The sequence below is a fragment of the Arvicola amphibius genome, chromosome 5, assembly GCF_903992535.2.
Source record: "Arvicola amphibius chromosome 5, mArvAmp1.2, whole genome shotgun sequence".
NCBI lineage: Eukaryota > Metazoa > Chordata > Mammalia > Rodentia > Cricetidae > Arvicola > Arvicola amphibius.
In genome coordinates this window covers 57,763,124-58,339,839 of record NC_052051.1, presented here as the reverse complement: position 1 = coordinate 58,339,839, position 576,716 = coordinate 57,763,124, and positions in this window count along the sequence as shown.

Sequence of the window (576,716 nt, the reverse complement as noted above, 5' to 3'; positions counted from 1 at the left end):
TGGCTGTTCCCAGAATGAACATCTTACCTTTTGGGTGAGTTTCCTAAGTATGATAACACAGTATCCCTCACTGCACAACTTAAAGCAACACAAATATGTTGCTTTGTTGGTTCAGAGTTTGGTGGCTGATAAGTGCACCGTGGAGCAGGGATCAAGACATTTAACAATGATCCTCACCAGTGACTGCAGAGACAATTGGTGCTCCCCACCAGTGACTGCAGTAGAGAATCCATGCTCCCCACCAGTGACTACAGGAGAGAATCCATGCTCCCCACCAGTGACTACAGGAGAGAATCCATGCTCCCCACCAGTGACTGCAGGAGAGAATCCATGCTCCCCACCAGTGACTACAGGAGAGAATCCATGCTCCCCACCAGTGACTACAGGAGAGAATCCATGCTCCCCACCAGTGACTACAGGAGAGAATCCATGCTCCCCACCAGTGACTACAGGAGAGAATCCATGCTCCCCACCAGTGACTACAGGAGAGAATCCATGCTCCCCACCAGTGACTACAGGAGAGAATCCATGCTCCCCACCAGTGACTGCAGGAGAGAATCCATGCTCCCCACCAGTGACTGCAGGAGAGAATCCATGCTCCCCACCAGTGACTGCCGGAGAGAATCCATGCTCCCCACCAGTGACTACAGGAGAGAATCAGTGCTCCCCACCAGTGACTGCAGGAGAGAACAGATTGTTTGACCGTTTTAGCCACTGGCATTCCTTGGAGTGAAGGAGGGAAGCTTCTGGTGCCTTGTGGCTGTCATTCCTTCTTCCAGCTCTATGAGCAGAATCCAGCGTCTATCTCCACGGTCACAATCCTATCATATACCACTTTTAGAGGTCTGTTGTCTGTCTATCATATCTTTCCAATCCCAAGACACATTCCCTTATTGGCTATCCAATACCATTTAAAGAAGAAAATAAGATTCTGGGTACATTCACGAACTGTTCAGGATTAGGAAAAAATAATGTGGCTCTAAGTCACCAGTCAAGAATCCCGAAGTTCTGGTGCAGCAGAAACAGAGGCAGGGAGGTGGCACTATAGCACGAGACATTTATTTGTGCAGCAGCGGCAGCAGCAGGAGAAGACATCATGCAGAGAGATGTGGCAGATGAGAAAAGGGCCAGGCCAACACCACGGGCCAACTGCTGAGCATTGTGGACATAATGGGGCCCCAGTTAGACATTGCAAGAATGCCCTTCAGTGACATAGATGGAGACAATTAGCTGTAGAACGTGTGTGTGTGTGTGTGTGTGTGTGTGTGTGTGTGTGTTCCACTTAGCAATCTATTGTGAACATTTTCCCGAGTGAGTGCCTTTCTTCCATGCTATCTGGGACTTCCCAGTGTTCCACGTCTGGGGACATGATACATACTCAGCCACTTCTCTTTCTTGTCCCTGATTCCTGTTCCCTTCTCTAGTGTAAAGTGCAGCGGCAGAGTGCTTTTGAAGTTTTCATAGATCTAGAATGATATATTAGGAGAACTTACTGGAGCTGGGCAGGATCCAGTCTGAGGAAGGGAAGATATCACTGGTGACATTAGGACATGTCTTTCTAGGCAGGAGACACTTCCTGCAGAAACCTGGGAATGCATGAGTAAGAGGCGGACCCTTTCTGGTAGAGTGGAGCTGGCTCGTTTATTTCTGTCTCCCCACCCTCTCTGCATCAGAGCCTCCGAGGAGCCTGCCCAACTCACAGGGCCACACTTCACAAACCGCAGGACCAGGTGACCTTACAGTCTATGCCGTTGGCTTGTTTGCTCTTAGCTGCTCTGATTGAACCTTAGACTGTCTGGCCGAGGACTGCTGGCTCGTTTGTAGATGGTAATCTCTGGACTTGACGGCACCTCCTTGCTGAGTGGTCAGTAGGTCCTTGTTGTTTTCAGAGAGCAGCCATTGCACAACACCCCAGAAGCTGGCAGGATCCTGCAGATGAAGTTGACAGGGAAGAACGGACCACACCTTGCTGAGGGAGATGGCCCTGAGCCTGCATGAAGTTGAGGATTTGGGGAATTCCCATGACTCAGGGCTTGGGAAATATAAGCAGCAAATTGTGTTTAAAATATATATATATATATATATATGTATGTATATATATATATCATTTAATATATATATGATCCTGAAAATAAAATTAGTTCCTCACTACAGTAACAAAACACCTTGCAAAAGTAACTTAAGGGAGTTTTATTTTGGTTTCCGTCTGCCATGGCAGGACTGTCAACGCAGCAGGAGCCTCAGGCCGGCGATCACTTCGCATTCCCAGCCAGGAGGCAGAGAGAAAGATCAGTGCTGCTCCTCAGCGCATTTCCTCAGTGTAAGATCTCAGCCCAGGCAATGGCGCTGCCCACAGTTAGGCTGGGCCTTCTCCTATCGGTTAACCCAATTTACAGACTCGCTCCCAGATATGACCAGATATTGGTCTCCTAGATGATTCTAGACCCATGGTTCTCAACCTTTCTCAAGCTGTGACCCCAACCATGAAATTGTTTTGTTGCCACTTCATAGTGTAATTTTTCTATTGTTAAGAATTGTAATGTAAATATCTGATACGCAGACCTGAAAGGGGTTGAGACCCACAGGTTGAGAACCACTAGTGGGTCTAGACCTTTTCATGAGGGTCAATATCAGGTGTCACAAACACCCAAGCTCTGTGAGTGCACATGAGGAATAGGACCCAGAGACGGCAAAACACTTGCTATTGGTCACACAGCAACTAGAGGCATAATCACATACCATGACAACCACAGACAGATAGATATTCTGCATTTTGACTTTTTTTTTTACTCCTTTGCATTTTCTATAGTGGAGAAAGGGAAAAGAAGAAGTAACAAACATTCAAAACAGTAGCTTGTGCAGACAACGAGCAAGATGTCTTTCTCATTCTTTTCTGTTTTGTACTGACAGCTTGAGCACTCTTCCATGGGGACTTTTCTGCAGAGGTTCAGTCCTGGGTCCAGGGGAGTGTGTAGCGATCACAGAGATGATTTTATGTCATCATTTCCCAGCCTGGCTGTTCCATGACACTCTCTTATGTCAGACTGCAGAGAAATTGAGGGCGAAATTTCCAGACTAGGTAATAGAGAGAAGAGGGAGGGTAGATGGATGGGGACCAGAGTAGAGGACACTTTCTTCTTGGACCAAAGGGAGTTGCATAGAACCCTCCCTCTTGGGTTCCTCCTTCCAGTCTGCCACCAAAGCCATCACCAGCGGTTCCCCCACGCTATTCTTTTGCTTATGTCTGGGTTAATTCCCTGAAGTCTCAAATACATAGTTTCTTGATATTAGTGAAGGAATAAGACATCCAATTTGTATTTTGGCACAGAAAATCCGAGAGAGCGAATGAATGAGAGTCAGGCTTTGAAGGAAGTTAGACTGAGTTTGAATGTGTATTCTGCCTGGATTAAGTTACTTATCAGACTCATGGCTCATGGCTCTTAACTATGAAATTGGTGTAACAATGGTATCTGCCATACCGACACTGATTGTTTGTATAAAGTAACTAATAGTATGACTCCTCAAGATACTAGCTGCTGTTATTCTCAGGTGCCAGGTCATGTTATAGGCCATTTTTACCCATTCATGCATTTGTCACATGAATCTTATGTGGTGATATAGACGTGTTCGACCACGTGCCCCACCTGCCAGCACAGCTTCTTCCTTATTAAGAGAGTCTTGTGTTTTTAGTAAGCTGTTGCTCTCCCTTGTCATCACCCTGTTCTCAGGGAAGGTGGCCCTGTTCTTAGTGCAAGGATAAGGGCAGAAAGGTCTTTCACATCCCTCACGTCACCTGTGACGTGGTTAGTTGAGAAGCGGCCAAGGGCTGTAGGTAGTTCTAGTCAGAGAGGTAAGAGGAGGAACGACGGGAAGAAGAAGAAGAAAATGAAGGTTTTCCCATGGACGAAGAGAGACGTCCTTCTCTCTACCATTCGGCGACCTGACATTTACCTGACATTGCAGCAGTTATGAAAGGAGCAAACACAGAGGGGGGACGCTAGAGCCTCATGAAGCAGAGGTAGGATGGCTGCTTGGCACGCCCGTGACCATGACCGGGCATTTCCTGCTATGTGAGATGGAAGTTCCCACGATAGAGCTCTTGAGTCATGACTTTTCTGGGACCTAACAGTCGAGGAAAGTTATAACCTAGATAGTTTAGTTCTGTATCTTGCTCCCCATGCCCCAGCCGAGCAACTCAACCTCAGAGGGATTTGCATTATTTATTCCATCTCAGGCAGGTAGCAAGTGGCCAGGAGGTCAGTCTTAGGGACCCCCTGTGGACTCCAGTACCCAGGGGGCATCATAACTTGAATGCTTGTCCTTTAATGAGTAGACAGCTTCTTGGAGACCCGTGATGAGAACTGAGCTGTATTGCCTCCAGGCAGTCTCACGGCCCATACTCAAGGTGTACTGCAAGGTGACATGCTTCAGCAGTTTTAATGGTGTTCCCACCTGGGGCTCACGGTAAATCTCATGGGCTTCTCGACAGCAAGAAGGTAATTATCTAAAGTGAATCTCATTTCTAGGGCACACTTTACCACACTCAGTTCTGCGGTGAGTGCTGCTTGCATTTTATTGAGATAACAGGTTTGTGCTGGGTGGATAGCATTTCTTTAAAAGACATTTTTATTAATTCTTTGCAAACTTCATACACTGTAGTTTGACCGTATTCATCCCCTCCCCCAACTCTTCCCATTCCACATCCACCCAACTTTGTAGCCCCTACAACAACAAAACACTTTACCTGGGGGAGCTGGAAGGGAAGGTAGGGGGTGGAGTGTGTAAGATTAAATCAGTCTGGGGACGATGTCTCGACCGTTTTTCCTGGAGAGGCCTGTGCCCTGGTTTCGTAGCTTGAGTTTTTAATCTAGGAAAACTATTAAAACATGCCTTTGATTCTGCTGGAAGAGAAAGTTAGGAGTCAGAAGTCTTCGCCCCGAGACTGGTGTGTTGCCACACTGACAGACCTCAGCTCCAGCCTCATAGTGGATCTCTCTTGCCTTTCCTGACTTTTCTCAGGTCAGGCAGAGACTTTCTACAACTCTTTACCTGCTCAAATCTGGACACCCACAGAAGAAACCACTGGGCCTCTTGGGAAAACTTTCACGTTCAAGCTTAGGAGTAAAGATTGCTGCTTTGGGTTGACTCCTGAGCAGACTTTTGTTACCGTTCATTGCCCTGAATTTCAATCCCTTAGATAATTCCTTGCAAACTGTTGTATGTTCTGCTGACGGAACAGACAGCTTCTGGCTCTTGTGTGGTCAGAACCCAAGGCGAGCTGGAATTGTGTGTAGCTCAGTGGTAGAGTGTGTGCTTAGCATGCACAAACCAAACCCTGAAACAAGTCTCCAAAGCCACCTACGTTTCCTGAAAATCACCCACATTCCCTAAAATTGTCCACATTCTCTTCCCTTCCTGCTCTTTGTGGAAAGAGAAGCACAAAGCTTCTGAACGGCGGCGCTACCTACTGCATTGCTGGAATTTCCCGATGTTGTTCTCCTGCTTGCCTGCTAATAGATTCGCATGCCTTTCCTCTTGTTTCATCTTGACCCCTCTGTCCCAGCCAACCTTCAGAGGTCGACCCCTTTAGTCCCTATACCAATGTGAGTAAATTCCCTAGGATGGCGTATTTCATAGTCACAGAGACGTGGCTGGCCCCGTGCACATCCGCACTCCACGCAGTTCTGCACCAGTCAACCCTAGGCCTCCATGACCTTCACGTGGGCAGAACTTCAAGGTGAGAGACCTTGCGTGATGCAGTCAGATAATAGAATATTAGGCCCAGAACAGTGCAGTTACCCCTGGCATTGTACCCTTGACAATCCAAGGAATAGTTCACAATTAAGAAGTAATCATAGGAGGGGAAACAAAAATAAAAGGAAGATAATTAACACTCACCAATAACATGCCAGCCTCCACTTCAAATTCTGAACATACCATTACTGTTCGAATTCTTAATCTTTGCTGGTCAAAATGTCGTAACATATTAACTAGTGTAATCCTCAAGGCAATAATTGTAAGTATATAGGAAAGGAAATATAATTTCTTTCTGTTCTTCTTAATGGGGTTCTCTGTGAGAAAAGATGGATTCACATGAGAAACACAGAAGTTTTCTAGTATACATGACTAGATTTGGGAGAAAAATTCAGAGAAATTAGACGGTCTCCAGAGGACACACCAAGGAAACGTCAGCCTTGAACACTATTAACAGGTGGGACAGAGAGAGGCAAATGGCTGGGTTCAAAAGAGCTGGCCAGGAAGGCAGGGGTGACTTGTGCAGGTCGGACCAGGCCCAGCGCCTTCTCCACAGATCTCATCTCTAGGGATGCGGCCATGCTTCTTTTCTTGGTGCAGGGAGGAAAATCCTTTCAAAGGTCTCACTCAACTTCTCTGCTCCTACTGTGTCTGCAGTTTCTCAAAAACGACCGGCTGCAAGTCACCAAGTAACCAAAACAAACAAACGAACAAACACAAACATGTTTAGGGGTGCTATGTTCCTAGTATCCTTTAGCCCTAGGGGGAGTGCTATGTCCTGTGTCTCATCAGATATCAATATTACATAAAACCGGGGTCCAGAAAGAGTTAAGCCTTTTAATCAGGTTATAAGTTAGAAAAATCAGAATTTAATTCCTGGTGTTCTGGGTCTAGAACACAAGTTTAATTACCACCCTATGGGGCCTTAATAGGCAAAATATTTCATGAGGAGAAACAGATGGTTTGAAAATGGTAAGCAGATGGTAGAAAGCAGAACATTTCCCCTAAGCTGGTTTCATCTCTCTACCTTATCTGTGCCTCAAAGGCGGTGGGGCAGGTAGGGCAAAGCCCACCCTCTAGGCAGGGCTCCTGGAGGCCAGTCTGACCATGTCCTGACCAGTGTTTGAGGTCTCTGGGAGATAACGTGCACTCTCCGCTTTGATGTTTGGTCTGAACTGTAATGACTGTGGAATACAGACACGTCATGAGCTGACTTAAGTCTTTAGGAATGGGAGTCGGATGTTCTCCTTCATCCCTTCCCATGCTAGGAATTGAACTCAGGACCTCACACGTGTTGGGCCAGTGCTGTACCCCTGAGCTATATCCCAGTCTGGTGATAGGCATTTTCAGTAACTCCCCAGGAGATTCTGCTGCAGCGTGGTCTTTGAACCACATTTGGAAACCAGGTGACCTTTGTGTCTCCTTTCTTCTCTGTGCATAATGACAACGGCAGATTTGCCACTGAGGGGTGTCCTTGTCTGCTCTGTCTGTAGGGAGGCTGCAGGGACAGGACTGTGGAGGCAGGTGTGGGAAGGTAGGGGCCACTCTCCATTCCTTGCTTCCCACCCTGATTTTTCTTGTAAAGTCGTATAAGAAGGGACCAAACACAAAGGACTGGGATGAAATAGCTCTAAGAGACACTGGCGTCCATCTGTGCATCATGAAAGCCTGCTCTGGTCTGTGTTGTACATTTGTTAGGCCTGATAACATCGCAGAGAACAGTGGAGATCAAAAGAGTAAAAAATATTAAATAATTTAAGTCATCATAATTAGAACTTCCTTGCTCTCTTCTTTGGAGCTTCACCCAGGTCTGTTTACGACTTTGCTCTAGCACACAGCCATGCAGTCATGGCCCTCACAGGGCTTTCTGAGCCCAGATGGCTCGGCTGATTATTGAGCATCCATCTAGTGTAGCCCAGTTCTTCAGGCAACCTGTGCAGATTGCCGAAAGATGGTACATCTGATCTTAGTGCCCTGGCAAGGAACACTTAAAAAAATTTTATTTTTAAACTGACCTCCTTGTGATAGTCAGCATCGATTAGGATTTGGTTTAAATTTAGGCTCACAGCCAGGAACAGAGGAGCAAGAGGAGATTTTACTATTAGCTATTACATTGTGCAATTGCTACAGTTTGAGATTAATTTCCCAAATAATAAAAAAATGTACAAATCTTCTGATTTTCCAAGAAAGTTATCCCAAAACATTGCACCTAGACATTTTGAAAAACTGCAGAAGCAAGAAAGACAATCTTGTCCTCTCTTTGTCTTCCCCCTCAAAGCAGGCCAAAAGCACACTCCCAGTACAGGGGAGCCTCCTCTCCTCTCAATCCTGGAATCTAGAGGAGAGAGCCATCTTTATCTCTGAAGACACAGGATCACGGAAGAACGTGAGCCAACAGGTCGTACTGCATTGGGTCCCACTTTGGCAATCTATCCTTTCTCCTTCACCCAAGAACACAAGTCATCCTTGCAGGCTCTTTTTCCTTCATCCTGGCAGTCAAGCTCCTTAAGAAGGAGTCCCTCAGTCTGAAATGTGTAGAAAGTCAGCTTGCTCTTTCTCTGGGCAATACAGGAGATGTCAGTGACATCCTAGAGGAATGCTCAAAGGTCCCCAGTACTGACGTGCCATTCTCGCTGACCAAGGCAGTAAAGTGGGTGCTCTCTGCTCCATTCCTCAGCCACAGCCAGTGGTTTTCCCTCAGAGGAACTACGAAGGAGACCGTCTCTTTGGGAACATGGGTCAGAGACAGTGGGGGCAGGAGGGTCCTTTCTTGTCCCTGGGAGAGCACTACTCTGCTTCTACTCATTGCGAGACTCTCTGTAGTGCAAGATGGTCCCTGTGATGAAGAGACACCTACTCAAGAAGGTGGACCTTTCCTACTTCTGGATCAGAGGAGAGGTTGGCCTATGCCCTGGGGAACAAGAAGACTGTGAGCTTCGGGACTGGTTCCTGGGAGAACAGTTCTGCCATTGATAATCTCAAAGATGCGAGGAAAAAGATCATTGACCCAAATCATCATGGCCAGATTAATTAAAGCAAACAATTAATTAAAGCAAGTTGTTTTTATTTATGTACATGGGCTGCCTCCTCCTAAAGGCGGGGTTTAAGAGGTTAGCATTGGATGTGAGGAAGATAAGGGACTTATAGCTCTGGGGTAGGGGGTTACCAAATTGGGGACTTGGCAGGCAGGTTATAGAAGCATATCATAACAAGGTAGTCATAGCGAGGTAGCCTTAGCAAGTTATAATAACCTTTTGAAACAAAGGTAGGGTTGCAAAATGGTCATAACTACTTTTTAAAACAAAGACAAGGCTGCTGTTTCCTGGAAGAGGCAATACGAGCCATTTGTAGCTGAGGTTGCAGGTGGGGCATAACCCAATCCTGGAGAAACAGATTTCATGATAAACAGAAGTGAACCTAGTCTGTCTTTATTATAAGAAGGCTTTCAAGCCTAAGATGGAGGCAGGATGGTTCTTTGTCGTAACCGACAGACCTGGGTAGGAGAGATTTTTATGGGGCCGCCACCATCTTGGATCATTTGAGAAGGGAAACACTAATTTGTTAAAGGGTCCCCAATGTGCTAAGTCCTGTCTCTTCCTTAGCTCAGGATGAGATGAATGACTAGAAGAAACTTCTAGCAATGACTGTTTTAGGAAGGGCATAGGCAGAGAGGCTCATGTGTTTCTCTCAGTGGGTGTCAGGGAAGAAAAGCAGTATACCTCACTCAAAGTTGAGGTCATGGTTGAGACCCCTGTAGCCGAAGATAGATAGACAAGAGGCAGTGTGCGGGCTTACTTAAGCTATGTTCGTTTATTTGTTTGTTTACTATTTTCCCCCAAAGCCTTTAAAATGGAAGTCTCAAAGAGGTAGGGGGAAACAGTCTTATGTTTAGGTTGGATGAAGAGCAGACAGCCCTGCAGTGGAACAGCTGGACAACAGCGAGCACGAGCCAGTGCCATTGAGTAAGGATGGTCAGCAGGGCCTGTCTGATCGGATTTCTCTTGGGGCTTCTGGGGCTTTGACTCGATTTCTCCAGGTGTGAGAAGGACCTTTCTGGATTGAGAATCTATGAAGTCTACCGGGAGCAGGTCAGTTGTCGTCTTTCGGGGGGACGGGGCAGTAGAAAGTGAGAGTAGCGAATGACAAGATTCTGTGTGCGGGGATAGTGTGTCCTCAACCCACCAGGGGACTTACGTGCAGCAACTGGGCTCCGCTCAGTGACTTTAATAGAGATATGATTGGTGTGGATGAAGAGGACTCACACTGAAGAACTCTCTTAGGGAGGAGGCTTTGTTAGTCAGCTGGGAAGTGGCAGCCACTGGCAAGAGGCAAGGAACTTGGGCGGTGCCTTAAAGGCACGCCCTGTTGGCATGGTGGATTTCAACTGCTTCTTTGGTTCATGCTGGGCAAAGGTTTCTGGGAAAGCACACTAGCTCCTTCCCCTTTGCCTCCATGCCTGGAATCCTTTTTCTTGCACAGGTGACCTTTCCACCTTCCACCTGAAACTCTGAGCTCCAGAAACAGCAAGAATTTCTCCCTGAAGATTAAGGAGAGTTTCCTTTCTGGGGAAGGTCACAGGAGGGATATATTCCTCCTTAAATCAGGACAGAACTCTGGACAAAGGATAAGTCATGTAGGTTGAAAGGAAAGCCATGAAGGCAAGTGGGCAGCGGGAGACAGAAGTTTTGCTCTGTTTCTCTGCCTTCCCCAGCCCTGCTTCAACCCTCTTCCTACATGCTGCCCTTGTAGCTCCAGGAATCATATTTAGAATTAGCATGTCTAGAAATCAGTTTGGGTCTAAAAAACAGGATTAGGTGTGGAAAGATGAAATGTAATTTTATTCATGTGGCTGTATAAACATTTGTAACACAGTCAAAAATATCTTCCTGATAATTGTCCTATAAAATATTAACAAATAATACAACCCCCAAACTATGACTAAGTATGTTTGGGGGAATACATGCACAGGTTTCTTTGTGGTACGGCTGCTTAAAGCCTCTAATAAGCTAATGCGCCTCATATTTCAAGACGGGAAACATGGTGAGGCCTGGCTCCCAAGCTTACTCAGGAGTACCCTTGGAAAGAATCCATTATTTCTCAGCTTCTTTTGCAATTTGGGGGCTCCTTCCACAGTTTGCATAACACACCATGGAGAGACACCATGGGACAGCCAAAGAGCCCAAGAGTCAAAAGACCTGGGTCCTAATATGACATCCTTGCTGTCTGTAGTGAGTAATAGCAACTTGGTAAGTGTTTACTTAGTCGTTTGTAAAACCGGATAATACTGGTTCACCATTGCTGGCAAGATAATAGTTAAAAATATCTAATGAGAAATTTAATCAACACCTAGACACTGTAACTCTTTTTAATTAAAAAAATTGGGAAGCAGTATAGTGTGTGGGTACGTATGTGTAAGATGATTGTGTGTACGTGGTGTGTGTATGTGTGTGTACGTGTGTGTGTGAATGAGCGTAGGCATGTGCATGCCATACCATGCAGGTCTAAGGATGACTTTTGGGAGTTGGATCTCACATCCACCTTATCTGAGGCAAGGTCTCATTGTTTCTTCCAGTTTGCTGTGTGCTCTAGGCTAGCTGCCCCATGATTTTCTGAGCCATTTCTGGTCTCTGACTCCTAGGGAAATTCTCCTAATTCTATAGGACTTAGTTTTAATGATTAATTTCCTAAAGGCAAAAGTTAGTCTTGCTTTGGGCCACTTTGGAAGAACTTGGGACATTTCAGAGCAGAGTCATGCATGCCTAGTGGAGGCAGCACGCTGTGCTGTCCAGGGATGCAGTTCCAGAAGGGTTTCGGTTTGAAGGCTCCTGAGGCACACTTTCTGTAAAGGATGGGTCAGTGCCACCAAGCCAAATGGGAGCCAAGGGCCTGGCAGACTGGTAAAGCAGAGGAACGGGATCTATAGTACAACTTGCACAATGATCATAATACCATCCATGGAAGTTCTTGTGTCAGACGCTGTTCTATGCATTTGACATAAATTATCTCCTTTAAGACTCAAAATAGCAATGTGGGGGAGTACCATTATTAGCCTGGAACTACATGTGAGAAAAGCAGCAGGCTGGCATTGTCTGCTGCAGAGTTTGGCTTCAGGGATCGCAAGTAATGTACTGGCATAATGGACATGCTGCCAGCTTGCGTCTACCAACCCGTGTTCTGGGAGACCCCCGCCCATAGGTATGGTTGATCGGATCCTGGATGAACATCTGACCCAAAGTATCAATTCATTTGCTAATCTGATTCTGTCAAATTTTAATTAAATGTCATAAAGATGAAGGTCTCTTGAAGAGCTGCAGGGGTAGGGTAGCTAGTCTGGATGAGGGGTAGGTGCAGGAGGAAGGAAGAGTAGGAACTGGTTTCTTGAGAAGGGCAAAGAAAAGGAAGAGACATGACCCCAAGAAATGGAGAGGTTAAACACTTCGGCTATGGACCCTGTCATTTGTGAATTTGGATAAAGAATCCAGCATCGCTGGGACTCACTCTTCTTGTCTTTGGAGCGAGATTGGTGCCGTCCCTGTCAGGTGAGCAGCAGTGAAGACACACAATACAGTAGCTATTAGCATCCTTAGCAAGATTTCTGATGGTTTTTCAATTATCCTACAGATTGGGTTTATCCATTATCTTTTTCTAAGATACTCATGTCTTCAACACTCCACCCCCCCTCCCCCCAATGGTTCTTCTTTCACTTGAGAGTTTCCATAGAATGCAAGGCTTCACGCATCCTAGCAATGTTGTACCATTGAATTTACTTCCTCCCTAATCATCCCCCTTTCAAACTAGATCTTTATAGTCACATGGAGGGTTTGCTATTCATAGACTCAAAACAAAAGAAAGAAAAATATCAGTAGTGTATGTTCCCGCCACTCATTCGCTTCCTTTTAGTGTTACATAGCATCAGTGACTTATTGTGTGTTCACTGCGTCTTTGATACTATACAGGACTTTGTATGGAAGCATGTAAGCTTTGTCCCTGGGGAGAGATGTGAGGAGGGATCAGTGGGAAAAAAATACATGTAGCAAACTAATAATAACTGATAAACAATACGACAATATGCATTATGTATGGAGTACTTTTTATATATCAGTGGTTCCTAAATGAAGGTGCATTGGAATGCCATAAAACAGCAGCAACAGAAGATAACTGTTGCCTTACTCCCCAAATTTCAAACTTAGCAGTCTTCAGAAAGTGTTCGTAGACACTGACACAGTTCCCCCAGGGGAGCTGGAGGGCAAGAGAGGGTAATAAGGGGATGCATATGACCAAAGCATGTTATATAAATGCATGATAACATCATAGTAAAAGTATTGCGTTGTAAAATTAACATACATGGAGGAAAAAAGTTTAAAATGTTCTCAGAGAGTTTTGTTTTGTAGTCAAATTTCATAACTGCCACTGTAGATGACGCATTATAGTTAATACTTCTGGAATTAAGTTGAAAATCAACCTTAGATTTTAGAAGATGCAAGACAGAGAGGACAAAGTGTGGGGGGAATTCCAGCTGGGGACTAGAGACTCTCCATGGCATGTGTTGGGGTGGGTGTGAAGTGATGGGGACTAAGAAACAGGAACAGTGGGTCCAAAAGGGAGGACCTGGAGGGCAGAGCCATGCTGAAGTCATGCATTTGCATTTAATGTGGGACCAGCTCAACGTGGCCTGGCTGTGTTAATAGACATTAAGTGTGCAGGTTACTGGCCCTCATGATATTTTCATGTGTGCTCTGCATTAGTTACTTTTCTTGTCAGTGTGACAAAATCCCAGTGAAGGGAGGAAAGATTTATTTTGTCTCACAGTTTGAGAGGGTCACAGTCCCTTATGGCTGGGAAGGCAAAGTGGGAGGCTTGGTCTGTGGCAGGAGGAAGAGGAGGCACAGATCATCACGTAGTGTGGACCAGGAAGCCAGGAATACAGGCTACAACTAGGGATGAACACAGCCTTCAAAGATGTTCTCAGCCACCCCTAGAGAACAACTTCTTCAAACAAGTTGTTTACTTACAAGTTGAAATACTGTGCTTTCAGAACACCAGCCTAGGGTAGGGGACATTTTAGACTCAGCTATAACATGCATATAATCTCCTTCTGTCATATTCTCCCCACCCACTGCCTTCTCTTATCCCGAGCCCCCCTCCTTTTCCCACAACAGCCTCGCTTTTACTTCTAGGTCCCCCTTTCCTTTCTGAATTCCACAATTGAGAGAAACACTTGACATTTGTTTGTCAGCATAGCTTGTTTTTGCTTTACAGGGTGATCTCTGGTTCCATCCGTTTGGGCCGATGCTTTGCAATTCTCTCCTTTCCTGCAACCTCTGGTGATAAAGCCAGACAACCTCTCCTTAGCCCTGGATATCTCATTTCTAATTCTACACTCCACTATCGGTGCCATAAAACAAAGAACGACAGCTATAGAGAAATTTAAAAAAATAAAATAAAAAGAAGGGAGAAGCGAGATGAGGAAGACCTGATGCCTCTGCCTTTCAGGGAGGTTTTGGAGCGCTGATTACGTCCAGCCTCCGGAAAAGCCAGTTCAGTGAGACCTAAGCCCAGCTTGGGTTGAGTGGCAGCCTCCAGGAAGTTGGTAGCTCAGCTGATTCACAGCTCAGCTTTGTGGTACTGACACCCTCTTTACCAGAAAGGGTTGCTGGGCACAGCTGAAGCTGAGCCTTAGGAAGACTTCCAGGAAACTAAAGACTTGAACAGAAAGGCTTGTTCTGTGACTTCGTTCTACAGGCTCCATGCCGAGCCTAAGATGGCTGCTTCTTTCTTCCCAGCAGTCCTCAGCCTCTGTATGGATCCTGATACAGGCCCCAGACACACCTGCACTTTTTGGTTTTTATTTTCAGTTTGTTTATATGGTGGATTACATTGACAATTTTTTGTATGCTGAACCACCCTGCCTTTCCTGGATGAAGCAGATTTGATCATGGTGGATGATTTTTCTTTGTTATTGGATTCCATTTGCCAGTATTTTATTGAGTACTTTTGCATCAATGTTCACGAGCAAGACTGGTCTGTAATTCTCTTTCTTAGTAATGTCTCTCTGTGGTTTGGGTATCAGGGTAATTGTAGCCTCATAAAAAGAGTTTGGCAGTGCTCCTTCTGCTTCTATTGTGTGGAACAATTTGAGGAGAATTGGTATTAGTTCTTCTTTGAAAATCTTTTGGAATTCTGAGCTGAAGCATCTGATCCTGGGCTTTTTTTGGTTGGGAGACTTTTGATGACTGTTTCTATTTTTTTTTTTTTTTTTTTTAGCAGTTATAGGTCCTTTTAGTTTGCTTATCTGGTCTTGATTTAATTTTGGTAAGTGATATTTATCCAGAAAATTATCCATTTCCTTTAAGTTTTCCAATATTGTGGAATACAGGTTTTCAAAATATGACCTGATGATCCTCTGTATTTCCTCCGTGTCTGTTGTTATGTCCCCCTTTTCATTTCTGACTTTGTTATCAAATTGGATTTTTTTAGGACTTCCATGAGGTCTCCTTTTAAGAACATACTGTATCTGAGTAAGAGTTCACTGGAATGGAACAAGTCACTATTCTCCAGAAGCATCCACAGCAACTATTTGGAAACATGACGGAGACTATGTAAAGGAAAGATGATGTCTCAGTTAAGCAGCTGAGAGTGTCACTGTGTGGTGAGGGGACTGTACCCATGTAGGGCACAACACACATAAGGATCTCAGTGAATACGCTGATGAGGTACTCCAAGTGTGTGTTTCCCACCTGTGCCATGAAGCTAAAAGCCTTGACTATCCAGATACTGTATCCTCAGTGTTGTCCTATAGCACATGGCAAGTGAACTGATGTCATCCTATGAACTGAGATGGAGCTTAGACCAGGTGACTTGAGCAAGACTTGGTATCCTTGAAGAATTCAAACTAGTTGGTAGGGCAAATAGGTGTGTGTTGGCGGGGGAGGGGAGCCACCATAAAACACAGTAAGAAATGTATGGAAGTGTCCCAGGGGATTGTCTAGGAAAGAATTGATTGTGACGAACGTTATTGGGGGAGGGCACAGCTTTATAGAGGAAACAGTCTTAAAAGAGGCGTGTGAAAGATTAGGAAACATTTACCAATCAGAAAGATTTAGAGAGTTGTAAGCTCTTCAAGAGTGTGGGAGATGAGCGTAGATCCTGAAGGATGCCAAGGAGAGATCTAAAGACAAGCGAGGATGGTAGAAACTATAGGACTTACTGTACATAAAGGTTCAGTGAAGCTTCTTGGGACAGGGCAGATCCTGTAGTAGGAGAGAAGAAACTCCATTGAAAATGTTCAGAAATGTATTACCCAATACCCAGGGATGAAGCCGAGAATATCACTGTATTTTCCAGGTCAATAGGGAAAGATGAGTCTACCATCGCAGGAGAGATGGGTCTACCAGATGACCCATATGGAGACATAACATTCTACATGGGAAGAGTTAAATCATGGAGACAGACAGAGGAATGGTGGCCGCTAGTAGCTAGGGTGAAGAAAAGCGGGAAGATACTGTTGATGGCTATAGAGTTTCTGTTTTACAAGGTGAAAACAATTCTGGCATTGGGTCTTGGCCAAATTTATCCACTGCGAGTAGAATTAAAATCACTAAACTTTATATTTGAAATTATTAAAATAGCAAATCTTATTTTATATGCATTTCATGCAATAGAAACACTGGATAAATACACTTTATGAAAGAAGGCGTTCTACTTGGAGACAGCAGCATCATTCGTGTGCTAAGGCTCAGAGAGCTGTCTTCTGTTAGGCACTGTCATCCCCCATCTCCATCCCCCACCTCCGAGCCTTTAGACCTGACCCTGAAAGACAAATGCTTAGAAACCAAACCACAGCTTTCAGACAGGAGTCTGAGAGCAAAGATGGGAGAGTATCTAAGACCAACACTGCTTCTACCAGGGCTCAGTCTAAAGGCAGACTTGCTGGGCCCAGTTCTGCCGTCTCTTGATTTCCACCCTTGGCTACCTGTCACTGTGACTGAGTGAGAACATGCCTCATCATCAAATAACTTCAACCCTCTCCTGCCTCTCAAAAGTGAGTACAAAAGCCACAACACCTACCAGGGCTTATACATAGGGGCAGGGAAGGGTGTCAACTGAAAAAAGATAATCAAGGGACATGGAAGACAGACACAGCTCTGTGTACATGAGATTGTTTGCTTATCACACATGTCAACAGGGCTTGGCACGAAGTTGGTACTCAGCAACCTCTTCAGTGATTAACGTCAACAAGGCTGTAAGGGCTGTCCCAAAGCTCCCCTACAAAGATACAGAGATTCAGAAGTCACAGGAACACCCACAGTCAGACATGGAAGTCGTGATTTTAGTGGCTCTGAACTGTGTATGTGCTGCTAAGCTTCTAATCCCATGAAAGGCCACATCATAACCTCATTGCATTTGGAATGGTGTATGATTATAATACTCAGGGAGCCAAGGCCCTGGTGGAAGATAACCGACATCCAATATCTCTTGTTTTATTAACTCCAAAGAAAACTCACAAAAGAGGCTTGAAATCTCTTCACAACTAAGGTTAGACCGCTAATACGCAGTTTGCACTTGGTAGAAGATAAGTGGACAGGGACTTCTGTGAGGTCCCCTCACTTGGGATGTGGTGGAAGGCTCATTTTATTTTCTGGGCTTCCTAGAGTGAATGTGCCCTGTCTTTCAGAAGCTAGAAGTTCATACTAACTACATTGTTCTCAACTTTATGGTAGCTTCCCTTCATGGACTTATTCAACTTTAACCATTCTGGGCAATTTAGAAAAGAGCAATGGACCACACTATCTGGTTAGCCTGTGGAGCATTTAGCTTTTCCAAGGCAGCCCTTCTGAAGGGGTCTGTTTATTTGCAGTAGGTAACGGAGGAAGAGTGTGGGACACTTGTTCATGTCATCACGTATCACCAGGCAGGGGTCACACGGGGGCTGGCAGCGCTACAAGGTTTAAGCTCTGTTTTCAGCCTCTTCAACACTGAAAGCATCTGGTGATTTTCCAGGGGAAAGGACCACTGGGATCCTGTGCTCACAAAATCAGGGCCTCAAGGACTAGCTGGTCCATCTCCTCTCCCCCATTTTTTTCCTCTCTCTCTTTCCCTTTCAGCTCCTCCCCAACTCCCTGTAGAAGTTTGGGCTTCTACTACCTTTCATTTGCTGCAACAGTGAAATGCTTTAGTTCATAGAGATTTCAGATCTCAAAACTCACAGATTCACCCTCAACCCAGTCCAGCCATAAACATCAAAAACTAAGATTTTTCTTAGCAGTGATTAATTAAACATGGAACCTACAATTAATCTGCTGTCTTAGGATCTGTGTTGGCTCCACACACACCTATAAACATTCTACTGTCTGTCGTCATGGTAAACGTTCCTCTCTGACTTCTTCTCTAGGATGATGATGTTCAGATCTCCCTTGAAGACAGAACTTTCCATCAGTTTGCTGCGCTCTCTCTCTCTCTCTCTCTCTCTCTCTCTCTCTCTCTCTCTCTCTCTCTGTGTGTGTGTGTGTGTGTGTGTGCATGTTTTTGTATGACAGCACACATGTGCAGGAGTTTGATTGCCTCATGCACTGTGTAGGTTTTGGGGTTCGAGCTCAGGTTATCAGGCTTGGTAGCAATCATTTTACCCTCCTGGTCATCTTGCCGACCTGTCTTTCTCGTCTTTGTGCAGGAACCAGCCCTTGGCCAGGATCTGGAGGATGTCTTTACCCACTCCTCCTTTCTCTTCTGTTTATATTTAACAGTGAGGCTCTTGTTTCCCAAACTCCATCCCACAGCCCATTTTTCAAGAGACTCTAGTGACCTGACATATAAAAAGTACTCTTGCTTTGGGGAAGTTACTCATTTCTCATTTAAGACCTTTCCTACTTCCTTGCAACTTGTGTTTTCTGGCTCAAAGTGCCCGTGTGTTTGACTTTTGTTCTGTTGTCTAGCCCCACCACAATCCCAGCAATAAAGGAGGTGATGAGGGAGCCATGGAAACTATTGATGTAAATTAAGGAAGATAGAGAGTAACTGGTATTTGTTCAAAAAATACATTCCTAACCCTGTCATTTCTTGGGACAGTCCTTGTCAGCCTTTCATGGAAATGGATTATCCATTGGCTACAAAGACACAAAGGCAGTCTCCAGTGGTCACAGTTGTGTGACCTAGCTTTTAAAGGAAAGAATTTGTTAGACATTTAAATAATTTTTTGTAGGTAGAAACCCAACACCTAGTAGGAGCCCAGTATGCCTTGCATGAGGAAAATACTTGCCTCTGTCTGGAAGCAAAGGAAAGGACCAGATACTTTGAAAAAGTTCTTTAGCCTAGAAGTCTCAACACGGAGCAGTCCTAGGCCTCTGGTTGGTGAAGTGGGCCATCAGCTTGTGTTCATGTCACGGGAAAGAGTGAAAAGCAGAAGAGAGGAGTGCAGACCAAGCTTCTCACTGGTCTAGCATCCTTATCTAGGGAATAGAAGACATAGTTATGAAGTTGACAGACGCCTTTTGCTCTACGACTCCAGGTTTCTGTGTGTAGGACATGCGGTCTCCTTTTCCATCTGCTTCTGTGGTAGACATAACTGACCCAGAGAGTGTCGCTCTCTCACCGTTGCACAGATGTTCCCCAACATCTTCTCTCAACTTAGGGGACAGGAGCCATTTCTATTTACTGGGCACAAATCTGAAGGGTATTGAAGAGGAATGACTAACACTTACTGGGTACCTCCCATGATTTCTGTGTTTGTAAGACTCAAATTTGTTCTGTTATGATGTGATGTGGATATCATCATCTTAGGATTTAAAGATTAGGAGATAATACTCAGTGGTTCAAAACGTTACCTCCATAGGGCACACAGCTTATGAGCTATGGGGGGAGTGGTTTCAAAGTCAAGTCTTACTTGGAGAAGCAGGGAGAAGATATGCAGAGTTGAAGGGACATGGGGAGTGTGGGAATTTAAAGACTGGGCAGAGGCTAAGAAGTGGAGCGTGACAATGGGAAAAGGACTAAGACAGGGCTGCTATGCAGGTGGCCTGAGCATCAGCCCACGCTACCAGACTTGTAGAAACTGTATCCCCTGGGGGAGCCTTGGGCAGTTTTGAGAACAGGTAGGGTTCTTAACTACATTGTGAAGGCCAACCTGGCTTTGGAGCAATGGATACCTTGAGCGAGGTCACTGGCTGGCTTCCTGGAAAGCTGATGGAAATAGCCTTCCTTTTCAGTGAGTCCTCAGAGGGTGTCTCTGTGTGTGAATCGCCTGGACCACAGTGGGAAGGATACATGAGAGAACAGGCCTGGGTCCTCAAGGTAGTTATGACAATGGGGAGAAGCTCCTGCAAAGAATAGCCTGGCATGTAGTCTTGGGGAGGTAATGAAAACAGCTAAATGCATGTTCTCTTTTGGATAAAAATCCATTTATTTAAGTCAGAAGTGAGGCTTGGGGGGGGGGGGGCGTCTCATGTAGCCCAGGCTGGCCTTAAACTCAATATACAGCTCTCATCCTTCTCTTTGTCACTGAGGCCAGCACTTCCTATGTCCCCAAGTATAGTCAGCTGACCTGTAGATCTCACCTCTCTTTATCCTGGGAGGTGTAGAGGCCTTGAGTGTCTAACTTATCTTTGGCTTACCCTGCTTTTTGCTTTCCATACTAATTGATGCTTCATAGGTGTGATGAATATTGCAGATTAAACCCACCTCAGTAAGCCGCTGCTCAAGTACCAGCTCTCCAATGTTGAAATAGCAGTTTCCAAAAAAGGTATGCCCATAGTGTTTAAATAGGGTTCCTTTAATTGGGCATATGGGCAATAGAGTAATTGACACATTCTCTTTCCTGTATTTTCCCCTTTTGCTCCATCTCCTTTCGCATGTTTAAACCTCTCCTCTGTGACGGGAAATAGACAGGGCTAGAGAGATGATGCTGATGATAAAGGTGATGGATGGGGGTATTCACCAACGTTTAAAAAACTCCTATGACAGACGTTTTGCTGACTTTCCCTTTTTGGATTCTTCCAGGAAGTCCTATAAAGGCTCTTTTTACTTCATCACCCCTTCCTGTTCTGTCTCCTTCCCCCAGCTCCTCAGCTAGCTGCCACTAGTTAGATTAGTACCCATGCCATTAGCACCGAGTGCCTGTAAACCATTCTTCTGTTTGTTTTTAGAAGTCTCCCTCTCCTCCCACAGCCACCTGCATCCCACACAGCAGCTGCTAGGGAGAAAATCCCACAGAGAAAGAACTCTGGAGCCAAGAGGAGTTCCACACTGAAAATAAATAAGAACTGATCTTGGCCAGGCTCCAGGCCAAGGCTGCTGCCCTTGTCCTTGACTTTGGCTGCTCGAGATCTACGCAGGAACCTGAAAGAACCTTTGTGCTAACTCTGTGCCCAGTGCTCTGGTCCCCACGGCCAGGGTGAATGCCGGGGAGCATACACAGTCCACACTGTGTGGGTGTGAAGTGCTGCAGTGTGAGACTTGGGCACACGTGGAGTCAGGGCTGCCCGGGTGAGTACCAGGGAGCAGACACAGCCCACACGGTGTGAAGTGCTGCAGTGTGAGACTTGGTTATACGTGGAGTCAGGATTCTCCGACCAGAATCGTCATGTTACAAGGCAAGGGTGGAGAAAGATCCTGGGAACCAGAAAAGGCAGCTTCAGGTCCCGCCTCTTCCACTTCGCCCAAGGTCTCTTAATGTTTTTAAGGGGAACACTGAGTTCATACTTCCAGTTTGGGACTCTGAGCACGACAGCATCTCATTTTTAACATCGCTGACGACTGCTGTTTTTTCCCCCTTTCCTCTCTCTTCCTTCTTTCTTTCATCTTCCTCATTCTTTTCCAGTTTTCTCTTCTCCCTCCCTGTCCTGTCTATCAGCCCAGGAGCCACCAACCTGATTTCCTTTGTGCACAAGTAACAGCTTCCTCAGTGTGCAGTGTGAAAGTGAGTCTGCTACTCTAAGCGCCTTGGAGCCAGAGGAAGGGAAGCCGTTCCCTTCGGTCATGGATGAGACCCGCAAAGATTGAGCGCCTTTTCTCGCACATGAAGGGTGGGGCTTGGGGCTGAGGCTCCAAGCTCTTCTCTTAGCTGCAGCCTCTCTGCAGAACTTCTGCAAAATGGAGACAGAAACAAGCTATGTTTCCTGGCCCTTCTGTTCTCCTGGCCTCTTTCTTTGTCATACAGTTTACCCAAGCTGTTTGCACTTAATGAGAAAAATGCCATTTATTATTTTCTTAATCATTAGGGCAAATTGTGTTTGATTATGATTTAAATTATTATTATTATTGTCATTATTATTTTATGAGCAGGGTCATACTACATAGCCTTGGCTAGCCTGGAGCTTACTTTATAGACCAGGTTGGCCTTGAACTCACAGAAATTCATCAGCCCTGCCTCCCCAGCATTGATATTAAAGGCATGCATCACCAAATTAAAAACTTTTGAAAGTACCTGGGATCAGTGTAGCCCGTAGTGGCTACTAGGTCCGTGTTCTATTTTGAAAACATTAGGACCATGGAAAGTTACTCTTATTGGACCCAGGGACAGAGATCTCAACTGCATTTTGGGTAAAAATGTTGGGGATAGGTTTGGCAAGTAGCTTTTTGCCTCCTGCTTTTGAAATTTACCTAAAACTAGAAAGGCATGGAAACAAATCTGTTACATGCCCATTGTGGATAAAGAAATGTAAATCAGAAACTTGCACGTGTTTGTGGTTTGCTGAGCCAGAGGCCAAACTCACAAGAGGTTTCCCAGAGTCATGTCAGGAGGACAAAATCAGTCCCAGCTCCCAAGTACCTCTGAGATTGGGTGGTTACAGCTAAAGTGTCATGGAGTTATGGAGTTCCAGAGAAGGGAAGGAGTCATATAGTGGTCCCTCCCTGTTTCATTTCAGAAGGCTGGCAGGTGGCCTTGCTGCAATGCTTGAAGAATCGACAATGATGCTGCTCTCTCCCTCTCTCTCTCTCTCTCTCTCTCTCTCTCTCTCTCTCTCTCTCTCTCTCTCTCTCTCTCTCTCTGTGTGTGTGTGTGTGTGTGTGTGTGTGTGTCTGTGTGTGTGTGTTGCTGGGGATCAAACTCAGAGTCTTGTGTATATTAGGCGAGTGGCTCTATCACTTGCTATTAATCAGCTGATGCCACAGAGCGTCTCCTTGGGACAGGCTGTCATTTTCCTCTACCTAGAGGAGGGTTCATGTTTGTTAAGTGGCTGCCCTGCTCTTCCTCTCCTCTCCCTGGGGTCTGCCTTTCACACAGGTAGCCATCTTGCATAAATGAAAATGAAGTCATGTCTTAAGCTGTCTGGTGCTTTCTCACCAGTTAGGACGTAATGCCATCTTCTTACTATGGCCCCAAGAATCCCCTGAAAACCCCTAGCCAACTCTCTGGCTTCACTCTGCTATCTTCTTGCGGAAGAAGTGCCAAGCACAGTGGCTTTCCTTCTGTCCCCTGAGTAGACAGAGCATTTGTCTGTCTCAGTGACTTTGTACTATCATCCTCTTAGGGACTCTGACCTCAGTTTTTGAACAACTGCCTCCTTTTTTCTACTATTCTAGCTCAATCACACTTCCTCCACGAGGCCATCTAGTTGAAAAGAGAAAGCCACTCACAATCACATTACCCTATTTTCCTTTCTTAAGAGCCTTTGTCACTTTAACAAAGTATTGTATCCTTTTCCCAGTGTTTACTAATTGAGCGTCTATAATATAGAAGCTGTCAAGAGGCCTTCTCTTGTGACTATATGATACATTGTTATCAACACAGTGTGAAATAGTTCCAAGCAGGGTTAGGTATAAATAGCTTTGACTGGCACTGATGAAGGATGGGGCCTAGCCCACCTTGCTAGACCCTGAACTGACATTCTTCATGGATAGGAGTGGATTGGAGAGTGTGTTGGAATACCCTTGCCCATTGCAGAAAAGAGACAGCCCAGTATATACGAGAGTAGCCTTCAAATTGTCAGAGTTTAGGGAACTCATGTGTTTTACCTACTATCCCCAGAGAAAAATGTGCTAGACAGCGTCCAGAGATGTCTGTCACCAGCTCCACTCACGCTCAACCACATTTCTTTATTCATCAAGAGGCAAACCAACACCATCCTTGAATATAGTTGGCTTTATGGACCGTTTTGAGTGATACATAGAACAAACCAAAAGAGATATTTGGGTCTTCCAAGGCCAGGCACTAACAGAACAGGCAGCCATTGTTTCTGCCATGTAAGAGTCGAATCCTCTGAGAATGCTGTGTAGAGAAACCCAAGCTATCTATAGAGAGAAGTCACGCGGAGCTCCAAGGCCCCAGACAGATGACTGAAATATTACCAGTCTGTCTCCTGAATGCATCCTAGTGACTGTTTCCAGCCTCTCTTACTTGAAGCAGAAGACTTTCCCAGCCAAGCAAACGAAACCAGCAAACTCCGTGAGCAGCAAAACATCCATGTTTCAAGATACAGCAAGCTCGAGTTCGTCTGTTGGACAGCACATAGCCAATGTCAGGCCTGTGGCTGTTCTGCTGAAATCTTGGTCATTGAATCCTAACGTTTGAAGGACAACCGAGTTCCCGAAGATTTGATCTGCACAGAAATTCCCAGGATCTGCTGAGTGGAAGTGGGTTCTTAACTTAAAGGTGGGGCTGAGTTGTGATTCTGCACTTTCTACTGCTCGTGAGTGGCAGGCATGCCACTGACAAGGGCTTGGTTTGAGTTTTGAGTAAGAAGACCAACCTCGGACCCCTTCAGTCATCTCCGGAAAACACCAGTTTCCCCTCAGATTTTAGTTGAGGAAATAGGGTCTGGTCAAATACATTTGGGAAATACCACCTACTGCGGCCGGAGAATCATGGTGCATGCGTGTTGGTTATATAACAGCTCTTTAAGGGTCTATAAATACAGCCGTCGGGTGGGCTCCTTGCTTAGAAAGAATAATGGCCCCAGGTTTGAGCTTCAGTCCTGAAAATAATAAGTGTTCTTAGAGCCTGTCAAGCCAAGACATCTAACTCTATTAAGCACACAACTTTCTCCCCCCCCAACCCCAGTCATGTTCAATTACTTCTATTAATACCTTTAAGAACGGGTGTTCTGAACACAGCCCCCACCTCCGCTTGGAGCTAACAGGTTCTCATTGTCTCTTAATAATGAGAACTCACGTTACCCCCTTTTTGTTTTTGTTTTCAACCCAGATGTTTTTCCTCTTTGTTGATGTCTCCTTTATTCCTTCCTCCTCACTGCAAGACAAGAATTCCCTATCCGTTTGTATCAGAGATGGCTAGCAGCCCTATGCCACCTGATTCTCAGCTCTTGTGTTTGAAGGTCCTCTCTGTACTAAAGCCTTTGACCCAGCCGGTTAGCTTTTGTTTCTGTTTTTTGGCATACGGTTTCTCTTTTCCAAGATCTAGTGTGTGATCGGTGGGTGGACCTTGAATTGGTTTCTTGCTATTTCAAAGTTATGCATCCCTGTTTGTAATGTGGAGGTATTCCAAACACAGGTAAGCATTGAGTCAGGTGAAGTGGTTAGCGTCAGGCCTGGGAGTCTCAACAGCTCTCCTCCTCCTTGCTCTTGAGGCGAACCCCAAGTCTTTCAGCCTTGAATTTCTTGCTCCACAGTTGCTTGCGACCCCACGAGGCCAGGGTGGGCGGGAACGCACGGCTGACTGAAACTCCTCTGACTCCACATTCTCATTCCACCTGCTATTTTTAGCCTCCTTCACACCAAATGTTTTTCCTGGTACCGCTGAGAGGCACCAGAAAGTTCAGGCTAAAGTTAGAAAGCCGAATCTGTGCCTCTGGAAGGCCACCCACTCGCCATCTCTGGAAGCCGTTCTTCGGGGCTGACACTGGAATTTCAAGGGTTATTGGCGCTGTAACGTTTTTATCAGCTTTTGTCAGAGATGCTGTCCCAGCAGCCCGACTCTTCAGGGGCATGTTCTACACTGAAGCACGGTTCAGAGCTAGCTCACCTCCCCCGCTGTCCCTCTTAGCTCAGGGACTACCTGCACATTAGGCTTGAATGCCTTGCTTTTCACACTCTGGAGGAAGCAAGCAGCTTGTCATCCATATTAAAACCTGTGGAACACTTCCCTTCCCTGGCTTTTGTTGCCTGCCAACTGTAGATTCCCTCTGGGTTCCTCCAGAGGCTTTACAGGGAACTCTACTTGTCCTTAGTTCTTACTTCCTGGACCTTAAAAGGAAGTAATTCTGGGTACAGGGTGGGGGAGAACCTGCTGTGGTTCGACTTCAGGAGTCATCTCTTTCTTTCTCATGTACACCATGAGGGGTCATTATTGCATCCCTCAGTGAGCCCAATGGCTATTCTTCTCATAGACTAGAGTCCAAAGGCAGCCGGAGAAAGTGAGGATTTTGATCCCCTTGCTATAATTCAGGTTCTTTTGGTAAGTGACAAGGCCAGTATTGTCATTTCCCTCAGGGATGTAGGAGGAGCAATAAAATACCACTGCCAAGACTCAGTGTTCCGAAGGTACCAGGCACTGTGTTAAAGCCCTTTCTGGGCTTCTGTTCTCATAACTTGCAGAAGATATCTCAGGGGTGGAAATGGGTAAGGAAAGCAAAATATCATTCCATAGGTCCCAAAGCTGCTGTCCCGGGGGAGAAGAGAGATTCAAACCAGCACTGGGGAGCTCCCGCCCATGGCATATGGAAGTGTTGCTTGGAAAGTCAGCCCACGCTGTTCTGGGGATCAGATCTGAGTCACACGGATACACAGTCCTGCTAGGCTCCCCCGGCAGCCCTTTCTGCAGCCCCTCAGTGAAACGCCTTGGTTGTCATAAGTAAATAATTGTAAGTTACTCCACAGCCAACCCTGGCTAACCTGAAGGGTTCTGTGAACTTTAGGCAGGGAACATCAGCCTGGAGGACCTTTTCTTTTTTTCTTTCTTTCTTTTATATGGCTATTCCCACTGGAAAAAGTCTGTCTACTGAAATGCAAACCGATGTTATTTTCTGTTTTTCTTCCCACGGGTAGGAAATGAGTCCAGAGAAGCTGCCGCTCGCAAAGAGAGTGTGCATATGGTACTCGTCCTGGGAGTACTGTGGATCCAAAGAAAGCTTGGATTCCTGTTCCTGTTCAGACACTTAGTTTTCCCATTGCATGAATTAGAACATTGGAGAAGTGGCAATGATTTTGGTTTCCAACGGTGCAGTACCTGCCACTCATGTGTTCAAATATGATTTTTCATGTGTACCGATAGCTGATTCAGCCAGAGATTTTTCTTTTCTTTCCTTTTTCCCTTTTCCTTCTTTTCCTGTCCAATTCTTCCACCCTCCTTCCTCCCCTCCCTCCATTTCTTCCTCCCTTTCTCCCTCCATCTCCCCACCTCTCTTTCTCTCTCTCTTTTGAGATAGGGTATCCCTATGCATTCCTAACTGGCCTAGAAATTCTGGGTAAAGCAGCCTAGCTTGAACACAGGGATATCTCCCTGTGTGCCTTCTTTGAGCTGGAGTGAAAGGTACACACCACCACGCCCAACCCTAGAGCTTGTTTTAATGCAGAACCCAAGGCCCAGTCACCTACAGAAGCCAAGTCACCAGCTCCCCGTGGGTGTGCAAAGGATGGGAAGCACCGTTTTGCAGGACGTGAATCCCGAGGGTGGCATGCAGATCGTGTGGGTGTCAGAGTGGTTGTGTAATGCTAGCTACGTGGCAGGATCACCTGGGGACATTAGAACACAGAGAAGCATGGGGCCCACGGCTGCAGGCCCTGCATTTTTGTTCGGGGTGGGCGTATCCGTGGTGTGGGATGGATCTTGGTGGTTCTATTGATTCTGTTGAGTGTTAACGATCAGCACTGCTGCCCAAGGAATAAGCCAGGGGTGGGAGAGGATGGCTCAGCAGTTAAGAGCACTGGCTGTTCTTCCGGAGGATCTAGGTTTGATTCCCAGGACCCACAGAGTATCTCACTGGAACTACAGTTCTAGGGCTTTCTTCTGAGTTGCTCAGACACTGCACACATGTGATACACAGTCATAAATGCAGACCAAACATGTACATATATTAAAATAGTAAATAAGTAAATAAAACGACCAGAATCCAATGTACTCTAGGCCTTGAGCTACACGTGGTTCATTGCCTATTTTGTATTCCAGGTAATATTTTATTTGGAAATGTCCACACCTATTTATTTTTTGTTGTTGTCAAGCAAGGAACATACCCTAATGTTTTAATAAACATTCTATCCTAAGGAGTCTAAATCTTGTATTGGATTTTGTTCATTTGGATATTCTTTCTCAGCCTTTTGGTTGGTTCAGATAAAGGTTTGTCACATCTGTTCTTTTACATATTGTCTACCGTGGTTGTAGGGACATACCAGCAGCAGAGTTCAATAATTCTAGCAGAGATCATTTGGCCCTCAAAGTCTGAAATATTTACTTCCTGGATCTTAAAAAGGAAAAGGTCTGCTGCTCCCTGACTAAGATGAGCATGTTTCTTATACATGAAACTTTTTTTTTTTTTTTTTTTTTTTTTTTTTTTTTTTTTTGGTTTTTTCAAGACAGGGTTTCTCTGTGGCTTTGGAGCCTGTCCTGGAACTAGCTCTTGTAGACCAGGCTGGTCTCGAACTCACAGAGATCCGCCTGCCTCTGCCTCCCGAGTGCTGGGATTAAAGGCGTGCGCCACCACCGCCCAGCTTACATGAAACTTTTCTGCTCAGGCCATTGGCGTCTTCGAAGAGAGCAAGGCTTAACCATGAAGGCAGAGTGTTCTTTTCCTTAAGCCTTGTTACCAATACCAAGGGAATCAGGACAACATGATGCTGGCTCTCAGAAGCAATCGGAGGTGCTGACCAGAGAAAGATGTCTGTCCACGGCCAAGGCCTACACAGCTCAGCTTCTTCAAGAGCGTGCTGGGGCATGGCATTTTTGCCATCACAACTGCTTACAGCCGAGTCATCAGTCCTGGTGAGACCCTCCTCTAAGGACAGTTTAAGCCCTTCTGATTTACTTAGCAAAAATTTAACAGTTGTGATATTATGACCCCTTTTAGCACACCAAGAAGGCTTCACCACACACACACACACACACACACACACACACACACACACACAGAGAGAGAGAGAGAGAGAGAGAGAGAGAGAGAGAGCTGTTTCAGTCTCCAGAGGCAAACTTCACATTCTCCGTACGTGGCCTTTACCAGCATCTCTGTTGCTAGGTTACTTGTCATCTGACTGGAATTTTAAAGATCCTGGTTGAAATCTCTGCTTCTCTAGTCTTAAGGCTGTTTCTTCAGGTTTTATGTTTTAAATTGAGCCCATGTTTGCGTCATATAAAGACGGGTTGGCATTTTCAACGGGCTAAAAATTCATCAAAACCCCATCCCTCAGTTACTAACAGTGACACAGACTTTCCATTTTGGCAAGCAGCCCATCTTCGAGGTACCGGGTCAAATGGGAGTTTCCCTTGCTGACGTTTAAAAGCAGAATGTTTTCCCCTTGACCAACCTACTTGAAAATCCTTGCTTACCTATAGATAGCTCCTGTTAGCTTCTAAAAGGAGGTGCTTCTTTGTCGGTTGCTTGATGTGATGTCATCAGGCAAACTACAGTGTTCGGCTGCCCAGGGGAAAACTAATTTCCTCTTGAAGACTGAAGTTCTGAGAGCTGCACACATTTTGTCCTCGCCATCAGTAGGAACCAGAGTGCTTGTCACTCTGTGATAAGCTAAATAAAAACGATCCCGCTCTTAGCAGTTAAAAATAGGTAACATTGGTGTAGAAGGTTAGTGTGAACTGGCCATGGGCTGTCACACACAAAATTAACTTTCAGAATCTCTGAGCCATCATCCTTCAGCAGAAGACATGGGATGACCTTCGATAAGAAAGAGCAAGCCACATGTGTCAAGGTATCTGAACACAGGAAAGAAACAGTAACTTTCAAGAAGCTTCCAAACTGAAAGCGACAGGGCAGGCACTATGGCACGAGGTAGTGATTTTCAAATGTATTGTTTGACACATAGACAATTCTAGATGCTGTGCTTCAGGGAAAGTTCCAAGGCAGTGGTCTTCTGTGGTGACCATTCTGTCCTTCTATTCTCCTGCAAAACTGGGGGAGTACTTAGCAAGTTTGTAGGCATGCTTGATTGTTACAAGTAGAAAGGAAGACGTTGCTGACATCCAGAGGGTAGAAACCAAGGATGCTCCTGGATATCTGACAATGAACAGGATACCTTTCTACAGTGTAGTGATGGGAGCTGTGGGCCTGCTTTCCTGCCCGGCTCCCGGCTGCCTGGCTAGCTTACGCCCTGAAATAACAACACACAAATTGTATTCATTTAAATATTGCCTGGCCCATTAGTTCCAGCCTCTTATTGTCTAATTCTCACATTTTGATTAACCCATATTTAGTAATGTGTATAGCACCATGAGGGGAGGCTTACTGGGAAGATTCTAGCCTATGTCCATATTGGGTCGGAGCTTCATTGCATCTGACTGGGAGAGGAGACGCATGACAATTGCCTGAAGCATCTGCTTCACTTCCCTTCTTCCCAGCATTCTGTTCTGTCTACTCCACCTATCTAAATCCTGCCCTATCAAAAAGCCAAGGCAGTTTCTTTATTAACCAATGAGAGCCCTCCATCACTACAGTGAAGAATGACCCAGCCCCAAGTCACAGCAATGCCGAAGTTGAATGTTGTATCTATACAATGCAATTCTGTAATGAAGGAGAGAATGGTTAGTGTTAATTTTTAACTTGACAAGATCCAAAATTACCTAGGAGACCAATTTCTGGGCCTATCTTTAAAAGAACATCTAGATTTGGTTGGCCTCTGAGGGTGCCTGTATTGGATAATGTAGAGTAGATTCACTAGTGTGGAAAGACCTGCCCACTGTGGGTGGTACCGTTTCCTGTGCTGGGATCCTGGACTGCACAAAAAGGAGAAGGTGAGAAGGGCACTAGCATCCATCGATCCCCTCTTTCTGGTTGGGGACACAGTGTGACTAGATTCTTCCATTTCCTGCTGCCTTCACTTCCTTGTCATGACTGGACCCGGACCCCTGAGCCGAAACAAACCTGTCCTTCCTCAAGCTGCGTGTGTCAGCCTATGTGATCTCAGCAACAGGCAAAGAATCTAAGGCTCATGATCTCATGGGGCTGCGTCTAAGTGGCAAGATATTATTGTACAAGCATTAGTAGCAACATGTCCGTGCTGTAGGAACTTGCCAACACACGCGGGGGTGGTTTTCATTAGGGAGAGAGGTGGGACTTCAGGATCCCTCAGGGTGATAGAAAAGGAAAGTATTTTGTGTTCAGTATCGAGGGCTGAGAAGTTGAGTTCGTGATGAAGAGAAGAGGACAATAAGAGATAAAGAGTCCTGAGGACTCTGCTATGGCCAGGTCCAGGTGCCTCCAGGTGCCTTCCTACACCCTTGCCCGGCTCTGACTATTGCTCACAGCCAGGTCCAGCTGGAACCACTCACCTGACTCTGGGCAAGAAGCATTCCCATCACTTCTGCCGCTGCCTCTCATCTGCCTCCTCACCCTCCCTTGAGACCTATAGGAAAGTGAGAAATTACCAGGGAAGCTCTTCGCATGTGAAGAATGTATGGGAATGAGATGCTAGACAGAGGCAGAATCTTTTCCCAAATGATGCAATCTGGCTGAAGCCACGCCCGCTGAAATCTCCTTAGGATTGCCTGTCATCACTATGCCCACATAATATTTGCTTTGAGATTCCAGTGAGTGTTAATGACACCTTAAAAGCAAGACAAAAGCTAATGGTATGAATTTGAGAAAAATAATTTCTTATTCTGAATCTGCAGCCATGTGTGGAGCAAAGCAATGTGTCGTCTGAATGGCTGTGCACGCATGCTATTTCAGCACTTGGGAGGTAGAGGATGATAACCAAGAGTTCAAAACCAGTGAGGCTACATAGTGAGTTCAAGATCAACCTGGATGGCATAGCAAGGCCCTCTCTAAAAACCAAAGGCTGTGAACGTAACTCAGTAGAAGAGTGCAGGGCCCACAATTCAATCCCCAGCAATGAAAAAGAAGCAATGTCTAAATAAAAGTACTAGCACTGATAAAATGTTATATGCATCTAAAGATAAATATATAGCTGGGTGGTGGTGGTGGTACATGCCTTTAATCCCAGCAATCAGGAGACAGAGGCAGGTGGATATTTTTGAGTCTGAAGCTAGCCTGGTCTACAGAGCGAGTTCCAGGACAGGCGCCAAAGCTACACAGAGAAACCCTGTATCGAAAACAACAACGATAACAACAACACACCCCAAAACAAAAAATAAAGATAAATATATGCTAATTTTTTTATTGTTACCAAAACACCTAAAATGAGCATAGAGAAAGCATTATATTCTTAATAGGAACAGCAATTATAAAATATTTATAAAGGTACACTTTATTCTTGTACATAAAGGCTTAAAATTCTAAGTGAAACTTTCTAAAACGTAATGTTAAAAACTTAAACTTCAAAGAGACTATCAGAAGCTTTATTTTTCATCCTTGAGAATTGAATAAAAATAATCTTCAGTCATATAGAATGAAAGATGTCCAAAAACAGCTAAAAATCATATTTAAGAATGAAAGGAATGTCTGGGTGTGATGGTGCACACGTGTGTCCCCAGCACCAGGGAAGTGAGACGAGGACAGGCAGTGGACAGTCATCCTCAGCTGCCTAGTCGTCTGAGGCCAGCTTGGGCTACCGGAGAGAAGCCTTATCTCAAGAATAAGAAGGAGGAAAAGGGGGAGGAGGAGGAGGAGGAGACAATCCAAAAGGATAAGTTATCTTTTATTATAACCATACTGCATATTAATTACGTAAGGTAACAAGCTTCACTGTTTTGTTTCATAATGCATATACCACGCTTTGATCAGCTCTGTCTTCCTTACCATGGAAAGGTTTGTTTTGAATTGGATTTGTTTACCGGATATAAAAAAAAATCGTCTTTACTCATGTACTTATAACACTTCCCAAAGAATAGAGACAGGGCAGAACAATGTGATAGAAGAAACCTCAGCAAGTATGTGGATTTTACACCCATAAGGGTGATTCAAGGGGAAAATGAGGGACTTTCAAACAAATGTTGTTAGCACAACTGTCTCCGTCTGGATAAAGATAAAATTAGACTATATCTACAACATATTAAAAATAAATTTCAGATGCATTAAAGATGTGTTAAGCACTAGAAACAATACAACAGAATACAACAAAAACCCAAGAATAATTCAGGAGTAGAGGACACTTTCTAGCCGAGACAGGAAAAGCCGAGGTTAGAAATAAACGTATAAACGCATGCAAAAATAGCATTAGAATAAAGGAGGCTATAAATAACACAAAGAAGCAAGCAATAAATATGGAAACACCCTTTCAGTGTAGAAGGCAGACTAGGATCATTTATTTGTAACATTTGAAGTACATCTATAAACAAGTGGACATATTAACGATCCAACCAAAATAAGGGCAAGGGATATGGATAAATTTCACTAGGGAAAAAGTAAAAATGGCTAACTGATGCTTGAGTTCTCATTGATAGTCAGAGAAATACGAGAAATACACATTTTAAAAAGTCCAGTGACTTCATTTGTGTTGTTGTAGCCAAGCAATAATAGCTCGGGATTATTCTCTTTGACTTGTGGGATTCCTTTGAGAATGAAGACCACATAGTAATGAAAGATTCTGGAGACTTTTTATTATTGTTAAGTTTGGGATGATCCATCTGTAAGGTATGCGTCCGTGACATGGTGCTAGGGAGTAAGCAGTGCCAAAGGCTGCCCGCTGTGCCTAGCACTTTAGGAAGAGGAGATGGGGAGGCCACCTGGAAATATAACAGAAGGAGAAGACAGTGGTGTCCACCTCCTGAGTCTGCAACTTGACTCAACGTTAATTTAAAATTAATTATTGCAGTTTTAATGTTTTAAATATGTATATACACAGATTAGTTATTTGAAAAAAATCAGCATACAAAACAGCTTTCAAAAATATGCTAATGCGGTCTTGAATTTGTAGGGCACTTTTCTTTCAAAGAAGCCCTAACACTTTGATGTATCCTACTCATTTTATCCTCTTGACTTTCCTGGGACTTGTGACCTTTAAATGTCAAGCCCTGTAGGGCTTTCTGCCTGGCCCCAGGGTTGGACATCTGGAGAGGGAGCTGGACAGTCCTTGCTTCTTTTCTGTGTGTGATCTCTTGTGAGGCAGCTTTGTTGCTGGGCTCTGTGTGCCTGCAAGGCTACCGGTTTCTCCACGTTTGTGAGTTGCTCATTCCTTCAGACACGATGTCCTGTCTTGAGTGAAAGGAAGTCTTCAAGTGTTCCTTTAGATACTGGCTGCAGGACCCTGAAACAGCACAAGGGAAAAGAAAAAAGTTGAGGAATACCTGAGGGGCAGCATTCATGACTGACAGCAAGATCCTCTGTGCAAGAACAAGTTCTAATGGATAGTGTGTAACATGTGGGACTGCTTTTTGGAGTTTCTGTCCTGCCCAGTTCCCACTGCTGGCAAGTCCCAAAGAAAATCACACGGAGGTCTACATAAGTTATAAACTGATTGGCCCATTAGCTTAGGCTTCTTATTAGCTCTTGTAGCTTATATTAACCCATTATCCTTATCTATGTTAGCCACATGGCTCAGTACCATTTTCAGCAGGGCAGGTCACATCCTGCTTCTTCTTCGGTGGTCTGGGCAGGACTAGGGAGTGAGCTTCCTTCTTCCCAGAATTCTCCTGTTCTCATTGCCACACCTCTACTTCCTGTAGGGTTGTCCCACCTATACTTCCTGCCTGGCTACGGCTAATCAGCATTTATTTAAAACATAATTGACAGAACATAGAATTGTCCTACACCAGACAGTGGACCCCTCAGTTCAGTAACAATGGGGGCTGGTGAGGCAATGTAAAAATTCACAGCTTTGGGGGCCTGAGAGATGTCCCAGAGGACCTGAACTCAGACCCCAGAAACAATGCCGGGCAGCACACAACCACCTGTAACTCCAGCTCTCGGTGGTCCAACACCCTCTCCTGACCTCCTCAGGCATCACCCCCACACACTCCACCCACCCACCCACCCACCCACTTACTCCTCCATGCATGCATGCACACACTGAAAAAAATATGGAGTTGTCACATAAGAGTAAGGGTGAAATTCTGGCTTCACTATGTGGAAGAAAAATTATTTAATGTATCTGAGCTCGAAAATCAAATCCTCTCCAAATAATGCTCATGTATTAGATTGTCATGAGAATTGACATCCCGCCTGGAACACAAGAGGACCTTAGTCGGCAGCTGGGAAGGAAGCAACACACTGAAATCCTGTTCATACCTGTCCTGTGGGCTCTCCACTTCTGTGCACTCTCTCACCCTTCCTGCTAATGGTTTTTGAGTCACTATTGTGTCGAAACTTGGGTCCTGGAGACCTCGGGGTCCAGTGAAAGAGATGGAGACTAAGTAATGCTTGGCTCGGGGGAGGCTTTTTAACTGAGAAGTGTATAGTGTATGAAGTTCTCTGGGGATGAGTGGGAGACCATCGTGCGGGTCCTAGATAGGAAGGTCCTAACAGAAAGCCTAGTATTTGAGAACTCACCTGGCTGGCCAGGAATCAGAGAATAAACAGCAAGGGAATTTGCTACCATGAAGAAGAATTATGCACAGAAAGGTAGATAGGTAAAATGTCCACAGATGAAAAAAAAAATCTTCTTTTATGGCTACTGTCTTAGTTATAAAAATTAACCTTATTTGACAGATGATTATTCAACTGCTGTTGCACTGTTAGTTAGAAAGGTGTAGGCCTAGGTGTATTGAAGGCGGTGGGGTTAATCTGTCGACTGATCTGGATCTAGAATCACCTAGTAGATACACTGCTAGCCACACATATGAAGGCGTTTGTTTCCAGGGAGGCTGGGCTGAGGAGAGAAGAACTACCCTAAATGTGGGCTATAATATTGCGGGAGCTGAATGAGGTCTTGAACTGAATAACAAAAGGAAAAGGAGAAAATGAACTGAGCGGCAGCCTTCCCCCCTTTATTTGTCTGTCTGTCTCTCACGCCCCTGGTAAGGATACAATGTAACAATTCGCCTCAGACTCCTGCCTTTCTCACCAGGATGGAGAACGTTCAGAATGTGAGCCCAGTTAGACCCTCTTCCCTTAAGTTGTGCTTGTCAATGAAAGGCAAAAAGTACCCAGTACAGAAGAATAAATGGATAAGCTGTTTCCTAATCAAAGCTGTGATAGTTATCCTTCAAAATAGCTCTCAGGGATCTCTGCCTCCTGGGTTTTGAGACTGGCCTTGTGCAGTCCTCTTCTACAGTGGACCAGGGTTGATCTGCATGATTGTCGGAATGGCGATGATTCAATAGCTTGTCTCACTTGAGATCATGTCTAAGGCTCTGTGGCTTCTCTCTTGACCTCTCTCTCTCTGTCTCTGATCACTCGCCCTGGGGGAAGCCGGTAACAGAGTTGTAAGGGCAATCAGGAAGGCTTTGGAGAAGCTCAGGTGGAGAAGGTAAGAGTCTGCCAATAACTGTGTGAGTGTGCTCGAAACACACCCTCTGGCCATGGAATCTCAGATGGTTGCCGCTCTGACTGACAGGCAGACTGGACACTCAAAAGAAATCCTAAGCCAGAATAACAGCACAGAATAACAGCTGGGGTGCCAGTGGATCCCAGACCTGAAAAGATGTTCCGTAATCAATGATCGGTGCTTCAACACTCACTTAAAATTCATGAACAGATCACTGTTTCCAATTCTTCATCCTTCTCTGCACCAGTGTTCCTCATGGGTTTCTCTGGGAGGTGGTGTCTCCAGAGAAGTCAGTTCATTATCGGATATCCGAGTTTCTAATGGAAAAAGCATGGAGTATTGATGTGTGCCAAGATGATAGCATGTCTTTTTTACTAGCAACCTAGACTTCAAGGTGCACAAAACACTTCTACTGATTCAGGAAGTTTCCATCCTCCATGATGAAGAACTTGTAGTTACTGTCCTGGCAGCGGGTGCTTCTGCAGGTGGCTTCCTGAGAAGGATCTATTAGCAGAGTTGTCCTATTCTCCTGACAGACAGAGAGCCTGAGAATGAATTGCTAAGCTCACGACACTGGTAGTGAGGGGGAGAGGGGAAGGTTTAACTTTGAGATTATATTCTGAAAGGACTTGTTCTGGGTGAGAAGAGGAAGTCGCTCCTTATAGATTCAGGAACAGAAGCTGGCAGAGCTGGAGCAACTTGATTGCACTCCCAGGCCTATCCCATCATTCATTTTTCCTAGATTCATGGAAGAAGTGTAAGATACTCCACAGGACGTTGGATGACTCCAATGCCCACACACCTGACAGGGGACACGCATGTTTAAAATGGATGTCCACAATCCATCCTGCTTCCCCCTTCATCACAGAGCCCTTCTTGTCTTCTGACAAACTCTGATCCAGACATCTCTTCCAAAGGTGGGAGACTCGGGCTTAGCGGTGGGTTTCTGTGCAGGGGAAGGTCACTGGTTACTATTGGAAATGTGATCAGAGCAGGTCCAGAGCATCCTGAGACACCCTCGTGTTCTTACCGCTGTACTGGATTTAAGATGTACAGTCCCAGAAGGATGGGCTTGGGAGATGCTCATTTCCATTCCGAAGTCACAAGTTTCGCTAGTACAGTTTAGATCCATCTGGCCTCTTCTACACATTAGCATATTAGCTAGGAGTCTTCTTGTGTCTTGGCATAGGAGTGACGGTGCCATCGGCTAGTGTGATTCATATTGCTGCATGTTGGTCAAAGATGCCTGCGGTTTCTGGTAAGTGGTGGATGCTAATTAAAGCTTAGTGAACACTTTTGATATGTGATACTCTCAGAATGACATTGGCTGGTCCATGTTTGTCAGCTGAGGCCTAGTAAGTGCCTTTTGATCTGTGATGCTCTCAGGATGACGCCTCTCTCTGCAAGTCCATGTTTGTCTGACAGAATTACAGGGACATATTTTTGGCTAGGATAATGGGGTCATTAGGAACAATAGGTTTGGAATTTGTAAGTAGACCAAGGACTTCCAAATGTGAGGGACTTCTAGATGTCTACCATGTCTACTACCATGTCCACCTTGGGTTCTTGTGGTCTAGGCTCAGGACAACCTGTGATACACTAAAAACCAATTCATGGGCTTGGTATCTTAGGATCGCCATACGGAAAAAGCAGTTTCCTGTAGAAATTTCCCTGCTGGTTGCCTGAAAAAAAATTAATCAGCATTTGGAAGAAATTTATAGAAACCTTTGACTATACATCAGAGAGTAGAAAAAAAGGGGATATTTTCTAACAGGCGTTTCTTCCACTTTGGGGGGTACAGTTGCACCTCTTTGCTGTGTAGACTTTGAAGCCTGAGACCAGAAAGATTAGAGATGAAAGTTTTGGTATGGTATCGGGGCAGAGCTTCACACTAGTGCTAAGATTCAGGATTTTTATCATCCGAGAGACTGATATGACTTCAGCAGAAGCTCATGCAAGGAAGAGGCTGAAGATGAAGGTCTTTTCTGAAACCACAGCCACCTGCTACCCTGAGCCCCACAGCGAAGATGGCTTTTCCGTCATATTCTTTGGAAACAGGACCGTTAAGTCAACAAGAGCTGTCGGGCCTGTGGTGGCTGAGACCACAGTAACCCTAGCGATAAGGATTCAGGGTTGGTTAGCACTGGATGTGGCGACTCCAAGAACTAACCCAGCATCTCCCATAAAACTTAGGCAAACATTGCGATTTAGATTTTTTTTCCTGTTGCATGTCTTGTCTAGATCTGGTGATACTGCCAGGGACATGTCACATGTGAAAGCAGAGACGGTCTTCTGGAAGCTTCTTATGGGAAGAGGTGGGAAGTAAAGCCGGGAAGGCAGAGTGGCTGCCCAAAGCAGTAGGCAGCTTGTAATCAACCTGGAGCCTAGCACCCGGCTCTGTAGCTGCCACAATGTGCATTTTTTCACTGGCTCACCCTTTTCATCTTTGCTGGCAAGCATCTTCTACTCTGACTCTCAAGGCGGCCATTTGCCTATTTCTGTGAAGAGACAGGAAAAGCTAGTCCCCACTTCCTTTCTTGCGCTCTAACTCTCGGATAAGGGTTGCCCATGGGCTTAGGCGTCTCCTGCTTTGGCTCAGCTGGGTCTGATCTTTCTCCCCAATACTCCTTTCTTGTCCCCCCATCCCCAGCCTTCTGCTGCTAGCAGAAAATCTCTCCCACCTGTATTTTCTGCCACTCTTATGGAGGAGCATTTGGATTTTCTCATCTCTTGAGTATAAATGCCCAAGGGATGATAATGGTAGAAACTGGAGCTAAAAGGCAAGACGTGCTGGCACAGGATGGTAATCCCAAGCATTTGGGTAGCTGAGGGAGGAGACCAAGTGTTAGACATCAGTCTGGGTGCTGTAGTGAGATCCTGTCTCAAAAAACCAAAGACTGGCAGGTAGCTCATTGCTGAAGCATTTTCATAGGTCCATTTTTAGCATGATAATAAGAATCAAAATGAAGCAGATACATGGGTTGTTCAGTTGGAACAAGCTGGTTTTTGTGTGCTCCTTAAAAATCACACCTTGCAATGTACTGTCTTGTTATGCTGTGATATAGAATCAATTAATATTTCTAACTGTGCAAGGCACTAGACAGAGAATTATGGATAGTAGAAGTAGCCAGCCATGGACATTATGGCTCAAGGAGTGTTGAGTCTACAACAAAATGCTGAGAAAGTTAGGCTATCATGTTACTATCCGATCACCTACTTTGCAACCACCCACTAAAGGGGCATGACAGCCTTTGCACAGTGCAATTAAACTTTACTTCATAGATAATCAAAATAGAAAATAACTGGATATTTTCTACTATCTACTTTTGTGACCTTAGACAATTCAATCGTTTTCCCTTTTAGCCTCATTATCTCATTGTTTAAATGGTGCAAAACCCACAGAAGACTACACTTCAAAATCAGACCCTGCACTTTAATCTCTACTAAATATTCTTTAAAATATTTTTTTAAAGATTTATTTATTATTATGAATACAATACTCTGCCTGCATGTGTACCTGAACCCCTGAAGAGGGCACCAGATCTCATTACAGATGGTTGTGAGCCACCATGTGGTTGCTGGGAATTGAACTCAGGACCTCTGGAAGAAGAGTCAGTCCTCTTAACCGCTGAGCCATCTCTCCAGCCCTAAAATATATTTTTTTTTATTAAAGATTTCCATCTCCTTTCCTCCTCCTCCCCCTTCCCTCCCCTCCCTTCCACCCATACCCCCACTCCACCCCTCTCCAAAGACAAAGAGCCATCAGGGTTCCCTTCACTATGTTAAGTCCAAGGTCCTCCCAGCTCCCCCTAAGTCCAGGAAGGTGAGCAACCAACTGACAAGGCTCACAGTGAGCCTGTCCATGCTGTAGAGTTCACGTTCATTGCCGTTGTCCTTGGTTTCTCAGTCCTCCTCCACTGTCAGCCACATTCAGAGAGTCCGGTTTGGTCCCCTGTTCCATCAGTCCCATTCCAACTGGACTTGGTGGATCTGTCCCACCGTCTCAATGGGTAAACGCACTCCTTACGGTCCTGACTTCCTTGCTCATGATCTCCCTCCTTTTGCTCCTCATCGGGACCTTGGGAGCTCAGTCCGGTGCTCCTATGTGGGGCTCTGTCATTTTCTCCATCCAATGCCAGGTGAAGGTTCTATGGTGATATGCAAGATATTCATGAGTATGGCAATAGGATCTGTACATTTCTGGCACCCTCTCCTCAGCTGCCCAAGGACCTAGCTGGGGGCGTCTTCCTGGACACCTGGGAATCTTTAAAATATTTTAAAAGTGACAAAATTGTATGCATTTACCATGTTCAAATTGTTTTTGAAATATATATATATATATATATATCCTCATATTTTCTAGAACAGATTTAAGTATTCCCTGAGCATTTTTAAGTCTATAATACAAAGTTAATTATTGTCACTGTATTGCACAATAGATTTCTTACACTCCAGGGAGCTCCTTAGAAGAGCTAGCTTGCTCTTGACTGGTGTGAGATAATCTTTTCAGCATTTATATCTGAATGAGCTCTCGTGAGTCATTGTGTGCCTAGATCACTGCACTTTACCTTAACTCCAGGCTCATCCATACTGCAAAAGGTAAGATTTCATTCTTTTGTGTCCAGAACCGCCCACTGTGTAAACATGCTGCGTTTTCTTTATCCATCCATCATGGATGGTGTCTTAGTTACTTTTTAATTTTTTGTAATAAAACACCATTGCCAAGGCAGCTTATAGGAAAAAGAAGTTGCTGAGTGCTTACAGTTTCAGAGGGTGGGTCCATAACCATTATGGCAGGGAGCATGACGGCAGGCAGGCAGGCAGGCAGGCAGGCAGGGCATTGGAGCAGTAGCTAAGCACTTTGATCCTTATCCACATGTAGGAGGCCGAGAAAACTAACTGGGAATGGCATGGACTTTTGGAACCTCAAATTGCACACCCAGTGATACACCTTCTCCTACAAGGCCACACCTCCTAATCCTTCCTGAACAGTTCCACTGACCAAAGGTCCACATGTATGAGTCTGTGGGGACCATTCTCATTCAGACCACCACAAGCTGGGACTTAGTTTAACTCAGCATCTTGATTCTTGTGACCAGTGTTACAGTAAATAGGGACGTTCATGGCTATCTTTGTAAACTGCTTTCATTTCCTTTAGTACTGTTGCAGTACTCCTGGGTCTTAGGGGGTCAATTTTATTCTTAATCTTTTAGAGAACCTCCCTACCTTTTTCTTAATGGCTGGAGTAATTTGCATTTCTACCGACAGGGTGGTGAAGGTTCTCTTTTCTCCTCACTTGTCTTTTAATATTTTCTGTAACAGCCTTTATGAGAAGAGCTAACCCCATAAACGATTTTAAAACAATTATCAGTTTCCATAACAATCAACCACAAAACCTCAGAGGCATATGGTTATGATTCTTTTGGGGTTACTCGGTTCCATGCAATCACTGTGAGATTCACTAGAGCCCAAGGTCCCTTCATTCTTGACCTTTATAAAAATTCTTTTAGCTGGTGGATTATAATGCCAGTTTGACTCCCCAGAAACTGGCAAATGTTAAGAAGCTTTGAAGGTCTGAATTTAGTTTTCCCCCAGTGTATCACCGATCCCTAAGGCATAGGTGACTTAAGGGAAGGCTAACAGAGAAATCTACAGTGTAATTTTCAAAATCTCCTTTTTTAGAAGAATTTCATATGTTCATTTCTACCTGACTTTTCTTTCTTCCAACTTTTCCCATGCCCCACTCCTTTTAAAATTTGTGACTTCTTCTTTAGTTACTGCTACACACACACACACACACACACATACACACACATACACACAGAGAGAGAGGGGGGGAGAGAGGAGAGAAAGAATGAGAAATGTATAAATACTACCTGTTGAGTCCATTTAGTGTTGCTTCTATGAACATGTGTTTAGGGCCAACCACTTTGGATTAGATAACTATCAGAGGAATCATCCCTGGCCTTCTCCCTTTTAGCAGCCATTAGCTGCCTGAAGCTCTTCACCTAGGGGTGATCTTGTGAGATTTCTCCCATCCACGTGACCATGCCAATTTGTGCTGTCATTGGGCAGGTCTTGTTTTAGGTGACCATATTGTTAAGATTTCATGGGTGCAGGTCATATATGGAAGATGACTCTATCTCATAGTAGACATCCTGGCCCCCCAATTTACAATCTTCCCACACGCTCTTCCACAATGTATTGTAAGGACTGTACTGTAAATGTTAGTTATGCTCTACATTTTTGCCAACTGTGTCTTTCTGTGATGGTCTCCATTTGCTACAAAAGATGCTTCTTTGATGGGGGATGGGAGCTACTCTTCCCCTGGGTTTAAAAGTAGGTATTTGTCTTTGTTTGTGGAGTGGGATTCTTTTTTAAGGAGACCCAGTCACTTCTTCATTTCAGGGATTCTGAGTTTATGAACTGGCCTAAATTGGAAAACACTGTTACTTAGAATTAGTCTGATGTAAACTGGTGACATCACTCACTGGCTGCTTAGTGTACTTCCTCTTGAGCTGTGCTTTGTGTTTTGATCTCTTTAAGAGTCCTGGGACTTTAATCTAGAGGAAGTTCAGATTTCTGGTAAGGCAAAATCCCTCAGAGGAGATGATCATGGTTCTTCAGACAAGAAATTACCTTCCTAGACAGAAAAGATCTGGTCCTCTTGACAGGGGAGGCTTATATGGCCTAAGGACTTCAGTTGCCCACTTCCATGGGGTGTGTCTCCACCTGAGTGCTCAGAGTTCCAATTCCTTGCCAATTAACATCCCAGCTTCAACATGGGAAACCTAATGAGTCCTATCTCATTGAGAGGACATTGACTTGTATTGCACTTTGGCCAATTGTGGAACAGATTTTAGATGTGACCTTTGAAAGCAACCTTCTGGTTACAGGAGATTGTTCTGTGATGGCCACTATGCATTTTAAGTCCATAATGAAGATCTGGAACTAGAAAGTTTTGTGCTCACCATTTTCATTTTATAACTCCCCAAGAATACATGGAGCCAAGAAAACAAAACAAATACTGACTTTGTATTGGTCAGAATTGAATAAGAGATGCAAACCCCTCTGAGTGATACTGAATCATTGAACCATCAGTGACACATTTTAGGGATTTGGTCTTATACAGTTGTGGGAACTCTTGAATAGTTTATGTGCAGTTGTTGCATTCATGTACCTATGTATCTGAACACACAGATGCATGTATGCAAATATGTTGTACATGTACATTTGGCATGTATGTATGGTATGCTGTTGTGAGCACACACACAGTTTAGATGTGTGGAAAATCCATAGTTCCTGGCAAAAGAGGGGCCTAGGATACCTTGCAACTCTCTGAGTACAAGTTCTGAGAAACGCCAAACAAAATACTCAAACTTCTTTGAACTAGAGAGCTGAGCTTGCAAGAAAAAAAAGGGAAATACTTCAATCCCAGAAATGAGAAGGGAAGTGAAAGGCAGCTGGGCAGGCCTCCGGAGCAGCAGGGGCCTCACAGGGATTATCTGTAGCAGTTGCGAGGGTGTGGGCTCTGAGGACCACAGGGTATGAAATAAGGATATAAAGCTTTCGTGGTGTGAGGAGCGAATCCAAGGTGTATGAAGAAGCCAAATCATTATGAGGCTGGGGCTCGACTACCAGTCAAGGGCTAAAGAAAGTAGAAAGAAAGGGGGTGTGGTGGACAGAAAGGAGTTGGGGTGACTAAGCACTGGCAAGAGCTACGAGGACATTTCTTTCTTCTTTGTGAATTAAAGAAAAAAAGGAAGAAAAAGAAGCCTAACAGGAGAAGATGGCAGCCCAGTCTTAGAACTTGTATAGTCATGATATCCAAATCTCACTGTCCATAAGGACAGAATGATAAGGAAGCAAGAAAGGCTACTTGAATAAGTTTTTGTTGATTAATTATATATGTAGAATTGAAGGGGTTACTTCAATGTAAACATAGAAACAACTGTGAAACCAGAAGAAGGCAGAGTAGGAAGTAGAGTATGGGATAAATACAATATATATTATGCAGAAAAGAAAATGGGAATAAAAATTAGGGCAGGACTGGTGAGAAGCTTCAGTTGATAGATGCTTGCAATCAAGGCAACCAGAGTTCAGTCCCTTGAACCCACATGGTAGAAAAAAAATTCTTGGAGGTGACCTCCAAGGTCCACATGCATGCTTGCCTTCTTACTCTAAAGAACAGAAAATTCAATTTAAAAATTAGGGAAAACAGGAAACACAAGAATGAAGTTAATAGAAACAGACCCAAACAAACAACAATCATGATCAATATAAACTGTGTAAATCCAGCAATCCACATACAGAGACTGGAATTTCATGAAGAAAAACCAGCTTCATAGTATAATTAATGTGATGATTTCAAGATAGAAATAATAATATCATATCAGCCACACTCCAGGACAGGCCCCTCACCAAGGAGTAGTTAGCCAACACAAACTGAATTAGATGTTCTGAAGAAAGAGAGAAAGAGGTAACACGAAGTTGGGTCAGTAGCAAGGCCAGGAGGATACTCTGGGAGGAGATGGGAGAGGGGATAAATATGATCAAAACTCATTGTATGAGATTTTCAAAGAATTAATTAAAAACTTATATAAACAAACCAACAGCATCACAAATTTGAAAATAAAATGATGGTAAAAGAAGCATCATTAGCACAAAAAAAGGTTGGGCATCTGCAAATGTATAGAATAAAAACAGATTTTAACTGAAAAACCATTGCTGTGGGTGAAGATGATTATTACATAAACATGTGAAGAACAAATTATAATCCCGAGCCAGTAAATTCTTAGAGCATAACCTCACATGGCAGAACTCCAAGGGAAACAAACCATCAGCAATGGTGGAAATTATATCACATCCACTGCTCAAGGGCTGGGAGGTAAAGAGCCCAGAAGTCAACAATAGCTTGGACATTTTGACTGATACAGGCAGTAGTGGATACAAAAGATAGTTGTAAAAAAACACACTCTGCAAATCAAGGAATATAAAGTTGTCCCACAGGGAACAATTTAAACATAGAGTCCATCTATATTAGTGAGATGCCCCACAGATTCCCACGGAGCTAGACTGAATTGCAACCCATCAGCAGTATGTTATACCCCCTTCTCCCTGCATCATCAGCAGGGTTTGCTGTTGTCCTTTTCTCTGCCGGCCATCCACTAGAGATGAGATGTGGGATGTCCTTCTGTTTGTGTGTTGCTTTTATTAGCTGATGAATAAAGCTGCTTCGGCCAATGGCTTAGCAGAGTAAAGCTGGGTGGAAAATATCCAACCAAACTATACACAGAGAGCGTAGGCAGAGTTGGGGAGATGCCATGAAGCCGCCCAAGAAACAAGATGTGAGGTAACAAGCCATGAGCCTCACGGTAAATTATAAGATGATAGGAATGGGTTAATTAAAAGAAAGAGCTAGCTAGTAACAGCCCTAGCCACTGGCCGGACAATTGTAACTGCTATTAAGCCTCTGAGTGGTTATTCGGGAACAGGCAGCAGAGAAAAACCAGTCTAGGGGACAAGCAGGACAGAAAATACTTCTAGCTACAGAGACGCCATTATGCCTGGGTGTCTGTGGTGCTGTTCATCATTGCCATATTTGGAATCAGCTCAGTTGTTCATCGGGAAATGACTGGCTAAGGACAGCATGATTGTGGCACATGTGTGCACGGAATATTACTCTCTTTAGGAAAATGAGTGGAACCAGAGGTGATCACACTGAGTGGAATAAACCAGACTTGGGAAAGCAGAAGAAGAATTACCTGGGAGTAGGAAAGGGACTAGGGAGAGTGGGGGAGGCTGACAGGAGACCAGAAGGAGGGGTGAATATAACCACACTACCTCACACATATCTGAAAATGTCACCATGAAACCCATTGTTGATTCCAATTAATATATGCCAATAAAACTTACAAAATTAAAAAATAATAACTGCATTCATTGCCTTTTCCAGTGGTGGATCTTAAAAGGTCAACATTCTGAAAGCTCCCCCGGCCTATCTCATGTGCAGCCAGGATTGAGAGCCGGTAATAGAGCAAGTAAAATGGATGGGTACATGTGTAGAAGATGGAAACTAGACCCGTCTCTAATCCTATGTAAAACATCAACTCAAAAGGGACTATAGAAATAAACTTAAGACCTAACCTCATGAGATCCCTGGAGGAATAGAGAGGGGAAGACATTAGGATAGTGATATACACCATGATGTTTTAGATAAGATCCCTCCTCCTCACCAAAAAACCAGGCTGCAAATATGAGATTATATTAAATAAGAAACTTCTATTCCACAAAAGGAACTATGAAGAGTCAGAAGAGGCAACATCCAGGATAGGAGAGAGCATTGCCAGCATTTATCTGGCAAATGATTAATATTTGGAACATATGAAGAACTTAGATAGTTCAACAACAAACAAACAAATCAAAAGCGAGCCAGGTAGACATTCATAAGATGAAAATATAGAGAAAGCTCACAGACAGGAAGCCTGAGCACTAGCATTCTAAGCCACAGCGGATAACTACATCTCACAACTGACCAACACACAGGAGTGGTGATACGGAGAGACATACTACCTGCCCTGACTTGATCATTATACGTTCTACGCACGTATCAAGTCATGACGCTCTAGCTCACGAGTATGAGATTCCTATGTGTCAACCAATAAATGAAAAAGAATAGAAGGGAGTTTATGTTTCATGTGGCAATGTGGATATGTCTCACCCAGAGACACAAAAGCCAGTTACAGAAAGAACACAGCCTGTACGCCAAACTGGAAAACATAGGCCAAGGTATAAGCTGCGTGTGTCAGAAGACCACAAACATAAGCAAGACATGATAGAGGCCTCTGAAGAAGAAGGGGAGGGGACAAGTCAGCGGAAGACACTACATCGTAATTGAATTACCGGATTTCTAAAACAGCAATCACACAGCATGGCGTTTTGGTAACATCTACCATAGCTTCACAGACAGGTATCTGAGACCTTGGAACTTTTGCATATCTGCCATATTTCCCACATTATAAAGGAGTAAAATGATTGCTGCGTAGATCGGGCCTTGTGTCTCATGGATAACTAAAGAATCTATCTACCGGCCAGAGAAGGCGACCCTAACCAGTATTTTCTTTCTTGGTTTCACAGGATGACTTGATTTTGGCAATTCTACTGTGCATCGGGATCTATCGGGTGTCCGCATCTCTGTGTCTGTGGTCACGTGTATGGCATAGTGCGTGAGAAAATGAGAGAAAACTTGTAGGAGTTGCTTTTCCCCTTTGCCATTGTGTGTCCTGGGAATTGAACTAATGTCAGGCTTGCCAGCAAGTTCCTTTGCCTGCTGAATCACCTTTTAGGCCCACAAAACAGGTTTCAAACAAGTACTTCAACTGCGTGTGCGTGCATGCGTGCGTGTGTGCGTGTGCGTGTGCGTGTGCGTGTGTGTGTGTGTGTGTGTGTGTCAATGTCTGTGGTAATAAAAATTACATTGCTAAGTTGGAAATAATCACCAATAAAAAGAAACACCTTTTAAAGCCAAAGTAAAAATTGATCAGGAAACATACATCTCAAAGGGAATATTTAGCATCTTAACTAAAATCTCCACATCCTATTAAAAAGGAGGCAGCTTGTGAAATCCTGTCTGGGATTCCTGTCCTGGCAGAAGACTTCAGTCCCTCTTTTAGCTCTTCACTGCCCTCTCCAGGTCCCGTGATTTTTCCTGAGGTTGAGAAGTTTCCACCACTGTCAACAGAGGGATGGGGAGGGAGGTGCTGGGTGCAGAAGCCCAGGAAACAATGACTTGTGATGGTTTTTCTAATTGTTGCTACCTCCTGCAATAGCATGGGGGTTGAAGTGGGACTTCACAGGATCTGATCTCCAAGCAAAGCTAGTGAGTAAGTTAGCAGCCACTAAGTCATATTGGGCATATGACAGTAGCAAGCTTTCCATGAGAGGCAGCATTCAGGGGGGCATGGTGACACAAATCTGTGATCCCAGCTAAGTCAGAAGCTGAGACAGGAAGGTGGCTTGACTCCAGTAGTTCGAAACAAGCTGGGACAACATAATGAGGCCCTGTCGGAAACAAAAGAAGCAAAACAAAGCACCAATAAAGACACACCTGGTAGTCACAAGCTGGTCCATGTGGGCAGCGTGTCTGGATAGAAATGAGTTGCATGTTGCACAGATCTGAATGAAGTCCTTGTGTTTGTCAACAGTGCAAACAACCACATTGTTTTTCTCTGACGGATAGAAGAGCTGCCAGGTCTCAGGAGAACAAGAGCAGCGCCTGAGACTCAGGGGGAGAGAGAACCATTTATAGGGGAACCCTGGGTCACATTGTCGAAGTTCCAAAGTGCAGAAGAAACAAGTGAGCAAAAACAGATTTAACTCAGACAGAGGCGAGAGCAGAACTAATTAACCTTAACCTCCTGGGAGAGCCTTTTCCTGCCTGTCCGCTACCTGGCCGGCTACCATCCGGCCTCTGGATTCACAGTGCTGACCTGGGTGCATGCGACTGCAGTCTCAGGACATTCTTGGCATTTGGTTCATAAAGCAGTGGTTCTCAACCTTCCTAACCCTGCGACTCTTTAATACAGTTCCTCATGCTGCGGTAGCTCCCAACCATAAACTTATTTTCTCCACTACTTCGTAGCTGTAATTTTGCTATGGTTATGAATCATAATGTAAATATTTTTGGAGACAGAGGTTTACCAAAGGGGTTGCGAGAACCACTACTCTAGAGGGTTAGCACTCGGGGCTACCTTTGTCCAGAAATCCCCTCCTTCAGTCTTTACACTAGCGGTTTACTCCTTTCCCGGGGTCTCAGTCCTACTGTCGCCTCCTGGGGGAACTTCTAGATGGAAAACAACAGGAGCTATTTGCAGAACAAATGACCTTGTCAGAAATGGAAGCAAGGTGTCCTGCTAGGGACTTTACAGACCTGGAAACTGAAGACATTAGACCCTGTTTGAGGTGATATCTCTGAGACGCCCTGCTCTTCAATGTGTGGCACAGAGAAGGAGGTTCTGGGGGTACACTTGTGATAAGGGGCCACACTGGGCTCTGCTGATGGGCCTTCCCCGACAGCTGGTCACAGCCTGTCTCTGGATTCTGCCCCTGATGAAGAGCTATGGCTGGGTTTTGGAGGCCCAGCTCTGCTGATGGGCCTTCCCTGACAGCGGGCCACAGCCCGTCACTGGATGTCCACCCTTGGTGAAGAGCCATGGCTGGGTTCTGGGAGCACACAGGTGCCGAAGGACCTCATCACATCTGTACTTTGGTGATCTATGAAATGTGTGCAGCCTTTTCCCCAGCTCTGGGGAGCGTTCTTAAACCTGGTGGGTGTTAATACCTTTTTCTTGTGAGGATATAAAAATATCCTGGAAAGGCTTAAGGATATTTATAACTTATATCCCAGGGTTAATTACAATAATATATAAAGAGCCTCTAGAACATGGGGGAAATGCCTGCAGCGGACTGGAAATGGGATCTAGGCACAGTGCAGAAAATAAACAAAAGTATCTCGTGAATAGATGAGATGTTTAGCTTGGTTTACAATATCAACATTTTGTGCTAAAAGTTCACTGAGATATATAACTTCCTCAGCTATGAGACTGAGGGCATGTTTTGTTGAATAGACTATGGAGAAACAGCTGCTCTACTCTACGTTTGTAGCGGGGATGAGAAATGTACATACTTCATGGGTGGGGATTTGACGTCATTAATAAAATTAAATATGCACGTTGCTTTCAACTGAGCATTTCAAATTTTAGGACTATTTCCTAGAATATGTAGGAATAGCACAAAAAAACTGTCATGCATAGCTACATTGCAACGATGTTCATAATAGCAAAGGATTAGAGCCATGCTCAATAGGCTATGGAAGAGCCACTTAGTAGAATATCATGTAGCTTTAGATAAAATGGACATCACTATATGCTACCATCACAAGAAGTTATGTGTAAAAAGGAGTAAGATGAGAAAGTATAGTGTGTTAACATTTACCCAAGTAGGAGTATCAAACACATATTTGTGAACACTCAAGTAAATAAAAGAATCACCTGAAGTAGTAAGAGGGAGGAGGTGTGAAGAAGATAGACATACAACAGAATTTTTTAAAAGTTTAACTTTGTAGATTTAACATTGGTACAATATAAACATCCTTATAATTACAAAAGTTAAAAACCAAAGAAGCAATTCTAAACATTTTTAAAGTGATTTGAAAAGGATCACGGGTACACATCCCTAGTGCGGTAAACCACTTGCAGTAATCCAGCGGGGACAGCAGCAAAAACAAATAAACAATCGGTAGCTCACACCTAGTCTTGCCCTTCGAACTGGCTCCAGATATCTCTGTGTGAATCAAAGAAAAGGATCGTGTCAGTACATGAGGAACCGAGGTTTTCCACAGTGAGTGTAAAGCGCACATGCTACCAGAGGTAAATCCCCGCTCTGCTGAAGTTGGACTAAAAGCGTTAGTGAGAACCTGGGTTTTGTACATTTCACTATCTTGCAAATGTGTTAAGAGAAGAGAGACAAGAGTACACCAGGAGCCTCCTGATGGACAATGCCACCTATGGGATATCCGTGTAAAGAAACAGCAAGGCTGAATTAAACCCAGCTCCCAGGTCTACCGCTGACAGTGGAAATCGAGCGGATAGAAACGTCCTAGGCAAAGTGGTAGGGATGTAGTCAGTCGAATCCAGAAGATGAGAAACTGTACTACTGTGCACGACAAACCGCTCAATTTATTCATCACAAATTCAGAGGAAAAAAATGGAGATGAAAAGGAGACTCAAGATACCACCCCAGTGAAATGCTCCAGTCCTGATTTGAATAGATCAAGTCTATAAGAATTATGTGCGCACCCAGCTGGTATGCAAACCCCTGGTTATCTTGTATGCGTGAACATGGTCTGATGATCTTAAAGCATGACTGTGGATTCTTTGAGATGTAAAACTGATATTGTGGTTAGGCTTGAAGGGGGCTCATCTCCTCGTCTTAATGATGAGCCTCTGGGCTTTTGGTTGGTTTTCCTTCCACGGGAGTCTTGCTTGCCATGTGCTGGCCGTAGACCAAATCATCCTTCAACATCTCACATGGAACGATGGGCACACCTTTGCACAGTGAATGAAAACACCAAAATAAAGCTCTGGCCTCTTTGGGCAATGCGACTCTTGCTCTTTGTATGCATTTTTCTCATTAAAGAGCTATGAAGTTTAACTCGTTTCTACGTAAGAGCTGTGCTATGGAATGCTGGCCACAGAGTGGGAATCCCCTAGCCTGATCTGTGCTTGCCTGCGTAGGGAAGGCATAGGTGTGGAGGGGAGAACCCTCCAGGGCCACTACAGCCCTTGAAGATGCCTTTGGCTTGGACTCACTGTGTCAGGTTATTGGGCTGTCTGTGGATGGCTTCTAATGGATTAGAATGCCAATAGATTTGGGCTTGCTACTTCCATTAAGGTGTTGGTCTTCGTTGCTTTAAAATTTAAAACTCCGTTACTGTTAGCTTCCCAATAGATATTTCAAAAATGCAAAGAGCACAAAGGAGAGACAGTGAAACTCTTCTTTCCCACCTCTGCTTCCTAGCTATCCAATGTTTCTTCCTAGGTAACTAATCTGATAGGAGAACAAGGAGACACAGAGGGAAGGGAAGGAAAGGAAAGGGCCGCGGTTAGCAAAGCTACCAGGGATGATGCACAGGGAAACCTGGCAATGGTCTAGAATACTTGTCCTGGAGAGCTTGGATGTCTATGTGTATGGGTGCGTGTAAACCAGGGGAGACAATTTAATTAAGAGATGCATCCTTTCTCCATTGTTCTACGGTCTGCTTCTTGTTACTTTGTGTCTCTTGATAATTCTCTGGGGAGGTGGTTCAGTTGGTAGAGTGCCTGCCAGTATTTCTTGGTAATGGTTCCATACCAATGCCCAGAATACTTCCTCCTTCTTGTAACCGCTCAGTTTTCATGTACAGCTTTACTGTGTTGTGTTTAGCTCTTTACCAATGTGCATCCATCCAGCGGTTTGTAACTGGATTTTGAACACAGCATTTAATAACTTCTTCATACAGGGCACGGAAGGGATTTTGTTTACTACAGAAAGCTCCGTGTTTCCATGGCTCACTCAACTGTTTAAACCCCTGCTCCCCCCCCCCCCCCACATTCCACATCAGACAGACACATCCCACAGCCTTCACACAATAACAACTAAGTCAACTTATCTTTGAATAGACAGCTCAGGCCAGACACACCTGTGGGGTGCGGGTTCAGGTTGGTTTGACTGGGGTGTGTGTGTCGGTGGGTGGGGTAGGATTGGGGCAGCCTTGTTTGTCATGCTTGAGGTCTTTAGCTGGGGCCAGCGTCTTTGAGCTTCTCTCATGGGACTCTAAAGCCTCCGAATTGCCCAAAAGTTGGTTTAAAAGCTCTCAGCATTGGGTGAGAGCAGCCCAGAGCATTGCCTTCACCAGGAACTGCTGGAAACGGGGGGGGGGGGGGGGGGGGCAAAGCTGCTCAACACAAGAAGTGCAGAAGCAGAAACGGGCCCAGGGTATTTTTAAATCTCTTACAGATAGGAGCAAGCCCAAATTTATCACCAGCAGTCTTTTTAATGTGGTTTTCTTTTTCACCCACCTCTCTCTCAAAGAGACGCTTTTATTTTTTTTCTCTCTGTCTCTCTGGTGTGTTCAGATAGCGACAGCTCAGCTCTGACAAACAGGACAAGTTAACACTTGCCAGAGCTACAGGCTGTGAGCAGTGAAGGAAGCAGTTCACATAAACCACACCTCTCTCCCCTCCAGGCGACAAAGGCGACCATATCTATGTGCCATCTTTGCTCCAGCAACAGGCAGACTGAAGTGAAGGGCAGCTGGGTAGGAAAGAGAAGAATGAACTTGGACATGCTCACTTCTGTCCAATCCCCTTCTGCTCCACTCCCAGCACCCCCCTCCGCCCCCCGAGCTGGGTACACAAAGTGTTAATTCCCAAATTTGAGGGGTGTCTTTTTCTTTATTCTCACAAAAATAGCTATCAGAAATGTCCTGAAGAAATGCATTCATGCAAGGTGCAGAAGACACGCTAGAGTTATAATACTATACAGAACGAATGGGCTTTAGCTTAATTTCTCTTGTAGGGACATTCTTATTACCCAGCCAGTAAATGTGAGGGCAAGGGCCACTTCAGGCTTTAGTAAGGCAGGGAAACCTATGAGTAGCTACCTTGCATACACTCCACAATTTAACATTCCACACCCCAGCACACACTGAAAATACAAATGAAATGCTCTCACTGGTAAACAAGATGCACTACACCACCATATGCAGAAAGGCAAGGGAATTTGACCCGACTGACACTTGCAGCTATATGCCACGATGAACGCTCAGGACAGTTAGCCATCATCCTAGTGGGCTTCAGAAGCCCACCAGGCTAGCTCTAGCCTGCAAGTCCACAGGTCTCAGGAAGTATGAGGTTACATCACTGAGCTGAGGTTTGGAGTCCAGTGCCGTCCACTTGGATCTGATGCTGCATCAAGTCCTAGTCTGGACCTCCCCGGTTTGGGTCAGAGACCATGCAAGCTCTTTTCCTGCTGATCCACCTACGAAACACACCACTGCCTGCCTGTAATTCCCAGGACACACAGACTTCAGTACTTTGTCTGAAAAGGTACAGAAACGATAGATGGGTGCAAAGAAGCATTGAGCGGATTGGAACCCAGCAAGCAAACCCGTTCAGCCTCTTGTACATTCTCTCACTCTTGTATGGAGCAACCTTTTTGTGTGCCTGCGTTTCTGCAGCTGTCAAAACCCCAAGCTTCGCATGGCTGTCTCAGTGATTAGACTCTGGGTTTTGGGGTCAGGAAGTTAGCTTGGGGGGGGGGGGGATGGGGCTTTCTGTGGCTGTCTGAGCAACTGTAGAATTGTTTGATCTTTTCAGGCTTTAGAAATGATATCTTGCTACACTGTCGGTGGCTTTTGGTAGGCTACAGGCCACAGGTGGGGAGGGTATTTTATTTGTCTTCTGCGGATATGAGACTGGGTCAGCTATTTGACATTCAAGGGGACAGCACCGAAGGGCAGACTCATCCGTGATGGGACGAAGTATGATCAAAAGTCTCGGCCTTCCTCATGCCAGGTCCTTCCCTGGCCTTGGAAAACTGTACATGCCTTTTCTGGTAGCTAGGCTTTCAACCACCCGAGACTCTCTAAACCTCATGGCAAAAAGCAGGATAGTGCAAAAGCTTCAGGGGAAAAAATGCAGGCAAACCTCAATGGATCGCACACTGTTTAACTAAAGTTTTATTCTCTAGATAGAAGCTTTAACAGGAAGCCATGTTAGGAGTTACCATGCATTCTTAGTCTCCTCCCAAGAACTGTGAGCTCTTGAGTAGTTTTTAATTTAAGGAGAAGATAATACTCCAGGGAAGGAGAGCTGGAGAGGGCCTGTCGGCAGGACTGAGCAAACTGGCTGCGGAGATGGGCATAGCAGGCTGCCCAGGGGAGACGCCTCAGCACTCAGTGAAGAAAACCCCTTTCAACCCTGAGCTAATTAGGGACTTCTGGGTCTAGCCAGGGCCACTTAATCCTCTAGTTGCTAAAGAGAGTTGGCAGCTTGGGTCCATGTGACAATGGAAGATGGGAGCAGGTGTCTAGTGAAGAATTGCAGCTTGGAGGGTTAAGGACGGAACCAGCACCGTTAAAGTAGAAACGGAATGGGCACCACCCATAGCCACACATTTAAATGAGTTCCTAGTAGCCACATGGAGAAATGAATGCAATGGCCTTTAAAGTATTCTATTTCACCCAATGTATCAAAAACATTACTGTTTAAGCTGTACAATCAGTATTGTTAATGAAACCTATAACATTAATTGCAAATCTGAATTAGTCAAAAGTAGATAAAATTCGGGACTGGAGAGACGGCTCAGAGGTTAAGAGCACTTGCTGTCCTTGCAAAGGTGCTGGACTCAGTTCCCAGTACACACAGAGGCTTATAATTCCAATTCCAGGGACCTGATGCTGTCTCCTGACCTCCACTGGCACCAGAAAATCATGTGGTGCATGTGCGTACACATACATGCCGGCAAAACCCTTGTACACATCAAACAAAACAAGTAAATCTTAAAAAAAAAAATAATAAAATTCGACAAAAGTTAAACAACGACAACAGCAACAAGTCTCTCGCTGCTCCAGCTGCTCTCTCGGGTGCTCACCCGTGCATATGGTTAGTGGCAGCCATGATGAAGGGGAGAGTTGGGGTCCAGAATAAGGAATATATAGTGAGATATTCATCCCCACCCCTCTCCTCTCTCTCGGCAGAAAATCTTACCTAATTTTAGAGAGCAGAAGATGAAGATAAGTCAGACACATTGTTGATGATGAGTACGTTGCAAGTCAGTGGTCTGCTTGGCACCGAGCTCTGGAATCCAAACTCTAGTTAGGGTTTGTCCAACGCTAGCGAACATTTTCCCTATCCGTTGAGGCAGAGGGTTTCTCATTATCTCCCATCTTGAACTCCATTTTGAGTTCACGTAATAGCAGATGCAGAGAGATGTGGTCTGGTGTCTGTCTCCTGTCTCTCAAGTTAGTGACTGTCTCTTTCAAGTTGCAGCTCTCTTTGGAGGTGAAAGCACAGCTAGGGCCTGATCAGGACAGAATTACGTTCCTTCTGCATCCTCATGGCAAACCTCAGCGTAGACATATTTGACAACAGGGTCTTTGGGGAGGTAACTGAAGTACAATGAAGTCTCTGGTGGAAATGGTGTTCTCATAAGAAGAGAAAAAGATGCCTGTGAACCTTTCTGGACTCTGTATACATACAGGAAAGGCTTCCATGAGAATCCAGACTTGCAGGGTCTGTTTCTGCCACCAATGAGAATAGTACTTTGATCTTGGATTTCCAGCCTCCAAAATGGAGAATTTTTTTTTGTGTGTGTGGCTTAAACCACCCAATCTGTGGCATTTTATTATAGCAGTCCAGAGGGATGCACCAAGGACCTGCACCAGTCTATCCTCTAGCCACACAAAATGTCGTCCTATGACTTGGTGAGACTGCTGAGCTGTTTTGAGGTGGAATCGAAAAGAAATAAGATTTCCAGCAGGTACCTAGAAAACTCAGCCAGCCTGCTTCTAAAGGCATGTCTGCGTGATTCAACTCAGAGGAGATAGCTGAGGTGATCAACAGAACAGAGGGTGATCTCAGAGGAGACAAAAGCCTTCCTATTTTCAGGAGGCACATATGTCCCCAACTGAGCTGCCTTGCCTTGGTTTCTGACCAGTCCCAGCCCAGCTAGTCAGTTCTGCCATGGTTTGTTTTTGTTTTTGTTTTTGTTTTTGTTTTGTGTGTGTGTGTGTGTGTGTGTGTGTGTGTGTGAGAGAGAGAGAGAGAGAGAGAGAGAGAGAGAGGGAGAGGGAGGGAGAGAGGGGGAGAGAGAGAGAGAGAGGGAGAGAGAGGGAGAGAGAGAAGGAGAGAGAAGGAGAGAGAGAGAGAAAGAGACAGACTGCTGTGGGACAATGGTCTTGTACCCTGTAAAGGTTTGTCAGTTGTATTGATTTAATAAAATGCTGATTGACCAATAGCCAGGCAGGAAGTATAGGTGGGGTGACCAAGCAGGAAGTATAGGTGGGGCGACCAGAACAGGAGAATTCTGGGAAGAAGAAAAAATCAGTCTGCAGTTGTCACCCAGACACAGAGGAAGCAAGATGTGACTGCCTCACTGATAAAAGATACCAAGCCACATGGCTAACACAGACAAGAATTATGGGCTAATTTAAGATGTAAGAATTAGTTAATAAGAAAGCCTGAGATATTGGGCCAACCAGTTTACAATTAATGTAGACCTCTGTGTGTTTCTTTGGAACTAAACAGCTGTGGGACCAGCAGAGCAGAAACCTCTGTCAACAAATGGTGCCAATGTGGACAGCTAAATCCACTTAAAACTTGAGAATGTTTGGGAAGTAATTCTAGCCACAAAAGAACAGAGTTAAGCATGGCTTCTTGGTAGCAGCATTTTCTCAGGTGGGCTCTGTTTGCTAGAGGCAAGTGTGTCTCATTTAAAAGAGATTTTCTGACTCAGCTTTAGCTGAAAAACCCTGTAGCTCTTTTAAGAGAACCCACCAAGAAACACTTAAATGGTGTTGATGAATAGCCGACAGTGTGCTTTTTGGTGGTGGCAGGGACCTTGAAACTCTATAGAGTTGTGGCAATAAACATGGCTCCCACCAGTACCTCCACCATGAGGCTAGACTTTCAGAAAGCTAAGAAATGAGGTGGATCCAGTCCTCAAAGACACGGCTTTAATCCTAACCTTATCACTTAGCAAATTAAAGACTCATGTGGTCAGAAAAAGAGAGATATATGGTAAAGATAGATTCAGATGAAAAAAAAAAACTCTAAATGGTTTAGAGTGTGTTTAAAAATATATATATAAAAGAGAAAAGAAAAAGGATAAAGTCAGAGAGAGAGAAGGGGGGCTTAGGTGTTGTGGCTCACACCTTTAATCCCAGCACTTTGGAGGAAGAGGCAGGCAGATCTCTGTGAGTTCAAGGACAACCTAGTCTACAGAGTGAGTTCCAGGGCAGCCAAAGATACACAGAGAAACCAAAAATTAAAAAGAAAAAATGAATTTAAAATAAAGCCATGTAATGATGGAAAATACACAGAGAATCTGAATCCTGTATGTTATTGTGTTGTCTTTAAATTGTTTGAAGGCTAAGGAAGGAGCAACAGCTGCTAAAAGACATTTGATTATGAGTGTTGCTTAATTAATTCAACATATATATTTTGAAAATGTCTTGATTTTAAAATATAAGTCAAAAATATGTTACTTTGAAGAAGAGGTTTTGCTTTTGTTTCCACAGGAGATGAGAAGTTGTGGCTTCATTACGGGTTAAGAAAAATCAGCTTTGATCAAGGAAGACCCCCTGAAAAATCTCCAATAGCAGCATATGGCCCAGATGATCCAACATTTCAGAGCAACTCTGTTGGAGTTTCCTCTGAGTTCTACATCCAGAGCAGCCTCAAGACTGCTGGCTGAGATGATCAAACCTCACAGAATACTCCAGTTAGGACTTGGCCATAATCCTGAATTTTCTTTAGGTCCTTATAAGATTTTCAGTACCTTTTAATCAGCAGGAAGTAACCTAGAAAACTATGTCCACATTCCCAAAAAATGGATTATGGATATTTGTGTTTGTTTAGAGTGGTGGTTACAAGTTGTTATGGATAATGGTCAGGAAAAAGCTAAACAAAGGAGATTCGATTGAGAATTTGTGTTTTGAAAAAAAAGGGTAGAGGAGTGTTGTGGGACAATGGTCTTGTACCCTGTAAAGATTTGTCAGTTGTACTGGTTTAATAAAATGCTGATTGGCCAGTAGACATGCAGGAAGGATGGGGCGACCAGAACAGAATTTTGGGAAGAAGAAAAACTCAGTCTGCAGTTGTCACCCAGACACAGAGGAAGCAAGATGAGAATGTCTCACTGATAAAAGGTACCAAGTCACTTGGCTAACACAGACAAGAATTATGGGCAAATATAAGTTATAAGAGTTAATAAGAAGCCTGAACTAATAGGTCAACTAGTTTATAATTAATGTAGATATCTGTGTGTTTCCTTGGACTGAAAGACTGTGGGACTGGGTGGGACAGAAACCTTTGTCAACCACAGACAGACACATAGACACACAGAGGAGAGTAGTGTGTGTGTGTGTGTGTGTGTGTGTGTGTGTGTGTGTGTGTGTGTACTGGAGTCCTTCCACATGGGTAAGGAAGCCAGAGGTCGACATTGGGCATTTTCCTCAGTAATTCTATATATTGCTTTTTTGTCAGGATCTAAAAAACCTGAAATTGAATGATTTGGCTGGACTGGATGGCTGGAAGCCCTGCAGATCCTTCTGTCTCCATCCTCCTGGTGTTCCAGTGTTGAGATAACAGATATGCACCCTGACACCTTGCTTTTAATGTCAGTTCTGGCAAGACAACTCTAGTGTTTGTCTCTGTGGGCAATTGGTAACACACATTAGCACTTTTTTCCTTGATTCCTTTTCCCTGTGAAATCTGAATCCAGGGGAAGCCAGGCTCATCTCTAGTATGGTCAGGTGAATGAACCACATACCAATATGCATTTCCTTACACTGGGCACAGTGGTCCCACTTAGAATCCCAGCACTCAGGAAGTAGAGGCTAAAGAAACAGTGGTTCAAGGTCAGCCTCATTCCCCATTACATAATGAGTTCAAGGCCAGCCTGGGCTACATTTCCATTTATATACTAGCATTTACAATTCTTAATAAGCAAGGCTAGTCTTTCCTAAAAATCATTGAAAAGTTGCAGAGTTCTCCAGAATGTCCTGTTCTCATACCATCAGATTCCCTCTTCCTCTCTTCTCTACCTGCCCCCAAACTCCTTCTGAATATCTCATCAATGAAGCTGACCAAAAAAAAAAAATCCACTCAAATGAGAAATTATATTTGGTTTAATCAACCTTCCCTAATAGCCATGTAGAAGCCTCACTCTCTGCAATGTCTATTTGTAAGCAATATTTCTGGGCTTGAATCTGAGCATCAGCTCCAGCTAAGAGTTTTAAGATGTGTATTTTAATGTAGATAAAGTCCTTAGTCACTCTCCACAATTATTTAAAATTAACTTTCTCTCTTTCTACCTCCCATGTGTGTATACATTCACATATGTGTGCATGCATGTTTCTGTGTGTGTGTGTGCATTTGCATATGTATGATCAACAAGGCTAGAACTACCATCTGTGGTTCTCTCTCTCTCTCTCTCTCTCTCTCTCTCTCTCTATCTGTGTGTGTGTGTGTGTGTGTGTGTGTGTGTGTGTGTGCACGCATACACCTGTACATCGATGGCTATGTATAGAGGTCAGAGAATCACTTTCTGGAGTCAGTTCTCTCCTATCATAAGATTTTGGGAATCACACATGAGTCACTATGTCTGTAATGCAAGCGCTTTCATAGGCTGGAGCTGTCATTCAGTCATGACCCTGTTATTTCAGACAGGGACTTCCATCAAGCTTTCCAATTTGGCTAGGTTCGCAGGCCAGCAGACCCAGGGATTTCCCTGTCTCTGCTGCCCAGTGTGGGCATTGCAGATGCTCTCTGCACATCCCACTTTGGGTACTGTGGATCTAGCTCAGGTTCTCACAGTTACAGATCAAGTACCTACCAACTGAGCCATCTCCTTGTCTGAGAGTGTTTGTTTCTTTCTTTGTTTTATTTTTAATTTATTTTTATTTTTTTTTTATTTTCAGTTGTAAAGAAAGGGCCATAAACTCTGGATGCTTGGATGAACACTTGTAGCTCCCATGGTTTGCTTAAATATATATGCACACACACGCTGTCTGAACTATTCCTATCGAGAACAGCACTATTTTAAAATGCTCTCTCCATTGACACTTGAGCTGAAGAGCAATTTTATGGCATAATTATAACACATCACATAAATTGGCTAAGCCTTTGTTCTCGCTGTGATTGTGCTGGAGAGAGTTCCTCTTCACCTCCCCTTCCCACAACGACTGAATTAAGAATATCCCAACTTTAAGGCTGATCTTCCTCCAGGGAATAAAAATGATGATCCAAGATGAGGTGCTTAAGAAGTGATGGGTGGGAGAGAAGCTGTGGTCCATGACTCACTCCTTTCTTATGGGAGAAGAGAATTTTTTTAACTGTTCTTAAGAACCCTGCAACAGGGATAACACAGGGTTCAGGGGAGCCAGGAAGAGAGAACTGTGGGTACCAGAGGCCCTGGACAGAGTTCATGCCCTTGGACACCTCCTAGAGACCTAAGCCCCAGTTTGCTCATCATTACAAGGGAGTAGGTAGACAAGATGAATTTTAAACTAAATTCTACCATCCAAGACTAGAATACTAGTGGGGGTTGGAAAGATGGCTTGAAACCAAATATCAGGCATTTCATGGCACTTTAGAAAATGAAAAAAAAAATTGATTCCCTTTGGACTTAGTGTCTTAGTCAATTAGGATAAAGGGTTTTAGAATATTAAGATCTCAGAGGCACAGTCTTGTTATTTCTATAAATAAAAGTGCAGTTCTACAATCTGGTTATAAAAATGGCATAAAAATTGGACATGGTGACACATGTCTTTCATCACAGCCTTTGGTGGACAGAGGCAAGGGTAACCCTGTGAGTTGCAGGCCAACCATGGTGACATTATGAGTCTCTGACCTAATCAATCAATCAAACAATTGCAGTATAAGGTGAGTGATCATGGACATCAAAATTATCTCCATGGAAATTTCTTTATCAAGATTAATGTTAAGTGCTGTGTTTGAAGAAGTGATTATATTTTTTCTGTCCACTTGTAGTATACATATAAAAATAACATAACTTATTATTCCTTGTATATTTCATATTTTGATTTTGTTTGTTTTGCTGTATTTCGTGCTGGGGTTGAACACCCCCATTTGCTAAGCAAGCACTTTGTCTATAAGCCACATCCAATCTCAATTTTATTTTATTATTTTATTTTATTTATTTTGACACAGGAATCATTATGTGGTCCAGGCTGGCCTTGAACTTGTGTTCCTTGTGTCTGAGCACCACCCCCCATTTGTTGTGAGTATGTGTGTGCATCATCATGCCTGAGATGTTTGAAAGGTACATAGAATAGCAGAACAGCCAACCCTGGTGTTCAGGAAAGTGTGGTATGTATTCCCAGTGCGATTTCACCCAGCTCCCCAAAGGAACCAACACATGTTGCTTACAGGAAAATTAATTATATTCAGTGAATTAAACCAGTCTCAGAAGGACACATAGTATGTGTCGATCTCTTATTTGTACTTCCTTGATTTTAACGGTTTGAATGAGAATGGCCCCCATAGGCTCATGTATTTAAATTCTTGGATCTTAGTTGGTGGAACTGTTTGGGAAGGATTATGAGATGGGGCCTTGCTGGAGGAGGTGTATCACTGAGCTTTGAGATTGTAAAAGCCCATCCATTCTCAACTAGCTCTCCTTGCCTTGTACCTGTGGATCAGAATATAAGCTCTCAACTACTACCCTTGTGCCATGCCTGCCTGCCTGCTGCCTTTCTTCTCTCCATGATGGGCATGGACTCTAACCCTCTGGAACTATAGGTCCCCAGTAAGCTCTCTCTCCTGGAGGTTGTCTTGGTCATGGTGACTCATCACAGCAATAGAAAGTAGCTAAGGCAGACATGAAAGTCAAAGTAAATCTGCTTAGGAGCAAAGACAATTAGCATAAAGGAAAGGAATGAAGAAAAGGAGAACAGACAGAGTGAGATTTTTCTAAGTTTTGATTATGCTATTGATTTTCCCCTCATTTTATAACTTCAAAAACTATGTATCCATTTTCTGGTCTATGAAACCATGGATGTCTTAAATGGAAGGAAGGAGTCACGTTTTATGGCTACTTTTTACAGAATGTGTAGTTTTTCTTCTTTCTGCTGTTAACCTGTGTCTGCCACTTTCTCTGACCCAGAATCACTTGCTTATTTATGTTTGTTGCAGTGCCAGTCATAACAGTCATGTTCTGGAATCTGTCTAGGTGTCTGTCCAGAAATGAATGGACAGAGAAAATGTGGTGTGTATAAACATCAGCATTTTATTCAGCTGTAAAGGATGAGATCATGTTGTGTTAAGGAAAAGATACACAGCTGAAGATCATACAATAAAGTGAAACTAGTTAGACTCAAGAAAGACAACTATTGCATGTTTTATTTCATTAGTGGATCCAGATTTTAATCTAGATACATAAAATCATTTCTATTAAAAATCATATTATGTATATGTGGATTTGTGTCAATATGTAGGTATATGCAAGTGAGTCCAGGTACCTACAGAATCCAGAAGAGGGTATCTGATATGAGCAACCTGGTGTGGACACTAGGAACTGAGCTCAGGTCTTCGGCAAGGGCAGTATGTACTTTTATTTATGCATTTATTTGTTTTACAACCCAGTCCCAGTTACTCCTCCCTCCTCTCCTCCTGGCCCCTTCCCCTCACCCACTTCTGTTCTCACCCTCCAATCCAGTTCTCCGTTTCTGTCCAGGAAAGGGCAGGTTCCCCACGAGTATCAGCAAAACATGGTATATCAAATTGCAGTGTTATACCCAAAGCCCAGAACCCTGAAATACCACCATGAGACCAAATCTGATGCAAGAGCAAATAATCTTTTTAAATTTCCTCTTTAAATTGATTTTATTGAGCTATTCATTTTTCTCTGCTCCCCTTCCTTACTTTCCCCCACTTCAACCCTCTCCCATGGTCACCATGCTGCCAATTTACTCAGGAGAGCTTACCTTTTTCTTCTTTCCATGTAGATTAGATCCATGTATGTCTTTCATAGGGTCTTCATTGTTGTCTAGGTTCTCTGGGATTGTGGTTTGTAGGTTTTCTTTCCTTTTATTTAAAAACCATTTATGAGTAAGTACATAAGATAATTATCTTTCTGGGTCTGGGTTATCTCACTCAATATGATGTTTTCTAGATCCATCCATTTGCTTACAAATTTCAAGATGTCATTATTTTTTTCTGCTGTGTAGTACTCCATTGTGTAAATATACCACATTTTCTTTATCCATTCTTCGGTCAAGGGGCATTTAGATTGTTTCTGGGTTCTGGCTATGACAAACAAAGCTGCTATGAACATAGTTGAGCACATGTCCTTGTGGCACAATTGAGCATCCTTTGGATATATACCCAAAAGTGGTATTGCTGGGTCTTGAGGAAGGTTGTTTCCTAATTTTCTGAGAAATCACTATGCTGATATCCAAAGGGGGTATACAAGCTTGCAGTCCCACCAGCAATGTAGGGGTGTTCTCTTTACCCCACATCTTCTCCAACATAAGTTGTCATCAGTGTTTTTGATCTTGGCCATTCCTACAGATGGAATCTCAGAGTTGTTTTGATTTGCATTTCTCTGATGACTAAGGATGCTGAACATTTCCTTAAGTGTCTTTCAGCCATTTTATATTCCTCTGCTGAGAGTTCTCTGTTTAGGTCTGTACTCTATTTTTTATTGGATTATTTATTCTTTTGATACCAATTTCTTGAGTTCTTTGTATATTTTGGAGATCAGACCTCTGTCTGGTATGGGGTTAGTGAAGATCTTTCCCATTCTGTGAGCTGTTGTTTTGCCTTGTTGATTGTGTCCTTTGCTTTACAAAAGCTTTTTAGTTTCAGGAGGTTCCATTTATTTATTGTTCCTCTCAGTGTCTGTGCTGCTGGGGTTATGTTTAGAAAGTGGTTCACTGTGCCAATGTGTTCAAGTGTATTTCCCACTTTCTCTTCTATGAGGTTCAGGGTGGCAGGCTTTATTTTGAGGTCTTTGATCCATTTGGACTTGAGTTTTGTGCATGGTGATAGATATGGGTCTATTTTCATTCTTCTACATATTGATATCCTGTTATGCCAGTATCATTTGTTAAATATGCTTTCTTTTTGCCATCTGATATTTTTTGCTTCGTTGTCAAAAATCAGGTGTTTGAAGATGGGTGGATGAATATCTGGGACTTTGATTCAGGTCCACTGGTCCTCCTGTTTGTTTTTATGCCACTACCAGGTTGTTTTCAGTACTGTAGCTCTGTAGTGGAATTTGAAGTCAGGGATTGTGATGCCTCCAGAATTTTTTATGGGATTGTTTTGGCTATCTTGGGTTTTTTGCTTTTCCATATGAAGTTGAGTATTGTTCTTTCTAGGTCTGTGAAGAATTTTTTCTGGGATTTTGATGGGCATTGCATTGAATCTGTAGATTGCTTTTGGTAAGATTGCCATTTTTAGTAATTCTACCTACTCAAGACACCACTTTCTGGTGTCTTCTTCAATTTATTTTTTCAAAGATTTAAAGTTCTTGTTATACACGTTTTCCACTTGTTTGGTTAGAGTTACTCTGAGATATTTTGTTATTTGTGGTTATTGTGAAGGGTGTTGATTCTCTGATTTCTTTCTCAGCCTATTTATCATCTGTGTACAGGAGGGATACTAATTTTTTGAGTTAATCTTGTATTCTGCTACATTTCTGAAAGTGTTTATGAGTTGTAGAAGTTCCTTGGTAAGATTTTTGGGGTTGCTTATGTAAACTATCTTATCATCAGCAAATAGTGAATGTTTGACTTCTTTTCCGATTTGTATCCCCTTCATCTCCTTTTGTTGTCTTATTGCTCTAGCTAGGACCTCAAGAACTATATTGAATAGATATGGAGAGAGTAGACAACCTTGTCTTGTTCCTGATTTCAGTGGAATTGCTGTGAGTTTCTCTCCATTTAGTTTGATGTTGGCTGTTGGCTTGCTGTATATTGCCTTTATTATGTTTAGGTATGTTCCTTGTATCCCTGCTTTCTCCAAGACTTTTATCATAAAGGGATTTTGTCAAAATCTTTTTCATCATCTAATGAGATGATCATGTGCTTTTTATTTTCCAGTTTGTTTATATGGTGGATTATGTTGACAGATTTTTGTATGTTGAACCATCCCTGCCTCTCTGGGACGAAGTCAACTTGATCATGGTAGGTGATGGTTTGATGGAGGAGGGTCATTTGTCTATGTGTTACTTTCATTGGTTAATAAAGAAACTGCCTTGGCCCTTTAATAGGACAGAAAATTAGGTAGGCAGAGTAGACAAAACAGAATTGTGGGAGAAAGAAAGCTGAGTCAGGCAGACGCCTCAGGCAAAATAGTCTTTATTGCAAGTTAACTTATGTCCCTCTGTCTACCTGGAGAGGCAGCCGCAGCAATGACAACAACAATAGCAGCAACAGGAGCAGAGCAGGAGAGATCCAGAGCAGTGTGGGAGGGGTTTTGTAGAGGGGAAGGCTTGGATTTGGTTGTTCCCCCATGGGGTGATAGGGATTCCAAGTCTATAGGGTTGTTATTGGCTGCCCCCAAACCTGATTGGTGATGTTCCCATCCCACCCCTTTTCAGTCTACTTATAAAAATCTCATCTATATTCCCTTTTCAGGAAGATCAGGGTATCCTTCCACCAACCCTCCTCATTACCTAGTCTCTCTGGGTCTGTGTACTATAGCGTTATTAGCCTTTATTTTACAGCTAATATTCACTTTTGGGTGATTACATACCATGATTGTCTTTTTTTGGTCTGGGTTACCTCACTCAGAATGTTTTTTTTCTAGTTCCATTCATTTGTTTTCAAATTTCATGATATTATTGCTTTTAACAGCTGAGTAATACTCCATTGTATAAATGTACCACATTTTCTTTATCCATTCCTTGGTTGAGGGACATCTAAGTTCTTTCCAGGTTCTGACTTTTATAATAATGCTGTTATGAGCATAGGTTAGCAAGTGCCCTTCTGGAATGATTGAGCATCCTTTGGTGGTATAGCTGGGTCTTGAGGTAGGTCAATTCCTAGTTTTCTGAGAAACTGTCACACTGACTTCCAAAGTAGTTTTACAAGTTTGCACTCCTACCAGTAATGGAGGAGTGTTCCCCTTGATCCACATCCTCTCTAGCATGAGCTGTCACTTATGTTTTTTATCTTAGCCATTCTGGGAAAATACTCTCAAACACATTGTCACAGGAGACAACTTCCTGAACAGAATACCAATAACACAGGCTTTAAATTCAACAACTGATCAATGGGACCTCCTGAAATTGAAAAGTTTCTGTAAGGCAAAGGACACCATCAATAGGACAGAATGGGAAAAGATCTTTACCAACTCCACATCTGATAGAGGGCTGATCTCCAAAGTACATAAAGAACTCAAGAAACTATATATCAACAAACCAAATAATCCAATTAAAAATGGAGTACAGATCTAAACAGAATTCTCAATAGAAGAATCCCAAATGGCTGAGAAACGAGGAGATGTTCAACATCCTTAGCCCTCAGGGAAATGCAAATCACAATGATTCTGAGATTTCATCTTACACCTGTTGGTATGTACTTTTAACAACTTAGCCATCTCTCTATCCACCAAAGTGCGCACACGCGCGTGTGCACACACACACGTATATATGTATATACACTTATAAATGTATATACAGTGTATGTGTGTACATACAAGGAAGTAGTATGTACTTTCTGGGGTATCAGAAAGGAAGACTGGAGAGAGGGAAGAGAAAGGGGATGGGGGAACTGACCTAACCGAAGTCTAGGATATACCTTTATGATATATCTTTATAAAACCCATCACTGTGTATAATGACTGTGCCAAAAACTTTGAAAAGACTGTGTTCTTACTCTTAAAGTTTTAAGTCAATATGTCAAAAGCAGTCATCTTTATATCATATATGACATATAAACATATATGATATATATGAACATATATGGTTCATATACAGACATACATAAGTTATGCATAGCTCTGGTTTACATGGCCCTATGTGTTTATCTGTATCCTTTCAGCATAATCTATATTGTCTGACCTTCTCTCTAGACTGCTGTCTTGAAGGCAGACACAATTACCAGTTATCTTCCTGAAAAAGCTTTTGCAGGCAGAGTTCTGTACCCGAGTGTGTTCGGTACACCCCACTGATTAAAATAACTAAAGAGTCACATTCTCATCCCCCAAATTACTGTTGATAATTTGAAGCGTCACCTCCAAGTCACAGTTTTGGAAGAAAATGGGCTTTTTCTCCCCCAGCCCAGGAGAGCAGTTCTGTCCACCTCCAGGGAAGTGTTAATTACCTGCTGCCTCGCCTGTCTCCTTCACCCCTTGAGAGATAACACCTCTCCTGGCAGGAAACCAAATGGGCTGGCATGAAGCCTTGTTTAATTCTGTAAAATTCAGTAAAGAATAAGTGTTTTATATACTTTTGGATATGGGTTTTGTTTTTGCATTGTGTGGTACCAAGTTCTAGTTTTGTGATCCGTCTTTCAACCCTTGGGAGTAAGTAGGGAGCACAGATGGGGCTGGGGGTGTGTGCTTGGGGGATGCCGGAGCACTTGGTTGTGCAGTCTGGCTGTGTTTTTACGTGGTACATTATCATTTCTTTGGGGTGGTGGGATAAAAGCGAGGTCCCACCCAGGACTTAAGAGATGAGATCACAGCGATGAATCATGGAGAAGCAAAGCAGAGTGAGGAATCCATTACCGTTGCATTCACCCCAGAAGCACATCTGCCTGTCCGAGAGCTTCTTGTGGTAAATGCAAGGATAGTGTACATGGGAGGTGGCAGGGCATAAGCCCACAGTGGCCTCTGGAAAGCCACCCGGGCCCCCGACTAAGGGAGGGGAAAAGGTCTTCCAGCGCGAATCTCAGGTGGAGTCGCAGAACTTAAGATGCGAATGGGTGTTGATTGGGTTCTAATGCTCTGTCAGTGTGCTTTAATGCTTGTTAGGAACATGAACACAACAAAGGAAGAATCATAGTTGTAGAGGTTATGTGGCTTTCCGTCTTGAATTTTCCGGACCTCATGACAGCGGGAGGCCATTTCCCTCCCGCTGGGCAGTCTTGTCCTCTGTCGGTGTGACACTGGAAGGGCCCACCGAGGGCTTGGGCAATCGATGCCTTCGGCTGTGCACCCGCTGTTCCCACAGTGGAGGCTCAGGATGCTGCATAATCTTCTTTCTCACATCGTGTGGATTCGCAGGTTCCGAGTCTGAAAAGCCAATTTTCATTTTTAATCCCGTTTGAGCCCATCTCGTTAATCAGCCTGGCCTTCTTTTCACACTTGCCTTGGGACACCAAGAGAGATGGGTTATGAGATGTTAATTAGCTATTAGGGACTGGGACACTTCCAAAAGGCCATTATTCACACTGTTTGAGGTTAATACTTACTTAATTAGAACTTTTCCCTTCCTTTCATAAATCCCTAGTTAAAACAAATTTAGCTCAAAGTGTCTGCTTAGCTTAAAAGAGATAAGTGGTTAATTCAAATTCTGCTGATTATTTTTATGCGACAAATGTTTGAACAAATGCCACAGTCACACCAAGCCAAGCAGAGTGGGATGAGGGATGTGTGGGAGTGGGCTGTGACCAGAGCGTTATGTTGCACACTCACACCTGGAGACCAAAAATGCACCCCCCTTGGTCACCGCTCCCTCTTTCAGACACTGCAGTTTTCAGGAAAGATTTAATAAGAATCCCTCTATGTAACTGAGGAAGGGCAGCTTCTTTTTTATACATACTTAGATGCTGTCCATGTTAGAATAAGCTTATTTAAGCTCAAATTAGGATCATATGCCTGGTCTCTATACTGCTCCTCTCTCTCTCTCTCTCTGTCTCTCTTTCTCTCTCTGTCTCTCTCTTTCTCTCTGTCTCTGTCTCTCTATCTCTCTCTTGCTCGCTCTCTCATACACACACACACAATGTGATGATACTCTTGGACTTAACACAGCACAGGGATCACACAGTGGGCAGACTTCTCACACAACAGCTGGATCCCAAGAGGGAACACGCCAGGCTCCATATGGAACTTAAAAATCCGCAAAGGTCCTTCCTCAAAACTGGTCACTGTCACTGCATTTGTTATCCGAAGTAGACCCTAAAATCAACAGGGACTCAAGAGAAAAGGAACTTGACATCTGCTCTAAGTGGTTTCCCAATGACCAAAGAGTATGCGCATCTTAAATATACCACAAAGAACCTACTATATGCAGGACCTGCATTTTATTTGCTGACTCTGTGATGCCTCTAACTCATCATCATTCAAGATATGAAAGATGATTGCATAGTTCTGTGGACACAGAAAACATGATCGATCCCAGCATCAGTTAAACACCAAAACATATCTGCTCACACCATCTGAAATTTATTTGCTTATGAGGCAGACTCTCCAGAGAAGTCCCTGCCTCGGGGCAAGTGCACCCCGTGCCTTGCTGACGTCATTAGATGTCTCATTCTTCTCGTCTTTCTTCTGTGGCTTTTCCAGTATTGGCTTCAATTTTTTAAAAAACTTACTTCTTTTACATCTTGACCACAGTTTCCCTCCCTCCTCTCCTTGTCCGTCCTGTCTGCCTCTGCTCTGCACCCCTCCTCCATCCCTTCCTCTTCTGTTTCTGTTCAGAAAAGGGCAGGTCTCCCATGGATATCAACAAAACACGTCAGACCAAGTTGCAGTAAAACTAAGTACCTCCCCTTGTCTCTAGGCTGGGCAAGGCAACTCAGTATGAGGAATAGGGTCCCAAAAGCCAGCAAAAGGGTTAGAGAAAGCTCCGGCTTACATTGTTAGGAGTCCCACAAGAAGACCAAGCTGCACAACTGTCACATATATGCAGAGGGCTTAGATAATTCTTATGCAGGCTCCCTGATTGTCAGTTCAGACTCTGTGAGCTGCTATGAGTACAGGTTGGTAGATTCTGTGGGTTTTCTTATGATGTTCTTGACCCTTCTGGCTCCTACAATCCTTCTTCCCTGTCTTCAGCAGAACTCCCCAAACTCTGCCTAATGGTTGTCTGTGAGTCTCTGCATGTCTCTCTATCAGTTGCTGGGTGGGGTGTTAATCTTAAGCACGGCTCCTCTTCTCAGGCTGGAGGACTGACTGTCAGGATCATTGGGATTACTTTTTCTTCATGTATGATCAACAAGCCTAGAACTATCATCTGTGGCTCTCTCTGTCTCTCTCTCTCTCTCTCTCTCTCTCTCTCTCTCTCTCTCTCTCTCTCTCTCTCTCTCTCTCTCTCTCTCTCTCTCTCTCTCTCTCTCTCTCCCCTTAGTATTTTGAGACAGACTCTTCCCAGGCTGCTTCAGCCTTCTAAGTGCTGAGATTACAGCCATGTATCACTCTACCCATCTGCCCAGCTTATGACTCTTTCTTTAAAAAAAGGCATTTTTAGAAGATTCCATGACATCTCTCCTTTAGTCCTATTGGCTAGAATTGGCTCAAATATTTATTTGAGTTATTGAATCAATAACTTTCATGAATTCTCTGAGAGATATGGCAATACAGAACACACACACACACACACGAGTTTTGTGAGTAGGAACATGGCAATACTTTAATACAAGCAATCAAGGTTTTCATTGTAATGCCTTAAAAACAAACCCACAGCATCAATTTATTTTTCTCAAAGAGAAAATAAAAATGTTTCCGAATGAGGCCTCAGTGAAGGGAGAGCTTAATACAGAATGGAGCCACACCTGTAAGAGCGTGCTTCTGCAGTGAGAACAGAGTCTCCCAGGAGGCTCATCTGGCAACACGAAGTCAGGATGGCAGCATGTGCGGCTGCTAATCTGGATGGGGTACCAGGCTCTATTCAATACCAACAGCAAAGGCCTGAAAACACTCCTGTGGGTGCTATCCTACAGTCTGATCAGGTTATATTTAGGAATATATATGCACATGCATATATGCATGTAACAACAATTAATGCAACAAAAGAGGCCATGAATTTGAAAGAGAACAAGGAAGGGTATATGGGCGGGTTTGAAGTGAGAAACGGGAAGGGGAAAATTATATATATATATATATATATATATATATATATATCACAGAATAAAAGAAATAGTAAAAAGGTAATTAGCAAAATGCTCATAGAAATAAGACCTTGTCTCACTGATTAAGAGCGTATGGATGCAGGAGTTTCCCCAACAAAGGTGGGTGTTTCTAGGGCAGAGGGGTCATGGAATATAGAAGCCTTCCCAGGCAGAACATGAGCAAGGCTGACAGCTTAGAATGTCAGTTTTCATGACTAGAGCCTTCAAGGAGGCGGGGTGGTGACACAGCCTCTGTGTGTGTGTGTGTGTGTGTGTGTGTGTGGTGCGGGGAGGTTGGGGGGAGCAGATACCTGTGTGTGTTTCCTTTCTCATACCATGTTTTCAGGAGGTGACACATGGCTGTGGAGAGCACCAGGCAGGTCTGCAGGGAAGAGCTGAGATGTTGAGGTGTTATGCCGCTGCCTAGTAAGTGTGATCACTGCGGGGGCAGGTTTGGGAACAGCAGGCCCACCTACGTGCCCTTGCCCCATGGCACACTGGGCCATGAGCTGATGGCCTCAACCCCTCTACATGACCCACTTCTGAGTCACCGCTAGGCAGCTTCTGAGCGCAGCCACCCAACCAGCGGGGCAACAACTCAAGTTCCCTTTGACTCTTGCTGTTTCTACCCCCTACAACCAAAGCACTCTCCTCTTACCTACCCCCCAAAACAAAACAAAACAAAATCAAATCAAAACTGGCATGTTCTTTATATTAGATAAGTCTGTGTAACAACCAAAGTGAAAAATTCTCCAGGCATCTTTGGATCTAGATTTTTCTCATGTTTGTACCCTTAGCATTGTACCAGTGTACCTGACAGCCTACAAGAGGAAAATTTACTGGGCAATGTCTTCTTCAAAGGTGGAAAAACAACGGTCAGATGTTTCAACCAACTCTTAAGAACTAAAAAATCACTGGGCGGTGGTGGCGCATGCCTTTAATCCCATCTCAGCACTTGGGAGGCAGAGACAGGTGGAACTCTGTGAGTTCGAGACCAGCCTGGTCTACAGAGCTAGTTCCAGGACAGGCTCCAAAGCCACAGAGAAACCCTGTCTCGAAAAACCAACCCCCCCAAAAAAAGAACTACAAAACCCTGAAAGAAATTTCCTCTAACTTTGACTGTAGCCTGCACAATCTAGACAAAGAATTTAAGAATTAGTTCTCCTAATTTCCAATGGTTGGGACCACTTGAGCTGGATTCTGGGGACACTGACGCTGAAGTGGCTGCTATATTCTGACTGAATTGCGGCACGATAGAAAGGAATCTTGGTTACTAAGTGTGGGTACCACCGGCCATACACTCAGTGTCCCTTCCACACATCATAGAAGGTAGGGATCTCAATTAATAGATGGAAACAACTGAGTTTATATCAGGCAGGAACTGACCAAGTCAGTTCCAGAGTGTGCCCTCACCATGTGTGTGCATGTGTGCGTGTGTGCTTGTGTGTGTGCGCATGTATGTATTATACAACATAGTACCTTCCTTTATTCACACTTACCACTTTTAGTAAATTAAATCAACAATAAACTAAAAACTGCAGGATCTTGCCCTGACTCTGTCCCTCATAAATAGCAAGAACCTGGATGAAGGCTACTTCCTGCGTCTGGATGACCAGTGACGGGCAGGCTAAAGGGTATCCTAAAGCGTCAAGGAACTTCAGCTATTCTGCATATCCTACCTGATGATCCCTTCGCTTTCTCCTGATCTTTAGTTCTGCCCAAGGGATGCAGCTTAGGCAGAATCTCATGTAAACATCACGAGTGGAGGGAGAGCCTCCTCAGACTTTCTTTAGCTGGGCGGGTCCCCTTCTACCTGCTCAGCATCCTTGGAAAATGTTGGAGGTGCACTTCCTCATCAAACAATCTGCAACAAGTGGTCCTTGTTGTGTCTGCCCTAAAGATCATGAGGGAAATAGCCATAGGTTTAAAACAAGTGAGTGTGGTTTCTTTGGAATTGAGGTACTATGGATACCACGGACAAATTTGTCTTTTGCAATAGGCAATCTATAGATGAAGTCACACTGCTGTAGTCTGCCTGTTTACTGTGGGCAAAGGGTGGAGTCCCAGAGAGGCAAGTGGCAGACTCACTGGCGGGCCTCTCAGATGATGGGTCTTGATTTTTTTTTTTTTGAAAGGAAGGGAGTTTGTAGGCATGGCATAGATGTTTGAGACTCTTTTGTTTTGGTTTTTGGTGGGTTGAAGTTCAAAGGTAGTCGGAGGTGAGGGAATGTGAAGGCTAAGCTACACAGGAGAGACTGGGGAGACACTTGCTACATTGGGGTTTATGATGCCGGTAAGAGGCCAACTTGAGGTCTGGTTTATGGTCAACTTATTTCTTGTGCTTTTGGTTTTCTTCTGAAGTCAGGTGCTTTGGGTGGAGCCTGAATTGAGGCGTCTAAGTTCAAATGGCATTTTCTTTCTTTCTTTTTACGGTTTAAACTATCTTTTTAAAAAAATTTTATATACCAACTCCAATTTCCCCTCTCTTCCCTTCTCCTGCTCCCCCCACCTTCCCCTGACTCCACCACCATCCACTCCTCAGAGTCTCCCATGGGGAGTAAATGAAGTCTGTCCTATCACATTGGGGCAGGACCAAGGCCCTCCCCACTGCATCTAGGCTGAGCAATGTATCCCTCCATCTTAATAACTGATAAAGAAGGACTCAACTCAGTGTGGGCTGTGCCACCCCTGGGCAGATGCTTCTAGATGGCATAAGAAAGCAAACTGAGCAAACCATGGGGTGCAAGCCAGTAAGCAGCGCTCCTCCACCGTTCAGCTTCAGTTATTGCCTTCAGGTTCCTGCCATGGCTTCCCTGGATGGTGGACTGCAAGCTATAAGATGAAATGAACCCCTTCCTCCCTCAGTTGCTTCTGATCATGGTGTTTTATCTCAGCAATGGAAAACTCTAACTAAGGCACGAGCCATAGGATTCCACCTATGTCAATTAAAAACCGAGCAAAGCAAGGCTTTGGAAATGGAAGGCAGAAAGTGGGCTCTCTGGGGAGGACGAGGAAGAAATGGCTAGAAAAGTTCTGGGGGAGTTCTGGGATGATGGGGACATTTGTTCTGGGTTCGTGATTACGTAGATGGGTGTGTACGTCTCAAAGCGTTCCAAGTTCCTCACTAATTTGTGTATTTTACTGGCTACGAGTTATACATTAGCATACAGAAAAATCAGATGTTTTCCATTTAGTAAATCACCTTTGTTCTTTCAAAATGTCACCCGTTCATTCAGCTTGAAGTATTTATTAAAAGGAAAGAAAAGTGTCCCGTGTCTGTTAAGAACACAAGTTCGTTTTCCGTTATTAGTTAACCAAATGTGCATTAGTTTGGTTGGTTCCGCCATCATTTACCTCCACTTTTGCATTGAGAGAGAAAACCAGACTCAAAATCTGAATCACAAGTCGATGTTTCAATGTCATTTTTCCATAAAATGAATCTCTCTCTAATATTTCATTGAAGATTGTCAATTAAAGTCATCAGCAGAATGTCTTCTCTAGGATGAACTGTGACCACATGCCCCCAGAACTGGAGGGAACAGCACCTCTCCAGGGGATACTAAATAAACAACAAGAAAGGACATAAAGTCTCTCCAGAGATTTTACTATAAATAACACATCTTTATTGAGAACAAACATCCCAAGATTTTCTTTTAATACATTTGGCTCAGAATGTGAACGCTGATTTTACCACTAAAGCTTCAAGGGACTAATATATTTGAAAAGATCAGAAAGAATTCTTTATAGTCAGTAATTGAAACTATTTTCAATGTTTAGCCTCTAAGTGACCCAGAAAAGTGGTTTTTTTTTTTTTTTTTTTTTTTTTTTTTTTTGTGCTTGATAGGAACCTACACAGGCCAATTAGATCTGATATAGACCCTGGAACACGGAAAGGACACTCAAGGACATTTAGGGATATTGTATTAAACTGTGGACATTAGACAATCATAATAATGCATTGGTATCAATATTGCTTCCTTAATTATATCAAATGCATCATGCTGATGTTATGTGTTCTGAATAAAGAAACTGGGTGAGAGATGTATGGGAGCCTTCCATGCTAGTTTCTCAATCTTTTGAAAATTAAGCCTAAAAGAAAAAGAGGTCACTAAAAACAATTACACAGCACGAGGGAAATAGACTATGCCTCTTTAGACTTTGATGAAAGGGCCTAAAGATATGTCAATAAAAGATAGAACTACCACATGACCCAGCTATGCCACTTCCAGGTATGTATCCAAAGTTCTCCAAAGGAATCCTGGAGCATCTGTGTCTATTGCTATACTTTTTGTAATAAGCAGAAAATAGGGAGAACCAGGCTATATGTCCATTAACAAATGAATGATAAACATATGGTATGTATGTACAATGACATTTTACTCAGTCATAAAGAAAAATGGAATAAAGATATTTTCAAGAAAATGGTTGGAATGGGGAAACTATAATTTTAAGCAATGTATTCTAACTTTAGAAAATACTACATTTTCTCTTATATGTAGGTCTTAGATATTAATGTGTGTGTTTGTGCCTAGCAAGCACAAACTCCTGAGTTCAATATCCAGTATCATATACCGTACACACACACACACACACACACACACACACACACACACACACACACACACACACAGAGTGTGTGTGCCAAGTATTTCAGACTACAAACACAGAACTTGGCGTATGGGATTTTCATTTAATTATCACAGAGACTGAATTTTTATCTTCTTGTCAACTGTGCTTCCATTTTCAGCTGACAATTTATAAGCTTTGCTCTCGTTCTAAAGAGCGTTACTATTTGGTTAAGAATACCTGTTATATTTTGCAAATCTCAACTGTAAATCTGCTCCTTTGCTGAGGATTGAAGTAGACCTTGAAGCTGTCATAGAGGGGAGAGAACTCAGCTGGTTTGGTAGAATGCCTTTGAAGTAGACTAGAAAACCAGGAAAATCTTCCAGATTCCCGCCTTTTCCTGGCCAGAACCTGTGTCTGCTGGAACAAGCAGAGACTTTGGTCTTCTCTTGTGTGCTTGCTATCCTGGACATGATCGGGGTGGGCTAGCCTCACCAGCCTTGATGCTCAGAGGGACTTCCTTTAAACCAGTCTCCCAGGAGCGGACCTGGCAGGCTCTCACACAAGTCTCCAATCTCTAGATTGTGTCCTGGGAGATGAAATGATTGGACAGCTGCCTGCAGTTGTGTCTTTAAAATCTATCTAGTCATTTTATGTTTGAACTGGAAAATATAAAACTACTCTTAATGTAAAAGATTTTTCAATTAATTTATTTACTGTGTATATACATTCTCTCTGTGTGTGTGTGTGTGTTTGTGTGAGTGTGTGTGTGTGTGTGTGGTGTGGGTCAGAGGACAACTTGCAGGAGTTGATAGTCTCCTGCTATTTGGCTTCTGGGGATCAAGACCAGATTATCATGTTTGGTGGCAAAGATCTTTACACACTGAACTATCCCATGGGTTCTTTGTCATTAATTTTTAAGGTCATTATTAATAGGCCATGTCTTGCTATTGCCATTTTGATACTAATCAATCTTCTACCTTCATTGTGAATCCTTTCTCTCCCCAATTCTTGCATTCTTCATTTGTGAATAAGTAACCCCACATATATAGAGTCTTTGATTCTTCATTATTTTGGTCTATTATAGAGTTGCTTTATGATTACCATGAAACTTACACAAATCAAGATTTGATTATAATCAAATCTATAATGAGCTAGTGATCATAAAGATTAGATAAAAACAAAAAGAAAGGTCAAAGCTTTCATCCTTTTGCTCTCCACATTTTGAATTTGAATTATTTTTCTTGAGATAAGATCTCACCAAGTTGCCTAAGCTTGCCAAGAACTTACAGTTCTTCCTCCTTAGCCTTGCTAGGGACTGGGAGCACAGGCTTGCACTACCACACACAGGCTTGCACTACCACACACAGGCATGCAGTACTACACACAAGCATGCTCTACCACACCTCACTCACATTTGTGTCTTGAAAACTGTCCCCATACTTCCCTTCCACACACTCCCCTTTGCTCCTGCTCACCTTTCCGTGCTGACTGTGTGTTTCCTAATCACCCATCCTCAAGCTTCTTTTTCCTGTTTGATTTCCTAATTTTCCTCCCCGCTTGATTTATTATGCATTTGATGCTATGATGCTATTTTGGTTTCATTTCTTAGTATTCTTTTTAACTTTTTTTTTTTTGCATAAGGATTTCTGCTTTGATTTTCAAAAAAAAATTTAATCTCTTCTCTGTTAAACTTTTGCAGAATTAGATTGTTTCTCTGGGCTTTTCTTTTTCTTTTTTAAAAGACAGTATTTCATAGCTCTAGCTGGCTTGGACTCGCTCTGTAGATCAGGCTGGCCTTGACCTCCCAGAGATCAGTGCATTTCTGCCTCCCCAGTGCTGAGACTAGAGGCGTGGTACCCCCTCCTCCACTTCCCATGCACCCAGTTTTGGTTTCATCAAGCACCTGAAGTAATTGTCCACTCGAGAGTTTACTATCTATAAGTTCCCTTACTATCCCGTCAGTTTCTGGGGCCTTTCTTTTGCTATGGCAAGGTAGGTCATACTTCCTAAATGCTCTTGGTGTTTGTTGATATGCGATGTCATCTCAAAATCGATGGATTTAGCTTTTCACTAGTCTTCATAATCTGGCCTTTCTTGCTCCCATCTATCCAAAAATTCTAAGCAAGATGCCTTTTGTCCCCGAATACTGGTCTGTTACAGTACTAGGTACCGTAGGTTTGCCACCAGCTCACTGTTAGTGTGTTGTTGTTATTTCAGCACTAGAGGGCGCCATAGTCCGAGTCGGGGGGGCGGGGAGGGATTCTGGAGGCGTCATCTGCGTACGCTGGTCCAGGTAGGCCCAGTGTTAAGGTTTACCGGCCCAGCAGGGTTCTAGACATAGACTTGAGTTCTTTGTGTCTTTCATCTCGTTGGCTGGACTCTTACTCCTCACCGTGTGCGTGTGCCCAGGCTTGGGGCGGGCGGCTGTAGAGGCTGCCCAGGTGATGCGAATCTTGAGTATAAACAAGCTTGCTGTAGATCAGCTGCGGAGAGCTAGACTCGGTGCAGAGGCCTTTAACTTCCTAATTGGTACTGTCTGTTCAAACTTGGAGGAGGAAGGGAAAGGGGGTCCCTTGACCACGTGGAAAAGGAGACCAGAGACCCAGTCTGCATGTTCTGCCTAGAAACAGAGCTCTGGTGTCCCGTCTGGCACTTGGTTGTAATGTGGCAAGCCTGGTGGAAGGTTTAGTGTAAAGGCTGGGCTCCGTTCTCTTTCAGTTTAACAGGCAGGCAGGCAGGCAGCATCTCTTTCCCCTGCTGCACTGCTAGCTGTTGGGGGTGGGTGAGGTTTCCTTCCTGCCCTCTTCAAGATGTCTTTTCTGATTTTCATACTGAAACCGGGTGCTGCAGATGCTTGCGTGGCTTCCTTAGTTACTGTGAAAATGGCGCGAGGTGTGGATGGCTGTTTGAACTGGTGTGGGTGTGGGGAGGAGATCCCTTAAGCAAATACGCAGCTGGCTGCCATCTTGCCCTATCCTCCATTTCAGGATTCTTTTTCTTTTATTAATGTTTCCCTTGAGAATTTCAAACACACACACACACACACACACACACACACACACACACACACACACACTTCCCATTACTGTCACCCTCCTCCTCTCATCTCCTAGCAAGGTGTCTGATGCATGGTGACTCTCGATGCCATCTGTTGGCAGTACACGCATATTACAGGAACTCTTATTTTTTTTTTTTTTTTTTTTTTTTTTTTTTTTTTTGGTTTTTCGAGACAGGGTTTCTCTGTGGCTTTGGAGCCTGTCCTGGAACTAGCTCTTGTAGACCAGGCTGGTCTCGAACTCACAGAGATCCGCCTGCCTCTGCCTCCCGAGTGCTGGGATTAAAGGCGTGCGCCACCACCGCCCGGCAGGAACTCTTATTTCTAAACTGTATGGTGACAAGGGCCAAGAGGATTTTTAATACACCTTGGGGAGTGGGAATGAGTGTATGGAGAAGTGGGACACAATATTAAAAATGGGAAATGTGTTTTAAAGTCTCAGCAGACAAGCCCTCCGGAGTGAGATACATAGCAGCTGCCCGACTGGCTATGGCCTTACAGGTCCAGGGGACTCTGGTAGCTGCCCTACGGGTTCGGAGTCCGTCCCGGTTAACTCCCTCTCCAGTTTGGCTAATGAAAGAGCCGTTGAAGTGGCTTGGAGCCTCAGAGTTGCTAGGACAAAAGTGAATTAAAATGACATACCCAGAGATTCTAAACCATTTGCAAAATAAACCGGTCCTACTTCGGGTGAGCCTGAGTTCTGGCCTGCTCACCCTCTCTGCCGGGAAACAGGAAGCAGATGTGGCTAGTGGCCATTTTCTTCTAACACGGCATTTCTTTAAGATCTGGGTTCAAGTGGCTTCTGTCAAAGCTGAACACATTCAAGACAGAGAACCATGTTGGCTAACACACTATCTGAGGTTTCTGAGGAGTGCCAGGCCTGGCTCTAAAGCTGACTGTGTCAGATGGAAGCTAATGACCCTTGGGGCAGATGAGAGACTGGAAAGAGCACTGCTTAATGGAAGGTAGTAGGGGGGATGGGGAAAATTGGAGAAGGGTAATAGAGAGAGTGCATTAGCGAGCTTCTGCACAGCACCCTTTATCCGCAGATTCCCGTAAGTGGGCCCTTGCTGGGCAGAATCCATTATCTCCCTGGGATACCCTATTATGGCTTAGTGGGGTAGAAACCATGGTGCTGTGTTCTTGGCACTGGGGAGCAGCAACCTAAGGGAAGCATTTCCCAGAAAACCAGGGGGGAAATAGAACTTAGTTACGCAGTAGAAGTGAGCTCTGATACACAGACGTCTGTCTGCGGAACTGGCTTTGTTGATGAGGAATGGGGACGGAATGGCGTGGCCTTGCTTGGTGGCAGAAAAATATATGCAAATATGTGTACATTGGAAACAGCATTACTGAAAATAATAGAAAACGGTGAGATGAGAGGCTTTTGGGAATTGGGAAGGACAATCTTTCCTTATTTGCTTGTTAGTTTATGAGACAAGGTCTCATGGAAACTAGGCTGATCTTGTAGAATCTACCTCACTGGGTAGAGAAGGATGAACTTGAATTCTGGATCCTTCTGTCTTTACTTCCTGAGAACTGAGATCACAAGCATGCACTATTGGGCCTGGCTTTAATCTTTAATTATTTATAATTTTGATTTGTCACCTGTTACAATGGCATCAGAAACTGGCTAAGTACTTCTACACAACCTAACCTTCGGTTTTTCTGGGTACCACATAAATGAAGTATTGCCATCCTCCCCATTGACAGGAGAAATGGGCCCAGGAATGTTCTAGATTGTACTCGAGTTCACAAGATTAGGAAGGCTAGGAACAGGCCTCCTCTGCGGAGTTCTGGCTGTCACCGCCCGTTTGCACGAACCTTACATTACTCTGGCTTGCAGTGATCTGTGTTGCTGCCCCACCCGCCTTGGCTGTAAGTCTCCACTGCCCCACTTCTTTCTTACCTCCCTAGTCATCTGTTTGAGCTGCAGCGGCCATCATCAGAATGCTTTCATTGTACTGCACTGGAGGAAGAACTCCCCCTCCTCAGGAGGGCTGTATTAAATGACCAGCTTTTATACAGTGTGACCTCTTCCCTTGATGCTCACTCCTCCCACCAGCCTTCCTCTCTCCACCTTCCTTTTTTGGGCCCCATCCTACACACATCAAAACCCTGAGCTCAGAGGAGCCCAGAGAGGATGCTAAGGGGCCTCGAGCCTCTCTTTCCTGTGAGAAAGTTCTTAGAATTCTTCAAAGGGTTTCCCCACTGTCACAAGCACCATCGAGGTGCGCAAGCACGGAACTGGAGTGTGCCTCCTTCAGTGGAGGGCTTTAGATGTATTTAAACTGCTGTTCTGTTGCCCGGGAGAACTATTTTTACTCTAACACTGACAAGGAGAGCACAATGGGCAAGTCAGAGGACCACAGTGGGGAAAGCCCGCTGCATTCTCTAAGGCTTTTTAAAAAACCTCTTGCCGTATAAATAAATATTTGAACCCAGAATTATGGAAGAGGGCAGGAACGTACTCTGCCCAGGCAGCTCAGGAGGCCCCTAAGTGTGGCGAGGTGGGAGAAAGTGAGGCTCAGAAGTCCTCCTGGACTTTAGCAGAGGGGAGAAATGCCCTCACTGGAGGCCAATACCAGGTGAGAGTTCAGGGCCAGAACTTGGAAAACTAGGGTACACGAAATTGATCACATGTAGAAATTAGAAATATTGTGGCCAAAGACCTAAATAAGAATTGTAGCAAAGGCCCCGTTCCTCCCCTTTCTCTCTTCTTAGCTTCACACCCGTCCCTCTCCCCTTCTTCCTCCCTCTCTCTTCCTGGCTGCCATGGAGCAAGTGGCTCTGCCCTCTGGCACCCCTCTGCCAGGGTGTACCTTACTGCAGGTGCACAGCAGTGGAGCAAACAACCCACGGACCAAACCTCTAAACCATGAGCTCACACCAATCTTGCCTTCTGTGTAGCACAAAAAAACTCGTACCAGAAGTGTGGAATCATTACTGTGACAATTGACAATGTGGTCCAGAGGCTTTTGGGATGTTCATGGGAAGAATCTCAGCGGGATTGGGTCAGCAGGCAAGAGCAAGCACAAGGAGGCAGTAAGAAGTTCCTATTGCGGGCCCTGGTGGGAGTGCAGAAGGCCAGAACGCCAACCGAATGAAGACAGTCAGGTGTGCCGATGAGATTTCAGACAGGAATTGAACTCGGATCCTCTCCAAGTGCTCTTGACCACTAAGCTATCTCTCTAGCCCTGTAGCTAGAGTTCTCATTGAAGCACACCCTGCTCTGGTCTGTCCAGGCTCCTTTACTTGGAAGGCTTTAGCTCTCTTGGTTTGTTCTGAGCTGGGCAGTTTATTTCCTCCTCATCTCCATGACGACACTTCCCTTTGTTATTACAAACCATCCAATCCTTAGTTTCTTCGTCGCTCAGATGGAATAATTTAGAGATGTCATGGCTGGAGGTTTTGAGAAGGAGATGGGAACAATTGTCACCTGGACATGACAGCTGTCAGGGCTTAGATGGGAGTCACTGGATGTGGGTGTGTCTGCGCATGCGTGTGAGTGTGTGTGTGTGTGCATGTTACTGTAGAGAAGTCAGGATAAGGCTCTTTAAATGGGCTCATCCTCCTGGTGATAGTGCCTGTGCATGTTTCTCACGTGATTTCCACATTAACTGACAGAGAAGGAGAGAAACCAGAGCTGACAGACTGTTTGGCACAGGGCTCCTCCACACAGAGACCATAAACAGTGGCGGAAAGCCATTTCAATTGAGTTACTCTCTCACCAGGGTTGCTATGATGCATAATTTCTTGTGACTGACTTGGGACTTTACACCTCAGTGACGTCATCCTCACGCCCCTCTGCCCAGAGCTAACAGGGAAAGTTTTGAGGAAAGCCACACCGAGGAAGAACCAGTTGTTCTAGTCAGATCTTGTGTGAGCCCAACAAAGTCACCAAAGGGCTGGGCCTAGTAATACTAGGCAAATGTCTGAGCATTTGCAAAACAAGTATGTTGAGTATCGCTCCATGGCAGATCGGGAAAACCATAGTGAGCAATACCAGCTGAAGGTTGGGCATCCACCTAGGTGCCATGAGCTTCCAGACTTTTTCCACTCACGATCCATTTTGCTAGAGATAGTTTTTACATGACCCTGAGTATATAGATATATAAAAGGGTTGTGCAAATCAAACTTTTACTGGTGACACACAGCATAAAGAAAAGTCATTTTAAAATGACTCTTTTGTAAATGTATAATGTGTATTTATTGAGGATGCAAGCATATTTGCATAGCAATGAGGCATGCTTGCTTGTTTTGCATAAGTAATTAAATATTGGCTGACTAATACTGCAGGACATGAAATCTTCAACTTTTTTCAGAATTCACTGACAATTTGATTTTTAACTGTTAATGCTGAGAATATCACCTTATATAAATACATGGCACTAAAGGGCAGAAGTATGTTTAGGGACAATTCATAAAGTTCTGAACAGACTATCCCAATGCCAAGACAAACTTCGTTGCAGGAAGGCCACTAGTTAGTTCTTGACTGCTCAGCCCTGAAATAATCACACAGAAATTGTATTAATAAATCACTGCTTGGCCCATTAGCTCTAGCTTCTTATTGGCTAACTCTTACATACTGATTTAACCCATTTTTATTAATCCGTGTATAGCATGTGGCTGTGGCTTACCAGCTAAAGTTCCGTCTGGCTCCGGTGAGGCTACATGGCTTCTCCTTGACTCCGCCCTTCTTTCTCCCAGCATTCACTTTAGTTTCCCCACCTAGTTTTTTCTGCCCTGTTCTGCTATAGGCTCAAAGCAGTCCTAAATTAACCAATGATATTCACAGCATACAGAGGGGAATCCCACATCAAAACTCCATTTAACAATGTTCTATGAAATCCAGATCAACCATTCAAGTAGTAATTTTAAAAATCAAAGATTTGAACATGGTACAGTCCAAAGATGCACTAACTCAATAGAGACAACCCGAGGAATGATAGCAGGGAAATACTGAGTCTTTGCTTTCTGTCATCAAAACATCATGTTTCTACAAGAGCAGAGATCTTAGTATGAACAGTAAAAGCAGGGAAGGTAGAAATAGAGACTAGTGTGGAATCTGAGCTAAGGTGTTTCAGCGACATTGGTGTTGCTTGCTGTGACGGCATGCACAGAGCAAAGCCTGCTTGCTGTGTGTTCAGAATGAAGCCTGTAGCAAAACCACACAGTGTAACGCGTCAAACCCATCACATGCCTGATACTGAGTTATTTTGCATTTGTTGCACATTCTGAAGCCTTCCACTGTTGTCAAATGTTTTCTAAGCCATCTATGGTCACCCAGCTTCATATGGGGTCACAGCCCACACTTTAAGATGCTGGGGCCTGGACCCAGGAGCAGGAGGGATCCTCGAGTTTTGATTCCTTTGTGGCTTCCTGACCTTAGGGGAGGGATTTGAAGAAGAAATGGGAGTTTGAATGGCAGTGAAACGGAACCCTTTCCACATCCCATTCCCATTTTCTGCCTCAGCCGTGGTGTTCCTGCCAGCCTTCCAGATACGGGAAACCACTTATGAAGAGGAGCCCTGCGTCGTGGCTGTTCTCAACAGATCCACCAAGTAAGAATGAAGATGCAGCCCCTCGTATTAATGCAAGCCTTCCAGGGACCTGTAGAGAGTCTGGATCATGTGTACCAGCAAAAAAGTACAGAGATCTATAGCTTAAAACATGCACATGTGTGCATTTAGGGAATGAATGTGGCTTCCGTCGGAAAGCGTGTTCCTCAAACAAAGCCGTGTTGGTTCCTCAGTCTCTTTTGAGACTCATTTCCTTTCCAGAAGTCCCCACAGTTCTTACAGCACTGGGGTTGAGCCTGGGGCTTGGTCATCCTTAGCAAGTGCACTACCCCTGAGTACACATCCAGCTCAAGCCTACTTTTAAATTTCTCTCCTCCGGAGCTGTTAGTACTTCTTCTAGGGCAGTGGTTCTCAACTTTCCTAACACTGCCGTCCTTTCATACAGTTCCTCACACGACAGGGACCCCCAACCATAAAATTATTTTTGCTGCTTGCTACTTTGTAATTATAATTTTGCTATCATTATGAATCACAATGTAAATATCTGTGTTTTCCAGTAGTCTTAGGCAACCCCTGTGAAAGGTTTGTTTGACCCCAAAGGGATCCTAGTCCACAGGTTGAGAACCATTGTTTTAGGGGCACCCATGTGAAGGCAAACCTTAAAAGAAAGAAAATTAAAAGGGCAGGTGGTAGAAGTCAGGGCCAGGGCATTAGGCTGCGAGAGAGAAAGGGAGATAAACAAAGACGGTCTTCCTTCTGGCAGGAGCTACGATTGGAGAAGCTATGGAAAGCATGAGGCAGCAGCTGTTGACGGCAAGAACATTCTCATCTGCACATTTCCTGCATTCACAGCCAGGACCAGTTGGAGGACCTTGAAGGGAGAAAGTCTGGGGCTTTCTTCAAAATCTGGGCGGTGTGTGTTGTAAATGATAACTGTCCTTGATAGAAATGGCTCAGCATGACCTAGCATGTTCTTCAAGGCCGCAAGTCAAACATCAGAACAACCCTGCTATGGTCTAGGGCCTTCTAAAAATGAAGGTTGGGTGCTGGGGAACCCTACTCCTGACTTGACTTAGCCTAGGGCGTGGTGGGGAGTTGGGGGTGTAATCAGGCTTGGGGAACGATGGCGTGGACCTGGAGGGAAGGACCGTTGTCACCAGAGGAAAAGAAGGTTAAGTTTATTCTCCAGGAAGTAAAGGGCTTCAGAAGGGCACCACCAGGGTGTATATGACCAGTTGAAGGAATAGGGCAGAAAATCCAAATTTGGCAGCAGTGCAGAGTGGTCTCCGTAGATAAGTTTTGCACTTCGGCGCTTCGAAGACCCAGTACTGGGAAGGCTGCTACCGTAGCTTTCCACCACGCAGTGACTTTTGTAGTCAGCAATGTGTAAAGTGCATTTTACTTACGTGAAACAGGAATAGGAAAAAGTGCCCTTGAAGAAAAGTACTGAGTGTCAGCTAGATGTATTCTTATGTAAGGACTAGCAGACAGCCATTGCGGACCTTACCGCACTCGCCTCCCGCTGTCGCCCCCAAGCAGGATAACGATCATTCTCAGCGTTGGCCTTTATATTATCTTATCTTGTGTTTGTTGCTATTCTTTTCGCGTGACGAAGCTTTGCATGGTACATTAACGTAAAGCAGCTGTTTTATCAGAAAGTAGACTCCACTTTTCTCTTTGCAGAGGCCTTAACTCCTGCTCAGATGTTGTGAGCAGCACCCTTGAGCGCCACCTTCAGGTAGATACTGGATACTGCCCTAGTGTCTAAGGACCTCAGGATTGGATGCAAGCTAAAACCCTGCAGCCAACTTCCTGAAACAATCCACTGTGAACTTAGCGCACAAGGGCAGGAAAACAGAAGTATTTCTGGAGGCTTATTTTCACGGGAGATTTTATTATTCTGTGATGAGCAAATAATAATTACTTTCCTCGTGTTTAATTTGAAGACCTCAAGTGGAAAATTACTGGCCAGAAGACTAAATTCAGTTGAAATAGTGGTTTGAGTCATTAGTCACTGAGGTTACTGCAAAGATAAGCAAAATTACTACGTGACTTTTTATCTAAATCTAAGACAATACAGAATTTGGATTTAAGCTATTGTTTTGAATATCACCCCAGTTTTTTTCTTTCTTTTTAAACTTGGCACTTCCCTATTTAGAGGATGAACTGCATTTTCAGGAAAGGATTTTGAGAACATGAAAAAAACCAACCCAATCTATTACAGGCTTAACAAACTTCTCTCCTTGCCTATGGGACGCTCAAGGGCTGCACACATGCTGGCAAGCACGCAGCATTGGGTTATGTAAAGTGCTTGGCTCCATTTAATATTGAAAATGGGGCTGGATTCTTGATGACAGGATCCAGCCGCCTTCCCGTGTGTCGTGTGTGACCTCCTCACTCCCAGCTCCTGTCCGCCCTCCAGATTTGTCTTGGCTGGACTTCTAGCTTCACCAATGCTTATGGCCAGATTACTGTGGATGCTTCCAGGTGCTAATGAAAGCCCATGTGAAGCTGGTCACAGCTGTCTTCTGTCACTCTTGTTCCCGAAGAGGGTAGGGCCAGGATTGGGGACAGCAGTTGCACAATAACATTGTAAGTACCAAGGTCCTCTTTGTGTGTGTGTGTGTGTGTGTGTGTGTGTGTGTGTCTATGTCTAGTCCAGAGGATAAAGTGGAGCATCTTCCATGGGTACTATTTTGTTTCTTTGAGATATGGTCTGTCGATGACCCACAGTTTCCCAATTAAGTCAGGCTGACTGGCCAGTGAGCCCTAGGGATCCACGTGCTACCAGGACAAGCTTTTTAAAGCTCAGTTTCAGGGACTGAACTAGGGTTCTCACACTCACAAGACAAGCACTTTACCAACTGAGCCATCTCTCCAACTGCCTATGGTTTTTGCTCTCTGCCCACCTTATTGTCTTGGATTTTGCTCCCAAGATGAGGGTCCAAGTTTCTGGGCATCCCATCAGGACAAAGCACAGCCGGATGCATCAACACCATTTGTCCACTTTTGAAAGAAACGTGCTCTCCCTTCCCAGATGCTCCAGAATGCTTCCCCTCCAGGTTGATGAGTTCATATTATTGTGTGTAGTGGAGACTGGCAAGTCCCAGTGCCAGTCACGCAATTAGACTCTCCACATAACTTTGTAAAGCCACAGAGACCTGTAACGACCCAACGAGGTAGATGTAACTGAACTGGGATGGTTGGATGGGAGCCAGCATCAAGGGACCCACTGGCTTAGTGTCGCTGAGGTTCCACTACGTGAGCCGGAGGAAGGGTTGTCTTGCCTCTCCTGGATATGACACCCTTTTATACCTTTAAACTCAGGCCCTTAAGAAGAAGCCTGAATGGAGATGGGGATGTGACAGTCAGACAAGCATATTATATATTACTGATAAAATACACTTTCAAAATTTATTATAGGGGCTGGAGAGATGGCTCAGTTATTGAGAGTGCTTCTTGGTTTTACAGAGAATGTGAGTTCAGTTTAAAGCACCCACTTTGGGTGATTCACTGTCCCCTATGCCTCTAGCTCTAAGGGATCTGAATGTCCTCTTCTAGCCTTGGCAGATCCATCCCTCCCTCCCTCCCTCCCTCCCTCCCTCCCTCCCTCCCTCCCTCCCTCCCTCCCCCTCCCTCCTTCCCTCCCTCCTTCCCTCCCTCCCTCCCTCCCTCCACCTCCCCTCCCTCCCTCCCTCCCTCCCTCCCTTCCTCCACCTCCCCTCCGTCCCTCCCTCCCTCCCTCCCTCCCTCCCTCCCTCCCTCCACCTCCCCTCCCTCCCTCCCTCCCTCCCTCCCTCTCTTTCTCCCTTTGCCTCTCCACTTTCCACACACACACACACACATCTTGTTTCCTCCTAGCTGCAAACTGTTAGTGACTTATCTCTGAAGACGAGCGTACAGAAAGATTTAAACGTCACTCCTTAAACGCCACCCTTCCCAATGAGTTTTAAATCGATGGTGCGGAAGTGACAGCATAGCATTGGGGTTTTTGTGGTATAAATAGCAAGAACCCTTTAATGTCAGGGGTATCGGTCAGCCTTTCTGGTAGCTACACCAGCTTCTGGAATCTGGCTGTTCAGCCTGTGGTTTTGTGATGTGAGCTGCGTCTGGTCCCCAGCAGTCCATGCCTGGCTCCTTGATATGTGTTCTAGCCCAGAGGAAGGCCTGTGCCCTTCCATCTCCCTCACACTTATATTCGGTCTCGAGCAAGGGGTCTGGGCTTCTTTCCTTCCTGTGGACCATGTGTTAGCTGGCTCATGTCAGACCAGACTGATGACTTCTTCTCTAGCTTACCCTTCCCCCTCTCATGCCATGATCTTGAGGAGCAGGGAACTTAGCAGGATGCATTGCTCTTGGGTGTGTGGCCAGGATGCTAGCCAATCTGGGAAGCTGTGACCTGCAATGACCAGCAGGGCAGCAGCGAAGGCTGACTGTCAGGCAACTGCCCCCCCCCCCAAACTCTGCTGAGGGCTGCAGACTGCCATCTAAGAGCTAACCATCATGCTGACTCACCATTCTTGTGGCTGAGAGATCACCAGCGAGCAAGAGGCTCCCATGAGCCCTTGAGCTTCAAAATATAGGCCAGAGAGCCTCCACCGGAAGGGGCTTCAGTTAGCAAGAAACTAACCCTTTTCTATCCTCTTTCTCTTTTATGCTATATGGTTATAAGTATAGCAAAAATGTATAACCAAAAAGACCTGGGCATTCTGCTTACAAATCCCCAGGGTGGGCAGTGAAATTGAGTCAGGTATCAGGGCAAGTGGCAGCTGTGACATCTGCCTCTCAGGGACCCTCTGGGATGCAGGGATACTACCTGTTGCTGCCAGACTTCCTGTCATGGCTAACCCTGGACCTAGCGCAGCCTATGCTGGTGTCCCATAAAGTCCATGCATGCTTCCTAGAGAGATGATGTCACCAAAGCCAGAGGCCTCCAGAAATTTCAGACCAGGGCTGCCACATGCATCAGTCAAGGAGGAAGGTAGGGAAGGTTGGGAGAGGTCCTGCCTCACCTTATATTTTATGTTACGTCACCTCTCGCAGTAACCAGAAGCTACAGTGCATGGAGCCTTGACCCATCCCATACTTCCTCCTGACCCAGTCGCACTGATAATGACATCTTACACCAACACCCAGCATTTCACCTGTCAAATTAAGGCAAAAATAAAAAATAAAAACTTGACTACATAGTGAGGTGGCAGAGAGAATAATATATTTATATCCTAATACTCAGAAGCTGAGCTTGTTGCTTTACAAGGCAAAGGGACTTTCTAAGTATGGTTGGCATTATGGACCTGGAGCTGGGGAAGTTACTCTAACTTATTTGGGTGAGCTCGGTCCACTGCTTAGAAGCAGACGACCTTTGCTAGGTGGAATCAGAGAAACGTGATCATGAAAAATGCTGAAAGAAGAAACGAGAAGAGGTTTAGATGCTCCAATTCTGTTTCTCCGATGTTGGGACCTACGTGTAAAGATCAGAGAGACTTCTAGGAGTTAAGGCTGACTTCATCTGGCCATCGGCAAAGGAACAGGAGCCTCCGCTTCTTAACTCCACGCGACTACCAACAGCCCAAAAAGCGGAGGCCTGGGTTCTCTGCAGGGGCATTCAAGAGGGGGCACATCCCCGCAGATACCTTTATTTTAGTCCTGTGGGACCACAGAACTAAACGATGTGGTAAAGCTGGCTTTGCAGATGCTGAGGCTGGTCAATCTGCCACACCGCCCTTTACGTATGCACACAGCAACAGGAAGAATTGCACTTTATACCTGAACACGTCCTCCCTCCCGTGCCCTAGTGTCCTTGGTGGCTGCTTTCAGCACAGGCGCCACGTGACTGACCGGAGCGCTGCCACAGGAGAGCTTCTCTCTTTCCGGCGTCAAATGCTTATTGGAAACGTGGTTTCGCTTCTTCCCCGGTATTTGCTTCTGGCATCCTCGCTTGGACAGACTCCTTCTTAGGAAGCAGACGGGTACCTCAGTATTTCCCCCGCTGTGTGGTCCACACCTCTCACCACTTGCCAATCACATTCTCTGTGCCAGGATCGTGATGGAGCTTGCTTTATTTTCTTCTCAAAGTGGCTTTACGAATTAGCAATATCCTCAGTGTGTAATCAAGAAACCTGAGGCTCAAAGGCAGCATGTGTTTCATTCGAAGGACACAAGGCAAAGAATTAGGGCGAATCCAAGAGAAAACACCCTTCTCTCATGTGTCTTTCTGAAGTGAGCATGTTGTCCAAAGGTCCAGTGAATGTGTCTGTGACATTAGATCCATAGACCCAATGGATTTGCAGGACACTGGCCCCTCCCACCCTACTGTGCCCTGCCTTGTGAATGCTTTGTTTTCCTGTGGGCAGTCAAGGGCACCGTCACTTGGACGCTTAGCAAACTGCAGTATCAGGAGAGCATGCTACGTTCTTCTCTTCTCCAATACGATTTACTCTTTCTACCTTACAGACCCACAGAGGATGGAGCCTGAGGCTTGGCAGGGGTGAGTAGTGAGGGCACCCTGGGAGATTCTGTGTAGTCTGCACCATCCTTTACAGCTTGCTTCTCGCTCCCCCTTTTCTAACCCAGGCTCTGGTAGTGTGTAGTGGGGAAGGGAGCCACTCCATTCACTGGTTGTCATCTCTGTTGATTAGGAATTCCAAACCCTTGATGTCATCTCTGTCTAGGGGCGTGGTCTAGGCTCTGGGGTCTTTATAATTTTCGTGGGGTTGGCAGTAGAAAAAGAGGGCAAGTAGTATAAATATCCAGGTTCTTTGTATGTAAAAATCTAAACACTTCAAGAAGGTGCTGTGTTGTCAGAATGTGGAACAGGATAGTGTTTCCGGGATTCTGGTCCCCTCAGGCCTGTCTGAGACTCAGGTCGTAAGTGTTGATAAGAGCACTGGGTGATAATCCTCCATCTCTTGCTCTGCACCGTAGGAGACACATTAGTTAAGGGCTTCAAGCTTTTTAAGTGTAAAAGGCACGCAAGTTGCTTAAAGCACCTGGGTCGTGGCCTGCAATCGTTTTGGAGAGGGAGACCATTTCAACTGAGATGGAAGGGGAGGAACTGCATGCAATGCTGTGGAAAGCCTTTACGCTTTTCTCCTCACACGGGACCCCAACCTGAAAGTTTCTAGGGGTTCAGCTTTCCTACCCTGCGAACCCTACCTCCTGCCTTCATCCAGAGAGGCGGGGCTCCACTGTGGAGGGCGGAGAGACGCTCCTCTGCCACTCAACACCCTCTGGCCTGTTTCTGCCTCTCACATCTCCTCTTAGCCATAAGGCTGCGGTTAGCTTTTCTCTAATTCTTCACCATTTTCCAAAGGATGCTTTCCCCATGCCTCCGATTTCTTTAATGCTGACATTTAGTTCTCATTTTTCCAACCTAAGCTGTGCAGCCTGATCTAGCGCGCCTGATGAGAGCCTGTCTTCATCACAGGGATCATACTGAGAGGAAAACTGCCACCTAGTGGGCATGGAGAGGCATAGGCTTCCCCACGAGCTCCAGTTAGTAGGAAAAAACCAATCAGTGATAGTTTGTTTCTAAAACTGACAAACTATGCTGTAAGCCACCCCAGACAGTGCACAAGCTCTAAGTCCCTGTTGTAGAGAGTGTAGGAGTAAGTGGGGCGTTTTCAAGTCAAACGAATAAGGAGACAAAAGTCAGATGGACAAGCACCACTTTGACACCAAATATCTTCGAATAAACTTAAATTCAAATGACACCCTATAAGCAGAAACGAACCAATAAACAAACCTAAACCAAACAGCCCAGTTAAAAGCGGAGCCTCCATGCTCCTTCATGCAGCACGAATCTACCTGTAGCCAGGGCTGCCCTAGTTGTTGTCTTACAGGGTGTGGCATCTGAGCAGCTCACCATAATACAATGTAGGGGGGCTGGACAGCAAGCAACACTGGGTGGGGGCATAGACAGGACTTGATAACCCTCCAGAGCAGTGGTATTTGAAGTAAGTTCTTCAGGAAGATGAGCAATCACCAGGCAGGAGGGCTGGATGCCAGGAAGGAATTCTGCCTACCTGAAGTGTGCAAACAAAGACCCCAGGAATGGAAAAGGGAATGAGTTTGGGTGCCTGTAAGAGGCAGGCTGTGGCTGGAAAGACTCATTCATGCTGAAGCCTGTGCTAAGACATTGACTTACAAGGATCATCTATCTGATATAAGCATGCCTGCCTGTCTTTCCCAAGTGTATGCCACATATTCCTTTATCTTCCATATAGTCGCAGATATCAGAGGTAGGGACACCAGTTTAGAACTTACGGAGACACTGAGGCATGCCGCGCAGCCGTCAGTCAGTTCTTCTCCAGAGTGGATTCAGAGCAAGTGCGGTAAATATTTCCCGGAGATGTTTTCTCTCCTGGCAACCGACAAGGCGCTTTTGAAATTAAGTTAGAAATATGAAGAACCAGCGACTGTCAAGACAATCTTGAGAAAGAGCACCACCGCCAACACACCCCAAGAGATGCACACACGAGATAGGCAACCCTTCAATAAGGTGACGGGAATCTCTGGGAATCTGCCAGCGTCTACTGACCCTCCGACCCAACAATCCCACTCCTAGGCACAGGTTCCAAGGAAACATACATAGCAACAGAGACTCCAGCTAGACTGTTCTTATCAGCACTGTCTGGACTATACATGCCTGTCGGTTTTGTGACATCTTCCGACATGGGATTCTACACGGCACTGAGGTTCATCATGCAGAATGACAAACAGCACGGTGGGTGTGTTCCCCAGTGCCACGCCAAGAGTCCCATCTCAAAGGAATATATGCCACATATTTCCATGCACACAACTGTAAGAGGAGCTAAAAATAATTGTGAGCTCAAAGCTTAAATAGCTCTGATTCGGTCTCTTCTAAAACCCACCCTCTTCGCCAAGTGACCACAACGATTTTGAATGAAGACGCACAGTCCATTCTCCAGAGGGACCAACCCACAATTACAAGGAGGCAGACACATAACATTTATGGGGTTCCAAAAAACATAAGGAAGCAATAAAAATGATAATGTAATAGTTATTAAAATCAATTAGTGCAATACATAAAACATTTTTTTATAAAGATAGAGGCCAAGTCTAGCACAAATCTCTTGCTACCTCATTTTTAACTTTCACCCTGTTGATGTGTTGAGTAAACAAGAGGTTCAGGTATTTGTTTGTTCTCTTATGCTCTGCCATCACCATTCCTATGTCCTGGCCAACCTCCTAGAGCACAAACGTGCCCCACCTCTAGCCATAGGCAGGGCCCCAGCCAGGATATGCAGCGCTGACTTCATAGCCACCTGTAAAACACTGAAGTTTTGTGTTTGTTTGTTACGCAGCAATAGCCAGCTGATACACTGATCTGTGCAGCAGGAAGTCAGCACAGAGGAAATTCTCGGAGGATGGTGGTTGAAAAGAGAGATTCGTGTCCTTCCGAGGTGCTGGGGAGATTTTATTTTTAAATCTCAGTGCTAATTACAAAGTAGTGTTGACATTGTGAAAATTCATCGCCTCTGGAAAACTTTGCAGATTTGACACATACATTATGTTTAAATTAACAATTAGAAGAATTGGGAAATGTCCCCTACCAACTCTTTAAGGACAACTGAGCTAGGATATAATCCAAAAGTTCTCAAGTTTATAACATGGAAGCCACAAATGCCAGGAACTGAAATGAAAGCCTAAGCTAAATGGTGTTTGAATAAAGTCAGACAGCTGTGAAAAATTTTATTTTCAGTTCTTCAGTTATCTGTGAGACAATGGAGGATTTTTCAGGGGGGGGGCATCGCTGCTTTCAAGCTGTGTTAGGAGATATGGTCACAACAGAACTCTATCTGCTAGTCAGACACATGGCACAAGTCAGTGATCCCAGCTACGTCACAACAGAACTCTATCTGCTAGTCAGACACAGTGGCACAAGTTAGTGATCCCAGCTACGTCACAACAGAACTCTATCTGCTAGTCAGACACAGTGGCACAAGTCAGTGATCCCAGCTACGTCACAACAGAACTCTATCTGCTAGTCAGACACAGTGGCACAAGTCAGTGATCCCAGCTACGTCACAACAGAACTCTATCTGCTAGTCAGACACAGTGGCACAAGTCAGTGATCCCAGCTACGTCACAACAGAACTCTATCTGCTAGTCAGACACAGTGGCACAAGTCAGTGATCCCAGCTACGTCACAACAGAACTCTATCTGCTAGTCAGACACAGTGGCACAAGTTAGTGATCCCAGCTACTTGGGAGGTTGAGGCTATAGGGTCTCAACTTCAAGGCCTGGCTAGGCTAGAAAATAAATCCAGTGTCAGCCTAGGCCATGAGTGAGTTCAAAGCCAAATGAGCAAGTCAGAGATTCTGAAGATAAAAAGTAGAGAGGCTGAGATGCGGTTTTGTGCTAGACTACTTAAATATAGTATTCATGAAACCCTGGACTCAAGCCTAAGTATTAAAATAAAGACAGCAAAATAAAATCAAATTTGAAGTATTTCACTTAGGTTGTTATTTTGATAAATTCACTCTGTTACCTGGCTTTACATTGGTGCCACTTCAATGGAAAGACTATTGTAACCAGTTTCAACAGCATGGAGATCAGATACGGGTCCTGTTCAGCACAAGGAGATGAACAATAGGCAATCTAACTATCCATCTTCATTCCCAAGGCCAGGAAGCTCTGTGTCTAGTCAGCAGTGGGATGTGCTCTTTTTAGAAACACCCCCCCCCCCTTTTCTAGCTGGTTGGCTTTGCCTCTGAAGTGGGCAGAAAAATCTTGCTGCTAATTGATGCCAAACCGGAAAGACCTGTGAGTTCAGAGTGATGGGAGAGAAAGAATGTCCCTAAACAGCAACGCTCATGGCGTCTCCCTCTGTTTCCCAAAGGGGAACTTCTACTTGTTTCTCAAGAAGTCATCCAGTGTTAGCACTGCCATCTCTCTACCTAGAGTAGATGTTCTGCCAGGTCCAGGAGCTTCCTTCTCTCTCACCTGGCCTTACAGAATCATCCTCTTTCCACAATGGATGAAGGCCAGCCATTGTGCTACATGAGCACCAATCACAGTTCCTTGTAATGTTTGCAACCCACGAGCACATGCGAGGTGTTATGTGTGTGTGTGTGTGTGTGTGTGTGTGTGCTTGCGCGCGCATGCACACATGTGTGCTTAAATGTAATTATATCCTTCTCACAGATAAAGACATGGAAGCACAGAGATGCTCAATCACTTTTCTGAGGTCACACAGCTAGAAACCAGTGAAGCTAATGTAGAACCCAGACATGAAGCTGTGGAACCTTTAGTCTTGATCGCCAGAACTTGTTTTCAATTCATCCACAAGTTCACAGTTTCAAAGGCACTCAAAAGAATCCTCTTTACAGTGAAGATTCACATGTCAAAGGAGCTGTTTCCCCACAGTGGAGAACTGGCATACATTCAGATTTTTATATATTACCCATTGCTGTACCCGAATTTAAAATAAGCGAACTCATTTCTAAACAGATGACTTAACATTGTCTTTTAAGGTAACTTCCCTGACTGTACAAAACTTGTTTCATGTGCCCGTGTTTCACAGCAAACTGGTGGTGATGTAGTGGGAATTCTCATTGTTCTTCATAATGAAAACCCAGTGTCAGATATCAGGGGGTGAAAGCTAAAAGATCAGAAAAGCAGAGCGGCCAGCCACCAGAGCTCCTACCTCTCTGAATGCTCAGACTGAATAGGCAAGATCCTGTCTCTCCGAATCCTCAGAATGAATGCCTGGAGCTCCTGTCTCCTCCTGTGTTATCTTCCTCTCTCCTCCCGGCCATAGCACTCCTGCCTCCACCTCCCTAGTGCTGGGATTGAAGGCCTGGGATCGCAAGGGCTGAGATCACCTTTGTGTGAGCTCTGTTGTTCTTTTAGACTGATTCTATCTTGTGTAGACTCTGATCTTCAGGCAAGCTTTATTTGTTACAGCACAAACAAAATATCATCGCAGTCTTTCTTAGGCAGAACCAGAACCAGGCCAGTTGCCTGCTCACAGTTTATTTCGAGTGTGTGTGTGTGTGTGTGTGTGTGTGTGTGCTGCAAATTGTGAAGTGGGATTTGGGATGGCTGGAATCAATCCATTTAGAATATCTAAAGTGATTGCATGAAGGCATCAGTTTAGGAACCGTTTGTCTTTCCTCATGAATCAGATGACAGCCGTGCTGCTACAAGGAGAGATCAGCCATCTTGGCTGACATCTTAATTCAACTCTGTTCACTTTCCCACATCCCATTATTTTCTCATTTTAAAAAAAACACACTCCACTTTCTTCTCTTAGTACTATTTTAGTGGAAGTGTCCTCATATTTTTATAGAGCTTTTTGTTCTTTCTTCCCATTCTAAGCCCTACAGGTTCTTGCTGGTGCTTGGGTTTTATCAGGCAGTGAGTTTCAATATAAAGCACCAATTACGTCTTTAGAGTTTCTCAAAGGACACACTGGGCTTTCATACATTAGGTATAGTTTCTGGAACTCACTTGATGGTTCTTTAAAAGATTGAAAGCATCTCTCCGCAGAGGCTCAGTTTCTCCCTGCAGTGCTGAGAACCCTCTTTTAATACATGGATCTGACCAGAAGATGGCAGCATACGCCAACTTTTCTCTCAACACAGCAAGACAGGCCCTCTTCAGAGAACTGAGAACTTGGGTTCTCCTGAGATTTACCAGGCTGTTGAAAACATCTGTTTGTTTTACAAATCAAATTTGGTTTCTCTGAATAGTACACATTGTTAAGAATGTATCCATTATTAACAAACTGTTATTTTTTTAAAATTGCATTTTAAAGTTTAATTTAAGCAACTGCTTAAAACATGCCGTTTTTCAACATTTGAATTATTTCGTGATCACATCTTTTTTCACATGGAAGATCCTAAAATAAAAATTAACTTCTAACTGATGAGAGATGGTGAATGGACTGACTTCAAATGGTACTCCGAAGCCATCAGGTCTGAATGTCACAGCAAGCCTGAGCCTTGAGGAAGCAGTGGGCTGAGTGTGTGCTAGCCCCTTCCTGTTCTGGGGATGCCTGGAGAAAGCCTACCCCTTCTTCCTGCCCTCGGACCAAGACACAGTGATTATAATACAAATGGGATTTTAAAATGCATATATCTTACATCAGATTTATATTCAATAATTTAAATGTCAGGCAAAAATTTCTCTCTACAAAATGAACATAAATAAAACATTTGGTGCTAAGGATCATGGGATTTTCCCCCCACACCCTTTGTAATCACTCACTCAGTTGGCTCCCTTTCTGGGAAACTCTGAGATGATGCTACCAGGCCCTCTGTCTCAAATGTATTTGTAAGCTCTTCTTGTGTTTCTGCTTAGAATGTGGCCTTCTGGAATATATTTTCTTTTCCCATTTGCATGTAAAGAATGTGAGCATGACCCTGTAAATGTCCCACAGGCTGTTTTTAGAACTAGGGTGTGAGGGCCTTTGCACCATGCCTAAAAGCACCAAAGGCAATTAAGTCAGTTGGGTTGAGTGCAGTTGTAAGACATCCAAGGTCAATGTGACAGAACTTTTCAAGTTTGAAAAGAGAAAGACCTTGTGTGCTCCACCAGAAGGAATGTGTTCCAAGACAGACACATGCTTGTACCAACATGAATAGTCATGGTAACATGGGAAATATGAGGTAAGGCTTAGTGTCCTTCAGATTGACAGAGAAGCATGCCGGGGGGAGGGGTCACTATCAACAGCGTGGCCGTCTGTGTCCACAGCGGTAGCCATCTTCCTAAGAACCAGTGTTCTGCGCAGCTCTTGACATGGCTTATCTACCTACATGCCTCTTCACATCCCTGGGCTTTGTATTTTTTTCTTTCTCACTTTCCCCCATCACTATAGACAATATTCAGAGTGACGAGGAGATGCCAGGACCCTTGCTCACTGGTGGTGTCAGGGAGAGCCTCGGCACTGTGTGCGCAATTCTCACGGGAGGTGCCACCGCGGGCTGCGGCTGCGCTGCTGTCGGGGAGACTGGCACACCTCTCATCAACTCTGTCTGATTTCTGCTCGGCTTCCCTAAGACCCAGATGTGCTCTTGAGATTTATAGTTGTTTACCGGGGAAAGAAAGTTTCATATAAAACAGGAAAAATTTTTTTCATATAAAGAATAAATATTTGTGCTGGCGATGGAGAGGCAAAGGCCTTGGCCAGACCCAGTTTCTGCGGCTGGCTGGGTGTCTGGTCCATAATAATGGCTCCTATTCATGACCTAACGGACAAGACCGGCTCTCCACGGAGTGCTGAAAGGCATCATTTCAATTCTCACAAAACCTCGCAAAAAATGGAGACACTGTTATTATCTGTGTCAGCGAGGGCGAGGAAACAGTCTCACTTCAATCTACTTTCTTCTCAAACTGGATGACACATTTCTTTTTTGTAAATGGGTGCGGGGCCTCAGTTTTGGCGTTAAGATACTGCTCTGAGCTTCTCTCCGAAGGCTGCAGGTACACTATGGTTAGGACTTCCATGGCAGCGCTGTTCTGCCCATGTGTGGGAACAGTTTTTCTTGGAAGGTGAGGCTGCTTTCCTCGGTTGTCACTGGTCAGGACTATGTCAGGAACTCCAGACAATGGGAAAACTCTCATGAAAAATCTTGTGACTTTAGCCTATGCCGCTGGTGTGTGCTGGGAAGGAGTCCTGCAGTCAGTGGGAAAAGCCTTCTTACCGGGCGTTTGGGGACACATCTTTCTTATTTGAACATAGTCTTTGCAGTTTTATTCATTCAAAGTATTCCCTTTGTATTTTATTGTATTGTAATGGGGGCTATCAAGTTCAGGATTTGGTGCATGAACCTTAATCACTCTCCAGTTGAGCTGCATTCCTTGCTGTTGAGGTATCCTCTTCATTTCTTGTAACATGTATATTCTCTTTCCAAATGAAAATTCTTGTAGATCAATTACTAAATAAATACATTTTTGTCCCTATAATTTATGCATGTAAGATAAGAACATAGCTAAGAAAAAAATGGTTGGAAAAATTTGGTTTGGGAATATCATTTTATTTATTTATATTTGTGTGTATTTGTCTATATTTATTAATAAGTCTGTCTCTTGACAATTTTATCCATGTATATAATACATATTGGCTAGTCTCCCTGTGCCCTCTCTTATCTCCCATCCACACTTGCCAGGCTCTCTTGTTCCCCCAAAGTCTTTTTCCAATATTCACAACTTTGGATTTTGTTCCGTGCCCCACAGTTTGTGTGTGGGTGTGTGTTTGATATTTATGTATGTATGTGTGCAAATGTGTGAGTGTATATTCACATATGTGCATGTGGAGGATGGTGTATATTTGTGCATCTATGTATACATGTAAGTGCACATGTATGTGTGTGCATGTGGAGGCCAGAGATCAACGTCAGGTGTTTCCCATCTGACTGGAATGGCTAGCCAGCAAGCTCCAGATCCCTGTTTCCTTCCCCTCAGGGGCTGTGTGTTCCGTTCTTGGCTCTTTACATGGGTGCTACAGATCTGGACTCAGGTGCTCACGCTCACTCAGCAGCATGTTAGCAACTGAACTATTTTCCATCTCCCATTTATTTATGCTTTAGACAGGACCACACGCTATAACCCAGGCAGGCTTTGAATTTGCATTCCTCCTGCCTGTGCCTCCAGAGGAGTGCCTGGATTACGGTATCATAGCACCATACACACAACACATGACTTGGAAGGTTGGGAACCTATACTGTTTCCTTCTTTTCAAGGTTCATCCTTCCTTTCCTGCACAGCCTCTCACTTCGAGCGTGTCTGTCTTCAGGGTACCATGAGGCGCTTTCCAATGGGGACCTGGACAATAGGGTATCCAGCCAGACAGCTGACTTTGGGAAGTTCATGAGAGCTGGCCTTGAGTCAGACCTTGAAGGAAGAAATTGGGCTGTTGAAGAGGCAGGGAAGGCTGGACTAATGGAGGAAAAGGGAACATGAGGCACAGTTAGCTTCAGCTGATGCCTTTGAGCCTGTGGAGGGGGGAGGAGAAGGCGGAGTTGGAAGGGAATGTAAGTCACCTGACTTAGGTGAATCAGCTGCATGGTTTCAATGCCAGAGAAATATGAAATGATCACGGAAGTTTGTGGAGTTGGCAGGGTACCAATAGCAATGTTTTAATTTGTGTATGTCCTTGAAAAATATCCGTTCAAAGCATCAAATTTTCTCACTAAAGCGAGGAAGCAGAGCGGCAAGGTGACAGTCCCAGGATCTCTCAGGCATCAGCAGTAAATGGATCACTCACTGTGTGTTCTTCAGTCATCCTGTCTCTCTGGCATAAGCACACACAAGGCCAAACACAATGCCACTGCATTTCAGGATGTAGAGCTCGATGTTAGATGGCCACCGGTGTTCTGAGTATCTACAGGGAGAAAATGGAAAGTCACAAGGAGAAATGTATCATAGGTATGATATGTGGTGGCTCTGGGACAAACAGACATTCAAGGGGAAGCTGTTAGGAATGAGTGCAGGGCTCAGAGGAGAGCACAGGCAACGTGGAGGCTCCAGACTCTGGATCCACCCCACACATTCTTTGAGTTGTTTACCTTTTCTTGGGTGTAGGTTGTCCAAAGTGATGGCTTTCCTGATGACATTTTCACTCCAGCCCATCACCTGCCATCCATACTCAGATCATTATCTTTTCACACTTCTTCATCCCCCTCCCTTTGTCCTTCCTCCCATCAGGTCACCCCTTCATGTTTTATGTAAGTAAACAATCTAAGTTCCTTCCTTCCTTCCTTCCTTTCTTCCTTTCTTCTTTCCTTCCATCTGTATGTCTATGAGAAGTGCGTTATGTGCTGGGGGCTCACTGGTGATCACGTCAGATGCACTTGGAAGGGGACGTCCTTCCATTCTGATGTTTTCCTTCCATGAGAGATATACTTGAAACCATAATGTTTGGGGAGGGAGTAGGAAGGTGAACTCGCAATAAAAAAAAAAATAGAGTGCCCAGCAGAGGACTGAGTCTACAAATACAAATTATTTCAGGAAGCTGCATAATCACGTATTAATAGCTTGTGAGTTTTAAATAAAACTTCCTGAGGTTTCTAAACCATTTTCTATCAATTTAAAATTTTGAATCAGTTCTGTGAGCTACCCTCCACCAGAGAACTCTCTGACATCCAACTGAATAGAATAAATGATTAAACAGACTGTCAATGAGGCGAATATGTCTACTGACCCAAGTTAAAAGGTGGCAGTTATGTTTAAAACATTCCCCTGGTGTGCTGAGCCAACTGGTGCCTTTTGTTGGTATAAATTATCAGACTTCTTCAAGCTTTGTCCTAGCTCCACCAGGTGAAATTAAATGTTAACCTTTTGTTTCTCTCTCATTAAAAAAGTATTTATTTGTGTGTGTGTGTGTGTGTGTGTGTGTGTGCATGCATGCGTGTCCCGGTGCCCATGAAGACCAGAATCAGATCCCCCAAAGCTGGAGTGAGAAGATTGTGAGCCCACCCACATGGATGCTAAGAACCAAACTCCTGCCCCAGAGCCAAGCAACCGTTGACTCAGAATTGCAAAATCCATCAAGGGCAGACAGGAAGGATTCCTCCACCTTCATCCCCTCTGCCTACTTTCTGTCCTTGTTCCCCTGGGATTGGCTGTGTACACAGCCTTCTCATCTTCCTCATGGAGGTGCTTGCTGTACTGACCCCGACTCCCCTGTTTACCTCTATGGCTCTCTGTCTTTGCTCTCCATTTCCTTTGCTGGGACACAGAGGGTCTCAGAAGGTAGCTTACATTTGCTCCGAGCCAGATTGCTTGTACTCTTTGGATGGCATTACTTCCTGTGGGCCTGTGTCCGTGGTGGGTTGGAGGAAAGTATCCCACTACGTCTTCCATGTCTAGCCAACAGCAACATTTGTGCTGGGAACACCTGGGAAGGTAAGCGCTGGATGCTATAGGTCTCAAGTCACAACAGCAGGCCTTGGTCTCTCCAAAAGCATTCATGAATTGTGTCCAACGTTGAACCCTCTCAGTGCCAAGTGACGGCAACTCTTGAGGAGTAAAGCCTGACGGAATCCAAAGTTACCTCTCTAACCAGTAATCTGTACTCTGCTTTCTGGAATGGAAGGGAAAGCTGAACACTTACATCATCTAACGAGACATGAGTATAGTCCACATTTGGTCTGAGGGCCTTTTAAGCCAATATATTTCTGAATGCATGTTATTTGATGTTTTTTTTTCCCCCCTCGGGAAGAGAGATGAGAATTACATCATGGACTTACTTGGAAAAAGCGTTCACATTTTATTTAATAATGAGCCAGACTGTGAGGATCAAGGCTATGCTGCCTCGTGAATATTAGAGCTATGTTGACTGACATAGAGCTAGGCACAGAACTGACACACAACTGTCATGGTGTAGGTAAGTGAGTATGTACTGACCGAACCTGATTTATTAATTAAATCAGCAAACTTAACTCCATCGCATAACCTTGCTATTCAGACACCTATGCAGTTACTCCACCTCCTCAAGATCACTCACCGCTTCCCTCTGCCTGTTTTGTTTCTCTCTTCTTGGTGTTTGGCTTACTCCTTCCTTCCCTCTCTGTCTCCCTTGCTCCTTCACCAGAATCCATATCTCTTTTCTCAACAAAAATTCTGCCTTCCTATGGTATGGCTTCATGCCAGAAACAGTGGAAACGGTGGAAAATTTCCCGTGGTCGGCGAAACCAACAGCAAAGGAAGCCTGTGCCCCACTCCCCTCCCTGCCCATACCTCTGCCCCAGCTGTGCACTTTGGCTCAGAGTGGGTAGTTCACAACTTGTGGTTAGAAGATCATAGCGATTCTTGTTGGCTTTGCTGCCTAATGTGTGCTTGGATACAGCTAACAAATTTCTGGGGGTCTAGCGGATGGCGGAGGAACTGGGCAAGCATAGTTCTCCCTTGGAGACAGCGGCTGAATGCCAAGGAAGTGTTCCCAGAGGGTCCACAAACTTTGTGAGTTCCCCCTCACTGGCTCTCCAGCAAGCTTGAGGACCCAAATGGAACAAAGGCTCACACAGCTTACGGTCCAGTGTGGCCCTATTAAAGTATTGCTCTGTGGGTTTGGGCTTGTCCATTAGAGAATTTCCAGGACTCCTGAAATGCTTGTGGGTAACCTGGCATTTCCTTAGTGACCTGGCTGCGGGGAATCCCTAACTAGCTTCAGGGATCTGTGCCTCTGCAAGTGACAAAGACGTCTGTGTCGAAGCCTGTCACAGAAAACACATGGACATTCCTGAGCCTTGACTTTTCTATTATGTACAAAAACACCAACGATCAAATCTAGGGTATAGCCTAGAGCGCAAATGTCAATCAAACTAGGGATGAGTTTGTAACTCTTATTGTCTCTGGCTCATTCTCAAAACCAACTTTTAGTTCTTTGTCTAAGAGTGGGACTCCATGTCATCATGCCTATTGATATTGTTATTTTTCTGGTCTTGTTTAGGCAGCTGCTTCTAGTAGACACAGTCTCTATCCCCTGGCTCTTACAGTGTTTCTGCCCTACTCTTCTCCTGATGTTCCCTGAGCCTTTAGTGCAGGAGAAGTCTTGAAGATGTATCTTTTGGGGCTGGGCTCCACATGAACCATTGATCCCTGCAGTGTGTCCAGCTGTGATTTTCCATAATAATCTCTATTTTCTGTAAAGATGAAAATGAAGGTAAGAGAGTTGAACTTACCTGTGGGAATAAGGATAAGATTTAAGAAGTTGTTAGGAGTTGGTGTGGCTAATAAATGGCAATAGTAGATTCTCTTCTAAGATGCATGGCTTCAATCCCCAGGTAGCTGCCTGGGTTTCAAGTCCCAAGCATGTTTTCTTCCTGTTGAGTGGGCTTTAAGTTCCCTTAGGCAGTTAGTTGTTGGTTACCAACAACATCGAGCACTATTAGTGCTCCTTTTACCAACATCTTGCCATGGTGGTCATTATTGCTATTCAGATGTGCCACAGCTGGATAGGATTTTTCATTACTTCACTCCCTTAGCAATTGGCGCAATGCTTTCTGGTGTTGTGGAAGCTAGACAGCAGGAAGAAGGGTTTCAGGTTAGATCAAGCACAGATAATCAATGTCCTAAGTGTGCAGTGTCTTTGGCAATAAGGACTTATCTTCAGTCCCAGAGAGACAACCAAGGGCAGCAACAATAGTGGATACTGTAGAGGGTTAGGTAGAGTCTGTGAAGGTGGAGCAAAGGCATGATGGCAGGAACAGCTGAGAGCTCACACGTCAAACCTATAAGCCAGAAGTTCAGGAAGCACATGGGGATGCTGGGATGCTTTTGAAACTTCATGACCATCCCTAGTGACATATCTCCTCCAACAAGTCCACACTTGCCTTCCAAAGCAGTCACCATCTGGGGACAAGTGTTCAAATGCCCAATACTCATGAGGGACATCCCATTCAAAAAAGAGGGCAAATGATATAATTATATTTTAATTAAAGTGGATTAAATAAAAACACAACTTTTTGTTATTTGTTGGTGTAGGCCCATGACTGATGAGATAAACTACCAGCTTCTTTATTCTCTTTGGAATGTAAACGGTGTGGGATGTCCTGCATGTGTGCTGTTTTTATTGGTTGATGAATAAATCTGTTTTGGCCAATGGCTTATCAGAGTAAAGCCAGGTGGAAAATCTGAACAGAGATATAGAGAAAGAGTAGGCAGAGTCAGGGAGATGTCATGTAGCTGCCGAAAGAGAAAGATGTCAGAACATTACCAGTAAGCCACAGTCTCGTGGCAATATGTGGATTAATAGAAATGGGTTAATTTAAGATATAAGAGCTATCTAGGAATATGTCTGAGCCATAGGTCAAACAGTGTTGTAATTAATAAAGTTTCTGTATGATTATTCAGGTCTGGGCAGCCAGGAAGCAAAAGTACAGTCTCCATTTACAGGTAAAGGCCTTTTGGGGTTCACCAGAATTCTCAATGTCTCTAGAGCCTGGACAGTATTGACATTATTGCCTGGTAGGGGTTGTGCCAGCCCCATCCCCCCAGGACACTGTGCAGTGACAAATCCTCCTGCAGCAAGTTGATCTGCTCAATGTCCTTTAATTATAAATTTTTCTGGGACTCTCTAGCCTCAAGTACCTAGGATAGAACAGGCTTTCCCAAAGTTGAACAGAATGTCCAGCATCTTATCTGAGGGCTCCATCTATGGGCAGATCAGCTCCAATGTGACCAACTCATTTTCTTGGCTTTCTATGACTCAGCAGAAATAGGGACTGGTCTATTATTCATAGACAATGTGGATGTCCTTCCACCCTAGGAATCTACACATATTGAGCTTGCAAACCTAAATGGCCTACATAAGTTCTGAAACCATCTCCCTTCTCCTCTTTCTCTTTGTCCCTCTAGGTTCAGAGGGAATCTGGAACTAGAGTTTCTGGCAGTTGTGAGTCACTATGAGGTTGTTAGAAACAAACTCAGATCTTCTGCAACACAAATAATATATCTCCCCTTTATTTACTTCCCAGCCATGGTAGCTAAACTCAAAGTAGTATTTATTCCTTCTAGATTTTCTTACCTTTAGATACTCATATTCTCAACATGTGGTGTTTTTTATTGTTTTGAAAATGCACATAAATAGTATACTGTGAGTTTTTTTACTCTTGCTACATTTCCTATTTTTCAGGGTGTTCTCCTTTAAGTACCAATGTAGTGAGTAATTTGTGTTAGCAATGACTTCTGCCACCACTGGAGCAGATTTATCTGTTGTCACCAAGGGTACTGAGGCGATGTCTCCCAGCTTGATGTAGTAACTAACCACAGCCAGCAGGGTGGAAGCTTTCTCTTAAGCATGTGTGAACGTTCCTAGAGGAACTGCCAGAAGCAGAAGGATTTGGTGGCCATGTATGCTCATTTTCAACTACTCCAGAGCATGTGACATTGCTCCCCAGCGACACCAGAGATTTGTGCTGTCCACAGCACCAAATGGCATCTTCCTTTCCCACGTCCTTACCAGCTTGTGTGTTGTAACACTAAAGCTTCCTCAATCTCATTGTAATTATATTTTCTTGATGGTCTTGATGTCCTTGTTGGCTTTTTACATTCCTTTGTAAATTTCCTCTTTATATCTTTTGCCCGCTTTTAATGTGGTTTATTTTTTTTAACTTCTTTCTTACCAATTACGACAAAGGATGGGACATATCAAATGACTCTGGAAGCTGTGGGGTGTTTTACCAGCCAAGAAACGTCTTCAGTTTGGTTCTCGAATTTGTGTCTCAGACTAGTAGTAGTGAGGTGGAGGAGACCCATGCTGTGAATACTCTCTTCCCAAGAGTATTTTTTTGTTTCCCTTCCTTCCCTCTTTCCTTTCTCCTTCCTTCTTTCCTTCCTTCCTTCCTTCCTTCCTTCCTTCCTTCCTTCCTTCTTTCTTATGCTCCTTCCTTTCCTCCTTTCTTCCTTCCTTTCTTTCTTTTTCTCCCCCAGGTGATAGAAACTGTGGAAGAACGCAGCACGGGGAACAGAGCTCTGCTATGTTTTGTGGGCCTGGCTGAACCACTGGATGGAAGTCGTCAGTGATTCTCGCGTGGAGAGCATAGCCAGGTAGACGGCTGTCATCTTTCAGGCCTGCTAGGCTTCCAGGCCTTGGTTACTCTGGAGGAAAATTAGAATGAGTTCCGCAGCAAGATGTCTTCTTAGGATGCATCTTGAGTGACAGTTCTAAGAAATAGAATCTTATGAAAGGCCTAGCAACTTAGCAATAGAGTGTGGGAAAGGAAGTTTCTTATTAAACATATAGTTAATAGTTTTTTAAATTACCAATTATTTATTAACTCCTTAATCTAACTTCCTGGCAGGAAAACCTCAGACTGGGGTTAGTGGGATGGAAAAATCATATTTCACATTTATAAAAGCCATGAAGAGGCAATCCATTTCTGTAAGATGTGGAACCACAGAGAACAAATGAGGTCACCTGGACCCCACTCCTCGGTGTTGACTCTGTGGACAGCTTATCAAGGACCTCTTAGCTGCCAGCATGGAAGAAAGCAGAAGAAACTCAGATGGAGCAGCAGAAGCCTCTTGAGGGAATGAACGAGTTATTGTCTCATGTTGCTGCCTGGAGCGCATGTGCTTTTATTGTGGCAAGATTAGGCTGATAAATGTGTCTACTGGGAAGGCTTCTGAAAGAAAAAAAAAACAAGAGAACCAGGGATGAATGGCACTTTGAATATCAGGGCTTATGGAAGAGTCACTACCAGTTATCAGAAACAGAATGCACGCTGCTGCCTAATTTTCTGTCAGACACAACTCGATTCTCTGGGTCAAGAATGCATCATAAGGCATTTCAGTGACTACATAAGGACACTGTACTAAGTGCAGCTGCTGCGGGCCCTCCCTGTAGCTAGGGTTACCATAGATGCTGGCTTGTGTGGGATAGATCTGGTTTATGCATGTGCTATTAGTTAATAATGCACCTCTTATTCTTTAAAAAAAATGCCCTAGTTTGTCCTATAAATTAGGTGGTCATTCCACCTTGAACTCTCCCTAGCTGCTCCTGGATGTTCACACAGTTGACTACCCTGGGAACTACAGACTCCTTGAGTGTGGAAAATAGCCTTGTTTTGGTCTTTGTGTACCCAACTTTTATTACTCTTCATTCAGCAAGTACTCAAAACTTCAAAAACCAGAAGAATAAAATTCCACCTTCAGGGATTTCCCGTCTTGAATCTTCATTTCCCTGCAGGTCCTTTGAGGAGCGGCATTCGGAATGAGGTGCTTAGGGATGGATGGGATGGGCCCAAAGAAGAGCTAATTGCACATGAGAAGTGTTTTCTGGGAGCAGTTGTATGAACACAGAGACAAATGCTGCACTCTTTCCTTTTAGCAAAGGGTTGACTTTGAGTCAGTCTTTATAATTCACGAAAGGAACGAAGCAAACGGCAGCCCTGGAGATATTAAAAGGCTCTGTAGTTCTCATGAACCTTTCTTCCCCTCCGCAGTGAGAACATTCTGTTCCTATGCTCTGTTCAATCCTTCCAATAGACTTTATACATTTATACTTGTTTAGAAAATGTAGTTCAGATATCTCATTGTAAGCCTTGAGAAAATTAGCTCAGGTAAGCCGAGCAATTGTTCAAACCCCCTCTCTTTAGCACCAGAAGCTAGATCAGGCAGGGTAGCTCTCCATCCGTTCTTCATCCTCCAATGTCATTTAAATGTCTAATTTCTATCTCTCTTGTGCAGACTCCCCCTGATTTCAGCTCCCCCCTTCTTTTTAAGGTCTTCTTACTTTGGCATTGGCACTTAGCAAAGCCATGCCTTGATCAGCAGAGCCCAGTCTGCAGCAGGCGAATGCTTAGGAACTCCACGGCAATGACTAACATTGCATACCGGTTCCCTAGTAAGTTTGAAAAGACATAATTTTGAAAGGGCCGGTTCACTGAGGACTACCTTGGAGGGAAGACTGCTTGTCTGTACTGCGCAGAAAGAATATGAAGAGGTGAACTGGGGTCGTGCGGCGAAGTGTAATCACCTTCAGGGCAGGGGACTGAAGAATCCCATCAATGTTGTGCACGCTAAATTGACAATGCCACACTGGGCTCTTAAGATGGAGACAAACTCTTCCTTTTGCCTATCACCCAAGCCCAAAGGCTGACAGAATGTTTCTCATACGTGGCACAGAGGAATGCAGCTTTATTTTTTTTTTTGTTACCCATCTTCTCATGTGACTGGAAAATATTCTGGATGGAAGCAAGCACGCTTCAGGACTGGGGGATGGCTACCGAGGGGAGGAGATGGTCTCTGGAGCGGGTTGGGAAGCTGGCCTTGCCTCCCATTTGCCTCAGCCATGTTTTCGTGAGGGACCATGGGGAGGGCAAAGGGGCTTGAAAATGAAATTCACAGAGAGCTCTGCATGGAGAAATGTGACAAACACCAGCAGAAGGAACGAAGCCACCTAAGGAATTAGGGAAACGAGAAAGGCAGGGACAAGATGTGAACCGTCATGGAAAAAGTGATTGGATACGCCTGGGCCAGAGTAATCCACAAACCAGATAGTCACCAGGCACCAACAGTTTGAAATGCATCCACTTTTCAACAGTTTCCTATAAAATGGATACATTCAGACCGCTAGGGGACCAAGGTGGGTGGGCAAGGAAGAGGTGGGTGTATGAGACTTCTCGTGTGAGTCTTGCTCATATGTGTGAAGTGACCTCATTGTGGGGCTTGCTCCGTCCTCCCCACCTCCTGCTGCCTGATCCGTGGGGTTGGCTAGGGTGCGGTGGAACACTTGCTGGCACTGTGAGACGCCTATGTGGGAGAACAGGTAGCGCCCCAACCACAGAGAGCCTGCTTTAGAAAGAGTGCTCCAGACTGCTCTACTGTTATTATTCTAATGTTTCTTCCATGTGTGTGCATGTGCATATATTTATGCATGTGTATGGAAACCAGAGACGAACACAGGCTCTCTTCCTCAAATTGTTCTCCACATTATTTTTCAAGGAGGCAGGGTCTCTTGTTGAACCCAGAAGTCATGGATTTTAGCTAATCTGGCTACTCAGCTTGCCCCAGGACCTCTGTCTCCTCCTGACAGGCACTGGGATTACAGGTGGGCTGCCAATCATCACGACTTTACTGTGTGCTGGGGACCCAAACTCTGCTCCTCATGGTTGGGAGGCAAGCACTTCTTCCACCGAGACATCTCTCCGGCCTCTATTTTCTTATTACTTCAAAATGAATCTGAGCTCTGAATGAACAGTCAGTCCCTTCGTTGAGAAGGAAAAGAATGTGGAAATTTCCAGCGGAAAGCGGCTCTTTTACATAAAGTGACACACGTCAAGTCATTCTGTCCTTGTTGGCTTGATTGGAAAAACCTGTAAGACTTGGACAATTATAGACCGATGACGACCAGGGAACGCCTCCATGTTTGTAAGGTAGAACAGGACTGTTTGGAAAGTCTTGCTGGAGACTCCACTGAGGAGCTCTGTTCAGATGAGACCTTGAGACTGAAGGATTCGGAGGAGAGCCAGAACCTTCCACCACTTCCCATTAGAGTCAGAGGCTCCTGCCTTGGGCTGTACTTTCCGGAAGGATCCTGTCTTGCCTTGAGCAACTCTTGAGTCTGAACAGCTGCAAGTTGAGAAACCAGGCTAGAAATCGAGGTCTTAAAACTCCTGACCAAGGTCCACCTAGGAAGCGTGGAAGTGGTGTTACGGACTCCTGGCAACTTCTCTTATCCCACAAGCTGGTGATTGCAGTGAAATTAAGCCCCTAATATTAGGTGAAACAGCAAAGTTAAGGCAACATAATTGACTGGCAGCTAGCTAAGGACAACAGGAGACTAAGGTCTTTCCGCTTTCAGTCTCAGGAATTCCCAACAGGGCAGCGGATCAGAGTCGCAGAGAGAAGTTTGTCCAGTGCTTCAGGCTTTACCTTGTCCAGGATGGGGCTGAGGTGCACTGGGGCTGGATGATCCGGGACGTGACTGATAAAGAGACAAGAGGGAGGCAGGGCTACCATGTGCAGTCAATAGGGACGTCATGGGCTGCTAGGTGCAATTACCTACTGACCAACCTCAAGGGTGCAGCTGGAGACAGTTAGCTTCCCGGTAAGAGGAGCGATCCATTTAAGTCATCCTAGGTAGGCCTGTGCTCCGGCTCCGGCATCGGAGGAAGAGACCAAGAGTTATCCCCTAGGCTTGCTGTCTCCTTTGGTCAGAAGGACTCTTCATAATCTCTGGTAAGGACCCCGCAGAGCCCTAGTCTGTCCTGTCCCAGGATGGGGCTCGAACAACTGCAGGTGGGTTGGACTGTTTGAAGGGGAAAGTGGTCTTGGGAATGCAAAACCCTGTTGTTAATTTCAAGGCCCCCAAAGGAGAAGGAAGACAGGTGGCATCTGGATTAAGGTAGACCTGGGGTTACACATGCTAATGAAGCAAGAGAAAAGGAGCCTAGCACTCAGTTTGGGAGCTTTGCAAGCATGTGTGTGGTAGCCAACTTCTGGTTCTGGGATGCCTGCATGTGCTTGTCTGATTTGCAAGTCCAGGGTGAAGGGGAGCCCAGGTGGCGACATCTCTTCACTGAAAGCCCAGTTCCATTCCCATGGGTCCCAAGTATGGTCTGCCTGATGGAGTCCTTTCTGTCTCTTGGGGAAAGATGTGAGATGTCCGGTAGGGTCAGTCCCAGGAGATGTAGTATCTGTGAAATGACCCTTGGGCTCAGGCTCAGGTCAAGGTGTGTGTGTGTGTGTGTGTGTGTGTGTGTGTGTGTGTGTGTGTGTATGGTGTGTGTGTGTATGTGTATGTGTATATGTGGTGTGTGTGTGTGGTGTGTGTATGTGTGTGATGTGTATATGTTTTGTGTGTGGTGCCTGTGGTATATGTAGATGTGTGTGTACGTGTGTGGTGTGCGCGCGCGCGTGCGTGTGTGTGTGTGTGTGTGTGTGTGTGTGTGTGTGGTGTGGTGCCTGCAATATGTGTGTGTGGGGGCGTGTGGTGCCTGCAGTATATGTGTGTGTGTGTGGTGCCTGTGGTGTGTATGTGTGTGATGTGGTGTGTGTGTGTGTATGTGTGTGTGCATGTGTGATGTGTGTGTGTGGTGTGGTGTGATATGTGTGTTTTGTGTGGGAGGGGATTAGTAGAACAAGCTACCTGGTCTTGGTTGAATGACTGGCTGAGTGGAATATGGGACCCAGGAAAGTTCAGGAAATCTCCCCTGAAGACTGGTGGCCTCTTGGACTGAGGTGTGGGCAGAAACAAGTTGATGGCAAGTGGGAACAGCCAGAAGGAGATGGAGGCTGGAACTGGGCGGCTTCTGTTGCATGGACACCTGCTTGGAATCAGCCATCCAGCTGCTCTTCTCCCTGCAAACAGTTACTTGTGGACATTGTAGCTCACAAAATTTAAAGCTTACGTGGGCTCTTAACAGATTTACCCCTTATTATTTTACTTCTTTATTAACCAATGAAATCAACTCAAACAGAAGACCCTCCTACATCATTTCCCCTTTTTCTGTTTAAACAAAAAAGGCTTTCACTTTAACATGGTAAAATTACATATAACAAAACAGTTATCAAGTAAGAATTATAGTTACAATATTTAGATCTATTTTATCTTTTACCATAACGAAGGAAAACTATAAATATAACTAACCATTCTTCAACTCCATCAAAGACTCCAGAAGGATATAATATTACCTAATTATACAAGAAGTAAGCAACTTCTAAAACTCTTGACTTTAACTGTGTGAGAAGTATCTCTCTTACCAATCTCAGCTATCATCTTCTCTATTATGCACATAGCATCTGCAACTACCCTGCTATCTTACCCGCATTTCTTTCTATTTTATACTCAAATTTTATCATAATTTTTATTTTTGAGAATGTCATACATGTTTATAAGGAAATATGACAATCCACCCCACTCATTTCCCTCTTCACCTCTTCCCTGTGTGTTCTCAACATGTCTTATTCTACAGGAGAGGCAAGCATCAGCAACACTGCCTGCTGCTGGGCTAACTGTGAGAATTGAGTTCTTGTATATAAAGCATCAAGTCTTAGAATGCATTGCACACACATCGGATCTCATTATTATTGCCATCACTTAGGGAAACCGTTGCTGTCTTTATGAAAGTCGCCAGTACTTACAATAGCTGTGCACTGAAAAGATTTTTTTGGGGGGTATCAGTTGTTGGGACAAAACCTGAAAAAAAGCATTATAAGGAAGGACAGATTTATTTTGACTCATGATTTGAGGATAGAAGAAGTCAGTCAGGGAAAGAAAGCATGGTGCCAGGAGCTTGAGGCAGCTCATAAATTGTGTCTCCAATCAGGAAGATAGATAGATAGATAGACAGACAGACGGATAGATAGATAGATAGATAGATAGATAGATAGATAGATAGATCACACAGAGAGAGAGAGAGAGACAGAGAGAGAGACAGAGAGAGACGCACCCAGAGAGAGACAGAGAGAGATGAATGATCCTGCCAAGTGAGTGTTTTTCATTTTATGCAGTCAGTAGCCTAGCCCATGGAACTGTACCACCTACGGTTGTGGTGGGTCTTTGCACACAGTTAACCGAGCTTACAAACCACCACATAGGTGTGCATAGAGGACACAGGTGAACCCAGATCCCACAGAGTTGATACTCAATGTTCACCAGCACAATTCTAATAATTTTTTGTAGTAGTTTTGTTACTCGGGAACTGCTACTAATTTAATGACATTGCCTAAAATGACAGCTCATAGTGTTTATTTTTGCATGCTAGGTGAAAGTTCCTTGAGCTAGCGTCCTGTAACAGATGCTCATTAAGGATGCACATGGTGGCTCATACCCTTAGACAATTCTGTCATGCTTTTTAAAAGATGGGGCTTGTGATTTGCTTGTAGCCAATAGACTTTGGGAAAGGGAAAGCTGAGGGAATTTTGTGATTATAACTAAGGTCCCCACATAATTAACTGTCAGTTAATTTGAAGTGAGATTATCCTGAGTGGGCCTGACTTAATCAGTTGAGATCCATTTGAAAACCACAAAGGATGGAGGTGAGCACTCTCCTGTGATGAAAGACTTCTCTTACTAGTCTTGAAACAGCAAACATCTGAGAATTCTACAGCTGTTTGGAAACAAATTCTAATATTCCCACTTCTAAGCTGAGGCGGTTTACCTGGGACTGTCCTCTAGAGGGCGCGCTGCTGAGAATGGGACTCAGCTGCTTGACTTTGGAGGCCTGAAGACCTGCCTTCTCAGCCATGCTGAAATCTGCCATCCCTGGAACTGGTGAGATAGATATCAAATGGCTGTGACGTGTTGTAGTAATTTGTTACACACCAGAAAAATATGTATCATATTAGAGAGTGACCTTCTCACCGGCGATGGCAGCTTGAAATCATTGCTACCACACACATGCAGAGAGCACATCAAGGGGAACACAGAGATAGGAGAAAATACTAAGAACAAAAATAATTGAATTCAAGCAAGACAAAAATCTGTGTTTTACTATAATATTTTAAATTAATTAGGGAATTTCCTACATATGTACAATGTATTTTGATCCCATTCACCCACCACTCCTCTCTAATCCAAGGCAGATCTACCCTCCACTCTCCAGTGCCCCTTTCTACTCCTTTTTCTCTTTTATTTAATAACCCACGGAGTCCAATTTGTGTTGCTCATATACATACGGGGATCAGGCCATTGAATGGAGCATGGATGGCTTACAGTGACATATACTTAAAGAGAACTGATGTCCACACCCCTGCCAGCAGCCATCAACTGTCGGACGCTCCTCAGTTATTGATGAGGGCTGGATGGCCCCTTCCCCGTTTACGTTGGGATCTTTCCTGGCTTGGTCTTGTTCAGGTCGTGTGCAAGCAAGCACAGGTGCTGTGGATTCATGAGGACAGTGGCCCTGTCTTTTCCAGAAGAGACTCCCCCCCTGGACCCTCCCTCTGGAGCATCCCCTGAAGAGACATCACCCTGAACCCTCCCCAGAAGAGACTCCTCCCTCGATCCTCCGCAGAAGAGACTTCCCCTTGGACCCTGCCCAGAAGAGACTTCCCCTTGGACCCTGCCCAGAAGAGACTTCCCCTTGGACCCTCCCCAGAAGAGACTCCTCCCTCGATCCTCCGCAGAAGAGACTCCTCCCTCGATCCTCCGCAGAAGAGACTTCCCCTGGGATCCTCCGCAGAAGAGACTTCCCCTGGGACCCTCCCCAGAAGAGACTTGCCCCTGGATCCTCCCCACCTCTGATTCCTACCATCTTTTCACCCCCTCTTCTGCAATGCTATAAAAGCTGTTCTTAAGCGAAAAGTCAGGCAGAAAGTGAGCCTGCAGCAGAAGGGATGGCTGTTGTCATTAGCTGATAAACATGCAATGAAAAGATAAGTTTGAGAATTTGTATAGAACTCTGCCAACTCAATAATGCAAGAGAAAAGATCTCAAAAAACACAGGGATATATATATATCTCTTAAAAGAAGATATACAAATGATCAATAAACACGTAGGAAACGTCTCCACATCATTAAGAAAACAAGGTCAAGAATTGCCAGGTGATAATTCCCCAACCTTGAGGATGTTTACAGTGTGGAAGACAATGAAAATGGTAACCATGTGGTCAAACAGCAACCCCTGATGATTTGTGAAGCTTTTTGTGCAAAGTTAGATTGTGAATTTGACTGGCGGCCAGTAGTACAGCCCCAGCGTTGAAAACCCACTCTATAGATCCATGACAGCATGTATGCCTGGCATCACCGTAGACAAAGGCAGTGATGAAGAGCATCCCGTGTAAGCACAATTGCATCATAGAAGAAACACTGCTCTCAAACACCACCACAGCCCAGGGCTTCTCCAAAGAAAGCTTCTGACGTCTGTCATCATCAGCTTAGACAGTGCTGGGTTTGTGCTGCCTAGGGTTTGCTCTTCTCCACAGATGCAGGGAGTCTTCTGGCCAAGCACAGTCAATTCCAAGGTCTGGAAGTCTTGGGCTCATTTTTCCTCCATGTGGAGAGAAAACCAAAGAAACCGAAGAGACGAATCTCTTACAGCTCTTCAAATCTAGTTTCTGGCCTCTGTCTTTTCCCTCCCTCCTTCCTTTCTCCCTTCTCTGTCTGTCTGTCTCTCTCTCTCTAAAAGTTTTGTACTAGTGAGATGCTCTGCAGGTAAAGCAATTATTGTATCAACCTGACAATCCAAGTTTGATCCCTAGAACCCATGGTGGAAGGAGAGAACCAACTTCTTCAAGCTTCCCCTTGACATCAAATGCACAGGGGCACACACACACACGCAATGGTATTAAGAGTTCACTTTAATTTTACTCCCTTTTAGATCTCCATTGCACTCTTTCCAAGAAAAACATTCATTGGCAAGCTGCTCTAACCATACCCTCGTTCCTCAGGACCACTGGAGCATCCAACCCCCTGCACCTCTGTGCCCGTCAGTCTTTCTACCCTGACCTTCTGTTCCCTAATTTATCATAGTTACCTAAATCAAATCCACTTTGGTAGCTTCAGTTACTTACCCCTTACAGCCCCCACCCCTGCCATAGCTTCCAATAAGAAGTCACATGAAGTAGGACAGGATGGCGCATGTCTGTGATCTAAGCAGTTAGCGGGCAGAAGCAGAAGAATTGACACACAAATTTGAGGCCAACTTGATGAACGCAGAGAGTTCTAGGCCATCCAGGTCAATGTAATAAGACCCCATATCAAAGCAGAAGGGGTGTGATTAAGTGAAATATAATGAAAGTAAGACTTCCTAGACAGCAAGGCCACACAGCAGGCAGCAGTCTCTCCATGTCTTATTGAAACGCAGACGTACCTAGTCAGCGCAGTTAGAGCACTGATTATCTGGAGCCCAGACGGATCCGTCGTTGGCTGAGGTGGTGGAGGCTGGCTGCTGAGAACAAGAAACCTTTCCCTAGGGTGAGGAGGGGCAGGAATCATCACAGGCTGTAATGGAAGTCACCGGTCACGACACGGACCTGGAACCTGCCCAGCTGAAGCCTCTTCTCACTAAGGCGTGGGGAGAAGCCCTGGTTTAGGAAAGAGAGAAGCTGCCAGACACCTGCATCTATTGTCCTCTCCATGACTTCTGTGCTTCTGCTCCTCCAGACGGAGGACTCTGGCTGGTCCATATCACCCGGGCTGCACCTGACTCCCCCAGGCTTGGAAGTCATGAACAGAAGTTCAAAATCCACTGTTACATTGAGAAATAATTTATACATCACAAATCTATTATTCTCAAGTGTATGTATCAAGATGTTTTTAGTACTTTTCCAAAGTTGCAAACATATTAATTTAAAAAACCATATCACCGTACCCCCTCAGGAAAATGTTCTCTATCTGTTAGCAACCATGCTTTGTCCCTCCCCAATTTCTGTACAAAATCCTCTTAGTCTGTCTTTGTGGACTTGCCTATTTTATTTAGGTAGACTTACACAACATATAGTTTTGTTGTTGTTGTTTGTATTTTGTTTTTTTGAGACAGGGTTTCTCTGTAGCTTTGGAGTCTGTCCTGGAATTAGCTCTTGTAGACCAGGCTGGCCTCAAACTTCCGCCTCCCTCTGTCTTCTGATTGCTAGGATTAAAGGTGTGCATTACCACCACCTGGCTAACTATTGTATCTGGTTCTTTTGCTTACCATCCCCTCTCTCTCTCTCTCTCTCTCTCTCTCTCTCTCTCTCTCCCTCTCCCTCTCTCTCTCTCTCTCTGTCTCTCTCTCTCTCAATTTATTTACTTATTATGTATACAATATTCTGCCTACATATATCCCTATAGGCTAGTAGAGGGCACCAGATCTCATTACAGATGGTTGTGAGCCACCATGTGGTTGCTGGGAATTGAACTCAGGATCTCTGAAAGAGCAGCCAGTGCTCTTAACCTCTGAGCCACCTCTCCAGCCCCTACCATCACCTCTTTATGTTATTTGTTTTTGCAGATAAATATTATTGCATTGTATGGATACAACCACAGTTTGTTAACTCGCTCACCAGTTGAGGGGCATTCGAGACTGTCACTTTTTGGCTGTCACAGTCCTAGTGCTGTGAGCATTCATGTACAAGTGTTTGAAGGGACGCTCAGTTTAAATTCCCTTACATATGTATCTAGGAGGAAATGGCTGTCTCCGGCAGTAGCTCTAACCCTGAGGAACGGCCGGACAGTCTCTTAAAGCAGCGGTCCCATTTTAAATTCCCCTCCTCATCAGTGCTGCCGATGATGGAGGAGCCCTTAGAGATTCATTTCTTCAGTTTGTTTGGTTTTCTCTCCACATGGAGGAAAAATGAGCCCAAGACTTCCAGACCTTGGAATTGACTGTGTTTGGCCAGAAGACTCCCTGCATCTGTGGAGAAGAGCAGACCCTAGGCAGCACAAACCCAGCGCTGTCTAAGCTGATGATGACAGACGTCAGAAGCTTTCTTTGGAGAAGCCCTGGGCTGTGGTGGTGTTTGAGAGCAGTGTTTATTCTATGATGCAATTGTGCTTACACGGGATGCTCTTCATCACTGCCTTTGTCTACAATGATGCCAGGCATACATGCTGTCATGGATCTATAGAGTGGGTTTTCAACGCTGCTGCTATACTACTGGCTGCCAGTCAAATTCACAATCCAACTCATGCACAACTAGCTTCACAAATCTCAGACAGAACAGCTTTGTGCTGGCTGCTTCAGCTTTAAAGAGAAACATGCCCTTCATGGTCTTTCTTGGCTTTGGTCCTTGGCAGTTTGGGATCTTTTTCACTGGAGACAGGCAGGTAGCATGTGGCTGAAACCATTAAAACTCTGCTTTTCCATCTTGAGCCGTGAAGGGTGCCAGGAATCACTGGGGAATTGGGTTTGACCTCTCGAAGTTCATGTGAACGTGAATGTGGCCTTCAGGTTAGAGATCTGATGTTTATTGAAAACACTCGTTGATCTCTGAAGACAGGAAAAAATGTAATTAATGAAATTGCTCCTGGAAAATCAGTGTTTGATGGGAAGGATGAGGAAATGAGCTGTTTTCTCCTAATTTCTGCCCTTGATTGCTTTACGGTGGTGCCAGTCATGGGCAGAGGGCCATGTGAGTTATTTTCTCCACAAGGAAAGTTCTCTGTGAGCCATGGGGACTCTTGGGTGGGGTCTCTAGACAGAGTATCTGGGTTTCCACCAAAGCGAAAACTCGGGACTCCAGGTGGGCCGGTCTCCTTCTTCAACATGCCATAGATGCCTCACACCTGTGGGTGATTTCTCTCTCCCGAACACCCGCTCTCAGCTTCGTTTTCCTGTCATGCTCCAAATCCTGTGCCACCAACTTCAAGAAGCAATTAATAAGCCATGTGGTGGTGGTGCACGCCTTTATTCCCAGCACTTGGGAGGCAGAGGCAGGTGGATCTTTGTGAGTTCGAGGCTAGCCTGGTCTACAGAGCTAGACAGCCAGGGCTACACATACAAACCCTGTCTTGAAAAAAAATAAACCAACCAAACAAAAAACCCCAAAACACAAAAAGAAGCATTTATGAATAATTATATTCTTACTATATGAATAACTATATGAATAATTCTCTTGCCTCCCATCATCCCCCACCATTCCTACTTCAAAATGCTGTTGTTTGTATGTGTTGTCTCCTTGATCAGATAACAAATAGCCTGGGCATAGGATATATTAACTCTGCAAGACTGAATAAAAATGAAAAGTTACGGCTTCCTCCTTCCTTAAAAGTGTAGGCTGACTTGATTTCCTATTCTTTTTTTTTAAATGTAAGTCTAAAATCCAGGCTTATGGGGACATTCAAGGCCATTTTCTCCAGTGACTTAATTATCATCATATTGCAGGGTATTTAGCTTGCCATCCCGTGCAAGAGAGTTCTTTCTACCTACTCCATGGACATTTCTTTTCTCACTGAAATTACTTTAATCACCTCTCTGGCTGTAGGGTGTTCTGTGTCTTCTGCTTGCCTTTAGAATACAGACAGTGTAAAGATGGAAGATGGCCTTTCACCTTCTTTGCTGATGTCTTTCCCCATCTTTTACTGAGCAGAACCTCCCACATCCCAGACTTGCCTCAAATTCATTCTGTAGGTGTGGACAACTCTCAATTCCTTATCTTCTTGCCTCCACCTCCCAAGGGCTGGGATTATAGGGAGATGCCACCATGTTTGACATCTATAATACAAATGTTGTAGTTCAGAAAACACATGCAATTTCTACTTTCTTTTTTTTTTTCTTTTTGTTCTCGGTGGCCTTCACGGCTCTGCATGGCTCTGTTGTTGTCTTAGAGTTCTTCAGATAAACATAACCAATAAGATACATTTAGACATGTAAGAGGAGGTTACGTATTTGTCTTACCTGTGTATGAAATCCAAGAGGTCCACTAGTCTGCCATCTATGAACTGGACAGCGGAGGAGCTCATGGTATGACTTAGTTCAAGTTTGTAGGCTTGAGAGCTGGGTGGACATGGTATGTGGATGCTGGATGCTGTCGAAAGTACTGGAGTAGTTCTGAAGCCCTGAGAAGTAAATGTTCAAAGTTCTTGTGTGTGTGTGTGTGTGTGTGTGTGTATGTGTGTGTTTGGGGGTTGCTATTAGAAGACACTGGGTGTCTTCTTCAATTGCTCTTCACCTTGTGTTTTGAGACAGAGTCTCTTCCCAAGTCTGAGCTCAGCTATTCTGCTAGACTGCTTGACCATCAGGCTCCAGGTGTCTTCCCGCCTCTGCTTTCCCAGCGCTGGATTACAGGGGTGTGGATGCTATGTATGGACCTAGTTCTTTACATAGATTCTGGGGTCTTCATGTTTGTGCAGAAAGCACTTATTTAGCTGAGTTGTGTCCCAGCCTGAACCTCTGAATGCTGAAGACAATTGATAGATGTCCCAGCTCAAGGAACAGAGAGAGAGAGAGAGGGAGGGAGGGAAGGAGAGAGAGAGAGAGAGAGAGAGAGAGAGAGAGAGAGAGAGAGAGAGAGAGAGTTTACTGCCTTTTCTGTTCTATCCAGGCCCTTAGTTGGTTTGGTGGAACCCATTCACACCAGCGAAAGTAGTTCCTTACTCAGTCAACCCACTGATTCGGATGCTAGCCTGCCCCGCCCCCCCACTACCTGAACACCCTCATGCTCACACCCAGCCATGCTATTTCATAGCAGTCCAGACCTCCTTTAATCCAAGCCATCTGACACGTAGAATGGGTCTTCGCAGATGTTTTATACTACTTGACTTTTTATTTTAGCTAATCAAAATTTTCTCAATGCTAACGATAGGAATTCTGGCCTGATAGAAACATTCTTTTCTATCTGGAGGCAAAAGACCCTCCGCCTCCCTTGTCCCCACTAAAGACTGGTTCCATCAGTCGATAGTCCTCCTGTTCTTTCCAGTCTCTGTGGATCAGAAAGGGTAAAAGCAGCATTTTGTGCTGTTTGTCCTGCTGCTGTCCTGCCCAGCGCCTAGGAACAACATATTTCCCTTCATGCTTGTGGATTCCCCGGCACTGGCTCAGCAGACTTTGGTGTTTGTATGCTGCAGCCGTAAATGTGCTCTCTATTCAATGGGCTGCTAAAAATAACGTGATGATCATTTCGGCTCCTCTAATATTGCTGTGGAGTCTGGGTTAATCCTACTTTTCTTGGTCATACTGCATCCTAGATTCCTCCAGTTTTAGCTTTACCCTTTAAAAGGAATATAAACAAGAGCTGGCGGAGACACATACAAGAGATTAAATGGAAATTTTAGGTTGGTGATGAGATTTGTTTCTTAACATCTGATTTTCAATATTTGATTCATGACCACAGATTTACTCTGTGCTTGTCTGGAAAAGACGACTTACATCTTACAGAGGTGAAAGTTCCAGTCATCTAACTGCAGGCACTTTAGCTGATTAGAGCCCTTGGCTACTCTCTTAAGATACAGTCCCCTGACCCTGAGGTGTTCCCCCAGAAGACAACTGTCCTGGGACAGGTATCACAGAAACACTGTGACAAGTGTAGAAAGCTCCAATAGATGGCTGCTAGAGAGGCCTCATCTTTGTGATGAGCAATACTGCAGCTATACCTCAGTGCTGAGAGAGATTCTCACACTGGCTTGGGGATCTGGACATTACTCCTTATTCAAAGGAATCCTCCATCTCTCAGTAGACTAAGTGGGTCACAGGGAAGGAAGAAGAACAGTGGTTCTCACCTTCTTTTTAAAGTAACACACTCTTCCCTTTTGCCTTTTAAGAATGCTATGTAGAACCCAACTTGGAAAGTAAATAAGAGATAATTTGAATGTCCAGAACCAGAGGAAGTCACCACCTACAAAACCTTAGCCTTGTCCTCTTCATGGAACCCACTGTAGCAGGGAGGGGAAGACAGCGGCTGAGAGACATGCTTTCAATTTATAGAAAGAAATGGGAACATTCTGGAAACATATTATCTAGCCTCTCTAGTGACATTAAATGTAGTATGTCAACCACGTGAATCCAGGAACAAACTAAAAAAGGCATGGTTAGGTATTGAGGTTTTCTGTCCCCGCCTGGTCCTTCAGTCATCTAGTCCCAAACAAACACTTACATTAATTATAAACTGGTTGGTCTATTAGCTCAGGCTTCTTATTAACTAATTCTTATAACTTATAACCCATAATTCTTACCTGTGTTAGCCACGTGGCTTGGTACCTTTTATTATTGAAGCAGTTTCATCTTGCGTCCTCTGCATCTGGGTGATGACTGCAGACTAAGCCTTTCCTCTTCCCAGAATTCTCCTGTTCTTGTCATCCCACCTCTACTTCCTGCCTAGTTGCCCCGCCTATATTTCCTGCCTAGCCACTGGCCAATCAACATTTTATTAAAAATAATACAAGTGACAGGATAAAAGATCATTGTCCCACAGGAGTTAGGAGCTCTCCTGGCTCAGTCCCTTTACCTATTTTGAGCTTGCGCTAGTGAATCACTTCATCCTTGGGTTTTGGCTCAACAGTTCAGATCCTACTTTTTCCTTTTTTCTTCAGGTTTAAGGATCTAGCTTTCAACTTACTTGCTCACCTTTGCTGGGCATTTGTCTACTCCCCACTCACCAAGAAAGTGAAAGACTATCTGCCTGTAATGTAGATGTGAGTAGCAGGCCTGAATGTTGGGGTCTGTTGTAAAAATAGGGGTCTGAGGGCTAGAGATTTGTAATAGAGGTTGAGTACATGTATATAATATATGTATACATACATACTTTTTGTACTGATTTCATTTCATAGAAGCATATTTACCTGCGTCATTATCAACTCTTGGAAAACATCATTGTATAGATTTCCCATCATTTACCTAACTTTCCTTCGTTAGATTTAGGTAAGAATCAACCATGCAATCGTTTTTCTGAATTACGACTCTCAAAGCACAATTGAGGAGCTAAGACTCTCTGGTAAAAGGGAAAGGAATACTTCTAAGATGTCAAACACACTTGTGTGAACCCAGAAGGTGTTGGAAAGCAAAGACCAGGAGCACAGCCTGGCTACTTCCTCTCTCCTTAGTTACAGTGTCAGCAGCAGTTACTTAGAATTGACATTCACTAAGCCTACTTTGGAAGAGATGTATTTGTCTACAGACTGACAAGTAATGGTCAGGTTGATGATACTACAGATTGGTAAATAATGACATTGGAAGACAGGGGTTGTCCTTCACCTTATTTTTGAGACAGAGTCTCTCCCTGAGTCTGAGCTCAATTATTCTGCTAGACTGGTTGACCAACAAGCTCCAGATATCTTCCTGTGTTTGTTTCCCCAGCATGGGATTACAGGTGTATCACTTCTGTACCTAGATCTTTACATCTCTACATAGATTTGGGGGCTTCACATTTGTGTAGAAAGCACTTATTTGACTGAGTCCAAAGCTCTGAATGCTGAAGACAAAGATAGATGTTCTAGCTCAAGGGAGAGAGGGAGGGAGAGAAGTAGGAAGGGAGGGAGGAAGAGAGAGAGAGAAAGAGAGAGAGGACACATAGATAAAGACAGAGAGAGAGTTTTTTTTACAGCAAAGTAGCCTCTCTGTCAAAGAAATAAACTACTGAACCAGAATAGGAATTGATTTTCTCATGGGGAAGACACCTGTCGCTCAGAAGCATGGTTTTGGTGGAAGGTGTTAATCTTTTTTTTTCCCCATTAGAAGAAATATAGAGAATCCCAAGGCCGCAGAAAAAAAGGCCACAGGACCACTTGCCGGTGTGAAAAGTGAGTGATTTTTCAAAGGTTCATGGGCATGCACTGCTTCTGTTGGAGAGCATGCATGTTGAACCTCACCTCCCTTTCCCAGGCCAATAAGAAGGAGGGGAAGAGCCCTGGTCTGGGCCACCCAGGCTGCACTAAGAGGCCCTATCTCTCCTTCCACAGGCCCAGGCTCAGGTAGGCCTTCCCCAGCTCCTGCTGGCTGGATTTCCAAGTTTCTCTTGCTGGATTTACCACAGATTGAAACAATAAAGGGCAACGGAGGCGCGCGGCCTTTTGTGAAGAAACAGAATAGAAACCACAAGGCCTGGAAATCCAAAGGCTTTGGCAAAATGTTGTTTTGCTTTTCTGTCCTTAAATGGATTTGGGCATTGCCTCAAGCAACTGTGAGCTGTGATGGGTATGGGGTGTGCTGTCCAGAGGCAGGAGGACTGCGCTGGGGCTTTGTGGGACCAGAACTAACTATCCCATCTGCTATAATGTTGCTATTTTGTGGCATCATTGTATGAGCTGGACGCTCCCTAGACTCCTCAGCATGGTTCATTTAATTGTTTTTTTTAAACTCATCTCTACTTCTTAGCAGGATGTGATTGTGGTTGCCTTCTTTTATGATCAGCTACACTCAGTAAGCACACGTCCTGCGGTAGACCAAGCCTGCCCACTCTTTGCTTGACTGTGTTTTTCCTGAATATGTTCTTATGCCTCTCATGCTGAGATAATACAGCAGAAACTCATTCATCTAATCATCAACTCTCACTCCCAGTTTATACATTCATTCAAAACATAGTATTAATCTGGGTTTGTGTGGCCTTGGCTTCTGCCTGTGAAACTCAAGTTACTTTGTCACATGCCTGTTTCTGGCTGCCTCCTTCCCTTCAGCCTAAGGACGAGCGTAAATGAGAGAGAGCATCTAACAGTCACCCGCAGCCCTGGCAAAAGGCTATCTTCTTGTCTTCCTCCTGCCTGCCCAGAGGCCAGTGTTCATTGCCGTTGGGGCCTCCTGGATGGGATGAAATGGAATTAATCAGGTGTATGAGGGTGTGATGAACCCAACAGCAAAGCTCCTGTGTTTCCTTGCTGGTGAGGACACATTGCACAAAGTTATAACTTCCTTTTGACCAACCTTCTTGGTTTGCACAGGATGAAGCTGTCTTGGGGAAGCAGAACCTTTAGAATTACCATCAGGATAGATAGTTGCAAACTGGAAGATTGCTCACCCTACATAAAAGCCAAGAGAAATCAGTCAGGGAGAAGCATGATCAACTCATTGCAAGGACTGTTTTTGGATATAAAAAAGGAACACCGGAGACGCAAACTAATACTTGGACTGTTCATTCCCCAAGCTCCAATTTGGGTGGAAATCTTCCTGCTCAGTCCAGGCCCTTGTAAACGAATGTCTTCGTTGGAGAGTGGTAGGGATCGTTGAACCTGAGGGCTTGGAGGTTTGAGCAGAATGAAGCATCCTTTCTTTCCATTATTGCTGTAAGTCAGTTTGTTCTGTCTTCCAGTGAGAAGAATCCTCTCTGGCACTCCGGACTCAGCGGCCCTGAAAGGTCCACTCAGCTCTCAGTCCATTTGACGTTTCTAAGATTTTCTACCCAGCAAAGAGAAAGGAGGAAAAGAAACAAGAGTGACAAGGGGCAACAAAAACCAAATTTGCCAAAATATACAATTTCAAACAGTTGTTGACCAAAGACATGGATAAGTAGATGCTTCCGAAGCTAAGACTTGATGAAAATGGGTACCCATAGCCCGTGGGAACTGATAAACAATCAGAAAAGTCGTTAAGATGTACGGTTCCAGGGAGAGGCAGAGGCGAACAGATGAGTTTGGAAGAGTTGTACTTTGCCGTGTGGCAAATTTTCTGGAATCATTTCATCATCCCCTTTATTGACACATCTCTTCGGTGGGGAGCTTGACAAGACACTAGAATGGTGTGGTGAACACAATTTTATCTTTATTGCAATGGTTTATCAATTTCAAGCTGATAATCTGTAAATGTGAACTTACAACTTTAGTAGTAGGCAAAATAGATTGAGATTTAGAAGTCACTGGAAACCCTGCCTAGATAGTCATGGCCAGTCTTTTGAGGCTGTGTGGGCTGCAGTAGAAGGCTGTGATAGTAATGTTTCCAGTGGAGGAACAGAGAGCTTCCCATTGCTACAGTTTTTCTTTCCTTCTCTTTCTTTTTCCCTTTCACCTTCTCCTCCTCCTCCCTCCTCCTCCTCCTCCTTCTTTCTCCTCCTTTTTCATTTTTTTAAATGTGTATGACATTATGTCTCACTATGTCACCCTGGCTGGCCTGTAGACCAGACTGGCCTCCAGTTCACCGAGATTTGCCTGCCTCTGCCTCTGGAGTACTGGGATTAAAGTCTTGGGCAGCCGCTCCCAGCTGTAATTGTTTCTGTAGTGTCTAGATGTTTTTTTTTTTTTTTTTTGAGCTGGACACTCAACCTTTCTTCCTCAGTCAAGGGAAACATTAGCAACAGCCACTGGCAACAAAGCAAGTTTCCTGAACACGGGAATACAACACACAGGGAGGATAACTTGGGAAAGTATTTCCTGAAATGAAAGGACAAAACCAGAGAACTTTAGAAGCCTCCAAACCCGACAGACTTAACACATCCACACCAGAACTTAATTAGGGGACATTCTTGTGCTTGTGTATTTATAGAAACAGAAATTATGCCAGAAAAACAAAGTTGGTCATTTATGAATGTATTTAGAACCACTTCATAAAAAAGCATGCTTTCTGCCTTAAGATTTCAGTATTGGACTTCTTGATATTTTTTCCTTGTTTTGTGTTTTTGAGACGTGGTGCCACTATGTAGTCTCCTTTGGGCTTGAATTTAAGATCCTCCTACCTTAGCCTCATGAGTGCTGGGATTATAAACATTCACCACAATGTCAGTTTTAATGTGTATGATATTTTTAAATGTATTTAATTTTTTTAATGTCTTGGGTAAACTTACTTGTCTTGACTTTCAGTGTTGATAATGACTGATAGATTGATCAGAGTTAAGTGGGGCTGGACAAGGGTTTTAGTCCCTTAAGAAAATGGGAGACTAGTTCATGTCAATGCCACCTGTAACTTCTGAAGTGGGTTGGTGGTTGATGGCAAGACTGAGACTATGGCTTTGAATCAAGCCAATCGCCCACCTTCTTCTCTCTGTTCCCTTCCTTTTTCATAGTCTAGGAAGATTTAATGGTAAATGTTTCTATTCTGTACTTGGAATCCATAGGAAGATAGCCAGGCTAGCATGCCATTTGGATAGAGATCAGGACCTCTCCTGGGTATGTGTCTCCTGTGCTATACTAAGCACCATAGGTGATGGATAGACATGTCTGCAGTAGCTGCTCATCAGAAACCCTCTGCAGCATGCTTTTCACGGTGAAGTATGTCCTTGGTGGTTAGACCAACGGCTCAGGAAAGCAAAGCTGTCCTTTCTTCCTCAGCTTCTTTGCTCTCTGGAATCCGTCAGATTCTGTCTACTTGTGGCATTCTAAATCTCTGTTTCCTTCTGTAGGAAGTGGCATTGAATAGGATTGAGAATCTATAAGATTCTTTTAGATTTAACAGTCTGTGAACATTAAAAGGATTTGTAATGCTATCTGGAAATTATATTAACTATATGAATCTGTTATTTGACCATGGCATAGTAAAATCTAGAGCTAAATGTGATTGGGACTGTTCAGCATCTCTAAGCATAATCATTCCTGAGGACATTTCTCAAGTGTCCCATTGCCCTTCCCAAAGACACCAAGATAGAGGAGATTGAAGAAGAAATGATTCTTAGGTTAACAATGCAGATAAATTCATGTTTTCCCAGGAGGAATGGGGGCTGAGTGGTTGGATAGCTTTTGAGCCTCCGGAAAGAGTGGTCTCACTGGCATCTGAATACAACCCGAAGGGCGCATTCAGGCTTTGCCTTCCCCTTAGCTGCTAGCAGCCTTTGCTGATGACTTTTAGATGGCGTGTTGCTCACATGTCAGAGGCTACCTTATCAGCCGCTCTCTGCGTCACTGCCCTTTCTGTGCTGGTAACACATTCTTAATATAATACTAGACTTGACCTTGGCTACCTATCAGATTGTAGAATATGGCTTTTAGTTTTCCAGAACAGAGGTAAAAAGTGGCCATCTAATTTTGTCTTTTTCCCCCATTGTGAAAAATTTCCTGGCAATGTTGCCTCATTGAAGAAAAAAAAAACAACCAGACGTGGACAAAGGTGAACTTGACTGACTTCCCTGCGGCTCCTTGGTAATCCTGATATGAACACACACCTGTGAGATTGAAAGAACTTTTATATTTCAAAACAATTTTAGATATGTGAAAATGTGGGGCAGATCATTCAGAGAGGTTTCCTGTATTGCGGATCCAATCTCCTCCGTAGTTAAAACCTCAACATCAGGATGAGATATTTGTCAAAATTCTGATGAGCCCGTGTTGATGGAGGTCCGTACTATTGAGGCGCCCTCAGTTTCTACCAAATGACTCTTTCTTGTTCTTGGGAATGTAGCCAGGATGCCATGCTATACTTCAATGTCTCTTGGGCATAATAGTTTCTCAGTTTTTTGTTTGTGTGTGTGTGTGTGCTTGTTGAACTCTCGGTCTTGAGACATACTGATCAGGTTTACTGACAAAGGTGCCTTGAAGTTAGATTTGTCTGATGTTTTCGTTGAAATTAGGCTATAAGGCTGGAACTATGGTTTTTTTTTTTTTTTTGAGAGGGAGAGACCATGGAGGGTCAAGAGACTAGTACTCACCACAAGACACCCCAAGACCAAGTTCTCACCTCAAAAGAGATTTATTTGCCCCAGAGGGACAAAGAGCAGGAAATTAGTGACACACAGGAAAGAGAGGCCAAGAGAGAAGGAAAAGGAACAAGGAAGAGGGGAAAGGGGTGTTTATTCTGAAAGGTAAAGAGTACTGTTTCTGGAAAACGAGGAGACAGACGTGGTCCATAGACAAATGGCAATTTATAAAGGTAAAAGAGGAAACCCCATGTTAGAACATGGTGTCAAATTTTGATTGGGCATGTTAATTAGGTCAGCAAAAAGGGGTCTATTGATTGCTGGACTTCTTTTATAGTTGGACCTTGGTAGTCAGCCTCAGGAGGTTGAAGTTGACAAATAAGAGAATAGAACTTGGTAGATAGCTTTGGGAATGTAATTTAATGTTTTTGTTTTTGGTTTTTTTTTTTTTTTGAAAGGCAGAGGGAATAGGGAAAGGGCAAGGCATGCCAGAGCCATGTTTGCCATGCCCTGGCTGGCTAGAGTCCCTTCAGAGATGAGGTGGATTGAAATAAACTGACCCCAAAAGGGAGTAACACTTTTAGGAGGTATGACTTTGTTGGAGTAGGTATGGTTTTGTTGGAGGAAGCATGTCACTGGAAGCGTGCTTTGAGATCTCATATATGCTCAAGTCATGATCGATATCTCAGACCACTTCCTGTTGCCTGTGCAAGATGTAGAGCTCTCAGCTACCTCTCCAATACCATGTCTGCCTGCATGCCATGTTGGCCTGTATGCTGCCATGTCCAACCATTGTAGTGTGAAGCGGCGGGGCTGCGTCCCGCCACCCGCTGCTGGCTAGCTTTACACCCGAAATAATTACACGGAAACTGTATTCTTTTAAAACACTGCCTGGCCCATAGTTTCAGCCTCTTATTGGCTAATTCTTACATCTTCCTTTAACCCATATTTATTAATCTGGGTAGCACCACGAGGTGTGGCTTACCAGGAGAGATCTTAACCTGAGTCCATCTCGGAGAGGAGCAGCATGGAGACTCACTATGGCGAATGCCTGAAGCGTCTCTCCAACTCTACTTCCTTGTTCCCACAATTCTGTTCTGTCTACTCCACCTACCTAATTTTCTGTTCTTAAAGGGCCAAGGCAGTTTTCTTTATTAATTAACCAATGAAAGAAACATAGACAGATAACTCTCCTCCATCATTTCCCCTTTTTCTGTTTAAACAAAAAAGAAAGGCTTCAACTTTAACATAGCAAAATTACATATAACAAAAGTTATCAAGCAAGTATTACAGTTACAATATTTAAATCTATTTTATCTTTTATCATAACTAAGGAAATCTATAACTATCTATTTATTCTTCAACTCCATCAAAGACTCCAGAAGGATACAATGCTACCTAAGTAAACAAGAAATAAGTAACTTATAAAACTCTAGAAATGACAGAGACAACTCGCTGCCTGGACAGTCACCCAAAGTTCCTCTGTACCGTTGGGGCATCCATCTTCGGGCTTCAGGCCCACAGTATCCAGCAGACATTTCCATGAAGCAGAAAAATTCCAAAGACAGTTCAGTCACTTTCTGCTGTGTCCTGCAGAACGTCTCGCAGACTCTTTCATGAATCAGGAACCCCGAAAGACCATCTCACCTTTAGGCAAGTTCAGCAGTCCTCTTTCTGTGGGTTCCTTGTGTCCAGTTTATGCAACAGTCCAGGCAAGAGCATTTTCTTGCCCAAATGGCTAACAAACTCCATAAGTAGCCTCTTCGATGCCCATCTTCCTCTCGAAGTAGATTGGTGCTGCCAGGAGCAGACGTGTCTCATTGTCATGAAAAACCCTAAGTTATTAAAACATTAAATGCCATATTCTGCAGTCTTTGAAAGATATGAAGAATGCCTAACTGAAATATATCTATGCACATCTAGAAAATCTAACTAACATGACTACAAGCTTGACTATTATTGATGATTATCCATTAACAACCTATATTTCCTAATTATACATTACATTCTTAAATGAACAACACAATCACAATACCTTAATCAGTATCAGAAATACAGATACATATAACAAAATTGACCTTAAAAATCTATACCAATGCAAATTATTCATATCTATATCATATCCCCCTTTAAATGTAAAAGAACATTTATAAACAATATTTGGGAATGTGGGCGCAGTTATTTCTCTCCAAACTGCTTCCTGCTGAGTGGGGGCGTTGTTATTTAGGTCTTTCATGGTATAACCTGTGTGCTAGGTTCCTCTCAGTTGGCAGTTGAGTGAAGTAATTTTTTGAAGATGTTCACAGCAACCTTTCAGGAGGGCGTGGTCTATCATACCATATTGGGATAGAAGCAATCCACAGAGTCTCGTCCTCTGTGAAAACAAAAGAAGAAACTCTTTTCCAAAGCATCATGTTCTTAGATCCAAATCCTGAAGTCATACCGTTAAGATGTCCATTCTGGTCTAGCCTGGCAGCCCATATAATGAAATGTCTCTCTGTACTTAGCTCCTTTACAGTCAAAAAAATCAAAGAAAACACAACAAAATACATAATCCAGACTCTCTGTGAATTTTCCATTTTTACGTGGCTTATTTTCACTCTATCACTTTACTTTATTCTGTCTCTTTAAAGACTTTACCCCTTTTTTTTTTTTTTTTTCTCATGGTTTATTTTTTTTTATATTTAAAAATTTCCATCTCCTTCCCTCCTCCTCCCCCCTCCCTCCCCTCCTTCTCCCCTTTCTCTCCCCTCCTTCTCCCCCTTCCCTCCCCTCCCCTCCACCCATACCTCCCCTCCCTCCCTCTCAAGGCCAAGGAGCCATCAGGGTTCCCCACTCTATGCTAAGACCAAGGTCCTCCCAACTCCCCCCAGGTCCAGGAAGGTGATCGACCAAGCTGAGAAGGCTCCCACAATTCGGGATCAACCTACCCCAGGACCCAGCAATTCCACTATTGGGAATCTACCCAAGAGATGCCCAATCATACAACAAAAGCATATGCTCATCTATGTTCATAGCAGCATTATTTGTAATAGCCAGATCCTGGAGACAGCCTAGATGCCCTTCAGTGGAAGAATGGATGAAGAAACTGTGGAATATATACATGCTAGAATACTACTCAGCGGTAAAAAACAATGACATCTTGAATTTTGCAGGCAAATGGATGGAAATAGAAAACACTATTCTGAGTGAGGTAACCCAGACCCATAAAGATGAACATGGGATGTACTCACTCATATTCGGTTTCTAGCCATGATTAAAGGACATCGAGCCTATAAGTTTGGGATCCTTGAGAAGATAATAAGAAGAACCTCCACCTGACTTTACCCCTTTTTTAAGGCATTAACTTTATTCTCTATATATTTATTTTTTTCTCTCTCTCAAGCCTACGTACAGTCATCCAACATTGTGACCCATATGGGGGTCTTATATGTCTGAATCTGTCCTATTGTGAATCTGTAATTTTTTACTATCCAGGAGCATTTCTTAAAATGTTAAGCACTTCTTAAAAACTTAAGTTGCGCCACTTATAGGTAATACGGTACTGCCTGTTTCCAGCCAAGTCTAAACCTTAACTGCGCTGTTATCATGGTAATTACGATAGATCCTGCCTGAGCTCAGTACAGTTCAGCATGGCGGAGCAGAGCCAAAGCTGCTACTGCCTCAGTCATTTGGTGCCCCTGAGCTGCACAAAGTTCCAGGTGCACAGCAGTCCACATTGGAGCTGCACTCAGCAGTTTAATTTTGATACTTAGCGTGCAGCACAGAAACTCTCTTAATCCAAGTCACAGCCGAATCTGAAGCGCAGAGCACCGTGCAGTCTGAAAACATCTCTCTCTCTATGGCGGCAGGAATCCGCAAATGCTGTCCCGCTCGCCTAAGCCTGATTCCGCCATCTGCCCAGGTGCAGGCAGGGAGCAGTGAGCCATTGGCATGGTCTCAGAGTACTTTCTTTCCGATCCCAAGCGGGCAAGGTTTTTAAGTGGATTTAGTCACCACGTTGGAGCGCCAATCTGTAGTGTGAAGCGGCAGGCTGCGTTCCCGCCGCCCAGTTCCCAGCAACCGGCTAGCTTTATCCGAAATAATTACACGGAAACTGTATTCTTTTAAAACACTGCCTGGCCCATAGTTTCAGCCTCTTATTGGCTAATTCTTACATCTTCCTTTAACCCATATTTATTAATCTGGGTAGCACCACGAGGTGTGGCTTACCAGGAGAGATCTTAACCTGAGTCCATCTCGGAGAGGAGCAGCATGGAGACTCACTATGGCGAATGCCTGAAGCGTCTCTCCAACTCTACTTCCTTGTTCCCACAATTCTGTTCTGTCTACTCCACCTACCTAATTTTCTGTTCTTAAAGGGCCAAGGCAGTTTTCTTTATTAATTAACCAATGAAAGAAACATAGACAGATAACTCTCCTCCATCAAACCATGATGATAAAGGACTGAACCTCTGAACTATAAGCCACCCAATTACATGTTTTCCTTTGTAATAGTTGCTGTGGTCATGGTGTCTCTTCACAGAAACAGGATCCCTAATACTAGAAGTGGGGTATTTTTTGTGAAAGGCCTGGTTATGCTTTTGCTTGAAGGAATATGGACTTTGGAACTGTAGATTAGAAAAGCAGTTGATTGCTTTTAATGCAGCTTAATGGGCCATCCTAGTAGGAGCATAGAAGACAGTGGTGCTGAGTGGGATTTGAGCTGTGAATGCCTGGATGAAGAGGTTCCAGAGGTGAAGAATATAAATATGTGACCTAGAGATAGTTCTTGTCATATTTTGGTGAGGAACATGGTTGCTTTCTATCCTTGTACAAAGAGTCTGCCTGAGGCTAAAGTGAAGAGATTTGTAATAATTACATTGGCAGAGGAAATCTCAAAACAGCCTAGTATAGACTCTGTCATGTGGTTCTTAGTGGTAACTCAAACAAAGATTTATAATAAAAAGGAGCAAATTGAGCAAGATAAATTACAAAATATAAAATTTGAGGAAAATAGGAGCAGCAGGAAGTAGAATGGAGCTAAGTCCTGTGTCCAAGGAGATAAACAGATTAAGAAATGGAATAAAGGGAGTGGTGACCTTAGGGCAAGATACTACTCAGCCTAGTTTCCAACTTGTGAAATGGAGTTAAAGCAAAACTTAGATCCTGGTGTGGTGGTGCACGCCTTTAATCACAGCACTTCAGAGGCGAATCTGGCAGATCTCTGAGTTTGAGGCCAGCTTGGTCTACAGAGAAAGTTCCAGAGCATCCAAGCTTATTCAGTGTAGGTAACCATCAAAAGAGAAAGCTAGTGAATATGTAATTGAATGAGGGGGACCTGTTCCAGCCCTAGTAAGCAGCTGAACTTGGAAGTTTCAGGTATGTGGTTGTTGGGGTTAAGGATAGAAAAAAGGGGCTATAGAATTTGCCATTGCAACTAAGAAAAGCCACTGAGGCCAGGTATGTGTCAGGGGTGTGCCTGAATGGAGGTCTAGAGAGGCTGCTGTGTTAAGCTGTGAAGCTGAAGCTTGCATTGCCTTGGAGACTCCAAGATGTTGGAGATACCAGAGCCATGGGATACCTCCCAAGAAATCTGCTAACAGGGAGTAGAACCAGCTCAAGAGAGAGAAGTGTGTTGCAGTCAACAAAGCTGAAAAGAGTTGGATATTCAAAGAGTGTTTTGACATCAGACACAGAGATGGAGAGTTTGGAATTTGCCCAGCTGGATTTTGGTCTTGTTTTGGTCCAGTATTTCCTCACTGTGCTCCTTTCCCTATGTTTTGGAGCAGTAATATAAATCCTGTGCTGTAATATGTTGGAAGAATGTGATCTATTTTTTGATTTTGATTTTGTAGATGATTGCAGTTAAAAGATTATATGAATCTCAGAAGAGACTTTGAATTCTGGACTTTAAAACATTACTGAGACTGTGATAGACTATGGGGATTTTTGAAGTTGGACTAAATGCATTTTGTATTATGATATTGTAACAAGCTTATGACTGCTAGGGAGTGGAGTATGGTAGTTTGAATATAATTGGTCCCCATAAATTCATAGGGAGTGGTACTGTTAGGAGGTGTGGCTTTGTTAGAGTAGGTGTGGCTCTGTTGGAGGAAGTATATCACTGGAGGTGAGTTTTGAGTTCTCAAGCCATGTCTATTGGTTCAGTTTCCTTTCTATTGTCCACAGATCACAATGTAGGACTCTCAGCTCCATCACCATGTCTGCCTGCACACCACTGTATCCTACCATGAAGATAATGTGCTGAACAGCTGAACTCTAAGTCACCAATTAAATGTTTCTCTTTATAAGATTCTTCATGGTCATGGTGTTTCTTCATAGCAATAGAAATTCCAACTAAGACAAGAGGGTAACTGCCATTACTGTCATATCCTATGAAGGGTATCTATCATCATCAGGACTTCTTTCCATCCTTGCTGATGCTTGTCACTTGACTCAGGTAGTGGCTTGTCAGTTTTTTCACTCCAAAGCCACTCTTCCCAACTTCTTTTCATACTGGACTTTTGGCAGGAAATCTCCAAGCACAGGCTATAGTTAACTATGGGAGGCAATGCAAAGTATTGACATAAATCATTAGGAGTCATTTGCATTGCCTATTTGTCTGCTGCCATTTGACAGCTAGAATTAGCTCTTTACAAACTTGCCCCCCACTTGCCTGTTTGCAAGATTGTATACAGGTTTATGTCCTCTCTTTGCTGTTCTCCTCAAATGGAATGTGTTGAATTGTATTTTATGCTATTGTTGATTCAATACCACACCTTTGCCTTGATGAATATACCAAAGACCACACGAGGGCAGGGCTAGTGTGTCGTCCTTTCCAGACTGCAGAGTGACATTGAACCAGAAGTTCCATGGAGAAGGCCTAGAAGAAAATTAGTCATATCTAGAAAGAACCTAGCTAAGGACTCCTCTGTTTAACCCAATCTCACCTGTGGCTTCTGTGTTGTTGTATTTCCCCTTCTCTACTCCCAGAATGTTTTCTTTATTGTTTTTAATGGTATTTGAGATTAAACCCATTCTGGGTAAGTTCTCTACCCAATGATCTACGTCCCCAGCTCTTCTCGGGTTTCCTTTTCATGCATCTTTCTTGTTCTTCCTCATAGGAATGTCTGGCAGGGCCCTGGTCTTGACCAGGGCAATATCTGTTTCAAACATGCTATATAATGGTATCAGGCAAATCCTGCCATTAGGAGATTATGTAGTTTCTTTGTGCATCTGGAAAAGTATTTGCTTTGCTTGACCTTTTAACATGCAGCTTACAAGGACATTTCAAATCTAAGAAAATAATTTTGTGATTTTTCTTCTGTTTCTTTTTCACTTATATTTCTGGTTCTCCCTGTAGCATCTGAGCCCTCCAGCCTGAGTCATCTCTGAAAGCCATAGATTACCGGTGTGTGTCCATCCAGAAGTGTCAGCTATGCCTCCCATCAACTTTCTGACCTTAAGTCCTTGTCATATCTCACCCAGATGCCTTCTAAGTAACCTTTCCTAAAACTAAGCTTTCTTCCCCTTAATCTTTTCTCTATGCTACAGAGAATAGTCGTGAGACGTGAAATGTGTGCTCCCCATCAGTGAGAGATTCCGTTAAGGTCAGATCTGGTGCTGTGACCGCTGTTCACGCCAGCCTAACAATTTGGTAAGCCTGTCTGTGGACAGGTGCTAACTGTGAGGCTGGGAGCTGTGGGAGAAAGGGACGTTTTGGAAGAGTAGAAGGTCTGCTGATTTGAGAGGGGACTTGAACAATGAACGACCATAGGCAAATGGTTCAAATACTGAGTGACCCACAGCATTTAGAAGATTCTGAAAACTGTAGAACAAGTTGCTAATTTATTCAAATAATTTATTTGGTTCCCAAATTGTCCATTTTTCTCTATTTGCTGGACTGGCTCCAGAATTATACAATCTCAATTCATGTTCTCCAGAGCGTTTTTATCATCTTATTTTTAAAGAACTAGTATATGTGTATTTTAGGCTGTGTGTACCAATCAAAGAGACATAGCCAGACTGGTCCAAAGTTCATCATTCCACCGCAAATTTAGTAGTGACCCTTAAATGGAATAGCTGCCATTTTTTTTCAGAGCTTTGCAAAAACCTACATAGTAACATACTTTAATCTTTGAGATTCTCTGAACTGGTGAGACTGGTCAACATCGGGTAACAACAGCAGCAAGACTAACAACATTTTGAGCGCATACTCAGAGCCTCTTGTGCAGATTGACTCATTTGATTCTCATGACGCCCAAATGAAACAAACAGATATTGATCCTGTTATTATTTTCTATCAATAGGGAAGGAAGCTGGTTCATAGTGAGTTTAGGCATCTTCCTGGAGGTTATATAAGTGCCAGAGGGAGGAGGCAATGGGCGGCACAGGTCACTTGTGTAACAATGACCTTGTACTTGGTAACAATTGTAGTTGGTAACAATGATGTAAAAGTCCCTTAGTTCTCTAGCTCTCCAGGAAGTACTTTTACATGGATTGAAGACCCATCCCATGACGCTATGACGCTGGAGATCAGAACATATGCTATCATTCCTGGATGCTCCTCAGCATGGTGTGGTTTCCACCACCTAGTTACCACCAACACCATGCAGCGATGTATGTGGGTAGTGTGTGTGTGTATGTGTGTGTGTGTGTGTGTGTGTATGTGTGTGTGATGTTGGCTGTCTCCTGCCATATGTGAAGCACTGGAATTAAACTCAGATTCTCTGCAAGAGCAGCAGGACATAACCTCAACCTCTGAGCCACTCTCCAGCCTCACTTAGTGTTTGTCTATCAATGGAAGAAATGCTAACACAAGCAAAGAACCTGGCTAGAAGTGACGAGAAGGAGAAATAAAAGACAACAAGTTAGCTAAACAGAAAACTGGCAACATCCACCTTGGCCCTCCCACAGCAACGGAAAGCCTGATTCTGCAATGGGCTCATTCACAGAGAGACATCTCTGGGACTCCGGATGGCAGTGTCTAGAGCCACTAGGTAATGAAGAGGGTTGATATCAGTCTACAGAGCAAGCTGAGTGGATATTTATGACCCCAGGAGTGACAGATGCTGTTGTCCTTTGCTGTGATCTGAAACAGTGAGAGGCTGAGTGGACAGAGAACCAGTTGGACTTGCTTAGCGGAGATATAGTGCCCCTGATTTCCAGTTACTGGCAGTGAAATTCATGGTGTGGATTTTGTCATGTTACTGCCCCAACCTTAATTTCTTCACCTTTAAAATGGGTGTAATAACAAGTGTGATTCAGAGCTGCCTTAGAAGTAATATAGCAGAGTCTGGGAGATGGCTCAGTGGGCAGATTGCCTGCCATGATAGCAAAGGCCCTGAGAGTTTGGACACCCAGCACCTGGGTTCATGCTTACAATTCTAGTGCCAGCGGGGCAAGGATACAAGGGTCCCAAGGCCTGTGGCTCTGGGCCAGGTGTCATCACTAAATCAGTGGGCTCCAGATTTATTGACAGACCCTGTTACACACACAGGAGGGGGCAGAAAGGGGAGGGAAGAGAATATTTATACAATAATGTAAGGAAGCTTCATTTAGTGACAAATGATTTCCATTTAGCATATGGAGCAGTTTATCTGTATGCTTTCCAATTTAGGAACCGATGCCAATGACTTCTCAGGTGATGTCCTAGCCACTGACTCTAATCATCTTTAATAATAAACACACAAATGAAGGGAAAGTCACAAGGAAAACAATTTTGGGGGCTACTTAAGACCTCCAGCTTCTGAGAATAGCTCAGCTTCAAGAACACCCCTGTTTTACTGCTTCGCTTGCGTGGAGGGTGATCTCCATTAACTGTGTTCAAGGGCCGGGGTTCAGCAGGGAAAGTTCAAGCCTGTAGCCTGCCAGCATGCCCTGACCCCTCATCTCCGGCTGCAGTTCCTGCTCCACCCTTCCGGACTAGTTGGACCTCTGTTTTTCACTCCACGTTATACTTGGCATTTTTACCCTCAGGGCTTGGGCAACTGGGCAAAATCCTTTTGGGCAAAACCTGGTGATATTTCCAAGGAGTTTCCTTCCCTCAGTGAATGGCTCAGTGCTCGGTGGGGATGAGTGGGTGGTTTGGACAGCTGCAGAAGAGGTGTCCTGCCTGGAGGTGGGATGGGCCAGTGCTCTGTAAATCCACAGCCCACTGAGAGCACAAATCTGGCGGCTGCTCAAGCTGCCCCACAAGGAAGTTGGAAATAAGGATGGGGCTAACAGATCTGAATCAACCCTTGCAAAGACACATCTCTTGTGCTCCTGTGGTCCACACCTCAGGCTGGGTTTTCAGAACTGGATGACTTCTTCTTAGGAGTCATCAGCTTTGGTTCTGTGGTTCTGTAAGGTTTGGAAAATAATACAAACACAGGGTAAGGGTGGGACTTCTCCACGTAGCGGCAACACCAATGCACACAGGACCTGGCACCTGGTAGTTTTGACAATTCCGTGCTGATGGTGACTTTGCTCTCCAGAAAAGTGGGAAAGGGCCACCCAACTGCTCCATAGGTCACTCACGAGCAGACACACAGACAAAAGCAGGCTGAGGTTCAGAAAGCCACATTTTACCATGACAGGGTTGGAGGCCACCAGACTTCTCAAGACCACAGGGTCCTCATCTTTGAGATGGCAATAACACTGATACTCTGTCTACCGCAGAGACTCAGATGACATTAGAGACAGGTAGAGATTTTAGGAATTCTTTATTGGGTGTGAACATTTGTTAGCAATGGTTTCCTAAAACTCCTATTAACAAGCACTTTATATATGCTTGGCACAGTGCTACATGCCTTCCAAGATTTACGACGCGATTTATAACTCTCAGGACACAGCAAAAATACCATGCTCTTCGTTCAAAGAAGGAGCGATGCAGGTAAAGGTACAACCTAGAAAGCTCGCCGTTCTCCCCCTCCCTCTGTGTATGTGTGTCTGGACTGATGTGTTTTATCCCTGTTGGAGAGTTCATTGAACTAGGCATCTCTCATTCCCCATTGTGGGGGTGGTCATGTGACTCCACGCTAGTACCCACTAACACAGGTGCTGGTGAGGCTCACTCTCCCTTGTATTATTTGACAAACACAAGTTAGACCTGCTAGCTCCAGGCAAGAATGGAGTCACCGCCCCTCATTCTGACACCCGTGTGATCTGACCCTGGTCCTCTCTGTATTAGCATATAGGATCTCATTGGTTCTCTATGACACCAATGCAGTCACTAAGAGAGGACCCGGGACAGCAGGTGGTGGGAGGCTGGGAAACTAAGAACCTGCTCTTGGGAGGCCACGGGAAGCAGGGCAAGTGTGCTACTCCTGACTTCTCAAGAGGAAAGGCAGGTGGCATCATCTTCCACTCAAGGGCATTATTCCAGCACTCAAGTGAACACTGTAGATTCTGGTGAGGAAGTGACCATGCAACATGGTAGCCAACACTTTCTTCTCTCAATTAAATTCTGAACTCAACCATTGCAGAAAGCAGTTATTGGAACCTGTTGTGGGCAAGAATTCTGCTTGATCTTTGGAGGGAATATTCACAAGATTCATATCAGAGCTCTCTTTCCAGGGCATTTTGTTGTAAACACTGTCCTTAGCAGAAAGTCAATAATGAAAAACGCTCCAAGAGGGCCAACGTCTTCTGTGGTCTGGGGATCCTAAGACGAGAAGCCTCCTTGATGGTGATGGGACGCAGTTTCCTAGCCGAGTCCGTTCTGAGATAGCTTAGCATGAGGTTGTTAGGAGAGCTCACAGCAGGTATATAAAGGGAAAGAACATGAAGGGAAAATCCAGTGCTTGGAAAGACATGCCGCCTATTCTGGGAATGTGCTTCAGTGTCCTGACCTGACCCTGCTACTTAGTTACATTGGGTTGATCTAGAGGTATGCATGTGTGGGATGCTGCCCGTCCTCAGCACACCCCAAAATGATGATGTGGTGTGTCTTTCCAGGGCAGAAGTCATAGGCTGACACCCCTGAAATACCATGCCTCCTGACGCGAGTCATGTCAAATGCACAGAGGGAACGGAAATGAAGAAGCAGAAGCAAGAGGCAGGGATGCAGTGCGGGCATTCGCTCTCTCATTCCACTTCTTCCCAAGGCCCAAAGCTTGTGGCAACTTTCTGCTCTGAAGCCCTCCTATCCTGCACCCACCCAACTGCAGTGGTCTATGTGAGATGTAGGAAAGCCAGCAGCAGGGCTGGAGAAGATGGAGGAATCTCTCTGGAGGTGTACACGATATGACAGAGCTATTGGGATGTGATGGTGTGGATGTGCAGTGGTGGGCGTGAATGGACGGCACTAGATTCCGAGGTGCTATTGACACAGGAAGGGAGGAACTAGCTAAGTACGACAGCACTGTGACCAGGAAGCTCCAGGGAACAGGAAGGAATTAGTTCTGCAGTCCCAGAAATTAAGAGCTATCTAGGTATCTACAATGATGACCTTGAAACAGTGCCCAATGTGAATGTTCTGCACAGGCATGCGCACATGTGAAGGGTTATATACTTAGACTGTGGAGAGAGACTCGCCTGAACATGGCTCCTGTCTGCTGTTGGTGTGACCCTGGCTAAGGTACCCACCTTCCCTAAAGCCACATCTTATTGCTTATAAAATGGGACATTATTTAACTCAGGATCACAATATGGACCAAATGAAAAAGGCACTAGTGTCTAGGACTTAGTAAATTCTTATTTTACATAAACAAAACCTTTTATCTAAGTCTCTCTCTTCTGGAAAAACCTGATTCTTAAGATCCTGCTAACACAAATAAATAGAGGAGGAACCTATTATATACTTTAAAATTTTGCATTTGAGGCAGTGGTGATGTTTGCTTTTAATCCCAGCACTCAGGAGGCAGAGGCAGGTGGATCTCTGTGAGTTTGAGGCCAGACTGATCTACAGAGTGAGTTCCAGGAAAGCCAGGCTTGCTACACCAAGAAACACTGTTCTTTTTTTTTTAAGTTGCATTTGACTTTGTTTGAAAAGGAGCATACAGATGAGAACTGCTTGCTGTTTCGTGTAGACTGTGTTCCACTGTTTCACAGTTCAAAATACACACCCCATGCTGTGCTGGCTCAAAAGTTTAGCTTTTGATAGCATATTAACAGGTCCATAGGAAACGTAAATGGTCGGGGCCAAAGTTGTCCAGACAGCACTTCTACCAAAACCAGGGAGCAGCTTTGCTCTGGAAACAACTCCTCTCAGAACCAAATTAAAAGAGAAGTAACTTGACCAGACACTGGTGCAGCCATGATATCATGAAGTTGGGGAGGCTAAGGCAGAAGCGTTGTCTGGGCTCCCTAGAGAGTTTTGTGCTAGCCTGTGTTACACAGTGAGATTCTGCTTCATAAAGAAACAATGGAAACATGAAAAAGCAATTTAACATGATTATGGCATAAAACATCCAGCTGTTACATGAGGTTGCCACTTAGTAGGCTTTTTTTCTATGATATAAAAGTCACCCTCCCCAACTTACTCACAGATAGGACTGAAAACAGCCAGTCCAAGGGTCCTACAGTCTGATGTCCCACTGCTTTCTGGTTTCACACAGGTAGAAATTGACAACCCCAAATCTCGCATCTTTATTCTACCTTTTAAATTTATAATCTGAAAATTTCCCACATCAGTGTGTTTGATCCATTTCTCCCTGCTTCCCGCACCTGTCAAAGGCCCCGACCACGTTTTTAAGAGAACCCCATGTTCTCTCTTCTAAACCCACTGAGTTCACTGAGTGCTGGGTACATGTGCAGGAGTAAAGGGCCATCCCCAGCGACCACGGCAATCTACTAGGGGCTGAAGAAAACTGACCTTTGCTCCCCCAAAAGCCATTCATTGCCAATAGAGTCTCAGCTGGGATGGGACTTCAGGGTTTCACAGTTAGGGAGATTTTATATTTTTCCCCAAAATTATTTATTTTTGCTTATCTAAGCATATACATCTTTTTAAAATGTAGTTTTGCTGAGGTAAACATAATCATAAGCTGTCAGAAAACATTATTCTCCTTTTGTTTTCCAAGAACTATTAGCAGTATTTGCAAGGCTGTTAATAAAAGCAGCCCACCTCTGAGGTTTGGCAGTGAGCAGGAGCGCTTCTGTGTTAGCATGAAGACATCGCTGGGATTCCTAACACCTGTGTACAAAGCTGGACACAGCTCTGTGTGCATATAACCCCCACCCTGGAGGGTGGAGACAAGCTGACCCTAGAAGCCCTCCAGCCAGCCAGCCTCTCTGGAAAGGTGAATTTCCAGTTCAATGGGAGACCCCGTGTCAAGGGAATAAGGTGGAGGGCGAGCGACAGGACAGGGAAGATATGGATGCAACCTTCTGGGTTCTGCACGTGTGAGTGTGTCTGTGTGTGTGTGTGCTCGCGCGCGTGCGTGCACAAGTCTGTACACCTGGAAGCTCATGTGCAATACCCGCCAAATACACACACACACACACACACACACACACAGAGAGAGAGAGAGAGAGAGAGAGAGAGAGAGAGAGAGAGAGAGAGAAGAGAGAGAGAGAGAGAGAGTCACAGAGAGACAGAGAACAAACACCAGCGCTATCCGTCTGGAAGTGTGAGCAGGAAGACAGACTGCCATGTTACATGATACATGATGCTGCTCACACCTGGCTACCTCTGCTTCATCACCGACAGAGCCCTGTTTTTAGAGTGGCTTTTAGCATCAGTGTTTTCTGCGGGTAAATGTGTGTCTAATTAGTCACTTCACCTTCTCTGGCCTTTCTGCCTCTTTCTCCTTGCATTTTCACTTTGTCTGGAGCCCGTCTTGCTTCCCCAACCCAGGAGCAGACCAAGGTGGCTGCCCTGCCTGCTCACCTAGGCCTCTTCTGCTTTGGCCCTTCATCTGATTCCACCTTCTGTCAGACCTCAGTTTCCAGGAAGGCAAAGCTATCGAAAATCACACGTATAAAAATCACCAGAAAAGCAGAGAGGGCAAATTATGGCTTCAAACTATTTTTATCGTCCCATACATTTGTTTGTATAGTCTACCATGGGTTTCTAAGCGCGCAGATCAGGAGGAGAAGGAGGCAGACTTTAATGGGCCACCTGTAGGAAATAGCCTTGCAAAGTAAAGAAATATGATGGAGAGGTTTTAACAAAACACACAGAGGACGTGGCTATGAATAGCTGTGGTTGCAGGTGGAGTCCTTTAAGGGGATTGCTCGGTACCTTGGGAGTGGCTCTGAGGCCAGGCAACACTCCGGGGCGTGCCCTTTCACAAAAGACCCACAGATGTCAAGCGTTTCCACAGGCCTGGTCTCGCTGTCACCACACCTTGCCCTTTGTGAGGCCTGGCTCAGACACAAGAGCTGAGAGAACAAGTGGCCGGAGTGTTAATAGTTCTAGCAGAGGAGGCTAGATTGGGAGTTCATCAGGTTTCTCTCCAAAGTTTCGTTTGCGGCTCTTCTTTCCTATAGCTGCTTAATGTCATGAGATAGTTTGCAGCCATGGATCAAGGAGCCATTAAATATAATGAATATAACATCTGAGAATGAGTGCCCCAAACTGAAGGTTCTGGTTTTAGCCCAACTCAAAGGTAACGTAGAAGTTTCCTTATAACTGCTGCCCTCCTCCTCTTCCTCATCATCTTTCTCTTCTTTCTCCCCTTCTTCTTCCTCTTCCTTTTCCTTTTCTTCTCATTCCTTATCTTAATTCACACCCTCCTTCTTTTCTTCCTTCTCCTCCTAGTAGTAATGGTAGTGGCCTCTCTCATCACCTCTCTTTCTTCCTCCCTCCCTCCTTCCCTCCCTCCCTCCCTCCCTCCCTCCCTCCCTCCCTCCCTCCCTCCCTCCCTCCCTCCCTCTCTCCCTTCCTTCCTTCTTTCCTTCCTCCCCCTTCATCTTCTTCACTTTCCTCCATCTCCTCCTCCATTCATTTACAGGGTTCTCATTATGTAGCTCATGCTGGCCTCAAACTCAGTGGCCAGCTTCCTAGTTCTAGAATTACAGGTGTGTGCCATAAGTGTTTATACATACATTTTTTTTGGTACCCAAGTTACTTCCCTTTGGACTTTTTAACTCTCATTCTCTTGTGCTGTAGAAAGACCAGAGTTAATTTCTTGGCTGTGACTCATGTTATCCTGAATAAGTTCTGGCTGGCTCCCAGAACCGTTAGACCATTACTAAGTGATGGATGATTGTTATATTGCATTTGTATTTTTACTTCACTTTCACCACATCGGCCCAGGACCTCTTATTATATGGATGGAGAAATAGAAGCTGAGGGAAAAATGTTGGCCGAGGTCACAGGTCTGGTGGGTGGGAATGCTGGCAGTATTTGAACATGGATTTAGCGTTCCTTGTGTTAAAACCTGTGGGCCCAGCTTAACGTTCTCACCACAGTTGCTTCATCTCTGAAACAGAGATGGTTGTGAAAATGCAATCAGAGAAAAAGCCTGAGAACTCTGGGTCTGTGCTCCTCATTCTCCACTGACCTGGATTTATTACATGATTACATGATGTGACACGCATTCTCAGGTTCATAAACAGCTCCCCCACCTAGATGTGGAATTTTCCATGTGACTCTATCTCCTGATGACCCTATGCATCCTAGCTTTTGTCACAGTGGCTGTCACGTGACGCATACAGACTCTGAAGACAGCTTGATGCTGGCTGTTCTGGAGTCTTTCACCTCTTGGCTACACCTGGGAGCATGGCATCATGATGTCCAGAGTATATATGTCACATCTTCTTCCCATGGATGTGTTGTCACCCTGAGCAATTGCATCCATGCAACAATCCACAGGTTGACAAACCATGTATGCATTTTCTTTAAAGATTCCTTTGGTGTCTCACCTCCCTGTTAATAGCCCACAAGTTTACAAATGCAGGTGATAGTAAGAAGGTGTGCAAGGGCAAAGCAGGACATCTCTTCCCTTCACTTCAAGATTTTTTTCTATTTTTTTCTAGTTCTTTTTAATTGATTTTTATTGAGCTCCCCCCTTTACTCTCCCCTCCCATTTAGCCCTCTCCCATGGTCCCCATGGTCCCCATTTACTCAGGAGATCTTGTCTTTTTCTACTTCCCATGTAGATAAGATCCGTGTATGTCTCTCTTAGGGTCCTCATTGTTGTCTAGGTTCTCTGGGATTCTGAATTGTTGGCTGGTTGTCTTTGCTTTCTGTCTAAAAGCCACTAATGAGTGAGTACATATGATATTTGTCTTTCTGAGTGAGAAACCTCACTCAGAATGTTTTTTAATTCCTAGATCCATCCATTTGCCTGCAAATCTCAAGATGTCATTATTTTTTTCTGCTGTATAGTACTCCATTGTGTAAATGTACCACATTTTCCTTATCCATCTTTAGTCGATGGGCATTTAGGTTGTTTCCAGGTTCTGGCTATGACAAACAATGCTGATATGAATATAGTTGAGCACCTGTTCTTGTAGTACAATTGAGCATCATTTGAGTATATACCCAAAAGTGGTATTACTGGGTCTTGAGGAAAGTTATTTCCTAATTTTCTGAGAAATCACCATACTGATATCCAAAGGGGCTGTACCAATTTGCACTTCCACCAGCAATGCAGAAGTGTTCCCTTTATCCCACATCTTTTTCAGCATAAGTTGTCATCAGTGTTTTTGATATTGGCTATTCTTAACAGGTGAAAGATGGAATCTCAGAGTTGTTTTGATTTGAATTTCTTTGATGACTAAGGATGTCGAGCATTTCCTTAAGTGTCTTTCAGCCATTTTAGATTCCTCTGTTGAGAGTTCTCTGTTTAGGTCTGTACTCCATTTTTTTAAATTGGGTTATTCGTTATTTTGATGATCAATTCTTGAATTCTTTGTATATTTGGAGATCAGACCTCTGTCTCTGTCTGATGTGGGGTTGATGAAGATCTTTTTCCATTCTGTAGGCTGCTGTTTTGTCTTGTTGACCGTGTTGTTTGCTTTACAGAAGCTTTTCAGTTTCAGGAGGTCCCATTTATTAATTGTTTCTCTCAGTGTCTGTGCTGCTGGGGTTATATTTAGGAAGTGGTTTCCTGTGCCAAGGCATTCAAGTGTACTTTCCACTTTCTCTTCTATAAGGATCAGTGTGGCTGGCTTTATGTTGAGGTCTTTGATCCATTTGGACTTGAGTTTTGTGCATGGTGATTGATATGGATTTATTTTCATTCTTCTACATGTTGATATCCAGTTAAGCCAGCACCATTCTTTGAATATGCTTTTTTTTCTTTTTATACTTTTTGCTTCTTTGTCAAAAACCAGGTGTTCGTAGATGTGTGGATTAATATCCAGGTCTTTAATTCAGTTCCATTGGTCCTCCTGTCTGTTTTTATGCCAATACCAGGCTGTTTTCAATACTGTAGCTCTTTAGTAGAGTTTGAAGTCAGGGATTGTGATGCCTCCAGAAGTTCCCTTATCATACTTCATTGTTTTGGCTATTATGGGCTTTTGCTTTTCCATGTAAAGTTGAGCGCTGTTCTTTCGAGGTCTGTGAAGAATTTTGCTGGGATTTTGATGGGCATTGTATTGAATCTGTAGGTTGCTTTTGGTAAGAATGGCATTTTTACTATGTTAATTCTACCTACCCCGAAGCATTGGAGATCTCTCCATTTTCTGGTGTCTTCTTTAATTTCTTTCTTCAAAGATTTAAAGTTCTTGTCATACAGGTCTTCCATTTGTTTGGTCAGAGTTACTTCAAGATATTTTATGCTATTTGTGGCTATTGTGAAGGGTGTTGATTCTCTGATTTCTTTCTCAGTCCATTTATCATCTGTGTACAGGAGGGCTACTGATTTTTTTGAGTTACTCTTGTATCCTGAACATGTTTATGAGTTGTAGAAGTTCCTTGGTAGAATTTTTAGGGTTGCTTATGTAAACTATCATATCATCAGCAAATAGTGAGAGTTTGACTTCTTTTTTTCTGAATTATATTCCCTTGATCTCCTTTGTTGTCTCATTGCTCTAGCTAGGACCTCAAGAACTACATTGAATAGATACACAGAGAGTGGACAACCTTTTCTTGTTCCTGATTTCAGTGGGATCTCTGTGAGTTTCTCTCAATTTAGTTTGATGTTGACTGTTGGCTTGCAGTATATTGCCTTTATTATGTTTAGATATGTTCCTTATATTCCTGCTCTCGCCAAGACCTTTATCCTGAAAGGATGTTGTATTTTGTCGAAGGCTTTTTCAGTGTCTAATAAGATGACAATTTTTTTTCATTTTTCACTTTGTTTATATGGTGGATTACATTACTAGATTCTCGTATGTCAAACCATCCCTGCATCTCTTGGATGAAGCCAACTTGGTCATGGTGGATGACGGTTCTGATGTGTTCTTGGATTCTGTTTGCCAGTATTTCACTGAGTATTTTTGCATCAATATTCATGAGTGAGATTGGTCTATAATTCTCTTTCTTAGTAATGTCTTTGTGTAGTTTGCATATTAGGAAAATTGTAGCCTAGTAAAAAGAGTTTGGTAATTCCCCTTCTGTTTCGATTATGTGGAACAATTTGAGAAGTATTGGTTATTAATTCTTTGAAAATCTTGTGGAATTCTGAGCTGAAACCATCTGTTCTTGGCTTTTTATTTGGTTGGGAGACTTTTGATGACTGTTTTTATTTCTTTAGCAGTTATAGGTCTATTTAGTTTGCTTATCTGGTCTTGATTTAATTTTGGTAAATGATATTTATCCAGAAAGTTGTCCATTTTCTTTAAGTTTTCCATTTTTATGGAGTACAGGTTTTCAAAGTATGACCTGATGATTCTTCAAGTCTGTTGTTATGTCCCCTTTTCATTTCTAATTTTGTTACCTGTTCCTCTGGAGTACACTGTCTCAGGCCTACTCTTGTCTAGGTCACTGGCTTGGATCTGTTTCTGTAGATGTCCATGGTCTGTGCCCACTCCAGTGGAGGTTTCTGGCTTGGACCTGGTCCTGCAAAGGTCTTTCCCAGATTTTATTTTTAAATCAAGATTGGGCTTCCTATAGTCTAGGCTGGCTGTGAATACAATGTGTAGGCAAGGATGACCTTAAACTTCTGATCTTTCTGCCTCAACTTCTGGAGTGCTAAGATTGGCTCTCTTGCCCAGTTTGTGCAGTGCTGGGAGTGGAACCTAGGTCTTCATACCTGCTAGGTGAGAGCTCTTTTCACCAAGCTACATCCTTAGCCTGCTTCAGGAGTTTGTGCCTTCATCTTACCTTATTTCTAACCTCTTGAAAACATCTTTGACCCAAACCAAATGAATTCAACTTTTACATGCTGGGATTTAACTAAATGAGATGAGAAGGAATGAAGCAATACAAATTAGGATAACAATTGATATTTATATTTTTGAGCATCTCTCGTGTGTTGGGTTATGAAGTAGCAAAAAAATTTTATGGTTGGCAGTCAGCACATATTAAAGGGTCACAGCATCATCACGCTTTTATATAAAAGCGTCAATAAAAGATTTTTATTTTTTTTGTTGTTGTGGCAAGCTCAACCTTTTCTCAAGATGTGTGTGTGTGTGTGTTTGCAAGTCCATATGCATATGAATGGATGGCCATTTAGAACATATTCTGGTATGACAATGTTATTTAGCCTGGGAATAAGATTTGTTGGAAATTAGCCTGTGGGTTGAAACATAGCAATCCATGTAGTATTACCCAGTGAATTTAGCTTCCCTCCAAGGCAAAGGAGTAGGGTCCCTCTTGTACTGCGGTAGAATCTAATTTGTTTACTTTTTTTTTTTTCAGTGACTAGAAATATCAGTGAGTGAAGACTGGATCTGTGCTGGTTCATTACAGCTGGCCTGTGGCCTACTTCTCTGAGTCTTTTTTGAAGCTGGAAACTGAAGAAATCAAGCATCCAATACCAACTGTCAATGAATCTCTGAGGTAATATAGTTAAGTTATGAGTCTTGCTTATAATTTTGTTTGCTGTCTTTAGGCAAATGCCTGCAACTGCCAAGGAAGTGTCCCTCTTTGGGTCTTCTCTCTGAGGTCTGAGATGCTCTCAGGAAGAGTTGTGCATCTCTACATCCAACTTCTTCTCTAGTGAGTTCTTTTCCCAGGTGGCTTAGGGTAGAGCAGAGGAGCCACATGGGAAATGGTGTGCCCTGACTGTATCGTGCCTTCTTCAGAGTCAGATAGCACTGGGATTTGTTAGTGTTTGAGGTTGGCAGACACTCTTGTCTCTGACCATCAGTGGTATAGAAGCTGAAGGAAGGTGAGCCCCTACAAGTGCTCAGAGCCAACTCTCTTACAGCTTTACCTCTTCTTATGTTTTATTTTTATCTTTTTTGCTTGTTTTGAGACAGCGTCTCATGCAGCCTGGGGTGGGTCTGGACTTGCTCGGCTTTGCCTTCTGAGTATAGCGGTAGTGGTTAGACGAGAGGAACACACTGGGATGCCAGGCTCTGCTCTGCCTGTTTGCCTGCTCTGTGCCCAGAGTTTGGACCTGCCAGGAGCACAGGAGTCTGACTTTGAGGTCTGCATCCCACTGCCGTGCAAACCCTGGCACTGCCAGGCTCTTCGCAAGTCAAAGGAGAGGGTTGGCGTTTTTTCCCTAAGGACACTTTCAGTTCTAAAATCCTTTGATGTGACTGGAGCAGTAAGGTCAGAGACAGGAGGAACTTGCAGGCGACAGGAGGCAGGAGCATGAACCTCTGTGGTCTCTTTTCACCTTTGCCTTTGAGTTCACTCACCACCCTGTGCCTACCTCACATTCCCGCTGACTTGCCGTGTGATCTTAGGCAATGAGGCCTCGAAACTCCCCCATTTCCTTCCCATTTACTGGGAGAGGCAACAACTTCTGTAGAGTTATTTCATCTGAAGGATTAAATCTCTATACCTTTGAAGCTTCTGGCATCGGGTATGGCTCCTACAGGTACTCAATAAATATGAATATTGTTCCCGTTTACTCTTGTCTTCCCAAATTGTTAAAGCCATCAAGAAGCTATGCCTTTCCCTGTAGAACCTGCTCTGGTCTCGGTGTTCTGATCAGGGGCCGGAGTCAAGGTCAAAGGCAGCTTTCACGATATCACCAGTATTCTACTTAGAGCAGGAAAATGCCAAAATAGAGATTTTTCTTCCTATCCCTCAAGCTGAGTAGATGACAACAGGAGGATGGGTAGCCTCCGACTCTGGAAGCCTTGTCCTTCGTTCTCACCAGCCCCCACCACCACACACCTCTGTGTCTGGCGTGCTCTCAAATCTCTCTAAACCTTCCCCTTGTTGGTGAAATGTCTTTCAAATTTCAATTCTGCTTTGGGGTTCACATATATATTTTGATGTCTCTCTATTTGTTTTTCTCCTGTATCATCATGCCAAGTCTATGATGGCTGGGAGCTTGTTTTCACCACCTCCCTGAATGCAGCAAGCATCCCCACTGGGGCAGTGCCTATAGTTAAGAAATAATTGCTTACTTGTCATTGGATGCCCTGGTAGCACCTGCTCTTCTCACGCCACACTCACCACCGGTCTAATGTCTAATTGTGTCATCAGACACTCTAGCTCTGCCTCTTTTCATCAGAGGGTTCAGAATGAGCTTTTAAACGTTGGCCTTTAGAGAAATAGATTTTTCTCTTCTTTTTAGCCTGTAAAAATGAACCAGGTTTTCATCGTCATCCTCTCCGGATGACTTTATAAGATTTCAAAGAGTTAGCCTTGATGTCTCTCTCCCAAGGCTTCAAAAGATGGTTAATACAGGGGCTTCCCAATAACGGTGCCTTTATTTTACAAATAGGTGTCCAAAACTCTTGATCCTTTCCATATTCCATGTGTCTCGCTGTAAGTGGAGAATTCTCCCAAATTAAAAACAGTTCCACGAAGTCAGTTTCCATCTGACATATCCACTATAATCAGATGCAAGCTCCTGCCTTCGATTTTTCATTCCTTTAAAGCTAAAGGATACAAAAACATGTCAAAACGCCCTTGTTTCTGAACCACCAGCTGTTTTGTAATATGGTCTTATTCAGCGATTGGCTGCTAGCGGAGGGCACTTGTTTCCGGGCTGCCTTGTGGCCTCTTTAAAGCACACCGAAGCATCTCCAAGCTGGCTTTGTCAAAAGCCAAGGACATTTTTTCGGCAGAGACTCTGAGCTAGTTGCCACATAAACAAACAGGAGCTCGCTTTAGCTTCCGGGGTTTTTTGGACCGACAGAAAGTACTAAGGGGAAGACAGAAGCCAACAGGGTAGCCTGGGGCGACTGGAAGCTCAGGAGGAAGCAGTGGATTGCTGGCACCGGCTCTCTGCTCAGGGCGAGGCTGTGAAGAGCGAGTCGTGAATAAACGTCTGGAAAAGCTCTCCGCTGGACATTTTGCCCTTGGCCCCAAAGGCTGGATGATGTCGTGCTGAAGAGAATCTACCATGGATTCCTTGCTTCTGTGAGTAGTGGTCACTCCTGACGATACAGTGAAGTCACCCACATGCCTGGTCAAAAGGTCCCGTGTCAAATACCACCTAGGCTGTGTCAGAGCGAGCTCTTGGGGTGAATCCCATGGGTGTGCATATAGAGTATACATATCTACATATGTATAAGGTTTAATGTGCATAAATATATCTTATATTTAAAAATAAGCTTATAATAACATGGGTCTAGCCTGACTTTGATAAATATATTTTTTCTCTGTGTACTCCAGCAGTTATTATTTGTAATATATTTGGTTTCATATTTAAAACTAAGGTGGAGCTAGCTCCTGTCTAGTCATAATTCTATAATATAATGTGATTTGGACTAAGAATCATTATTTATTTATTAGTTATTCGGTAGAGGACATGCACTTGCTATGGCACACATGCGGAGGTCAGAGGAGAACTTGTAGGGGTCACTTCTCTCCTTTTGTTGAGGTTCCAGGGATCAGACTCAGGTCATCAGGCTTGGCAGCAAGCGACTTTACGCACTGAGCCCTCTTCTCTTGTTGGACCACTGACTAAATCCCACAGCCTCCACAAAACCACAGGTTTTTACCTTGCAAAACGAGTGTCAGGGCTTGAGATCGTTTGTAAGGTTATCAACCACCACAGTGGTGAGAGCTCCGGTAACATCATCTATAGCAAGACTCACAGAAGGGTTAATTTTATAGCTACATGTTAGATTTAACTGCTTCCCTAGGTCTTAGCATTAAGACTCACAGAAGGGTTAATTTTATATCTACGTGTTAGATTTAACTGCTTCCCTAGGTTTTAACATTAAGAGCTTAAAATAAGATCAACATCTGTCCTTGATCTACCCACACTGTTGTCCCATTTTACATAAAAGCTGTCTGAAAAGACTAATTATTAAATTTGTCATCTACGAACAAAAGCTGCTCGGAAAAGCTAAGGCCACTCCCCAACGTGCTTTCTCTGAGACACCAGTGTTCAGAATAGGCCCCAGGGGGGGAAGTTCTGGGGTTGAGTAAGTTCAACCCCTCTCACAGTGGCTCATGCACTTCTGTTAAAGCTTTACATCGTCAGTTAATAAATTTAGCATAATGTTTCATAGAGTTTGCTAAATATTTGACTACACCTATAACCGAGGAACTGTAGTACCAGTTTCAAGGAACACATGGGGAAGTATTAGTCACTTTCCAGACTCTTGGAGTAGTTCCTGTGATTGATTTAATAGAATCTCCCCAAATTCTCCTAGCGATGCTGATGCAAATCAAGTCGACACCATCTTTTCCATGTTTCCTCAACCACCACAAAGTTTAGGAACACCTGACTGACTGTGAGTTAATTTGAGGACTACAGAGAATTCAAGGAAGGTATGGAGAGTTTACTAGGCAATGCAACAGAAGACGAGAGGGGGGAACTCTGTGATCCATCATAGCAAAGAAGACAGGAAAAACAGATTAAGGAAAACCACAGGGAAGGGTAACATTTGTCTCTGTTCTCAGTTAATGTGGTCTTTGCTCCAGCATTCCTATAGACATTCTTATTTCTAGGGTCTTATTCCTCCTCCTCTTGCTCGTCCATTCTGCACGGATAATAGTGAGGGGGTCTAGGAGAAATGGAAGCGATCCCAATGTCTAGATATGGTAAGCAGTTCACACATGATATTAGCTCTGCCTAAGAGTGAGTGAGGGTATTGGATTGTATCCTGAATCAACAGATAATGGGCTAGTTAACGTCTGATGATGACTGTCACATATAAAACACATTGTCACGTGAGCAAAAGTTTGCCATTTTGGACTCACACAAGTAACTCTTTGCAAGCACTTGAATTATCTTGTCCCAGGGCTCATCAAGTGATGGGTTCCTTCCTCCTTTATTACTTTCTTGTCTGTTTGTTTTGGACCCAGAATTTCTCTATATAGCCTTGGCTGTCCTAGAACTAGCTCTGTAGAACAGGTTGGCCTTAAACTCAGAGGGCCACGTGCCTCTGCCACCCAAGTGCTTGGAGTAAAGACGTGGCCCACCACCACCTGGTCTTCCTTTCTTACTTATTGGGCATGGATAACATGATTGATATTAAAAAGGTACAGGATTGATCTGTGTCCTTGATGTGGTCTCAAGCCAATTGATTTGGGCAACAATTTATTAAATTTGATTACATGTTGAAAACTAAATAAAGAAAAAAATAGACATGGTACTTGCGATACAGAATAATGGCCAAGGCTTTCTTTACCTAATATGTGGTAAATTGCTGACATGCATTTCCTCTTTGGTAAGTTAATGAGTCTTGTGGCCACATTTTATGTCAATATGAAACCGCAGCTCATTAGTGCTACTGATAACACCCATTTTGTGTTGTCCATAGCGCGGATTTGTGTAAGAAGTGTAAACATTTCTCACAGGCAGAGACCCTAACAAGATGATGCACGTTTACAATCTCTACACCTGATAAGTGGAGGCAGGAGGAGGGTTATAAATTCAAGGCCTACAAAGTGAGTACCAGTTCAACCAGAGCTAAACAGAAAGACTCTGTTCCCTGGCCCCATAATAATAGCAAATGAATAAAACAAAATTAAAAAGTTAATCAGAATGAATATATATTTCTTTTAATCATTTGGGCGATATGGAAGCAGACAGAGAAATAAGCGAGAGTCTACTTTCTGTGGCTTTAGCTTTCTAGTCCTGCTCCGGTCTTCAGAGCTGGCCATGTTGAAATGATTTCTGTGGATTTTTCTTATAACCATAGATTGTCATTAACATCTCTCTGTTAAGGAGCATCTCATAAACAATGTATTTATTTCTATAGGAAGAACTCATTCTATCCACATTAAAACAACCTTATCATTGCTGAAAACACCATCGCTACTAAGTCTTTGCTGCTGTTTGCTTCATTTATTTGAGGCAGAATCTCACGTAGCCCTGCCTAGCCTTGGATTTGCTGTGGCTCCAGGATGATCACGGTCTCCTGATCTCCCTCCCTCCACCTCCTAAGCACTGAGATTACAGGCACATGTCTCATGACCAGCGAACCAACCTGCCTTTAGGAGTCAGCCTTTGACAGTTTTACCTAAATTCTTCAAAACAAATCTCACAAAACAAGTCAGAAATGTGTGTGATGTGGCAGCCACAGCCTCAGAGGAGAAAAAGTTCGATAATGGAGAAGGGGCATCTAAAGGGCGTTTTATCATGTGTGACAGAAGCCCTGTTAAGAATTTGCCATTAGTTCATCTACTCTTTGCAATATTTAGTTAGGGTGGTTACTTGAACAAGCAGGCCACTCATGGTCAAAGTGACTGAGTCACTGGTCCAGTCTTGGACAGGTTGTAAATGTCACAGCCGAGAGTCAGGTCCAGGTGTGAAGATTCCTGTGACATGCAGCTTCCAAATCCCTGGAAGTCTGTTTAGCAGGGACAATTAGTCAGCCTCGGAGATGGCCTGGGACCTGCTCCCACACCCTGCTGGGTAAATACAAGGAAAACCAGGATCCAAAGGTCTAGGCATTGTGGTTCCGCTCCATCTCCTTCGTACTTCAGCCAATGGCTGTGCCAGGCAAGTATAGTACAGACCATTGCTGCTCTATTTCTTAAGTCTTGCCGCTGTAACAAACACACATAGGAAGCAACTTAAGGGTGTAAGCTCATGGTCTTCGTTCACTATGGTGGGATGGGATAAAGAAGTTCATGTAGTGGGGGTTTATGGTCAGGGCATATCATTGGAGGGAGCAGACAGAAAGTGGAGAGCAAAGCAGGCAGGAACCAGAAGTGGGTATAACATGAATAGGGCCACCGCTAGTGACTAACTTCTACCGGCGAGGCTAAAATAACACCAGAAGCCGATTAGGGTTTCAAAACATGAGCATTTAGGGACCGCTCAGATTGACACCATAACAGGCATATGGGGTGTAGTTTATTCCATTACTGGTCGGTGCAAATGCCTTGCTGGAAGTTCTGGTTCCCAACCCCCTTGCCCCCCCATTCTACCCCCTCCTCCCTGCAGTGCCCCTTGTGGAGATGACCTTTTGGGAGTCTGACAACCAGGAGGTTCTCTTTCCTTTGGCTCCCAGCTGGGTTTGCCCACTGCCTTGAGAGAAGGTCAGGGTGTTTAGCTCCCCAGTTGACTTCCTGTCGCAGCTATTTCTCCGTGGTCAGAGTCCGGAATCCAAACTCCAGCCCCTGCTATGCTAGTTGGCTTTCTTCCACATTCTTAGCCCTCCCTGAATTCTCCCCTGCGCATTCAGGACTCAGGGCAGTAACAGAGCTCTATTCTTACTAGCCCAGGTGCGTTACCCTTTCCCGGCTCACCACGGCCTTGCCTCCCCTCGTATAAATGCCCTTTCAGTTAAGATGCCTTTAATTACACCTACTCACTGTGGCATCGGTTTGCTCCTGGGGACACGATTGATCTAGTAAGTGAAACCAGGTTTTGTTCCAGAAAGCAGATCCTCCAAATGAGATTCTGGGATTACATTGCTCGTGTATTTGATGAAGGCAGAGATACTCTGCTTGCCAGGGCGAAATGGATAATGGGGTATGCAGGGAAATAACATTACTCAAATTATCAGCAGCTGCTGCAAGGGATGGAGTGCAGATGGCGGGGAGGCATCAGGAGATCACATTTTTTAGCGGTATTGTTAGGTGACTTGGATTACACGGTTCGCGCTATGGGCCACAGCTCATGGAATCTTAGAGAGCACAAATGGGGAAAAGGACAAATTATTCTCGGATGAGCAGCCTAGGGCAAAGGTGAGAAACTGGTTGGCTTCCGAGGAAGTACTTTAAGACTCTCTTCCCTTTGATAGCTTTAGGACAAATCTGTGTATCTGAAGGTATCTTGAAATGAATTTCTCCTCTGCAATTATGGGTCAAATATGACGGCAGATCAGTTCTACTGCTGAGGTGACATGCTGCTGAATAATTGACGTCCTCCCGATATGAAGGCAGCAGCCATTTTCCCTTTCAGATTATTGGCTATGTATTCCAAATGGGTCCTTTCCTTCAAATGTATTATTTCCTCTATGCCATCACATTTAACTTGTTAAATGGCGAGTAGTGTGCCGACAGGTTCATACCCTCCGATTTCATGGTCCCTTCGTTCATGGAAACTGGCTCAGTTTCAGTTAAAGGGATAGCATGAGCAGAGTGGCTGAGATACGTGCTTCAGGTTGGAGGTAAAATGAATGTAGGATCTCACCGGCTGCCGGAATTCCTGGGTCAGGAACTTAGGATGTGTGAGTAGAATAACCCTCACTAGCATCTCTAACAATGCATTCAGACTTCTGTCTCTACAACCTTGGGCCTGACCAATGGGAAAAGAACTCCAGTAAGGAGTGAAAGCGGTGTGTCTTTGTTTGCTCTTGCTACGGTAAGCCCCGAAAGGCTCTTGGGAGAAAAGAGCATACTTGGCTTACACTTCCTGATCTCAGCTCATCACTAAGGGAAGTTAGGGCAGGGACTAACGCACAGCAGGAATCTGGCAGCAGAAACTGAATCAGAGACCTCAGAGATGTGCTGCTTACTGGCCAGCTCTCCATGACTTACTCAGTTTCCTTTTTGATACAACACAGGACCACCTGCTTAGAGATGATACCACCCACAGTGGGCTGGGCCTGTCAGCATCAATTATTAATCATGAAAGTCCCTCATAGACTTGTTCGTGGGCAAGCTGCTGGAGACATTTTCTTAACTGATGTTCCCTCTTCCCTGATGATTTTAGCTTCTGACAAAACTATTGAAAAACTAATCAGCACCTTGGAGATCCACTGGGAATCAGAACTTGGGACAGACCAGCTCCTCACCACGCAAAAATGAGGGCACTGTATTGGCTGGAGTTACTGAACTTGCTTCAGAAGGAGACTGTGGGCTTTTTGACACTACTAAGGCAGCAAGGACAGGTCTGAATTTACTGGCACTTTTCTTAGTGACTGTGTAATGTACTAATCTATGAAAAAAATTCAGCATCTCAGTAAATGGATGACTACATTGGGCCTGGGTTTCGTCTAGCAGAAATTGAGTCAAGTGTTTTAGTAACGACTTCATCTAGCCAGTGTGCTTGCAGAGAATGAAGAAACAAAGGATGCTTGGAGTCACTTGCTTTCCACCAAGGAGAACATGTGCATGGAAGGGGACAAGATGCTGATGAATAGTTACTCTCTACCTTTAGATCTGTTTTCTGTCCCTGAGCATCTGACTCTGCAAGGAGAAGCTGATTACCATGGACTACAGACTCCCACGCCTCATGACTTCAGCTGGAATGACAATGGAGGATCTGAGTACTAAAGAGAAGGACAGGCTGTGCATCCCTTGATCCCTCCTGCATGGCCATTCCGTGGTACCAATTGCTTTTCTCTTCATATAGCCAGGGTTCTGTCCTGCAGCTGTAGCTCTCTCTGTGTAAACAGCCTATCTTTCTCCTCGTGCCTTCAAGAGTTGTGAAGTGTATCCCACGTCCAGTCTCTGGAGCTGTCAATCATTTTGGCTGCCTCTTAAGACAGCCATTTTGAAAAGCTCTGTTCAACAAGCCACTTGCAATGAGCTGTTCCTTTCTTATGAGTCTTTTGGCTAGGGCTGCACTCATAGTCTCCTTCATTGAAGGTAGGGAGACCCTCCTTTCCCACCTCATCAGGCCACATGCTCCTGTGTTAGGAACTGCAGCTCAAAATCTACACTGAGATTTCATCTCACTCCAGACAGAATAACTTTTATTAAAAAAAAAAACATGATTTACACTTCAGTAAAAATACAGGATTAAACAAAACCCATAAAAAAAATCGGTAGCTTTCATATATACAAACAATGAACTTGTAGAGAAAGAAAGCTATGAGGAAAAATATCTTATTCATAGTTGCTTGAAAAGTATGTAGGAATAAACTTAACCAAGGCGGTAAAAGACTTCTACAGTGAAAACTTCAAGATACTGAAAAAGGAAGTCAAATACGATTCCTAGATTGTATAAAGACTCTTTGTGTTCCTGGACTTTGGCAATAATATGGTGACTGTGGCTATATTACCAAAAGTGAGATACAAATTCAATATAATTCCTGTCAAAAAATTTCAATGTCATTCTTTACAGAATTAGAAAAAAAAACAATCCAAGAATTCATATGGAGCTACAAACGACCACAGATAGGAAAGGCAATGCTAGAGAGAGAGGACACAGCTGGAGGAACTGGAGGAACCGCAGTACGGGACCTCAGATCACACTACATACCTACAGTGACAAAGACCGTATGTACGGGACTGACATTAAACCAGACAACTAGCTCAAAGAAACAGAATGTAGGACCTGGAAATAAACCTATACAAATACAGCCCACGAATTTTCCTCTTTTTTCTTTTGCCTTCAAAAGTGAAGTTTCTAAAAGAAAGGCGATTAGCCTATTTAACAAGTGATGTTGATAAAAATGTGATATCTACCCAGAGAAGGGTGAAATTAGATCCACATTTTCACCTGGAAGAGAAGTGGCTCAAAGACCTTAATTTAAAACCCCAAACACTGAATCTTGATGGAGAAGGCACAAGGAATGCACTTCCAGGTGGAGGTCGAAGAACGTCTGAAAAGATGCCCAGCAGCACAGGAACCATCTCCGGGATCAACAAATAGGCTTTCCTGAGGCCAATGTTTCTGTACAGCAAAGGAAGCAATCCGCGATGCAAACAGAGCCCACAGAATAGAAGAAAATCCTTCCTAGTTTGTCAGTTCTACTAGGGAATGGGTCAATACCCAGAATTTACAAAGAATTATTTAAATTAAACATCATGAAACACAGCTGCTGACTAAAATTTAGGCAGAGTGAAACGGACAAACAGCGCTCAAGAGAAGAATCACAAATGGCTGAGTGTTTTCAAGAGTGTTCGACATCCTTGTTAGCAGAGTACCGCCAATGAAGGCTACTTTACGCTATCTACCCCCTCATCCCAGGATGGAATCATCAAGACACCTGACATCGAATGCTGGTCTGGTGTGGGGAAAGCGAAGCTGTTATTCACTGCTGGTGGGAGTGCCAACTAGTGCAGCCATTGTGGACATCAGTATGGAGGGTTTTTTAAAATAGTAAAAGTGGAACTTCCATAGCAGATTCGTGTTAATTGCATCTGGGTCCATAAGAGCCAAGAAGTGGAATCATCCTATATGATCTCAACAGATGGACAGGTGGTGAAAATGTAGTATTGATACACCTGATGGAATTTTATCAAGCTATAAAGAAACATGAAATTATGTATTTTTCAGGTAAATGGGTGGATCTGGAAGGTAGAATATTAAGTGAGGTGACTCAGGGTGGATCTGGAAGGTAGAATATTAAGTGAGGCGATTCAGACTCCAGAAGGATAAAGCCACATTCTCACTCGCGTGTGAATTTTAGCCTATAATGCACACATGTGTATTTAGAAGTGGATCTTAATGCAAGTAAAGCTTAAAGAACTAGAAAGAAGTCCACGGAAGGGTAAACACGGGTGCTGAGGGAGGACAAGGGGTGCGTAAAAGGACACGTGACTTAAAAGAGGAAGAGAGACTGGGGCAGTGCTGGCATGGGATGTGAGAGGAGAATAATGGGAGAGATGCGGGGGAGGAGAGTCTACTAAGAGAGTCTTCGAAAATTCCACAGTGATATATGATAGCTTGCATGCTAATTAAAAACATTAAATGCTGAACAAAAAACTGAACTGAGGAGATGCCTCAGTTACTAAAGCGCTTGCTGCATAGGCTTGAGGACAGAGTTTCAGAGCCTCAGCCTCCGTATAAAGAGCTGGGGGTTGTGATGCACACCTGCAATCCTGGGAATATCCCAGAGCTTCCTGGCCAGCCACTAAGCTGAATTGTTAAACTTTCAATTTGGGAAGAGACCTTGCCTCAAACAAACAAACAAAGCCCCCCAAACAAACAAACAAAAAAACAAAAACCGTAGAAATGAAAAAGATATCTGACATCAGCTTCTACCTCTGTACTCCTATGTGCTTACATACACACATATACACATGAACACATGCACAGATACATGCAAGCACGCACATGCACACACACACACACACACACACCTCTAACGTCTAAGAGCATAAAGAGCAACAAATAACAGCAAATGCTGATGAAGACATGGGAGAAAGGCAACATGCACTACTACAGTCAGATGGGAATCAGTAAGGACTTTCTCAAAACACTAAGATCAACTAAAAATGGAACTTCCATGTGATCCAGCTATACCATTTCTGGGAACACACTGAAAGAATCCAAGTCAGTGCTCTACAGAGACACCTACTCATCTGTGTGTTTTGAAGTAATATTCGTAATAATCAAGTTACACAACCAGCCTAGGTATCCATCAACAGATGGATGGAGAAAGAAACATATATAAACAAGGGAGCTTTATGCACAGGTAAAGAAGAATAAAATGATGTAATCTATAGTAAAATGGATAAAGTGGATATCATCATATTAAATTAAATAGAGCAGACCCAGACATACAAATATGTTTTCTCTCATGTGTAGAATGAATGAGTGTGTGTGTGTGTGTGTGTGTGTGTGTGTGTGTGTATAAAATAGAGGGGGTTATTTGACAAGAGGAAGGAAACTAATTGGAAGGAGATAAGAGATGGTAGTGGAGGTAATATGGTCAAAGAAATGAGATACATTGTTAAAATGTCATAAATCCATCACTTTGCACAATATACTGTTTTTAAAAAGATGTTGGGCATGGTGGTACACACCGCTAATCCCAGCACTCGAGGTAAAGGCAGGCGGATCTTTGTGAGTTTTGAGGCAAATTTCACCTACATAGTGAGTTCCAGGCCAATCAGAGCTCTCCAAAACAAAACAAAAGAAAGAAAACAAATAAACACCCCTCCTACTGAGTCAGCTAGTTTATCCCAGGGCTGGAGGGGAGGCTCATAGGTTAAGAGCACTTGCTGTCATTTCAGATAATCAAACCTTGGTTTGATTCCCAACATATGGTGGCTCCTGATATAACTCCAGTTCCAGGGGATCTGACACCTTCTCTGGCCTCTTTGGTTACCAGGCATACACAAAGCTAAAGAACACCCATTTGTAAAAAAAAAAAAATAGCTATTTAAGAAGAGAAAAGGAAGGACACTTACCTATAGTTTTGCATGCATGCTGAAAGGACAGATTCTTTTCTTGGGCTCTGGTTCATTCCATAACAACTATTATAAGAGCCAATTGACATTTCTTTTTCTGTTAGGTTAAGAAATCTTAGCTTCTATCTGACCCATGGGCTAGTCAGGCTCACTGTTCTGTCTACTGGCACTGTAGGAAACAAAGCCTACTTAGACAGTCTTCTAGGGTCCTAAAAGACAATAATCCATTACTGGGCCATGTTTTGCTGATTTCTTCACCCAGGAAATCCCTACAATGCACTTATTCTGTGTTGGACATTGCTCTATGACCTGAAATTGCAAAACTGAAAAAGACAGTCTATGCTATCTTTACAGTCTTACTGGACAAGTCCTGACAAAAAGGAGCCGTGTGTGCTCTCCTCACTACAATCTTATGAGTACTGTAGTGGCCCAGAGAGCAATTATCATACAAATAAGATTAGAAAAGCTATATAGAATAGGTAAGTTGTAGTTAGATAGCATGTAGTTAGATAGCATAGTGTGGGGTCATCTCCAAGTGTGTGAACCACTAGCCATCTCTTCCCAAACCATCCAACACAAAGCAGCAAACACTCAGTCAGATTTTATTGTACTTGCCTCCTGTCAAATATGTAAAGCCACCAGAAAGCCAGTGTGATAGCACAGCTCCATAATCTACTCCAGGACCCCTTGGAAACTGCACCTCTCACCTCCATGGTCTTTTGGGTGGAGTCTACAGACAAGCCTGGACCGTCTCAGAGACGCCACAGCTGACACCCATTCAGCGGGATTGCTTTCCTCTAAGACTTCCTTCATCAAAGGATCCACTTCACTCTTTCCTCTGGCCCAGGCATTTTTTCCTTACTAATCTGAGCTTTCTCTCTCCACTTTCTAGATCAACAGTGTACCATGACCGTCAATCAACCCCGGCCCACCAGCCTAAGGGAATCTTGTTGACAGACAGGTAGTGTGTCAACAGACTCATCTTGTGCAATGGAAATTGGAAGAAGCCTAAAACAACAGAGCAGAGAATGGAAACCCAAGCCGCTTTTGCCAGATGCAGCCCAGGCCTGGTAGGTCTTTGCTACGGCATTTCCTCTATTTAAAACAGTTTCAGCCAAGGTCAAAATATATATATATATATATAAAATGTGCATGCTGCCATTCTTTCCCAGTGGTGCCTTGCTCACTGTTGGGTGGCTGGTGTGTCGTCAGCATCTTCGGCTCTTCGTAGTTTGGTTTTGAAAACTCTGACACGGAGTGGAACGGCTCGAGGTGGAAAACCCTTGCACGCAGCAGGACTCAAAATCAAAGGAATATTTCATGCTGTGTCAAAGGACTTCATTTTCCCTGGCTGGAGACTGGGAGCACTCAGACCCAGGGAAGGGTCATCTGGAAAAGCTGAAGTGTGGGGCAGATGGGGATTTGCACATTGCAATGGAAGGACCCATACTTTCCTTACGGGGTTAATTGGATGTGGGTGGCATGTGATTATAAGTGCTCATAAATTGTCTACCCCGATATTGAGTTCAGCCACATGTGTTAGTGTGAGCTGAGCTGAAGCCAGCAGAATGGGCCAGGATATGTTAGAACCGTGGCCAAACCGACAATAGACGGCCTCAACAAAACAGAAAAATCAGCAAGAGACATATGATCCCAGCTACTGGAGTAATCGATTTCTTGTCCTGAGTCTCTGCACCGTGAGGGCTTTCCCCTTCGGGACAGAAAGTGCTAATGGAGAAAGTGACTTCCTTCTGCAGGTGGAAAAGCAGTGTTTGCTCACTTAGACATCCATCCATTCATTGGGCCTCTGCTGTGAATGGCTGTCAAGGGTCCTACATCTCAAACCTGGTTCCCTTTGGGCTGACTTCCATCAGACTGCCAGAGGGACACTTACTCTGGTGCTTTCAAAGAACTGATCTTTATTAACCCTGCTTTAATGAGGAAAGAGATGCCCTAGACGAGAAGACCTGAGCATTCCCCACTAATTAATTATTGCTTGGATGCCCACTAATGCCACAGTGATGGCATCATAGGTCCACACTAAATAGCCGTCAAGGGAATGAATGTGAGATGGAGAGAGGGACATGACAAGGAGCAATGTCAAGGAGTTAAAGGTCACAGTGGGGTGAAGGAAGCAGTTACTGTTTGTAGATGATCCCAAGAAGACTGTGCAGTAAGAACTTGCTTGGGTGCTAATGGCATTGGGGAGGAGAATGGTAAGTAAGTGCTCCGTGGTCTGTGTGGAGCTTTATGGGAAACAGACTTAAGGCAACGGGGGAGTGAGCTGTGTTTCCTGTGCTTATATGCATCACTTTATATACTGTATATATTAACCCCCATTTGAAGGGTAGATGCCGTAATTGTCTCTCCTTCTGTCCATTGTTTGTTTGCTCTGTCAATCACTTCTTTGGCTGTGCAGAACCCTTAGAACATTATGTGATCTTACACGTTGATTCTTGGCGCTGTTTTGTGTACAACTAGGGTTCTATTCAGAGAGCACATGCCAAAGTATCTCTCCTGAATTGTTTTATCCTAGCATTTTCAAGTTCTAAGTAGGTTTCTCCTTCTCTGTGTAGGGGATTGAATCAGGACTAATGCAATCACTTTACTTCTGAGTTGTGCCATAAATCAAGGCCTCTGATTTGCTTTGAATTGGTGTGTGTGTGTGTGTGTATGCGCGCGCGCGCGCACGCGTGCGTATGTATATGCAAGGTAAGAGGAATACTTATTCATGGTAAATGCATACCAGCACTGTCAATATGGAAATCAATGTGGTGTTTCTCCAGAAATTAAGAAAATACCTACCATAAGACCCAGCTATACCATTCCTGGGCATGCGTACACCCAAAGTGCTCTCTGTTTTGCCCCAGAAATATTTTCATGTCCATGATTATTGCTGCTCTCTTCACAATATCAAGGAAGTATAATTAGCCGAGATGCCCATCAAAAGATGAATGGACATTGAATATGTGGTATATAAATATAAAATGGAATTTCATTAAGCTGTAACAAAAACGAAATTACGGAATTTGAAGAAAAATGGAAAGACCTGAGACTATTATATTAGAGGAGGTAATCCTGACTCAGAAAAACATATTCTATGTGTTTTTTCCACATGTGTGTGGGTCCTAGTCTTTAGTGTTTCTAAGGATGCCTGTGTAAATGCAGCGGTAAATGTGGGGACAGGCCACGGAACTAGGAGGACCATCGTGAGGGGAGAGGAGTGGAGGAAGGTGATGGAGGCAACACGGGACATGAAAAAAGACAGGAGGCTCCCACAGTTAGGGGGCCTAAGGGGAGACCAAGGAATGCGGGAGGGAGGAGGATGAATGTAAACAAATTATATTTGTAGATGCCATAACGACACACAACACTCGGCTAATTAAAACATACAAATGTTTTTTGAAGTTTCAAAGAAAGAAGTATGCTGTGTTTTCGAGGACCGCAAGGTCCTTGGGATAAGGAGGCAGAGCCACCCTGGCTGCTGAGACCATCACCGTTTCATGTTCTACAGAAGAGCTGTAGCCTGCAAAGGACTTCTAACGAAAACATCCACCAAAACACAACCGGAGCGGCCAGCCTGCCCTTCTCATGCTGAACTTACACTTCTCCCCTCAGTTCATTGAACTCTTACTTCCAAAGCATAAAGACTCCCCCCTAACTAAAAATACTTACTTTGGGGGAACAGATGGCTTTAGATCAGAGGATATGCTATGTAAAATGACAAAGAATTTCCATGAATCCCTAACATTGACATATAGGGTTGTAAGGAAAACGCTATTTAAATATCTATGTGTGGATGTAAAATTAGGATGGACACTTCACACTTATAAATAATATGTACTTGCTCCATTGAATCAAACGTCCAATTAAATTTAGACTCAGAGAATCTGGCATGTCTGTAACGTCTGGTATGTGCCGTGTGATGACTCAGTTTCCCTGCTGCTTATCCTCTGCTCTAACTGCCATCAAACCCGCGGTGTGCTATGATATCAGTGGGCTCTGCAGTTGGTTTCAGCTCAGCACTTGGAACTCAGCTCCACCTCATGTCTTTTCTCATTGGTCGACGGTGCTTAATGTTGGACCTAGTGCCAAACCAACCCCCCACTTATGAGATGACTTGATAAGCAAAATTGTTATTCTACCTAAATGCTTCAGCTGTAAATTACTGAAACAAAACTGATATCTCTGATGGTGAAAATAAGTATGAAGAAAAATTATGCCTGTAGCGTCATCACCTTCCAGGCTGGGGAGATGGCTCAGCAGCTCAGAGTGTTGGCTTCTCTTGCAGAGGACTCAAGTTTGGCTCCCAGCATCCACAAGGTGGTTCACTGTCCTTAGCTCTAGTTCCAGAGGGTCCAGCACCTCTTCTGGCCTCCACAGGCAATGTACACAAACGGTGCACATATACACAAGACAGAAAACTCACGCATCTAAACATAAAGAACAAATTTAGAATCACTGCTGTTATTTGAACACTAAGGCATCAACATAGTAATATGAGACTATATCAAAAGTTAGTTGCTGTAAGCTCAGGCCATGTCTGAGTTCTCATGAATACGGCTTAGCCTCAGGCGGTGAGCAAGAAACAGCACACAGGTCTCAGGTGACTGAGAATAGACGAATAGCTTTTAATTGTAAGGTTTTTTACCTAAGTCATACTTAAAATACAGTAAAGCACAGGGAGCAATAAAACGGATACACATTAACCAAATAAGTTTGGGGATTATGGTTTCTTCATTTATTCTTTTAGATATAATTGTAATCTTTTTACTGTCAAAATTTATACACAGTAAAAAATACTAATACTGTACAGCTCTGAGTGTTAATACACATATGGATTTATGTAACTACCAGTAGAAAAACAATTTTTATTACCCTTTAAAATTCCTTTGTGTTGGCCTTTTGCAGTCAGGCCTCTATATATCTCCAATCTTTATTAAAGCTGATAACAGAATCAGCTCTTCTCCACAGCATGTAAAGTGTTTCACTGAATACATGATCTTTCCGGTTGGAGAGACAGCTCAGTTGGTAAAGCACTTGTCTCGAAAGCATGAGGACCTTGCAAAGAGAGACTCACCGGAGCCTATGTGAGAAAAGTGAGGTGTGATAACGGCACCTGCTTGTGACCCCAGCGCCAGGGGACAGAGACAGGTGCGTGGCTGAGATGCTAGTCAGTACTGTTAGAGACCCTTCCCCTATTGTTCTTTGCTGGATTTCTTGCCTGATTTCCTAGAAATATAATTAAATATGACACATTTAAACTATAAAGCTTTTAACATGCTTTAAAAAAAACTTTTGCAGTGAGATATGAATTGTATCAAATGAAGTCAATAGATCACACACGTGTACAGCACCTGAGGAACAAGTTCCAAGGTTGTACTCTAGCCTCTACATACCCACTCAGATATGTCCACTGTAGTCAATCCCACAAACATGCACTGCACGTACCGCAAGCACACACACATGTACTGCACATACCACACACACACATACTGCACATACTGCACACACACATGCACTGCACAAGCCACACACACACATATTCACTGCACATACCACACACACACACACACACACACACACACACATTCACATGAACTCTATGCTGGGATACAAGATACCTAGTGTTTCACAATTCTACTGAAATTTAGCTTAATATTTTTACATTGAAATGTTAATATTTGAACTCAAAGGCTCCATTCAAGATACATTCACAAGTATTTTTACATGAAAAACCCAAATGTATTGTTTCTAATTAAGATGCTTTTGAGTATTTAATCAAATTTAGATGTAGGCATTCTCATTTTATTTCACTGTAATACCGAATATTAATATATTTACTTAAAAGAAGGGGTTCCATCCATATATCTTTTATGGGTTGAGATATTGCAGGAAGAAATTACAGGATTCTAAAAGCAGAATTTACTCCTTGTTTGAGGTCACAATAATAAATGTGTTAAGCTGTATCCTTTGGAGGAATGATGAATACCTGCTGGCAAGCTTTACTTTCAATAAACCTTCTAAAAGAACTTCTTGGCTCTCCTTGATGGATATTTTTGTTAAGGAATTTCCAAGGCAAGTGTGACCAAAGTAGAATATAAATTTAGAAGTATCAGCTACAAAACTTTAATATCATTTCAGGCTAACTTAGAAAGTAGTTATTCAAAGTCTTGAGCAATCCTATAACAGGGTTATTCTTAGGAACTCTAAATTGCATACCATTTTCCTAAGAACATTTTTGTATTTGTCAAGAAAATGTTTGAGAATGTGCAATCATTCATATGTTTACTAGTGTGGCTTCTTGTGGGTATACCTATGTAGGGTATTCATTCCACAGCTCACTTAAGTGCATTTCTGTCCTTTCAGGCTTTTATTTTAATAAATAAAATGACTTTTAAACAAAAATGCTAGTGCTTTATGTGGGGTACCTCTTTAGGAGTTGTTGGCCAATGAGGTTCCAGATGGTCCCTTCAAATAAAGACTATTGCCATTCATGTTGGTTGCTTACCATATGAGGGGATAAAGACACTATTGCAGAATAGACCACAAAGCCTGGATGTAAGAAAAGGCAAGGTTGAGCCCTGCTGACTAGCTTACACAGAAGTTACTTTGCAGGGTTCTTCTTCTTCTTCTTCTTCTTCTTCTTCTTCTTCTTCTTCTTCTTCTTCTTCTTCTTCTTCTTCTTCTTCTTCTTCTTCTTTCCTCTCTCTCTCTCTCTCTCTCTCTCTCTCTTTTCTTTTCTCTCTCTCTCTCTGTGTGTGTGTGTGTGTGTGTGTGTGTGTGTGTGTGTATGTGTGTGTAGAAAGGGCATCAAAGGTCATACCCAGCTGTGAACACTACAAACTTAAATGCCAACCTGTCAGGCAAGATGTGTCCACTGGTACAGGGGTTGTATGACTGTTGAGGGGGGTAAGTAATCACTTTTGGATTGGATTTGAGGTTCATTGCATAAGAGGAAATACATGCCTGGTGCTATAAACCTCATCAAAAAGCTATGTCTGTGGAGGTCATAGGCCCTAGTTAGGACTCACTACTGCCATTTTGCTCAATTGGCATGACATCCATCTATAGTCTAAATATGTTTCTACCTATAGACGAACACTACTCTCAGTCTTAGTCATGGGAGTCTCTTTTTACCCTGAATGGTGGTGAATGCAGAAACCCACTGGATGCTCAAGATTCTTAGCACAAGTGACAATTTAGTGTTAGTCTTAAACAAGATATTCATTCATTCTACCCCTTCCAATGCTCAGGGAATATTGCGGAAGAAAGAACAGAAATATGTAAGAGTCAGAATGCAGGAGGAGGAGAGGGGAATGCTGTATTTAGGGAACATGACCTTACAACAACTGCCTTTGCCTTAGTTTGCACTAGGGATGCACAAAACTGTGCCTGTCAACAGCCAATCAAGGGTTGGGGATGGAGGGGATCATGAGGCCCTACCTCTCCTGTTGAATACTTGGCAGTTGATGGAATTCTGAGGCAAGGGTAGTCATTGTCTCAGTTTTGTATATATTGGTGAGCACCCCAAGCTGCAATGGCTGGTTTAAAACCCATGGTCACACAGATATCCCCAGTTGAGAGGTTCTCCAAACAAAACAACACATGGTTGTGGGAAAGATACCAATAAGGAAGAGGGGGATAATAGGGTGAGAAGGAGATAAGACAGGGTGGGCAACTGAGAATAAACATGTGTTATATGTATTATATAGATATAATTTAAATGTATTATACGTATATATCATATGTAATGTATTGTATGTAAATATGTATTATATACATATGTGAACTTATCAAAGAACAAATTTAATCAATGAATGATTTCCCATTATGTTATATTCCAATACATTTGAATGCATATGGTTACCTCGCAAATAAATAATACTTCTTTATTGTTAAACTTTAAACTGAATTTATCTCAAATATCACAATTATGTCAGATATAGTATTGCTCTCTAAATGAACTTAAAGGAAAAAACTGGATAAAAAGTAAGTCAACTCTTTTGAAAAGAAGCATGCTCTGCAATGTGATTGCTATAAAATTATTATTTAGTAGTGTTAACTGGTGTCTTTCTTTGGAATTAATAGCTAGCATTTTCATTAATTTTTCCTATGTACACAAGGAAATCTGAAACTAAAAACTGGACATTATTCAAAGACAATTGTTTGATATAAATGAAAAATGCTTTGGTGAGTGCTATAAGAGGGTCTTTTGTGGGTGAATATGTTAAATTAGCACTTATGGACTCAGAAATGAAAGTTGAGAGCCTCGTCTTCAGTAGATATGGGCCGTTGTGTTTTGCACAGACACTAACACCCTTGACCGTGCAGGATGAAAAGCGACATTAAGATACATTTATCATCGGCTTTCATGAGAAATTGGTCTTCAGCACTTAAATTTTCTTATTTGGCCACCTTAACTTCCTAGCAATTTCCTTTGAAAGCATCTATGAAAAGATAAAGGGAAATTTCCGAAGGGAGATACTCAGTGGCTTTACACTCCGTGCAGTCAAAACCACGTTAGCAACTGTGCTTAGACTAAACAGTCTGTTGGGTCGGCTCAACCTCTACTTGTCGTGTTTATTTCTCATCTATTTCCTCATGTCTCCCTAGTTTATAATTTTCTATATTTTCCACTGACCTTATTGGCCATTGACCTCTTGACTTGGCATGTTTCAAAAAAATCTTATTTGCCATCTTTTTAGATTAGAGATGAGGGGGTACCCCAAGTGGGCACTAGGGAGAGCACTGAGTAGTTGCTCCAAGTCTCTTTCTCAAATCAAAAGCAATCAGCTGGATCTGGATGCTTGTATCTTAATTCACTTTATTTTGTCACCAGTAGTGACTCTATGCTGTCCTAGAAAGGGAGACATTATTTATGCTATGGAAAGAAATTGTCACGGGGAAGAGGTAAATTAGTATTTTCATCGTGCGTTTAAGTGAGAATTCTGTCTTCAAAAGCTAATGAGACCATGGTTTCATATACTTTAATGTACCAGTTAAAATAATTGTTTATTCATTAACATGAGACAAATATCAAATTGGACATACTATTAGGAGTGACATGCATATGTTACAGATGTGCGAGATAAGAGATGTATGTGTGTTCTGTCTATCAGCACTCTCCTTCATGGTCATAGCTTCAACTACTCTTATTATTATTATTTTTTTTACCTCTGGCTGAAGTTGAGATCTTGACTCTGTCTCCTGGAAGTTGGTTCTCTTCCAATTTTTACCTCCTGGCTTGGCATTGGTCAGAATTCAGCTTATTGTTCAAATAAAGATTCTTATGGATATCTTAATTTCTCCTTCATCTCCTCTCAAACCCTATTCTTTGCTTCATTGTCTTCATTCTCCTTCCTAAGCAGAGTCCATGAACCTGTCCCATTCTCTCTATGTTCATATCACCATTCTAGGCTCTATACCAGCATCCTAGCTGCACTCCTCCGCAGTCCCATGGCTTGCCTCCCAACACCACCTTCACACTCTGAGACTATTCTCCATATTGCAACAAAGATCAGTTTTTAAAAGCAAAATTTTCTCTGTGTGACTTCCCTAGCTAAAACCTATTAATGGCATTTCATTATTTTCCAGTTAAAGTCCACATGCATTAATAGGGCTGCATGGTTTCCTGACTTTTTATTTCTGAGCCCCCTCCCAACCTTTTTTTCTTTTTCTTCCTTCCTTCCTTCCTTCCTTCCTTCCTTCCTTTCTTTCTTTCTTTCTTTCTTTCTTTCTTTCTTTCTTTCTTTCTTTCTTTCTTTCTTTCTTTCTTTCTCTTTCTTTCCCTCCCTCCCTCTCTCTCCCTCTCTCTCTTGCTTTTACAAACTGTTATGTTTGGGGCACTGTGTCAGCTTATTCTTCCAGGTCACAGTCTATCATGGAAGGAAGTCAGAACAGGAATTCAAGCAAGAACCAGAACAGAAAACATGGAGGAATGCATCTTACTCACTTGCTCTCTGGTTTATGCTCAGTTACCTTTCCTATGCAACCCAAATGTACCTGCCCAGAGATGGTGCAGCCTACAGTGGGCTGGGCCCTTCCACATCAATCATCAATTAAGACAACTCTCTCAGCCATGGCCACAGGTCAATGCAATTCAGTCAGTAGCTTAAGTGTCCCTGGCCTCAGAAGACTGTAGGTTGTTGTGCCATGTTGAGCACAAAATCTGATCAGTGCTGACATTTTCCCACCAAGGACTTCTTGGCCACATCAGCCACATCTGTCTCAAAAACAGATCTCTGAAAACACCAACGTGTAACAGACATCCTGACTCCCGTCATCTGCCTGTGGTCCAGGGTGCAAAGCTACAGAGTGTTTCTTGTTGAGTGCATGCAGACTTGTCTTCCTGGTCTTAGTTAAGTGGTACCTTCTTCCACCTAGCAGTCTTGTAATATTTTACCTGGAGCAAGTGCTCAGACCAGTAGGGGCCTTTGGATAGGATATGTAATGCTTACCATTGCCTTTAGGCTTACTCTCTCAGAACTGTTTCATATTAAAGATCTTTGCGTTTTCTGTAATATTGAAGGTCTTTTGGCCTGTCCCCATCACAGGAGATAAATTTGAGTATATACTTGTTGGAAGAATAGACTTTTTGTTTACTAAGTTTTTAATTTAACATGTACATGAGTAAGTGTGAATGTGCCTGGTGGGGGGAGGTCAAAGCACTATTCAGGTGTCAGCTCTCTCTCCCTCCTCCCTGTTGTCTGAAGCATGGTCTCTCCTCTTGTTTCTGCCTCTGAACTTCATACTTGTCCAAGAACATCCAGCTGATCCTATAGTCTTTGCATCCCATCTTGTCTTAGGACCATGATGATTACAGATGCATTCCACTCTATCTGACTTTTCTACCTTAATGTTTTATTTTTATTCTCTCTCTCTCTCTCTCTCTCTCTCTCCCTCTCTCTCTCTCTCTCTCCCCCCCTCTCCCTCTCTGTCTCTGTTTCTGTCTCTCTGTGTGTATGTGCAATGGCACACATACAGAAATCAGAGAACAACTTGCCTTCCAGGAATCCTTTTTCTGCTTCTACCTGGTAGGATCCAAGGACTGAACTCAAGCAGTTAAGCTTGGTGGGAAGTATCTCTACCTGATGAACTATCCTGGCAGCCTCACATTTGACTTTTTAAAAAATGTGGGTTCTGATGATCAAACTCAAGTGGTCAGGTTTGTGGGCCAAGACTTTTTACCCACTGACCTATCTTCTTGGTCCCAGAATAGACTTCTTAATATTTTTTCTCAATTCTTCAGTTCCAGTACAGACTAAAATCAGAATGTCTTGTTTCCAGGAAAAGTAGAAAACTATTGACTATTTTTCTCTCTTCAAAAACCCTTCATAGATACGTGTACTGTTCTCAGCCATTCTGCAGCCTCACGGAGGCTAAGTAAAAAGTCCAGAGAAAAGAATTCTCTTCCCCAATGGGGATTCTACTGAAAATCAAACAATTCAAGATTGAAACTGTATGATGCTTAAGGATTTTGAAGCTTTTTATTTTAAAAGTGGACATGAAATTCAAATTATGCTTCAGCTATGTCCCAGGAGACTTAGAAATGTTGTTTTTGTGGAAAATCACTTATTATAGAAAAGATTTTATAGCTATATTATAATTAGTGGCACACACAAAGTTCTCTTCCTTGGGCTCTCCAATTTAAGACTGTAATAATGGATGGCTCTGATATCATGGCTGCCCTACAGGATTCTTATTCTGCTTCTAGAATGACTTGGGTGGATGCTATAGAAGTCTAACTATGGGAGGGAGAGAGAGAGAGAGAGAGAGAGAGAGAGAGAGAGAGAGAGAGAGAGAGAGAGAGAGAGAGAGAGAGAGAGAGAGAGAGATGCATGCAGGGAAGGAGTGGTAGGATTAAAGCCATAACTATCTCTTTCTGCTTGATATGTTTGCTTTCTCTCTCCAATTCAATTAACTTTGGCAGGCTCCAGGCAACATGAACCAAAGGTGGAGCCTAAACAAAACATTTTTTCTATGTGTGCACGGTGCTACCAAAATAACCTGTATATGTCCTACGGAGGGCATTTAGCAAAGTACAAAGTAAACAGAGACATAATGAGAGGTCCCTGGTGGCTGTGATGATGAAAAGGACCGAGGGAAAGGAGAAAGTTCACCCTGGTCTAGATTCTTGTTCAAAGGCTAGTGTCATAAATAGCATTGGAGCTGGCCTGGTGCTGGAGCAAGTTCTCCCTGGAGTTCTACCATCCTGCTGGAGTAAACATATCATTTCACCTTGATGGCTAATAAATCAAAGGAAGGGATTAGGCCAGCGAGCCTCTCAACACTAATTCCCTGGGATCCTCAAGGGTAGGTGGAACCTTCATAAAATGTATAACATTATGAATTAAAGAGGACAGAGTAGATCCATAAGGAAGTGAATTTCGCCCATGGCATCTGGCATCAATTGACAAACTAATTCATCAGTACCCATTTTTCAACCATTCAATTTAGGAAATTTTAGTGCAACTCAACCTGTGTGGCTAACATAGATAAGAATAATGGGCTATATAAGTTATAAGAGCTAATACGAAGCCTGAGCTAATGGGCCAATCAGTTTTATAACTTATGGAGACCTCTGTTTGAATTTCTTTGGGGGGCTTATCGGCTGCAGGAAAGGGCAGGACAGAAACCCTGAAAAGCAGGCCCACATGTTACAGAATAGTGCTTAATGAGAAAGAGAGAGAGAGAGAGAGAGAGAGAGAGAGAGAGAGAGAGAGAGAGAGAGAGAGAGAGAGAGAGGCTTTCCAGGCATCATCATCTGGGCCTTCAGAGACACACTGGAACTGCTAAGGCGTCTGGCCTGTGGATTACAAGTAGCTGCTGGATTCACATCATGAAGACATCCATTGTTGAACTTTCTAGAATACATCCTGGAAGCCAATCTACTAAATTCCCTTCTGATACATATTTGTTCATTCTGTGAGTTTTTCTTATCTAGAAAACCCTGCCTAATATCATATCTATACTGAGATCTGATATTACCAGTTTAATTTATAAGCCACCTCTCTTATAAATGGCAGGTGCCCTTTCTTTTACTCTAGTTATTAAGATGGGTAAGCTATATCTTGTTAAATCTTGACTTCTAAATTCTAAAACAGAGAGCTATATTTTTGGATTACTCATTTTTCTTTCTTTTTAATCAAATGTTCTTTGACAGTTTCATTTATGTGTATAATTAATGTTAATTTTTCCCTTTCTCACCTTATCTCCCCCTCCCACTTCACCACCCCCAAGTCCCTTTCCTATGTTCATGACTTCCGTTTTTCGTTTGTGACCCACTAGGTTTCACCAGGACCATCTGTATGACTATGGTTTTGGAATTGTTCATTGGAGGTTCATGAAGGTAGATGACTGAAGACAATAACCCACCAGAAGACAACAGTTCATCATGGATGCATGGGACCCCCTTCAGCCTTTTCCAATCTGTGATTGATTATTGACAGGCCCAGTCCTGTGCAGGCTTGATGAGGTGATGTTTCCAATACCCATGTTATGCCTAGAAGAGAGCATTCCACAGATATTTTTTTCTTGTCTTCTGGTTCGTATTTTCTTTCTGCCTCTTCTGCAATATTTCCTGAGCCTTGGAGGGGGTGACATAATGTCTTGTATAGGACTGAGTGCTCACCTGTCACCTATTCTCCATACCTTGAGCAGTTATGACTCTCTGAATACACCACTCTTCTGCAGAGAGAAGCTTCCCTGGCCAAGGTTGAGAGTATCAGGAGCTAATTCTTTCCTGTGGAGTGGGACTCAGAACCAACCCAATCACTGGTTACCCCTACAACAGAAAGTACATTAGTGTCTAACATTAGAGAAGAGGAGGGGAAGAAGGGAGAGGGAGACCAAATGTCTAGCTGCTCCAAGTAGAAATTCTGTGAAGCGCGTTCTAACAGAGACTGTGCAGGAGTGCACTGGGCAGCTAGAAGGAGGTCTGCTTCCGGCTGCCTGAGTAGGAAGGGTGGAAAACAAGACCAGCTGTTTGGCCAATACCCATGAGAGAGCTAGTCTGTTACTTGAGGATGTAGCTGAGGAAATACAGCCAGCAGAATCCTGTGTTTGACATAGGTCAGATTACCTTCTGACCCATGCTTAGAAGTGGACTCCTATGGTTAAGACTGAGAGGAGGTGACCAAAATAATTTGATTATAGGCTCCCGGTAGTTACATGGTTTGGCTTGTGTTTATTCGTTCTTTCTTCTCCCTTTGGCATTCTAGACATAACAATGATAGGGCCTGAACATGGACTGTTACTTTTGATTCCACTCCAAGGCCGTTGGTTTCCTTCTCAAAACTCCAGTCCTACTGCACCTTAAGCAACACAGGAGAGAACTGGATATAACCTTGGAATTACTTTGGCATCTTCCTATCAAGTAATTACATTGTCTTCATATATACTCTCACTTGCATTAATGTATTCACTCATTCTAGTAACACTGAATGTCTCCTGGTATCATCTCTGCATTGGGCAATGGAGACTAAAGCCCTAGTGAGATCAGTATGTCTTCTTTCTGGAGGTCTTCATAGTCTTGCTAGGACATTCAGGAAAAAGACAAATTTTGAATAGCAAGAACTATAGGTCAGTGCTACAATGTTGAGGAGCTGGGTGATTTAGTTCCTGGCAGAACAAAGAAAACTAGAAAGAGAAGATGATGATTCCGTGGGATTGGACAGTGACCTGGGTTTTGCCAAGTCTGAGACATCAAGGACGAACTCAAGATCATGGCAAAATGACCTTGGAGAAAGGAGCAAAAATTAGTTGCTGTAACTCTTTGGGGGTATCTAATCTGGCTACAGGGCATATCTCTGACATATAGATCAAGTTTCTTCCATTTCCCCCCCTCCCCCAATTTCTTTCACTTTCAAAAATAACCAGAAAGTACTAGTGATACAAGCCCAAGTCATGAAAAGGAGGAAAAAAGGCCAAGGGGCTTGTGAACAAGCCCAGATCTTGCAACAGCCACAGGAGTATTTTAATAAATCTTAAGGGAGTCCAGCAACAGAGGCCGATAGCAAGAAGAAAGGAGACCAAATCTGAGCACAATCAGTCAGGAGCTAGAATCCTTCTTTTGTTACCTACCTGTGTGACTTTACATGTGACTTGACCTCTCAGCCTTGGCTTTTCCAGCATTCAGAGGTGATTAGTCCCATGGAGCTGGGAGTTAACACATGCAAATCCCAAAAATGGTTGTTAGCACATAGGTTCAATGTTATAGTTGTTGTAATTACTATTTTAGTAAATTTCCAGGCTACATTATAACGATTTAGTGATAGCTTCATTTTTTAAAGGTTATTTCTCTTTCATCCTAAATATTCCCAAATGGAAGAGAAGCATTCGATTAGAGGAGACATTAACCAATCTTCTGTAGGCTGATCTTTATTGAACCAGGCCACCTGTTAGCAGCGAAGTACTACATCGTTGGGGAGGGAGCACTGGGAATCTTGGCTTCTCATCTTGAATCTACTAAAGAGCATCACATGACTGCGCTGAAGACCCGAGCAGCTGTGCAAGCTTCCCTGTCAGTGTGGTTTTCAGAGGACATAATTGATTATATCTTGCCAAGGTGGCAAGTTGGCTTTTGGATGCTTCCAGTCCCTTCCTTTTTTGTTTTTTTTTTTTTTTTGGTTGTTGTTGTTTGTTTGTTTGTTTTGTATTTTTGAGACAGGGTCTCTCTGTAACTTTGGAGCCTGTCCTGGAACTACCTCTTATAGACCTGTCTGGCCTCGAACTCACAGAGATCCGCCTGCCTCTGCCTCCCCAGTGCTGGGATTAAAGGCGTGCGCCACCACCGCCCAGTTTTCAGTCCCTTTCTTTTTGTTTGGATACAGAATTTGCTTCTTCTTTGGAGAATTATTTGTTTCTCACTTCAAGTTTATGAAACCCTTAGCCATTGATAAGAAAAAGTAGTATCTCTGCCCTCCACTTCACAAGTCGGTCAAATGAAGCAGGAAGGATGGTGAGAGACATACATGCGCAGGGAGAAAAGATAGAGAGCAAAATGAGAGACAGGGAGAGAGCAAGTGAAAAAAGGAGGGAGGTACACACACACACACACACACAGAGAGAGAGAGAGAGAGAGAGAGAGAGAGAGAGAGAGAGAGAGAGACAGAGACAGAGACAGAGACAGAGAGACAGAGACAGAGACAGAAACAGAGAGACACAGAGAGAGAGAGATCACAGTTATTTATCCCTATTTCTGAGCCCTTGAAATATGTCCTCCAGTCTTTATTGTTTATTTTTAACACGGGGAATTTTATTGGGGGAAAGAAAGGGAGTAGTGGAAGGGAAGAGAGAGAGAGAGAGAGAGAGAGAGAGAGAGAGAGAGAGACAGAGGTGCAGAGAGTTAGAGAGAGATACAGAGAGAGGCAGAGCGCCAAAAAAGGTGGGTGGGAGAGAGAGAGCCTGTCCTCCGGTCTTTCTTGGTTGTCTGAGTTTTCATTTCCAGTTAAGCTCTACCACATTGGACTTCTGTTATTTGTAACCAAAGAAACCTGTCTATTATCAAGCATCCTTGTGAGTGGCAGGTAAGATGATGGACTTAGAGTTCGTTGAAAATTCAATATAAGTCAAATGGCAGCCATAACCAAGAGTGGCAAAATGTGGTTTCTCCCCTTACAGAAGAAACAAAGCATTCTCTTCCATCAGCATCAAGAATTAGGAACTGACCTGGTACGGCATAGTCATCTGGGGAGAACTTTGGGGGAAAATGTAGGATTTGGGCTGGACTGGGCTGCTGCAAGACTCCAGGATGAACACAGTGCTGACCACAGTAAGGAAAGGCCTTTCTAGGCATTATGGATGCTGGGGCTTAAAGCATCCCTGCCGGTTGGTTCATTAACACATACTTGCCAGCCTCCTATGGGCTAAGTATGGAGGAAGTCAGAACTTGAAAAGATCTTAGAATCTGCTCCAGCTGGTTGGGAAACTCATTTAAATCAGAGAATGGGGAAGAAGAATGTGCAGTATTTTTTTTAAAGAGGAGTCCATACCACATTCCTGTGGGTCCTCGCTCAAATCCCAATGCTTCCCCCCCCCCCCCCAATGGCATTTTAAAGACTTCTCTGCTGTTGAAGTCAGGTTGGAATTCTCAATATGTTTTTGATTCCCTGTCTTTGGAAGTGAGCACAAATGGCCAATTTGGATGAAAGCTGCTCCCCCCTGTAGAGCCTCTTCTGGACTCCCCAGCTGCCATCACTCCCCCCCCCCCCGCCCCCGTGGTTACAGTCCTTTCCCAGTTTATATCTCCTCAAGGCACATGGCTGGCTAGGCTTCAGGCCTGGGAATGCAAAGCATTCTCCCTGAGAAGCTTGTTGCTGTGACTGTGAATTAGCTGCAGGCTTCCACGGTTCAGAGGGTCCAGGGTGACAAGAGCAGACATCGTTTCCCTTCTTGGGTCTTACCGTTGCCACACTAACAAGACCTCTCCGTTAATTTATTACGAGGTTGTATGTGTCTGAAGAGCAGAAGGTTCATTCCTCCAGTTCAAGAAAGGTCACAGGAGAATGGTTGTCAGGCCCACTCAGCAGGAGGCATACAAACCTCAAAGCCTTAGTTTTCCCATCTGTTCAGTGGGATGATAGCACCCCATTTGATAGCAATTATCACAAGAATTAATTAAAATCAGGGCACTGGCTCCATAGTATCTTGCTGACATGGACAGACTCAATCGAGCAATGCCCCCGTAGTGACTTAAACTCTGGGGGATAGATTGGCGGAAGCATGTGCTGGGTGCCACCTGTATTAGTACATTATTTTCCTTTTTTTTTTTTTTTTGTAGTTTCTGATCCATCATTTTCTCTTTGTCTTTAAAAGTGTCACCTGGAAGAGAGGCAGTTTGCAAGAAGGGCAGCCAGGCCGGCTTCTCATTTCCTCCCTTCTTTTTCTCCTGTTTGGAAGCACATAACTCAAAACAGGTTGAGGACATAACAGATCCAGTTTGTTTCAGATTCTTTTTTTTTTCAGAAGCAAATTCTTTCAGAGAAGCTAAACTTAGCTCTCAAAAATGGCTCGGGGGGCTGTGGAGAGGGATGTAAACGCTAGAAAGGGGCCTCCCTCTCCTTAAGAATGAGAACATTGAAGCTACAGCGGCAGACAGCCCGTCCAGGGTCTCACCGCCCGATGTCCCACGTCTACCTCCTCTGAAGGAAAAGAATTACTACAGACAGTGTCAGGCAAAGAAGCCAGGAAGGACTAGTCAGCCTGCACTTGTCTTCTGAAGGGCTGGACAAGGAGTGGGTTCAGGTTAGTGTCACACAGGATGCTTAGAGGTAGAGGAAAACCTGGGTGACACCAGGCGGCAGCTTCTAGCAGCGATTCATAACTAAGACCCGACACTGGGTGAGGACCAAGTGACATTGAGAGCAGCTAAGAGAGATACAGCGTTGTCTCCAATTTGATAAAAAGCAAATAAGGGTTACCTGAAATGTTCAGAGGAAGTGAATTCTTGAAGGACTCCCCCTTGTAGGAGACATTTTCACAATCCATCCCATCCACCTTCCCTTTACTGCCCCGTGACCCACCCCAACGCGGCCACCTTCTGTCCTTCCTATTCCCACCCAGGGTCACTGTTCCAGAGCGTTTGTCACACTGTTGGTGCAGCTTAGGATGCTGTGTGCCTTCCTAGTCCCTTTCTTTCAGTTCACCTGAATTCTGCGTACTCGCCAAAGAGCTCTTCAGTCCTGCTGGCTCCGCGAAGCCTTCCACGTGCCCGTCGAAGAGCATTCTTTCCCTTCATTGGTCTCCTACAGCCCCGTGGCTGCTCCTGTGTCTCACGCTTCGGTGCGATTGTACACATTGTGTACAGACATGGCTGCACTGCCTCTTTATCTCTGGCAAGTTTATCAGTAACTGACTCATCCAGTCTCCCGCGTGGACCTGATCTGCGTGTCTCACAAAGGTGCTGAGAAAATGTTTTCCGAGGGATCATCTGAGAGGAGTCCGCGTGATGCTGGCACCACGGTCCTTGCCTGTAGTAAGATTCCTGCCAGGGGTGTCGGGTTCTCCCGGGATGGAAAAAGATAGGGATGTTGGAAGTGGACGGGAAGAGCTGTAGGAACGGGGAGTACACTTTCAAATAGGCCAAACAAAGTCAATTTAAAGAAAAACACATCTGGAGACCTTTGCAGAGGAACTAGGCACGCTTGTGGCTCTTTCTGCAGGCATGCCGAGGATTTCCCTCGGAGAACTGGAAGCAGTTGGTTTTCATTCCTGATCAAAACACATCAGTGGGAAATTAACCTAAGCAGAAGTGGCGCTGAGATCACAGAGAGGAAAAATATTTTGGAGAGAAAGCGATTCAACACTCAGATGAGCTACCAGAGGGAATGTAGACTTTAGGTCTCCAGAAGAGTATTAAAACTCAGATGCCTGTGTGCCATGGCCAGGTTAGCGACTCCCTATGGAATGAAAGCCATGGCCTGAACTTGAGAATCTCATCTCTCACACCTTCCTATGCTGGCCAGGTGTCCACCTTATACGGCACCAGAAGCCAATCCTAGGATTTCCCAGCAGGTGGCGACAATGCCTAGAAAAAACCTGATCAGTGGAGCTGGCCGGGAAACTTTGAAAAGGGCTGTCTGTGATTTCTGAAGACATTAGAGACCTATGCTAGGTCTGTAAAAATCTTTTAAGCTCTCCAGAAAACGTGGACACCTCCATCAGTTTGGCTCACACTTTCTCCTCCCTTGCTCATCACAGAGGCCTTGGAATGAGGATAAGAAATTGTGGCTGGCTGCTTGTTATTGTAAATACAACCTTCCCAACAGGAAATGGGGCATAGTCTTTTCTAGACAGTTGAAGAATCCATGGCAAGAGAAAAGGAATAGTGTACAATTTTTTCCAGGTCTGCTTTTGTGGACTATATTAAATAACATCACACACACAGGCACACACAGGCACACACACACACACACACACACACACACACACACACTCACACACACCATAGGCCCAGTGTGATGGCTCAGTTGGTAGAATTGCTGACATGAAAGTCCGATGAGCTGAATTAGATACTCATGCTGGATATGGTGACACGTGCTTGGAATCCCAGTTTCAGAGAGGCAAGGACAGGAGGATTCTTGGGGTTCACTGACGTGACAGTCTAGACTAATTAGTGAGCTCCAGACCAATGACAGATGTTGTCAAAAGCGGGGGGCTGGATAGATATTGCTAGAAATGTCCTAAGAATGTTGTTTCTTAAATACTGCCTCCTGACTTCCGTAAGTACTGCACACACACACACACACACACACACACACACTCATGTGCTCCCATCCACACATGCACACCTCTCACTTAGACAAGTATATATACTCTCACATACATTGAAATAATACCTTACCAATAAAAAGGCAATGTAACGTAGAAGAAAAGTGACTCCTCTAAAGACGCACACATATTTAAAGGTTGGCATGCCTGTGTTTTCTCTGGCTTCCTTCTGAGGAAGGCTGCCCCTGAAGGATGCTAGGAACCTCGAGTTTCTCTGAGTCATGCTAACTTGCTGACTCTGCTCACACCAACCAAGGCCTCATGACTCAGCCCAGAGACAACCCCTGGATGAGGATGCATGAGGGTGGTCCATGCCTATCAAGAAGCAATAACCGGGAAGGATGCTGCTTGTTGAATGCAACAACCAACGTCAGATTCACTCCCAGGGATATTTCCCATTGATATCCCTCCCCAGCGGCCCAGTGGACAGTTAAGAAAGAAGCACTCCCTCTTTAACCCATGTGTTGAGCCCCAGAGTGCTTCCATCTGCTGAGAAAGCTTACTGGGAAAGCTTACTTCTTCACTTTGTTTCCCTATCTAACGTTTAGATCTTTATATCGCCTTGGCAATCCAGGCACACGCCTCCTAAGCAATCTATCAGTGTGTAGCATGCATCTCCTCCCGGTCTCCTGACTCAGAAGTTTAGACGGCTGGATCAGAGGACTTGCTGTTGTGTTGTGTGGTCAGGATGTGACAGACACAGGCTGCAGTGAAAAGAAAAACTGCTCACGTTCCACAAGGAGGCCGAGAGACTTCCATCAGCCTTTCTGCCTAACTATAGCATCGTCTCTATTTCTCGTGTGCATCAAGAGCTCAGGGTTGTTTCGCTTGTTGAACTGGTTGGAGTTTCAACGATGTCTTCAGCTCCATCCATCATGGCCTCCTTTAGAGTAGGAATCAGCCACCTGAATTTGTTTTACGAGCCTGCAGGAAAGATTTCCCACTAGGTCCCATCCGTGAAAACCAGCAGTACAATGCCCAGCATGAGAAGTGGTTGCCTTTTTGCAAAACACAAAGAGTTGAAAACCCTGCGGTTGAATCATGGTGGAGGTGGGACGATGGAAGGCAGCCAAGGGTGGATAGCCTCAGCGGAGAGCTGGCTTTGAAAGCACATGCTTTCTTTGGGATTATTTCAGTCGTCGAATGCAGCAGGGTTGACATCAATACGCAGCAGGCCATGGATTATGGCTGTCTCTAATGACCGTGGGGCACTGTGTTTACTGTTCTGGATGTTAATATAGAGAGTAAATGGCAGTTCTTTAATTGAAGGTTGGAAGTGCCCCATGCTAAGGCGCCTGGGTGACATATCCTTAACCACTAAAGACAAACCCAAGACACTTGCTGGCTAGGAAATGATAGCCCTGGAAGCCGTCTTCCTATTTGTGCATGTGGTTTGTATGAGAGGGAGCGTGGACCCAGCAGCTGGCCTGCACCCCACTGGCCGCTCTTGATATTCCCAGAGGAGGGCATCATCGGGGAACTAGCAAGAACATATTCGTTCCATAGGAGATCTCAGCTAATTGGAAATTTAGTGCAACATATTGTTGGGGGAGGCTGCTTGTTTCTTTTCAGGCCACCCAGACTCCCAAAATAATCACACAGAAATCTGTATTAATTGCAATTCTGTTTGGCCAATAGCTTAAGCACATTTCTGGCTAACTCATATCTTAAATTAACCAATTTCTATTAATCTGTGTATTAATAGGTGACTGTGGCTTACCTGAAAGTTTCTGGCGTGCTCCAACAGAGACGTCTGTTCCCTGTGTGCGGCTACATGACTTCCCCCTGACTCTGCCTACTTTCTCTATATATCTCTTTCAGCCTGGCTTTATTCTGTTAAGCCATTGGCTGAAAGCAACTTCTTTATTAACCAGTGGCAATAAAACATATTCACAGCATGTATCACCTCCCACATCAACATGACAACACACCATGTTTGAGGCCAGAAGAGAAGATAGGGGGCCAGTTCGTTCCTGTTCATTCTTTTTGAAAAATTTGAATTGGTCATTCAGTGTTCTTCAGTTTAATTATTGGAACAATTTGTGGTGTCTCAACCTCTAGTCACAAAGATTTCCCATTATTTACATTATAACCTCTGTAATGTGAGCTGTCACAAGGTTCTAAGACTGTCACTTGGCCTTATTTGTTCCCATAGGAGTACAGTAACTTCCTAGAACGTCTGAAACCAATGATGTTTGGTGGTTTCAGACAGCACTGCTATTTAGGTAGTTTGTTACTTACCATGCTATGCAGATTAACCCTAAATCCTGTGTTTCCCCGGCAAGCATCCTACCATTGGGCAGTATCTCCCTCCAGTCCTCCCTTACTTTTAAAGACTGGTTCTCACAAAGTTGCCCAGGCTGGTCTTGAACTCATGATCTTTCTGTCTCAGTCTCTGAGTAGCTAGGATTATAGGCCTATGCCACCAGGCCTCACTAAACTCATTACCTCATAGTTCTTGTGGTCAGAGGTATGAAGTGGGTCTCACTGGAATAAAGCCAAGCATTCTTTCCAGGGGTCCTAGGGAGAGTATATTTCTTTTCTTTTTCCAGTTTCTAGGAGCTACCTTGTGTGGGATTCCCCTCTGTATGCTGTAAATATGTTTTATTACTATTGGTTAATGAAGAAGCTGTTTTGGCCTATAGCAGGGCAGAATACAGTCAGGTTGGATGAGAAATGTATAGAGAGAGTAAGAGGAGTCAAAGAGATGCCATGTAGCTGCCATAGGAGACAGATACCCTGGAACCTTACTTTAAGTCTCATGATAAAATATAAAATAATAGAAATGGGTTAATTTGAGATGTAAGAATTAGTTAATAAGGAGCCTGAGCTAATTGGCTGTGCAGTGTTTTAATTAATACAGTTTCTGTGTGATTATTTCGGGTCTGGGTGGCCAGGAACAAAAGAGCAGTCTCCGTCTACAGCTGCCTACGTCCCATGGCTTGGGAACCTTCTGGCAACTGCACTGCTCTGATTTGTTCTTTGATTTTCATTGTCATATTTCTTTCTCAGTTTCTCCCGTTTCATTCTTTCAATTATGAAAATCTCTGGAATATTATTGGGCTCTTGAATGCCTTCATGCACAAATCTTCTGATAAGCCACCTTACTTCTATCTGCTGTCTTCAGTCCCTCATCCCCCATCCCCCATCCCCCTGCCATTTAACATAAATAGCATCCACACTGGGTCTGAGGATAAAGACATGGGCATCTTTGGGATGGAGACTTTATTCTGCTTAACTGGAAGGTACTGAGTTAGGAAGGGTCTGTGGAATGCTTTGAAGAGGTAAGACTCTTGTAGTCAAAGTCTCAGAGACAAGGACTATAGGTGGGAAAGTTCAGTAGGGATAAAGGCCTTAAAAGCAAACTTCTTATTCAAGTCAAGAAGATTGTTTTTTACTAAGCACACATGCTTTGGGCTAGACAGAACCTGGGTCCAGTGTTAAGTCTATCACTGGCTGTATATGAGACTCTATGTAGAGCACTAGAGGCTAATAAGTTTCCTTTAATGTAAAACAGATGTAACAATATACAGTGGTACTGGTTTCCGTGGATCTGAAGCAATCATCTTTGAAGGATGCAGTTGCATTTTGGCTCATGATTTCAGAGTTTGCAGCCTGCGGTCTCCATGTTTTGATCTGCGGACAAGTGAAGTATCACAGAAAGGCTGTGTGGAACTGAGCTGCAGGACACAACCCCTGGGACCTGCTTCTAGATGAGCTTGTTTCTACCTTCCCAACAATGCTATTAAGCCAGGAATCTGTCCATAGAGGTCAAAGCCTTCAGGAGCCTTCTCTTTCTAAAGGCCCACCAATAGGCACCCAATGCTTTTGTAGACACTTCTTAACAAAATTGGTATAATTACATGGGTTCATTCTCATATTTGAGTGAGATGGTGCAAATAAAATGTCTAGGGTGGTGTCCAGCATTCAGTACTCAGTATTCAGTAAGCAGGGTCTGCATGTTAGAAGCCTGTAATTTAATCAGATCCTTATGGCACATCTAGAAGAAGGTCAGGGTCTATGATGTTTTAATGTAGTAATATATTAATATGCTATATTAATATATCAAGCAATATATCAATAAATAACATTACATTAATATGTAAAAATAATAATACATTAATTAAATATTAAGGATTTGTACTTCATAATACTTTGATTAGATGAGTCAACACTTTACATCTATATTTATGCAGTGTTGATACCACCTCCTGCTGGTGGGCACGCACCCTGTGCTGGTCTCTAGAGAAGGGGGAACCTGCATGTGGGTCCCATGGCCGGTGTAGCGCCAGCCCTGCAGATGCTCTTGCTAACAGCTAAGCACCACTAAGGAACTCAGGGACCAGAGCCTGATGAGGGAATGCCCAGAGCCATAGAAGGTATTTTCACAAGAGTTAGGATTTAAAATGGACCTTGAGGGGAGTTGGAGAGGTTGAGCAAACAAAGTGGTCACTTTATTTCTAGAATTTCAACATTGAGTTGAGAGTATAGAAGAAACATTATATTTGGAAATTAGTGACATATCATTTACATTTCTAATGACTGACACCCGTGTTTTGTGTGTCCTTTTATAACAATCTGTATGCTGCCATCTGTCTCTAATAGCACTGCCTTGCTGTCTGGCCCACCCTAGGCTCTTACTAAGTGTTTGATGGTTATAGCACTTGGGAGGCCATTCCTTACATTTCATGGTCGTACTCACAGGGGATTGATCATTTTTGGTCTGCTTTGGCTCCTTCCCACCTCTGGATAGCCCCTTGATTTCCACCTATGTAGTCTAGTCTACTGTGTGTCATCTTGGAAGACAGCTCCAGGTGCCTGTATCCTCTTAGAGAATCTCAGAGTGCACAGTCCTTTCTTTCCAACTACCAAACTGGATCTCTGGTATGGAAACTAAATTTGGGGGTAACTGCTATCTCCCAGGTCTCTGGAACTGAGTAGGGAGTTAAAAGACAGAAGCTACTTCTTGCATCTCATAGCATTCTGTTTGTCCTCTAGCTTTTGGGCTTTTGTTTAGGATATATTTCAAGCCACACTCTTCAAGTAAGTCTCTATAAACCATGTCAGTTAAAGATCTCCCAAAGTTCCCAGATAGTTTTTTCTTCTCTCTCTCTCTCTCTCTCTCTCTCTCTCTCTCTCTCTCTCTCTCTCTCTTTCTCTCTCTCTCTTTCTTTTTTTGTCTTTAGAACCAAGAAATCCTAGTTGAGACATGCCTATTTCTAGATCTTATCAACCTGCCCCTGGAACATTCTTACACAGCTTCTTATCTTAAGTTTTACTCTACATTCTTTCTAAGGTACTATATATAAGAAGAAAGTTTAAAGTAAACTTATGACTTATTCTTGTTCTTACAATAAAATGTTGCCCTCTAAGCATTTCCCAATACTTTCTCTGTGTGCTGCAGATTTGGGAAGAACGGTGCAGTATAAAGACCTAAGATTTGATTTTGGACCTAGGCTTGGAGAAATTCAAGGCTTAGTGTATGATATTGGTCTGTTTATTGAACTTCTTCATGATTCAGTTCCTAATATGTAAAATGAGAACATCACTTACTATCTCTTAGGAGCATTTATATTCTTTGAGATGGAATGACATAGCTCCAATGACCCCAGCATGATGGCGTCTCAGTGGATGTCCCTCCTCTGTCCTTGCCCTGTACATATGACATGAACAGGGAGCTTACTGCTCCCTCATGAGTCTTGACCTAGACTAGAGATCAAATGTACCATCCTACATACTCTATCATCACTGTGTCTTGTGTGCATTCTAGAGAGATAGGAAGGAGAGAGGCTGACACGGTGCACTGAAGTCAGAGGGTTTGCGTCTGTGCTGTGCTAAGGGCAGTTTCCAGTCTACTGATCAGAGAACCGGCCATTGGTTTGATGCAGTCAGTTTCTTTGATGAGTGTTCTTTAAGGAGATGGTCACGGTTTAGAAATAGGTGAGGTGTCAATCTCATGGTCCCCTGTCCACTGTCAGCAGATGAAAACAGCACGTTGTGCATTCCAGACAGTGTATGGGAGCGGTTGTCTCTAGCAGCAGCCAGGGACCTCCACCCCCATTTCCCATTCTTCCTCAGGAAAAGTCTTCCTATTTGAACAGACCATTTATTGTGGTTGCCAACGAATGAAAACAAGGTGAGCTAATCACCAAAAGGGGACTCCCTTCCAGGAAGTGCTTTTCCCTGGCAGCTGAAAGGGGGCTGCCCTGTTCTTGTATCAGTGATAGTTTGGTGGGGTTCAAAAAGAATAGCCCCTGATAATTTCTAACTTGGCTTCACACAAGACATTGGGGGAAGAAGGTGTCTTTAGGTTGCCAGGGGTGCTGGGAATATCTATGAAAACTGCTAATGCTAAACCAGCTGGATGGGCATCCTCTGTTCTACTGGGGTTTGTTGGCCAACATGGACAATATGGATATATAGATAACAGGGCTGGTTCACTGATACGGTATCACTTTGTGATATGGGGATTTCGAGTGTCAACCAAATACACAATAGTGCCCTGCAGGAAGTGATTTGTACAGTGAAATTTTATGTTTCCAGCATGATACAGTTACAGAGGGTGCGGGAAGGAAGGTATTTTTATGTCACACATGACCAGGGAGGTTTTCTCTGAGGTGGTGATTGATGTGGCCTCCTTCCCACTTTTAAGGCATTAAGAAAACCTGGACATGGAGAGATCTTCCCAGTTGTTTCTAAGAACCACACCTTTCCCTTCTGCTTCTCTGCACACCCTCTGACCGCTGCTCTGAGAGACTTACAGGTCCTAGCTGCAGAGTGCCTGGGCTTCCTAGCGGCATCTGTAGCGAGGAAGCCCTTGTCTTACACAAGCACAGAGTTGTGTGCACTAAGGCTCTAGGGCTCTTCCAGGGCTTTACCCTCAAGCTTGAAGCTTGCAGTTTTTAGTCCTCAGAGTGCAGCTTTTGTTGGTCACATCCCAGTCCCTTGGAAGCCACAGGAGCAGCAGCAACGGGTGTCTACAGTACAGCATTCAAATCCAGGCAGTGCTTTGGAAAACAAACATCTGAGGTGGAAACCATGTGAATTCTGATTGGGAAATGAAACCAAAGTCTTCCTCTGTCCTTGGGGCGGGAATTCCATTGTTTGGTCTCATATGACCTCTCACTGACCAGGGAAGCTACAAATACCCGTGACTCCCTCACGGGAGAGGTGATGACATGGAATTCCCCAAACTCAGAGGGACATTCCACAGGGGATCAGGGCCACTGCAGTGTGAATTCATTCCACAGGGGATCAGGGCCACTGCAGTGTGAATTCATTCCACAGGGGATCGGGGCCACTGCAGTGTGAATTCCTTCTCTGGTAAACTATCAGGGTGAGTTAACTGTAGTTTGATGAGCTCAGGAGACTTTTTTTTTTTCTCTACAAGGTTAAAAAAAAGGCCTCAAGTCTTAACTACTAGATGTTATTTTATAAAAGAACACACACAGTTCTGTTTGCAGGTAAAATGCTAAGATTCAGCTCTTCTGATTGCCAGCCAATCTGAATTAAAGCAGCATGAAAGAAAACGTGTTTCCAGAAGAGTCCATCGAATTTGTCCAAAGTCTATTTCTTGGCATATGAAAAACATGTACAATCATGCCAAAACCCCATGGATGTTGACTGCAATGGAGTTGGAGAGTCTGAGAGTGTCTGATATAGGATTAAGCCCAGCTCTCCACCAATCTCTGTTTTGTGTGATATGTTCTTAAAGATTCCTTGGGTGTATCCTTCATGTGGCTATAAAGCTGAATTTTATCTTTTGTAGAGGCATGCATTCTCCATCTTATTAAAACACTTAGCTGTGTTACTCCGGAGAGCTTGACTTTGGGACTTTGGTACCCAGTTGTGCTGGTCAACAGTAGGGACTGAGGACATCCTTGAACTTCAATTGTCTTTAGAAAAGTGGAGTAAGAACTTTTACTCTCCCTTGCTTCAAGATGATGAGATAACCCAGAGAATGAAACTGAACTGCAGCTGTAGCACCAGGCACTGGTGTTACATAACACCAAGACTATATGCGTGTAAGCAGCCAACAGCGGCAGCTCCTAGTAGAACAGCCTGCATGAGGCAGTCCTCATGACCAGATCTTGAGCTGGAAGCAAGAGAAAGCGAGTCAACCTCAAGGCCCAGGTCCTACAATGAGTAGCTTTTGTACATTTCTGAGGACTGAGACAGTTGACACGTCATGGGGCCCATATAAGTGCTAGCATTTTTGGTGCTGAATGGTAAAGAGACCAGGGGTGTTATTTCCTGCCAGGTTTCCCCACTCTCCGCTGATCTCCTGTTTTCCTTGGCTTGACTCTGCTAGAGAAGCTACCCTGATTTCCTGTTATGTGAAAACGGGGTGGATTTTCCTTCTGTAAAATGGGAATCCGATCTCCTAGGGCTTTGAAAGGGTCAACAGTGAGGTAATAGTTACAAGCAAACACCTCCATTAAAGCATTGCCCATGGTATGTAAAAAAATGAACATTAGCAATTACTATTACTGATTATAGCGTGTGTTGCAATTATCACTGTGTCTATCACAATCTCTGTGTCCATGTTTCTTCCCTGACAAGATAGGCTAAGCTTCAAGCAGTTTGAGAAACAAGGAAGAGAGTGTGAAATATCTAAGAAAACTATAAAACCTCATCTTAGTAATGCAAGGCTGCGTCTTGGAGCATTCTTTATTCCGTCTTAGCTATAAGTTTTCTCATTGCTGTGACAAAATACTTTAGAGGAGTGAATATTTGTTCTGCATCACTGTCAGAGATGTCAAGCCACAGTTCAGCAGTTCTCAACCTGGGGGTCGTGACCCCTTTGGAGGTCGCGTATCAGATTTCCTGGATATTTACATGACAATTCATAAAAGTGGAAAAATTGCAGTTATGAAGTAACAACAAAATAATTTTATGGTTGTGGATGACCACAGCATGAGGAACTATATTAAAGGGTGGCAGCTTTAGGAAGATTGAGAACCACTGCCATAGTCGCTTGGTCTCATGTACTTGGAAAAACCATAATGTCATACGTACGTCATGCATCATGGTGTTTGTGTGTGTGTTTGTGTGTGTGCTTGTGTTAGAGGAGGTTCCTCATTTAATGATAAATGAGAAGCAGAGAGCAGAAAGGAATGTATAAACCTCAGACCCATTACCCCTGTAATCCACTTTCTACAACTAGGTACCACCTCTTAAATTTTCCAAAATCTGATACTTGTCTGAGAAGTGAGAGTCAGCCTCGATGAAATGGCAGCAATGGTCACCCTCTTCTACTGCTTAGCAAGCGATTCCAATCCCTTAAAAGAGATACGTGTCACCTTTCTCGCCTGATGGGGCTTCCATCCTCTCTGGTCCTGCCAGGGATGCCGCTAAGTCTCTACTGTGAAGCTCAGGGCACACGCAATTCTTGGTTCATATATAAACAGTGAGAGTCAGATGACAGCAGTTAATAATTTGAAGCACCTTTCATCTGCCCGCCAAGGTCTGTTCTAAGATTAGAAGGACAGGTTCCTTCTCAGTCCAGAGCAGGACCCTACTGTGATTTCAGAGCAGAGATAGGAATAGTGGAGGAACGGCTATGCCCTCCCGGAACAGACGTGCGGGTAGTAGTTGGAGAACCAGTCACCTTTTGCTCACCCATCCACAGTGAGCCTATCCAATATTCCTCATTTTGCCAGTTCCCACTGAATTTCAGATGTCCGCATAGATGCCACTTGCTCAACAGAGTCTGTCCTTTTGGCTGTCTGCTCTTCATACAAGTGTTTCTCTTTTTGCCATGCCATCTTGCCCTTCCCATTCACAATGTTCATTTGTTCATGTGAGAAATACCAGTATAAATAGAAAAAAAGCACCTGCTTCTCGTGCTCTGAAAGGAAGTAGTGGTGTGAAAAGGAGCTACAAATGGTGATAGACGTGAGGCACTTTGCTTTCTAGAATGGCTCAGAGAGAGGCTGGATGAAAAGGGTTGAGAACAGGTGTCCTGAAACTCACTGTGCAGTCCAGGCTCCCCTTGAACTTAGGATTCTCCTCCCCAGACCCCCTGTAGCATAAGATTACAGGTATAAACCACTGAATCTGGCTATTTCAACACTTTGAGTATGGAAAGTCTAGGGACAAACAGATGGCAAAAAAAGTTTCAACACAGCCAAAATAGAAATGCAAAAGTGTTGAAATTATTGACACAGTACAGATCTTTTTAATTCATGTCAGTATGAAAGAAGTGTGACCAATAATGGCAATAAAAATGAAGTTGAATTATCTGTTTGGAGAAAGGGTGGTAGGGGAGGCCTTGTTTTGTGAAGCGCATGGATGAAATGGGCCATGTTTGCTCTTGTTAAGTCCTCCTGGAATATTTTACAAGGTTTCTGTCTACATAGGAGACCTGGTGGCACTAGTACTTTATTCAATTGAGTCTTACAGTGATGATTGTTTCTCCTTTACATTTTAAATGGGCTATGAAGCTGACAATGAAAGCAAGGTCTCCAGTTCCAGCTTTTAGCTTTGCCACCGAGTGTGTTACCTTTATTGATTCTGTTATGCTGTTCCACATTCTGTGTTATTTAACATTGTGACAAGAGGACATGGAGCAGGGCCCTACGGATGGCTCAGAGTTTAATTATTCATATTGGGATAGACCATATCTGACTTAAAGAACATCTGAGAACAAGCAAGTTTCAAATAATGAATTTGTATGGGACTAATGACCAGAGGGAATTCTGTAATAGGCACATCCAGGCCCACTCATACATGTGGCCTGTTGTCGCTGACCCCGATCATCCTTCCCCACCCATCTCTTGTCTCAACTGCATATTTCCTAAAGTAGAGTATATTCACACACATTATCTTTATGTATACACACATATAAACATACACAAGGAATGAAATTTGCGAAGAAGGCTTATATCTGTCAAGAGCTAGAAGGGTCTTCTTCTGACCTCAAATAAGGCAGGCACAATTGCTCAAAGACAGCTCAAAGAGACCGGATTCTTTGAGTATTAAATACCAGTTCTTTGGTGATTTGAGAATATATAAAAAGAGCACACTGGACTATGGTCCTACATCCACAGAGTTTGTCTGCTTTGTTCTTCTACCAGCTTACTTTGTTTTTAGTTGATTTATTTATCAGAATCTTCCCTGCCCCATCGGTGATCCCAGATCCAAAGTCCATTTTGTGGAGAGATGCATCTGTGTAATTCATATGCACAGGGAAACTGCTTTCACTCTGGGACTGGTGATTTGCTGTTGCTTACTTATTGTGGCTCTGAATAACTCCAAGAATCCTTAAGTGCCATAGTTTATAAAGAAGTAGTCCAGTCTTGGCAGAGAGCAACACAGACCCGGAGATCTCCTCACTGTCATGAAATGTTTCCTGCTAAAAAGGAATCGATGGACTCGAAGGAAACCAAGTTCAGTTCACAGGGCTGAGAACTTGGCTGGGCATCTGTAAACAGTGGAAGCATCTGTGGAACCACTGCTTCCAAACTTGGGCTGTAGGCTCGTGTGGCACCCGTGGGGCACGGGAAAGGCCAGATTGTCTTTAAAAGAAGCCCCGGAGTCTAGAGGAATGGACGCAGAGGTTACTGATGTCTCACCTCTCATCCTGCTTCTACACTGAGTTCTGCCTAGACCACCTGTTGTTGGTCAGCACAGATTTCTTGAAAACTCAGGTAGGAAAGGAATCCTCTATCAAAGTCAACATGCACCCGATATGCCCTGTATACAGCCGAGTAGACAGAAGAGTGCACGCCCACTGTGAGTTGACTGTGGTCTAGAGAGAAGCAGAACTGAGTAAGGAGATAAAGCTTGATTAGTGGGGCACACTTCTCTGTACCATGCAGGGAAGACAGGGAATCTTAGGGATTGGTTTCTAGGGGTGATATTTGAGGCAAATAGTCATCAAAGTGAAGAGATGATGGAAGATATGGTATTTTTGGCAAGCGAGACAGGAGAGACGAGCTTGAATACCAGGGTTGAGGCTGACATGTTCTGACCTTCAGCTCTGGGCTGCTTGAGAGGAAGACTGGAGGAAATCGGTGCAGGAACCAATGAGATGTGGGGAGGAGCCAGTGCTGATACATAGGGAAGGCTGAGAACATCAGGATTCCCTGTGTGAAACAGAAATATGGGGCCCCTTGTTTAGAAGCAAGAGATAGTCAATAGTTTAAAGGTACAGAATTAAAATGCTTTTTTCTTTTCAGTCTATTATGGTAGTTTATTTGCTATTTATGGCCTCTTTCTGTCAGAGATGAGCACAAACCTTGTGTGATCAGGAGATTTCATTCTGGATAGGTATGGGGCGTCTACTGAATCCAGGATTCTTTCTCCTGCAAATGACTCTAGACTAATAGGCTCTACTGTGTCCTCAGAATACATGGAAGCCTTCTCATGGACTTTCCTACCCCATAACTGATGAGAGGTGGTACCCAAGGGACTTCAATTACTTTACTGAGAGATGCTCAGTACTGAGATTATGGGAGTGGGGGGATGGCTTTCTTTCCTCAACCTAATCACTTTTCAAAGCACTGTGGTTACCAGCCAGGTTCAGATCCTCCTCAGGATCAAGACTTGACTCAGTTGTCAGAGGCAGAAAGAATGAGGTTGGGTGGGAGATAGGAACTGATAGAATGAAGAATTGCCCATGAATCAAGGTTCTAAGCCCTGAACACACAACACCTTGTTCATCTGGACATCATTTCCAAAACACAATTTCAAAAAGGCATTGTGAGAACTGAGGAGCTCAAATGCAGAGCATTAAGTCCAAGCATATGAAGCTTAGGAACCTGGGACCCTGAGTAGCTGCTCTGGCTGGGTGCCCAGGTAGCTGGTTCTGCATATAGACCGTGAACTCTCTGTCTTTTCCTAAGTGAGATCCATTGGATGGGCATGGCTGGTTGAAAGAGGCCTAGGAAATAATCCTATAAAAATGAACTATGATGAATAATTTCAGAATAGAAAGCAGGAGAGACGCTGGATTTCAAGCAAGATAATAACTTCAAGATGACTGACTTACAGGTGAAACATCTTTCAAGCAAGTGATGATAAGCTTAAGAATCACATTCTATAGACCCTTGCTCTGAGGGTGACAAGATGATTTCACAGAAGAAACTAGTCTGATAGAGTCCCAGGGCTTGGAAAGAAATGACCTTTTCCAGACACACACCAGTGTAGGTGATACCTGTTTTTTCAACATTCTAAGGACCCAGAGGCTAGATGGGTCAGAGACCTAGGAAAGAACCAAACACAACTAAAGGAAAACAAGCCAACATAGTAATACCTAACTTTAATCTGCTATACTAATAGGCTGGTTCTCAGCTCAGTAGTCATCAGAGAGCCTTCATCCAGCAACTGGAGGAAATAGAAGCTGATCCACAGTCACACATGAGGCAGAGCTCATGCCAAGGAGAGGGAGGAAGGGTTCAGGAGTCAGAGGGGTCAAGGATACCACAAATAAACACATAGAATCAACTAATCTGGGCATTTAGGGGCACACAGAGATTGAAACAACAGCCAGGGAGTCTGCATGGGACTGACCTAGGCCCTCTACATACACATATGTTGCAGTTGTGTAGCTTGGTTGATGTGGGATGTCCTTCTATACGCTGTGAATATGTATTCCTCCTACTGGTTAATAAAAAACCTGCTTTGGCCTATGGCAGGATAGATGATAGCTAGGCCAGAAATCCAAGAAGAGACAGAGAGAGAAAAAAAGTGAGGTCGAGAGAGATGTTAGCAAGCTGCCCATAGGACAGGATGCCAGAACACTTAAGGCAATACCACGGTCACACGGTCTAATAGTCTGATATGCAGACTATTAGAAGCAGGTTAATTTACAAGTGAGAGCTATTTAGTAATAGCCTAAGCCATTGGTCAGACAATTATATTAATATTAGCCTCTGAGTGATTGTTTATCTATAAGTGGTTGTAGAGGTCAGTGGACGGGAGAGAAACTGGTCCAGCGGGCTCAGGCTAGACAGAACAAAGTCCCCCGCTACACTTGGTATTCTTATGTGACTCCTAACAGTGGGAGCAGAGGATGCCCTCTTTTGCTGGTTTTTGGAACCCTATTCCTCGTGCTGGGTTGCCTTGCCCAGCCTAATTACAAGGGGAGGGGAGGAGCTTAGTGTTACTACAACTTGATATGTCATGTTTAGTCACTAGCCATGGGAGACCTGCCCTTTCCTGAATAGAAAGGGAGGAGGAGTGACGGACTGGGAGGAGAGGAGGGAAAACTGCAATTGGGATGTTTAATTAAATTACACACACACACACACACACACACAGAGGGAGGGAGGGAGAGAGACAGAGAGAAAAAAGAGGGGAGCAGAGGGAGAGGGAGGGAGAGGGGAAGGGAGAGAGAGATAGGGCAGTGATGGCACACGCCTTTAATCCTCAAACTCAGGAGGCAGAGGCAGGCGGATGTCTGTGTTCAAGGCCAGTTTGGTCTACAGAGTGAGTTTCAGAACAGCTAGGGCTACACAGAGAACTCTCATCTTGAAACAACAGCAACAACCAAAAAGAGAAAAAGAAAAGAAAAGATAAAGATAAAAGAAAGAAAGAGGCCGAGAACTCAGGTGGGAAGCACATCCTTACCAGTGAGCCTCATTCTGACGTCGTTCTTCCACCCCTAGACATTTCTGGGCCCATTAAGGCATTGGTGATAGTACCCGTTAGCACAAATGCCACCCCAGAATGCCAAAGCCAAGTCTCTGTCAGCTCTCAGACCCTCCTCAGAGCCCTCTCTTCTGATTCTGAGGGAAGACCACCTTTGGTTTTATGGTTGTGATCCTTTTCCCCTCAAACTAGAGGTCACCCGCTGAGACACCACTGAGACCTGAAAAATTCATGAGGCATGTCTTTTCTTGAGCCATGATGAATATTTTAACAAGTGAGTCCCCAAACAGCATTTTAATTCTTAAATTACAATTCTAATTATATTTTAATGGCTAATCATTTGAATGGTGGTTGACTTTCTAATTACATTTCTGTTTACATTTTGCAGGGTGAATTATTTAGATGTAACAGAATATTCTGGCCACTTGTCGAGAAGTTGGTCAACATAAATACTGGAAGGAAATATGTTTGCTTCTGTAAAATCCCACACAGCTGAAATTACTGCATGATAATTAATGGGAAAAAAGCTGAATCTCTCAAAGAAGAAACAAAGGGAAGGGGGAGGGAAAGTGTCTTGTATATTCTCCTAAAACTTTAGAACTACAGAGCTAAAACGTGTGCTTTCCACTCCCAAGTCAATGGTGATGCTAACTGAAATGGCGTCTTGTGGTGAGCGATGGTTTCCACATGTGTTTCTTCTCTGCAATAAAACAGAAGGGGTATAAGTGGCCACCCCCACATCCAGGACCATGATCTGCCCAGCTCTGGTCCGGTCCCTTCACGGCGTGTAAAACCGCAGGTTTTGTGCTTCGGTTCTTTCTAAAACTTTATTGCATTAATATTTCTTCCCCCGGTGTTAGAATAATGAGCGTCAGTGTGATTTCAGCACAGCGGCTTGTTTTTCTTGTGATGCCCTGAAGGGAGGGCATTGTGGGAACTGCCTGTGGTCTGTGGCCATGTGTAGATGTGTACACAGTGGCACATTGTCCCTGTGTGCAGATAAATCCACGCTGAGGACTTGCCTTGTCAGTTCAGAGAGCTTAGAGCCGTGTTCACCGTCACAGCTGGTACCCTTCTACTGACCTCAGTCATGTTTCCACGGCAAAGGAGCTCAGTCGCTAGGGTGTTGCCATGGTCTTTGTATGTTACTAACATCTTGATATATGTGCGAAGTTGCTTTGAATTAGGTGTCCACTAATTGTTTCAATGCATGAAAACTAATAAATCTGAGGATAACTATCACAGCACATGCTGTTTGTTAATTAAATATAGCCTCTAGCATTAAGAAGATTAATTTAGTGCCGAGGATGTAGCTCAATGGAAGAATCCTAGTCTAGCACGAGGAAGGCCACTCGTTTGGACAAATATTTGGATTGCAAAGTCTGAAAGCATCATGAGGAGTTTAGATAATTTTGCATTGACTCCAGAACTCTTATCTCACTAGTTGCTGGAGGACAATGGTCTTTAAAAGTAGAGTCTATCCCACTTCTATGTCGACACAAAAGTTGCAGAGGCTGCTAATCTAATAATTAAAAAAACAAGACGCTTCAGTGTTGCTCTTGGGCAATGCAGGTTTTGGGAACTGTCTTTGACTCCCCTTTCTCCTACCAAACAGTATTGGCAAAGATGGAGGAATTCTGGGGTCCTGTTCACTCCTTAGGGTTCACACAGACATGGGCTATCTGCAGCGTGGAATTTTAAACTGGTATGTCCAGGGGGTGAGTGGCAGTTTTAACCCCTTCCCCAGGGACATAATGATGCCCGTGCACTACTACTTCTTTATCTTGTCAATACACATGAAGTCTAGAACAAGAAAGTGGGCTCTATATTGCCATGTATGCTTTTAAAGAAAATCTATTCAATATGTGCTATGTGCTTTATGCTAAGGATATCAAAGATTCCTTGGAGACCTGTTTTCTTCTGAGACCTTTCCGGCACCTGATGTGCAAAAGATGAATGAAAATTATGTAGTGAAAAAAAACCCACAAAGGACAATAGTCTGATACTGCCTGTATATTATCCAACACACACACATATAGACACACACACACACACACACACACACACACTTCTAGAACACAGAGCACAGTAGGTTATATCCACACAACTTGTATAGATAAGAGCCTTAGCATCACCTCTGTCTGTAAGGCTGGATTTCATGTGACTGTCCATGTTCTAGGGCTCGAAGAGGCTTAGAATTTACCTAGGCCACACTTCCTTTTCGTTCTTTCCCCCTTGTCAGTACGTAGGAAATGGAAGAGTGTAGCCACACATATGCATGCATATTTAGGCATAGAGCCCTAGACTTTGATCATATTTAAATACAGATCCTTACATTTCTAAGTTCTTTTCATTGAAAGGTACGAAGAAAGATTTCCCCTTCTTCACCAATAGCTATCATGTCGTCCTTCCTTGGAGAGATATTAAGATGGAGGGTAAGACAGATGACTTCACAGAATGGGAAAGATTCTCCAAGCCCAGGAATAACTTTAGTTAGGAGTGTTTAGAAAAGAGGAAGTCACTGGCTGAGAACAATTAAAAGACGCCTTCAAGGAACCTTCTAGTTGGATCTGTGCAACCACGAGGTTATCAGAACCACAGCATTCTAAGCATCTAGAAAAAACCACTGTTCTCTCCTTAGAAAATGTGTGTTCAGAGAACTCTTTTCCTCTACCCTCTCCCAACCTGATCCTTCCTGTTCCCATGCCCACCCTCACATCTACTTATGATGTCTTTCTATTTCCCCTTCACAGTGATATTCATGAGTCTTCCCTTGATTCTTCATTGTTACTTTGTTTCTTTGGACCTCTCAATTGTAACATGGTTATCCTATACTTTGCAGCTAATATCCACATATAAGTGAGTACATACTATGCTTGTCTTTCTGGTTCTGGGTTACCTCACTGGTGTGGGAGGTCCTTCTGTCTATGTGTTGCTTTTATTGGTTAATGAATAAAGAAACTGCCTTGGCCTGTTGATAGGGGAGAACTTAGGTAGGCAGGGAAAACTGGACTGAATGCTGGGAGAAGGAAGGTAGTCGCCAGAGATAGACACGCTAGAACTTTGCAGGTAGGCCACAACCTTGTGGTGATGCACAGATTACTATAAATGGTTTAAATTAATATGTAAGACTTAGCCAATAAGAAGTTAGAGCTAATGGGCCAAGCAGTGATTTAATTAGTACAGTTTCTATGTGATTAATTTGGGTCTAAGCTAGCCAGGCAGCCTGGAGGAACAAGCGGCTCTCCTCCAACACCTCACTTAGGATGATCTTTTCTAGTGCCATTCATTTGCCTTCAAATTTCATGATGTCATCGTTTGAAACAGCAGAGTAGTGGCCCATTGTGTAAATGTAGCACATTTTCTTTATCCATTCTTCAGCTGATGGACATCTAGGTTGTTTCCAGTTTCTGACTGTTCTTAATAAAGCTGTTATGAACATAGTTGAGCAAGAGGGAAAGACAACTGGGATCAGGGGCATCACTGGATGAGCTAGAAACCTAGTACAATGGAAATGTCCAGGAATCCATGAAAGCAATACTAGCTAAGACTCCTACCAATAGAAGATATGGAACCTGGTAAGACTTCCAGTGGAGGGGTTGGGACCTCAGCCCACCCACATAACCTCTGACCTATCATTTTCTTTGCCTACCATATATGCCAGGGCAAAGGTGGCACAGATAATGGAGTGACCAACCAATGACTGGTTCAGCTTGAGACCTATATTTTCAGAGGGACTACCTGACACTACCTGGGGTTCAGGACTCAGAGACTGGACAGCTCAGAGACCTAGGATAGAACCAAACATGACTGTAAAAAAAAAAAGTCAATGAAATAATTCCTAATAATAGCCTGCTATACTCATAGATTGTTGCCTAGCCCAACTGACATCAGAGAAGTTTCAATAAGCAACTTATGGAAACAGATGCAGACACCCACAACCAAACAGGCAGATCTCAGGGATTCCTGTGGAAGATGGGGAGGGAAGGAGGATTATGGGAGCTAGAGGTGCCAAGACTCCCCAAGAAAACCCACAGAATTAGCTAACCTGGCCTCATAGGGATGCACAGAGACTGAACCACCAACCAGGGAGCCTACATGGGACTAACCTAGGCCCTTTACATGTATATTATAGTTGTACAGCTTGGTCTTCTTGTGAGGCTCCTAACAGAGTGACCAGGGTCTGTCTCTGACTCTGTTACCTGCTTTTGGGACCCTTCTCTCCTACCAAGTTGCCTCATCCAGTCTTAATAGGAGAAGTGCCTAGTCTTACTGCAACTTGCTATGCCATGGCTGACTTATGTACATGGGAGGCTTGTACATTTCTGAAGAGAAAGAAGTGAATGGTGAAGGGAGGGGATATTGGGGGAGGGACTAAGAGGAGTGGAGGGAGGGGAAACTGTGATCATGAGAGGAAAACTTTACTAATTAATAATAATAGATTAAAAAGAAAATTGTATGTTTGCATAAAATTTTGCAAATGTTTTGAGGTGTTTTTCAGATTCTTCTGAAACTCAACCCTTGGATCCATGATATGAAATCGATTGCAAAGACAAGTCCTTTATTTGATACAACAGATGATGCCCGAGGAAACATCAAGATGGTTGCCTCGGCAATTGTGGGTGGAGTAAATAGAAAGAGATGGCTTCAAGGGTTGTCTCAGAAGGGCATAGCAATTTTAAATATCTTCAGAGTATGAAGGAACTCTGATGAAAAATTATACAACATGTTAGCAATGTTCTCCTCTGAGGAGAGCTACAGACAGCCTGGCGAGAGCAAAGCTACTGGAAGTAAAAATAGAGCCATGGATATGCAACGGAACAAAGACCACCTTGTTGATTCTGGAGTTCTGTGTGAGCTAATAACCCGCTTGGGAGGGTGGGCTTTGGGGAGAAAGGGGCTGAAAGTTTTCTTAACTCAGCAGAAAAGAAGAGGGTGTTGCTGGTTTCCAAGTTCTCTGGTCCTTGGAGACTTAACCAAGGAACAGCACCGATAATAAAATAACATTGATAGCAGGATCTTAGAATTTGTATTTCTTCTTGCTTTGGATCTGTGTTCCTTAGTAGAATAAAAAGGACTCTGGGTCATGATTAGAGTCCTTAGTTAGGGAAGAGCCTCTCTCATTCACATTGTGATCAGTAAAATTTTTCTGCATCCTTGACATGGCAAACACTGTGCTGTATGTTGGTAGTAACTGACTGCTGAAAGGCTGACACAGTCTCTGACTTGGTGAAATATAAATATCAGCCCCAAACATTGACATACAAAGCAGTAATGTGTGAAGAGGAAATTCAAGGAAATCCCAGGGGAAACAAATGAATTAGTTACTTTTATCATGGCTGCAACAAGATATCTGACAGGAAGAAATATCAGGAAGGGAAGGTTTCTTCTGCCTTAAAGTTCTAGGACATAGATTCTCTTCTGATGGGGAAGGCATAATGGCTGGAGCAGGATGATGCTGGTCACCTTGCCTCTGCAGACAGGAAGCAAGGAGTGAAGAAGAAGTTGGGCTAGTTTGTACAACTTCAAAGTCATCACCCAGTGACCCACTTCCTCTAACAGAACTCTACTTCCTGAAGGTATCAGATAGCATCACCATCTGACTACCTGGTGTTCAACACATAAGCCTCGGGGAGGCATCTTACCTTCTAACCTCAGCACTTTTCTACCCAAGTATGAGGAGATGCTTGGTGTAGAAAGTCCTTCTGTTTATGTGTTGCTTTCATTGGCTAATGAATAAAGAAACTGCCTTGGCCTTTTGATAGGGCAGATTAGGTAGGCATGGAAAAGAGAACTGAATGCTGGGAGGAGGAAGGCAGAGGGAAAGAGCTGCCATGGAGCCACCAGAGTCAGACATGCTGAATCTTTGCTGGTAAGGCACTGGCACATGGCAATATACAGATTAATAGAAATGGGTTAAATCAAGGTGTAAGAGTTAGCCAGTAAGAGACTACAGCTAATGGGCCAAGCAATAATTTAATTAATACAGTTTCTGTGTGGTTATTTCTGGTGTAAGCTAGCCAGTCAAAGGGCCCGCTCCATGTAACAGATGCTTCCGGAGGAGATGGGGACTTAATGGATGGGTTAGAGTGAGCCAGCAGCAGAGTAATCTAGAGAGAAGAAAGTGCCTTTGTGACATGTTGGTGTTTCAGAATAAAAGTGAATAGGAAGGGGGATGTGAGGGAGAGAGCTAAAAGAGATGGTAGGTACTGGACCACATACACAAAGAAAGAAATGACAAGTACTGGACCACATAATGCAGCTCTGTGAGACATGCTGAGAAGTTGCATGGAAGACATCAGAGAACTTTACATGAAGAGATGGCCAAATGCACTGCTATTCATCCTTGTGTGGCTGCTAAGGAAGAGAAACATTGACAATGTCACACTAGAACATGACTGTCCCAATTCTCAAGACTCTAAGACTCTTGGGAAAGAAGAACTCAGAAGTAGCCTTACTTCATGTACCTGGTTAGATGTCCATATGCATCTGTGTCTTTGGGCCTTGGACTGGACCAGTCATCATGGCTATACTTTCCATCCTTCTCTATGTATAAACCCAGTGTTATTTGTCTGTTGGAAGTAATAATGACATTGCTTCATATTGGTGCTTAAGTAAAGAGCTGGTGTTCCATCCTTAGGAGATAGGGACGTGTGCTGATTGGGTTGTTCTGAATGAAATACTCTCTACAGTCTCTGACATCTGAATATTTGGTCCCCAGTTGGTGACACTGTTTGGGAAGGCGTAGAAGGTGTGGTCTTATTGGAGAAAATATGTCACTGGAGGCAGGCTTTGAGAGTAAAGACAGAAGTCATTTTGAGTTTGCTCTCTCTATTGTGTAATTGCCATTCATGATGTGAGCCTTAGGCTTCTTGCTCCTGCCGCTTGCTGTCATGTCTTCTTGCCATGATGATCTCTAATCTCTTTGGAACTATAAGCCTAAATAACCTCTTGTTTTAAAGATGTCTTTCTCATTATTTTCCATCATAACAAAAGAAAAGGAACTAATACCATGATAAAGCTCTGGGCTGTACCTCTCCTTGTGTCATCTGTTACTCCTCTTCTGTCTGGCCCGTAAGACAACACTTATCTACTAGGTGAGATAGAGAAGCTACTCCGACTTTGCATGACTCAACCTCTTCTTGGTCATGTCTGTGTGGTGCTACCTCTTATCTGGGTCCTTTTGCTTGGTTCATGCATTTGTAGCTCATACAGTGCCCTCTGCCTCTGCAGGGTGGAGGCCTACACTCACTGCGGAGTGCAAGTTCTACTTATGGGACCATATTCTGGTTGCCAGGCAAGATGCATTCTCAAGTTCAGCTACCCAAATAGTAAGGATGATATGTTGATTCCTTGATTTTTTTGTTTCTGTGTCCATTTTTGTTTGATCTGAATTTGAGAGAGAAGAAACAAATTTTATCACTTAAAGTCTGCTAACCCGAGGGCGATGGGATTGTTAGGTTCCTGTCTTGTCCTTACTGATTGATGTCTGCACATTATGGGAGAGTTGTATTTATTGCTTCATCCTTCAACATTAAGAGAAGACAGGCTATATAGTTTGGGAAATCAAAACAGGCAGGATGGATATAGCATCAGTACCTTCCTCACTGACCTTAGCTACAGCTTAGTTTTTATTGCTTTTCATGAGACAAATGAAAGGAGAGCACTTTGTCATCTACCCACAGCATTTAAAGAATTGGTAGAAAGATTAGAAGAGTTAAAGGCTGGAGCAGACAGCTGAAGGCCTTTCCCTACAATTCTCACATTTCATCCAATGTCCAGGGAGCCAGGGTTTCAATACTAAGTGATGAGGAAGCTGACCAATCCCTTGTCTGAGGGGCGTGACCCCTCTGGGGCACAAAACACCTTTAAAATATCAGTGTTTGTTTGTTTTGCCCTCTTAGTTCCCTGCTCTTCACTGGAACTCTGGCTCTGTAAGTTTCTCCCATTTTCTCCTTTTATTAAAGCTGAGTATTTTATATAAGGCTAGTTTGGTTATTTCCAATTGCAGACCGACCACGCCCGCTACAACTAAGTAGATGCCTGGCCCCATCCTACTTGTCTAACCTTAATTTTTCTTTCCATTATTTTCTTAGTCATATTAAGTTTATATTCTCTTTCTTTATTGTATGCACTTTTTTCGAGCTATTAAATAGTATCATCAACAATGTGGAGATTAAAGAAATAGATAAAACCTTCCCCAAATGTTCAAGCCCCTCTGATCTGCTTGGCTGCAGCCTACACGAATGTGTGGAACTGGACAGTTTAAAGGCATTCATGCAGCCTGTGGAAGCATAGCAGAGCCCAACATACATGATTTTCAGCGATTACTACTATCCTTGCCATCTTTAGCTTGTATCTGTTTTTTAGATGTTTTTATTTTTAATTCCTATTTAATTCAATAGCTTTTGAGGGTGGCTCTGAGACATGCCCAACGACCAGGTTTTAGCTTTTTGAGCCTCAGATTTGGCCTATGTACTTTTCTATTGCTAAACATCTCTAGGAGAAACCCAAGCACTTCTAAGAGATCAGTTCAGTGCTTCCCTGGAATTCCCATGGATTTTGGACAGTGTTGGGTGGTCTCTTCCTTTTGGGGGAGGGAAGGAGAGACAGATCCCAAGGCATCCAACTCTGCCAGTGCAGTCCTGCAAAAGGTCGCAGATGGTATGGTTGGTGGAGACTCAGATCACAGTGGGCAGAGAAATCTACATTTCTTCAAAGGCACTGTCCTTCCGTGTTTGGAAACCATTTATTGGCATTGATATCTTTTTTAGGGCCATGCTCATCTGCTCTAACCGTTTTATTTTGACTCTGTCTTCAGGAAGTACTTATGATCTGGCTTCAGTGTAAAATGCTAGCTAGTCTTGTCTCCTCCAGGGACTCTGGCTCCTCCATGGCTTTATAAGGAAATAAATTTATAGGTAGATACTAGGGTCATATAATCTGTTTACAGCTTCCCATCCTTACTGCCCTATTTTATGATGATTACTTCTTTTAGTACCAAATTCTTAGCCTTGTGTCTACATACGCTTCAACTCACTGAGTATAATTTCTTTATAGTGCAGAAGACACTGCAACATACATTAAGTAAATATTCTATTCATTGGTTATTCTCATATTTTCTTCTTTAATTCTTGCTTATTTTTGTACGTGTGTGGGTGTGTGTGTGTGTGTGTGTGTGTGTGTGTGTGTGTGTTATTTGTGTTTGCTGAGTTGGCATAGTGGTCGGTCCCAGCATAGATCCAGAAGAAAATACCACTTGGTAATGACAGATCTAGTAGTACAACTTTTTCGTCTTTAAGGATAAAAAGAGGAAACATGTTCCATGTTGAAAGGATGACATGTGTAATTATCATCCTAGATGTAAGTAGAAATATCCCTCTGTGGTCAAGAGGAGTCCCATGGCCCTGGCCTCTAAAAGACACAGTTCATTGGTACTAGATGCTTGCTTCATTCTGGGGCCACAGTAGGTGAAGACTGATCTAAGGGCACAGGCCTGCTTCTCTGTTTGAATGAGTTGCCTACATTGTTAATCCAAGACCTTCCTGTTGGGCTATCACACCAAAGGATGTACCCTGAAGGATGTACCCTGAAGGATGTACCCTGAAGCATGTTCTTTGTGACCATCCCACTTCTTACAGTGGAACACTGAACTATTCCTGAAAGCATTCCAAGCAGGAGAGCCAGCTGTTTAAATCCCCTCCCATCTTCATCTCCCAGCCCCAGCAGGATTCTGGGAATTGTGTTGGATGCCAGAGACCAACATGGAGCAGGGGTGCCTTGGATCCAGAAAGCCACCTATCCACTCAATAGTTTCATGACTCAAGATTTATCAACTGCTTCTCATTTGCTAGATATGCTATGATTGTTGAAAAATATAATAGTCCCTCATCTTTGGGGAATACACTCTAAGATAGCCCTAGTTGATGCTCTAAGCTGTGGGCAATATCAAGACCTATATGTTCCAGTGTTTTCCAACATATATATCCATTAAAATTTATAAATCACACACCATAAGAAATTAAAAACAACAGTATAAAAATAATTATAATAATATACTATAGTACACAATGTACAGATTTGGTCCTTTTCTTCCAAAATGCTTTTGCAACGTTCTTCCTTCTTGGGAAGATGTAGCATCATCAGTCAGTGTCTAGGAAAGGTGTGTGATGAGGGCATTGTGACATTATTACCACACGACTGTGTGAATAATCACTTTGGTACTCAATTTGACCCCTGCGGTAGCTGCTAAGTGGCTAATTGGTATGGAAAAAGTACCAAGGAATGATTTGTGTCCTGGGTGGAATGGAATGGGGTGGCGTGGGTTCCGTGACACTGTTCTGAGTGACAATGTTAGGTGTCCTTTCCTTATTTCCTGGATGCAGCGATCTCTGGAGCTGGAGTTCCAGGCAACTGTGAGTCACTTGATGTGGGTGCCAGGAGCTGAACTCAGGTCCTCTGCCTAACCAGCCCATGCTCTTCACTGCCGAGCCAACTCTCCAGCCCTATCAGATCTTTACTGATAAACAGAAAGAGGAATACCTTGGAAGTAGTGTGTATGTACTGGTAAAGCTAATTTGTGCTTTGGATAAAGAAGGAATTTTGTTTAGATTCTGCAGAGTTTTAGTTCTATTCCTTTATCTCCCTTGTGCTTTTTCTATTTCCCAATCCAGCAAACAACCCATGGCAATAGCATATGATTATTAGAGAAAAACATCTATCATAAATACACCACCTAAAGGCATTTATGGCATGCTCTGATTGTGATTCCCTTCCTTTCTTGGTTGATACCCTCTTACTGAAACCTGCCACCATATGTGATGCGACTCAGCATTTTCTTCCCACACACTTTCCTATGGTCAGCACAACCCCAAGACACAGGTACTGAAGCCTGCTCACTAACTCACCAGGCTAATGGGCTTGAAGAGATGGGAATTCAACACCCCCGGCAAAAGACTGGGCTTATCAGTCTGAACCGGCCTACTCTACCATCTTGTGCTATATTGAAATCTCAAAGATCTCTCTTAAGGTCTGCTGAGAGATTTGACACATTCAAGCTAATCATTAAATGTCATCAAAATGACCAATTTATTAATGAACAAATGCTATTTTGCTTTTAAATTAAAGCCCAGGCTTCACCTAGGTTCTTCTTGGGTATGTTTTCTTCTTGTCAGAGGACTTTAGAAGGTTGATGGCGAGGCAGGAGATGGGAGGAGTCCGTGTCGTGTTGTGAGATAGATCTCAACACTGTACTTTCTGGGCATGGAAAATTACTGCCTGTCATTTTTGTGCACAGTTGGCATGGAGATGAGGTGCAGAGGAATAACTCTGCTTGAAATAGTCCACAGGCTGTGCACGCCCTTGCTGTCTCTGGTTCGTAGGACAGGAAAACCTAGTTTCAGGATGGCTTGCCTTTGGGTAAGCTGGCAGCACTCATCTCTATGGTTCATTTGGGATGGTACAAACTTCCAGTTTTGTTTTTTTGTTTTTATTTTTTTTTTGGCGGGGGGCATGGTGTGATTTCCTCCAGGGGAGTATTAAAGAACTTCTGCATCAGTAACTTCTGGTTCCAGCTCAGCATTTCCATGGAGGAGGCTGAAATTTCATTTCCAGATCTTGAAATAAATAAATACTGGAACCAATCTTACACACCCATTTTAAACCTTTGCCATGTAGGTGATAGGGACAGAACATTGTACCAGGAAGGTGAGTTCTTATTTTCATCATGATGATTGGTGGGAGGTCAATAAAAAAACAAATAACATTTATTGAACACTTTCTGTATGCATGTTCTCTGTATAGGTAATCCCTATGAATGTCAGGGAAGCACAGGTGACCTTGGGGTGTGCCTGTAGATGGGAGGAGAGTCGGAACGGCATGCATAGGAACCAGGACAGTGGAATCCTCTGGTGGTACTAGAAGAGGTTTAAACCTGAGTCCCAACCGGGGAATGCTGCTTAGATAAAATCCAGAACAACATTTTTAGGGTTGTTCTGGCTAGCACATTAAGGCAAATCTCTTGCTAGGTAAAGCACAATGCAGGACCCATGCTAGGTAACTACGATTCTAACACTAAATGCACAGCAAACACCTTGCAGGCAGCCAGCCAGCAAGCAATAAACACTTGCTGAGTAAGAAGGAAAAAATATAGTAAAATATATAGCAAAAGTAAAGTGGTCTTGCATCAGAACCACCGTGATGTCCTCTGCCAAGAAACAGCTCACCCACGGCTCTGGGGACTATGCTCTGAAGAAGTGGAGCACTCCCTGTGAGGAGAGGGGCAAAGTGTATAGGACGGCTAGTCTTCACTGGAGGACATCTGGACTCCTGGTCACTTTCACAGACATCATTGTTACTTCCCTACTAGACATATGTCAGTACCCTGAGGGACCTGGGGCAGTGAGAATAGAGGTTGGGACTCTGGAAGCCATTTCTAATTCCTTCTCCTCCTCTGCTACCATGTTGGTAATGTAATCTGGATGAACTGGGAAATTTCTATGGACCATTTCTGGGGCAACTTTAGTCTCTCTGTATTAACTTTATTGTTTCAAAATCGTTCCTGTCTCATTGATGAGAAATTTTGTCAGCTTTGAGAAAGGAAATGATAAAATATTTTATATTTTGTACATATATTTTATATGATGCATAATACATAGACTACTATAGTTTGTTATATTAATCTGATAAAGTAATATATATTAATTGTATAATGAATTATATGAAATTCTATATGATATATATGTGATATCAGAATGTGTTATATTTATATATTGGCTTAGTCTAACATATAGTTGTACAAAATTTTGTATACATAGTTAAATATATTAGACTAGTGTGTGCTGCTGGGCCTACAGAAAGCTATCAGGAAGAGCACTCTGAGTCATAGACTTTGTAGCACAGCTCTGGAACCAGGGCACAGACCACATGATTTCTAACATTGCCCGCACAGCTCCATTGCTGTGGGTAGCACCAGGTAAGCATTAAATAAAGGAATACAGAAAGCAGGTTGAACAGTGAGCTTGGTACCTGGTGCTTGCTAGATGAAGGGAGCGAGCATCGTCCAGAGTCTTAACTGGGAGGAAGGCTAACAGAGATGTGAGTGGAGGGAATGACACCACAAGAAGCCACAGCTAAAGCAGGGCATCCTTTGTGCCAGCCGTGGGCTGTGAGATTTAGGTGCAGTGTCCTCACATGGTCCTGGGGAGGTTGTTGTTGTCCCTGCTTTGCTGGTGAGAAAACTGAGGCTCAGCAAGATCAGGTTATTTATCTAAGGCACAGACCTACACAGGGTCTGCACTATTCCTAAGCGAATGCCTGAATAATTAAGGCCATGTAGCTGGCAAGCAGAGACCACGATGGCATTCGGGCTCGCTCCAGAGACAGGCTCCTGCTGCTCTTTCTTCCCTGGGGCCTTATTTCTGCTGACAGAAAGAAGGCTACTGGAATAATATCTATCAGGCTTGTTTCTGAGCAGAATGTCTGTCCTTGCCCTCAAGTAAGCCCCGCTGCCAGAGTACACTGGTGGGATTATGTTACCAGCCAGGAGTAGCCAGCTTGCCTACTGTTATCTACATGAAGGAATGCTGTTTTGCTATTTCCCCCTGACTGATACTGAAATTGAGACAGGGAAGCACTCCAATCACAACATAGCATGCAGGGGGAGGTGGGGGAAGAGGTAGCTTCACGGGATCACACCATGAACTTACCCAGAACACACTGAAATCATTATTCTGACAGATCGGGAATATTTTCCCATTCAAAGTCAGTGGCCACGTGTGCTGGGCACACAACGTGGCATGGCTGAGTTGGCTTCTTGCAGGAAGCGGGCTCACAGCAGGAGTCCGAGAGACACTCCCACTGGGGATGCAGAGCCATTTGTTCCACAACAGAAACATTAGAAAGGTTGGAGGCAAGGACTCAGGCCTGGAGCCTTTGAGGACATACTCCTGAGAAGCCGCCCATACGTGAGTGTTTTGACTCTGAAAACAGAAAGTGCATGGTGTACTTTTATGCTAAAGTGGAGACTACTGTGGGTTTAGGACCTGGGGAGAGTATTTTCATGTGTGTTGTGATGAACCTATGAGACCGAGGCATCTTCCAAGGGATTTATGCTAGGTAATCAGGACAAAAATATCAAATGAAATAAGCCTTCCTTGGTCCCCTCATCTCCCCTAGAGAGTCTACTCTGCGATGAAAGCGAGCCATGGGAAAGGGCTACTCTACGTGATTTCAATGTATGAAAGTCCTGCTTTAGAAGTCAGAGGGCCATAGACAGGTGAGCCGTTCCTCTGGGTTCTGCCTTGATTTGGTTAGTTTTATGTCAGTTTGACACAAGTCAGAGCCACTGGAGAGGAGGGAGCATTAATTGAAAAAATGTCTCTATAAGATCAGGCTATAGGCAAGCCTATAGACTATTTTCTCAATTAATGATTCATGGGGGAGAGCCCAGCCCATTGTTGGTGACCCTGGGCTGGTGCTCCTAGGTTCTATAAAAAAGCAGGCTGAGCAAGCCATGTAAAGGAAGCCAGTAAACAGCATCCTTCCATGGTCTCTGCTTTAGCTGCTGTATCTAGGTTCCTGCCCTGTCCTGACTTCCTCCAATGTTGGACTATGATGTCAAAGCATAAGTCAAATAAACCCTTTCCTCTTCAACTTGCTCATCCATGACTTTCCAAGTCAATCTCCTAGATACACATCCATGGCTTTCTATGTCAGTCTCCTAGATACACACCCATGGCTTTCCAAGTCAATCTCCTAGGTACACACCCATGGCTTTCCAAGATAGGTTTCTTCTCATACTTCTATAGTCCTCTTAAAATTGTTGGTTTTAGCATTTGGTAATTCTATACAGCTATATGATATATGCTCATACCTGCCCCTACTCCCCCACCTCCAACTTCTCCAGGAACCTTCACACACTTTCCCCCAACCACCTTATGTCTTCCTTCTCCTCTTTTTCCTCTTCTTTTCTTCTTCTTTACCCACTGAGTACAATTAATGCTGCCCATGTATTCATGAATGTGAGACCATCCACTGGATGGGCAACCTGCCATTGGCCACACCCCTAAAGAAAAGTGACCTTTCCTTTCCCAGAAGCTATCCACTGGGAATAGTTCCATGGTCAGGGTGGAACCTCTTCCATATATACTGAAATGTTGATGGATCTTGTGCTAAGTAGGGTGTTACTGTAACAGCTATGTAATACTCTTATTGACTTTTCTCCCCTACAGACAGCACACCTTCTGGTGCTATGGATGAAAGCTAGCCATCAAGGAGAGAGCATCCATGCTGTAGGAACTCCTTCAGCCAGAAGCCTCTAAAGACAGAGAAATGACAACTCATACATAGAGGAGACAATCATATAGGTGGTAAGGAAATCTCATAAGGGTTGGGGCTGGGTTCTATTCTTGTCTTTGAGGGAAACTATACATCTTCAAAAAGTCAAAAGACCATGGATGTTTGGATACCTAAAGAGAAAAAAATAACTATACAGGAACTATCACAAAACAAAGAGGAATATGACTTATGAGGAAAAGTCATCTGAGGGTAAAAAATCATTTTATATATATATATATATATATATATATATATATATATATATATATATGGAGGGGTGTGGGGGGGTGTCTGTCTGTCTGTCTGTCTGTCTGTCTCTCTGACTCTCTCTCTGTGTGTGCACATGCCCATATATAAAGCCGGCTTTGGAGTTGGACAATGGCTATTCTTCTCTAAATCCAAGCATGGTATTAAAAGAAAAATTCAGAGTTTCTGTCTCATGTCAGGATCCATCTGGTATGGGACAGAAAGAAGAAAGATTTTACTTTTCTCCATACCTATTTTGTTTATATCATATCTTTCATTGAATATATGTGTATATGAATGATGTTTAAGTTTTTCACAATGAACAGTTGACTTTCCTGCAGATAATCTTTGAAGTTTCCAGGAAGAAGATGGGTCCCAACGACAATGACTCCACCTGGTTGATATGACATCATGATGCTGATAGCGCTACTATGAGACCAGTTTTTGGGTACCAGCTGCTTAAGATAGTTCCAACTTGTTAGATGAAATGGTGCACCTTCTTACAACATTCTGGCCAGAACTCTGAAACCTCAGAGAAACCCTATCAACTATTCAAAGACTATTTGCAATTATACCAGACAGTAGTTTTGAAACTTAACTATCATTTTACTTTTACAGAATCCCATAGAAAGAACATCGCCCCCATAACAGCTGGAAGTAATTCTAGAAGATGACATCCCCTCTCCCACTAAAGTTTGTCCTCAGAGTTAGGGACATCAATTAGGGGTTGATCACAACTGGTAAAGGGTTGTGGTTTAGGGTAGAAATTATGTAGGCTCAGGGATCTCTTTGGAAAAAAAAGGGAAATTGGATGGGATAATAGGTAGATTAGTGTGAGCTTACTCATACTACTAATAATAGTGGTAATACAGTGAATACTTGTGAACTTCATTTATAGGCAATTTACATTGTTATAGATTCTTGTATATTGATACAAATTCAAATTATATTGAATATCCTCCTATTTATGTTTACAATATTGTACACCTAGGCAAAGTTATTCTGTCATATTGTATGCATGCATGTTTCTACCTCTGCTTAAGACATTTTATATATTGATACAATTTTAGAATATATTTATCATATTGCACTATACATTCTACCTCTGATCAAGATAGTTATACATTGTTCACATTTAGAGGTAATTGTCCTCATTTGCCACATAGTTGTTTAAAGATTGATTAATATTCTAATATGAAGTCTTAGTCTTTAAGTTATATAGGTATTAAGTATTATAAGTCTATAGTCATCCATGTTTGTCATACTTATAGTTAGACTAATCAGGTTCTTTAGATACATAGACGGTAATTTGTATAGATAGATAATCTCCAATCATTTCAAATTGCTGTAGAATTTATGGTGTTTAAATAACTTAGGGTTCTGTTGATGTGAGACACAATTGCTCCTGGCAGCACCGATCTATTCCCGAGAGAATGTTGAGCACCGATGATACTACTTGGAGCTTGTTTTCTTCTTGACAAAACTGGCCTTTGGGCAAGGAACTGCCCATGCCTCCACCACTGACAAAATGAATGCTGTCTGGACAGGACAAGCAGGATACAAGAAAAAAGACTACCAAACCTTGCCAAGACAGGGTAAGACGGTTCTGAAAATTTTTCTGCCTCAGAAAATGGTCTGTCAGTTACTCTAGGTCTTAGCCAAAGTTGGTCATTTCAACATGGCAAATGAGACTTTGGGCGATTGCCCAGGTAGCCAGTTGTCTCTGTTATCTACTGCACATTTTAGAAGCTGCTTAATTGCACTTCCTGCCTACTCAAGTAATATTATTTCCCTTCTCAGGCCTTTTATAGAGTTAAAGATTAGATAGTCACAGTTACTTTCCTCTTATGATTTAGCCAAGCTATTCCTAATAGAAGACTTAAATTCCTTAGGATAGAAAGATTATTGAAACATTTAGCCTATATTCCTTGCTTAATATCATTTATGCTGGTTGCAATTATAATTTTTATACTTAATATTTATTCTTATTGTATATGGTTTGTATTAGGCTTAGAACTCTTTCATTTAAACAAAATGGGGAGGTGCTGTAGGAACTCCTTCAGCCAGTAGTCTTTAAGATACCAGCCCACTTGGGCGTGGCCTCTTATACTATAAATGCTGACTTTAAGCACGCCCTTGCTCTCTCTCCCCCGGCTTCTGGATTCAGTCGGTTCCTGTTCCCTGTTCATGCAGAGGACTGTGATCTGTGAGTTTACCCCTAAATAAATAACCCTTTATTATACTCAATTCTGAGCTAGTGTGGGATTATTTTATAAGTTCCATATTCACTTTCGGGTCAGTACAAACTTGATTTCTCCACGTCTTGCAACCAAAGTATATGGTGTCTTCAGCAACAGGGACTTACCACCAAGTTCTGGAGAACAACAAAAAACAATGATGATAGCCTTTATTATTTTGAGGGTTTCTGGGGCTTTTGTTGGACAGCTCAAAGAGGGATATTCCACATACGGCACTGGGCTTGTTTTTTGATGGCCTATGGATTCTGGGAGGTTGGATGTGTGTGTGTGTGTGTGTGTGTGTGTGTGTGTGTGTGTGTGTGTGTGTGTGCCTTCCCCCATTATTTTTCATTCTGTCCGCCATTCCATCTACAACTTCTTTAAGCACTTTCTCTCCCCCACTGTAGCCCCTTTCTAGTTCCCTGGCTTCTGTAGATACTTCATATCCACAGCCACAGTTCTAAATATTTGAAGCTGGCATACATATGAGCAAGAACTTGTGGCATTTGTCTTTTCTAGATTCAGGCTACCACATTCAGTTGGGATAGTGGAAATGTGGTATAGATGCGCAATAAGATTTTATTCAACTGTCTTGATTCTTATCTTCAGGCACAAATGAAAGTTGCCCCCCTTCACATCCCTCCAGTATCTATAGCAGAGAATCCTAAGGTACTTGAGAAAGCAAATGGTGGCAGAGATAGGTGACTCAGTCCCCTCTGTCTCACCTCAACCTGTGCTCGACTGAGACCCCGCAGCAGGGATAATTATTTATCTTAAACTGAGATCAAGGGACTCTTGCTGATCCAGCACAAGAGTGGATTTTCTTGCGCTTTTCATCTCAGTAAGTCCCGTTAGAAGTCATCTTCCTCTGTCTTCTGCTACCCTTCTGTTTGTTTTTGCTGGCAGTTTCCTTCTCTTCGGCTGCCTGTACATCTGTTTCCAAGTGCCTCCTACCCACAGGCTTTTCCTGGTGTTTGTTTTTGTTTTTGTTTTTTGTTTTTTGTTTTTTGTCTCACTGACACAAGCAAAGTTGGTTTTAAAGCCGTTATGAAATGCCTCCAACAGTGAAGTGTGTATCTGTGAGTCTGATCTAAGGGGACTGTTGTCTTGTCTGAGAAGACACAAGAAAAACTTTTTGGCTTGGAGTTGGATTCTAAAGGAAATAGTTGGGATGGGTGAATCAAAGTGTTTGGATTTTCTAGCTACTGTTTTCATAACAAATAAAGCACCATTTTTGACTACCTGAACTTGACTGACTTCAGTGTGCAAATCAGAAAGGCTTGAGGGGCTTAGGCGGCTCATCTGTGTTTATTCTGGTGAGGGAGAGGTGTGTGCCCTGACCGATCTAGTCCAAGGTCACCCGTTGTAAGAAGTAACAGGAAACCTCACTGTCACTGAATATATGTGAATGTGAGACACCTGCCTGGTAGCCTTGCAGTAACCAGAAATTCCTCCTTAATTGAAGAGTATTGCATTTCACATTCCTCCAGCCCCCACCCCAACTTCAGGACAGCCTCCTTTGTTTCCCCAGCCTCAGCAGCGCTGCGAGCTGCGAGCTGCCTTGGCGGTTCGAATGCTCACTCAGTTCCTACCAAATCACTGTAGCAAACATTAGTACAATGATAAAGTGTCCATTTTAAGGGAATTGAAAAATTGTAGCTTATTAAAGTAACTCAGATAAAATATTTTATTACATTATAAAAATAATTGTTTTATAGTCTTTTATCAAGCGCTTTCACCTTGGGAAAGGCATCTGGAATCACGTCTTCCTAGTGTCAGCCCATGAGTCACCTGTATGGGAGTGTCTCACCAATGAGCCTGTAGATTCTTTTCACGTCGTGGATTGGGAAGAGCATCCTACTCCGAAGAGGCAAGAAGGAATGGGAATGACGGACTCTTGGAAATAAAGGCAATAGAGTCAGAACACACTGTTAGCATGCTTTTTTTGAGAATTATTTTCATCAGTTGCTGTATTTGGGTAGGAAGGTCAGAGGTCCAGATTTATGTGGGCTATGACACTCATTGTATGGCCGGAGTGCATTGTGCACAGAGGAATTTCAAACGAGAGCATCATTCTGCATCATCAGACCACGAAGCTGTATTTGATTTCACTTAAGTATAGGTATTTTCTCAATTGCAGAACATTGGTATCACCAGTGTTTTTATCTGGTCTACTTGTCTTTGGGCAGTACTCTTATGTATTTTTGGTGTCTGAAAGTTGACTGCATTCCTTACCTTCATCACTGACATTAACACTGAGTCGAGATCAGGATTGTCTCTTTTGGATTTTCGTTGCTGCTGTTCACGTAGCTATTATCCTCTGTGAGCCAATGAGTATCCTTCAAAGGCTGGCTATTTTATTCAAGGGTGTACATCATGTCTTGTCCTTCATCCCACAGATAACTGCTGCATATAAAACAAGGATTGATAAGATCATTTCAGTTCTATAGTGCAGGGTTTCAGAGATCAGGGATATGTGAATTTTCCCAATCACTTTTCCCTCATATTCAAAGACTTTACATATTCTAATAGTCAACTCCTATCCATTGTGTTTGAATTAAAGGTGTGTGTTACCACTGCCCGGTCTATAAGGCTGATCAGTGTGGCTGTTTTACTCTCTAATCTTCAGGAAAGCTTTATTTATTAAAAGACAAATCAAATATCGCTACAGTGAGGCTTGATGGTTATAGTTTCTGATATTGCTAAGAGACACAACCTCACTGATCCTCAACTCGTACAATCTTTCTGTCCCCTCTAGCACAGTGGTCCCTGAGCCTTAGGTGTAGGAGTGTTTGGTAGGTGTATCTATCAGGACTGGGATCCACAACCCTGTATTTTTACGAGGATGACCTCTATAGAGAACCGATCTTCAGTCGAGGGTACACAAGGAGCTGTGTTCCTCTATGAGACCCTCCTGCCCTCCCTGATGCTTGATGTATCTGTTTCCTATCCTTCACTCGTCCTGCTTTCCATCCTTTCCACCTCTTGGCTTGTCCTGTCACACTTAACCCTTCCGTGGTAGTGAAGACTGGCTGGGAAAGCTTGAAGCCCTGCAGGAGATGGTCCTAGGTTACACACCAGTTCTGATGGTTACTTCAGAAGACGGTCCTAGGATAACGTGACACCCAGTTCTGATGGTTACTTCAGGAGACGGTCCTAGAATGACACTCCCGTTCTGATGGTTATGCTCCATGATTTTGGACAGGCTATTTTTATTTCAAAAAACTAGAAATGAAAACTGCTAGGATATATGTATTTTGTGAGAAATGCACGAAAGGATATATGCTGTAGCTGATAGATACCAGGACTCAGTGCGTCCCTCTCTCTCAGTGCTATTAATAAAGGAATTCTTCAGTTCACCTTTAAAATTCATCTTCCTACTTATCACATGTCTATGATGGTTCTTAGACCCAGCCGGACCTCCTCTCCCACTTTATCGAATGATATATTTTAATCTAGTCATTTTTCCATCGAACTCCTTTTTTTGTCTTAATTATTTGGAAAATGGAAAAGTTCACATTCCAGTCTGCAGTGGTCAAAGTCACTGAACTGGCAGGCTCTGACTAACATGGGGAAAGTTTGCAGCATTTGGGGAGAAAGAACAGGCTTTATTTAGAAGACGCTGGCACCAGGCGCACATGGAAGGTTCCAGTCCTACAATGCCATCCACTTCAACTTCCTGCCAGAACCAGACCAGATACTTTTTACCAACCGTGATGTACAGATGGGCCTTAGAGCTGGAGAAGGGGACGCTGTGGCTCAAGAGAGTGGAAATAAACTGTTCTGGGTCTTGGCTGTTACGACATCACCCAGGCCCTTGGAACCTTTAACTGGAAGTCATAGCAAAGTCAGCCAGCTTGGAAGGGAATTACCTGTTGGACCAAGCCACACTGAAGAATCTCCAAGCTGTTTGCTCCTTTCACTGAGTGATGGTCAGGTAGGATCTAGCTGCATCTTTAGCCAGGATCTCCTTGGCATTGTGGGAGTTCAATCAGCTATTAGCACCTGAAGCCCCGGGAGTCATTTCCCCTGAGATGGTGTCAGAACTCCCCAGTCTCTCATCTGTCCCCTGCGAATGGTACTGTTTTCCGTGCCTAAGAGAAGAGCCCAGGGTGTTTTCCCTTGCTTATGAGCCTTTCAGGGATGGTAGAAGGAAGGGAAGCTTAAGAACCAAGTGAAATTTTCTTGATGCTATAGATTTAGGTCCAGACTCCATCCTGGATGCTCTAGGGAATGCCATTCTCAAGAATCCAAGGGCAGTTTTAACACGGGGCTACTTCCTGCTGGTGAAGGAAGGAGTAACATGCCCAGGTGTCTGCTACTTTGTGTAAATTATCCCAGGGCAGTTTTCTTGGTTTAAATGGAAGACTGAGCTGGCAGTTCAGTTGTGTCACCAATATCAAGCCACGCCTCATGGCTTTACTCTTCCCAGGTGCGATCCCTCATGCTACAAGATGGCTGCCGCTGTACTGCCAAACCCCGTGTTCTCACCACATCTTCAACAGAAGCCAAGTCTAGACTTCTCTGTTGGCATGCATGCCAGGGGGGATTAATGCAACTCATTCATAGATTCACAAGCGGTGGCGTTACTGGAAGCTTCCCTGCTGGATTTGAGGTGTGAGAAGACTTACTTATTATCTAAGTCTTTCCATAGCATCCAACATTCTTGGAGCAGGTTTGGAGCATGTTCTGTGTCTCAAGCCAAACCCTAGGACCCTTTCAGTTGGTCTCCGTAAATGACGTCATTAGTTTCTCATTTCACAGACAAGAAAACTAACATTTAAAGCAGGGTTAAAGCTTTAAAAAAAAACCACGCATCTAAACTCATTAGTAGACCATGAAATCAATTTGACTGAGCACAGCTACCATTTGCAAATACGTAAACAGACTAGAATCAATGAAACAGCTCTTGGAATCTTACAAGAGTAAACATTATCTCATTGAGTGTTTTCAGTTTACATGAGTATACGTGCATGAATATAAGATACAGTAGCATATGCAGTCGCTTAAATATGTTTTTATCACTAATTGCTTTCAAAATATTTGAAAAGCTATACTTTGAAGAGTTTAACTTACCAAAGATTCTGAAATTGTAATCTGACTCCATGCTGTTTGAAAACACACTTGGCTTCTCAGTCTCTTAGAGGTAAAACTGTGTTGCCTGTGGAGAGCGCAGGGTGGGTGGTGTGGAGACAGAAGCGACCATTGAAGATCTGGAAGAGAACAAAGAGGTGGCATGAACTTTGACCTTCTCTCCTTGGGCTCAGGTCACAGAGCTTCGGCGGGTGAGTGGCAGCAGAGATATCGGACAGCTCCCCCAATCATACTCTTGCCATTCTCTGCCCCCACCCCAGCTTGCTAATAGTCACTCCTTGTATTGGTGTTGTTCCCAATTTGAATGACCAAAATAATTGTCTTCAGTGCCTGTTATTTCTGTGGAGATTTATAGGACCAGAAGAGATCAACTCCCAAATCCTGTTGTTCAAATGGACAGGAGATCTAAGGGGCAAAGGGAGACACTGAGTTCCCAGAGGAGATGACAATGTTGCAGCACAGGGTTGCAGGCCCACTCAGCACTGATTGATTGTACATCCTGAGTGTAGACTTCTCGGGTAGGGCTGCCAGCCTGAGGAAGGCTGTGTCTACCTGAGAGTCTGAGGAAGACTGTGTGTATCTGAGAGCCTGAGGAAAGACTGTGTGTATCTGGGAGTCTGAGGAACGACTGTGTGTATCTGGGAGTCTGAGGAACGACTGTGTCAACCTGAGAGCCCGAGGAAAGACTGTGTCTACTGAGAGCCTGAGGAAAAATGTGTCCCACCTCTCCAGGATCTTCCTGAGCTTTCTGGAGGGTGTAGGCCTTCTTGTGTGAGCCCAGGGAAGTGAGAAGGGCAAGGAAGTGAACTGGATGACCTCTTAGCTTATTTTTATGTGGATAAAATGAAGTTTTCCTCCAGGCAATATTTATAAACCAGATGAGATGATTTGAGTTCGTTTTCCAGGGAAGAATGTACTGGGCAGGTTTTGTGTTCCACACTACCTGTTCAAGACTGAACCAAACTTTGTTCCAGGTCTGGAAGTTTATGGTTCATTCAGCTGTGAAGTAGTTTAAGGCTGGCAAAGTTTGGTGTTTGTTTGAGTTCCTGAGAGTTGCTAACCATTCTCTATTTCTCAGAAGCAGCAAACTGGGATTCCATACAACTGCATTTTTCACATTAAGAAAAATCTGTTTGCTTTTGTTAGCCTTACTTCAGAGAATACACACACACACATACACACACACACACACACACACACACACACACACACACACCTGCTATGAATTCATTGTCTCAGGAAAGTGGGCTTTCTTTCTTGGCTTAAATGTAGACCCTTGTAAAGGAAGACTTATCTGTAACAGAGTTTCTCTGCTTATGATGAGATAGGCTAGCTAGGCAATGTAACGAATATTTATAGATTGACATTGAAATATTTGCGGGATTTTTCTATAAAAAATCAACTTGTTAGGATTTCTGTTGCTGTGATAAAACACCATGATCTAAAGCAACTTGGGGAGGAAAGGATTTATTTCAGTTTAAGGACTGCAGTTCATCATGCAGGGTGTTCAGAGCAAGAATTAGGAGCAAGCAGCGATGCAGAGGCCATGAAGGGGTGCTGCTTACTGACTTGCTCCTCGTGGCTTGCTCAGGCTGCTTTCTTATACAACCCAGGACCACCAGCCCAGGGGTGCCACCACCTATAAGAAGGTTGCCCCTCTCTTTCAAGAATCAGAAGAGCTTTCTCAGATGGCCCTGACTTTTGTGGGATTGACAAAAATCTAACCAGGACACACCAGATTTGCCTGTAGGTTGTGAAAACTTGATCATGTGTTACTTCTTTCTTTTACAGGTAAGACTAAAGTTCTACTGGAATAAAGATAAAAAGAAGCAAAAATGTCAAACAGAAACATGAATACAATTCCTCCCTACCACACACATATGCACATACACTTGTAAATTTTCTTATCAGTTTCCTTTAAAAGACATAATTAAGCCAGATATGGTGGTTTACTTCCATAATCCAGCACTAGGAGACAGGAAGACTGCTTTGAATTTGGACCACATAGAAAATTTCAGGTTAGTCTAAACAATGGTGTGGGACAGTACAGCAAAATAAAATACATCAAAGATATTTATAAATATCACAATTAAATAATCCCAGGCCTCTATAATGTGGAGGCAGATTAAAAGCACAAGAACAGAATCTATTTATATAAACTTCTGAAGCAAACATTTCTGCTGAAATCTTGCTTGCCTTATTCTGTCTGCAAGCCTATCTTCCCAAATAGCACAGGAGTTTCTGCTGAAATACTTTGCGAAAATCCTTCGGAAACTATCCCAAAGTTTAAGAAATTTGTCAGAAAGAAATTAGGACTAATGATGACATTTTAAAAAATAATTTCATGAACTCCAAAAGAAAGTAACTTTTGAGTGTGTTGCTTTTCAACTTACAAAGAGGAAGAGTGGGCCCCATGCTTCTTTAAAGGATGGAGCACAGTCAGAGTTTTGTAGGTGGGTTGACCAGAAACACAATGATCATCATAACACAGTTCAATAGTGAACTAGGATCAGTTACTTCAAACTGTTATAAATGAAATAATATCAAAACCCCAGCTCATTAAAACAAACTTAATCAAGGCAGTTTGGTTTACTCCATGAGGAGGTATCACAGCTAGTATTCTGGCCACATTGATGTAGGAGCCAGCCATGATAAGCTAAATATGAAGAGATCACCCAAAGGGAGTTCTTTACTTCCAACCATTATCACCTGCCAGTGTAGGATTCAGCCACTGATAAATTTAATAGAGGCCCGAGTCTCAGTAGTTTATTCTGAAGCAATACCTGGTTGCAGGAAGAACCACAAACTGAGATTACCTGAGCACTACTCAAGAACAAACCATCCATAGGAAATGCCTAACGTTCCAACCATTGTAGATAGGATCACCTGCCAGCATACTCACCAGGACACCCCTAGACAAATGTCAGCCAAACAGGGGTCCTGAACCTCAGAAACTCCTCACTCCCACCTTCACTACTATAAAAACCCAACTCTAACTGAGCTCGGGGCCCTCCGTTTATTCCAATATATTGGACATGCGGAGAGACTGAGTTTGCAAACTTGCATAAAATTAAAGCTCTTTGCTTTTACAGACGGGACTCGGTCTCCTTGTTGGCTTTGGGGTGACTTCGTGGGCTTGGGCATAACCATTGATATGTAAATCTTCTTCTAGATACTCTAAATATTCCTAAAAAGATGATTATGTAGAGTAAGTGAGGTCACGAGGTGAGGAAAAACCACTGGACTTTGACATTGAAAGGTTAGGAAGAGGAATCTCTCCTCTCAAGATTTTAGTTCCTAGACTAAAAAATTCTGGGAAGTAGAAAAAGGCAAGATCATTTGTTGCTTCTGAAAGACCCCCAGTGTGTGGAGACTCCCACTCAAGTCTCCGGATAACACGACCCCCCCCCCCCCAGTAACTCATGAGAGACCATCCTTGCTGCAATCACACGAGGTTTAATGATGAGATGAGATGGGAACCAGTGCACTGGGGCCGAGACTCATAACCCACGCAGGGGAAGAGTTCGACCCCCAGTGACCGGGAGAAGGGGTTTTTAAGGAACCATTGCCCAGTGATCCGAAAGGGGCAGGGAGGGTGTTGAAAATTCCGAGAATACCAGTGGTGATCACAAGGGGGCAACTCCCTGCCTCTCAAGACCATTCCCAAAGTCATAATCAGCTAGTTCCTTTCTCAAGATTATTCTCAAGATTACAATCTAACTTTATCTTCAGCTAGTTCCTGAAACATAGTCACTGAACCGGCTAATCCTAGATTCCTGATTTTTCTCTCCCTGCTTAGATTTTTGGCTATTTTCTTCCTGCTGGGGGTGGGGAGGAGAACCTGGATTTATCCAGGGCTTTCTTTGGGGAGACCTGGTTTTATCCAGGTCTTTCACTTCTTAATCCTGAAAAAACTTTGTTTCTTGTTGGGGGTTTCTGTCCTGCCTGGTTCCCATAGTCGTTAAGTCTCAAAGAAATCGCACAGAGGTCTACATTAGTTAGAAACTGATTGGCCCATTAGCTCAGGCTTTTATTAACTCTTACAATTTATATTAGCCCATTATTCTTGTCTATATTAGCCATGTGGCTTGGTACCTTTTTTGGTGAGGCAGTCACATCTGGATTCTTTTGTAGCAGGGTCACAATTGCAGAGGAAAGGGCTTCCTTCTTCCCAGAATTCTGTTCTCCTTGACCACCTCTACTTCCTGTCTGGTTGTCCTGCCTATACTTTCTGCCTGGCTATGGGCCAGTCAGCGTTTATTTAAAATATAATTGACAGAATACGGACCATTGTCCCACACCAGTTTCTCTACTATACAAGCCAGTATCTCTAGCAAGTGATCTTTAAGTTCATGACCCCAAATGTCGACACATCTTATTTCCTCTACTCTCTCACTCACTAGGAGGCTGTGCCATAGCTCCTTCTCCAAAATCCTTTGAGTTTTCTTCTGGATTCCACTTTTTCCTCCATAATATTTTAATCTATTTTATTGGAAGTACAATTAAAGCAACCAGAGCATCTGCAGCCCCACGCAGGCCCAAATCTCCAACATCCGGTGTGTGCATTCGCATATCTGACTTTCCTGCACACTGCCTCGGAGGACAAAATCCTGGAGTAAACACTGCTTGATCATGAGGCACAGTCTTTGTTCCATTTGGATTCACTTGGCAAATAATTTGTTTAGAATTTTTCCATTTCTGTTCTTGGGAGAGACTGACCCATGTTTTTTTTCTTTTTTCCCCATAATTCTCTTATCACATGTTGGTAGGGTGTTGGCTGCAATTCTGTAAAATAAGATGAAGAACACTTATCCTTTGTCTATTCCAATGAAGTACTTGTTCTTATGGGACTTTTCCAATAATGTTGCTTTAATTTTATATGTATGGATGTTTTGTCTGTATGTATGTCTATGTAGCAATCACAAGTGTACAGGCCAGAGAGGGCAGTGGATCCCTTGGAACTAGAGTTACAGATGGTTGTGAGCCACCATGTGGGTGCTGGGAATCAAGCCCAGGTTGTCTGGAAGAACAGCGAGTGCTCTTAAGCACTGAGTCCTCGCTCAATAAAAAACATTAAACTCTTTGTAGTAATATTCAAGCTGATATTATTCAAAATACAACAATTGATTTATTTCTTAATGGACATTTTCTTGAAGTAATGTTGATGTATTTTTTCTAGAGTTTAAAAATGTTTCAACTAAGTTTTCAAGTAGACTGTTCAAAAATTATTACAAATCATCCTCTTTGATTTTAGTAGTGTCTACACTGCTGTTCCTAATAATGGATATTATTGCCGTCTTTCTCCAGTGATTGTTTGATTCCAGCAGTTTTCAATTTTGTAATTTTTTACAACCTCCCTTCTCTTATATGTCCATTTCTATCCATTAATTATTTACTATTTTTGTATTCTTTGATTTATATTTTCCTAGGTTGTTGCCTTTTTCAAACTAAGTTGTATCCCCTCTTTTAATGCATGCATTTAAGGGATACATTTTTCCAAGTGTTGCCCTAGCTACACTCAACCTGTTTTAAAGTGTAGCACTTGATATCATTTAGTGTTATACCTTCTAATTGTATTAAATCTATTTTGACTCAATGTGCTTTATGCTTCCTCCCATTTATTCAAAATTTTAAATTTTTGTTACAATAGTTCATATAAATTATCCAATCTTTTCGTGTTGCTTGTTCATCTATTCTACTCATCATTATTACACATGCTATTTTTTTTTACATTTTCAAATTGGTTATTGATAGTGAATAGCAATACAATTGGGTTTTATGTGCTGATCAATATCTTACAATTTTTCTGCAGTCACAACTTACGTACATGTCTTAAACCTGTTTTCTATGCCATAACATCATGCCACAGAATGGCTGAGTGGATGCTACAGCTCCCATCTCAAGAGACTTAGGAGTCCAGTTTGAAAACACTGCAAATTTCATGACTTCCCCAAATTCCCAGTTTCTAATGTCATCATACTGGGTCAACTTTTTTTAGTACTTGAACTTTTTCTGTTGAATAGTAAGCCATTTGAAAATAGGACTGGCCCTTTTTGTTTCTTCTCACGCTTAATTTCATAGTTGCTGTTGTTATGGTTTAGTACAATGGCAATAAAAGTGATGAACTGCACCTCTCTTTCCCCGAGGGCAATGGAAAACCTTCGGAGATTTTTTTCAGTGCTTAACGTTCTCTTCAATTTCCTGTCAAAGTATGTCAATAGTGGGGTACCTGTCTGTGGGAACTGCAGAGGGTATGGAACCCAATGTGACCTTTTCCAGACTGTCTCACACCCTGGATATAATTTTGGTTCAGGCAATTGTATGTGCCTGTTTGCATTGAGAAAAAGTTTGCATGTTTGTTTGAAGCTGCAGAAAAAATTAGATCCTCAAATGACATCTTGATTCCAAATCAAAAAACATATATTGTGCAGTGATGCCCACTGTGTGCAAGGAACACACTGACTTTAGTTCCTTTTTAAAACCACCTGCCATATATATATATATATATATATATATATATATATATATATATATATCCACCTGCCCTTTTGTCTTCTCAACTACATTGTGTTTTCCTGAGCTGATGGAACACAGGTATCCTTCTATGAATTTCTTCTCAGAAAAACGAAGAATAAAGGAAAACAGTTTCCTCTATAATCGGTATAATATTGTCCAAATAGCATATTTTCATTGCCTCCAAAACAAAATATAGACTAACAGAAAGAAAGAAATAAAAACCACTCATCACTCTTTAGCACAGAGAAAACTCCCTGTTTGGCTTGGCATCCCACGTCTACCTGTATATAGTATAGACGTGTGTCATAAGCCATCTGATTCTTATCAGTCTGGTGCCATGAAGAAGCCAGGACTTTACTGGAGAGTTGCGCCTTCGCATGGATGCCTTCCAAGGCCAACATGAATGTGGTTAAAGTGTCTAGGGTGGGGAGCTATGTATTTCTGACTCTTTAGGAGATACACCCAGTCCTTGGATGCTCCTTCAAACATTGTTGACTTAACTCATTTATTGTCAAATTCAAATGAAGTCTTGGCAGAGCAGAGCAAGTCTCTAATCTCAGGCCTGGGAGACAGAGATAGGGGAATCACTAGTTTGAGGCCAGTCTGGGCTACATGGCAAGACCTTGTCTCAAAAATAGAAAACAAACAAATGAACAGGAAAATAAGCAAACAAATAAATACATAAATAAGACTAATTAATTACCCCAAATGGAGAAAGCTGGAGATAAATTCTATTTTAAGATTTATTAAGGGGAAGAGGAGTAAGGGAAGACAGCAAATTAGAACAAACTGTAATGAAATATTTTCCATAAATATGCCATAATAAGCCATTACTTTATATATTGATCTAAAGATTAATTTAAAGAGTTTTTTTTCCTAACAATGGAGCGAAAAAAGTCCCTGCTTGATGATAATCCAAAGAAGCTGGACGTATGGAGAAAAAAAATCATCTCACAGACTGAGAATCAAATTAATTGATGGTCTCTTTTCCTTTCCAACCAACAATGGGCAGCATTAGTAAACAAAGTTAAAAAAAAAACTTCAGAGCCTCAGAATATACTCTTTCTTTCATGGAAATAGAAGGAAAAACACTTGACTTTTTATTATTTTGTATTTTACCACCCCAGTTTCTCAAGAGGCTCCTCAGACTTTTGTTTTCTTATGCCAACTATCTCCCACAAAAGCGTGATGAGGCACAGCTGCGGCCTTGGCTGTCCTTGACGTGAAGCTTTCTGTTGACTACCGATGTTGAGACAGGCCAACCTATTAGCCTGAGTTGGCTCTCAACAAGGACTCCGTCCAAGAATCCAGGCTCCCCTGTGACTAAGAAAAGCAAGACAAGAATGTTTCTCGGGAAGGATTTTATGTTAATCTGTTCATCATTTACAATGGTATTGAGGAATGAAGTTTATAATAACCTGGACCGAGAGTAATTTCCTGGTGCTCCTTAGTAGTCACAAGGCAAAGTCCATGCTCACACAGTCTGTTCTTGTTTCTACTCATCCCCCACCCCTCAAGGGCTCTGCACCCACTGTCCCAGGAAGTTGGCTAAGTAGTGGCCTCTACATGGTAGCCATAGCTTCCTGAGCACAGGGGCTCCCTGCTTCAATCTTTTCTTTTACATGATGTGGACTTGCCTCGAAGGATATGGACCCTCAAAATAGAAGATATGTGTCTGTTTCTTCCCGAGAGAGAGTGGAAATGGGTGAATCAGTTAAGACTGTGAATGGCGTGTGTTACTTCTGCAAGGGAAGTCAGGAAATGTGATTCCCTTACATGTCCACAAGGAAAACAATGGGTTCTGATGCCGGCAAGGATGGAGATATTTCTGAGGTGCCTGTAAAAAGGCAAGAGTCTTCATCAGCTTCCCGTTCTCTCTCAAGAATTAGGCAGTCCTTGAGAAGCAAAGGACAATGGCTCTGGGCTCTGATTGTTCTTCATGGACGGGCTCTGTGGGAGCCTTCTCAGCTTGGTCGATCACCTTCCTGGACCTGGGGGGAGTTGGGAGGACCTTGGTCTTAGCATAGAGTGGGGAACCCTGATGGCTCCTTGGCCTTGAGAGGGAGGGAGGGGAGGTATGGGTAGAGGGGAGGGGAGGGAAGGGGGAGGAGGAGGGGAGGGAGGGGGGGGAGGAGGAGGGAAGGAGATGGAAATTTTTAAATATAAAAAAAAAAACCATAAAAAAAAAAGAATTAGGCAGTCTTCAGAGAAGAGGGCTTCCTTTCGCTGAGTCCCTGGTGGATGTCACTGTGTACCTTCGTGATGGCAGTTACTGCTAGAGACTCATTCCTTGCCCTTGGCACACTCACGTAATTTCTTTGGCTTGTTAATACATTAATACAAATGAAGCCAGTAGAGATGATGCTGTGGGCCATTCGTACTATCATACTTAGCAGTGTCCCAACTTTATGGTGTAAAAATGTGCTGTTAGTCCTGCCTGCCTGTCTCAAGGCCACTTCTGCAGTGTTCTTTGCACTATTGCCAGCTCCAGACAAGCTCTTGGCTGTGTGTCAGTGATATAACTTAGTAGGCCATCTTGAAACCCTTTTCTGTCCTACTAAATAATATGCAACGATCCTTGTGGAGCTACAGAATCAAATCTTAGTGTTTCTTAATGAGGACTAGAAATCCAGCAGAAGTTTTAACGGACCGGGCACCACCGAGAGCTTGTTCGGGCCGATGGCCTTGGTGTTGACACACAGATCCATACCATAGCTGCTTTTCTTCCTGTCAGGTGAGGCATTTGAGAACCCTGGCTTCTTCTGATTTCTGTACATCAGGAAAGCCTCATTTTCTACCATACCCCTTAGATAGTTTTTAGGTGAAGAGAAAAAAAAAAAAACTCGTCAAAATAAAAGGAATGACAGAAAGTGAGCCTTTCGCACCATGTTTCCTGCCTTCTACCCCAGTTGATAAACCTTTTCCTAAATGGTCTGGTAGGTGGGTTTCAGATGACTTTGGTCCCACAGTGACTGTGCTCATGGCTGTGATGATGACCCAGTTGAATCCCCCCCAGACTCAGGATGCTCAGGGCTTGCCATCAGCAGCAGGTAACTACAGAAAGCTCTCTTGGCTTTGCACATGCTTGGCTAATGTTACATTGCTGACAACAGTCTTAATGGGCACGAGTTAAGGCAGACATCTTTTTCTCTTATGATTTATAACTTCCCAAATGCCACCACTAGCATTAGATGATAACACTAAGGCGTTTGTTTGTGCTGCCTTGACGGGGTTATAGATGAACTTGGGGACTCAGAGGACATTGTTCAGCATGGTCATCATCACTTGGACGTCATCAACAGGAACTATCAGTAACTGGCCAAGATGGTTTGTCCTCCCAGTGTCCCAGAAGCTTTGGCAGTCAGCAGCTGTCAGTTCTTCTGGGTAAGTACTGGAGCCTGGAATTTCTCTTCACCAATCCTTCACAGAATGGAAGAAGGCAAGTTCAGAGAATTGTATCACTGCCTGTCAGATGTGTGTATATCAGATGTTTGTGTGTGTGTGTGTGTGTGTGTGTGAGAGAGAGAGAGAGGGGGGGTATGTGTGTGTCAGATGTGTGTGTTGGGGTGATGCAAATGCCTGGATTTTGCTTCTCCTTCTGGTAGCTAGAGGGATTGGAGAGAAAACAACTTATAAATTCTTTATGACCCCGAAGCCAAAGCAATGTACAGACAAGATCTTCAAGCCATACTGTTTTAAAAGTTCCAGGGGACATGAAAGTAAATAGCTTGAAAGATGGGGGAGCAATAGTTCTTTCTTCACCTGAATGCATTGCACAAATTGAGTTGACCCCTAGTTAAATCTTGGGATTACAGGACCTGGGAGACAGCGCTGTGCCAGGATGCTTGGTTCTGACTTGTGCTTCCCCCCTCCCCACACACACACTGGTCAGTTTTACTATTTTTTCCCCTGAGGAAACAGTTGGAAATATGACAACGTTGAAAACAGTTTCCTTTCCCTCCTTCTAAGATCAGTGTTGTTCCCTATATGAGCATCGTCTCTGGAACATCCCAGCAGGAGGAGTATGAACTATTGAAGGCAAGTGTGCAGCGAGTCATCTCTCCAAAAACGGGTCAGAGAAACAGTATATATCAACCCAAGGGGATGCTTGGGGGGAGAGTAAAGCATTGTTGAAAGGATGCGTGAGACTCTTTAAAAGTCTGGTTGAATATTTGGAAACGAACGCATTACATCTTTTGTTTGTTTTTAAGACAGAGCTTCATATTGTATTCTAGGCTGGCCTGGAACTCGCTATGAAGCCCAAACCAGCTTTAAAACAATGGCAGCCTGTCCATCTCAGTCTCCTGGGTGCTGGGATTCTAAGTGTGAACAGAAAACCACAACTGGCCAAAATCCAGAGGACAACTGATCACTGGGGTATAAAGAAAATGAAATCTAGCACTGCTTTATTTATGGATGTGGGGAGAGGCTCTGTGTCCAGTGTGGTTCCCCTGGCAGAAACCTTGAAGACTGCGTTTCCCCATTGATAGCATGTTTGCAATTGTGGTAAGTGGTGGGGCAGTTGGGATTTCACCTTCCTGACTCTTTTAATTTATTAGGTTTTTTTAAAAAAAAATCCAAGTTCCCACTCCCTCCTCTTCTTCCATTCCATCCACACATCCTCCCTCCCCACCCCCATCTAATCCTCAGAGAGAGTAAGGCACATTGCCTTGTGGAAGGTCCAAGGCCCTCTCTACTATATCTAGGCTGAGCAAGGTATACATCCAAAGAGAATAGGATCCCAAAAAGCCAGTACATGTTGGTGCCACTGGCAGTGGCCCCTCAGTCTGCCCCAGTCATGCAGCTGTCAACCACATTCAGAGGGGCTAGTTTTGTCCTATGCTTTTTCCTTCCCAGTCTGGCTGGAGTTGGTGAGCTCCCATTAGCTCAGGTAGACTGTTTGAGTGGGTGAACCCATCATGGTCTTGACCTTTTTGTTCGTATTCTCACTCCTCCCACTCTTCAACTGGACTTTGGCAGCTCAGCCCAGTGCTTTGATGTGGGTCTCTGCCTCTGTTTCCATCAGTTGCTGGATGGAGGTTCTGTGGTGATCTTTAAGATACTCATCAGTCTGACTACAGGGCAAGTCAAGATTGGATCCCTCTCCTCTACTGTTTAGGGTCTTAGGCGGAGTCATCCTTATGAATTCCTGGGATTTTTCTCTAGAGCCAGGTTTCTGCTAACCCTATAATGGCTCCCTCAATCAAGATATCTCTTTCTTTGCTCTCATCTCTGTGGATCCTAGAAAAGCTGAGTAATAATGTGAACCCCCCCCCCAAAAAAACCATATATAGACCAACCTGGAAACAGGAAACAGACAAGATCGCCTGACAAAATTGGGAACATGGGGGTGGGGAAAGAAGGGAGGGTAGATAAAGGAAGGCCTGACTCTTTTTTATTTTAATACGTAATCTTTGTTTTGAGATTTGTACATTGTTAACACTTTATTGATAGGGTGCAGTGTGTTCGTGAAGACTGGACAAGGGCAGGAGTAGAGTGTGATGAAAGCCATGTGTGCAGAGGCCATGGAAGGAAAATACGATGTCTAAAGTTACTTTTGGTTCTTCAACTTTCAAATACGCCTAATGAAAGGACCCCTTTCTCTCGATTCTTTCTTGTTTGTAAAATGCAATATCACACCAAACAGATTATGTGTTGGCAGTACATTAAACCACCAGTTTCCAATGCTTGGCAATGATTCTCCTGGGCCTCCTCTACACATGGTATGGGCTGTTTCCAGGATTGTAGTGGGACCACACAGATGCTTGATGCCCATACAAGGAGGGTGGTCCTGGAGAAGGCACCTTGGCAGTGCCCTCTACCTTTACTTTCTGTTGTGGCCCTGATGTTCTTGGGTGTTTTGTTATGCTGCCTTACTCATGGGGAATTATTAGATGGTTCATTCAGTACACACTTTTGTCTACTAGAGGTCAAGTTTCTCAGGCTCACCTCTAAAGTAGCAGCAGTTCCTGACAGAATTCCTTAAAAGGGCAAGGGAGGCCTCTTCCTCCTTGCCCATGCTCTTGCCAAGGGTCAGATGCAGACAGCAAGATGCTGAGTTTGTAATACAGTTTAAGCCAGACAGTACTAACAAAAGTCCGTCCAATTTTGAACAATCAGTTAGCATAAATTGTTAGAATGTGACCCGAACAAGGTTTGTCACCCTCGTGTGATTGGCTTGTTAGTGTAAGGGAGGTACTATTAACCGCCAGTGTCCACTCAGTGTGTGTTTGTTACTACTGTAGAGAAGACACATTGGTTACCTGGAAGGTAAACCGGCAGGCATCTGTAGGGAGCTACCTTCCAAGACTAAACGAATATTTATGGCAAGATTGTATAGAATATAGTTCTGGCACAGATGAAGTAGGATCAACTATATTGTTTTAGAGCTGGTGACAATGGCACTGTACGGAGTGCCACAAGCAGAGAAAACACAAGTAGACAATGCACATGCCTGGCTGTATGTCACTTTTGGAAATAGGCTTATTATAATGTGTGCTCCTTAGCCTTCCTTTACATTGTCTGCAGGCTCCTACCTCCACCGTCAATTATTCATTTATTTCTGCTCAAATCAATGGGCATTTTCGTCACCAATAAGGTGTTAGGAATTATTCTAGCCCCCTATGTATGATATAGTAGTAAGTGGGGGGGGGGGAGTCACCGATTTCCTGAGGTCTATATTCTAGTAAAGAGACCGAGAGAATAAATGACTATAGTAAGAGATTATAAAAGTGAGGAAAAACATTATTGGGTGGGGATAAAGCACAAGTGAGAGACTAGTTCTTTTTAATTTTTTGTTGTTTTTATTGAGCCATATATTTTTCTCTGGTCCCTTCCCTTCCTCTCCCTCCCCTTCAACCCTCGCCCATGATCCCCATGTTCTGAATTTACTCAGGAGATCTTGTCTTTTTCTACTTTCCATGTAGATTAGATCCATGTATGCCTCTCTTAGGGTTCTCAGGGACTGTGAATTGTAGGCTGGTTTTCTTTGCTTTTTGTCTAAAAGTCACTTATGAGCGAGTACATATGATATTTGTCTTTCTAGGTCTGGGTTACCTCACTCAATATGTTTTCTAGCTCCCTCCATTTGCCTACTGTATGATGTAGGCAAACAAGGAGTGGCTTTTGAATGTTCTTTGGGGTGTTGCAGGAGATTTCTAGCAAATGAACTTTTCGGTGAAGTGCTTAGAGTTGTCAGTCCCTCCCCCGCCCCCGACTGATCCGTAGTAAGGAAGAGAACACTATTGATGTATTTATATTGTGTGTGTGTGTGTGTGTGTGTGTGTGTGTGTGTGTGTGGTTTCTTCTTGTAATTGCTTCAGCATGCTGCAAGGATCTTGTTCAACAGAGTCAAAGCCTCGAGTTTTGAAGTCTGCTGCATATAAAATATTTTATAGCTGAGTTTTATTACAGTCAAACTTCACAGGGACATTTACAAACATTATTGCTTTCTGATATGAAATAAAGTCTAGAAAGGTATTTCTGCTTTTATAGAACTGAAGCCTTTATTTTTTCATTGTCTAGAACATTAAAAGCTGTTGGATGCTAAAGTTCAAAGTTATTTCTTAAGTATCTTTTCTGCAGGGATCACTGGGATTTTTACAGATCCCTAACGACATCTATGCTCTGCTTCTTATTCTCCTGGTTTTTTCTTTGGGAGAACATGCACAGAGACTCTAGTGATAGGAAGGTGGAGTCAGTCTGTGCCCATCTCGTGTCTCAGTGAGAAGAGGGACCCTGTTTACAGGGGAGACACAGGCAGAAAATGAAAAAAAATAAAATACCATAGATAAGTAGTCCCACACAGAATGGCATTCCCCTAGAGTTTACAAGGACACAAATTTCTGAAGAATAAGCTTAGAAAATTAACTATTAAGAGCCCCAGTAAGAGAATTTTACAGTGCTGGCCATGGAAACGGGGGCCTTTTTTCCCCTATCGTCCACTTACAATTTATTCCACGTTACTAAATTCTTACTTTTTATCAGGCACTGTTCTGGGTGCAACTGAGTGTTAAAGCAAAGGCAGTTTATCAAGGAGGTTACAGACAGGCAGGCAAAGCATAGGCATGGATCTTATCTGCTCATGGGTGGAGAAAGTTCCCACTTAGGACACAGGATGAAGAAGCTTCAGTGGAAACACCCAGACAGGCCCATGGGAGGAGGAGGCCACCCTTGAATTCATTCCTTCCAGGGTAGGTAAGAGATGGGCAGAGAAGGTTAAGGTTGCTATGTGTTTGCATTGCTTGGGCGGGCAGCAGGAATGATGTATGTATACACAACCTGAGATCAGAACGGAATGTGTTTATCAAGGAACTTCTTAGAAAGGAGGAACTCAGCATAAGTATCTGCTTCCCAAGGGAAGCAGCTGTGCTGAGCTTGCATCTCTCAAGAACCCAATAATCTGCTTATCGCCTCCTGCTCGAAGTTGCCACGGTAACAGACCTGCTGTTTACATGGTGCTTATAGTGAATGCATTGCTTTCTCCGGCTGTTAAACTATTCAATCTTCATGATGTTCTGGTAAGACTGGTTTGCTATTGCTGTTACATTACAGGTGAGCAACTGTGTCAAGGTGTCAGAAGACCTGCTGAACGACATTCATCCACAGGATGGCTTATCATACCTGAAACAGGCATAAAAACAGTACCTTCTTTATAGGGTTTTATAGAATTCAAAAATATCCAGTTAATGGAGACTGTGTAAAAGGAGACTACATTGAAAGTATGTACCAAGTATTCATGAGAATTAATGAAATTGTGTTGTTACCTTCCATTTGAGTATGATGAAGCAAAAGATGATTCAGGGCTGGGGACGAGGAGAAAGGAGTGATTGAATTCTTTCATTTGGAAAAAATACATAATTTTCAGTTGGAAAAAAACATTTTATGAACTCGCTTGAAAGAGTCAATGTGAGCCAACTTAACTGAATGTCTGTTCCTGCAGGTTGGACAGTGAGGGATACCATACAGAGTGCCTCTGTGTCCAGGTTGGGTAATGGCCATATGATACTCCCAGACATACCTTCCCAAGCCACATAACACGGGGCCATGCCAAGCACAGAAAGTGTGTATATTTCTCTTTCCTGTTATTACACATTCCTCACTGACTCAAATGTAGAAAGAGCCTTTGAAAAACTTAGGTTTGGGAACAGAATCTGGTGAGACAAACTTTTAGGGAATCTTAATAAGAGAGAATGAAATAAGAAAGAGGAGAGGAGAGAGGGCAGAAGGAATGGGGGGAGAGAAGGGGAGGAGAATAGATACAAGTAGAGAGAGACAGATGTCACAATCATGTGTTTTCACTCCCCTGACTAGAAGTTTGGGAAACAGACTGTGGGCAAGCGTTTCCAGTGACTGCGCCTTGTAAAGCAGCCGTGCCCACCTGAGGGATGGCTAACTGTGAATATGAGTTTGTAAGCGTGCGTGAACCATTGATCAGATGGTTAAGATTCAATAAAGAGTACTAACTGAAAACATCTGGGAACATTGAACACTGTTTGAGAAAACTATTTGACTATGTTGAGGTTAGTTGTGTGAAAAAAGTCATGTTTTATAGAAACACTACTTAATTTTTTTGTGTGGGAAATCCTCATAGGAAAAGTAGCATGTCATTGAAACATGTGATGAAGACTCGTCATGATTTGGTGGGGAGAAAGGACAGAATCAAGTACCTTTAAGAAAAGTCTGGAGTTGGTGGAGGTATGAAATCTACAGAGATAATAATCTGTAAAGTAAAGAGGTCAGCGTAGACTTTTGCTTGCTTATTTTGATTTTTTGTGGTTTTGTGTGCTATTGTTATTTTTGTTTATTTGTTTGTTTTTAAGGAGAGAGAACGAACAAAAAGTTGGATGGGTAGGGAAGACCTTGGAGGAAAAAAACAGGGTAAAAATATATTGTACGAGTTTATTTCAATAAAAAGTTCATAACAAAGAGGGAGAAGAAGAGAGAAAGGGAAAGGGAGAGAGAGAAGAGAAGAGAAGAGAAGAGAAGAGAAGAGAAGAGAAGGAGAGAGAGAGAGAGAGAGAGAGAGAGAGAGAGAGAGAGAGAGAGAGAGAGAGAGAATCAGGGTGGAAAGCAGGGGCTTTAAATAGAAATTAGGAGCCACAGAAACAGGGATGGGAAGCAAGAGTGGTGCTGTGAAGGACTGAGTGTGTGGACGATGGGGGTGAAAGGAAGACTTGAACAAGGTGTGGGGTGGACCTGCACAGGACTCTTCTTGATTAAAGTTCCCTTTAAAAAATTCTATCTCAGGCTGGAGTGATGACTCAGCAGTGAATACCAATGACTGCCCCTGCAAAGCAGCAGAGTTCAATCCCAGCACCTGCATGGTAGCTCACTACCATCTGTAATTCTAGTTCCAAGAGAGCCAATGTCTTCTTCTGGCTCTGGAGCTACCAGGTGCACAAATGGCTCACAGACACACTTGCAGGCAAAACACCCGTAAAGTTAACATGAAATAAAACTTAAAAAAAATCATATTGATTAAAGATGTACAGCCTCATGCCTAGATATACATAGTGAAATGATTATTGCATTCAAATAAATCATCCTTTCTATCATTCAGTTTTTGAAGTAAGATCACCATATATTTTTTTATCATTTAATTTGTAGTATATAATATGATTATCTCTGATCCTCACATTGTACACAGATGTCTGGGTATGTCCAACCTTTGTCTCTGAACATTTGTACCCTTGGCTTATTTCCCCCACTTCCTCCTCCTCCATAGCCCCTGTAATCAATGTAATAGAGTAACAGTTGTGTGTCTATATATCATTTCTTTTTCTTTTAAAATTCCATAGACAGGTAAGATCACACATTATCTTTCCTTCTGTACCTTATGTAGCTGAGTATGATCTCCTCAAAGTTACTCTACATTGCTTCAAATGACAGTCTCTTCTTCCTTCAAAAGATTAAAAACACTGTGTAAATAAATATACTACAATATGTTTGTAAACGGAGACTGCTCTTTCATTCCCAGCTGTCCAGACCCAAATAATCACACAGAAACTATATTAATTATAGCACTGTTTGGCCAGTAGTTTAGGCATATTTCTAGCTAGCTCTTACATCTTAAATTAATCCTTTTCTATTAATCTGTGAATCACCACAAGGCTGTGGCCTACTGGTAATGTTCTGACATCTTTCTCCTTTGGCAGCTACATGGCATCTCTTTGACTCTCTATATATCTCTGTATTTCCCACCTGACTTTACTCTGCTAAGCCATTGGTCAAAACAGCTTTTTTTCATTAGCCAATAAAAGCAACACATGTACAGAAGGAGATCCCACATCCTGTGTTTGTCTATGTATCTGTGAGTTGGCACTTAGATACTTTCCATGATTTAGCTATGATTCAGGCTGCCTCAAGGAACATGGGAGAAGAGGGCATTGATTTAATTTCCTTTGCATATGTAGTTTTTCCAATTTTAACATCCGAAGATCAACTCAATCGTGGTATTTGCTAAAAGATGATGGCACTCTGGAAAATGAATGACTGGAGAGCTGAATGAAAACCCTGATGCCTAGCTGGGCAGTGGTGGCGCACACCTTTAATCCCAGCACTCGAGAGGCAGAGGCAGGCAGATCTCTGAGTTTGAGGCCAGCCTGGTCTACAAGAGCTAGATTCAGGACAGGCTCTAGAAACTACAGGGAAACCCTGTCTTGAAAAACCAAAAAAAAAAAAAAAAAAAAAGAAAACCCTGATGCCTGAGCCTATGAATGTAGCACAGGGAAGCCGTGAGACCCTTGATGGTGCAGAGTATTTTACCTCGGTCTTAAGCAACTCCTCCCGGGATTGTCCCCCGGGACGGAGTTGTCACCAGAGCTCAGTGAGCAGCTGTCAACAGAAAGAACCAAGGACAGCAGCTGCAGCAGGTTATATGAGTTGGCCCCCAGGACCAAAGAGGGAGGAGAAGCTTGGAAGGTCCATCTTTGCATTCTCGTGGACATAGGAATGCTCTATGCACATGGCATTGCATTGATTTCTGCTATAAGGATTTCTTTGACTCCAAGGAGCTTATCTTGGAGTTGAAGGAAGAGAAAAGAGAGGAAAGACCACTTGTGTGATTTCTCTTCCAGCCTCTCTTTGCAGCCTGAAGGGTAACCGAGCCACAAATGAGAAGCATATTTCACTTGGAGGATGTGAGGAGGATGCCTGAGACATGGAGACTCGGCGAGCATTTGTGAATGGCCAGATGCTTCTTGCCACAGGGAACATCTCATGTCTGTTTCTTGGCTTCCTTTAGGGATGCCCACTAAACCACACATCCCAAAATAATCCGACTGCTTTCCTTTAATTATCCACCATATAAAAACACAGTAACACTAAGCACAACTCAGTGGAATTGGAAACTTCCAGATTGCTTCTTCCTCAGGAGCAATGTCTCTTAGCAATGCTCACCCCAAATCCCCTTATTCTTGCCAATTTCTAGAAGGAAGGAGCTAAAGAAACAATTGCCACTGTGTCTCAAAACCTAAAGCCCAACTGAAGCAAGCAAGCCCTTCCATCCCAGTTTAATACATGACGGGAAAGAGGCAGAGCTGGAGAGGTGCTGAAGGCAGATTGTGCGGGGTTGATTGCTGGTTCTGCCTCAGGTTATGTGCTATGGGCCAGACTCAAGTACTTAATAAATACTACCTATTATTATTGTTGTTGGAAGTCATTTCGGTATTGATGTGTGCTTAAGAAATATGTATTTTTCTTATTAGATTCAAAAGCTGTAAAATGTCTCTGCTCCAAGCGTAATATATGTTCTGGCTTTCTCTACAGTTCGTTCTGGGACCCAGAACCTCCCCTTCTGCCCGTCCTACTTCCTTCTCTTCTCCCTGGAAGGGTTTGAACATCTCTGAAAAGTGGTTTCATGGCCCCAGCCACCTGCAAACCAAGCAGTAAGCAACAACTGTTTGGCTTGGCTGTTTACTTGACACCAGCTTAACACCGGTGGACACTCCTGAGCTTCTACAGCAAGAGATCTTTCCAAGACAACAAATTTCCAGTTACATGTTTGGTGCCTTGCATTCATTAGACCCGCTTCAACAGAGAAGCTGTCTTTACTGCTTATTCCAAAGAGCAGTAGGCAGCCTAAAAAATTCAGTTCCTATCCATTTTTAACACCAGTTTTTCATTTGCATTTAAGAAAAAATGGGTGGGTCTTTGCCTCCTGCAGAAAGCTCCAATCATTATCACTGAAGATTACTGCCTGGCCTCAGGGACACTCAGTGTTCCTAAGCGGGTTCAAGGGGTTTACTTCTTACTCTGTTCCCAGAAAACCCAGTGATAATCTGTGTGGCTAGACGTAAGTTTCTTAAGGTATCATCTCAGGGCAGCTGCATATTTATTTGTAAAACATATTTTTTCATAAGTTTCATATGGCAAAAAATTGGTTGTAATGCTGGATTTCTTTTCCTTAGCTTTTTAGCCAGTTTCTTTCCCCAATAATTATGAATAATTTGCATCATCTCTTTCTACTTTAGAGACCTTGATCCATCCCTAACTTTCTAAATAAACAAGTTGAAAAATAAACAAACCCTTTTGGCTGCCCATTTCTTCTTTAATTATGTGGTTACTATTAATGGCAGAAATGATTTTTAGGAAATTAAAAAGAAACAATCAAAATACTCACAGAGTGGTGTTCATAAAAGGAGCACTTCCCTGGTAAGCCTTGGTTTCTCTGAACTTCCGGGCCCTGCTAGGCCTGCAGTGGAGCAATGTGGGCTGGGCTGAGGCAGTCACGTGCAGAACTGCCTATCACTGCTTGGTGCTCTTGTTTGAGGCGTGGCCAAGGCACAAGAGACAGGATTCTCTTCTGTCCCACTGAAGACCCATGGGAGGCTTTGGATGTCATTACCTCCTGCCTACATAGATCTCCAGGTGATCTGGCTCCTTCTCTTCCACCCACTTCTCCGTAGTGGGACAGCACCACCCTCTTACCTAACTCCACTCACCTCCATATTCAACTCCTATCTGTCGGTCTTGATTCAGATGAAACACGTACTGGATATAGGAGTTGGAAATAAGATGGGAAGTCGTCAGGCTGGAACGTTAAAAGATGGGTAAGAGGAGAACTCTGGGAAGTTTGTTATCACAGCGGAAATAAAACCCCACTCTCAACTGGGTGACACGTTCATATCCTTACCCCTCCTTGCAATCCCCTGACTTCTCTGTCATCCACAGTAACTCAGGCTTGTGGCAGGCAAACGGCCTCATCTCTGGTCTCTCTGTTTTGTATCCTTTGCTAGGGACTATTTCAGTCCATTTCTGCTTCTATAGCAAAACACCAAAGCTTGAGCATTTATAAACAGCAGGAATTTATTTTTTTCTTTTTATTTATTTATTTTTTTACTTTTTTTTATTTTATTAAAAATTTCCGCCTCCTCCCTGCCTCCCATTTACCCCCCTCCCCCCTCTACTCCCCTTCCCTCTCCTGTCCAAAGAGCAATAAGGGTTCCCTGCCCTGTGGGAAGTCCAAGTTCCTCCCCCCTCCATCCAGGTCTAGGAAGGTGAGCATCCAATCAGGCCAGGCCTCCCCGAAGCCAGAATATGTAGTAGGAGCCAAATCCAGTGCCATTGTCCTTGGTTTCTCTGCAGCCCTCATTGTCCACCATGTTCAGGGAGTCCGGTTTTATCCCGTGCTTTTTCAGTCCCAGTCCAGCTGGCCTTGGTGAGCTCCGATTAGATCAGCCCCACCAACTCGGTGGGTGGGAGCACCCCTTGCAGTCCTGACTTCCTTGCTCATGTTCTCCCTCCTTCTGCTTCTCATTTGGACCTTGGGTGCTCAGTCCAGTGCACCAATGTGTGACTCTGTCTCTATCTCCATCCATCGCCAGATGAAGGTTCTATGGTGATATGCAAGATATTCATCAGTATGACTATAGGATCTGGCCTTTTCCGGCTCCCTCTCCTCAGCTGCCCAAGGAACTAGCTGGGGGCATCTCCCTGGATACCTGGGAACCCCTCTAGAGTCAAGTCTCTTGCCAACCCTAAAATGGCTCCCTTAGTTAAGATATATACTTCCCCAGAAGGAATTTATTTGTCATAATTCTGGAGGCTGAAAAGTTGAAGCTTAAGGCCCTGGTAGATGCAGGGTCTGGTCAGAGCACAAGATCTGCCTCTATGTGGGTGTCTTGTCACTGCATCCTTCCTACAGGAGCACAGGACAGGGCAGGACAAGGGTAGGGCAATGAGGCACAAGTCAGTCCCAGAGTCCTTATCGAAGAATCTGCCACATTTATAAAGATACCGAGTTATCCTCCAAAGGTCTCGTCTCTGACTATGACCACTCTGGTAGCTAGGTTTCAGCTATAGGTTTTGTGGGGCCACATTCAGGCCACAGCAGGTGTTTGCTAAGCCCCCGATGCATGATTATTTCCTAAGGATTAGGATTACAATCTCTTCTCTCGATGTCTGTCCCATGAAATCATATGTTTTCAAATATTTCATATTTTGCTACTTTTATCATGACTTTTTGCATTCTAGGTTGTGCAACAGTTTGAAATGGTAAGAACACTGTCCAGCAGTACTAGCACACAGAGTTCAAATATATTTTACTAAGTTCAGTTATATCAAAGGGCCCAATTTCCATTGGTTGATAGTGATTAAATAGCAGTAAGTTCATCTGGGTCAATATAAAAGAAAAATCACACTATGGAATATTAAGTGGTCACTATTTTTTAGTGACGTGAGCAGATGTTCATCATTTAGTTCAGTATGAAAGGTTCAAAATCAAATTTTCAGTGTGCTTCTGGATAGATGCACATACTGACACTGAAACACACAAATACACACACACACACACACACACACAAGCACACCTCAGATCATTTCTAGTTGTCTTCGGGTGACAGCATTTTTCTTTGCAGCACATAGAGGTGGGTTATAATTGGACAGAAATGACTATGAAGTGTCATTTTCCCAAATAACAAGTAACTGTGTTTCATCTTCTCTTTAACCTCAAAAGACATCCAATATAATGAGTTCTTGAACTTTCCAAACAAACATAAGGCTGAGGATGGCGATACATGCCTTTAATCCCAGCACTTGGGAGGCAGAAGCAAGCGGATCTCTTAGAGAGACCCTTGTAGTGATGAAGGCAGCCGGCTGCATTCCTGCCGCTTGGATCCCGGCCACGGGCTAGCTTATTCCCCGAAATAACAACACACAAACTGTATTCATTTAAACACAGCCTGGCCCATTAGTTTCAGCCTCTTACTCACATCTTGATTAACCCATATCTAATAATCTGTGTAGCACCATGAAGTGGTGCCTTACTGGGAAGATCTAGCGTACATCCATCTTGGGCTGGAGCTTCATCGCGTCTGGCTCAGAGAGGAGAGGCGTGGCATCTGTCTGAGCCATCTATCTCACTTCCTTCTTCCTGTTCTGTCTACTCCACCCACCCAAGGGCTGGCCTATTAAATGGGCCAGGCAGTTTCTTTATTAACCAATGAAATCAACTCAAACAGAAGACCCTCCCACATCAGACCCTGTCTCAAAACAAGAATTAATAATACTAATAAACCCACCACTAACAATAAAAATGAGCTGGCAGGCTGACCAACTCAACTACTGCCTAAGCCCAGAATGAGGACTCTGGCCTACCCCAACATCCACATCATCTATGAACTTTGGATTGGAGCTTGTTGAGAGGACAAACCTACAGATCCAAAACAGAAGGATCTTCAAGACACAGGACAACAATATGATATCCAAGAGGAACCCAGTGAGGGCCCAGAGGCCTCTAGCCAGATCAATGGCCATGGCAACTTGCAAATAAAGATGACTAGAATAAAGGGTACACTGTGACTCAATGGGGCACATTATCCTTTCCACGACAAGATTCTTCTGTTTCTCTCTATCTCTCTCTTTCACTCTGGTTTTGTTTTGTTTTTTTTTTTTTTTGCTTTTATTTTAAATTTGGCATTTTTTGGGGAGGGCAGTTTGCAAGGGCATAGGGAGTGGAGAGATAATTGGGATTGGAAGGCATGATGTGAAATGCACCAAGAATCAATAAAACTTAAAGAAATCCAAGTATAAAGGGAACACTGGAATATATGGACTGTCTGGAGAAATTTACTAGTGTGTCTGAGCTGGGGGATGTCAGAGATCTCCAGGGCCTTGAGGTTACTACCTGTTTGAGTTTGAAAGAAAATGGCCCCTAAAGGGAGAGGCACTGCAATGTGGCTGTGTTGGTATACGGTCTTGTTGGAGGAAGTGTGTCACTGCGGAGGTGGGCTTTAAGGTCTCATATATGCTCAAGCTACCTTCCAGGGTCTCAAACACTTCCTTTTGCCTTCCTTCCTATCGAGATGTAGAACTCTCAGCTCCAACACTGTATCTGCCTGTGAGCTGCCAGGTCGCACCGTGATGATAATGGACTAAACACTGAAAATGTAAACCTTCCCAATGAAATGTTTTCTTTTTTATAAGGTTTCCATGGTCATGGTGTCTCCTCACAGCAATAGAAGCCCTAACTAAGACATAGCCCCCAAGGAAGCGCTCCTGCTTCACCGTCCACGGTGCTCAATGACACTGAGACAGAAAATGTCTCATTGACTGCTGGATGGTCTCAAACACAGATGCCCACTGGGATGGTGCTAGACTAGGATCTTCCTACACCAGTCTAAAAATTGGGGAAGCGTACTTTCAGAGAAGGCTAAGGTTATTTTCCTCATTAGGTACTCAAAGGGAATGCACCAAAAACCTTGTACCCAGCCTTCATTGATAAGAAAAATAAACCATAGCAAGGAAAGAAAGTTAACAAAACCAAGGGCACTCCGTGCATGCACAGAAGGTGTTTAGTTGATAGCCCACTCAAGATTGGTATCTTTTCTCCTTCCAAATGCTTTTGAAAGAGCCAAGAGCCACATTGACCTTGAGTGACTTATGCCACTTGATTAGGATATTTATGTATACTTTCTTTAGGTTTCCTGCCTAACCCAGGACTGGGAAACCTACTTGTATTAAATATTGTGACAAAAAACAATTCTGGATCCAAACACCATAGTCATCATTTTCATCATTTTACCATATCATTTAGGAATGTTTCTCAGAAAACACCACAAAGTATTTTAATTATCCAATTAAGATTTCTCATACTATTTTTATTAGAAAGACAGAGTTGCCAAAATATTTTTTTCAGTTGACTGTTTCTATGTGTTTTTTTTTTTTTTTTGAAGCTGGAAACTTAAATGCTTTTGGACTCTAGAATGCAGAAAGCCTAGAAAAGATTCAAAATAGTGCTGAGCTTACAATCTGAGAAGAAAGCGCCAACTCAGTTCCTCTCAGGACGAGAGCAGGAGCTGTCACGGCTAACATTTTGGCACACTGAGAGCTAAGAGCCGAGTTTCTTTCTTGGAGGGAGATTTTTTTCACACTGCTGCAGGTTTAGAGAAAAATAATATTTATTTTCAATTTGCTTGGCTTAAGGTTTCCTTCCTTTGCCTCCAATCTTTAAACACCCCAGTATAATTTTCTGCTCCTGCCATGGGGGCTGGGGCATGTAAGGACAAGGTGTTTGGATTAGATCTAAATGTGGTTTATTTGCTTAGCCGTTCAGACAGTTGTGTGAGTGAGTCCAAGGTCATGGGTTTGACTCTCCCTGGGGGCTTCAATTTTCTCCTTTGTGACTTTGAAAGAGACACCAAGGAAATTGACAATTCGACCAATTTAACCTGGTTGAGGAAGAGAGCCATGGGAATTCTAGTTAAAGGACACTGTCTTCGTGTTTTTGAAAACTAATAGATGCTGCCCTCAGTGTGACATGGGGATCAAAGCGAACTCTGCGGGCCAAGCACAGCTCGAGGATGCTTGGAGGAGAGCCGGAGGAGAAGGGCGAACGAAGCAAAAGGCAAAGGGCTTCACCGACAGCCTCCATCTTGCCCTCACCAGATCCAGCAAACCCTTTCAGACCATGGCAGAGCAGGAACCCTGGCTTGAGATCCACTATTCAATTTTATAAGTAAAACAGCAAGGAAAGAAGAACAGAAAAGGAAGTTCTAACTAGGTGGCCGACTATTGGTATAATTCTGAAAAGTAGCGTGAAATAATGCCTCTGGAGTTACAATCATAGTTGATGTATGTCTGCCCATCTGGTTCCACTCTGCCTCTTTCCCAAGGACAACATCTGTAATACACAGTACCTATAGCCATAGTCAGTCAAAAGGGAGATAGTCGAGGCCACCAAAATATCCCTCATCCATAAGGACAAATTATGTATGTCCTAAATCTTGTCAAGAAGCTCATTAGTAATAGGTACTAAAATGTAAAAATGAAACAAAATGCTTATTACAATTTCATAATGATTGTCAAAGGCTCTAATTTCCTGAATCTGGGGACAAGCAGAGATCATTACAGGAGGTATGAGTTTTCTGGCTCCTTCTGTGAGCTTTACCACCCACGTCTGCTGTCCAAGTCCATCCTGTTGCTCCTGCTCTCTGAGAATGAGTTTCTTATCCAGGATGCTTTGAGGTTGAGGAACTCTGGTTTTTCCTCCCAGTCTTTAGAACTTCCATTTGAACCCAGCCATGGATTTATATATTCAAAGTGGCCTTACAGGAAACAGACTTGGCCACAACAAGCTGTTATATCATGTGAGAAACCTTATATGCTAAACTCAATTATTTATTAGTATAACACACGTTTGTGTCCTCCTCAAGGTCACCCTGGTACCTCGTCTGTGTAAGGAAGATGGAGGGAAGGGATAAGTCATGATGCTATATCTAGGATATACAGTCACATATCTAGGATCTACACTCGGTCCATATGGAAATAAAAGTTACTGTCTTTTCCAATTGCCATTCATAATCCCGTCCAGCCTACACCTCATGATGGGCTGTAGGGTTCTGGCAGGAGACACAAAATGAAAGATCTGTCTGAGGGGTCTGCTTCCGATCTGAAGATTTTTTTCTTGAACCCCTTAAACAGTGTTGTTTTAGTTTGGTTTGAAATCACACAACTTGAAATCTGTATCTTGTAGCACGGAACACGGACTCATAGACCCCGAGTGGTTGCTTAAATAAATTTGTTACTTATACTATATTATGTGTGTCTTCCTGAATCTACATACATGTACCACATGTGTGATGAGTGCCTGAGAAGTTAAGAATGTATGGGACCACGTGTGGGTGATGGGACCTGAATCTGGGTCCTCTGCAAGAGAAGCAAATGTTCTTAGCAGCTACTCCATCTCACCAACTTGCACATATGCTTACTTAATAGTCTGATGTCTGGAGAACAGCATGTGCAGGTCTGTATCAGCAGATTACACACACCAACAGTGCTAGGAGTCTTAATGATTACAAATCTGAGAGGGAAGTCTTTGAAGTCAAGAGCATTTATAGGTTATCCTTGGAAATGCCTAATCAATGTACAAACAGAGTAGAACTATGGCTGGCGGCAGAAGAGAGGGTAGGAGAAATGGCCAAAAGTATGAAGTTGTAGTTTTAGATATTGAATTCTAGAGAAGAGAAATATAATCAAAACTGTATACACTAGGAAATTTGCTAAGAGGATAGATTTTAAGTGTTTTACTAAAAATAAAATGAAAAACTATATGAGATAATAGATACGCTAATTATTGTGATTGCAATAATTTCATTGTGCATGATATATTAATATATTTATGAGACTAAACTAATAGATACAAAAATATTATATAGAATATATAATCATCAGGAGGGAAACTAGGCACTATTAACCAGAAATGACTATAAATTGATATTTCTAGGAAGAACCAATTGTGAGATCATTACATTTGTTCTTGTCTCCTAATGAAGCAGTTTATCTGTGAGGACACTTTAGGAGTGAGGGATCATTGTAATGGATCCATTCATAACTTGGAAAAAACAGATTCAGAAAGAGGACCATATAACAATGCACTTTTAGTGCTGCCTGTTTTAGAAAGTGTTTCTTTAAGGTGAGTCTCAAACTATTTTGTTTTGTTTTGTTTTGCTTTGCTTTTTTTTTTGTTTTTGTTTTTAGACAGAATTTCTCTGTGTAGCCTTGACTAACCTGGAACTCACTCTGTAGACTAGGATGGCCTCGAACTCTCAGAGATGAACCCCTGCCTTCTGAGTGCTGGAATTAAAGGCATGCACCATCACTGCCCTGCTCAAACTATGTTTTTATTTGACAATCATCATGGGAGTCAATAAAATGTAGCTGATATGGTACCTATTAGGAGCCTTTCTTAGTATTATCAAAGAGAATTTAGGTATAATATTTTGAATCAGTTATTCATTTTATGGAGTCCTTTTGTTTGTGTTTGTTTCTTGCTTTTGTTGTTTTGGGAAACAGGTTTCACTATGAAGTCTAGGCTCTTTTGGAATTCACTTTGTAGCCCACACTGGCTTCAAACATGCAATCCTCCTGACACAGCTTTCCAGGTTCTGAGTGACATGTACTACCATGCTTAGCTTTTCAGGATTTAACTTGAGAGCCATGGTCTTATAGACATGCCTGTCTCAGCACCTTGTAAGCATCACGTGGAATCGTGAGCAGTAGGAAGGTGCAATGGACCCGGAACAAGGACCAGTCGCCTCAAGTAGCCTCGAGCCACAGGAGCGGTCAGATGCGCCTGTGTGCGGTGTGTTTCCTTAGAATCCTCGCACATTTGAGAGGCTTCTGGTGAGGTTGTCACAGTCCGGAACACATCCACAGGGGCCCAGCCGGACCTGCTCAGTCATAGGACTCGATGAAAGCAAGAGACATTTTCCCTCTCCTGTTAGGGGGCTTTGTGTGTGTTGTCTAGTTCCGACTCTGATAGTTCTAGAAAGCACTGCTTGTCTTTCCTCCCCGTAGGGAAATGTTATTTTATGCTGCAACTAAACCTGCGAATTCATCTGGGAGGTAAGCTAGGGACTGGTGTGACAAACCTCAGCCGTGTGTTTAAAGAGAGTTCTGTTGTTTTTGTTTCCTTGTTTGCCACCACCAGACAGAGCAGGCAGTACCATCTGTTAGGAATCCCAATGGGGATGGAAGGCAGGCTGGAGCCAGAGCCGAGAAAGCCAGCTTGACATTCATATAATATTTGAATCAAGCAGCCACAAATCATGAAACGCAGCACCCCTGCAAGGCTTCTTGAAGAATCTGTATTCAGGGATTATTGACATGCCTATATTCACATGTCTGCAATGTGTTTTTCTGAAAAACAAACTTTACCGAGAGTTCAGAAAATTATTTTCAATTTGTATGAAGGAATCCATGCGTCATATTGGTACCTTAGCCACGCGGCATGTGCCTCCAACTCCAGGACAGCATGTTCCATGAAACTTTCTGGAATACAAAAAAAAATGCATTTTTAAAACCTTTCATTTATTTTTTTTCTTGAAAACACCATTTTTAGGGCAAAGGGCCACTGGATTGAACCTAGATAAGCAAATAGCCCAATTAATAAAATTACTTTCTCAATATAATGTTTCTTGACCTATTTGTCCCCATCATTTTGAAAGAACAGAAGCCAGGACGTAAAAGCCAATGTAAACACCAGTCGTCAATGGAGTTATTCAGAAGGGACTTCGTGTCACTTCTAAATGTGCAACATCCAAAAAAATCTACTTTGGTCTGCCTGTTAGGAGCCATTTAAAACTTTCCCATTCTTCCCTATGTATATACTCAAAGCTTATGAATAAACAACTTTTAAAAAATCAAGAGTATATTTGGTTAAGGAACAGTTTTAGTTAAAATATATTCATAGTATACGATTTTGAGTGACTGGACAGAAACTGTATTGGGAATTTATGAAGAAAACATCTGTTTATAATTTAAGGTTTTTCTTTCCAACCATACTTTCTAATTTACATTTTATATTTTTTCATTAAACACAATTATTACTGTAAATATTTATTCTAGGCTCCTTTATGCATGTCATGTATGTATGATCTTGGTGCATTAAAATGTTTGCTCCTCATACTAACTACTAACACTGAAATATAAATAATTTTTTATCTTTCTTCCATGGTCTAATACATATGCTTTCCTTGATAAAATAAAAGTAAGAAGCTCTAATCATGTGTTAATCTCTATTAATGTGATAATCATCTCAATACATTTCTATCATATATGTCACTCTCCATCACCCAGAAAGTGAATTCGGTGGTGACTCAATCCATTTGCAAAGAGACACGAAGGTCACAGTCATAGTTCAGGCTTTCTCATAGAAACATCTACCCACTATTCCCCAAGATAAACCAAGCCATGCAACTCCAATTAAAGGGTCACAGAAGAACTGTAGTTCTCATGTCACACTATGAGAACTATGAGAACATCAGTGGCCAAGAAAGAAAAGGGCAATTCCTCAGAGGAGTAGGGTGCTGCTTCCGCTAAGTGGGGCTCTGTCCTAGCAGCTACAAGCAGTTCCAAAAAAAAAATGTGTCAACCTTACAACCCTGAGATGTAAATCTAAAGAGTTGAGGAAAAGCTAACTCAATAATCTTTTCCTTTCACTCTTTTGATTGGTCAAAATAAGTAAAAGAAGCAAGTACCACTAAATGGTGTATTCTCGAATGGATAGATGGTATAGGTACAGATACCAGGCTAGAGGATTGTATGTTTTCCTTCATCTTAATTATCTGTCTGTCTGTCTGTCTGTCTGTCTTCCCATGTACTTATTTATCATCTATCAGTCATCTACCTATCCCTTCATCATCTGTGCATACCGATGAGATAGACTATCTAACTGTGTACTATTATATAGCAATAGCTTTTTCTGTGTTTAATATGATTTATAATATTGATGCAATATACTATGTAATAGCTTATACATCATGTTCTATGTGCAAAATTTCTGGGGGATTTTCTCCTAGCATCTGCACAAATCTATTCATTGCCACAGTTCCATAAGTTGTCAGTTTATTCTTAGGGTACCGTCAGTGCTATGAGACTTTTTTATTCAGATTTATTGGATCCCTGGCATGTCCATGGAGAAAATATGTGGGATTTGATATGTAGCATCTTTAAATCATATTATACAGGCATCTAACATTTAATTTAGCAAGTTTTACATATATATGAGTATGTTTAAGGGAGCATATTATAGATGTTTAAATGTTGCTGAAAGAATAATTCAGCAGAAAAATGGATAATAAAATTAAAGTAAAAGACTTCACTCTGAAAATAAAGAGTAGAAAATGTTTTTAAAATTAGTGTTATAGCATGTGACTATCATCTAATAGGAATTTCAAAGAGAATAGATGGCAGGATTACTAAGCAAATAATAAATCAATATCTAGAAGTCAAGGGCAGAAACCCTTAGATCAAAAAGTCCACTGAATGCTTAGAACAGTGAACTTAAGAAAGAAAAGGAAATAGCTCACAGGACTCATGTCATAGTAAGAGCAGCTGGTGATGGAGCTGCCTAGCACAGAATAGATTTCTGTTCATGATTACAAGGTTCTCACAGCTGAAGTACCCCTCGCTACTAACCCCAGTGTTGCTGAAGGCAGTGAGTCTGTGTTCACGAGAGCTTCTGGCCTTGCAGATTCCACATTCTGTGCAGTTATGGAGAAGACCAAGTTCTGGGTTAGCTTCCACGACAGACCATGGACTCATCAGAGTCAAGCTAGCAGGAGTCTTTGCTTTGTGAGCCCCTCCCTCTTTGTCATTTATAGTGAAACAAAAAGCAAAAGTCGACCAAATTTGCTAATCCTAGACTAGACTAATACTAATAATAGACTCAAACTTCCGATCAAGACTAGCCTTAAACAAACCAGAAACTTTGTAGCATTGTCAGAAAAATAGTACATATTTTCATCCTAAGGTGTAAAGGAACTCAGGATGGCAGAGAACTCCCCAAGTAGCACCCAAAAACTAAATGTAGCAAAGAAAAGGGGACTACTCTCACAACCCCTTCCTCTTTGTTCCGTCCCTCCCTCCCTCCCTCCCTCCCTCCCTCCCTCCCTCCCTCCCTCCCTCCCTCCCTCCCTCCCTCCCTCCGTTCCTCCCTCTCTCCCTTTCTTGTTATTTTTGTTTGCTTGTTTATTTTGTTTTTTATTCTTGTTTTGGTAAGGCCCTGTGGTGATTTGAATGATAATGCCCCCACCCCATCCCCAGGCTCATGCATTTGAATGTTTGGTCCCAGTTTGTGTACTCTTTAGGAAGGATGAGGAGGTTTGACCTTGATGAAGGAGATGTGTCAACTTGGGGTTGGGCTTTGAAGTTTCACAACCCCGATGCCAGACCCAGCCTTGCTCTCCTTTTCAGTCTCCATCTTGTGCGAACTCTCAGCTACTGTTCCAGCTCCATACCTGCCCACCTGCCGGCCACCATACCCCCACCCCCGCCATGCTGGTCAGAGAGCAACCCCTGAAACTGTAAGGAAGTCCCCCATTAAATGCCTTCCTTCATAAGTTGCCTTGGTCATGGTGTCTCTTCACAGCCATAGAATAGTAACTAAGATGGGTCAAACTATGTTTTGATCTGTGGTACACAATTAATAATTGAGGCCATTCACCCAAACTGATTTTTATTTTGCTTTATTAAGATCATAAGATCAAACCACACTGGCCGGTTATTCAGACATGGCTATCACTGACTGAAATTGAGGCGTGATGTGGGATCCAACGTGCCACAGTCCCAATAGCCCATGCTGTGCCGTGTGTGTGTGTGTGTGTGTGTGTGTGTGTGTGTTTTACATACTTGTTAATGTGGGTGTGCACATGTACATATAAGGGTATGTGTGCATGCATTTGCATCCCTGTGTAGAGGCCTGTGGTCAACGTCAGCTCTCTCTCCTCAACCACTCTCCTTTATTTTCTGATGCAGGGTCTTTCACTGAACCAGCTAGGCTGGCTGTTCACCAAGCTTCAGCCATCCCACCTCTACCCCCACCACCCAGTGCTGGCGGGACAAGCCTTTGCCCACTGTGCTTGGTTTTTTACATAGATTCTAGGGATGTGAATTTGGGCTCTCCTGTTTGCATAGCAGGGACTTTAATGACTGAGCATTTTCCCCTATACCCAGTGGGTGTTTCTTATCTCTTAGCCTTCTTCACTCATTTGTGTGGTTTCCTATCCTGATAGGCATGTGGGCTCCCAACCTTTGTCTCAGAGTGTGATTTCCAGTCTCCCACTCGACTGCCCATTCTTGAAAGCTAAGAGTGATTTCTTTTGCAATCCCTGGTATTTTTTTTTTCAGTACTTGTCCTTCTTATGTTTTTGTGCTGGGTGAATTTGGGGCCATTTAAATGAGATTCCCATTCTCCTAAAGATAAAGCAAATCTTGCTACACGGGTCCCCTTGTCCCTCCAGTGTGGTGCAGAAGTAGCTGCAGTTGAGCAGTCATTTGTTTACGACTGATCTAGATCCAGGAATGCGAGCTTTTCCCTCTGTAAATGTTTGATTCTCTGATTCTATTTAAACAGCGGTTTGTGGTATTCCTTGATTTCACTTTGAGCTCGAAGGCCCTAGACTTTTCCTAGTCGTTACAGGAATGTGGGGCATGTAACTGAGGAGGCACTGAATTGATGGATCGGGAGACATGCGGCACTGGTTTCCCCCTTTGAAAACACCAGAAATCCCTTCTGAGATACAGTTTCTTCATGGGTTGAAGGCTTTATAGTTTTCAGCGAAATGTCCTGCCCTCTGTGCCACTTGGTTCATATGTTTCACAAATGAAGAATATTCTCCAACAGTGGCTTTGTTTCCCTTTGAGCACAGTTCACACAGAGTGAAAGCTGCGAATTCGATCTTTATTTTACACTGATGAGGGATGCCCTTCTGTGTATGCGTTGCTTTTATTGGTTGATAAGTAAAGCTGTTTCAGTCAATGGCTTAGCAGAGTAAAGTCAGGCAGGAAGTCTGAACAGAGATTTATAGAGAGAGTAAGTGGAGTCAAGGAGATGCCATGTAGCTGCCCAAGAAGCAAGAGGCAAAAAAAAATCTTATGTCTCATGGTAAAATATAAATTAATAGAAATGGGTTAATTTAAGGTATAAGAGCTAGCTAGAAATGCACCTGAGACACTGGCTGAACAGTATGGTAATTAATATAGTTTCTGTGTGATTATTCCGGTCTGGGTGTCTGGGAAACAAACAAGCAGTATCTGATTACATTCCACATCATTTCTTTCCCCAAACGTCATGACATTCTACCCCCCCCCCCCCGAGACTGCCATCCTTGTGGCACACTTTTTACAGCTCTCAGTTCTAAAAGCCCACGGTCTCTTTTGTGCGAGCTTCAACCTATTTCCAAAATGGCACTGGGCATTGAAACAGGAAACCTTGGGAGAAACAGGCTGTGTTAATAAAGGCTTTTCTTTACTCTCAATACAAAGCCTGACACAGCAGCCCAGGCTGACTTTGAACTCAGATCCTCCTTGGTCAGCTTGAGTGCTGGGATTACAGGTATACAGCACCAGCTTGTTTAAGCTTTGTTTCTATTTTTTAATACCAGTAGTATACCAGCAGGGCTTGCTATACGCCAATAGCTGACTGTCTAGTTAATGACACACAGGCACTCTAACCCGTGAGTTAATTATATATGCTGAGTATTGCATTCATCTACAACTCATACAGATTTGTGGAACGGCCAGCTTCATTATGGAAAACTTCAGCACAGTGCCAGGTGACTTCTTAAAACAGCTTTGGCTTAGGGTTAGCCCCTACTCTGTAAAAGCTATGCCCTTAATAACCTCCAGCACCACAAAATGATAATAATATTAATAACCAAATAAGCTACACTGTGGGTTGCTAATTTCCTGGAGTATCCACATCTCTTGTGGGACTGGCTAAGCAGTTAAGCACGTGCCACCTCTGGCAGAGGGCCCAGGTTTGATTCCCAGCGCCCACACTGTGGCTCAAATCATCTTCAACTGCAGTTCTGGAAGCTTCATCTCCCTCTTCTGGCCTCCATGGGCATTGCATGTACTCAGTGCACTGAAACACAACCAAACCATCCCTATGCATACAATTTTGTAAAAGGTATTTTTAAAAAGATGAACCTGGAAGACAAAGGTCTGCTCTCTCTCTCTCTCTCTCTCTCTCTCTCTCTCTCTCTCACACACACACACACACACACACACACACACACACACACACACACACCGCTGCACAACTGGCAGTTTTGGAAATAACATGCTGTTTCAAAGAGAATTCTATCTGCTTTTCAGCTTGCCTGAAACATTAGTTGTATATCATAGAGAAAGCTGAGGCTGCTTTGAAGGTGTTTTTAAGGCAGTTTGTCCCAAGCGGCCTTTTCTAGGATGAGAAGAGAAAGTTTCCATTTTAAATTTTTTTTTATTTATTTTTTTTTTGTAGGATTATCTGTGATGCAGGCCTGCCTTCGGAGGCCATTGCGTTCCTAGGGAGCAGGCATGCTTAGAGGCAATCCATCTTCCTCCCTCCCGGCAAACCTGAGGCTTACTTCCAGTCTCTGAGGTCTGATCACTGATGCCTCAGGATCAACCGCAACCCAATCCTTCAGCGAATACAGCTGAGCTAAATTAATCCAATTTTTTTTAGCCTTTGCACCCTAGCTATCAATCTCAGGGGCGGTTAGGGCGCTCAGAGCCAGGCATGGGATTCCAGAACCCCTATCACTGCCCTCTTTGTACTCCAGCCTCCAAGCTGCAGGAGGCCCCAGGGGCACCACAGAGATGCAAAAACATTTGTCCCCACAGCAGCCTGGATTCCTCAGGCCACTTTCCCTAATGAAACAGCCTTTGCCCGTTAATCAAATGGCGCAAACACAGTTCAGGCTTTCATCAGATGAGCCCGCTCAGCAATGCTTTTGAAGGAGGGGCCCCCGTGGGCTGCCGGGCTGCATGCTGCCCAGATAAACAGCCATCTCAAAGGTGTTGTTCTGTTTTGCAGACAGGCTTGCTGTTAGTGGGAGGAAGCATGCTGGGTCAGCAAGTGCCAGGGTCAGGAGCCAAGGAAAAGAACCCTCTCTTCCCCCCCTCACACTTAGGCTCCCAAAGAGCCCATCTGGAGATGGGAGGAAAACAGAAAAGCTCACCTACCATGGTCCGCCCCATGGATGTGCCAGCCCCAGTCAGTCAGCAGGTACTGGGCATGTGTGGCTCTGCTGGCATCAGACAGGAGTCCTTCAGTGTTTTAGACAGATTGTCAGCTTGGAGATAACCCTCCAGCCCCTTCCCACACTTCTGCCGCTGCTGTCCCAGGTGTTTCTGTTTGGGTAGTGTCCATGGATTCCTCCTGGGGTTACAGATTGCTCTGACCTTTTGATTAGCTTATGGGTCAGAAAACACACACACACACACACACACACACACACTCACCGTACAAGCACTCTCTTGATTAGGTTTACGAAACATTCCACTTTGAACTTAGCAAGCACTTGGAAATTCTATATTGATGTTTTATGATTCCTTAAGAATTATCTGCCACTTCATTTTTAGAAATGGTAGTTAGCAAATACTTGCCAACTACCCATCATGTATCAGGAGCTATTCTCAATGGTACCTTTGGAGTGACCAGTGTGCTGGAGAGACAAACTCCAATTTCCTGGGGAGAGGAAGACAACCAATGAGAAAGCAAGTGACATACAACTTCAACTAGCAGTAATGATGCTGCTTCATACATATTCAGACAAAACTCAAGTCCAAATGGATCAAAGACCTCAACATAAACCCAGCCACACTGACCCTCACAGAAGAAAAAGTGGGAAGTACACTTGAACGCATTGGCACAGGAGACCACTTCCTAAATAGAATCCCAGTAGCACAGACATTGAGAGAAACAATTAATAAATGGGACCTCCTGAAACTGAAAAACTTCTGTAAAGCAAAGGACACGGTCAACAAGACAAAACGACAGCCTACAGAATGGGAAAAGATCTTCACCAACCCCACATCAGACAGAGGTCTGATCTACAAAATATACAAAGAACTCAAGAAATTGGTCACCAAAAGAGCAAATAATCCAATAAGAAAATGGAGTACAGACCTAAACAGAGAACTCTCAACAGAGGAATCTAAAATGGCAGAAAGACATTTAAGGAAATGTTCAACATCCTTAGTCATCAGAGAAATGCAAATCAAAACAACTCTGAGATTCCATCTCACACCCGTAAGACTGGCCAAGATCAAAAATGCTGATGACAACTTATGCTGGAGAGGTTGTGGGGAAAAGGGAACACTTCTGCATTGCTGGTGGGAATGCAAGCTGGTACAGCCCCTTTGGATGTCAATGTGGCAATTTTTAAGTAAATTAGGAAACAACCTTCCTCAAGACCCATATACTTTTGGATATATATCCAAAGGATGCTCAATCATGCCACAAGGACATGTGTTCAACTATGTTCATAGCAGCATTGTTTGTCATAGCCTGGTAACAACCTAAGTGCCCCTCGACAGAAGAATGGATAAGGAAAATGTGGTACACTTACATATTGGAGTGCTACACAGCAGATAAAAATAATGACATTTTGTAATTTGCAGGCAAATGGATGGAGCTAGAAACCATCATATTGAGCGAGGTAACCCAGACCCAGAAAGACAATTATCACATGTACTCACTCATAGGTGGTTTTTAAACATAAAGCAAAGAAAGCCAGCCCACAAATCACAGTTCCAGAAAACCTAGACAACAATGAGGACCCTAAGAGAGACATACATGGACCTAATCTACATGGGAAGTAGAAAATGACAAGATCTCCTGAGTAAATTGGGAACCTGGGGACCATGGGAGAGGATTGAAGAGGTGGGGAGAGAAAAGGAGGGGAGCAGAGAAAAATGTAGAGCTCAATAAAACCATAGAAAAGAAGTGTAAATGGGGAAAATGTCATGAGGAAGGAAGCAAGGATGCTTTTCACAAGGCACTAGTCAAGGGCCTGGTGAAGACACCCTGTTACACCGCAGTTTACTCCATCAGAGGAAACAAAAACCCTTGAAGATCTGCATCCCAGAAAGAAGATCCCAGTTGCAGGTCCCTGAAGATGAGGTGGTTGTCATGAAGGACAAAGAGAACAAGGAAGATAGACTTCATGAGAGAGGAGCCTGGAAAATGAGACGAGGGTGGGAAAGCACTTGTCTTACTAGAGACCTAGGAGGAAGAATGCCCAGAGCCAATCCAGTTCTGAGTATGGCTATCACACACATTACTTTCTGTGGTCCTCAGATAAATAGCTCCATGGAAACAACATCATCATCCTCTCCAAGATGACTGACACCCTGGGCTCTATGTGGGTAGATTATTCAATAGGGTTTATACAGGTAAGGGACAGAATGCCAAGCCCAAGTCTAAACTCCTGTTTTACCTACTCCGGCTTCCAGCTTCCCTTTCTCAAAAAGATGGCAGTTTTGTTAATGTGATGATATTTAATCATGGGAAAGAGTAGAAAACAGCTCATATGATTCGAATTATACAATGTTAACAATGACTATCTTGCCATCTCCTTTCTATGTTTGTCTTTAAGGTTTTTGTTAGCTAATCCATGACTTCTGGGGGAGCATGATCACCCAATGTACCATAATTCCATTTAAATCACAGAAACATACATATTGACACACTCTCACATATTTGCACACACAACGTATTTTTAGGCAAGCTTGTAAAATAATGTTTTCCTATGGCTTTTTAAACATCCTCAGCGTTATGTATCCCTCCTTCTCCCTTCCTTCACATTCCCCCCCCCCCCCCGCATCAATTAAAGCCTGCACTGCCCTTTTTCCTCCCCACAGCAATTGTGTCCTGCTGTGCCCCTCCCTAGAGCTCCATCTCTTCTCTGGCCTTGGTTCTTTTCTCTTTTCCTAGCGTCTGAAGTTTTATCTCCTCTATCCCAAAGTTTGGAGTTAGAATCCACAAATAAGAGAACATGAATGCTTGTTTGGCATCTGGGTTCCCTCACTTTAGTAAAGTATTTCCCAGCTCCCTTCATTTGCCTACAAATTTCACGGTTTCATTTTTCATGCAGCTAACTAGAATTCCGGTGTGCGTGTGTGCCACAATTTCATCCTCCATTCGTCGGCTGAAGAATGCTTAGGCTGTTTCTTCTTCCTCCCTCTTGGGAATAGAGCAGCACTGGACATGGCCGAGCAGGTATCTCTGCAGCAGGACAACAAGTCCTCTGGGCACATGCCAAGGAGCAGTCGAAATGGGTAATATGGCAGACCTACTGTTCATGTTTTGAGACTTCTCTCCATTGATTGCCAGCAATGAGTGAGCTTCCGTGTTCACCCCATCCTTACCCACACACCAGCAGTGAATGAGCTTCCCTGCTCATCCATCCTCACATGTATTGCCGGTTGTTTTCTTGATCTTAGACTTTCTGTCTTGGGTAAAATGAAATCCCAAAGTAGTTTTGATCTTTATTTCCCTAATTGCTAAAGTTGACCCCTGAAAGCAATACAGGCTACTTCTGTTGCCACTGGCTATCTATCGGGACTTGAAGGAAAGACAATATTGTTTAAGACACCACAGTCTTTGGACACAGAATGCAGACTGATCCAGATGGAACAGACTTGGAAGCCTCCTCCACGAATACCAGCTCTCATAGCATCAGAAGGTGCTATGCAAACTGCCACCAGAAAAAAAAAAAAAAAAAAAAAAAAACGCCATCACTAGTCCTATCCTCAACCACGGCAATGCCTGGCCTATCAGGCTAACCTGAATGGTGCAAAAATCTTGGGAGTAACCAACAGCTGTCCATTTGGACTGAAGGCTCACTTAGAAGAGAGGGATTCATGCCTATAAAGATAGCCAATTACCTGTGACTGCTGCAGTCACAGACCCTAGAGGAAACCTACTACAGTCATTTTCCCAAACCAATATATCAATATATATCTATATCTATATATCTATATCTATCTATATATATGTATATATTGTATTCCAAATACTTCTCTTTATACCCATAGAGGAGCGTGTCACTCACCCCTCATTAAAGGATCTTGTTTTTGCAGCAGATGGAGACCATTACAGAGCTCCACAACTGGTCAGACTGCAGCCAGTAAGGGACTGCAGAAAGTCGAACCTCAAGTGATTCTCCTACAAGGCACAGCCACTACCTCTGAGGTCCAGGGAATATCGCCAAGGAGGGGTGGAAATGTTGTCAGAATCAGAAGGCCAACACACTATGAGATGGTATCTTTTTTTCTTGATTGTTTTAGTTTTGTTTCTAGATATGGTCTCTCTACATTACCCTAGCTGTCCTGGAACTCAGCCTGAGTGCTGGGATTAAAGGTGTGCCCCGCCACACCCAGAGCTATGAAATAGTATCTTTTAGATATGACAGGGAAAGCTGTACAAATGAAATATCAATAGTATCATTATCTAAACAAGACTTGCATAATGACAATACCAGGGGACATGCCAATGTAGATAGGAAAATTTCATAGGTGCCACCTCTTAGATGAAGATCTACAGGCAATCAATAGCTGGGGAGGGAGGTAGAACCAATTTACTAAATGGATGAGTCCCCTGATAGGTTAATTCAACCTTAGGTAGTTAGCCCTAAACATGTGCACATACAAGAAACATTGAATGAACTCAATAGGTTTATATGTGTGTATATACATATATGCACACATTCATATATTTGTAAGTAACAATAAAGATGAGGTTATAAATTTGAGAAAGAATATAGGAGGGACATGGAAGGAGTTAGAGGGTGAATAGGGATGGATAGAAAGAATGTAAGAAGTGATTCTTGTATGTGAAATTCTCTCAAAAAATAAAATGAAATATTGGTAATAGACTCTCCTTTATCTGGACAGCCCTGGGTTAAGCATGAACCTGATAGAAGAGAAAGTGTGAAGTAGTCTACAACACATGGGCACAGGAGTCCACCTCCTACATATAACTCCAGTAGCACAGACAATAAGAGCAACATTGAATAAATGGGACCTCCTGAAACTGAGAAGCTTCTGTAAAACAAAGGATACTGTCATTAAGACAAAAAGGCAACCTACGGATTGGGAAAAGATCTTCATCAACCCCGCATCAGACAAAGGTCTGATCTCCAAAATATATAAAGAACTCAAGAAACTAGACTTTAAAATGCTAATTAACCCAATTAAAAAAATGGGGTTAACTGGACAGAGAATTCTCAACAGAAGAAGTTCGAATGGCCAAAAGACACTTAAGGTCATGCTCAACCTCCTTAGCGATCAGGGAAATGCAAATCAAAACAACTTTGAGATACCATCTTACACCTGTCAGAATGGCTAAAATCAAAACCACAAATGATAGCCTTTGCTGGAGAGGTTGTGGAGTAAGGGGTACACTCATCCATTGCTGGTGGGAATGCACACTTGTGCAACCGCTTTGGAAAACAGTGTGGCTGTTTCTCAGGAAATTTGGGATCAACCTACCCCAGGACCCAGCAATCCCACTGTTGGGAATTTACCCAAGAGATGCCCTATCATACTACAAAAGCCATTTTTAGATTCTTTTCTGTCCCCTGTTGCTTCCTAAATAAAGAACTGACTTCCTTCTCAACAACTGAAGATTTCCCCACAAAATGCTCAAATGAGCTTTTTCTCGCGCTCTGCATTCCTCTCCATACCTGTTAGGTGTCCTGAACCAAACAGTCCTCAAACTTTTCCATCTTGAACCTCTACTGGAAGACTTTTGTATTTTTCATTTCTACAATTCACTCATTATCACCTCTAAGTCAAAATTCCAGCCATCTCTTACAGTACACCTGACCACTGCTACTCCAGAACGTATTCACATGGCTTTCTATGGATGGAGGGGACATAAGCTCTCCATTGTTTTCTTTGTGTCTAATTTCAGGAAGCTGAATGTTTGAGCAGATTTTTTTAAATGAGTAAAGTTGACACTGCACACATACACACACACACACACACACACACCACACACACACCAGTCCTGTCCTTGTGCCTTGTGATTTCTGTCATCCACTAGTGAAGTTGACGCTGCACTCACACTCACACACACACAAACACACACACACACACACACACACACCAGTTCTGTTCTTGTTCGCACACAGAAATGAATATTCATAATGAGGCTTTGAAAAGCTGCAGTCTGTTTTGTTTTTCCTAGGAAATAAGTCTATGACTGACAGGGTAACTCTCACTGTTTTAGGCACTAGGGAAAGTCCTTGGCTTTGTTACTAACTCTCCAGAGAAAAGAGAAAAACTAAAATGTTTCAATGCGCCCCGTTACAGGAATCCATCAATCATTTTACTGTCAAATACAATTTCCTTTGTCAAAATCACAGGAACTTTCCTAATTATACCTCCTTCCATGCATACATAAAATGTTCTACAGGACCACAAACATTTCAATAATAATAAAGTAAATGCCTTATTGTCTCAAGACTCTCAGCCCTCTGAAGAGATTCGTGTGCCAGCTGCATGATTCTTGGTGAAGAGAAAATTTCCTGTGTGTCTCTCAGGTATACACAAAGCTGCATGCATGTGACCGTTAGCCACTTTAGCTATGTTACTTGACGCCATCCATGGTGGGGCAAACATGGAAACTTGATGGGAGAAGTCTGATGATAGATGTTCTCACAGTTCCATCATCCGGGACTGCTGATGGTTAGATTTTGGTTAATAGATGAGTTTAAGAAATATTTTCTATATCAAAAATACTATGTGAAACCGGGGGTCTACAAATTATGGAGGACACTTAGATTCTATTTAGTGGCTTAATTCCGGGGAGTCACACTAGTCCCAGAATGTGCCTGAGGTAGTGTGTGTAATAACCACCAGTGGGGCCATTGATAATAGTGTGCTGCTGTACCAGATGTGCTTGGAACGGTGGGTGGCATTACTCAATGCTATCCACCCGTTGAAAAGTCCCATCTCAGATTTTAGAGAAAATGAATGAAAAGCTAATTTAGAGAGAAGTCCTTCCATCACAGAGTCCACCATCTGACTGGTTGGAACGCCACCACGAGGAAATGCTATCCCTGTGAGGTGAAAGGCTTTGGCGATCCTTACGTGTCCTCTCGAGACTTGTCCTTCTCAAGACTTGTTCCTGTCAGAACTGCCCTCTCCCATTGCAGCCAAGAGTCTTTGCTCATTCCTCAACAATGACTCTCCTTTGCTGGACTCAGAGGCAGTTCCTAGGTACCTTTGTGTAGAGTGACTTTCACCGTCCAACCCATGGGCACCACTGGCGCCAACCAGCTCCTGCCGTTCTTGCTCAGACCTTCTGGGCATTTTGTCAAAGACTGTTTAACAAAGCATCTCTCCCCTTGAACCCGAGGAAGAATGTGGAAGGGGACCGGGGACACATAAGCTCTTTGTGACTTCAGGTACCTGTGTCAGCCCTTGGCTCCTTCTCCCCTGGCAGGGCTAAGTGACAGAACAGAATGACATGCTCAATTGGGCCGCACTGGGTCAGCCAGGACAGAGCAGGCTTTTATTTCAAGAAAGCGACATTGTGCCTCTCTGCAGACTGAGGTCATTTCCTTCCCTTTTCTATACTTCCTAACATTCCAGATTTATACATTTTACAACGTTTGCCAGCGTTCACCTGAAGAAAGCAATTCTCAAGTGAAAAACTTAAAGAAATATTTGTGCTCAGTGCCCAGACCCGTAAAGAATAACTATCACAGTTTTAAAAATCTCAACCTGATTTTACAACTAATTGCCTAAATAAACCAAATAAACAGATCAAGTTTGTCTCACTGAGGAAAGAAGGCAATCAGTCCTTAAGTCTAACCTTGAGTATGAAAGTTTCAATTAGAAAGCTTTTCACCCCACCCTATCCTCTCAATGGGCTTGTATTTAGTCAAGTATTTTGCTTCTGAAATAATTGTATTTAAGTGCATACATATATTTGAATATATATGTTTATTTATGAAAGAAGCAAATGCCTTTCCAATTTCTAGAAAAAACAATCTTTAGGGGAAGTCAGTTATTTCTTCTCAAAAGTGTGTGAGGCCATCAGAGTTGTATTATGGTGCTGGGCATTTGCATATAGCAAGGACACAAACGCCCACCTTCCTGGCAAAGTGCCTGTTGAAGAGAACCGTACGGGAACAAGTGTTAGCTATGACCTTTGACTTTGGAGTGTTAGCAATCCTCTTGTTACTCTACTGATTACAGAGCCCCAGCGGTCACATGCAGATGGTACAGGAGGCAGAGGGCAAGGAGAAGATGTGTCTGTCATATGGGTATAGTGGCCTTTTCCTGGACTTTTGTATCTTTGCTTCTCCTAGTTCTTTGCATAACTCCAATAAGAGAACCAAGGTTTACAGTTCTGAGACAAGAGATTAAGTAGTGAAGCCAAGAGTCCCTTCCTATAGAAAGTAGGCCAACTTTTCTACGCTGTCATCTCTTTTATCAGCCAATTAAAAGCTGTCTACTCCTCAACACATATTCACTTTTATATTCCTTATGATCCGACCCTATGATGTTCTTTGAAATGAAATCACAGGGCTGTGGGATTCGTCTACTAATTCATACATTCAGTGTATATGTATGGAAATATAAAGACTGGCATGCAGTAGGTAATATGTTGGCTAGAGAGAGATCCATTCATTCTACACAGGGTAAGAAATGCTTGTGCTGACTTCCAATGTAAAGACCTTCTTATTTGTCAATAGATATGCATTCCCATTGGGAAAAAGTTAAGTTTAACATATTTTGATTGAAAAAACACAGTCAAGCAAATTTGGTAAATATTTCATATGTTTTATTTCTTTAACTTCTCCTACAAACACTGGCTAAGCATCAGATCATTTCCTGGTGATAGTATGGTACCTAGAAGGAACCGGTACATAAAGTTGCAATGGCACCCTCTCTCTAAGCATCCCTGACTCGCAGAGTGAGCACCACTGATTAGAAATCTAAGAGAATGGGGAGCATGTGAAATAAAATGTCACTGAGCTGGAGTCAGCCTTGTTCAGAGGAGACTGAGGAGATAGTAGGAAGGAAGGGTTCACGCTTGTGCAGACCTTGTACAGGTAACCATAGCAACGGTGAGGCCATGAGTACGATGGCTCCATCATGCTGAGGAAACAGTGCCTCAGAGCACTTTCCCCATCCTTGGGCTCCCACCTTCTTTCCACCCGCTTTCCACATTGTTCTTTGAGTCCTAGTGGGGGTGACGCCAATGCCCCGTTTAACACTAAGCCCTCAACTATGACCGATTTCCATCACTTTGAACACAAATGAGTTGCAGGAGATCGTTAAAATATAAATTAAAATAATTTTTCAAAAAGGAGGGTACTCACTTGGTCCTGACTTGGGGCAGAGACATTATTTCATGGAGCTCATTTCTCTGAAGCTTGGGTGAGTTTCTTGATGGACCAATTCCCTTAACATAACAGAAATTTACTTTCTCACAGTTCTGGAGGGCAGAGGCCTGAAATTAAGGTGTGGGACAGGCATCCCTGGGAGGGGATCTTTTCTTGTCCTTTTCAGTTTGGTAGCTCCAGCTACTGCTCCAGTCACTGTCCTTTGAGTGTGGCCTTCCTTTCTTCAACTGTCGCTTCCAAAGATACTTGTTATTGGCCCTAGGTGGATTCAGATAGTCCAGAATTGTCTCATTTTGATTCTTTACATTAATTACAAATCTGCTAAAGAAAAGAAGGAAGGGAGGGAGGGACGAAGGGACGAAGGGAGAGAGGGAGAGAGGGAGAGAGGGAGAGAGGGAGGGAGGGAGGGAGGGAGGAAGGAAGGAAGGAAGAAGGAAGGAAGGAAGGAAGGAAGGAAGGAAGGAAGGAATAAAGAAAGAAACCCTTGTCTCAAATAAGTTCATATTCATGGACTCCACAGTTTGGGCTGTGGACATATTTTGGGGGAAACAATATTTAATCCACCACACAGCCCAACACATCACATAACGTCTCTGGTTTAGTACAAGGAAAATTATGGTGTGGAAAACGGTAGAGTTTGCTCATAGTCAAGGTTGATACAGAGGGACCACATTCATGAGTTCTAGTGACCACCGAAGCATATTGCTTTGCCTTCTAAAGCCTATAGAACGTTTAGTCATCTAGGGCTACACTTAAAAAAGATACAATGTGATTTTATTGTTTCCTGATGATGTATAGTCATTAAGGGATTATTGGAAATACATTTCTTAAAGAAATCACAAGTGAAAATAGTGAAAAACCTAACATAAACATAAAAGTCTTGGAATGTTCCCCGTTATGCTCTACTTGCCCTGATCGCTTGCTTTTTATTAACTTCCAACAGACTCCCTTAACTTGACCAAGTGGAATGATTTAAATTCCATTTAGCACCTTAATAAAAATATAGCTATAATAGTAACACTTTAGTATATAGACAATGACTACCAATAAAACCCAGTTTGTGACATTTAATTAACACTTTATGACACCTAATCCAACTAATAAAGTGCAATTTATGAGCTTTAATTTCTAAAACAATACTTGGAATTTCCTATAAGGCTGAGTAATCTTTATCCTCAAACATTTTGCATTTTGATCATATCTTCACTACAATCCTCTCTCTGGTTTATTTTTGTGACATAAGAAAAATCAATAAGTTAATCACGTGCCATTGATTAGAACTCCAGAAGAGGGGAAGTCATTTCATATGGCAGAAATGAAACATTTGTCTCAGTGATCTTGACAGTCGCTGCTAATACTGTTACTACCAGTAGCTGCCTCCCGTCTTTCTAGTTCTTCAAATTGGCAACTGTTTTGCAAAGTTATACTTAGTGTTATTTAATTATCACTGTAATCTTCAGAGTTAGGCATATTAAAAATAAATAAAACCAAGACTTAAAAATATAAAGTTTTTTCTCTTAGTTAACAAAGCTTCAAATCACAGAGCTGGGGGCAGGATGCAGGCAGTTCCAGCCCCCATGGCATGAAACTGTGTGGATCTAGGAATCAGTGTTCCCAAAATGCTTGGCTGGTCCAGGCAGAGTGTGCGTATGTGCTTATATTCCTTACCATGTTATCTTGAACCAATGCATGTGTTCTGAGTTGTTTATAGTTGTTTATAGTTTTTCTTCATTTACGAAGCAACTTTATTTTGTTATTTTTCTGGAAAGAAAAAAAAGAACTTCTCCAACTCCTGTCCTTGGGGATGTTGCTAGAGGAATGTTGCTACAATTCTTTCCCTGGGAGAGACATAAGCAACATCTACCCCTTCTTCTAAGGTTCCATGGACAAACTGAAGCAGGAATTCACTAAAGCACTGAACTTCACACTGGGGAACAGCTGAGTTTACTGGGCTTCCTTACAGAGCAAAGTTGAGGAGTTACTACAGGTGTGGACACTTTTCCTGACCTGGCAGCACATAGGAAGCCCTACCCAAAAGGGATGAGGGCTCCCCTGTAGCAGTAGGCACATAGATAGAGGAACCCCTAGTCTTCCCTGGCCTGTGTATTTGCTCCAGCCCCTCCTGCGGGATGGATGTGCATAGAGTTGCCAGTGGTTAGGGAGCTTTGGATGCTCAGGCAGGGGTGGATGCAGGGTAAACTGGCTGGGATAATCTTTTTCAGAGGGCACTGTTGGATGCCCCCAAAAGGCAGTCCCTTGGCTCAGAGGGCAGTCAGTGTCAACATGGCATAACACAGAGCAGCAGATATATATATATATATTTATATATACATATATATATATATATATATATATATATATATATATATATCAAACTAACATTTGGGCACTTGCTTTTTTTCTGTCTCTGATAGTTCCAAAAGGTGATAAGTATCGCTATTTTCAAATCAAACCAAGAAAAGGGACTGTAACTGTGTATTGAGGTTATAAAAGCATTTGGTTAAAATATGTAAGAAAAGCCACAAAATTTACAAACGCACTTCATATATAATTCAATCTCATTTATATAAATGCATGTCATGTGTTGTTCAGAAGACTATGCTCTCACTGTGTGAGGTGGTGCAGGACTGTGGGATTGAGGGCTGAAAGGATTGAGGCAGGAGGGTCAGGAGTTCAAACCCAGCCACCTCTTTAGCTATATAATGAGTTTGAGGTCAACCTGAGACATATAAAACACCATCTCAAAACAGAAGGAAAAAATGCTTCTAGCACATTTTCTTAGAGTGTATCATGTGTATGTATTCTTTTTATTGCATGTGTACTGTATTTTTTGTTTTTAAATTGCACTTTTAAACATATTCATTTTACTTAGGTCTATGAATATTTTGCCTGCATGCATGTATGTGTGGCATATGTGTGTGTGTTGAATCATCTAGAACTGGAATTCTGGATGGTTGTGAGCCACTGTGGGGGTGCTGGGAATCAAACCCAGGTCCTCTGCAAGAGCGACAGGTACTTTTAACTGCTGAGTCATTTCTCCAAGACCTTTTTTTTTTTTTTTTTTTTGCCATCTGTAAGATTACACATCTTTTCTATGATAAGCAGAGAATGAAGACCTTTGGCACTATTTATCATTTCTGTGATCCTTCTTAGCATTTGGCTCATAAATGAATTTCATCAAAAGTGTTTTTCATAAAAAAGGCATACAGTCATAAGAAAGACATATTCTTCGATAGTTCCTATCATTGCAGAATTGTTTCTCGATGTTTGGTGTGCTCCTCTGTGGAGACGGGTTCGTGCTCTTTGTGATATTTTCAATGCAGACCTAAACATTTCTTCTTATACTTCTTTCTCATTTATTTGAACTCTAAGCTGACTGCTGATTGAATACATAAATACTGTTTCTAAGGAGGAGGTCACGAAGTCCCACCCCTACCTTGCTGAGGAGCTGTTGGGGTAGTTTAGATGGTTGCTGGGAGAGTTAGTTTTCTTTGAGGGTGGGGACCCTGGTATGTGGAGCGCCGTCTAGTGGATGTCAGTGTAAATTGAATTCAGAGGGTTTTTTTTTTTTTAAAGTCTGCGGAGAGACTCTGTAGCATGAGTCCCAAATGGGATGTTTTCATCATCAAACAGCTCTTCTCAGGTCTAAGAGGGAGAGGGAGAGGGAGAGGCAGTTTATAAAGTTGTGTAGGTAGCAAGATGGGTGGCTCTTGGAGGAGTTGAAGGGAGGGAAAAGAGGATCAAAATACACTCTATGAAAAGTAATTTTTTAAATAAAAAATGAGGACATAAAGTTGGTTGTGTATGGAAGGGGTGATCAGTCTGAAATAAATGGAGGGAGGGAGGTTAAAGATGACCAAAATTCAATGTATGAAATTCTTGTGTAATTAATAAAAATATTTTAAAACTCTGCTTTTCAGGGGAAGCTGCTGTATTTCAGCATGGCGGCAACACATCGCCTGCACAGAATTGGATTTCCTGATTACATTTTTTGTAAGCAAACCCTGGGGATAACAGTCCTCAAAGGCCAGGGCGGTGATGTTTGCTCAGGTCATAAAATGACAACCTGGCCACGTCAGATGGCGTTACGAAACAGGAAAAACACGCTCCTTCCAAAGGAACTAACACCAAAGGAGATTTTCCAATAGTTTAACAATGTCTCCTTTGTAACTAAATTCCAAAAGCATTTGAAGATGATGGGGGTTTTAATGGGAGAGTACTCTCCAGGTCCACGTCAGGGCATTTCCTCTACAATGTCAGATAACCGGTCGTCTTCACAGGGCGTTACTCAGACGAGGACCACACTTGGTGTGTGTAGCAGCTCTTTCCGTCCATGGTGCTGGTTACATCAGTGCTCCTTCTTGCACAGTTCTAAGTGTGAAGCTCAGGCTTCTATACATGGTCGAGGTCAAGTGGGAGGTTCTGGTATCCGTGAAAGCTCACTGGGTCAGTTTGGGTGAGGTCCTGCCACTGGGTCAGGCTTTCTGGGTCAGCTTGGGTTATTGGTCCCTCCCTGTGTTTATATGTCTGGCTTTTCCATGGGATCACAGGAAGTCCCTCTTCCACTGAAGCCTGGAAATGACAGCTACAGTGCCCCAAATTGTCCCTTAGATTGACAGGCTCCCCTTCTCAGGAATCAAGAAGAGAGAGGACAAAAGCAGGACAGAGGCTTTAGTTGGAGAACAAAGGGAGAGAGCCCCAGGCACCGTCTGACAGGGACTGAGAGTGGGAAAGGACAGGAGAAGCTCCAACATAAGCTTTCTTCTAAAACCACAGGACACTGGGACACAAAATTGAGATTAGAGGATAAGATATCATCACGCAAACTCCTGGCCCAGGAACCCAATGAGGTGCAATCCCATAGAATCTGCTCTGCTTTTCTGTTAAGACCTCTACTGAGTGGCCTTCTAAATGTCCGTGCTGGTTGAGAAACACAGTGGCACCTGTTGCAATGTTGACTGTGAGACTTTGTGAAGTATGGAAGTAACTTTTCAAATTAATAAAATATATATTATATTTTGTGGGATACTCTTGTATACTGTGAAGATGCGTCACTTAGATCGGTTTAATAAAAAGCTGAATAGTTAACAGCTAGGCCGTATTTCCAGGCACAGAAGAGACTGGAGAGAAGAAGGGTGGAGACACTGAGAGATGCAGGTAAGCAGGATGGACAGGTTATAGATGAGGTAAACAAGCCTTGCGGCAGACATAGATTAATAGAAATGGGTTAATTTAAGTTATAAGAGCTAAAAACAAACTTATTGGTCAAACTTTCATAATCAATAAGAAGTCTCCTAGTCATGATTTGGGAAGTGACTGGCAAGACAAAGAAAGCCTCTCAATAATTATATATTTTATTAACTATTTAGTAATATATTTTGTTATTCATTATTAGTAATATATTTTATTGCTATATATTATACTATATACTACAAGTATATTTTGTTACTATTACATTCTGGAATCACAACGGCATTTTTATTTCTATTTCTTTAGATGTCCATAGACTCTAAGGATTTTGATTGTCTAGAACTTCTTCCCAACTTTGAGAGGGTGATAATTTTTTTGCATAGAGTTTGCCTCTTACCTTCTAATTCCTCTGAGAGTGAGGCATTTTTTTTCTACTTTCTTTACCATGTCAGTAGGCTGCCCTCGAAAATGGATTCTGCTGGCTTTGAAAAGTTAATCCATCTCAGAAAGGTACTGCAGAATAGCTCACTGGGCAGGGACTGAGGCATGACCCAAACCTTGGAATGAGTCTCAACCCAGATTGCCTTGATGCCCCTTGAACTAAGCACACTTTTGGCCTGTGTCTTGGGAATAACATCAATAAAGCCGCTGTAAAACTGAGTCACCGATTTGATGTGTTAGAGGAATCATTGTGAAGGACCAGCCTGGAACCCATTTCAGGAATCACATCTTAACTTACTAATAGCCCTGGAATCAAGCTCTATCCCATACAGAGACACATGTCTGGAGATAACAAATGATTCCATCATTCTCAACTGTGGTATGATGTTTGCATTTGACCCTAAAGTTTTGGCAAACGTGTGTTTTCTAAAGTCTTTCCATTTGTTCTGTTTTCAGTGTGTAAGATATGAATGTCCACAGCCCTAGTTTCACTCCTTTTGCTAATTATTTGTGCTTCCTTTAAGACATCTGTGGACAAAATTCTTGAGGGCTCATTTATCAAATTCTGTGGCCCTTTGAAACAGCCCCTAGTGTCTAAGGAATCCTTGATCTTTAAAATCAAGCTTTCGTGCGACTAAGGAGATCTTACCTTAAAAATAGAAACTTTTTAAAAAACATTAATGATTTTCCCAGGAATTACCCTTAAAATAGTAGTGTAATGTGTTTTTGTTTATCTTCAAAGTATTTTATATGTATGTATGGAAACGTCACAATGAAAGCCTTTGATTTGTAAATTAATACAACTCATGTAAAAAAGGTCAAGAATGACTTTTGATAGTGGATCTGCACCAAAACATTGAGAATTAAATTAGAGTAATTAGGTTTGAACTGGGACAAGGGAAGGGCGGTTGGAGTGTTCTAGCATTCCCAAACTCCTTAAACCACATCCCAGGGAACATGAAGAAGAGCTGGCACAAGCTATTTCCTTCAGTACCCATGAAAATATTTTCATGGAAATTTTACTCCATAGCATTATACTTGCCCAACTCTTATTTTGTCTCACAATATTTCCCTTTCACAAACAGGTAATTCTAGGGAGCCAGGGTATAAATCTTAGTATTATATTTAATAATTAGCATGAATATTTTCAGGAGGGAAAAGAAATAGTTTCAGTTTAATTTTGGAAGTGAGCAACAAAATGTATACTGTATTATAATGGAACAATATACATTTGATCAGATTTATAATTTGGGTTTCATTTCAAATTCAGTTGCCACAAGTCTCTTGTTCTGTATTTCATTATGCAGATATTTATGTTTTCATAAGTGATTGTTCATATTTTAATATTGATTGAAAGTCAAAAACTCTGAAAATTATTCTTTTTAACTTGAGACTAAATAATCTATCACTGAATTAAGTAAACTATTTACAATTTTAATATTGCAATGATATTTAATTTAAATTAATTTAATATTGTGCTGTGAAATTAGCCCCTACAAAATGCAGAGCATGAAAGAATATGTTGTTTTGAAATTATTAAGGAAGATAAAAATTATAGAGTTGTTCCTGAAGAGCCTGGAACTCACTCAATAAAAAATATTTGAAACACATTTTCAGTAATAATGGCAGATTAGAGCTAAAAATTTTAAGTATTCAATAAGCAATTAGTTATTTAAATATACATATATTATCTTATATAAATATGGACTATGGACTTAAACAAGAAGATTTATTGCATGATAAAGATTCCCTTACACCTGATTTGGGTAAAGAAGAAATTTCATTTTATTGCTAGCAAATAATAGAACTTAAAATTTCAGCCTATATCACTGAGTTATCATTTGAGATTTCTAGAATGGCTTCTCTGTGTTCCCAAGGGGAAGAAACTCAACACCAGCCAGTTTAGTACTGCTTGACTTAGGGAGACACTAACGTAGAAGAAGGGAAAATAAAAGGGACACTGTTAACTTAACAAAAGAATTAATCATAGATTATACTCAAGTAAATACGTAAGAATGAAATCTTATTAAAAAGTCATTGAATTTTCTCCTGTGAATATTCTGGGACTGTATAAAATACAAAAACACAAAGATTAACCTGCTGAACGGGAGTGAGGGACAGGAATGACGTTAGTAAGCAGTGAGAGAGATATTAAGAATACTTACTGGGACTGGAGAGATGGTTCAGTAGTCAAGAGCACAAACCGCTCTCACAGAAGTGAGAGGTCGATTCCCAGCACCCATGTGGACAGCTCACAACCAGCTCCGGGGGCTCTAATGCCCTGGTCTGGACTCTATGGGCACCGGAACTCACATGCACAAAGACACTCACGCGCACACGCTCACACATTTTAAAAACCCAATAAAAATTAAAAAAAAAAAAACCTTAAGATGGGAATACTTAGAGGAACCTCTCAAGTCATGCGTGAAATTGGAGATATTGACTCCAGCTTCTCAAGAAACAGTGAAACAAAAAGAATTATGCCTAAGAAGACAATGATAACAGAAATAGAGTTTTGAAACTATTTAATTATTAACTCCAAAAAAAAAAAATAAAAGGCAAAAACTGACATGAAGACGGAAGATTAAACACAACCTCTCCATCAATCGCATTAAAGGCTACTGGATTAAGCACCACATGAAAGTTCAGATTGGATTTTCCAACCTCTCCATCAATCGCATTAAAGGACTGGACTAAGCACCACATGAAAATTTAGATTGGATTTTCCAAAGGAAGGAAATTGTATGTTGCCCATCAGAAGACTTCTAAGTGAAGACGCCTAACAGGATGGAGGAACATCTGGAACTCATTCACTGTAGAGAAGAGTGGAAAGTGCCTACAGACCCTCTCAAAACAAGCCAGTAATTTAATATGAAATTAAACATACAATTACTATAGATTTTATTAATCGCACTCCTAGGTCTTTATACACATTCAGTAGAAACACATGTGAATGCTTGTAGAAGTTTTAGACAATTACATACAATTTCCCCGAGTGTGTGTGTGTTGGGGGGTAAATAACATGCTTCCATCCCTGACTGAATAAATGAACGGTCTCATAGACATTTGATAGAATACTACTGCTTTCTAGTGAAAAGAAGTAATTTGTAATAATTTGTTGCCATCTTATCATCCACTGACTCCATCTGCATTTTTCAGTTTTTATTGTTTGATAATTCCACACATGCACATAATGGGTTTGGGACATAGAAATAAACTGTACCCTAAATTCTTACCTTCATACTCACAGGGAGTGCATCTCTCAGCCTCCTCCTCCTCCTCCTCCTCCTCCTCCTCCTCCTCCTCCTCCTCCTCCTCCTCCTCCTCCTCCTCCTCCTCCTCCTCCTCCTTCCCCCATACCCCCTGCAGTAGATGAAAATTAAACTGTAATCAATATTTAGAGGATAAGAGACCATAGAGAATGCTCAGTTTAAATGAGAAATCTTTGTCACACTCCCCACTAAAGGCTCCATTGTAGAAGAGGGGGTGGGAAGTTTACAAGAGGCAGAAATAGTGGATGTCTGCCTATAGGGAGACAGCACTTGCCAGCATGACAGAGATTTTGCTCACATGAACACACAGGGGCTATGACTACACACACACAAGACCTGTACAATATCAAGTCAGCCCCAAGGGTGAAAGAGGCTCACGCATTGTCTGAGGAGCTGTTGGAAATGCATGACTGCTGAATGAGGAAGCATCAGGTTCAGGAATGCAGCCTCCGCTAGGCTACCCAAGTTCCAGCAGGTAGTCCTGCATCCCTGTGCACACAGGCAGTGCTAAGTGAACTCAATGGTTTTAGCCAAAGCTTAGCAGATGTGAGCAGAAGCCATCTATTAGGGCTGCTTGTGGTTCTAATCTATTGCGAGTGTTTTTACGTTCACCTCAGGAGATCATCAGCAGATTGGGTGATGTCTTTCTAGTGGTCTGGTTATACAGCAGTGAGTTCTACAACTTAGTTTGTCCTCAGCAGCTTGCTAGGGCTGAGACAGACTCGGGAACTTGTCTCTTAGGAACACCTTGTCACTTTCTAGAATGTAGGGTATTTAGATTTATTGTATTATTGGCACTCTAAAAGCCACAATTTTCTGCTTTATTTTTGCCTGTTTTTGTTGTTTGGGTAACAATGAATATCTTAAAACTTTTATGTCCTCACTAAGAGAAAATAATTACTTTAAATTCTTTATAGATAGTGATTTATATTATTATAATACATATATACACATGCATATTTTATGTCCTATTTTCTTTTTAGTTTGCTTTAGAAGTTTCACAATCAGAGATTCCTTGAAATAAAAATATTCAAGCATCTTATAATAATGATAGTATCCTTGGTATTCTTTTCCTCTTAAGATGGATTCTTAACAGTGATTACAAAGTTCCACTCTTCATGGGAAACTTTATGAACACAATTATTTTAGCCTTTGTACTTAGATAACATATTACACCTCTTCAAAAAGTCTTTTAAAAGTCACTATGTAAGTAATAGAAATTTGAGGTTTCTCTTTAAAGGAATTTTATTCTAAATCTAGGATATTTGAACTATTTATCATCTACTTTGCATAAATTTTAATTTCATTATTATTTAATTTGTGATCATCAAAAATCTGGAACACCAGCAAGAAAGGGGCTTACAGAAACTCAGATCCATCTCAAGGGGAAAATGTGTATTTTAATAAAATGTGTTCAAGTGTGCAAAAGTTTGTAGAATATTTCCTAATTTTTGATGCTTCCTTTTACCAGTGATGGTCTATAAATCTATTTGCTTGGCTAATACATATCTTGTAGCATTTTGTTTCATCTACTTAATTATTGCAAAATAATCAGAATATTTTTCAACATGTTTCTTTCTTCCATATTGCTTAACATAACCATTAAGGTTGAAAATGATTTCTGATAAATTTCTATAAATCAGCATAACACTGTTGTGTTTTTTTAATTTGCATTTTTAAAAATTTATATAGGTGTTTTGCCTGTGTGCATATTTGGGCACCATGAGCATGACTGGTACCTAGGGAAGCCAGAAGAGGACACTGGCTCTCCTGGGGTTGGAGTTACAGACTGTTGTGAGGTGTCATGTGGGTGCTGGGACGCAAACCTTGGTCCTCTGCTAGAGCAGCGCCTGCTTTTAACTGCTAAGCTTTCTATCCAGCCCCTCAAGCTTGTCTTTTCAGGTTGAGTTTCCAAGGCAGATGTATAAAGCATTGTGAGGGCTGGAGTAGATGACTCGGGATATGGAGCGTTTGTTGTGCAAGAGTGAGGACCCGTGTGTGGGTGTGCACCGCCCACATAAAGTCCCGGGGTGGTGGCATGCGCCTGCATCCCAGCCAGAGAGGATGCTGGGGCCTCACTGCTCAAATAGCTTCAGGTTCAACGACGGACCTTGACTCAAATAATAGTAATACCGCGGGAAAGCAATTAAAGAAAACATCCTGGCATAAATCTCTGGCCTTCACATATATCCACACAGGTGAGCATGCCCTGACACCCATGCACACATGCCTACACCACACACACAAGAAGTAGGGTTTGTGAAGTCAGAAGAAGGCTAAGAATTTGTTCCTATAATAACCTTTGTGGGTATATATATATATATGTATATATATATATATATATATATACTATATATTATATATATATTTGAACTTCAGAAATACACTGTCCAGCTTTTAAGAACCTTCACTTTACCCACAAAAGCCCTCTTCATATGCTAATGTTTCCAATGATACTTCTCTATCAGCAAGCAAGGAGGGAGACACAGGGTCATGACACCTGCTATTTCAGGGCCAAGATATAACAGAAAGCTCTCACCTCTTGCCTGGTCTGGGATGCTGTGCTTTTTTACCCTTAATGTGAGAGGTGATATCACATGGTGAAACAAGCCAGGGTCTTGTTAATCAGAGAAATATTTCTCCAAAGAGAACTACCAGAATCTTCCATTTCAAGCAGGTGCCAAGTGCACAACATTCTTATTTTGTCCCAACGTGAATGGGAACTTTTTGGTAACCTTTCTGCCCTGTTAACGTTTGAAAGAAAGCCATGCCAGTTGGGGAATCCAAGGGACATAAAATTTGTCTTCACCGGGCCTATTTTTGCAACTTTATTTTTTTCCTGAGAGGTTATTTAACTTCAAGAAGCTCTCATGGAAAACTTAATCTATTAAGTTGCTGGTGGAGTTAAGGACATGTGCGCTGTGTGGAGGATGTAGTTGGGTGTGGGCATGTGGGTTGTATACATACATGATGCTGAGCCGTGTCTGTTATGAAATCCTCCAGCACGCTGGCTTGTGTCTCCAGTGCAGCCCAAGGTACTGGTTAAACAAGCAGCCTTCCTTTTAGGCTGCTGTTCCCTCTTACATTTGAACTGCTAAAGCTCACATCCTTATTATCTTCACAGCCAACCACATACTGCCTGTAAGCAACTCTGTCTTCCATAATGTGTTCTAAACTGGATGTAGTGGTTCAGGTTTAAAATCTCAGTGCTTGGGAGGCCTGCTGTGAGTTCAAGGCCAGCCTGAGCCACATAGTGATTTTTGCAGGGAGCCTGGGCTAAAGAAGAAGATCATGTCTCAGAAAACTGGGGGGAAATGTGGTTTGAGATAGGAGGTTTTATTTATGTCTTTCCTAGGATAATCTTAATTGTTAGGGAGGGCTTGCCTTTCTCCCCTTTTCATCGTGAATCTATAATAAAATAAAAGGGAGGGGAGTAAAAGAAATGCTTTATTAAACTAAGCTTTACAAATAAGGCCGAACTTTGACGTATGGGTTTCCAACCCAATAGATCAGCATCATTTCCAAATGCATGGTAAAAATATTTACTACACATGTACTTAGCAAGGGAAGGCAATGCTGTGTTCCTATTAATGAAAGGGTAGCTAGAAATAGATTCACCAACTCACTTACTGCCCAAAGTAGAACCAAAGTCTGGAGAAAACAGAAGATGGAAGTTTACTGCTTCCCTAAAGCCCAAGTTCTCTTGTTTGTAATTGAATAAGTCGGCAACTTTTCGGCAAGGGTTTTAAAGATTTGGGTGACGGAAGAAATTCCTCAGTCCCAGGAACAGCGTTGTACTGTGCAGGCTCTTCTGGGCTTGGTTTTCGTCTGTCAGCTACGGCTGTCTTTTGGCCCGTGTGAGTGTCCATGCCTGTCTCAGAGCCGTCCAACAGACGCGAGTTCTTGCTTTCCTTACGTTTTCATCAACAGCTCTGTCTGCTTCAGCTCAACGTGGACCCTATCTTATTTCTGCCGCTACACAAAGAAACTGCTTAGGAAAATGTGACTCAGCAGACATCTCATTGCTGATTTACTGCACAGACATTTTCATGCCCCTCTATAGTGGTGTTTGAAGCAGCATTCTGGCTGTGTCCACTACTTGGAAGTCTTCCGAGGGATCATACAGTAACAGATGCATTTTAATTTTCATTTACTTCTAGATTCATTCTTTTAATTATCTTTAATTACGTGTATGTTTGTTTGTCCATATGTGGGTATGTGGTTTTCAATGTAGGTGCTGGTGGAGACCAGGGGCTTCAATGCCCCTGGAGTTAGAATTGTCTGTGATTGCAAGGCATTTGGTCTGAGCGCTGGGAAGCAAACTTAGGTCCTATGGAAGAGGAGCAAGAGCTCCCAGCAGCTGAGCCATGTCTCAAAGCTCTCATTTGCTTCCTAAATGTGAGTTTTATTTACTGTTTCTCTTTATTACTATTTGAGCCATGTGACAGAAAGAAAAGTGTCATAAAAAAGGGTGCATTTACAAATAAGCTTTTTATTGGCTATGTTATAGCTTGGTTGTCGAGCACTTTGCCGAGCCTGTGTGAGGCCCTGGGTTCAATCCCCAGTACCACAAGATAAGAGTGGTGGCTTCATCCACAGAAATGCAAACTTAGCTTCACAGAACAAAAGCATAGCCATTTTATTGTGGCACTGTCAAAAATGACCTCGAAGATAAAGCAGTCTAATGACCCAATCTTCCCTTAGAGCTGTGGTTCTCAACACCCCTAATGCTACAACCCCTCAATACAGTTCCTCATGTTGTGGTTACCTCCAACCCATAGTTATTCTTGTTGCTACTTCATAGCTGTAATTTTACTACTGTTATGAAGCATAATGTAAATAATATCTGATATGCAAGACAGTCTTAGGCAACCCCTGCAAAAGGATCATTTGACATCCCTAAGGGATCACAGCCCACAGGTTGGGAACAAGTGCCTTGAAGCACTGAGTTTAGTTTCTACTACAAAGAGGTAAAAAGGGGGAGGAGAGGAAGAGGCAGAGGAGAAGGAGTGAAGAAAGGAGGGAAGGAAAGCAGGGAGGGAGGGGGGAAAGAGAGAGGGAAAATTTGGGGGAGGGCCCCCAATTCTGAATTTGCCAATCCTTAGTCCTATTGAATCTTGGCAAACAAGCTAGTGCCCCTGGCTCAGCTGTTACCATTCAGAGATGAAAGGTCCACCTTCAGGACATCGCTTTGAGCTAGTTAGCAATAATGAGTTTCCTTGAGGATCTTTGAGGATCGAGGCTGACTTTGCCACTTACCCAGGCTGCAGAGCTTTTAGTTCAGCCTTTGGCATAATCTGAATAAGGTAACAAGTGATTAAAGTTATGAAAAACATAACAGAGTAAATTGAAAACAACAATTTATTCAACTAAGATACATGGGGTTTTTCTCATTGTCAGGAAGAGTAATTCAAAATGGTCCAAGATTTGGGTTTTTAAGAAACATGACAGAAGTTTGTGCATGGTCAGATGTGTGAAGAACGTACTCAGGAACGTAAGGGAAGGTACAGTTGCTAGCAAACAGCTCCTCTTAACAGGATTACCCACGGGGGTCTATACCATTAGTAGCTTCTTGTACATGGTGTAAAACTAGTCACGAGGGGGGCTGGAGATAGGGCTCAGTGGTTACAAACATTTGAAACCTTATCGAGGACCCAAGTTCACTTCCCAACACCCATGCCAGGTGGCTTGAATCTGCCCAAGACTCTAGCTCCAGGGGATCAATTGCCCTCTTCTGGTCCCATACATGCACTCACACATGTGTGCACATAGATACACACACATACACACACACACAGAGATGAAAATAAATCTTAAAAATGTTCATTCGTAAATGTTTCCTCTGAACTAGCTATGCACTAAGTGCTGATTATTGGATACTTGTGGTGTTTCTTGAATGCATTAAGGAAAAAAAAATGAGGTGTGTGTGTGTGTGTGTGTGTGTGTCTATGTGCACGTGTGTGTGTCATGTAAGGACAAGCATATCCTTATGTTACTATTACTTTATCTCAGAGAACAATCTTAGAATAAGCTGTCTCGTGATCAGGTGGTATAACCCCCCATCTTTGTTCTCTTGAACACCCTTTAGCTTTATTAATGTCCTCTGAAATTCCCTATATATCATGGGATCAATTTATCAAAATTTCTTCCCCAAAGCTGACTGGATTAGTTATGCACACTTATGGCTAAGAACATTATGCATGTACTTGATTCCATTATAAATTATATTCTTACAATCTTCATTTTCTCAAATTTTCCTTCCTCACATAAATGAAATTTATTTTCTACTTTGGGCCTATGTTCTACTGTGCATAGACACATTTGTATGTGTGTATGTATGTGTGTCTACATGTACATGTGTGTTGTGTGTGTGCGCAGTGTTCATGTATATGTGTGTGAGGTGTGTGTGCAGATTTGTGTATACATGTGTTTGAGGTGTATGTTGTGTGTATGCAGATGTGCTTGTATTCATGTGTGCATGAGTGTGTGTGTGCATGTGTGTGTGTATACATGAAGTTATACATGTCTATGTGGAAGACAAATGTCAACGTTGGATGTCTTCCTAGATTTTAAAATTTTCTATATTTTAAGGCAGTCTTTCATTAAATTTGGTACTAACCACTTTGGTTGCAATGGCTGTCAGCATGCCCAGTGATTCCCCTGTCTTCATTTTCCCCCACTGAGATCAGGATGAATCTTGTTGCGCTTGCATTTGGCATATGTGTACTGAGGATCAAACTTCCCATACTTTCATGACAAGTATTTTACTGACACTCATCTCCCCAACCCCTTATAATTTTTTTTATTAAACTTGCTTCCTATAATCTTACTAAATTTTCTTACTGGCTTTAAGATTTTTATCATCTATTCTTTAAGATTTTTATGCATATAAACATATCACCTATAAACAAACCAGAAATAATTCTTTTGCCACAATCTTTATTCAGATAACTATTTATTTAGCTTGATTTTGCTAGGCAGAGTCTATACTAAAACAGGTAATAGATTTCCTGCAGAGGTGTAGTCTACTGGTAAGTTACCCACAACCAAGTAATGAGTTCCACACCCATGCACACACAAGCAACCCTAATTAAATTCAGTGGGTTATTTTGGAAAGATATGAAAGTAGGAGGGAGTCATGCAGGAAAAAAAGGGGACTCAAGAGGGAGTGGGGAAGAGGATCGGGGAGGGGAGGAAAGGGCTATTCTAATAAAAATACATTAATACATGTATAAAGTTGCTAATGAATACATAAAAATTATTTGAAGTAGGCCATCGAAATGATTAAAGTAACAACCTTGAATTGCTTCCCATTTCCAGCAAGAGACATTTAATCTTTCACTATTGAGGCTGGCATTTTCTGTAGGAATATAAAAAATGTGGATTATTTTAGTGCAGTTTTAGGTTAAAGAGAAATTTAACACTGAAGTCTGGAGCATTCTATGTACTGTTTGCCTTATGTGATAGCCAGCTTTCTGTTACTATAACAAACTGCCTGGGAAATGCAATTTTAAAAGAGGAGAGGTTTCTTTCTGCTCATGGATTTGGAGGTGTCAATTCAATCTTGGCTCTCTATCTTTGGACCTGTTACTGAGAAATCATGGTGGGAGCATGGCTTGAGCAAACTGTTCACCTCAGAGTCAAGAAGCATAAAAAGAGAAAGAGGTCAGATAGGGATCTCACAGTTCCTATGGAAGACATACCCCAGTGACTTAAAGTCCCCCACTAGTCCCACTTCAAGGTTTTATTGCATTCCTGTAGTGTCAGGCTGATACTGGAGCCTTTAAAACACCTTCCCATAGTGTCGGGCTGATAGAGCCTTTAAAACCCTGACCTTTGAATAACTTCCAGATATAAACCATAGCGCCTACCCCATGTTTTCTATTGCTATTATCTGGCACTTATGTAACATGCTTGTGAAAATTGAATGATTAGTAATATATTTTGTTAACTTCTGGCTACTATAAGAGACTATGTATTGTTTATAAATACGAGGAATTTATTTTTTCAAGTCTGAACGCTGAATGCCAAGACATTTTCATTATGATGGGTTTCTGGTGAATTCCCATTTCCTGGCTCAGAGAAGCTTTTCTTGCTAGGACTGCATAGGAGGAGGAAAGGGGACAGCAGCCACCACAGACTTCTTCATGAAGGCCCTGTCTCACCGAGAACTATGATCGCTCTGCCATCATGGCCTACTCGGCCCCTAAGGCCTCCTTGCCCTCCTTATCACAATGGGGGTGAGGGCTCAATGCGTGAGTTGTAAGTACACCCAAACATTCAGATATTAACATATTTTTATTACCTAAATTCTCACATCTATGACACAGTTCAGTCTTCAGACTGTGCTGGTCCAAGGATTCTGACGAGTGTACGCAACAAAGACACACCACGGTGACAGAGGACTTCATGACCTGAAGCGGCCCTGTGCTTGACTCCAGGTTTTTATAAACACCTAGAGAAGGCGAAGGAACTTCTTCCTTCTGGTTTTAGGGGCCCAGTCTATCAGGAATGGAGAGTGGATCCTGTTAAATCACTTTCTCAATTGTTAAAAGAGCCACATGTTTCTCTTTCTTTGATGCTTTCTTTGGCCTTTATTCTGTTATCACGTGGTCACACTGATCAATTTCCAAGTAGAAAACCAATATTGCATTCCTAGTAACCCTCCACTTGGCCACAGGACATTATTATTTTTATATATTGCTGAATTTCACTTGCTAACATTTTGTTAAGGATTTTTAGGATTTATGAATGATGAGGATTTCCCCATAGTTTTCTTTTTATGTTTTTGCTGGATTTGGTATTAAGGTAATATTTGGACTCATAAAATGCACTGGGAAACATTTCCTCTGATTTCTGAAAAAATTTATGTAGGGTTGGTTATAAGCACAAACTAGCTCATGGTGTTTTCTTATCTTTTTTATGAGTTTCTCCTTCAAATACACATTAAATTTATTTTCACTTATGTCCCAGTATAGGTGTGTCTTAAGAAACAATTTCTTTAATTTTTATTTATGATTTTGTGTATGGGGGTGTTTGTACTTGCACATTGATGCAGATACCCGTGGAGGTCAGAAGAGGTTGTCGTATCCCTGGAGCTAGAGTTACAGGTGGCTGTAGGTCTATGCTGAGAACTGAACCCAGGTCCTCCGGCAAAGCAGCAAATACTCATGACCACTGAGTCACCTCTCCAATATCAGGTTTTGCCTTTGTATATGGTATGTCAACCTCTGCCTGTTAATCAGCTTACTTAATCTGAATTCTATAATTCTTGATGTGATTTTTAGTCTACTGTCTTGCAACTTTTCCCGTTTCTATCCTTTGCAGTTCTGTTTGTTCTTCTTCCTTTTTGGTTATGCACACCAATGGAATATGTGTTACATTTCTATCTGCCTGTTTATTTTACTTTAGTACCCTTCTTTGTACTTATAGTGATTGGTTTTAGGATTATCACACTTATTATTGAATCAGTATTATTGAACTTATATTAAACTGCATTTTAATAATTACAGTTTGATAATAAGTTTTGTTTAAATTAAATTTAGGTATCTTTATAGACAACAGAAGAATCTTATGGAATCTATCCCTCCATCCTCTGTATCTGTAAATTTTATTTGAGTTAAAATGAATCATTACATAATTGTCTTTTGTTCAAAATGGTGCTTGTCTTGTAATAAAATTGAGATGTCTGTGCTGGGTTGAAATTTTTTTTTTGAAGGAACCCCAACTGTGGAATTGACTCACAAGATTGTTCTGTGAAAATCTATAGGGATGTTTTCTTTAATTGATGTGGGCTAAGCCCACTGTGGGCAGTGTCACCCCTAGACAGGTCCTGGATGGTATTAGAAAGTATGCTGAGCAAACCATGGAAAGCAAGCCAATAGGTAGCGTTCCTTCATGACATCTGCTTCAGTTCCTGCCTCTGTGTTTCTTCCTTGAGTTTCTGTCCTGCTTTTCCTCAGTCATGGATTGTGACCTGGGATTTATAAAATGGAATAAATCTTTTCCTCCCGGAGTTGTTCCTGGTCACAGTGTTTACCACAGCAACAGAAAGCCAACTAGGTTAAGAACATATGGCTAAGTCTTCATTGTTTTCCAATGTGTTTACTCCCTTACACACTAATTTCTTTGCTGGGTTCTTTGAAGTATCAATCATTTAGCAGGCTGACAAGCTTTTTCAAAAGCACCCTAGTTGTATAGTTCTGCTGTTTATGACATATTTTGGTTCTTTATTTGAAATGTCCTTATCTTGCCATCATTTTCAGGACACTTCCTCAGGCTATGAAGGCTGGGAAGTCATGCTTTGGCAACATGCTCCTCTCCAGAGCCCCACCCCTCCGTCATCTTAATGTGTTTGCTCTGGGTGGTCTTAAATTTTTCTCTTGTCCTAGGCTTATTTTTAATCAACTTAATTATAGTTAGCCTAGACATTGTTCTCTTTTTGCTTTGGCTGTATCATTTTTTTTAAAAAAAATGTTCGAGTTGATGTTTATGTTCAAAGTTTGAAGGTTCTTAGCTCTAATCTTCTCAAATGCTTTCTTGTGCCCCTCTCTTTGTTTCCCTCTTCCTTGGCTCCCCTGGCACGCGATTGCGTCCTTCAGTTGCCCACAGTCAGTGCTCTCAGCCTTGCTCAACATTGCCTCATGGGCACTATGTCTCTGACATACTCAATGCCTCCGTTGACCCCAGCGTACTTTACTTAGTGTATTGTCTATTGTACAATTTCCAAGGAATTTACTTCCTTCTGGATCTTCCAGTTTTCTAATAGCTTCTACTGATGTTTCCACCTCAGATATTGTATTTTACACCAAACGTCCCCGCCTAGTCTTCCATTATATCTATATTTTCTTTAAAAACGTTTATCTTGGTTTGGGTTTTTATTATCACTGATTGGGCTTCAATTTACTATTTTCCTTAAGAGTCATTTTCAACATCTTAAAAATTTTATGGAATATTTTATTTCTCTGTTAGAAGGTGGATATCAAGATGTTTTTCTTCTTTTGGGCAATGCTGTGTATTGTCTTGGAAGCTCATTGATTTATTGAAGGATCAGCCTGATTCCAGCAAAGTGTCGCTAAGTCTTTGCTAGGGTTGCTGTAGGATTACCCATAAGAAGAGCTGTTGGGGTGCTATTCTCTGGCTTTTTCTTCTTGAGTCCTAATCTAATCTTAGCATGGATGATATCCAGAATAGCCATTTTAGCTTTTACCCTAATGGCTATCATCCATCCCTTGCTGTTTCATACTGTTTGCACAAACTGAAGTGTTCAAGGGGAAATACAAACACCTTCTGTGCTATGTGCAGCTCTGTTCTCTACTGTAACCTGTCCTCTGGGTTCCATCTTTCTCAGCAGGCCTGCAAGCTGGTCTGTTTCTCCGAGAAGACCCCTTCTTTCTGCGGATCTGCACTTCCTTGTAACATAAATGAAGAAAATCCCGGGTGAGCATGGAACTCACCTTGCGTTTCCTCCCACAGAAACCTCGGCTTTGTCTGCTACCACATTCCTGAATAGGATTCTTCTAAAATATTGTCAGAAGTTTGTTTTTCTGTGTTTATTTGTGTGTGTATATGTGTGTGTGTGTGTATAACAATAATAATTAAAGAAAAAAAGACCATGAATTTCAAAGGAGGTGGGAGGCATAAGAGAAGTTAGAGGGTGTGACAAGGGAGAAACAATGGCTTTCTGTACCCTTTCCTACACAGGTATCACACAACCATGTTTTTCAAGACAAGTTAAGATGATGCACATTTATTGAGGCTGATAGAAACATCCTGGTGATAACTGAAATAGAGACTTGAAGTTGGGTAGCTTTTGTGGTCTTTTCAACGTCAGGAGCACAGAGATTTAGCAAACATTTAGCGTACTAACTTTAATGGACACAGTGGAAGTTTCACACTTCTTCAGACATCCTAGTGATGTTCCTAGGAGGCGAGGAAGAGTCCTGACGCTATGGTAGTTCATCTAAGTTAGAAGACTCTGGCTACTGACAAGAGCAGCTTCAGATGGAGTTGCTTGGAGGAACTGTCAGGCTAATGCCAACTTCAATTTAAAAATCTAAACTCAGTTCTGTTTTTAACCACTTTCCTCTGATTATTTGCTCCTCTTAATCCCAGTGGTGTGGGTTTCTGAGAGGCATGTTTTCTCATCTCATTGGAAATGAGAGATTAGGTGGGTTAGGTCAAACACAACTCCCCTTAGATCAAGGGAAGGAAATTGAGACCCTTTCAAAACACACTGGCTTAGCCATACAGCTAAGGCTTGTTCTAGGGGAGAAAATGGCCCTTCCCTGCCAGACTCTCTTACATACACTCAGTTAGTACAGAAATAGGGGGAAAAGCATCAAAGAGAGCCAGAATTCCAGTGGTTTCTTAGAGTGAGCATACCTGAATCCAATGTCCCAGGCTGTCATTTATATCTAGTGACTTAAAATAGCAAAAGATATTTGAGACAAACACCATATCCTTTCATGGTACCTAGCTCTACGTCTTCAGATATGATTATTTAGCCTGGATTAACCACAGAAACCAGGAAGTTGCTGACTTTTTCCTATCTCGTTGATTTACCTATTCAGATACTCTTGGTTTGAAGTAGGTATGTGTAGGTGTGTTTGTGTGGGGATGTAGGTATGTGAGGGCAGGTGATGGCAGTGGTCAGAAGAGGGTGTTGGAACTCCTGGAGCTGGTTTAGCAGAAAGTCATGAGCAGCCAGACATAGGGGCTGGGAACTGAGCGCAGGTCCCCTGCAACAGCACCAAGTCTTTTTGACTGACGTACCATTTCTTCAGTCCCCACTCTCAGCTTGGAAATCCAAACTAAAAACCCACCAAGAAACTAGATTGACACTATTCAATGGATAATATACACTCAACAGTTACCTTTAGAAAATTCTATCAGATATAGGTATGGAAGACAATCCCTCTTGTAATGTTCCTCCAAAGGAAAGTTAAAAAAGAATAAAAATAAGATAAAAATCAACAATTTTTTTTTCAAAAAAAAATAGAAAAACACTCCACTCCTCCATTTTCCCCACCTCTCCATTGCCATTGTAGTGGCATTGGGGAGCAAACAGCATTGCTTGCAAATGGTCATGGCTTTGATACACCATCAAAACTTGTCCCCCACCGACATTTCTCTCTGATAGCTATGGTTCCACAGCATCAGTTCCTTCAAACACTGGAGCAGATGTGGTAGATGTTGGTGTAAGCAGAGGCAGAGCTTTTCTTTGTCCCAACTGCCTAGTCTCAAACAAACAAAAGCTTGTATTAATTACAGGATGTTTGGCCTATAGTTCAGACTTATTGCTAATTAGCGCTTACAACTTAAATTAACCCATTTCTATTAATCTACATTTTGCCATGTGGCTTCGTAGCTTTGCCTATTCTTTAGTACATTTTGTTCCTTGGACTGTTGTCTTATATCTCCCCCTCTCCACCCTTCTTCCTGTCTATATTTTCAGTTTGGCTTCCCTGCCTAGCCTTATTCTGCCTTTCTATAGGCCAAATCAGCTTTATTATTGACCAATAAGAGCAATATGTATTCACAGCATACAGAAGGGTTATCCTACAACATGTTGGAGTGTGCCAACTTCAATCCCTGGATGTGTGCCTGGATGGCAGCTGAACTGGTTGGTCCAGGCTGCTGTGACCATTCCTCTCAGGTGAGGGGTGGGGCAAGCATTCCCAAGTGTGGGAGCAGCTCTCCTATTAGGAGTAGGGCTGGTTTTCTTATGGTGGGTCTGTGCCCCAGGCATCTGCATCACCTTCAGTAGTAACTGGAGCCTTGGCTATCTATGCAGACCCTGACTGCGGTGGAGCCACAGGCCCAGACATAGCCCTTAGCAACAGTTTGGCCTGGATGACACCATGGCCACAGGTGGCAGTGCAGGCCACTAAAGTAGGCATGGTCCCAGGAGCAAAATGTCCCTCCAACTCCAGCATGGTCACAGGTAGCAGCCCAGAGGCCAGGGGTTCTTGTGGCCTATGGAGATACAAGGAACCATAGATATCAACACAGATCATGGCTACAGAAGGGCCATAGGCCCAGACATGGCTCTTGCCTGGAGTTCAGGCCTGGGTGTCACTATAGCCCCAAGTTTCTACATAAGGTACTCGGATATGCATGGCCTCCATGGACACATGACCTTCTGACACCAACATGGCCTCAGGTTTCTACACTGCCTTGGATGGTAACAGGAGCCACAGATATCAATACAGTCCCAGGTTGTGGTAGGGCCATGAACCCCAACATGGTCCTTGGGTACAGCCCAGCCCAGATGTTTCCCTGGCCCCAAGTGGCAGCACTGTCCACGCAATCTGTATGGCCCCATTGGCATTTGCACAGCCTTCATTGGTAATAGGAGCCATGGACAAAGATGCAGACCCTGTTGTCAGTAAGGCAATGAACCCAAACAGCTCCCCTTCCCCACAACAACTTGGGTCAAGTTGACACCATGGTCACTGGTGGCCATGCAAACCACCCAAATTGTCACAGCCCTAGCCATGGCATGTCCCTTGGTTGCCACCATAGCCACAAGTGGTGACCTACAACCTGGGCATCCGTGAGGCCTTTGGTGGTGACATGGGCCATGGACATCATTATAGATTCCAAGTGGTTTAGGACCATGGATTCAGACATGGTAATCAGAAGAAGCCTGGGACCAGATACCACTGTGGCCCCGGGTGGCAAGACAGACTACTCTTAACAGCATCACCCCAGCTACAGAGTGACATTCAGGCCCCAATATAGCCTTAGGTGGGTGCCCAGACCCTGGGGATCCACATGACCCCAGATAGTAACCTACGCCATGGATATCAACACAGATCCTGGCTGTGGTGAAGCCAAAGACCCAGACATGAATTCTGGCTGCAGCTCAACAGATCATTCAGATCAGGATAGTCCCTGTGGGTGGCATGGCCCTCAGAAACCTCCATCCCGGGTATCCTTATGGCCCTCAGTGGTAGCAGGGGCCATGGGCATTGATACAGACCATGGCTGCAGGAGGATCACCAATCCAGATATGGCACTTGGCCGCAGTCCAGGACCAGACAATACCATGTCTCCAGGTGGCAAGCAGCTTTCCACATCAACCTGTTCTTCACAGAGTTGGCCTCTTCAGATCTGTCTCTTTCTATAGGGGCATGGCCTCTCTCTGCCCCTTTCTCTCCATACCCCACCATATATTCGCTCCCCATAATGGCCCATGGCTTAGTCCCACCCTCTCAGCACAAACTGCTCTGAGCCGACATATGTGTGTCCATCTCCAGCCGCTAGGTTTTAAGGCATCAAACAGGTCTGTGGCTTCTTCCTGCCTTCTCAGAGCAAGCTCCAAAAGTAAGTCTTAATAAACACAAAATAATCAAAATAGTTTCACGAGTCTTATCAAATCTTAATGAAATAAAACTAGAAACCATTAGCAATAGAAATATAGAATTTTTACAAATACTTGGATATTGACCAATATACTCTTGAATGACCACTGAGTCATTAAAGAAATTAGGGAGCAATCTTAAAAAGTAAATCTAGAATCAACTGAAAATGTCAGAACAATTTACAATAATCATTAAGAGATGGTTAAGGCTGTTAGTTCTAAAAGGGACCTTTGTAGCTACAGGTATTGTAATATGCCAGAGAGATTCCAAATAATCAATGATTTAATCCGAGGTCTTAGAAAAATGAGAACAAACTGGATCCTAAAGGAGTAGATCAGAAGCGAATGAACAGAGTCTGGAAGAGCAATACAGAGAATCAATCAAACCAAAAATTGACTGAAAGTAGAAAAAGAAATACGAGTGATGGAGGGGAGGGGCGGGAGAATGTGAAGTCAGAGCGGAGGCAGAGAGTCGGGGCAACACAGTTCCTATGACAAGAAAGAAAAAGATGGGTTTATTTGATGAGAACGGGGACAGTGAGGCGCGAGTAGAGGACACACAAGCAAGGCGAGAGGAGGGACGGCTAAGAGCAAAGTGTAATGGAACACACGCGTGGAAGTGCCATGAAGAGCCCCAATGCTTTGTATCATAACTGAAAAAAAAATAATAAAACTGCAAAGTTTACACCTATTTTGGAGATACCTTCAAATGCAAAGCACAATTTACAACCCGCTCCGTGGCCCACAGTACAATAAACACTATAATAAGGCTATAAGCACACTAGGAATTAGAATGGGGAAAATTAGCTTGAGTAATTTTCAGAAAGTTTTGTGGGAGAGAATACCTCGCTAATCGGCCATGGAGGATGGATGGGGCTTATGTGTTGGGATGGACACAGGCTCTGGGATGACTGGCAAGCAGTCAACATGAGGATGTTTATGAGTGTATGGGGCCAGATGGTCTGGTGGTTTGTTTCTTCAAATGAGCCATCCCTGGTGATGTTATGGAAAGGGAACAGAATGGACAGGTGGAATCCTTCCAGACAGGAAACTCCACAAACACATTTATGCAATCTGGGGCAAATACGGGCTACTTCCCATGCTGATCTGACGGCAACAATGTTGGAGGATGCCCATGTGGATGTCTGTCTGGTGGCATTCAGGGGACCCTACACAACCTTATGTGAAGGTGGCTCTTCAGTTGCAGTACATATTATGGGACTGCTAGCACCTAGCATATGTAGCAGTTTTAAATTGTTGTCCTGCCTATAACCTCCTCATCAGCCAACAAAGAACTAAGAGGTTATGGCCATCGTTCTGGCATACTGTGAATATGTTGGTCCCAGGATAAGTAGCTAAAAGGGGGGAAAATCCCAATATTCCAAAGAATGAATGATTTGATTGATGGATGAGAAATTCTGGATGAACATTTGTTCACATGTGTCTGAGCGGTGTGCGTTCACACATGTGCAAGTTGAATGTGTCTGCGCGTGTATGTGGAGTCTAGAGGTCAACCTTGGGTATGACTTCTCAGAAGCTGTCTGTTCACCTTGTGTTTTGAGATGGACCAGGTCTTTCACTTGTACCTGGGTGCACTGATTAGTCTAGACTTACTTGTCCAGTGAGTGGAGCTGTCCACCTGTCTACTCACTGCCACACATACGTACACACCAGTGCTGGAATTTCCAGCATAGGCCATCACACTTGGTTGTTTCCGTGGGTGGTAGAAATTGAATTCAGGTCTTCATACTTACGTGGCAAAGGCCTTGCCAATTGAGATATTTCCCAAGTCCCCTGAATGAACATTTTTTCAAAAATGATGTTTAGACTTCTTTCCTGAAGGAATGATAATAGTCTTCAATATAAGTGTGAGCTGCTAGGAAGGACCTTGACTTCAGGGTTGGGAGAGCTGGAGGGTTAAGGTGATGGAAATGTGGATGAAGGGACAGCCAGGACAGCCACATTGTAAATTTATAGGAGCACTCTGAGATTTGGGGTATCTCTTAGAAGTCTAGACTGCAAATGAGCAAGGATTCGAAGAAGAAATAATCTGGAATTCAGGAGGACTCAACATCTTAACTTGTGTAGATTTCTACTAGTACAAAGGTGTGACTGACACAGAGTTAAATCCCAGAAACGCTAGACTCATCCAATGCGTGGAGAACCCTTGTAGGAAGTCCTACAAGGCCAAAAGAAGCCAACCTGGAGTGTGTCTGGCACTGTCAGAGGGGTATATAAGTTTCGCCCACCCCCATTGTTGAATAAATGAGTCTGCTATAAACCTTAGACCTGACTCCTAGTATCTGTGTTTGTTGATATCATGCCTTTTCACCCCCTACCCCGAGGAAGACATTAGGGTCCAGCAACAAACCCTCAATGGAAAATCATGCTTATGCAGTTGTCCCCAAACTGCCACAGTATAGGGACTTATGTAAATGTGCTTCCTGCATGAGTTGGTGTGATAATGGACATTGCAGAGGAAGTGCGCTAATAAAGGGTTAGGTCCCCAGGGCTTTCCTTGGTTCAGTTCTTACCAAATAGACTTTTATTGCACGTAGGACAATTTCTTTGTGGAAATGCTCAGAAATGTATCAAAGGTTTAATTGTGCTTTTTAAACTATTAAAAAGACAGCTACACATTTTCCTCTTTGTTCAGGAAACACAGAGACCAAGAATTTGGCTTGGAGACCTCTTAGCTATGTGACAATGTATGTTCATAATGGACAGGTTGGAATTTTCTAAACCAAACATCGGAATGTTTTGTGTCCCATCTGGTCTCCTGGTGCTGCTCATTCCCTTGGCTTCCTTTATGACAACCCCCAAATAATGTTTTTAAGCCGTGTTGGAATGTCCCTGGGGATAGAAGAGGCTGATAATTTTATTTCTTTAAACACATTTAGCAATTTCAGAAATTTGTATTTCCTACATACCATAGCACACCTTGTCTGTCCTTTCTCATAAAAGACACCACAAATGCCTTTTACACATTTATTTTTTTAATTTTTTTTTATTTTTTTTGGTTATAGAGAAATGGTCAAATGGAAAAAGACCTCTGCCTGAGAAACACACAGAACCACACAAGCCTGAGGGCTTTTGGAGACACTTACAAATGCCCCTACAGAACAGAAAAGAAGAAGAAAATAGCCAGACTTCCATAGAAGGTGGCCTTCAAACATTTCTGAGGGAGATCTGGAGCAAAAAAAAAGCATGAAGTTGCTTAATAACAGGTCTGTGCAGACAAGGCCAAGTGTACTGTATGTATAGGCAGGCAAGCACCACTCACTAGCCAAGCCTGTGCCAATGTGTGCAGAGAGAATGTTTGGTCTTGTCATGTGGAAGGTAATGCTTGTGAAAAAGAATAGTAGTTGAGGTTTAATAAAATGATTGTAACACTATAGACTAAAAATGTCACTAAATGGCCCATAGATCCTGTAGGAACACCTTTGTTTTACTAAGCTTGGGAACTTGGGGACAAGCTCTACTTCCTCAGCTTAGCCGTTTGCCTCATTTAGAGGAGAAAGGGACACAGGACTCTGGACAGTTTTCATTTCCATACAAATCTTGCTGGCAACTCCCTTGTAATCATCACCATCTTGATGTTCCTAATGCCCCCACTGTCACAGTAAACTAAAGAGAAACTTCACCTATCTGTCTTCCATGGACCTTACAGCCCACATTAACTAATGTCTCCAGGGAGATGTGGTGACAAATGGTGGCTACCTGTTTATGTTGCCACACCTTGGACAGAGAGTTCCAACACCAGGATAGGTGGAGGATGCTAAAGAAGACAAGAATGGAGCATCAGTGACCCCCAAAGGGAAGTCCTGGCTGCAGCCATCTGATTGGAAACTGCCTGATGGATTTGTCCCAGTCTGTCTTCTTCTAAACAGAGGGTGATTCCTCTGAGGAGGTCTGTTGTGTTGGGAATCAGGGAGGTGAAATCCTGCTGGACCAACCCGAGGCAGAGTCAGGAAACTAATAGAGCTGCATGTGAAGACTCTACTCTGAATTAGACTTTTGAATTGAACGTTTCCAAGAGCCATCACTTGATTAGCAACATAATAGCAGATAAAAATCTCTCTAGGGTCTTATAGAGCTAGTATACAAACATTATAAAAGCTTGTCTGTAACATCCAGTGGGTGTAGACAGCTCAAATGTTAATCAGTTGATGAATAGATAAACACAATGTGGTATGTCCATATAGAGGGGGATTGTTGAGTTATCATAATAGATGGTTGTCACACGAAAGGATAACCCTGATATACTTGGAGGATGGTTGATCGAAACAGTGTTGCCCCACTGGAGAAAACTGACTCCTCCTTTCCTGGCAGTTTGGGTGTGTCTGGGAGTGGAGATACTCTGGGAAGAGTTGGAGGAGGGGAAATAACATGATCAAAATATATTGCATGAAAAAAATTAGATAAAATAATATATAATTGAAAAGAAAACAAAGACAACGGGCTACATAATAAAACATAAATTATGGGCTACATAATAAAGAGCAGACTATGGACTATATAATAAAGAGTAGGCATAATATAGAGTTCACTTCCTGTGAAATTTCAAGAGCAGGCAAATGTAGGGACGCAGGAAGTGTATGAGTGACTGCCATCAGAAAGAAGATATTGGAACACACTGTTAATAAGGATGTGGCTGTCAGTGGGAACATTTTAGAATCACAGAGTGGCAATGGCCACAGAGCCCAGAAAACACACAAAAGTCAGTTGAAGCACTGACTTTAAAATGGTGAAGCCCACAGGAGAAGTCACCAAAGTACACACTTTGCAATGATCCCTTGTGAATCTCCTCGCATTGTTTAATGTTAGGCACCTCATGGGAAATACTAGCAAGAAAAATTAATGAAGTCACTCCATTTTATCTCACTTCATACCAGTCATGGTGGCTTTTATATGAAAAGGACATCTTTCATGATCTTTATATAACTTGTTGCTTTGTGGTTGGCTTTATAAGAGCTGTGTTGCTGTTATTCTTTGATTTCTCAAGTTCTGACCGCCCCATCTAGGGGCTTACAAATTCTCAGGCAATCTTGAAGAAAGAAAATTTTACTATTGACAGCAACTGACTTACTTACTCTAAGCAGCCGAGGTTTGTATTCTCACCATACAGTATGCTGCAGGGGTTCATTGACTGCGTTGTGCTTTTATGACACTGTCCGGAGTCCTCAAGGATGGAGAGGACTTTACACGTTGATTTATGCTGGAAAGATGCAGCTGCCTCATCTGAAGACAGCACAAGACACTAATGGAGGGTGGGAAGTGAAGCAGGCATTCGGAAGAATGGGAGTTAGAAGCCCAAGGAGGCAGAGTTTTGAAAGTTTACAAAGGAAGATTAGAGAAAAGCAAGGCAAGTAGAGATGCAAGAAGCAGACGTGGAGAACTGGTTCGCTCTCTGGGGAGTGCCAGGGCCTCTCTTCTCACTCCATTTTCCCTCATCCTCTGTGGTCTGAGACATCCATCCTGTTTCAGAGGAAGGACAAACAAGCCACTGTGATTTAAGGGGTTCAATAAAAATCTGAAATCAAAGCAAAACAGAACCCCCATAATACATAAGCAATAAAGGTCTGCCTTAACTATGCTGTACTTTACAGATATGGAGAACCTAGAGCTAGAAACCTGCAGATTCTACAGTGTAGAAAATACTGAGCTTGCTACAGGCTTTCAATATGGTTAGTGTGATCCAGGAATGTAATTATTTGGTTGTGGCTGGTACTCAGCATTCAACACAGCTCCTCACACATGCTAGACCTGAATCCTACTACTGAGTCCCAGGAACCCTAACTAGTAACTTGATTGATTATAATTAGAGTAAACCTTTAAAAACTGTTTTAATGAAAATTTAAATTTCGTAGTGTTTTGTATACAAGGTGAGGCGAGACACTTTAGGAAGTCCCAGGAGAGATGACAAAAATAATCAACTAACGTGATGTCTCTGAAATTCTGAAAAAAGGCCTCTCGACAAGGGCTGAGACTGCAGGAAGGACTCCATTTAGCCACCACCTTGGGTCTATCTCAACAAGTGCGCAACTCGTATGCATGACGATAACTGTGGCTCAGATTGAATTCTTCTCTGCCCTCTTTACCACCCTTCAGGTTTCCCTACATGAACAAAGCTGCCCACAAAGATGACATTTGTTCCTTGGGGTCTGCAGGCCTATCAGTCTCACTGTCTAGTGTCACCAGGTAGGCACACTGCCAAACAATGGCAAATCAGATCAACTCTAAGTTAGGACTTAGCAAAGGTTGCATTCTTCCCAAACTTTACTTTTCCATTCATTTTCTCTTCTTTAAAGTATGTCTTCTTTATTTTTATATTATGAATAGCTTTAACCTGACTAAGTATTTCTAGGCTCAATGGAATTGGGAGTGTGCCCAAAAGGCCTATAAAAAAATGGCAGTTTTATTTCTTGATTCTTTTTCTTCTAATGCCTAGCTTTTGATGTTTTCAGAGCCCTTTAAAACACCTCCCAACTTTTCATACATTGGCTCGTTTTCAGCTTTCTCCTCAGATGTCCAGACCCCTGATGCCTGCTTCTGCTTCCACTGGCTTGGTACAGTTATGTCTGGCTCCTCTTCATCCACACAGAGCCCTTCTGTCTGCCCCGCAGATAGAGCAGCTGGGAGCAGGCCCTTGCCAAGCAAAGACTGGTGTCTCCAGTGCTCAGCAGTATCATGGCAAAGAAGTTGGGTATTTTATGTGATTTCATTGTCCTGAATATAATTTCAAAGGAGCTGCAGAATCTTTTATTTCACAAGTCTGAAAGAGCCTACCAATATAAATGAGTAAGAACCTAAAGCCCCTAGTGAAGAAATCCTGAAGAAAAAGCAAAACCATGTGATTGTTAGACAGCTTGTTTTTTTTCTTGTGCTTTATGTAAAACAGTTTAATTCATTTCATAAATAACTCTATTCCCTGCCAAAATCACTCACGATTTTTTCAAGGCAATCACTGACACACAGCAGGTTTTGCCCTCCTCAAGCACAAACATAAACTCAGACCACACCATGATTACTGGCAGCTCGTTTCTAGTTTCCCAGAATGGACATTTACTAGTCTATAAGCTACAGTTTGACCTCACGGGGCATCACGAGCATGCCTGTGTGCTTGGGCTTTGGGAGACTGAGACAAGATTATGAGTGCATGGCCAGTTTGAGATAAATGAAGAGACCACCATCTAGCTCAAGAGGATGGGGCCCGGGTGATATTGCTAGGAAGAGTCCACCCAACCTGTTTGAGACTTTGAATCAGATTTGCATGAACAAGCTCAACAGAAAAAAAATCAAGTCTTTGTCCTTGTTAACTGTCTGTATACATCTGATGGCAGAAAGCAGGATCACATATGTTGCCTGTGCTCTGGTAAACATTCGTTTGTATTTGTAGAAACCCCAGGCAAGCCCTTCAAGGAAGTTAAACACGCATAGGGTGGCGGCAAAAGGGCAGTTAATAGATCATTAGCACTTGGGCAAATCCAAATCTCTGGTAATCTTTCCAGTAATGGCTCTCACGGCTGCTACATATGGTCAGGAGTTGGGTAAGTGACACTCACCTAGATCACCTGCAGAGTTCAGATGTAGACCAGCGACTCATTTGCCATTCCTCTGACTATGAAATGTAGGGGTAGGGTTTGGATAATGTCTAAAAGCTTTAAGCATAGTCTCCAAATCCATCCAATCCAGCAGAGATACACAATCAGAGAATTCCTCTCAGCCTCCGTGTCACCTGTACTATGTCGGACTGTGTTTCTGTTGGTGAATTTCTCTCCTCTCCACAAGATGGTATTAAGAGGTGGTACCTTTAGGGGCATTCTTAGAGCATGAGACTGGATTGGTGTCCTTACCAACACGGCCTCTGGAAGCTTGCTTTTTCACAATGCCAGAGACTTGCTAGAGGCTACCATCTACAAACTAGAGATCAAGCCCTCACCGGATAATCAGCCTGCAAGGGCCTTGCTCTTGGATCCCCCAGCTTTCTGTTGTGTATTAACTGCCCACTGTACGGTGCTGAACTGTCAGAATAAGCTAACAAGCGGAATCTACATTTTTGGATATTTTGCCTGTGGTGACTGAAATTTTTATGTGTATCTCAGACTGTCTGATGTACTCATTTTGTCTGACTCTTTTTGGTTCAATTAAGAGAGCTGCAATAGTACATGGGAAAGACAGAAGGCTTGATCTGGCCTGGTGGCCATGGAAGTGGAGAGGTTGAATTGTCAACATGTCAAGAGGTCAAATTTACAGTGTTTGCAATGATTGGAGGGAGGAAGGAGAAGCTGAACTTCTTAAGTAGTTTGCTGGGTTTTGACACTCACTCAGAACGGATTTCTGTAGAATACAAAGAGATTTAGGGGGTTAAGACAGAGCGTATTTTTGAACAAGCATTCCACTAATTATCTTTGAAAGGTCAATGTTTGTTTGCTCACTGAGCCAATGTCTTCCCAATGTTTTTGACCATGACCCAGAGTAAGAACTATGCAGAACATAGTTGTACATTCCCACACAAACTTTAAACATTTCATGAATGATTTCATACTAATAATTCCCCGGACTTTTCTGGAGAATGCCCTCATATCAGACCCTTGATAGCATAGAGAGCTGCGGTGGTTCCTTTTGGTATGGCTAGCAGACTTTCATGGCAGAGAGCCGTTCAATACCTTGTTTAAACGACTCAGAAGCCTTCCCTTTCAGCTCCAGGAGGCACAGAGTAAGAGAGTGTTTCTGTTTCAGGTTCATTATCAGTCCAATTATCGACTTTGTCTAGATGTATAGTTGCCTCACATCTGGGTTGCTGCCAATGATCAGTAATTACGTACAATCTCCTTGGCATTTATGTCAAATATATCATAGGGCTTCTAAATTAAAACCTGGGAACGGTTAGGAAATGTAGGTAAAGGGGCTATTGTGAAAAGCCTCGGTGGAAAGAGCTGGCTTAGGACCCAGCTTCTCAGCGAGCTGGACAGAGTATACACGTTACACTCCTCTCCCTCTAGGCTTTAGTTAATGATGGAGACAGACCACTTTGGGGTTTAAGGAGCTCTGTACTGATTCTAAACTGAGTGTTCTGAAACACAAACTTCACTTTTCTTAACAGAGTGTGAAAGCATTAAGAGTCCGGAATGATGGTTGCTATTGAAAAGAAACTCTCACCATTCCCTATTTTTTTCTTTACTCAAAATAGTCGCACTCATTTTTATACAAAAATACATTCCGCACACAAGTAGGATGCCATGTCACATGAAGTGCCTCGTGACTCACCTGCTCAGCTTTTCCTGGAAATTCCATTGTTCTTTTTACTGGGAAGCTAATGTCCCAGGGCCAGCCATGTGTCCAACTACTAATCGGGCTCAGGAGGACACCAGCTGTTCTAAAATCACAGTCGAGGGTGAAAGAAAGATCAAATAGTAACTGAGGTCGGCCATGGGATTGAGAAGCTTGCAGAAAGTGAGCACAGAATCCAACCAAAAAACAAGCTGCTCAGGCATCAGAGGTGGGTGGAGTCCAGAGAAAAGATGGAAGCCCACTCTCCCCAGGTTCTGTTTGTGGACTCATCCTGGGTCCTCGCCATCCTGAAAACAGGTAGTAGGCAAGGATAGTTCTGAAGTATTCAGGTTAGAAAGTGCCTTACCTGTTGATCTAGGAGACTCATTTGACTCTGAAGTTCTGAGTCTAAAACCAGTCAATAGATCCATCTACACAAGAGGTCAATGGGTTCCTCGATTATCCCCCCCCCCCACTTGAGTCAGTATTTCCCTCACAGCCATTTGAATTCATTCCTATGGGTGAAAATGCATGACCGCCCCCCTTCCCAGCAGCCACAGAGGATGGCTTTGCCATGCCTAGCAGTGGTCACAAAGAACAGAGGGATTGTCTCATTCCTAGGAGACTTTAGATAGGACATACCAGCCTGCTTGGCTCAGGGGAAGGTGCTGTAAGTTGAGGCCACTGCAGCCAAGTCTTTCGGGAAACCCTTCGCTCACTTTGACAGCAGCCTTCCTGGTAATGTGGCTGCATTCATTCAGCTGCCAGTTATCGGGGACTTATCTGCATTGCTGGCATTCCTTCTGACTTTCATGGGTATCTGACGGGGGCAGGTACTAGTGAAGAGGAATGTCCAAGTCATGCTGGCATTGGCAAATGAGAACTAGAGTGGCAGGTTGCGTTGCTGGAGGAAAGTCTGTGCCCACTGATATGGAGGTCTTGCTAGGCCCTGTGAGGACTGGGAGGGAAAGTGACTCGGGGGACATACTCTGGCGGTGGGTGCTTGAGAGAGTCATTCTCTGTGCACTTCCTTTATTTAGCTAGAAGTCAAGAGGAGAGTGACAGGTGAGACAAAGCAGGGATGGGAAGGATGCGTTCAAGCCGCATCTTCTTCCATGTTAGGGAAATGCCCCCTGCTCATAACATCTTTCCTATGCTCAGCCGAGCAATGCGATGCCATTTCACTAATTTAGCCAAGATACTGTTGGAGATCTGGAGACAGCTAAGGTTCAAATAGCAGCGTCCTCAAAGAACTTTTTTTTTTTTTGAGACAGGATCTCCCAACACAGCCCTATCTGTCCTGGAACTCAGAACATAGGCGTCAAACTCAGAGATCCACCTGCCTAAACAGGAGGATCTTAGAGTCTTAAAGTACATTTCATTTTAAAAGAAAAAAAAAAACACTTTGTGTGTATATGTGCTTGTATGTGTGTATCTTGAGATTGATACTGGGAATTCTTCCTCAGTCATTCTAGTTCTCCCTCCATCCTTCTTCCCTCCCTCGTTCCTCCCTTCATCCCCTTTTCCCTCTCTCTCTCCCTTCCTCCCTCCTTTTCTTTCTTTCTTTCTTTCTTTCTTTCTTTCTTTCTTTCTTTCTTTCTTTCTTCCTTTCTTCTTATTTTCCTTTTTCTCCTTTTCCTTTTTCTTTTTCTTCTTTTCTTCATCCTCTTCTTTCCCCCCTTCTTCATAGTCATTGAACCTAGAGTTTACTGCTTTGGGTAGACTGACTGGTCAACAAGCCTCATCTCTACCTCCCCAGAGCTGGGCTCATAGGCACATGTGGCTGTACACTGTGCACACCGATTTTTACCTGCATATTGGGAGTTCAAACTTGATGTGGGAAGTCCTTCTTTATATGTGTTGCTTTTATTGGTTAATGAATAAAGAAACTGCTTTGAGCCTCTAGCAGAGTAGGGCAGAACAGAGTTAAGTGGGGGAAAATTGAACTGAATGCTGGGAAAAAGAAGGCGGAGTAGGGAAAAACCATGTAGCCTTCGTCGGGGACAGATGCGTTGGAACTTTACCCAGTAAGCCACAGCCACGTGGGATACACAGACTAATGGAGATAGGTTCATTTAGTATATAAGAGTAAGCTAGAGGTATGCTTAAGCTATTGGCCAAACAGTATTACTAATAATATAGTTCCTGTGTGATTATTTCGTGGTCTGGGCAGCCAGGAACAAACAATCAGGCTCCTACAACACAAACTTAGGTCCTCATATTTGTGAGGCAAGTACTTAACAACTGAGCCATCTTCCAAGTCCCACAGAGTAGATTTCTTAAATCCAAAATCTTAAACAGACAATAGAATCTTTTTCTTAAAAAGTGTATGGCAATCAGCAGAGCACAGCAGAAAGTGACCTAACCTATCGGGGTAGCAGTTCTTGCTGAAGCAGCTTTCTTCACATGCCAAACTCAATCAACATGCTGACGAAAGGGATCCCTTTCTATCTGGAATTTAGATGATGCGCTCACAGGGGAATCAGTCAGATGAAAAAGAAACTCAGAGTATCAATGAACTTCCAAAGATGGGAATTTCCTAAGCAAGAGGTCTCTCCAAGAGGTCTGTTTCATGACTTAGGTGTATTTACACCCCAGTAAACTGACAGCTGAGGCATTTAGTATTCTACGTTTGAAGAGAGCATGCAATTACAGAAAGACTGGATTTTCCTTACCTTAAATATGTTCGCCACTTGGAAACATATTTGAAATATGCTAACTATAATAACTGAATTTCCATTTTAAGGGCGTCTGACCTATTCAACCAAAAAATAATGGTGTCCTTTAGTGTCTTTAGAAAGTGAAACAGAACAGGGCCAAGCTAGCATCTTGTTCTGTCCTTTTAGAGTGGATGGATGAGGAATCAAGTGCCAGGAGAAACGATGGCTCTGGTCAGTATCTAGCATCTGGTCCTCCATCTTGAGGTTGCTGAGCACAAGGATTCATGGGCTAGCTTGTTGTAAATGTCTCTTGGACAAGAGAAAACTCCAACCACAAGGCAGAGGGAAGGGGGAATTACTTAGCTATTGCTCAGGACTTCTGGGGTGTCCTGAGACTATGAGAGCGCAGGCAGCAATGGAAACAAGGCCCAGAGCATGCTGAACTCTTTGCCATGTTGCTGCGTGTGCCTTGCTTTCTGGGAGCTTGCACCTTTCATTTTTTGGCTCCACTACTCAGCTGACACTGCCTTTCCACCTTCTGGGTTCCATTCCCTCAGCAGCTTTTCCCCTTCTCAGCGCCTTCGTGGGAGCACAACTGTTCTAGGAATGGGAGAAGTGGACCAACCTTAGCCCATGCTATAGATGATACACACCCTCCTAGCTCTGACTTACCTCATCCAGACACACATCTTTTTCCTTCCCCATCTAGCATCTCTCACTGGCTCTACCATCCCCAAACAAAGACTATTGTATACTATACTAAGGCTATCATCATGTTTACTAGAGATTATCAAGCCCAGGAAGAAAAATCTTGGAGTAAGAAAAGAAAAAAAATAGTTTCTATTTTCTCTTTCTTTTTTATGACAGGGAGGCAAGTTGTATATTAGTATCAAAATATTTTGTTCTGCCTTGCTCATGGTTTTTTTTCCTGTCTCTTCCAGTAGACGCCATGCTCCATGAAAGCATGTGCCGATGTATGTGGTGTAAATATCTCTGCATAGGTGATTTCAACCTAGTGCAGTTTCACAAAAGTAATACCTTAAAAATTGGCTCTTGTAACAGGTACTGACTTGCTCCAGTATAGCTTCCTATATATAAATATGTATGTAGAAATAGGTAATGAAAGAAGTAGTGGGAGGAATTAAGCACAGCTCGTGTGACTTCCCCAAAAGATGAGCCTTGGGAACCTGTGTCTAGTCTCTGTCACTAGCCAGTAGTAAGTCAGGAGTAAGGTGAGTTGACTAGGAGCTGAGAAATAACTCTTCAGGCAAAGGGCCAATTAAAACTTTTTTGACAATAGAGAAACACTCAGTTCTTTGGGGAGGCGGGTTTCGAGACAGGGTCTTTCTGTGTAACAGCCCTAGCTGTCCTGGAACTAGTTCTTGTAGACCAGGCTGCCTCTGCCTCCCGAGTGCTGGGATTAAAGGCGTGCGCCATCACCACCTGGCAACTTCTCTATATTGATTTCCATGCACTAAATTCCCATTCTAAGAAAGTCTCATTTATATAACCCAAACTGTTGTGTCTTTGATGCCTTTTAAAACTAAAACAGAAAAGATCTAAGATAGGATTCTTTTCCCATTGCGGCCTCAACACTCACCCCGAAGGCACTCTAGTGTGGCTGTCCTTTTGCATCAGGTAACTAGTCAGCTGAACCTGTCACCTGCCCCAAAGACTGCCTCACTCAAAGCAACTGAATGACAGTACTACCGAGGGATAATGGCTGCTAAATAAAGGCCACTGAGTTTCTTTTTTAGGTGGTCTTTCAAAGGGCCAGAGGGAAGGACACACAGGTTCTGATTCCTGTTTGTCCCACGTTGCACTGGAACTGGCTTTAGCAGTTCCTAGCCCCGTAGAACGTACATACCTTACATTTTCACTCTGTTAGACATGCTCAGCGTTTTTATCAGGAGACTGAAGGAATGCAGGTCAACCCAAAAGGCATAAAGTTTTGAATCCTTGCATGAACTTTTAAGTTTTTCCACTCTATCTCAGTTTATGCACTGAATATTGGAAACTTACTCACTTCTGGGAATCATAGCTAACAAGAAACAGAGAGGTAAAGTGCTCAGGGATGATTAATTGAAGTAGGGGAAACAATGGGTTATTTACTACATTAAAAAAAATTCAAAGATGAACAGCCGCTCCCATTCCTCTTGCTCTGGACTGGACCTAATGTAAGCACAAGCGAATTCAGTGGAAGAAGAGTCCCGTGACCTTTGCTGTTTGGCACAAGTTCACAGCCGTGTCTAAAAAGATTGCCAGGAAATTCCTGCATATACTAATCTGCAAAGGAATAACTATTTATGAGGAAGGACAGCTATGTGTTTTCTTAATGAGCACAACTCTTTGATATAAACACATTTTCTATTAATATATTAAAATGATATCCACACTGCCATGTGAATAGGCAACTCTCTCAGCGGAGTTTGTGGAATATCCCCCATATATTCCAGGCCCTTTGCTAAAAGTACTAGGTGTACAATGGTGAACCAATCAGGTGTGGTCCTTATCCACGAGTGGTTTACACTCTCAAAGGAGCAAGTAAATAAAAAACAATCAAATAAGTAGTTGAATACAAATTATAATGTACAAGGAAGGCTAAAGTTGCTAGGAGGGAGAATTTCTATTGAGAGTTGGGTGAAAAGCTCTCTGTAGGTCCCAAGGAAAAGAAGGAGCCAGTTAGTAATAGCTTGTGTCTGCTTGCAGGGCTAGTACAGAATAGTGAGTGTGCTTTAAGCAGCACGAACAACTGTGCATAGGCCTTAGGAAAGACCCAGCAGAAATGAGGAATTGGGCTCAGTTCAACAGAGGTATAAACAGAACGAAAGGGAAGGGTTATGTACAATATCTGTTGGGAGGCTTATCTTGGCACAGTACGTACACGTTTTTAGAAACTTGGCTCATTTTTATTGAAAATGAAATTCCCATAAAAAGGAATTGTTAGGTATTTCATTTCTGCCTTAAATCATGATGTCATCCCCAAATATCCATTCTAATATCTTTGCTGAGGGTGGAAACTATCACGGCAAGAGCACACAGCTCTCGGAACAGACATAGGTCAAGGTAGCACTGGTGAGTTTTTGCAATGTGAAATACAGACTGCAAATTATGCTCGCATACTCAACGAACAGGTGCTCTTCAGCGGAGATTAATTCGGTGAGATGGATTGACTTTTAAAAAAATGATCATTGCTGAAAAATTGTTGGAACATTCGGCCAAGAATTTCAAAGATCTCATTATTTTTTCCCCATTACTTTGGCATTCTCTGTATCCCTTGGGGTAAATCCGAAGTAAATGACCCTTAGGAGGTGGGAAAGGTTGGGCTTGGCCAGTGCTAGTGCTTCTTCATCATGGAAACTTTAAATCAGGAAGGATGCACCCAGACCATTGTCAGCGCTGCAGGAATGCCTTCAACTCATTGTATTTCAGCTGCACTCAAGTTGAAAAATGAGACAATAAGGAAACCAGAAATGCAGAGTATGTCGGCATGACTCAACTTGATGGGAAATTTATATTGTGGTAAAGGAAAATAATCGAGCCAAGGTCTAAACTAATTTCAGCTCTTTGGGCTTTGAGGTACTCCTGGCAAGATTATACAACAAGCAAGAAAATTCATTAAGAGACATTGGCTGCCTGGGCACAGTTCTACCATCCTGGAGGTTCATCTGAATGAGTTGACTCAACACAAATTAGAAACATATGGATTGAATATCTCATCTCTAAATTACCCAGTGTAACTGAGGGTTTGACAAACTATAAGCCCAGTGAAAGGTATTTGGAAACATTTTCATGGTTCAAGAGCTGTGGGGTTGGCCCATCCCTAAGCATGAAGCCACAACCCTGTGTATATTGTATAATAGGATATCCCTCGTTTTTATATGTAAGAAAATGAGTTCCACCCTGCTATTAATCATATAAAATTATTTGAATGTCAAATTAAATATATAGTTGCAAAAAAATTGGTAGGAGGGATTTTTAAAAAGGAATTTCTCCCTAATCTAGAACATTCCAAGATTTACAGGAGACAGAGACTCTGGAAGACTGTTGGAGTATCATACCTGGGCAGGGTTCTCTGCAGCAGAACTGGAATTCAGTTTAACTAGAAAAGAAAGTTATTAGAAGAAATTAGGAGCCTCACCAGCTTCCTAGGAGACCCAGATGACCAGAGCAGAAGCTATGCACTAGGCTTTGGGTCAAAGTCACACTCCAGAGGCTGCCTTAGGAAAATGTGTGTGCTACTGAGCTCAGCCCAGACCCAGGCCCACCGACAGCAAAGAAACAGTTGTGGCTGGATGGCACAGCTTCTTTGTTCTTGGACTCAACAGACAAGTGGCTCTTCTGCCTCATTCACTGAAAGGTGGGAGCTGAGTACCCTCTCGACTGCAAATCTAAGCCTTTCAGATTTGGTAGCTCCAATCACCAATACCAAAGTTTCATGCCTGAGCCCTCAACCTTATTTTGCTAGGCAACTATGTATTTGTATTCAGTATGTATATGTATGCTGTATTTAGTACATGTGACTTTTACCTTTTCCTTTTGCCAGTTTTATGCTTGTGGTAAGAGAAGGCTCTCACTAAGCAGCCCAATAAGTTTCCTTCCTGGAGCTCAAATGAAGAGGCCGAGACCAAGGACTGAGGTCAGGTGTTGTGTAGGGTTACGTATGTATGAGGCCCCATGCATATGACTGACAGAAGGAGTCTACAGATCCTTTCCCCTTTCCTACTATTTTTGCACTTTATTGATTTCTATAATACAAAATAAGGGGTCAGTTTGTCCATTTTCTAGTAATATTGAGTTATTTGGTGAAGCTGATGGACTTCAGCTTTCTTCTTTGAAAAGTTATCTCTCCTCTGTGTGGTTAGCAAGTGACATTCTAAATGATGTGAATACCCCACTTCCTAAAGTCCTAGCTAATGACTAGAACACCCATTGAGGAACAATGGAGCCATTGCAATGAAAATGCATTCCTTCATTTATTTGTAGATTGCTCCCATTCATAGTATTATTATCAGTTATTGGATTTGTTCTATATTCAATATGTTATATTACTTATAGTTTACTGAGACCTTAGTATGTTTCTTTCCTTTAATGATGTGGAAACTTGCATCAGACAGTTAAGTTCCTTACAAATTAGATTTATACATCCATTCAAAGCTTGTGTCTACATTTTGTGAGGCATAAAGGCGTGGCCTTCTATGCTCATCACAAGTGCCCAAAGGGTTCACTGTGGGCTCTCTGCACTGACTAGGAGGAATCTGATCATCTTCACATGTTCTCCAGTTCCAGGAGCTGTTCAGGCTGTTGTTCCTCATTGCTGCTTTCTTCCCGGAGTTGCTTTATCAGAGTCTCTGCACATACACTCAGTAATGGAGACCTTTATCTACATTTCTTTGAACACACCGCTTCAACGCTCTGTCTTGAAAATTTTATGTACACACACTCAATACACACACTCAGTTATGGAGACCTTTATCTACATTTCTCTGAACACACCGCTTCAATGCCCTGTCCTGAAAATTCTGGATGCTTCGGACATCCCCAAATGCAATATTGGTTTTTCATCTAAGCAAGATGGCTTCTCCTTCCCTAGCTAGCAGCAATTATTTCTCATTTCAAATGCTACAAGAAGTGATTTTGAATCAGCATTAAAGAATGGAATTTGGATAGACTTGATTTAGTTTAGTTTAAATTCTTCACAGCGTCCACACACTATCAAACCATCACATAGTATCTCGCAAGTATGCACAGTTTTGTTTGTTGTGATGTAAACTTTAAAATAAATGTTAAGTTTAAGATACATTTAAACTTGACTCTAAAAGACAACAAAATCCAAACCAAAACTTCTCTCAATCTGAATAACTCTAGTAAGGAACCAGGTACTACAGGAAGCTGACAGCTCATTCCATCATGAAGCTCCTCTCCCCGTTGCTCATGTCACTCGAGGCTGCAATGATTATCAAACTACAGGATCAATGCTCTGCCGATCATCTTGTTCGCAAAGGAGAAATCCTTAGGGTCAGGGTTAGAAGGCATAGCATGGTTTCTACGGTGCTTTAAAAGCCCTTAATAACTTACGTTTCTAGTTTCCAATCCTCTGCAGCGGTGTTTCTCGATTTGTAGGTCACTAGCCCTCTGGGAGATCACCTATCAGATTACATTAACATTCGTAACAGTAGCAAATTACAACTACAAAGTAGCAATAAAATAATTGTATGATGGGGGGTCACCCCAACATGAGGAACTGTATTAAAGGTCGCAGACTAGGATGGTTGAGAACCACTGCTCAAGAGGGTGAGATCTATTGTGGTGGCAAAATAAAACCAAAGTTATTTTTTAATTTTATTTCTTTTTGCCTCCTTTAGTGCCTGAATCAGTGGACGCATGGCATGTGGAATAAGAATATTGTTCTGCAGTCTGTTGTCTAACTACTTGGTTGGCAGTTGTCACTCAAGCTCTAAGGAGACAGGAAGCACTGTGACAGAGAGCAGCCTCTGAGCACTGATTGTGATGAGTCTGTCTCAGGAAAGCACCCAGATCCCTCCCTTCCTTGTTTGACATTTTTCATCAACTGTCACCATGACCATAATCACCAATATCTATTTGTGCTACTGTATTTCTGCTCATCAATGTATGGGATGGAATTTACATTTCATTTATTTATGTGCAGTTTGTCTACTATTCCTAGCAATAAAAATTTTATAGAATGAAAAATCTGGGAAAACGAAACTGAGGAAATGAGGGGAAAATGGCAACAGGGAGGAATAAGAGATGAGCTCTGAGAAGGGGGCTGACCAACCTTGGACTAAGAAGGAGGTTACACTTGATGATGAGAAGGTTTGGGGAAGGCTCAACTCAGCAGGGAAATGAGCGGAGTCGAGTCCCTCCCTATTCTAACTGGGCAATTCAGTCAACTGACACTTGGGGTTTGCAAGAACATCTTGCAGTGGTCAAAATAAAACATTTCCAAATCACAGAACATGTCTTAAGGACTGAATGGATTTGCAATTAAAAATTAAAGCAAGGGGCTGGACAGATGTTTTGGGGATTAAGAGCATAGATTGCTCCTGCCGAACACCCATTAGGTTCCCAGCACGCATTCTGGGAAGCTCAGGGTCTGATACCCTCTTTTGGCCCCTGGTGTTATCTGTATGCGTGTGTGCATACTAACGCAGAGACACACATAACTTACAAATAAAGCTTTGAAAAAATTTCCCAAGAAAACACAAGTGCTTGCTGCATGATGTGTTTGGTTTCTAGTCAATTAAAATAATTGTCTTTTATATATAAAGTGAAATTTAAGTTGCCATGAGTCCTATAAAAACAATGTCTTTAATGATTGGTTCCTGCCCATGTTTTTGCTTGCCTTATGATTTGAAAATGAATGTTGTTTTCTCTTCTCCTTTTCACATTTAGCATGGAATCCCCTTTCTATCCCTTGGCGTGGTTTGTAGCACCAAAGGGCTCATTACTACAATGGTAAAAAGCAACAAGCAAAGGGAGCTTATGAGACAAGCCGTGCCCAGGCACAACCTCGTCTGACCATCATGACCACAGTGAATTGCTGGGTGGTACCAGAAAGCTCGTGGGCACCTTTGCACAGGGCAATAGAATCTAGTAATTTGGGTGGATTGAAAGTGGGCAAGGAAATGCCATTAAACTGCCATCAAGGCATGTGTATGCGTGTGGTTTTGTGTGTGAGGAACTGAGGTATAGAAGGTAGGAAACGAGAAAAGAACAAGGAGAAAAAGAATAAGGAGGGGAGATGAAAACAACCCTAGCCTGAGCTGACATCATGTTTATGACTCTGGAAGTCCTCCTCCTGCCACAAATCACAATATTGTCAGCAGCTCTCTTGCAGAAGTCCACTGAGCTGGACAACTGAATCCAGCTTTGTTAACTCTATTTCTTTGTCAAAAGACTCCAAGTAGAAACATACTCACTTTTCAAACAACCAAAGGAACAGAGTAACGGGCAAAGGAGGAAACCTACAAGGGTCCCTAGAAGGAGGAGGCAATGGGTCTTTTCGTCCTGTCAATATGTTGCGGATATGTGCCCATGTGGCTTTTGTTTGAGTTAGAGCTTGGGTTTAGATAGAGCAAGCGGTTGGCCAGTTTCATCATAGAGCAAGCGGTTGGCCAGTTTCATCACACTGAATACCTTCATGATGAAGAGGTGGCTGACAGCATGCCTTTACTTCATCTCAGCCCTCTCCTGGCTGTAGAACCAGGTTAGGTAAAGGTCTTGGGGCAACTGGACTTTTAATTACCTCTCCTACTTCATTTTCTCCATTCAAAAGCTGAAGTTCGGGGTCCAGTGCACTAAAAGTTATGGAGTAGGGTATCCCACCAAAGTCTTAGTGCCATGTTTAGTGTGAGATTGGGAATATTTTATTTAGGAAGACTGACTATTTACAAAGCATGGTGACTGGTTTCTCTCTAGCTTTTGCCGACAAACTACTCATAGTTACCAAACTCCTTTATGATTCAGACACAGACACTCAAGAACCAGGCAGGTGGAGTGTCAGCCATTCTCTCTGTCCACTCTGGCTCTCCCCACAAGGGACACAGGTATCTCCTCTTTGTAAGGAATCTGTTGCCGTGGTGCATGAAGCTCAACCCCACAGTCATCCTTCTGTCTGTCTCCTGTCCCTCTGATAAGGCAAAGAGAGGGCACCATTCCCTCCCTCTCTGGCCTCAGCTGTGAAAGCATCAGATAGCTCCTTGGCATTCTTCTTCCTTCTGTGTCCACTGTTGCCCTTCTGCATTCCAGGACAGTGACTCCACCGAGTCTGCAATAACACTCGGCTCTTCTCTCAATTACTTCTCTTGTATTGGAAAAAAGGGAAAAAGCTTAACTTAATCCGGGTTTAGTCTACAAAAAAATATTTTAGGTCTGCAAATAAATGATTTAGATGTGTTGGAAGAGATTCTACTCTCTGGTTAAAAGGTAAGGAGAGTGCCATATGGCTGTGTAATATGCACGGTCATGGGAGTAAGAAAATATCCTCAAAAGATGGGGCCACAGAAGAGGAGACTGTGGGAGTTAGTTATTAGGCCTAGAGCCTGGACTTTGTGTAGTGAGTGCATATTGTTGATGTGAGCATGGCCATGCCAAAGACCCTAATGCCTCAGTCCTCTGGGAATGGCAAAGTTTCCCCCAGGTTAGGTTCAGAAAAACAGCAAAGTATTCCCTCCTGGTCTTCATGTGAATGTTGATAGTGTGTGTAGATGTACAAGTAGTTTTCAGCCCCCAATTATTAACAGGCTGAATACTGGTCCCCCACAGAGACCGCTTCTAAGTTAGCTAAACCTAGGTACTTGCTTCAACAGTATATGGTAAACCCACATTCTTCTTCAATGTATGGAACAACCCCATCTCCTTGTTAATCTGTACATATAAACATATGTGTTTCAAGGGTGCTGTGGCTTCTCTGTCAGAGAGCCTAATCCACCAAATCCCAGCTTTTCTGTGTGTTGATGTGCTCGACTTTTCTTCATGTCTCACTATCCCAATTAGGTGGCAACTATGCCAGATGTGGTAGATTTGACATCTACTCTGCTATGGTATTAAATAGGATTCCCAGAAAAAGGACACCCTTCATGTGTTATCCTGCAAGCCATGGTCCCGAGATGCAGTGGGATAGTCTATTCTAACAAATCCATTCATATTTGTAAATGGTGAATGGCTATCCCTTTGTTTCTCTTTTCATGATGCTCTTAGACTGGCTCTATTGCCTCATGGGTTACCGGGAGAGTCGTGATCCCATGATAGTGATGGCACTACCAAACAAGCGGTCGTTGATTGTGGATTTCTTTCTTCAGCTCACCTTAATCCCAGATTCTCAGTGGGGACTGCTTTCAGAGCAATCATTGCCATTTCTCATTTTTTAACCTTCCTTAGTATCTTAACCTCTTTAAAAAATATTTCTACTAGAAATATATTCGTTATATATAATAATGGGTTTTTACCAAGAATGTTCCCCCAGCAACCATTAATTGACGGGACATTTTGAATCCCTCCCTTTCCATAGAAGGATGCTGATGGGCTCAGGGTGGCACCAGTCTTCTGTGGGTGAACATTAGTCATGAGTCAAGAGTGTAACATTCATGCCGTGTCTTACAGACAGCATTCCACACCACTCTATGCTATCCTCTGGCTCTTAGTACTCGCTCTGCCTCTCATCTTCTGCGATGCTCTCTGACTTTTGAAGAGGGTGATATTGATCTTCCCTGTATGGCTAAGTACTCGACAATCACCTAGTCCCAGCACTTTAGCAGCGATTGACCTCTGCAACAATAACTCCCCACTACACATTGCTCAGGCAAAAGTCGGCAGCAAGCATCCCAGGCTCTTTCGTGGTGTTTGGCTCAGCTAGGAGTATTTTAAGTTTATATTTTAGGTTTTCAAGTGTGTAGAAGTCTCTCATAAAAAAACACCCTCATTTCAATCTATTTGCAATCTATCGTTATTCCCATTTTAAAATGAGAAAAATATTCTGTCCAAAGGGCAAATATTCCCAGCAAAGAATCTCTGCAGTTAGGATGGTTGTGTCAGTTTGCCTGGTTAGACCAGTCGGATTCTTTCTCAAAAATGTTCTAGCTTGAGGCACTACTGTTATGGTCGGCCCACTCAAATGTGTAATGGTGAATGCAGAATGCCTCTTACAGCTGGGAACTTCTAACAGCAGGGTGAGCTGTGCACCGGGTTTTCAGCGACAAACCTGTAGGACCTACAGGTCCAGGAATAGTAGTGATACCTTAGGCAAGGTAGCTATTTTGGACATCAATGATTTTTAACTCTTTCCACCTGGAGAATTGAAAACCCCAGCTTTAGTATTTTATCTTCCAACACATTGGATTGGCCTGGAGGGCCTTTTCATTTATTTGTGAGTTTATTTTAAAGCTATATCATATTTATTTAATTATTGTTTGTTTATTTATTTCTTGTACCTGTGTGTGGAGGTAAGAGGGCAACTTGTGGGAGTCAGTTTTCTCTCTCTACAATGTGGCTGCCGGGGATCATCCTCAGGTCATCAGGCTTGGCAGCAGGTAACTTTACTTGCTTAATCATGCTGCTTGTCCCTGGTGAACCTTGGAAAAATCTGGGCTGCCTCAGTCCCAACTAGGAAGAATGAACTGCACATGAGACTTGGGAACAAAATTTCCCAGCCAGAAGTGACAACAGCTGGTTAAAAAAATGTCAACAATACCACAGAAATAATGTTGTGGGATATTAGAGGTTATCAAAGGAGCTATATCAAATATCGAGTCAATGACGTATTGGGAAAATATTGATGACACTTAGTACGTAACTTATCTTGACCTAATGTGCTATTGGATTATTTAAAAAGTGTTCTCTATTATTGAGTGGATATGGTCTGTCCTGTGGCCCTAATATTTGCTGTTGGGAGCAGTGAGACCCCAGATCCTGAATTTCTTGTAATCCCCTGATCTGAGTGCCTACAGCTGTTCTGAGCACGAGACCTTCCTGATGGCAGAGTGGTTTCTGGTGGGTTTGGCTGGGGCGTGGCTATCTCTATATAATCTGCCCCTGAACACAATAAAGGGGGCATTTTTGGGAAATTCAAGGATGGCCCGTGTCTCTGTCTTTCTGTCTGTGAGTCTCTGTGTATTTTAACCTCCAGCCCCTTCCCCAAAACTTGCGAACTGGGTTCAAGCGCATCGAGCGCAGACACGGGGGTGTGGTGCGCGGCAATTGGAGGTCCCCACAGAGATATTGGCAATGTGCCACTTTGAAACTGTTCTTAGAGCCGTTCCTACTTATTATACAGTATTTATGAGTCCACATATATGTACGTAGGGGAGTTATAAAGAGGATCATACACACTTATTGGATAAAGGGATTATATGTGAAAATAAAATGTTTAACCACTATAGTCATGTTTTCTAAAAAATGCACCTTTGTTATTTTATTCCCTTCAGAATATGCACGAGAAGTCCTCTATTCTTTTTTTCAGAGAAAGACATGGAGTTGCAGACAGGTAAGGCAGAAAGCACAGGGGCATGTAGTGAGCCACTCCAGATCCCAAATTAGCAGCAAAAATTTCTAATTGTTCACTTAATGTTCTTTGAAAAAAATCAAGCGTGGTAACAAAAGAGTCTTCCCATTTTTCCAATTCACAAGAGTATTTTTAGATATTATTAGACTATTTCACGGTTATTTATTGTAGCGGGTGCTTATTTTCCTCTGAAATGCACTAAATCATGCCCCTAATCTCTTTGCTGTAATTTTTCCATGGAAAGAAAATAGTATTTGAGTTGATGCAATTTCAGTATGTTGGGAGTTACATCTCCTGTTTCAGGTGCCTGGGGATGCTGGCAGCCGGGCCAGGGATTTGTTCTTTCTTTCCTGGGGCAGACTATGGCAGTTTAGAATCACCAAATTCCTTGCTGACAACTCCAAGAAACTCAAATTCTTTCCTTTAGTTTTTCTTTTCCTGTGCAAATAATATCTACTTGGTTTCAGGATCCTTTTCTAAGTGGTCATTTCTCAAGTTTCTCCCAAGCTAGAACCCTCTTCAAATTCCAATCTTAACTCTGATTCTCCAGTCTCTCATCCGTTTTCCCTAACTGACCCTCATTCTCTCTGGAAAGAGGTCGTATTTATGGAAATGAAGGAAGAGGTTTAACTGAATGTTAGCCCACAGCAACAGCCATTGGTGGTGGCACATGGCGTCACAGGGGAAAGATGGTGTTCCCTTCCTATGTTGGGAGTGAGTGAAGAAAGGAAGTCAAGAATATGATTCTGGGTCTCCTCATTGCATGGGACAAGGAAAACCTAGGTATAGGGGAAGAGTTAAGTTCTGGGCCATTCCTCAGACTCACAGTCTGGTCTTATGTATTTGAAACCAAAGCAAGGAGACAAAATACAATGGAGAATATTATTCCCAGCAGAGGTAGGAAAATGACTATAGGATCTGGTTTCCTCAGACCACTATAGCAAGTATACCATCAGAAATAGAAAACAGTTGTTAAGTATAGGCTTTAAATGCTACCAATCCTAGCCAAGATTAACTCCAGGGATCTTCACCAGCCTCATGTTGGCCAATCAGAGATCCTGTCTGGTCAATAGAAACAAGTCCCTAGCCACGTGGTTGCTTATATAAGTCATTTAGAATCCATGATGATAGAAGGAAGATGGAAACAGTTCAAACAAAGGCATCGTCATGAAATTAAATGCAAATTATTTCACGTGAATCAAAGTTGGTTAAACAGTAAACGTGAATAGCGTAAGGATGGATGCATGGAGACAGAAGCTAAGTCAGAAGAACCGCAGTTAGAGAGTTGTAGAGTTTCCTGGGAGATGCTTCTGGGTCTCACGTGTTGGATCTGGATGAGCCTTCTGAAGCGGAAGGCTGTCAGGCAGACAGTTTCCCTTTCAAATACTAGGAATCCATAAGTTAACAGGAAACGAAGCTAGACTGGATGCAGGAGTAGCCGAGGCAAGGCACGAAAGTGCAGGAAAGAGAAGCCCCACTGGTACTCTAGATGCCATTTGATGGAGGATTGTCACCCTTGTCTATGGCATGCCTGTCTCTCATAGGACGAGAGTGTGTCTCATTCACCTTTATGTTCTACGAAGAATGCAGGTTCCATAGCTGAGTGTAAGGAGGTGTAAAGAGTCATTGGTGAAGGTGCCCACTAGCCGCTCTGGAATCAGAGGGCACAGATGGTACATGAGCGTCTCCTCTCTAGTATTGAACCAAATGATGCTCGCCTTTGGTTTTTGGGGAAAGAAACGACTGCAGCAAACAGTTAAACTGACTTAAATTTAGCAGCACTGGGCAAGAATAGCAATGTTCTAATCCTGTCTCCTCCTACGGAATGTGAGTTGTGGTCAGGCTAATATGTTTTCGCCTCCTGTGATTTAGATCAAATTTCACAGGCTAGACAGGGCGTAGGGAGCCAGGCAGCAGCAGCAGCCGCTCTCCCTGGTAAACAGTGTCACACCTTCCTTGGATGGTTCAGGGCACCATGTGTGCCCTGGCGTTAGGACACAGCACCAGGGCCTCGTTGTTTCCCTTGCCTTGTTTCTCTGCCCAGTGTTCATGTGGAGTTTGGCTTTCTATTCTTAGAACTGGGCAAGGCGACACTGCAGGTGTGACAGATGCACACATGAGTGTCTCCAGGAGGCTGCTCCAGAAAAACACACCCAGGACTGGGTTTGACTCAGAGTTTTTAGACTTCACTTTCAATAAGGAAACAAGGTCACTGGCTCTGAAGTATCCACTGGAGGAGGCTGAATTGGACTAGGAGGGTATCGGGACTTTGGGTAGTTCTATCTCTGCAGAGTAGACCAGAGATTTTAGACTAACAGCCTGACTATATGGAGAAAGGAGCAAGAAAAGCTGGATTCCTTTAGGGGGCACTGTGGAGACAGTGCTGAACTAGACGCTCAATTTCCCACACAAGTTCAACATCTTTGCATAGAAATGGTAGCTCTGTTGCACACACAGATCATGGAGTCAAAATCCAATCAGGAGTAAAGGGACTTTTTTTTTTAACCTTCAGAGCTATAACCTTTTTTTAACTCCTTCCTAGGGCTTTCCTACAGTTTCTACTGCTATTTTCAATTTTGCCCCAGAAATACTATCTATTTAAAGCTATGACTAGACAATCTACCACTTTCTAGAAACAAGGGTCAGGACATGTAACACGAATAATAAAAACTCAGAGTCAGATATTGGGGTTCAACCCAAAAACCAGAACAGCATAGCAGCCAAGCCACGAGAGAAGTCTTATCTCTACCAAGGCTGGGCGACCACAGCCAGAGCCTCCCTCTCCTCCCATTTTATATTCCCTCTAGTGCTGGGATTAAAGGTGTGAGCCACCACCACCTGGATTGTTTCTGCCTTGATCTTGTGTAGTCCAGGGTGGCCTTGAACTCACAGACACCCATCTGCTTCTTGCACATCCTGGTATTAAAGGCGTGTGACACCACTGCTTGGCCTCTAGTGGCTTAGCTTTGCCATTCTGATCTTCAGGCAAGCTTTATTTATTAAAACATAAATAAACTATCGCTATAAGGGCAGATACATACTGTCCTAGTTGGGGTATCTGTTGCGATAAGTGATTAAAAACCCGATTAAAAGCAGCTCGGGGGAAGAAAGGATTTATTTCATCTCATACCCTAGTCTATCCTGAGGGCAAGTCAGTGAAAGAAGTTGGGACAGGAAGGAATGAGGAGGCAGAAACTGAAGCAGTAGCCATCGAAGAATGCTGCTTACTGGCTTGTCCTCCACGGCTTGCTCAGTTGGCTGTCTTATACACCCTAGGACCACCTGCTCAAAGGTGGCACTGCCAGCGGTGGACTGGACATGTTCTCATCAATCATCAATCAAGAAAACATTGCACGGCCCAATCTGATGAGGGCATTTTATCAGCCGAGTTCCCACTTCACGGATGACTCAAGTGGGCCAGTCACAACAACAAAACCAAAAAGAACCGATCAAGGCACCTAGCAAAGAGGATTCCAAGAAAAGACGGGGATGACCATGAGAAATTTAAGGAGGAAACAAATTGAACAGACACCTATTAATTTGGGGACTATAAGCCATGTGGAACAAGGGCACTCGATCAATTGAGAGTTCTCTTCATTTCGTGTGGGAGCATCTCATTCGATGCTGGAAACAATGGCCTCCATCTTAGACTTTGGCTGATAAAATTTGAAGAACCTGTCTAAGTATAGATCTAAGAGGAAAATAAGAAAAACCACGGTAATCAACCCCCTGCAGTCTAGTCAGCTGGCCTTACCGGCTACCAAGACCGAGGGAGGTTCTTTGCCTGGCCTAGTTGGCCAGTAAGCCTGGGTCCCAGGGATCCCTGCACCATGGCTCACAGGCCTGCAGTAGACAGACTGGTCCTTTCCTGGTTGCCAGCCTTCAGCCTGTCAGCTCTTGGCCTCTCTTTCCTCCCAGGGAAGATAAAAGAGCAGAGTAAGCTTGAGGACTCAGGACTCAGGACTCAGAGGACGCACTATGTTTTAACATTATTGCTAAAACCAAATGAAGGAGTTGAGACGATTAATATAACAACCAAGCCATTTGGAGGAACATATGACAGGAAGACATGAGCACAGGAAAGTGGCCCAGTGCATGTTAGAGCACTTTTTCAATAAGAACTTAATGGTACTTGGGATATTTATGGAAACTCTTATTCTGATTGGTTTGAATGGGATATGTTCTCAGTAGTTTTAGAAATTAGTGGACAAGAAAATCAAATCAACTCAAGTTGTTAGAATTTATACAGTGTTCTTGTTCTAGCTGAAGGAAACTGAGCTTTTTTGGAATCCTGCATCAGAGTTGGGGAGGTCCCAATTTCTATTATTGCTTTATAATACATTGCACTTCTTGCTAGAAGTGCCAGGTCAGCATCTCCTTTGAGGATAATCAGATGCTGTAAGTCTGTACAGTGCACCACACTGAAGCACATGGAATGGTGTCTCTTCCCCCAAAACTCATCAGGGAGACAGACATGCGGAGAAATGGAATATTAACAAGGCCAGGGCAGGAGTGGGAAAGGAGACGGCTGAGCCTTGCATCTAAAACCAATTGCTGAATGCTTGACTTTCCTAATGACCATTTCATTAAATTTACTTTCTGTTGTGGAATAAAATACTTGTTTAACTATGTAAAGATGTGTTGCATTTGTATGTGTTGCAGAATAATTGTTTAGCTATGTAAATAATTGTTTAAATATTATAAATAGTATGTAAAGGTGTGCTACATTTGTTTAACTATGCAAAGATATGTTGCTGTTTTACCTTGTCTGTCTATGGCAACTGATTAATCTTATAAAAAAGCTGAATGGCCACTAGCTAGACAGAGAAGGGATAGTCATGCCTGGGAGGCAGAGAGAAAAGGGGAGCCAGCAAGCAGGCAGTGGGTCCCTTGGAGGCCAGCCAGACACATGGAAACAGGAAAGCAGGATGGGCAGCACATAGATGAGGTAAATGAGTCTCAGGGCAGCACGAAGATGAATGGAAATGGGTTCATTTACTTTTTTTTTTAAAGCTATCCAGAAACAAGCCTAAGCTAAGGCCAAGCATTCATAATTGGTAATAAGTCTCTATGTCATGATTTGGGGGCTGGAGGTCGAGGAAAACCCTGCTACAACTTCCACTCAGGAGTTAGATACTTTCATCTTCCTAGCTTCCGTTTTAGGAATGTTTTATTTGTCTTTGCGTTAGATCTGTGCTGTAGTTGGATAAGAAGGGATGGAGAAGGGGGATAAAACTGAGGGCATACGAAGACATTCATGAAAGTCTTGAAACAACTAATGTCACTACAATTTTTATTAAGTTGTTTATATTTTAAAGAAGATATGTTCACAAAGATTTTGTATATGGTTTCTTGGAATACACTCTCTCTTTTTTTGTTTTTGCTTTTTATGGCAGTATTTCTCTGTAGCTTTGGAATCTATCCTGGAACTAGCTCTTGTAGACCAGCCTGGCTTCAAACTCACAGAGATCCGCCTGCCTCTGTCTCCCCAGTGCTGGGATTAAAGGTCTGTGCCACCACCGCTTGGCTGGATTAAACCCTTACTAGCTTGGAATGTAGGTTTACCTGTAAGTACAGACATGTTCTGGAGACTGTGGATCAAGTGAAGTCAGTCATAGTTCTCTGAAAACAGGCGGTAGCTGCTGACAAGAAAGACAGCATCAAATTCATCTTCCTCTCTAGAGACTGATGGTCAGCAGGTGCACACAGAAAAGCTGGTCTGTGCACAGTGGACAGTCGTGGGGAGGACAAATCTGAGAGGCTGGTTCTAGTCGCCAGTGTTGGCCCTGATCTTCAGCAGGAAAAGAATAGGAAATCAGAGGCTGCAGCCTACATTCAAGCTCACAAGCCGTGTTTCCAGTTTCATGGCTCGAATAAAGGACTTGAGTCTTCTCTCTGGTTCATTGAAAAAGGAGTCTCCCTCCCTCCCTCCCTCTCTCCCTCCCCCCCCCTCTCTCTCTCATATTCTCTCATATTATCTCTCTCTATCTCTTTCTCATTATCTCTCCCCCCACACACACATACACACATACCAGTAGCTGGAGCTCCAACACCATCATCTCCTGCTGCACTTCACAGGTGACACTCAGATGATCAGTATGGCTTCACACACAGAGCTGCATTATGGCAAAGGCATCCTGAGCTGAGGAATGTGGGTTATCTTTTTACCATGGACAGTAAACCTGTTTTCTGTTTACTGGAGTAAGACAGTAGGTAGTTAGGATAGAGTCCTTGTTGAGAATTCTGTCATTGTCTCCACCTGAGAAATGTTCAGAAACCTGGCAGAACCTGGTAGAACAACATGTCCTTCACTGCTCCCAGCTGTCTTCAGGCTGTGCAGTCAGAAAAGCATGAAATTGCTGTTGGGGTTTGCTAAGATCCCCTGCCCACATCTTCTTTTATCCTCCCTTCCTCCTTATGAGCTCCCATAGATCTGATTGTAAGTCAGCTTCTCGCTAATACCCTGGTCATGTCACCTGCCACAATCTTCTCTCATCAACACCTTGACAAAATGTGTGTCTGTTTAGTGTGACTTCTACCAAAACCATAAAGCTGTTAAGAAAGAATCAAAGGCAATACTAAACGGTGGCATGTGAGACAGCAGGAGAGAGGACAAGAGAACAAGCGAGGACAGCAGACGCTACTGGGCATCACCTCAGCCACAGTGTATCAGGAACTTCCTTTACAGACATAGTAGTGTGCACATGCAGAGGTACACCCCATCTGTCAGAGAGAAAGAAGCCCTCTGCTCATGGTGACTGCAGTATGGGCTCTCCTGGTCCATGCCCAAAGTCCAAGTGCTCAGCAGTGTCTGACACGGAGGGAGTGTGCAGTAACTACACCGTTGACCAGGGAAGTAATCCTCTATGAGAAAGTCCCCACAGAGAGGGTGGATAGCTCATGTATGTCACAATCTTGGTCGTCAAGAAGGCAGGGTCTGGAATCTCCAAAAAGACAAACTGCTGGAAGCAGCTGTGGCAGATTTCTAGCTCGGGTGACTTGAGATGGGAGAACCCACCACAAATATGGATGGCACCTTCCAGTGGCAGCCCAGATAAAAGGGGGTTCAAGAAAAAAACTTCACTTTTCACCTGCCTGCCTTCATATCTCACGGCAAGCTCATCTGCCTGCCGTCACCACTGCTGCTAGTGCTATTGCCATCCTTCAAGAACATCAGAACCTAGCTTCCTCAGGCTTCCAACATGGACCGAAGACATGTGACTCTCCAGGAATCACCAGGCGTTCAGCACCAGAACGGGAGTGCTGAGGTACCTGACCTTCTACCCTGAGAAGCTACCAGGTTCTCAGTCTCTCTCTTATGACGACAGCCATTCTTGGACTACCAGACCCAGACTGTATTGTATAAACCAATCTAATAAATCTCCCTTTAATCTATATGTATTGCTTCTCTAGAGAATTCTGAATAAATCTACCCAAGCAATTCACAAACTATTGTGACCATTGATTTTTCAATCCCCATTTCTTTGAACCATCATGGAAAGGAAAAATCAGTCCAAACATGATTTCCTTATAGAGAAATTTTTTTTTCACTTTCCAATGGGCTTCCCAATCAACAGCCAGGAGTCTCTTTTTCTCCTTGGTGCATAGATGGTATGCTCATTGCCCTTGAGGGAGGAGAGGAGATGGAGGAGCTGGGAGGGTGGTTTGTCCTCTCTAGACACAGCTGTTTCCTCCATTAGTGGCTGTTGGCAGTCTCTGCACATCCCTCTTCAGGGGAAGCACTAACAGCTGGAATGTGCAGTCCATACTTAGTCTGAGAAAATAAACTCCATTCAAGGACAGATGTGCAGTGTGACTCTGGTCCCTCGCTGCCCAGACGACGTCTTCATGGGCTGTGTTTGCCTCTGTGTTTAAAGCGGTAGGAGAATGTACACATTCTTGTGAATATCTTTGGCATTTTTCTTCCTCTTCTCTGCAGGAGTGGATCTGACCAGTTGAAGAAATCTACCCGAGAGTTCAGCTCTATTGAATGAAGTTGTTTAGACAACACATGTGAAATTATGACAATTCATATAAAAACTATGTTGTGGATAGTGGTCAGGACAGGTAAGACTAGAATAAACCAAATAGACCACAGGGAACTGGATTCAAACTGAAGGTTTTTGTATTAGCTCATGATTTCATATACACATTTTTTTCTAACGATGTCTTTTAAGTGAGGAGCAGGAAGCATGATTGTACTTGATACCCATATTTTCATTTCTGAATATCATCATTCTTCCCTACAAGAAAGCGGTGATCCTCAGAGAAGCGCTTCTTTCCAGCCTTGTGGCATGGAAACTACAATGTAAACTTAAAGACTGTGTGTGTCCAAGAGAAGGACTCAGACTCTCAGACTCAGGAAGTGATGGGGCCAACGTAAGCATCTGTGAGAGATTCCACCACTCTTAAATGAGAGAGAGAGAGAGAGAGAGAGAGAGAGAGAGAGAGAGAGAGAGAGAGAGAAGGAGGAGGAAGGGGAAGGGGAAGAGGAAGAGGAAGAAGAAGAAGAAGAAGAAGAAGAAGAAGAAGAAGAAGAAGAAGAAGAAGAAGAAGAAGAAGAAGAAGAAGAAGAAGAAGAAGAAGAAGAAGAAGAAGAGAGGGAGGAAGAGGAGAGAAGAGGGAAGGAGAGGAGAGGAGAGGAGAGGAGAGGGGAGGGGAGGAGAGGAAGGAAAAAGAGAGTAGACAAGGGGAAGGGAAAAAAGAAGGGGGAGTAAAGGAGGGGAAGGGAGAAGAGGGGGAGAGAGAGACAGAGATAGGAGAGAAGGGAGAGGTGAGAGAGATGAGTATATTGTGCCTATAGTCAGCAACATTTGGGTTTTTTTAATTGTTTTTTAAAATAGCTATCATTATGTCCCTTAAACTAGTTAGAATATGTGAATGTATTCACCACAAGAAATCACATGCACACACAAAATATGCTAGATGATCCATATGCTGATTACCATGAGTTGATTACAATTCAGTGCACACCTGAGTCAAAACATAACAATATACCCCATTAATATGGGCAAGAATTGTGTGCACACTGTAAATATGAATATAGATAAAGAAAAGAAGTTAATGGTTGGGAAGTCTAGCCAAATAGCACATGGGAATTTGAGTCATTATTTTTGCAGTATTTCCATAAGTCTGAAGTGATTTCACAACAAAAGGTCAAATGCATTTACAGACAGTGGGGATAGAAAGGGGCGGAGAGAAGCAAGACTGGCAGAACCTCCACCCCTGAAGTGGGATGTAGATGCCTGAGAGCTTAGTATATGTTCAATACTGTCACAGATTCGTGGATTGTGTTCACAATACAAAGTGAAGATAGGAAAGTGAGGCGGTATAATTTGTGTATCAAATTTCCTGTATCAACCTCACGGGTGCCATCAAATCTAAGCCCTTCGTGCATGATCATGGAAGGGTCTCTCACAGAACATGGCGGGGACTGCGGGTCTTACTCATGGCCGTCCACCCCATCACCTCATCACCCCATCAGAAATTAATCTTTTACGGTTTCGTTCTCACCACAGACAAGCAGCTTTCATTGCTTCCCACGGCAAGAGGAGCAACTCTGAGCTTCAGTTATAAGCTTTCAAGGTTCTCTGCTTTTTCATTAGGTCCTGACCACTTTCTGAAACCTCATTTTTCAAATTCCTGACTTGAATGTTGCTTATTAGACAGTTTTCCTTGTCCTGGTCAGCCCAACAGCTCCTGGGTATTCCCCCTTCCATATTTAGCCAGTCTGAAGATATACCCACTGCCTTCTTTCCCAACCCATTCTTTCTTTCTTTCTTTCTTTCTTTCTTTCTTTCTTTCTTTCTTCCTTCTTTCCTTCCTTCCTTCCTTTCTGTCTCTCTCTTTTTTTTTCAGTGTTTAGTCTCTTTTTGATGACTGATTAGGTTGAAGGTCTGGGGTTTTTTTTTTTTTTTTTTTTTCACGTGATGGACTGTGGGCCTTCCTCCTCAGGACTGCCTGGTTCTCCGCAGAATTCCATCCTGTGAAGGTGTGTGTGTGAATGGTGTTGGGAACAGGCAGGCTGCAGGCTGGTTTATTTTCTCATCACATGATCTTATCAGGGTCTAAACAACATCCTTCTCTATAGTGAGTCTGCAGGGAAATTTCACTAACATCAGAACAACCCATCTTCCCTTATTCCCTTCATCCCTATTGTGTATATGCCTGGTCCTCCTACCTCTTGTCTGAAACAGACATATTCTGTCATTGATTAGAACCCCTGTTATTATCAAATTTCCAAAGAATAACTCCTACTCCACCTTTATCTTAAATTCTTTGATAACAACAATCTGAAAGATTCTTAGGTTTATGACTAACAATCACCTATTACAGTGATTTTTTTATATTTTTCATAGTGGATGTTTACACAAATAAATCTTCAATAATTGTTCAAATATTTGCCAACTTATGTACATAAACAAGAATTTATTCATATATATTCTAATCACTTTGCTCTAATGTATAACCTGAAGAATTTGAAAATAATTGGGTAAAAGGTCAAAGAAAGTTTTCCTAATTAAGAACTCACACCTTTATCTCCTTGCACATTTTTGGCACGTCTAAATGCTCTCCAGATGTTTGAGCACCCATCATCCTTCAGGATGGCAATTGTTTGTTCTTCTGTGCTAATTCCAAGCATCCTTACAGTTCAAAAAATATTGGGTGCCCTTCTAAGACCAGAGAAATGGTAGCTTAGTCTCTGCCTTCAAAACCATGGAGCATTTTGCAAGTACTATTACCCAGACTATCCACTTCAGTCTCTTTGCCCTTCTAAACCATCGCCGTGACATGGTCATCTGTGAGCAGCTTCTTAGAAGTCTTGTGAATTCTGACAAACATTTGTTTGGGATCCTTAAGGAACAGTTATCCTTGCATGGGAAAACTAGCCTTTCTTGGTCCATACAGCATGTGTGATACTATGGCATCTTGAAATACCACTCTGGCAACAACCAACACCTGTTAGCATCTGCTAGACCCTAGGCTTCAATTTTGAAGTTCTCCATCTGATCAGCTTATGAAACAAACCATGGAAGACATATTCTGGGCATCCCAGCCATGCCCACTTGCCAGACAGAACAAGTTAGAACTCTGAAGATGGGGTTTGGTATGGCAGTCATTGGCGAATAAGAAAGAAAGAAAGAAAGAAAGAAAGAAAGAAAGAAAGAAAGAAAAGAAAGAAAGAAAGAAAGAAAGGAAGGAAGGAAGGAAGGAAGGAAGGAAGGAAGGAAGGAAGGAAGGAAGAAAGGAAGGAGAAAGAAAGACATTAAAGGAATGCTATTTCTATCATAAAAACAATCTTTTCTAAGGTTCCAAAAAGAAAAACAATTATGACACTCCCAACATATTTCTGTGGTTGGAAAGGAGAAAGGAGAAAAATGGCTTTTAGAAATGATCAAAATACATTGTGTAGCCAGACACATTACCAGTGCCTTTAAATGGAAAGAGGGATGAACCAACCTGGGTACAGGGCTAGCATTTCCTCTCAAAACCGGTTTCGGTTCTGTGGTCACAACATCATTCCAGAAAAAGATCTGGTCTGATGCTAAATAAATATCACACATTTCATGGTCTCAGATCCGGGCCCCAAGAAACATAGGATTAAGCCGTGTCAGAAGTCCTGTGAGGTAGGATCTGGGTGCACACCAGGCCATAGCTCACGGTGCCTGCCTTTGAAAGGTGTCATTTAGAACAGAGCCTCCTAAGGTTTTTCTGCTCCACTCAATCCTCTCCCTTTGCCCTGAATAACCTTTATATGACTTTGTATGGACGGGCATATAAAATAGGTATACAAATCAAACAATGACAAGCAATAAATCATAAATAAATATATTCTGAAACACTTTGTATATACACATAATTAGACATTTATTAAAGATTAAAGAAAATTGTCAATAGGTTTGTTTATTTTTTGTAAGGAATTAAATCTTGACTGAGATACTAGGGCATAGAACGTCTTCAACACTTTTCATAGTTCATTGATATCTTTGATATTATAGGTGATGCTGCAAACGCTGCACAAATACGCAGTGCAAAATGGCATATATATGTTTAGGACCACCAGTGGGAAGTTGCTTGCCCCTGGTCAGAAGAACGACTGTGACTTTCTCCTTTGACAGAGGGTGGAGATCTGAGACCCTAAACCACCCAACATGCTATAAACTATCATCTCCTCCTTCTAAGAGTTAAACCCAGCTGGGCCCACCAAGTGCTGACAAGGAGTCCATCTCCTGATTTACCCAAAGATGTGCTAAGGAGAGGGGAGCACTAAGGGGCACTGTGGATGAGAGGATGGCTTCTCCTTCCCGGAAGTCCCGCCCTCCCTGTAGCCCCATGCAGGGCTTCCATTGTGGAATATTATAAAGCACACCTGCCTTCCAGAGTTCTAAGCAGAAAAGGATAATCTTTTCTTTCTCTTTCTTTTGAATACTGGCCAAATGCCTAAGCATGCTTTGCCTGGCTATCAGGGATCTCTTTTTCTCCAAAGGTCCTCTCCCTCCCACCAAGCAGCGGCTTACTGGCCTGCCTGTTCTCTTGAAGGCAGGACTTTCTCTCTCCCTCTGGCAGATGACAGGGTTTACTGCTCACCTGCCCTGTTGTTGATTTTTTTTTCTCAAAAACTAATAAAAGTATTCTTAAGCTTCCTCCTCGGTTTGTTTTGAAATTCATTTATCAATAAGACTGTGACCACCAAAGGAGAACTCTGAATTTATCAGGTAACACATTTTCCATGAGATACTGTCTCAAACAAACAACCAAGCAAACGGACAAACAAGAAGACAGTCATTTTCCTTGAATGACCACGCTTGGTTTCCTTACCTGTCTGGAGGAAGAAGGCTTCTATAAACTGCCCTCCATCCCTCCTTATTCTCTCATAGCTGGAAAGCCCTTGGATGATGTGTGACAGCCTCTTCTCAGACTGGCACAAGCCAGGCCAGGAGCTAAAGAAGAAAATGCTTTCTTCAGACTTGAGTTTTCCCAAGGACCCAGGAATGATGGGGAGTCTGATAACTTGCACCCAGGAAATAAACATTCTTTTACTTATGTTGTTCAATGGTCAGAAAGGGCAATTGTGCCAACACAGCTGCTACTGGGTATCTACCAGCTGGGGGCTGTTTCTGTCTTCTGCTCCTGTATCCTTAGCTGCAGGGTGCACAGATACAACCAGCCCCATCCTTTACCCTGCTTTAATCCTGGCCTGATCAGCCTGTTGTCTTCCTTATCCAGAGTTCATGGATGCTGCCAAAATTTGCTTATTTCCCTAAACTGCAAGGCAAATTCCAGGCTAAGTGAGGAGAACAGAAAACCATAAACACTGATCATTATAAAAAAGTCTATGTTTTCTGTGGTTAAAGATGAACTGCAAGACCTGACTTTTCCGTTGGGGGCTTAGGAAATTCCATCACTCTTATTCTTAGGCATGAAAACACCCTGGGCTAGTCTGGAAGTGTGATGTGTTTGTCTGACACTCTTCTGTATGATGGTAAAAACCAGTACTGCTACTCTAAGGTCCAGTTTGCTTTTTTAGCTCATAGAAGTGGCTGCAGCAGTTGAGAAAACTGCTGAGGCCCTGGAAATCACAAGGGAAGGCTGTGGTTTCCCAGCCTATCAAAACTAAAAACGATAACTCAGTTTATCATGTGTGGCATTCCCAGCTGTAGATTAGGATGATGACAAGCAATACTACCCAGTGGAAATCAGTCAAGATTTGGATTGCCGGTTGAGCGCTACCCGCCTTCTACAGCACTAGCAATTGGCATTCGTCATCTTCTTCAGTTAAATTATTCTGTAATGTTAAGAGATGGGGAATATAAATTGGTAAAGTTTCCCAATTTCTCTTTGAAAGTGCTCTGTGGGGGGTGGGGAGGTTGGAGGGTGTGTGGGTGTGTGGTTGGGTATGGGTGGGTGGGTGGTATGTGTTGTGTATGTATGTGGTGTGTGGTATGTTATGTGTGTTTGATGTGTGGCGTGTGTGTGCATGTATGTGTGTGTGTGATGTGGTGTGTGTGTGTGTGTGTGTGTACCTATGGAAGCAAGAGGTTGGTATTAGGTATCTTTATCATAGGAAGAGCATCCTCTATCAGAGTTCTCACTATGAGAACGTGGAAACATCAGATCCAGCTAGTTAACCAGGAAGCTCCAAGGACACCCTGTCTCAGCCTCCCCAGTTCTCGGGTTACAGATGTGCACTGACATGTCTAGCTTTTGATGTGGGTGCTAAGGATTCAAGTTCAGGTTCTCATGTTTGAACAGTAACTACTTTCCCACTGAGCCCCCTCCCCAGCTCAGATACTCTAACTCTCGCATGTGACAGCATACAGATAGAGACTTGCCCGCTGTATTTTCTCTCTACTCCTTGACAACACAGAGTTAACAGACTGCAGAGCTGGGAAGCCCAAGCAGACTGGTTTCTTCTTTCAAGTCCAAGGTTCTCTCCACATAAGAAGCTGACCACCACTGGTATCCCAGACATCAAACATACCGAAAGAGTGATGCAGATGTAAATGTAAGGAACACGTCCCAAACCTCTGCTACCTCTTTTGTCTCCTAATCCTAAAATGTTTGGTTGGTTGACTTGCCAAATTCCAGCTCCACAGTGGCAGGATGTAAGCTGTTTATACTGTCTCAGATCCAAGTCGAGGCACTAATCTCCTATATATCACTGAGGTTAGTGACGGGTGGGGAGGCTGTTAGGAAGCTAAGGTCCTGATTTGATGTTGCTATTTTCATGTAATAAAAACGGTTTCATTTCTAGCTCCCTGAGATCATCGGCATTGGGATTAGTCAGTGGGGAATGAAGGAGGAGAGGAGCAAAATCTACAGGCTAGAAAGTTCTGTCTGGGTTCAGTACATTGTATGGGAGCTGAGAATCATTTCTAGCTATGGAGGGAGTGTCTGTTTGTCTGTCTCTGTATGTATGTGTTTTTTTCTAGAGCTATCCTGGCTCACACACTGTTGCCAATCCCTTCCCAAACCAATGGACAAGCATGTGAATGACAGCCACCATCTTTCCGTAGTTCTCACATCCATGATGGGACTCGAGTCAGAGAGAGTTAGTTGAGAGTCTTAGACCACTTACTAAGCATCCTTAAAATTCAATTGCTTCTATTCTAGAAGGGCAAAAGGAAGAAGCTGCCTAAGTGTGGTGAGCCTTGCTAAGAAGCAGAGGAATTCTGGCAGTCTTAGGACAAGCCTTGGAACAAAGGAGGCATTCAGAGGCTACCTCCCCCCCACCTCTCCACTTTTCTTTCTGTCCCAGAGTGCTTTGCATAGTAATCAAAACCTTACACAGCAGGAGCAAAGTTCTGAAGGTGGGCTCCAGACAAAACTTGTGCTACTTAGTGTGGGAAGGCCTCAATACTCCTAGAGTCATTGCACAGGGAAAACCAGGCAAGATTGAGTGTCAGCACATAGCCAGAAAGTCTGGCCTAACCTCACCAGTGGGTTGGTGTAGGTTGTCCAGAGACCATGGCAGGCACTGAGAAGATGGAGAGAAACCAATCTCTCCTCAGATCCCAGTGAGGGAAGGATACCATAGGCCTCAGTGCCATACAATGAAGAAGAATTGACCCTTTGATGTCCTGCCCCATCTGCTTGCATCTCTGGAGAGCCCTGCAAAGGATGCAGGACCCTTTCCTTCCAGGCAGAGCTGGTGTCAAAGCAGAGTCCAGCAAGGCATGCTTGCTTCTCTCCGCCTTTCACTTTGAGAAGCAGAGGAAGCAAGGAAGCTTCCCTCTTTCCATTACATTTCAGCGCGGTAACTAACTCTATTGGTAGACTTGCGGAGTCCGTTTGCAGTCTGTAGTGATTCCTAAATGGTGAGGGTCCGAATGCACCATGAGCATGGTTTTCTAACAGGTGACACTGAGACTCTTTCCTTAGAGGTAGCCTCAGGCTAAGACTACAATCCAAGGAAGGTCTAGAAACATTTTCAAAATGTATATTAACAGGCTTTTCATAGCAATGACTTTGTAGATTGACTTAACCAGTATGGTCACAAACTCTTATGTTCTTCATAGTGACTTCCAAAAAATAGAATACATATATTCACACATGAACGTATGCACATGAACACACACACACACACACACACACACACACACACACACATCCCGCACATATCCATGAGGCCAGTGAGAATTACCTTCAGGAAGAAAGTGAGTCTCAACTCAAAGGCAGCCATTTACATGGTTATTTGTTAGATATCATTAAACTGATTTGTTTTTTTTAATATTTTATATATTTTGCTATGATTCCTTTTCTGACCTGGGATTTGCAATGCAGGCCAGGATGACCTTGACATCAAAGTAATCCTCCTGTCTCAGCCTCTATAGTACTGATATTACAGGCCTGTGCCACCAGACATATCTCTTTAGGTATTTACTAACAAACACGAAGAAAAAGTTTATAGCTGTTGGGGGAACTTGCCTGACTGCCCTAGAAATATCCAAAGGGAATCTCCGGCCCTTGAGCCAGGCAGCTGCTGTTTTAGTCTGTTTATAGTACTATTTCAGAACACTTATAGATAGTCATTTATAAAAGAGTAGAAATGGTTTTTCTCACAAGGCTGGGGGCTTGGAAGACCACACTCAGAACTGGTATTGGGAGGGTTCTTTCTGCATTATTACAAAGCTGGACCCCAGAGCAGCAAGCATGGGAGAGAGTTTCCATTCCTATCAGCCATTTAATAATGGCATGGACCAGTGATGAGGGCGTAATCCTCAGGAAATACAGAGGCCTCTGCTTCCCAATAGTACTGCACTGATGGTTAAGTTTCTAGTTGCTGAATGGTTGTGACATGCCTGCCAAAATGCCTACTGAATATTCACGTTGATGTCCACAGATTAGCGGTTGCTGTTATCTGTGACCAGAGACTTTTTTTTGCAATAGGTGGAAATTACTAAAGAGACCTAGAAGTCCTCAAAGTGCCAAGAATAAGCGACTGTTGAATGTGACTTCTGTGTCACCCTCTCTAAGACAAGATTCAAAGAGTAACAGATCTCAAGCAAGTCCAAAACCCTTTAGAACATGCGATATCTAAACTTCTGATTTGGGATTGTCCCTGCTGTTCCTTCCAGTCACACTGGAACAGGGACTGGGCCTCCAAGACCTCAGGCAATCTCACGCCACAGCTTTGGACTCAGTCCATGAAGTACCTCTCATGTTTTGGAGTCCTATGCCTGTATCTTTCTCAAGTTGACTTGTAATGCTGGTGACCCTCTACTTCTGGGGTCTCAGTGGTAACTCACTACCATGGCTCTCAGTTAAGTTCTAGGCAGGACTTAGCTCAAGAATAACCTTTGAAATTTCAGTGAAGTCAGCCATGCCTCCATAGCCTGTGTCTTTGAAAAATCAACATCATGTGGACACATCAAAGTTTCTCTGCCCTCTGCCTTGTGGAGGGGCAACCTGGGTTATACTTGGCCTCCCAGAGCCAGAGTTGGAGGAGCTGACAGTCATTACAGCGAGACTGGGGGAGCAAAATCCCCACGATGCCCTGGGTCAAGAGCCTTGAGATCCCACGGGTTCTCTTGTCCTCCCTTCTAAAGTTTGTATTTCCTGGAGGTGCTGGGCACTCTGGTCTATTAGAGTAGGGGCAACCTGAATGACTTCTGACATGCCCTTGGGGGTCTCACTTCTTTTGTCTTGATGAAGAGTGCCAGTTCTCTTTCTGCTTAGATTAACCCAACAGTGGCTTGGCCATGGTCTCAGTTTTCTCTACTGAACATACCTTTTAAATCTTTACAGAGCCAGGCTGGGAGATTTTCCAGCTATCTATGCTTTCCTTCCTCTGATTTTAAGGTACATAGATCACTTCTCTCTTTTCTCCTCTAATGTATATGATTAAGAGAAACCATGTACCCATCCACAATTTGCTTAGAAATTTCTTCAGCTAGAAATGAGCAGTCCATTTAAATTTGGTGAGAAGCTCTTATCCATGGGCATGATTCAAATTCCTTGGTATTTTCTAACAAATATCTTTTCCCTCCAGGTTCTAATGCCTTGATCCTTAAAGAAGGATCTATTTGTGAGGGGTATTAAAGAAATAAGGCCATAAATTTCTAGTCCTAAGAGAGAAGACGTGATGCTGAGCAGAAATCTGCACTGAGCTCCTGAACTTGACCTCGCACAAAACAGATAAAAATATAAGAGATAAAAATATAAGCCAGAGTGGTGGCGCACGCCTTTAATCCCAGCACTCGGGAGGCAGGGGCAGGTGGATCTTTGTGAGTTCGAGGCCAGCCTGGTCTACAAGAGCTAGTTCCAGGACAGGCTCCAAAGCAACAGAGAAACCCTGTCTCGAAAAACCAAATATATATATATATATATATATATATATATATATATATATATATATATATGCCAGAGAACGCTACCTCATAGCCTTCTGGAATCTTTCAGGGAGGAGTTGATTGAAAATGATTTATCTGCACTTTGCTTCTCTTAAAACAGGATGATGCTTAGCCTAGAAGGTCCCGATGGCAGCACACGTGAAATCATATTCTGATCACTATGGCTGGACAGATCCTTCATATTACGGGGTCAGCATAGGACTCTAATCTCACGAAGTCTGGCCTGATTTGGGGGTTATTGAGACCAAGCTGTGCCCTGCTCTAAGTAGCTCCATGTGGTGTAAAGCAGTGGTTTCTCAGGCTGTGCCTTGTTCTGGTTGACTCCCTTTCACCAACAGGATTTGGCCTCATTTAGTAGAAGCAGGATGACTGTGTACTTTGCTATGCATGTAAACAATACCTGTCCAGCACCATTCATGAGGTATTGATCATTTATCATGAGATAAATGACTTATTTCTAAAAATACAAACGGTGTTTCAATTTATCAAAGCAAATTGGAACCATATGAGCACATGGGCTTATTTAGGCTATAATAGGAAAAGTGGGACCGAGAACTTATTGGACACACCAAACAAGAAAGGGTGCAGCTTTTTCACCTGGACCCCGTAGAGAGAGAGAAAAATACCTGTGACTGAGATGGTGATTGGCCACATTGATCCATCATTTTATGTGTGTCAGGGATAAAAAGAGAATTCCTGTCTCAGGAGTTTCTGTTCAACCTAGCCCCCATTGCTGATGTGACCTATTCCAACTGCGATCCCTTTGTCGGCCCATATGTCCATTTGGACCTGATCCTATACCTTGTAATACCTTGTCTCTATGACCGTACATGTCTGTATACCTAACCTCTTCAGCTTTGCTGGACCTTGAATCTGAGCTCAAATCTGTGATCCTGAGGGTAGCATCACCTACAGGGTTCCTTATCTACATCCTCCCCAGCAGAGAGTCTCTTTGGATCTTCCAGCAAGGCCGGCTTGAACTCCCTGAATTCTGCTTCAATTTCTTTAATCCTTTTGTAGCCATTAAGTAAAATACATACACACTTACCTATATGAAGAGACAAATACATTTTCTGTGTGATGTGTAATGGAGCAGCTGACAGTTAATTCGTACTGAAATTACGATAGAAATAATTGAACCTGTGTTTGCCAACAGCCAGCTATTAAGGAAAATCAAGACCACTTGGAAAGCTGCAAACAACAAAATCAACATAACTTATGAACTTATTCAATAAATTCTGACGCTGAAGAGAGTGCCAAACCGATCTGTGTTTCTGACATAACACACTCATGACGTGGGGTACATTACCCAGGTTCAGCAAAGGCTGCTAGAGCTTCCAGCATCCCATTGCTTCACTAGGTCTTTCTTGTTTGGCATTGTATTTCCACGGTCATCCTGGATACAACACCTGTACGGAGCCATCCGATAACATGAGATACATCCAGGTCCCAATCAAATGACTCAGGCAAAATTTATTAGCAGCCTGGTCATGGATAATGGTCTTTTGATAGCTTTTCTTGGTGATTTCATGGCCCCACAGCTGAGAGTCTGACCTCCAAGCAATACCCTGCTATGGAAGGAGCTTGGGTCAGGGTTCTCAGTCATTATAGAGTGCTTGTTTTGGGCCACTTTTTGATTCTTGTTTCCTCAAGTTCTCACTGTTAGAAAATGTTCTCTTTGAAAAATCTGTGTGATCTCTTAATGAGATACTTGTGGTCTCTGTGCTGTAAGACAAAAAGTCTTCAGAAATCAGGAAAAACGTTATTCTCCAAGAGGAACTCCTTCCAGATAACTCCTTATTTCTAGGATATTCAATCCAATGACTTAAATGGGTATTTCAACAAACGTTCATATTCATCAAGTGAATTTAATAATATTATCAATCAAAATACAGTTCTAATAAACTTGCCAACTCTTTGGTGCTTATTGATAATCGGAAAAATTCACTGTAGAAACTGATGTCAGTGAATACAGCTGCAGCCTTTAAACCACATCGAAGAAAAAAAATGGGTTTATTTATTTATCTCATGTTATCAGAAGGCTCAGTACAGGTGTTTTATCCACAATGACTGTGGAAATACAATGCCAAGTAAGAAAAAAAAAGCCCCCCAAAGTGACCTCAAGGAAGTATTTACTCTCTGAGAGAGCTGCTCGGGTCATGGTGGTAGGAATGGAGGAAAGGCACTTCAGATTCTGTTTCCGCTCACACCGGGTGCAGAAAACTCAGGTAATGGAGGACGGCATTGTTTTTGCCATTTGGTTAATCTTCCTCTTACTTAAATGTCCCAGTTATTTTTTTTCTGTATACTTTGATTGATCAGTGTCCCAAAAAATATTTTATCAAGATATGTCTCTCCAGGAAACTCCTCTGTCAAAGATCACTGCTGTGCTTGGGTGGACATTGGCCAGGTAAAGAAAGGTAGCTGCGAACTGTGTTTTCTTTGGCAATATTCAAATGAATTCCAGAGAAGAGACAAGGAAGAGAGCATGTGAGGTGTTGCAGTATCTGTTTCCTGCTGTTTGGTACTCATTAGCACCATATCAATTCCTGAAGGGACACCAGCTGGATTGTTCCCAACTACTTTTTCAAGCCACGCTCTGTTCTACGAGGAAGAACGAATAAAGGTAGTCACTGGGATGTTGTCATCTCCCCATAGTCAGGGGGGTTGTGTCCCCAGTGTGTATGTCATTCAATATATGGCCTGTGGAAGAGCATCTAATTAATACAGCCAAATTCTATGCAGCAATGGATGAGAAATTCCCAATCCCCAATCATCTTAAAGGTTTGGTTTGGCAAACTCTTTATAGCAACATTATTAATGAAACGTAATCCAAACAAGAAGTTTTCTATAAATTACTTCTATAGTATGATTACTAGGGTGACTTGTTCTAAATAAATATAAAAATATGGAAAATAAGGCAAATTAAAATTGTTCAAAGAGAAAACTATTGGTGGAAAAAGCCAGATTCACAGTCAAGAAAAGCAGGCCAACAATCTAGAGACTTGAACATCGTGAGCTAAGTGCCTAATTTTGAGCAAGTAAATTTCTTGGCCTGTCCTGAATGAAATGCTCTCATTGGCAGAAATGAGTACAAAGCCAGGGACGACTTCATTGGGCTAGAGGGCTAAGTAATTGTCTCCTATATTCCTGAAGAGAATAATGTCATCTCCCTGGACTCCTGTGACCACACCTTGTTAGGACTCCAGCTGTCTCAAGTGTAAAACATGAGTGTTAACTATATAGTTCCCAGCTCCATTAAGCTCCTTTTCAGACTTTATAATCCTGGAAAGACTACTTAACATCTTTATGTCTCAGTTCCTTCTGCTGTAAAAAGGTAGTGACCATGACCTATTGTTGTAAAGATAGGTTTGGATTTATGCGTGGAATAATGTGGCGTGGTAACTGACCAATAGACCATTTAGTATTTAATATTTCATATTACAACTGAACTGGGTCTTACCTTGTCACTGCTAAGTGTGTTCCTAACAATCATTGCCTAAAACTATTCATTCTTTCTCTTATGACATTTTAAAGAGATTCCTCAGTCATTTCGGACAAGGACAGAATATGTGGTGGCACACTGGATGTTGAAGAGTTGAGTTCATGTCTCCTGTTTTTATGTCAAACGGCTTTCAGCCAAGTCCTTCCAAGAGAGAAGGCTCAGAACTGGGAAGAGAGTGGGGTTCTGTTTACACCACATCCAAACAAGCGGATCCTACAACCAGCCTCATCAAACAACTGGTCAGTCCTGTGAAACAATGGTCCAGTTGGAGGACCATCCTTGGCACAGCTGAGCTGCCTCCAGCGCCAACACAAACAACAGTCCCAGTCAGTCTGTGCACCCCACTCAGAGAGCTGAGCATAGAGCCGTAACTCATCGGTGGTTTATGAATGATTCCGATGGTGACTGTTTCCATCCCGTAATTAAACCACTTGAGATCTGAGTCTCAGATTGGTGAACACTTTCCAGATGCAAAGGGCACACAGGGGCTTTCAAATGAAATGTCACCCTGTCGCCTGCTCTTTCCCACAGCCCACCCAGAGAGATGGTTTCTGTTTTCTTTAGATCCTCAGAGAAGGCATGAGAGCTAAACTCTTCTCTGACACCATTTCTAGAGATGCCTTTCTTTCAGTTACTGCAGGAGAGAATAGGAGAACTGGAGACAATTAAGTCATCCTGGATCAGGGTCTTGCACAGGGTCAGGGCAAGCACAACTTTGGGTCAGCATGCTGTGTTTCACTCTGGAAGGATGCTCTACTATAGAGTGTCAATGAATAGCAGGTCTGATTGCCAACCAAACAACCAGAACTGTGATGGAACTCTGGTGAACCAAGAAGAAATACCTAGAGATTCATGTCTAAGCCTCCACATAGGAGATTTGGTTTGGTGGGCATTGTCAGACAAGACTCTGGGAAAAAAGCATGTGTGTGCAAGCTCTTAAACACGGTAAGCAGGTTATCTTTGAAACCTTACACTCTTATCTCTGCAGCAAATAGTTCCTGGAGCAAGCAGCTAAGTATTGCTTCACAGAGAGGCAGAGAAGGAGCCTGAATGTTGGATCGATAATCAGATAATGGTACCATTTGCATTTCTCATGGCTAGTGACATTTAACCAGAGGCACTGAATGAACTTGGATTTGGATCTGGTTAGATGACATTCTTCAGCAGACTTATACCAATTTATACTCTTACCAGAATTATACAAAAACCTATCATTTCATATCCTCACCAAGATTAAGGACTGCCGAATGGTTATACTTTAGTATATCTTTTAATCACAAAACAGTATCTCATTATCATGTTGTTTTATGTTTCCTCGACAATGAGAGAGAATTTTGCATCTTTCCATCTGACACTTGGCCATGAGGAGTTTTTCTTCCGTCCTGTCACTGGGACATTTTTCTATTGTTTACTTGAGTTTTATGGTTGTATTGATCCTAAATGTTATGGATGACATTGTGTTGATGGTCATATTAGTACGTAACTCAAGTGTTATCTCCCAATTTGGGCTCCATAATTATCTCATTACCTAGCATATTTGTTTTACAGAGTATTAAATATAGGATAAATAAGCAATATTTTTATGTTTTAGTTATTAAATATATGATAAACAATACATTTTATATTTATCCTTTTAGTTTATTCTTAAAGAAATTTTTAGAATATTTCCTTATACTCTACATAGATACTTTAAGATTTTTCAACTCTTATTTATAGCTTAAAACTGCCTGGAATTTATTTTTCTGTTCAGCAAAAGATAAAGTGTTTTAGTCAAGCATTGGCATAATACTGTTTAAAATTACTGAATCACTGGATTATAACAAAAAATAATTATTTACATTCCATGCATCTCTGGTTTTACTAAAGTTTAATCAATCCTGGCTATTATCAGATGGGTTCAGTTCCAAACTGTGTATTTGGCTCAAGTTGTCTTCACATATTGGCCACAAAGTTGGGACGCTGGTTATTCAGAATAGACGGCAAAGCAAAAAGTAAAAGAAAAAAAAATACTCAACCTTGTAAGAACATTTCAAGTCACTGATCATGTGGCATCTGGTGACATTCTAATGACCAAACTCAGCATCAGTTAGTGGGGAGTTTTTCTGCATCTAGGCAAGGAAAAGGCAGGTTCTGTTGTAGCAGGTACATGCAGCAGTGCAGCATGGTTGAAGAGCTGAGAGAAATAACAAAGTGCTCCATAGGCCACTTCTAGGATTACTGAAGATTCTCTAAACAGGGGTAAGGACGGGCAAAGTGGAAACATGTTCTCTGTATCTAGCATTCAGTGTGACTAGAAAGTAAAGTTTAAAAGGTAGATCCAACTCTCTGATGAAGGAAAAGACCAATTTCAACACACTATTGGAAAGACAATCTTAATGTAAAGACTGTATTAAGATTTTTGGCTATTAAATCCATTGTTGAGATTTATGACAAAAGTTCTTTGTCAGGAAAAGAAAAATGCCTTCCTAGGGATCTCATAATGCCATGCCGCATAGACAGCTGGTCGGCCTCAGCTGTTTTCCTCAAGTTCACACCATTGACTTAGCAATTGTTCCCCATCCTAATCTTTCCAATGCGTTTGTGGCCCTCAAAATCCTTCATAAATTCTATTCTCCTCCTTTAAAATATGTCTTAGTTTCTATTAATTACCCTCGTGGAGCACTCATAAGATGAGAGCACCGGCTACTAGATGAGTTAGGATATTTCCGTTACTATAATTTCAGAAGGCAATCTTGGGTGGGCATGGCTTTTTATCTTCTGGTTAAACTGCAGTTTAGACAAAGAGAGCAAGTTGGTACTGAAGATATCCTTATCCTTGCGTGCAGGATCTTCAGATAGCACTACCCCTCCTTGGCCCTGCTGCCTCAGTGTGTGGAGGTCCCTCTGAAGACATCTACACTGTGTGGATTATGACATCATTGACCACTGAGCAGTAGAACCTTGCTTTAGTGTTTGTACAATTGTGGTATGTCCGTATCGTCCAGCAATGCTGGTCCATGCCAGGCTCAATGCTGTAACACAGGCTGGTCCAGTATTTTCCTGGCATTTTTCTCTGAGTTCAGGATGGCTTTAGCACTTGACTTGCAGTGTTCCCCTGGCCTATATAGGACTATTTCAGCCTGCATACTATGTACAGGACAACTTCCTACTATCATGGCTTGCTTTCTAACTCATAGCCTAACATGTCCGTGGCTCCAGCCTTGCTCATAGTTTTGCTTTCTTTTTGCTGAATCATCTATCCTGTTTTGTTTGCTATTCTATACCCCAGTGAATATGCTTGAAATACAGAAAAATGCATTATTATGATTCAAATTTACTGCCAAAAATTTGGTCATAAATTCATAGCATTTTAAAAGTATAACAGTCTATAATTACTTAATATTCATTTTTCTTTATTAAAGGTCACACATCACCACGGTTGTCTGAGTACTGTCAAGGGGAAATTTTCCTAAAGCTGTGGAAGGACAGCAAACAAATGGGATAAATAGAGCAGGAAGTCATTGGCAATTAGAGTGAATCGATAATTCGGGTATTTGCATTTCTTCTCTAGGTCATTGAGTTCTGCTCATCGGTGCACACATTCTGGGAGACCCGATGATCTTTGGGGCTTGCCAGTTGGAACAGTAACACAATCTAATGTTTACTGTTCCTCCTTGACTGCATGCCTTTGAGAGAACTGGAACCCCACCCACCGGGTATCACACTCCTTCATCACACACACACACACACACACACACACACACACACACACGGATGGAACAGGTGAGCTTGTTCCACGTCTTTTCTACGAATTTGCTTGGGATGTGTCATATCCCCCAGCAAAGCGCTTGCCAAGGTAAGGGCTCTGTCAGACAAGGCCCTTCTTGGAACATCTCTCTTTTCGCTCTGCTAAGAAAGGTGAGACGTCTTTCCTTCAAATCACTTTAGATAAGAGTGCAAACAAGAGGACAGATAGCGCCCTGCGCTTTGTGTGCATCTCAGCCTCTGGCTGTCGCGACACTTCACGCCACAGACGCCATCATCTCACTCGTTCCTGTCCTTTCACTTTCCTTTTTCCCAGACTCAGGCCACTTCCTTGTTTACTGACTGTAGAGGATGGCGATTTTCATTCCCATGACCTACTGCAAAATCCGTGTCAGTCGTCTGCCGACTCGTCCTCTTGCTCTTGTCGTCACATACTGCCTCAATATAAACTACAACTTGAAATAATGTCGAAAAGCAAGGTGCTCCACGCAAGTGACTAAAATAAGCCACTACCAGAGAGAAGAGCAGTTGATTGCAGCAATGCTTCTAAACATGATGCTGTGGGAGCAGACGGAATCATCAACTGAACATGATCGCTTTACTGCCGATATCACGGCCTTGATGAGCAACGCTGGAGAGACTCTGTTGTCTCTCCTGTTCCCATTCTGGTAAAATCACAATCCCAGCTCCATCACTGATACCCTCTGCTGTGTCAAGCAGCATTCTTAAGCCCTTACTTCTTTATAGGGCTTATTGTAGGCCTGCATTCACTGCCAAAGTGCTCAACCGGTAATTGTCTGTATTTGTATCTATCTTTATCTCTCTCTCTCTCTCTCTGTGTGTGTGTGTGTGTGTGTGTGTGTATCTATGTCTATATCTACCTTGTTGAATACAGTGGCCACTGTTTATTGAGAACTATAGAGGGATGAGAAAGGCCCATAGCCCATAAGACTCAAGAAGCCAAGCAAACTTATAAGACTTGGGAGGGCAAGCAAGTTATAAGCTTCACATTCCCCTTTGCCATGGAAATAAGAATGGTTAATGTAGCTTTCTGAAAGTTGGGTAAGGAGTACCAGGAATGCAGCTTTGTGGTTTTTTGTGGTTAGTGTGTGCTTTTTGGTGGTAGAGATGCAATTGAGTAACTCGTGGTCCCATAAGTAGCCCTTCATTCACACGCCTGTAATAACCCCAATAAATCTGTTGGCTCACCAAGATTTATCTGGGTGGAATCTGTTTCTCGGTCTGTCATCTGCACCTTATATGTGGTGAACAGATATTTGTTCATCATTCTCCAGACAGAGTGAAGATGAGTGTGGGGGAGTGCTTGCACAGGTCCTGTGATGGGCAATGAGACCTGTAACTGAGACTAGTATGTCTGACGGTAGAGCATACCCAGGGCCAATCTCACGCAGCTACCTTTCCCCATGTAGGGTAGGGTGGTGTGCCTTCTCCATGTGGAAATGGGTGATGAGACATGCAACCAAGGCCAAGATTTCTAAGAACAGTGGAGCCTTGTGGGGAATTGCAGAGAAGGCATCCTTCAGCACATGATAGGAAATAGGGTGATATGCCTATTTGATGAATGGTGTCCATTTCCTGGGTATGGAGATGTTCCCCAAAGGGCTGATGGCTAGTGAACATATCACAACCTCTAAAAGTAGCATTCATAGGAAAAGCAGACTTCGGTATCAAACTGTGGCCTTACCCTGAGAGGTAAGACACGTGACTGAAGCTGAGTTGAATTCTTAGCAAAAATTTGGCTACACACAGTATGGGAAAAGACATGTGCATATCATTCTCTCTATTAATCTTTGATTTTTACGAGGAAAATGGAAAAGGGGAGAATGAAATGGAAGAGTTGGCTTTCCGTTTCCTAGAGCTGGCAGGGCTCAAGGGAAAGATGGTGAAAATCAGAACTGAGCTAAATAGCCCTTGCTGTGATCCAAAGCATGAGACCCCATGGGAAAATTTGCACAATGAAGAGGGAGAGGATGAGGTAAACGTGATAAAAGATAGCCCTGGGTCTTTAATACAGAGGAAGGAAAAAATCCATGACTAAGCATGCCGGCGAAGGCCTTAATAGCACAATATAGGAAATTATGATGAGCAAGGAGCCCTCTGCATCAGAAGTACTTCAGCGTGGAAAGAATTTTAAATGAGGAACAAAGCAGCTTTCCTCAGCCTTGCTCATGAGCTTGTGTGACACAAGGACAGGAGGGAACAAGTTGAGTGCCAACTGTCTTCCAGCAACCCATGTGGTGGCCCCTGGCACTGTGATACCAGCCAGAAGAGAAGCTTCCTCGCTGCTCAGTTTCTGCCCAGTTCCTTAGTGTCCCACAGCCAAAACACACAGTGTCTTTGGCAATCGGGAATTGTTCTGGCATGCGGTCCACAGTGGCCTCTACAGCTTTTATGGCTGGTGGGGCTTCCTGGGCAAAAACTCACAGGGAAATAGCCCACCCCTGGTACTGATATTTTCACTCAATAGTCTTATGGTTTCTTCCCTTCACTTGTCGGGTACCTTTGTTCAGGTGCCTAAACTCTTTTCTGTGTTTCAACTGCTTGTCTAAATCTGATAAAATTAAAATAAAAAACAATACATAAAAGGTTTGGAAACACTACTATAGATAATGAAAAAAATTAAAACATTTTATGAACTAATAGTGATCTATAATGATAAAGAAATATTTTTCCCCAACACCTATTTCCTTAAGGAGTACTCTCTGAGTGTCTTTGTCAGGAAGTGTGTTAATAGTTCCAGACAGTGGTTAGAACGTGGTCACGCATTCAGCACCATCTTTCTTTATGAGTCACATTTGTAGGCTCTGGAGGTGTAACATTGAACAAGATACTCACCTTCCTTCGTTGAGTCTGTAGTTCAGGGTCAGAGGTTGACAAGCAAATAAATCAACAGAAATTAGAGTGAGAGAACCTGCATGGCGATGACAGAAACAGACTTCAGAATTTGAGCATCAGGGCTAACTTTATCACAACACCTAACTGTAGCTGTGAGTAGCCCTGTCGGCATTACTGATTTGTGTCGGCATTACTGATTTGAGCAACGCAAATACAAAGGCACAAATAGTTAGGGTTCTCAGATGGTAAGAGAAGACAGATGAAAAGAAATGCGGGGAACTAAATAGTCAGTCAAATAGACCGTGTTTCCTGCCTTTTCCTAGAAAGCTATGAAGGACCATTTTGTGCAGATTGAACATTGATGACAAACCACAGAAGCCATTGTGCCCAAGTCTGCCTTGGTGAGCCCATTGAGTTTACTGGTTTCCTTATGGGGACATCAGTGTAAGATTGCTTACAGTAGCATGGGCAGCAAGAAAGTCTACCTAGGAAGCCTGGGTGATAATTCTAATCCCTAAGAGTGGCATCCCTGGGGTTTCCTGTTCTACTGGCAGTCAGCTCTGCAGAGTCCCTTTCCCAGCAATTGCTTGCTGCTTTTATAACCTTGGGGAGGTACCCTGCAATCTTGTAACTTTTGAGCCTCCACTCCAGTGTCTTTTCCCCCTAGCTTCCACCTGTCTTCAGAACGGGAAGGCTCAGGTGAGAGCGAGGAAAACCACTATAGAAAGAAGCGCACGATTTCCCTCCTTCTTCCAGCTCTCGCATTCTCCTTAGCTCAGTCCCTTCTTATTTCAGATACTATGAAATGTTTCTGCAGGAAAGAGCAGGTTAATAATTCTTAGTAACCAGCGGGTTTGGGAGTCGATAGTTTTTGTTAGAAATAAAATCCTATCCATAAAAAGGAAGGCATTTTTTTTTTTTTTTTTTTTTTTTTTTTTGCTGTTTGTTGAGACAGGCTCTAACATAACTTCATGTGCTCTCTGTTTGAAATCACTTAGTGCTTTGTGTTCCAGTATGTGCCTGGGTGTAAGGCCATCTACTGGATGGGGCGTGGGTGGCCTGTCAGGGGGCTACATCCCTGAAGAAAACTAAGTTTCCCTCCTCAAAAGGCATCAGTTGCCAACCGCTATCAATTGCTACTAGATCAATCATTAAGGATGGGAAGCATCTATTTACATATGAATGTACCTGTCACAGATAAAAACCCAACAATGAATGTTACTGGACATTTGTTCCAATATCAGCACACACATCTTACTTTTAAGGAACCAATGGCCTCAGACCTTTTTCCTACCCCTCAGCCCTCATGGGCCTTGATCAGGCAGGACCCACCTTTATACTTCGACTTTCCCTTTGGAATTGTCTGGATGTAGTCACTGCTTAGAGTGAGATGTTGGTCCCTCTGTCCTCAACCATCACTGATACTACACAACAGATCTTGCTTCAGTGGGGAAGGAAAGCAGCATCTGGTTGTGTCATTGCTCCTTGAGAGTTGTACCTCTGGTACAGAAATCCTCTGCGGTGACAAGGGTAACAGGAAGTTTTACATCATGGTATTCTTCTAGTGCATTTTTGGCTAATGATAGTCTAAAAGCAACTCTCTTCCCTGTGTGGGGGACATCTTATGTAGCATGCAGGTATGCTGGGCTCCGGAGGCTGCCACAGTGAGCATCTCCAAACCCTGCTGCACATAGTAGGAACACTTCTGATGATGGATCTGGCTGTGAGGAAAAGGAACTATGCTTGCCAAACCAGGAGAGCAAGTTCTACACTGTGCTGTAAAGTATGCCACGACTGTTCATACAGGAAAATCTCCGCCTTCACAAAGCCATTTGATTATACTCCTTTGGAACTGACGTGAGTCCCTCTGGATAGCTTATTAGGTTGCATGTCTGTTCAACAATGATTTCCAATTGTATTTATGGCAAACATAAATTGTATTTGTGACATCAGTGCAATTTTTTCCTTAAGAAAAGAGGATAGGAGCATAAGCAACACTATTGATGGTGATGATTCTTTGCTAGATAAAATCCCTTTGGATTAAAATGATAAGACACACTTTGTAAGAATACCACTGAGTCAACGCTACCCTTGAGGGTCCTGCAGACATGAAGCATAACATGTAGTTCATGTTTGCATACATGCTTGGGTCGCCTGTACTCTTAACCCATGTGTCAAAGAGAAGATGCAAAGAAAGAGGGGCTTTGTTCTGGTCATCATTTAGGGTGAATCCCATTTACTTGATTTCCTGTTGGACTTTTAATAAGCAGACACAATCCCATCAGGAAAACTTTATTCTGTCTTGATATTTAGCCTAAATGGCAGGAAATCTCTTCATTTTCTTCCCTTGTTATGATATAACTTTTGTGTTCTGTCACCCTATTTCTTTCAAAGTGTCCCAGCCCAAATTCCAATATGTGGCTACAGGACATTGAAAGTCTTCATTTTGTACTTGCTTAGACGTATCTATTTGCCCGTATGGTAAGACATGTCTGTTAAGGCTTGACAGTCCATCTTTGGAGGAATCCAGCACTGTATACATTCAACTCATTTTTTACCAGTGAAAACTAACTTCTGAGTTGTGACTTTATCAGTGAGAGACAGGGAGCTATAACAACAGGGAAGCAAGCCATGGAGTGATTATTTTTTAACGGTCAATCTGGGTACAAGTCTCAGAAGAAATCACTTAAGAATATGAAAATGCAGCCGGGCAGTGGTGGCGCACGCCTTTAATCCCAGCACTCGGGAGGCAGAGGCAGGCAGATCTCTGAGTTCGAGGCCAGCCTGGTCTACAAGAGCTAATTCCAGGACAGGCTCTAGAAACTACAGGGAAACCCTGTCTCGAAAAACCAAAAAAAAAAAAAGAATATGAAAATGTAAGACATATCAAGGATTGATAGGAGCCACCAAAAGCCAGGGAAAGGCAAAGCAAGGAAATCCCCACCCCCTCCTATTCAAGCTTGCAAACTGAATCTCAGAGCTTGAAATTTTGGACTTTTTACCTCTAGGATTTTTTAAAATGATCTCTAATGTTTTGAGTTTGTGACAGTTTGAGCCCTAGACAGCATCATGCACCTGGAGTCGGCCTTCTCTGTATTTGTGGACATTGTTCTCATCCAACATCTTAAAATCTGCACAGCTAGCACTTCACTACATGTCTTCCGTCACACTACCAGCTTCACCCACTGTCTACACCTCTCTCCTGCCACCCCTTTTCATCCACTATGCCCTTTCTATCACCCCCAGAAAATAGCATGTGATGTCATGATTTCCTTTTCTAATAGCCATGACATCATTCCAGGCAAACTCATCTCTGTAGATTTACTTTTAACTTTGCTTTTAGACACAAACAACTTATGTCTAGCCCCTCTGTATATATGGGACAGGAGTGTGGCTTGGTCTTCTTGTGGAACTTCTAATAGTGGGAGCAGGGACTAACTTTTAACTCTGTTTTACTGTCTTTTGAGGCTGTGTGTCTCATACCGAATTGCCTTGCCCAGCTTTAATACAGGGAGGTGCTTAGTCCTTCTGCAAGTTGATCTGCCATATTTTGTTGATGTCCATGGAAGGCCTGCTCTTTTCTGAACAGAAATGGAGGCAGAGTGGATTGAGTGGGGAGATGGGTTGCTGTGGGTGAGGAAATGGAAGGAAAGGAGGGAGGAGAAACTGCAGTCAAGATGCAAAATAAATAAATGTAAGCTATATCAAGGATATAAAAGATATAAAAAAGTGAATGCTCAAAATAGACTTGTTTTCTGAATCCCCTTCCTCTATTTTCTTGTCTCCCCCACTTCCTCTAGTTCTTATCGTTCATCATCTATTTATTTTCACCCACCAGAAAAAAGTCATCCAAGGAGCCATGATGCCAGCATTTACCAACCCCCATTTACCAATTTAATATTCCACTTAATTGGGATGGAAATTGGGAAGGGAGAAGACTCGAGTTGGGCTTAGGAAACATAAGAGTACGACATCTAACTAAAATAAACAGAGTGAGAAATTTGGCATTAAAATTCCCTAAGCTAGTGTGTTTAACCAGCAACTGACAGGCCATTTCTTTACCTGATTCTGAGGGCTTTGTAGGAAGTGACCAACCAGTATGGCCCTACTAAAGTCTCTCAGTCCATCAAAGAAAGCATTGTCCCCAAAAATGGTTCTGGATATAAACGACATCTGATAAAAAGGAAAAAGGAAAAAAATCTCTGTGACTTGGACAACGTTCGAAAGCGCCAAAATTTTTAGCTCACAGCTTCAAATGACACATGCAGGTTTATGTGAACTCAAGGTACACTGTAGCATGCTAAACTGCTTTCTCTATGAAAGTCAATTAGTGTCAGTTGGGAAAGGTGCTTGGTGATCTCCTTTTGTGGCTTAACTCAGGTCCCTAAATAACAATACTGCAGATTCAAACATCCAATTTCATACTTTAGTTCCTACAGTAATCCTCAAATGGAGAACAATTTTAATTCCTTTGAACAACACTGACAGAACCATCAGTTTTTTTGCTGTTGTTTTCTTATTTAAAGAAATATGCTCTATGTGGGTGTACCCAATTCTCTTGGGTGACCTAGTGTGTGGGCTTCAAAGGGGGCCATGTGAAAAGTCATCATCTGGGCTCCTTCCAAGGAATTTGTGAGTTTATCCCTAATAGTCTAGCCATTACAGAACCCTTCCACCTCATCAAAGCTACAGAAAGGTTCTGAGATTTATGATGTAAACAAAGACAATATAAATAATTTGTATTTTATACATGATAGAATCAAATGATTGTATGCTGAATTGCTAATAGATATTGGTTGGATTTTAAATTATTTTTCTTTAGGTACATATTTTATAAAGACTATCATAAATGAACCAAAGATTACAAGATAGATAATAATTTTCAAGGTTCCTGAGAAATGAAACAAAAATTGTATCTTTTTTCATTCCCCATAAGTCTCTTTTTTTCTTGAAAAAAATAACTCAGTCTTCTCTTTCTTCAGGATAGTACTCAAATTATTTATACAAAAGGGCTAAGTCAGTATTTCTCATCCTTGTCATTAATATTAGGATCTACGAAAATTAATCTAGGTTATTAGCCAATTTAGTAATTCAACTTAATCCTTGATTTTTCTAGTAAGTACCATACTGTAGTTTGGGTCTCAGATTTCTTCCAAATCTTCCCATGTTTCAGACTTGATTGCATCTGATGGTGTTACAGGAATATGGTGGAAAATTTTAGGAGATTAACCAGGCTGGAGGAAGTGGAGTGTGTTGAAGCCTTGGTCCCTTCCTAGCTTTCACGAGAGGAGCTGTTTCCTCCACCACTATTGCTACGATGTTCTACCACGTCACTCATCACAAACATTAGGCAATGGGGCCAAGCAACCATGCACTGGAATGCTCCAAACCACAAACTGAACCAATCTTCCCTCCTTTTAACTTGATTCAGGTGTTTGGTCACAGCTATAGGAGCATTGGCCAGCACAATCCAGTCGGCTTCAAAGGAAATAAATAATCGACAGACTGAGTGTGATGGGATTTTTGAAGAAATATTTGATATGATCCAAACGCAGTAGCAGGGAGGAGAACTGACTTCAGTCATTCAAATAGTGTTCCTGCCCAACAATGTTTGCCGCTATTGAGCACTCTGATGTAAGTAATGTTCAAAGCTTCTGCTTCAGTGGGTGATCTCAGTGTCGTGTCTCAATGCTCTCGGGGACTTTCAGGGGCCTCCTTGAAATGCTTCATCTGATGTGCAGTCAGCACGCTGCTCATTCTTCTATAATCCTGATTGACACCACACATTTTAATATGATCTAAGATGCCCAACTGTCCCTCCATCATCTATTCATCCTATTCACACACAATGAGAATGAAATTAGTACTTCTGGTGACTGCGCTCTTTAATCATGTCCTAGAGAGGAGGTTCTGGCATTTTCACTCCTATGTAAGTATCAAAAGTATGAGAAAAATTAAAACGGAACCATGTTAAGATGTTGTTTGTTTCATACTAGCCTCTTTTGTTTACACATAGGAAATTCTGTGTTCACCTAGTCACGTGAGATCCCTCAGGCCAGCTGTTGCCCGTACCTTGAATTCCGACATGCTTCGACCTATGGGAAGGGAGGTTATAGAAGGGAGGTTATACGAGTGTGAGCTCCAGTCATAATTGTTCAGACTCCAGAAATTTTCCATTTGTCATCAGCATCAAAAGCCTGTACAAACCACATGGAGCAAACGAAACGAGACAAGACAACCAACAAACAAAAAAAGCAGGATCTCTCAGATTTCCCAGAAGGGAGAAGCTAGAAAATTAACCCTGTGAACTAAGAAATTATCAACATATAAAAGCCTTTAGTTTCTGTTTCTTTTTCTTCTCTGTAAACACAAAGGACATTTAATGAATTTCTGTCAAGCTGATTCATAGGAGCCACAGCACGGAGACCAATAAGCATCTCCTATAGTGACAGTACCTTATTGCTTTAGAACATCATGAAAGCCATGTACACACTGGACAAACACAAATATTGCTGAAGATGGAACAAAGAGCTCACACACATTGATGTTGTCAGCATTTTTCTTTTTAGCACAAATGAACATGTAAAGTTTCCATAAATTTGAAATTTGGGGTGATTGGGGCAAAGCACCACGTGACGCTTTCTCTTTGCAGAGCCCTTTAGCATGAAACAAAACAAGCCTGGAGAAGAGAAACTGGGGAAGACTGAAAAGCAAGAATAGAGTATACTGTAGGGGAAACCACTTTTGTCAACTATAGATAAGTTGGGGGTGATAGAGAGATGGCTGAGTTCTTGAAAGCTCATCCTTCTCTCCCCTGAGTTGGATTCTCAGGACCTTTGTCAGGTGTCTCACACCTGCCTGTAACTAGACCTCCAGGCCAATCCTATGCCTCGGGCCTCTTCAGGATACCTCTCTATACATGCAAATACCTACACACACACACACACACACTTTAAACATAATGAAAACAAATATTTAAAAAAGAATATGCTCTTACATATATTTTGCTCTTAAAATGATCATAACATGCATGCAAGGAACAGAATGAGATTTGGAAATTTTATCCATAGAGAGAAGTTTGACTCACTTGCAAAGAAAGATTCCAGTAAGGAACAATTTTATGTTTTGCCAGGAAAGGAAGCAAATACGTAGAACTCTGCCTGAGACCAGGAGGTAGATAAATGGGTGCAGACTTAGCCCTATAATATATTGATATAATGTTTTGTGGGAGCTTATCTTCTTTTCCTCTAACATGGTAAGGCCAAGGTTTAACTAATACAGACAGGGACAGATAATCCCCCTGTGTGAGACAGATGTGCCTGCAAAGGCATTTAGATGTATACATACATGAAAATTGCCTGTAAGATCCCACTAATGACTATGCTGTGCTTGGGGAGTAGACTCCAGAAAGAATACTTGGGAATACATACCCACAACAGGCAGATGAAATCCAGCACCTGCTAGGTGAGCAGGAGGGGGCATAGAACAGGGCTAACATCTCAGAAGGAACTGATGACTAGTTTGGTCCTGTGACCTGGGAGGGTGGACTAGTCCTCTTCTTTCTTATTTTATAAGTGCAAAGGCATGACTTTTTCAATAGCTTTAGTTTCCCCACATGTCTCTCCTCTGAAGAAGGAGCCAAGAGCTTAATGAGTCTGGCCAATGGCCTATTAGAATGCAATACTATTTAAGAGCCTTTTAAAAGGTGGCAGAGAATTCAAGGCTATCAAAGCCTAGACCGTAAGTGCCACAGTGGAAAACAGAGGCTGTGAAGTGGGCATGCCAGCTAAGAAGCCAGTTACGAGTCAATTCCCCAAGGGTGTGGGGAGCAAAGGAAGCAAGGATTTTGTCTGGTTTCTCTGAGACAGAATTACAAATTTGCACAGGTTGTTAGGGCTTCTCGGGATTTTCGCAGAGAACCTAACTTCTTGTCTTCACAGGGGACCCCTCTAACAGTGCTAATAAAAAGAGCCCTAATGAGGCCTCTCCGACATCAAATGGGCAGAATGGAAACATACTTTGATGAGGTAAGTGTATGAGGATCAGAAACATCTCCCCCAACCAAACAAACATTTCCTTCCAATCTGTGAAGGCTAAAAGTTAAATGCAAACCACACTTTGCCAAAACCGAGCTATCTGGAGCAAGACTTTGACGCTAGGATGAGATTGTGGAGTGTCTCATTAAGCATTCAACCTGTGTGCCTTCTCTGGATTGCTTCTCAAATAGTCCCCAGCATCCCAAGCTATGGACCCCACTTCTTCAATAACTCAAGTTTGGAAAAGGCTAGTCTAAACCCCCTGCTTTTAGCAGAAGAATGATGAAGATAAGTTTTAATTCATAAAAGGGGAGAGCACGAGCTCATACATCTTTCTACGGTAGTGGATACTGCACACAGATAATTAATTATTCCTTTGAAACTTTTGATTTCAAGTGGGGGAGATGTCGGTTTAACAAGGGTGAAGAAGTCATTCCATTGTCAGAAGCAAATGCTGGCAACTGAGTTTGCTGTTAGCAGCCATGTTCAAAAGGTAGCAAATGTTGCAGCTCAGAAACTCAAGCCAAGCAATCATTTGGCAGGATAGCTTGCATCCTGTTCTGTGTGCTCATATCAAAATGAAAGAGCCTTGGCGGTTTGTTTCCCATACTGAGAGTCCATCACAAATAAATGAAGATGAAGCAAACACTTTAGTGGTTAACATCAAGCATCCCATTCCCCAGGAAGGCATTTAGTCATTAATATAATAATATAAAAACTTTATTAATCAGTCTTTGAACAACAGCCTTTTGGGGGCAGTAATCAGTTTCTACCTACTATGGAGTTCTTTCCATAAGTCCATTCCTTGAGAAGATCTGAAATTCCATTTGGTCGTCTCAGTGTGCTTATAGACTGAAGGCTTTGAAATATTTTTCGAGTGAAAATATCCCTTATCAAATCAGGGACATTCTCCTTAGTCCGTCCTAGGAAAGGAAGAAGCTGGAGATGAAGCCACATGTGTAAGGTAAGGTCTCCAGCTTCTGCATCATGGCTTGTGCTGTGGGGCTGTCCCAGGCACTGCAGGGTCCCCCAGCCTCTGGACCATGACATTTGTTGTGGGGCTGTCCCAGGCACTGCAGGGTCCCCCAGCCTCTGCATCATGACAGCTATTGTAGAGCTGTCTCCTGCAGTGGAGTTAGCTTCATCTCTAGACTCTCTACACTAGAGGCTAGCCTTCTCACTCAGTTCTGAGAACAAAACCCACCTCTAAGCGAAGCAGAGTTCCTGTCAAGGGTTGGAGGGTAAGGCTGGGGCAAAGGCAGAGGACAACCTGTGAGGTGAGAGAGCAAATGAAGCCATAACCTACTGCAGTTCACCCATGGAGTAGACCCGCTTTCCAGAGAGTATGTTATGAACCCACACGACCTGCTTCTTATATTCTCTGCACCTGTAGTAAAAAATGTCCTTTGAGGCTGATAAGTTGCTTTGCATTTCTGCCAGCCAAGGTTTCATGGAGAAATAGGATGACTAGGATATACTACATAGAAACAGGCCAATGGATTATCTTCTGCATCCTTGTAACTGGCTGGCAAAGCAAGACTGAAATCTATGAGGCTAGCTATAAAAAAGCCAGGCTGGGATTCTGGGGCCAGAGTTGCAGCTGCAGCCCGGACCCACACTTCTCGGAGGAACCTGGGCTCTGCCGGTAAGGTTCCCAGCTGGATTGTGCTACCACACTTTCTTGAATGCTGTCACACACCTCTGAATGATTATAGGTGTTAATCACAGCTAGAAATGCCTATGCAGTCACAACTGGTTTGGTCGGATGGTATATTAACCTGCTGAGGCCGCTGCAGCAGAACACCATAGACTGTATGGCTCGTAGACACTGTGAATGTAATGTTCTAGATTCTTGATCCTGGGAAGTTCAAGATAAAGGCACCAACAGATTCAGTGTCTGGTGAGGATCAGCTTCCTAAGATGTCTGCAACACAATCTTATATGGTAGAAGGGCTGGGAATCTTCTTTTATGTCTGCTGGTCATGAGCTGAGCCTGATTGACCACTCACTCTCAAGTGCCCCGCCTCCTAAGATCATCACATTAAAGATTTTAACAGGAAGGAATGAAGAGGGTCTTTTATATGGGGGCTGCAAATTAGTCATTTTGGCACATTGAACTGACAGCTACAGTTCTGGAAACTATTTCTCAGGCTCTGGTATTTGTCTATCACAGTTTTATAGTCCTGTCATTTTGGTCTTACCTTGGGTGCTGATCAACTCATGAATCTTTCTCCAGGCACCTACTGCGTGATGATCTCACCATTGATAGGCAGAAAACTGAACCCTGTCATGAGCCTGTTCTTGAACTTAATAGCATCTTTCAAGAGATACGAGTGGGGAATTTCCACCAATGATGAATGAATAACAGATAATAATAATAAAAGAAAACATGACTAACATCAGTTGCCATTATGGAAATGCAAGAGAAAGTCAAGACTATTTATTGTCTCCTAGCAACTATGAGCTATGGGGAAGAGGGAAGCTCTGTCCTCAGTTGTGTGGCCATTGATGAGGTACCCATGTTTCAATGGATAGCTCATGCAGGCAGCCATGGTTAAACTCAGTGGGTCACAAACCAAAACCAAAGCCAAAACAGAAAGACATTATAGTTAGTGGGGGACGGAACTTGTTAGGAGCAGAGGCGTATGGATTGAGGTGGAAGAGTGAGCGTAACCAAACTGTATTATACTAATTAATAAGATAACACTAACTTGAATACTGTACCCAGGAGTATGACTATAGAAGAAAAGACTTCTATTTGCTACTAGTTGAAATATAAAATGGCGCTACTGCTTTGGAATACGGCCAAGGGCTCCAAAAGATGAAATTCTAAAAGACTTTATTATCATCTAGCAATTCCACCCCAAGATGTATGGCCAAGTAAGGTGAGAACACATAGCTGGGAGATCTTGTACAGATGTATTGTCTCCAATATCCAAAAGGTAGGAACAGCCCAAGCATCTATCATTCCTGAATATATTAGAAAAATGTGGTAAGTTGATACAATGGAATTGTGCAGCCATCAAACTTGTGAAGTACTGTTCCAGTCTACAGCAATAAATACACCTTAAATGCATCACACATACTAGTCAAAAGAGCAAGTCAGACAAGGCAAGGTGCTGGGTGATCCCATTTCATCAACAACCAGATAGACAACTCCAAAAGAGCGCAAAGCGAATTATGGTCTCCAGGGACTGAAAGGGTTCTAAAAAATGGGGTGTGCCTACTAGAAAGGATCCAGTTTCTGAGGTGGTGAAAATGTTCAAAAATTGGTTGTGGTGATGGTTGATTGGCTCCCCAAACATACTTAAAAACAAGTGAGTCAAATGTACAATGCATGAATTGTATTTCCGAAAAGCTGTTGTCAATTTTAAAAGAGTATTTTGGGAAATCTGGAAGCAGGAGATTCAAAAGGACTGTTGATGTAGGGACTGTCAACCCTATGATTAACCCGCGCCATCGACTGACTTAGCCCCCACGTGTGGGAAGCAGCATCAAAGGAAGCGATGAGGTAAGAGGCTTTCTGTAGCTAATGCTCACCAGTCCCACCAAGGACGCCAGGAGGAATAAAACCCAACGGGAGGAGGCAGACCCATTCCAGGACCTCCCTTCCGTGGCCCGTTTGCTGGGGTCGGTTGTGTAGTCTGCCACCTAAGGCAAGCGGATGTGAGCGGATTCATCCAAGAAAACACTCAAACGCTTGCTAGACAGTGTGAGCTCAGAAACTGCTCTTTTACCTCAGCGGCTTAAGAATTTTGATTCATTTGGTAACAGTTTATCTTTGATGACGGACCAATGAATGACTCAGTTTTGTGGAGTTTAGCACCTCCATGCTGGGAACTTACTCAAACGCATTTTACTTATTCCAGAGACAGCTCTGGACTTCGGCCCAAGCTTCCTCCTTCCTTCTGGATCCCATAATAGGGCATTTCTTGTATGTTGCTCCCTCAGGAGAGGCAAGGGGAGGTTGTCATTTACCGGTATGTAAATCTCCGGGCCTTTGAGGTTCGCTCTGTCTTTTCTCATCTGAAGCACAGATATTAACTGTTGGCTTTTGGTAGGGTTTTCAAGAATGGAAAACGGGCAGATGAAAATGAATGATCTGATTTGTATTCAAACTTGACTTTAGTAAAACTCCAAGTGAGAGCGCTAGGCATTTTTAAACAGGGGTTCGCCAGGCATGGGGCAGGCACTGCTTAGCGTCTAATCATCAGTGGAGGTCCAGGACCTCACCCGGGGCTTGTCTCACTTCCAGGACATTATGGGTACACTCATTTTTGGCAGCAGTTAAATTGTTCAGATTGGCTGTATTTATTTATTCACCTCTAGGCCACTGATCTTCACAAAGAATCTCTGACCTTCCCCATGCATGGATTCTATGCCTTTTACCAGGTCCCTCACACGTATGTCTTCTCCTGAGATTGACTCATGATCTTCCACCTCCTCTGATTAAGACCTGAGCCAGGCACCAACAGAGCCCTGCACTACCTTGAACCCTGGGTTCTGGATGTGTTCAAATAACAGCGACAAAGCACTTGGCAGAGGCCAGAGTGCAGCGGTGGGATTGCCGTTTGCTCTCACCACCCTCCCAGGCATCTAGACGCAAACTGCCTCATAGACACTGCAGCCTAAACTGTCTAAATCAGCTAATCAATCCTTGATCAAAAGACAGCAGAACCCTTTATGTTTGCTCTGTAGGCTTGAGCATAAAAAGTCACATATTCTAGTTACTCATAAAGAGAAATTACTACCAATCTCTCTCTCTCTCTCTCTCTGTGTGTGTGTGTGTGTGTGTGTGTGTGTGTGTATGTGTGTTTCAAGGCATGGCTAGCCGTGAGGCCTCCAGAGAAGTCACAGTATTGCATTTGCTCCTTCTTGAGCCTATGTAGCCATGGTTTCTCTCCATTCCTGTCTTTCTGTACTGACTGCCCCTTCTGTTTACTCTTAACTTCTGCTCATCTTTGGATTGCCCTCCATCACAGTCCTAAGTATCCTAGCAAATGCCTTGCAATTCTTCTACTTTAGTATCTACTCTAGTTCAAAACTACCATTGATCATGTAATGTTTTCTTGTTTTAAATGACATAATAAATGGAGAATAAACATAACTATACACAGTCATACTATATGCATGTGTGGCTTGTGTGATACACAATATTTCAAGTTCTTAAAAAACACAAGTGAAGGGCTGGAGAGATGGCCCAGAGGTTAAGGGCATTGCCTGCTCTTCCAAAGGTCCTGAGTTCAATTCCCAGCAACCACATGGTGGATCACAACCATCTGTAATGGGGTCTGGTTCCCTCTTCTGACCTGCAGGCATACACGCAGACAGAATATTGTATACGTAATAAATAAATAAATAAATAAATATTTAAAAAATACAAGTGAAATAAAGAAAACAAACTTGTAATAAACAAGCAGAGAGAATCTTGAATTTGGCAGGAACCGGTTAAGACTGCTGGTCTTGTGTATCAAACAGCTTCTGATGCCTGAGATGTCAGCTTTGGTGTTCACTGGGGTCAATCAGAGTTTCTTGTATCTTGAGGCTGAGCAGTCAGACTGTACTACAGCCTCTACCCTAAGAGATTCCAGAATTGTAAGGACCAACTTACCAAATGTCATAAAGGAACACAAAGAGGTGGCCATGTTTATTTTATTTTATTTAAAACCTAAACAGATTCCTCAGTAGGTGTGTTACAATATGATGACCTTGTCCACTATGATGGTTATTTAAAACTGTGGCATTATGACCAGACTACTCCATGGGAAATCTTGCCTGTAATGAGTCTTATCCCTTAGGTCATTTGTTTAGCCTACTGTCCGTAAAGGCTGAGCCAGTGTGGAAAAAAAATGTCTGAATGAGCTATGCCAGATTGATCTAAGTTTCTGGAGAACATTGAACTCTCTTTGAATTGTGAAGTCGAGCAACAATGATGGCATTTTCTAAGTATGGACTTGGCCTTAGAAGACCCAAGGGTGTCAAAGTGGGAAAATTTCAATAAAATTGTCTCTCTGTTGCTATTTCATGAGCGACTCTCACTTTACTTTAGGAAAATTGCTCCCTAGACTGCCAAAAGCTGTTGGCAGATGGGGGTTCTCTTAACCAGATGGTTGGTCTGCAGTTAAAGCTTGACCATGGCTGAACCTGTGCACGTTAGCTTCTGGGGGAGGATAGGCAGATCTCTAACAAGCGTGGAACACTTCCAGGGATGGATCAAGAATGAGAAAGCATTGCATGTACTTTCATATAGGATGCTTAAAGACAATAAGGGTCTCTAAGCTAAGGATTATTAACAAACTCTACAGAAAGAAAAGGAGTGATGGATGACTTGAATATCTGTTGGTTGCAAGATAGGGAAAGTCTTTGTGCAGGTAACAGGAGAGATAAGTGCTGGTGTTCTGAACCTGAATTCACACAGTATGGAATAAACCTGTGTCTACACACACATGCTAGTAGACCTAGCTAATAGTTTAAGGTACATAGGTACATTGGAAGAGCAAGAAAAATTAAGCTTCTTTTTATTTATGTACATACATGGAGAAGTTAGTTGCTAATACATTTTTTGTTTTGCTTTGTTTTTTGTTTATTTGTTTGTTTGTTTTACTATTTCCTTTTTTTGGCCAAATATTCAGAATAGAGGCACACATTCAAACAGTCCTCTGCAACTAGCACAAGGATTGCATAATCATTACAGACCTATTTTGACACTTCAAGTTCACAAGTTTTATCTATTTTTTTCCTCTTTATTTTGATATTTTTTCTTTGGGAAGCCATGTTTCTAGAGCCATTATAAAGATTCTTGTTCAGTTGTATATTGTAAATGCTCAGATGTATATTATGCTTTACATAAGCAGAGACCATCTAAACAGATGGACACTTGGTACTTACTCAACTGACTGGCGGTGGTATATATTTTTTATAAATATTTATATGTTATTTTACACAGCTCTTATTTGGTTTTTTTCTGAATGGCCATTCTGAGAAAGGTAAACATCTTTGGGTGTTGCAGAGATTCTGGTAGAGAATTATGTTATCACTGGTTTCAAAACAAGCCACTTAAAAAAAATCCATGATATCCTGCCCATAGACATGTTTGTATATAATGTATATAGTGTATAATAACTTTCAAGCTCTGCTGAAGAAGAACAGTACCATATTTTGTAATGGAAACCTGCAGATGGTGAAAAATGAACGTTAAAACTGTGTAGCTACAAAAACTGAATGAACAAACTATCAATTCATGGAAAAGCAGATTGGGCAAATAGTGAGCCCAGGTCCAGTAGCACCCTAGCATTATGCAGTTGGGCAAGGGAAAGTTTCAGAATGAATTATGAGTTTCCTTTTGGACCAGCTAATTCATAACTGAGTCATCCACCTGCCATTGGTCAATCAATGTGTAACAGTGATCTTTCCAATCATTGTGTGTCTACTCGCCCACATATCCTTTAAGTAACTTTCTGGGTTGGTGTGTGTGTGAGAGGGAAGTGTTGAGGAAAGAAACCATCTAGCACTTCTTCTGTAATAGTTTAGAACTGAGATGGGAAACCCAAAGAGAATATTCTTTTAAAGATAGAATATAGCACTTTGCTATATCCTATATTAGCACAATTTAATGTTATTTCTTATGGCTAAATATAATGCTTATTTTTTTTGTAAACTCCAACATTGAAATACTGAGGTTTATAGGCAAGAGGGGTGGCTCAATGGTTAAAAACATGTATTGCTTTTACAAAGAACTTTCAGTCCTCATCACCATGTAGGGGCTCATGATCATCTGGAACTCCAGTTCTGAAGGGTCCACGGCCCTCTTCTGACTTCTCTGGTACCATGTACATGTGGTGCACAGGTATATATGCAGGCAAAATTATCATAAATATAAACTAAATAGATCTTTCTTAGAATGAGTTTTTAAAAATACTATTTCTTAAGATGCTGGTTGTCCCTTAGAGCAAAAATAATTCATGATAAATCTAGTATTATAAACAAACAGGATGATGGGTTTGGTCAAAGTCAGTAACAACAGGGGTGGAGGGAGAAATGGTGTCTACACTGAAAAGAGTTGTTGTTGGGGGGAGAAATGGGGTCTACACTGTAAGAGTTGTTGTTGTTGGGGGGAGAAATGGTGTCTACACTGTAAGAGTTGTTGTTGGGGGGAGGGAGAAATGGTGTCTACACTCATAAGAATTGTTGTTGGCTGCAGAAACGCATATCTTAGCTGTTGAGAATTCTACATTCTTTATTCCACACCATGCCACAAAGACATGGAATTGAGACAGCACTCTGATAAAAAAAAATGCCATGTAAATCCTTAAGGGGGTCTTGAAGCTACTGTATAGGATTAGAAGGCTGCTAAAGAAAACCGTGCCTTTCCTCCTCTAGTTGCCAAAAAAGGAAAAAAAGCAGTGATAAAAGGAAGCCTGTGTGACTTTTTGTGGAAGAAATGTAAAATTAGGTGCTGTTTTTTGAAACAAAAAAAAAAGTTTTACAAGATGTTATGGAGGCAATGAACCAAGATTATCAATAGAGAAGAATGGATGCATCTTCTCCAAAATTTAAAAAAATCCTAGTATCTCTTCAGGTAGGAGTCTAATATCAACATTTCCAAGATTCAAAAAGCTAAGAAAAGTTTTGTCTATCTTGAGTGATAGATGCCAAGATTTCTGCAGTATGTTCATGTCTATTTGCTTAATACGTGTTAGATGGACAACCTTAAGACCCTTTCAGAGCCTCCTCCAATGGATCTACTCCACATGGCACAAATATGGAAAGGACATACAGACAGACACACCCTAAGGAGTTCCAGATGAATGTAAGCTCTCTGTCTATCAACACTTTACCTCGGACAGTCCAGATCCAGTGATACTTAAACAGCAGTAACAATAATAACATCTTCATAATGCAACTTCATGTATAAAATGTGTTGAGCGTTCATGATGTGCTGGGCAGGATGCCAGCTGATTTACACATATAATTACATAAACTTCACTTTAAATTTAAATGTTGGTGTTTTCATGGGGCCATTTTACATCTGGAGAGAATGCGGATTAGATAGAACTAAGATATGGTTCCCCTTAGGAATGAGGAATGTAGCCAGTTGAACCAGGAAGTGGGTGTTCCTAAGATCAGGGACAAGGCCATCTGTGCCCATAGCACACACACAGCAGCATGCCTGACAGCTTCCAGGGCATTTAAATGGGTCGTATACTAAAAACGTGACTGAAGAACAGAGCATAGCCTATTAGAAATATCTGCTCTAAGCTTTCTTGTCTTCTGTGTTACTTTCTACTCCCTGAAGATAGTTATGAATTTGCCCTGATTATGGAAAAAGCATCCCCAGGGAAGAGCTAATAAAGCCAATATCAAGTGGTTTTCCTACTCTTTGTATCCCTTGCTTTCTAACTATCATTTCTAACAATGGGTAGGTATATAGTTCAGGTGCATCACCATGCAAGGGTCACACGCATGCCTATTAAACAAAATGCAGGTGTTGAGTAGGGTTCTGCTTTTATTCATCATCATCAGGAGAATAACTTTCTGAGAGTGTGTTCATTAATAGCAGCACAGAAATAGAATAGTTCTTTGTAAACATAGTTGATTGAAGGTATTGGAGACAAGACTCTAGTCTGGGTCTTTTTATATGTACCATCTGTTGACTGCTTGAAATTCATAGTTCCTCTTTTAGTAGAAATAAATAGCTAACTTAAATGCATTGTTCATATAATGAATGAAGTAGTATCCCTGAGGAGATCCAAAACCCAAGTTAAATGTTGGGCACCACCTTTCGTGTTCCTTTAAAGATACAAACTTAGGCGTTTTTCTGACAGGACAAGTGCTTTTAATGCACTGTTTTATGACGACTTCTGCAGAATTGCAAATTTGTAAGTTATTTTAGAAGAGGAGATCTGTTGATGTTGTTGCTATAACCTTGAATTTATTGAACTATGTGTGATTTCATAGATAAGTGATAGCTGGGATGCAAAAATGAGCATGACTCCCTCTCCCCCCCCCCCGTGTGTGTGTGTGTGTGTGTGTGTGTGTGTGTGTTTAGGTAGTTCTAAAAGTGCAGAAATTTGACATCTCATGTATCTGAATTTTAGGCAGGTAGATAATAATTGATAACTTAGAAATCAGAAAAACCATGCTACTGGTACTTAAAATATGATTTTTAATTTATTCGTCTACTTTATGCCTATAAAATATATAATTAGTAATTTACATATATAGTATACATTTATTTTTAAGTGTTTTTAAGATAGTGAGGAGAATGCTGGATCCTACCAGGTTAGATAAGAAAGTAAAAGACACAGGAAAATTGTGACCAGAACCTGTGTGGAAAGCTGGGGTTCGCTTGAAGGATATGGGATATAAAGGAGAAATGATGGATCAGATGAGAGTCTGTGCTCACTTGCAGGCTGGGCTTTGCACTCTGCAGTGATTCAGGGGAAGGTGAGTCTTCTTCCCCTGCTCAAGGTGGCTCTGTGCTCTTTTTCCTTGTTTATGTCTTCAAAACCTGCAATTCTCCTTCCGAGGAGAAAACATTTTCCTTGCTGTTAATCCATTTAGAAAGTCCTCCTCGGCATACCTCATCCACCTCAGTAGGATGGCTTTAGAAACTTAAAGGCTGAAACCGTCATCTAAGTATTAATCTGGGAATGATTATTTCAAGTGACAAGAAATGGTTTCAACTGCCTGGAGAAGCTAATCAGACACGTGAACGCATTCTGCTAATAGCCCCAGAGGAAACTGTTTATCTGGGCACCCTGAGGAGCCAGAAAAGGTTAGACTTACAACTCAGAGAATGAAGTGCTGTGTGAATAAATGGGGATGGGGGGAGGGTGGGAAAAGTAGAGAGCACAGCACATAGCCTTTCACAGTCTGAATATTCAAACCTAAGAATCAAATTATGGGTCATTTGTTCAGCTTTTGTTCATGACCTCAGAGGCAGGTCAACCCGAATTTACATAACAGGACACTCACAGCTCTCTCCAGGACAGATTTCCTTTTATTCTCCCACTCAGCTGCCCTGAAGGTGTTAGCTGCCGTTTTCCAAACACATCCCTGGTCCACTGCCTACTTTGATAGCGGGAAGCAGAAAGTGAGAAATCTCTCTGGGCTCTTGTTCATTTAAACTAGCAGGGCCACTAAAGGCAAGAGAAGGTTTTTTGCAGCACCCCACCACATCCCTGTGGCTGAGGAGTAAAACAGAAGGAAATCACACTGATTCACAAACAGTTAAAGCTTGAGGTAGACCAGAAGTCTTACCACTTTCACTTCCTATTAAAGCAGAAAATGATTATTTGCTAAAGATGGAATCCAGGGCCCGGTTGGTTCACACCGAGGTGGTACAAGGTAGGTTCACATTGGTCTTCTTTTCCTTTAAGGCCTCCAGACCCTGGATACTCTAAAAGCATCTCTGTGAAAGTCCATTCAAGGAGTGCTTTAGAAGAACTTTATTCTCAAGAAGAAAAGAAAAACATTGTCTTTCATCAAAATATCGACAAGAAAACTAGCAAAAACACTGACTATGAAGAGATGCCAATAAACCTAAAAGCCATGCAAATTGCAGGGTTTGGTTTAGGCTTCTGAGAGATGCAGGGGTTTGTGTCCAGGACCTGGGCAGCAGTGTGGGAAACTGAGTAAGTGTGAGACTTGAAATTCACTTCTTGTTTCAACTATTCACTAGTCCTGATGATGGGTGCTCCATATTCCTACTCAATGTTTTCTTCCTTACCATGGGGGGTTGGGAAGAAGAGTTGCCGGGAGAATTCAATGTAAAATTCTAATTTATCTCTCTCAGCAAATGTCTCAGCTCTGAGTTGCATCACAGCTCAGATGAGCCTGAAACAGATGTTGCTGGGTTGGAAGAAACCCAAAGATGCTCATTTGGATCACTTCCAGTGATGCTACAAGGCCTGCCAGAAGCCCAGCCTGTCCTTCCAACACTGTACCTAACGTTTCCGAACTCCAGCTCCTTCAGAAGAGGAATGGGAAAGGGTGCAATACTGAGGTCAGTACTGAGGTCACTTCCGCTTAACAACAGAGCATACTGAGTTTGATTAGATTGGCTGTGAGGTACATGGCCTTCTATACTGCAGCAGGTTCCTGCTATATGTACCAAGCATCTCATGTTCCAATTCATCCAGCCCTTCTAGTCAGCAGTCAGAGGGCTCACATGGGTCACCCTAGTGTGACAGTGCCTAGCTAGCATCATGATTAGGTAAGGGAAACATGGTAGTGGCACACAGGTCCAACGTCAAACCCAGCTGAGTCTGCTGATGTCAATTGCTTGGCTTAACGTCTCTAAGACGTTCATCTGTGAGCTGAAAATAACAATGACACACGCTGGATGGGGTTGTGTTAAGGACTAAAGAGAGTAATAAATTGCAGGTGTTTGGAATTTTGCCTGGCACATGGTGATTAGTCAAGGGATTTTGATGGTTATTAACATTATACAGATCAAGGACTCTGACTGGAATTGCTGGGAAGTGAGAAGACATACAGAAAAGATGGGATGGACTTTTTGTTTTCTAAAATTGACTTTGACGGTGTCAGTCAAGAGAATGAAACAACAAACAAACAGAAAAACCCCAAACCCCACAGGTTGGTTATATATGACCTAAAAATTCAGCTGTATCATATAATAAGAACAGTAATATTCTTCAATTGTCAAACTCTTTAAGATTGCACAATATGAGAAACAAAAAAGAAAAAATTCCCAGATATTTCTACATTCTTAAATATAGCTTTGGTTAAATTGGAACTCAATGGTATAAAATAATGAATGTGACTTTTTTTTCCTAAGGGAAAAATGAAGAATTTAGGAAAAGCAAAGAAGTAAGCTGAGGGCTGGAGAGACAGTTCAGTGGTTGGTTAGAACACAATTTCTTCCTTCGAGGACCCAGGTTCACATTCCTAGCACGGGCATGGCAACTCACAACTGTCTGGAACTCCAGTTCCAGGACATCCAAAACCCTCTTCTGGCCTCAACGGGCACAAATGTAGTTCACAGATATACATGCAGGCAAAACACCCACACACATAAAAAATAAATAAGTAATCACTTAAAAAAGAAGTAAACTAGCACCCCAGAGCAGCTTAATTGCATTATAGTAATTTATAGATTGTTTATCATATGGGGTGTGGCATTATATTTCGGTGCCTGATAAATTGTGTTATTTGGGGATATCAATGGAAGTCAAAGTAGTATTAATTACCAGGTTAAGAAAGGTCAATAGAACTTACCTGGCAAACACATAGAAATGATTATACCAAACTAATCACCATGCTAAACTCATGGTGTTTAAATGATGATTCTGGACCAATGGGCTCATTGCTCAAAAATCACAAAGCTGTCTGTGATCTTAGAAGAAACTGTGTAGTGATAGCACAAGATAATCAACAATGGCAGGCTTAGCAGTTACCAATATCAAATAACAGAGAGGTCCCACTCTTAGTTCCTCTGTAAGAGTCAAGAAGCCTCATTATGCAATGTCCTCGGCGACACCCAGAGTCAAGGCAGCCTCCACAGCAAATGCCGTAAGTTGGTGAAGAGCCTGTGGGACATCACTGAATACACTGCTGGTGGTTTAGACAAAGCACCATGATGTTCACTGAAGACTTTCCTATTCTATGGGTCCTAAGAAATCCCTGTTAGAATATGTGTTCTTCAAAGTCTGGTAAAACCATGCCAGGAAGATTTTAGGCAATCTTCATCACAAGATAGAAGCTGGTAAACAAGTAATCTGAAAAATACTTCTCCAAGTCTCTGCGTTTCCTCCTTTAACACACATGGAAAGAACGCATTGCTGTGTTTAACAAAGTCGCTTAGCAGATGCTCCAAGCAGTAACCATGGAATAGCTTGACAGCTAACGATAACAAAATGTTACACCATGTTATTCTCCTCTATCAAAAGGAATGATCCAAAAGAGTGCCATACAATCTTCCCGTCTCTCATTTCCTCCCAAGGTATCTATCCAGCAATGGTGAGTCACCACCCGTCCCCGTCAGTTCTTGGCATTGGCAGTGGCAGGCAGATGCAGTATATTTTTCCCCAGATGAAGAGGCCTGGGAAGACTAAATTTTACCAAAGCTATTTATCCAAATCCTGACATCATTGGACAGGACTGGCAAGTATCTGCCCAACTATCATCATTCACTTTCATGAGCATCTAACCTGGGGGTTCTCAACCTGTGGGCCATGACCCCTTTGGGGGTTAAAGGACCCCTTCAGGGGGTAGACTAAGACCATCAGAAAACACAAGTATTTACATTATGCTTCGTAACAGTCACAAAGATACAGTTGTGAAGTAGCAACAAATAGAATTTTATGGTTGGGAGTCACCATAACACGAGGAATTGTATTAAGGGGTCACAGTATTAGGAAGCTTAAGCACCGCTGATCTAATCTTCAGTGAAAATGCTGAGGAAGATATGCATAGAGAATACTCATTAGGTACATGTGCTCTTATTAATATAAGCTGCTGCCTCTTTTCCATATGGGATGTTGTGCCAGCAATAAACCAAGGAAAACTTGGGTATTGTATTTCACAGTAAAATAGCATACAAACTCTAGCTTCTTAGGTCACATATTGTACCTTCTGATATAGAGATATTCCACAGATTGCATAGACTCAGCCTTCATTGTAGGAAGGAACTTGGGTTCTAGGATATAGCCCATGAATTACATAAAGAAGAGTCAATATGTGAGATGGAACTCATAACAGATCTGGGCTATGGTGAAATTCCTGAAAGCACAGGGCATGGAAGGAGCAGAAATTAAGAAGCCAGGCAAAGGAATCATTGATCAATGCTGACCTCTCTGGATCCCTGACCTAGTTCTCAATATTAGATAGCTGATCATAAAGATAAAATATATAAAATATAAAGATAATAAAGCATGAGATAAAATTATGAAATAGAAAAATGTGCCCCCAGGGCCTCTGGTGCAATCTGCAAAGATCAGCTCTTTGCTTCCGCCATGCCAATGAACTGCACAGGAAATATAGGTTAAAAGACAGAATTTAATAGCCTTGTAACGTGATAGGAAGACTAATTATGTATTTTCATCTTTCCTGCCTGGTGTGCAGAAAATTCACACATATGCAGGATTATTGATCATTTTCAAACTTCGATTGTGAACTTTGTCTGAATCCACTTTCATAGACCATTTCCCCAGCGCTTATCCCTTTGAACATTAGACCCAACATACAATGAATGTTCACCTGTGGGACTTTACATATTTCCCAGAACTTAACTGATTTTCAGGAAACATAATACAACTTTTTATAGGGTGTTAACCAAGTAATTGATCCTAGTAAACCTGAAGCTTTTCCCAACAAATTTTACCCTAGAATTAAGCTGGGAACAAACTAAAATATCTTAACATAAGCATATTTGTATTTTGAGCTAGTTTTGCCAACCAATACAATGAGTTGATACAGATACAATGGTACATCACTGGAATCAGCATAGACACTGTCAATACACACTTACTAAAACCATGAATTACCAGTATTTGGTAGATTGTACCTTATTAATTAAACAAGGAGGTAAAATTTAGAGTCTTATAGTAAAAGTATAGTTAAAAAGTATAGTTAGAGAACAAAACTGAAATACCCTTTATAGAGGAATGCCTTAACGCTAAAACCAGAAACATTTGTATTCTTGCCCATCAATTTTAAAAATCGGTTTGGCATGATGTGGATGATGTGAAAGGCTGGTTGGCATAAGTGGTGCAATGCCATGTGGGCAATGAAGGCTCTATATCATAAGAACTTAAGAAGACAGGCAGATATACGCTGCTGTCTCCACTGACAGCATCTCCACATGAGGAGCTAGAACATTAGGTAGGTAGATCAGCAGGAAAGTCACATCCAGTATGCTCATCTTAAACTAATCATTGGGGACTGGCATAAATAGCTTCCCTTCTCCTCATGGCACAGTACATGCATTGTTCTCTAGATGAAATAAAGATGGGATGGTTATTGAAAACACGTGAGTCTTTCACAATGCGGTTACAGCGACATGTGGTTTCAATAACCAACTAGTATTTGTTTAACATATAGTGACTTTATTATTAAATGTCGTATGATTATTCAATTTGAATGTCAAATACTGAAACCAACCTGGTTAAAGCTAATACCTACTTACCGTTAGATGTTCAGCAAATGCTCTTTAATGTGGAATTATTATTTAATTATTTTAATCTTGGAAGTTTTCTTATAATTTACCTTTTTACTCCACAGTTTCTGTGTGCTCACAACACCGCCCTTGTTTCAGTCTTTGCCTTCTTATTTATCTATACCTGAGTAACAAGAGGGTAAGCAATTAGACGTATCAATACTTTTCTAATTCTTTTCTTAGTTTTTTTTTTTTTCCAACATAGTTCTACCTTTATCCTGGGAGGATTACATGGTTCTTGGATATCAGTGACACCTTATTTCCAAAACTTAAAAAAAGCAAAAAACAACAAAAAAACCCCACTTTATGGGCTTGCTTTTTTAAGATTATGTAGGACCAATAAAGATAACTATTTCCCCCCTTATCTAAATGCTCTAAAACTGAAGTGCCCCAAAGAAAGCATCTGGAGCACAATAGTTCTTTGTCAGCTGGAAGCCAGGAATGAATTCCCCTCTGCAGCTCTGATGGTGAAGGTCTTCTAGATCTTCAGGACATCTGTAGAGAGAACAGAACTGAACCCAACTGTATTGCAGAGAAAGTGTGACCGCTAAACTCTGAAAACTCAAGAGGAAGCTTGAGAGACCAAACGCCTGTTGTGTTCAACTCAAGATTCTACAGAACCAGACAGCATCTCAGGTCCATGAGAGAACCTTTCACTGTAGATCCTTCAGGTTTGATTTCCTTTATCCTTGGAGAAGCAGAGCCTATTTCCTGAATTTCCTTCATGGCCCTTGGAGAAAGTGTTAGACCCTCTGGGAAGGGTATGATCAAGTACCTCCATGCCCACCTTATTTCTAATACTGACACCTGATTTCGTAAGCATCAACCTGTCAACTACTTAAACTTATCCATCTTACTTCACAGGTCATTCAAAGGAACAAAACTTGGGATATGTGGAGAAATAAGTTGTGGAATAATGTGAATAGTCGAGAAGGGAAGGATATTCATCACTAAGAGTAACAGTTCATTCTTTTCTTGTTACTGTAATTTTTTTTAAGTCGCTTTTAAGTTTATTTTGGATTACAGTGCCAGAGAGGGAGTCCAAATGGTAGTGAAATTGTATTTAAATTACAATATTTTCCCTTTAAATCCTCTTATGTATCCATCCCTGCTGTTCTTCAAATCCATGGCCTCTTTTTCTTCAACTGTTATCAGTTAATTTTTATTAAGGACACGCAGTGTCCTAAATAGTGTTCCTTGTTGCTTTCCTGAGCATCACCACATTTAAGCCCTTAGGGACCCTGAGGATGAAGCCTGACAGATGGCTTAGATAATCCTCACAGTCTCTTTACCAGCAAATGGGAGAGACAGGACATAAATACAAGTAGCCTGGCTCCAATGTCAAACCTACACTCAATGAATGGGCTGTGGAGTTTGATGAATAAGTTCGAGTAGTTGACAGGTTGATTGTTGTGAGGGTCAGACTCTGATCACCTTTTATTCTGTGAACCCCAGGTGAAGCTTTGTTCCAACAGGAAGATTTTTCTGATAGAGTAGCATGAGAATTGAATAGATGCCTGAGGGCCAGTGGGAAATATCAATTCTGGGGCTAGGAATGTTGAAAGGACTGACAGTTACTTTTCAAATCAAGCCACATGTCTACAGCATGGGCAATGTTCTAGGAACAACCAGCAGGGATGGTGGAAAAGCCCTACCACTTATTCTGGCAAATTTAGGAGACAATTCTCAGAAGACAGTAAGAAAATATACTGTTTATTGCATAATTTAAATCTCTTTCTGCCTCATTTTTGTTGGGAGAATGTCTATACTTTTTTTTGCCAACTGCCAACCTATGTTATGACTGTTAAAGACTTCATTCAAATGCAAAACACCAGGCTGACAGGTCTCACCAATTAGGTGGTATATTGTCTTTACACTGGTTGCCAGTGTAATTTTGTTTCTAATATGCTATGAAAGCAGGGGGCAGTTAAATAAAACCCAGACCTACTGACTGCTTGTCAAGGAAGTAGCGCATGCTGAGAGCAAAGGCTCCTTTCCATGTGCTATGTTTATACACATCTTCTCCTCGGCTTCAGCTCAGAGACTGGTTTCTAAATGTGGCAAGTAAAAAAAAGAACTTCCCTGGCTGGCTGGAATCTAATCACCGAGTGTGGAACGGTGATTCTTTATTCATGGTGATCTGTATTATTGTCCCCAGCATCTTCTCCAACATGGGAAAGAATTACTCAAGGTCTTTCTCTTCTTCCACCGGTAAGAAACATTATATTTGTTGTTGTACTACAGAGGAAAGAATGTTTTTTCTACCACCCAGATTAACTCATAGCAAGTTATTCACACTGCATGTGACTGTTCTCATTTTTCCCCACCTCATCTCAACTGTCTCCTCCGATAGCTAAGGCCAGAAGTTCTTGACACTGAAGTAGAGCGTTCACTATCTTTTAAGAGCCAAATTCACATCCAATTTCATTGTGATGAGAACTTAAATTGCAGACTATAAGCATAATTAACTGGCTCAATGAAAAGCACAGCTCTAAAACAGAGCATTGCTCATCAGCCCCCTGTACTCATCATTTGTACCACCAATTAAAGGAAGATAACCTTGCAGAAAGACAGAAGAGGAAAAGAAAAAAAAATCTATGACATAGATTTCTTTCTATATATTTCATTTGGTTCTACTATTTTGGTCACACAAATTTTGATGCCTTAGAAAATTTGGGGGATACAAAAGCTAAGAACAGAAATCTGAGTATGCTTAAGTTTTTAATGAATAATTAAAATATAGAAAGGTTATATTTGAGAGCAGATATTTAGATGGTGTGCAGATAATTGTTTTCACATTACTCTAGAGTAACTTGCAAGAAAGAGGAAGGGAGAGTATTTGAGTGGGATAAAAGAATAACAGGAAGGATAATGATTGATAGAAAGTGGAGGGCAATAGAGGAGCAAATATGAACAAAGTATAATAATGTTTCCATTATGAAATTGTCACAATTAAATTCATTATTTTATATGTTACCTGAAAGTAAAAATAAATAATTTAAAAGTTTAAGTAATTTGCTATTATCCTGGAGGATACAATTAATCCAACCAGTAGAATCTACAGATAAGTTGAAGATATATTTTGGTTGGATATAAAAATTTTTAAAGTGCATTATAACAATTAAAGAAGTCCAAAGATACTCTCTACTACTTAAGAAGAAGGAATGTTTTATGTTACCCTGCAGAAACAGTTTTCAGAGGGTATAATTTCACATTCAGTATTTTAAAGATGGAATGTTCATGATAGATAAAGATTTGCCTAAATAATGATGAGGGCTCTTCTTCCTTGACAGTCTTTGAACATATTTCTATAGGAATATTCAATGAGAATTTAATATTATAATGCAGAGAAGCTATGTATAAGTCATGAGCAACCAGCAGCTAAGATTACTAGCAGTGAAAATCAATTGAAAGATAATCACACGCTGTTTTCTGTAACCTGAGGTGGAAAGTATTCTTTCGAGGTCCTACAGCTTCCAAATCATAGTAAATAAATCCTTGAAATGTCCTGATAGCTTGCTATATGCCAAGCATTGTGTTAACAGAGAGACACACAATCTGGAGTGTTAATTTCAATGGTCCTTCAGTCTTTATACTTACTACTCATACTAGTAAATAAGATATTTGGTTTGATATTAACCTTCATTACTTACTGATTGGACTTAGAATCACTGTGGATATAAGCTTTCTGGGTGTTTCCAGGTAGGTTAAACTCAGAAGGGAATACCTACCCTTAATATGAGTGGTGCCTTCTGATGTGGGATGTCCTTCTGTATATGTAATGCTTTTTATTGGTTGGTGAATAAAGCTGTTTCAGTCAATTGCTTAGGAGAGCAAAGCCAGGAGGGGAATCTGAACAGAGATAGAGATAGAGTAGGTGGAGTCAGGGAGATGCCATGTAGCTGCCAAAGGAAACAGATGCCAGAGAACTTTACCTGAAAAGCCACAGCCATATGGCCATACACAGATTAATAGAAATAGGTTAATTTAAGATATGAGTTAACCAGGAAGATGTCTAAGCTATTGGCCAAGCAGTGTTCTAATGAATATAGTTTCTGTGTGATTATTCGGGTCAGAGACTGCTTAGAGCCTTCATCAGGAATGGAAGTCCTAGACTGAAAAATAGAAAGAAGCTCAGCACCAGCATTCTCCTCTCTCACTGATGTGGACAGAATGAATCTACCAGCACACACCCACTGTTGATCTATGTTTCCTGCAACGATGGACTATGTACCTTCTTCAACTGAGCCAAAATGAACCCTTCCCTCCTTAAGCTGCTCATGTCAGACATTTTGCCTCAGCAATGAGAAAAGTAGGCCTTCATTTTGTCATTTTGTCCATGTCCATTGCCTTACAGAAGTTTTTCAGTTTCAGAAAGTCTCATTTGCTCTCAGTGTCAGTGCTACTGGTGATTTAGAAAGTGGTCTCCTGTACCAATGTGTTCAAGGCTACTTCTCACTTTCTCTTCTATTAGATTCAATGTAAGTGGATTTATGTTGAGGTCCTTGATCCATTTGGACTTGAGTTTGTGCATAGTGACGGATATGGATCTATTTGTAATCTTCTACATGGTGACATCCAGTTATGCCAGCATCATTTGTTAAAGATGCTTTCTTTTTTCCATTATCATTTCACCCAATGGGAGGAGTGGGTGGGGATGGGTGGGGGGGAGGTGAGGGGGAACAGGAGGAGGAGTGAGGAGGGAGAACTATGATTGGAATATAAAATGAAATTTAAAAAATAAATTAATTAATTTAAAAAGGGAATACAGTTGTGTTAGTGGAGAGGAGAGATTTGATATTCTAGAATGAAATGGTAAGATTTGCTAACGAACTGTCTGAGGGTTGAACTGGCAGTCCCTGAGCATCTCAAGGAGGTGCTGGTAAATAAAGGTCCTTACTGAAAAGACTGAAATGGGCAAAGACTGGAGCCTGAGCTACGTGAGGAAGAGAAATCGTGCAACTTCAGATGTGTTTGCTTTAAGACGCAGAGATAGACACAGTGAGGCTGCGAGAGGGGCTCAATGAGAAACCCAAAGAGTAAGGAGTCATTACTGCAGAGAGAATATTTAAAACCAAACTTAAGAGATGGAACCATCTAGGAAAATACTGAAAGAGTTGAGTCCCGGGACACCCTGTGTTTTTGTAGAGCAATGGAGAGCAGGCAGCTAAGAAACCTAGAAAGAAGGGTGAGGGGATAAGAGAGAGCTAGGGAGGGGCTTCCTTAGAAGCCAGAGCTGGAGGTGCTTTCAAAGGGATCTAAAGGACCACTGTTCATGTCTCAACAGTTCATCATGTTGTTTCAAAAGCAAGGAAAATTTGGATGACTGTGTGCCATGAGGATCAGTGTGACTCACTAGGAGCAGAAGCCAGACAGGGCTGAAATGAACAGGACTTAATTTTCTTTCAGTATGTGAACTTGTCTAATGCCCCTGGGCTTGGGTTAGATGAAATTCCTAGCCACAGTAGCTAAAGCCAAAGTGCACGTCTTGCTCCTTCATCAAGGAGCATGAAGGAAGCGATAGGGTGGAAAACAAGAGAAAGCACAAAGCTGAGGGTGTTTTTAAGTGTGCTGGCCACTGCTTGCTGCTGAATACACCTGACTGCTTGAATGTAAAGAATTCCAGCAGAGAATTCATTATCCTATCTAAGAACAAAATATGCAGGAACCAGGGGGAAAAAAAAGAAACTGTCCCATTCCCCACTGTCAAAGTCAAAGTGAGTTTCAAAGACAGCATCTCTGGCATCTTCAGTAAGTGACTGAGCTGTTTGGTCAGTGTGCACAGAAGCAGTGTCTCTCTGCCATGCACAGTCATGTGTGGGGGCGTTTCAACACGCAGGACAGCAGGGCAACCAGGAGAACCTCTCTGGTTTTGCATCTCTGGAGACAGCATGGCGATCACTCTTGCCAGACCCAGGAGTTTATATAGACCAAGACAAGGAAGCAGGAGCCCATGAGCTATGCCCACTAAGCTCTGAATCCATGGCAACATCTGTGGACTGAATGTGGTCTCTCACTTGTCAACTCTGCCCTCTGTGAACAGTCATTGTGAGGAATTGCTCTTTCACGAAGACACATGTGTTCAGGCAAACAGCACTAGACAAAGGCTATGGATCATTCATGCCTGCCTTAAGCCCCCGGGCCAGAAGTACTGTCTTGGGAATTATTCTCTTGTCTCCAGAACCTCAGAGAACGTGGAGACCTCTCTCCCCATCCCTGCCTTGGAAATTGTACTCCTTGATACTCTTTTGAGAAAGTGCTTTATCACACCCCTAAATAAGGGTTTTTTTTTTTTTTTTTTCTACAGGGGTCAGGATGGGGAAAACGGCAATTAAAAACACAGAGAAATTTCTCTGGACAGGGCTCTTTAAAAGCTGATCACCCATGGTTTGCCACAATCTGCCTTCCAATTATATAAGAATCAACAGGAAATTTAGCTTAGCATGTCTGGATCTGGATGAGCCACAACCTGACTCTTACTGAATGAATCAGCTCAACAATTTCTTCTCGTCATAAATCATATTGAAATTTTGTTTTGTTGTTGGCTCCTTTGGAGAACAGGTTCTCATACAGGTTGGTGGAAGATGCACTAGGTAGCTGAAGAAAACCATAAATTCCTGATCCTCCTGTCTTTATCTCCCAAACACTTTAAAGATGTCTTTATGATATCTAATGCATATGCACAAATTTCATATAGCACCTGCCTGGCAATGTAAACGTATTAGAGACAAATAGAAAATGGGCCTGAACATTTAAGTAGTTTCCCCAGAATCACAGAGCCTCTTAGAGGCATTTTCATATATGTATATATTATACTTTGATCATATGTACCCCCTCTATTGCTATTGTTAATCGCATCTGGTTTTCACTTTTTCTTTTTCCCCTATACCTTTCTTGATTTCATGCTACCTTTCTCCCCTAGATTCCACATCATAGAAACAGCATATGATATTTTTCTCATTATTTTGAATAAAGTGAAATGATACCTGCTTTCCACGCAATGGTCTGAAGTTCCATTCATTTCTGTGCAAAACAACATAATCTCATTCCTCTTTATAGCTGAGTAAAAATTTCACAGCTCAGTTTTCATGATAACATACAGGACTTACAAGAAAGAGAGCATACAGTCTTACAAGAAATAAAGCGTAAGACTGGAAGCAAGAAAGATATCTAATAGAAGATACACCCCTTCTTAGTTGGCAGTGAACCAGACGACAACAAGAGAGACAGGTAATATTTATTGCTTACTATCAGTGCGATCTACCCTACACTCTTATATGTATTAACTGATTTGATCCTCATCTTAGTCATCAGATGAAGGATGAAAGCCCAAAAGGCCTAGGTAACCTGCTCAGCATCACACAGCTCTTGCATGGCAAGTACAGTGTGACTCCAGAAACTCTGAAGAGGATACACATGTGGTAGGAGTGAAGCAGAGGTTTATTAGGTTTCAGATCGTCCTTGTATAGTCAGTCAGCAAGTGAAGACACGTCCTAAGGAAGTGAGCTGAGTTTAATGAACTACAAAGAAGTTGGGATGAGAAATACTGAGGTCATTGCGAAACTAAGATGCAAGAAGAAGCCATAATAAGCAGAACTCTGTCTCTGACCCTGGACAAGCCTCAGGTTAAGTCCAAGAAGAAATCCAGGGACACAGACTAGCTTCGTGGTGCTATCAAGAGATGGGAAGAAGCTAAAGATTGGAGCACGGTTCCACAATTTCAACCTGAAGAGCTCATCAGTGGTTCATGACTCCGTGAGCACCAGGCATGAACCATCTGGTGACTTGTTTAGGCCATCTAAATACATACTCTTTTTAACAGATGGATATTTATTTCAGAATCATCAGTCAAGTGGCTGACTACTGTGGCCACAACTTTCTCAAGAACTCTTGCCATGCAGAGACAAACCACAGGAATGACTGGTCAACACCCTCAGAACTCAAACTCTGAGGTCTACCAATAGCTGGGTGACCCTAAGCATCCCCATCTGGCTACTTCTCCAAATCCCCTGATTCTAACACAACCCCAAAGCAGGCAAGAACAGGGCCTATGTTCATGCATCCATCCATCCACACTTCGGAGGCCATTCTGCTTCCCTACATGACCCTCTTCTTCATAAATGCTTGGCTTTGGTCATTTTCTCTCCTTTTTCTTCTCCTCCCACTCACTTGACTTCCTTTTCTTTCTTGGAAACACTCTACTGAAAGAGAGACAACATCTTCTCCAGTCAGCAGAGTGGAACTGGCCGTTGGAATAAAAGGTTTATTAATCTACTAAATTTTCATCTGATATTTTAACATCTTAGTTAATTCAAATGGTCACAGTCACCAGTGCCCCCAGGGCAACCTGCCATATTGTGATACAATTAGCCTCCAAACATCTCAGTTCCTGGAAGGGCCTTTTCTTTATTCTCCTTCCATGCCAACAGCTCTTCATTTCCAAAGACAAGGCATGAAATCTAACTCCCAAATCCCACAAAATGGAAGAAAATTTGGTACCACCCACTCACACATTCCCAGTGAAGGTTTCACAGACATGGTTTCTTGACAGTCGCTCTGGGACTGGACTTTCGAATCAATTATGACTGTGATTAGGGCCAACAACATTTGTTCTTTCCATATCATGTTTTCAGTAATTAGAAAGTATTCCTCTGGATCACAGACTGCTTCAGGCTTGCCAAAAGTGGGGCTCCATTGATGACAGTGCTGTGAACGATTCTACTGGGGCTCCCATCATAAAAATAACCACTTCACTGATTAGAGTCAGTTTTCTCTTAACTTAGCCTGCCATTTGCCCAGTATTCACTTAAATAAGTTTGCCTTTGAAAACTGGGATCTTTCATGCTGTTTATAGTTGAATCCAGCTTACCCAGAACAAAGCTTTTATAGCCATTTTCCCAGCAAACATTGGACAGAGTGGTACAGGATGAGCTCATTGCTCCTCAGCAGATGCTGTGATGGACTATTAAGGTCGAGCAAGTTCCCCTAACAGACAGTGGCTATTCAGGCCCAGAAAGAGAGCCTCTGTCTATTCCAGACACTAAGACTGAATCTGTGATGTCTATCAATGTGCACATGTAATCAAAGCACACGTGTAGCCAGGATGGGAGTCCCATAGGATTTATGCATAAGCTAGACAGACCATCACGTGTCTCCTTCCTGTACACATTCCCAGCCTTAATTCCCATACACATTCCCAACCTTAATCATGAGATTCTATTCTAAGCATCCTCTATCCCTCTGCATTAAGTACTTTCATAATCTACTGGAGAGTGTTCAGGACTGACATACTCTTTTTATTTTCCATTCAAAAATTTACACTTCCTCCCCTCCTCCCATTCCCCTCGCGCTCCTCCACTCACCCTGGAATGTTCTAATGGGAGCTCATCAAATCTAGCTGGACCGGGACTGATCGAGCATGTGATCAAACCGGACTGACGTATTCTTAAGGTTATTAAGAATAGTAATGTTGGCTGGGAGGTGGTGGCGCACGCCTTTAATCCCAGCACTTGGGAGGCAGAGGCAGGTAGATCTCTGTGAGTTCAAGGCCAGCTGATTTACAAGAGCTAGTTCCAGGACAGGCTCCAAAGCTACAGAGAAATCCTGTCTCAAACAAACAAACAAACAAAGAATATTAATGTTAACCTAAAAGGATTTTCAAAGGTCTATGACTCAAACTCCAGGAAGACACAACAGAGCCAGGACTGTGATTCTGAAATGTGAGGATGCCCTGTACAGTCAGTCTCTGGGTTTCCTAAACACAGAGTCAGTCTTAATGAACCAAAACCATGAGAAAGTTCAAGAGTTACTTGAAAAGGGGGTTGGCAAGATAGCTAGATGTTGTTGTTTTGTTTTTGTTTTGTTTTTTTGGTGGGACTGGGGAATAAAACTAAGGCCTGATGATACTTGATACATCAGCATTCCACAATGGAACTAAACCCATAGCCCTAGCAATTGGTCCTGAAAACAAAATGTATGCACGCACATTCGTGCATGTACACACACACACTAGTACTTTGAGAAGTTTGTACAATGTGTTTTCATCATATTCATCCCCGATAGCTTTTCCCATATCTATCCCTCTTCAGTACCCACCCAACATTATATCCTTTTCTTAACCATCAAGATCGAATATTCTTGGATGTGTGGTCTTCAACTGGAGTGTGATCAATGTAACAGGAGCTAAATGAATGAAAACTGTCTCTCCTTCTCCTAGAAGCTAACAGTTGCAGATAGCTCCATGAGCTCCATGACTCGAGATGGGATTTCATACCCAGCTCTCATCTGCTTGTTTGCATTTGGTCTAGCTTGAGCTTGTATGAGTTGTGTATGTATTGATATAGCCACTCTAGCTATTGTTCTTTAATGGCAAAGAAGGGGCATCTCATTATCCTTGTCCACTAAGAAATGCTTTTCCCTGAACTGATTTCTGTTAGGCTCTGACAAAATTCTTTCTAGGCTATAAATCTAAAGTTTTCTTGGGCAAATAGCAAATAAGGGGTAGAGGTTAAGTTATTCTAAGAATGCATGCACATAATAGTCAAGAATTTCTGAAATCATGAATTAGATTCCCTTAAAATATAATAATTTAATCAAGTATTTATTTAATTTGCAATGAAGGAAGAAACATATAACAAACATTATTAAAGCCGTTACTTAAGTTTCCTGGTATTCCAAAAAACAGCTTTGCACATGTGATGGCTGTTCTTGGTTGTCATCTTGACTATCTGGAATGAACTATCATCAGGAAATGGAGGGCACACTTGTGATCTGGATCTTGAGGCAAGAAGACAATGGACCTTTAATCCAGACCTTGAGGCTGGATGGCACACATTTAATCTGGGCCACCCCCATTGCTGGAAGCCTGCATAAGGACAAGGGAGGAAGGAAGGGTTTGTTCTTCACCTGTTTGTCCTTGCCCTGCCAGCGTACCCATTCCAGCTGAGATGCCCAGCTTCATGGGAGTGAGCAGCTACTACATTCCTGGACTTCTCATTCACGGCTAGCCATTGTTGAACTGTAGCCTGTAGGTCTTCCCAATAAATTCATATATTTAGAGAGACAGAGAGACAGGCAGAGACAGACAGATAGACAGAGAGACAGAGACAGAGAGACAGATTCATTTCAAGCTCTGTGACTCTAGAGAACCCTGACAAACACATGTTTTTAACTCATTTGATGTTCATGCCACAGAAACGATTACCTCTGATCAGGAAAGGAAGGAACTGAGGTACAGAGAAAATAATGTACTAATGATCACAGGAAACACTTTTTTTGTTTATTTATTTGCAGTGTGTAGACATGCTTGTGCCGGTGTGGGAGGTAGAGGCCAGCTTGACACAGCTGGTTCTCCTCTTCAGGGTTCCCGGAATCAAACTCAGTCTGTCAGGCTTAGCAGCAAACACCTCTAACTGCTAAGCCTTCTTGGCACTGCATAGAGAAGAACCTGAACCATCTAAGTCTGACTCTAGCACTGAGGCTTTAAGTAGCTACAAAAGTAATATCATTAAAAAAGAGAGAGAGAGAGAGATGAAGGAAAGAATTTATTTAAAAATATAATTAACCAAGTAGGAGACAAATTTAGATTTTTCTATCAAGATTTATTTTTTATTTCCTAAAGTCGAATATGTTTTCCTTCCTAGTTCACTGGAAGCCATCAGAGTTCTCTCTGGTGGAATTTTCTAAACTGTTAGTGACAATACAGATTAACAGTAGATCTAAACTCACTTCACCAGAGCAGGCAGCAGCCAGAAAAGGGATTAGCCTGCTGAATCACTGTGAAGGAGAGCCACTGCCACTTACCCAGCCCTGGCTCTTAGATGAAGCCTAAGTCTCTTTTTTAGATTTTCTGTTCCTTCAGCCCTACACCTCAACCTATGAACTCAGAATTTATTTTCTTTTTTATTAATTTTATTGAGCTATATACTTTTCTCTGCTTCCCTCCCTTCCTCTCCCCTCTCCTTCATCCCTCTCCCACGATCCCCCACACTCCCAATTTACTCAGGAGATCTTGTCCTTTTCTACTTCCCATGCAGATTAGATCTATGTAAGTCTCTCTTAGGGTCCTCATTGTTGTCTAGGTTCTCTGGGATTGTGAATTGTAGGCTGGTTTTCTTTGCGCTATGTCTAAAAACCACTTATGAGTGAGTACATACGATATTTGTCTTTCTGGGTCTGGATTACCTCACTCAATATGATGCTTTCTAGATCCATCCGCTTGCCTGCAAATTTCAAGATCTCGTTATTTTTTTCTGCTGTGTAGTACTCCATTGTGTAAATGTGCCACAGTGAAATCAGAATTTGAAAGCTGGTTGCACTGATTCTGCAGATTTTGCCTTTCCCACGGCAATCTGACCTTGTTTGTCTGTCAAGAACCCTAACCTACCCACGTGCCCTTAATGGGCCTTGTTATCAGATCAGGTTCTTAAGTCTATCTCTTTGGATGTGGTGCTTTAGGGAAGATGTTCTTGATGATGAACCGAATCTCACACTGTCTTTAACTGAGAACTAAGAGTCTCTGTTATTAGTTAGTTAGATAGTTTGTTTGTTTTAAAACTTGGGTAAGACGTGCAGTTTCTTCAGCAGTGGGGTATTATCTTCTACTTGGGCAATCAAGAGAACTGACAAGTCTGGATTGTTGAGGAACTTCTGGAGCCTCCCTGACCCATACCCAAGCAGGCATTCCACATCTAGGACTGGGAATTTGTTGAGTAGCCCATGGCTTGTAGGGGCAGCTAGCCAGCCCCTCAGGGTCTTTCCCTTGGATTGCCCTTGGCATATTTGCTTTCTTTACCAGATAATAGATTTCCCTGTGGCTTACTCAAACATTCTTCATTTTCCTTAATCCTTCCCAGTTCCCACCCACCTGCCCAATCATCAACCTTCCTGCCTGCTTAACCCCTCCACTTCCACTCTCCTGCCTGCTTAACCCCTCCATCCCCACCCTCCTGCCTGCTTAACCCCTCCACCCCGACCCTCCTGCCTGCTTAACCTTTCCACCCCCACCCTCCTGCCTGCTTAACCCCTCCACCCCCACCCTCCTGCCTGCTTAACCTTTCCACCCCCACCCTCCTGCCTGCTTAACCCCTCCACCCCCACCCTCCTGCCTGCTTAACCCCTCCACTCCCAGTATTCCCCTCTCTTCTTTCATTTTATCTTTGATCTACTATTCCTCTCCTTTAAGGGAAGCTTCTCCCAATGCTCTCTCCCTAGCTGCCTGGTTTCCAAATGTACTCCAAGTTAAATAAACAAAACTAAAAGCTTGATTCTAGGATCTGTATATGAGACAAAATATACAGCATTTATCTTTCTGGGCCTTGGTTGTATTACCTAATACAATTCTATACAGTTTCATCCATTTACATAGAAATCTAATTTTTCTTTACAGATGAATAAGATTCTATTATACATATGGACCACATTTTCACTATCCATTCATCAGCTGAAGACCATTCAGGCTGCTTCCGGTCCTTAGCTATGGTGAATAGGGCAGCAATTGATGCGGATGTGCCGGCAGGGTCTCTCACAGGGGCATAGCAGGGTCACATGGCAGTTTCAGTTCCTTTTCCTTCTTAGAAGCATCCAAACTGTTTTCCAAGAGGACACACTAGTTTACACTCCCGGCAGTGTGTAAAGTTTTCCTCTCCCTCCTTCCATGACAGCATTTACTGTCATTAGTATTCTAGGTATCGCCATTGGGACGGGGGTGACACGGACTCTTGAAGCAGATTTTTAACCCACATTTCCATGATGGCTAAAAAATGTTAAACCCTTTTGAGTGCTTTCTAGTCATCTGTATTTCTTCTTTTGAAAACTGTTTAGGTTCTTTGCTCATTTTGTCATTAGGTTGTTTTCTTGTGTTTAGTTTTTTGGTTCTTTGTGTATTCTCGACACTAATCCTCTGTTGGTGGTATAACTGAAGGAGGTTTCTAGTATTCCCTGGGCTGCCTGTTTACTTGATTGACAATTTCCTTTGCTTTACAGGAAAAATGTCATGAGATTCAATTTGCATATTCTGTTTTTGAGGGCTTTTAATTTAATCTTTTCTTTGGGTGATCCAGTTCCTCTATCTTGTCTTCAAGTTCTGATATTCTGTCTTCTTCATGATACATCTTTTTAATCTTTCTGCTGAACTTTTATCAGACTTTGTGGGTTTTTCAGTTCCTACTTCATTTAAATTTAGGAGTTTTTTAAAAATTCTACCTGATTATTGACTCTAATTCTCATACCATGTGTGTACAGATGTATGTATGCATGCATGTACGCATGTACATCTTCCTCTGTGATGTAGATAACCCAGTCCTTGGTTCTGAGAGGTCATTTTGAGCTAAGTGAGCATGTTTAGGTTTTTAGTGAGGAGACTTCAACATGATGCAACATCGGATTAGAGAATCTATTGCCTGGCATCAGAGGCTCCATAGTAAACACAGAGAGCCCACCAGAGCCAACCAAAGCCACAATAGCAGATACTCTATCCTGATGGAAGTATGGACTTGGGAAGGTGCCAATCTCATTCCAGTTTGGAGAAGAAGCATATATGTTCTATCGGTCATCATTATATGATATGGGATTGACAAATTTAGCTAAGTAACTCAAAAACCATAAGCCTGAGTCATGTGTGGTAGAAGAACGCTTGCTCTTCTTCACTTCCAAGGACTCACTTGGAGAAGCTTTGCTTCCTGGCGTCACAGCTCTGCTTTGTTTTTCAGAGGAAGGATAAATACCAACGAACTTAAGAGCTTTTATTACATCCTAGCATATCACTGCCTTCTATTCATAGTAGGGCTCTTGACCAAGAGACTAGAAAACAAGAACAATGACCACCACCAGGTAGAGGAAATGAATGTGAATTTAGGGGGAGGTGAAAGTGTTCTATCACGAAGGATGGGGAAGAATGCGGTGGATCTGTTGGTTGTCATCTCCCCACGTTGACAGTAAACTGCAAACAGAGTGAAAGGACACAGGGACCGAAGCAATGAAAACCTAAGTCGCCTTAACACAGAAGCTACTGGAGCAAACAGAAAAACTAGCCAAGTAGAAAGAAATGAAAACGAATGTTAAAGAGGACGAGTTTCCATTGTAGCCATAAAGCTAGCCTTTGCCCCAGAGAAAAGGATTCTGCCAAGTGTCCTGGAAGAGCAGTTCTATATGAGCTCAAGGAGGGAGGAAGCCGGGGGCAGATAGCATGAGGGGTAACTTAGAGACTGCCGGGGGACACCTCTGTGTCAACCAGTCACTTCTGTAGATACTAGAAATGCTGTTGGCTGGTGGCTCCAACTGAGTCCCTTCTCAGGAACTGACTTATAACAAAGGGTACTATCTCAGTCAGGGTCACACCACTCCCAGGGGGCTGTAATGGTTCACTGATTGCTTGTTGAGGGGACACAAAGACCTTGAGCCCCACTTTGCCTCCAGTTCAGAGATTTCTTCAACTTAGAGTATTGCTCCCACAGGTGGTGGCTAAGACTCCCCCCTCCTTTTCTCTTTCCTGTATGATCATTGCAATAAACGCTTACAGCCATCCTTCCTTCATTCTTTTTCCATAAATGCCGCGCACCGCGGCCCTGGTCTGCGCTCTATGCGCTAGACCCCAGTTCGCAAGCTTCGAGCTTCAGGAAATGGGCTGGAGGTTGAGAATACACACACAGAGACAGACCGACATGCAGACCTTCAAGCACTGGTACCAAAAAGCCCCTCTTAATTAGGCTTAAATACACTGCAGTCAATGGCCAACAGGTGAAAATCCCATCCTCTGATCCTCTAAGCTAGTCACAGCTTCTAGTAACTTTAATTAGAAGGTTCTAGGAGGGAAGAGCAGCTGAAGGCCAGGACTCATTAGTCCCAACACATAAACTCTTTATTCCATTCAGTGGCAAGTCTTACTCTCAGTTTAGGGCAGGTAACATCCTCCTCACCTCTCTTTAAGTAAGACGTCCTCACAAGGCTCCCACCCCATGGTCAATTTTTGCCCTTCTCCTTAGTCTCTCTACTTCTTGACCTCCCTGCTGGCCTGCCCTTGTGAAGCAATCAGCTAGCTTAGACCCTAGGACTTGCTCTTTCTGCTGCACAGAGAGCTCTTCCCCCAGTAAGACCACGCTCTTCAATTTCTCTTCATTCAGTTATTTGAGCTACTGCCACTTTCTCCGAGGTTGGTTCTGTTGTGTCTCCTTTTACAACGATGTTTTCTGTTCTTACTTGCTCAATTTTCTCCATTACCTTTACCACACATTAGTGGTCTGTTATTGATTATTAGAACAAAGGCTATGGAGGTAATTCAGATAGAGTGTATGCCTTATATGTATGGTACCCTGGGTTGAATCTCTGGCACAAGTACACAAAAGATACAATCATATTAGGAGGCATTCAACAGGTAGTGGTTGAATAAATATGTGAAATAATGGATAAATAAAGAGTACATCATGACTACACATAGCTAAGTATTTAGTTTTTTCAAGCAGAAGAATAAGACAAATTGAAAACACTTTGGTAATGACCTCCTCCCAGACTTGGACTGAAACACACCATTGAGTGACCTATGGTAGCTGAATTTCTTGATGACTTCCATAGGGTGACAAACACCCAAAATGGTCAGGCAAAGGACAGAAACGTTGTGAAGGAAGGGATTTAATGTAGATGTGGTACCTAAAGAATTTTTGGAAGAGCTGGGGAGCAGGGGCTACTTTGCCCTAAGGCAAACACTGTGACTACAGTTCTAAGAACAACAAAGCCCCACTGGCTTTACTCCCTCTGTTGCTGCTGTCATAACCCCTACAGCTGCGTTGTCAGGCTTTGGAGGCAAGGACTGGTCCTAAAAGATGCTCTTCATCTCTTTACTTGGCATATGAACTCCCAGTGTAGCCGTGAAAGGCCTCCCTTGGGTGTCTCAGTTTCACCAGTGGAATGCCTGTATTAGTCTGAGTTCTCAACAGGGTAGATAAACTCATGAACTGAGGAGATGAGTTTGTCAACAAGATGCAAATGCAAGCAGCAAAAAGCAAAAAGATTTTCCACCCGCACTCCCTGTCGCTCAGCTATTACCAGAAAGTGTTCATTTATGGTGGCCTTTTCACTTCAATTAACCTAGTCAAGAAAATCCCCCATAAGTGTGCCCAGAGGCTTGTCTCTTAGCTCGTTCTAGAGCCAGTTAACTTGAACACCGAGATTAACTATGACAGTGATCGTTTCGCTGGTTCAAACGTATCGCATCCGGGCCTACTTGGGCAATCATAATTTCTAAATTTTCATAGGCAAGCAGGTAAAATAATGGATTAAAAATGCACATTGAATGTAATAAACATTATCCATCCAATGAGTAAACAATGAAGAATTTAAAATGGGGCTATTCCTTTGCTCTGCAAGAATCTAGTTCCATGTGGGCATGGCTTTGACGGCAGTTCTATTAAATAACAGGAGTTCTATTAAAACATTTATTATTAAGCGCCCAAGGCACTTAACGTTTGCCATCTCTTCTCATTTATCTCAATACCTTCATGAAGCCAGTACCAAAGTCATTCCTGTTTCCCAAAGGAGGAAAGAAGTGCCTAGAAGATGTCATGGGAGTGTAGAGCTCAGAGAGACACTAAAAGGAAGGTTTTGTGTAGATTCCAGGCCATCGTGAGGTGGTGTCACTTATTCCCTGGTCACTACTCCATCTGGGCATTCCCATCTCATTTTCTCATTCTCACTTTCAATTGCGCCACCAAAGTATGGCCTCTTCTTACATACTTGGCATATCTACGCATCGCTCTACACAAGACCCAGGGCTAACACTCATGCATATCACATCTCATCGTGCTAAAGAGGTTACTTCATTTCCCAAAATAACGGCATAGGAAGGCCTGAGCAAGCCTCTGAGAAATGGAGTGGCTTTTTCAGATGATGGGAGTGAGGTGGTGGGGAAATACCAATATCCCTAGTAGGAAAACTTAAAAGACATTTCAAAAGTCTCTTAGTCATGCATCAAGGAGTCTTGAGAAAGACCAGTCACTCTGGCTATTTTTGTTGCTGAGAAAATGTAAACACTTCTGTATTTGTTGTGTGGTTTCCTAGGTTATCTTTCCCAGAGGGCACTCAGGATTATGTGTGAGGGAGGAAGAAAGGGGAGCACAAATGAGACAGAGGGACAAGGACAGTCCCTCTTTCTGCTGAGAACTCCAGGTCACATGAGGAATCAACATGGAGATGGTGGAATTGCTGTAGCGAAGGTCACCTACAGTGAGTTCTTTCATGCAGCTCTACTCCAGACTTTAAACCCACCAAGGAGTCAGTTTTGACTCTGTAGAAGACATGAACAGTGCCCCGGGTGGGTAATTCATCTCCTCTCACAGTGACAGTGGGTGACAAAGTTAGAATCCTCCCTCTAAAACCTAGATTAATCTTGATTAAGGATGTAGTCCTATCCTATCTAGAGGTCAGGTTTCTTTGATTGAACATTGTATTTCCTGTTATTAAATTAGTCTTCAGTTTAAAAGTAGTCTTGGATAAATTATACCTATAGTCTTGGCCCTTACTGAGACTAGAATTAGATATCAACAATGAGGTTGGATCAGAATTAGAGTACGGATTTCCTGGAGGAAGAACACTGCCACGAGGAGACAGATACAGCAGAAGTTTATATGTTAAGGAATGACTGGCAGTCAACTGAGCTAAGTAGATAAGTATAAGTTAAGGATAAGTAGAGGAATGAGCTTTGTACTGTGACTAATGAACTTCTAGAGGGGAGGTACCCTCTACTGAGCATCTCTGACCACTCCTCTGCCCATGTTGGAAGTGTTTGAACAAGCGCAGCAGATGGTCATGGTCCCAGGGTTTTAGCAATCCATTGATGCAGGCAAACCATGCAGCACTGTAGAAAACTAACGTAGTTAGGAAAAGTGACTCCATACAAGAAAGGACCATAGGAAAGAACACATGACCCAGGACTGTCCTCAGCCGAGAAATGATGCCTGAGTATAGAATGTAAGGGGTGCCTTTGAAAAACGAGCGACTATCATCAAAATTCTTCTTTCTCCCTGAAGTTTTGTCACACAGTTTAAGAGGTGCTGTTGCATGAGAATTTCTAGAGTGGTTATAGATGTCCTTCATTGTCTGTTTCAAGTTCTAGACACAGTCTCTGCACTTTCAGGTCATCTCAAGCCCTTCCCCCTAAGATAAGTCCTCACTTAACCCACATAGTAGATCCAAAGACCTTTTTTTAAAGAACTTGAACAGTAGTCTCTTCTTGACTGTTAAGTCACAACCAAGTGACAGTGAAGCCAGACTTTCCCACATACACCTTTCCCATGTGTATCTCAAAAGAAGAACAAAGTTTACATTTTTTAAAACAAATAAACGAATGGATGAATAAATGATGACCCGTTTTCTCATCCCTAGCTAAGCATTCCATGTCTTGAACCTCTGGGTTTGCAAACAAGCAACGAACTCATGGTGTAAAATGAAGATGAGGAACATTTGATGAAGCAATGCTGGGGAGAAAAGCCAACACAGAGCAGAGGGTCATGGGTAGGGAGGAGGGGCTGAGGAGAAGGCGGAAGCTAAGTGAAAGGTCACTGAGTATAGCTGTGGTTTGGGTTTTGCGGGTAATGGGTTCATTCAGTGTTTTAAGTGGAGCGTGGTATGTTCTTGCTTTCTCTGCACCCAGTCTTTCATGTTTACACCCATCACCCATCACCCACCATGCTCCATTACACCCATCACCCACCATGCTCCGTTACCTCCCAGGTTCTTCCCCAAGACCCTAACTATGACCTTCCCCAACCTTCACTCTTCTTTTTTTCTCTCTCCTTTCCTTATGAAAAATTCCTTTTTTATAATCTCCCTCTCACTTCCTTACTAATAACTCAAACTCTTATCACCTGCTTTCATCTTTCACTCCCTTTCCTCAAACTATTCCAGGAATCCTCTAGGAATGCGTGAAGACTTCGTGATGTGTGAACTCAGGGCTTGGCTAGGCTGGACCACATTTCTCAGACTTTCCTAGTCAAGAAGCTTTCTGGTTAGTGCAAGCTTGTCATTCTTTTTGAGGAACTGAGGAAAGCTGGAATCACACACACACACACACACACACACACACACACACACACCTGCCTTTTCAGTATTCAGCAAAGGGGTTTTTTCCAGACATATTTGAAGGCCCAAATCAGTTGGCTGATTTCACCCAGACAGAGAACCTGGTTCTGTTCTACTTTGTTGATGGGAAGCCATTTATAGAGAATCAGAGGTTCCAAGCAGATAGCTGAACTTCCTCTTGAGTATGAAACTTCTCTGCCTCTGTGGGCTTCACAGCTCACGTGGAACCTCTGGACTTCTGCCTGCACATCGCATGATCTTCCTTTCCAGATGCCTGTTTTGTGGATCTGTGCTTACATAGCCAGCCTCCACAACTGTGGGAGCTAATTTCAAGTAAGCCCACATATATGTGTTATTCACATACATATTTAACATGTATATGTGGGTTTCCATAAATGCTCATATGCATTGAATTCATGGGTCGATAGGTAGAGGAGGAAGAGGATAGATAGCTTGACAGATAGTCAAACTGTTTTTGCTCTCTTGTTTAGACTCTAGTACAGAATGCTCCACAAACATATTCAACTTAACTAACCAGAATAAAACTCGTTGACTTATTCCTCCTTCTGCACCCAAACCAATTCCTTCCCCCCCCCCATCAAACTCTTGATAGCTCATGTTTGAAATCTGGGAAACAGAAAGGCATTTCTTCCCTTTCTTCTCGAGTGTTCCTTCATACAGCTTTCTTTCGGAGTCTCTTGAATTCAGACTCAGGTTCTCCTCCCTTCATGCTGAGAAATTTTCTTCTTCCTAAGATATGTTTTCCCTGTCTTCATTTACACACCCCTTCAACAATGCTGACCTAAAAACCTCTCTTCAAAATTGTCATATCACTTTCCAAGTTAAAAACAGGCTTGTTTGTAATGACATTTAAGGTTCTCCAAAGCACTGGCTTAAAACCAGCAAAATGAAAGGCAACACACCATAAACACATATGTAAATGTGTGTGACCTTTATAAATCATCTTCACTCACTCACTGTCCTCCCAAGAGATGAATATGATTAATATTCCCATTGTGCGGATGGTAGAACTGAGGCAGAGAAAGTTTAATTAGCTTCATTGCTCATATAGCGAGTGAGTCAAAATCTAGGATTTGAATCCAGACCTTCTGTGCCACCACTGTCACCACTCCTGATTGGGTTGGATTCTCACAGCTCTCGAATGCATATTCTGCATTTTCTCACTTGCTTACATTATTTCACATTTGAAAAAAAAAATGCTTTCAACTCTTTGAGTCGTGGGTCCAATTCAAGTTCTAGCTCTCCAAAAAAGCATTTACTGTACCACACATGTTTTTCTGTTTTCCCAATTCCTAGTCCATTTCCTGTTATTTAACTGATGAATTGACTAGCGTAGCTCTCCGCTCAGACTATAGAGGCCCATGCTCGTGTTTCATTTATAATTATGAAATTCCCTAGAAATATGTAGAAGTGTTGGTGTAAATTTGAAGGCACAAACAAACACACGGTTATCTCTGACAGGTCTGGGCCAGAGAGGTCAGGTACACTGCTGAATAACTTGCTTCTCACACATTCAAATACAGTGTAGATAATAAAAACTTATAATAAAAAACAACAGCAAAATTCTTTAATTCGAGGAAAATAAGATCAATTCTCGGTCCTCTTCCAGACAAATTCAGGACAGAATTATTCTGACACTTTGACGTTACCTAGAGCTTGGCATAGTGACCAGAGCTGAAAACACGCCCAATTAAATATGGGTCTTCTACTACCTTGTATATTTTTTCCATCATAGTGTTCACTAAAATACCGCTGGCTTCTTAAACCTCTTCATTGAAATACCATTTGCCTTAACAACTATTTTTCAGTGTCCATCACAATCTTCCCTAAATGTTTGTCAAGTAAATTAGAGAGGAAAGAAAATGAGCTACATAATTACACTTCAATGGAAGCTAAACTGTGACCAGCTTATACGGTCAAGATGTTGGTATTTTTTCCTCATTATGTTTACAGTGTCTTAAGGACAGATAATTCTCCTCAGTGGGAAATGTTTCTTTGATTGAGATACCTAGAGATTCCTATGATGAGATGGGTTTGTGCCTGTGCTGTGGTTGTAGACAAACAAGTCCACATAGGTGAGAGAATTGCACAGGGCTATAAACAAACGCAAAGTAGTACAAGCAAGCCAAGGAAATCGGAATAGTTGCACACTGTCACTTCGTTGTATCCACGTCACTCATTTTGGTGTAGTAAATCTAGCTGGATGCCACTCCTGTAGGAGACTATACAAAGCTATTACTAGGGAAATCTTTCGAATATTTCTTACTTCTGCTTGTATGTGCCTACAGTTTCTCTAAAAGATTAAAAGTAGAATAAAAACTAATTTCTTGGCCAATGCCTTCACGGTGTCTTGAGGTTAGTACAATTGTCGATGAGAGGATTGATCCATCCAGTATTAATACTGCAGAATCTCCTTTAGATATACAACTTGAAAATTGCCCCAAACTCAGAACAACAGAGGGGGACAAATAAAAGGAATGGCCCTTGGTTTGAGCTTGTATGAAGCTACTGTCTACTCCGCATCTGCCTTGATTGCATGGGACACCGTGAAGAAAGCTGGATGAGACACCCAGATCTGTTTCACAATCGTTCTTTTGGTAGTGCTTTGTGGACACTGTTGGAGTCCCTTTACCTTTTGTCAATTAACCTGAAACAGATTCAGTTCAGATATCACATTCCAGAAGAGTGCTTGATAAGGTATGGCCTTGGCTCCTTTCCCTGGGTGGTATCAATGATTACAAATAACAATGCCCGATCATAGCAATTGTTACTGTACCAGTGGATTTCCATATTCTCCCAAACTGGGAGGTTTGTGCAGACAGATCCCAGTCAAAGCATTTGCTATTCAAATTCAAGTGACTCCATTTCCTGTCTGTTGTCTCCATCAGCGCAGAAATGTTGACATAGCATCCTGCCTTGGGAACAACCAGCATAGGATAAACTCCAGGATGGGGCCAGACTGACATGACCACCACTCTGGTCTCTCAACAGTGATAAAGCAAATGCTTTGGGAATGCCAGTTCTACTGTGAGTCACCAAGTGCAGACAGGGTGATAGTGGAATTCACATCAGAAAAATGTGCCCTTTGAGACACAGGAAAGGGTCACCCCAGAACACTGGTTCTTTTCCACAGAGGGGGAAAGCAAGCAAGACATCCATCCCTTTTCTCTGGTTTACTGAGTCTCTATCCTCCACATACAGAGACCCTTTCCCCTGACTCTGAGTTGACTTGAAGTGGCACTGGCCCCTGTACACAGCATTTGCTGGGACTCCAGAAAGATGTTCCTTCTTTTCCTGTGGAGGCCCATATATGGCTATGGCATCCAGCCTTAAAGAACTGTGGTTAAGGGCTTCCTGGAATGGTCAGAGGTCTGGTTACTCGTGAATGAAGCCTTCATCATCTTCTGGGGGCACTGCTCTTTTCTATATATAGGTTGTTTAACTTGGGCTGCACTTATGCCCTTGGGAAGGAGAACAACATACAGAGCATTGAGTTCTCCTGAACTGACCTCTAACATAGGAAACTTGGAAAAGAGAAACCTATGATTCGACTCCACATATATATATGTGTGTGTGTGTGTGTGTGTGTGTGTGTGTGTGTGTGTGTGTATGTATACATACATACATACATACATGGACTTCAGGTCTCTTGTGCTCTCCTCTTGCTTGCTTTGTTCCTAACTTTTCCACTCAGTTTTTCCTCATTGATTAAACAGCACTTTCTACTAACTTCTATTTGTCTCCTCCTATATCACTCACATGTGTGGTATGATATATGTAAATGGTAATGTTTTAGATGCATCGAGCCAACTACAATGTTATTTAAATGGATTTTATATCTTTTCTTTTTCTATGTTTCTACTATGTGTCTTCATTTCCCATATCCTCTCGGCTTATGTTTTCCTTCCCCCAGGCTTCTTGTTAAAAATGTCCTCAATACTTTTAATCATATTTCCTTTCATATGTCTTCTCATCCAATGCCTCATCTCTTCCCATGTGAATGTGTGTGTGCAAGCATGCATGTGTGTGTGTGTGTGTGTGTGTACATGCACACACTTGCACTTGTAAGTCCTTTAGGGGCTGAATTTCTGATACTACAGTTCAAAACATGAAAAATGACAAAGCCATGTATCACTGGACTTCCTGGATTCTGATATGTATGTAACACTGGAGAGAACTGTGTGTCTTCTTGGGGGAACCAGTGTGCTTAATAGGTGGGGAGAATGGACAACTGTGTAATTGATGTTTTTATATCTGCCAGAATAGACCTCTTCTGTAGTAGGAAGCTGCTTGTTCATTTCCTGGCTGCCCAGGCCAGAAATAATCACACAAAATGTTATTAATTACAATACTCCTTGGCCTATTAGCTCAGGCTTCTTATTAACTAACTCTTACATCTTAAATTCTCTCATTTCTATTTTTTTTTATTATACCACGAGGCTCGTGGTTTACCGGTAAGGTTCCAGGGCATCTGTCTCCTTCACCAGCTGAATGGTGTCTCCCTGACTCTGTCTTCTTCTTTCTTCCAGCATTCAGTTTAGTTTTCCCACCTAGCTGTAATCTGTCCTGCCATAGGCCAAAGCAGCTTCTTTATTAACCAATGATAATAAAACATATTCACAGCATACAGAGGGGATACCACATCACACTTCCTTAAGATCCCACAGGAAGAAAGGTATGATTAAATTTAAACTAATGGGATCGACAAAAATGAGCACCATGACCTTGGAGATTACAGAGGGAGACATCCAAGTTGGAAAAAGCCAAGGCCCAATTCTCTATCATATAATAAAGAGTCCTCTACCCATGGAAAATGTCCTCATAGTAGAGTCAGGTGCTTTCTTCAGGAGCCATCTGCCATGTTTTTTGAGGCAGTCTCTCACTGGCCTGGAACATGATGAGTATACAAGGTTGACTGCCCAGTGAGCCCCAAGGATCTGCCTGTCTCTTCCTTCACAGAGCTGGGGTTACAAGTTGGTTCCATTCTAAAAATTGAACTAAGGCCTTCGTGTTTGCAAAGCAAGACCTTTACGGATAGAGTAGAGATATCACTCCAACATTCCCCACAGTATCTTTTTTTTAAAAATTTATTTATTTATTTATTTATTTACTTACTTACTTACTTACTTACTTATTGTGTATGCAACATTCTCCCTCCATGTGTGCCTGCAGGCCAGAAGAGGGCACCAGATCTCATTGTAGATGGCTGTGAACCACCATGTGGTTGCTGGGAATTGAACTTAAGACTTCTAGAGGAGCAGTCAGTGTTCTTAACATCTGAGCCATCTCCACAGTCCCTCCCCACCACAGTATCTTTTAACACATGTACACATTTTGTAACTATATAATGTAAGTTGGGTTAATCTCTATTTCTCCAAGACTTTATTCCCCCCTCTATCTCTCTATTTCTACCTCTGTGTATGTGTGTGTTCACATGTGTGTGAAGTTACATGCTCATGTACCTGTGTAGAGGCCAGAAATCCATGCTGTGTTTAATACTGGTATTATAGGTATATCATCTTGCTTTTTCTGTGGATGCCGGGAATCTGAATGTGGGTCCTCATCTTTGCATGATAAACATTTTACCCACTGATCATATCTCCAGGCCTTCATCTTTTTCTTTTACAATAAAAGCTTTCAAAATCCCCATTTTATGCATTATTTACCTGTGCAAAAATTCTAATAATTAATTTAATCAATGAAAATATATAAGCTTCTAAAATTCTTCTGAGTTGCTGAAACATATAATAAATTATTGTTATCTATAGTTACTCTAGTATACAATAGAACTTCCTTCCCCTAGTTAATAAAAACAATCATTAAGAAGATATTTTACCTTTGTCTTATTAACTCTTTGTAACCTCATGTGTATTTAATCTTATAATACATTTTAATCAAAAATCGATACACTTTCAGTGCCTGATGGACACATAGGAGGAAGGCTACAGGATTTCATGGCACCAGTATAGACTTCTGCTCTTTCTGGGGCCACTGGGACATTTTTACAGGTTATGGTTGCCTAAGGTTTAGACATTTTTTCCAGTGAAATCCCTTACTCTGCAGAGACTGATCATTAGTCACAAACTATTTATGAACCAAAAAGAAATAAAAATTGTTCTAAGGACATTAAGTTTCTTCTAAAAAAAAATCCTCATGCTCTTGGGCACAAGAATGTAACAGCAAAGGTCAGTGAAAGAGTAAGCCCAACTTCTCTGCCTCCACCATCACAGGTCAGGCTGCCTATTGCTTCTTATTCAGATGGAGATGAACTGCTCACCCATCAGACTACTAGGGGTATGCTTTCACTGTATTTTCTTCAAGGAAGTTGTAATGCTAGTAAAGTGTGATTGGATATTCTAGAAACCCCCACCTAACTGCCATCAAATAGACAAGTCCTCTGTGTCTCGGTTTCCTTCACTCTAAGTGGAAACGTGGAATTGATAATGCTGTTGAGAAGCAGCATCAGGCAGACGCAATGATGGGCCATATGCAGTGCCTGGTAGACATCATAGACATATCCACATTGTGGTGGCTTGAATGACAATGGTCCCCATAGGCTCATATATTCAAATGTGTGGTTCAAAGTTGGTGGAGCAGTTTGGGAAGGATTAAGAGGTGTGGCCTTGTTGGAGGAGGCGTGTCACTGGGGTGGGTTTTGAGATTTCAAAATCCTATGCCATTTCCAGTTAGCTCCCTCAGCGTCAGGCTTATGGGTCAAACGTAAGCTCTCATCTATGGCTCCAACACCGTGACTGTCTGCTTGCCACTGTGATGGTGATGGACTCGAAACCTCTGAAACCCTGAGCCCGAATTAAATGTTTTCTTTTATAAGTTGCCCTGGTCATGGTGCTTTGTCACAGCAATAGAAAAGTAGCTGAGACGCGAGCAAAAGTGAAGAAAGATGGGAGAGGTGATTGGTTTGTATTTTCCATTTGTAGGCCATTGGCGGGGAAAATGGAAAAGTATTATTTCTTATAACCAAACTTTGTTTTAAAATATATTTGCTTTGAAAAGTCTTTTTAAATTCTTTTGTAAAGAATCTTGGCCAAGCCTCAGGCAGAATTATTTTGTATACTTAGATGTGTCCTAATTCTATTAGGAAATATGAACTTTTCTTAGGATGCCACAGGCAGTAATGTCATGGGCATGATTTAGGAAATGGCTTTTTTTTTTTATTAACTCTGGCATCCTTTTTGTCTTTAGCAATTTTCAGTATATTCTTGTGGAACTCTTGATGTTTTTTTAACTAAAATATAATTACAGAATCTCCCCCTTCCTTTTCTTCTTTCCAAATCCTCATAGACACACTCTCTCAACTTTACGGCCTCCCTTTTCTTTAATTTCTATTGCTGTGCACACGCATGCACTCACACAAATGCATGAATATACAAATACAATCTGCTCACTCCATTTTCTGTTACGCATGTGTATATGACTTCATGGCTGACCACCTGGTATTGGATAACCAATTAGAGGAGTCTTCCAGGGAAAGTCTATTTCTCCCCCTCTCAGCTTTTCTTAGTTGTCTGCGGTTCTTTGTCTAGGGGTAGGGCCTCGGGAGAGTTTTCCCATATTAGAATGTCTATTGGTGGTGTAGTTGTTGAGGTCTTACTTAGGTAGCTGTATGAATGAGACTTCATGGGTATAGCATCTCTGAAATTTCTAACACACATGTTCTCACAGCTGATTTCCTGCTCCTCTGCCTCTCACAGTCTCTTAGGTCCCACTTGTACAATGTTCCTAAGCTTGAGGTGTAGGAGCTAAGTTGCAGATGTATTTTTTGGGACTGAGCACCACACAACCAGCTGTTCTCTGCATTTTGACCAGTTGTTTTCTGTGATGGTTTCTGTCTTTTGCAGACAGAAGTCTCTTTAGTGAAGGATGAGAGTCACACTGATCTGTAGGTATAAGGATAAGTAGTTATAATATAGCTGGGAATTAGGTTTGCCTGTAATATCAGTAACCTCACTAGCCCCTTGTAGTTGGTTAGGTTTCCAGTACCAGATATGATTTACCTACTGTTAAGCAGGCCTTAAGTACAACTAGACAGTTGTTGGTTAACCCCAAGATGTAAGTACCACTATAGCACCCTGAGGGATATCTTGTCCCTTGGAACTCTTTAATATGAGACCTGCTCGGCGGGTGGTTCTAGATGAGAAAGTTTTAACAGTTTTATTTCGCACAATAGACATATTTGGAGAATCAGTGGAGGATAAATTTATAGATAATTGAAACTGACAATTTGAAGATAACAATTAAAGAAAAATATTTTGTCAAGAAAAATCAAGGAACTTCAAGGTAAAACCTTTATTTTCCTTCCATAACATGACAATAAATTATCGCGTCTCTTCACTTTGAGAAGTTTATGCTTCAGATCCCAGTCTTAGAGTTCACTGGTTTTAGTGACCAATGTCACTTAAAACATTGGGAAAACTCTGACCTCTAGATGAAGTAGGAATAAGAGTTACCCAATGTCTAAAACTGATAAAACTGCTCCATATATTGACCACCATGCTTACAATGACCTGAAAAGATAAAAAGGAACATAAAATATGATGTCAATCAATTTGACTGTAGATTCATAGGAGAAGAATTATCCACTTGCACAGACCAGGTAAGTACTAGTTGAATAATAATAAATGTAAAGTATATAATATATAGCATTTATAACTTGCAAGCAGGACAAGTCTTCACAGACCTTGAAAGAACAATATGCAAGTTCATATGTAAAAACAATAAACCAGAATAGCTAAAATACAATAAAGAAGCTTTCAGAGGCATCACCATCCCTGGCTTAAAACTCTACTATAGAGATATAGTAATAAAATAAAAAAAACAGCTTGATATTGGCATAAAAACAGATGTGTGGACCAATGGAATTGAATCAAAGACTCTGATGTTAATCCATATACCTATGAACACCTGATTTTTGACAGAGAAGCCAAAATGGTGCAATGGCAAAAGGAAATCATCTTTAACAAAGGGTGCTGACATAACTGGATGTCAACATATAGAAGATTGCAAATAGATCCATATCCATCACCATGTACAAAACTCATGATTAAGTAGAACAAGGACCTCAACATAAATCCAGTTATACTGAGCCTGGTAGAAGGTGGGAAGTAGCCTTGAACACATTGGCGCAGGAGACCACTTCCCAAATATAACACTAGTAGCACAGACACTAAGAGCATCAATCAATATATGGGACCACCTGGAACTGAAGATAAAGGACGCTGTAAGTAAAACAAAATGACAGCCTCAGGATGGGAAAAGATCTTCACCAACCCCACTTCTGACAGAGGGCTGATCTCCAAAACATATGAAGAACTCAAGAAACTAGAAATCAAAATACAAATAAGTCAATTAAGAAACAGGGTGGTGCGAGAGAATTGTCTGTATTCTGTCAATCATGTTTTAATTAAACGCTGATTGGCCAGGCAGGAAGTATAGGTAGGTCAACCAGACAGGAAGTAGAGGCGGAGCGATGAGAACAGGAGAATTCTAGAAAGGAGGAAGCCCATCCTACCCAGATCACCGAAGAAGCAGGATGTGATCTGCCCCGCTGAAAAAGGTATTGAGCCATGTAGCTAACATAAATAAGAATAATGGGTTAATATAAGCTACAAGAGCTAATAAGAAGCTTGAGCTAATGGACCAATCAGTTTATAATCTTATGGAGACCTCTGTGTGATTTTCTTTGGGGCTACACGGCTGTGGGAACTGGGCAGCACAGAAACCCTGACAAGCAGCCCCTCATGTTACAACAGGGTATAGTGCTGAACAGAATTCTCAGCAGACAAATCTCAAATGGCCAAAAGACATTTAAGATTCCCTCTCATAGGGTAGGCTTTTTCTGCTGAGCCTTCTTGTCAGTTATACCAGGAGACAGCTGAGGAGTTGCCATCGCTGGACTCTCATCAGCCTTTTTTCTAAGAAGACTACAGGCAGACTCAAACTCAAACCTCCTTGACAAAGGAGTTCATCTTCTTTCCATAGTCCAGGTATGATGGACACATAGAGAGATCATTGCAGTATATTATGCTGAGTGAAGACACATCTTAATAAGTTTAGATATTCCAATCCAATAACCTCCCAGAGAATATATGATGTCTGGTTTGAGACTTGAAGCATGAATAGATTACATTCTTGTTCTGATTTAAGGGACACCCAAACTTCCCTGTAGATAAAGAAAAAAAAACTATAGAATTATAAGAAATTAAAATAGAGTTCCAGAGCCACAGGACCCCAGTTCTTGGAAATGAAAGGCATAGAAGAGCCTAGCTACTCTAGGGTAGCAAACTGTATCAGCTGCAGTGCTGACAGGGGTGCCCTAAGCCCTCAGTTAAACAATTGTACTAACTTGGAGCACAGGGGACCCGTGAATGCTGTGTCGAGAATGATGCTATCAAGACGTGTAAAGCTTGGTGAGGGGGGCCTCAGAGTGACGGGCATAGAAGGGCAACAGCAAATAATTATTATTCTGTGTCATTTTAAAATAAATCTCAAGCCATCTATTTCCTATAGAGCATACAGTTTTGTTTCCAGTCCTAATATTCCCCCCAAGATTTGATTTAATCATTGATTCAATAGTTTGCAATGAACTTGTAGCCTTGGGTGTCTTATTTGAGAAAATCAATAATCTTTATAGCTTTCTAAATTAAAAGAACCTTGTGGCTTCAATGAGACAATTGTTTCTGCTTTTCTGGAACTTATATTATTCAAAACTTATTTTGAAATCTGGGCAACTGAAAAAAATACCTGGGCACATTAAAATGTAGGTAATTTAATTTTTGCCAAATAACTATCAACCACTTTCTCATTGTCTCATGGGCAGTTCTTAGGCAAATCTATCAAATACGTCACGATCTGGATGGACTCAACAGAGATTTGTTTCCATCTACATAACTGAGATGGGCGGACTGAGGTGTGGGGTTTGGGCTCCAGCAGAAGATTGCGTATCATCTCTGGAGTTCTGCAGAGACTCCTCAGAAGCAAAAGCTCAAAGCACTCAGATCTGGCCATGAAGGGTCTCTTACCCTGTGTATGTCCCCAAGCTGCTTTTTTTCGGTTTCCAGTAGAATCCTGGCTATCATTTTTGTCATCTTAAAAATCACACATATGATGCATGCTTATGGGCACACACATTTACACTCACCCCCAGGACTAGTAGAATGAGTAGAGTCTTGTCTTTCTTTATTTTTTTAAAATTTATTAGATTTAAAAAAAAATATCAATCCAAGTTCCTACTTCCTCCCCTCCTCCCATTCCTGCAACACATCCTCCTACCCCACCCCCATCCAATCCTCAGAGAGCCTTGTCTTTCTAAAAGGCATTGTGTTAAAAGCAAATCTGTAAGTGCTTTGGAAACCATATGAGAATTCCTTGAATAATAGGATTCAGAAAAAAATTGGAATATGGCCAAAATAATCAAAATAAGAATCTCAGAGAGATATTTGCATGTTCATGTTCATTGCACAATAGCCAAAATATGCAAATAATTGGCATGCAATGACTTGGCATAAAATGTTGCTCTACAGGCTCAGGTTTGAATATTTGGTCCCCAGGGGTTAGTCCTCTTCGGAGAAGTTCTAGAAACTTGAGGAGGTGGAATACAGCTGGTAGAAGTAGGTGGACCTTGGCGTGTCTTGTCTATGGCCCCTTCCAGTTATTTTCCCCTTCTTCCTGTTTTCAATGAGGTACACGGATCCTCTACCACATATTCTTGCTTCCATGATGGCCAAGCTTAGAGTGAAAATTGAAAGAAGTATAGCTTAGAATCATATACAGTGCCAAGAATTCTCCACATGATGCTTCATGGTTTTGCTTCTGATGAATTATGTGATTTCAGAGACCATGTCAAGTGCTACTGTTCATGCTTTACATAATTTGTCTTCCTCAGATGATGCAATGCCCATCCATACAAGAACAATAGTCTAATATGCACTCATTTATTAAGAAACATTAGATTATTATTGAGTCCTTACAAAGAAATGAAAGTGTCATTGGTGACAACAGGAGGGGCATTGTATTTAGTGTGATAAACAGGTGTTTAATGTGCAGAACACAAGTACTACACAATCTTACTGTTTGAGAAATACAAAAAACATTGATCAAAAGTAAAATGGATACCATCATTTTCCATGGGCGCCATGTTGGAAGCAGAAGAAGATGTTGGTCCGTGGTTACAAATTTTCCAGTCATAAGATGAGTAAGTTCTGAGGATCTGGTAAACCGAGCTGAAGATTTCATGCTGCAGCTTTCACATTGCCTAAGGAGCGAGATCTCAACTTTTCTCACAGCAGAAGGAGTAATTGTGCAAAGTGATAAAGTATTAATTTAGTTTGGGTAATTGCCAGGTGTCCAGGAAGATGCCCCCAGCTAGTTCCTTGGGCAGCTGAGGAGAGGGAGCCAGAAATGGCCAGATCCTATTGCCATACTCATGAATATCTTGCATATCACCATAGAACCTTCACCTGGCGATGGATGGAGATAGAGACAGAGTCACACATTGGAGCACCAGACTGAGCTCCCAAGGTCCTGATGAGGTGCAAAAAGAGGGAGATCATGAGCAAGGAAGTCAGGACCATGAGGGGTGTGTTCACCCATTGAGACAGTGGGACAGAACTAACGGGAGATCACCAAGTCCAGTTGGAATGGGACTGATGGAACATGCGACCAAACCCTACTTTCTGAATGTGGCTGACCGTGGAGAATGACTGAGAAACCAAGGACAATGGCAATGGGCTTGGACTCTACGGCATGGACGGGCTCTGTGTGAGCCTTGTCAGTTTGGTTGCTCACCTTCCTGGACCTGGGTGGAGTTGGGAGGACCTTGGACTTTACATAGTGAAGGGAACCCCGATGGCTCTCTGGCCTGAAGAGGGAGGGAGTGGGGGTATAGGTGGAAGGGAGGGGAGGGAAGGGGGAGGAGGAGGGGAGGAGATGGAAATTTTTAATAAAAAAAAGTATAAAAAATATAAAATCATCACTTAGCGTACTTTAAATGTATATGACATCCTCTTGTCAGATATACATCAATAAAGTTGAACAAGAAGCAGAAGGATGGCAGGGAGATAAAGAACAATAAGGAGAAGGAGCAGAAGATGAGAGAAGAAACAGCAGAGAAGACACAAGAAGAAGAGCCCTAGGAAGCAGCTCAGAGGGGAATCACTGTGCAAGTCAGCTTCACCTCCGGGCACACTTCCCCTGCCTGCATGAATGTGCCAGAAGGGCGAGGGAGGGATTCCACAAGAAGCAAGGCTTTACTTTAGTTTTTGCAAGACTACTACTTTGGATATTGTAATGCCACAGGAAATACAGCCTGAAGTAAACAGTCCATCTGTTACTTCCTGTTAGCTCTCACCCAGCTTGGAAAGGGTATTAGAAATGGTTTAAACTGACCAAGAGCTAGGAAATGTACAAATATATGGAAAGCATTTTCTCCCACTTTCCTTCTGTGCCACAGTCCCTTGTGCCAGGTGAACTGACATCCTCACGGTCCCCGGGTACTAGCTTGTGGATCTGTTTTGGAGGTCATCACTCCATGTCCTAGCTTGATATTTGCTGCTGTGATAAAATCCTGGGACCAAAAGCAACTTAGGGGAAGAAAGAGTTTATATGGCTGATGGTTGTAGATAATGGCCCATAAGCAAGAGAAATCAAGGCAGGAACTCAGGGCACGAACCTGAAGGTAGATCCGCTTGCTATTCCACAGAGCATTACCTCTGACAGAGGAATTCATTTCACAACCAAGCCATGAGGAAATGCTGCTAACTGTGTCATAGTTAGTGAGTGTTCTTCAGCCCAGGGTCTGTTGCCACCCATGGCGGACTTGGCCTTTTACATCAATTAACCACCAAGACAATCTCCCACAGACATTCAGAAGGCCAGTCTGATCTAGACACACTCTCAGTTGAGACTCCTTTCTCAGGCTGTCAAGGTGACAGATAAAGCTAACTAGGGAAGCCGTGGATTTGCTTCTTATGTTTTTTTTTTTTTTAGAATTTATTTTGATAGATATGACTTTAAGTCTTTTTGTTTCCTTCATGACTATAATGTGAGGTTTTTGTCATCTCACAGCTGATGCACCCTCCCTACCTCTCTCCCCCCATCCAGTTACACATGTGAACTTCAGATTCTCCCACCCCTTCTATCTCTTTGTCCCTAACTACGTGGCTAGAGAAGATGCTCTCCTCTAATTCCCAGAGGAAGAGTTGTTAATGTTTGAGAGATAAAGTTGATACTCTAAAGAATATCAAAAGTTGTAATACTGACATCCTCTTTAAACCAACTAGTAAAGTTATCAAAATTAACCAATTTAATGGTGAAATAAAGAACAACCTCAAGTGACCAAAGGATTAACGAGGAATAGTGGGACGAAGTGAAATGGCCTTGCAAGCTAGACAAACACAAAGCTGAAATGTTCTTTTTTTTTGAATTTTTCTCCAGGTCCAAGCCCACTACCAATAAAACTCTGGTATACTGGGATTTCTTTTCTCATTACTATTTTCAGTTGCTTTCCTTTATAGCACATGCTAGGATTATTATTTCAAAATCTCTCGAGAAAAAGGCTGAAAAATATTTTGTTTAAATCATCAAACTTACTAACATGAAAATAGATGGAGCAAGGTATACATGTCTTGAACAACCACACTTCCAGACTCTGAGAACTTAGAACTGACTGATGCTATTCCCTCTCCTAGAGTCCTCACTAATCTGTAGTCCAAGTAGAATAACTGCAGAAGAGCCTTCAATTGACCTGGGTCTTCCTGTATCAATTAGCCATTAGAATAACCCCTAACAGACATTCTGGCAGGCCAACCTAATCTGAGGCAATTGTGACCATAGCTGACCCTGGTGATCATAGGTATGATAATGGACTAAGTCTTCACTGCCATGGGCACTGGGACTTGGGGTTTTGCTGTTTTAGAGATAATGTGGACTCTTTCAGACAGTTGATTAAATATGAAGGGTTTGGTTTTTTGGTGTGGTTACAAATGGAGAGAAACAATTTAAAATGGAAGGGTTGGATCTCATCAGTGACAATAGATATTTTTCTCAAGCTTTTGTTAGAAACATTGCATTAGATAAAATGAATGCTATTTGTAAAGCTAACATTATAATGTACACAAAGATATGAAGTGCTTTCAAAATTATAAATCATTTTGCAAATATTAGCTAAAAGTATTTGTTATCTACATTTGCATCCAAAGTGACATCTTTTCTTATTTTTGAGCTATAATATATACTTGACTTCCAAAAAGAAACATTTAATCACATCTTGATGACTTACACTATTAGAGACAGCTTTCCTAAGCTATGTATTAAAATATACAAAGAGGGCCAAACTGCTCTAAGGAGCACATTGGAAGTGCACATATGTTCAACAGCTCCCACTCATCTCGGAATGTGATGTTTTCTAATGTCCATGCCTACACAGCTGACACATACGATTTAAATGCTTCTCTGTTATTATCTTGTTATTTATATTACAGGAGTGATAGCATGCCATTAATACAGAATGGAGAGAACAGAGCAGGATCACTGCCCCATTTGAAGCAAGACAAGGCCATCATGGCCAATGCTCGCTGCCCATCCCTTCACTCCTTTGAGCACTAAGATGGGCAAAAGCACACAAATGCTATAATTACTGTATCTATGCCAAACCTGTTACAATGAGGATAGGTTTAATAATTCTTTTATCATCTTGTAATATACTATTATTAAGACTTTCCAGTCTGCATGCCTGCAAAATTGACAAATCAAGAGTCCATTTTTTTTTCAAGTGGAAAATCTCAATCGTAAAGATTCTATTTTTAATGCCCTTAAAAAGGACTCATAGACAGATCATATAAAACTGTCAGTGAGCCACTCAGGGAAGGCAAGTCTTGTTCAGCACAGCTTCTCTGTTAGGAAGAACATTGTGTCGCAGAGTGTGTAGCTGTCACCTACAGTTGGCAAACCAAGCCTGCCTCACTTAGTCTTGAAGGCTCACTCTCTGTTCTATCCTTCTTCCTGGTCATGGCTTCCTTCCCTCTTCTGTGATCCTTGCTGAGGAATTTTATTTTGCACTGTTCCATGACATCGTGTGCAGCGAGGTTAACACCCCAGATAACCGTCCACATGGATACAGTGAATACACTTTTACAAATAACTCCAGCCCGGAAGTCCTGTCTACGAAGAGGATACAGAAGAAGTTTATATACATACTTCATCCTTTACCTGGGCTGGATCCATGATTCCTGGAAATACTTTGTTTAACTATACTATCCTTCATTCCTCAGAGAATTTGAAAGGCTGTCTTCCTAAGCCTCCTTGGAGTCCAGGAAAGCATTTTGCCATTGTTTATGAAAAGCAGCAATTCTTGTTTCAGTAGATGAGCCTTCATTCTTAGAGAAAGATGTAGCAACAATTTAGTATTTGAACTCATAATTCTTTTAAAGCCTTATAAAAGTAGCCTTCCTCTAGGAAAATGATCTGTACCTCGGCTTGTCTAAGATGAGGAATTTGGACAATGAAAATCTCTGCGATAAGAAAAGGAAGATTCCAAAGAGAATCGGGGTCGGACAACTGTTGTGTGGTTGTCAGGGATCCCAGATGACCCAAGCTGTGCAAATTCAGATTGCTTTCCCATCAGCGTAGCTGAGAAAGGCTGTGGGAGATGGTCCTGCCCACACAGTAAAACACTGTCCCATGGCCAGACTTTTCAGGTCAGAAGTCAAGAACTTAGCTAGCTCTACGGCCTTTAACTGTGTCCTAAGCAGATGAAGTAGACAATGTCAATGTTAAAAATTGCTGGCATGAGATTCAGTTGCTTTTCAAAGACATAAATCAGACATGACTCCCTCATCTGGATAGCATACTCTGTACTCTGTCATCCTATGAGGTTTAGCTTTTCAACAGCATTTCATGGCGAATTCTCCTTAAGCTCTTTCGTGGAGACAGTAACTGCTGGGAGGATGCTCTGTCCGCTCTTTCAAGGAATAAGTGTTTTCAGAGCTGAACTATTGGGCCCTTATCAGCACTAGGGAGGATTTATGAGTTGTTGTTATTGCCTCTTCCCTCTCACACACATGTGATCACATGAGAAGTGAAGTAAGTTCTTCTCAGGGTGGGACAAGAGGCTCCTAAGGACTTGTTTCCTTATGACTTGGTCTTCGGTTTATTTTTTGCAGTTCCAGAGTCAGCTCACAGGACTCTGGGGACCTTGAGATAGAGGCACAAGGTTTTGATGTCCTAGGAATCAAGTCAAATACAAGTGAGTAATCTTAGCTCTGAACAGCTCAGAGGGCACAGGTCGGGCCTGGAAGTTATTACATGGAAAAAAACCAGACAAGTATTGGAAACTTGTAAAATGTTAAAAAATAAAAACACACATACATGCACACTAAGTCATTCCTTCCATCCACGTTGCCTTTTCCCCACATAGTCTCTTTTTTTGCATTTTGACTCTGAGGGTCTTTCTCTCCCCATGGCCTGACTTGTTTGCTGCAGCAACCACAGGGACACTTGAGTCATTACCTGTAATCCATCAGGATTACAAACCCTACTGATGCTTTGATCTATACTTACTAGATTCCAAGTCAGTGAATTAGACCCACTGATACTATTCAAAACATTTATGAAGTGATGGGTACTTTCAACCGATAGCTATCAAACGCAGCCATCTATCAGCTCTCTGTATGTACAAATAACCATCCAGAGAGAGGCTTTTTCAGTGGGAACAGATAAGAGGTGATGGTTAAGCTGTGTGAAGAAAGTCAGTAAAAGCTGAATAAGTATAAAGAGATGTTTCCCTTTTAGGACATTCAGGGGAAAGGGGAAATTCCCCAAATTAGAAAAAAAAAATTGGGACAAAGCCAGTCAATTCAGAGAGAACCCTGAAAAGACTGGCTGATCTGAGCTGATCCTGGAGCTGAGACCAAACAAGAGTGCCAAACTCTCCTCAAAGCCCCAGCATTGGGTTATTAGGTCAAAGCTGTAGCCTTCTTAGGTGGGCTTTACTCCCGAAGACTCACTGACGGCCAGTGAAGAAATACCTTCTGAATCCAACTGGCCAAAGCCAGTCATGCTATCAGACTTCTGGCTATTTTATGATTGGGAAAGATTAGATGGTAGATTAGTAGTCATTCTCTCATACTTTTATATGTGACATCGAAGCAGAATTCACAAGACTATAAAGAATACTTGTAGGCATTTATGGAGTACAGAGCAATTTATATGAAGTGTAGTGATCAAAGTGGGCTAGTTTGCTTTTCTGGCTCCTCAAACATGAATAATTTATGTACACTAGGGACTTGCAGTCTCTTCTTTATCTGCTGAATCAGAACACAGAATGCTGTGGACCACAGTAGCTCTGCCAGGCTATAGGTCACCACGGCTAATCCCTCTGATCTGCTTTTGTTTTCCTTATCAAACCTCTCTCTGTTCTTTCTCTCCAACAGTCTTCCTAGACTCTAGTGACCACTATTCCTTGCTCTTCTTGCAGTTTTTGTTTTGCGTGTTTGTTTCCTCACATTGGTTAAATCATGTGTGTCTTACTTGGGGTTACTCTCGCTTTGATGAAACACCATGACCAAAAACAAGTTGCAGAGAAAAAGATTCATTTTGCTTGCGCTATTATATCACTATTCACAGCTGAAAGAAGTCAGGACAGGAACTCAAACAGGGCAGGAACCTGAAGGCCGGAATGGAATCAGAGGCCATGGAAGAGTGATGCTTACTGGCTTGTTCTCATGACTTGCTCAGCCTGCTTTCTTATAGAACCCAGGACTACCAGCCATAGACGGCATCACCCACAATGGACTGTGTGTTCCCACATAAATCACACACAAAAAAACACTAATTAATAAAATGCCCTAAAGGCTTGCCTATAGCCCAATAGTAAGGAAGCATTTGGTTTTTTTTTTTTTTTCCAAGATAGGGTTTCTCTGCAGATTTGGAGCCTGTCCTGGAATTAGCTCTTGTAGACCAGACTGGCCTCGAACTCACAGAGCTCCACCTGCCTCTGCCTCCTGAGTGCTGGGTTGAAAGGCGTGCACCATGAGGTTCCCTCCTCTCAGATGACTTTGGCTTGCATCGAGTTGACATAGCCAGCACAGTGTGGTATTTCTGCTTCTGTGCCTAGCTTATTCAACTTGACGAAATCTCTTCCAGTGCTGTCCACTTAGGTAGACTGCAACAGGCTTTTTGTTTGTTGTTTGTTTAAATGATCACACCACACTAGATTAGATAATTCAGTGCAAAACATATCATAATGTCAACGTCATTCTCCACAAAAATAAAAGAACCATAAAATTCATATGAAATAACAATATATTCAAAATAACTAAAGCAGTCCTGTGTGAAAAATACCAAGTTGGAGGCATTCTGGCAATTACACTGTAATGTTAAATATTCCCCTTTGGAATCTTAGTGTAGCTGAAATTCAATGATTCTGCTCTAAGATAGCCAAAGACAGTTACCATAGCAGAAAGACATCTCATGAGTGAAATTATCATATTCTTTTCTCAATGCTTATAAAAGTAATAAGTTTTAAAACATGCCAAGTAAAATCATAGCTGAACACCAAATGTAAGTAATCAAAATTCAAATTAAAGTACATTTCTCTGAATCACTCTATTGTAGCGGATAAAGTTGTGACTCGTGTCTCAGATAGGTTTCTGTTGCGATGATAAACACCATGGCTAAAAGCAACTTAGAGAGGGAAGAGTTTATTTCATCCTACAGTTCATAATCCATCATTCAGGGACGACAAGGCAGAAACCTGGAAGTAAAACTGAAGCAAAGACCATAGAGGAATGCTGCTTACTGGCTTGCTCCCCAGGGCTTGTTCAGTCTGCTTTCTTATAGAACCCAGGACCACTAGCCCAGGGGTGACCGCTCCCGGAGTGATCTGGGTTCTACCACAGCAATCATCAATAAAGAAAATGTGTCAAAGCCTTGCCCATCAGCCAATCATGGGGGCATAGTCTCAACTGAAGCTCCATCTTCCCCAATAAATCTAGCATGTATCCAGTCAACAAAAAATTATCATCACAACCCACTTGCTGATATTATATCATAATGAGAAAAGACCCAGTCCATACACATAATCAGTGAGGTACTAGCTGGTAGCAGCTAACAGGAGCTGAAGTGTGTGTGTGTGTGTGTGTGTGTGTGTGTGTGTGTGTGTGTGTGTGTGCTGATCTTACATTGAAAGCTTGAAATTAGTGAGAACACAGATAATTTATATTTGTAATGAGGCTATATCATGATCTCCAGGTAGGTTTAAAATAATCTAAATCAAAAATGCACTTAATATGCCTGGCTGTTAAGTACTGTAGGTAGTCTAACCTACCTTCAAGGGGTTCAGGACACTTACATTTACCTTCAGCTGTATAAACAATCGCCCACAAAGCTTATTTTACAATAAGCTCTCAACTATATCTTGTACTTTATTGAATGCTGTACTGAAAACAAAAACCAGAGGTTACATAGACACAGTTTCATACCATTATACTTCAGGATTTTGTATATTTATTTATGCCAAGGAAATTGCAATACTTCACAAATCAGGTTGTTCCAACTTTCCACCCTCTGACTCCAACCACTTGTTAAACTTTATCTTAACTTGGACATGGGACTTTTCTTTCAGGAATATTAAGTCGAATTTTTAGAAATGAATCACATTTATCCATCATAAGCTATTTTATCGCTGTGTAGGTTCAATAAGAAACTGTGTGCTGTCAACAATATCCCAGTTCAGAATAGGCCTGGAGCTAAGCTACATTCTCTAGTGATGCCCGGGCATATTCATTTACTGGCAAGTGGCTGCCCCTTTAGATTGCTCAGCCAGGAAGACAAGGCTATGCTTAAACTCAATCTTTCATGGATCTGAGGACCCTAAGATCTCAGGCTCGTCGAAAGCTGACATTGATCAGAACTATCCTTTAGATACCTGGCACCTCAGGCAGGCTACTGCAAGCAAAATGCTTATTTCATCCATGGAAAGCTGCCCCATGCTTACAGAGCAATCAAGAGAGTTCCTGAATGTTCTTCTTTGCGCAACCCAGTTCCTTAGTGTATCTAGTCCTTCCAAAATTGTTAGCAGAAGTTTTTTCTCTACTGAGAAGATAAGTAGACATCATTACATATGATAGCTCTCAATAAGCAAAAGAGAAGAGTTCAGAGCTCTTTGGCAAAGTGACAGAAGAAATGCATTCCTCTAATGGCCTGTGTTGTATTATAAGTTGGCGTGAGAGAGACGTGTTTCTGTTCCCTCAAAATAATAAAAACAAAGAATCTTCTTTGACATAAAGAGCAAGATAATCTAGGTATGTGGTGTTATTAAGATAGCCTCATTTTCCACAAACAACAAACCCTCTCCATAAACATATACACTGCAAATTCACATGTGAAATTAAAGCATAAAAATGATTTGAATGTGAAGGATAACGTCTGTTCTCATATATGTGAAAGCTTAATTTACAAAGGGGAAATAAAAAGAAAAGCATTCAAACAAAATGTCTAAGTTTCTGGAGCACAGCCATGAAATATTATTGAGATTAGATATGGGTGAAGCCGTGGTCATGCTGGTGATGAGAAACTGCCTGTCTAACCAGATGTGATCATAACATCTCCATGGTGACAAGCAGGCAGACACCCAGTGCTATTTTAGTGTCCACGGTTACAGAATGAGGATCTCAATGGCATGATTTTAACTTTGTGTGTTTATGTGCTTAGGTGTGGACGTTCTGTATATAAGTTCACCTTACAGGCCAGAACTCGGCTATCAAAGATTCTGTAAGAAAAGAAAATTACAGACCATGACGATGCAGTAGGCCTCACCAAAATACTAATATTCTGAATTTAATACTACAAGGGAAAAAATCAGCTGCAAGACTAAGTGGTGTTTATCCCTGGTGTGAAAGGCTTATTCAACAAAGGCCAGATAGGTAAAAGCAGCCAAACTCACTGAATGAAGAGGAAAATTCACAGGAGCAACCTCACACAAAGAGAGCTATTACATGAACGCTGACATCCTTTCATGATGGGAATCTCTTCCTGTGAATTGTTTCATGCAGAGCAATGAGTGGAGAAGAACAACAGACTCGATGACAACCAGAAAACAGAGAGAGTGAAGGAGGAGCCATGATCAAAGCATACGTTACTGCTAGCGCATCCGTGGGGACTTGACTTCTCCAATAGGCTTGCGTCTTCCATTCGCTCCCAATAATAGTCTTCTAATGTGAATCCATTGCTATTAATCTATTTATTAATTTAGAGCCCCCAGGTACCAATTCATGTATCCTTAGAGTCCTCAAGAACAAATTCCTTATCAGTGATTGGATCCACCAACACATGAGCTGGTCTGAGGATGGTAGAGTAGATCATATCCAAACCACGACAACTGGCTACTTAACAGTTGTATTCAGTTTAGTAAGAAAGTCCTAAGCTGAGCAAGTAAGCAAGAAAGCCATCAAAACAGGAAAGAGTGAAGTTGCCTTACTAGCAGATGACCTGACTATAATTACTCATAGAAATTTCTAATCTTCAGCAAAGCTTGGTATAACTATAAACATGCCTGATAAAGATTCAGAATCATGTAAATACCCATGAAAGAAATTGATGATGATACAAATAAGTGGAAGGGTTAGCCGTGTCTATGGATTTGAAAACCAAGGCTGCTCAAAGGTCCATGCCACTCAGGACGATCTCCAGACGTTCTGCAATCCCGACGGTAGTATGACAGCTGCTTACGCAAGGGTTCAGATTACGTATGTACAATTGCAGCTGTAAGCCCACCAGAGAGATTTTCTAGTCATGGAATCCTAAGGAAGTACTTGTTTCTTCACTTTCCTTTCTTTCCCAGTACAATGGGAAGGCAGGTTGACCAACTATATATACCCAAAGGGACACTGGCACGCTTTATGTGATGTCACCTGAGGTACCATGACTGTGGGAGGAAGCTTTCAAAGATGTCTTCTAAATAGGCCAAGATTTTTCTTTCTCCCACAAGTTAACAGACTGTAAAATAAAAAAAAAGGAGGTTGTCCTGCAAATGTATTCATGATATCCAATGACCTCTCTGGTTTTGCATTCATTGAGTTTTTGATGTCTGAGAATTTCATACGTGTTGCTACCCCATTGACTAATTTAAAAGAATAAATAAATATGTGTGTGTAATATATGCTATATATTGTGCATGTTAATATATTCATCACACTTATTTCCAGAGACAGGGCCAGGCAAAGTATTTGGTCAGTTTGCTATATACAGACACCATTAACTAAATTCTAATTTTTTAAGTCTGCACTTTTCATCTATTTAACATAAATTTTCCTTCCAGTGAGTTCTATTTCACAGAAATTTGTTTTTCCCTTATTCCTTTAAGCCCCACCTCCCACATTTTCAAATATTCACGATACTCTATGTTGAGTTCCCCTTGGCCTTTACATGTGAATGAAGTTAATTCTTGGTGGACCACTTGTTCCAGGCTTCTGCACAGACACGTGGCAGTGGCTCCAGTCCAGACGAAAATCATTCCTCTTATCAATCATGATATGTCTTAACATGAGCATTTGCAGTCTCCAGTGTGAGTGGGGACCTGCAAGGCACTCCACGGAAGTACTTACGGTTCAGCAGAGTTCTTCACTCGCTGCCACACAGGCAAAAATACGCACTGATTTGAAAGTTCCTTAGTCACATCACCATATAAGTCCATATTTCCTACCAAAGAGAATCAAGGAGGGCCCTGCTTCAGCCTCCTGCGCCCCATTCCCACCGTGGGAGCCGAGGCACCTGCTTCCTCCTGGTGTGCCCCACTGTAGAATTATACTTTGCCAGTTTTCTTTCCCTGACATCCACAGCGAGATGTATTCTCCATGTCCTTCCACCTCTCTGTCTCTCATTACAACGTCTAGGCCCCCTTTCTTCTTCTTTTGTAGTTCTGAGACTTGTTCTCATCAAAAACAGGGTAATCACATCTGGGCTTTGTTTCCCAATTACATTTATGTAACTTCAGGACCAGAGGATACTATCCATTGCTATCCTGATATTTTAAGGCCCCTGGATTGATCATACTGTGCCGTGGGAAGGCATAACTAATTCTTCGCATCCAAATTCCCTCCTGATCAGTATAAATTAAGGAGAAGGTGTCATTTAAAACTCTAAATTATTCCAAACTCTCTGGCTGCATTACTTCAGATGGATCACACAAGGACAGACTATTTTTCCTTTCACTACTATTGTGACATCCATTATGGAAGTATGTCTACACAAATAGAAAAAAAAACAATGTTATAATTTTATTTTTTAAAGATCTTGAAAGCAGGTGGTCAACAATATTAGCAATCATCTTCTGGCAGTGTGAGGTCAACAGAGAAAGAATTATAAATTTCAGATCCTCAGGAATCCTCAGAAGACTACAGCAAACCAAAATGTAGATTAATGGCATTTACTTCTTGAATGTTTATTCCTGTTGCATGGCCCTTCTTGACATGTGACTGACACATTGTGGGTCATTCTGTCACCTACACTGCTGCAGATCCTGCCTCCTTTGCCGATATTGCCAGCTATTAATTATTTGCAGTAGCTCGATTTTCCGCTAATAATTTCAAAATCGCCTTGGCAAAAATTGGAAGCAAGTAATGAGAAACAGAGACAGACATTCCTCAAACTTCACAGCAATGCATTTGGAAGTTAGTTTGGGTTATGGAAGATAAAAGCCTCAAGGGAAAAAATAGCCCTTCTATTGTGGAAAATATCTTTGAAACGTTGGTGACACCGAGTTCTTCGTCAAGAAAATTAATCACGGTCCTAATGGAGCGAAGACACAAGGGAATTTTCAATGAAATGTTTTCTTTCTTCTTCCCTGATGCAATATTCGAAATGGGAGCACAGGGCATGTTTTTAAGCAAAGCGCTTGTCAGCACATGTGATTCTCTTCAGTAAATCACCTGGAATCAAATAAATAAAAGGCCGTAGACACAAAGTAGAAAGACATGAATTTAATGCCTATTTTCCATTGAACTGGGATTCTTGTGTGTGAAGGATTAAATAATGTCTTTGAAATGTTTTAAAAACTCCATTCAAAGAACTCTAATGAGAATGAAAGGCTGCTTAGGAACAATTAAAATATGATTATGCTTTATGATCTAATTACTTCGTCACCAGTCACTTAAAATGCCCGAAATCACTGAGGAATCAAAACAAGGAATTAAGAACTCTTTTGTTCCATACTTGGGGCTCCTTTCAAACAACCATTCTTATTTCCAGAAAAAGAATGGTAAGAATTTTGGTTAAAGTCGCAGGGATTCCAGGTTGAAATTGGGAGCAAATCCACTTTTTTTCTCTGCCCAGAGTCTACCTCTTTCTCACAGTACCTATCTATTTTTCTTGAGCCCTCTGCTGTTTAATGTGGAAGCATGGGGAAATTATTCTGGTTACCACCAATAGAAAATGTACCCTCTGGCTACGTGATGGGTATCAGACAAGCAGAGGCTAAAGGGTAAACTCAGCAATGATTTTATTCATGATAAAATGGCCTGATGGTTCACCTTATGAATCTGCACTGAATTCAAGTGTATGAACATTATACATTCTAGGTTCCCCATAGTCTTTGAGGCTGGTAGATCTGTTAGTCTCTAAGGGTTTGAGTTCCAGAATTAGATATTCTGGTTCAGGGATTTGCTGTAAGGATAAAAATCATTCAGCAAGATTGAAACTAGCCTTGGGTACAGAGAAAACACAACAAAGAAAGCTTCAGGGCACATTTTTAAGAAGTTGAGCAAAATCCCCACTAGTCATTTAACTGATGCCTAATATAATAAAACTCATGAGGGTGATGCTCCAGAATGTCATGTAAAAATAGCATAAATATATTTCTTTTCCCTCCTAGGAATGTTTCCATGGCCATCTCTGATGTTCATCAATGCAAGGTAGAAAGTTTCGTTGTAGGAAACGAGGCAAGTGAATACTCAAATGGCAACATCCAATGTGACTGTGCTTAGCCACGAAGTCACATAATTCTTCAAATGTGACCTTAATCACCAAGTCCCATAATTTAAATTTTAAAAAAAAGTCCCTTAGTCTTTCAGGTCAGTTTTCTTTTCTTTATGCCAGGAATACATCTCTCTTAGGAAACAGGAGGAAAATAGGAGTTGCTCACCCCAAGGCTGACATCTTGCACATAACTGTTTTTCCCTTACTTTTATCTCTTGCACCACATCCCTGTTTTCCTCTTTCTCATTAACTGCACTAATTCATTCACAGATGTTTAGTAAATACTAAAGGACATCCCAGGTGCTTGGGATTCGCCAGTGGTTAAAACAAACACCTTTAGCTTTAAGAAGGCTGTGCATTGGGCTGTGTGGTATCTGGTAGTGCTGAGCCACTTCAGGGAGTCCTATGCTGTTGGTTGCTTTTTACTCTTTTGACTCTTTGCTCTTTGGGGGGCCCACCACCTAGAGCCCAGATAAACATTCAGAGGCTTATTCTTTCCTATAAATGCCTGGCCTCAGCTTGGCTTGTTTCTAGCCAGCTTTTCTTAACTTAAATTAACCCATCTACCTTGTATCTCTGAGTTTTTGTCTTATTCTATTTCTGTATACCTTTTTTTCCCTTCTTACTTCATGGCTTACTTCCACGCAGCTGGGTAGCTAGCCCCTTCTTTTCTCACTCTTCATTCTCTTATTCTTTGATCCTCTCCTATTTATTGCCTCTTCCTGACAGTCCCACCTCTTCTTTCTCCTGCCTTGCTATTGGCTATTCAGCTCTTTATTAGATCACTCAGGTGTTTTAGCCGGGCAACATAACACAAGTTCACAGAGTTCAACAAATGCAACATAAAAGAATGCAACTCATCTTTGTATCATTAGGCAAATGCTCCACAGCAGAAGCAAATGTAACACATCTTAATATAGCATTCTACAACACTCCTATAAACACTGATTCTGTTTACCTGGTTACATGCTTCAGTGAATTCCCAGAGAACCTGTATTTTCTTCTCTGCTTAGAGGCGAATGGTATAATTGACAGAAGAGGACAGCTAGTCACCTGCACTCTTGAACATAGGGAACTTAGTCCCAAGGGAAAACAGCATAAACAAACCCAAGTCTGCTCTAGCCTACATGCACTTTCTGTTTCTAGATCCAAGGTAAAGGGATATTACAATGACCTCGACTGACATTAAGATGAAAAGATAGGATGCCAAGATAAATGGATCCAGGGATACAATCATATTCTATGACCCAGAGTGTGCCTAGATAGGCTCAATGGGTCTCAGTTTCCTCAATATTTAAGTGACTTTACTACCCTATATTTAGAGAATTTTATCATTCCATTCATTCAGGTATTTATTGAGCACTTACTCTGTACTGAGCACTGTTCTTAAGTTGAAGATAGCGCACTGAAAAAAAAAAGAAAACAACTATAGTCTTGTGGAGCTTTCTTGAAAACAATATAATGCCCTTGTAGAACTCATCCTGACCCCTTGTAGAACTCATCCTGACCCCTTGTAGAACTCATCCTGACCCGTTGTAGCAAAGACTGAAACAAAAGTGACTTCGAAGTTTTGTCAAAGTAGCATCAATTAGTGTGCACTTGCTGTATGCCTCCAGAGGGCTCTCTTTTGATGTCTGTGGAGACCAGTTTCAATTAGTAGTGCTCTGTATAATCCATGGAGAAAACCCTCTGGCGTCTCTCATGGCAAATGTTATATGGGTGCTCATAGGGAAAAGAAAATACCAATGAGATAGCGGTGGTTCCTGTAACTCAGTGATGCTCAGTGATGCTAATAATCTGAAAGAAGAACAAGACAGGGAGGAAGGTTTTCTTGGGGGAGGGTATTAGGGTGGGATGAAAGTCATCCTAGAAGAGCAAGCAAGTCCTGTACCTGGGCTACCCAACCATCATCTCCCCGAGGCCCTTTGCTTGCTGTCTGACTTCTCCAGGGTCTTGAGGTTTGCCCCTACTTTCCAAGCAGCAGAAACCATAGTTTGTAAGATTGCCTGTGAAAGTACATATTTGCTTCTCTGCTAGAACAGCCAAGCCATTGAAAAGAACTTGGCAATCCCTGTGTGATGTCTCACAGTGTCACACTTTTGACCACTGGGTCTTATCAATGTGGAAAGAGTCTGAACAGTTCATTGTTCACACTGTCCACTCAGTTGCCACCAAAGTATGCGTGCACATTTTCCCCGCATGTGCCACAGAACACGTATGAGAGTCAGTGAACAAGATTAGATTCTGACCTCGCCTTCCACCTTGAATGAGACCGGATCAGTTCGTTGCTTTCTGCTGTGTATGTCAGGCCAGCTTGCCCACAAGCTTCCAGAGACTGTCCAGCGTCCACCTCCAACACCACCAATCTCCCCACAAGGACGCTGTGATTGCAGACATTTGTGCTAAGCGTCTGACTTTTCCATAGATTCTCGGGTGCAAACGCAAGTGTTCATGCTGACACAGCAGAAACTCTTTGTTCCCACAGCCATCTCCTCAGCCCACGATCAGAACTGTTCTAGAATCCTCTCTAGTTTCAAAGTCCCTGCTCATGAACTGTCATTTCCTTTTAACAGTGAAAGCTCTCACCGTGCGTCATGTTGAAGGCCCTTTGCAAACAGAGGTGTAGAAAAAGTTGTTGCAACTTTTCTCTAGATACTAAGGATTTTTGTAGAGATTTATATATACTCTGGGTAATCAACGATTTGTCACTATCCTATTGTCAATTCTCTGAGTTAAAAACTGCTTTTTTTGGACTCTCTAAGAGTGAACAGACAGTAGATAAACATGTTCCCCTTCCCTTTTAACTTTAGAATTCTATGTATCTTGTTATTAGGAGAATATTAACTTATATTCATTTATCCACTGAATATATGGTCATAAATTTATTGTTCAAAGTCCAAAAGGCAATTGTTTACAACAGAAGGCTGTTTCCCCAATACCTGGGGTCTAATTAGTCCTGCTTCCTAGTGGCAGCAGGTAGATTGTTTCACCCCTAATTCTAAATCTGAGCATGCCCTGCAGAACTCTGAGCAGAATACTTATCTTTCTGTACCGTAGTCTTCTTGCTTGGAGGACAGGGATAGTCAAAATTCCCTTCATGCAGTTCTTAGGAAGACTGAAGCAAACCAAGGCATGCAAAATATGTAGATGTGCATCTCTCACAAAACAAGTACCAACAAACTTTTGTTGTTACTGGCTTCATGTGCCCTTCCAGATACTGTATGCATACTCAAGATACAGCCACACATTTCTTTCTAGTTTCCATATTTTAAAATAAAGTAGCACTCTGCCAGCGTGATGGCTGTGGAGACAAAGATTCTTGCAGACTGGTCAATCTCCATCCTCAGGGCCCACTTCTCCTGTATCACAATCTTAAACTTCAATAAAATTAAGTCTGAGTATATTTTCCCTTGGCCTTTCTGATGAAATCCTTTTCTTGAAAAGAAAATTAATGTTGATTTTCTGTCTCTTTTCTCTCAGTTCTCATTATTGTAATAGAGACTGGAGGGTAAACCAGTCTGGGGTCAGAATGTGCTCCAGAGGCATCACTGAGACCAGGCCATGATGCTTAAGTGACAATACAGGTTCTTTTCTTCTGAAACTGGAATGAATTCGGGTCCAGACTGGGTGGTAGAGAGCTGGCAGCAAGGTGGATTCGCAATGGTGAGCCCGCTGGTTTCACCTACTTTTAATGCACATTGAGAAAGGGTGTTTGCTAATGGGAACTGTCATCATTTCCTAGTCCTAATTCTGCCTAGTGACACTCTTGCCTTTGCTACCACCATTTGAAAAACAAGACAAACAAGCTGGACATGCATAAGGTTGAGTTGCCAGCCAAGACTGTAAGGGAAGAGCCCATCTTAATTCTGACTGCATCTTTGTTGATCCTAAAATGGGTCAAGGAAGTGCCGCAGGAAATGGAAGGTTATAGACACTGGCTGTGAATCAAATGTCCTCCATGCTGCCTCCAGTAAGTGGAAAGACCTCTGAGCAGGGTGGCGGAGGGAACACAGATTGCAACTGCCAGCAGAGAGCACCACAAGCATGAGAATGGCAGGACACACTGCCACCTTCAGGAGCAGGAATGGGCGAGGATGATGAGACTAGCCTTGGTTCTCTCACGCCCAGTCTTCATCTTAGGAAAGGTAATTAGAGGGAAAGCTCAAAACCGCTTTTTGTCTCAGTGCTGAAGCCATGGGACCTAGAATCATCAGAGATGGTGAACATGAGTAATTTGGATATGTGGCTTTGGACCACATTTCGGAGGGGTTGTGATCATGCTATCAATGTCCCCGTGTCAGTGGCCTAGAAGCAATAGACGACCATCCCCAGACTCTGACGCCCATCTTCTCAGTCCTCCAGAGAGCCTCTGTCACCCCCAACTCTGCTTCATTAAGCTTCTGCAGCTCTGCACGTCACCATCTGGGAAGTCCCCTAGGAAGGACAGAGTCACCTTCGGAGACTGCTACTTTGCTGGCTCTGGGCACAGAGCTTTCTTGGCATGGAATGCGGACACTGTGTTGCTTCCCTGGCTGCTGCGAGGGCACTAAACAAACGGGCTCTCCGAATCTCGGGGAATCGAAACTACACAGTTTCGCTCTGCCCCATTGTGTTGTCAGTTGGCTCTCAGCATTCCCTTGTCCCCACAGAAACCTCAACACGAATCCTTTGCACAGATGTTGTACAATGGGAGCTTTCATGACTGTGTTGGCACCTGAAAGCCTGGGTGAACAGTGTCCGTGGAGCAGGACAGGGCTTTCGGGGGTGGGGGGTGGAGAGGGGAGGCTGAGAACCCCACCCCAGGCAGCAGGTGAGCAGAGGCAAATAGCCAGGGTAGAGGCAGGCTGTTAATTGAAGGACTGTCTTTGCTGCTGCCTGGGTGCTCTGAGTCTCAACTGCAATCTCATTGTTTGAAGCATAGAAGTCAATTTATACCCAGCATTTAACCTTAACATACTCGCTGACTCAAAGGGGAAAACAGACCACAAAGAAATGTATGGCCAGGTTTTCGGCAACCAGCCACAGAACTCATTGTTAACAATAATAATAATAAAAAAAAGTCAGGCTCTGGAGCCAGGCTCTGAGGTCTTCCCTCTGTCCTTATCACTACCTAGACAAAGAATCAGAACCAAAAGTGGCACTGATTATATGTCTTTTTTTCCTCTGTCTTTCATTTGTGGCACAAGGGCTAAGACATCAGATGTCGCTTGTAAAGATTAAAGAATAAGCTATATCTGAATTAACTAGAGCCATGCCTGGCTCACATTAGGCCCTCAGCGGATGTTAGCTACTGTCACCACCATCAGAAAGATCATCCATCAGCATCATGATGAATTTCTCCTCAATCAGAAGGACATGGAGTTGAGTTCATAAAATGATAGGGTATCAAGGAGGCTAAGCAGTATGCACAGCAATGCATGTGCTGCAGGAACAGTCTGGCTGACTCTCTGGCCCTGTGACTGCTGCCACTATTAATGTAATCAGCTTTGGTATCTAATATGGATTCAATCAATTGCCAAATGTTGGATGAAGTCACTTGTTTTGTTCCCGGTTGCTCAGCCCTGAAATAATCACTGCTTGGCCCATTAGCTCTGGCTTTTTATTTGCTAACTCTTACATCTTAATTTAACCCATCTCCATTAATCTGTGTATTGCCACATGGCAGTGGTTTACCAACAAAGCTCCAGTGGAGCTCCATGGCTTTTCTCTGATTCCACCCTCCTTCTCCCAGCATTCAGTTTAGTTTTCCCTGCCTATCTCTGCTATGCCCTGCTCTGCTATAGGCTTAAAGCAGTTTCATTATTCATTAACCAATAAAAGCAACACATAGACAGAAGGATCTCCCTCACCAGCCAAAGCCAAATTTATCTGAGAATTCTATATAAGTTTGGGCCTATGTTTTCCTGTGCTCTGTCTCCTCTTAAAGTTCATACAAAAGTAGATTGCTTCATCACAGGGCAATAGTACCCAAAAGCTTTAAACCTAACAAATCCTATATAAAATGGTAGTACTATAAAAAAGATTAGATACTTTCTCATTGCTGTAATCCTATAGTAGTATTTTGTTTGTGTTTTAACAAATAAAGCTTGCCTGGATATCAGAATGCAGAGCTAAGTCACTATAGGCCAGGGAGTGGTGGCACACACCTTTAATCCCAGGACTGGGGAGACAGAGGCAGGTGGATCTCTGTTAGTTCAAGGCCACGCTGGCTACTTGAGATTGAATCTGTCTAAAAGAGAAACAGAGCTCACACAAAGGTAGTCCCAGCACTTGGGAACACATGCCTTTAATCCCAGCACTAGGGAGGCAGAGACAGGAGTGACGTGGCTGCACCAAGAGAGGAATATAAGGCAAGATGAGGCAGGAGCTCAGTGCAGTCTGAGGTTTGGTGGGTGGGGTCTAAAGATGCAGTCTGAGGGCAGGACCCTCCCTTTCCTCTGAGCATTGGCAGAGGTGAAAGGTCTGTCTAGTGGTTGGCTGCTCTGCTTCTCTGATCTTCAGCATTAACCCCTATATCTGGCTCTGGGTTTTTATATTAAGACCAACTAGAATTCATGCTACAGTAACCCAATACCTGACATAAAAAACTATAAAAGAAAGAATTATTTGGGGCCTATGATTTGAGAGTTCAGTTTGTTGTGGGGAGGAAGGCACAGTGACAGGAGGGTGAGGCTTCTTGCCTGCTTCTCCATGGACCAGGATGAAGGAAGAGATGACAGGAAGCAGAGCTGGCTCTAGGCCTCAAGGCCCACCTACCATGATCCACTTCCTCCAAAGAGAATCAATTTCCCAACTTTTCACAGAAAGGAGCCACCTGCTCAGAACACGTGTTTAAGCGTTTGAGCGTAGAGGGGACACTTCATACTCAACTCACAGCCAAAAGTATGATTCTAGGACTATAGCAGCTACTACTTGTGCCAAAGGGGGTCAAGAGCTCTCTCTCCCTCTCTCTCTGAAGCCTCCTCTTCATTCTGGAGCTGCCTGGCTCAGTATACAGACCCTTTCTAGACTGAGTTGCTTGAACTAGAATTCCAGGTTTCATCCTTGGTCCCTGCCTCTCTCTCTCCTGCCTACACAGTCTCAATTCCACATCCTTCACCTTCCTAGTACAAGCAGTCAACATTATGCCAGATGACTATTAAACCATTTTCATCGCTGGTCTCTCTGTTGTATACAGAGACTGTGATTTGTAAATGGAGTCTGTGCATTCATTTGCCTGTTGCCCAGACCCAAATAATCACACAGAAACTATATTAATTACAACACTTCTTGGCCAATGACTTAGGCATATTCCTAGCTAGCTATTATATCTTAAATTAACTCATTTATATCAACCTATGTATCACCACAAGGCTGTGGTAAGGTTATGGCATCTTTATCCTTTGGCAGCTACATGGCTTCTCTTTGATTTCACCTACTCTCTCTATGTATATTTCTGTTCAGATTTCCCACCTGGCTATATTCTGCCCTGCCATAGGCCAAAGCAGCTTCTTTATCAACTAATGGTAATAAAACATATTAACAGCATACAGAGGGGAATCCCACATCACCTGTATTGACTCTGACTATCTCTAATTCAATTTACAGGAATCACTCTGAGGTCTGAGAATCTATCATTTTTCCAGTTTTTAAAGTTCTATAAATCTCTTAAGTTAAAAACTACTGTGCTCACATGTTTCTTTCTGTCTCCTTTGGGTTCTGCACACTCCAAGTTCAAGGACACTGTGCTGCCCCTGACTCACTGCACTCCAGCCCCATCCTCTAGATGTCCCTTCCTTCCCGTATTGAACACTCCCCCATTCTGATCATCCCTGTCATGATTTGATGCTTTCCTCATGGGAACCTGTCCCTATACTCCCACACTCGCAGCATTTGGGTTCCGGTTTCTTACGTAAGACTGTGCCACTTCCACTTACAGGATACTCTAACATGTGAAATCAGAGACCCATTCTGACCTTTGCAGAACATTCCAGTTGCTTCTCTGTCACCGTGATAGAACACCCTTACCAAAAACAACCGTGGGGAGGAGAGGATGTATTTGGTGTATACTTGTAAGTCACAAATTCTTCATTTAAAGTAGTTGGGGTAGGAATTCAAGCAGGAACTTGGAGTCAGAAACCGCAGAGGAGCACTGCTTACTGGCTTGCTCACGGGCTTATGATTAGCTAACTTCCTTACGCAACCCAGGACTACCTGTCTAGGGAAGTGTGCCCCCCCCATGGGCGGGTGCTCCTAAATCAATCAATAGTCAAGATAGTCCCCACAGATGTGTCCAGCAGTGCTCCGATCGAGAGAGTCCTTAATAGAGGAGTTCCATGCTGGGTCAAGTTGGCAGTTCAAGCTAGCTGGAACATTGAATATCTCCCATTTGTTGAATTGAGTAAACATGGATAAGACAAATTCTTTTTTATTCTTTGTGAGTGGATGGGAGAGCGTGTTGGGTAGAGAAAAAAGGAGAGGAATAAAACTACTTCAGGGACAGAAACCTGGGACTCAAGGCCCAACACATGTAGAGAATGGTGTGTTTGAGGAAACGACATGAGCGGTGTGTGTAGGATGTGGTAGGAGATGCACGGGAGGGGTCAGTGAAGCTTCAGAAGAGAGTGCGGAGGCTTGAGAGCCTGCGGTGAAGAAACTGCAGCTAGCGTGCCCCATGCCCCAGTTAGGGTAACTACTGCTGTGGATAAACACCATGACCTAAAACAACCCAGAGAGGAAAGGGTCTAATTCACTTGCAGCTCCACCTAACAGTTCTTCTCAAACATACTGGCAATGAGCTCAGGAAGCTTTGAAGTTTTATGATTTAACTGATTCAACCTAAAACTCGATGTTTACAAACATCTTGTGTTATCATCACAAGACCAAAATACTGTATAAAAACAAAACTTCAATGAGAGAGAGAAGAGAGAAGAGGAGGGGAGGGGAGGGGAGGGGAGGGGAGGGAAGAGAGAAAAGGTAGGGACTGGAGAGCTGTTCTGCTCTGTGGGTCACAGGCAGCCTCTGTCTGAGCAGAGATCAGTCATGATCTGAACTGTGGAGTGAAGGGAAGAGGAAAACTTCAGCCTGGAACATCCAATAACTTCACAGCCATTTCTGCTCCATAGGAAAGGCTTTTCATTTGTTACAGAATTAAAGGAAATTAAGATTTCAATATGTCCAAAATGTTTACATGTGTTTTTCAAGCACAGTTCTAATTATCAGGACTTTTAAATGCCCTGTCTACAATTATCCCCCAAAGACTGCTATTCACATTCTAGCAAGCAATATCACATTACCAGATAGGAAAAAAAAAGTTTGCATATAATCTAATTTGCAATAGAGTACCTTTATTTTCAGCTCAATGCACCTACTTTTTCTCTTCAGGTCAGTGATAATAGCTGTTGCAGAATTGAGTTTGTCCAATTCTTAAAATAGCTCAAATGTTTTGGTCTCAGGGTTCCTTCATACACTAAAAGATTATTGAGGAATTTAAATAGCTTTTGCTTGTGTGAGTTATGTCTGTAGATAACATAAAAGTAACAAAAAGTTAAGTTTAAAACATGCCTATGAATTATTTTAAAAGAAGAAAAGGCACATTATACACTAACCTCAGTAATATATTTTGTAGAAATAGTTACAGTTTCTAAAACACAAAATATGTAATTAAAAAGCATCTGGATTCTCATGCCTGTTCCGGTATTTAAGCTACCATGGTAGGTTGTTTGGCTGAAACACATGAAGAGAGATGTATGGTTAGAAACCGAGGAGTGTCTTAATAACTCTTCAGAGTCAAGTCACTATTTCACACCTTGACGAGCATGGCCTCTTGGATATTAGTTACAATACGGAAAATAAAACTGCACCAGAAAACTTTCCACACGCCAGTGATGAAATTCATGGCTATCTCTTGTCTTTTGCCTGTAGCTTTTACTGTGAGCAAAGCTGCAACATCGTACATCCCTCATCTGGAAAAGACCCATTCACTGAGCTCAGCAAGTCTTCTAATTTTTTTTTAAATATATGAATACATGGAAAGGAAGTGTATGTACGTGAATGAAGAGCCTGCAGAGGCCAGAAGAGGGCATCGGATCTGCTGGAGCTGGAGTTGCAGGAAACTGGGAGGCTGGGAACTCCAGCCCTCCGCAAGGGCAGGATGTGCTCCAACTGCTGAGCCGTCTCTCCAGCATACAGTTTCCAAATTTTGACAACTATTTAAAGAAAGTCAAGTCCATTAAGATTACACTAACATGGTCAGAAAACAGCTTAAAATACCGAGAAGTTGTTAAGTTCTGGGTGACAGATATTAAAATTAAAAATTTCAACTTTGCTTGAAATTTTAGATTCTACTATTGAGTCGTTTTCCTGGAAATGACAGACATTGTTAATTATCAGAAAAAAAAGTCAAACATTCAAATCTAAATAACTATAATTAGTCATTCTTTCAGTAGAAATGAGTGGTGATTCATTTTTAAAATGTCTAATGTGGTTTGGAACTCGGGTGAAACCATTCATTTTTTAAATGTATGGTCCTTCAATATAAAGAAGAAATGTTTTCAATTTGATTTATCATCTTGCTATACAGAACAGTAAGAAAGAAGGCTTACTCAAATATCAAAGTTTAATAAAAACCATTGGTTCTTCCTGTTTGATAAGGATATCCTTGAGTGGTTTCAGGACGAGTTTTACTCTGAGACAGTGGTGGTGAAGAAAATGGTATTTAATGGCATACTCTGGTGCCACTGCCTCCATTACGCTCAGCATACACCTTGGCTATGGAATAGTTAGTAAAGATGCCAATAGAGACGAAAAGGCAAATCAGATGTGTTGTTGTGAAAAAGAGTTTGCTTGGAACACATGAACAACTCAGAAAGATCTTGGGTCACCTCAGGGTCTGACCATCACAGGACTGCTGATTTATTTAAAAGAGAATAACAGGATTCAACTCACATAGCCTAAGCTAACTCATCATTCTCTGGTATAGAAAGGGATCCATCTTTACTTGTTTCCATCCATTCAAGAGCAGGGTGCTGCCACTTGACATAATGACGACAAGTCATTTTTTTTTTTTTTAAAGCATGTTGATTACTCCGTTGTGGTCCGTTGCATCCCTGAAAAGACAGAGGTCATGTATAGCACACATTTGATCATTGTCACCCAAATGACTCTCTTAGCAACAAAGGACAGTTAACGATAATGGAGAGACAGTCTCAAAAGCAGGTTTTCAGAAGACTAACCCTGAGCAGATGCTTATGGAGGCGAGATGGGTCTTCATTCATTCATTTATAAAGCAACTCTTCAGGCAAGATGCGTTTTTATCAGTGTGCTTGCTTACTTCATAGTATCTGCTGCTTCTGGTAGAATAGAGATGTCTTCACCTTTATCTGGCTGACAGGAAAAGAAGATCTAGGTTTTTCAAAGGAACTGCCCAGCCCATGCTGAAAGCTATAGTGAAAATTCTACTGATTCATCCCAGGTATTTTTGAACTTGCCAACAAGCAGAGGCAGGAGTAAAGCATGCCGAAGGCCATTTGAGGATGGCTCTGCCCACGAGGGAGGTATACACCATGCAGGCTCTTGTTCCTCCAATTCATGTTGGAACAAGGTGTTGACTTCCAGTTTCCCACAGAGATGAGGTCCTCAGAGTTATGACCATTGTATGAGGATAGAAAGGACTATCTGATTCACCCATCATTGTGGAGAAAGCATGGATGGAAACAGGTTTGCTATGTCACTGGCACAACGTCATAATGCCATTCTTTGGTCCTGTATTCTAACAACCAACTACAGGGTCCTGACACAAGATGAGCAATTGCTACTCCTTAATTTCACAAAGGCTTTGCTTGTTTAGGGTTGAAGATGTGTAGATGTGAATTCATGTTAGGACCCTGCTTCCTATACTCATTTTTTTCAGTGTAGTTATAACCTTCTGAACTACTTACTGTAATAGACAAGTTCCAAAAAGATGAATCATTCAGTCAAAACATTTCTGTCCGTTCCAAAGCATCCTTATGGGGACAGATTGTAGATTCTCAAGCCTCCATAAAAGTCCCTTCCATTGGTCTGGCATAGACTTCATGGTCAGACCTTGTCCATGTCTGTGTTGCACACTCTTCACCTTCCTGTGTATGCTACAGGCTTTACATACATGGAAATGGTTGCCAAGTCCTGGATCCCATGGGCCTGTTGTAGTCCCATATCTGCACAGGAACCAAGAAATGGACTTAATGGGCATTATCAGAGTCTCAAGATGTTAACAACTGTTGGCAGAGACTGCTCTTTTGTTTCCTGGCCGCCCAGACCCGAAATAGTCACAGAGACTTTATTAATTAAAACACTGCTTGGCCAATCACTAGGTGTATTGCTAGCTAGCTCTTGTATCTTAAATTAACCCATTTCTATCATTTTATATTTTATCATGAGGCTCATGGTTTACTGGTAAAGTTCCCAGGTATCTGTCTCCTTCAGCAGCTACAGGGCTTCTCTCTGACTCTGCCTACTGTCTCCCAGCATTCAGTTTAGTTTTCCCACCTAGCTCTGTTCTGCCCTGTCATAGGCCAAAGCTATTTTAGTCATTAACCAATAAAAGCAATACATATACAGAAGTTACTTCCCACACCAAACAACCATCTCTTTACTTTCTCCATCATAGCTGTCTCTCTTCATTTCCAAAATGAAAATATCTGTTGCACCTTTTCCCACCCCACACATTTCACCAGTTTTTATGTGCCATCACATGTCATAACAATTAGTTGCAATTACTTCAATGATAAACATATTGATAAGTCTCTGTATTATTGGATATTTTATTTTTCTTATTTCAATAGCTTAATCAAGGAAAGCTGTGAGTCCTGTTGTCTGGAGAGGTCATGATGACTGGAGAGGTCAGTGGAGCCAGTTCACCTTCCAAGCTATAGAGTCTTGCCAAGCTGAGGTTGCTCAGCCTTCAGAGCCCAGGTTCTCACTTAAGGCAAGCCTGGCCATCACTCTTGTCTGGCTTCTCCTTAGCTGATCACTCACTGGCCAAGCTTGTTGGGTGGGCCTTTTTTGGCTTCAAAGAAACGTTAAATCCAGGTCCACTGAGACAGCTTGTCTTAAGGAGAGGAATTATGACTTTGATTTCCATTTTTCAACCATGAAAGCTGACTGTTACAGATGGAAGGGGTTTTTGAGATTGTTTCCCTAAGAAACAAACAGACATGAAAGGTTTTGTGAGTCCTTGGAATACACATTCTCTCTAGCTAGAAGGGTGAGAAGGAAATATAGCAAAAGAGGACTGGGAGGGAAGGAGCTTTCTGGACAAGGTGGTTACCACACCTTTTCTAGATGTAAGGGAAAACAATAATAAAATAATAAAGAATCTAAGCTGCTTATGCTGAACTTATTTCCACAACTCCAACACAAATATTACAGTGAAAAAAAATAAGCTTTGCTGGACTACATCTATTCTCACTAAAGTTGTTATGGTTTTTGTTAGTAACAAAAGTAAACTCATTTTTTCACAGTTTATTTTTATTTTAATTGTAAAAATGTGGCTAATAAACACTTGCATTTTTCCCAAGTAGTTCCATATACCAACACACTGATCTTTACTTGAGCAGATAATTGGGAAACATTATTAATATGTATGAATGAAGGTACATTGGGCATCTTTTTTTATGGGATAGCACTAATATAAACTATTCTGCCTAAGTCCAAACTCTCCGGGTCACAGGAAGCTTATCTACACACAAAATTAACATTTATTTTGGATTTTTTTTTTTTTTTTTTTTTTAGCAAAGGTGCCACTTCTGCCTCCCTGACCCCACTTCTTACTTCACTGAACATGAGTATGGCATCTCTTTAGCATTTCTATTGTCAGCCAGTATAAACATCCCGGCAGAACTGAGACATCTGTGCTATGGAAACAATGGTACCCACCGATCTGAAATTTTTCTAGAAGTCTCATGCTGTGTGAAAGCGAAGGATGCTTTTCTTGCCAGGCAGAGGAAGATTTCACATGGTTCTGACACTTGTCAGAGCACCTCGCTGGAGCTCCTACAGCCTAGGCAAGGCCGGGTCAGTGCTGAGTGGAACCATGCTGCTTTTATGCACATCTCTTGCTTTACATGTAAACCCAAACCTCATGTCGGACCCTAAAAATGGGTGGGGATGGTTGTCATTGGACCTCTGTGTCCTCTTCGCAATGCGACCACACTGAATAAATCACCTTCCTCTGTCTTTCACTATTGCCTCTAGATGACTGATTGCCCCAGTTAGTTTAATTGTTGATTTGACACAATCTAGAATCACCTAGGAAGAGAGTCTCCATGAACGAGTATCTGGATCAGGTTGGCCTCTGGGAATGTTTAGGGAAAGAGGCTGTTTTCCGTGAACAGATGTGGGAGGACCCTACTCACCAAGGATGGCACCATTTGGGGTCCTAAACTGAAGAGAAAGGAGAAAGTTGCCTGAACATGCACCCATCAGTCCACGGCTTCGCACTCTAGACTATGGGTGCCATGTGGCCAGTTTGCTGGTGCTCTCACTGCTGCGGCATGCCTGCCATGATAGACTGTAACCTGTAACTGTGAGCCAATACAGCCTACTTCTCCAAGGGCTTTGGTTAGTATTTTGTCACAGCAATGGGAAAAGAAACAAAGATGCTTATCCTAGCTTTCTAGGCTTGCCAAGACTAAGCTGCAACCCTAACAACTCCAGTAATACCAGGATTTGACTTCCTAGAAGAGATGGAGGCCAATTTTCAGAACCAAGGGAACAGCCTTGACTCAGAAAGTCTCTGTCAGAATACCACAGGCTCACGGCTTTCTCTCGAATTCTTGGAGTTTTAGAACTTGATCTGAAGGAAGAGAGAGGATACAAGGTATATACTTCAAAGTGTCTTGAAGATGATCTAGAGTAAACATAAATCCACCCACTTCACCCAAGGAACAGAAATCTTAGACTGTCCTTAGGACTTTAATGCTGACTTGGAGAAATTACCAATGGTATTCCAGGTCCCTGTGGTCTTGTGACCCTCCAGATGAAATGATTCCAAGAGAACCATATGCCTTTGGGGGAAAGAGAAGAGACAACTCAGCGGCACAGTACCTGGCAGTTGGGAGTGGTTGTATAAAATGCCAAGGGACCTCCAAATACTATATGCATCAAAATGGAGCACAATGCTTGTCATTACTTAGGCCAGTAGATAACGCAAATCAGAACAAGACAATGCCAGAATCATATCATGCCAAAAGGATCAAACAAATAAATGAAATGAAATATATCTGAAACAGGTAAGCCAGGCAGTGCTCTAAGAAAATAAAACCACAGGAAAAATAGCTTGTAAGTGTATTATATATGACTTATTTTATGTTGTTCCCTATTTACTGAAGCTTTTGGGATCTGCTATACAGTCTGAAGATGACTACTTACCCCCGTTTTTAGTGACTTAGGACAGAGCCCTGAATTGTGTAAACTCCATCTAACTTGTTATAAATATAAAACAGCTGCCTTACTTTTCCTCAATAAACCTGATTTTCATTAAGTAAAACAATTCTGAGAGTACATTTTCTAACAAATTTTGCTGATTGACCTCAACATTCTGTGTATAATATATAACCATGCAGGGGAAAAATAGCATAAAGGCTAGGTAATTTCCTTAATTCACAAATTCTTTGTTATTTCCCATGGAGTGAATGCCTCACATCTGGAAAAGCTCATGCAGTTAAGTACTATGGCCAAGGAAAGTCTGCCTTAAGGAATTTTAAATATATGTACTCTCTGTACTCTCTCTCTCTCTCTCTCTCTCTCTCTCTCTCTCTCTCTCTCTGTGTGTGTGTATGTGTGTTTGTGTGTGTGTGTGTGTGTGTGTGTGTGTGTGTGTGTGTGAAGAGGGCAGGACTCAGTGTGACACTTCCTAGGTTTCAACAGAACACTTGAGCATACTGAACCCTCTGCCACAAAGTAGAACTGTACCAAAACAATTCCAGAAAGTTCAGTGTCAGAAAAGCTTAAGCAAGAAGTTCTATGCTGCCATTCATCTCTGGTCCTTGTGGGTTTTCCAGCTATGAAGGCTTTCTTTGTTCAGAACCTCTGTCCTTCCTGGTAAGCCCTGCCCCAGCCCTGCCCAACCCCCTGCCACCCCCCCCCCCACACACACACACTGAGCACAACCTTGGCAGCCCCAACAAGTGCCTGCTGCTTCTCAAATCCCTACAACTACGCAGTCTTCACTGATAAATGAACTCATACTGCCTCTTTGCAAGTAGGTCAGAATTAAGGGGTCACAATAACTAAGTGGAAGAATTGGAAGTAACAGGAAGCCACAGCATGAAGCCAGATCACTCCTGGCAATACTGGGATTGCTCTGCATGGGAGAAACACTTCTGCTTTGCACCTGACTCCAGCCTTGCATGAGATCAGTAGCAAACTCTGGCAGAGGGCAAAACTGCTATCTACCCGGCCTCAAGGCTTGGAATGTGTGGCAGGGCTTGCCATTTATCTCATCACGTTAATCCTGGCCTTGTGTTATGGATATCACAGCACTGTGCTTATTTCTAATTAATAACCACTACAATCTGTAAGTAGTTTGTGGGGGAGGGTACATGTGGCTGTGCCTGCAGGAGTCTGTTGAAACAAAGGGGCAGCCTCAGGTGTCATTCCACAGGTGACATCATCTCGCTTGGGGTTTGTTTTATTTTGTTAAGACAGGCCTCTCATTGGCCTGTAGTTCAGCGAGTAGGCTAGACTGGCTGGCAAGCACTTCTACTGACTAGGCTACCTCCCAAGTATTGTAATTAGTTTTATTGTTTAGCTGCTCAATCTTTATGCTGAAATAGTCCAAAAAGATGAGAACTATATATGTGTAGTCATCTTTATATATGTATCAGATAGTACTGAGTGATTATATATAAATAAATACGTATATATTATATATACAACCTCTCTATCATCTATCCATATATATATTCTATAAATCCATCCATCTTTCCATATAGCTAACCGTACCTGCACAATCATCTTTACAAATGTATCAGATAGTATTTAGTGATTATATATATATATATATATTTATCACCTCTCCATCTATTAATTATCTATTATCTATTCTTCTATTAATCTGACATCTAACTATATTTGAGTAGTCATCAAATACAGTATTTACTAACAATGTAGCTATCTATCACCTATCTATAAATCCATCTATAACCTAGCTAGTTAGCTCTAGCATCTTTCAATTTATCTATCTACCTACCTGTCATCTATCCATCCATCTAGCTATCCATCTTGATACCTATCTAGAATGAAAGAGTAAATGTAGAGACAAATACTGTCCTCAGTACTTAGCTCTCCTCTGCCTCACTGTTTTGGAAATCTTTATCCCCTGCCCAGCCAACCATCTATAGCAGGAACGCCCAAATCACATGCCGGCATTGCCCTAACCAGTTGAGAATTTTGCACACAGCCCTTTGCTCAGTTGCCCTCTGTTTGTCCCCAACCAGAAGCAGGTACAGTTTGCTCGTGTGCTTAATGTTGAGCCTCTATGGACTTCAGTTTCTGTTTATGAATCCAGACCACAAACATTATGTTAATTGGGACATTATAGCAAAAAGAATTTTCCTTCGAGGACGAGTTTTTTAAGTTTCTCAGGCATCATAGGATAATTGGTCAATCTTGCTCTCCCAATCCTTTCTTTTCTTTTTATACAAAATGATGGGAAAAGAAGTCTGCTGTGGAAGAGAGATAAAGGATTCTGAAGATATCAGATTACTTTTTTTAAGTTGGAGGTTAGCTGAAAGCCACTTTGCGGGCTCCTTTCTAAGTAAATGGCATAGACAAGCAAAGCTATAGTTAAAATAAAACTCACAGTTCAGAAAAGCAAACTGGAGCCTTGGTGTGGTAAAGAAAGTCCCTGATATGTCATTGTTAGAAAGATACACAGTGATGGACTGGAGAGATAGCTTAGCAGTTAAGAGCACATGCTGCCTTTGCAAAACACCACAGTATGGTTTCTATCAACCCTGGTGGGCAGCTCACAACCCTCTGCAACTCCAGCTCCAAGGGATCCATCACGATCTTCTGGCCTCTGCAAATTCCTGCATACATGGCGCACACACGTACCCATAAGTTAAAAACACTTTTGAAGAAATATAGAGTACAGATGGCATCGTTTGCAGACATCGGTTTAGACAGAGTTTCTGTATTATCGCATCTGACTTGAAACTCACAAGATACATGCTGTAGTGGAAAGGAGATGGGCGCATTGGGGAAAGAGAAAGTAGTCAGTGGGAAGTTTGCTCTAGTGCAGCTTATGCTTGACTTTGAGTAAAACAACTTCGTCTCTCAGAGCCTCCAACTCCTAGGTTATAGTATGTACTTCTGTTCCCAACTCAGAATGTAGAATAAAACACAAATGTCACAACACATATTAAACCTTCTATATGAATTAGAATTGAACGTAAACCATAATAATAACAACATGCTATTTGGAAATTATGATGAAGCCCATTTACCAAGTTTATATTTCATAAACATTTCTCCAAACATTGGGATTTGCTATGACTTTGTCATTTTGATTTTGGAATACTTCATTATAAAAGTGAAAAGGAGACCAATGTGTGAAAATGTTTCAACCCCTTTGTCTAGTCTCCGTTTCACACACCCAGAGAAAAACTCAGCCCACAGTACAATGTGCAGTCTAGCTGGTATAGTGTATACAGCATACACATTGCGTATATTATTATTATTATTAAAATGCACTTGCATCATAAATATTACTTTATATTTTTCATTAACAATATCTCTCAGATATCCTTCTGTCTCTGTATATGGATATACTTCATTGAGGGCTTCAACTGATGAGGTCATTCATTGTCTCACATAGCCTGTTATCTAATGCCATAACCCTGTGTGTGTGTGTGTGTGTGTGCAATGTATTTGTGCTGCACATGCATGTGAGTATAAATACATGGATGTTCACTTTCATGCAAACCCATGAGGAGGCCAGGCAGAACACCAGAGGGCTTTCTCTGTTGCTCTCTCCTGATTATTGCTTTGACACAGGGTCTCTCACTGAAACAGAAGCTATCTGCTAAGCTGGCCAGCCAGAGAGCAATCAGGCTCCACTTGTCTCCACTGTCCCTCACTTCAGCGATGGACTGCAGGCTTGTGCAGTCAGCACTTGCTTTTGCAGGTTGGCGCCGGGGACTGAGCCATTTCCCTGTCCCTTAATAACATATGATGCTTATTGTTTTGTTTTGTTTTGTTTCTGTGGTAGTAGAAGGTTTCAACCCAGATCTGCCAACTCCGTGTTCACTTTACTAAGTAGCTACAGGTCACAGAATCAAGGAAGTGTCCATGTGGTGGTGGCTTCAGAGAAGTTCCTGAGATCCCACACTCGGGTCTCATGCCAGTGCCTCCTGTCCCAAACCTGCCCCTAGCCTACTGTGCTGTTTTTCTCAGTGCAACACAGTTACATTGTCATCCAGGAAGAAGCTGTGTCATGCAGTGGCCACTGACATGTTACTATGTTAGGAAGACACCAGCAAGTAAGTTTTAGGGGGTTCTGTGAAGTTTTAACTACTTGCATGAGCTTGTTATGGTCAACAAAGGAGGCAACATCTTATGGGGCTGCAGAAACCCCATCAAAGGTCATAAAGAGAAGTCAGAGAGATACTTGGGGCTTAAGAGAGTCTCTGATCTTACAGAGGACTGGGGTTTGGTTCTTAGAACCTGCAGTGCTGTTCATGACCATCCATAACTCCAACTCCAAGGGATCCAACACCGTTTTCTGGCCTCTGGGAACACCAGGCATACATATGGTACACACATACATACATACATGCAAGCAAAGCACAAATGCACATAAAATTTAAAAATATAAACAAATACAAAAGTCATGAAGGAACTGGTAGAACCTGCTGCTCCCTTCTACACACAATGATGCTGTGAAAGGCAGTGTGTTAGAGCAATCAAGACAGGGCTATTCTGCTCTCACCAAAGATCACTGTCATGAAAGCATGTTCCAGATTAAAAAGGGAAGGGAGGGAGATTCCTGATGTGGGATATCCCTCTGCGTGCTTTGATTACCATTAATAAATAAAGAAACTACTTTGGACCTATAGCAGGGCAGAACTTAGGTAGGTGAGGAAAACTAAACCGAATGCTGGGAGAAAGAAGGGCGCAGTCATGAATCTGCTGCTGCTTTGCTGGTAGGCCACGACCTCGTGGTGATATACAGATTAATAAAAAAATGGGTTAAATTAATATAAGAGTTAGCCGATAAGAAGCTAAAACTAATGGGCCAAACAGTGATTTAAATAATACAGTTTCTGTGTGATTATTTTGGGGCTAAGCAGCCGGGAACTAACTAGAAGCCTCCTTGCAATAGATTCCCAAGACATTAGCTGGCTGCTTGAGTGATCTTGCCAGCTATTCCTGGGGGCAGTGAAAGTTCTCCCTTTCTCTGAATGCTGTGAGCCTATTAACAGACTCCCATTATTCTACAAAACTGTGAGAAAGGCTATAAACAAGTTGATTGCCCAGCTATTACTTGTTTGAAGGTGAGAAAGGCACATACTGACAGAGATCCAAGAGGACTCTTGTGGAAAGAATTTGTAAAGTATGGCCACTGGCCCTGGTTCTCCTTGTGTTTGCAGGCAACACCTTCCTAGGTGTAATCGTATTCCCAGCATTGTGTCTTAATCTGCTTTCTGTTGGTGGGATCTATACCACCAAAACCAAAAGCAACCTGGGGTAGAGAAGGCTTTGGTTCATCTTACAGCTTACAGTCTGTCCACGAAGAGAAATTGGGGCAGGAACTCAATGGAGAAACAGAGACAGAGGCCATGAAGGAATGCTGCTTACTTCCTTGTTATCCATGGCTTGCTCAGGTTGCTTTCACCTGCCCTGGGGTGGAGTAAATTAGGCCCTCCCACATCAATCACCAGCAAGAAAATGCCTCACAGACTTTCTTACAGGTCCATCTGATAGAGGCAACTCCTCAGGGGACATCCCTGCTTCTCAAAAGATAACTTGTGCCAAGACGAGACAACAAAACAAAACTACTAACCAAAGCAAGTTGCCAGGCTGAGTAACCAGACCTGCAAATCTTAGACAGGATGAGCATGCAGATTCTATCTCAGGTGAATGGTACCTGCCTGGGACTGTCACAGCCTGTCATCCTGAGCGGTCTCGCTTCCAGACTCCCCAGACTTCTTGACACATTGGCTTCACGTAACTGTGCACTCCTGCCTGCCTTCTGCAATTGTCAGGCTTTGACTGCCACTGGGGGCCTGGGCTAAGGAGAGTTCTTGCTTCTGCAGTGCCCTGGGTACTGCTTCCAGTCCCTGCCGTTTGCACGGGCAGCCTCTGGATTTCCATGTCTTGTCTTAAGGACACATTCTCAGAAGTTAAACAAGCATGGAACAGTAGTCTAGTACACGATTTGTTCATGCAACCACTTAATTCATTTAGTAATAAACACTTATTAGACGCTTAGCCTGAATGGAAAGGCATTCAGAAAAAAATGGGTACACAAGATGACTTATACACATATTTATAGGAATTTGATTTAAGTCTCCATGTTTGATTATCACAATCTCTAACTCTCAGTCTATAATTAATCTGGGAGTTCTTATCAGTAGGCCGTCTGGAGAACGCTCTTGATCCTCACTAGTTTCACAGTCCTAACCTCTAAAGACTGAGTGTCCCATGCATTATCTGAGGCTTATAGTTCTGTCTATAGAAGTGTTTATAAAGTATAGCACAATATACAAAAGTTGTTTGTTAGCAGTATTAACAACTCTGTGCCTAGTATCGGTTATTACACAAATATTCCACGCTATTTATAAAAAGTAGAAATCTGCTAAGAGAGTACAGTAGCTATCTTTAATTCTCATCTCGATTCAACAGCCTTGAATTACCTGAAAGGAATGCCTTCTATTAAGGAATAGCCACAATCAAATTAGCTTGTGGGCACATCTGTGGGGGATTGCCTTAATTATTAATTAGTGTAGAAGTACCCAGCCCACTGTGGGCAGCACCATTCCTCAGGCAGGTGGTACTAGGCTATATAAACATGCTGGCTAAGCATGACCCTGAAAGTGAGCCAGAGAGCAAGCCAGAAAGTAGCATCCCTCTATGGTTTCTGCTTCAAACTCCTATTGGAATTTTCCCCCAACTTCCCCCATCGGTGTACCTGGACGTGTAAGGTGACATCAACCCTTTCCTCTCCTGCATTGCTCTGGGTCAGCATTTCACCACAGCAACAGAGAGTAACATAGAATAGAAAGCTATCTCTATTTCGATGCTATTAGATGCTTTTTTTTTGTCTGTTGGTTCTGTTTTGGTGGGGTTTTGTTTGCTTGCTTGTCTTGGGGTCAATTCTAATTTTTAAAACATCAAAACAAGTGTGTGATTGGTGTTCTCATGGCTGACTTCTCCTGTAAGCTTCTTTCCTAGAAGGAATGCTGTCAAGATCAGTGTAAGTTGTCTGTAGCTTTCCTTCACCCTGCGGACTCCATCTCTGTGACAAGAGCTAGGAACAGGCCCATCTGGCTGTGCTCAGTCAATACTGGGGATCCCTAAGCAGGTGTGGTAGCACACATCTGTAATGCAGGTACTCAGAACCCCTGGAGTTAGCTGTAGGGCAATATGAACACAGTGAAATTCTGTCTTAAAAATTTTAGGAAGTGAATCCCTCAATCTATATGTATTCAAAGTCATCTTTACGGCCAACAGTGGGGACAAAACTGCTTAATGTCCCTTTAATAATGAACAGTCCAAAATAACAATTTCTGGAAAGATTCAAAACAATCCCATGAAGGGGGTACTACTTCACTTCACAGAGGAAGGAGGAAGATTTGTGGGAGGGGCTAATTTATCCAAGGCCGCCGTAAGCAGAGGACAAGAATTCCAAAGCTGGATGGTCTCTTGGTAAAGAGATGGAGACAATCATGGTTTCTCTGCCTTTTCCATTGTGAAGAACAGTACTTTCGAAGCCGACTCAACCAAACGAACATGAACTTTGCGGACGAAACTGTCAGATAAGGATTCCTACCGCCGTTTTTGAACCTTTCTCACGAAGCTTGACCACTTCCCTTCTCAAGACTCCTGAATCCCACACTGAAATCAGATCTCCTCTGCCCATGTCACATGACACTTGACCAGTCTTCCCTCTGAGGACCTCAAAGGACCTTATGTCCAAGTTTCATGTTGGTCACTTGGGTCATCTATATCCTCCACTGATTCATGCAAATAACACATCAATCCTCAGCAACTAACTATAAGATGGGACTTTTATAAACTCCAGCTTTTAGTTGCACTTCCTGTACCAACCAAAGGCAAGAGATGTTTGTTTCTGAGAGGATAAGTGCTGACCAATGGGAAAGCCAAAATATTTTTAACATTATTTTACTCCCATCAAAATTACCTTTTACTAATTCCAAATACAGGCATTGGTTCACAAAATCCATGATGGGAAACGTACCTGTGGATATCCTAACAAGGACTTCATCTCAAAGCACACATCGTTAAAGAACTTAGTTGGTGCTGGGCAGTGGTGGCGCACGCCTTTAATCCCAGCACTCAGGAGGCAGAGGCAGGCGGATCTCTGTGAGTTCAAGGCCAGCCTGGTCTACAAGAGCTAGTTCCAGGACAGGCTCTAGAAACTACAGGGAAACCCTGTCGCGAAAAAAAACAAAACAAAAAAAACCTTAGAGAATATGGAACCACAATTCTATTCTACAAAGTTGACATTGTGCGGCCCCTGGCATGCTTGAAATCACAGCCTTGCTAGGGTGACAGACACAACACGGACATTTTGATTCCTAATTATACAATTTTCCTAGCAATATTCAAGTTTTTCCAAACATCTGCTTCTCTTTATCTCTTTATTTTTCTCGGATTCCTGCTGAACTCACTGGATGACCTTGACATTACAGCCGAACCCTAAATCAAAACATTTTACATTCTACATATTTTTTTTCCAAAGACGATCCACAGAGTTCTTATTATCCAAGCATTAACAGATTCCATTTCTGGGACTTTTAATGTCTTCTTCTTTTTTTTTTAACACAACATAAATAACTGGAATTTTATGCTGACAAGAAAAGTTATATTATACATTTTTAAAAAATTTTATTTGCAAAGCCGGGCGGTGGTGGCGCACACCTTTAATCCCAGCACTCGGGAGGCAGAGGCAGGCGGATGTCTGGAAGTTCGAGACCAGCCTGGTCTACAAGAGCTAGCTCCAGGACAGGCTCTAAAGCTGCAGAGAAACCCTGTCTCGAAAAACCAAAAAAAAAAAAAAAATTTTATTTGCAGTTCTGGGGATTGAACTCATAGCCTTGTGCCATGCTAGGCAAGCACTGTACCACTAAGCTCCATTCCAGCTCATCTATAGTACATTTTTTGAGGAAGTGTTATTAAGAAATTGCATAAGACTTCTGATTCTTTCTATAGCTCAGTTGATTTGTCTCTCTCTTAACCATACAGATAGGCAAAAAGGGACCACACTGAATTTCAAATGCAAATGAGTAGAATCTGATCTTCGGTGACCCAAAAGGAAATGTCAGGTCTGAATGCAGCTTAACACCCCTGAAAATAATGAGATCTAATTATACGAGTGGAAGGGAACAACACATAGGGGTCTCACAAAGGTACACTACAGCAGGGGCACACACGGTTTCTAAAGGAGGGGTCTCACACTGTTGGTCTCTCAGACTATTGCTCTCAAAGAGGCTCAATGATTTATCCATGGTCACATACATGGATTTCTGCCAAAGTGAACTTTCCTGTTTTCCTGGGCACTGTGTCTGAGAACTTAGAGACTGACTCACTAAGCCCTAGAGGGACACTCTTACACAATTTTCCACAGGTATTTTGGCAGCTTGAAGGGCATTTGAATCAGGGCTCATCTCAGTTTCTTTCTGAGGAGAGAATGCATGTGTTTCAGCAGGACATAAGACACACACACACATACATACACACACACACACACACCACTGCCCCAGAAAATGTCACAGCAAGATGATAGCCTTTTGGTGACTAGAAACTCCACACTGAACATCAGGTAGCATTTACTCAATAACTTTAAGGCCATTCTGTCTATAAGAAGTGTCTTCCTTACCTGACTTAACTCTATGAATAATTAGCCCAAAGGCCTTGGCCAAAACTTTAAGTCAGGTTCAGTTCTTCATAAATGGGAGAGAGAGTTATCCTGCCCTTCTTATCTCCTAGGGCTAGTGTGTAAGGTAACTGAACCAGCACATGGGAAAAACTGCTGAAACTGTTGTTGAAATATAAATTACACAGAGAAAATAGCTTCATCATAGATGTGATGTCAGACATCTGTCCACAAAAGAAGCATATAAACCCAACTAGAATATAGCTGAAGAAATCAGACACTACCCCAGACCTCTTCTCATACTCTCTATGGATAAACACCATTCAGTGTTTTAACAACATAAATAGGTTCCACATTATATGTAAGCGTTAAGTGTTTTAAGCTCGTCTGTGAATGTTTTTTATTTAATTTTACTCAGAATAATGTTTATGAGTTTCCTCCACATTGCTGTGCGCTTTGGGGGGGGGGGGGATTTTCATTCTCATTGTTCTACTAATTACACTGCAATTAATCACACTGGATGAACAGATAACGTTTTCTTTACTGTTCAACCGTTGAGAGACCTTTGGGTACTTTCCAATTTGATCTATTCACAGTTCCTCACTTCTGCTGAGTATATACTGGAAATCAAATTGCTGACTCTGCAGGTATCTGCACATTCAGCAAGATACTCCCCAATGCTCTTCCAAAATGGTGGCTACAACTTGCTTACCTAGCAAGAGCATCTGATGAATACCCACGTTTGATAGATTTTACTATTACTTTGTTATTTTAGCTTAGTGGGGTAAAATCGCCCCTAATAAACTTCTTGTCATGAGTTTGGAAGAGCAAATCGTTCCCACCCCAGAGATCACCACTGTCACGTGCAATAGCGTTCGAGTTCCATGTAAGTGATGACTGTTGACATTCTCTGGCTAGAGTATACAAGGCCTCTGGAGCTATGAAAATTAAATGAAGTTCATTTGGATATATCCGTATTTATCCTAATACATAGAAAGAGAGAACTCCAATTTTGCCTAAATCTATGTGCAAATAGAATATGTATGCCTTAATCAAGGTACACACTCCTGTAATCCCAACACTTAGAATGCTGAGGCAGGAGGATTATAAATTTCAAACCATCTGGGGAGAGAGAGAGAGAGAGAGAGAGAGAGAGAGAGAGAGAGAGAGAGAGAGAGAGAGAGAAAGAGAGAAGAGAGAGAGTTTTTCTCAAATGGCATGGTGTCCTGGCAGTGGCTATAAAGGAGTATAATTTAAATACATAACCAATCCGATGTTTCAAAGTTAAGACTTTGGCCTAGGAAGCTTCTGTAATATGTGTTCTTTCATCCCGGGTAGAGGGTAGCGAGCCCTCAGTCTAATCTCCCACCTTACAGGTGAGGATGCTGAAGCCATGAGAAGGAAAGGCCACGCTGGGTTACTAGAGTTGTTGAGTGTGGGTACAAAAACCAGAATTCAACTTTAGAAACTTCCTGGAACTCCTTCACATCTCCCCTTCCTCAGAATGAAGAGTCAAGGAAGGAGATGCTGCTGTAGATGGAATGACCACATAGGAGACCTACAGTGGGCGGAACAGAAGAGACAAAGACTGAGGGGGTGAGGACAGTAATGAGAGCAGCCACCAGCAGAGTGTCCTGAGAGGCCCTGGAGATAGGGCAGAAGAAGCAGCCTCAATAGCATCTCCAGTCACACAATACCTCTGAAAACCTCCCCTGAAGTCTCTTCCTTCCTTCCATGGGGTTGCTGCTACTCCAGTCCTCGCCTACACATCCTTCAGACCATTGCAACTTCTGACTCGAGTCTGTTTCAATAAGCACATTGTTCTTCTTGCATGCTTGGCATGTGGTTGGTTGTCAGTAGATGGGAATAAATAGCTATCCGGTGCTGTCCTCACAGGAGAATACAGATGAAAATTGTTACCCTAGTCAATTCATTTAGTGTCTTGTACTTTTGGTTAGGGTAGAAGAGAGCAGAGAAAGAGTTGTTGACACTGTTTAGATGTGATTTTAAAACTTTTCCCGATTATGGATTTCAACACACACATGGAATTGAGAGTCACTAGGATGGGGGTAACTGTTACCCACTCTGCCTGCAGGTGAGAAAGTTTATTTATTAAAAGAAGTGAATCTTAGACCTCGGTGGTACACACCCTTAACCCCAGCGCTCAGGAGGTAGAGGCATGCAAATCTCTGCCAGTTCCAGGATAGCCTGGGCTATATAGTGAGTACCAGAACAGCCAGGGCTACAGAGAGAGACTCTGTTTCAAAATAAACAAACAAATAATCAAAAATAAATAAATAAACACGAAGGAAGGAAAAGAAAAATAAAGAGTTGTAATTTATAAAAATTAAAGGGCAATTTAAACATTTTATTTTTAAACTAATTTGAGAATTGTACAACAGTTACAAAAAACTATATTTAATAACATAGTGGAAACGAGTGAGATCAAGCCTTTATCATTTCAAAGCTTTGCTTTGCTTCTGGTTTCTGTTACCACTTCCTACCACCATGACCCCTCGCCAGTAAAAACGAATAAAGGGAGTGGTGGAGCTAAAACAAATAACTCACTTTGTGCTGCGGTCAGAAGACCAGAGAGAAGAGACAGTATTAGGCTGTGGCGCAAAACAGAAAAGCAGGGGATTAGATGAGCCCAGTGCTGTGGTTTTACACAGGAGACAAGGACTGCTGGAATGTAAATGGTGGATTCCTGTCCTGTGGTACAAGCTGCTTTTCTGCAATGACTAAGCCCAAAAATGTAGCAAAGTATGATGTTATCAAATATATACTCTTCCTAAATGAGACCGGGCAGAAACCCTCTATAATCATTTATGTCCCCTTCCTCCATTCTGCTCTAAATGCTTATTTCGGAAGCTTGACTTTAATCCCAACACAATTCATAATACTAAGGAGCATTTTGAATGCAATACAAATTTCAAGTTTGCAGTGTGCATCTTGTCTATGAGAAATCAGAGCTGAGCCTAGGAAATGGTGCCTGGCTGAACGGCGCCGTGTTAGAACACATGAAATTCTCACATGCCTATACCTGAACTTCTGCCAGCTGTCACCGTTCTCAGGGGGTGATAGGTGACACCGACCCTCATTCATTCTCATCACCTTGGATCTAACTAAAACTCATCTCATTCCACTATTTCATAATAGTCTATTGACAGCTTCCACCCTTTACATCGTAAAGGGACCACTTCACTGCACGATCTATAGATTTCTTAACCACTCACTATGAGCAAAACGGCCCCTCCATTTTCATGAGTTCTCCATCTTACTTAGGTGTCACTGCCAGTTTTTGAGTGTTACCCCCTGATGGTATTTTCCATATGTTGCATTGTGGCAGGATGGACTAGTTAGCATACCCATCATTGCACAGACCAATGATATGGTTAACATATCAAGACCCAATATACTTCCAATTTTCTATATTTGGGTTAATTCCCATCCAAAGTCTACTTTTGTAAAGCACCTCAAGTAGTTCTATGTAACATATATAAAGATCCTTCCTATGGAAGGAGGAAACAATCTGAGATGGCCAACCCATGAGTGTGAACGAAAGGTCCATCTTCCTGTGATCCTGTCTAGAGCTAAGCAGGATGAACCTTGCTTTGCTAGCAATTTATAAGCTGTCATTATACGCCTGCAAACTATAGCTGTGTAGGCATGCTGGATTGAGGAATCATCCTGTAGTTTTCAACAATTTCTAAACTAAACAACACCAGACAAGCCCACTGTCTTGCAGAAGACAAGTGTTAGAGGCAGGGAGAACTTAGCCATGACTGCAGCACTTCTTCCACCTACAAACTCAAGGGCTTCCTGCTCTGCACACACAGTCTTTTTCTTTTTTTAAAATTGTTTTTATTGAGCTATATATTCTTCTCTGCTCCCCTCCCTTCCTCCTCCTCCCCTTCTACTCTCTCCCATCATTCCCATGCTCCCAATTTACTCAGGAGACCTTGTCTTTTTCTACTTCCCATGTAGATTAGATCCATGTATGTCTCTTTCGGAGGCCTCTGTGTTGTCTAGGTTCTCTAGAATTGTGAATTGTAAGCCACACAGTCATTTTCAATAGGATTTAGCTCACTCATACCAACTGAAACATGCAAGCAAGTACGCCTAATACCCTCAATGCTTTCTGTTGCTCAGTGAAACACTGACCAGCTTGTGGAGGGAAGGGTTACTCTGGCCTACAGGGTACAGCCCATTATCAAGGGAAGCTAAAGCAGGAACTCAAGGCAGGAACCCAAAGACAGGAACTGAAGCAGAGACCATGGAGGAGCACTCCTTACTGGCTGGCATATCCTGGCTTGCTCGACCTGCTTGTTTATTTTATCCAGGACCCCTGCCATGGGTGGCACCACCCAGAGTATGCTGGGCCCTTTCAAATCAATCAAGAAAACACCTCTCTAACACAGAAATTCCCACAGTTTAGCCTGGTTGAGCCATCCCCTCAACTGAGGTTCCTTCTGCTGGTATGTCTCTACTTTATGGCAAGTTGACAATAACTCACCAGAACTCCTAGCCCTCCTTCCTTTCTTCATTTCTAAGAGGTATTCATAGTCATGGTTGATGACCAAATAGTTTTTCTATCTTTAGTATAAAAATGTAAATTCAGTAATTTCCTCTATTACCACATTTTTATTATCTATAATTAGATTTCAAGAGATAACAAATATTTTAAGACAGTTTAGCGTTAATAACAAATGATTAGTATCTTTTTAACAAAATTTTAAATAGAATTCCATATGTTAGAACATCTACATTATTTTACAAAGAATGTGTTCTCAAATATAGAATGCTGACTTTTTTATCTATGAGTAGAGTCTACTTAACTTCCTAAGAGGTGAAAAGGAATTTCAGAATAATCAGGAGAGGACATGAGTAGACACCATCTTTGTGGACTGGGGCATGTCTCATGGTGGGTCTTCAAGAAACCACAATCCTGACAGCTTGGTCCATTTGATGGAGATTCCTAGGACTCTATCCATGAGAAGGCAGAAGGGACAATAAGGTCACATTAAGAAGGGATGGTCTGTTCCATCATCACCATCTTTAATTTCTGAGTCTAATTTGTGCTCCCCAGATGACTAAAATGACCGTCTCTATTAATGGAGATTTTGCCTGAGGCCTTGGAGAGAATTCTTCCCTTTACTCAGACCCCGTCTTGAACACATCAAGAGTTCTACCTAATTCTTATCATTTGCTGCTGAGAATGGGGAAATTCTACCAGTGATCACCATTAGTGAGTCTTCAAACTCTTGTTAACCAAAGGATGAAGTTTAAATCTCTCCAGTTTCCAAGATTCCCTGCTCTGGTAAGAAACAGGCTTAAATTCTTACCCAGCCCAGTGGACTTTATTAGCAAGCACATTCTGCTACACAGCTAAACAGTCAGCCAGAAAAAGTAAAGAAGTCAGCGTGACCTGGTGCGTTACTTTGAGTATTTTCGGCACACTGTAGGGTTTGAGATGGGCCATCAAGAAGGCTTCATAGGCCAGTGTAATACACAGGCAAGCCATCTGCCGGTCCTTATCATATGTCTTGCTCATGGGTTTCAAAGGCAGAATCAAGCAGCACTCCAGTCTATCGGAAATGTGCTACAATGTATAAGAGCAGAAGTGGACACTCGGGTCTAAACATTGAGTGCTGAGAATATTAGTTCACTCTTCTTAAAATATGTGCAGGCTGAGGACACTAGGACAAAAATGAGCTTGGAGCCACAGAGAGTTAATCTTGCCTTAAATTGCTGGACAAAATTCTGAGAAAAATATGTGCAAAACAAAATTGAGATCATTCCTGAATAACCAAGTTAAACTCTTTAAGGCGCTGAAAGCAAACTTACATGAATTGTATTCTCTTTCTCTCCCCACCTCTCTCTCTCTCTCTCTCTCTCTCTCTCTCTCCTCTCTCTCTCTCTCTCTCTCTCTCTCTCCCTCTCTCTCTCTCTCTCTCCTTCTCTCTCTTTCTCTCTCTCACTCTCCATCTCCCCTTCTCCCTGTACCAGCAGCAAAACTTACTATGAAATAAAAACACAATCATTTAATGATTAAAAACTCAATTCTAAACATTCATAGAGCATAGAAATATACTGATGATACTCAAATAAGGAATGCTCAGAAATGAAGCAAAGATCTATGCTTACCACCCCTCCACATGTAATTTTACAATCTGTGTATCAGCGCTCATCAGTAGGGAGAAGGTGGCTAAAATATCAGATAACCCAGCCAGGATTTCTAATCCCTGCCCCAAGTCAAAAGAATGTTGTTTCCTAACTAAGGAACATTCAACCCCAGGAATCCAACTACAAATATGGAAAGAATACATAGAAGCAGAAAGGTCAAAATGCTACCATGCTGTTTGTTAATTGATAGCTCCTGGATCCCTCCACTAAGAGGAGCTGGCTTTAGTTGCTTTGGATTTTCTCAGAACAGAAATAAATCCACCCATGCTTAGACCCTGCATTTCATATACACTGACTTAAAACCTCTAATAATTTAAAGTATTACAGGAGAAAGTTTCCTTTTCTCTTACTAAACAAGCTGACATATGGAATTTTAACACTTTGCCATATACTGTACTCTGATGCCTTATTAACCATCACTGCCTGAAATGGGGGTGCAGCTTTGCTCCCCCAAAGTAGGACTCTGTCTTGGACATCAGCAGGGCCTCCTGCACACTTGGAAATAGCCTTTTCAGGAGCTCTGGGAACCCGAGAGTCAGTTTAGAAAAGAGCTAATGAAGAATCTTTTCTGGCTGGTACCCAGACAGGCATTCTCTGCCCTTAACTTGGCTTCTCTTCTTAGACCATGTGACATTTAACTTCTTCTCTAAAAGAAAAAAGGTGCTGCAAAATTGGTCATGGGAAGAAAATGGCAGAAGTCTCAGTTTAGAACTGCTAAAATTCCCAAGTTCAAGTTCTATTGAGAAAAACTGCAGGGGACCTTATTGCATGGACCATAGCTGCTCTCTGCCCTTCCCTGAACCAATCCTGATCAAGAATGTGCCACCACCAACCAACAGAGATAGACATCAGTCTTTTGATGACAAATATTCTTTGTAAATTGGAGCAAATATTCCCACTAAGGGATCCTTTGTTAATGTCTAGAGACACAGCTGTCGCAGCTGGGGGAGTATTGCTGTCATCTACTAAATGGAGGAGAGGAAGGCTACTAAATACCACACAGTGCACAGACATTCCTCCACAAGTAGCCATGCAACACCAGTCCCAACAGGGCTGTAGGTGAGGGATCCTGGTGTAGACCTGCTCCCAGGACCTATGCACACATTAAGTCAAGCTTTCCCTCAGTCCTCTACTGTGTTGTCTTGGTTTGATTTCAGCCTCCTGGGCCTGCTTCTGGGCTGTGGTTCTTCTCTAATGGGTTCAGAATTTTGCCATGAACATTGTCCATTTGATGCTGTTCTGACCCCTGACTTGTACTGGACCTGAGCATTCAGGTGGGAACCTACTCACAAGGATCTACACGGTCACAGTCACAATCTCATTGTCACCGCTCTGGCTGTGAGAAGCTCCATAGGCAACGTTTTCATATCAGATCATGCTGTAGGAAGACAATTGGTAACATGGACCGATTGGTTTATAGTCCGGTTAGATATTGTTTTGTGGACAATTGACTGACCTTTTTATGAACCTTCCTGCATCTTGTTCCTCCTTAACATGTTGCCTAGCCTTAACATTATTTCTTCCCACCTTAGCCCACCAATCTATTCCATACTTTCTAGGTGACTTGACACAGAGCTGAGACATCATGCTGCCTTCTCTAGAAAGAGTGGTTTCCAAGACAGCTTTCACCTCTCAGTTTTGTTAGAGAGAAGACCAGACAGACAAAAAACGAAGAGCCAAGTGATACAATTCAGTCCACATACATAGACACATTGAAGAAATGAGCGTGGGTAGTTGGAAGCCGTGCCAGTCCAGAGCTGGGAACAGCATCTCTCAGGACCATGTCTGCTTTACTGTAAAGCTGCACCGTCGGTGTTAACAATAGAATTTAAATGCCCTGATTCCAAACAGTGCTCTCACCATGGTAACACTGCTTAAAATACCACTTCTGTTAGACTCAGAACAATCTTCAAGGAAGATTCCCAGGAAATGAACACCCCCCGCATATCCTAAGCATAGGATCAGATTATCGAAATGATCTTTCCTTAATGTAACCAAAGCAATATTCTCAAGAAACTTCTGCCACCAGCAATCCTTCCGGCCAAAGTTAAGTGATCGCAGGTACAACTTGAAATACTCAGACTATTTTAAAGGTTCTGCAGATTAAATATCGTATCCTTGTATATAAAATAGAATTTTCAGTTTGAAAACAAATTTTTCAATGAACTTTACATGTTTTAAATAAATTAAAATTGGATTGCAGTTCTCTTGGGAACTATGGAGAGACAGCCCCCATTTGAGTATCCGTTGGGCACACGTGTCATGCAGCATTCTCAGCAATGGTAATGGGATTCTCTTGAGCTTTCCAAACCCTTGCACAGAAACATCTTAGGTTTGTGTTGGCAACGAAGCAGTTTTCTGGGCTTTTAGTTGCTCCGGAGTTCGGTCTATCCAGAAGCCATGTGAGTCAGTCAAGGATACCTCTGAGTGCCATAAATTACTCTCAGCTCCAGTAGAGGATACACATGAGCCCTGGTGCTGACCCAGGAAATCGGGAACAGACTTTATAACAGTAACTGACAATGAAAATATCACCACCCTGGAAATGTACACCCGGTAAAGCAAAATGCCTTGCTTTTCCTTGCAGGGAAGACCCAGATGAAGCCTATGGGCTGTGAGCACGTGGCAGCTCCATCTTCACCAGTGCCAAAATCTTTGTATTGGGTAGGTCCATTCTTTGCACCACTCATTCCAAGCTTCAAGTGATGGAGTTCTGTATAAACTGGCTTTCACATTTTAGCTGAATCTTCACTGTGTAACTAAATGAATGTCGGCTGGGATATATATAAAAACCTATAAAACAATATTCAAAACACATCTTAGAAATGAGTTTTAGGAGTGGGATTTATTCCATTTTTTTAAGTTATAGCTCATACATGTTCTACAAATCTCGCATTTAATGCAGTGTCAACTCCAAGGTATCTTCTAGGTAATTGTGAGTTATATTCTTATTAGTCATGTTAATAATAAAGCGATGCCAAATTACTACTCCTTGCATTAATAGTTTATTCAGGCCAAAGGTTAAAATATCCAACCTCTGGATGATGTCATAGACTTGCCCCTAAAGTCTCCTGGGAACATTTTAGCTGCATCTAACCAATGCATTCAGTGGGTCAAGGAGCCCACGGGGATGGGACATTGTGTTGTTGGAAGTCACAAGCATGTTCCTGCCATGGTACTTAATTAACCAGAATGGCACATGTACTCATGTTTATGCTTCACATGGCCACCCAAGGCAGGCTTTACTTTCGTCAAGGGAGTAAATTTAGCCGCGGCTGCTGTTTCCTTCCGTGTGGAGGAATGGGCACTATTATGCAGCTTCCGGCCTCCCGCTATAACCCATTAATTTTCCTGTGGTAGCCCCTGTAAGTCACCTCTCCTGAGGTCAGGTTTGTTGTTTGTGTATTTGCCTTATTCTCTTGCCTAATTTTTCAATTGAATTTGAGCAAGGAAAAGAAAAATGAAAGGGACTTGCTTTAGCCTAGCCTAACATTTGGTACATTTGGGGAGAACTCTGAGAAATGAGACAAACGCCTAGAGCAGGTTAGTAAAGTAAACACTTCAAAGACTTTGAGGGTTTGGGACTTTTTAGTTTTTTGTACATGTGGTACAGATGTTTTGACCTCAGTGGGTTGTAAAGGCTTTTTATTGGTTCATAAGGTTGCTTTTTATAATTTTATATATTTTTTAAATTCTCTAGTTTGGGGAAAGCCTTATACTTCAGGTTTTCTGATAGTTCAACCCTGATGGATAGTTATGGCTTCCCCTATGGCTATTTATACATAGTGTTATTTTTAAATATGTGGAGGCTTTCTGTTTGCTTATTTTATGAACTGTGATGGCCTAAAGCAAAATTTCATGACCTGCAGCAAAGACAGGAGTCTCAGGAAAACTTAAGGACCATTTGGCTCAAACAATATGGTAGCTGAGGGACTCTGAAAACCTTAGACTGGGCCAAGGCACACAGTAGAATATGAGGCCCAGCATAAGTCAGTCCATTTCTTGTGAAGGTTTGGCCTCCAGTGGGCTAAGCAATGCCTTAAAGCACTCTGCAAGGAGTTCAGTATATACTGGCTGGCCTCAGAGCAAAATGGTCATGCGAAGACCAGAGAAGGCTGGTTTTGCTCTGGAATCCAAGCTCCTAACCACCTGTACTAGTCTTCAGCAACTGCTGTCACAAAGGACCACAAGCCCAGCAAATTTATTCTCCTACAGTTACGAAGGCCAAAGATCCAGAATGGCACCTACTGCTCTCAAAACAATGTGTGGGCACAGTTATGCGCTTCCCGCTGCCTCTAAGGGGAAAATCCATTTGCTTGCCTTTTCCAACTTCTAGCAGCCGCCTTGGTTCCTTGGCTTTTGTCTCCCTGTATGTCCCCAGATGACAACATGACACTGTCAGATCTCTGGCTGACTCAGATCTAGCTGTCTTCTCACAAGTCCCCTTATGATGAGCGTGGGCTCACTGAAGGATTTAGAAGATGCCTCCACCTCAAAACACTCAGTGGCAACTGCAAGGTCCCTTTTTGCCTTGCACAATTAGGACTTGAATATGTCAGCAGAGGACATTACCCTGTCTACCACGCCAGCACATGCCCAGCCTCTCCCTCAGGTGGACATTACATTGGGACATGCACAAAGTTTTAGACACACACTCAGTCCCATGGTATGGGAATGTATTTCTTTTTTAAAATAATTGCTTTAGAGTCTGTGGTTTGGCTTCTTTTCTAATGTGGTAGGTGTGGCTCAGCAGTTGGAAATACCAGTCTTTATAATTTGTAACTACTTGCATTCATAAGGAACTCTACACCGAACAATGTGTTTTTCTGTGGCCCCTCATGAACCACACTCATCCTAGGAAAAGCAGTCTCAGGCTGCAAGGGCTGAAAGAGGTGAGGCATGGAAGATCCACAAGCCAGCAACCTGCAGTTTTACAAGAGCAGGAGAATCTGACTTCAGACTTTAATCCCTTGAGGCCTTATCTTCTTTAGCTTTACAACTGCAAAGGGATTGGAACTGAGTCTAATTCCCCAGCAATGATTTTACATGAAAAAAAGCAATTGTAAAATTTGGGCCTTCTCCATAGAGCTGACAAAGTTTCTTTCACACAGTGTTTTTGGTTTAATTTTGCTGCAGATTCCCTGAAAGATTCTGTTGGACAATTGTAACAGGACAAAACTTGAGAAAGGACATGACCGAGAAAGTATTTTTGGCCTTGGAGTTCATATAATTAACACATTGTTTTGACCCATGTCAAGGCCGCAGGGCAAAAGTTTCCTTCCTGAAGACAAAGGCCTGCCCAAACCAGCCCTGCTGGGGGAGTTGATTGAACAGATCAGTGTATGTGGCTTCAGATAGGAAGCAGGCTGCAGCAAGCAGTCACGCAGGGCTCTTGGATCATCTTCTCCCTGCAGTCTATCTGCCGGGTTGTGTACCCCAGTTGTGGGTGCCAGGAAATAAGCTCACTTCCTAATACCAGGCTTGTTAGTTTAAAAGGCCATGGTCTGTGCTCTATCAGATGTATTCTTTGTCTTTTGGTTGGGTCCAAACTTGAATAGAAACCAAAGGTGTTAGTTATGTGACTTTTATACCACTCCCAATAACTGGAAAGAATTAACAGAGTAGGTATTTTCTATGCTGTTATCTCAATGATCCAACTGATCTCTTTGCCCAGTTACTCATTGCTGCCATCTGCCTGGCATGCAGGTGTTTTGAGTATATAGTCTTGAGCTTCAAGGAGAAGACTTTTGCCAGACAGTGGTGGCGCACACCTTTAATTCCAGCACTCGGGAGGAAGAGGCAGGTGGATCTCTGTGAGTTTGAGGCCAGCCTGAACTACAAGAGCTAGCCAGGACAGACCCCAATGGTACAGAGAAACCCTGCCTCAAAAAAGAAAGAAGGAAAAGACTTTAATTATTTTTTTCTTAATATCAAGTTCTTTGGCATTTTCTGGGGCACTTTCAGAAAGTTGCTTTTCAAACCAACAGAATCCTTCAGATTACAAAAGGAAATAATCAGATTGAAATACAGTTTCATAAAGGTTGAAAAGCAAGTCTTTGAGAAGTATATTAATCTTCATTAGGCTATTAATTACATCTAAAATATGCCCAATAATCTGTAATTTAGGTATGCCGATGAGCACAAACACTATTTTATCTCCAGTTCAATGTTAGAATATGGAAAAAGGCAAAGATAACAATACAGCTATGATGTGCTGCCCACATTTATATAAGAAGAAAACGTTAGATGTCGGCTAAAAAGCTACGGAAAGTAAACACAGGTCTTCATCCCCAAACTCGTGATGGCTCTCTGTTGAAATGGAACCCCAGGCTAAGAACCCTGGACCGAGAGACTGCCCACCATCTGCCATGAAAACCCGGACATTTGGGTTTTCCTTCACACCATCTACTGGTCAGGCCTTCTCATTCTAGTTCTTCATCTGTCAATCTCACCTTACATTGGTCCTCACTGCTAAACCACAGTTATCCGTGGCAATGCATTAAGATTTGCACAAAAGGAGTGGGCGTGGCACCAACCCCAGCCCTGCCGCCTCCAGCTGGAAATATTAACTGGAAAACTTCCTACTGTTGACTTTCATAAGAAAACCATCATTGAGCAATGTGTTTTCTGGAGCCCTGTGTGAACCACTCCCCCTCCCCGGGCCCATCATCGTCCTAAGTGAGGCCTTGTGAATCCATTAAGCACTCAGTTGTACATGTTTTTTGGTCAGTATATATATATATATATATATATATGTGTGTGTGTGTGTGTGTGTGTGTGTGTGTGTGTGTGTGTGTGTGTGTGTGTGTGTTTGAAAATGTGATGGCACTTTACCAGAAATGTACCTTGAGGAAAAGAAAAAAAATTCCATCACTTATTTATCTGTAGCTCTCAGCTGGGGAGATATAGAGGAGCTTCAACAAGTATCTGTGCAATGAATAACCTACTCACCGTCCAAATGATAACCTCTATTTTCATGAAGGAAGCACATATTGCAAAGTATAAAAGCTACATAAGAATCAACAGCCCATCCTTGATGCATTTGGCTTCGCATCTCAGAATGTCTGTTTCCTAATTATTAGAAAATATAAAGACTTTTTCCTTTAAAACCCTGCCCAGATAATAGAAGAGGATTAATTACTTCATTCCTCTTTACTACAGAAGACACAGTAGGCATGTGCATGGGATCTGTCCCGCAATGGGTCGTCATAGCCACCTCCTGTTATGGTGTGCCCGTGCTGTTCAGAGCATGTTTTCGCAGTGACTCATGTTAACCTTTGTTCCTATCCTATTACTCAGTAGCTCAGAACTTATTTTTTTCCTGAGACAGATGAGCTGTTTTTAAAACATAAAAATAAAATCCAGTTTTGAGGATGTATGGATAGCTCAGATTCTTTGCAGTGGAGCTTGCTGTAAGTGAAGGTTGGCATGCGTGGATTAACATTTTAATGGTAGTGGAACACCGCTGTAATATTGCAATACGTTTTTTAAACTTCAGAGTGAAATCCATGAGTAATTCACTAATTTTAAAGTTAATTTAAAGGTATGATCTCTCTCTCTCTCTCTCTCTCTCTCTCTCTCTCTCTCAGTGTGTGTGTGTGTGTGTGTGTGTGTGTGTGTGTGTGTGTGCGTGCATTTTACTGAGACGAGTATAAAATGAATTTCTTACTATGGATAGTGATCAAAATATTCTACAAACCAATCATGATCATTATATTGAGTTTGTAATTTGCGAAAACAACTATTGTTTTGTAGAGAACACAGAATATAGGACAGTTAAGCAGAATTATAATATCCTCTCTCGTACCAGTCTAATCCACATATGAAGGTCTTCATATTTCTGTTTGACATTTTTGTCGTATTTTTTTATGAACCCAATGTGAAGATTGAATTATTTAATTCAAATAGTCAAGAGTTGTTCTGGGGCGACTGAGATGGTTTAGCAGGTAAAGGCACCTGCATCTCAAGCCTAATGATCTGAGTTCAATCCCTGGACACTATATGGTAGAAAGTCAGAACCAGTTCCAAAAAGTTGCCCACTACTTCCTTTTGGCATAAGTCTCACCTCAATATACACAAGGTGACAATAATAAGTAATTTTTAAAATATTTTAAAATGAAGAGTTGTAAATAAAAATAGAAGCATTGGTAATTAAGACATGAAGAATCATCATCCCTAAAGACATGCTGTTGTAGTGTTTGTGCCTCATGACATATTGCTAGCTAACTATACTTTGATGTATGTGGTCATCCTATCCCTGTACAGAATATATCTCAAAGATGAACTGGTAATTCCTAAGTCACAGAGATGATAAAGCAATTAAATGGTATAACGTGTAAACTATCAGTCTAATGTTTGGACCACTAAAAAAGCTACATACTGAAACCAGACTTTCATGTTCTAAGTTTCCCTTTCATGAGTACTTAATAGGCTAGCCTGATATGGGATATCCTTCTATACATGTTTTGATGAATAAAGCTGTTTGGGCCAATGGCTTAGCAAAGTAAAGTCAGGTGGGAAATCAGAACAGAGATAGAAAGAGGGATTAGGTGGAGTCAGGGAGATGCCATGTAGCTGCTGAAGGAGACAGACACCAGAACCTTGCCAGAACCTTACTGGTAGGCCACAGCCTCATGGCGATAGATAGATTAATAGAAATGGGTTAATTTAAGATATTAGAGCTAGCTAGAATGATGTCTAAACTATTGACCAAACAGTGCTGTAATTAATACAGTTTCTGTGTGATTATTCAGGTTTGAGCATTCGGGAAATGAACAGTCTCTGTTTACACCCCAACATTTTCAATGAGTGGGGTTAACACGCATGGCCTGCCACCCACTTCAGGTCTTGGGCATCTGTCTCCTTTGGTAGCTACATGGTGTCTCCTTGACTCCACCTACTTTCTCTCTATATCTCTTCCATCCTGACTATATTCTGCCCTGCCATAGGCTGAAACAGCTTCTTTATTCATTAGCCAATAAAAGCAACATATATGCAGGACATCCCACACCAATAGCCAATAACAAAGGAACATAAGCTTATTTTGAACATTAAACTATTCTTTGAACATCAAATTTGATCAGACAAGCTAAAATATGCTACTACAAAAATATCATTCTAATGTAGCGTTTAATGTATTGTAGTAACTGTATTGTACTTAGTTATATTACAGTTATACACAAATATTTATATTATGCAAATAATTTTTATTCTGTTTATTTGTTTGTTTGGGATAAGATCTCATCATGTAGCCCTGTCTAGACTAGAACTTGCTATGTAGACCAGGATACCCTCAAACATATGAAGATATTCCTGCATTTGCCTTCTTAATGCTAGGATTTCAGGTATGTGACACCATACTCAGAAATTTTTGGCCATTAGTGGAAGACACATCTGAAATATAAAATATTGGGCTTGAGTTTATGTATGAATATTGAAATTACAATTTAAGTCACAGTTGGGCTGATTAGAGACTGAGACACAAATTACTATAACATACCACAAAATATGTTTGTCAATGATGAACCACATGTTCAATAGTGTGTTCCATAGAGCCTAAAGATGAGCAGTAAGTTAGGTATGTATCATAGGTATTCTATGATGTCCACATGATGATTAAATTGTCTGGGAACTCATTTCTCAGGATATATCTGAGGCATTAAATAAACATTACTCTTATATTGTGCCTCAAGTCTTTATTCTGAAATACCTTTTTAAGTGTTCATGAATTTAATCTAAATTGTCAATGTATTTTCTGAAGAACAAAGCTATAAATTATGCATTCTAATATAAAGAATTTCTACATGGGGTTTAACAACACTCTTATGGCTGCACCTGTACAATTTGCCTGAGTGGAAGTTAAACCAACCATCAAACAACAATTAGCTTCCTCATTAAATTTTACTCATTTCCTGACTTGAACTCTCATAATGTAGGCTGTTCTTTGCATCTAATGACTGGCTGTGAATGATGTAGTTCATGTTCTTAATCAACCTCTCCTTTGACAATCCCAATATAGATTCTTCCTCTAATAAACATTTGTATAAAGCACCTGTCCCACTGCTGTGAAGACAGGTGAAAGTGGGTTTTGGCTTTGGATGTGTTGAAAGTTCACATGTAGATAAAAGATGAGCAACAGAGGAAAAAAAGCTTAGTCCTGCCAAAGTCTGGCAGCTCATGCTAAGCCACTGTGCCCAGCACCACACTAGACCACTATGCTCAGCACCATGCTAGGCCACTGTGCCCAGCACCATGCTATAGACCACTGTGCCCAGCACCACGCTAGGCCACTGTGTCCAGCATCATGCTAGACCACTGTGCCCAGCACCATGCTAATCTGCTGTGCCCAGCCCCATGCTAATCCACTGTGTCAATAAGAAGCTGGAGTTCATGGTAAGAATCCGAGTCAAGTCTGAGGTTCAGTTTTAGCTTCTATGATGTTAATGACATCCATAAATTCTGAAAGCTAGGATCTGCTTATAAAATATATATGAATGGTAGTCATTGGATTCTAAGGTCAGTCTCATTCAATCAGTCACCTGTGTTCAGAACATTCTTTCCCCTGTTGCCTGCCATCTTGGGACAGAGGAGGAGTCAGCATGCATACTACTTTCACGGTGAGTGGGAAGTTTACCCCCTCCTTGAACTCGGAGACTATCTCTTGCACCACTCTCTGACAAGCAGTAGGCTGTGGAAACAGCAGTGTTTTTCCGGAGATAAACAAGCCTAACGGATATTCCATGATGGAACGCTGCCAGTTTAGGTTCTGCCAGCTCCCATCCCAAAAACCTTGCAGAAAGGTTGTCTGGCTTTCCTCACTTCACCCCAAGGCATCATATTACTCAAGAAGTAATAAACATAACTCTTTTTTCCGGTACTCCCTAAGCTCCTTAATAGGAATCCGTGAGACAGAGGTCAGTTCCTGCCACAGCCTCAGATCCCAAGTCCTGAACCCTTTGACGCTGACCCAGCATGCCAGACTCGGGGGGAAAATGGATAAGACTGACATACCCCTACCCTTTTCATATTATTTGAGAGTAGAAGTAACTGCACCCAAGAAACATGAAGCCTCTGGCAAAATCAGTGATGACGCCCTTGGGTCCAGTGTTGCTGAAGGATAAGCATACAGCAAGTTGAAATTAACTCATTCTCCCAGAATAGGCATATACACTAACCACCACACTTTACACACCACACTTTACACAGTTGGTTTTTTTTTTAAAAGAAAAAAAAAAAAAACCTTAATTATCTAAATAAACCAGGCCTCTGATAAGGAAACTGAAATTCTAAGTGCCAAACCACACCATGAATAGAGACAATAAAGATAAATATCATAATTATGATAAATCTTCTGAGTCACCCCTTACCTGTAAACTTTGTGATATGCAAATTTGTACATCTTCGAGTGAAACTGACCTAAAAGTAGAAGGAAGAGCTAAAGCTGAGCAAGATTTCCAATCAGTTTTATTGGTGTGGCCATTTCAGTAGCCTTGATCAGGTGCTCACAAAAACAGCTGACGGAGAAGTGAAGGACTTGGCAGGCAAGAACTGGCATGGGTCAGCATGTGACTGCTTGTGCCAAACCCTTATTTTTGCAGGGTGAATAAACCACAAGCAAGTTTGTTCTCTCCAACTCTTTGCAAGCCATAAACAATTAGGATGCAAGTTTTAACACGCTGTCTGCATTTAGCCTCTGGGAAAAATTTTGCCTTGATTCGTTTTGTTTGTGTTTATATCTCCGTCATCATTTTACTGGGAAATGATATGATTTGCTTGCATTGCAGTTACTTCAGTTGGAAAACTGAGTACAAGAAAACATTTCCAAACAGCATGTCCAGTGCTGGAGGCCCTGACCTGCTAGCTTTTGAAGGGTTACATAGCCCTGAACAATTGGATATGGCACAAACATTATAGCCATGATCTATGTCCCAAGGAGAAGAGGCTTAAAGTCTCAGGTAATGACATTACCCATCATTCCATTAGGTTGTGGAGTGTACTACTCTGTGATGATGACTTTATACACTGGGTGTATATGGCTCAATAGTGTTCTTTGTATATGTGAGGTGTGTTTCTGGATCAGATTAGCATCTGAATTGGCGGAGAGGTATGATCTCATCCATTGAGGGAAATAGTGGGATAAAAAGTGGGGAGAAGCCGGGCGGCGGTGGCGCACGCCTTTAATCCCAGCACTCGGGAGGCAGAGGCAGGCGGATCTCTGTGAGTTCGAGACCAGCCTGGTCTACAAGAGCTAGTTCCAGGACAGGCTCCAAAGCTACAGAGAAACCCTGTCTCGAAAAACCAAAAAAAAAAAAAAAAAAAAAAAAAAAAAAAAAAAAAAAAAAAAAAAAGTGGGGAGAGAGAAGTTCCTCTCTGTCTCTGAGTGCTGGCTAAGTGTCTTTACTCCCTAATTCTTAGGCTTTCAGACCTTGGATGAAAACACACATGTGGCTTCCCTGGGAACCCAGCACGGAGAAAGCAGACCACGATCATTCTTACCTTCCACAGCCACACAAGCCAATTCTACCTAGTAAAGTTACCATAGGAAATGTGCACACACATCTCGCCCGTTCTCTTTCTCTGGAGAACTCTGACTGATACAGAAAGTAACCCTAGGAAGTGGGATACTTCTGTAACGAATATCTGAAAATTGTGCAAGGAAACATCAAATAGGTGCTGAGTAAACACTAGAAGAGTTTTTACACGTATACTAGTGAAGGGTTCTCTTTAGTTATCATTTCTATTGCTGTGGAGAGACACCATGACCATGGCAACTCTTATAAAAGAAAACATTTAATTGGAGTGTCTTACAGTTTCAGAGATTTTGTGCATTATCATCATGACAAGACATGGTGGCATGCAAGCAAATCTGGTGCTCTAGGAGCTGAGAGTTCTGCATCTTCAGTTGCAGGCAACAGGAAGCGAACTGTTTTCCAAGCTGAGCATAGCTTGAGCATAGGAAACCTCAAAGCCCTCCCTACAGTGACACACTTCCTCCAACAAGGCCATACCTACTCCAACAAAGCCACAACTTCGAATAGAATAGTTCCACTCCCTTTGGGGACCATTTTCTTTCAAACCACCACAGGTGCTGTTGAAGGGAACCCTAGCAAGCCCTCAGAAGAAAAGAAAAAAGCTGTAGAGAAGGCTTCCATTTTCTTAAACAATGCATAAATAAAGTGTAGAGGTTACAGGTAGGGATACAGATGTTAAGCACGATTCTAATGATGGCCTCTGATGTAAATGAGAAATATGCGGTTGGGAACCAATAAAAGGGGAACCTTATTATAAAATGGCAAAACCATAAACCATGACTGTATTATGTTTGTACTCCTGCACTTTCTGGAAAATACTTTAAAAGTGATTAAACTAGATACTTAGCCCGGTAAATTTCCAAAGGGAAGTATTGAAGGGGCTTGATTTCTCCTGGCTGCTCATAAATGAAAAAGTAATTAACCAACCAGAACATCAGAGATATAAAGAGTTCTCAGCCTGTCCATATTGTAAGAAGTGTGAAAGGATGTTTGGAACAGAAGACTCAGGGAATCTGACTCACCACTTGATAAGACAATTGGTCCAGACATGAGCTATAGACACAATCACCCATCTCAGCAGAGGCCAGGAATCGATGGGGGATTTTTGCCAGCAGAAACTTTGCCATATGGAACTAAAGCAAATAGCACAGGATGAAGGAAGTCTGGGAACATTCTATTTCACATGTAAAAAAAAAGAATAACAATGGAGAAGGCACTTTAGAAGCCATCAGATCTGTCGTTCTCACCACAGGCTAAGAAACTAGGGCTAGTCTCGCCACACAGTTTCAAAGTCACCCAAGCCTAATGTGACACATGCTGTATTGGCCCCTGCTAAAGTTAGGCACATGACCCTGTGCAAGAGAAAGAAAGCACAAGTCTCCGAGAAGTACTAAATGTCTGTCACATAGCTACTCCATGAAAGAAGACAAGATTAAGTTGGGAAAGTGTACATGTATTAAGAAACAGCATAAATGCCCCAGGAATCTGTGATCCTCTAACACTGGTCTCTAGTATCCTTCTCTTTCTTTCTCCCATTTATTCATCCATTTCTCTCCTAAGTCACTTATTCACTCATGCACACATGTGCTAAGTACCTGCTGGACAGGATTCGTGCTAGCTGGCAGCATAAAAGATATGATTAAAACTCAGATCAATCATGAAGAAATTCATAATCTAACATGCAAATAAGTGTGCAGATATTACTGTAGCAAAAATCAGTGAGAGGCTAGATAGGATAGAAATGTGCATTTTCAAGTAATATTTTTATTAATTCTTTGAGAATGTCATACAATGTATTTTAATTAGATTCACCCCCATCTCCCAATTGGACAGGAAGAGATGTTTATTTATATAAATGTATATTTCTTCTCCTGTGCATTTAACTAACACTGTACCATAGCTAAGAATAAAATTGTTAAATTCTCTCTGAAGACAATGGGAACATTTACAAAGACAGTAGCAGAGATGATCACTAAAGGATGATTGCAAGTTTTCTACCCAACGAGTCATGGTTACAGAATTTAGGAATTGATCTGCAGGGCGATCAGATAGGTGGTCTTGAATGTTAATTCCTCTACTTGCTTGTGCTTTATTAGTTACTGACAAAGCTCTCTTTTGTTTTGCCATTTGTAAAATAATAACAATGACAGTGGCTACTATTTAGGATCATCTTGAAGTTAAATAATTAACTAACTACATATAAGGCCACATCTATACATAAGAAACAGTAAGCATAATTTTATGTCATCATGGTTACTATTCCCCAAATAGGGAAAAGGCTATGCTGAGACTATAGTATCTAGAAATGCTATTATGATCTCCATTGTTTTCAATGCTGTGTCTCTGAGCTCTAGCCCAGTAGCAGTTGAAACGGGTGACCATGTTTTCCCACTGTCCTCTAAGGGATGGATCTGCAGTACAAAACATGGGGCCTTGTGAGTCCACCTTGGCTGATAGATCAGTTAGCTTTCTATTGTTTGCTATTAAATGCCTGAGATAAACAACTAAAATCAAGGGTCATAGTTTCAAAGGATGTAATGTTATTGGGCTTCCAGCAAAGCAAAACACCATGGCTGGGAGTTTGCAGCACAGTGAGCAAAAATAGTTATCTTACCGTGACTAAGGAGGAAAGGTGAGGAGAAAGGGGCTGGGATTCCAACATCTCCTTCAGCGACTTGTTCCAAATGGCCTAACTTCTTTCAACTAGGCCCCATGTACCGCTATGATCTTCCAGAAATAACAGAGGCTGACAATTAAGCCTTTAATAAATTGTTCTAGAGGGGACATTTCAAATCCAATCACAAAACAATAAAGAGTTGATTATTATTGCTGAAGTATTAGATCCTGGACCAGAAGATAAAACCATATGTCTAGAACCACTTCTGGTCATTTTCTGACGTGAATCTTAGTCCTTGTCTAGGCCTTTAGATGAGGTATTTCCTTCTCCCTGACACTGTCTTGCTCACCACATTACAAACTATTCTCTTCTGTATTTCCAGGCCTCCCTATAGAAATAGGTAAAACGACATTTCTTGCCTGCCCTTCACCCTCTATTCTCTTCTGAGGGGGTCCCTGAAGGAGTCACAGCAGGCAGGGACATGAGCCATGAAGAAGTGAGACTGAAAACTCAGCTCAGTTTGACTTCATCAAACTGGGTCAAACTTCTAGAGAGTCTGATGCCGTTCATTTTATTGCTAGTATATTTAAGCACAGCATAGTTTGGGAAAATGTTTCCTTGTGTAACACAATTTCCGATGCACAAGAATGCAGTAATTACATCAAAACTCAACTCAGAGTATATACCATTTCTTCTAAAGAAGATGAGTTCTAGAGATCAGCTACCTGGGCTGGCTTAAGGTCCTGAAAACGGATCTGGCCTGGACTTGGTCATGATGAGATGGAGAAACATCGAGACTAAGCACCATGAGTATACACGGAAGAAGCACCAATTGATTGCAGGATTTGCCTGCACATGCTGTAAACCTTAGCTAGTTATGGCCCGGATAATTTACCTAGCCTTTCAGGAAACTTCTACTGAGAAACTCTCCTGGTTGCTCTGTTTTATTCTCAAAGGCTTAATATATTTTAATAAGAATTTCAAAATCCAAAATTGTACCCTCCGAGAGAGAGCTCTGAGTCCAAAAGAGTTCTTTTGATAGAATTCAATTATTAGTAGACCGTGGACTACCATTTGTGGAAAATATGCTCTTGCATTTGGAATTCTGCAGATTGTTTAAGTGTGGGACCATCCAAACCCGTTTCTATTGGGCACTCATCATGAGTTGCAACAGCATCCTCGCATTCAACACATGAATAACTCTTGTACTATACCAGTGAGGAGCACTTCCTACCTGCTCCTTAGCCTCTTTCAACATTGTAGCCTCTTGATTCCCCTGTATCATCCTTCAGTTCCTCTCATCTAGTTTTACATCCGAATCCATGGCAGTGTCTTAATCTATTGACCTTTCTATTAAGTCATTTTAACTCAAAGAAGCGTGAGGATATTCTTCCCGTCTCAGACAAGGAAAAGCCATGTTAACTGAAAAGCTCCCATACCAGGATTTAGAATATTGTATGAATGCTCTCCCTATGTCAAGAATTGGATCTTTTTGTCTTTAATTTCAGTATGATGGAAATAGAATGAAAATATCATAATGCTAAATAATAGAGGCCAAGTGAGACAAGTCTGTGGGTCAAGGTGCTTGCTGTCAAGCCCAACAACTGAAGTTCAATCTACAACCATAGTTCAATCTACAGAAACCACATGATGGAAGGAAAGAAGGGACTCGAGCAAGTTGTCCTCCGATCGTCACACATGAACCATGGCTTGAGCCTCCCACTCATAAACAAATAAATGTAATATAAATTTTTAAATGAAATTATTAAAAAAATCACTTCAAATGAAGAAGAATACAAGCATATTTGGAATGAAATGCAAGGATTGTTTTCCTGAGTATGGCTTAGCAGAGCGAAGAGACAACTCAGAATGCACTCCTCTTGCAGAAGACTCAAGTTCTGTTCCCAGCATCCATGTCAGGTAGTTTACAACCATCTGTAACTCCAGCTCCTGGGGGACTTACATCCTCCTCTGGCCTCCACAGACATCTGCATTCACCTACCCATGCCCACACAAAGACATATACACATATACAGAATTCACAATAAAATAAACATTATAAAACAAGGGCTAAGAGCAGTTGAAAAGAAATAAATTCTTAAGTCTTATGCTGCTGGATGTTTCTGGCATAGAATATCCAACCAACAGGGAGAAAGAATGAAGCAAGTAGAGAGAAGAGAAAGAGAGTCTACACGGAGAATGGACTCGGGTGGAATTCCACATAACAATGAACCCTTCCCCACCAAACAAATCAATAGCATTCTTAAAGCCTGCTGCATATTCCTTTTCTTTAAAACTAACTTCAGGAATACAGTGGCATGCCAGTGCCCAAGGAACAAAAGTGTATGTCCCATAATGCCTGCATCAAGAAGGGTGACTGACTTGGCCACTAGGTCTATTGGCCCTGGGGTTTGAATCCTGATGATACTAACTCTTAAGTTCTGGATGCATCTATATTAACAAGGTGGGAAGCCAACATAAGAACCAACATTAGTACACAGGTTTAACTTCAGATGCACAGTGAAGAAGAAATCACTCAGGATTGTTGAGGAACTCACGAGTTAAATATGGCAGTGGTTCTAGCTTTTCTTCCTCATATGAGGTAATGTTTTCCTAGGGCTATTCAGCAATATTTAACCATCAATCATCTGGTATCATATAAAAAAAGCACCTGTGTTCTCACTAATCTGACACAGTGTCATAATCACATTAGCAAGGCACTAAAAAGCATATGATATGAGAGAAGAGAAAAATGAAGAAAGCCCCGCTTGCTAGGGCCATTTAGCAGGACTGTTTTACTTATATTTCAGTTAAAATATAACCACAACTGCAAAATAAAAATCCATTACCGTAGCTCAGAATCAATAGGAGCTCTAATATATGTTCCTTCTGAGGACAAAGAACTTTACCCAGAAAAGGGATATTGTTTGATGAGGTAAAAACCATAATTCCCAGGAAGAGGAGGAGGCAGCGCATGAGAACCTGGAGTTCTCTCGCCCCAGCAAGAACATCTGTTTTGAGTCAAACAATATCTCACATACCCATAAAGTGTTTATGATTGGAAAGGGAAGATGTTGATGCTGATAAGCACATAATTGTTCCGCTTCGGGAGATCAAGAGACTATAGAAGCTCAAAAGATATATTAAGACAGTTGTCATTTTTTCCTTTTAAAATAGGGGTACATTTTATTTGCTTCTAAGTCTCTTGGATATCTTATTAGTAACTTCACTCTCTGGTTCATCTTTGAGGTCCCTACAGTATCCATTAGTGTTTTAAATATTGTTACATTATATGAATCTATAGGTTGTGAAATTGACCATATGTAGTTTTTAACATACTTGATTAGAGTACAAAAATTGTGCATTTTTGTGTTTAAGTAATAGATTCCTATATATTTCACTATTGCATATAAAAAGCTGTATCTTATTGTGTTTAATTAAAATCTAAGCTACGTGTTGATAAGTTACTTCTGCATCACTATGACAGAGTCACTGACAGAAACAACCTGATAGGGGAAAGGCTTATTTTGGTGTGTGGTTTCAAAGGAATTTCAGTCCATCGTAGCTATAAATGCATATAGACTCTGTTGTGACGGCTGGAAGATGAGGTAATTACTGCTCAAATCATAGTGGATCAGGAGAGGACACAGATAGAACATGGAACCAGAAGGAAGTATGATCTGGAAAGTCCCACATCTAGTGACCTAATTCCACCAGCCAGGTCCTACCAACGCCAGTCTCTACAGCCTTCAAGATAGTACAGAAGCTGACACCCTAGAATTCATAATGTAAACCTGTGACGGATGCTTCAGAGTCAAACCACAATACCTTGTAGTTTAAGTGTAAGTGTGTGCCTGTGCGTGCGCGTGCCATACACAAGCTGAGATTTGGACAACTTGTAGGGCCTGCCTGTCTCTTCTTCCACTATGTGGGCCCTGGTGCTTGAACTCAACTGTCAAGCCTGGTGGCCAATACCTTTACCCACTGAGTCCTCTTGCTGCTCTGTTTTATTAATTCACAATAGAGCCTTGTACATATCTACTCTAGGCAAACATCTCTAAGCCTTATGAGACATCATGGGTATGCTAAAGTCAGTATCTCCATTAACGAGAATATATAAACATAAATACTGTCTATATTTACACAAACCCCTCAATTGTATGATCAATAACCTACGTGAAAGGCAGCACAGTTGGGTGAGCAGTGTTTGTCTACTTTAGTATCTCTGCTATAGGTGCTGAAGCTTTACCTTCCAGTTTAACATCTGCATTAATCAGTATGAGGGAATGGCTCATGGAGTGGATGAAATGAGCCCTGCTCTGACATCTCTGCAATAAGTTAAAGGCTAGCATCTGTTACTTCATAGCTGTCTTTAACCAAATGCACCTAGCTGCAGCCTTCCACACCATGATGAGGCTTTAGGTGCAAAAGAAGAGCTGACCTGTGAGATGTGATGATGGAGCAACACCAGAGGAGAGAGATGGCACAACAGGTAAAGGCCCTGGCCTTGCCGCCAAATCTGACAACCCAAGTTAAGGGCCTGGGACCCATGTGATAAAAAAATGAGAACTGAGTCCCACAAGTCTTCCTTACACACACACACACACACACACACACACACACACACACACACTAAATTGCGTCACTTTTCTAAAAAGGAATGAACAGAGGAGGTAATGAATACCACTTCTTCCATAATTACACACCTCTAGCTACACACAGATAACCCTCCAAACTGAATGGCAGTCCATGTAAATGCCTTAGAGTAAAACCGGTTCAAGAAAAAGAAATGCAGCAGATTCCTGCTAGTGACTAGAAGTGTAGATCGTGACAGAGCCCCGAGACTTGTAAAGGTCTACATCATGAGTTGGATGTGAAGAATGCAGTTGACAAGTGACACAAACTCCTAAGAGACTGAAATAGCTTTATTCTATGCAGCTGCATGAAAAGAAATGTATGTCGGAACAGTGTCCCCAGCAGGTGACTCAGCAGTCCTGGCAGCCCCCATGAGATGGGTTAGCTGCTGGAGAAGAGCCTTTCAGACAGAGCAGGACAACTGTCTGGAATAATCTCTTTCTGTTTCTTGGATGAGTTTCCAAAACCTGTGTGGGCAATTCTAGGACTGAAGCCAAAATCTTGCAGCTAGCAAGTGAGCCCCAGTCAGGTCCCACCCTACCCACAGAGTTCAATTCACTGTCCTATGTTAAATTGGAAATTATTTTTTGTAGTTGTTGTTTTTGTTTTTATTTACCAGAGAGTTTCCGGTTATTAGTATTGGATGAGCCCTAAACACATGTGCATAGATGCAACATTAGATACGTTCACTAGGTCTGTCCACTTGGGATTAGATGACCTAATAGAGGCAATAACTCTCGAGAAAACGGATTCTTCCTCCCTCAGCAGAATTGACTGGTTGTAACTCTATCTAGGAGTAGAACCTATAAAATGTCCCCATCCCTGTGGCAAGTCAACTAGACTGTTGTACATTAATGCAGGTCTAGTTTAGGCAACCGTACTGTTAAAATTTTATGTGCACAGCTCTCTGCCATGTCTAGATGACAAAATCTAATACTAAATATAAGATTGTTTAAAAACAATAAAGACGAACAACTATCCAATGGAAGTGAGCATTAAGAAAATGACCAGTGAATCACACTGCAGGCCAAAAAATGGCAGCAACCCGTGGACATGTGCTTATCCACATTCATAATGAAAGGAAAGAAAGTATGGTCTTGTAGGGTCAGGTGGCTGCTGTGGCTTGAGTACCATTGTCTCTCTAGAGTTGCTACATTAAACCTCATCTCTAAGGTGATGACAATACAGGGTAGGGTTCTGGAATGCTTGATCACAAAAGCTCCATACTCAGAAGATAAGATTCATGCCCATAGAGATGAGCCTTCGGAAAGTCGCATGCCCCATTTGGCCTTGGGCATTGTCTACCAGACAAATTCATGTGTACAATGCCATCTGTGATGCGCAGACCTTCTCCAGACATGAAACATGCCAAGTTCATGTGTCTAATGCCATCTGTGAGGAGCAGACCTTCTCTAGACACGAAACATGCCAGTGTCCCATTCACAGACTGCTCAACCTGCAGAACTATACCAAGCAAATTTTATCATTTATAAATTGTCCAACCTGTAGAATTCGGAGTGCATAAATGAATTTCAATAGCAAAAAAGTAGGAAAATACACACTAGTTGGCAAGTATAAAGTTATTGGTGGTTAATAATGTAGATAAGTCTATCAATATAAGTAATATTATATTGATAATCCTACATAAAAATAAGAATTTTTAGCATCAGTGATATTTTATCACAACTTTAAATTGTGCATGAATATACAGGTATGAAATTCTCAAAAAATAAACTGATAACTTTAAAAAAAACCCAGTGTCCTATGAATATAGAAATGTGTATAAAAATAAGCAAACAAAGTTTATTACTGTATTTGTTTATAAACCACAAGGAGAGAATAAATGACAGCAATATTAGTAAACACACTTAAGTGGACAACAATTGAAACAGTGACATAATACTACGGGCCAAAAGGAAAGGAAACTACAGCAGGCAGCACAGATATCCACCAAAACCCACTGACACTGAGAAACTTTCCAGAAAGTTTCCTATAATGTGATCCTACTTGTGCCAAGCATTCTGGAATATTGTGAATTTATAGAAAACACATCAAGACCAGGGAATGCCAATACCACTGCCCTGAAGAAAGACAGGAGGGGGCACTTTGCACTTTTTCTTTTTTCTTTTTTTCTCTTTACGATTCACTAGTTTTAACTTCTGTGAATCATTACATTATTTTCCATTATTTTCTTTAAAAAAATTAAATCCCTGGAAATGAGAAAACTGGACCAAATTATGCTTGATAGATACAGTGTGGCAGTCAGCTCGAATGTTAAGAAAAGCCAGTTCTCAAATTAAAAACTTACTTATCCACATGACTTAAAGAAAAATGGAGCTCTTCAACTCCAGCCTTGCAGCCTTGGTGGTGCACATGCGTGCATGCATGGTGTGTGTTTAACCCCCTGGGTCCCTGTCCTGAATCCATGTAAGTGCATCCTCAAACTCTCTGGAAACAAGTCCTCCTAAATAAATGGAAGTCCTTAGGAAATCTCTATAGAAGCAATTCAAGAGGCAGATTCGGAGAGAAATTGTTCTGTTTCTATATCAGAAGTGCACAGAGCCTGGAGTGAATGTGTGGCCAGTGACATGCTCGTCCTGTCCAGTAGTCACCGTTCTTTGAAGGAGGCAATTGTAATCCTGTAGATGGAAATCAATATAATATAGGGTGGTCCTGACTTCAGTGTTTGCCGAGATCAGGAAATAGCAAAGTGATTGTGACATCACCTCCAGATGAAGCCAGTGAGTCACTTGTTTGTCTTGGTCAGGCACATGCCTGCCCTGATGAACTCTCTTGCCCCCCTTCTCTTCAGGGCGCTAGACTTGGTCTTTCTGCACCTGTAAACAGAATCAGGATGTGTCCTGATGTTCAGCCAAGCATCTGGCCTTGGATGAGCCACAGAGATGGTGAGGGAGCTCAGAGGTGCATGGGCAGGAACAAAGGCAGTGACATATACTTGGGGCTGGCAGGTTATACAGGTGCCAGTGTTCCTGTGCAGCTCGGGAGAAAAGAAACAGGTATGCTCGTGACAGTACTGATCTTCTACGCTATAAGCAGCCTCAGAAATGCAATTTAGGCCTGTGTGGAGTAAGGAAAAGGGAGGAGATGCAAAAGGAATGGACTGCAAGTGCAGCTAAAGACCTCAGAGGTGCTGGTTTTACAGAACACAGAGAGGGAGAGAGAAAATGCATGTGGACACACACCTCAGAATAAGTTCAAAACGACTCTTTGTGTCTCAGTCTCTCCACTCACGAGATCGGCGTCTATGTATTTACAAACATACATATAAAACAAAAACTCTCTTGAGTATGATTTTTCTCCAGGCATTGACTAGGACACTTAAGAAAAAGGAAACGTGGATAATTGTAATAACAGGCAGGTCAATCTTGATTTTCCAAAATCAAAAGAAGCATGCTTCTAAAAGTGGAAAAATCATTGTCATCTTGAACAACAGTTTCAGGAGGAAGGACAGAGAAGCCTTGTGGACAAATGCCAGGGACGGTGGCCAGCGGCAAGGTGATGCCCCATTCCTGTCAGAGAATAGAACATTTGTACCTACACAAGGAGAGCCAAAGACTCAGTTAGAAAAAAGCAACCTTCGCCATTAGTCACTGATCTGAAAGGCTTTTTTCCTTGAGCTGGTTGAAATGAGCAAGCGGTGAAGTCAGGGTCACAGCATGGTCTTTACCTCAGCTACATGACAGGCAGAGAGAGGGGCTGACTTAGGGGACAGCCCACCTCATACCTTAAGCACTCCTTATCTCCCTAGCCCCATGAGATTGCTTCCTGCCACAGTTTAAAACATGATGACTTGGAGGACTGTCATGGGTAAGGCCTGGAGCCTGGAAACACTGAGCAATAGAAAGCCTAGAATCGCTATTTTCTGACCTAGGCCCATGTGACTCTATGGAAGTAAGTAACCAAGGAAATTATCAGGGACATAGCTATATTGAGTCTGCATTTTAAACTTTAAAATTGAGGCTCAGATTCCTCGTGGAACCTGGTATTATGGAACCAGAAAATACTCTTGGTTTGCTCTCTGAATTCTTCCCTTTCCCCTCATCAATCCAAGAGCAGTCTTTGTGTTTCAGTTCCTCAGGGGATGATGGGAATGAGCAGAAATAAAAGGAGCAAATGAAGCTTCCTGAATTACTTCTTTTAAAACTTGCTGAGGAAGAGATGGCTCGAATAAACAATACCAAGACTTGAGAAAGCAGGGGAACAGAGAGGTTTCACCACTAAAGAAGTATAGGGACGCCCTGCAAAATTCAATCTGTGGTGCCAACATCCCATTTCTGTCTGCCTTCCAGAAATGGCAAGTGGTTTTCCTTGGGGGAGTGTGAGTCAATGGTTACTGGGAGTTCCTGGCTTGAAAAACATTTCGGTGTGCAAAGAATGGCATGGAGAAACCCAGCTCCCGGACCTGAAAGAGCACACTGATAGGAACAATAGAAGACGCTGGTCGGGAGCGGCACATCCAGTTTCTTTATGCTCAGTGCCTTGAGGCAGATATTCCAGCACATCGATGTGAACTGAATCACAGGTGGCCAAGACTCATTCCTCTGGTCTTGATCAAACTCTAGTCAGGCTCCTGAACCCTCTTCTCAACCACACTTCAAACCCACCCCTATACAAATTGTAGACACTTAACTTTAGAGGAGACAAAATGAGTGTTCATTTAGAGCCGGGTACTCAGTGGCTCATCCTCAGTGTCCTGTGCAGCCACGAGTCTCTATATTCACCACTGTTCACTAGAAAGAAAGACTTCTTTGATTAAGGCTAAGAGTATAACTTTCTATGGTTATAAATAAAAAAAAAATAGATGGCAGCCTGCTGTTATGTTGAGCTGCTAAGTTATGGTATTCAGTTCTTCAGGTCTTCCTGTAGGGCTACAATCTCCTCTGTAGTGTGTATATGTGTATATGTGTGTGTTTACCAGGTTTATAGTACAATGATACTGTTAGACATAAATTCTTCCCTGCAGAGTGGGTCTCAAATCCAATAAGAGAATAGTTGGTTACACCCATAACAATCTGGCCACTATTGCACAAGAGAGCACATCTCTGGCAAATTGGTCTAACAGATCTTAGGAGTTACAACTAAGTAAGATCATTGACTTATTTTATGCAAAATCTTTTTTTCCCTAAGGAGACTTCTCAGCACCTTTGAGGACTATTGACAGACAGTCAGGAGGGAGAGAGTTTCCAGCTCAATTTCAACTTTATTTGTTGATACAACCATAGTGTGTGTTGTCTTCAAAAACAGAGTCTTAGCATCCTGTGCTGGCAGGTAACCAAGATGAATAGCAAGAGTCTATTGTTTTGGGTACCGCTTGGGTCTCAACTGACAAGAAGGTATCCTACTTCTGCCACTGGGACTTTCATCAAACAACAAAATTAATGCATTAAAACTATGGATTCTCAGTGTCAGCATTCACAACACACGTACATACATACCTTCAAAACTACCACAATTTCTAATAATTCTATAATTGTAATAATTATCTATCTACAGAAGCTCAAAGCTGTCAAGAGCATTTGCTGTGTTCTCCAGAAAACATTATAGATGGGGCTCCTATTTCCTAATATCATTTGGGAGACAAAAGTCCGACTTCCTTAGATGCTAGTTAGCTAGTCCAAGGAGACTAAGCACACTGGCGATCCCCACTCCTGATTCGCACCCTTTGTAGCTTGGCTCCCTCTATTCCTTACTTCGTTCTTCCTTCCAAGTCCCCATCACCTCTGCATAAAGTTCAGCTCAGTCCACACCATGCTGTCTACTCCATGACAGTATTTTTCCTGTTACTGGTAAAACGTTTGCTACTTTAGTGTCTGGCCTTCCCTCCCTCTGACAGAGGTGCTCTAGGAGTGACTGAGATGAAGTGGATTATCTCACTGACCCGTGCAGATGAAAAGAATTAGACCAGAAATTGAGAAATTCATCATATAAGTGCATGTGTTATTTTTTGCCACAGGTAATTCTGTGGTCTGAGATGCACACCCCAACCCTAGCTGATATAGTGTGAAAATGAACACTAGTGTTACTATTTAGCTGGTGGAAATATTCTAAAGAGGACAATTATACTATGCAAATCAAAGAAAAATGTGATTTATTCTATCCAAGGCATACCACTGTTCCTAAGTCAGGCTGGTAAGCAACAGCCTAAGTGCCTCATGTATGATGGCAGAGAACTCAAAGATGCATTAAATGAGCACAGGCATGCTCCCTTTGGAGAAATTTCATTTTGATTAGTGGGGTCCATGCCTTTAGACAGAGCCCATGACTGATTCTTGGATAAGAGCCGCTGAGGGTGTTCAGGACTTTCCTTTAAAAGGGGAATACTATATTCTCAGTGTAGAATTGAATTTCAGAGAAATTTCAAGCCTTGTGAAGACTGACTGCTACATCACATATTTAAATAAGTACCATATGGTATCTTAGAAACTATCTTGTACAAGTGGAAGAGATGCTTGAGACACTTCTTTAAAATACAGTCAGAACCTTTCCTCTTCATAGAAAGCCTTCAGATTTGAGAAGAAGGATAAAGATTCTCTACATCCACCAACATAATCTTGATAAGGTCTGTGTTCAGCCAGTCTAATTGATAGGGGACTTCTTAGAGCTTAAAGCATATGTAGCTTCATAATTAAGTTTGGCTTTGAAATAATGAGTTGAGAATCCATCCCTTAAAATTCCACCTTTTATAAATACACTCATTTCTACTTTACTAAATAATCAAATTTAGTGTCTTTAAAAAAATCTTCTTTTCTGGATGACAGAAGAACTGAATGTCTCTGTAGTACATAACAAGCAGTTCATTTAATTATAATATTTTCATTTTCATTTAATTTATAATTTCATTTTAAATGATAATATTTTAATTTTAATTTATTCATTTAACTATAATATTTTAATTTTTAAAAATTCTTTGAAATTTTTATACATGTACATGAGTTATATTGGCTTTCTATATATGGAAGAGTAAATATGTGATATTTAAATATATAAATATATACAATGTATTACAGGCATAATATATAAATATTAAATACAAATATTATATATAATATATGCATTTATTCATTCCCTCTGGGACCCACTATCACATCTTTTTCTTAGCTCCATGTTTTCCTTTTCAATTTTTATTATTAGTTTTTAACTCAGCGAGTCCAGTTAGCGCTGTTATATGTACATGGCCATGGGTTCATCCACTGGACCGCATAGAGCCTAACAGTGGCTACATTCACAAAGAAAAGGAACTTTCCTTCCCCTAGAAGTGACCAGCTGCCAATAAGCTCATCAGGTGGGAATAGGGCCCCAGGAGCTGGAACTTTAGACTCACTTGATCTTGTGCAGATTGTGTGTAGGTAACCACAGCTACTGTGAGTTTGTCTGTGTGGCAGGGATAGCATGTCCAAAGGAGAGCTTTTCTGAGCGCTCCTCCACACCCTCTGACTCTTACATCTTATCATTCTTTTTCCTACCATGTTTCCTGAGCCTTGCAGGGTGCATGTTACAATCTCTCATCTATGGTGGAGCATTTATCACTTACTCTCGGAACTTTGAACAGTAACGACTGTCTGCATTAACTACTACCTCCTGCCACAGAAAGCTTCTCCACCAAAGTTAGGAGAAACACAAATTTATGGATAGAAATACACGCACACTCACACTTATACTCACACATATACATTCACACATAGACACACACATTCATACATATTCACATGCACTCACACACATATACACATACACACTCACACTTTCTTACACACACACACACACACACACTCAGAAAGAGGGGAGGAGAACCCTAAACCCTGTTGTGGAGAAAACCATTTTTGTAGAAGATGCATTTTTTTCTGCATTAATTTCATTTCCAGTTTTTGAACTCTCCTGGGTTTTGTGGTCAGGTTGCTCCCAAAATGCCCTCAAAACTGAAATAATTATATTAGGAAAAAAATTACTTCAAAGCACATAAACAACGGGCCAAAATGGCTCAGAACACCCTATCTTTCCATGGTGCATGCTGGCGGACTAGAACGTTTGCCTACATGCTAAGCAATTCTGATGTTTTCCATGTGATACTCTGATTAGCTGTTGTGCTGAATGTGTCTTTGTCTGAAACAATCATGCTGAAGTAACAATTTTATCCTGTTCTATTTCATAAGTTTTGGATTAAAAGTCATTGTGCCATACAGAGAGTTGTTTGAAGGTGACATCATTTTCTAAAAGTCATTATGGCCAAGGATTAACAGAACCCATATGGGAAGGTGTGGGGAGCAATGGTCAGAGCAAGTCAGTGACCTTGTGGTGAGTCCTCTCACCAGATATCACCTGGTTTGACTTCCAGCCAAGCCAGAACTGAGGCAAAGAGAACATCTGAGCCACCTTACATCCGGGGCTCCATCTTTTCCAGCCTTAACAGGCTGTGAGAGACAGGTTCTAATTCTTCATGATTCTGTACTAGAGAAGACAGCTCTGTAGGGCCAAAGCTGAGTTAGTCCTTGGGTTCCAAGACAATGATGATGTGAATGAGAATGAGAAAAGAAAGTCCTAAGCATTTTACAAGAAAAATAAAAACTGAACCCCTCACGAAAGGACAAAGTCCAACAGGAAATAAAGATCCACTCATCCTCGGGGTCCCTCTCACAAATTCTTCCACGGATCCCACCTAGAGGAAAGACTGTGATCCCTAGGTATTTCAGCCTACTAGCATTTCCATCTCTCCACCTTGAGTGATCAACATCCTTAATGATCCCTGGACCTTCTTTAACCTTGACACATTTCTGTTCCTGAAGAGAAAGAGAATTATCAGAAGCCATGGTGTGTTCTGGAGAGAACTCTACAATAGCATAGTTCCTCTTCCCATGAGCAAATCTTGTCCCAAGAGACAGGAAGTATATCATTGAACGTGTTGTATATTTGCATAGTATTCTAATTACCTTACAAATGTCATCTCATGGAAAAAAAACAGCACACACTTGAGGTCTTAGCCCAACCCCTACTGTATAAATTAAAAGCAAAAGTTCTAGAAGAGTTAGTTATCCATGATGCTAAAACCAGTAAGAAATTCAACTCACTTCTAACAAAGTCAATTCCATATAGCCTTTGTTCTCGTTGGATTTGCAAGAGATCGACTTTACCCATAGGTATACTACTAGGGTTGTAAAAGATTCTTCCCACACAACTGAAAACCCAGCACACACAGGCCTTGGCTACAGAACATCAGCTGTGATGGCTACAGTGAGGTAAGCCACAGTCTTCTACAGTAGACCATGCTTTGATTTTTTTCAGCATAATAGCATTATCTATTTAGCCTAGGCACTTAATCTTGTTGGTATTTTTACAACAGGTTCTATGTGGTTATTTATAATATACGTATGAATAACATTCTTCCTTAATTTTTCTACATTCCTTAGGAAACCACACACTCTGTTATTACATTAGTCATCCATTTTGCATGGTGAATAAGGCCATGAACAATGTGTTCGGAGGAAGTAGAAATACCTGTGGTACCATTTCCCCTAACATGTTCACACACAGAATCTTCAGGAAGGCATACAGCAAGATCACAAACAAGGGTTTACACTTTCTAAAGTACTGGGGATTATTTATCCTAAGAAAGTATATACCAACTTTTGTCAAAATAGATAAATATAAATCTAAAATAAGTTGAACAAGTGCATACAACATGTTTGGGGAGAGATGTATCAAAGCAGGAGTAAAATATATAGGCAGGCCCCAGTGATCCTGATTGTCACAACAGTTCTGAGGTGTTTTCAGTGACTGGGAGACCCCCCAACAGAACAGGGTAGGGGTGCACTTGGGGTCCTTGGCAAAAGCTGTGTTTGGCTATTGGTAAATCCCTAACATTTCAGGCTCACCGTCCCCTTCACAAGCTCTTCACTGAAGTGTTCTTTGGATAACAAGAGTTGGCCATTCTGAAGCTAAAATTCATGTTGCATGTGCCCGCAGTGAGGGGACACAGTTTATGACGATTGTCAGATCCCAAGAGGAGGACACAGTTCATGACAGTTGTCAGATCCTTGAGAGAGTGGAGCACGGATGAGGTGGCAGCAACTGAATAACAGGTGACAGAAATCTCACCAGGTGCCAAAGATAACACCTGAGCCTCTGCCATTAACGCCATATTTTCAGACACACGATTTGATACTTTTTTTAATGTTTTCTGTCATTAGTCTTTTATTGTAGCAAAAATATGTTTAAAACATCCTTTTTTGTTTGGTTTTTGGTTTTTCGGCAGAGAGTTTCTCTGTGCAAGCTCTGGCTGTCCTGGAACTTGCTTTGTAGACCACATGAGCCTCAAACTCACAGAGATCCTCCTGCCTCTGCCTCCTGAGTGCTGGGATTAAGAGCATGTGCCACCCCTGCCCAACTTAAAACATCCTTATGTACTGTTCTGGATCATTCACATTGTTTGATTTTTATCCCCATCTACCCCAGAATGCTTCATCTTCTCTAACTGAAGCCCTGAACTCGATAAACAATCACCCTTTGCTTCCCTTTGTACCGCATTCCTAGCCAGCAGCTCTCCACTTCCTGCAGGTAACCAGCCCATTCATGAGGACTTCGTACAAATTAGGCAATGCCCATAAAAGAACTAGAAATGCATAATGGCCTGTTAGATAGTAGCATTTCTTCTAATGCTGCTGTTTTTGTTATTAGCTTAGGAAGAATACATATGCAACCTAGTATGCAAACTCTTTAGGAAAAACATTGACACCTTAAAATAGGAAAGTATCGTTGGGCATTTTTAACACACCATAAATTAGTAGGCTTGAGTCTGGGAAACTTCTCTAGCCAGTGAGAGTATTAGATAAACATTCACAAAATTAAATAACCTCATAAAACCCTACAGAGTATCTATAAGGTGAAAATAAACAGAGCACCTAAAAGAACTAAAAAGAAAAATTCACTTTCCCTACGTTTTGAGTAGAGGCATTTCTACTGAGAAGCATCAGGTAGGAATCCAGAAGACTGCTCATGATGCCTGTACCTTTTTTCTTGGGAAGCAACAGGATGCATTCATGACAGAAACTCCTCTTTCCCGCCAAAAGAAAAAAGAAAAAAAAAAAAAAGAAGAAAAAACCAAGTTGGCAGCTGTAAGTGCTCTGAATAACCCAAGTTCAACACAAGACACAACCTGGACCCAGCCACATTGAGACCAGACTCAGGAAAGGTCCTTGTCCCCTCTGAAGGATGTCTGCCCTTGGAATGAGACACTGCTTAGAATATACTGCCATGGTTTCTGGGTTTCAGTGGACTCCTTATGTCCATGGAGACCAACAAGCTCCTAATCACATTGATTCAGGGGATGAAATAAAGGAGACAGAGGAGCAGCTCAGGGAAGAAATCCCAAGGGCTTGATTAACGCTTGCACAGAGCCATCCTTTGTCCCTGGGAAAGGGTATCTATATGTTCCCATTCATTCTCCTTTCCCCATTCTTTATGTAATTAGGTAGTGTCTCAGTTCATTGAGGCTGTAATAACAGAATTCCATGGCTGGGTAGTTTACACAGAAATGCTTTTTCTTCACAGTTCAAGAAGCTAGGTAGTCTAACAGCAAGTCCAGAAGATGAGTCTGCCAAAACCTTTTTTTCTTGATTCACAGATAGTTGAAGGGAAAACAGTTGACATTTGTTGAATTAGCACTGTTATACATTATGTTAAATAATTTTCATAACAATTGTATCATACCAGGCAGAAGAGAAGCCAGAGAGATAAAGGAATCTGTTTGACCTGCGGTGAGCCTGGGTCTACCTTCCCACAAAGCATGTGCACATTACCATGTACCTAAGAACTCCTTTCTTACAGCCTCTCTGAGTGGCAGATGTGGCTGCGTTTCTGTTTGTCCTAAGTAAGGCATCGCCCTCCTAAATACATGACCTCACTCTGTGTGCACTAAGAGGACTTCCAGGGCAGCTGGAACAGGGGAACAGGGACAGTGGTATTTCCTTGATTTCGCTGAAGCCAGCTCAGCCAAAACTTCACAGAGAGAAGGAAAACATCCTGATTTCTGCAACACAGTCAGTGATGGCACAAGATAAAGGCAAACATTTGGGTTGGCACCTGTCAAACCATTACTCATGGGCAAGGCTATCGGGCTGCAGACAGAATTGCTTTCATAATCATTTGGAGAGTGAGCGCATGGCGATACCAGTTGTTGTAGTTTGGTTGTGCTTCCCTGTGCTTTGTTTCCCCTCCTGCCCACAAGAATCTGTTGATCTATTGCTTGACTTGTCCAAATCACACAGCACCCATCGTTCCTACAAGTCAATCATTAGCTCATACAGTGGGATCCACCAAATATGGTTGGTTTTCCCCACAGTCTTTCATCCCACCTGTTTGAACAGGTGTAGCCACTGCAAACGTAGAAGATTCCTAAGGACACAGAGAGGCATAGAGTCCCTCATGATCCCCAGGCCCCAATTTAACTGAGTCTACCTAAGAGGAGAGGAAAACGCAAGCTCCTCCAGCTAATTTTTCTGTGGCCACATTGAAACAATAGTACGAAAGTTCTGAGGAACTATGCTTTTTCCATTGCATGGGTCAATGCAATGAGCCAATTCATTTGATGATGCATCTGGCCCCTAACTAGGTAAGAAAGTTTTATTATAAGCCTCCTCAACGGTAATGCCAGGTTTATACTTATTCTTGGTGGGTTTGTAATTAAACCATTTAACTCTGTAATTAAAACAAATTCTGGAGCTTGTCATAGTTCTGGTGCACACGTCTAATTCTAGCACTTAGAGATTGAGGCAGGAAGATTGCCTAAGCTAAAGAGAGTCTGAGGGCAATCTGGCCTACTTAACACAACCATAGCTTAAAAATGGGGAAGCGGTGGCTCAAGCGATGGTTCAGCAGCAAAAATCCCCTGTTGTCTTTTTTCCGAAGGACCTGAGTTGGCTCCTCAGAACCCAGCTGAGGCAGCTCACAGCCTCTTGTAACTCCAGCTCCAGGAAATCTGATGCTCTCTCCTGGCCTCCACAGATATCCGGCACATAGATGGCATAGACTCACACAGACACCTGCACATACATGTTTTTAAATCAATTTTTAAAAGCAACAACAAGACAAAACACCCAAAAGTTAGCTCAAAAAAAGAGATAGTAATGATAAAAAAAAAATAATGTCCCCAGACCCAAATCTAGTCTGTCTGTTCACTGTACAGCAGCGAATGACGTCCATAAGGTGTCGAGGCAAAGAAGATGACTTTATTAGAAAACCTCATTGCTGAGTAGATAGAGGACAGTTGTTCATACCTATTTTCCCCAAAAGCTGCTTTAGGAATGGCTTGTGTAGGCGGAGGACGTGTGAGCACCTTCTCACAGTGGGCAAGGTTTGTGGGCAGGTTGTGTGATTGGTTGATTTAATCACAAATTCGCCAAGAATGCGCCAACTGCATAGTTACAGACATGGTTTTAGGTCTTCAGTTCCCAAGAACAGCAGCAATTGTTCTTGTTTATTGGATTGTTCTTACTAGCTTGCCTTCCTTCAAAGCTGCCTGGAGAGTCACACTACACGAGCCAGAGCAGGGCGCCCGAAGAGAAGAGAAACAAGGTTTAGGAGCAGAGAAATGTGGGGTCCTTAGTGCTGGGCTTCAGTTAGATGTTGATTCAGAAGATACTTCCATTTATTATAGCATGCTGGTTTCACAAAATGAGCAGAAATGGCTATTACTCTGACTTTGTAAAGAAGAATTCAAGAAACATGAGTAATGATGGCAGGATTGGTTTGGCCTTTTCAGGGTTGTAAATTCTGGGCTGTGTAATTATGTGCTTTCAGTGCATACCAAAAGCTGTCTCAGAGCCCTGTGTGTTACGTATACCACTAGCAGTGTCCTGCATAAAATCACCTCAAATTTAACACGATTGAGACTTCCGATGAGAAATAATAAAGAGCCTTCCTGAGCCACCATCAATGATGCTCTCTTTACTCCCAGGGGACATCTTGAAAAAGAACATTGACAAGAATGCCCTTCTGTGAGATGCAGTAAAGACTTGGAGTCTAAGAGAAAATGGATTCACACTTGCTGTCTCCATCATAGTAGACTTGAAATACCCATTCTTCATGCACAACACCAGGAGGCTTACTAAAGAGAAGCTAATCAAACCCTAGTCAACTAGGTTTAAATGATCCTTCTCTGTAACAGATACACATGTTTTTATATCTTGTGTTATTCATTGTTATACAGACCCACATACACACACACAGGCTTCATCACTTTGATGATACAGTATTCTATTATTTGCAAAGTTAGTTAAATTTCATAAATTATTTTACCTCACTTAAATACTTTAAAAAACATTGTGCCTTTAGCTGATGAGTCTTCCAAGCTTATTGCTGCTAGAAGATTCACTTTCTTTATACATTTTTCATGCGGCCCCACCATCTTCAAGCTAGCAATGGTGGATTGAAGTCTTCATTGTTCTAAACTGACTTCTGGTGTATTCTGAATGTCTGTGTTTTATTGCTTCGATATTTTCTCATTTATTACCATATATTCATTGTACAAAAGGATGGTTTTATAACTACATTCTCACACAGGTGTAAAACCTTCCTACCTCTCAGATCTCTTCCATCCTTTCAGAGGAAATGCTATAGATTTAAAGAGCTCACGAATTCAGTCCCATGTACCTGGATTCCCCTGTCATCATACAATCTTGGATGTAACGGTAGAAGCAATATATCTTGAAAAATACCTTCAAATTCTGCCAACCACAGTCATAGCTGTGATCCTATCAACCAAATATGCCTAAATGATGTTACCCTTTTGACTATAATACATGCATGATTTTCTGCTAAAGATGCTTAGAATAGTTTTGAATGCTTCCTGTGGTCCTGAAGCAATTAGAGAATTATAGATTTAAGTAGAGTCACTCTGTGGCCTTGACTTCAGAGGAAGGGTATGCTAACCAAATGAGCAAGCCAGCCTTCCCTGCTGAGCAAGTAATGACAGAGGTGGTCCTCCTCTCAAAGGCAGAATAAGATGCCAAGGACTACATTAGAATGTTTCGTTGCCTGCTAAAGTAAGGCCATAACTGCCACTTGAGCTGGAAATTCAGTCACCCTGCAGCTAACACACAATGTCTGTCATTTCTAAAAAGCCTAGACTTTGTCAGCTGAACACGATTAAGATGCTTTCTTCATTGCCATGACATCCGGTGTCAGCTATTCTATGCATTTCCTCTTTACTGTTACTGACATGCAGCGGCCATCCAGCTGTAATGATATCCGAATGCTTTATAACATGTTTTACACAAGAAACAGCTAGTCATCCCAGGTAATTTGATTGTGCTCTTGCATGATATTGTTGAAAAAGGGGGAAAGGAGATGGGAGAATTTAGCCCCAAGTGTTTATATACCAAATTTAAAGAAAACAAGGAGGGACAAGAAAACCAAGGAAGAAAAGCCATTACTACCTTTCTAGAAATTTCAGTCTCTTCCAATAAGTCCTTTGAAGGAAACTGCACCTTCATTTAGTTCTTCCTACAAAAAAAAAAGCCTGATTTTAAGGAGATGCAAATAGCCAACACCCTTCTCTGACCACTACACCTTGTATACATCCCATACGTACTGAACTATCATATTGTACCCACCACATTTACAATGATTATGCATTATACTTTTTAAATTAAGGAGATATAGATGTTAATTACCTTGATTTGATCATTACACATTGCATATATACATCAGATCATCACATTGTACTCTATAAATGTGTGCAATTAAAACAATAATTGGGGTTAGGTGGGTAAAGTGTTTGCTGTGCAAGCCTGAGAACTTTGGTATGGATCCCCAACATCGATGTAAAAACCCGGATAAGGTGGCACATACTTGTAATCTTAGGGATTGTGAAGAGGGGGCAGAGATAGGCAGTTTCTAGGGGCTCACTGGACAGACAGCCAAGCTGAAATGGTTAACTTGGGGGTGAGTCTGAGACCCTATCTCAATAAAATAAAGAGGAAAGCAATAGAGGGAGCCACCTAATGGTGACCTCTGGCCTCTGTATATATACACAGAGACATAGTCACACAGTCACACAGACACACAGACACACAGTAACACAGACACAGTCATACAGACACAGACACACAGTCACACAGTCAAACAGACACACAGTCACACAGATACACAGTCACACAGACACACAGTCACACAGATACACAGTCACATAGATAACACGCCTATTTACATGAACACACATATACAGTAATTTAAATAAATTTAAATGAAAATAATAATAATTAATTTTAAAAAGCTTCACTAAGCATTTCAATAATATAAATTGACAGAAAAATGTTTTAAAGCCTTTAAAACTATGTTGGGGATGAATATAATTTATAATATGCCATAAAACTATGATACAAATTACAGATTTAAAAGCCAGGTGGCTAAACTATATGCCCCAAATTTCCTTTGAGTATTCTAATTTTTTATCTATTAAAATATATCCAGTGCATGCTACATGGTTATCTTTGGAAAACATATTGTCAGTTTTTAGTTTCTTCCTGAAGACTTCCCAGTACGTTCTGAATTTTATTCCTTTGTGATCAAATCTGAAAACAATTCCATTTTTTTCAGAGAGAAAAAAAATGTATCGAGCTTAAATTGCAAGCTGGAGATTTCAGTGGGAGGTGGCTGAGCCTGACAGCAGACAGCAATCCCTTTCCCGCCTGTGGCTTTCACATGCTGCAGTGAATTCTCCTTGGCTGAGACCACATAAGGCAGGACCAGTCTGGGTCTTGCTCCAGTGGAGTGTCAGTCAAGGCAAGTGAAGATCAGAATGTCAGGTCACAAAGCAGGCTGTGTGTGCTACTCACAAGTCTGTACCATTTGCTGACCAGTGTGGCAGAGCTTACAAAGCCCCTCCCGTTCCTCAGCTCCGTGGGTGTGAGGGCATCTTCAGCAAGTCCGTGTGTTTTAAAAGGGGAAAGGGTGAGCTTCATGACCCCAAAATATTTCAGATTTGATTTTAGATTTCCTCCCTAGAGCAAAAGTTCTTCCCCAGAAACTGCCCCATTGGGTTAGAACTCAAGGCTAAAAGCCACCGCCCAAGAATCACAAACAGCAAAGACAAGGACATCTTTCCCATCGGGCGGCACCTGTGCTGTCGCTGTCCCCTGTAACTTCCCTTAAACGTTTCTGGTTTTGTCTGAAACCCTTAGAGGAGTTTCTTTCAAACAAGTTGGTCCTGGAATAACTTGCCTCTTTCCTCTGTTTTCCCACCAGATTGATAAACAGCATTCAAATTTAGATGGCCCATGAGCTGGGAACCTGCGTGCAGACAGAGTTCCTCATGGCAGGGCAGCCTGCCAGCTGCCTGCTCTCTGCTCACCTTCTGGGCTCCACTGTTCTAAGAGCCTCTTGACAAAAGGGAAGAGTTCTCAGGGCCCTGTGACCTTGTAGACCTGTCTCCTTTTCCTCCCTGCCCTCCAGGGAATTAAGGTAGCCCTCAGCCACCTTAAATTCTCAAGTCAACACACTTGTGAATTGCCTTTCAAAAGGAACAGAAGGTAGCTTTCAGGACCCAAACTCTTGATTTTTTTTTTTTCTCTAAGCACTGCCAAGTTTTATCTGGGACCATTTTAAAGTCTGTGTCCCGCTTGATCTTGTCTGTAGATGGTGACTGTTCAGGAAAGAGCTCAGACAAATGAAGGAGCTTAGTCAATGAGACATATAGAAGGCTAGCCTACAGGAGCCTCTCAGCCTTGAAGTCTAAGGCATTTGACTGGGAAGTCAGACAAGACAAACAGCAATGCTTCAAATTCGAAGGGAGGAGATAAAAACTGGACCAAGACCTGGGAGAGACTCAGCTAATTAACAGAAGTGCTTGTCATTCAAGCATGAGAGCTCAGTCCCCAGCAAGCAGGCCACAAGCCTAGTGTGCTGTTGCAAGTCTGTAAGTCCAGTGCTGGAATTGCAATCACTGCCAGCATAGCCCTAAATGGATGAGTTCTGCTACCCTGTGTCAAAATAAGGTCGCTTCTGTGGCTGGAAGTTTTCTGATCTCTAAACATATAGGCAAATGCATGAGCACCTACCAATCAATCTAAAATGAAAATGCTTAGCAGTACTGGAGAAAGCACACCCACAGCAGCATACAAAAATCACAAGTAGGGCTTTGGAAATTGTGTATGGATTAAGTGTGAAAATTTGCCTCCTAAAGCTAAAGGCTCTATCCCCACGGTGGCACAATTAGTCCTTTGGGAGGTGGAACTTCCTGAGAGCTTCTTAGTCTTTGGAGTCATGCCCCAAAGGGTGATCTAATGCTGTTATTAGAGTCCAGAGCAACAGAGACATCCAGTCTTGAACTGGAACCTAAAGTACTTTGAACTAAATGGCACTCTTTGAAAGTGAATTATTTCAGGAATCCTGTTGCAGTAATGCAAAGCTGACCACTAATACAGCTTCCTTCCCTCAGAATATCATGAGTCCTGAGGAGCACAGCCAGCTTCCCCACTCTACCCAACATGGTTAAGCAGAAGATGAATTCGTAGGGAAGATGGAAGGAATAAATGTTAAATAACTTTAGTATTTCAATTACCGCATTAAATGTGGTATCCTGAAACGTCAAGTCTGTGACCATGTAAGGCTGTGATTCTTCTATTTTCCTTCCAATGGTAATAAAATTGGAGCTTACGGGGGGCGGGGGGGGGGGGTTAAACAACTAACCCATAGTCCCAGAACTAGCGGTGCAGTGGTAGACTTGGAAACGCCATGGTGTGACTAGAATCCACGAGGTGAACCTCGCTCTCCCTGACACCAGATTCCCTGCCCGTTGAAAGCCAAACATCAAAGTCCCCCAGATTCCCCATTAGCATCCCTAAACCCATGCTCTTCTGTCCAACTCTGTTTCCCCAATTCATGGTTCACCAAGCCCTCTCCCCCTCCCTCCCTTTCTCTGGCACCTTCCTCCTTTCTTCTCTCATTTGTCCTTTCGCGTATTTAAATACAAATCTAATCTCTCACCCTTGCTGAAAACCCTTTGGTGACTTCCCACTGACCCAAGAAGAAGAGCACGTGTACCTCAAGTTCAGCTCCGCCCTCCCCTCAACCTCCATCTCCACGCTCCCCATCACTGCCTGTACTCCCACCGGATCCTGTCAGGGCTTTTCCTCTTGCCATCATTTTATTCTGGGACATTTCGTCCTTCAGCAAATTCTGACCCTTTTTAGGTTCAGGATTCCACTACAGTTTTTTAAAAAAAATTATTAAGAATCTTAAAAAATATATGGGTTGTATCTGTCAGTATTTACATGTTATAAGTAGAAATGGAAATTTCAAAATATTTCCAGGCAATCCTAGTTCCACCTTCCATCTCATCGCAGGAGCGATGGAGTTACACATGCATGCCACAGCATCTGGCTTCGCAGGAGCGATGGAGATACACATGCATGCCACGGCATCTGGCTTTTTTATGTGGTTCTAGGAACTGAGCTCAGGTCATCAGGCTTGTGCAGTGAGCACTTTAACCAGGGGCCCAACTGTTATTTTTATTTTTTTTTATTGAAGATAGATTTCTTTTTCACACAATACATTTTGATTAGGGTTGATCCTGTCCTCATTCCTTCCAGATTTTCCCCATTTACCCAAATTCATATCTTTCCCACTCTCTCTCTATTAGAAAAGAAAGAAAGAAAGAAAGAAAGAAAGAAAAAAGAAAAATAGAATAATATAAAACCAAATAAACCTGAAAAGGAAAAAACAAACAGAAAAACAAAGAACCAAGGAAACGTGCGAGACACACATAGACACAGAGATACACACATTAGCACGCACAGAAAACAGACAACCATACTACATAAGTGAAATACCTGTAGAGTATAAAAATAAAAAGAGGGGGACAGCAGATAAAGCATTATGAGACAGAAAAGATCTCCAAAAATATCATTGAGTTTATTTTGTGTTGGCCATCTACTAACAAGCATAAGGCCTGGTGTAAGATGATGCTTTCATTTTTAAAACACCCAAACACCCAAAACACCCCATCTCAACAGGTGGGAGGAGAGAACCACTGACCTCTACAAGCACACTGTGGCATATACACTACACACACACACACACACACACACACGTTATATATATGTAGTCATATTTTCCAAAACTAAAACCACATTAGTGAGTTAAATGGCATTGTTTTCCATTCTTCCTGATCTCTGAGTCAGGCTCACTGGAAGGAAGAGGCTCACTTGGGTCACTTCTGTAGTTCTCTGCATTCTGTAGCTTCTGTGAACTCCTACTGCCTACCTACCCTGGTGTAACGATGGAAATGGCAGACAACCTCCTGATACTCTTTTGAAAAAGTGTTGACTCCTGGACTGCCTGAAAGTCTCAGCCCCAGACCTCCTGGGATTCTGAGAATGCCTATTTAATTTTTAGGTTTTTGTCTTAAAGTCCAGATGTGCAGATAGCGCTCTTCCTTGAAGAGTAGGTGGAATCTCTGGCTACACAAAAGCCCTTACAACGTCTCATCATGCTTTTTCAAAACACTTAGCATACCCATAGCCAAATCGACTTGTTTAGGATGGGGACCCTGTCACACTCAGCATATACGGCAGGAACTCCAGAAAGCTTAGGGGGAGGAAGAATGAGGGTAGCAGGGGGAGGAAGAGTGGCCCTCGGACCCTTCATCAGGCGTCTACAGCCCTAGGTTCCTTTGGAAAGAGAAGAATTGAGAGGGGCAGATAAGAGAAAGCCATAAAGAACCCAAGGAGGAACTGCAGAGATCATGTTTGAGAGCCCAGATGCTGACCTCCTGCATCTTTGGTCAGCAGCATTGGCTGAGACCTATTTCTTGTCAGGGACTCTCTTAAGACCAGAGGTTACATAGGTAAACAAGATGGAGAGGTCCCAACCTTAAGAAGCTGGCATACCATCCTACCAAAAGCAATGTACAGATTCAACGCAATCCCCTTCAAAATCCAGCATAATTCTTTATAGACCTTGAAATGACAAGACCTGATTTCATATAGAAAAACAAAAAACCCAGGATAGGTAAAACAATTCTGAACAATTAAAGAACTTCCTGAGGTACCGCCACCCCTAATTTCAAGCTCTACTACAGAGCTATAGTAACAAAAACCGCATGGGATTGGCATGAAAACAAACACATTGCTTAATGAAATTGAATTGAAAACCCAGACATAAATTTACATACATATGAACACCGGATAAAGAAGCCAAAAATACACAATGGAAATAAGAAAACATCTTCAACAAATGGTGCTGGTCTAACTGGGTATGTGCATTAAAAGAATGCAAATAGATCCATATTTATCACCCTGAACAAACTCAAGTCCAAGTGGATCAAAGACCTCAACATAAAACCAGATATGCTGAGCCTGATAGAAGAGAAAGTGGGGAACAGCCTTGAATGCAGCGGCCCAGAAGACAACTTCCTGAACAGAACACCGACAGCGCAGGCCCTGAGATTGAAAACCATCAACTGGACAAAATGGCAGCCTACAGATGAGAAAAGATTTTCACCAACTCCACATCTGACGGAGAGATAATATCCATAATATATAGAGAACTCAGAACACTAGATATCAACACACCAAATAAAAATTAAAAAGTGGAGCACAGATCTAAACAGAAAATTCTCAACAAATGGCCAAGTAGTACTTGAAGCAATGTTCAACGTCCTTAGCCATTAGGGAAATGCAAATCAAAATGACTCTGAGATTCCATCTTACACCTGTCAGAAAGGCTAAGATCAAAAAACTAATGACAGCACATGCTGGAGACGATGTGGAGCAAGGGGAGCGCTCTTCCATTGCTGGTAGAAGTGCAAACTTGTACAGCCACTTTGGGAATCAATATGGCAGTTTCTCAGAAAATTGGGAATCTATCTACCTCAAGACACAGCTATACCACTCTTGGGCAGATACCCAAAAGATGCTCCATCCTACCACAAGGACACTTGCTCAACTATGTTCATAGCAGCTTTATTTATAAAAGCCTGAAAAAATGACACCATGAAATTTGCAGGCAGGAGGATAGAACTAGAAAAAATTATCCGGAGTGAGGCAACTCAGACCCAGAAAGACAACCATTATATATACTCTCTTATAAGAGGATATTAGCTATTGGAAAGTATCATGCTACAAGCCACAGAGCCAGGGAGGCTATGTAACGAGGAGGACTCTAGGGGGAATGTGTGGATCTCCCTGGGAAGGGGAAATAGAAGAGATTTTGCAGGTGGACAGGGGGAAGGGAACAGGAGAGAACAGGACTGCGGAGGTGGAACTAGGAGGAGTAGAGAGGGGAAGGTTGTGGTGAGCTCTATTGTATGAAAGAAGATAAATAAAAAGATTAAAAAGGAAAAAAGGAAAAAATGATAAAGACAATAAATTAAGGTGCTCTGGTTTAATGTGCAAAATCAACAAATTTAAATGGACACATTATTTTTTCTTTATTCTTTCTTTTTTCTGTTTTTGTTGTTGTTGTTGTTTTGTTTGTTTTTTAGAGACAGGGTTCTTCTGTGTAGCCTTGGCAGTCCTGAAACTTGCTCTGTAGATCAGACTGGCCTCAGACTCTTAGAGATCCATCTGCCTCTGCCTCCCAAGTGCTGGAATTAAAGGTATATGCCACTACCACACAACTTCAACATTATTCTTATCCATTAGAAAATCAATCACATTGATTTAATCATTTAACGTGCCCTAAAATAGAAAAATATTGCTTTATTAATATGAGCAATCTCTATGCATATTGTTGTTATGCAATTAATGTAAATATTCTTAATTTGAAAATAAATTTTCAAAGCATATAACTTTAAAAAAGAAGAAGCTGGCATACAGTTCCAGACAAAGCTCCAAGTCCTGCCACTTCACAGCCTTAGACTAATTATTTGGCTTGCAAGAGTTTCACTTCTGAAAATTATGAACAAGCTTTGAAAGGTTTTTGGCAATAATTAAATGACAGAGTGTCTGCAAAGTGCCTAAGAGGTGTTTAGTAAATGGCACCCCTGTTGGCAATCCCTCTTCTCAACTGGACTCCTTATGTGGAAAACGGTCTACACGCCACAGTAGGGCCATTCAAGGATGCCACCTGAGAAGCTGAAAATGAGGTCTGTTTGGGGGATGCATAGAACTCTCAAGGGCTCTCGGATTTTCCTATAAAGAGCTAGATCCCTTCTGCACACAAGAGGCCTGAAGCAGGTTCCCAGGAACTGGCCCTCAGAATTCTAAGACGATGAGATCATTTTATACAAGACACTTTGCAGCTTGGCCACCTACTGTGTGCATTTCTCATGTGTCTCTGGGTGGCAGAGTTTTGGCCCACACCCTCTGGCTGAGCTGGTGTGACCCTTCTGAGAAACAGTGACCCTACCTTCAAACCAGGATTTCCATCCAGGCTAGAAAAGAATAGACCTGAATCTTTGATCGGTTTTTCTTACCACCCTAGGAATCTACTTTTGGCAGCTTCTCCGTCATTAGTACTGTATTAGGGGCTTGGTAGGGAGAAGAGAAAAGAAAAGGGAATAGTCATCAGCTAATTGTAGTGAGAGTAGCCAGTCTGCTAAAAACATCTGGAATCGGAGAGCATGCAATGCAAACAAGGCTTGAGAATTACTTGTGTGGGTTTTGTTTCCTCAGACTAACTAACCCATTGCTCGTTAGAAGGAAACAGTCAAAATCCACTATCCAGAACATAACTCTTATATAAGTCATGTGGTTGGAACAGAGATTTGACTCCATGGCTGCTCTCCCTGGTTTGCTCGACGGCTCCTCAGGTAACATATACGGCTTATGAGTTTGTGGGGAGCCCCCAGGAGTGACTCCTGGAAACGAAATCCATTCCTGGCAGGCAGAGTGACAGGAGGCCCCAGAGGACTGGGCCTGCAAGGTATCTGCAGTGCCTGTGGCTGACTCTGAGCCCTACTTTAATCTTAAAGGCATCATCTGGGATAATCCTTCCAGATCTGTTCCCCTGCTTAAGAGGCCCTGGGCAGGAGAGCAAGTTCCCTCTCAGGGTCCTTTACACCAGCCAGTCAGAGCCAGCTTTAGCAAACATAGACATCTCATCAAACCTTCCAACAGATGTCCCCTTCACAGAAGTTGGAGCCGAACCAACACTGTGGAGAAGGTGTAACAAGGAAACAGTCAGGCCTAGCCTTCCCGGTGAATAGGCATAGCTCTCTCACAGAAAACACACTCTAGGCTAGAATGTAAGTTTTACAGAGTGTAGGAGCAAGTTCCCTCCCACCCAGCAGGCCCTCTGCTGCCTGACCAGATACAGGGCACTGTGTGCTCACAGAAGTGGTGGTCAGCTTCAGCTCTCAATAACAAATATTAGTAACCAGCATAAGAGGCTTTTGAAACAGGAGTCAGCATCCGGCTCCAATTCTGTCTGGGGCCCCTAACTCCTGTCTGGAGAGACGTATAGGAGTTTCTTATTCATGTTCTGACTTCCCCCTCTTCCTGGCATCAGTGCCTTGCAGGAAAACTAATATCTGAGGGGTGCCAAGTGTTAACTAAGAGCATTCCACAGACATTCCAGGCCACCAAGAGGTGCAGGGTCACTGAGTCAGACTTTGAATTTGAACAGTTGATGGCTTTTGCAGGGGCCTGGGTGAACAAAGGGAAACCCAGGAAATATATAAAGGAGGGAACTAGGCTTTCTTTTTTAAATTATTTAACATGCTTTGCTTTGATGGCTCTGAAGACAAAGGGTTGCAGGCCCACTGGCAGGGTAGAATCAAGCCAGTGAGCTTCATTTTGTGACTCTCACTAGAATAGGGGATTTGCTTAATAGTTATTTATAAGATACCAAGCAAAAAAACACAGTTTACTAACAGGGTATTTTTCTTGTTTCTATTCTGAGTAAGGGCAGGCAATTGATATTCTTTAGAAAGTAAAAATACCAGTCCAATGTTGCCTGCATTTAAATTAGTATGTGTGCGTGGTGTACATGTGTATAGTATATATGTATGCATATGGTATATTCATACAATGTATGTGTATGGTGTATATATGTATGTGGTATGTAGGCATGTGTATGGTGTATATGTGTAGTGTATGTATACAAATATGTGTGTGGTATATAGGTGCATGTGTGTAAGTATGTGGTGTATATTTATTCATATGATTTATATATATGGTGTGTATGTATGTATGCACATGTGTGTGCATGTAGTTATATATCCATGTGTGCATAAATGTATATGGGGTGTGTGCACTCTTGGAGTGGCCAGAGTATGGCCATCAGGCAAATGTATATGGGGGGTGTGCACTCTTGGAGTGGCCAGAGTATGGCCATCAGTGTCTCCCTCAGTTGCTCCCCACATCACTTTTCTCCTTTAGAGAAAAGTTTCTTCGCTGCACCCAGGACCCGACATTTTGCCAAGGCTTTCTGGCTAGTGAGCTCTGGGAATTTCTGATTTCTACAGTGCTGTATTGGATCCACAAAGGCATGTGGTCATGTTGGGCTCTTTTCATAGGCGCTGGGTGTGCAAACTCGGGTCCTCATGCTTGCACAGCAGATGCTTCCCTATCAAGCCATTTCCAAGCCCCTTATTCTAGCAGTGGTCTAGAACTCACCAAAAGCACCCTCTGTGCCAGGTACTACACTGCCACTGCGAATCTTAAAATCAGAGAGTCTTCGATATGGGAGAGACTTTGAAGTTGAGCAACAATTGTACCGCAAGTGAGGATGCTATAGTCACCAGAGCATTTAGGAAAGGTCCAAGCAAGACTTGCAGACATAGCCGTGATGGTAAAGGATGTTAGAATAAAGAAGACATGTTTAAAATATCTAGATTGAAGTATCTAGTGAATGCCTGAGCCCTCTTCAGACATTGCTGCCGAAGGGTAAACTTAAAAAGTTGTATTTTTCTGGATTGTACCCACTCTTTACTCTCTGGTCAACATTGCTCCCCTGCCATGCCCCCAGATGAGCATCGTTTGTATAGAACTATGCATAGAAAAGAATGTTGACGAGTCACCTCTATGTGTCGCAGCTGGGGTTAACTCACCCCTCGTCGATCTGTGACACTTCAGCTCAGCACTATGCCAAGAGAGAACTGAAGGATGACTAAGCTTGATTCCCATGTCCTTATACTCAGTGGTGCTATTCACGCAATGCCTTGGCACTTCCTGGAATCAGGGAAAGTTGCAATCTGAATCCACAAATTAGATTCATGAGTAGCTGAGTTGAGAAAGGCAGTGCAAGAGAAATGACCAAATCCCTATGTTAAGAACTTCATGTGTATTTGGTCATTCATATATAATTATCACCATCCTATTCTTGGATTTTTACAGATTTAACATTGATGTTAGGTCATATATTATATGCTCCCTGTGTCTCATCTATTTTACTTGACACAGTGTCCTCATAATTCATCTGTATTATTGGAAATGTCAGATGCCCCAATTTTTATATTAAATGCTACTCTATTATATATGTATATTGCACTCACCACAATGATGCTAATATTTTGATAGACACTTTAGGTCACTCCCATGTCTTGGCTATTATGAAAGGTTACAGTAGCATCAAAGAGTTACACAATAGCCCAGAATGGAATATAACAAAAGTTTATTTATTTGGGGATAAATCACAGTAAGGGTAGTGATCCACAGTCCTCTGCACACTCTGGGAACTGGAGCCAAATCCAGCAGAAAAAGGGGGGCCACTCATGCTTTTCTTCTGCACTTAATATACAGGAGACCACACCCAAAGTGGACCAGTATCTTAAAAACTATGCTGAGGGAGTTCCCACAACACCTCTCCCTTTTGTCTAAATAGGAGAGTTCTAAGCCTAATACAAAACTATACACAATAAGAACAAATATCAAGTATTGTCCAGGGGAAAAAAGAGACAAAAGCACATATAAAAATTAGAATTGCAATCAGCATGAACAACATCAAACAAGAAACATATGCTAAATGCTTCCATAGCTATCCTATCCTAAGGATCTAAATCTTATATCAAAAATGGCTAAGTCATGAGAGGAAAGTAACTATGCCTATCTGGTTTTCAACCCCATCAAAGACCTGAGAAGAGAAATAATATTTCCTGAGTAAACATGAAGTACAATAAAGCAACTTCCAAAAGTTGCAAGAAATGACAAGATAAAACCTTCAGAGTCACAGAGCTAAGCCTTACCTCTCAAAGCTTTCATCACCTCCCAAAATAGGGCCACCATCTTGGGACCAGTGCTGAACATATGAGCCCACAGAGGATATTTCATATTCAAACCATAACAGACCTGAAACTAAATGATTTTTTAAATTGGAATACAAAATTGAACCAACCACTTTCCATGTTTTATGGAGGGAATAATGTCTGTCAAAGTGTATGATTAAGTTCCAATTCCTCTCAGTATGGTTATAATTGAAAACAGGTCATTTAGGAGCTATTAATAGTTAAGGGAGGTAAATATAAGAGTCCTAATCCATCAGGATGAGTGGCTTTATAAAAAGACTGCAAGAACACACTGAATAGGTACTCATCTTGGAGCCAGAGCCCAGCCATACTGGCTCCTTGTTCTTGGACTCGTAACCTCAAGAATCATGAGAAAATTTAATCTACAGAGCCTATAGAATACTGCTATAGAAACTCAAGCAGATTAACACTATAAAATACAGACCCTGCCGTGCTGAATTCAAAGAGGTTACTGCAGTAAAACTGATTATCCTGGGGATTGGCTTGCTAAATCCAGTGGATACCTCTACACATAGACTACACAGACTACGTTCCCTGATGATGCCACAGCATGTGATACCAACAGGTTTGGAAAATGACGATCAAGAAAACTCAAGAGATGCCATAGTCAAATACTGGATATGAGTGTGACCTCTGTGGCTGGCAAGGAACCCCAGCTGCCACTGACACATCGTGCTAAGCCTGCTTAGTCCTTCCTTCCCCTGGGGATATCCACAGATGTTCCCACAACAGGAACATTGCCTCCCTGCACAGCTTGCACAGACGTATCTTGGCAAGCATCTCATGGAGTCACCTTTTCTGCTCAAAGTAAGTTGAAACAACTGCCCAGAGAGCTGAACTCCAAAAGGGGGACCAACATCAGTGAGTTTCCTCTGGGGTGCTTGAGTGTTTGCTTCGCAGCAAGTGGAGAAATAGGAAAATGCTGGAGATAACATGTCTCTCAACCCTTTCAAAGTTGCTGAAATTGTCCATTTGTTTTGTGTGCATAGTTCTTGAATCATAGACTCAGGGAAAAAAGGTAATAGTTGTTTTATTCCCCTCAAACAGTAGTGATTAGGCTAAGGCTTGAAAGGCAAGACCACGTGGTGCCAATTTACATCTATTGGAACTTAAAACAGATTGTTTACCTCACAGTGCTAGATTACATCCCTGTACTCCATGCATTATTCCCAAAATTCTTAGTAATTGACTTTTTTTCCTTCAGAAATCCAATGAACTGTGCTCACAATATTTCACTTATACTGTTACTTTTCTGTTGGTGTGCTAAGACACCACAACCAAGACAAAACAAGGAAGAGTTTTGGGGGGCAAACAGTTTCAGAGGGCTCGAGTCCATGACCATTATAGTGAGGAGCACAGCAGCAGGCAAGCAAGCCCAGGGCTGCAGCAATAGCCGAGGGCTTACATCTGATTCAGAAGCATGAGACAGAGAGAGAGGTAAACAGAGCTAACTGGGAATGGGGTGGGCTTTCTAAACCTCCAAGTCTAACACCAGGCCACACCTCCTAATCCTTCCCAAACAGTTCCACCAACTGGAGAAAAAGCATTCAAATATATGAGCCTATGGGAGCCATTCTCATTCAAATCACCATAAAGATATAATTTGCATCTTCAATGTGTTATTTATCTGTGGTTAATCTACAATTCAAAGACCTTTGTCTTTTAGTCATCAAACATAAGAATATAATCTTCTCCAAATGTTAAGTTTCAAATGCTCCATATGATACCATCAGGATGGCTCAGTAGTAAAGGCTGACCCACCAAGCCTGTTGGCCGACCCAACAATCTGAGCTCAACCCCAGGGACCCACATGGCGGAAAAAGAAAACCAACTTTCACAAGTTGTCACCTAACATCCATCCACACATTGTGGCACATATTCACCCCCTCATACACAAAAATAAACAAATATATGTAATGAAATAATTGTTCATGTTTTACATGTCCAGAACTAATTTTGAAGAGTAACGTAGGATGGTAAAAGCCATATAAAGCTAATGAAAGGTAGGACTCCATGTAACCTTACATAAACATGAATGCACCTTTACAGAGAACGCAGAACACCAAGTTTAATTGAAAAAAGTTGACTTATTTTTAGGGATTGGATAGTAGGAATCAGCATGTGTGCCGATATTCAACTGCAGTGCCTGAGCAGACAGAAATTCTGAGAGAGAAGTAAATTCAGTTGCCCTGAAAGTGCCAAATGGAAACCCAAAGGATTTGCTTCGAAATGATTGAAAATGGCTTTGTGAAGGAGAAAAACTAGGTAATGACACAAATGTAGGGTTCCTTAATAAGCTCCCTTCAGAGACAGATTTCAAAAATAACAACGCAGAGAACAAGTTACTTCAGGGTAAGGGTATCCATCCCCAGTTGATAGATATACAATACCACTCTTCCACCTAACCTCAGGGAATATTCCAGGCAAAGGGGTGGAAAGATTGTAAGAGCAGAAGTCTGCTGTGCTGTGAGATTGTGTCTTCTAGCTATGCCGGGCAAGCTACACCCACAAAATCTCAACAACATGACTGCAAAAACAATACCTAAACTATGATAATACCAGTTGACGCCTCACTGTAGGTGCAGAAATCTCATGGGCCACACCTTTATATAAACAATTTTAAGAAATTAATGATTGCTTAAGAGAGGAAGAATTAGTCTTTCACAACGATGAGCCCCCTGGTTGGCTACCCACTACCAAGCCCTGGAGACAGAGATACACACATTCAGGCTACAAGCAATGACGCAGCAGGTTACATCACATGTCGATTCATTGATACATATGTGTACTAACAAGGGTTAAAAAGAAAGAGCTTGTGAGCTTGAAAAGAAGTGAGTAGGGGATGGGATGGGTAGGAAGTAGGAAAGGGAAAGAGAAAATGATGCAATTATATTTTAATTAAAATTTAAAAACAACAATGCAGAGGAATTAACCAATATGAGAAAAAAATGAAATCTTTCAAAGATGCCAGACAGGACAGAGCAGCAGGGGCTTGAGCACAAAAGGGAGAGTCTGAAATGAAACAGACAGCTATATCCCTGCATCTACATGCGAGGGTTACCTACTTACCCACACCCATCATTTGAGAGTCTCCGCCTTCTAATACCTCACCCAAGTAAATTGGCTTCTGCTGATAGAAACACTCTGGTTCTTAGAATGAGAAGCTTCCACCCAAGGGTTGCCACGGAGGATCTTCCATCTAGTCTCTACACTGCACACGTCTTCCCATACTTGAGGGTCTGCATTTAGGGGGAAATCGGGCAGTGTCTATTAGCAAACGTAATTTCCGTCTGTCTATCTTCAAATTCATTTTTAGCTAAGAGAGCATTTGAAGAACATAACCTGCAGGAAAGGCTGACTGTGGTGATGGGTGAGAGATGGTGACTTGGCTCTTTCCCAGGGCATCCTGAAAAGCTTGAATCACACTATAGTTCCACTCTTGGAATTTTATCTTTGGCGACAGCCACTGTCTATTTCACCACCGTGTCCCTGGCATGTGTCATAGGTGGCCCCTTATTGAAGGTTGTCTACCTTGGCCCTGTGTTCCTGTCAGTCATCTTCCCCATGTTTTTCCTGGAAAACATCTACCCTAGTCTAGAGCCTGGACTGGGAACAGGTACACGATAAACATATGCTTTCACCAAAATGCTTCAGATGAAATGAATCTTCAGTTCAGAGCCCTGTCACTAAAGGGAGTACATTACTCTCTCTCTCTCTCTCTCTCTCTCTCTCTCTCTCTCTCTCTCTCTCTCTCTCTCTCTCTCTCTTGCTTACCTTTTCAAACCATTATACCCAGTTGTCTAATGGTTATCATTTGCCAACTTTACACAAGTTCAAGTCATCAGGGAAATGGGAGCCTCCCAACTGAGGAGTCACCTCCATCAGACTGGCTTGGAGGCATGTCTGCGGGGCATTTTCTTGGTTGATTTTAAGAGGGCCCAGGCCACTGTGGGCAGCACTACCCACTGGGTAGCTGATCCTGGGCTGTGTGAGAAAAGAGTAGAGCAAGCCAGTCTGCAGAGTCCCTCCATGTTCCTGCCTCTGTTCCTTCTCGGGTTTCTGCCTTGATTTCCCTCAAGGATGGTCAGTAAGCAGAGCTTGTAAGCCAAATAACCCCTGTCCTCCCTGAGTTAGTAACAGTAGGCTAGGACGGCTGAGTCGAGGTGAAGTGTGGGGCAACCATTCTTAGCTTCAAGTCATGTTTCCAAAGAGGAGCATTCACCAGGACTGCTGGGTCCACACAGTTGTTCAGGAAAAGCCATAAATCCAAATTTTTACATAAAACACACTCATTTAAGAGTACTGAAAAGTAATTTAGATTTTTTTTACAATCCACAAGACTAGTCCAAGCAAATGTATCTGTGAAACAGATTTCATTTCTGGACCACCCCTGGGAACTACTGGGGCCAAACTGCTCTTCACAGGAGAGTGACCAGGACATGAAAAGGTTCCAGGAAGATTCTGCATGAAGGTGAAGGTGGGTTTGATGTTGTCTGGGGGAGGGGGTTCCATTAGGAATTTTTCAGAAAGGGGAAAGAGCCAATGGCACAATCTAAAGCTTATAGAACACTCTGCCCACTTTAAACAAGCCGAGGTCCAACCGCAACAGGTCACAGACGCCAACATAAGCAAAAAGCAGATGCCATGCGGAGAATCTACATGGGAAGTGCTTGTCTAGAAGCGACTTGTCCTGTGAAGTCGCTCAGTACAGAGGGGACCGCTTATGAGGAAGCCTTCTTTGGAGGGGACGAGGCTAGAGCCTTTCAGCTCCACTGCACGGTGGAGCAGGGTGCTATTATCTGTTTCCTTAGTCCTACCTGGAGACTGATTTATGCAGGGAACCCAGAGAACATTCCCGACAATGACGCTTGGTTCACACATGAGAAAAAGTCACCTAATGGGTTGGACCATATTGAGGGGTCCAAGTTGAGTGGGGCAAAGGATGCCTGAGTTTCCTGCCAGCACATATAGCCTCTGTATTCATGGATGCTGTCAGAGGGAGGGACAGGCCAGCCGGCATCTCTTCTCCAGGGACAGCATATGACCTACCAGCTGACGCTTACAAGAGTTTAAATCTCTACGTAAGGACTGAATGGCCTTGTTCTTCCACAGAGCTTCCAAATGAGACAAAGGACAGGAGTCACCTCTCTGCCTTCCAGGGTCTTTCCCAGCCCCTTCTCCTTTTGTTTGCTCCATCCGGGAACTATAAGGTATCTGCCCTGAGATCCCCAGATGGCCTTTCCCATTAAGCTCCATTCTTATTTCTCTTCTATGGAGAGAGCTCACTTTAGGTCTGAGTCTCCAAATTGAGGGAGCGTCCAGTCGAGCCCAGTCCAGGGCAGCATGGATCTCATTATCTCGGGATGTTTCCATTTAAAGAACTGCTTTATTCACGGGTGAATGTGCCAGTAGGCTGGGAGGCTGCGATTTGCATTCACCATGGCTCTTAGCACCTGAAACACAGACTTGTTTCTGTATTGGATTTGGCCTTTCCTTTTTGCACCAGTAGCTCCCAGGTCTGTATCCATAAGATCTCGAAACAATAGAGCCCGCAACTTAGAAACTGAAACTCTGGCTCCAGGGAACAGAGCCAACACCCAAACCCTCCCTGACTTTGCCTAGCGCTTGCTTTTGTGTCCTAATTTTGGTTCTTGATTATATTCAATTTACCATCTAATTATATTCCAATTATATTCCTGTTCTCTAATGTCTTTTTTTCAATTGCTTATAAGTGTTAGGATTTTTTTTGTACCAATAATATTGTAAGTTCTTGAACAGCAGAAGCTTCTCACTGTTCGCCGGAGATCCACGTACTTAGCAGTGCTAGGCTTAGAGCAGGCATGCAGGAAACACTGCTAAATGGAGCAGAGTGCAGCAAACACCCAGATTCACCCCTAACCTACCATTCAGTTAATGAAGAAAAAAGGCAGGATGAACTGAGTCTTTCACTACGCTGCCTATCTTATTCCTTGTTGGAAAATCCTAAGCATCTTCTCTGGGATCCTGATGAGAAAGGCCTAGCATTCCTGAGATTTCAATGGGGCATGTCCCAAGGGAGACCCTTCTTATGGGAAGCAAGGGTCTGGGTGGATAGCAACCATGACTCATTGTTAAGTCTGTGTGGGAGACTCCATGGTCATAGTTCTACGTAGAAAGTGTTTCCAATACATTCCACTCCTTCCCACACGCAACCTTCCTGAACCACAATGTTGCCATGGCATCTGTCCTGCTACTGTGACCAAGTCTCACTACTAACTGTGATTCTTGGACCATCAAAGTCAGAAGAATGGAATATTGGCCACATGTTAGTTTTGATGAATTGGCCACATGCACAGTGAAGGCTGAGAAGCCCCCTGCTCTAAAGATGACCTTGTTGGGTCCCTCCTCAGGGAGACATTGGTTACTGACTGAAGAACTGTCCTGAGCTCTAAATGATGCTTTGCTCCTCTGGAGAAGAAGTTCCACACACAAATGATAGCTTACCTTATCTTCAATCCCCACATTGTCACAGCTTAAGAGAAGCTAATCAAGGCTCAGGGGGAGCAAAGTCATGTTAATAAGAACCTGCTGAGAGTGAAAACATCATTCCCAGTGGGTGTACCCCAAGTCCAGCTTGCTGGACTAGCCTGAAGTCACAAGGACTTCCTAGAGACTAGTGACTAGTGAAATCCTAAGACCTCACCAGCCTTTGAGGCTCCAAGAATATCTTGGTCGCTCAACAAATGCACAGAACGTACTGGAACGGTTCCACTTTCCTGTCATGCACCTCAGATTTGATTCAAGATCCTGCAATACGCTACCATGCAGGCCTTGTCCTGCCGTCCCCTCTAAACAGACATCCTCTGTACAAAGCTAAGCCCCACTTGTTCCCACCATAGCGTCTTCTTCGTCACAGCAAACCAGACCTGTAACTGTTTCGTGGAGACCTTCAACAAAGCTGTACATCTCTGGGATAAAAACAAAAAGGATCTTACAGAAAATCTCTGCTCTGCACCTAGTCTATTCCCCCTGACTGCTACAGACTTACAGGTCATTCAGCATAGAAGTACCTACAAACTCTTCAGCTGGTACCGGGTGATCACAGGAAGTGATTACATCTGTTTTCCTTTGAGAACCCAAGAATTTTCTTGAGAATCCTGAGCTGGTAAACCATAATGAGAATGAGAGCAAAAACTGGAAGAAAACCACATGACTAAAAATAATTTTAGTCAACAAACTATTCTGTAAGCGAACAACAGTTCTGACCATACTGCTAACATACCTGCCCTTGCTGTCTTCATGTAATGGGAAGGGGATGCTTTGAGAAAATGACCAAAGGGCTGGGTTAGACTTTGCTTCTAGTAATATTGTGACTGTAGAAAGAAACCATGTGTGTTATCAGAGCGTCCTTCTAACCATTTCAGCAAATATTCTTCCTACACTGGCTAGTCCTCTGAAGTGGATTAGATTAGGAAATAAAGTCAGTACTACAACACAGCCATCTAAGACTATGGAAAAATATCACAGAAATCAGAGCCAAAGAAGTGGGTTTTCCCAAACCCTTTAGAACCCAGAACAGCATGAATGAGTTCAAGACACTGGACACTGTCTTTATATTGTTGGATTTTGGATTTATTTTAATCTGATTGTAACTGTGCCCTGGTTCTTCCCTTTTAGATTAAAAAAGTACGAGACTTCTTTTGGGTTTTGCAGGAACCCACAGTCAAAGGGACCAGGTTCTAAAAGAGAATTTTAATTTTTAAAGTGTTAAGATTTTTTTTAAGAATGTGGGACTTTTAAAGTTGCGCTGTTTTACATTGTGATACTGACATGGGATCTCAGAGATAAATTAAAAAATGGTTTAATAGTGATGTGTTTGTGTGTCAAGTTGACAAGGGGTCGAAAGACCCCCAGGGGTCGCCTTTCCGTCCCCCAGAGTGAGGAGTGGGGGGTGGGGGCGGAGGGGCCCGCAGGAAATCCTTGTCGTAGTCTGGCAGCTCCCTCGAACTCTCATTCCTCACATAAAATTTTTGTCAACTTGACACAAGCTGCAGACACCTAAGAAGAGAGAAGCTCAGGTGAAGAACCGTCTGCATCAGATGGGCCTGTGGACATGTCTATGAGGTGTTGTCTTAACTGATGAGCAGTGTAGGAAGGCCCAGCCCACTAGAGGCAGTGCTACCCTTGGATTCGTGGTCCTGGGTGGTAGAAGAAAGATGGCTGAGTAGAAAGAGAGGAAGCAAGCCAGCAAGCAGTGTTACTCAGGTCCCTGACTATGGTTTCCTCTTCCAGGGAATGATGCTCACACCATTCTCAGCGACAGTGGCTCGTGGTACTTCAGTGCAAAGCTCTACAACACCGGCCAAAGCCTTCCACTTCAGACAATCAGTTATTTATTCTAAGAATATGGAAATGAACATAATACTCTCGGGTGGTATGAGCAAGCTTGAAGCAAGCGAAGTGAAATACCATTCTTTTAAATGAGTCTATATTTACTGTCTCACAGAAATGCAGACCGGATAGGAATCCTCAGGCATCTTTAAATCATAGCAGAGTATGACTTTTCCCATCCTGAAATAACTGTGATTTTTTTCCTTAAAAAGCAAACAGCACCTTCCCCAAATGAAAAAAAAATCCTAAAAATGAATTGCTAAAATTCCACTGAATGATACATTCTCCTAGAAATCACTTCCTGGTGGATAACTCCCAGATGCCACCCTCTGTGAAAAAGTCACAGGGAAACATTTTTTCTTGAGGGTATTTAAAAGTGCATTTGCCAAACAGGGTGATAATGCTGCTCCCAGGAGCCAAAGAAAATCTACAAAAAAAAAAAAAAAAAAAACCATAAGAAAATCTCCCTTCAAATCACTGGCCAAGGGGTCCCCAAAGTCTCCAAAACAACATAAGCTATTACTACTGCCCTTGGTTCCTTCCAAAGATGCTACACACTTTGGACACTGGAGTTGTCTAGAAGCCTCCTCTCTGAGCACTAGCTCTCCAATCAGAGGGTGAGATGTAAGCTACCAAGAGAGAAAAGTAACCATAGTCCTACCATCAGCTGTGAAGCCCATGAACCATAATGGCCAGCCAAAAAGATAGCCCTGGTGGTGCAATAGTGACACCTGTGTCTTAGGTGTAACCAGCAGCTGCTTCTAACTTTATTCTAAATGCTTATCCTTATATCCCCCATAAGTATAGACCCTGCCTTTCATCAGAGCAGTGGCTCGTTGCAGAGAGTGGTTACTACAGAGATCCACAACTGGTCAAAAATCAGAGAATAAGTGATCATGGTAGTCTGAATAAAAATGGTCCCCATAGATTCATATATTTAAATGCTTAGGAAGTGGCATTATTTGAAAGGATTAAAAGGCATGACCTTGTTGGAGTAGGTGTGGCCTTGTTGGAGGAAGTGTGACACTGGGGGTAGGCACTGAGGTTTCAAAAGCCCAAGCCAGGCCCAGTGGCTCTCTTTCTTCCTGCTGCTTGCCAAGCCAGATGAAGAATTTTCAGTTCCTTCTCCAGCACCATGGCTGCCTGCATGTTGTCATGCTTCAGACCATGCTGATAATGAACTAAACCTCTGAAGCTGTAGGCAAGCCCCAATTAAATGCTTTTCTGTATGAGAACTATCCTGGTCACGGTGCATCTTCGCAGCAATAGAGCACTGACTAAAGCAGGTGCCCACACACATGCACACGCACAAACACACACACACATGCACAAACACACACAATCACACACACACACGCACAAACACACACATACATATATACACATACTCATAATTAAAACTCAATCTTAAGGAATATAAAACACAGAGGGACTGGCATTGCCAGCCAGGCATTGCCAAGGGCCTCACAGGCATTCACCACTCTCTTATTTCTCAGAAGCAGCTCACTGGGAACAAGGTCCCTAAAATTTCTCCCTTTTTTTTTTCTCACTAAAGTGAAAAAATTCAAGTTGAATTCTGCAGGTTTGGATTCAGCACATATCCGTGCTGTGTGTTCGCCAGCTTTCTATCAACTTTCTGTGCACGGCCAAAAGAAAGTCCACCTGTCTTTGAGCTCAGAGAAGTGAATGTGCCAAAGAGCTTGGCATGAAGGCAAATCCTGTTGTCCCAAAAAGCAGGAATAGGAAATGTGTCTCACAAAATAAAAACAGTTATTAAAAAGGCAGTGAAAGATTTACCACTATCCTTTTTTGCCTTTCAAAAGAGAAGTCAAAGGCTATTCCTTGTTTGAAGGAGAACAAAGACCTTGGAGGGCCAAGGTGAAGGCAAATATTTGAAATAATGTGTCATCCATTGTATTTTCCATAATTGCCCGCCGGCTTTGAACTCCGACAGCTTTCCTCTCTACAGGTTTGTTTGGTTTTCTCTTATTTGCCCTCTTAGACCGTCAGCCACCCAAGCAGCTCATAAACACAAGGGCCCTGAAAGGCTCCCAGTCAACATGACCTCAGAAGTATTCACAGACTGCGATGGAGACCCTGATATAACTCGAGGTTCTGTACCGCTGTACTTTCTGCCAATTACTATTCCAGTGAGTCCCTTGGGGATGAGGTAAGTATTGGTTTAAGATAGCAGGGCAAAGACAAACATTGGTGTGCACCAAGAGGTGGGATTCTCTGAGAGGCCATTGTTTCTTAGCCCTGACGGCCTGCACTTCATCACCTGCAGTTCTGAGCTCCCAGTCCTGAGCTGTGTCTGCAGTGACCCAGGGGAGTGCCTTCAGGTGACAAACACAGGGCTTGGACATGGCCGCGGTGCTCTTGTTCTGTACAGTACATGACTAAGACAAATCCAATGTGAGATGCTAAAAGATGGACCTAGGGAGAAATGTGGACGGGGACTAGGAATGGCTGAGGAAGAAATATCACTGCCCCTCCCCCCCAGGCTGAAGTCAGGTAAAATGGAAAAGAAATCCATGAATGTGAAAACAAGAGGAACACCACAGTGAAAGGAACATTAAAATGGGTTCTCAGAACGGGGCTCAGAGGCCAGTGAGGACCTCAAATTTATGCAACCTAGAATGTGAACTTTGACTGCTTCAACAATTGGCCAATGACACCTGGAAAAACCCAAATAATGAGATAATCACATTGTACCCAGTGGCTCCTAGTACATATCAAGAGGTTACCAACTGCTAATTTCTAGACATTTCCATCTCTTCATACATTCTCTTATTAGGGGCATACCCCTATTCCTTCTTTTTCTGTTTTGTTTTTGAGAAGGATTTCTCTGTAGCTTTAGAGCCTGTGGTAGAACTAGCTCTTGTAGACCAGGCTGACCTCCAACTCACAGAGATCCACCTTCCTCTGCCTCCCAAATGCTGGAGTTAAAGACACGTGCCACCACCACCTGGCCTCCCATTCCTTCATTATTACCAGTTACATGGTCTCAGTTTTCTCCCGATGTTTAAAGCTCCTACTCTTTCTGTCTTCTTGGAAAAATCATTCAGACTAACTGGACCCATTTTCCCAAATTACAATCCCTGAGACCCAGGTGCAATCCTTCTGCTTTTAGAGTTTCTAAGTCCAAACTGAGTGACACCCACTAGTACAAACAACAAGAGGGGAGGGCTATACTCCTTCACCCAGGGGGAAAATGTTCTAGCCTCCAAGATAAAGAGCCAAATGAAGCTTAGCTGTGAAAAATCTACAGTTCTATCTGCTCCGGGAAACACATGCCCCCCACACAACCCTGAGATGCTGGGTGCTGTCTTCAAGTCCTCTGCTCTCTACTGGGATTCCTTCAGATATGGGGGTTTCCACACTGGCCTGGAGCCCCTTGGAAAGGGATCCTGTGACCAGAGAATGGAGGGGAGGAAGGACTGTGAAGAACTGGAAGGAAGATGCCAAAGGAGTTCCCAAGGATCAGGCCAGCTTTTGGATGCTCTGAAGGACCATCTTCCATTCTGTCCACTCAAGGCCAGGCTCTCAAGAGCTTTCTTAAACTTCTTTCATGCAAGTCAGGCTGATGCACCCCAGTCATGGGGGAACAGGTTTGAAAAAGATCTCCCCCAAGGTAAACTATCTATCACAACTTCTTTATGAAAAAGAGGGTGGGTTGGACAGTGGTGGTGCACACCTTTAATCCTAGAACTTGAGAGGCAGAGGCAAGCAGATCTCTGTGAGTTCAAGGTCAGTCTGGTTTAGAGAGCTAGTTCCTGGACAGCCAAGGCTACACAGAGAAACCCTGCCTCAAAAAAAAAAAAAAAAAGAAAGGAAGGAAGAAAGAAAGAAAGGAAGGAAGAGGAAGGAAGGAAGGAAGGAAAGAAAGAAAGAAAGAAAGAAAGAAAGAAAGAAAGAAAGAAAGAACAAAGAAACTAGAGACAGGTTACAGAGTAAGAGTGAGAGGGGTCCCTTCTCTGTGTGGCACCAACTATGTGGCACCAGCTGTAACCAATGTCTTTGCCTTCACTATCCTCTGTCAAAACACATCTGCCAGGACAGGATTTCTCAAAATCATTAAAAAAAAAAATCTTCAAACCTACTAAAAAGTTTTAATATAAAAGTGACAAAGGTAGTCAGAATCTGGAAAAGAACAGAGAAAGGGGATGTTTATCCACAAACAACTGATATCTTAGAACCTGATAGATACATGGGGCTCCATGACCCCCGGGCCTGGCCTGCCCCACTATCCCCTAGCTCAGGTGCATTGGTGAGTCTACCGGGGCAGACCATAAACCACCAGCTTCACAGTGAGAAGCGCTCACCATGCCTGCTTGGACTGCCAGTTCAAATATTCAGTCTTGTAGGGAAAAAAAAAACTGGGGATTCTCACGTGTGCTGAAGCCTGAGGATGTAGCTACAACAAGAGTGTATAGCAGACAGACTAGCTACTCAGACACCAGACAGGGAAATTCTAGAAATGAAAGAGCTCTAAGGCTCAAATGAGGTCCCATGATGGCTGTGACACAGCATACTCTCACAGGGGAGGCCTATGAGAACCCAGTGGAATGTAAAACCCAGGATGCATTCAAAACCTGTTTGAACTTTGAACTTGCCCCTGGTGCACAGCCAGACGTGGAAGCTGCATGAGAGATGCATGTGCACACTTCTGATCACTTCCTGGCTGACTGCCAAGCTGTGCAGACTCAGGGCAACCATAGAAGATGGGCTGCAAAGAGGAAGACAAGAATGGAAACAAAAAAAATTCTCTGCATCACAGGGACAAAGGTTGTGCAGATGGACGCTGAGCAGTTAACCAAAACAACAATAACAGGAAGAAGAAGGAGGAGGAGAAGGGGGAAGAGGAGAAGGAGGAGGAGGAGAAGGAGGAGGAGGAGAAGGAGGAGGAGGAGATGGAGGAGGCAAAGAGACTCATTCTCAGGCTCTTACTTCTTGCTTAGTCTATCTTAGTCTGTTCTTGCTTCTTCTCTTCTTCTTCTTCTTCTTCTTCTTCTTCTTCTTCTTCTTCTTCTTCTTCTTCTTCTCCTTCTCCTTCTCCTCCTCTTCCTCCTCCTCCCCCTCCTCCTCCTCCTCTTCCTCCTCCTCCTCCTCCGACAACAATGATGATGATAATGACGATGACCAACTGTTAGCCTTAACATGGAGAAATTACCCAAAACAGAGCAGAAAGAAAAGAAAAGGATTGAAAGAAGTCTATGGGAAAACACCACTCAGCCATTATTCATGCACCTAGAGTCTCAGGAAAAGACAGGGAACGAAAAATTTAAGGGGAGTGGTTAAGAAGCAAACATCATGTGCTGGTAAGTTCTGAAGATCCTGAAGAAGTAAACATCCAGACAAAGATAAATGAACGAAAGAGGCACAACAATAAAAGAATGGCTGGCTCCACAGAATGCAGCGGACTCCTCCTTGAGAAATAAAGGTCTCTAACCTAGAATTGTGCATCCAGTGAAGTTCTATGTGTTTAGTAGGTGGCCCTCTGACATCAATTAACCCACAAGACAGCTCCCACAGACACGCCCACAGGCCAGTCTGATCTAGGCAGTTCTTCAACTGATGCTCTTCTCTCAGATGGTTCTGGGATGTGTCAAACCAAACCAGGACAGCAAGCATTTAAAATAAAACTAAAGGGTAAAAGCGGAAGCCTTTTGTTTGGGGGTGTGTAGCAAATGACATAAACAGTCAAACGAACAAGGCAGCTGAACGGCGCTGGGCTGTGTGAGCCTCTTACACTCTAAATGGAGTAGAGCTGCCTTCAAAAAGGTGTGTGCTAGCGTCTGCAGCAACTGCAGAAAGGGAAAAGGGAAAGCAAAAATAGAAGGCAAAAAAATTAGAACAAGACACTAGAATGTTCATGCTTGGCGAAGGATATGCATTCAAGCTATACAAAGAACCTCTGTGGGCCTGGAGAGATGGTTAAGAATGCTTACAAAGGACCTGAGTTCAGTTCCCGCACCATGTGGCAGCTCACAAGCAGCTATAACTCCAGTTCCAGGAACTGGATACCTTCTTCGGATTTCTGCAGCTACCAGGCATTCATATGGTGCACATACATACATGTAGTCAAATATATAATTTTTAAACACATTTTTAAAAAACATGAATTTTCTAAAAAGCATATTTTTTAAATATTTAAAAAAAGAACTGCAATAACATTCTTAGACATTTTCTGCTAGAGTTCTCCTGACTTAATTGCTGTTATCATTCCATGCATGAATCAAAATGTCATTTTTTACCTCATAAGCACATATAATTTTGGGTCAATCAAAGCATTAAAAAATTAAGAATGTTTTCAAGTACAAATGACCCAGTGAAAACAGGCAAAAATCTTAGCTATTTCACCAAAGAAGACATAAAGATGTTTGGCGTTGTTAGTCATCAGGGGTGTACAAAGCAAAACCTCAAGCAGACTGTGAAACACCCCCTAGGGTGGTTAAAATTAAAGCGACAAATATCACTCGCGATCTTGCCATTCCTCTGCTCAGCGTTCACCCCAGAGAAATGAAAACACATGTCTGCCGACATCTTGCACGGGAATGCTCGTTATTGCCTTATTCATAACAGCCCTAAAAGCAGCGTGGTGTCTCTCGGGGATGTGGACAAAGAAACCGTGGCATCTTCCGAATGCAATATGACTCTCAACCAAAGAGAGGGGATGGATGCCGAAACGGGCAAGAACACGCACGAATCCCTACGGAAACATGTCAGATGGGCAGGAGAGTAAAACACCGTTGGGTGAACTTAAACTACAGGAAAATGAGCAAAGCTACTGCGGGCGAGCTGGCTTTTGGTGGGGATACTGGTGCTGAGTGAACTGTCTAGGGTACATAGGGACCAGCGTACATGTCTAGAGCTTACTCGAAATGTCTGTGTAGTTTTACAATGTAAGATTTATACAATGCAAATTCATTTAGGTGATGTAATTTTATATACTTCAATAACACACACACACACACACACACACCACACACACATATGTCTTCTTTTCTGTCTCATTGACTGTGACTGCCCTCCAAAGCTACTAAAGATAAGATGGTAGACTTTGGGAGCCATAAATTCTGTCAGGTCCCAGCCTTGACCACAAGACTTTTAGTTCTAGGTTGTGGTCATCCCCAAACCAATGAAACAAGAGGATTCCCCAAGCAAAAATGAGTAACTGGCTTTGTGGTCAATCCACTACCAGCTGCCACGTTGACAGGTGTCCGGCCGAGCCCAAGGAAGAAAAGATACCCATTAGTCAGCCAATGTAGTTGTGGGTTTGATACATCATTTAATATATTATCTGTCACTTGGATAACATAATCATGAACCTCTCAAATTACAAATCAACAAACTGTTTATTTGAGGAATAAGGATCATATTTAGGGGAACACACTGAGTTAAAGAGAGGGCTTTACTCAACAGTGGCTGCCCTAATATCCCTAAAAGTGGCTCCTATACCCCATCCACCAACTCTCTCACATCAGAGGCAGTCCATAGGTCTGTAGGGGCCTCAGAAACTAGCGATGGCTGTGACATGGCACGTGTTGCAATGACTGAAAACCATTCCTCTACAACACAGAGCTTTCTGAAGGAACTGAAACAACCTTTGCTGACATGGTGACAGATTCAGGGACCAGCATGGAGTGGCAAGGACACAGTCAAGATTATGATGGCGTGCAGTTTCAGAGACTACCCAAAGCCCTGGGTAAAAACTGATCAAAGATGGGTGTGAGGAACCTGGATGCAGGGAGAGAAGGTCAGCTTACAGCCTTCTGTTCATGAATCCGATGTCCGGGCAAAGCATTGGCTCAGTCATCATTTATTTGTTGCTTTGTTTTGCTTATTTTGGTTTTGGTTTTAATTTGTTTTTGTCATTTTTTTCCAGATAGAGACATGACTGTTCTGGAAATCACTCTGTAGATCAGGCTGATCTTGAACTCACAGAGATCCGCCTGCCTCTCCCTCCCAAGTGCTGGGATTAAAGATGTGTGCCACCACAGCTGGCAGAATAGTTTTTATATGTAATAGACTTTTTCAACAGGACCAATCTCTCCCCAGTAATAACACAGAAACTTATTATTAATTATGAAAGCTCTGCTGACAGCTTAGGCTTGTTTCTAACTGCTTCTTATAGCGTAAATTAACCCATTTCTTTTAATTTACTTTCTTCCTTGTGGCTTTATTACCTCATCTCCATACTGCCCATGCTGCCTCCCCTCTGGCTGGCTGGTGAATTCTTCTTCCCAGAGTCCTCTGTGCCTAGAAATCTTGCCTAGCTATTTGGTTGTTCAGCTTTTTATTAAACCCATCAGAGTGACACATCTTCACAGTGTACAAAAAGACTATTGCACAACACTAAAGAACTTTGGTATACTGAGTAAAAATAATTCCATCTTTAAAATAAAATCGAGAATGAGCAGGAGAAATTAAATACAAGTTAAGAACATAGGCTAAGGGGCTGGAGAGATGGCTCAACACTTAATAGCACACACTGTTCTTGCAGAGAACCTGAGTTGGGTTCCCAGAACCCACACCAGTTGGTTCACATCTGCTTGTAACTCCAGCTCCAGACCTAATGCGCCCTTTCACTCAGCCTCTGCAGACAGCTGCACCCACCTCCACATACCCTCAGAGGAACGCCAAATCATCTGATTTGCTTCTGCTTCTGTTAAGGTTTTTAGTCCTTCGTCACCTCCAGAAGATCCGAGTTTCTAGTCTCTATTTTGATTGGCATTTTCCCTGAGCTACTGGTGCCATTTAGAGCCTGTCTGAAACCCAGACCCATATCTGCGGGAGAAGGAGCTCCCATCTCTGGCCACTTCCTCTGTCTGGATCAAAATCTCTTCCTTTGAGAGAGGGCTTCCTGAAGCTGAGAACCCATGATCTCAGACTTGGGATGTTAAGGCCCTGTTTGTTGATACAGCTGAAAGTGATTTTGAGGGTGTGGAATTTACTGCCACCGTGGGCAAAAATACACTGCTTTCCTCACTTGAGCTGAAATGTAACAAATCCATCTTTCCGTATTACTGAAGCCATAGGCTGATGTGTGGCTGATGGAATGAATCCCCTGACAGTGGTTTCCTGGTTTCTTGAGTGGAGGAAGGTCAGAACAGCCTGTCCATCGCTGGTATGCAAGGGTGGTGCCCGAGCTGGAAGGTACATGGCTGCTTTGTCCCAAAGAACAGCTGCTTTGGAATTACTGTGGTCAAATACTTGGGGGTATGCTGATAAAGTGAGGAAAACATACGGGATAAGCTTGTTCATGAGAGAGAAAGGGAATGAAGAGTTCTATCTAGTACGTTTGGGCTGGCCACTCCTTAGGCCATGCTCACCTGCAGCAACCTCTTTCTCTCTCACCCCCATAGCTAACTTTATAATTCTCACCACTGCAGGGAAATGACAGGCAGGCTTCCAAGATGGTCTGTCTGTCCGAATCGACAACTCTCACTTCCCCAAGGAAGTTTAGTGTAAGCAATCTGGCTACAGTGACCACATACCCCAGGAAGGGCACCAGCCAAAGGCTCAAGGCTTTCCCTTGGGAAGCAGAGACAAATCAGATATGAGCACCTACTGTGGGCTATTCATCAACTACATGACATGAGACCTTCCCCCTTTCCTGGAAACCCACAAGATGAGAGTGCCACATGGCCCTGTAGGGTCTGAACTTTCCTCCAAAGTCCTGGCATGATGTCTGTGGCACTAATAACTCCTCTGGCAAATATCTTACCCCAAAACCAGTCTGCTCCAGTGTCCCCCTTGAGCCCCAAACCCGATACTTTTCAGTATATTTTTTCTTTGGCCAGTAATAGCTAGGTAAATTTCAATTTAAATGAAGAGGTGACATGGACTGATTACCTTCTTGTCACCAAATAATAAGCAGAGTTAAATGATGTGAGATGATGGTGATGATGTGATATGGTGTTAATGGTGACGATGATGGTGGTGGTGGTGGTGGTGATGGTGGTGGTGATGGTGGTGGTGGTTGGTGGTGATGGTGGTGGTGGTGGTGGTGATGGTGGTGGTGATAGTGATGGTGATAGTGGTGATGGTGGTGGTGATGGTGGTGGTGGTTGTTGTTGGTGGTGGTAATGATAATGGTGGTGGTTGTTGTTGATGGTGGTGGTGATGGTGGTGGTGATGGTGGTTGGTGATGGTGGTGGTGATGGTGGTGGTGGTGATGGTGGTGGTGGTTGTGGTGATGGTGGTGGTGGTTGTTGTTGTTGGTGGTGGTGATGATGATGGTGGTGATGGTGGTGGTGGTGGTGGTGGTGTGTGGTGGTGATGGTGGTGGTGGTTGTTGTTGTTGGTGGTGGTGATGATGATGGTGGTGATGGTGGTGGTGGTGGTGATGGTGGTGGTGATGGTGGTGGTGGTGATGGGTGGTGGTGGTGGTGGTGATGGTGGTGGTGGTGATGGTGGTGGTGGTGATGGTGGTGGTGGTGATGGTGGTGGTGGTGATGGTGGTGGTGGTGATGGTGGTGGTGGTGATGGTGGTGGTGGTGATGGTGGTGGTGGTGGTGATGACAACACTATGGGGAGTGAAATGTAAAAGAAGAAATAAAAGGATATTAACAACAAAACCACAACTAAAATAGGAAATAGATGATTGCAAGGCCACTTCAGGAGTCCATAAACTGTTCCCGAGTTCTTCTTCAAAGGGAAAAAAATCACTATAGATTTTTATCTTTCCTGATAAGCTTTGAATAAATGAATCCTTGATATGGAAGCTATAGACATTATACAAAAAAGCAAGGTGCATGGAGTGAGGAAGTATTTCAAGTCAGTTCTGTGCCTCAGAGCTGTTTCATGTCGGTGCCATCATCATCAAGACTTACCTGGTAAAGAAAGCACAGAAAGTGACAGGAAATTCAGCCAATAAGGAGCTGAAGAGTTGGTTCAGCAGTGAGGCCAGCAAACTGCTTTTGCAGAGGACCCAAGATTACTCCATCACCCATAGCGGACAGCTCACAACTGCCTGTAATCCCAGGTCCAGGGATCCGATGCCCCCATCTGTCCTCCACAGGACCTGAGCTCATGTATACATATCCACACTTGGATATGCACATATACATATAATTAAAAATAAAATAAATACATATGAATGACAGTGGCCTGTACCCTCTGAGGTGCCACACAAAGTTAATGCCAGATTTTATAAGAGGTGACGGGTTTCTGTGGTGAGCTCTCTGAACCAGGACATCTGCCTCTGCCCCCACTTAGACTTGGTGCATACCAATTGAAGGGATGGTTAAATGTTTTCATCTTTGAGTTGATGACCTAATACTTTCTCCTCTCATTTCCACGAAGACATATAAACAATAAATATTATAAAAACCAGGCACATAGTAAATTCAAGTTGTCCCTATATTTTATGATCATAAAAACTTAACTTTCTTTAAAAAAAATCTCCATCAAAACACAGAACCATTTTTAATGTAGCATATTAATTTTCCTTATAGTGATTCTGTGGAAATATATGACTCTATCACACACCTGCACTCTCTTTGAATGACCAAATGTTAGAGAAGGGTATTATTTGCTATTGTGACATAGCTAATTGATTTCACCTCTTTTTGATGTGGTCATCAGTAGATTCTGGCATTTCAGCTAGCCAAAGGCCCTATTCCCTGATGAACAAGATAGCCAGGATTTCACTGTACTCACAGATCTCTCAGAAAAGGTAAATCCCAAGACATAGGCAGACACTCCTTTCATTCATCTTTCAGATAGACCTTTCCTCTGTGGATTTTGACAGTCTCCTTTATCAGATAAATAGCTGTGTGTGTGTGTGTTTATTTTCATATATGTATATGTATGTATGTGTATTGTGTATATGTATGTATATGTATACATATATACATATGTTTATTCAATATTTCTCTCAGAACAAGTACTCATGTGTTGACACAGTTGAGTAGATAATTCAGAAAACTCTCTTCTCTCCCTCCCCTCATTTCCTTTGATTTGGAGATTTGGAACTTTTGGAAGCCCCTTTTAAGATTTTTTTATGTTTGAGTATTTCCTCTGCATGTATGTGCACTGTGTGCACACCTGGTGCCTGCAGAGATCAGAAGAGAGTGTTGGACGGCCTGGAGCTGAAGGTACAGGCGGTTGTGAGCCACTGTGTGGGTGCTGGGAACTGAACATGGTTCTCTTCAAATGCTCTTCACCCTCTTTTGGAAGACCTTTGAGGAGGTCCCAGTCCACAGTGATCATGAATATGACCAAAAGACAAGTAGAAGAGTCGCCTCACATGGACCCATCTAAACTAAACATCTAGGTAGGTCCTGGACACACACAGCAGATATCCCTTGTGCTGGTGAAGTGTCTCTCAGACTTCCTCTCCGGAAATCACCAAGCGGGACGCGCTGTTCTGTCCCAGGCATACCTCAGAACAGCTCCAGATAACTGCAGTCCCCGTCTCACCTCTATTTTAAGTGAGATGGAGACAATAAGGAAAGGTCCGGCTCCCCCAATCCTCTGAAAATTCAGACCAGTCATAAGTTATTATAAAAGGGTGTGTCTTCCCATATGGAATAGATTCCAAGATAATTGCATCTTTTCATTTTCAAGATTTATGAATTATACAAGTGTGTGTGTGTGGAGGGGGAAGAGTTACGGGATTCCAAAGTAATCTGAAAAATCCATTTATATGACAGGATAATGAGCGGCTGAGCTTTCCCTCCTAGAGCTCTGTTCATTTTTGGTCAATGCCCTTGTCTTGTGTTTGAAGACTCCAGGGTGTCATTTGGAGACAGCCACCTGCATCTGATTTCTCGCTTATGAAGCATTGGGGTCAGATCCAATGAGGGCATCACTGGAGAAATTCCAGTTCGACTTAATGTCCATGGAAAATGAGCATTTTGGAATGGCGAGCCTTTCCCCTGCCTGTGTGAAATGCACCCCTCCCTCCAGTTCTCAACCTTTTGGGACAGATCAGATTTTAGTGACTTCTTCAGAACTCTCCTTTACTGCTGACAGTTAAAGTGAATGATTCTTGCCTTTGCGTTTCCGAAGCCTATCAATGGCCTCCTTTACTACATCCCTCTATCCCTCCTACACCTCTCTATCCTTCCTACACGACTATTGATCTCATATCTTTGTCTCTTTTTCTCCTTCATACATTCAGATAGACTTCTGAACCTCCAAACATATAGATCACATTGAAGAACTGAAGCATATTATTTTGGTTCCGATACCTAAATACTTTTATGTTCAAGAGATCTAGCAGACTCTCACGGGCCAGCATTCCGTTCATGCCTCTTGACTTCATTTGTACTCATGCTGTAATGCAGCACATAACAGAGGCCCAAAGTGGAAATCTGAGTTTTCAGTGCTGTGCATATACATCTCTAGAAGCCAACACAAAGCTCTAGCCCCAAAGGACAGGAACTGATAGCAGCTTAGATAGTCCTGTCCCAGGCTATAGCAAAGTTTGTCTTCCTGTCTCTCCCACAGTGAACTCACCCTTCATGTGTAAACTCTTTCTGCAAAGACAATGCTTCATGAATGAAACAGAATCAGCACACAGAAGAAGTGTGTCTTGAAAAACATTTGAGCAATTTGTCACAGCCTGAGTTCAAACACACACACACACACACACACACACACACACACACACACACACACCAAGGTGCGTAGCCAATACTTTCATTCCAGGACTTTTCTCATGCTAAAACGTTTAACAGTCATGACACCTGTTAAACCTCTGTGTGACTGATCCTATGAGCATTTTCTAAATGTGACCTTGAACATATCAGAGCATAAATCCAAAGCTGTCTGAACAACTCCTGAACTTCTCTAGAGGAGGGATACACTGGTTTTCTCTGTAACCAATCATGTTAGTGATATGACATAGGACTTAGATTTGGCTCTACCCTCAAGCTTCCATTATTTTGTTCTTTATATAAAAGTGCCAAGGGCAATAAGTTAGTAGCAGAAAGGCTATTTTAAGGCACTATTTCTCAATAGCGTATACCTACACCACTTTTCTAGGAAGGCTAAAAAGAGAAAGTCAAAGAATGAATCTAATCATTAAAAAAACAACTTTGATATGGTGGACTATTCAGAATGAGAAATACTTTTATTAGGCAACCATGAACAAAAATCCACTGAAAAAGAAGAGGAGATCCGGGGTCATTTGTCACCTATGGGCAGAGGCTGTTTCATCACAGGATGAGGAATACAGCCACATTGCAGAGTCTGAGGGACCATGTACAGAATTCCTCAGAAGTGAGCGCTTACCGTCACTGTGACAGAGACCACCGCCAGAAAGACATCATCTCCTCAGTTCCCTCCTCTGGCTTCACATGCTCCCAGCTTGCTGACCGCTGCCTTCACACCTAATGCATCTGTCAACACACTGTCAGAATCAAGGATGCGGGGTCATTTTCAAATAGCATCTTGTTCAGAAGGAAACCCAATTATCAAAAATTACGATAAGGTTCTTATGTTTTTCTGAGCCCTAGAGAAGAAACGAAGACCATGGTTCACTTTTTTATCTGATTATTTTGTTCTAAATATTTGCAACACTAAAGGGAGAAAAATATCTTCCCCTTTAACAAACCAGGTCATAAAATAATGGTTGTAGTTTCCATCAAGGCAAGTCACTCAGGAAACAAGAGTAGTAGGGGACACATAAGTCACCTTGTTAATGTACCTTTTGGAGAGCTTGCCAATGTTGAAAGAAAGGAAACAAAGTTTTCCAAAAACTGGGAACTGAAAATGGAAGTAGGGATGAGCAACAGAAGTCTTCTAAACGCTTTGGAATGAATGAGTTTATAATTCCCATAGGCCTGCAGGAAAAAAATCAATAGATATGTCTAAATGATAGCTTAACACAAGATAAAAAATAATTAACCCAAAGTTTTTCTAAATTGTGGATTCAGAAAATACACATTATATATTTTATGTGTGTGTTTATATGCATATGTACATATTCATGTTCAAAAAAAAAATAAAGAGAGATTCCCCATGTCAGTAAAATAACAAAATATGCATTATGTGACCCTCATTCCCAAGAACCTGTCTCACTGGATGAATCTATGGTTAGGTGTCAAAATCATTAATAAAGAACATCAATATGTAACATAATATAAGAAAATATTTTTGAAGCTAAAGTCATCTCAAAAACAGAGAGTGGGTCTGAATAAGATTACTGAAAACATGTCAGATCACCCAAGATTGCACAAGTAAAATTACATGGGTGTATTTTCAATCAAAAATGTCAAAAGGATTTATTTTCTTTATATTGATTTGAACAAAAAAATCAGAATTTTCCTGGATAAACCATATAATGTGAAAGAAAAATGCTATACAAAAAGCTAAAGACAAAACCAATGCATCTTTTTCCTATTAGCCCAGGCTACCCAGCAGCTCTTGGCGATCCTTCTGCCTCAGAATTCTACTGAATGCTCAATGACAAGCATGCTCCACCATATTCAACAGAAGTTTGCTTATGTTACTGCTCTTATGTTACTGTTTTTACTTTTCTCTTTTTTCTTTTCTTTTTTTTAAATTTCTAATTGGCTACAAAATAATATGCAATTTTCGGATATATTTTATTTTGTGAGTGGCATGTCTCTCCTCCATCAGCTCCCTATTCCTTTCCCTGCCCCACTTCCCTTCTCTCCCTTTCTACCGCCAGCGCTCCTCACTTCCGCTTTGTTCCATCGTCTTCCCCACTCCTTCACTTAGAGCGTCTTTCTCTAGCCACAGGCATCCCCTTTCTAGATTTCACCCACATTTTCTCACACCCAGATATGCATACCTAACAGTTAAAGTCAAGGACCCCCGTATGACAGAGGAAACACAGTGTTTGTCTTTCTGACTTCCTTTATCCGGCCATCTGCTGATGGCCACGCAGACCGATTCCCTTTGTTTGCTGCTGTATCAGAAGCAGCAGTAAACATGAATGCGCTAGAGTCTCTGTGGTGGGCTGTGGCGTCTTTGGGTGTTCACACAAGAGTGGCCCTGCTCTGGTCTACTTTAGCGTCTTGAGAAGCCTCCGCACTGATGCCCACGGAGCTGTCACTGGTTTATATTCAATAGTGTATGAAGTCTCTTCATTTCCCACACCCACACAGCTCTTTGCTGTCATTTGTTTTCTTGGTGGTGTGAAATGAAGTCTTGAAGCTAGAGTTATCGAACACTTCGAAAACGTGTAGTAGACATTTGTATTTCTTCTTTTGAAAACTGTGTTTGTATCTTTGGTCCACTTACTGGCTGTCAGCTTCATTAGGTTTTTAATTTTTTACAATTCTTTGTATACGTTGGCTATGAACCCCTTGTTTGCCTTGTAACTGCCAAGACGGTTTCCCAGTCTGTAGACTTTCTCTTTCTTCTATTGGTAGATCCGTTTGCTGGGTGGAAGATTTTAAGTTTCATATTGTCTCATTTGTCAATTCTTGGGGGTTTGTGGGGGGAATTAATTACACTCCCACACCTTATTGTACTAGGGATTGAATCCTGCAGGCTTGGTAAGACAAACATCTGGACCCCACCCCAGAAAGTTAAGAAAGAAATGCAAGCACAGGTGCTTATAAAATACAGTGTCAAATTCTTAGATGAGTAATGAATTGTTTCAATATAGGCAAGGTAATAGCAGCAATGCTAATGGCAGTTCTTACACAGTCATTTAAATTTCAGATAGATTCAAGAGATAGATATGAAAAAGAGCACTACTGGCATAAAATACTATAAATATGTTAAGTGTCTTTTTGATCTTAGGATAAGACTATTATAGTCAACAGTAAAATCATTATAACCCAATGCTGATAAGTTTGACCTTCTAAAAGTCACACTTTGTCAAAAATTCCATAAAAATCTATAAAAAATGTATATATATATACACATACAAGAAACCAACGACGCTAAAAGAGTTAAGGTCTTTAAATATTTCAAGAGCTTCAAAATCGTAACAAAAGCTATAAAAACCCCTAAAATGTGTTCGGTATAAACAGACAATTACAACAGAAGAAATAAACAAATAGCAAATGAGTCCTTATCCTTTCTAATGAAAGACATAAATTTCAACAATACTTTTTTTGTTCACAAAGTTGACAATGACAGAAATACAGAATTCTGCCTTGCTGCAGGAAGATAGCAACTTTTAACCCCAATTTCAGCAAAAAGTAAAATCATTCTTAGTTTCTAAGAGAGTAGAGTATGTACCCAATGCTTTAAAAAATCGCACACTTTTAATCAAAAAGCCTCCAAGAAAGTAAGTATGTCATAGGTTTTGAAAACTTATCACTTGTTAATATTAATCAAAATATTTATGTTGCAGAAATGGTAAAAGAAGCAGCTAGGTAGAATAAAGCCATTAAAATAAAATAATAGTGGCATAGCATAGTAAACTTTATATTCTATGGCTGGGTAAACAAAAGCAATGCTTTAAAACAACATGTTCTTGATTTTGTAAACTCATATCACACACACACACAGCTAACAGAATGGGTAAACTCTAAAATGCTGTCAATACTTGTCTTCAAGCAATGGAATTCCAATTACTTTTACTCTCTTACGTTTTGTTTGGTTTGGTTTGCTTTGGTTGTTTGGTTGGTTTTGGCTTTTGTTTTGTTTTGTTCTGATTTGTTTTTGTCTTTTTTTTTTGAGATAGGGTTTATTTGTGTGTAGCCCTGGCTGTCCCAGAATTAGCTCTGTAGACCAGGTTAGCCTCAAACTCATAGAGATCTGTCTGTTTCTGCTTCCCAAGTGTGGGAATTAAAGGCATGAGCCACCACAACCCAGCTTGCTTAAGTTTTTATGTGTTTAGAAAAGCTAAATGTTTTATGTAGATTTAATGGGACTCAATTCCTCTGGAGAAAATAGAAATAAAAAAGGAAAGATAAACATAAAGCAACTACATGGGAGCGTGGTGCTGCATCTATATCTCTAAAGATATAGTCTCATAAAATTCTTTAGCAATCTTCTTGCATTTCTTTGGCCAAATCCTCGTGTTGGAAAGAGTTGCTGGCAACCTTCAATTTTAATTTAGTTCCTGGAAATCTGTACTGGGCCAGCTGGGGAAATGGACAAGTGTGTTTTAGTGGATATTCGCTTTGTCTTAGGAACCTCTGCCTAAATTGCTCATCTTTAGCTATTGGAAAGCTGCTGAGATGCACAGAGGGAGGTTTAGAATTTAACAATGTCAACAATATTTTTTAAAAGCTCAAGTTTATTTTCCCCCAAGGAGATGACACATAAAAACTAAACTTTGGCAGCCCTGGGGCATTTTCTATAACTAGACACATGTTACTGTCCTCAATGAAATGGATCCCTTAATTCATATTCCTTCCCAATCCAGTACAGCATCCAGACTTTCAAACACAGCTAGCTGTCAGCCATTGCAACACCAGAGACAAGTTAGAAAGGGTCATTGGGGTGAAGCAGAGGCCCACAATGCCCCCACCTACCTGTCCATGCGAAAAGAAGCAAGGAGCATCCCTGAACACTGAGTTCTAGAAAGCCATAAAATGTGGGGTGCAACACTTTACTTCTCAAAGTCTTTATCTGAAAATATAGATTAAAAACAACAACAACCTCAAGGCTTACAATGGGGAATAAATTTTGCGGAAGGGACGCCAATGATAATGAAGAAGACAGGGAATTCTAGCGGGTATGACTTCAGTAACACTGCCATGAGAAGGGGTATAACAGAAGATTTCAGTCAGCCCAAGGACCTAGTAACAGCAGCATCTTCCACCGGTCTCATGAGTCACAGGGTGACTGTTCTATCTAATATGTACAGCAGCTGACAAAGGCCAAAGGACGCGAATGTTCCTTATGAAAGCCAAGATCCAGTGTAAATTAGAGATGGGAATGTTTAAATTTCTCTCTCTTTGAGGCATGCCAGGAATGGTTCTTCCAAGAATCATAGCTGCCATAGGAACAGTAATCCCCTCTCCCAGAGGAGTCACTGATGGCAAGTGAATACAAGCCAACAGCTTGATTCAAATATGTACCAGGGGAAAATTCCATCCTTCTTCCAGAATTCTCCCTGGACTCTCGTCCTCCAGTTATGGGTGACTCTCGGGTGCCTTTCCTGCTCCATCCTCTCCCCTCAGTATTCTTTGTCCTTCCTTCACACTCTGCAGAATAAACTGCAGGTCCTGTTGAAATGAAAGAAAGAAGGAGCTTTTAAACCAAGACTATCGCCTCCCTCCACCCCAGAGAAGGTGAACTTTTAGTGAAAAGAAATGTTCCTGGAGAGGTGTTTTCCGGAGCTCTGTTTCAGACAGATGCTAGAGTCTAACCACGGCTAGGAAGCCCCAAGACACCCTCCACTCCAAACCCCACATCCTGATCACTCCGGGGGTGAGGTGGGTAACAAAACCTTGACCAAAGAATCTACAACACAAAACCTTCTGGATTGTAATTTCTTGTTCTCATGAGAACTGAAAGAAGTTTGGGGAGACGGGGGGTAAAGCATTGTCCACACTTATTGCAAAAAGCTGTCATCAAAAATAAAAACTACAACTACTTCCTCTCAAGACCTGCACAAGATGAAGCCTCCAAAATTCCAGCAGAAATTGGGGGAGGAACAAATAAAACTCTGCCCCTAACTGAGGAGCTATTGGCAGGTAGTGGCTACTGGGCATAGAAGAATTATTCTTCTTTCAGGGGCATGACCCCTGGCGGGTTATCTGTGCCCCACTGGATGGCCCTACACTTATGCATATATGAACAGCATTAAGTGGACTTAGTGGGTTATGATAAAAGAACAAAAAGGGGGAAGGGTTGAAGGGGGAAAGAGGCGGAGGAAATGATTATGATATGAAGTTGGGAGTTGGAAGGGGAAAGAGAGGGTGGCTAAGGTCATATTTCTTTGTCTATATGTGTGAGAAGTCAAAGAACAAAAATAAACCTAGTCATTCTTATTCTGTGTGCATTTTTCACTAACCTTCTCCTAAAGAACTGAAAAGAAAATTCATCCATCTGTATTCTTACAACCAAATTGACATTTGGCTGTATTTACTATGAACATAGCGTTGACTTAGCCAGAGCCTGGGGCATTTAAAGGCCAGAGCATGTAAAGAAAGCATGGGTTTCTGTGTTACGTTTCCAGTGCTTGTGTGGGGGCACCAGCGCTTACCAGCTGTGTTTTCAGACTGCTGCAAGCAATTGTCACACACCAGGAGGTGCAAAACAGCTTAAGATATTTTCTCACCGCTCTGGGGGCCAGATGTCTGAAATCAAGACATTAGAGTCTTCATAGCGTTAGATTTTCTAGTGTTTCTAACTCCCTTACAGTGTATGTTAGTGGACTGTCGTCTTTGGACAGTGTGTGTGTGTGTGTGTGTGTGTGTGTGTGTGTGTGTGTGTGTGTGTGTGTGTGTGTGTGTGTGTGTCCGCGCGCGCACACGTGCCACAGGACACACGTGGAGATCAAAGGACCACTTCTGGAAGTTGCTTTTTTTTCTTCAATCATGTGAGTCCCAGCGATCAAACTCAGGTAACCAGGCTCGGTGGCAAGAACGTCTACCTGGTAAGCCATCTCCTTATAAGCCCACCTTTGGCATTTCTTGTCTCTGATCACTGCCTCTTCTTTGTGTCATGTTAAAAGTATGTATTAGATCTCTCTTGTGTTATGAGACTAGCTATTGCATTTTGTGTTATGAGACTCTAAATACAGAAAGACCTCCAGGTCTGGAGCTTGATCACAAACACCAAAAGGCTATTTCTTTTTTTTCCTCCTCATTTATTTTATTAAAAATTTTCATCTCCTCCCCTCCTCTTCCCCCTTCCCTCCCCTCCCTTCCACCTATACCCTCACTCCCTCCCTCTCCAGGCCAAAGAGCCATCAGGGTTCCCTACACTATGTTAAGTCCAAGGTCCTCCCAACTCCCCCCAGGTCCAGGAAGGTGAGCAACCAAACTGACAAGGCTCACACAGAGCCCGTCCATGCCGTAGAGTCCAAGCCCATCGCCATTGTCCTTGGTTTCTCAGACATCCTCCACCGTCAGCCACATTCAGAGAGTCCGGTTTGGTTGCATGTTAGGGTTGTCAAGAGACTTGACTCTAGAGGGGTTCCCAGGTATCCAGGGAGATGCCCCCAGCTAGTTCCTTGGGCAGCTGAGGAGAGGGAGCCGGAAAAGGCCAGATCCTATAGCCATACTCATGAATATCTTGCATATCACCATAGAACCTTCACCTGGCGATGGATGGAGATAGAGAGAGAGCCCCACATTGGAGCACCAGTCTGAGCTCCCAAGGTCCTGATGAGGAGCAGAAGGAGGGAAAACATGACAAACAAAAGGCTATTTCTAAAGAAGGTTGTATTCACAAGTGGCTTAGATAAGACCTGGAACAGTCCTCTTAGGAGCACTGATTCACCCGCGATACCAACTGTGTGTCCTTAAGCAACCTTATAACTTAGCATCTCAATCCTCTTTTGTATAAAGTGGAAATAATAATATCCATTGACTAATGATCAAGATTAAAGTAAAGATATAAAGTAGTCAACATGCACTTGGGAATAGTCGATGATGTTTTTTAGTAGTTTCATTATTTCATTATTAAAAACCCTAAAGAGTTTATAGATTACAACACATCCTGACCCCAAGTATTTCTACCCTAAAATCACAACGTACTCCCAGGGACTCAGGACCTGACTCACTTTTGTAACTCACAGAGTACTGTACCTTACTAAGAACGTCTTTTCTTCTTTTCCTCTTTTCTACCTTCTTGTGTTTTTAGTGGCCTATAGGAATTATGCATAATAATGGGTTTCATTATGACATTTTAATACATATATATACAGTATATTTTGATCATATTCACAAAATCCTGAATATCATTAAAGGACATATTTTCTGAGCCCTATGGCATCAGACAACCAGTTGGTTCCTGAAGTGCTGACACAAAGACTAGCTTCTTTTCTTCAGATAAGGAAATAGTGCAAGATGCTGCCGCTCTAGGATGATGCTCATACTTAAGCCATCCATGATGACAAACGAGGTATCACCTTAATTTCTGGCTATGACTTGAAAAGAATGTGGAGTTGATAGGGAGGGGGAAGGGTAAGAGAAAGAGGGAAGATGAGTGTGATCAGAATGTAGTCTATGCACGTATGATATAGTAAAAATATATATTACTTAAAAAGAATTCTCGGCTTTGAGGGCCACCCTTTGAGACTCTGCCAAGGCAATGAGAGTCAAAACCATTTTTCTAGTCTTCCCTATCGGTTCTTGTTTCTCTACACTGATACACTGCAATATACAAAAGGACAACCCAAAGACGATATACAGGATCCTTTCACCTCATAATGCTTACCGCAACCACTGGAAATCAGCAATTGTCACAAAATGAGTCTGAATTTCCAAAGAATCAAATACAAAATATTAATGAATGAGTGTCCATTCAAGTGATGTGCTAGGCTTTCTGAAAAGAAGACACCAAAATAAAATCTGAACATAGCAGAAACAACTCCCAGTGTCCTAATTCTACTTCTTAATCGTGGAAATGAAATCTGCAACTATTCTCAGTTAAATCCCTGCTTAGTCCTTCATCTGAATATTTATCTATGGTTATCCACACCTAGAAAAAAAGCAAGGATTTCACTGAGTAAATTATATTAGATATATATCTCCAAATAACTTTCTTCCCATTTACAAGTGATCTCATATATTTAGTTAAAACAGTCAGCTTGTATAGAAAGACAACATTTAATAGGCTTAAGTTCATGATTAATCTCATTCCAAACTGTGAAAGCTAAATTTAAATGATCTAATATTAAAAATAATATTCACAAGCTTAATAAAATAAGTTTTGGGGGCTAAATAGAAGAAGATGTTTTGCTTAAACATAAAAAAGGATTATACACAAAAAACACTTGGATTTTAAAAATTGAAAGTGAAATATTTGGGGAAGTCTTTGATGGAAAAATGAAAAGAAGATTTAAATTCCAATGTCATAGATTAAGAGATGTAAAGATAAAAGAAAACATAAGTCATTTCTTTGTTTTGGTTCATTTCTATATAAAAAGGCAGGTCTGTTTAGGACTAATGGGGGACTGAGTTCAAGAGTCTGGTGTTGCCGGGCGGTGGTGGCGCACGCCTTTAATCCCAGCACTCGGGAGGCAGAGGTAGGCGGATCTCTGAGTTCGAGGCCAGCCTGGTCTACAAGAGCTAGTTCCAGGACAGGCTCTAGAAACTACAGGGAAACCCTGTCTCGAAAAAAAACCAAAAAAAAAAAAAGAGTCTGGTGTTTCATAATTGTATAGAATGCAGGTGGCAAGAGAAGCCATTGCCCATATGTCCCAGTTTGGTCACTCCTGTATTCTCTGCAGAAAAAGCTCACTCCCTCCAATGCCATGACCACACTATTTGTGGAATTGTCCCAAAGTCAGAGGACAGGTTGTTGATGACAATGAGAATAATGATATCAAACAAATGGCTTTGTATTTTCTTCAGAGGAGGAAAAAATAATAATGAAACTCAAATACCCCCATTTCTGAAAAGTGACATCTTAAGCTGGTAAAACAGTGGACAGCGGCACCATGAAACACAAGGGAAATGGATTTCCAATCCAAATCCCAGCCAGAAGTGGGCTGTTGTGGCTGATTTGTATGAGGCAGAGAACTTTACAGTATCTTCCCTTCCTGAAAGTTATTCTAGCTCTGTTGTCCAGTTGTCCAGTGCTAATCCTCAAGAAAATCAAGGTGGGAAATCGAGGCTCCAATCCAGTCCTCTATTTCTTATACACAGCCTCACTGCAGAGTCTTTGGGGACGTTTTCCTGACTGCCACCAGTATGTGTAGTAGCTGGACAATTGCCCCTTGATGCTGGAGGAGAGTACTTAAAAGCGACTCGATATTAGAAAATGTCCTCACAAACGGTGAAGCACATGAAACGCTACACAGCCAAAGATTTTCAACTCTGCAAAACTCAGTAAAATTCCCAAATAAAGCATAAACCCCTGGTCACCAAATAAAGCATAAACCCCAGGCCACTTAACTCCATCTTGGACCTGTGAGGAAAGCTTTGGGACGACAGCTTGCATCTTTGTTCCCACGGGGCTCATGCCTTTCCGGTTCAAGGATTTTGTTTTTGGAAGAAAAGAGTGACACCCAATGCAACACGGATAAGGAATAGAAAGTGTTTTAGACACTGTCCTCTGAACAACCAAGCCTGGAAGATGCCAGGGTCTGACACTCCCTAGTTCTTTGATGTAAGTCTTCCAAACATGATCCATGTACTGGCAAATTTCCCTGGTGTCCGTGGTAAGCTTCAAAGTAAATCATTGGTTGGCCCCAGTCTTTCTATACTGGCTTTCCACTATTAGATTTTTTTTCAAGAATGAGAGGTACAAGGGAGAAAGAAGAAGAGAGATAAAAGAGAGAGGGGAGAGAGAGAGAGAGAGAGAGAGAGAGAGAGAGAGAGAGAGAGAGAATATCCATTGGGCTTTTAAATATATTATCCCTTGGTTATTTGATTTGAAAATAAAAGAGGAATAAAGAGTTAAAATGTTTGGGACTGGGGTGAGAAATTCTGACTCCTGTAAGTCTTTCATGTGTAGCTCATTTAGTTCTGGAACATCTGCAGAGCAGCTGTCGCCTAGGTTCACAGTAACCTTTCAGTACACAACACCGCAGAATGAGAAACAGATACCCTTGGAAGTATGGTGTGCGTGTGCGTGTGCGTGTGTAGGAAATCTGATTGATGAAGCTTAAGTAGAAAACAACAGCAAGTGGCTTGAACTCATTAAAGCAATATGATTATGAATAGTCACCAGGGATACATTTGGGGAACTATCGAATTCATGAGTCAAAAGATGGTGTTGGTCATATAGTTTGGGAAATAGAAAGTCTATCAACTGTCTTCCAAGATAGACCAAATAAGTGATAGGGCTCAAATACGAAGCTAAGTTGGAAGAGCCTGGACTCCGTGGGGAATCGGACTGATCTTTCTTCTGCTCCCAGTGAGGTGGGACTTCAGCTCTTGCCTCTCCCTAGTCCTGTCCTTTTCTGGCAGAGATTTACCTCTAAAACATATCATGTTTTCACTGCTCGTTTTCAAATACGTGCTGTGAAGGGTGTCTGCACTTTTAGGGAAACCAGAATCGTGCTTTTATTAACTTCTGTGGATATTTCTGTGAGTTTTTACTTTACGTCCTTTGATAACAGACTCTCACAGCTCAATAGCTATGAGGAATACCCAATCCAACAGAGTTCCTTTGTAGAAAACCTAGCAGAGCCTTTAATTTACTCATGTATATTACTGTCCTAAAAGGATTCTGCTTGCTCTGGTAGGGTCTTCCACAAGTTTAGGACAAGCTTTTTTCTTAGTTAATAAAACGCAATTACGCAGTAAATATTCTTTTTCCCTTCCCCTCAAAATATGTGACAGGTGCGAGCCAGCCCTCAGAAGTAATATGCCAATATGTTGTAGTGACTTTGCAAATGACCCCTTCTCTTCAATCGTCAGCACACTTAGAGTAAGACGAGAAGCAAACTTGCCTTCTCTTTTGAGGAATCCGATGTACTAATACCCAGGTTATTGCTGCCAGTTGGGAACTCGCTGCTATTTTATTACTGTGGGTATGGTTTTGAAATTATTATTTTATTTAACTTTCATTGAATTGCTACCACTTGGTGTTATTTGAAAGTCAGAAAATGTCTTTATTATCAGCTGTGTCATGAAGACCAGAGCATTTCTAAGTAATGTCACCAAAAGGAAAAAGAAAGGCAAATATCATCTACTACATACCTAGACCATGAGTCAATTGGCTGTGCAGGGCCCTTGCCAGAGGGAGGTAGAAATCCCTGCAACAAAGGGCAGGCAGACTATGGACAGGAACCTTCAGCTCCAAAGAAACACTCCTCAGTTGAAAGTTGTAAAGCGTATTTGGCAGGGGTGAAGCTACACGTTTGAGAGGGTAGGTAGGTCTGTTACCATTAGCAGGGCAGGGGTTCCATATGAGGTCTCGAATGTCTAAAGAAACAAAGAAGCTGGGGGTGGGGGAAGCATTGTAAAATAAATGGAGAGCAGAGACTATATTCAGGTGGAAAATTTTTTTAAAAAAATTAAAACAACCTACAAGATCCAACGGCCTATAAAAGGATTGATTAGTCTATGCCTGCAAAACATGTCCAAGGCCTGCCTAACTTTATTTCTGTGCAGGCTGTTGTCCAACACCCAATATTCCTTATGTGTCCTAATAAATGAGCCCAAAGATAGCATTTAGAGCTACACAGAAAATACTGAAGCCCAGACACACGGCAATGCCAGTCCCTGGGCAGACCAGCCCTAAGGCAAGATGTTCTGGAACACCTGGTTTGGCTGGCAGATGGTCTTTGACGGCAGCAACTTGGAACCCAGTAGGCATTTATTTCAGCCACTCTGGTGCTTTTACACAGTAAAGAAGCAATCAAATAATGCTGGCTTCATTTTTTTAGGCATTGGTTTTGATCCACCTAAAAGGAAATGGTTGAAGGGAGAGAGATGGATGAGAGAAGTGAACAGGGATAATGTGTTTCACAGCTTAAAATCAAATGTCATTGGAAAAAGGTCCAGAAAGCAGTTCAGAGTGAAAATATTTGCCTCCTGGCTAAATAGGCAGTACCTTTTTTATTGCAAAATGGAATTAAACAGTCCATCTTGTAGTGAGGGGCTGTGGACTGCGTTCCGCCGCCCTGCTTTCGGCCTCCTGACTAGCTTAGGCCCCGAAATGACAAAACACAAATTGTATTCTTTTAAACACTGCCTGGCCCATTATTTTCAGGCTCTTATTCACATCTTGACTAACCCATATCTAATAATCTGTGTAGCACCACAAAGTGGTGCCTTACCAGGTAGATTCTAGCGTACGTCCATCTTGGGCTGGAGCTTCATCGCATCTGGCATCTCTCTGAGCAGAGGCACAGCAGTCTGCCTAACTTAGGAGAGGCGTGGCATCTGACTGATCCTTCTACCTCACTTCCTCTTCCTGTTCTGTCTACTCCACCCACCTAAGGGGCGGTCTATCAAATGGGCCAGGCAGTTTCTTTATTATCCAATGAAATCAACTCAAACAGAAGACTCTCCCACATCATTTCCCCTTTTTTCTGTTTAAACAATAAAAAGAAAGGCTTTAACTTTAACATAGTAAAATTACATATAACAAGTTATCAAGTAAGAATTACAGTTACAGTATTTATATCTACTTTATCTTTTATCATAACTAAGGAAAACTATAACTATCTATCTATTCCTCAACTCCATCAAAGACTCCAAAAGAACACAATATTACCTAGGTGAACAAGAAGTAAGCTATTTTCAAAACTCTAGAAATGACAGAGACATCTTGCTATCTGGACAGTCACCCAAAGTTCTTTTGTACCGTTGGGACATCCATCTTCGGCCTACAGGCCCATAGTTTCCAGCAGACATTTCCATGATACAGGAAATTTCAAAGGCAGTTCAGTCAGTATCTGATGTGTCCTGCAGAATGTCTTGCAGACTCTTTCATAAATCAGGAACCCCAAGAGATCATCTCACATTTAGGCAAGTTCAGCAGTCCTCTCTCTAAGGGTTCACTGTGTCCAGTTTATGCAATAGTCCAGGCAAGAGCAGTTTCTTGCCCAAATGGCCATCAAACTCCATAAGGATCCTCTTCGATGCCCATCATCTTCTTGAAGTAGATTGGTGCTGCCAGGAGCAGACATGTCTCATTGTCATGAAAAGCCCTAAGTTATTAAAGCATCTAAAATGTGATATTCTGTAGTGTTTGAAAGATATGAAGAATGCCTATGTAACTTAAATATATCTCTATATATCTAGAAAATCTAACATAACTACAAGTTTTACTATTATTGATAACTATTCATTAACAACCTATATACATTAAATTTTTAAATGAACTACACAATCACAATACCTTAATCAAGAGCAGAAATACACATACATATAACAAAATTGACCTTAAAATCTATACCAATGCAAATTATTCATATCTATATCATCTCCCCCTTTAAATGTAAAAGAACATTTATAAACAATATTTGGGAATATGGACGTAGTTATTTCTCTCCAAACTGCTTCCTGCTGAATGGGGACGCTGTTAATCAGATCTTTCATGGTGTAACCTGTGTGCCAGGTTCATCTCAGTCATCAGTTGGGTGAAGTAATTTTCTGAAGGTGTTCACAGCAACCTTTCAGGAGGGCGTGGTCTATCATACCATATTGGGATAGAAGCAATCCAACGGGTCTCATTTTCTGTAAAAATAAAAGAATCTCTTTTCCAAAGTATCATATCCTTAGATCCAAATTCTAAAGTCAAGGTATTTTCAAGATATCTTTCTTGGATTAGTTCAGCAGCATTTGTAAACAAATATCTTTTAGCAGCTATTGCTTCTTCCTCAGCATTTAAACAATTCAAAGAGAGCATAATAGCATACAGCATCAAGATTATCTGTGTATTTTCCATCTTTGTACAGCTTTATTTTTACCTCTATTTCATTTATTTTTACTTTTATTTTTTAAGACAGGTTCTCTGTATATCTTTGTCCTGGAATAACTCTGTAGACAAGGCTGTCCTTGAACTCATAGGGATCCTTTGGCCTCTGCCTCCCCCAGTGCTGGGATTAAAGGTGTATGCTACCACACCTTGAACTCACAGAGATCTGTCTGTCTCTGCCTCCCAGGCATTGGGATTAAAGGTGTCTTCTGCCACACCTTGAAGTCACAGAGGTCAATCTACCTCTGCCTCCCAAGTGTTGGGATTAAAGGTGTGTACCACCACAACAAACTACTTCCTTTTTTTTCTTTTTCTTTTGCTTTTAAGAACTTTAACCTTTAGCCTGCATATATTTTTAACACAGTGTAAACCACTTAGACATTTTCTTCAACTTTGAATTTTTCTTTTACTGTATATCTCTCTTTCTGACTACATGAGTCTTTACCAAACAATATTGGTAGGACTAAAGCCGTGACTTTGGCGGCTAGATCCAGCCCATTCCCTAGCTTTCCAGGCTTATGGCAGAGGTACCAGCTGTAGACATGTTTATCACCACAACTCTGTGGTGGTTCAAGGTCCCTGACAGCAAGCAAGCTGCAACAGTGTTAAACAACAATCAAAAGCTCCATAGTCAGGACCGCCTGCTTGAAAGAGTCAGCGTTTGCCCTGGCAGGATAACCCAGAAAGCCAACATTTTAAATCAGCACAACTTTTTTCCTGCTATGGCTGAAAACAAACAAGCACGAAGTCAGCTTTTATCAACGCCATTTAAGTGTTTCGTAGCAGAACCTCTTAAAAGAGCTGCAATGTTTTGCAGCTGAAGCTGAGTCAGGAAGCCTCTCTTAGATGAGAGCACTTGGTCAGACCCGAGAAATTGCTGTTACCGAAAAAACATGCTTTAGTATTTCCCAAGCTTTCTCAAGCTTTCTGTGGATTTAAATATCCACGTGGGCGCCATTCTGTAGTGAGGGGCTGTGGACTGCGTTCCGCCGCCCTGCTTTCGGCCTCCTGACTAGCTTAGGCCCCGAAATGACAAAACACAAATTGTATTCTTTTAAACACTGCCTGGCCCATTATTTTCAGGCTCTTATTCACATCTTGACTAACCCATATCTAATAATCTGTGTAGCACCACAAAGTGGTGCCTTACCAGGTAGATTCTAGCGTACGTCCATCTTGGGCTGGAGCTTCATCGCATCTGGCATCTCTCTGAGCAGAGGCACAGCAGTCTGCCTAACTTAGGAGAGGCGTGGCATCTGACTGATCCTTCTACCTCACTTCCTCTTCCTGTTCTGTCTACTCCACCCACCTAAGGGGCGGTCTATCAAATGGGCCAGGCAGTTTCTTTATTATCCAATGAAATCAACTCAAACAGAAGACTCTCCCACATCACCATCTCATTTATACCATAAAAGGGCACTCCACAAATAACCCAAATCCTAAAATAAAGGCATTGCCCAACACACTAAGACATGACTCAACAAGGTCTTGACTTTAGAGTTTCATCAATGGTCACCGCAATAGAGAGGGCATGGGGTTATGATTCAATAAAAAGTCTCAAGTAATCTAGAGCCAACACCAGAGAACATTTATAGACAATGCATTGTTCATCTTTCCCTCCGTTTATTCAGCCATTGTCCTCCATCCCTCCCAGTGCTGAGATACTAAAACTCACATCCAGACCTGATGCCTGGGCAAAAGAAAAATGTATTCAATGTATTAACAGACAGTCAAATTAAAATTAAATGAAAGCACCACTGTGAAAGTATTTCCTTTAATTTTCCTTTAATATACACTAATTTGCCAGTGAGAAAAATAAATTCAAAGTGAGCAATGATTCCAGTAAGCAGATGAAGAGTCGGCAGAAAAAGAGAAGAAGTGATCATTGTGTCTCTCTGCCCACTGGCTCACTAATGCATTGAGCACCTACGACACTGAGCACAGGTGTAAAAAGAAATGAAGAATGACCACCTAAAAAAGAGGCAACAAAGCCGGGCGGTGGTGGCGCACACCTTTAATCCCAGCACTCGGGAGGCAGAGGCAGGTGGATCTCTGTGAGTTCGAGACCAGCCTGGTCTACAAGAGCTAGCTCCAGGACAGGCTCTAAAGCTGCAGAGAAACCCTGTCTCGAAAAACCAAAAAAAAAAAAAAAAAAAAAAGAGAGAGAGAGAGAGAGAGAGAGGCAACAAATGCATCACAGTAGATATTTCTGTGAAAACTGTAGGATTGTATATCTGCCTCTCAATCACTTTGTATCACTTCATCCAAAAATATAGATGAGGCAGACAACTCTGGGGAAACTCAAAGTCTGAAAGGTTGAGTTTGGGCAAAGCCTATTCCTAGAAAAGGTGAGTGTAGTGAGTGTTTGGTACATGGCTTCATACACAACTCTCTTTCTACTGAAATAAAGGTCGTTGATAAGAAGTGTTTCCATGGTGACACGGACTCCAAACATCTGTATCTCTATATCTTTATCCCACAAGTAGTCTCCTTTGACAGCATGCCAAACCAAAGGAAGGACAGCTGCTTTTTAGCTTATGATTTCTGAGAGACTTTGGTCCATCGTGGCAGGGTAGGCAGAGTGGATGGATGTGCTGTTCTTAAGGTATACTTCTCATGTGGTTGCAGGTCAGGAAGCAGGGAGTATCTGGGACTAAGGGCCAGACTGCATCTTCAAAGACTACTTCCACCAGCTAAGTCTTACCTAAAAGCTCCATAGACCCCAAAATATCAGCATCCACTGGCAGCAGGCATTCAAACCATAAGCCAGTGGGGGGCTTTTCAAATTCAAAGCATAAGAAATATGCCATGCTTCATAGTTGCAACCACAGCTATTGAATTTTCAGAAAAGAATAATCATAAATCCAGCTGTGCCCATTAATACACCCACTAGGTCATATTTAGGAAGCATCTACTGTACTTCAGATGGGCTTCTGGCATAAGGTTTCCACATGTGATGAAGATCACATGATGTTCTACTCATATGAGGAGAATATAATCAAATCAATCAGTGTTTTGCTAATTGGCATTTTTACAAGCTCTTTACTGTAAACTGAGGCGATAGGATGGAATGGAGTGGGGCCTTAGGTCATGTGGTCAGTGAAGCACTGTGAGAAAGGGATCATTGAGCTGAGAAATGAGGCTTCCAGGATAGGGAGATCTGAGGCAGAGCTCTTTAGCATGGAAGAGAAAGGTGTTAAGGGCAGGGGCTAAGGGTGCAAGCACACATCGAATATGCTGAAATGAAAGCAGTCCTGGCCAGAGGAGGTTAGAAACCACCTATTGTTAAAATAAAATAAAATTGAAAAAGGGGGAACAAAATAGGATTTTTAGGACTAAGGGTTATGGAATCCAGAAGAAGATTTAAGTTAAGAAATTCAAGTCATTTCATTATAGCAAATGGTTTTGGTTCATGATGCAGTTCCCAGAGACTCAAATATAGGAAAAGGAGTTCTCTAGAAGGCAGTGAGTAGACATGAAGTGTCTACATAACATGGCAAAGCAAGGTGGGCCTTTCACAGGGACTCTCTGATGGCAAAGACTTGCTATTTCCTCACAGATCCTGAGAGCAACAGATCCTCGACAACTATGAAGTCAGAGTGAGGGTGGCCAACTGCCAGGCTCAGGCTGGCATCTGCCACAGCCACCATTGCAGATGCAGGTTTGTGACACAGCTGGAGCCCTAGATCGCCCTGCATGTTGCCTCCTAGGAAACAGACTCAGGGATGGATCTTTCTCTTCACTTATAATTGCCGCTCTCAGTGGCTAGGGGCTGCCTAAATAAATCTGCTCAAGAAAGTCTTCCATGTATTGAAGATAAAATAGCAAGCTTAAAGCATTTTTTTAAAGCATGAAGTACATTCTGTGTAATAACCAACCATCTCTTTTATTCAGTCTGTCATTTAGAACCATTAAACAGTTTTACACGTATTGGATTATATTTGAGATAGAGGGATATTCAGATTTATTTTCCATTTAGTAACAGTAGGCACATGTTGCTGTTATTTCACTTATTTATTTGATTTTAGATAAATATGTCTGTTCATGAGTCTGTGCGCCACATGCATGCAGTGCCTGTGAAGGCCAGAAGAGGGCGTCTGGTTTCCTAGGGTTGGGGTTACAGGTTGTGTGTCACCACGTGGTTGCTGGGAAGTGTACTGGACTCCACTGGAACAGCAGCCAGCATTCTTAGCCCCTGGGCCATCTCTCCAGCCCCAGTCCCGTGTTAGATCCATAACATCTTTCCCGTGGGCATTCCTTCCTAAGAGCACAATTCTCTGCAAGTGTCGTCTCATTAGTCCTGGGAGGGACATCAACAATTGCCCATTCTGCCAATAGCTAAGGAAGCAGATTCACTGAGTCAAGATGGGGTGCAGCTACTTAAGGGTAGAATCATGGATGAATCCCTGGTTCATCTTGAGCTGAGTGAGTGATGCCCTGCCCATTCCACCCTGAACCAATAAACCAATCAATAACAAATAAGCAACCCAACATCCATCCTTGGGCCTTGCAGTTCTACACAGTTTCTTGGGCCACTGCCATTCTAGGAGCTGCTTGAGGTACTTTATCAGGTTCTGGTCCCTTGAGATCTGAGTTGTGTTTTCCAACCACATTCACAAGCAGTAGAACAGTCATGGGGCCTCTCAGTTCAGAGCTGTGGCCTCTTTTCAGCATTTTTGTGGTTGCCTTGGACTCTTCCGTCTCTGAATGGACCAGGCACATTGATTTAGCCCAAGTATCTATTTTTAAACTACTAAAATAGCCATTTCAACTTAGAAATAGTTCATGAGTTGAGTTGTTTCAATTAATGATACGCTTTAAATAAATTCTACATTAGCCAAGTAATTAATATTTGTATTTCTCAGCCCACGTAACCAACAGGGTCCAAAACAAAAAAAATATCCATTTTGTCATCTACGGCAAAGCCCTATCCATAGTACCAAAAGCATTTTAAATTATTTATTTCAGTTAAACTGTTTAAATTGTGAGTACTTCTAGTGGACAATGCTTTAAGATATGCGCATATTGTAAAATGGCTCCTGAAACCAATTAACATTACTTCACATGGTTATTCATTCTTTTGTTTCGAGAGCATTTAAAGTCTCTTTTTAGTGATTTTTCAACTGTAGATTATTCGACAGATTTCTCTACCCTCTCAACTGAAATTGTACAACCTTTGACCATCTCTCTGTCGTTCTCACCAAACTTCAGCCTTGACAATCACAGTTCTAGTCCCTGCTTCTTTTAGCTTAACTTCTTAGTGTCCATGTAAAAGGGAGATCACATAGTATTTATTTTTGTCTGACTTTTTTTTCACTAAACATAGTTTATTCCTATTGTAAATAAGTCTCTTCTTCTTTTAAAGATAAATAGTGTTCTATAATATTATGCATCTATACCACATTTTCTTGGTCTATTCATCCACGGGTGTACACATGGCTACTGTATCATAGTGCCGCAATCAACACAGGAGTGCAAATGTCTCATACGCTCATTTTATTTCCTTGGTTGATGCCCTACTTAGCATGGATTATCAGTTTGAAACATCCTAGAATCATCTGAAAAGAAAGCCTTAATGAAACCTGTGCAAACACCTGTGGGGGGGGGGAGGGTCATCATAATTGTTAACGGATGCAGGAGGACCCAGCCCACTACGGGAAGCACCATCTCTAGGCGGATGGTCCTGAGCTGCTTAACAAACCTAGAGAAGTAAGAGCCTGAGAAGAAGCCAGAGAATGAACTAGAAATTAGAGTTCCTCCATGGCCTCTGCTTCAGTTGCTGCCTCCAGGTTCCTGTCTTGGCTTCCTTCGTTTATACCTAGTGACCTGGAAGTGTAAGCCCAATAAGCCTTTCCTCACCAAGCTGTCTTTGGTCCGAGTGTTTTGTCAGAGAAGCAAAATGAAACTAGGGCAGGATATCTGCTGCTTGGGAGAATCCACGGCTTGAACACCATAATCTAATTTTCAGATTTTTGAGGGCCCTCCTCTGATTTGATAATCTCATCAAGAGAGAGCACAATAGTTCTTCTGTCTTGGCCTTGTTATCCACACTTGAATTGTTTATCTTTCTGATAAGATCCATTCTAGCCTTTGTCAGCGAGCTGCTTGGCCTGCAAGGAGACCTGACTGTCTGCCAGAAGATCCATCATTCACTGGGGTGAGTTAGTGCCTGAACCGCGGCAACTGCCCCGAGAGGGACCACCGACATTCTCCAACACCCCCCCCCACACACACACACACACTTCCTGCTCTTCCTGCAGGGGTTATTCTCCCCGGATACTGCCTCTCTCTTCCTGTCCCTTCCCAGCTTGCACTCAGAACCCCCCCCCCCTCATCCTCCCGTCTTTGGGGTCACAAAATCCCACAGCCCAGCCTGTTTGGGCTCCGGGACCGGGAATTGAGTGCACCCAGGTCAGTGGGAGGTCCCCTGCTTCAATAGCCTGCCTGCAGCAAGGTAGGCCCTTTGTCACCTAGCTGCTTGGCCAGCAAGGAAACCTGACTGTTTACCAGAAGATCCATCATTCATTGGGGTGAGTTAGTGCCTGAACTGCAGCAGCCACCCAGAGAGGGACCACCGACATTCCCCAATCCCCCCTACACACTTCCTGCTCTTCCTACAGGGCTTATTCTCCCCGGATACTACCTCTCTCTTCCTGTCCCTTCCCAGCTTGCACCCAGAACCCCCCCCCCTCATCCTCCCGTCTTTGGGGCCAAAAAATCCCATAGCTCAGCCTGTTTGGGCGCCGGGACCGGGAATTGAGTACACCCAGGCCGGTGGGAGGTCCCCTGTTTCAATAGTCTGCCTGCAGCAAGGTAGGCCCTTTGTCAGTGAGCCACTTGGCCAGCAAGGAGACCTGACTGTCTACCAGAATCCATCATTCATTGGGGTGAGTGAATTGAATTCATTGGGGTGAATTGAACTTCTAAAAGAAGACCCAAAGGGGATTATTCAGAGGAAGAAATGGGCAGGCGCCAATGCAAGAATTCCTCCAACAATTTGAAAAACAACATGAAAGCACCAGAACCCAGCAAACTTATAACAGGAGGACTTGAACACACTAATCAAGAAGAAGTAGAAAAAATTGACTTTATGAAAGTAATAGAGTCCCTTAAACAGGAGGTGAAAAACTCCCTTAAGGAAATGGACGAGAAGAATAACAAAAAGTTTGAAGAATTGAGTAAATCCGTAAATGATATCCTAGGAAACCAAGAAAAAACAAACAGATAAAGGAAACAGTGCAAGACTTGAAAACTGAAATGGAGGCAAGGAAGAAAACACAACCCGAGGGCCAGCTGGATATGGAAAATCTATGTAAACGAACAGAGACTACAGAAACAAGCATAACCAACAGAATACAAGAGATAGAAGAAAGAATCTCAGATTCTGAAGATACCATAGAGAAAATAAACGCACTGATCAAAGAAAACAGCAAATCCAACAAATTCTCATCACAAAACATTCAGGAAATCTGGGACACAATAAAAAGACCAAACCTAAGAATAACAGGCGTAGAAGAAGGAGACGGAATACAGCTCAATGGTCCAGAAAATATATTTAATAAAATTATAGAAGAAAACTTCCCAAACCTAAAGAAAGATATTCCTATTAAGGTTCAAGAAGCTTACAGAACACCAAATAGACTGGATCAAAAAAAAAATCATCCCCTCGCCATATTATAATCAAAACACAAAACATACAGAATAAAGAAAGAATATTAAGAGCTGCAAAGGAAAAAGGTCAAGTAACATATAAAGGTAAACCTATCAGACTAACACCTGACTTCTCTATGGAAACCATGAAAGCCAGAAAGTCCTGGATAGATGTTTTGCAGAAACTAAGAGACCATGGATGCAAGCAAAGATTACTATACCCAGCCAAGCTTTAGTTCACTATAAATGGAGAAAACAAAATATTCCAAGATAAAAACAAATTTAAACAATACGTAGCCACAAATCCAGCCTTACAGAAAGTAATAGAAGGAAATTCACAAACAAAGGAGTCCAGCATTGCCCAAAATAACTCAGACATCTAGCGACCCTTCACCAGCACATCTCAAAGAAAGGAAACACACAGTCTCTACTACCAAATAAAAAATGACAACCGGAGTAAACATCCACTGGCCATTAATATCACTTAATATCAATGGACTCAATTCACCTATAAAAAGGCACAGGCTAAGAGATTGGATACGAATACAGGATCCAACATTCTGTTGTTTACAATAAACACACCTCAACCACAAAGACAGACATCTACTCAGAGTAAAGGGTTGGGAAAAGGTTTATCAAGCAAATGGACCTAAGAAACAAGCCGGTGTGGCCATACTAATTTCTAACAAAGTTGACTTCAAACTAAAATCAATCAGAAGAGATGGAAAAGGACACTTTATACTCATTACAGGAAAAATCCATCAGAATGAAGTCTCAATCCTGAATATCTATGCCCCTAATACAAAAGCACCCACTTATGTAAAAGAAACATTACTAGAACTCAAGGCAGCAATCAAACCAAACACACTGATAGTGGGAGACTTCAACACTCCTCTCTCACCAATGGACAGGTCAATTCGACAGAAACCTAACAGAATTAAGAGCCTTAATAGAGGTAATGAACCAAATGGACTTAACAGACATCTATAGAACATTCCACCCAAATAGGAAAGAATATACCTTCTTCTCTGTGGCTCATAGAACCTTTTCAAAAATTGACCACATACTCGGTAACAAAGCAAACTTCCACAGTTACAAAAACATATTAGTAACCACCTGCATCTTATCGGATCACCATGGATTAAAATTAGAATTCAACAACAATGCTACCCCCAGAAAGCCTACGAACTCATGGAAACTGAACAGTCAACTACTGAACCACACCTGGGTCAAGGAAGAAATAAAGAAAGAAATTAAAGTCTTCCTTGAATTTAATGAAAATAAAGACACAACATACTCAAACCTATGGGACACTATGAAAGCAGTGCTAAGAGGAAAATTCATAGCACTAAGTGCCCACTTTAAAAAAAAAACAGAGAAAGCACACATTGGAGACTTAACAGCACACCTGAAAGCTCTGGAAAAGAAAGAAGCAGACTCACCTAGGAGGAGTAGAAGACTGGAAATGATCAAACTGAGGGCAGAAATCAACAAAATAGAAACAAAGAAAACTATCCAAAGAATCAATGAAACAAAAAGCTGGTTCTTGGAGAAAATCAACAAGATTGACAAACCACTAGCCAAACTAATCAAACGGCAGAGAGAGAACACACAAATTAATAAGATTAGAAATGAAAAGGGGGACATAACCACAGACACAGAGGAAATTCAGAGAATCATTAGATCTTACTACAAAAGCCTGTGTGCCACAAAATTGGAAAATGTAAAAGAAATGGACACTTTTTTAGAGAAGTACCATATACCAAAGTTAAACCAGGACCAGGTGAACAATCTAAATAGTCCTGTTAGTCGTGAAGAAATAGAAACTGTTATCAGAAACCTCCCTACCAAAAAAAAGCCCAGGACCAGATGGTTTCAATACAGAATTCTACCAGAACTTCCAAGAAGACCTAATACCTATACTCCTTAAGGTATTTCATAATATAGAAACAGAACAGTCATTGCCAAATTCCTTTTATGAAGCTACAATTACCCTGATACCTAAACCACACAAAGACTCAACCAAGAAAGAGAATTACAGGCCAATCTCACTCATGAACATCGATGCAAAAATTCTCAATAAAATACTGGCAAACAGAATCCAAGAACACATTAGAAAAATTATCCACTATGATCAAGTAGGCTTCATCCCAGAGATGCAGGGCTGGTTCAACATACGAAAATCTATCAATGTAATCCATAATATAAATAAACTGAAGGATAAAAACCACATGATCATCTCATTAGATGCAGAAAAAGCATTTGACAAAATTCAACACCCCTTTATGTTAAAGGTCTTGGAGAGATTAGGGATACAAGGGTAATTCCTAAATATAATAAAGGCTATTTACAGCAAGCCAAAAGCTAACATCAAATTAAATGGAGAGAAACTCAAGGCCATCCCACTAAATTCAGGAACACGACAAGGCTGTCCACTCTCTCCTTATCTCTTCAATATAGTGCTTGAAGTTCTAGCAATAGCAATAAGACAACACAAGGGGATCAAGGGGATTCGAATTGGAAAGGAAGAAGTTAAACTTTCGTTATTTGCAGATGATATGATAGTGTACATAAGCGACCCGAAAAACTCCACCAAAGAACTCCTACATCTGATAAACTCCTTTAGTATCATGGCGGGATACAAGATCAACTCCAAAAAATTAGTTGCCCTCCTATATACAAAGGATAAGGAAGCAGAGAAAGAAATCAGAGAAGCGTCACCTTTCACGATAGCCACAAATAGCATAAAATATCTTGGGGTAACTCTAACCAAGGAAGTAAAAGACCTATTTGACAAGAACTTTAAGTCTTTGAAGAAAGAAATTGAAGAGGATACCAGAAAATGGAAGGATCTCCCTTGCTCTTGGATTGGGAGGATCAACATAGTGAAAATGGCAATACTACCAAAGGCAATCTATAGATTTAATGCAATCCCCTTAAAGATCCCATCAAAATTCTTCACAGATCTTGAGAGGACAATAATCAACTTTATATGGAAGAACAAGAAACCCAGGATAGCCAAAACAATCTTATACAATAAAGGAACTTCTGGAGGCATTACCATCCCTGACTTCAAACTCTATTACAGAGCTACAGTATTGAAAACAGCTTGATACTGGCGTAAAAATAGAGAAGTCAACCAATGGAATCGAATAGAAGACCCGGATCTTAACCCACAAACTTATGAACACCTGATTTTCGATAAAGGAGCTAAAATCACACAATGGAAAAAAGAAAGCATCTTCAACAAATGGTGCTGGCATAACTGGATGTCAACCTGTAGAAGAATGAAAGTAGATCCGTATCTATCACCATGCACAAAACTCAAGTCCAAATGGATTAAAGACCTCAATATCAATCTGAACACACTGAACCTGTTAGAGGAGAAAATGGGAAGTACTCTACAACATTTGGGCACAGGAGACCGCTTCCTACGTATAGCCCCAGCAGCACAGACATTAAGGGCAACATTGAATAAATGGGACCTCCTGAAGCTGAGCAGCTTCTGTAAAGCAAAGGACTGTCACTAAGACAAAAAGGCAGCCTACTGACTGGGAAAAGATCTTCACCAATCCCGCAACAGACAAAGGTCTGATCTCCAAAATATATAAGGAACTCAAGAGACTAGACTTTAAAATGCTAATTAACCCAATTAAAAAAATGGGGCACTGAACTAAACAGAGAATTCTCAACAGAAGAAGTTCGAATGACCAAAAGACACTTAAGGGCATGCTCAACCTCCTTAGCAATCAGGGAAATGCAAATCAAAATAACGTTGAGATACCATCTTACACCTGTCAGATTGGCTAAAATCAAAAACACCAATGATAGCCTTTGCTGGAGAGGTTGTGGAGTAAGGGGTACACTCATCCATTGCTGGTGGGAATGCAAACTTGTGCAACCGCTATGGAAAGCAGTGTGGAGGTTTCTCAGGAAATTTGGGATCAACCTACCCCAGGACCCAGCAATCCCACTCTTGGGAATTTACCCAAGAGAAGCCCAATCATATTACAAAAGCATTTGTTCAACTATGTTTATAGCAGCATTATTTGTAATAGCCAGAACCTGGAAACAATCTAGATGCCCTTCAGTGGAAGAATGGATGAAGAAAGTGTGGAATAAATACATATTAGAGTACTACTCGGCGGTTAAAAAACAATGACATCTTGAATTTTGCATGCAATTGGATGGAAATAGAAAACACCATCCTGAGTGAGGTAACCCAGACCCAAAAAGATGAACATGGGATGTACTCACTTATAATTGGTTTCTAGTATAAATAAAGGACATCGAGCCTATAATTCGTAAAAAATCCTAGAGAAGCTAAATAAGAAGGTGAATCCAAAGAAAAACATATAGTTATCCTCCTGGATATTGGAAGTAGACAAGATTGCTGGACAAAAAAATGGGAACTTGGGGGTGGAATGGGATGGGGGGATAAGGGGATGGGGAGAGAAAAGTGTGAAGTGGAGGATGGGAAGAGCTTGGGGGAATAGGATGGTTGGGATATAGGAAGGGTGGCTATGGGAACAAGGAATTATATATCTTAATTAAGGGAGCCATTCTAGGGTTGGCAGAGACTTGACTCTAGAGGGGTTTCCAGGTGTCCAGGAAGACGCCCCCAGCTAGTTCCTTGGGCAGCTGAGGAGAGGGTGCCAGAAATGTCCAGATCCTATTGCCATACTCATGAATATCTTGCATATCACCATAGAACTTTCACCTGGCGTTGGATGGAGAAAATGACAGAGCCCCACATAGGAGCACCGGACTGAGCTCCCAAGGTCCTGATGAGGAGCAAAAGGAGGGAGATCATGAGCAAGGAAGTCAGGACCGTGAGGGGTGCATTCACCCATTGAGACAGTGGGACAGATCTAACGGGAGACCACCAAGTCCAGTTGGAATGGAACTGATGGAACAGGGGACCAAACCGGACTCTCTGAATGTGGCTGACAGTGGAGGAGGACTGAGAAACCAAGGACAACAGCGATGAGCTTGAACTCTACAGCATGGACGGGCTCACTGTGAGCCTTGTCAGTTTGGTTGCTCACCTTCCTGGACTTAGGGGGAGTTGGGAGGACCTTGGACTTAACATAGAGTAGGGAACCCTGATGGCTCTTTGGCTTGGAGAGGGAGGGAGTGGGCATATGGGTGGAAGAGAGGGGAGGGAAGGGGTAGGAGGAGGGGAGGAGATGGAAATTTTTAATAAAAAAAAAATGAGAAAAAACAACAACCAAAAAAAATAAAGTATATGATAAAACAAAACCAAACAAAAAGATCCATTCTAACAGGCATAAGGTGCTCTCTTGCTGTGGTTCCAATTTGCATTTCCCTTATGATTAATGATGCTAAATAATTTTTCATGTATCTTTTGGCTCTCTGTTTCCTTTTAAGAAATGTATTACATCATTACTTATTTTTTGTTATGATTTGAAGTCCTGATATGTTTTCAAAATTAACCCCTTGCCAGTGATCTGGTTTGCAAGCTTTTTCTCCCAATCTCTGTTTGTTTCTTCACTGTGTAGCTTTTTAATCCCACTTGATATAATCTCATTGCCACATTTCTTGTTATGAGACTAAGGTCCAGTTCATTCTGCATGTGAATACACAGTTCGCTTAGCACCATCATAGAAGTGGTCCTTTCTCCTACTGTGTGTTCTCGGCATCCTTACTAAAAGATACATCATAAACATTATAAATGTTTATAAGGTTCTCGGTATCCATTTAATTTCATTAGTCAACACCATAACCTTACTGTTTTGATCACCACAAATTTGTAGCATATTTTGAAATCAGGTACCGTGTTGTCTTCATCTTTATTCTTTTTGTTTCATATTGCTTTGGCTATTCACAGTCGTCTGTGGTTCCACAGAAATTTTAGGAAGATTTTTATTTCTATGCTCATGGAAAATGTTCTTGAAATCCTGATAGGGCATATATTGAGGCTATATATAATTTTGAGCAATATGGATGATTTTAAACCATGAATTCTTCAAATCCATGAAGACAGAATATATTTCCACTTATGTATGTCCTCTTTAGTTTCTTTCTTTAGTGTTTTATAAATTTTGATATGCTGATCTCTCACTCTTTTGCCTAATCACCCATAAGGGTTTCATTTCTTTTGTAGTTAATTATAAGTGGCTTTGTTCTCTAGATTTCTTTTTAAATTCTGTTCTCTCCTGGTGTATCTGGTGCTGGGGATCAAAACCAGGGTCCTGCATACATAGTTCTGCCCTTGAGCTACAGCTCCAGCCCCTGGATGCCTTTTCTTCTCCTCTCTCGACTAATTTCTCTGACTACGACTTCTAATTCTATGGTGAACAGAAATAGCAAGAGTAGACATGCTTGTTTTGTTCCTGGTTTTAAAAGGAAACCTTTCAAATTGTCCACCATTGACTTGGATGTTAGCCCTGGGTTTGTACTCTGCAACCTTTATCACTGCTAATTTGCTGAGGTGTTTTAATCCTAAAATGAAAGAATGTTGACTTTTGTCCAGTGCTTTGCCCGGAGCTCCTGATATAACCCGATGTTTTGGTCTTTCCTTCTGCTGATGCAGCATCTTGTGTTCATTGAATTGCAGGTGTTGAATCTTCCTCATAAAATCCCAGTGATAAATCCCACTTGGTTATGAGGGATAATGTTTTTAGTGTGCTATCCAATTTGCTTTGCTTTTTTGTTCCTTTTGGACTTTTGTACTCATGTTTAGTGGCAATATTGACTCCTAACTTTCTTGCTTTTTTGTTGCTTTCTTGCCGTAGTTTGTTATCAAGGTAATGCTGGTCTCAAATAATGACTTTGAAACATCTCCTACTCTTCAGACTTTTGGGAGAGTTTTGGAAGAATTGTTCTTAACTATTTGGTGATGCTGAGCAGTGAAGTCATCAGGCCGTGGCCTATCCTCACTGGTATCATTCATCGTTCAGGTATTATGTGTGGAGTCATAAAAGAAACACTCATGGTAGTGCCTTAAATACTGTGTAGAGTTTTACAGGTTAAATAAACAAAAACCAAAAAACTGAGCTTCCAAAGATGGTTTAATCAACCAAGACTGGCCAGCAAGCAAGGAGTCAAGATTAAAAAGAACAGCCTGAGCCCTTGACCTCTCTGCTCCTGGGCCCAGGTGCTCTAGGCTCCACCTACCTGCTGGCTGAGACACAGTTGGCATGTGATCCCTGATGGCAGTGATGATTTGTGCCCCCCCTCCCCCCCCCCCGTTCAAATATGTACAAACATTGGGAAGGAACAAGCAAGCCATTATGTGAAACGCATATCCGTCAAGATGCAGTAATTCACCCTTTAGTAGTTTCCCGGCCGCAAATCATACAAAGATTATTTCCAAGCTAATCATCCCCAACCTATTCCTGGCAGAAAGCTTGTGTTTCCTCAGTAAGGCACATTTTCCCCTCTTGCTCCAGGGATAGATTTAAAATCTGTTACTGGGAAGGAACACTCTGAAAACTGTCCTTAAATCTCTTAAGACCATAACCACACCAAAGATCAATCCAGTCTTTTGTGTGGTACAGGAGCGCCGGAGACCCATTGGCCAGATGTCTTAGTTAGGGTTTATTGAAGTGATGAAACGCCATGACCAGAGAACAAGGTGGGGAGGAAATGGTTTATTTGGTGTTTACATCCATATTGCTGTTTAGCAATGAAGGAAGTCAAGACGGGAACTCAAGCACAGCAGCAATCTGGAGGCAGGAGTTGAAGCAGAGGACATGAAAGGGTGCTGCTTACTGGCTTGTTCCTCGTGGTTTAGAGGAAAGGATCACAAAGCCCTCACCTGAGTAGTCAGCCATTCCTACGACCTACGATACCAGCTCTGCCTTAATCATGTGTGCCCTAGGAGGGAGGCCAGAGTATACAATACAGTCAAGGAAGGATTTGGGAGTGGTTGGGGCACTCCATCTATGCAGTTATGGGGAAGCCATCATCCCTGGTGCAGAGTTTGGGGGAAGCATTCATACTTCTGTAGGTAACCCCTTAACTATGCCCTATAAGGAAGCCCAATGAATTCCCTGGTTTTGTACAATGAACTTTGGTGTAATTGTGCTTTATTTTATCATTAGAACCTGAAAAAGAGGTATAGACACTGTTTATGAATTTCAGCAACAAGAGGATCAATATTTCTGCCTGTTTCTGTTGAAAAGTGAAGGGGCCAGCGGGCCAGCATTCTTTGTTCTTCCCCTCCCCCACATGTACACACCCTCCATCTTTTCTGTAGCCATGCTCCCTGCTTCCCAGAATTGTAAAAACAACCATTTAGAACCAAATGGCATGCACAAAGATCTCCATTCCCCTGCTCCAGCCCACCATGCTGATCCCTGAGAGAACAGACCCACTGTGGGACAGTAGGGGGCACTGTGCTTTCAGTCCTGTGGCACTGACCGTAAAGTAACCACACCCACAGGAAAGAGGAAGTATTGATAGCTCAGTCTTCTGGAGTCTTCTTGTCTTCACATAGTCTTGCCTGGGCCTAGTCTATTGCTACAACTACTTCCCCCACTTAGGTTTAGCTTTGCTTAAGTAGGTCAAAGCTTTAAAAGCCAGCACCAAATATTGTGATTGGTGTGTAATAGCCAACAACTTAAATACTGCTTTAAAACAATCGTCTCCAAAACCAGGATTATGGAGCAATTCTAGCGCCGCGGTCTCAGCTGCCACCCGCTTTCAAAGACTCTCATCCCATGGGTTGCATTAACTTTTCTCGGGAGACAGGGCCCAAACCACAGACCACACTGACCCTTCCATGAGGTCTAACTTGTCAACCACTCGAGTTCGTTGGGCTTCTTCACAGAGCATGAGTTATGGGTTACTTTCAGGATCAAGGGGGATGCCCTACCCACAGTTACACTACCACAAAGCCCCCTCCTTCATAGCCCCCTTCCATAGACTTCTGGAAGCCTCATCCTGGGGTCCCCCCTTTCAGTTAGCTTTCTGTTTCCATTATTTTCAGCATCTCCCAAGGCCATTAGCAGCTGGAGAAGTTCAGTATGCAATTATGACTGGACTATCATTTGAGGATCCTGTGACCTTCCCGTCCTAGTTTCTATTAGAGAATCAATAACCACATGATCATTACCATGGGCCTAGGTACTTTCATATGTTTGCTTAATTAGTTGCCATAACTACTAGGGAAAGGTGATCTCTACTTCAAACTAGAGGTGGGATGAATAGATTATGCCAAGATGAGAAAAGTCATATACATATTAGCTCTTAATCCATCCCTTCTCACTCAAGACAAGAACACAGCCCTAAGTAAGAGTAACCATGGGAGGGACTGGGCGACACGGAAGCCCATCCAGTCATTGATAACGAGGCCCTTTGTCCTGGGTCTAGGTTGTACCTATCTAGAAGAAGGGAAGTGTTTTTCTAGAATACTACAAGAGTGATATGGACCAATGTCAACCTGCTAACCACATTAATGACTGTAGCACCTGCACTATGGGACAGTTTGTGAGCAGGGCAAGGGGCTGGAGATTGAAACACACACACACAGAGACACACAGGTCATCCTTGAAACAAGAATGCCCCTTTATTGTGTTCCAGGGCAGCTTATATGGTACCTTCCCTGACCAATGGCCACTCCCTAGCTCTCGGGATCCTTCAGTGGCAAGTCTCCAGAAAGCACTCCCCTGCCATAAGGAACTCCTGAGGGTCTGGTGCTCAGAGCAGCTACAAGCATAACAAGTGGTTTATTCCAGCAGGCAAGGGGGGTCACAGGAAATTCAGGGTCTAGGGGCCCACAATCCCCAACAAATGGCAGCCACCTTATCATTTTTATATTGACTACTATATACCAGTCTCCTACTTCCCCTAGAATGGATTTAAATTATGCACATGCATGCATACACATGTACTAATAAGATAATGCTCTTTGCATAATCTTATTATGATAATGCTTCAGGAGTACTGAAGTTGAGAAAACACTGCTTGTCACCCTTAGGATTTTAGACTCTCCCCTAAGTACATAAGGACATAGACATATTCTCAGTGGAAAACTCAGTGAGCTGTATTTCCTATCAAGAAAAACTAATTGTTATATAGACATAAAGTCATCTTAGTTTTGCTGTGGGGGTAACCCTACAGGAAGATCAACAAACTTCAACCTGGGTATCCACACCAGTTCTTGCCTTATTTTTGTATTTCTGAATCCTAAGGGTGATTTTTATCCTATTAACCTTTTGTTAGAATAATGAGTTGTTGAGATCAGATTCTGCCCCAATCTGAGCTACTCCATACTATGTAAAGCAGCGGTTTCTCAGACTATGTCTTGCCATGAGAGACCCCATTTTACAAGTGTCATCTGGCTCCATGAAGAGGAAGGGGAAGGCTGACGCTGTGCCTGGGTCATGTGATAGGCACCATCTGTCCAACGCCATCCACGCAGGAGAGACTGATAAATGACTGTTCCTAAACTGAGGAAGGGTACCACCCTATGACTCCGCCAGAGTGAATCAGACTACAGGACTGCATGTTAAAAGCACATCAGGAAAAGCAGGCCAAAGAAAGGCTGGACACTCCTCCTCTACAAAGAGGATGATACAGATCACTGTGGTTGTGGTGACTCCGCAGATCTGTTGTTTGACCCCAGACCCAAGGAGAACTCTTGTCTGTTCCAGGAACTTCAGCGCTGCTCAGCCCTTGCTGTTGACACATGCTCCTCTAATTGCTATCTCCTCATATTCTGTTCATTTGTCTGAACACGCTGCCCGTCCATCTCCCTGGACGGTCGTGTGGACTCGCTTCTGCCCTTTGCCAGTCTGACTCTTCCAGCTCAGTCCTGACCCAGGAGCCTGACTCTCAAGCCTGCAGCCAGCAGCTGCTCTTGCTTCTTTGGAGTTAGATCAGGGTCTTTATCTTCGTAATGCAGACTCTATTTGCCTTTCTGTCTGCCTCCCTGCTCCTTGGGACTTTTCAAAACCTCTTAAGATCTATCTCGGCCTCTTAAGCCTTCACAGTCATTCTGAAACCTCTGTAAATACTTATGTAGAGACAGAATTACTGTGTGATGTGTAATGTATAATCTGAAAGTTAATATTAGTAATCAAGATTGGAATAAAAAGAACCCTTTGTTTGCCTCATCCTGGGCTATTGAGCAAAGTGGAAGTATCTGGTAAATTGCTGTCATTAAAATCACTATACTTTGTGTATTAATTGCTATTCAATAAATATTGACCTTGGGGAAAGACAATTATGTTTATGTTTCTGATACAGCATGCTGATGACAAGACTATATTACAGAAACAGTATCAGAACTCATAAGGCCTAAAATATATACTATATAGCACTGTCAACTTTCCCAGCCCCTGAACTATTAAATATACGATAAAGAATATCACTGATGAAATTACGTAGTCTGTGATCATGAAGTATAATAAGAAATAAGATGGGTACATTTGAGCATCTGTATTTGTTTCTTTTCTGATTCTGCGATAAAACAAAAAAGCAAGCTAAAAAAGAAGGAGTCTATCTGGACATGAAGTTCCGGGAGGATACTAGACCAACTTGGTGGAAGACAAGCAGCAGGCATGGTGGTCAGAGCAAGAAACCGAAAGCTCACATCTTGAACCACACACAAAAGAAGAAAGTAAATTGGAAATAGGTAAGATTTCAGATGCTCCAAGCCCACCTCCAGTGCTGTCCCTGTTCCAGAAAAACCATACCTCCTAAGCATCCTCCAACAGTGGCACCAACTAGGGACCACATTTTCAAATATTAGAGTTGTTGGGGACATCTCCCATTTCAACCCTCATACTATACCTTAAGGTTTTATCTCTTGGACTTCTACTTATTAACAATTAGTCAATGAATGCTCATATGAAATATTTTGTGTTTAAGCTGGACAATATTTGAGAAGACCAACAACCTTCACGTGTGTCCAGCATCTACCCAACTCAAACTTCATTATCCATCCCTGTTATACAAGACCAGTGCTTCTGAGACCCCGCTCTGCACTCTGCTGCTGCTCAACACCCCTGTTTTGGTCCTGATCTCTCAACTTAGATTTCAACTTAGGGTTTCAAATCTTCTTCCAAAGACAATGATTTAGAGTAAGCTGGGAAGGGTCTCTCTGACACTAGCCTGTTCTAACGTGACAGTGTGTCTACCCTGTGGAAGGAGCTGGCAAATGTCCTCCCTTGCATGAAGTTAGGCACCTTGTCACCTGGAGAACTGAAACTGAACACTTGGTGACAAGGCCAGGGCTGGAGCACAGCCAGGCTGACTCAGTCCAAAGAGCCTCTACTTTGTGTTAGTTCTTCATTGCAGTTTGACTAATTCATTTGACGGGAGACATGGATTTTCTTTTCAGCTTGAAACTGAGAAAGATGATGTTAAGATCATACTAAGTTCAGGGACACTGAAATTCTAAGGTGGCATCTCTTACTAAGACCCAGGGACACCTGGGACAAAGTTTCTCAGTGTTTTATCCCAGCTCCCTTGTTATAGAATTGCCTTTGTACTTTTAAAAAAATTCTCTATCCTGATACCAATATGTTAGAAATAAGAATTCCTTAGAGTGGAATCATAGGCTTATTCCTATGAGTACTAAATTTTCAGAAGCACTGACTTTAAAAGTGAATTATGGCCTTTAGAGTTTTTCTCTTAATTCAGTGAAATTATTTGCATAAACGTGTGATAACCCAAGAAAGAGGATTATTTCTAGACACAAAGCTTAACTTCCCACAGCCCCATTTTCTACATGACTGACAAGCTCCTTCCCTGGAAAGCCATTCTTCCTCCTTGTCCATGGAGTGCAAAGCTCCATGTAGGTAAAGGACACTAGACCTCTCACAATTTCTGTGTCACCCAGAGAAGCAGTTTTAGTAACTGTGCACTTATCAGAGTTCCTCTGGGTGCAGCTGAATGTCCTGCTCTGGGATCTGGCCTCATTTGCATCCCATGAACAATTATCCCTGCTTGGGGACGATGGGGAGCGTCCCATGGGTCACAACTGGCCCACCAGCTTCTGACACACCTGTGGGAAGCTCAGTTGGGTGAGAACAATACTGGTTGCTCAGGATCTCACCTTTACTCAGGCCACTAACTTCACCTTTGTGATCTTCAGCAAAACAGGACTGTTCTTAGCCATCTAACCCTACTTACCCATCAGAGTTTATAAAAATGTTAGATTGAAGAAGGAGAATTTCAGGTTAAAACCTTCATGAAGGAAGACTGCAAGTGTCAGAGACTTTAAGGAACCTATGTAAATGTCTTAGTTTGATTTTTTTTAAAAAAAAAAAAAGTATGACTGTCGCTTAACATTATCTTATTGGTCCCTTGAAGTTCCCTAGCAAAACACACGCTGGCAGATTTAAGAGGTCATTGGCTCTTCCTCAAATGCTCCTTCTACTTCATTAATGGACACAATAAAGAGAACCAAATATAAAATTTCTTTGTAATTTAAAGAGATTGCTCAGGGGTTATAAGTGAGTATATGTATTCTAATTCCCAACTGGGTATAGCTGAGCATGCCTGTGATCCTAGAATTGAGGGATGGAAACAGGCAGGCTCAGACAACTTGCTGGTCACCCACCCTAGCCTCAGGTTCAGTGAGAGACCCTGTCTCAAGGACCATACCTAATAGCCTTCTCTGGTCTCCATAAGCATGCATATGAGCATAAATACTCACCACCCACACATATGTATACATCATACACATATCACACCACACATTCACCAAAACAAACCAGAATATAAACAAAATGCAGAATTATGACTGAAACCTCACCATGACTCTGAACATAGATTTTAGTTTCCAAATGGAAGAAAAGATTCATCAGCCATCAGTGCAATAAACAGAACAGTATACCAGGTGATCAGAACTGTCCAACAGGTGGCCATTTCCCTGTGGAAAGGACATGTTCCTAAGCAAGTTTCCTATTGATATTCAATTCATTCATGCATGCATGCATCTCCAAGTAATTATCTAACCTTTTAAAACTCAAATTCTTGTAACTGGGCTTTCTACCTATAAATATTGCCTCAACCTTTTATGATATTTGCTTAAGGAAATGCCAGACTTTCTTCACACACTTCATGCTCTTAGACTGTCCAGAAGGTTGAAGGAGAATTGAGCTGAGCTGGAGTATGAAATAGAAAAGCAACGTAAACAAACAAAATCTCATGTACACACTCAGCAAAAACTCACTGATTAACAAGCTGATGAGTCTGTACTCTTGGTTAACATTGATCTCAAAGAACTCATCTCTTAATGCCAAACAAGGCTAGGAAAGGAAGGAAACCTGTGACTAAACCCTTGGAAAATTGCAAAATGTGAATCAATCAAAACAGGAGATCCATTCATCAGTCATGTGAGAAGCACTGACTACATCTCCAGTACTGGATCTTCCCGTGAGCATTACCTGGTGGTTGACCAGGAACGCACACAGGAAGGAAGAAAGCACAAAAACAGTAAGGGTATCATTACAATAATAATGCAATAAATGTATAATAATTAATAGAATAGTAATAATATAAGCTCTAAGAAATCCTCAGATAGAAGATACATGTTGTGTCAAAAGAGAAAGTGAATATGAAAATCAAGTTGAAAAGCTGAGTGACTGAAAAGGTCCACTATATTATATATTCTCCTCTAGTAGCCTTGAAAATTTGTAATGTCAAGTCTATCCCTGGTCATATTAAAAATGGTGAGCAGACCCCCTTCCCTTTCTTCTCTTCTTTTCCTCTTCCCAACTACCAATCTTGTTAAGATATGCTTCATTTAAAAAGAAAATCATAAAAGACACTTGGCAGATTTATTCTTCTTGGGGTAATTGGGATATCACTGAATTAACTATATCATTATGAAAACCCAAAACTGATAATATAGTTGTGTTGAGCATAAACTTTAAGGTCATAAATCAAATGTAGTACTCCCTTGTCATTGAAATCTACTTCACCCTTGAATGTGTACTAATGAATTAATAAAGCAGCCCATTAACCACGGTCATAAACATTTGTAGGGAAACTCTTGCTTCTCAGAATGGTGTTATCTTATCGGCCTTCTCTCAAGAGCAGCATTACAGTATAGGTAAGGGAACTCTTAGTATTTCATCCATACTTCTATATAGAAATACTGAAGTTTCATAAAAATTTAGAAAATTGCCTAAGCTCACATAAGCCTATCTAAGAAACCAGACCAGGCTGGAAGACTTCAACCCACTCCACCAAGACGAGAATAGTCCCCTGATGGCATCTGAACAAACCAAACGTTGTCAGCTGTGGCTTCTACCTTTGCTTTATTCAGTAGAACAACAATGAGACCTTTGTGTCCCTTATCCTTTGCTCGGAATCTGCATACAGTAGGCTTTGTTCTGACCCCAAATGAACTCTCAACTGCACATGATTGATTCAGTATTAAGAACTGGAAGAACAGAAAGAGTCACAGAAAAGGTGACATTTTGCCTTAACATTCTTAATCTTAATTAATGCCTCAATATTATCAAAGAGAAAACAATTTCCTTCTTTAAAAAAAACCGTAACAAGCTTTCTCAAATGTAGTCAGACTTTCTTTTGTGCGGCCACCAGCTTCCCAATAAGGACATGAAGAATTAATATTAATTATGAAAGCTTAGCCTGGCCTTAGCTTAGGCTATTTTTCCAACTAGCTCTTTTAATTTAAATTTTAAATTAACCTGTCTCTTTTAATCTACAGTCTGCCACATGCCTCTGTTATCTCTGTTCTGTACCATGTAACTTCTTCAGTCTCTGGTGAAATAGCATGCCTAGATTCCTCCTCTCAGTTTCTCTCTCTCTGTCTGGAAGTCCCGCCTATTCGCTCCTACCTAACTATTGGCCATTTAGTTCTCTATTAAACTAATCAGAAGTCGCCTTAGGCAGAAACCCATCTTTATAGTGTAAACAAACATTCTGCAACAAGGAACATGAGTTGACTCCCATGAAAAATCGGTTTTGTTTTGCTATAGTCCTGAAGTTCTCACATTCTCTCCTGATTAGGGATGACGCAGGAGAGGACCCTGGCTGCACTCTCCAGTCTTTTCTACCTTGAAAGTCAGGGATACCAAGCAGTTGTAGAAAGTACGACTGTGAACATACAATTTCCCCAAGTGGATCTGGAGGGTCCACCTACAGCTGAGAATACCAAGTTTGTACTTCTAAGCCCAAACACAGAAATCCTGCAACCCAGTCCTCGATGATTTTTTTTCAATCTCCTCCATCCATCATCCCTCCAAAGCACACTTGCTGCCAGCATCCTCTGAGTCCCCAAAGCCTCTGTTGGGGAACCTGTGTCCTGCCGCTGCTTTCTCTACACCCAGGGGGTCTTCCATCACACAGGTACCTCTCAGGGCACTGTTTATAAAGTGATTTGTTCTTTCTAAAATCTTCCTCCCAGAATCATCAACCCCCTTCCTGCTAAATTCTTCTATTTTGTGATTTGTTCATCTGTGCTCTGGCTATTTATTTACTTATTTATTTATTCGTGTGTCTCAGCCCACTACCCCTCCTAATGTAAATTGTAAGCTTCATGAAAGAGAGGTCATGGCTTATTCATTTTAAGAGCCTGAAGTACAGCAAGGAGGCTTACCATTTTTGATAAGTGAAGTGAACCTAATGTTGCTTTTATTTTATATTCAGTTCCTTCTATAACTGTTTAAAGAAGAAATACCAATGGGCTCTGCAATTGTGGTTTTTAATATTCTGGTATAATCACTTTGTCATTAACAAGAGGATAATAGAACAAAAGTCAAAATAATGGAAAATCGAGTCCATCTGGGAAGGGCCAACTCCTTCCTCATAGAACCTCATGCAGAGGGGAAAACCAGTTAACCTTGGTCACCTGGGCAAATTCAGGTCTTCCCAGGCACTTGGACTATAGAGAATGATGGCAAAGACTGTAGCTCAGGAAGAACACAACGTATGGCTACTGAAAGAGAACACTATAGGCTCTGATCTATCGGTAAGTCGAGTCAAATGGTTAATAACCATCCTGATTTGCTGAAGATCACAGAGGAGAAGTGAGAGGCTTGAGTTAAGATCCCGAGAAACCAGCACTGTCCTCACCCAGCTGGGCTTCCCACAGATGTGTCAGAAGCTGATGGGCCAGCGGTGGCCCATGGGAAACTCCCAACGGTCCCCAGCCAGGCATAATTGTACATGGGATGCAAATGACTTCAGGTTACAGAGCAGGAAATTCAGCTGCACCCAGAGGATCTCTAATAAGTAAGAAGTTACTAAAACTGCCTGCGTGTCTGGGCGAAATGGAAATTGTGGGAGGGTGGTGTCCTTATAGCTGCATGGAACTTTTCACTCCATGGATAAGGAGGAAAAATGGCTTCCCAGGGAATCCAAGCTCATCACGCTCTACAAGGTGTGCAAATGATACAACAGACCATCTTCTTCACTGACAGACTGTAAGATGTAAACAAATACAGTGGTCCTAGTTGCCAGGACAACCTCTGATGGTCTGTCCTCTGATGACCATAACAAAGATACCCAAACCCTGAAGCACAGCAATTCAACAGGGGTCCAAATGGAAGCCAAGCTCCATCAGAAGAGATGAGCTACACATGCAAGCTCTTTCTTCAGGCCACTTTCCACCTGCTTTCTGATGTGTCCCCACTGCCTGTGTTTGGCCAGTGTAACAGGAACTTGGGGGAGAATCCACTGAAGCTCAGCTGCAGAACAGTGACTTGCAATGTGCCTGCACAGGGGCAGGCTTCCTACAGAGTCAGGATCCCCAGCAGCTGAAACACATCCTCACTGACTCATTCATCCTAATGCAGCTCTTGGGACCTCCCATAGGACCACATCCCCCACACTGCAGTTGAGAACTCTCCCTGGTGTCTTCAGGACTCCAACCCCAAGACCTTCCGCATGCAAAGCATTAATCCAGCTGGGTCAGTCCCTTTGTCTAGTCTTGTAGAAGATGCTAAAAGTCCCCCCCCACACACACACACCTTTACTTTAAAAGGAAGACATGTATATAAATGTCAAGTAAGTAGTTAAAAAATCTTGTTTACAGGATCTTGGGGTATGTGTAAAGAGAGGTGGAGGATTCAGTCATCTAAAAAGCAGAGAAAGGTTGGGCTACTTAAATCACAGACAGCATTGTGGTTAAACCTTGTTCTTGTGGGTGGACATCGTCTTTCCTAAATAAGATTCTCCCTCCCCCACTTTTACCATGGATCAACTGCAAACTTCTTAGAAACCATTTCACATGGCCAGCATTGGTAAGGGAAATAAGCCTTAGCTGTTTTGAAGAACATGGTTTGGGTCGTAGTGATCTGTGTGCAACCTGAAGAGTACCCAGAGAGGAAAGACATGCCTTTGAGGCCTCTCCTTTTCAGAATGAGTTAGTGTGGGTATATTTAGAATTTTATTACATTTTGATAAAAGAATTTTAAAACTTAATAAAAAAAATTCAAGGAGCTATTGCAGAGTCATTGAGGACTCTCCATACTACTTTCCATAGTGGCTTTCCTAATTTACATTCACATCAGAAGTATACAAGTTTCTCTATCTTCCCAGCATCTGTTACTTTTTCTTTTTGAAAAAAAAATAGTTTAATGTATTCAGTCTCTTTTCCCCAGTTCTTCCTATAACCCCCTTACTTCCCTCCTATCCCTTCCCTTCTTCCCCTGACCTTCTTGAGTTTATTTGGTTTTGTCCAGCTACTCCTGAGAGTAGGGTGTGCCCTGGCATGTGGTCCACCAAACTGACTCTTCCTCTCCTAGCACCTATCAGATACCAATAGCTCTTCAGCTAGTGGTGGGATACCCTGTATCTTTTGTAGTATTGGCTGTTCTATACTTGACCTAACAGGGTATGTAGTAGGTATTATTCCTTGTTTTCCTTTCCAGTTCAACAGACTACCTCCCTCTGTTTTAATGTGGTAGTTTCCCATGTACTGTAATCGATACATACAAAATAGTTCCTTCTAATCCAGCTGTCATTCTGCACAGACCCAAGACCCAAGTCTAGTAACATAGAAACACATAAGAGATGCCTTCATCACAAACAACAGGAACATGGCTGTTAAACTATTAAATTGGAGAACAAGAATAGAGTAGACCTTGCATATCTGTAGGGTAAGAGTGTGCATGTGTCCGTCAGAAATAACCAGCAAAAGTATCTATTGTGATCAGTGCTCTTAGACTTGGAAGATACCTTAGGCAGGTCTTTCTTTTTAAATTTATGTTTCCTGACACACAAATAGCAATGATATCAACTATCTTTCAGGAACTATGACAAATTAAAAGCTATTGCATAGAAAATATAGGAAACTCAGGAAGAATTAAATGACTGGATTCTTTTAATCTCCGCTTTAACTCTTAAGTCTAAAAACTATTTTTTTACACAATCTGGACCTCTCCCTCCAAGTGTTCATGTCCAGAAACACCTCCAGGAAAACCATTTCTGGTTTCAAATTCTGATCAAGGACTCATGGAAACTAAAGGGGTCTTTGAACCATTTATTGGCCAATTAGAGTTACAGTTACAGATTCTTGAGAAAAAGACAACCAAACGCTGCCAATGCCTGTCCTTAAAAGTCACATTATATTCTTGCTGGCTTACACAAAATGGAAATAGTGACTCCTTACAGAGGGTTCTGTTGCTGACAGAGTTTCAACCTCATGGCAACCCTGGGCCTTATCAGAGTTCCCAGGCTTTACTGACATGATGTTGTTGGTTTATTTATTTATTTATTTAGAATAAATAGGCAAAGGACTAAAAATCTGTCCCACACACTGTATGCATAGATTTATTTCACTGAATATTCTTCCCTTTCTAAGCCCCTTCCTCAACCTTATGCTGGTCCCAATGTGCAAAGAACTACCTTCACTTCAAACTTACTTGACTCTCAAATGTTACTGCATCTAACTTAAATTTGTCACAGCCCTATCCACTCAGGCCTGAGTATCCAAGTCACTGAGGACTCTCTATACTACTCTCCATACTGGCTTTACTAATTGTCATTCTCATCAATAGTGTCTAAGTCTCCTTCTTCACACAAGAAGAGAAGACTTTCTTCTCCAGAACTCATTCAATTTCTCTTACGATCTCTGATAAAGAATTAGATGAACTTCGCTTAAAAGTGCTGCAAAAAGCTCCTTTGAACACATTGTTTGATGAATTTACACCATCTACCCCCCCCCCAAAAATTATTTTGCTCTTTCTCAACGTCTGCCCGTACCCTAATGGATGTCTTTCAAGGGAGATCTGATAATGTTCTTTCCAACCCATACTATTTAAAAAAAGATGACATGCATTTCAAAAGGAGAGAAGAGGATGCCCGTTGATTGGTTTTGAGAATACAATTCTGTATTAACCATCCTCACTCGGGCCTCTGGAATCATTGGGCTATCTTTCCTACTAGACTTAGCTCATCGATTATGCCTGTCAGATGTTCGGCTACCCAGCCCCAGGATGACAGCAGGCTGTAATGGAAATGCCTCTTCCAAGAGGCAGTGGTGTGCAGAAAAGTGAGAACCTCCAATGCAAAGTCCCGCTCTGAAGAAGTAAAGCATACCTAGGAGTCTGAAGCTAATGGGAGCAATGTAGGTCCAGGAAGTTGTGCAACCGATAAGATGGGAAAGATGTTTGCTTTATGAAGGGGCTCACGAGTGTGACTTGTTTCTGTGTTGGGAATAAGAAAGGAGATGAGGAAAACCTTTTCTGAGTTTAAATATGCGACACATCCAGGAAGGTAAAATGACCAAGAACTAGAGTAAAATACACAAGAAGAACGCCTGCCTCAGTGGCAGAAGACGGCTTTAGGGGGTTTCCAAGGAAACGCACATTCGATATAGAGACCAAAGGCAGCTTGCTTTTCTACTGTGATTCATTCTCCCTCGTGTTCTCAGAGCTCACTATGAGCGGTGTGTTTTTAAAACGTGCCTGCCCGATCCTCAGAGTACACAGAACTTCCCTCTGAGGGGCACCCGAAGCAGTAAACATGGTTGAACGCGGGGTGAGACGCATGGAGAAGTGGGGTCTGTGTAACGCAGTGCAAGCATTTCCTGTGGCCCGTTGCTCTAAAATTTGTCTTTCCCGTGAACGCTTGTCTTGACCTGTTCTGCTGAAGGTACCGGTAAGGAGGGAGACAGGAGCGAAGTGGGAGACCTTAGGACACATATATTGATGGGATTTTCCCTCCGCGTTGCAAATTGCTTAGAAAGCTAACAAGTTGCGTAAAGCAAAGGGGACATTTCTTCATGCCCGGGCTGTGTCATTATCATATTGAGCAAAGATGAGCTTCTTCCCTCTCAAGGAGGCACACGGACAGTCGGTGCTGAGTATGAAGCAAAAGCAACCACGGTTTGCACTTTCTGCGTTGCCCCATACACATCCTGCTCCCCCACGTCACGTGCAAGCCAACGCACGGCATCATTGGGCAATGACCTCTTCACACTCCAAGTTATATTCGTCAATCTGAAATTACAAATTTAATAGATAGTATCTGCGTCAACATCTGTTCAGTGCCTTCCTGCTCGGTTCTGTCTTTGAACAAAGAGCTGTTCTTTCGAGCTAGTAACATTCAGAGTATGCAGATAGACATCTTAAGTGATTTTCACCTAATTTACTTTCAAAGATTGACTTGAAAAAAAAAAGTTTATTCTCCCACTCTACCCCCTGGCCAAACACTTCAGACTTTCCGGAGCACAGACCAAACCTGAGAAATTGAGCCCAAAGGCATAAAAGGTTTGGGGCAATTATGAGCAGATGGAGACGGGGTATTACTTTTAATTAAGGGCTTATTTAGAATGGAAATCTATTGTAATCTGAACCACCCCGTGCCTGTGGTGGACACTCAAGGAGGGAACAATGAGAACCTGTGCTGGAACTTTATCTGCACTGCAACTCGGCTTCCCACACCTCCGTTGCCCAGGTAACAGGGCATTGGAGTTTTCAGATCAAGGGCAAGGAACTGTATATGGCCTCCAATGATGGGGATGCAGAGAGACTGGATATAGTTCCCCTCACTCACTTGTGCAGACTGTCAGGGCCAGGGTTGCCCTCAGCATTTCACTTGGTCTTAGAAGAAAGTCAGCCATGCATGATGGCCTAGATGGTGCCATTTCCAGGCCTCCCCACCCATGTGATACTGGATAGGCCTCTCTGGCAGCGAAGCCACACGCTACCTTCTTGGGGGGCGTGGTCAGGATTGGGAGAAAGCAGTGCGAAGTGGCACAATGGGCTGAAAACCAACTTGATCTTGGCCAAGACCCTGGAAAGATCTGTCCTTCTTACCTAACAGCTCAGAACCACGGGTCCCTTGATTTGCTCCCTTCTCTAACACTGACGGATAACAAATGAGTCACTGTGTTCTCAAAAGCAAAAGATGCTGACACATAGCACCTTTGGGGAACGGAAGCACGTTCCTCTCTCCTCTTTGAATTCTCAAGTCGAAGGTGTTCTGGGAAGTTGGCGGTGTTACTCTGTGAAGGGCCAACTTACTCAGATCTAGCTCAGAGACAATGATTCTTCCAGCCCTCCCCGCCATAGACCCACCTGTCCTCACAAGGCATAGAGCCTATCTCAAACACTGTCCATGCCACCGTGAGGATTCATGCAACAACCAGAACTTTCTAGAATGTTCCTAATTTTGAAAGCCTGTTACAGGGTAAGGACATGTCACAGTATTTGATAATTAAAAAATAATTAAAAAACAAAGACATAGATTTCTACATGTCTAAACAAACACAAACAGGGTATAGAATTATCAATTTATGAAAGCAGAAGGCCCTATCAGCCACTCCATCACAGGACTGCATTGAAAGGGCTTTGTGGAATGCTTAAACCTTGCCATCGACTGGTCTGGGATAAGCTGGACATGTGCGAGTTTATCTTTACCTGCTTATGTACGAATTCAAATAGAGGACATGAGTACTGTAAGCTGTAGCTATGATCAGAGACTTTATCCGTCTGTTCTTCCTTAATCAACTTGACTACAGTCTTAGCTTTCTTTGCTCACGTTCTATTAACTTTGACCCCCTCAACCACTAAAACCCTAGCAGCCATGATGGGCCCTGAGCTTCTGGGCCTACAGCATTGCCCTCCCAGACAACCCTGCAAACTCAGTGTGCCCATTTCTATTAAAAAAAAAAAAAACCCTGTCTGCTTCCTAAAATGCATTTCAAGCTTTCCTGCTATGATATTTGCAGCAAAGCTGCTTACGGAGGCCAGCAATGCATATGGGACTCACCCCATGATTGACATGGGAACTGTGTGGGTATTTGGCTCATTCAGCTGAGGTTAATGGGCTGTAAGTAAAGGCACTGAGTTTTTACCTTTGCCTCTTCTGAGCAGATGCCAATGGCAATGGAGATGCTCCAGTGGGGAAGCCTGGGATGCTGAGTGACATCAGAAGGCTAACGCCTGTTCTGAAGTGAACCGAATCTGTGGCCTTTAGCACTGTAATCTTTATTTCTTTCTTTAGATTTACACTAAAGTGAATCCTGAAAAGATGACTTACTCCCAGAGTCTATGAAAACATTGCTTCACTCACTTTCTTATTCCAGAAATTTTTGTTAAATACCTATAGCTAAGCACCTATAGCATGTTTATTTCAATGCTGGGTTTCTAGAACTCCGCTCAGAAAAAGAGCCCTCTCCCCATTCACTCACTTTCATTTTCTGCTGTTTATAGTCTATCATATTGTAACCGTGCACTAATACACATTGAAACAGATAACCCCAGGAAATATACACACACACACACACACACACACACACACACACACACGAGCTTCTGAGGTCTGAGTACTAAAGCAAGGACCCAAGGTCCTTCCATTCTTGAGACTCTTTCACATTCAGTGCTTGGCTTTTCAGGTTGATGACAGACTGCAACCCGTAAGCCGAACAAGCCTTTAATTCCTCAAGGTGGTTTAGCGTTTGTTCTCATGAAATTCACTGTGTGTTTGGGGAGAAAGTGTTTTATCGTAGTGACCGAAAAGCAAGCTAGGAGAAAGGTGTGTTCATATGTTTGTGTATGCTAAAGACGTAAGATCTTGCTTGTTTTACCTTGGCTCACTTGGACATTTGCCTCCTTTAGTGAATTATGAACTATGCAAAAAGCAAGGCTTAGAGGGCTTGTCCCATAGTCGGTGCTAAGTGTTGAGGTTGTAACGCAAGTCACTTGAAACAACTTACGGTAAAATAGGCCAGACTGTCTACATGCAGATCTGTGGATAGGTGTTGGGGAGTTGGTTCTCCTGAGTTACCAGGTAGCAATCCTTACACAGAAAACATATAGGGGAAAAAGCATCAGATATAGGGGAGAGAGAGAGAGAGAGAGGGAGGGAGGGAGGGAAGAAGGAAGGAAGGAAGGAAGGAAGGAAGGAAGGAAGGAAGGAAGGAAGGAAGGAAGGAAGGAAGGAGAAAAGTAGCTCAAAAGATTTAAGAGGTTCTTAGCCCAGACTCCCTTGCTTGGGTCCTGTTGTTCTTAAAGTGGCCACTCTAGAAGCTGAGTGTAAACAAGCCACCCAGCATCTTCCCTCTAGAGAGCTATGCAGAGTCAATAGAGGTTTCTAAAGAAACCAGCCAAGCCCAGGGCTGTCTACTGGAAGCAAGCCCTGGAGGGGTCTAGTGAGCACTTCCTCTAACCGCACTAATCTACAGTGTAGGTGTTTAGTAAGTGTGGGGCTGGGTAGAATGGAACTGTAAAGCCCTAAATTAGCATTGCTGAGAGCAACTTGGGCAGCAAGGATCCTGGCCTTCCCAGGAACTGGATGCTCAGATGCAGGCCCCATGAACTATCAAAATCAATCAAGCGTACAAACAAGTCTCCTGAGGATGATTAATCCTTGGTGAGAAGGTGCCAGGGGGTAAATGATGTCTCAATAATCCTATAGTGGGCTCTAATAGGCCAGGCCCCGTGGGAAGTGCCGGCAAAGTGCTGGGAGAGCCAGGCGTGTCTTGACGCAACATAGAGGTGTTAGCTTAGCCTACGAATATTTTTCTTGGATAATAATGAAAATCTTGATGGAAGGGTCTTTTTATCCCTCTTGTGCTGATGCCTAGCCACCTCTAGGTTGACAAGGGGAAGAGACTCAACGCTGTTTACTGTCCTTGTGTGTGTGGGGGGGGGGACTTACAATCATTTTAAATTCTGACTCATTCTTTCATCCACTAGGACTACCGACTACAGACTCAAAGCAAATGGCAATAAAGATATAGCATTTGTTCTCATGAAATTCACTCTGTGTTTAGGGAGAAAGACAGTAATCCTACAGGCATGTATGACACCTGACCGTGGTCACCACTCTGGAAAGAAGTTAGGATCGAGGGGGGAGGAACTTCGACTTCCCACAGGGCAGGGAACCCTTACTGTTCTCTGGACAGGAGAGGGAGGGGGAGTGGAGGAGGGAGGGGGGTAACTGGGAGGCGGGGAGGAGGCAGAAATTTTTAATAAAAAAGAAAAGTTAGGAAACACCTTGGAGCCTGCTTAGCCAGGGAAAGGTTTTCAAACAACAACAACAACAGCAACAACAACAACAACAGCAACAAACCTTGCAGTCTGATGGAAGGAAATACCCAGCTATGAGAAAGCTTCTGTCTGTTCCAGGCAAAGAAAATAGCACATGATCTTTGGAGATCTCTGCAAGTCCAGGGAGAGAAGGTGACCTGGGCTTGAACCCAAGCAAGACGTGTACAGAAGTGGGGTTCAGTCTGGCCTGAGGCCCCCTGAAAAGAAAGGCCAGTGGAGCACTTCCTTGATTTCATATTTCAGGGTTCACGCAAGTCCTTATGACCTTTGGGAACCCCGTTTATTGGATGACACAGAGCGTACCCGCAGCTATAGAAGACATGGGAGCTGATGTACTTACTAAACAGAACCCGCAGAGCCTCATCTCCCATAGGAGGGTGAAACATGGGTCAGAACCAGGCCCCTGGGGAACTTTTCTCCCTATTCCTTGCTATTCTCATCAGTGAATCGCAAGCGCTCAAACTAGAATTAAAGGGTCCTTACTGCAGCGCATAGCAAGAGAGGCTGCAGAATCCAGTGGCCGGCAGAGACAGGCCTACCCACAGCCGGCCTGAGGGAAGGGCTTGGGCTAAGAAACCAGCTTAGCAGCCAGGTCGTTTATCATTGGGTTATAAGTTCATGTAAGATAAATATATGGCTCCTAATAAAAACAGACACCCAGACAAGGAGGCTCTTTAACAATGAACAAGACTCTTGCTTCCTTCGCTCTGGCAGGCAGCATGGGCGTTGTTCCAGGCTGTTTCCGTTAGAGCCCAAAGATGATAAAAGGAAGAGGATTCATTTTCTTCACAGAGTGTCTCCTACGTAAGTACCCCAGGGCACTGGGGCCATTTTCTTCACAGAGTGTCTCCTACGTAAGTACCCCAGGGCACTGGGGCCATTTTCTGTCTTGTTTTGTTACAAGTAAATAAATTCTAAGCAAATAAATGTCCTAAAGGCTAGTATAGCCTAGCCAAAGTGCCACTTGTGTGGTAACGCAGACCAGTAAGACCCAGGCTGCTCAAAGACGCATCTAGAAAGGCCTTCCTGAGGCAAGCATGCCATGCCGAAGTCCACATTGTGAGTTTGTTTGACTTGGCATTTACTGAAACAGCACTCATTCCTCGGGCATAATTCAGATATAAATCCAATGTTATTCATCTATAGCCTGAGCCTAGTCATTAAAACCCAGGCCAGAGTTTCCCATTCTTCCTGGATCAGGTTCCACTGCATGAATGGAGAAAGCTGGCTCCATGAAGAGAGCCGTCCCTCATTATCACAAATTTGGCCCAAAGGCAGCTTGAGTTGAAAGGAAGGCCTCTCTCTATGTGAGAACTGACTTAACCAAGCAGTAGCTCTGCGGCATGTGGGTTCGTTAGTCAGTTCTCAGTTGGAAGATATTCTAGGACTATTTCTTGACCTCTGTCTGGAAATTTTGCTTTCATTTCCATCATGTGGATATTTGAGGTTGTGTGTATGTCAGTAAGTGTGTGTGTGTGTGTATGTATGTGTGTGTGACTGTGTATGTATGACACTGTGTGTGTGTATGATTATGTGTGTGTGTGTAACTAAACAACACCTCCCCACACAGACCCAGCAGTAGTGAGGCTGTAATACACGCATATGTCTTTCATCCATCAAAAGTTTCCAAACAGACTCAGGCATGTTTAGCTTGGGCCCCCTGAGGTGGTGAAAACATGACTTTTCATGAACTTAAAAGCAGTGCAAAACTTTCCAGAGAGTGATAGCCTAATTCTGAGCATGTTGGCGTATGCAGCTCTTCAAGTCCCGACAGCTTTTCTCTGCCGCTGTAGAGGGAGCAGAGAAAGCCCTGGGCCCAGCCCTACAGAGACAGAGGATGGCAGGATCTGAACTTCCTTCCAGTGGCAAGTGGTGGTGGGCAGGTCAGGGATTCAACAACATCCACATTAACTGGACCTGCTGGCTCTGGAAGGTTGCAGTCGTCAATTTCTGAAAGACTTATCAAGCCCCACTTGATGCTGGAGACCAAGGAGAGTGAGAGAGAGAGAGGAGGTGATGAGTCACCAAGATGGCTGGAAGATTGGGCTGACGTTTATGTCTGAGATCTGTCTTGATAAGAACTGCTGAGGAGAGGAAAAGTCTGATATGTGTTCCTTTCCCTTCAAAAACAGCCCTTCTTGACCCCCCTTGTGACCTTTCATTAGATCAGCAGGTAGGTATGAGACCCCGGACTGGAAGGGGACGCAATGGTGAGGACAGGAAGTGGGAAGGAATAGCATTCGGGCAAGCTCTTGAGTCACAACTTTTTAGAGTTCATTTATCTCTGGTATTTCTCCATGCTAACTACGAGAGACCAGCCCAAGAGCTGGGTCATCATCCTACAGGAAGGAACAAGGCAGTCTGCCCAGCTAGGCTCTCTCTCTCTCTCTCTCTCTCTCTCTCTCTCTCTCTCTCTCTCTCTCTCTATCTCTCTATCTCCACACACACACACACACACACACACACACACACACACACACACACACACAGCATGAAGTAGCTTTTAGACATAAAGCAAAGAATAACCAGTCTACAGTCCACAACTCCAGAGAACCTAGACAACAAAGAAGACTCCAAGAGAGAAATACATGCATCCGCCTAGGAAGGAGGAAAAGGCAGGATCTCCTGAGTAAATTGGGAGCATGGACAGGGGCGGAGGGTGGAAAGGGAGAGAGGAGGAAGGAAGGGGAGGAAGGAAAATGTATAGCTCAATTAAAAACAATAAAGTATAAAATTTAAAAAAAAAAGAACAGCATGAAGGACAGACAGCATGTCATCCCTGTGCACAGAACTCAGCAGGGCAGCCATTCCCTACCACTTCCTGCACAGCCTGCTCACGGCTCCGCCCACCTGTGCTGTCCCTTGCCACTCATCTTTAGGATCCAATCCTGTTTCCACAGAGTTCCGCAGAAAGGAACATATCCGTGGCATTTCTTTTTCTGAGGAACAACAACAACAACAAAAACCAGTGATTGTGACATGCTCTACCAAGGTTTGCTTCACAATGAAAATGCCGCAAACTGGGGACCATGAGGAAATGAGTGAGTTGCTTTTCAGGATGTTAAACGCAAACCCCACATAGTTCAACACAAGTGTAAGTGAAGCTGCCACTTCCTAAACGTTAGGTCACCCAGAAGCATTAGCCAGACTGCACCCCGTGTGTCCTTCGGTTTGCAGAATCCATCTGATAAAGTCATCAAACTAACAGGACAAAGAGTGAAATCTATTACGTCTTACTTGAACATAGCTGCAAATAAAGCAGTTCTCAGAGAAATTTCCCACCCTCTCTGCCTTGGCAAACATAAGCAGGAGGGGAAAGAAATAAAAGAGAGTGGGGAAACGCTCATCTTTAACCTGATACTGTAATTCATGAGACTTATTTCTACCCAGTGGCACACGATGCCAGGAGAGCTTGGAAGCTGAGCAAAAGACAGATGCGAGCTGCCTTCATCCCGCCGGGAATGACTGTAGGGGATGGAAGCAAGCCAACGCTTCTCATCCACCATGGTTGAAATGGGCTTGAAGGTCCTGCTCCCCATATGGAGATTTTTACAGATCTTTTACATGGTTCTCAGTAGCTTATGTGTGGCTACCTAGTCTCTATATTTGAATTTTGATTCCTCTGAAACAGCATTCAGAGCTTTATTGCTATTTGATTGTGGAGCTTGGGTTTGATTTTGCTCTTACTGTTCAGTGTTTAGCTTGGAACTGAAGATGTCTAAGTTGGACAAGAAGCACATTGCCAGGTGTGGCAAGACTTTTCCCAAAAGTAGCTGTCCACAGAGGAGAATCTGCGCCGCGTTCTCTGCATTAAAGGAAACAACGGTTTATAATCCCCCTGGGCAAAGAGCCACTGGTTCCCAGCCTCCTTATCAAGGTGAAGATTTCAATCACACATCAAGCCCAGCCTTCCTTGACTCTCCACCTACCTCTCTTCTGTCACCCAGCCATATTCCCAAGCCCCAAGTTTCAAGCAGGTAAGAAGGCAGAGAATGAAGAACATTCAGAACTCTAGAGTGCTCTCCTCTCGGGTGATTGCTTTGAACTTGCAAACCAGAAGGGTTTTCATCAAAGCTGGAACCCATTTCGCTACTTCTGCCCATTAGTAAACAGATTTTATCAATTACACCCAAGCTTTACCCGGCAGGGCTACTGGGTAGCCCGTGCATAAGAGTTCTTTATCATATACATTTGCTTCAGCAGAAAAGCTTTCATTATCTGGTAGGAAAGCAAGAAAGGAGCCAGGCATGATTGTGCATGCCTGTAATCCCAGTACTCAGGAGGCTGAAGCAGGGGAATCATGACTTCAAAGCAGCCTGAGCTATAGAAGAAGGCTCTGACTTAAAGTCACAGAACAGCTAAGAAAGTTATTCAGATAAGCGGTCTGTGGTGGGGGCTTTACTTAGGGAGGCTTTGTGTATAGATAGCTATCTTTATATATACAGACGGTCTCCACTTGCCTGGGATTGATGGGGAAGCCATTCCGGACATGTGGGGTTTTCCTTGTGGAAGAAAGTCACCAGTAAAATGGAACTGGGCATGTATAGACACAGACCAGTACGTTCCAAAACTCCATCTTTATGCCTTCTGACAAGTGTGCCTCAGCCCACTCACCTCAGGTAGGTCTCTATAGGCACAGTCTGTGGCCACTGACACCTAAGAACTTCCTAGACCCCAGGACTCATGGCTCAGCTTCTCTCTAGAGTCCGTCCTTGGGCAGACCACCATCGTTTCTGTCCCCGTTTTTTCCCTTCGTTGATTTCTACCCACACGCCTGTAGCTCAGTCCTAGCCTTCAGCCCCAGTCGTTCCTTCTGACTGGCTCCCTTGGTCCTCCATCCTGCTGGTGCTCTAAGCCTAACACAAACTAAACCAGAGTCAGTGCTGCCCGTCACCATTCCTTTCTCTTTGATACATGGAGTTTGTGAAAACGGTCATCCTCCTCCTGTATTTTCTCCTAAACTTCAGACTCCTCTTCTCAGCCTCCTTCTCCACCATCTGCTTCCCCTTAAGCCTTCTTATGCCCATGGGAGAGAATTCATCCTCTGGTCCTACAGCCCATTGGCCCCAAGTCACACAAATATCTCTCCTGCCCTGCCTCCCTTCATTTCCCATCCGGGACTAATTCAGCTACTGCTATCAGAGCCCTGATCAGCTTTGCTCCTCTGCTGAATACTTGCGACAAACAGCCTTTCCTCTGTCTCCATAAGCCCAGGGTTCCACACACACTGGGGGTTCAAATGGTTCCTCCAGGAAGTACTGTCTGCCCTATAGAAAGTCGTGTTTGTCTCCAAAGTTCCCAATCTCTTGCTGCTCTTCTGTTCTACTTGAGAGCATACTTATTTTTATATACTTTAGTCTTCTCTTCTAGGATAGAATGTCCTCAAGGGCAAAAATTGTATACAATTTCCCTTTCATTCCTTCTTTAAATAGTGAACGACCAATTAAAATTCAGATCAGGTTGACTTGATGGTCCTTTGATTGTGTATTTTGTTTGACTTCTGGGGGTTTCCTTCCTCCATACCCTCAATGTGTTCTACCTACTTCTTTTCGGACTTGTCAGTCACTTCCGGAGAGCTTCGGGCTGCCAGTCCCTCGCCTTGATGCCCTCTGTATCACTCTGAAATTTCAAAATGCCATTAGCGGCTGGCAGGGCTCGGGTAAACATGCTTTGCCCCCGTGAAGCTGAGAAATGGAAATTCCTCGGAGGTGCAGCCCGAATTCCTTCCGCGCTCTCTGTCTTCACCTTCATAATTAGCACAGCTTTTCAACGGAGGCCCACGTCAGACTTGAGCAGGCATCTATCTCTTCCTCACGCACGGGCTAGATAGGGTTCTGGGCGTGCTGTTTGTTGACCCAAGAAAGAAATGTGCTAAGGTGCCTCAGCATTTACCTGTTTTATACAGAAAAAATACACAGGAAAAAAATAAAAGATCAACACGAGCAGGGTTAAAAGGGACAAACCCCTGTGGGAATTCTTATCAAAAGCATCTCTCCAGGGCCCCATCAACTCACCCAGGAAAGAGTGACCTGCAGAAGTTTGGGGGAGGCACAACTGATGTATTTGGGGGTTTATTTCTCACCTCCACATTTTCCCTCAGCAACTACAGCTTAAACCCCCAGGTCTCAAACTGCAACCACCACAGAGACAGTACATGTAATCAAGAGAAAGTCCCCTATGGATAATGCCTAGATTGGCCTTGAAGTTCAGGACACCAACAGCCCAAGCCTTAGCTGTGGTCCCAGCTGGACTCTGCTCTGTTTCAAGAGAGACACACACATGCGTCTTTACAAGGAGCACTTACTTCGTCCAGTAAAGGTTCTACCATGTTATAATAAAAATAGTTCAGAATGGGGAAGGTACATCAGGGCATATGCTCCAGCCAGAGTGCTGGGACAGGGGTTCTGAAGAGCTCTACTGTACCAAACACAGCTGCTTTTGGTGTTTGAATGGTTGGGAGGCCCAGGGTTTTCAGGGCAGAGTTGGGTCAAAAGGTCTTAAGAAGTGGATCATTTATTTGCTACCGGCATAGGTGACAGGTGGAAAGGGGTCCTTGACCTTAGGGACCACACAAGGCAATGCAGGAGATATACAGCAGTCAAATGATCACACAGATGTGAGACTCTGCTGCAAGCTAGAATTACTAAATTTAAAACTGTGTCTATAAAAATTATCCAAAAGACAGACATTCCTTGCAAGAGTACATACGATATTAGATTGATGGGCGACAGTTCCTTGCTGTAAGCATGACTCAGGCTGAAATCTGGAGAAATATTGGAGTAAATAAGTCAGTGAGGGAATGTGTGTTCTGAATAGACAGAAAACCAGGCGGTAGCAGGTACTAGAAGAGAAACAAGGACAGAAACCAGAGAATGGAGAACTGTTTGAGAGGAGAGAGGAATTTGTATATGGCCAGCTAATCTGGGACCGTGATGAACTGTCTATTCCAGGAGCAAAAGTGTGTCACTAAGATTCAAAGCAGTAGAAAGACAGTACCAAATGAGCCTTCCCAAAGCCCCGGTGACTGATGCCTGCCAAATGCTTAAGTCTGTACTAGAATGCTGGTGGGGACATATCACCAATCAATACCAGGGACCGGGGAGGTCTAGCGTTCGTGAGCCAGGTGTGGTGGTGTACCCCTGTAACTGGAGCATTTAAGAGACGAGTGATAAAAAGTAAGAGGATTGCAGGTTCGAGGCCAATCTGGGCTACACAACAAGACCCTTTCCAGATATTAAATGTTTGTTCTGTGCACATTGCATTAGATGCTAATCTGTCATCCTTAGGAGGAAGGGCTCTCTTTTAGGGCTCAAAGGTTCCCATATAAATGCAAACCAAGTGGTTGGGCCAATGGAAAAGGCCACAGAGGTTAAAGATAACGTGACCTCAGTGTTTTCCTCAGTTAACTCTGACCACCACATCCCCAAGAACCAAGTGACTAACTGAGCACTGAGCCATTGCCTCGCTGATGCTCGGCAGCTTCGGGAGAAGGTTTTATTGACAGATAGGGACATGAATGAACAGAGAAGCCATTTGCTAAGGAATTTCCAAGCCAAGATTAGGTGGCAGATACCAATAGTTCTTTCACGTTTACACTTAACCATGGCATTGTTCCATGGCCTGGGCTAGGCATTTAGATCAGATGCCGTCTTGCCCATTCAGAATGACAGCTGATGTCACACATTTATGCGGGAATTTTTGCAGTTAGATATAACAGAATGCAGCATGAGCTTTGATGTTGTAAGGAGGCCGTTATTTTATTTCCAGGCTGCCCAGCAGCTCAGACCCAAAATAATTACACAAAACTGTATTAATTGAATCACTGTTTGGCCCATTAGCTCTAGTTTCTTATTGGCTAACTCTTACATCTTAATTTAACCCATCTGCATTAATCTGTGTACCACCATGAGGTCGTGGCCTACCAGCAAAGTTTCAGTGTGTCTGTCTCCAGCAGCAGCCCCATGGCTTCTCTCTGACTCCGCCTTCTTCCTCCCAGCATTCAGTTTGGTTTTCCCCACCTAACTAAGTTCTACTTTGCTATAGGCCAAGACAGTTTCTTTATTCATTAATGGTAATCATAGCATACAGATAGATGGGAATCCCACATCATTTCAGAGCTACATAATATAACCTTTTATACTTTTTTTCATAAAAAAATATTTCTACAGTGGGCAAAGCCACTAGCTAACTTTTATGAGTGTGCCAGGTATTGTGTTTGACTCCTTGAACATATTTAATCTTAAAAGACACCGATTTAAAAGGCAAAAATGCTATCCACACTGCATATAGAAATATTATGACTGACACGAATCAAGAAAAAGTCTCAGGATGGATTGAAAACCAGAGAAAGACAAGTAACTCACAAAGAGGAAGCAGAGTAATAGTAAAGATTGGTAACACTCACGCACGCACACATGCACATGTGCACACACCCATACAAAACAAAAAAAAAAGAACAAACAATGTGGACCCTGTTTTGCATTGGTCAACTACTCCTGAATACAGACCTGCCCGAGATAAGGGAGGAGTCGATGAAACAGAAAGAATATGATCAAAATATATTGTGTAAAAAATTAATAAAAAATCAACCAATTACAGAAAAAGATAATGCCAACTGTGCATGAAAGTGGGGATTGGTCTGAAATGGAGAGCAAGCCGTGGGAAGACTTGAGGCCCTGTGGATCGAAACTGACCCTAAGGCATCAGACTCTGTCTGCAGAACAGTTCACTGTCCCAGCGCCAGGCCAGATGGGCAAACTCATCCCACTTTTTGGAGTTGTTTTGACATTAAAATGTGAACATTCCCAAAACAAGGAGGGAATTAGAGACTCTGAGGAATGTTAACTTTGTAGCCAACAGAGCAGGTTAAATATTCATTAAGGGGCTTTCATTTCCAACGATCACTTTTCCATAGCAATCTCTAAACCAGGGAGCAGCACGAAGAGAAAGAAATTCTCACCTAGTCCCTTTCTGAATTTGTCACAGAGAAGAGGTACCAAGGCTTTCAACCTCTTCTGGTGTAAGGTGGACTCCAGCACAGGTTTCTCTGGCCACTTATTCATGTGTTGAGGCCAAGCTGGCTTGGTCATAAGCCAGTATCCAGCTCTCTCTAGCACACAGTTACAGATCCTGTACATATATCTTTTTTCCAAATGCAGAGCTTGCTCCTGGATTACAACTTCATTATCACTTTTATTAAATCCAAGGAACAAATGTTGAATACCAAAATTGGTGCAAATGTCTGAAACCCAACCCAGCAAGTCTCCACGGATGACATGATGCCAGCCCCATATACAGAGAATCATTCATTCCCATCATTTCCAGATGTCGTCTGTTGTGTCCTCTCTGGCTCCCCATCTATAGTAGGAGCTGCTTTGGCTCTCTTGAGTGGGTGGTGGGTGTAAGGGGGGGTCGGTACCATTCACCCCAGAAGAGAGCCTTGCGTCTGGGGTGAATGGGTTCATCCCACTGCCTCTGGAGAGAATTTTCTGCTGCTTCAAGGGACTTGATGGCCAGACTGTTCTAACGACTTTGTACATTTAATCACAACCTCTTCAATCCTTTGAGGACCCACATGTTGGATATGGATCCAGATACCCAGGACACATTACAGGACGATCAGCATAGCTAGGCTTCAGGTTTAGCCTTTCCTTCTAAGTGCACAAAGCACATTTTAACACCTTGCTGGGTGGAAGCTGTTTTGAGAAATATATTATTTAATCATTGCTAACTGGTGTATTGGTGCCCCACATACTTGCTAGTTGACCAGTTTCACTGGGGGAGAATATTTGGAGAAAAACAGAGGGGCAGGGTGCAGAGGAGGAAGAAAGAAGAGAAGAGGAGGGGAGGGGAGGGAAAGAGAAGGGAGACACAAAAGTAGATGAGACAGAGACTCAAGCACAGATCAGATCAGGGCATCAAGACAAACCAAGAGGAGTTAGATGCAGGGTCAGTTTGGGAATCCTGGGAGCACTGCCATCTGAATGATGATATCACTCATTCTAAGAGTAAATAAAGAAACAAGGAAGAACTAAGGTCATCTCAGGAAACAAAATTTACAGCTAAGCCATATGGTGGCCTTTCCCACCTCTCTCTCCATGTGTATAAATACAATTACTTCTTTTCCCTACTTCTAAGAAATGATTGAAAAGCTATGTGACTCAGTCTTGAAATTCACGAAGTACTTCCCTCCGCTTTACATTTCTTTTGTTATATTTGTTCCTGAGAAATTATCCTTTGGATAAGCTTTAAACTATTTCATATTCAAATTAAAGTTGCTAATTGAAGACATATAAAAATGCAACTAATTTTTATATATTCACTTTGTAGCGAGTGGCAAGTGAGTCAGTTGAATTCCATTATTTGTTTTACTAGTAAAATCTATAGAGCCTTCCACTTCTTGATACACTGCAAAATTTACATTGATTTTTCTTACCTTATTGTACTGGTGAGCAAACTTTGCAATACTGAATCATAGCAGTGATAATGGCTGCCACTGCTTCATCCCCAATGCCAGCTAGGACACCTTTCAATATTTTACAGCTAGTCTTTTCCATACAATTAAATTTTTGAGGATTTTCTATGTGTATATTGAATTTATATCATTTTGATATCTTCTTCTGCCCATTCCCTCTCAAATTCATGACATCTTCTTTAATTATTATTGTTTACATTATATATATATATATATATATATATATATATATATATATATATCCTACTGAGTCCATTTGGTGTTGCTCCTAAGTGCATGCATTTAGACCTTACTGCTTGGGACCTTGCTAACCTATCAGAGGGCTCATCCCCAGAAAAGACTGAGTCTTGCTCTCTCTGCATCCCTCAGTTGTCTATAGATCTTCATCTATGAGTGGAGCCTTGTGAAATTCCCCCATCCATTTGGTATGTCAACTGGTATTGTCATTGTAAAGATCTTCTCATGAAATTTTTAGGGCCAAAGAGCTTGCTTTAATTTTAGTCATGAACCAATGTTGAATTTTACCAGATATGCCCTGCATCCGTTAACAAAACAAGAACATATACTTTTTCTCCTTTATAAGGCCTATTAAACTGCCTGTTATAAAATGATAAACCAACTTTACCTTTTTAGTTTTATTTTAATTGTGTCTGTTATTCTGTGCATGTGTGCATGATTCAGTGGGGGATCCCCAGCACCTTTATGGCAGTCAAAAGGACAATGTTTTGTGGAGTTTGTTCTCCCTTTGCACCTTATGTGGGACTCTAAGAATCGAATGCAGATCACCAGGCTTATGCAGCAAGCTCCTTGGTTGGCTGAAACATCTTATCTGGCTGGCCCAATAGTGAATTCTTCGACTCAAGGTTTTCATAATAAAAAATCATTTCAAATTTTATTAGGTTCATTTGGCTAAGATTCTGGTTAGTATTTTTACATATTTAACAATGAGAGAGGTTAACCTGCAGAACTTTTCTTTCAGTATATATATTTTTAATTTTGGTAATAAAGTTTAGTGTACTCAAAAAAAGCACTAACAAGAGTTTTGCTTCTTCTTCTCTGGGAACTTTGTGATCAATCCTCTGTTATATTTTTATATCTAGCACCTAATATCTGCCCAATAAACCCTTATTTAATTAATGGACCATTTAATAATGAATAAATGGAAAATTACCAATGTCCAAGAGCAAGCAAAATCCTGCTCTCTCTCCAGTGGTGTGAGCAAATGTGCTCAGACACAGGCAGGATTGTCTTCTCAGAGTGGAATGCCTGCTGCTTTTAGGATCGAGTAGTTACAACACAGTCCATATGGACTGCAAGCCGAAATATTTATGAGCTGATCCTTTTTAGGAAAACTCTCCCAACTCCTCCTCTAAGCGCACCATTCAATAAATAGCTGGACAGTGGCCAGAATGTGCCCAGCCAGGGAAACCTATGGGAAGGAAATCACTTCCATCTTACCCATGAAGGAAAAGAGGGTGCTACAAAGGCAGTGGCTGGTGCCACGAGCAACACTCCATTTTTTTCATTATGACACCTGTTTAGGTCTATTATCAGGGGTCACAGTATGAGGGGACATGTGTCTACAATTGACACTCTGTTCGCAATCACTATGTATTGTCCAGCTGTCCCCTTCTCCCCAGGGGCTTTGGTTAAATCTTTCCCTGAATTTCAGGGCTTTCATTGCCTCTCTCTTTGTTGTTCCAATAGTAGGAATTCACTGAACTCAGATAAAACAATGAATGAGCCCATGTGGATCTTCGGATGATGGTAGCAATTCAGCAGATGCCCGGAGCCTAACAAAGGCTCACATTCAACTGATCTGACTTCTTTCTTCTTAACATGAAGAATTCCTAATGCTTGAGCAATTCATTGTGCAGCTGAGTGGAAGGTCTTCACTGTTGAAAGATGCTTAGGCAACCCATGTTTTCAATTTCCATTTTCCTTCCCACCCATTAAGAAGTGCATTTTCTTTTTTTTGAAATAAAGAATTCTAGTGTCAATATGTTTTTATAACACCAGAGTCCAAAGTATCCAAAATTGTCTTTAAATAAGCATGTCTGAAGCTTTCATGATGTTATTCATTTTTATACATATTATGATCATGCAGAGCCTCAAGATGTTACAAATCTATAAATATTTTTTAAAAAACATAAATGAGCACCCAAAGATAGAGTCTGGTAGTCAATAAAACTTAGCAAGTAATTAATCATGTTTTTGATAGCTGGTGGATATCACTTTTAATAATTCAATATGATTTTTATATTGTGTTAAGTTGAATGGTAATTATCTTTTATCAATGCATTATGAAACACTGAAAGCCAATTTTAGATAGAAATAAGGGAATATGAAAATAATTATCCATAAAATAACCAAGGAAGTCAGAGAGTGTCACTAAGTGTCCATTGCTTCCTAAAATTTATATAAGGAGATGAATAGAATTCTGGAGAGAAATACGTTTTTAGCAAATATATATAATTCAAATTTGTACTAAGGATAAAAAAATGTTTTCTTTGCAAAATACCTTTTTGCGGGATGGGTTTTCTACATTATGCTAGAGGCATTAGATGTGTGCGTACGCACATATGCACAAACACATGCACAAATGTCTACTTATCCCTTCAAATAATAGTATATTGTTTATCATTCTGAGACACAGAATAGTAATGGGGGCACAGGCCACTAATCACAGCACTCAGGAGGCTGAGACAACAGGACTGCTACACGTTGGAAGCCATGCGAAGCTGGCTACAGAATAAATGCAAGGGTGTATGTGTGTGTGTATGTGTGCAAGCATGTATGAGTGTGTATTGTGTATATCTATATATGTATAAATGTACATATGTGTAATATGTATGTAGAGAGAGCAATCTTGATACACTTACTATTGCATTCAATTTATAAAATTTGCATTTCATTTTAACGTTATGGAATATCTTGTTCGTTTAAAAAGTATGTCTTAAAATACAATCAATTAAAGTAACAATTTAAGGGAAAGAATAAGTAAATGAATTAGGGATGTGTGTGCGTGCGTTTGTGTGTGTGTGTGTGTGTGTGTGTGTGTGTGTGTGTGTGTGTGTGTATACAATTTACCAAAGGCAGTACTGATTCTATAAACAAAAAGGAGTTGTAAAAGAGGCACGGAGTAAGAAGAATAAAAGTGTCTGAGGTCCTGATCCAGTGACCTTAAATAAATTGATGAACCTGTGAATATCAAACTCTGGACCTGGACAAAAGAGCAGAATAGAAGGCCCCAGCTAATGCAGAAGATTCATGCACAAAGAAAGTATAGCGTATCAAGGCGAGTGATTTTAGTCCATTGAAAAGTATCACGTATGTGCAATATTAGTGGATGGCATCAACTGACATCAGTAGAAATCACCGAGTAGGCTTGCAGAGACGTTGGTCGTAGTACTTATTGCATTTGCTATCCCTGGAGCTAAGAATGCTCTGGAGCAACTGCCTCATGTTCTGAAAGCTGACACGTGAGAGCTCTGCTACCTGACAATGGCATCACTTACTCTTCTGGCAGATTTAGATAGACACTGTGCTGAGCTGTAAAACTTTCAACAGTGCAGAGGAGCAGGCATTGTATATCAGCAGGAAATCATGGACTATAAATGGAGAATAATTCTACAATATCAATCAAGTATTAAATCACCTTATTTCTTAATACAGGCCTTATACTTTTAGAAATGTCTTTATGTTCATATTGCCTAAGTACACTATTTTTACTTTTTCTTGGTCAAATTCATGAATATTAATGTCTTACTGGTGTGGAAAGTCCTTCTGTGTATGTGTTACTTTTACTGGTTAATGAATAAAGCCTCTTTGGCCTATAGCAGGGCAGAATAGAGTAAGGCAGGAATTCCAAGCAGAGATAGAGGTGAGAAGTAGGCAGAGTCAGAGAGACGCCATGCAGGCGCTGAAGGAGACAGATGCTGGAACTTTACCAGTAGGCCACAAACCTCGTGGTAAAACATAAAATAATAGAAATGGGTTGGCTACAACCTCGTGGTAAAACATAAAATAATAGAAATGGGTTAGTTTAAGATGTAAGAGCTAGCAAGGAATATACTTAAGCTATTGGCCAGGCAATGTGTTAATACAGTTTCTGTGTGATTATTTGTGGCTGGGTGGCCGGGAAATGAACAAGAGGCATCTTATTAATTGATAAAGTTTTAATAGGTCTATTGAAAATAATAGTTTATTTCCTTAAAATTGCATTTTATTTCTTACTAATTGGCTAAATAAATCCCATAAGTGAAATAATAGAAAGCTTCGTAGCTTTCTCTGTCAGCAGGAGAGCCTCTAAGACACTGAACAGGGAAAAACACATTGCTATGTTCCTTTGGATTTTAGGAAACAAATAGGGTCTTGCTATGATGTTAGCCCAAATTTGCTTGGTATTTACTGTGCAGCACAGCTTGGCCTCGACTGGGTGACAATCCTCGTGTCTCAGCCTTCAGAGTGTGTGGGTTGCAGGTCTACACCACCATACCTGTACCAGGACATTAAACAATCTACTATTATTTGAAGGAAGAGGTGGATATTTGCATCTGTGTGTGTATGGATGTGCACATCGCAGACAACACCTCAGCAGAAGTGCATGACAGATAAGGAGAGCAGGCAGCAAATGAGGAAACAGGGATACAATGTGAGGTTTACATGCTAAAGTCTCATGCATTTTAAACTTGATTCATAAGTGTTTACTTCTCAAAAATAATTGCTTGTGAACAAAACTGGCAGATGAACTTTCCTATTACATTTTCAGGTTACTGTAGATGTCTGAAACGCTTATTTAGAAAGTCCCAAACTAACAATAACTAATAACCTTGTTTCTCAGAAAAATCAAACCTAATTGTTCTTATTTCCATTTCGGTTTCCTTTATTCCCATTTTGGGAAGGTGACCTTTGTTTCAAGGCAGCTCGTTTTCCAAATGACAGGCATTTAGGAACTTTCGGAGGATAACAGAAGTGAGAACAAATGCACACGAGGTTGCAAAATTCCGCACTAGTGACAGTGCTGGGGGCAGGAGACGAGAGGGGTGGGGATTGGCATCATCCAATGGAAGGGCAAGTCCAACCCGCTGAAAGAACTATAGAAAATGGGACGTAAAGCAGCACAGGCCTGTTCGTGCTATCCCAGTTATGACTCAATGTGCTGTGTCTAGAAGGTCATAGACAAGAATCTTTAATTTCACCTTTTAATTCAGCGTGAAAAGCATGCCAGTCTTTGGCTGGAGGTCAGTGGGGATAAGATACACAAAGTAAGAACAGAGCACGGCAGGTCTGTAGTCATGAGCATCAGCGGAGGGAGAGGCGGCAAGGAAGGGTGACCGTGACTGAGTCCCAGCATTTGGATCCAAGCTATCTATCTGTCTGGTCAGGTGTAAAAAGAAAGCAGAACTCTCCAGACTGTGGTGAATACACATCTCTGGAATTGGCACGGTGCACTCCACCAAAGGTCCTAATCTAAACTGAAACAAGGTATCCTATTCTTATCAATGTAACTCTGGAATAGGGACTAGGAAGAAAAGCCTGGAAGGCACCAGCTGGGGTTCACCTGCTTGTGGGTACACCTGAGCTGTAAGATGAAGAACTGCATCACATCAGAAAGCAGGGATGGGATAGACTGAGCCCAAAGCGAGCAGCCAGGCAAAAGTAGTCAACTCTGACACCTGGAACCAAGAAATCAAGCAGCAAGATCAAGTCCAGACCCGGCCACCAGGAAAAGGCTGTAAGTTATCCCTAAAATGATGCTGCACTCGCTACTCCTTTTGGTGTCTTATTTTCCTGTCTCAAAGAACTTAATAGGACAGTCCATTAAAGCTACTTGATGGATGCCACAAAAGGAGTGTCTCCCTCTCCAAGCCTGCTCTCAATATCACCTCCAATACTTCTTACCATCCCTCCTGCCTTCCTTTATTCACTTACTGTACTCTCCAATTAAAAGGTGGATGCTTTGTCTGAAGGGGGCCACCATCATTTGGAACTCAACATCATTTTCTGAAACCAAATGCACCATCATCCCTTCCCCTCCTACTCCATCATCTCTTCCCCTCCTACTCCATCATCCCTTCCCCTCATACTCTATCATCCCTTCCCCTCCTACTCCATCATCCCTTCCCCTCATACTCTATCATCCCTTCCCCTCCTACTCTATCATCCCTTCCTTCCCCTCCTACTCCATTATCCCTTCTCCTTCTGCTCTATCATGCTGATGTAACAAAATATCTGAGCCAGGGTCATCTATAAGCAGCAGACCATTCGCATAGTTCTGTAGTATACAAAGTCCAAGGTCAAGTGGACAA